The 502,500-nt window shown below is 43.6% G+C and overlaps 10 protein-coding genes across 28 annotated transcripts in view; 4 read left to right on the top strand and 6 right to left on the bottom strand.

Annotated features, from left to right (window-relative positions):
• Positions 1–4,305, bottom strand: part of LOC124005091 (glia maturation factor gamma-like) — a gene marked incomplete at its 5' end in the record, with an annotated part of 8,520 nt that extends 4,215 nt beyond the window's left edge. Inside the window, one exon of the mRNA XM_046314025.1 lies at positions 4,282–4,305. Coding sequence (XP_046169981.1) covers positions 4,282–4,305 — 24 coding nt within the window. The remainder of the gene's footprint in view (positions 1–4,281) is intronic.
• Positions 140–17,826, top strand: LOC124005089 (protein Smaug homolog 2-like). Of its 3 annotated transcripts, none has more exons than XM_046314022.1 (13): positions 140–787; positions 6,161–6,628; positions 6,811–7,290; positions 7,558–7,788; positions 8,168–8,298; positions 8,602–8,688; positions 8,986–9,265; positions 9,441–9,526; positions 9,925–10,040; positions 12,622–12,823; positions 13,251–13,377; positions 14,269–14,352; positions 14,539–17,826. In XM_046314022.1, exons 2-13 carry the CDS (start codon positions 6,433–6,435, stop codon positions 14,565–14,567), a joined length of 2,049 nt encoding a protein of 682 aa, XP_046169978.1. In that variant the 5' UTR covers positions 140–787; positions 6,161–6,432; the 3' UTR covers positions 14,568–17,826. The 3 variants fall into 3 exon arrangements, with proteins under 3 accessions (XP_046169978.1, XP_046169980.1, XP_046169979.1); XM_046314024.1 differs by having other exon boundaries at positions 8,168–8,277; XM_046314023.1 differs by having other exon boundaries at positions 140–453.
• Positions 17,827–18,169: 343 nt separating this feature from the next.
• On the top strand, positions 18,170–22,411 carry LOC124005351 (suppressor of cytokine signaling 5-like). The gene is made up of 2 exons (XM_046314516.1): positions 18,170–18,283; positions 20,365–22,411. Exon 2 carries the CDS (start codon positions 20,538–20,540, stop codon positions 22,170–22,172), a length of 1,635 nt encoding a protein of 544 aa, XP_046170472.1. The 5' UTR covers positions 18,170–18,283; positions 20,365–20,537; the 3' UTR covers positions 22,173–22,411.
• An 87,058-nt stretch (positions 22,412–109,469) lies between these two features.
• On the top strand, positions 109,470–235,774 carry LOC124006132 (leucine-rich repeat and fibronectin type III domain-containing protein 1-like). Its single transcript, XM_046315928.1, has 5 exons — positions 109,470–110,501; positions 177,864–177,917; positions 208,422–208,552; positions 224,084–225,508; positions 233,942–235,774. Exons 4-5 carry the CDS (start codon positions 224,112–224,114, stop codon positions 234,855–234,857), a joined length of 2,313 nt encoding a protein of 770 aa, XP_046171884.1. The 5' UTR covers positions 109,470–110,501; positions 177,864–177,917; positions 208,422–208,552; positions 224,084–224,111; the 3' UTR covers positions 234,858–235,774.
• Positions 235,775–236,017: 243 nt separating this feature from the next.
• On the bottom strand, positions 236,018–240,581 carry nkapd1 (NKAP domain containing 1). The gene is made up of 6 exons (XM_046315929.1): positions 240,474–240,581; positions 239,962–240,038; positions 239,781–239,875; positions 238,013–238,165; positions 237,852–237,905; positions 236,018–237,725 (listed from the first exon to the last, which is right to left on the bottom strand). Exons 2-6 carry the CDS (start codon positions 240,028–240,030, stop codon positions 237,347–237,349), a joined length of 750 nt encoding a protein of 249 aa, XP_046171885.1. The 5' UTR covers positions 240,031–240,038; positions 240,474–240,581; the 3' UTR covers positions 236,018–237,346.
• A 2,643-nt stretch (positions 240,582–243,224) lies between these two features.
• On the top strand, positions 243,225–270,787 carry LOC124006461 (dixin-A-like). 5 transcript variants are annotated; one of them, XM_046316483.1, is made up of 15 exons: positions 243,225–243,752; positions 252,494–252,651; positions 253,048–253,196; positions 256,961–257,050; positions 257,315–257,368; positions 257,478–257,528; positions 257,761–257,865; positions 258,020–258,073; positions 258,195–258,284; positions 258,390–258,464; positions 260,119–260,322; positions 260,453–260,519; positions 264,809–264,917; positions 265,394–265,502; positions 270,695–270,787. In XM_046316483.1, the coding sequence occupies exons 1-15, from the start codon at positions 243,730–243,732 to the stop codon at positions 270,776–270,778; spliced, it is 1,422 nt and encodes a 473-aa protein (XP_046172439.1). In that variant the 5' UTR covers positions 243,225–243,729; the 3' UTR covers positions 270,779–270,787. The 5 variants fall into 5 exon arrangements, with proteins under 5 accessions (XP_046172439.1, XP_046172441.1, XP_046172440.1 ...); XM_046316485.1 differs by having other exon boundaries at positions 260,122–260,322; XM_046316484.1 differs by having other exon boundaries at positions 258,198–258,284.
• On the bottom strand, positions 270,735–273,615 carry pih1d2 (PIH1 domain containing 2). The gene is made up of 6 exons (XM_046316489.1): positions 273,520–273,615; positions 273,011–273,200; positions 272,655–272,781; positions 272,176–272,406; positions 271,716–272,014; positions 270,735–271,533 (listed from the first exon to the last, which is right to left on the bottom strand). The coding sequence occupies exons 2-6, from the start codon at positions 273,194–273,196 to the stop codon at positions 271,399–271,401; spliced, it is 978 nt and encodes a 325-aa protein (XP_046172445.1). The 5' UTR covers positions 273,197–273,200; positions 273,520–273,615; the 3' UTR covers positions 270,735–271,398.
• A 167-nt stretch (positions 273,616–273,782) lies between these two features.
• Positions 273,783–281,355, bottom strand: LOC124006189 (transmembrane protease serine 5-like). Its single transcript, XM_046316033.1, is given in 14 exon segments — positions 273,783–274,069; positions 274,209–274,361; positions 274,734–274,876; positions 275,023–275,121; positions 275,307–275,471; positions 275,474–275,490; positions 275,675–275,837; positions 276,567–276,610; positions 276,720–276,833; positions 277,066–277,201; positions 279,091–279,204; positions 279,492–279,572; positions 280,090–280,240; positions 281,218–281,355. Coding segments are annotated over 14 exon segments (1,392 nt in total). The 5' UTR covers positions 281,221–281,355; the 3' UTR covers positions 273,783–274,060.
• An 8,212-nt stretch (positions 281,356–289,567) lies between these two features.
• On the bottom strand, positions 289,568–323,732 carry LOC124006420 (zinc finger and BTB domain-containing protein 16-A-like). The gene is made up of 10 exons (XM_046316425.1): positions 323,528–323,732; positions 320,077–321,368; positions 314,611–314,711; positions 311,612–311,698; positions 303,983–304,153; positions 295,660–295,827; positions 292,450–295,495; positions 291,523–291,712; positions 290,224–291,404; positions 289,568–290,012 (listed from the first exon to the last, which is right to left on the bottom strand). Exons 2-7 carry the CDS (start codon positions 321,270–321,272, stop codon positions 295,266–295,268), a joined length of 1,953 nt encoding a protein of 650 aa, XP_046172381.1. The 5' UTR covers positions 321,273–321,368; positions 323,528–323,732; the 3' UTR covers positions 289,568–290,012; positions 290,224–291,404; positions 291,523–291,712; positions 292,450–295,265.
• A 2,199-nt stretch (positions 323,733–325,931) lies between these two features.
• LOC124005211 (neural cell adhesion molecule 1-like) lies at positions 325,932–445,462 on the bottom strand. Of its 13 annotated transcripts, none has more exons than XM_046314228.1 (24): positions 445,168–445,461; positions 377,374–377,448; positions 376,803–377,012; positions 375,909–376,052; positions 375,288–375,425; positions 375,003–375,120; positions 374,180–374,340; positions 373,743–373,885; positions 370,477–370,500; positions 366,161–366,190; positions 362,594–362,744; positions 362,065–362,252; positions 361,642–361,738; positions 361,327–361,497; positions 360,435–360,563; positions 359,663–359,677; positions 359,287–359,319; positions 358,558–358,560; positions 357,768–357,892; positions 356,948–357,128; positions 330,240–330,432; positions 329,798–329,914; positions 327,561–328,713; positions 326,618–326,755 (listed from the first exon to the last, which is right to left on the bottom strand). In XM_046314228.1, exons 1-23 carry the CDS (start codon positions 445,217–445,219, stop codon positions 328,428–328,430), a joined length of 2,784 nt encoding a protein of 927 aa, XP_046170184.1. In that variant the 5' UTR covers positions 445,220–445,461; the 3' UTR covers positions 326,618–326,755; positions 327,561–328,427. The 13 variants fall into 13 exon arrangements, with proteins under 13 accessions (XP_046170193.1, XP_046170196.1, XP_046170184.1 ...); XM_046314230.1 differs by having other exon boundaries at positions 326,619–326,755; positions 327,551–328,713; XM_046314229.1 differs by having other exon boundaries at positions 326,625–326,755; positions 327,579–328,713.
• Between the last annotated feature and the right edge of the window lie 57,038 nt (positions 445,463–502,500).

The following is a 502,500-nucleotide window of genomic DNA, read 5'->3' on the forward strand; positions in this document are numbered from 1 at the left end:
AAACGTATTTCCATTGTTTTCGCGGCCACTTTAGTATCTGCTCAATATAATGGGTCATCTGTGATCATATCCATCAATTTCAGCCCAGGAGTGGTGTGCGCGTTTCATCCGCTAGGTGGGGCACTTTTCTCTTTGTTTACCCCGCCCAAAAGCCATTACGTTAGTTTCCGACGTTGCTTCAAGTCTGAATCGAAGTAGGCTAGCTAGATATCGCCAAGCGTACTTTCCATATTTCTCTATGTTCAAATACATATTATGTACATAGATAGTCTTGTAAATTTGTTTTTTTTTAATCATCCGAAAATAATTTTCAAAGCAATCAACGACAACTGTTGGATCGAAATCTTCGCCTCATCCAGCGTTTATAAATGAAGCAAATAACGTTAGCTACTTGCTAGCGGCTACGTTAGCTATCTAATCGGTTAGGGAGCTAACAAGTGACAATTCACAAAGGTAAACAAACCAACCGCTAGAAGTTGAAGGGTGGGATGTGGATATAATTTATGTAACCTGCCGTGTTTTTCTTTGTGCAAAATGGACCATGGAGGACCGTTGCAACGCGAGGACTGTAATATCGTTTAACGAGATGAGAAATGCAGCGACATTCCAATAGCAACGTCGCTACCGAAAAACAACACCGATCCTGAATCCCTCGTCCATTTACATGGTGAAAGCCATCCGTAGAGGCCTGGTGTTTTTAAGCTAGCTAACTGCCCCAGACCATCAAATCAACCCGTGTGCAGTAGATTGCAACAGCCGTGCCCTGGAAACGCCACGGTTGTCACAGGTTTGTTTTTACGTTTTCTGACCAACTATCTTGGCTAACTACGTTAGCTAACTACATGTATGGCCTGGTCAAACGTACGTTAGCTAACTTACCACATGTAAGGCTGAGAGTTAACGTTATCTAGCTGTGATAACGTTAAATGTAAAAATGTTTTATTCCCTCTTTTGTTTGATCGTGAGTTGACATAGCTACCAACGTTAGCTAGCTAGATAACTATCTCTACCAACAAACTAGCTAGATGATTAGCTCTGTAGGTACTTGGTAGTGGACTGGTGTCTTATGGTAACGTTAGCCTAGTTAGAATAACCACCCCTCTTACTTGTTAGCTCGGTAACGTTACTACTAATACAGTCCCTCCTAGCCAGAGCTTGGCTACTAACGTAACGTTCTGCTTTTGTGATCAAATCAAGTTGGACAAATATCTATAGTTAGCTTGCTGGGCTGGTTTGAGTATTTCGTATTATTCTGTACGTAAATCGGAGACAACCCATTTAGTATATGTCACGTTTCGTATGGTATATATTAATTTGTGGATGTCCAACACCCATTTCGTATGATATGTTACGAATTCTGGCTAGGTGGCTAACTATAACTAGCTTACTAACATTAGCTCGGCTATGGGTTAGAGTTAGGAATTAGGTTAAAGGGTTCATTAAGGTTAGGGGATGGGTATGCTAAGTAGTTAAAAAGTAGTAATTATTTGAAAAGTTGCGAATTATCTAAATTTGTAAGTCGCTCTGGATAAGAGCGTCTGCTAAATGACTTAAATATAAATGTAAAGTTGTCGTTGATGAGATTTTAAGTCTCAACCTTTGGGTGCTAGACGTTCTCGTAATACGGCCAGCCCATCCACCGCGATCAACCGCTTGACTTTTGTTTTTTCATTGACCATCTGTCTTATTTCACTATACCAAGCGTAACATATTATAACTAATTTGAACGCTTCGGATTTACATTGACTATGTTACGTCTAGTCTATGAGACCAGTCTGGTTTTATTTATGTAAACCTAGCTACATAACAACTAGGCATTGCAAGTTACAGTATATACCCACCATGCAGGTGGTCATTGCAATACTGGGAGGGTTGGATGACAGCTGTCATTACTTTACCCTGTAACAAGCTGTATTGCAAGTCATCACATATTATGTATTGTGCTAAGAATATACATGACAGATTGCATGGAGATTATGTCGTCTTTGTTGTTGTTGCTTCAACTCAAATAGACTCATGGATTGACCGGGCAGCTAGGCCTAGATGTTGGCTTTATCAAACTTACACAGATGTTGGCTGAATGGTCAGGATAAATGTGCATGCATACTGCATGCAAGTTCTTTACCATAACCTGTGTTGATGATGCTGGTAATAATGTGCTCTACTTTCACTTCACCATGAAGCTGATTATCTTGCATTATGATTAGCTGGCCTAAATAAAGAATATGCATTAGTGCGTTGTACAGAGACCATCTTTATACTGTCTATACAATGTAGAAGGACAATTCCACGGTAACCGAGTGATATTAGAGGGTTTCTATCCAATTTGGGACAGTTTCATATGAATATTCAAAAATTAGCATTAAAACAATATTCACATTTTAACATCAGATGTTTCCATCAAATTGACTTGTTGCAGACAAAAGGCTGTACATGATGAGGTAGTGCACATAAAAATACCCTTTGCAGTTAAATGTCCATGTATGGAATAAAAAATTACAATGAGTTTCTATTGTATTTTTAACTGTACTGATTTGTTTTCTCACCAAAAATGTTTGCATTGTATAATGAGTGTGCACTCCCTGGTATTGGCACGTGCCCTCTAGATAATAGAGCTGTCTGCATGCTATTGGCGAGAGCACTTGTATAGCCTACATCAGGGATGGGCGACTGGCACGCATGGTCCCCTGTTTGTAGGCCCTTGACCAAAAAAATCATTTTTTTGTTACTCAGTCTAGGTCTCAACTTACTGTTGACAATTAATAAAATAATACACAAGGTGACATTTTGAAATTTGGTTGTGCATCAGCAGCCACTCATTTAGCCCATGTCAGCAAAATGTTTTTAGATCGGTAAATTAGCCTAGGGGGCGGCTATCTAAACTCGTAGTAAGCATGGTTGAAATACCAAATAGGGTGGGGCCCATTGATCATTAGTTATCATATTAAAAACTGCTAACATTTGCCTCCACCCTATGGCAAAATGACTATAATTGCAATAACTTATGGAATTGCAGCAAACTTGCTTTAAACGGCAACATTATTTCTATGCCCCATGGCAAAATGTGCAGAATTGCAGGACATTAACTTTAAAATGTTTTTTTTTTTTTTTTTTTTAACTTCACTGTCACAAGGTGGGCCAGTAAAATGTTTTAGGGTGTGTGTACGCAGACCCATGAGCCACTGGGGAAAGGCAAAGGGGGGTACCTAGTCAATTGTTCAACTGAAATGTGTCTTCTGCATTTAACCCGACCCTTTAGAATCAGAGAGGTGCGGGGGGCAGAACGACAGATTTTTACCTTGACAACCTTCCGGTTACTGGCCCAACTCTAACCACTAGGCTACCTGCTGCCCCTCTGCGGCCCATTATGAGTTCTGTTTTTGGGAGGCGGGAGGAGGGCGCCATCAAAGTTGCCCATCCCTGGCCTACATGATGAGATTAATATTATGGACAAAAGAGTGAGATTTTGTTTTGTCAAACGTGGACTTTAATGCAGGCAAACTTAAATGAATTTATAATCACATTTTTTTCAGCAAGTCAAATGTGCAACCAGAGGAAAAAAACTCTAGAGATGCATGCAAAGCTCTCCCCCTGCCCTCCAATTTGGCAAATATGACCACAGTTCTATCCTCCTGATAGCTGCTTACAAGCAAAAACTAAAGCAGGAAGTACCAGTGACTCGCTCAATACGGAAGTTGTCAGATGACGCAGATGCTACGCTGCAGGACTGTTTTGCTAGCACAGACTGGAATATGTTTTGGGAATCACCTCGGTCATTGGTTTCATCAATAAGTGAATCGACGACGTCGTCCCCACAGTGACCGTACGTACATATCCCAACCAGAAGCCATGGATTACAGGCAACATCCACATTGAGCTAAATGCTTGAGCTGCCGCTTTCAAGGAGCGGGACACTAATCCAGACGCTTATAAGAAATCCCCCTATGCCCTCAGATGAACCATCAATACAAAATTAAGAGCGGCTCTGACGCACGTTGGATGTAGCAGGGCGTGACAACTTTTATGGACTACAAAGGGAAACCCAGATGCGAGCTGCCGAGTGACGTGATCCTACCAAACGAGCTAAATGCCTTTTAGGCTCGCTTCGAGGCAAGCAACACTGAAGCATGCATGAGAGCACCAGCTGTTCTGGATGACTGTTTGATAACACTCTCTGTAGCTGAACTTTAAACAGGTCAACATTCACAAAGCCGCGGGACCAGACAGATTACCAGGACGTGTACTCAAAGCATGCCCAGACCAATTGGCAAGTGTCTTCACTGACATTTTCAACCTCTCCCTGACCGAGTCTGTAATACCTACATGTTTCAAGCAGGCCACCATAGTCCCTTTGCCCAAGGAAGTGAAGGTAACCTGCCTAAATGATTACCGCCCCTTAGCACTCATGTCGGTAGCCAAGAAGTGCTTTGAAAGGCTGGTCATGGCTCACATCAACAGCATCCTCCCGGATTCCTTAGACCCACTCCAATTTGCATACCGCCCCAACAGATCCACAGATGACACAATCTCAATCGCACTCCACACTGCCCTTTCCCACCTGGACAAATGGAACAGCTATGTGAAAGTGCTGGTCACTGACTACAGCTCAGCGTTCAACACAATAGTGCCCTCAAAGCTCATCACTAAGCTACGGTCCCTGGGACTAAACACCTTCGTCTGCAATTAGATCCTGGACTTCCAGATGGGCCACCCTCCAGGTGGTAAGGGTAGGCAACAACATGTCTGCCATGCTGATCCTCAACACTGGGGTCCCTCATGGGTGTGTACGTAGTCCCCTCCTGTACTCCCTGTTCACCCACGACTGCGTGGGCAAACACTACTCCAACACCATTAAGTTTGCTGCCGGCACAACAGTTTTAGACCTGATCACGACCAACGATGAGACAGCCTATAGGGAGGAGGTCAGAGAACTGGCAGTGTGGTGCCAGGACAACAACCTCTCCCTCAATGTGAGAAAGACAGAGGAGCTGATCGTAGACTACAGGAAAAGGCGGGTGGAACAGTTCCCCATTAACATCGACGGGGCTGTAATTGAGCGGGTCGAGTGTGTTCAAGTTCCTTGGCGTCCACATCACCAACAAACTATCATGGTCCATACACACCCAGACAGTCGTGAAGATGGCACGACAAAACTTTTTCCCCCTCAGGAGACTGGAAAGATTTGGCATGGATCCCCAGATCCTCAAAGTTATACAGCTGCACCATTGAGAGCGTCCTGACTGGTTACATCACTGCCTGGTATGGCAACTGCTCGGCATCTGACCGTAAGGTGCTACAGAGGATAGTGCGTACGGCCCAAGTACATCACTGGGGCCAAGCTTCCTGTCATCCAGGACCTATATAATAGGCGGTGTCAGTGTAAAGCCCATAAAATTGTCGGAGACTCCAGTCACCCAAGTCATAGACTGTTTTCTCTGCTACCGCACACACGGCAAACGGTACCGGAGCGCCAAGTCTAGGACCAAAAGGCTCCTTAACAGCTTCTACCCCCAAGACATAAGACTGCTGAACAATTAGTCAAATGGCCACCGGGCTATTTACATTGACCCCCCCCATTTGTTTTGTACACTGCTGCATCATCACTTCACCCCTACCAACATGTACAAATTACCTTAACTAACCTGTACCCCCGCACACTGATTCGGTACCCAATGTATATAGCCTCTTTATTCTTATGTTATTGTTACTTTTTATTATTTTTGTATTTAATTTTTTACTTTAGTTTATTTGGTAAATATTTTCTTACTCTTGAACTGCATTGTTGGTTAAGGGCTTGTAAGTAAGCATTTCACGGTAATGTCTACATTTGTTGTATTCGCCGCATGTGATAGTTTGATTTCAACTGCACATTTTAGTGGCCTTTTATTGTCCCCAGCACAAGGTGCGCCTGTGTAATGATAAGCTTTTTGATATGCCTCACCTATCAGCTGGATGGATTCTCGTGGTGATGGAGAAATGCTCACTAAGGGGGATGTTTAAAAAATTGTGCACACAATTTGAGAGCAATAAGCTTTTTGTGTGTATGGAATATTTCTGGTATCTTTTATTTCAGCTCATTAAACATAGGACCAACACTGTTCATGTTGCGTTTATATTTTTTTCAGTGTACCTTATGTACTTTTCCTTGTTGATTTGTTAGGATTTGGATGATGCTGACACTGATGCACCTGAGAGAGAACCCTCCTTCTGTCTGACACAACCAGCTGGATTTAACACGCCCTCCCCTCAGTACCCCCATCTCCTGCACCTGAACCATGTGAGGGCCCCTCGCTCTACTTTGAGGGGATCCCAGGACTGTTGTGTAAAAGCAGCCGCTGAGCGGGGCCAGAGTGACCCTGTGTGTGAGCAAGCAGTCTTCCCCCTAACCCCCCACCCACATATTCCCATCCTCCTTCCCATTGGGAAAGCGCCATGATGTTCCGAGACCAGGTGGGCATCCTGACGGACTGGTTCAAGGGCTGGAACGAGTGTGAGCAGACGGTGGCGCTTCTTTCCTTGCTGAAGAGAGCGTCTCGTACCCAGGCCCGCTTCCTGCACATCTGCCTGGAGCACTGGCTGGCAGACTGCACTGAGATCCACATCCTGGAGGCTGAGGCCAACAATGCAGGTAGTTAATGACTGCAGATTTCTGAAGGATACATTTGAAATCCTATTGGATTAGCCATGTTGCATTACCGGTACACCTTATCTTAAAGTGTAAAAACCTTGTAACAGATAGACCTACAACCTGTGAAAATTTATTTTTATTTTACATGTAATTAACTGCCCCTCTGTCCCTCCCCTCTTTAGATATTGTGAGCCAGTGGCACCAGGAGCCCATGGAGAAGGCGGTGTCCCTGCTGCTGTCCCACCTACCCCTGCTGCAGCCCCGCAACAGCGAGGCCAAGTGTGAGTACATGAAGCTGCTGCAGAAGGTGCTGAGCTATACCATCGAGAGCAGCCTGTTTGTGGAGGAGAGCAGACAGCTGCTGTCCTACGCCCTCATCCACCCGGCCACCACCCTGGACGACCGCACCTCGCTGGCCATGTGGCTCAACCACTTGGAGGAGCACCTCTCCAGCGGCTACCCAGGGCCCTCCTCCCGGCCCCCCTCCGGCCCCTACCACCCCCGTCAGGGTTCAGATGAGTGGCCGGGCTCCGCGGAGGGCCTGGACCCTGGCCACGGCTGGCTGGACAAGCCCCCCTCCTCCAGCTCCTCCCCTGCAGGGCAGAATGGACACATGTCTTTCCAGGGAGGGATGTCCTCGCCCATCAACAGCAACAATGCAGGTCAGTGGCTCACATCTCCTACCAAGCCAGAGTGAGGGAGAGAAATGGTCGAAGATATATTGAGGTGAATAGGAATATACTAAACATACAATATAACTTTTTGTCGTTATGTCAGTTATGTAATCATGCTCAACTATTTAGTTTGTGATCTTTGTCATGATTGTCACGTCTTTGTAAATATTCTCTCTGTATAGGCCTAGCCTTCATTAAAGGGATGGTTTACTGAGATTATCTATAACATCCTGCCCCTCCTGTGTGCCCTGCCAGGCATGGGTCAGATGGGCCAGCCCAGTCCTCTGAAGAGGTCCTTGTCCCTGATCCCCTCCAGTCCCCAGGTCTGTGGCGCAGATTGGCTGAGCCAGGATGACCTGGGGGGACGACAGGCCTTTGACCACGCCCCCCTGTCCCCCCAGAGTAGTGTAGCATCCTCAGGCAGCGAGCAGACTGAGGACCAGGGCTCCAGAAACACCTTCCAGGAGGACGGCAGTGGCATGAAAGGTCAGGAGGTCAACCATAACACGCCGAGGGTTCAAAGCGGTTACATTGTTGGTATTTTCTCTGGGAAAAGTCATGACATGCCAATGGCTACTGCACTTGGCAATGGTGGAATTGCCTTTTCAGTGGGATGCTATAGAGTTTAAGTTTGTTTGTGTGTGCTCCAGATGTCCATGAAAAATAAGTAGGACAGCGTTCTCCAACAAATAGATCTGAGGTGTTTATTTTGACATGCACTGCACAGATGCGTCAAGCATTCCACAGTAGTGTCTATTATTTGGTAGTTCTTTCCTTCTCATTGTTCTTGGACTAGAGTTACAAGGACTCAACAGGAGAAGAATAACAACTTATGAGCACGTTGTTTTTCTACTTTCTGTTTCAGATGTGCCCATGTGGCTGAAGAGCCTCCGTCTTCATAAGTACGCAGCACTTTTCTCCCAGATGACTTATGAGGAGATGATGATTCTGACAGAGCACCACCTGGAGTCACAGGTTTGTCATCGTTTGTCACAGGTTGGTCAGCTTCTCTTGTTAGTCCTCTCATTCCCCTGCCTTCCTCATCAGGGCTGAATAGATATGGCCTGTGTGTTGTCCTCCAGCATAGTCATACCTCAGCACTCAATGAGCCATGAAATGAAGCATCAGCTGCACCCTACAGTTATACACAGCCCCCCCGCGCAGATAAACGATGCCGTCCTGGCTCTGCTCCATAGCTTTAATGAAACCGATGGTGATCAGGAGTGTTGTTTAGTAACTGGATATCTGGATGTCCGTGTTGCTGTGAGCAGTGATTTCTCCTTTTAACTCTTCGTCCAGAATGTGACCAAAGGTGCGCGGCACAAGATAGCCCTGAGTGTCCAGAAGCTACGGGAGAGGCCAAGCGTTCTCAAGTCTTTAGAGAAGGTAAACCACATGCTCTCACCACTATTATTTTTAAAGCATTTCAGATGCATTTTTATCTGGTAATGTTGTTCTCAACAACTTCACTGTTAGTTTCCATTTGGATTCCTGTGCCCTAGATGGGAAAAAAAATTATGAAATGTAAATGACCATATCCACTATAATAATCACAAATAGTGTAGATATGCTACCACTCACATTATCTTCAAATGAGAAGTTGAGCAGCGGGTTCCATGACAATTTCCTGTCACACCTCAAGACAGCTTTGCTAATAAGATAATGCTATAATTGATCCAACAGGATATATTGGAGGGGGGCAACCTGCGTAACGCCCTACAGGAGCTACAGCAGATTATCATCACCCCCATCAAGGTCTACAGCTACAGCCCTCCCAGTGTTTCCCACAGAGATATGGAGGGGACTGGATCCCCCTCAGACCACTCCAACCCTGGGGAGGACAAGGACCTGGCCCAGGAGGGCTTCCAGCCCCACAACCCCCCTCCCTGCGACGGGGAGTCCTCAGCCACACCCATCTCAGACCGCGACATTGCTGGCCAGTTCACACGTGTCATGGGTAAAGGTAAAAAAAGGACAAGGCTTTTACATGGCTGAGTACATGTGTATTGTGCAGTTGGACAATTGTTGAGCTTGTTTGTTGTTGATGTGTGATGTGCTGGTGTGTTTTGTTTGGAATGAGTGTTGGAGGGGGTGGGTGTCATGTAACATTGTGTGAACCTCCTGTCCATGTGTTGCAGTGTGCACTCAACTACTGGTTTCCAGGCCGGACGAGGAGAATATCAGCTGTTACCTGCAGCTCATTGAGAAATGTCTGACACATGAGGTGAGACAGCACAGAATCACATCTAGAACCTTTTCACATACAGCTAGCTGGTGGTTTAGGCTGCAAATGATGTGTAACAACACCTACTGCTCCTCTCAATGGTATGTTACATAGAACTTTCACTGCACTAAGAAAGAAATATACGGTTTATTTTTTTGCTGCTATGTTTGAACCATTACCAGGAGTTCAAACGCCGCTCTCTTTCTCACTCGCCAATTAAAATATGTATCTCAACTGGGGTGAAGTATTTGATGTCTCTAGCTAGCTGTTTGAAATCATCAGGAGCAGGGTTTCACTCTCTTTTACCTCTGTCTCTCTCCTCTCTCTCTCTCTGTTACCTCTCAATTTATCTCTCTTACATCTCTTACCTCATCTCTTTCATTCTCTCTCTATTTCAGGCTTTCACAGAGACCCAGAGGAAGAGACTGGTCTCCTGGAAGCAGCAGGTTCTCAAACTGCTCCGCCTGTTCCCAAGAAAAGCCATGCTGGACATGCCTGTGTACCGACAGAAAGGGTAAGATAAGTGGACTTCTCTTCTCCTTTTGATCTATCACTCTTCTGCCATGGCAGCTGAGAGTCTCTCTATCCATCTGGATGTCCCCCAGGGCTCTGTCTGATAACTGTTCTCTCTGTCTCCTCTAGCTGGATGTCCCCCAGGGCTCTGTCTGATAACTGTTCTCTCTGCCTCCTCTAGCTGGATGTCCCCCAGGGCTCTGTCTGATAACTGTTCTCTCTGTCTCCTCTAGCTGGATGTCCCCCAGGGCTCTGTCTGATAACTGTTCTCTCTGCCTCCTCAAGCTGGATGTCCTACAGGGCTCTGTCTGATAACATTTACATTACATTTAAGTCATTTAGCAGACGCTCTTATCCAGAGCGACTTACAAATTGGTGCATTCACCTTATGACATCCAGTGGAACAGCCACTTTACAATAGTGCATCTAAATCTTTTAAGGGGGGGGTGAGAAGGATTACTTTATCCTATCCTGGGTATTCCTTAAAGAGGTGGGGTTTCAGGTGTCTCCGGAAGGTGGTGATTGACTCCGCTGTCCTGGCGTCGTGAGGGACTTTGTTCCACCATTGGTGGGCCAGAGCAGCGAACAGTTTTGACTGGGCTGAGCGGGAACTGTACTTCCTCAGTGGTAGGGAGGCGAGCAGGCCAGAGGTGGATGAACGCAGTGCCCTTGTTTGGGTGTAGGGCCTGATCAGAGCCTGGAGGTACTGAGGTGCCGTTCCCCTCACAGCTCCGTAGGCAAGCACCATGGTCTTATAGCGGATGCGAGCTTCAACTGGAAGCCAGTGGAGAGAGCGGAGGAGCGGGGTGACGTGAGAGAACTTGGGAAGGTTGAACACCAGACGGGCTGCGACGTTCTGGATGAGTTGTAGGGGTTTAATGGCACAGGCAGGGAGCCCAGCCAACAGCGAGTTGCAGTAATCCAGACGGGAGATGACAAGTGCCTGGATTAGGACCTGCGCCGCTTCCTGTGTGAGGCAGGGTCGTACTCTGCGGATGTTGTAGAGCATTAACCTACAGAAACGGGCCACCGCCTTGATGTTAGTTGAGAACGACAGGGTGTTGTCCAGGATCACGCCAAGGTTCTTAGCGCTCTGGGAGGAGGACACAATGGAGTTGTCAACCGTGATGGCGAGATCATGGAACGGGCAGTCCTTCCCCGGGAGAAAGAGCAGCTCCGTCTTGCCGAGGTTCAGCTTGAGGTGGTGATCCGTCATCCACACTGATATGTCTGCCAGACATGCAGAGATGCGATTCGCCACCTGGTCATCAGAAGGGGGAAAGGAGAAGATTAATTGTGTGTCGTCTGCATAGCAATGATAGGAGAGACCATGTGAGGTTATGACAGAGCCAAGTGACTTGGTGTATAGCGAGAATAGGAGAGGGCCTAGAACAGAGCCCTGGGGGACACCAGTGGTGAGAGCGCGTGGTGAGGAGACAGATTCTCGCCACGCCACCTGGTAGGAGCGACCTGTCAGGTAGGACGCAATCCAAGCGTGGGCCGCGTAGGAGATGCCTTACTCGGAGAGGGTGGAGAGGAGGATCTGATGGTTCACAGTATCGAAGGCAGCCGATAGGTCTAGAAAGATGAGAGCAGAGGAGAGAGAGTTAGCTTTAGCAGTGCGGAGCGCCTCCGTGATACAGAGAAGAGCAGTCTCAGTTGAATGACTAGTCTTGAAACCTGACTGATTTGGATCAAGAAGGTCATTCTGAGAGAGATAGCGGGAGAGCTGGCCAAGGACGGCACGTTCAAGAGTTTTGGAGAGAAAAGAAAGAAGGGATACTGGTCTGTAGTTGTTGACATCGGAGGGATCGAGTGTAGGTTTTTTCAGAAGGGGTGCAACTCTCGCTCTCTTGAAGACGGAAGGGACGTAGCCAGCGGTCAGGGATGAGTTTATGAGCGTGGTGAGGTAAGGGAGAAGGTCTCCGGAAATGGTCAGGAGAAGAGAGGAGGGGATAGGGTCAAGCGGGCAGGTTGTTGGGCGGCCGGCCGTCACAAGACGCAAAATTTCATCTGGAGAGAGAGGGGAGAAAGAGGTCAGAGCACAGGGTAGGGCAGTGTGAGCAGAACCAGCGGTGTCGTTTGACTTAGCAAACGAGGATCGGATGTCGTCGACCTTCTTTTCAAAATGGTTGACGAAGTCATCTGCAGAGAGGGAGGGGGGATTCAGGAGGGAGGAGAAGGTGGCAAAGAGCTTCCTAGGGTTAGAGGCAGATGCTTGGAATTTAGCGTGGTAGAAAGTGGCTTTAGCAGCAGAGACAGAAGAGGAAAATGTAGAGAGGAGGGAGTGAAAGGATGCCAGGTCCGCAGGGAGGCGAGTTTTCCTCCATTTCCGCTCGGCTGCCCGGAGCCCTGTTCTCTCTGCCTCCTCTAGCTGGATGTCCCCCAGGGCTCTGTCTGATAACTGTTCTCTCTGCCTCCTCTAGCTGGATGTCCCCCAGGGCTCTGTCTGATAACTGTTCTCTCTGTCTCCTCTAGCTCGATATCCTACAGGGCTCTGTCTGATAACTGTTCTCTCTGCCTCCTCTAGCTGGATGTCCCCCAGGGCTCTGTCTGATAACTGTTCTCTCTGCCTCTTCTAGCTGGGCATATGGTTCCAACTCCCTCCCCACAGCAGGCTCTGTGAGTGCTGGGGGTCTGGCACGTAGGGGGCAGAGATCATTCCAGTTGCCCCCTCGTGGCCTCACTGCCGGGCGCATGGGTCTCCTGAGTCCAGGTGGCATCGGGGTTGCCTCCCCTCGCCACACCCTCACCAGCCCCACACTGCCAGGCCAGGGCAGACAGGTTAGTCATAGGATGGGATGTCATATAGTCTGGGGGCATTGAATACAGCCACTGAAGTTTACATATAGAAAAGTCAGAATCATTCACAAGATAACATTTTCTAAGAAGTCTTTGTCATTGAGGGTTGCAGCTAGTTAGCCAACATTAGATTTGACATTAGATTATATTGATCTACATGTTATTATACCCACATAGTGATGAACTATCCTTAGACAACATTTGTTTTGACAGATTAACAAGTGCAACCACAAGTGTTGACAGGTTAATCAATGCAATACCCAGGGCAACACGTGGGTTAGGCACTGCATTTTGATATGCATTGGTTCATTATCATAGCTGGAAGAGTCTCTCTGTAATCATCGTGTTGGGAAGACTAACACAGTGTACAACATGTTTGATGAGAGTTGATGTTCTTTTGTCTCTGTAGAACCTGTGGTTTGCCAACCCTGGGGGCAGCAACAGCATGCCAAGCCAGAGTCGCAGCTCCGTGCAACGGACCCACTCACTCCCTGTCCACACCTCCCCGCAAACCATGCTCCTGTTCCAGCAGCAAGGTACGATCCTAGCACCCCCTTCCCCCAATCACTTCTAAATCAAATGTTTTTATATAGCCCTTCATAGATCAGCTGATATCTCAAAGTGCTGTACAGAAACCCAGCCTAAAACCCCAAACAGCAAGCAATGCAGGTGTAGAAGCACAGTGGCTAGGAAAAACTCCCTAGGAAGGAACCAGGCTATGAGGGGTGGCCAGTCCTCTTCTGGCTGTGCTGGGTGGAGATTATAACAGAACATGGCCAAGATGTTCAAATGTTCATAAATGACCAGCATGGTCAAAAAATAATAATCACAGTAGTTGTCGAGGGTGCAACAGGTCAGCACCTCAGGAGTAAATGTCACTTGGCTTTTCATAGCCAATCATTCAGAGTATCTCTCCCGCCTCTGCTGTCTCCAGAGAGTTGAAAACAGCAGGTCTGGGACAGGTAGCACGTCCGGTGAACAGGTCAGTGTTCCATAGTCGCAGGCAGAACAGTTGAAACTGGAGCAGCAGCACGGCCAGGTGGACTGGGGACAGCAAGGAGTCATCATGCCAGGTAGTCCTGAGGCATGGTCCTTGGGCTCAGGTCCTCCGAGAGAAAGAGAATTACAGTTCTAAACATCATCTTACACATACCTTGCTCCAATGTCTATTCCCACTGTCTTTTTACACATACCCTCCATTCACATTTCCTTTAACATCCCAGCGACATCTCCTTCCAAACCCAATCATACACGGCCTTTATACATCTCACCCACAGCCTTTAAGCCCAATTTTACACTGGCTTACGCATCCCACCCACATCTCTATACACACCGCATTCACACGGCTCCATATTTAATGCATCTGTCAGTTTTTAAAGTGTGATTAATGGTCCAGATAACTGAGTGACCTGTCTCTCCTCTCCCAGAATGCCAAGTTCCAGGTGCAGACCTGGAGATCAACCCCACCCTGGAGTCACTGTGCCTCAGTATGACAGAGCATGCCTTAGGGGGTGAGTGAAAACACACGCCTTACTCCCACATGCAACTTCTTGGAAGTATGACACTGATATTTTAAACCACAGTTAGGTTTCCTGGAATTTTCTGATGTTATCGAAAGTTGTCACTTGGAGTAGGTAGAGAGTGAAATACATGTTTATTTTTTTTCATCAATTTTTTCCCAATCCTCCTTCCTGTAGATGGAATGGACCGAACATCAACAATATGAAATTAAAAGCAGTGAAAGGAAGAAACCAAACTGACACTTCACTTCAACTGAGGCCTGTTCAGTTCCTCTTGCCCAGCACAAAAATATATGCTTAAAAAAGAAAGCGAAATGGTCACTACAAAACGACAACTAACAGTGTATATGTTCTCTGATATTTTTCTACTTTATTATACTTAACTGAGTTTATTATAAATGGAATACAGATGACTATTATATTACAGGAGGGAGAAGAGGTTACTTGTGCAACCTGCTCCATGTCTTCTGCAGGACTGTGACATTAAAAGGAGCAGATTGATGCTCTGACTGTTGAGCTTTGAGAGGAACATGGAGGATTGGTGCTGTCTTAAGGGGGTTCTGACTTAAATGTTTCTCCCCTTTTCCTCCCAGAAATAAATCCACGCAGAGCCATGCCTCACACCCCCAGATACTTTAACTGTATGGTCAGGCACTTGGCCTCCCAATTGGGCACTAGAACAGAAATGAATCACACGCATGACCAGCCTGTAGCATGGCTCTGATCCTTGAACACAACTACAGCTGTCTAAACAACTAACCTGCTACAGCCAGAGCTAGTTAGGCCCTGACAGTGGACACACCAACACCCTGGCTCATTCCCCTCACGTACCCAACATGGGTATTACTGGCTCTGACACCTCCTCACCTCTTGTAGGCCAAAGAGAAGGGCTCTGTGTGAATACCTATGTTAGACTGATGTTTGGAGTGGCCAATGCGACTTTAGACATGGTAATTGTTAAAACATTGGCGGTTTGAACGTAGCATGCCAGCTGCAATTTGTCCGCATTGATATTTTTGCCCTACTACAAAAATGATGCATCTCCTTTGCAAGTTAAGGGCAGAGGGAAAATCCCACATGGTTGAATAAGGACCAGTGAGGTTTCTTGTGGGGGCTGTGAGAACTTGCATTGGTAAAGAAAATGAAAAAAAATCTGAGGGGAGCTGTTGGTGCATGTGTGTTCAAGTAGTTACCTCCCTATGTTATACTGGGTGAGGAAGCTTAATGAATTCACATTCTACCCTGAGGCCCCACTATGACTGGTTCTGAAAAATGCAAAGGAAGCACTCTCTGCCACTCAGAATGAACCAGTACCCACCTCCTCACCCTGCCCTCTCCTCAACATAGCCTGTGTGGAGATCTGTGGAATCATACTTTTTAAGTAGCCAGAATAGATTCCCACCCTGCTCTTACTTACAGCTGCAATGGGGTTGGACAGCCTTCCTGTTTAGATTAAGCCACAGCGGAGCTGGCGTGAGATATGGCTCGGAAAATTTGCCTCAATCCAGGGGTGAGAAATGTAAACTGCCGTTTTTGTCGTCCTGCTAGCTAGCAGTAGCCACAGCAGCTATTTCTCATCCCTGGATTGGGGTACGTTTTCATATCTCACACCGGGTCCGCGGTGGCTTAATCTAAACAGGAAGGCTGGCCGACCCCAGTGCACCTGTGAGAAAGCGTAGGGTGGGAATCTATACTGTCTTATATTTTAAGGTGCTTGAAATATGTCCTGTTTGGGTCTCTTTATGTGTTCCAGTTGTAAAACCCTAACACTTATTTTGTGGTGTCAGTGTTGAATCAGAAACTCTTATACAACCTGTCTTTGATTGTGGCAGAGCGGAGGTGCATGTATGTATATGGTCTTAATGTTTGGACCACCTTTTGGTTGCATCACGAGGCAGGGATATCCATTAGCATTGTATTTCTGCAGAGCCATAGCTGGTCTATTTGTTTAGTAAACATGGTTATTTACCAGCATGACTTTTATTATAATTTTTTTTTTACTACTCCATTTTAAGAACTTATCTGTTTTTTTCTAGAATTGCATGTTTTCTCCCACACTAATTGAACGATTGTCGTAGATATTGAGAGAGGGCAGTGTGGCACAGTCAAGGTAGTGCTTAATGTCTACAAATCCTCCAGAGAGCAGATATGATGGGACTGGAGTTCAATGTCGATTCCTCCTAATAGCACTGTTTACCTCCCTCTGGCAGTGCCCATTTCATTTTCTGTGATGTGTAATGATGGGTCTGAAAATAAGACTGTTGGCACTTCAGTGCTCGTAAATACGCTGTCTCCTCAGTATGTAGGGCCTAAAGCACGTAGCTAAGCCTTCTACCACATGAGGGCTGGGTAGAGAATGACAGATGCCTTCTACCCCCTCAGTTCAGCTGCTTATCTACTCGCTGTAATCATGATTCTCACGAGACTAGATCGTGTCTAGAGAGTGAGACCTGTATGAGGGTATGTTGTGTACCCTTTGCTCTGCGCTCCTAAAATGTTTGAGTGGCAAGTGAAGACTGCTATTGCCTGGCCTTGTGGGTGTGAACTGTCAGATGCCGCAGGCTGATTAACAGTTGATGTCACCTGAAATGCACAGCGATAGCTTCCTCTCTCTCTTATTTGGCTATTGAGCCTGTGTAGTGTCCTAGTCACGGTTATCCTCTGAGCTGGCTCTTGGATAGATATGACTTGATGAATACATTAGATTCATTCCCACAAAGAGAGTAGAATGGTTAAAAAAATGTTTGTGAATTTCAGGTTTAGATAGGCAACCAATGATCTCAATCTAAGCTATTAAATTGATACTAGCATGACATGTAATATGGCTCAGGTTGTCATTTCCTTTCCCTGTCTCAATACATACAATGGCACCTGAAGTAATTCCTTCAGGGGTAGCCAGTCCCGCTGTAGAAAAGTCTTAGTTCTTTAGGCCAGACTAAATTGACTTTGCACATGCCAGTGGTTTAGGATGCAGAGGGGGATGAAATAGCCAATCTGAGTCATAATAGTAGATGTGCAAGTCTAGCCCAACACTAACAACGGGCCAAGGAATATGTTTACCCCCGTGTTTACATTTCAGTGAAGCGTGAAATTGGTTAGAAAATGCACTTCATGAGTCTGGCTTTATTTTCACATGCCAAGCAGAATTATGAGGTACATAGCCAGCCTGTCATACATAAGACCCCTTCTCCCAAGTGGCCTGTCAGTTGTGGTCAATGTCCCTGCCTGGCATAATAAATAAGCAGTATGTTGTAGGCTTTTGTTTTGCATCTCTGTCTTGTACAATTTATATTTAATTCTAATGACTCCCCAAACATTTTTCTAATGTTTTATGAATGAACAGTTTGCACCCCATGCTTACACACTGCTACTTTTTTACTGTCACACATTGTTTGAATGATCTGAACTACAGTATTGATCAGATGGACAGTCCAAATAAAAGTTACATTTTTTTTTGCTACATGACTCATGTTTGTGGTATCAGTGTTTCCTTTTATTCACAATTTACAATATATTATTTAAGACACTTTGCAACAGTTAGTTACAGCCGTATCATAGGTAATTTATTTATCGTACACACTTAATGAGTAACCCATACTCATAGGTATGTCGTTTGGAATATGTGGTGGTGCCGTCAGTACATTCCATTGCAGTACACTACATGCAAAGCTAGTCAACATCAGGAGACCCACTCATTCAAAATGTACATGCTACAACATATCAACTGCCTGTGCATTCATCAATTTTCAATACGTTTGATTTAAAATGTCCTGTTTTATGGATTACATTAACCTCTTGTTACTAAATGGGCTTTTATTTTGAAAAGGATTTGTGCTTCCGGGTTGTGAACGTTTCAGTTTCCTGATTAACATTACTAACTAGCTATCTTTTGGACAGCAGCAAAGAATGCAGTTTTTTTAAGGTAAGTAAATTGATATAATCAAAATTCTAACACATTTGCATTACAGTATAACAACACGGGCAAATAAGGAGACTTCAAACATTGTCGAATATTTGAGTGACAACCTTTTTTTCCCCTGGATTTTGCCTTCTCCGTTAGCTCACCAATCAAACTTGTTTCCGTTATCATGAACTATTTGTTAGTTTTACCACATTTTAGTTGGTCTTTGTGACATCCTCAAAAGTTTTTGTTATGAAACAAATGTTCGATAGTTTTTTTCTGAGGTTAGCGTAAGCTAACGCGTCTTGCTAAGGTAAAGAGTGATGCCTGAAATGTTTCAGATAGATGCTAGGCTAATGCTACAAAGCCGTTTAGCTAGCTAACGTTAACTGGCTAGCCAGGGGCACCGCTTCAATCGCATCCAGCTATAAAAGAACGCGTATATCTCGAATATCAAGGAAGGGAGTTATCTGCTATAGCGGTTCTCAAACTTTCTGGAGCTCGGTACCCCTTTTGTGATGGGTAATTCACAGTGGTGGAAAAAGTACCTAATTGTCATACTTGAGTAAAAGTAAGGATTACCTTAATAGAAAATTACTCAAATGAAAGTCACCTAGTAAAATACTACTTGAGTATATGTCTAAAACTATTTGGTTTTAAATATACTTAAATATCAAAAGTGTAATTTCTCAAATATACTAAAGTATCAGAAGGAAAAGTATAAATAATTGCACATTTTTTATATTAAGTAAACCAGACATCACCGTTTTATTTTGTATTTTATTTACCGGTTAGCCAGGGGGGGACACCAGTCAGACATTTACAAATTACTATGTGTATTTATATTATATTATGTATTTGGTGAGTCTGCCAGATCAGAGGCAGTAGGAATGACGAGGGATTTCATCTTTAAGTGCATGAATTGGACCATTTCGCTGTCCTGCTAAGCATTCAAAATGTAGTATTTTTTTGGATGTCAGCAAAAATGTAAAAAGTATATTTTTTAGGAATGTAGTGAAATTTAAAGTTGTCAAGAATACAAATAGTAGTAAAGTACAGATACCCCCAAAAACTACTTAAGTAAAAATACTTTTAAACTACAACTTAAGTACTTTATACCACTGCAAAATCACCAGGAACCCTCTCATAATCAGAACACAATTTGAGTGAGAAAGTATAGGATACAAGGACTTTAACTATGACTTTGGCAGTGCATGGCCGGACGAACCAAGTCTTGGCCCCTAGGAAGGAAATGTTTTTGCAAAATTTTTGATTATAATTTTTCCCAGTTTCAAGCTCATTTTCTGCAATTCTACAACAAAAAAAATCATGAGGCAGAGAGGCTTTTTGTTGTGCAAGCTTTAAACCTCATCCTGCAATTCTACACAGCCTCATGGCAGTTAAAGCTTGAATTACAGTGCATCTATGTTGAGAAACATTTTAAGGGTAATACAAGAAGTGTTGAGTTGAACAATGTATAAATGGTGGACTTCTGTGGATAATATCCCTGCGAGCCTCCCATGCCCATGTTGCCCAGAGTTAAGAACATGAATTATAGATTAAAGGAGCTATATGTATATCTACAGTACTAGTGGAATGATAGTGTTAAACCATATTTTTTTATTGGCCACACAAAATTCTAGATAGTCCGTCATTCTTATGACGGACTATCTCTTATTAAATTGACTAGAGCCAGCAAATCTCTTGTAAAATTGACTGGGGCTGAGTTTGACACTTACCTTTTGATGGACCCCAGTCAATTTGACAAGGAGATTTGCTGGCCCCAGTCAGTTTGACAAGATACCAGCTGTCTTTTGTTGACCAATAAAATACATTTTTTATTTTGAGATCTGGCTGTGGATCCCCTGCTGGACCCCACTTTGAGAACCCCTGAGCTACAAGATGGGTTATTGACTGTACCAACTGTCTTTGTTGTCAGGGTGCAGCAACAAAAAAATCTTATAAAAAGGTTTACATTGTTTATTAATTTTATTAATAAACAATATTGCTTATAGGCCATAGTTTATTTTTAATGTGTATATAATTGTTTGCTCCTAATTGCTGCAGCTAAGAGAAACTCTTTTTTTTTGTTTATCTTGTAGCCCGAAGTGACTGACAGTGATGCATGGGACATTTTATTGACAGTCATTGGAAAGATTCTGAATGGGGGGGGCTTGCTTCTGAGAACTGACGGCAGCCACAAATCACCAGTCACATTTTCCCTGCAGCTGACCCGACTGCAACTACCATTATTCCAGCCCGTAATTAACCTGACATGTCTCAACCGAAGGAGTCAGGCGATCGTGGGAAAGACAGGGAGCGGGGCGCCCGTCCCAAGGTGAGACAGAGCCGGTCTGAGGAGAGAAGAGATGCCGGTGGAAGAGGAAAGAAAAAAGGCCATACGTCCCGTGAGCAGCAAGCTGCGGAGCGGCCTGTCAGCGATGGGTTTGAGTATGGGGATCTGCTGACTGGTCTAGAGCCCAGGGACCGCTGCTCCTCCTCTCCCCTGAAAGAGGGCAGGAGATGGCAGGGCCAGGAGGGGGTCACTTCACTCAGCCAGGACAGGGGGACAGCCAGGCTGGCACAGGGGACACTTGAGCCACCAGCCAGTGAGGCTGAGGGCAGGGGGGCAGGTGGCAGTCGCACACTCCGCCAAAAGATTCAGGATGCCATGGGGCAGTGTTTCCCCATAAAGACCAACACTCCATCATTGTCCAGTTCCACTCAGCAGGTCTTCACGCCGCAAGCTGCAGCTGCTGCCTCCTCACGCCGCAAGATCCACCTTAGTGAACTCATGTTGGACGACTGTCCCTTCGCTGCAGGCACCGAGCTGGCTCAGAAGTGGTACCTCATCAAGCAGCACACAGCCCCCATCTCCACACCTCCTATAGTGGACACCTTGGTGGTCAGCACTAGTGCCTCTGCCTCAAACATGGCCGCCGTGGTGGAGGATGTGGATGACCGGTTACGAGAGCGCAGGCGCATCAGCATTGAGCAAGGCGTAGAGCCACCTCCCAACGCAGAGATCCACACGTTTGAGGTGACGGCCCAGATCAACCCGCTGTACAAGCTGGGGCCCAAACTGGCCCATGGTATGAATGAGCTTGCAGGGGACGACAGGGCTACCATTCACCAGCAACAGCAGCTGCTTCTCCAGAGGCAGCAGCAGCACCAGCTCCTGCTGCAGAGCTGTCTGGACACTCTGGATGAGGCAGTGGCTGTGGCTGCCTCCTCTTCTGCCTCAGCATCTGCCTTGGTCTCTGTCTGTGAGGCTGCTTCTGTCCCTGACCCCGTGGATGACCCTCAGGTCACAGCCAGCGTCCAGCCAACCAGAGCTGCCGTTCCCCAGACTGAGGGTCCCCCTACTCAGGACGGCTATCGCATCCACACCCAGATCGACTACATCCACTGTCTGGTGCCTGACCTGTTGCAGATCACTAACCTACCCTGCTACTGGGGTGTGATGGACCGCTATGAGGCCGAGACTCTGCTGGAGGGCAAACCAGAGGGCACCTTCCTCCTCCGCGACTCAGCCCAGGAAGACTACCTCTTCTCCGTCAGTTTCCGCCGCTATGGCCGCTCGCTGCATGCCCGCATCGAGCAGTGGAACCACAACTTCAGCTTCGATGTGCACGACCCAAGTGTGTTCCACGCGCCCACCGTCACGGGGCTGCTGGAGCACTACAAGGACCCCAACTCCTGCATGTTCTTCGAGCCTCTACTGTCCAACCCCATCCACCGCACCCTGCCCTTCAGCCTGCAGCACGTGTGCAGGGCGGTGATCAGCAGCCGCACCACCTACGACGGCATCAACGTGCTGCCCATCCCCAACACCCTGAAGAAACACCTGAAGGAGTACCATTACAAGCAGAGGGTGAGGGTACGGAAGATGGACACCTGGTGGGAATAACAAAGAACTTCTGATGGAAGTGAACCACAACTAGGCTACTAACTAAACACTCAATGGAGGCGGGCCTCGCTCAGTGGACAACCAGTTGACTCACTCCATTTTTTTTTAAATTAACATATATTTACCTACTGCATTCACTGTATACCTAGCTACCTGTTTTATTTATTATTTGCCATATATGACGTCTTATACTTGTCTCAAACTCTGGATATAATGTTAATTAAATTACGATGCACATACACATTTTTCTTTACTCACAAACTTCAGAAGTATGGTAAAGATGCACCATGTGTGAGGGGATGTATCAATTATTTGGGTTGATGTGAACAGAATCCAGGCTGGTTTGGTGGATGAGTTATGGAGCACATACAGGTTTAATAATGGGTCAGTTAATTACCATTGCCAAATGTAGGCTACTGGAAACTAACAGATGTGACTATATATGAATGACAACCTGCTGGAAAACTGCTGAGGACCTGACTGGTGGTATAAACCATTTGCAAATACATTAAAAAAAATATTGTGTCATTCCTTTTGTAGGCAAAAGAAAGGTACTTATATGAATTTGACTCGTCCTAATAACCTTGAATAATCCAATACTTTCCTATATAGCCTATAGTTTTCAGACAAACTAAAACTATGGGGTGTAAGGCAGGTAAATGTCTTGAGTTTCTATCCATGTGAGATGTTACTACGTTTCAAATTAGCGAACATTGAAGCCATTGCTGAATACTTAACACAAAATGAATCAAATTGAATAAGAGTTGAAACCATTTCTCAGTGTTAGAAAACCGTGATAATAGAACAGTGTTGTGTTAGTGCTGAGAACAACATGAAGCAGCACCTGCTGAGAATAGCTCCATCTCCTCTGTGAAGTTTGGAAGTGCTTTGGTCTATTGATCTTCTTAGCCTACCACTGAGCCTGTGTTGGAATCAGAGGAATGATGATGTACGCACATGTAAAGGTAGCTTATGTTTTGATCATTGAGTCATTGTGCCTTGTGCTTGGAGGCTGTTGGTGTAGCCTGGTCCAATATAGACATTCCAGCATGATGGTGATTTTAGAATGGCTTCCATTTTGTATATCGATGTTATCTCAATATCATGTTAGGGTACTGGCTATATCAAAACGGAGGATTGTATCAACAATAAGCTTTAAAAAAATAAATTGACTTTTTAGTACCATGTCCTCACATGACATGAACATTTACCAAGCTGTTGAATTTATGCCATCTCTCTGTTGATGATATTTGGGCCTGGAAGGCTGATGAAATTATACAGATATTAGCACATTTACACGAACCTCCGGCTGGGACTAAAAGCCGATCTGGAAGAATTCAGATAAGCAGACCTTTAAAGTGACAGACAGGAAATTGTATTTGCATTCGGGAAAGTATTCAGACCCGTTGCCCTTTTCCACATTTTGTTATGTTACAGCCTTATTCTAAAATGTATTAAAATAAGGAGTACAATTTTTACTCATCAATCTACACACAATACCCCACAGTGGCAAAGCGAAAATAGGTTTTTAGACATGATTGAAAATGTATTAAAAATAGAAATACCTTGTTTACATAATTATTCAGACCCTTTGCTATGATACTCAAAATTGAGCTCAGGTGCATCCTGTTTCCATTGATCATCCTTGAGATGTTTTTACAACTTGGAGTCCACCTGTGGTAAATTAAATTGATTGGACATGATTTGGAAAGGCACACACCTGTCTATATAAGATCCCACAGTTGACAGTGCATTTCAGCGCATAAACCAAGCCATGAGGTCGAAGGAATTGTCCATAGAGCTCTGAGACCGGATTGTGTCGAGGCACAGATCTGGGGAAGGGTACCAAAAAGTGTCTGCAGCATTGAAGGTCCCCAAGAATACAGTGGCCTCCATCATTCTTAAATGTAAGAAGTTTGGAACCACCAAGACTCTACCTAGAGCCGGCCGCCCGGCCAAACTTAGAAATTGGGGGAGAAGGGCCTTTGTCAGGAGATGACCAAAAACCTGATGGTCACTCTGACAGAGCTCCAGAGTTCATCTGTGGAGATGGGAGAACCTTCCAGAAGGACAACCATGTTTACATCCCTCCACCAATCAGGTATTTATGGTAGAGCGGCCAGACGGAAGACACTCCTTAGTAAAAGGCACATGGCAGACCACTTTGACTTTGTCAAAAGGCACAAAAAGGACTCAGACCATGAGAAACAAGATTCTCTGGTCTGATGAAACCAAGATTGAACTCTGGCCTAAATGTCAAGCATCACGTCTGGAGGAAACTCGGCACTGCTTATCACCTGGCCAATACCATCCCTCCGGTGAAGCATGGTGTTGGCAGCATCATGCTGTGGGGATGTTTTTCAGGGGCAGAGAATGGGAGCTAGTCAGGATCGAGGGAAAGATGAACAGCGCAAAGTACAGAAAGATATCGTTGATGAAAACCTTCTCCAGAGTGCTCAAGACCTCAGACTGGGGCGAAGGTTCACCTTCCAATAGGACAAAAACCCTAAGCCCCCCTTCAAGACAACGTAGGAATGGCTTCGGAACAAATCTCTGAATTTCCTTGAGTGGCCCAGACAGAGTCCGGACTTGAACCCGATCAAACATCTCTGGAGAGAACTGAAAATAACTGTGCAGCGACGCTCCCCATCCGACCTGACAGCTTGAGAGGATCTGCAGAGAAGAATGGGAGAATCTCCCCAAATACAGGTTTGCCAAGCTTGTAGCGTCATAACCAAGAAGACTCGAGTCTGTAATCACTGCCAAAGGTGCTTTAGCAAAGTACCGAGTAAAAGGCCTGAATACTTATGTAAATGTGATATTTCATTTATATTTATACATACATACATACATACATACATACATACATACATACATACATACATACATACATACATACATACATACATACATACATACATACACACACACAGTGGGGCAAAAAAGTATTTAGTCAGCCACCAATTGTGCAAGTTCTCCCAGATTAGAGGCCTGTAATTTTCATCATAGGTACACTTCAACAAAGACAGACAAAATGAAGGGGAAAGAATCCTGAAAATCGCATTGTAGGATTTTTAATGAATTTATTTGCAAATTATGGTGGAAAATAAGTATTTGGTCACCTAAATATATATATATGTATATATGTGTGTGTGTATATACACACACATTTATTTAAAAAAAATATATATATTAAAAACGTTTTTTTGCTTTGTGACTATGGGTTATTGTGTGTAGATTGAGGGGGAAAAAAACAATTTAATTTTAGAATAAGGCTGTAACGTTACAAAATATGGAAAAAGTCAAGGGGTCAGAATACTTTCCGAATGCACTATATGTAAATAAGAACAATCCCTTTAGTAAATTCAAGAAATTAATTCCTTCTGAAATGTTCCCAATCAAGACTTCGAGGGCAAACAACATTTCATGCAAGGACTTTCATTTGACTGGTTATCGGGGACCCATTCAAGGATTAATTGCATAATTTACCGATGCAGTGGAGTGATTGACTGCTTTGTGTGAACAGCATTTCATATTCATGGCAACACACAAAGAGAGGCCTCTTTGCTAATTTGTGTGTGCAGTGTGCAATAATCACAGTGGACAGCCGTCCTAATATAATGAGTGAGCATGGAGAATGGATCAGTACTGTCTGCAGCCATCTTAGGAATCTTCACCGTGGTATGTCTTCCGATGGTTGAATCGATTCACTGGAGAGTATTTCTTTTATTATGCTATTGTTTGTATTTAACCTTTTATCCACTGAGCAGGATGTCACCATTGTTACGAACTGGCTCGTAGCCCGTAACAAAGAGGAAGACAACGCGCAGATAAAGAAAAACATTAAATAAAGTAAACTATATACAAGTAATGGGGTGTGTAGTCAGTAGTGTAAGTGAGTGGATGTGTGCATATATGGTGATAATGAGGGGTGTTGAGAGGTGCCAAAATAAACTAAACACAAAGAAGCCCCAAATTGCGACAACCAAAAACAACAGTGTCTATGGGGAAAGGTGTATTTATCCCCTGGACACACCTGAGCCCAGGTGTGTCTTATTTTGCTGACGACCCTCCTCGCTCTGCCCACCGACATCCTATTAAGGAAAACAAGAGCCAGGACAAAGAGTTCATCAGACAGAGTGGGAGGGTCATCACACCATACTATAAGAGCAGTTCCATGGCAGCACTCAAACTGCACAGTATCAGGGAGTCATCCCACTGGGCACAAATGTTGCCAGGCTAGAGATTCCCCCAGCTTCATATGCATACATTAAACTCATTCAACTGTAGATTTTTTTTATTGAGTTCTCTCTGTAGCTCTCCTCTTTAGAATTGATCATGGTTGGCTCTAGGGGGGTACGGGGTTAGGCATTGCCCACCCAAAATGTCATGTTGCCCACCCAATGGATTATGCCTGGGTTATGTTAAACATTTAAAATTGCAGTAAGCAAGCTTTGAACAGCCAAAATATTTCTGACTGCCCACCAAGGCATAATTTTAGAACTGGCCCAGGAGTTAATGTCTAAGTCCTGTTTCTCATACTATCCTGGCCTTGCCTCTGACTTGTTCAATTTTCCACCAACTGCTTTTATGATATGTGATTGATACAATCAGTTTGCACAGTGGGAACTACACTAACACATGTTATTAGGGAGGGATGATTGCATACTGTGCTGCTGTGAAGAAGAGCACAGCTTTCCATTGGCAAAACTATCTTGTTTGGCTGATTACCAACTATGTTTGTGTATAGTAAAAGCATTTTTTAAATTCAGATATCTGTCCAAAACAACCTTAAATTGGATTTAGAGTGCTGTACAAAGAGTGCTGTTCTGGCTGATTAGGTTTAGGTGTTGTTGTGGGAAACTGGGAATAGTTTTATTGAGTGTCCCTTTATCAGCAAGCCTTTCAGACACGGTAAGAATTGCCCTTGTACCCAAAATTCACTGGACGTGGACTCAATGGTTTCAAATGAGTGAGGAAAGTAACACTGTTTTTGGTTTATGACTGGGTCTAAAATTAGTCACCATACTATGTTTAGCTTCAGTCTAATTAGAATCATCCCATCTGCCATCAACACCTACGATTGCAATCTCTCATGTTTTCTTTCCCTTTTACACACCATTCTCAGTCAAACCTACAGAGCAGAGGAGCAGTATTAATGCTGCTGTACAGCCAGGAAGGCAGTAGGTGGCTCTAAAGAGCTTCAGCAGACTGTGTGTGTGTGTGCAGTAGGCGGAGGGTGGTTGGGGGTGGGGGGAGTGTGACTGCTGCCAGCGCCCTGGCTCTCATCATGCAGGCATTACAGGCGGCGGGGGAGAGGGAGGACTTTACTGTGCCTGGATCATCTTGCCCAGAGGGACACCAGGCACAAGCAAGGTAGAAAGCTGATTGGCCACACATACTTAGTTTGTTTGTATCTGTTGGGTCCTCTTCTTCCTTTGAGGGAGAATATTTTTCCTCTGAGCCTAATCTGTAGAATAAAAAAAATCAGGGGTGTGGAGAATAAGCTTGGAATGTTCACAACACCCGGAGACAATACGTTCCCAAATAATCCGTGGGTTATAATCCTAAAGAATAGTGAAATGGCTCAACTTTGGGGAAACCGACATCTCTTTTGAGAGGGAGATGTAGACGGGTGGGGAATCAGTCTCGCAGGGGTGGTAATGATGTCTGTGTCTGTATGTATTGAGTACTGAGCAGGAATATAATCATGAGAATCATCCACTCTGTATCAAGGATATGAATTCAGAGGAAGGTGTATCCAATTGATTCCAGATTCATGCAGGATGGATAAGGCTTGACAAGATAGATTCCTCCGGTCCAATCAGGGAGAAGGAAAACATTTCACAGAGCAAGCAGGAGTTGTGCTGGCAGAGGAAATTCTGCAGCTGACAAGTTCTTTCACTAATGTTACTAAATTAGTGCCACAACAGGCTGGTGGCACCTTAATTGGGGAGGACGGGGTCATAGTAATGCCTGGAACGGAATCAATGGTATGTTATTTAACAAGTCAAAAACTTAGTTTCCATATGTTTGATACCATTCCATTCCAGCCATTATTATGAGCCATCCTCCCCTCAGCAGCCTCCTGTGAGTGAATCCCACTGAAGTTCAGCCTTGAGCATGGATTGAATTATGAATCAAAGCTACAGAACTGTTTCATCGATTTTTTTTTTCCTTTCACCAAATTAACACATTTGCGTCATTATAGCAGTACTTCTCATAAGTGTTGAAATATTGCCGAATTGGGTTACTTTTATTCCCTGCTAACAACCTTTGGTGAACATATTGAATATCACTATCAGTGATAAACTTTCAGTAGCCTACTGTAGATAATCCGCTATATTTGATAACGTAGTATTTGAGCACAGATTATATTTTGTGATCCAATATATTCTTGTTTGCTAAGGGCTTTTTGTATAGTGCCTTCGGAAGTATTCGACCCCTTGACTTTTTCCACATTTTGTTACATTACAGCCTTATTCTAAAATAACGAAAAACAGAAATATAAGTATTCAGACCCTTTGCTATGAGATTTGAAATAGAGCTCAGGTGCATCCTGTTTTCATTGATCAACCTTGAGATGTTTCTACAACTTGGAGTCCACCTGTGGTAAATTCAATTGATTGGACTTGATATCGAAAGACTCACACCTGTCTATATATGGTCCCATAGTTGACAGTGCATGTCAGAGCAACAACCAAGCCATGAGGTTGAAGGAATTGTTCGTAGAGCTCCGAGACAGGATTGTGTCGAGGCACAGATCTGGGGAAAGGTACCAACTAATGTCTACAGCATTAAAAGTCCCCAAGAACACAGTGGCCTCCATTATTCTTAAATGTAAGAAGTTGGGAACCACCAAAACTCTTCCTAGAGCTGGTTGCCCGGCCAAACTGAGCAATCGGGGGAGAAGGGCCTTGTTCAGGGAGGTGACCAAGAACCCGATGGTCACTCTGACAGAGCTCTAGAGTTAACCTGTGGAGATGGGAGAACCTTCCAGAAGGACAACCATCTCTGTAGCACTCCACAAAACATGACTTTATAGTAGTGGCCAGATGGAAATCACGCCTCAGTAAAAGTCACTTGACAGCCCGCTTTGGAGTTTGCCAAAAGGCACCAAAAGTACTCTGACCACAAAAAACAAGATTCTCTGGTCTGATGAAACCAAGATTGAACTCTTTGGCCTGAATGCAAAGCATCACGTCTGGAGGAACCTGGGACCATCCCTAAACTGAAGCACGGTGGTGGCAGCATCATGCTGTGGGGATTTCTTTCAGGGACTGGGAGACTAGGAATGTAAACAAACTTGTGCACAAAATCTGAGAGAAATAGGCTTTTTGTGAGTATGGACAATTTTCTACGGTCTTTTATTTCAGCTCATGAAATATGGCAACGACACTTTATATGTTGCGTTTATATTTTTGTTCAGTGAACATGGCTCTTCTTGATGAATAGGTCAAAAATCAACTATGTAGAACTACAAAAGCTCTTTGATTCACCTGGATATAGAGAACACATTTGTTTGTTGTATTCTATTCTAAAAGTGAAAAGTATGAGCCACATAAACGTGATCAATCTTCTACAATCTTCCCTCTTCCACAATCTTCCCTCTTCCACAATCTTCCCTCTTCCACAATCTTCCCTCTTCCACAATCTTCCCTCTTCCACAATCTTCCCTCTTCTACAATCTTTCCTCTTATAACAAATCATTATTTGTGGGTCAATAGTTCAAAATGCATCGACAGTATCCCCACACTACAGTACTGTACACTGAGCTTACAAAACATAAGGAACACCTGCTCTTTACATGATATAGACTGCCCAGGTGAAAGCTATGATCCCTTATTGATGTCACCTGTTAAATCCACTTCAATCAGTGTAGATGAATGAGAGGAGACAAGGCTTTCAAATCCTTCTGTAACCTAAGACAATTATGACAGATTGAATGGGCAAGACAAAATATTTAAGTGCCTTTGAACAGGGTATGGTAGTAGGTGTCAGGTGCACCGGTTTGAGTGTGTCAAGAACTGCAACACTGCTGGGTTTTCACGCTCAACAGTTTCCTGTGTGTATCAAGAATGGTCCACAACCAAAAGGACATCCAGCCAACTTGACACAACTGTGGGAAGCATTGGAGTCAACATGGGCCAGCATCCCTGTGGAACGCTTTCGACACCGAGTAGAGTCCATGCCCCGACGAACTGAGGCTGTTCTGAGGACAAAATGGGGTGCAACTCAATATTAGGAGGGTGTTCCTAATGTTTTGTACACTCAATGTATATCAGACACTTGGTGTCATTAAACTATAGCTTTAATTAATGATCTTGTCTCCATACAAATGTCATGATGATGTGACTCACAGAGCATTTACATTACATTTACATTTACATTTAAGTCATTTAGCAGACGCTCTTATCCAGAGCGACTTACAAATTGGTGCATTCACCTTATGACATCCAGTGGAACAGCCACTTTACAATAGTGCATCTAAATATTTTAAGGGGGGGGAGGGGGGGTGAGAAGGATTACTTTATCCTATCCTAGGTATTCCTTAAAGAGGTGGGGTTTCAGGTGTCTCCGGAAGGTGGTGATTGACTCCGCTGTCCTGGCGTCGTGAGGGAGTTTGTTCCACCATTGGGGAGCCAGACAGCGAACAGTTTTGACTGAGCTGAGCGGGAACTGTACTTCCTCAGTGGTAGGGAGGCGAGCAGGCCAGAGGTGGATGAACGCAGTGCCCTTATTTGGGTGTAGGGCCTGATCAGAGCCTGGAGGTACTGAGGTGCCGTTCCCCTCACAGCTCCGTAGGCAAGCACCATGGTCTTGTAGCGGATGCGAGCTTCAACTGGAAGCCAGTGGAGAGAGCGGAGGAGCGGGGTGACGTGAGAGAACTTGGGAAGGTTTAACACTAGACGGGCTGCGGCGTTCTGGATGAGTTGTAGGGGTTTAATGGCACAGGCAGGGAGCCCAGCCAACAGCGAGTTGCAGTAATCCAGACGGGAGATGACAAGTGCCTGGATTAGGACCTGCGCCGCTTCCTGTGTGAGGCAGGGTCGTACTCTGCGGATGTTGTAGAGCATGAACCTACAGGAACGGGCCACCGCCTTGATGTTAGTTGAGAACGACAGGGTGTTGTCCAGGATCACGCCAAGGTTCTTAGCGCTCTGGGAGGAGGACACAATGGAGTTGTCAACCGTGATGGCGAGATCATGGAACGGGCAGTCCTTCCCGGGAGGAAGAGCAGCTCCGTCTTGCCGAAGTTCAGCTTGAGGTGGTGATCCGTCATCCACACTGATATGTCTGCCAGACATGCAGAGATGCGATTCGCCACCTGGTCATCAGAAGGGGGAAAGGAGAAGATTAATTGTGTGTCGTCTGCATAGCAATGATAGGAGAGACCATGTGAGGTTATGACAGAGCCAAGTGACTTGGTGTATAGCGAGAATAGGAGAGGGCCTAGAACAGAGCCCTGGGGACACCAGTGGTGAGAGCGCGTGGTGAGGAGACAGATTCTCGCCACGCCACCTGGTAGGAGCGACCTGTCAGGTAGGATGCAATCCAAGCGTGGGCCGCGCCGGAGATGCCCAACTCGGAGAGGGTGGATAGGAGGATCTGATGGTTCACAGTATCGAAGGCAGCCGATAGGTCTAGAAGGATGAGAGCAGAGGAGAGAGAGTTAGCTTTAGCGGTGCGGAGCGCCTCCGTGATACAGAGAAGAGCAGTCTCAGTTGAATGACTAGTCTTGAAACCTGACTGATTTGGATCAAGAAGGTCATTCTGAGAGAGATAGCGGGAGAGCTGACCAAGGACGGCACGTTCAAGAGTTTTGGAGAGAAAAGAAAGAAGGGATACTGGTCTGTAGTTGTTGACATCGGAGGGATCGAGTGTAGGTTTTTTCAGAAGGGGTGCAACTCTCGCTCTCTTGAAGACGGAAGGGACGTAGCCAGCGGTCAGGGATAAGTTGATGAGCGAGGTGAGGTAAGGGAGAAGGTCTCCGGAAATGGTCTGGAGAAGAGAGGAGGGGATAGGGTCGAGCGGGCAGGTTGTTGGGCGGCCGGCCGTCACAAGACGCGAGATTTCATCTGGAGAGAGAGGGGAGAAAGAGGTCAGAGCACAGGGTAGGGCAGTGTGAGCAGAACCAGCGGTGTCGTTTAACTTAGCAAACGAGGATTGGATGTCGTCGACCTTCTTTTCAAAATGGTTGACGAAGTCATCTGCAGAGAGGGAGGAGGGGGGGAGGGGGAGGAGGATTCAGGAGGGAGGAGAAGGTGGCAAAGAGCTTCCTAGGGTTAGAGGCAGATGCTTGGAATTTAGAGTGGTAGAAAATGGCTTTAGCAGCAGAGACAGAGGAGGAAAATGTATAGAGGAGGGAGTGAAAGGATGCCAGGTCCGCAGGGAGGCGAGTTTTCCTCCATTTCCGCTCGGCTGCCCGGAGCCCTGTTCTGTGAGCTCGCAATGAGTCGTCAAGCCATGGAGCGGGAGGGGAGGACCGAGCCGGCCTGGAAGATAGGGGACATAGAGAGTCAAAGGATGCAGAAAGGGAGGAGAGGAGGGTTGAGGAGGCAGAATCAGGAGATAGGTTGGAGAAGGTTTGAGCAGAGGGAAGAGATGATAGGCTGGAAGAGGAGAGAGTAGCGGGGGAGAGAGAGCGAAGGTTGGGACGGCGCGATACCATCCGAGTAGGGGCAGTGTGGGAAGTGTTGGATGAGAGCGAGAGGGAAAAGGATACAAGGTAGTGGTCAGAGACTTGGAGGGGAGTTGCAATGAGGTTAGTGGAAAAACAGCATCTAGTAAAGATGAGGTCGAGCGTATTGCCTGCCTTGTGAGTAGGGGGGGAAGGTGAGAGGGTGAGGTCAAAAGAGGAGAGGAGTGGAAAGAAGGAGGCAGAGAGGAATGAGTCAAAGGTAGACGTGGGGAGGTTAAAGTCGCCCAGAACTGTGAGAGGTGAGCCGTCCTCAGGAAAGGAGCTTATCAAGGCATCAAGCTCATTGATGAACTCTCCGAGGGGACCTGGAGGGCGATAAATGATAAGGATGTTAAGCTTGAAAGGGCTGGTAACTGTGACAGCATGAAATTCAAAGGAGGCGATAGACAGATGGGTAAGGGGAGAAAGAGAGAATGACCACTTGGGAGATAAGGATCCCGATGCCACCACCCCGCTGACCAGAAGCTCTCGGGGTGTGCGAGAACACGTGGGCGGACGAAGAGAGAGCAGTAGGAGTAGCAGTGTTATCTGTGGTGATCCATGTTTCTGTCAGTGCCAAGAAGTCGAGGGACTGGAGGGAGGCATAGGCTGAGATGAACTCTGCCTTGTTGGCTGCAGATCGGCAGTTCCAGAGGCTACCGGAGACCTGGAACTCCACGTGGGTCGTGCGCGCTGGGACCACCAGATTAGGGTGGCAGCGGCCACGCGGTGTGGAGCGTTTGTATGGTCTGTGCAGAGAGGAGAGAACAGGGATAGACAGACACATAGTTGACAGGCTACAGAAGAGGCTACGCTAATGCAAGGAGATTGGAATGACAAGTGGACTACACGTCTCAAATGTTCAGAAAGTTAAGCTTACGTAGCAAGAATCTTATTGACTAAAATGATTAAAATGATACAGTACTGCTGAAGTAGGCTAGCTGGCAGTGGCTGCGTTGTTGACTTTGTAGGCTAGCTGGCAGTGTTTTGTTGACACTACACTAATCAAGTCGTTCCGTTGAGTGTAATAGTTTCTACAGTGCTGCTATTCGGGGGCTAGCTGGCTAGCTAGCAGTGTTGATTATGTTACGTTGCGTTAAAAGAACGACAATAGCTGGCTAGCTAACCTAGAAAATCGCTCTAGACTACACAATTATCTTTGATACACAGACGGCTATGTAGCTAGCTATGTAGCTAGCTACGGTCAAACAAATCAAACCGTTGTGCTGTAATGAAATGAAATGAAAAATGTGATACTACCTGTGGAGCGAAGCGGAATGCGACCGGGTTGTTGAGTGCGGAAGTTCTATTCAGTAGACGTTGGCTAGCTGTTGGCTAGCTAGCAGTGTCTCCTACGTTAAGGACGACAAATAGCTGGCTAGCTAACCTCGGTAAATTAAGATAATCACTCTAAGACTACACGCTCTAAACTACACAATTATCTTGGATACGAAGACAGCAAAGACAACTATGTAGCTAGCTAACACTACACTAATCAAGTCGTTCAGTTGAGTGTAATAGTTTCTACAGTGCTGCTATTCGGTAGACGGTGGACGTATGCTAGCTGGCTAGCTGCTGGGCAGATAGCAGTGTAGACTATGTTAGGACGACGAAATACGAAGTTGCAATAGAAGTGCTGACTGTTTCACTTTGTTGTCCTCTTTCTTTTCCTTTTTCTTCTATCCTTCTTTTGTCCTTATTTTGTCTTCCTTTCTTCTGTTAACTAGATATTTTTTGTTGTTATTCTTTGTAAGCTAGCTAGCTTCTTCCAGGAGAGTCCCTAGCAACTGCTTAGCAACAAGTAAACAATTCTGCTAGCAATTCAGCTAGTTAAGATAACTGTACAATTTTATGAAAAATAGTTAATTTTTCAAAAGCCTGTCTTTTTTGGTTTGTTCCTTGTTTTGTCTTCTATTGAGTCTTGCAGTTTTCTCTTGATTTTTTTGATGTACTTCACTCTAAAAAAACATTTAAATCTCAATATATACAGGAGCTCATTTTTCAGCAGCTGCTCAATACAGAGTAACATTGAGTGGAGCAATTCATACACATTTGCACTGACAATATGCCATTACACTGTCCGCTGACTGACTTGTGACATGATGTAGGAATTAAGGTACAATTTAATTTAGATGGAAAGGGAGAGGGTCTGTCAAATGGACATGTTGAACTTTGAATCTGTGTTCAACAGTGGAAGCCAGTGTCTCCACAGAAACACAGATGAGGGGCTTGTAGCTTTGGTCACTTTCAGTATTATTAATGATTTGGTTGTCGGTGCAGCACCAAGCAGCTGCAATCAGGAGCACTGCTCTCTCACGCTCTTGCTCAATAATTAGAAACAGGGTGGATGGAGGGAAGAGGATGCATTTAACCTTCATGTCTCCTTGTTTTCTTAGTGAATTTCCACAACTTCCAATTACCGTGCTCGGTTACTGTCAGCATCCTGTTTTGGTGCAAACTACTGTAATCCAGATGTTCGTGAATCAATACTATATACACATACATATATACACATATATATACACACATACTGTGCCTTGCGAAAGTATTCGGCCCCCTTGCACTTTGCGACCTTTTGCCACATTTCAGGCTTCAAACAAAGATATAAGACTATTTTTTTGTAAAGAATCAACAACAAGTGGGACACAATCATGAAGTGGAACGACATTTATTGGACATTTCAAACTTTTTTAACAAATCAAAAACTGAAAAATTGGGCGTGCAAAATTATTCAGCCCCTTTACTTTCAGAGCAGCAAACTCTCTCCAGAAGTTCAGTGAGGATCTCTGAATGATCCAATGTTGACCTAAATGACTAATGGTGATAAATACAATCCACCTGTGTGTAATCAAGTCTCCGTATAAATGCACCTGCACTGTGATAGTCTCAGAGGTCCGTTAAAAGCGCAGAGAGCTTCATGAAGAACAAGGAACATACCAGGCAGGTCCGAGATACTGTTGTGAAGAAGTTTAAAGCCGGATTTGGATACAAAAAGATTTCCCAAGCTTTAAACATCCCAAGGAGCACTGTGCAAGCGATAATATTGAAATGGAAGGAGTATCAGACCACTGCAAATCTACCAAGACCTGGCCGTCCCTCTAAATGTTCATCTCATACAAGGAGAAGACTGATCAGAGATGCAGCCAAGAGGCCCATGATCACTCTGGATGAACTGCAGATATCTACAGCTGAGGTGGGAGACTGTCCATAGGACAACAATCAGTCATATATTGCACAAATCTGGCCTTTATGGAAGAGTGGCAAGAGGAAAGCCATTTCTTAAAGATATCCATAAAAAGTGTCATTTAAAGTTTGCCACAAGCCACCTGGGAGACACACCAAACATGTGGAAGAAGGTGCTCTGGTCAGATGAAACCAAAATTGAACTTTTTGGCAACAATGCAAAACGTTATGTTTGGCGTAAAAGCAACACAGCTCATCACCCTGAACACACCATCCCCACTGTCAAACATGGTGGTGGCAGCATCATGGTTTGGGCCTGTTTTTCTTCAGCAGGGACAGGGAAGATGGTTAAAATTGATGGGAAGATGGATGGAGCCAAATACAGGACCATTCTGGAAGAAAACCTGATGGAGTCTGCAAAAGACCTGAGACTGGGATGGAGATTTGTCTTCCAACAAGACAATGATGCAAAACATAAAGCAAAATCTACAATGGAATGGTTCAAAAATAAACATATCCAGGTGTTAGAATGGCCAAGTCAAAGTCCAGACCTGAATCCGTGGAATGAACTGAAAACTGCTGTTCATAAATGCTCTCCATCCAACCTCACTGAGCTCGAGCTGTTTTGCAAGGAGGAATGGGAAAAAATGTCAGTCTCTCGATGTGCAAAACTGATAGAGACATACCCAAGCGACTTACAGCTGTAATCGCAGCAAAAGGTGGCGAAGTATTAACTTAAGGGGGCTGAATAATTTTGCACGCCCAATTTTTCAGTTCTTGATTTGTTAAAAAAAATTGAAATATCCAATAAATGTCGTTCCACTTCATGATTGTGTCCCACTTGTTGTTGATTCTTCACAAAAAAATACAGTTTTATATATTTATGTTTGAAGCCTGAAATGTGGCAAAAGGTCGCAAAGTTCAAGGGGGCAGAATACTTTCGCAAGGCACTGTATATATATATATACACACACATATACATATATATACACACACACATATACATATATATACATATATATGTATATATACATATATACACATATACATATATACACATATACACACACAAAATGGAGCACACAGCCATGCAATCTCCATTGACAAACATTGGCAGTAGAATGGCCTTACTGAAGAGCTCAGTGACCTTCAACGTGGCAACGTCATAGGATGCCACTTTTCCAACAAGTCAGTTCGTAAAATTTCTTCCCTGCTAGAGCTGCCCCTGTCAACTGTAAGTGCTGTTTTTGTGAAGTGAAAACGTCTAGGTAGGCCACACAAGCTCACAGAACTTGACTGCGCGACTGCTGAAGCACATAGCGTGTAAAAATCGTCTGTCCTTGGTTGAACACTCACTACCGAGTTCCAAACTGCCGCACACAAGCCTAAGATCACCATGCGCAATGGTGTAAAGCTGGCCATCATTGGACTCAGAATCAGTGAAAATGTGTTTTCTGACAGTGCAACGGACGAATCTGGGTTTGGCGGATGCCAGGAAAACACTACCTACCTTAATGCATAGTGCCAACTGTAAAGTTTGGTGGAGGAGGAATAATGGTCTGGGGCTGTTTTTCATGGTTCTGACTAGGCCCCTTAGTTCCAGTGAAGGGAAATCTTAACGCTACAGCACACAATAACATTCTATGCGATTATGTGATTCCAACTTTGTGGCAATAGTTTGGGGAAGGCCCTTTCCGCTTTCAGCATGACAATGGCCCCTTACACAAAGCGAGGCCCATACATAAATGGTTTGTTGAGATCGGTGTGGAAGAACTTGACTGGCCCTGACCTCAACCCCATCGAACACCTTTGGGATGAATTGGAACACCGAATGTAAGACAGGCCTAATCGTCCAACATCAGTGTCCGACCTCACTAATGCTGTAGTGGCAGAATGGAAGCAAGTACCCACAGCAATGTTCCCACATCTAGTGGAAAGCCTTCTCAGAAGAATGGAGGCTGTTAGAGTAACAAAAGGGAAACCAACTCCATATTAATATTTGAATGAGATGTTTAACGAGCAGTTGTCCACATACCCTTGGTCATGTAGTGTATTTGTTGCCCTTTTCTGTTGTCACTTGTGTTTCAAATGACCAGTGCAGTAAATGTTGTAACTGCAATGGTTTTTATTTAATTGGAAAAGTACAGTGATATAAACGTTGGCTCCGATTGTGACATTTCAGTGCTCCCTCTCTTGGCATTTAATGCACAGACACCTTGGAATTCTGCAGGCAAGCTATTTTTACTTTTTGTAAATTGTTATCTGCTTAGGAAGGTAGAATGAGAAATATTTCACAGGTAGGGATTTGGGGACTTATTTCTCAAAAAGGTGCTTTTCCATGCTTATCAACAAAATAGACAGAATCCTGAAATGGTGAGTGTAGGATTAGGAGTTGTGAGGACATGCTTTGCTCTGCATCCATAGCTCATTTTGCATTCCAACCAGGATACTTGGCTTTTCAACTGCCAGACTAGAGGGATCCCAAATTCCTGTCAGAAAAGCACAGGAAGCTGTGACCTCCTTTGAAAAGGCTATGAATCAACCTGTTATCTTCAGCACTTCACCAAGAGAAACTCTAATTTGTACATATCAGAGTCCAGTCATGACTGGGTAAATGAACGGTGCAGGGGATTATTTACACCACAATGATAGTCAGCCCACAGTTTGAATCTGGGAATCAAATTGGTATGGCTTTTGGTTGGTGCGTTACACCATTTCTGTAATGCACCAACACCAACTTAAAAATTGTTACTTTTGTAGAGTGAGAGTGAGAAAGAAATACAGTGTGTGAGAGAGATCTATTGAATTATATTCCTTCAGCACTGCAAGAGCAGACTTAGGTAATGAAGCAGGCACAGCCATTAGCATGCCCTGTGCGTGTCTATTCAAATGAACTCTTGGCCTTGCCACTGCGACTCAAAACAACCAGCCCTTCAAGTCCACTGATTAAATGCAGCGCATCCCAACACTGGCTGATTTCCCTCTTATTACCAGTGAAAGCTCTGGCAACCCAAGACATGTTCCTGGTCTAAAATTCAGTCTTGGGTTGCTCATTCAAAGTGTACAATATATCCTATCAGCAGCATTTGTTCATAAATTATTTTCAATTCAATGGGAAATATTGGAAGGCCATTGCAAATGAAATGTGCTCACTGCAGTTTTCAGGGCAGGAAGGGGAAGTGATTCCCTATATTCATGGTTATAGTTCCCGAGCAAACTGGTAAAAATATCACTGTGGAACTAAAACCTTCATTGTTCACTTTTGCAAGAAACTTACAGTTGAAGTCGGAAGTTTACATACACTTCGGTTGGAGTAATTAAAACTTGTTTCTCAACCACTCCACAAATTTCTTGTTAAACTATAGTTTTGGCAAGTTGGTTAGGACATCTACTTTGTGCATGACAAGTATTTTTTCCAACAATTGTTTACAGAGATGATTTTACTCACAATTCACTGTATCACAATTCCAGTGGGTCAGAAGTTTACATACACTGTGCCATAAGTTGACTGTGCCTTTAAACAGCTTGGAAAATTGATGTCATGGCTTTAGAAGCTTCTGTTAGGCTAATTGACATCGTTTGAGTCAATTGGAGGTGTACCTGTGGATGTATTTCAAGTCCGACCTTCAAACTCAGTGCCTCTTTGCTAGACATCATGGGAAAATCTAAAGAAATCAGCCAAGACCTCAGAAGAAAAACTGTAGACCTCCACAAGACTGGTTCATCCGTGGGAGCAATTTCCAGACGCCTGAAGTGTCATGTCCTGATCACAGAAAGCCTGTATTTTCTATGGTAAAGTACGTCAGGGCGTGACTAGGGGTTTTAGTCTAGTTTATTATTTCCAATTAGAGGCAGCTGGTAATTGTTGTCTCTCAAGAGACGCATTCTGTCTCCTAGAGATGAACGTACTTTGGTGCAAAAAGTGCAAATCAATCCCAGAACAACAGCAAAGGACCTTGTGAAGATGCTGGAGGATACAGGTACAAAAGTATCTATATCCATAGTAAAACGAGTCTTATATCGACCTAACCTGAAAGGCCGCTAAGCAAGGAAGAAGCCACTGCTCCAAAACCGCCATATAAAAGCCAGACTACGGTTTGCAACTGCACATGTCGGTCCCTCTCCTTGTTCGGGCGGTGTTCAGAGGTCAACGTTACCGATCTTCTAGCCATCGCCGCTCCACCTTTCATTTTCCATTTGTTTTGTCTCATTTTCCCACACACCTGGTTCACATTTCCTCATCAGACTAAATGTATATTACCCTCTGTTTCCCCTATGTCTTTGTGTGGAATTGTTCTTTGTGTAGGGTGTTACGCTACAGGCTGGCTTGCGCTAGGTATGTTTCAAACCTTGGTTTGTTTGTTTTGCTTAATCCAGTTCATGTTGCCGTGGTTGTGCTGCCTCGCCTGTGCCTTTGGGCCAGGGTGTATATTAAAGTTCTCCTGTTATCACCCATCTCTGCTCTCCTGCACCTGACTTCCCAGCAACATGGGGACAAAGATCATACTTTTTGGAGAAATGTCCTCTGGTCTGATGAAACAAAATAGAACCGTTTGGCCATAATGACCATCGTTATGTTTGGAGGAAAAGGTGGAGGCTTCCAAGCCGAAGAACACAATCCCATAAATGAAGCACTGGGATGGCAGCATCATGTTGTGGGGGTGCTTTGCTGCATGAGAGACTGGTGCGCTTCACAAAAAGATGGCATCATGAGGCGGAAAAATGATGTGGATATATTGAAGCAACATCTCAAGACATCAGTCAGGAAGTTAAAGCTTGGTCGCAAATGGGTCTTCCAAATGGACAATGACCTCAAGCATACTTCCAAAGTTGTGGCAAAATGGTTTAAGGACAACAAAGTCAAGGTATTGGAGTGGCCATCACAAAGCCCTGACCTCAATCCTATAGAAAATTTGTGGGCAGAACTGAAAAAGCGTGTGCGAGCAAGGAGGTTTTACAAACCTGACTCCAGCTCTGTCAGGAGGAATGGGCCAAAATTCACCCAACATATTGTGGGAAGCTTGTGGAAGGCTACCTCAAACGTTTGACCCAAGTGAAACAATTTAAAGTCAATGCTACCAAATACTAATTGAGTGTATGTAAACTTCTGACCCACTGGGAATGTGATGAAATAAATAAAATCTGAAATAAATCAGTCTACTATTATTCTGACATTTCACATTCTTAAAATAAAGTGGTGATCCTAACTGACCTAAAACAGGGAATTTTTACTAGGATTAAATGCCAGGAATTGTGAAAAACTGAGTTTAAATGTATTTGGCCAAGGTGTATGTAAACTTCCGACTTCAACTGTATGCTTAGCTTTGTCCATTTCGTCATGCACATTAGATTCAGCTGTTTGAATCCAATGGGCATTTGTTCACTGAACAGCTCTTTAACTTCAAATACATATACTGCAGTTAATGTTTTAGATAATAGAATGCTCTTAGGATTATAATGTGATGAACTTTTTAGATCGGTTATTGAAGGCTTATGAATATGAATGTTTCGGGCAGATCATGGTGCTGCTGGGGATGGAGCGGTTACAGCATTAATCCCCTAGTCCCATTATGCAGCTCAGAGAGTGTGAGAGAGAGAGAGCTTTCATTAATACAAAGGATTTACTCTATAAGTTGATAAGAGATGGACTCCTGTTCGTTCTGCTGTGGCTTGGCAGAGCTTGCCAGAGTATAGCACACTGTAGACAACATTGTGTTTGTAAAGATCACTACTTCCCCCACACACAGACGTGATGATGGATACGTTGTCCAATCATCATCATCATCATCGTGTGTCTCCTGGGAGCTTGGAGACCACATCGGAGTCCGTCGCACCACTCCCTGGTTTCACATACATTAGCTGTGACGTTGTAATCCTGATAATAGTTGCCCTCTGACGATTTGAGAGATGCGTAGTCGTGGCAGAGGGAATTTGAGAACAGTGGGGAACGTCACTGATGGTTGAATGTATCACCAGGGCAGAGTGAATACTGCTCGGTTCTTATTTGCCTGTCTTACATGCTCTAAATTAAATAAACAATCAGCATTAGAGCACAATTTCATGCTCACTGGCAGAAAAGTAACCAATGAGCTCCATTTGCAGGTATAAATGAGGACAGGATATAGCCAATCAATAGCCATGTTCACAACTGACCAAATTGAATTATTCAGTGTAAATACAATGCCGTCAGAAAAAGTGTTCACACATGGATTGAATTGGCCTACAAACAATATCCCATGATGTCGAAGTGGAATGATGTTTTTCAAAATGTTTACTAATGAATTTAAAATGAAAAGCTCAAATGTCTAGAGTCAATAAGTATTCAACCCCTTTGCTATGGCAAGCTTAAATACATTCAGCAGTAGAAATGTGCTTAACAAGTCACATAAGTTTCATGGGCTCACTCTGTGAGCAATAATTGTGTCTAAAAGTATTTTTAATACAACACATTACTGAGTACCACTCTCCATGTCTTCAAGCATAGTGCTAGCTGCATCATGTTATGGGTATGCTTGTAATTGTTAAGGACAGAGGAGTTTTTCTGGATAAAAATAAACGGAATGGAGCCAAGATATTTTTGGTTCCTACCATAGTGTCTTTGTGAGACGCAGAGTAGGTGAACGGATGATCTCCGCATGTGTGATTCCCACCGTGAAACATGGAGGATGAGGTGTGATGGTGTGGGGGTGCTTTGCTGTTGACACTGTCCGTGATTTATTTAGAATGCAAGGCACACTTAACCAGCATGGCTACCACAGCATTCTGCAGCGATACGCCATCCCATCTGGTTTGGGCTTAATGGGACTATCATTGGGTTTCCAACAAGACAATGACCCAACATACCTCCAGGCTGTGTAAGGGCTATTTGACCAAGAAGGAGAGTGATGGAGTGCTGCATCAGATGACCTGGCCTCCACAATCACCCAACGAGATGGTTTGGAATGATTTGGACCGCAGAATGAATGAAAAGCAGCCAACAAGTTCTCAGCATGTATGGGAACTCCTTCAAGACTGTTGGAAAAGCATTCCAGGTGAAGCTGGTTGAGAGAATGCCAAGATTGTGCAAAGCTGTCATCAAGGCAAAGGGTGGCTAATTTGAAGATTCTAAAAGATAAACAAATCAAAATATATTTTAACACTTTTTTTGGTTACTACATGATTCCATAAGTGTTCTCTCATAGTTTTGATGTCTTTATTATTATTCGACAATGTAGAAAATAGTAAAATAAAGAAAAACCATTGAATGAGTAGGTGCAGTTGGTAGAGCATGGCGCTTGTAACGCCAGGGTAGTGGGTTCAATCCCCGGGACCACCCATACGTAGAATGTATGCACATATGACTGTAAGTCGCTTTGGATAAAAGCGTCTGCTAAATGGCATATATTATATATTATTATTATTAGGTGTGTCCAAACTTTTGACTGGTACTGTATTTTGTGTAAAGATGGCTAATAATCACTATTACACATAGCTAACTGATAACCCCCAAACTCCTAGTCTAAGTGAATGTTTTTGAGCTGTAGAATGTGTAATGACCTCTTATTGTGCAGGTCAGGTCATTTAAATCCAGGTTAGGAATGTTTTTAAAGTTTTAATGCCTGTGGCATTTCTAAATGTCTAGTTAAATAAGGCACAGGGGCCACTAGCCCCAGAGAGCCCCATAGAACAACAGCAGGACCCCGGGTGGGCAGGCAGAGGCCAGGGGCCCAAGAGGTGGAAAGAAGGATAACCTTTTAAAATAAAATGAGATTAGGTCATTCATCCTTGTCTCAGTGTTTTCACTGTTTCCTCCAGAGAGAAACTGTATAGCCACGCTGGTACAATCTGAGAGGTTCACATACAGCCAGGGCAATCGAAAAGCATTCCATTGTCCATCCTTGTGTCTCCTGGAAATGTCACCCACATGAGTGCTGGAATAATAGCACAGTTGGCTAAATATAGTACTTTATAGCCCGTTCAATGGAATTAATATTTAATGTGTGGGATATGACTGTTATAACTGATATGAGTTAGACTATAGCCATTCATTTTCACAGGCACAATTACACAAGTTCACTGTTTGTTAGTTTCACTTAGAAAGACATGAGCTTTGGGGTGCATTTGGTTTACTTTGGGGTACATTTTGGAGATTTAATGGCTGGTCCAATGCATTACATTGGAATTGTCTGTTATAGAGGCTTTATAAAGGCTTAATAAGTAGTAAAGGAACAACCATTAATTCATCTTGGTAATAATTTATCTCATTAAGTATTAGCTAATTAATTAGAGAGAAGCACCTGAGTGTTTGACCCTTGAACTGTCTGCTCTTATGATATAATACATAAAGCTAGTCTAATATTTATTTTTGGGTGATCTTTTTTTGCTGATTATTTTTTGTCAGTTGATAATTGCTTCAGGGTTGTTGAGACTAAGAAGGCTGTAGGACCAGTCCAACTATTGTTTAATTATGATTTATATAGATTTTCATAGAAGCTTTTACAATTTAAATTAATCACTTTGTTGTTTCTAATTAACGCATTTTTATCTTTTAAAATTATATCTGGTTTGGCGTGTATTCGTTTTGTGAGGGCTGCGAGACATTTACCAAGTGTATTTGCCATTAAGTAGTTTGCTTTACTTGAGTTGAACCTATAATCGTTGGCTCTCAAACATAAAATATCATATTCGTGCTTAAGTTCAGAAATTCTAATTTTCTTCTTTAAGATTTTTTTTATGGGCTTTTTCTAAGAATGATTTATTTGTATTTTTAATCCATTTGAATTTAGATTAAACTTTTGCAGAGTATGAGATTATCAGTCCCCTAATGTACGCCTTAAAAGCATCCAAAATGTTATCGGGGGTCGGCTTTGCTCTGTCCTCTGTTTACATTTGTAATAATAAAGGTTAATAATATATTTTATCTACACAAAAAGATCCTACCATGTCAAACGCACAAATGATCTGTCGGCATTTATAAAATTGTACCGAAACGTCCTGTTTCCATCACAGCTGTCGTGATTTTTTTTATATATGGTATGACATTACTAGCATAAAAACTGGATAGAAATGTGGTTATTGTCATGGATTTTTGACCCTGGTAAATTGTTCAGTGTGTAATTTTAAATGTTTTATGTAGTCAATTTTTAAATAACTTTAATTACTATGAGAAAGCAAAGTAGTTGGGAATAGTAATCTCCAGGTGTCCTATAAAGTATTTGTAGAGTTTTTTCAGCCTCTTTGCTTCACCCTGAAGCAATTATCAACTGACAAAAAATAATCAGCAAAAACAGATCACCCAAAAAGAAATGAATTAGCTTTTTATTGCTACTTCTGTCAATCTTATCAGATGTATGATTTAGGTCGTCTGCTAAAGTAATACTTCCTGTCTGGATTTGATTTAATATGAATTATATCTAAAAACAGCAGATTTGTCCCTGGTGGGATATACAATTAAATCAAAGTGTATTTTTCCCCATGTAAGGTACAATTCAAAATGTGAAAACGTCCTTCTTGGTCTGTATGCTGGGATGAAAGGGAAAAGGGTGTATTTTTAATGATCAGGATGCCGACACCTCTGCTGTTACTACAGTAGGTGGCAGCCTACAGTTGAAGTCGGAAGTTTACATACACTTAGGTTCGAGTCATTAAAACTTGTTTCTCAACCACTCCACAAATTTCTTGTTAACAAACTATAGTTTTGGAAAATCAGTTAGGACATCTACTTTGTGCATGACACAAGTCATTTTTCCAACAATTGTTTACCGACAGATTATTTCACTTATAATTCACTGTATCACAATTCCAGTGGGTCAGAAGTTTACATACACAAAATTGTCTGTAACTTTAAACAACTTGGAAAATTCCAGAAAATTATGTCATGGCTTTAGAAGCTTCTGTTAGGGTAATTGACATCGTTTGAGACAATTTGTACCTGTGGATGTATTTCAAGGCCTACCTTCGAACTCAGTGCCTCTTTGCTTGACATCATGGGAAAATCAAAAGAAATCAGCCAAGACCTCAGAAACAAAATTGTAGACCTCCACAAGTCTGGTTCATCCATGAGAGCAATTTCCAAACGCCTGAAGGTACCATGTTCATCTGTATAAACAATAGTACGCAAGTATAAACACCATGGGACCACGCAGCCGTCTTACCGTTCAGGAAGGGAGACGCGTTCGGTCTCCTAGAGATGAATGTACTTTGGTGCGAAAAGTGCAAATCAATCCCAGAACAACAGCAAAGGACCTTGTGAAAATGCTGGAGGATACAGGTACAAAAGTATCTATATCCACAGTAAAACGAAATGAGTCCTATATTGACATAACCTGAAAGGCGGCTCAGCAAGGACGAAGCCACTGCTCAAAAACTGCCATAAAAAAAGCCAGACCACGGTTTGCAACTGCACATGTGGACAAAGATCATACTTTTTGGAGAAATGTCCTCTGGTCTGATGAAACAAAAATAGAACTGTTTGGCCATAATGACCATCGTTATGTTTGGAGGAAAACTGGAGAGGCTTGCAAACCGAAGAATACCCTCCCAACCGTGAAGCACGGGGGTGGGCAGCATTATGTTGTGGGGGTGCTTTGCTGCAGGAGGGACTGGTGCACTTCACAAAAAAGATGGCATCATGACGAGGGAATATTATGTGGATATATTGAAGCAACATCTCAAGACATCAGTTAGGAAGTTAAAGCTTGGTTCAAAATGGGTCTTCCAAATGGACCATGACCCCAAGCATACTTCCAAAGTTGTGGAAAAACAGCTTAAGGACAACAAAGTCAAGGTATTGGAGTGGCCATCACAAAGCCCTGACCTCAATCCTATATAACATTTGTGGATAGAACTGAAAAAGTGTGTGCGAGCAAGGAGGCCTACAAACCTAACTCAGTTACACCAGCTCTGTCAGGAGGAATGGGCCAAAATTCACCCAACTTATTGTGGGAAGCTTGTGGAAGGCTACCTCAAACGTTTGACCCAAGTTAAACAATTTAAAGGCAATGCTACCAAATACTAATTGAGTGTATGTAAACTTCACACCCACTGGGAATGTGATGAAATAAATAAAAGCTGAAATAAATAACTCTACTATTATTCTGACATTTCACATTCTTCAAATAAAGTGGTGATCCTAACTGACCTAAGACAGGGAATTTTTACTAGGATTAAATGTCAGGAATAGTGAAAAACTGAGTTTAAATGTATTTGGCAAAGGTGTATGTAAACGTAAGACTTCAACTGTAGCTCCTCTTTAAATTTGACATTCCTCCTTTTTTAAAATGTAACTCTTGCAGGAAACCACATCTGCTTACAGTCTCTTTAAGTGTTCATGAATCATATGCTTTTCACCCCATCATGGAGCCGTGCACATTCCATGTAATATGTTTGAATTTGTTGGTCTTGTATACAACCAAAGTGAACCTTTTCTTTTCCGTCTATCATTGAAGAACCAGATAAAACATTTTGATTGTGGTGGGCATTCCATGCAATGGGAGAGTCATAGTAAGAACACATAGTTATTGTATACATTTAGGGTTGCACATTATGGGGAATATTCAGAGGTGGAAACCTTCCGTTGGAATTAACGGGAATTAAAGGAAATATATGCAAATTAATATTAATACCATTTAATGTTTTTGCATTGAATATATTTACCATATCATTGAGACAGAAACATAAACCTTTTACCTTATCATAATTAGACATAATTGCAAATGATTAAATCCTTACAATATAAATAAAAAAGCAATTTAGTTACGAATTGAACTTTAATTAAATGAGTTGACTCGTCACTGAAGAACAAAAAGGAATATTGAATGATCCCAATGAACCATTGCATCTCCCAAAAACGTTTTTCAACATACATCTGTAAAATGAAACTAAAGCTTTGGTTGTCTTCCTCTTAGGCTTCCATGTCTTCTCCCTGGACCTCCTCATGTCCACCTTTTGAACATCAGACTCTGAGGCCTCATCTTTACTGTCACTTTCCAACCTGGTTGAGGACTGAATACATGACCGAATACAGTGTAGCTATTCCCTCCGCAAGGCAATCAAACAAGCTTAGCATCAGTATAAAGACAAAGTAGAGACCCAATTCAACGGCTCAGACACAAGACGTATGTGGAAGGGTCTACTGTCAATCACAGATTACAGAAAGAGAACCAGCCCCGTCTCGGACACCGACATCTTGCTCCCAGACAAACTAAACAACTTCTTTGCTCGCTTTGAGGACAATACAGTGCCACTGACACGGCCCACTACCAAAACCTGCAGGCTCTTCTTCACCGCAGCCAATGTGAGTAAACCGTTAAACCGTGTTAACCCTCGCAAGGTTGCCGGCCCAGACGGCATCCCTAGCTGTGTTCTCAGAGCATGCACAAACCAGCTGGCCGGTGTGTTTACAGACATATTCAATCAATCCCTATCCCAGTCAGCTGTTCCCACATGCTTCAAAAGGGCCACCATTGTTCCTGTTCCCAAAAAAGCTAAGGTAACCGAGCTAAATGACTATCACTCACTTCTGTCATCATGAAGTACTTTGAGAGACTAGTCAAGGATCAGATCACCTCCACCCTACCTAACACCCTAGACCCACTCCAATTTGCTTACCGCCCCAATAGGTCCACAGACGATGCAATCGCAATCACACTGCCCTAACCCATCTGGACAAGAGGAATACCTATATAAGAATGCTGTTCATCGATTACAGCTCAGCATGTAACACCATAGTACCCTCCAAACTCATCATTAAGCACGAGACACCCCGCCCTGTGCAACTGGGTCCTGGACTTTCTGACGGGTCACCCCAGGTGGTGAAGGTAGGAAACAACATCTCCACCCCACTGATCCTCAACACTGGGGCCCCACAAGGGTGCATTCTCATCCCCCTCCTGTACTCCTTGTTCACCCACGACTGCGTGGCCATGCACGCCTCCAACTCTATCATCAAGTTTGTAGACGACACTAGTGGTAGGCTTGATTACCAGCAACGACGAGACGGCCTACAGGGAGGAGGTGAGGGCCCTCGGAGTGTGGTGTCAGGAAAATAACCTCACACTCAACGTCACCAAAACAAAAAGGAGATGATCGTGGACTTCAGGAAACTCCAGAGGGAGCACCCCCTTATCCACATAGACGGGACAGTAGTGGAGAAGGTGGAAAGGTTTAAGTTCCTCAGTGTACACATCACGGACAAACTGAAATAGTCCACTCACACAGACAGCGTGGTGAAGAAGGCGCAACAGCACCTTGGTTGCACAGATGCACAATCGAGAGCATCCTGTCGGGCTGTATCCGTGCCTGGTATAGCAACTGCTCCGCCCACAACCGTAATTCTCTCCAGAGGTTAGTGAGGTCTGCACAACACATCACCGGGGGCAAACTACCTGTCCTCCAGGACACCTACACCACCCAATGTCACAGGAAGGCCAAAAGGATCATCAAGGACAACAACCACCCGAGCCACTGCCTGTTCACCCCGCTATCATCCAGAAGGCGAGGTCAGTACATGTGCATCAAAGCTGGGACTGAGAGACTGAAAAAACGGTTATATCTCAAGGCCATCAGACTGTTAAACAGCCATCACTAACATCGAGTGGCTGCTGCCAACGTTCTGACTTAATTCTCTAGCCACTTTAATAATTAAAAATTGGATGTAATAATTGTATCACTAGTCACTTTAAACAATGCCACTTTATATAATGTTTACATACCCTACATTACTCATCTCATATGTATATACTGTACTCTATACCATCTACTGCATCTTGCCTATGCTTTCAGCCATCGCTCATCCATATATTTATATGTACATATTCTTATTTATTCCTTTACACTTGTGTGTATATAAGGTAGTTGTTGTGAAACTGATTACTTGTTAGATATTACTGCACGGTCAGAACTAGAAGCACAAGCATTTTGCTACACTGGCATTAACATCTGCTAACCATGTGTATGTGATCAACATTTTTTGATTTGATGGCTTGTTGTCAGGCTCAAAAGAGCCAAAAATTTTCCTGAATGGCCACCAATTTTTAAACTCTTGTACTGGTCAGCCTGTTGTGTGCATTGATGTGTGTGTTCCCAAACAAGAACCAGTAGTGGCTGATGTTGGTGGGATTTGGAGGATGATGGAGGCAACAGGGGAAAGAGCCTCAGATCCACAAAGTCCCTTCCACCAGGTGGCTGATGAGATATGCTGGCACGACTGACATATTGCATCTCCATATAAAAACCCTTGCTTGGAAGTGTACATCTCTAGACTGCCAAAAACCTTGCCGTCATCCAGGTCAAGGTGGCGAGACACGGTAGTGATGACACCATAGGCCTTGTTGATCTCTGCACCAGACAAAAATGGTTAAAATACAAGTTGTGATGAAGTCAATCTCTCCTCCACTTTGAGCCAGGAGAGATTGACATGCATATTATTATTAGCTCTCTATGTACATCCAAGGACCAGCCGTGCTGCCCTGGGTCAGTTGCAATTTTCCTATATCCTTTTTTGTGGCACCTGACCACACAACTGAACAGTAGTCAAGGTGCGACAAAACGTGAGCATGTAGGACCTGCCTTGTTAAGAAGACAGATCAGCACTTCATTATGGACATACCTTTCCCCATCTTAGCTACTATTGTATCAATATGTTTTGACCATGACAGTTTACAATCCAGGGTTACTCCAAGCAGTTTAGTCATCTCAACTTGCTCAATTTCCACATGATTTATTACATGATTTAGTTGAGGTTTGAGTTTAGTGAATGTTTGGTTCCAAATACAATGCTTTTAGTTTAAGAAATATTTATGGCTAACTCATTCCTTGCCACCTGCTCTGAAACTAACTGCAACTCTTTGTTAAGTGTAGCTGACGTGTAGTGTTGAGTCATCATGGCTTTACTCAAAGTCAGTTGCATGTCATTAGTAAAAATTGAAAAAAGCAAGGGGCCTAAACAACTACCCTGGGGAATTCCTGATTCTACCTTGATTATGTTTGAGAAGCTTCCATTAAAGAACACCCTCTGTGTTCTGTTAGACAAGTAACTCTTTATCCACGTTATAGCAGGGGGTGTAAAGCCATAACACATACATTTTTCCAGCAGCAGACTATGATCGATAATGTCAAAAGCTGCACTGAAGTCTAGCAAGACAGCCCCCACAAACATTTTATCATCAATTTCTCAGTTAATCATCAGTCATTTGTGTAAGTGTTGTGCTTGTTGAGTGTCCTTCCCTATAAGCTTGCAGAAAGTCAGTTGTTGATTTGTTTACTGTCAAATAGCATTGTATCTGGTCAAACACAATTTTTCCAGAAGTTTACTAAGAGTTTGTAACAAGCTGATTGGTCGGCTATTTGAGCCCACCCAAGCTAAGCTTCTCCCTACCTCCCATCCTTGCCCACCCAAGCAAAGTTTGTCCCAACCTCCCATCCTTTCCCATTCTTACCCACCCAAGCCAAGCTTGTCACAATCTTTTCCCACTCTCCCCATCTCTCAGACACACTTACATCCATCAATCAATCGACTTACTCTTCCATTCTCATTAATTCTCATTCACTTACATACAGTTGAAGTCGGAAGTTTACATACACCTTAGCCAAATACATTTAAACTCAGTTTCAGAATTCTTGACATTTAATCCAAGTAAAAATTCCCTGTCTTAGGTCAGTTAGGATCACCACTTCATTTTAAGAATGTGAAATGTCAGAATAATAGTAGATAATTATTTATTTCAGGTTTTATTTATTTCATCACATTCCCAGTGGGTCAGAAGTTTACATGCACTCAATTAGTATTTGGTAGCATTGCCTTGAAATTGTTTAACTTGGGTCAAACGTTTCAGATAGCCTTCCATAAGCTTCCCACAATAGGTTGGGTGAATTTTGGCCCATTCCTCCTGACAGAGCTGGTGTAACCGAGTCAGATATGTAGGCCTCCTTGCTCGCACACGCTTTTTCAGTTCTGCCCACAAATTTTCTATAAGATTGTTTAAACTTGCGAACTGTTGTTTGTACAGATGAACGTGGTACCTTCAGGCGTTTGGAAATTGCTACCAAGGATGAACCAGACTTGTGGAGGTCGACAATTTTTTTCTGAGATCTTGGCTGATTTCTTTTGATTTACCCATGATGTCAAGCAAAGTTTGAAGGTAGGCCTTTAAATACATCCACAGGTACACTCAAATGATATCAATTAGCCTATCAGAAGCTTCTAACGCCATGACATCATTTTCTGGAATTTTCCAAGTTGTTTAAAGGCACAGTCAACTTAGTGTATGTTAACTTGTGACCCACTCGAATTGTAATACAGTGAATTATAAGTGAAATAATCTGTCTGTAAACAATTGTTGGAAAAATTACTTGTGTCATGGACAAAGTAGATGTCCTAACTGGCTTGCCAAAACTATAGTTTGTTAACAAGAAATTTGTGGAGTGGTTGAGAAATGAGTTTTAATGACTTCAACCTAAGTGTATGAAAACTTCAGACTTCAATTGTATATTCATATTCACCATCCCTCACACACACAAACTCACATACACTTCCACACACACGTACACACCCACAAATATATTGTTTTACAACTGCCGTTTAAAATTGATGAAATATTTTTTTTGTCACTGGCCTACACACAATTCCGCATAATGTCAAAGTGGAACTTTGTTTTTCAAAAGGTTTACAAATTTAAAATAAAAAGTTGAAATGTCTTGAGCCCGTAAGTATTCAAACCCTTTGTTACGGCAACCCAAAATAAGTTCAGGAGTAACAATTTGTTTAAAAGGTCACATAATAAGTTGCATCGACTGACTGTGTGCAATAATTGTGTTAAAAAAAATTGTGCCTGTGTCATCTTTGTCCCCCACACATACAGACAATTGTAAGGTCCTTCAAGTGAGCAGTGAATTTCAAACACAGATTCAACCGCAAAGACCAGGAAGGTTTTCCAATGCCTCGCAAAAAATACACCTATTTGTAGATGGGTAAAAAAAGCAGACATTGAATATCCTTTTGAGCTTGGTGAAGTTATGATTACACTTTGGATGGTGTATCAATACATCCAGTCACTACAAAGATACAGGTGACCTTCCTAACTCAATGCCACAGAGAGGAGGGAAATGGCTCAGGGATTTCACCATGAGGCCAATGGTGACTTTAACAGTTATAGTGTTTAATGGCTGTGATTGGAGATAACTGCGAATGGATCAACAACATTGTAGTTACTCCACAATTCTAACATAAATGACAGAGTTAAAAGGAGGAAGCCTGTATTGAATAAAAAAAATATTCAAAACATGCATCCTGTTTGCAACAATGCACTACAGTAATACTGCAAAAAAATGTGGCAAAGCAAGTCAATTTTGGTCCTGAATATAAAGTGTTATGTTTGGGGCAAATCCAATACAACACATTACTGAGTACCACTCTCCATATTTTCAAGTATAGTGTTGGCTGCATCATGCTATGGATAATCTTGTATTTGTTATAGACTGGAGAGTTTTTCAGGGGAAAAAATAACTAAATGGAGCTAAGCACAGGCAAAATCCTAGAGGAAAACCTAGTTCAGACTGCTTTCTACTAGAAACTGGGAGATTAATTCCCCTTTCAGCAGGACAATAACCTAAAACACAATGCCAAATCTACACTGGAGGTGCTTACCAAGAACACAGTGAATTTAGCTGAGTTAGGGTTTTGACTGAAATCTGCTTGAAAATCTATGGCAAAACCTGAAAATGGTTGTCTAGCAATAACCAACAACTAGTTTGACAGAACTTGAAGAATTTTGAAAGTAATAATGGGAAAATGTTGCACTATCCAGGTTTGGAAAGCTCACAGCTGTAATTGCTGCCAAAGGTTCTTCTACAATTTTTCAATACATTTGCACAAATTTATAAAAACATGTTTTCACTTTGTCATTATGGGTTATTGTGTGTAGATAGGTGATACAAATAATAATATTGTAATACATTTTCAATTCAGACTGTAACACAACATTTTTAATAAGTCAAGGGGTATAAACATTTTCTAAAGGCACTTTATGCTATATTTCCCCCTTTCAATTGTCTTTTCAGTTGGCTACATCTTTTGTTACTTCATAGAGAAGAACATTCACTTGGGGAGAGTATAGATTGTATTGGGTGGAGGGAGAAAGGATAGTGTCTCAACTTGCAATAAGCTCATCGTAGGCATCGCTGTATGTAGCCTATTGCGCTCATATTTATTTCCTACTTCTTCCTCTTCTCAGAACAGGGAGCTTCCCTTCTTCAACAGGAAAGGTTTCTTGTATCTTGACTAGGGCTCCATCAGTGCTTGTGCATTCCATCCTTTGTGTTCCCTTCCATACCCAGAACACTGCTGGGAAGCCAAACTAAGACTTGATCCCCTTCTCCTCTAATATGCGAGAAGACTTGGGCAGTATTTCTGTTACATGTATTCAAAATATGTTTCAATTACTTTTGAATATTTTGTAAATGACTCACTTCTGTCATCATGAAGTGCTCTGAGAAACTAGTCAAGGATCTGTCATGATGTTGGCCTGTTGGTGAGGTTTATGACCCCTCTCTCTCTCTCTCTCTCTCTCTCTCTCTCTCTCTCTCTCTCTCTCTCTCTCTCTCTCTCTCTCTCTCTCTCTCTCTCTCTCTCTCTCTCTCTCTCTCTCTCTCTCTCTCTCTCTCTCTCTCTCTCTCTCTCTCTCTCTCTCTCTCGTTAAAATAGAGAGTCTGAAAACATCAAAAGGGCGGGGACCAGAACTATATTTCGGCAATCCAACCAGTTGAAATTATGCGTTGTTACTTAAAGAATATGATACCAGATCAGTTGTCATCTGAGACATTATTACTGATGATAGGATGACAAACTGTATCTTGGAAAGTCTACACATTATATTTATCAGATTCACATGGAATTGTTGTGCAATTTAAATGTTTAAATATGAAACTTTATGTGAACAGATTAAATGTAATTTTAGCTTCTAAATGAGAGAATTGGTTTTCATAAGTGAACTAGGCTCAACTCCGTGGCCCCGCCCAAGTGAACAGACATTGGTTGTAAACTATGAAATACGCCCTGCTCTCCCCACTACATAAGCCCCTGTTAATGAATTTAACATGTGTTCCCGAGGACATGAGGACGACGGTCCATACGTTAAAAGGGCTAATATCGAACTACAGAACTAAGTCAACTTCAGCGTGAGCTTAAATTATGGCAACTTGGTATGAACTTTGAACTCTTATTCACTAAAGAAGTGATACCTCCTATCCGTTTAGTGAGCAGCAGCAGCTGTAAACGTGGGCCAGGAAAGGACGGACAAAGTATCTCTTCTAACAAACACACGACGGTACGACAACGTATCCGTTCTACCACAAGACATATTCTTCAAAGGACAAGGGAGATCTCTGTTGGGCAACACGGCCTTCCATCTATGACCAACCTATTGAAGCACCGCTCAGAGTAAATATTTCTTGCATTTTCCTTTTCCAAATAGGCAGTTATTTAGAATGCATAAGATTCTGTATTTACGATAACATAGCTTTACAAGGTCCGATCAGAGACCAAATTTCTTTGTTCCTCAGTCTTCCCACGCTTTCATTCAAAACCTAACCTCCTTTCTTTGTGTAACCAGCCGTCATATCGGTTCCATCTGCTTGGGACGTTTTCTTTTATTAAATAATTAGTAATCCATGTATGACCCATCCTGTGTATGTGTAATTTGGTGTGATTGTTTAGGTATTTAGTAAATAAATAATTAAACCAAATTTTGCATTGCTGATTCAACTTGTTAGTCAGGGTTCGTGGAGATAACCAAGAATTCTACTACTTCGGATGAGACTGAATAAGGTGACGATTAAGAATTGACCGCCATTGATGTAAAAGATTTAGTTTATTCAGAAGGTAACAGCTCTATAAACATCCTTTCGTGGTGCCCTGACGTTTTAGTTAATTACATTTACATGATTAGTTTTATCAGGTAATATTAATTACAGAGAAATTATTTTATAGAATAACATGTCATATCACTTAATCCGGCATAGCAAAGACACAACAGATCATATCCCCTCCACCTTACCTGCCACCCTAGATCCACTTCAGTTTGCATACCGCCACAACAGTTCCAAACGACGCAATCGCCATCACACTGCACACTGCTCTAACCCATCTGGACAAGAGGGATACCTATGTAAGAATGCTGTTCATTGACTACAGCTCAGCTTCAACACCATAGTACCCTCCAAGCTCATCATCAAGCTGGAGGCCCTGGGTCTCAACCCCGCCCTGTGCAACTGGGTCCTGGACTTTGACAGGCCGCCCCCAGGTGGTGAAGGTAGGAAAACATCTCCACTTCGCTGAACGTCAACACTGGGGCATGGGTGGGTGCGTGCTCAGCCCCCTCCTGTACTCCCTGTTCACCCACGACTGTGTGGCCATGCACGCCTCCAACTCAATCATCAAGTTTGCAGACGACACAACAGTAGTAGACAGCCTACAGGGAGGATGTGAGGGCACTCTGAGTGTGGTGTCAGGAAAACAACCTCTCACTCAATGTCAACAAAACAAAGGAGATGATCGTGGAAACAGCCCCCTATCCACATCGAAGGGACAGCAGTGGAGAAGGTGTAAAGTTAAAGTTTCTCGGTGTACACATCACAGACAAACTGAAATGGTCCACCACACAGACAATGTGGTGAAGGCGCAACAGCGCATCTTCAACCTCAGGAGGACAACAACCACCCGAGCCACTGCCTGTTCACACTACTACCATCCAGAAGGCCATCAGACTGCTAAACAGCAATCACTAACTCAGAGAGGATGCTGCCTACATTGAGAACCAATCACTGGCCCCTTTAATAAATGGATCACTAGTCACTCTAAACAATGCAACCTCAAATAATGCCACTTTAATAATATTTACATATCATATGTATATACTGTATTTTATACCATCTATTGCACCTTGCCTATTCTCAGCCATCGATCATCCATATGTGGTGGCAGGTAGCCTAGTGGTTAAAGTGTTGGACTTGTAACTGAAAGGTTGCATGATCGAATCACCGAGCTGACAAAGTACAAATCTGTTGTTCTGCCCCTGAACAAGGCAGTTAGCCCACTGTTCCTAGGCCATCATTGAAAATAAGAATTTGTTCTTAAAATAAAAAAGGTACAAAATAAATGTATGTATATATTCTCATTCACCCCTTTAGATTTGTGTGTATTAGGTAGTTGTTGGTAAATTGTTAGATTACTTGTTAGATATTACTGCACTGCCGGAAACTAGAAGCACAGGCATTTCACTACACTCATTAACATCTGCTAACCATGTGTATGCGACCAATAACATTTGATTTGTATTACTCTGGCCTGAACTACACTCACATGTATTTTGTAACAAAATACTTTCGAGAGCTTAAATTAGCATTTTCAAAATAGTTTTCTATTCAATTGTTTATAGCGATTAACAATTATGTGACCCCTTTTCACCCTGCATTGGTCCTTCTGTAGCTCAGTTGGTAGAGCATGGTGCTTGTACCCCTTTGTATGCACCTGTAAGTCTGCATTATATATATATTATATATATATATATCTTGGTATCAGGAGTCTGATGGCACTATGGTGTGAAAAGAGCGTCTGCTAAATTAGCTAAATATAAATGCACATGTAAAAAATTAACAATTGCAAAGCATGCTTAGTATTATTCGAATTAGCTCTGCCCAGAATGAAGGCCAATAATAATACCCAGTGTGCTTTGCAGTTCGTTTTTGGTATGTTAATTTTCACATTTACATTTTGGGTCAGTTAGCAGACACTAATCCAGAGTGATTTACAGTCATTGCATTCAAGGTAGATAAACAACAACATATCACAGTCATAGCAAGTAAAACATGTCTGTAACCGTTACTGAGAATGTTGTTGCCGTTTAGGCTGTCTAATTACAAATGTATTTCTGTATTTTAAAAATATTTAAAATTCCAAGTATTTTGTAGTTTATTTTCATATATTGAGCTTAATGGTATTTTATCATTTTTGAAGATCCCTGGCTACAGGGAGTTGGAGCCCTTTACTGCCAACATCCACTGGTTTGTATTGGTGAGTCAGAGGCAACACTCAGCCCCGCAGCTCCAGACCTCTTGTCACTCCTCCTTAATACTTTCATTAAAGTGATTACACACAGCCCTTTTGTTTTAGCTCTTGTCATTGTTGTGGCAAATATAACTTACTGCACCAAGGGAATTAATTGGCTGGCGTTGACCTGTGGGGTGACAAAGACAAAGACAAATCCTCTGACTCGGGATACTTAGTCAGTGTGCCCTAAAAGCCCCTCATCATCATCATACTGAAATAGAGGGAAACATCCAAGCGGTCTTGAGTGCTACTAAAATAGTCTATATTTTTAGTATGTGGTACTTCAGGCCTTTCCTCTTTGTGTTCTCTCACACAGCATGGCCTGCTGCTAGGTGCTGAAGGCTCCGGCTGAAGGATCAAAAGCACCAGCCTGATTTAGTTAGTGGAGAACTTCCTGACAATATTCCTTTAAACTGGAAAAGTTAACATTTTTCCTCTGTGGCTTCCTCTAGGAGACAACGACAGTGTACATGCAGTCCAAGAACTACAATAGAGATTGTGGTGGTAACATCCTGCCTTGCACACACGGTCTCTTCTTTAATGGTAGCAAACACAAATTGGTGGCATCAATGTAGAATAAGACATGACACTTCATCCTTCAAATCTGAAATGATCAAGGGTTTTATGAAGTTAGCTACACTGGTATGGCCAAATATTGATCCCTGTTCTAAAATTATATTACCTTACCTCTATCTTTGTATTGAACTAGTTATATTTTACCTTGTTCTATCTTTGTATTGAACTAGTTATATTTTACCTTGTATTGAACTAGTTATATATTACCTTGTTCTATCTGTTTTGAACTACTTATATTTTACCTTGTTCTATCTTTGTATTGAACTAGTTATCTTTGTATTGAACTAGTTATATTTTACCTTGCTCTGTCTTTGTATTGAACTAGTTATCTTTGTATTGAACTAGTTATATTTTACCTTGCTCTGTCTTTGTATTGAACTAGTTATCTTTGTATTGAACTAGTTATATTTTACCTTGCTCTGTCTTTGTATTGAACTAGTTATCTTTGTATTGAACTAGTTATATTTTACCTTGCTCTGTCTTTGTATTGAACTAGTTATCTTTGTATTTTTACCTTGCTCTGTCTTTGTATTGAACTAGTTATCTTTGTATTGAACTAGTTATATTTTACCTTGCTCTGTCTTTGTATTGAACTAGTTATCTTTGTATTGAACTAGTTATATTTTACCTTGCTCTGTCTTTGTATTGAACTAGTTATATTTTACCTTGCTCTGTCTTTGTATTGAACTAGTTATCTTTGTATTGAACTAGTTATAGTTTACCTTGCTCTGTCTTTGTATTGAACTAGTTATCTTTGTATTGAACTAGTTATATTTTACCTTGCTCTGTCTTTGTATTGAACTGTATTGAACTTTATATTTTACCTTGTATTTTGAACTAGTTATCTTTGTATTGAACTAGTTATAGTTTACCTTGCTCTGTCTTTGTATTGAACTAGTTATAATACCTTGTTCTATCTTTGTATTGAACTAGTTATATTTTACCTTGTATTGAACTAGTTATAATACCTTGTTCTATCTTTGTATGACACTAGTTATATTACCTTGGCAGTGAAACTTATTTATGTGTTATGGGAATAGTGTGTGTTTTCACTATTGATGCCCTAAATGGAGATTCAGCCAACATCATTTATAATTCATCAGCACATATACAGTTTGGGTCTTTCTTTTTTACAATGGGGGTTTCCATTAGCAATGGGACTCATTAAAGAGTCCTGATTACAGCAGGCATTATTTATATTTCTACACTTTGTTGCAAATTAATCCAAATTCCTTTGGACAATAAGCTTGAAGCCATGAATCTGGGGAGGTTCCAGTGGAGGAGCCCTGAGAGGATGAGATCAATAATTTGGTTAGAAATAACAGGGCTGTGCTGGTGGCTCCTCTCTGCCACTGAGATTACTGAGTACTTCAATCAGATATGTGCATCACCAAATGCAACATCTCAAGTGACTCTTTACTGTCTGTCAAAGGTATCTTTCCTCACTGTTTTGATGTCAATCACAGCTAAACAGGTGGCAGCTGTTGCAATGTCTGTCCTATAGGTATTACTTTCAAGCAGATTTAAAGCCACTAATTAAAAGCTTAATTCCCTCTGTCGTGCATCACCAGAGGCTTTTAGAGAAACGAAGAGACCATTTAAAAAGCAAGCAGATAACATGATGGCAAAGTGCAAAGAAAAGGGTGTCTGGCTGGAAGATAATGGAAGATAATTACATTCATGATAAAGAATATTATTTTGCTCCAATCAACAAATATAATTTGATGCATCAGAGTTGTCATTTGAATAATAAATGTAAACACTTTTAATGTCCTTTGTATCCACTGGCCTTGAAAATGTGCAACAGCAACTATTATCAATTATTCTGTATAAACACAATGAGTGGCTCATTACTGAACTGAAATGTTGACCTCGCATTGTTGTAAGTATAAATAAAAGTAATTATCATTTACAAGGCAGGTATAAATAAAAAATTATACATATTAATTAGCTGTTCAGTAACTTGCAATTAGACCATTTGGACAGCCAATTGACCAAATGATTTAGCAAAATCCATACAATGGAGGGGTCCTTAGCTTACAGGGACTTTGGTGGTCTGCTTAAAACATGTTGGTATTAAAAATTGAATTGATCAGAAAATTGATCAGTGTAGACATTGTTAATGTTGTAAATGACAATTGTAGCTGGAAACGGCTGATTAAAAAAAAAATATCTACGTAGGCGTACAGACTCCCATTATCAACAACCATCACTCCTGTGTTCCAATGGCACGTTGTGATAGTTAATCCAAGTTTATTATTTTAAAAGGCTAATTTATAATTAGAAAACCATTTTGCAATTATGTTAGCACAGCTGAAAACTGTAGTGCTGATTAAAGAAGCATTCCAACTGGCCTTCTTTAGACTAGTTGAGTATCTGGAGCATCAGCATTTGTGGGTTATATTAGACTCCGGAAGACTGTGTGATCATGATCTCCGCAGCCAATGTGAGTAAGACCTTTAAACAGGTCAACATTCAGAAGGCCGCGGGGCCAGACGGATTACCAGGATGAGTACTCTGAGCATGCGCTGACCAACTGGCAAGTGTCTTCACTGACATTTTAAATCTCTCCCTGTCTGAGTCTGTAATACCAACATGTTTTAAGCAGACCACAAAAGTCCCTGTGCCCAAGAACACCAAGATAACCTGCCTAAATGACTACCGACCTGTAGCACTCACGTGTGTAGCTGTGAAGTGCTTTGAAAGGCTGGTCATGGCTCACATCAACACCATTTTCCCAGAAGTCCTAGACCCACTCCAATTTGCATACCACCCCAACAAATCCACAGATGATGCAATCTCTATTGCACTCCACACTTCCCTTTCCCTCCTGGACAAAAGGACACCTATGTGAGAATGCTATTCATTAACTACAGCTCCGCGTTCAACACCATAGTGCCCTCAAAGCTCATCACTAAGCTAAGGACCCTGGGGCTAAACACCTCCCTCTGCAACTGGATCCTGGACTTCCTGATGGGCCGCCCCCAGGTGGTAAGGGTAGGTAATAACACATCCGCCACGCTGATCCTCAACACAGGGGCCCCTCAAGGGTCCGTGCTCAGTCCCCTCGTGTACTCCCTGTTCACTCATGACTGCACGGCCAGGCACGACTCCAACACCATCATTAAGTTTGCCAATGACACAACAGTGATAGGCCTGATCACCAACAACGATGAGACAGCATATAGGGAGGAGGTCAGAGACCTGGCCGTGTGGTGCCAGGATAACAACCTCTCCCGCAACGTGATCAAGACAAAGGGGATGATTGTGGTCTATAGGAAAGAGAGGACTGAGCACACGCTGCAGTGGAGCAGGTTGAGAGCGTCAAGTTCCTTGGTGTCCACATCACCAACAAACAACCATCATGGTTCAAGCACACCCAGACAGTCATGAAGAGGGCACGACAAAACCTATTCCCCCTCAGGAGACTGAAAATATTTGGCAAGGGTCCTCAGATCCTCATAAGGTTCTACAGCTGCACCATCGAGAGCATCCTGACTGGTTGCATCACTGCCTGGTATGGCAACTGCGACCGCAAGGCACTACAGAGGGTAGTGCAAACGGCCCAGAAGACCCCAGCGGTGCCGGAGTGCCAAGTCTAGGTCCAAGAGGCTTCTAAACAGCTTCTACCCCAAGCCATAAGAACATCTATTCAAATGGCTACCCAGACTATTTGCATTGCCCCCCCCCAAGTCGGTTAAAGTGACTTCTCGTGGGAGATGTGTAGACAAATGCCGTGTTCAAAAAACTGACTTCAGACTTCAGTGCATTCAAGTTAACTGGGAACTCAGGGAAAAACAAGCTCCAACTGGGAAAATAGTTTTGAACGGTCATCCAACTCGGAATTTGAAGTCTGAAACAAAAACGTGCACAGTTCGAGCGAATCCAGGAAGTGAGGTTGCAGGCTAGCTCAGTGCTGCCACCTCTAAGTATATCGAGTAGAAGGCCGAGCAGGTACTGCAGGCTACCATTGGCTATTAAAATCATTTCAAGGACATACAGTACATCTTGTGTAATAGAAGCAATTATTGGTACCATAGTCTTCGAAATGTGTATTTATTTACACAAAGATTAACCATGAAGTTTGCCACTTTCCCCTTCACTATAATGGGGATCCTGTTTTCTGAAAACAACGCCTGCAGTACCGCGGTTGGCCTTGAACTTCAATGAGAGGGGGCATTCGTTCTCCCCCGTTTACATTTACATTTAAGTCATTTAGCAGACGCTCTTATCCAGAGCGCCCCACCGTAGCTGGGTTAGTGAAGCTAGATTCACTGGTACCTTTAACCCCTGCTGCAGTGACCTGCTCCTAGATCTCAGACTAGATAAGCCATGGCCCATACACCATTACCACAGTCCAGGGAGGAAAGCCAAGGGGATAAAAGTCAGTTATGATGTTCTGCGGGTCATTACACACTAGTTATACCACAAAACATCCTCCTTTCTCTGCTGCTTTTGCTTCCTGCTTTCAAATGTGACCAACAATCACACATTGAGGCAGCAACATGCCTTCGGGTGTGAGTGATGACAGGACAGCAGCATAGAGGGATCTCAAAGACCTCATACAGTAACATTATCACAAAGGCTGCAAAATACTGTGTGGCTCTAACAACCACAGCCCTGGGTTGACAAATTTCTGTTTGCAGTTGATTGTGAATCATGACACCTTAGGAAACAGCATTGAGGAGGCACCAAAGTCTCAGCGATGAGGAACGTTTTGAATAGAGACATTCAAGGAGACGCCAGGGTAGTGGGTTCGATTCCCGGGACCACCCATACGTAGAATGTATGCACACATGACTGTAAGTCGCTTTGGATAAAAGCGTCTGCTAAATGGCATATATTATTATTATTATTACATGGTACTGTGGTTTGTAATGGACTGACATCTTTGGAACCATGGCATCATTTAAAATTGACTAGATGTTGAATTACAACACTAGTACAACAGCAAAGCACGGTGGCTAGGAAAAACTCCCTAGAAAGGCCGGAACCTAGGAATACCTAGGATTGGATAAGTAATCCTTCTCACCCCCCCCTTAAGATTTAGATGCACTATTGTAAAGTGTCTGTTCCACTGGATGTCATAAGGTGAATGCACCAATTTGTAAGTCGCTCTGGATAGGAGCGTCCGCTAAATGACTTAAATGTAAAATGTAAATGTAAGAAACCTAGAGAGGAACCAGGCTATGAGGGGTGGCCAGTCCTCTTCTGGCTGTGCCGGGTGGAGATTATAACAGAACATGGCCAAGATGTTCAAATGTTCATAGAAGACCAGCAGGGTCTGCTGCATGTGTTTGGTAGGCTACAGCTGCAACCATGGCCACCGAATTATTTTTTCAGTGGCCTGCAGGACACATTTGACATGTTCTAAAGGTTGAGGTTTATATGACACCCCAGAATAAGTGAAAGAGCAGGGCGGGAATAGTAAGACCTCTGAAAGTCAACCTTGGACCATTTTTGTCGATTCTAAAGAACCGATCCCAGTTCGTGTTTTAGTTTGGTTGTTCATATTTTACAGCTTCTGACCATTTTTCTGTTGTCCCCACAAGCTGATATCTACAGTACTTGGTTGAAAACAATCCATGGAAAAGATACAACGGTTGGAGCATTAAAATAAACACATATTTGTGCAAGGTATGAAACACTGAAGGTGAAGACAACACAGTGTTCTACCATTCAATTCACACAAGGACTATCAGCTTGTTGTTGCCTTCACACCACAACACAAATAATGGCTATATTATCTCCCATAAATGACATCTTCAGAGAGAACAAAAAGTGTACAATTTGCAACATCTGCCTAATAGGGAACCCTACTATCTGAGCTATTCAAGGTTTAATTTCCATTAGGGTTCCCACAGGGTAATCCTGAGCTGTGGCTATGTCTGGTAATGTAAGCAATAAATAATGGTGCCTGGTCTTTCCTACAGTTTGAGAAGAGCACCCCATTGTCTGATACGACTTGTGTTGGTAAAAAAAAACATTGTTGGTTGCCATCACTGTGTTTTCTACGCTAAGAGAACTCCTAGTAACTATCAAACAAGGCCTTCAGGATGGTTATTCTATTCTGAGGTGTCTGAATGTGTTTGCGAACCACTGGGGCATCTGCTCTGAAGCAAATAGTTAAATAAAAGGTTTAAAAAAAAATAGAGCTAGGCTAGTACATTAAGTAGTGGCTTTCTTTATTATGTTCTTACTGTTGCATCACAAATACATGAGTGCATGTTAATTTGCATAATTCTCCCTTGTAAAGTTAATATACTGAACCAGTATTTGGCCGCTAGTGTTCTGTACTGTATAGATATGCTAATAGAAAACCATTATTTTCCAGTGTCCATGCCATTGTTATATGGCCACGGGTACTGTCATTTATATATATATTTATATAATTGTTTTCACAAGTATTTGGAGACTGCAACCTATGATGTTCTTCAGTTGCATACAAACACGATGTAACATTTACAGGGATGATGTTCGTCTTCTCTCAGTTCACTAGGGCTCACACACAAAAGCAGTGGTGTAAAGTACTTAAGTAGAACTTTAAAGTATTTTTACCTAAGTTGTTTTTTTGCGTATCTGTACTTTACTTCACTATTTATATTTGACATCTTTTACTTCACTGCATTCCTAAAGAAAATGATATATTTTTTACTCCATACATTTTCCCTGACACCCAAAAGTACTTATTACATTTTGAATGATTAGCAGGACAGGAAAATGGTCAAACTCACATAGTTATCAAGAGAAGATTCCTGGTCATTCCTACTGCCTCTGATCGGCAGACTTACTTAACACACATGCTTCATTTGTAAATGTGTTGTGTGCTCGTCTATCCGTGAATAAAAAATAAAAAATGGAAATGGCGTCGTCTGGTCTAGTTAATATAATGAATATGAAATGATTTATACTTTTACTTTTGATACTTATGTATATTTAAAACCAAATACTTTTACTCAAGTAATATTTTACTGGGTTACTTAGTAAATCTCTATGAAGGTATCTTTACTTTTAACCTAATCAAATTGTATTTGTCAGATGCAGGTTACAACAGGTGTAGCCTTAAAGTGAAGTGCTTACGTACAAGCCCTTAAACAACAATTTAAAGAAAAATATTTATGAAATTAACAAATATAAAAAAGAAAAGTGCAACAACAAAATAACAATAACTAGACTGTATACAGGGGGTACCGGTACCGTGTCAATGTGCGGGGATACAAGTTAGTCGAGGTAATACGTACATGTAGGTAGCTAACTATGCATAGATAATAGATAATAAACAGCGAGTAGCAGCAGCATAAAAAAAAATTGCAAAAGTCTGGGTAGCCATTTAATTAGCTGTTCAGCAGTCTTATGGCTTGGGGGTAGAAGCTGTTAAGAAGCCTCATGGACCAAAACTTGGCGCTCTGGTACCGCTTGCCGTGCGGTAGCAGAGAGAACAGTCTATGACTAGGGTGGCTGGAGTCTTTGGCAATGTTTAGGGCCTTCCTCTGACACCGCCTGGTATAGAGGTCCTGGATGGCAGGAAGCTTGGCCGCAGTGATGTATTGGGCCGTATGCACTACCCTCTGTAGCACCTTGCAGTCAGTGGCCGAGCAGTTGCCTTACCAGGCGATATTGCAACCAGTCATGCTCGATGGTGCAGCTTTAGAACTTTTTGAAAATCTGAGGACCCATGCCAAATCTTTTCAGTCTCCTGAGGTGGAATAGGCTTCGTCGTGCCCTCTTCACGACTGTCTTGGTGTGTTTGGACCATGAGTGTGTTGGTGATGTGGATAGTGTGTTGGTGATGTGGACACCAAGGAACTTGAAGCTCTCAACCTGCTCTACTACAGCCCCGTCGATGAGAATGAGGTCGTGCTTGGCCCTCCTTTTCCTATAGTCCACAATCATCTCCTTTGTCTTGATCATGTTACGGGAGAGGTTGTTGTACTGGCACCACACTTCCAGGTCTCTGACCTCCTCCCTATAGGCCGTCTCATTGTTATCGGTGATCAGGTCTACCACCGTTGTGTCGTCGGCAAACCTAATGATGGTGTTGGAGTCGTGCTTGGTCACTCAGCCATGGGTGAACAGGGAGTACAGGAGGGGACTAAGCACGCACCCCTGTGGGGACCCAGTGTTGAGGATCAGCGTGGCAGATGTTGTTGCCTACCCTTACCACCTGGGGGCGTCCCGTCAGGAAGTCTTGGTTCCAGTTGTAGAGGAAGGTGTTCCGTCCCAGGGTCCTTAGCTTAGTGATAAGCTTGGAGGGCACTATGGTGTTGAAAGCTGAGCTGTAGTTAATGAATAGCATTCTCACATAAGCGTTCCTTTTGTCCAGGTGGGAAAGGGCAGTGTTGCGTGCAATAGAGATTGCATCATCTGTGGATCTGTTGGGGCGGTATGCAAATTCGGGTGGGTCTAGGGTTCCTGGGATGATGGTGTTGTGAGCCATTACCAGCCTTTCAAAGCACTTCATGGCTACAGACATGAGTGCTATGGGTTGATAGTCATTTAGGCAGGTTACCTTAGTGTTCTTTGGCACAGGGACTATGGTGGTCTGCTTGAAACATGTAGGTATTAAAGACTCGGCCAGGGACATGTTGAAAATGTCAGTGAAGACACTTGTCAGTTGGTTAGCTCATTTAGATATTTTTGCTAATTTATTAAAATATCTGAAATATAACATTTACACAAGTTTCAGACCCTTCACTCATTACTTTATTGAAGCACCTTTGGCAGAAATTATAGCCTCGAGTCTTCTTGGGTAGGACACTACAAGCTTGGCACACCTGTATTTTGGGAGTTTCTCCCAGTCTTCTCTGCAGATCCTCACAAGTTCTGTCAGGTTGGATGGGGAGCGTTGCCGCACAGCTATTTTCAGGTCTCTCCAGAAATGATTGATTGGGTTCAAGTCCGGGCTCTGACTGGACCACTCAAGAACATTCAGAGATTTGTCCCCAAGCCACTTCTGCTTTGTCTTGGCTGTGTGCTTAGGGTCATTGTCCTGTTGGGAGGTGAACCTTCGCCCAGGTCTGAGGTCCTGAGCGCACTGGAGCAGGTTTTCATCAAGGATCTCTCGGTACTTTGCTCCGTTCATCTTTGCCTTGATCCTGACTAGTCTCCCAGTCCCTGCCACTGAACAACACCTCCACAACATGATGCTGCCACCAACATGCTTCACCTTAGGGATGGTGCCAGATTTCCTCCAGACGTGACGCTTGGCATTCAGGCCAAAGAGTTAAATCTTGTTTTCATCAGACCAGAAAATCTTGTATATCATGGTCTGTCTTTAGATGCCTTACAGCAAACTCCAAGCAGGCTGTCATGTGCCTTTTAGTGAGGGGTGGCTTCCATCTGGCCACTCCACCATAAAAGGCCTGATTGGTGGAGTGGTGCAGAAATGGTTGTCCTTCTGGAAGAATCTTCACAGAGGAACTCTGGAGATATGTCAGAGTGACCATTGGGTTCTTGGTCTCCACCCTGACCAAGCCCCCCCCCCCCCAGTTACTTAGTTTGTCCTGGCTGCCAGCTCTAGGAAGAGTCTTGGTGGTTCCAAACTTCTTCCATTTAAGGATGATGGAGGACACTATGTTCATCAATGCTGCTGACATTGTGCCTTGACACAATCCAGTCTCGGAGCTCTACGGACAATTCCTTTGACCTCATGGCATGGTTTTTGCTCTGACATGCACTGTCAACTGTGGGACCTTATATAGACAGGTGTGTGTGTTTTCCAAATCATGTCAATCAATTGAATTTACCACAGGTGGACTCTAAACAAATTGTAGAACCATCTCAAGGATGATCAATGGAAACAGGACTCACCTGAGCTCAATATCAAGTCTCATGGCAAAGGGTCTGAATACTTATGTAAATAAGGTATTTTTGTTTAAGTAAATTTGCTAAAATTTATTAAAACCTGTTTTCGCTTTGTCATTATGGGGTATTGTGTGTTTTTATTTATTTAATCCATTTTAGAATAAGGTTGTAACTTAACAAAATGTGGAAAAAGTCAAGGGGTCTGAATACTTTCCGAAGGCGCTGTATGTCTGTATGGTCACTGTGTGGACAACGTCATCTATGTACTTAGTAAGGACTGATGTGGTATACTCATTTACATTTACATTTAAGTCATTTAGCAGACGCTCTTATCCAGAGCGACTTACAAATACTCCTCAATGCCATTGGATGAGTCCCAGAACATTTTCTAGTCTGTGCTAGCAAAACAGTCCTGTAGCTTACCATCTTCGTCATCTGACCACTTCCGTTTTGAGCAAGACACTGGTACTTCCTGCTTTAATTTTTGCTTGTAAGTAGGAGGATATAATTATGGTCTGATTTTTCAAATTGAGGGAGAGATTTGTACCCGTCTCTGTGTGTGGAGTAAAGGTGATCTAGAGTCGTTTTCCTCTTCTTGCACATGTAACATGATGATAGAAATTAGGTTAGACAGATACGTTTCGCTGCGTTAAAGTCACCGGCCAATAGAAGTGCCGCCCCTGGATGAGTATTTTCTTCTTTGCTTATGGCTTTATACAGCTCGTTGAGTGCATTCTTAGTACCAGCATCGGTTTGTGGTGATACATTTACAGCTACAATAAATATAGATGAAAACTCTTGGTAAATAGTGTGGTCTACAGTTGATCATGAGATACTATACCTCAGGTGAGCAAAACCTTGAGACTCCCTTCATATTTTATTTTGCGCATCAGCTGTTATTGACAAATAGACACAGACTGACCACCCCTTGCATTTCCGGAGGCAGCTGTTCTGTCTTGCCGATGCACGGAAAAACCAGCCAACTGTATATTATCCATGTCGTCGTTCAGCCAGGACTCTGTGAAACATAACAATTACAGTTAATGTCCCATTGGTAGGATTGTCTTGAATGGAGCTCATCCAGTTTATTCTTCAATGATACCACGTTGGCCAATAGGACAGATGGTAGAGGTGGGTTACCCACCCGCCGACAAATTCTCACAAGGCACCTGGACCTGTATCCCCTGTATCTGCATATTCTCTTCATGAGAATGACAGGGATTTTGGCCCAGTCAGCTATCTGGAGTAAATCTTTCGCGTCGGACTCGTTACAGAATTTTTTTTGAGAGAGAGACCATCCTCTTACAATGGGAAGTATAAGAGCATTCTGAAAATGAGCTCCCAGGATGCAATTCCTATGGCTTCCACAGGGTGTCAGCAGTCTATGTTTAACCTGTTATGGCTGCAATCCCGATACCGGGATCGATATGACAACTACCAGTGAAAATAGAGGGCGCCAAAATTCAAACCACAGAAATCTCATAATTACAATTTCTAAAACATACATGTGTCACATCATTTAAAGCTATTCTCGTTGTTAATCCCACCAAAGTGTCCGATTTCAAATAGGCTTTTCGACGAAAGCACTACATATCTCCACCAAACCACAATAAGCACAGCCATTTTCCAGCCAAATATAGCATTCACAAAAACCAGAAATAAAGATACAATTGATCCCTAACCTTGAATTATCTTCATCAGATGACACTCATAGGACTTCATGTTACACAATACATGCATGTTTTGTTTGATAAAGTTCATATTTATATTTTAAAAAATCTGAGTTTACATTGGCAGGTTAGATTCACTAGTTCCAAAAATATGAAGTGATTTTGCATAGCCACATCATTCAACAGAAATACTCATCATAAATGCAGATGATAATATAGTTATACACATGAAATTATAGATATACCTCTCCTTAATGCAACCGCTGTGTCAGATTTTTAAAAAACGTTACGGAAAAAGAACTGCATGCAATAATCTGAGACGGCGCTTTTGATTTAAACTCAGGTTTTTGCCTGCCAATATGAGTTCTGTTATACTCAGACATCATTCAAACAGTTTTAGAAACGTCAGAGTGTTTTCTATCCAATACTAATATACAAATATTAGCAACTTTGACTGAGGAGCAGGCCGTTTGATATGGGCACCTTTCATCCAAGCTACTCAATACTGCCCCTGCAGTCATAAAAAGTTAAGTTTGCAGGCTTGTAACTTACAAAACGAATAAGAAATATCAGTTTTAGTACAGGGACACAGTCTTGGAAATTCGTGTTTGCGCGCGCCATGATGAAAGGACGCACCTGCTAAAATCGGTTTCCTATTAAACATACTTCTTTCCGTAAGAAATATTATAGTATGAGGAGTAAATAAAACTTATTTTGACTTGTTGAAACAATGTTTAGGGGTATATTTTCAGATTCCTTTTTCTGCATGTTGAACAAGTGGATTACTCAAATCAATGGTGCCAACTAAGCAGACTTTTTGGGATATAAAGAATAATTTTATCTAACAAAACTACATTTTATAGCTGAGATCCGTTGGATGACAAAACAGAGCAAGATTTTCAAAAAGTAAGTGAATATTTAATCGCTATTTGTGAATTTATGAAACCTGTGCCGGTGGAAAATGATTTTGATGTGGGCAGCCATCCTCCAGTCACATGGCATACTTTTGCTGTAATAGCTACTGTAAATTGGACAGTCCAGTTAGATTAACACGAATTTAAGCTTTCAACCGATATAAGACACTTATATTTACCTAAATGTTTAATTTTCATAATTTTTTATGATTATTTGAATTGCGTGCCCTCCAGTTTCACCGGAAGTCGTCGCTAGCGGGACGCCTAGCCCTAAGAAGTTTCAGTGTATGGCATGCCACACAGACATCCCCTAAACCAGTGGCATTCAAACATTTTCAACGGGTAGACAATTTAATCTCCGCCATCGTTTTTGGGGACCCCACTTTTTCTCCAAGAATTTTTCACGACTCCAACCCCACCCCAACTGACACAACCTTAAAATCAGTTAATGTAGATTTTTACATAAACAAGTAACCTTCAATTCATTGCATTTTCCTCTCTTATCAAAATAATTTAAGAAACAAATACATTTACTCAATACAATTTTATTTTTCAAATGATCTATCTACAAAATGTTTGTATATTGTCCCATGCAATAATCTGTACTCTTAATTATTATAATTTGTAAAAGATTTGGCAACCCCATTGCAACTCCCCCGGGACCCTTAGAGAGAGGGAATGCTTCCATATCACGCTGGTAATTGTCCAATCAGGGCACAAGTACTGCAGTTTTGGCATCCACGTTTTAATTTACAAATACATTTATGCTCAGCAAATGCCAGAAAAGACATTTTGTTTTCAAACAAATGCAATTTAGATACGCTAATTCAATTCAGATTTGTCTATATGAATGTCAACAAACATTTTAGCTGTAAGAAACTGATATATGAATCAAATTTACCTTCCAAAATTAGGAGTCTACCCAATAGGCTTTCAATAAACAAACTCTTGGCTATCCTGCTGAATCCAGTCGCTATTCAAAATATGGGTATATGTCTTTGAGGTTATACTATTTTTTTGGTCAATAGGACATTTCACTATGATGCAATTTATTCATCACTACAGGGCAATTTGTCATGTCATTAAATATTTTAATTGGACAGCAAATTTTGTCCAAGTAAATGTTACATTAAATAATGCTTCACAAATGCCAATCACATGTAGGCTACATGTACTAATCATGTGATGCTAATAAGATAAAGTGGTGAGGTTGCAGAAACAGCTGTATGCCTGTGGCAGTACAACATCACATTAATTACTCTATATGCCAATTTAGATGTTCTCAACAACTAAACTAACTTGTTTTGTCATGATGTCCTCATTTTCCTACTGGTTTATAGCTGTAGATTGGACTTTAGCCAGCAGATAATAGTAATAACCCTGTCATAACTGGTTAATCAAGTAAGCAGCATAAATTAAATTGGTTTACTGTTTCTCAGGGGTAAATGTTAATTAGATAGAGCACAGTGTCTAAGCTGGTTTTCCACCATAATTTGCAAATAAATTCATTAAAAATCCTACAATGTGATTTTCTGGATTTTCTTTCTCGTTTTGTCTGTCATAGTTGAAGTGTACCTATGATGAAAATTACAGGCCTCTCATCTTTAAGTGGGAGAACTTGCGCAATTGGTGGCTGACTAAATACTTTTTGCCCCACTGTACATATTCCCCATATCTTACATGAATTATCTTGTTATTTGTCCCACCCTTCAGCTCCATTCAACCCCTCCCATCATCCTCTTAGAACACCATCCATATTGGATTTCTATTTGCCATATATTTTTCAACAGTGATGTGATTTTACACAAAAGTTCTGAATCTTTATTTTCTCAGTTTCTACAGATTGTAAATTCAATTTAAAAAATGTTGCTTTAAGTATTATTATATTATTGATTGACTGACTTTTCAGATCACCAAGTAGTGAAACCTGCGGAGTTCGCTCCAGGTAAATGTTGCAATTCTTCAGTCATCCTTGACCTGTGACCAAAACCTCACACATGCAACACCACTCCTATTTATGATATAATTTACCAAGATAATACCATTTTATATATATATATTTTTAAATCAATTAGTATATTTGAGTTGAACCACAATATTAGCTTTAATATTTGTTCTGTCTTTTCTGGTGGATTAAACTGAAATGGCAACAAAATCTCTATGGCTTGTTTTAAAAATAGCCATATTTTGGAGAATATTTCCTTTTCAAATAATTTAAAGTGAGAGGTTGTAATCTGAATGAAGGGAAAAAGACCATTGTTGAACATGGGGTGAAACATTCTTACTAATTTGCTAGAGAACCAGTTCGGATTTAAGTATAACTTTCGTATGACTGACGCCTTTAGTGAGAGGTCTAATGCTTTAATATTTAATATTTTCTTCCCTCCGAATTCATATTCATTACATAAATAGGCCCTTTTTAATTTTGTCTGGCTTGCCATTCCAAATCAAATGAAATTATTTTTGCTCATATAATTTAAAAAGCAGGTCACTAGGTGTAGGCAAAACCATAAACAAATAAGTATACTGTGATATAACTAAAGAGTTAATCAGGGTGATTTTTCCACAAATAGACAGGTATTTTCCTTTCCATGGTAGCAAGATCTAATCTATTTTTTGCTAACTTTCTATAAAAATCTATTGGAGTGAGAATTTCTTTCTTTCGGGACATGTTTATCGAGTATGTCCTCATCACCGTCAGACCATTTTATTGGTGAACTACACGGTGATGTAAGTTTTATTTTTAGTGATCCAATATGTAATATAGTACACTCATGTAATCCAGAGGTTAGAAAAAGTATCTAGAACATCTGCCAATTGGTTTCAAAACATCCAGTCATTGACTAACTCAAATGCAAATATATCAATTGCAGCTGTTGAAGCAAGCTAACAATTTTGCCCACATTGCGCTGTCGGAATGGAGTTTGACCCTGGTGATTTACCCTGTGTATTAGAAAGCTTGTGCAAGTAGTGGTGGTGAGGATCTGATGAAAGTTGAGACTGGAAGTTAGGGGGAAGGGGAGGGGAGGAAGGGGACCTCTTTGATCTCATACTCCTTGAATGAATGCTGTCATAATCACACGAGATCAAACAGTGAGGCCTGTGATTGGTTGATGGGCTGTGTAGCTATTGGCAGGGGCCACTGAGATAGTATTAACATCACTGTAGCTTGAAGACTGCACAGTTAATTTACTACTGTAGATTCAGTGTGGTTAGGACAATAGCAATGTGTTTGGCAGATACTTCTATAATTACACACCGGAACTAGTGCAACTGTCTAAAGAACCAGAATGTTTAATGACATATTAATCACCGTCTCCTGTTTCACTGGTGCCACAATAGCTCAACGTGTTTTCTGGCAGACTGTCCCAGTGTACGTGTACATATACACAGTGATTTTCCATTAGGAAATCCATTATGTGGGTATCTTGTCAAGAGAATTAATTATCTTTGGTGTCATTCTAACCTCCTGAAGCCCTTGTATGGACTCCACACCAGTAGCAAACTCTGGTATTACCTTTTAAAGATGGTAAAATCGTATTTTGTTTCTCACTGAAGCTTTATTTGGGTTTGCAGCTTACCTGTGTGTGTGCTGGACATATGCATCAATACTGCCACATTGTTTATTTTAAATATATATTGAAAGGTGGCTGACAGAGAAATAGTGTCATTCATCTACTATTGTCTTATTTGACACCTCTGGTAGCAAGGGTCAGAAAAATACTTTTAGTCAAGAGCGACTGTACCTTTCATTATTGGAAGTGGTTTCAGACATGAAAACACATTATCAACAAACCATCAATTCTGCGAAAGTATTTTACCACAACCTGTAACAGTATTTCGATTTATATTGTGACTGCATGGTGTGACCTCATATGTGAATCCTTATTATATACTGTACACTCCATGCTATTACTCATTTAATTACTCTTCATCAGACTGGTAACAATTTCCTTGCTGTCGACAATGATTACATCAGTATGCTGTTTTATCTGTTAGGCTACTTTCATTCACTTATTTTATTCATTTCCTGCTCATTAATGTGTTTTCTCCTAATGCAGAATGGAGACATGAATATTCAAAAGATTTGTTTAAATCACAACAGAAGATGCATCATTGTATCTACTGTATATACCCCTGTATTAATTACTACAGAAGAAGTGACCTAGTTTCTGCTGTTTATACCCCTGTATTAATTACTATAGAAGTTACCTAGTTTCTACTGTATATACTTCTCATGACGTTGCCCTCTTTGGGTACAGCAAGCCCCATCCCCCTCTCCCCGCCTCCTTCAACTAGGCTGCTGTGGTCAGAGAGAGGTCGTAAATTCCTGAGGAGAAGACCTGCCTCATGGCCACACAGTATAAGAGAGAGTGAATTTATTTATAAAAGATTGGTGAAGAATCCAGCTACGAACTGGTCCGTTTGTTACAACTTGGGGAGCTCATGGGAGACGTGTGGCCACATTACCATAACACCGTTTATATAATAGCCTCGAAATGAGGTTTACATCTAATTGTTGTATAAGATGAATGAGTGACTATAATACTGTTTGTAAAATTGTGAATAGGATTTTGGACTGTTTAATGAAGGAGAATCCAATTACCTTTTGATTTGAACTAAAATCAGAGGACCGCCCCTGAGCCCAGTTAGGGTCAGGCATCCTGGGACAGCCCTTTTCTGCAATTCCGAATAAAACCCAACTTTGAGAAATGATCACCAGACCATGTTTTTCTCCATTAGGAGAGGACGAAGGTTGCAGACCATTGCTGAATATTTTAACCATACCACGTAGTTAAACTCTTAGACTATCGATACCGACAGAATAAGAACAAGTCTTTGATATTAATTACTAGTCTGCAGCTAGGAATTCGCCATCATTGAACGCGAAGAACGACAACCGCCGAAACATCCATTCTACAACGGTTGAATGAATGTCACTCTGAACAATCCACTCTCTCACTTACGGGGGACAATTCTAAAAAAATAAACAACTTTTCACCAGCGATCAAGACGACACACTGAGCGTAAATATATATATTGATTGCAATTGTTCCCGAATGAGTGAGCGTTCATGTGCAAAGGATTAGCATTTAAATTGTTATAATTATTAACTCTGTAGTGACTTCTCAGCTGACCCCCACTCCCCATTTAGCCCACTAGGGCACATTTCCTATCATTTCTTGCAACCATATTTACTTTCTTGTTTTGTTTATGCATTTCTGTGAATTACTTAGTTAGTAATAAATAAATGATTTAAGACAATTGATGTATGGGATGACTCATAGTGAAGACTGGGTTCGTGCAGATAACCAACAATTTAAGACGTTTGGAATGAGACTAACGTGAGGTAAAGTAAATAATTAATTAATTCAAAGACTAATTGATCAGATAAAACATCTGAAAAGTTATTTTAGGAAATGATAAGTTAATGATAACTTAATGATAACTTAATGATAACTTAATGATAACTTAATGATAACTTAATGATAACTTTGTAATCTGAATATTTTCCTTGGTGCCCCGACTTCCCAGTTAAATGATTCAACAATTTGATCGCGTAATACTAATTACAGAGAATCTTTGATAAAAACAAAGTCTTCATTAAATGATAGTAAAGACACGACGATACCCCTGTATTAATTACTACAGAAGAAGTTACCTAGTTTCTACTGTATATACCCCTGTATTAATTACTACAGACTGCCTCGGTTCTGCTGGCAGAGGGAACACTTTTACACTGCGTTTCTGCATTGACATTCTGCTGCTGAAAAAGAAGCAAACGTGGCAAGCAAAGATAACAAGCTCACTCTTAATCGCCCCCAATGTGTTTTTGGGCAGGTGTTTTCATTAAAACCAGTTGAACACACCAAGATCAAAGCACACAAACCGTCATAAAACGCTGTCACCTCATACAGTATTCATAAAAAGATGACCCAGAAGCTATTTCTCTCTATGTGGGTTGGTGTACACAGGCACACAGGGATGCACACTGCTCAAAAAAATAAAGGGAACACTTAAACAACACAATGTAACTCCAAGTCAATCACACTTCTGTGAAATCAAACTGTCCACTTAGTAAGCAACACTGATTGACAATAAATTTCACATGCTGTTGTGCAAATGGAATAGACAACAGGTGGAAATTAGGTGATAACCACAGACCACTTCTCAGTTCCTATGCTTCCTGGCTGATGTTTTGGTCACTTTTGAATGCTGGCGGTGCTTTCACTCTAGTGGTAGCATGAGACGGAGTCTACAACCCACACAAGTGGCCCAGGTAGTGCAGCTCATCCAGGATGGAACATCAATGCGAGCTGTGGCAAGAAGGTTTGCTGTGTCTGTCAGTGTAGTGTCCAGAGCATGGAGGTGCTACCAGGAGACAGGCCAGTACATCAGGAGATGTGGAGGAGGCCGTAGGAGGGCAACAACCCAGCAGCAGGACCACTACCTCCACCTTTGTGCAAGGAGGAGCAGGAGGAGCACTGCCAGAGCCCTGCAAAATGACCTCCAGCAGGCCACAAAACTGCATGTGTCTGCTCAAACGGTCAGAAACAGACTCCATGAGGGTGGTATGAGGGCCCGATGTCCACAGGTGGGGGTTGTGCTTACAGCCCAACACCGTGCAGGACGTTTGGCATTTGCCAGAGAACACCAAGATTGGCAAATTCGCCACTGGCGCCCTGTGCTCTTCACAGATGAAAGCAGGTTCACACTGAGCACATGTGACAGTCCGGAGACGCCGTGGAGAACGTTCTGCTGCCTGCAACATCCTCCAGCATGACCGGTTTGGCGGTGGGTCAGTCATGGTGTGGGGTGGCATTTCTTTGGGGGGGTGCACAGCCCTCCATGTGCTCGCCAGAGGTGGCCTGACTGCCATTAGGTACCGAGATGAGATCCTCAGAACCCTTGTGAGACCATATACTGGTGCGGTTGGTCCTGGGTTCCTCCTAATGCAAGACAATGCTAGACCTCATGTGGCTGGAGTGTCAGCAGTTCCTGCAAGAGGAAGGCATTGATGCTATGGACTGGCTCGCCCGTTCCCCAGACCTGAATCCAATTAAGCACATCTGACATCATGTGTCGCTCCATCCACCAACGCCACGTTGCACCAGACTGTCCAGGAGTTGGCGGATGCTTTAGTCCAGGTCTGGGAGGAGATCCCTCAGGAGACCATCCGCCACCTCATCAGGAGCATGCCCAGGCATTGTAGGGAGGTCATACAGGCACGTGGAGGCCACACACACACACACACAACTGAGCCTCATTTTGACTTGTTTTAAGGACAATACAGCAAAGTTGGATCAGCCTGTAGTGTGGTTTTCCACTTTAATTTTGAGTGAGCCTCCAAATCCAGACCTCCATGGGTTGATAAATTTGATTTCCATTGATAATCTGTGTGATTTTGTTGTCAGCACATTCAACTATGTAAAGAAAAAAGTATTTAATACGAATATTTCATTCATTCAGATCTAGGATGTGTTATTTTAGTGTTCCCTTTATTTTTTTGAGCAGTGTATTTGTGTTTTGACAGGGCTGAAAGCCATCAAGACAACATGAGACTGCTCTGACCTTAATAAAATGTGATTATTTTCATAAATACCTCAAAGTGCCCTCAAAGTGTGTATATCTAGTTCTCAATCAGACAGTTTTACTCTGACTTAACAGCAGAAAATAAAATCAAGTGCTCTGTTGTCAAAGATTTGACAATTACCTTGTATTGAAAGAGGAAAATGAGGCCTCTATGTACACTGTTATACCCCTCTCTCACATCTCTCTCCCTCTCCTCAGTCTCCTCCCTCCACCCCCTCTCTCATTCCCCTCCGTCCCCTCCCTTCCTCCCTAACAGTTTCTTCACAGTATGAACATTGAGCGTGTGTGCCTTCTGTCCTTGGATATCATGTATTTGAATTTTTTTTTACAGAATACCATTATTCCTCAAAATCATAAGATTATTTTTGAATGAATTCGGACTTGCCTCAGTGCCAACAGAAGAGAAATTCTGAGAGAGCTTAAAAGTGATCATATTGTAAGCATATAATGGCAGCTATATTTTATCTAGTCTTTCTTGCATGGGCAGTTTTAACTTGGGGAATTGTATTACACCATTCCATGTAATGTAAAAAGCATCCAATGATTTATATTTAAATATGAGAAAGAGTTAATAAACAGACGTTTAAATAATACACAAGCATAGAGGGCAGAGAGTACCCTGATTGGTCTTAAACAACTTTCCGAGAGTGAGCCGGACTTAATGAGCCAGTAGATTTGGAAAAAAGCTGCCTATAAAAACTGCACCATTGGTTTCTAAATCATGGAGTGTCCAATGGACATACAATACACTTCTCAAACACAGCCTGGGTAATCAGACAGATTTGATTCCACAACACTGAAAATCACTTCTCTCGAGAGAGAAGATGACTATTTGCCGCCCAAACCTTTCGCCAATGAGCAGAATCAAATGGATTCCTGCTTGTCATTACAAATGTCAGAATCCCTAAAGCAATCACTCGTGTGTGAGGTATCTGCCAAGCATTGACTGGTGGGGGGTTTGTGTTGCAGGTTGTATCCTGGCAGAAAACAAATCAGAGGGGTGGCCATATGCTCCTGTCTGCATTGATTACCTGCAGCAGGGTGGCTGATTACTTTGAATAATAACTTCTGCATAAAGAGGGCTACTGTCATCTGCAATGCAGTCATCCCTACCTGTTTGAATTGACATTATAACCACATAGATGTCTGTTATAGGTGTTAGTTATTGTTCACACATGTTCTAATCAACCCATATACTGTACAGGACATTCAATGGATTAAACATGGTGCTCTAATGGTGTGTATTGGGTTTTCTCATGTCCCCACAGTGAAGCCATCTCTTGAGGAATTGTCCATTAAGAGATGTCATATCATAAAGTACGACAGATTTTTTTTTATAGTGCAATATGTTTGAATTATTTGCTTTGCATTTGATTGTGTGAGTCTATTGGCAGGTTGTCCAATTTTTGTTGCAGCTACTTGGTTTCATATCAGCTTGTTGAACATCAAAGCAACATCAAAAGCATTTTAGGATAAACTACTTATCAGCACATGAAATGTATGTTCCAGCTGTGAATATTGACACATGCACAATGTTTGATGCAAGAAGGACTCAGAATTGGGCTTTCTATAAACATTCCAATGAAACAATTTTCTGTGAAATTTCCATTTGATATGCAAGGACTGTAATATTTCCTCTACGTGACTTCAAAAGAGGGACAGCGTTTTTTTCTGGTAAAGACTGCATTGATGTGTACTGAACCTGTCATCCATAATTAAAAAAAAGCGTGCTATGTTGAACTGCAACTCACGGCTTTAATGAAGTGGCAGCTGCATTCATATAGACGATGTCACCATAGTCTAGGACCAGCAGGAACGCTGATTGAATGACCTGCTTTAGCAAATGGCAGGACCTATTTCTATAGCTGAGCCTATTTTTAGTCGCAGCTTCCTCACTAACTCATTAATATGCTTTCTAAAAGGCATACCATCATCTATCCAGATGCCCAGATGCCCAGTAAGCAGGGATACATTAAGACATGGAAATTGAAACGAGTCTATTCTGAGGTAATGTTCCAGACTATTCAGCATAGAAAACACAAATCAGAATATACCATCTTAACTCACCCCCACCTGTACGGGTGATCTGAGGGGATGGCAAACCCTGCTAGTTTACCAGACGGATGGAAATGTTGTTTTCTATTTATATGTTGGACATGACACAAACACCCTGGAGCAGATGTAGCCAGAACCAGAGACAGGGAGAGAAAGGGGTAGACTATGCAGTGTTTGACAGTGTTTATTCTCTTATAAGTAGAGGAGGGTGGGTATGAGAACAGTTTCATTGCAGCTGTTTATCCAGGGATTCTGTCAGACTGCTGGGCTGCCTCACTCCCGACACTTACACAATCCCTTCTGACAAATTGAGGCCACTGGGAAATACAAATGCAGCCGTGGGCACAGAACTATGACATGCTGCACTGAACCAAGTGTCTGGACTGTTAACAGTTTTGTGCCCCCACATTGGAGTCCACTTTAGTATCCGTTCAGCGTGTCCCACTCTGTCTGGTTCATTCCTCTCTCTCGCTCTCCCTGGGCCCTGGATTAGATTCATTGGAAGGCAAGGAACTCCCCAGCTCAGACCTCTCGGAGATGCTGAAGAAACTGACCAAACACTATATCCCTCTCCAGTGATTACAACCAAAGACACCTACTGATATAGGAAATTAGGTTCAATATCACAAACCAAAATGAAGTGGGAAAACTCATATTGAGCAACATTTTCTTGTATTTGATTTATGCTACTACACTGCCACTGGTGACTGAAGACAGATTTTGCTCCACTTGATGGCCCAGCAGCAGGCACTTGATGGGTTAAAGGCTGAAATGGACCTGTAGTGTTTTGTGTAGGTCAGATCTCTCTGAATAGAACATTAACCCATACTACAGCAGAAAGCTGGTTAGAGCACATCGCACAGGGCCTTCACAGGCACAGAGAACACAGGAGAGCACTTGAGTGAATAAACTCTGCTTTTACGCAAGCAATACAATGCCGTGTATCAATAGCCTCCCTACATGTGTCTTTATGGTTATTGCTTTTTATAGGCTACACTAACATTCACTGGGTGCCGAGCAATTTGGCCGACCTGTGGAGTGGTAACTATCAGCTGGAGTGCTGCAAGACAATACTGGAGTCAAGGCACAAGAGATTCAATTTCACCTGCCTGGACAAAGCTACTCCATCATTCCTTCCTGGACACCGCAATCACACTAACATCAGAGAAAAAGACACCGCCAAAAAACTAGGCGTGAGTTTAGATGGGTTTTTGTACCTCGCACCCCCCCACAGATCTTTTATCTCTATTTTGTGAACTAGGGTGTATTTGGCCTGCAAAGTTTTTGACTTCTAACTGAAAGTGGAAACTGTAAAGTGTAAATGTGGAGATACATGTTTGACAGTTTGTATGACAGCGGTGATACCTACTTGTCTTGCTGTCGGCAGCAACAGTCTGAGAACTAGAGCTAATGGAAAAGCCTTCCTCTGGCAGGTTGCTGTCAGGGTGCAGGATGGGAGCAGATACTCAGTGACATCTAAGAGAAGTCCTCCATATTCCAGTGACACAGACAGCCACATTCCCAGGAAAGGTCAGGGCCAACCTATGGGTGTGCGCAAATGGCAGAAAGACCTCACAGTGTACGAAGGAAACAGGATTCTCTGAGGACATCACATCCTTATCAGCCATTTCCTCATTTGAGAGTTGAGGCAGTGAAGTTCAGGGGATTAATGTCCGCTGTGATAACCGGACAGCATGTGGTATTAGACCTGCAGCCTTATGGCACGAAATCCACAGCGCCGCTGGTGCGTGACACACCACTCACAGGGTAATTCATTTTGATTTAAGCCAAAAGAATTAGAAATAAATTAAACAAGTAATTGAAAAATACATCAACAGCTCATAAAAGTGAGGGGAGGGCAGATTGTGTTGCTCATAGGTCTACATATTTTAAGTGGGACTTCTTGTCCAAGGTCTGACTAGTTTGGACTGTCAGTATCTAACACAATGAGGACACATTAACACACAGGAAACACATGTTAATTTCAGCCAAATGATTACCATTCAGGGCAGAGCAACTAAGTCAGTTTATAATGGTCAGCCTTGATGAGCTCCAGGTGTGTTTCATTAAGCTCTACAATCTGCTCCTCCTCTTTCATTCTCAAAGCCCTGCTTGGCCATTAGCTGGCTGCTGTCTGTGGTGCTGAATCTCCCAGTTGCTGTCTGTGGTGCTGAAGTTACCATGTCTGCCTGGACTACTACAGCATGGGTAGTGAAGTGCTGATCTCCTCCGTGTTGACAGCTCTGCAGGCCCTCAACATTTTATTTTGTTTAGTTGATTTTCACATAACAACAAATCCAACCACATTTCCTTGGGAAGATAATGGAATTGTTGTAAACATTTGTTTACGATAACAGCGGCCATTCAAAATAAATAAATTCTGGGTAAGGAAATATGGTTTGTTGTGCTCAATCAATTTGGCTGAATGCTACAGGTGCATGGATCCACTAATAGGCAATAGAGAAGGGATTGCTGTCTACACATTGCAGGAAATCAAACAGTCATGTCATCAGCGTTGAAACCTGTCATTCTAATTCTCACATGATAAAGGAATGTGTATTAGAGTGCTCAAGTGCAAATGGGACAAATGCTTACAACACTATTGGCCTGAACTGAGCTGGGCATATAAATCCACTGTTATAAATCTCCATAAAGAACTAATAGAAAATTGATGATGTAAACAATTAGTGCAATTTTCTAAAAATGGTCCATATATTCATGTTTAATTGCCTTTCTCATGCATATCAGTCCTTGAGTTCTAAAGAACTGCATATGTACAGTTTACTAAATTCATGGGAGTCCCATTGCTATACATTTACAATGGCTAGGAATGGCTGTGAAAAACACAACTACAAGTTTTATAGTTAGTTATTGTTATCATGTACAGGCTTGTTAGCTGTGAAATATAATCATACTTGGGGTATGCAGACATGGAAGAATGCTCCAGCTAGATACTGTATGTTATAATACATGCAGCTTAGTTTAATATTAAAACAACTAATGCTCTGTTTACAGGCACATCTAACATTTAATTCATCATCTTATGCTTATCAGCACTCCAGAAGCTCCCCATGTTGAAAATGATATGCATAAGTGCTTTGTTTATGATTGGAATGAAACATTACATTTGAACATGCATGATAATCTGCAGAGTGATGAAATAAAAGTGTCCATTTCTGGCGGTGACTTCCTAAAATACTTTTCGTCTCAGTTGAAGTAATTTAGTAATCCTCAACTGAGACAGAACACACCTCCTCTCCATTCTACCCCCGCACAGGATATAGAACATAATATGGGGACAAACACTAGAACTGGAGTCATTGTTAGTTTATGTTATGTTGCATGAGGAGAGAAAACTCTGAATCTACTGTGATGCCACAATTTGAAAAGCTGAACTGCACAGCAAAAGGATATCAATTCTGTCAGTTGGTTTGCATTTCATGCTTTCTTTTTGCTCCCCATCATGTCTTTTGTTCAGCTTGGTGAAGAAACTGTTCATGTTGTTAAGTATATACAGTCTTATCCCACTTTCCTTGGCAGACAAAGACTTGAGTTTTTTCATATTTCACGCTATTTACATAATTACAAATTCCTCACAATCCTTCAAAAAATCTAGAGCACCTTGAAATTCTTGGCGCACTCCCTCATTAATGCATTTTCACTGCGGAAACTAAATGTAGCATAAGATCAATCATCACTGGCTAGTAAATCACACTGTATCAAATAAGGGATAGCTTTATTAACACACATTGGTAGACCATAAACAGATAAGGGATTTTGACTATCAGTAATTGTCATAGCATTTCTTAACAGAAGTAAATCAGGTGTGTCCATGCTTGTGTTGCTGAGTCCCTATTGGAAAGAGTTCAGGGTGAAATATTGGAATTGAGGCTGTGGGGCGGGAGAGATGCTTGTTTCAGCATGTTCTGCATGTCACCCTCCGAACCACCTCCCCAAATCAATGATACCTTGGCAATCTCTCCTTAAATGGGAATCACATCTACTAGTGGCTGAAGGGCGTTGGCTTACCCTGGCCCTGACAGTGACTCCTCTCCTGTAATCCATGAGCTTCTAACCACCGTCCCTCCCCCACCACTCTTTAAACAACTTAGATTTTCAACAGCCTAACCCTCCCACTGTTAAGATATTGATGCAGCAAGCCATTGTATTTCATCAGTGAGCTGAACTATTTTCTCCCAATAAAAACATGTTTAAAGTATTGTATGAAATGTTCTCAGATCATCTAGGCCTGTACGTTAGCCAGATGACATGGAGGACATAGCTGAAAGAAGAGCTGCAGTACACAATGACTCAATATTGGTGCTTACAGTTATTTCCAAGTGATACAATGGGTGGGTCTAATCCTATATACTGATTGTTTAAAACCGCATTCTAGCCTGTGTCTAGTCCACAAAATGCCACCGGCTAAATCTATGACGTTAAAATGCCTATTTACTCTGTTCTGACTGCGTAATCCACTGTCTCATCATATCAGAACTCAGGATAAGGCCCAGATGCAGACAGCTAGAGTCACAGATGTTTATTGGCCCAAGCAGGGGGAGGCAAAAGACAGGTCAAAGGCAGGCAGAGGTGCACAATCCAGGGCAGAGTCAATAAGGTACAAAACACCAGGCAGGCTCGGGGTCAGGTCAGGCAGAGGTTCTTAAACGGGTCAGAGTCAGGCAGGTACAGAATGGCAGGCAGGCTTGGGTCAGGGCAGGCAGAATAATCAGAACCGGGGAAACTAGGAAACAGAACTTGCGCAAGCAGGGAGATGGGGAAACACGCTGGTAAGACCTGACAAGACGAACTGGCAACAGACAAACAGAGAACACAGGTATAAATACACTTTGGCTAATGAAGAAGATGGGCGACACCTGGAGGAGGGGTGGAGACAAGCACAAAGACAGGTGAAATAGATCAGGGTGTGACACATCAGCCCAGCCAGGCAACTTATAAACGTGATCTCCACTATAAAAAGCATCTAGACATTATCTCACATTTCTTTTAGGCTAACATTTAGCTTTCAACAGTGGAGATTTGTTTAAACCTTACTGTATGTCTCTCTGACATTTGCAACATTGTTTCAATGTTCAAATTGTATCTTCTGCTGTCCCATAGTAATAAACATGTCAGGTGTCATGTCTAACTCATGAATCAGCTGGCATCATTGTTATGGATATATATACAAAGATATAGATATATACAAAATAGGTCAAACGAAACTCAGCTAATTTGTAGTCTTTCAAACTTTAGTTTGAAGTGATTGTGTTACTGTAACTGTTGTTGGTTAGCTCACTGTAGCTGTGCTGTTGGCTAGCTCACTGTAGCTGTGCTGTTGGCTAGCTCACTGTAGCTGTGCTGTTGGCTAGCTCCTCTGAACAAGTGTCCTGAATCGGGCCTCATTAGCTCATTGTTATGGATGAATCCAAATAAATGTCACTAGAAAACAGCTTAAACAAATCCAAACAAACACTTTTTGCTGTTATTCTGGCTGCACTTTTTGACGTGACTAGCTAGCAAACCAAGGGATAAGAACGTTGCCAGCAATGGAACATTTAGAACGAAGGACTAGGTCGGGCCATAGATTCAGAGCAAAAAGACTAAACAACTGGGTTGCGTCTAGCAACCAAGATGTGGGCTCAATGTTCTCCCTACAGTAGTAAAGTTTGTGTTTATTCTGGAGGAAGCCATTGGCTTTGGAGGGAATTAAAGCCCTGAGAGTTCTATTTTGAGTTCTAATTTGGGGATTGCACCTAGTTGACAAATAGGCCTTGGTTTAACATGGGAATGAGTGGCTTTTTAAAAACCTTTTTACAAACAAACACGCAGTGCCTTAGTAAATCTAACCCAGTGTTTCAAAGCATAACTCATTAATGTAAATCCTTATTTATGGAAAGACTTATAGCAAAATGTCCATCTCTCTTGAGTGATGCCGTGCACACAAGTGCAGCTGGAATGTGGATGAACAAGGTTGGCTGTGTGTTCAAGAGTAATAGAAAAAGTTTCTGACCCATGATAATCAGCTAGACTTCTAAGCTACCTCTGAGTTTCAGTCTTCTTTTGGCAATAGTGAGGTCGCTTCTCCTGATAATGTTTGACATGCGCTAACCTTTCCAATGTGAATAATTGAAAGGCCATGTGGAAGCATCAGAAGTGTGGCGCAACCTGAGGGCCGAGAGGGCCACACCACTCATTCAGATGATTATTCTGTGTCCCCTGAAAACCATCAATGATTTTTATCAATACTGCATATTGTAATGCACAGGTGTCCCCTCTTACACCTCATAAAGCTGAAATGAAACATATTTTAGATTGTGGAAAGGTACATTATTCACTTCATGAAACTGCTATCATCTTTTGGACGTCTGAAAATACTTTTGTGATATTAAGGCTGACACAGACTGTCTCGTGCTGTTTTCTGAACGGGATTCATGTCACATGTACCTAGTAGTGAAGTAAACTGAAATGAACGGTGCTCTGGTGAAATATATGGTGAGTGACTACAAACATATGACAAGAAAAATGTGAGGAGGAATATTCTACTAATCATTACCGTGGTACTATCAGGCAGGATAAAGCAGATGATTTCTGTGTTCTTTTTCAAAGGGTATGAAGTCTGATTCTATAATATGTACTGAAAGGCATAATGTCTCAATTTTTCTTAGGACAAGGATAAATCATTGCTATTCCTTATCTAAGAGTATGACATCTAAATCTATTGTACAGAATGTACTGATAAGCCTTCTGTCAAATTCATTTGGGAGCAAATAATTTTTGTCCGATCTGTTGCAATAATATGTTATTTATACCCCATACAATGACTCAAATGATTGAGGTTGATTGCTAACAATCTGGCAAGTATCACTTTAGCACAGCTCAGATCCACAGCTGGAGTGCTGTATAGAGCGTGGGTTTGGTTGTACCCACCTATACTCACGCTGGTCGTTAAACTCCCCCCTTGAGAATGTGTGTGGAAATGAAGGATAGGATGGGAGACATCTGGTTGATGTTATGCACATGCATAGCTCAGGTGAAAGTAGAGTAGCTCCATTTGCAGCTCTAAAGAGCATGAGAGTTCCAGTCCGGCTTGTGGGTATTGGAAGATGTCCCCGAAACATTCTTCACACTCACAGTACATCAGGCAGGCAATACACAGGTAGGCAAACAGGCAGGCAATACACAGGTATATATGGGGCGGCAGGGTAGCCTAGTGGTTAGAGCGTTGGACTAGTAACCGGAAGGTTGTGAGTTCAAACCCCCGAGCTGACAAGGTACAAATCTGTCGTTCTACCCCTGAACAGGCAGTTAACCCACTGTTCCCAGGCCGTCATTGAAAATAAGAATGTGTTCTTAACTGACTTGCCTGGTTAAATAAAGGTTAAAAAAATAATAATAAAAAAAATCAGAGGCCCAACAATACTGATGGCAAGGATACAGCCAAGAATATAGAGATACAGACTTCTTCCAAGTCTATCATGATGTAGTTTTAGCCCTCCCAGTTAGACCCTGTCCTTCCCCCTTGGAGACTGTGAACCTAATCCGTATTCAAGCAGAGCCATACAACTGCCATCACATGTAACATGCAGAAGAAGCAGAGCAGTTTAGGACCTAATTGAGGAGGAACAGTAAGGGAAGCGTCTTACTTACATAAGATCAGACATGACAACTCCAGACTTCCTCTGGGAAGCGAAGGTTGCCGTTGCACAGGTCAGAAAACAGAAGAGACTGCCAGCCTCTCTCTCAACATTCAAGGTGAGACCTGAGTCTTTGTATCAGCGGGAAGCCGTTGCCAAGGGAACAGAAATACTTGACTGTTGATAAAGAATGTCAGGCAATCAAGGAGGGAGCTGGAGGCGCTAAGGCAGACTGAGAGGGCTGCATTTCAACCTCCTCTCTCTACTTCCTCTCTACCTCCTCTCTAACTGAACATGCGTCGGTCTGTAGTCTCAATATAGGTGAGAATGAAATACCAGGGATGCCCAGCAGCATCGCTACATCTCTCTTTCCGTCCGTCTCTACTACATCAACATTCATGCTTTTTGCTCTGTGGATCACAGGTCTGTCAAACCATGTCCACATGGAGCTTGTGTCATATTTTGAATGTCAGTCATTAACCCACCAGATAAGGTGGGTAGCAACAGAGAGGAAGGTTGAGTCTGAGTCGGCCAATAAGAGGCAGCATGACACTGGATGCACTCAGATGTCCTTGACTGTGAGTGTGAAATAACATAATGAGGAACATGCCTTTGTTCTCTGTATAGCTGTTCTTTCAACTAATTTTCATCTAATTTCAACCAAACCATACTTACAATTATCTTACAATTACAATTCTCAATATAAATCATTTAAAAAATGTAGGATAGAAATGCATTTTAAGACTGCCATGTGTTTTTAGTGAGTGTCTCCATTTCATTTTCCAGGCGTTGAATCCATTACCCGCCAAGCACAAGCGTCCATACCACCAGCTGTTGTTTGTTCTCTGATGAGCACTTTTCTGTCAAATACAAATCATTATTTCAGCTCAATCGAAGTATCTCCACAACATCTCTGCATCCGGCACTTTGTTTTAGAAACTGCTATAAAATACTGAGAATCACCCCATGTCACCTCTTCAGTCCATATATATCCTCGGGCTATTGATTCTACAGCTTTTATAGTATCAGGTTCTGTATTTATTTTCTTAGTCAGCCTTGTGTTCTGTTTTGTTGTGGTCTTGAACGTAGCCCTGTTTCTTTGTGTTCTAAAATGTAGCCCTGTCTTTCCTTTTGTTCATTGATTTAACCTGTGTTAGTTACTCACTTGGTCTCTTCAGCTCCTTATTTAGTTCAGTTCATTCTGTTTGTGCCTTTGTGAGGTATTGTTCGTTTTGACTCGACTAAGCCTTTTCCTAGCTTGTTTGTGAACTTGGATTCACTTGCCTGTTTGCCTACCTGTGTATTACGTGCCTGTTTGCCTACCTGTGTATTGCGTGCCTGTTTGCCTACCTGTGTATTGCGTGCCTGTTTGCCTACCTGTGTATTGCGTGCCTGTTTGCCTACCTGTGTATTGCGTGCCTGTTTGCCTACCTGTGTATTGTGTGCCTGTTAGCCTACCTGTGTATTGCCTGCCTGTTTGCCTACCTGTGTATTGCCTGCCTGTTTGCCTACCCGTGTATTGCCTGCCTGTTTGCCTACCTGTGTATTGCCTGCCTGTTTGCCTACCTGTGTATTGCCTGCCTGTTTGCCTACCTGTGTATTGTTTGCCTACCTGTGTATTGCCTGCCTGTTTGCCTACCTGTGTATTGCCTGCCTGTTTGCCTACCTGTGTATTGCCTGCCTGTTTGCCGACCTGTGTATTGCCTGCCTGTTTGCCTACCTGTGTATTGCCTGCCTGTTTGCCTACCTGTGTATTGCCTGCCTGTTTGCCTACCTGTGTATTGCCTGCCTGTTTGCCTACCTGTGTATTGCCTGCCTGTTTGCCTACCTGTGTATTGCCTGCCTGTTTGCCTACCTGTGTATTGCGTGCCTGTTTGCCTACCTGTGTATTGCCTGCCTGTTTTCCGACCTGTGTATTGCCTGCCTGTTTGCCTACCTGTGTATTGCCTGCCTGTTTGCCTACCTGTGTATTGCCTGCCTGTTTGCCTACCTGTGTATTGCCTGCCTGTTTGCCTACCTGTGTATTGCCTGCCTGTTTGCCTACCTGTGTATTGCCTGCCTGTTTGCCTACCTGTGTATTGCCTGCCTGTTTGCCTACCTGTGTATTGCCTGCCTGTTTGCCTACCTGTGTATTGCCTACCTGTGTATTGCCTACCTGTGTATTGCCTACCTGTGTATTGCCTACCTGTGTATTGCCTGCCTGTTTGCCTACCTGTGTATTGCCTACCTGTGTATTGCCTGCCTGTTTGCCTGCCTGTTTGCCTACCTGTGTATTGCCTACCTGTGTATTGCCTACCTGTGTATTGCCTACCTGTGTATTGCCTACCTGTGTATTGCCTGCCTGTGACCACGTTTCCTGCCGTCTGCGAATGTGAAATAAACAACTGCTCTGCGAGTGAATCTACACCATTTTCTCCTTAAGTATTCATTACATAAAGGAATCTTCACATACAGTGTTCTCTATCTAAGAGCATACTGGACATGTAGGGACACATACCATGATATACGTATACAGTACCTCTAGAACAGTATTTGGTCAGAATCCTAAATTGTAATATGTATGCTTAACTCGAGCCATTGTGTAATTCTTCCATTGACATACATTCATACAGTATGTGTCAGTTATACCTGCAAGTATGTGAAGTTATGTCCCTATGATCAGCTACAGTATCTTGTTTTGGTTCTGAAGGTGGGTGGCAGCTTACGGTAACAGGAAGCACATCTATATGTAGTTGTAGTACAAATAAACCCACAAGTCCCTGAGGCTTTTCTTTCCCTTTTTGATGGTTTCATCAGCCTCAGCACGTTTAGTATAACTAATGTGCACTCTGGTAATGAGCCGTGGAGAGATTTTCAATCAACAGAATAATCACTGGACAGATTTCAAAAGTTACACCTGATTCGAAGACAAACATATTTTAAGGGACACATCAGCTGTTAGTAAGGGTGCCACCCTGACGCTACTGAAAATGCTAGTTCTCTATACTGTCACATACAAACATCCAAAGCAACTTCAACAACTTTTATTCGTATCTTTCGCTGTGGCAACTGACAACATCTAACGCAACTCCAAATTCACTGAGGGTTAACAAGTAATCATGGAAATGAGAAACTCCAATATCTATTCATCTTTCAGTAGAGCAGCCGGAACATTGATAAGAATTTCCATTTAGAGAGAGTGTTTTAGATGAAGTGTTTCATTTAAGGTAAGAGAGTGAACCTGACAATGGCACAAAGAAGCCAGTCTGAGTGCACAGTACAGCTGTTCAGGCTAAGAATAGTTTATTGTCACATAACAATGCCAGCCTGTAAATTGAATGGTTATATTCCATTTGCTGTGGAAGCAGCCTTATAACCACAGACTTATCTTTCATCCTTAACAATGAATGGCAAAAATGGCATATTCCTATGCCACTATGGAACGTTTACAGTAGTAGTATATGTCTGTGTAGATATGCTTTTTTGTAATATCCGTGAATATCTGGAGATTGTTGTGAGCGTAGATTAAATGTGAAGACCCATGTTTTATGCTCCTGGGCACTAGCCAAGGGGCCTATATTTTAGCATTAGGCTGCCTGTATGTGGGGTCAGACTGTGGAAGTCCCTTTCATTCTGTTTTTTTTCTACTCACAGTGGGTACCTCCAGTGGCTTAGCTTCTCAGACCTTTTTCTATCTCTGACCATGGACTTTTGTTGCCTGAAGTAAACACCTTTTGTGCCCCTACAATATTCTACCCGTGGTGAGAGTACAGAAATAATTATTTAGTTCTTCACGAAATGATGTGGAATTCATGAACTCACACCAGGAGCTAGACCTTGAGCCTGTAATCTTGAAAGGATTTGAAGCTCTCCCCTGCAATAGTATCATTGGACTGGGTGGAGGAACATCAACTGAGTCATGCCATAAAGAGAACAAAGTAGCACAGTGTGAAGCTATGTCCTGATAAAACCAGACTTTAATTCATTCATCTCCAAAAATTGAAACTTTGATGAATTGCACATAATAAATGTACAGTGTATAAGTAAGGGTAAGGAAATGAAAATAAGTTATGTGAATGTTTACATTGAGATGGCTTTAAACACACATTTCAGAACTGAGATGGTACCATGGCTGCGCATCTGTGCTTCAAACAACTTGAATAAACCAGTTGAGGTTCACTCAAACAGCCTATTATGTAATATTGAGACTGGCCTTTCATCCTGACCCAAATCTACTTTTACATACACATTTACTTTTCTGCTCACAGTCTACAGTACAGGGACTCACAGTCTACAGTACATGGACTCACAGTCTACAGTACATGGACTCACAGTCTACAGTACAGGGACTCATAGTCTACAGTACAGGGACTCACAGTCTACAGTACAGGGACTCACAGTCTACAGTACAGGGACTCACAGTCTACATTACATGGACTCAGTCTACAGTACATGGACTCACAGTCTACAGTACATGGACTCACAGTCTACAGTACAGGGACTCATAGTCTACAGTACAGGGACTCACAGTCTACAGTACAGGGACTCACAGTCTACAGTACATGGACTCACAGTCTACAGTACATGGACTCACAGTTTACAGTACAGTGACTCACCGTCTACAGTACATGGACTCACAGTTTACAGTACAGTGACTCACCGTCTACAGTACAGTGACTCACAGTATAAGTCGCTCTGGATAAGAGCATCTGCTAAATGACTTAAATGTAAATGTAAATGTACAGGGACATAGTCTACAGTACAGGGACTCACAGTCTACAGTACAGGGACTCACAGTCTACAGTACAGGGACTCACAGTCTACAGTACAGGGACTCACAGTCTACAGTACAGGGACTCACAGTCTACAGTACCATGAGGAGAATTGATTAAAACGTGACATTGTACTGTCAACTAATACAATATCATTTCCATTACAGTTAGTCCGAGTCCCATTCTGCTGTCATGTGACGTCAAGAATTGACACTTAAAACAACTTAGACAATATCTCAGGCATAATCTCCTAACTTCATTACCCTATAGTGTGTTCACCCAGTCACCCTTGAGAACAACCAGTCACACTAACAGGCAAGTTGAGTGTTGGTAGTGGAGGGCAGGCAGCCATTACCACTGGCCAGGATGAAGCTCCAGTGACTCTGGTCTTCTCTCTGACTGCACAATAGTCTCAGAGAGAGAAAGTATCATCAGATGATGACCTGGCATGCCAGTTGGTTCTAACTGCTTCCTGTAAAACACACCAACACCCTGAAAGTCAAGCTAGTTCTTAACTTCTTATCTGGCCTTTCTACGACTTAGTCTTTCTGTCAGTTATTTTCTGAAATGTTAACACTTCCCTACTACAGTTACATTGGTTTGCTGAATTATAACTGAAACATATTTTGACAGGCTTTTCCAGTTAAAAGTTCATTAATTGGTTCTAATTGGCTTTTTCAAATGTATGTTGTTAGGCGGTTGAATAGAACATTTAGTGCATCGTTAGAATCTCTCACACTGTGAAATACATTATTGTGTATAGATTAAAACCAACACAATCAAAGAGTAATTGTAATATCCCAACAGGGGTTTTCTGCACAGTTCATAAATCTCTTCAAAGTTTGACATGTTCATTAACTTGATCAAATAATTAATTCCCTTTTTTCAAAGCATGAAGAATCGTGAATGTATTCCTCTATCCCAAACCACAGCAGGTTCTGTTCCAACTCTCAAAGAGCAGGTGATGCACCTTTGTCGAGGTGCCTGTCTGAGCATTGATGATATTGGATGGAGGAACGGAGGGAGGCAACCTCAACAGCTTGATCCACAGTTGGAGCCGCAGAACAGTACCTATTGAATACTGAATGATGGGCGCCAGGGGAAATGAATGGGGTATTAAAGTGGAGGGGCTGGATCCCGGCTGTGGTAATAATGATGATGGCGGAAAGGAAAAGTGCCACGGGCCAAAACATGCCTGATTGGACTGACTGTTATCTATTGAAGTTGCTGTGGAGGCACACAGGGCTCCGGGTGGCTCCTCCTCTCCCACCTATTCAGCGCTCACCCTCTTTCTGTGTACATGCTCAGCGGCACTGCGGAAAGAGCAACAACAGCTGTGTGACCTAAAGCACCGCTGTCCAACTGGGGATTCCTGGATAAAGGACTCTCAAATGCAGCACCAGTGTGAAGCCTAGGTTCATTGTCAGTCAGGGAACAATTTGAACGCGCTGCTCTACTGTATAGCGAGAGAGGGAAGCCTTTCTCTCTTTCTCTTTCTGGTAGAATCTGCACCAACTCCTCTTTTGCATTGTGCATAACTAACAACATCAAGAAAACGCTATGATGACATCAGAGGGGAGTATATGACACATAGAAGACAGAGACAAACCATTGTTTTCTCTGGGTGTGTGCAGCAGGATAAGCTGTATAACTTGTTTTCCAAAGCAGTGATGGAGTAGAGGGCTCTGAAACAGCTTGTCTCTCTGTTGGACAGCTGTACTAATGGAACCCTGCAAAGTTTCATCTATTACCAGGCCCAGATCAGCTGAATTAGGATGGGCAATTACTAGAGTAGAAGTTTTAGAGAGCGCTGCCTAAGAGCTAGTTAAAAGAAGACAAATGTCCTTTCAAAATCGGTCTATCTGAGGTCCAAGAGAGACAGGGTGTGCTTTAGCACGAGAACACTATTTTTAGTAAACATAGCCTATATTCTACTAATCCTATAGTTGTTATTATACAAGTGGAATGGGACTCTTCATTAGTTATATTGTGTAATAACAAAAAATGTACATCTTATGATGCAATTACAATGCAATTACTAAAGTACAATGTTCGGTACAACTTTATTAGGATCCCCATTAGCTGTTGCAAAAGTAGCAGCTACTCTTCCTGGGGTCCACACATAACATGAAACATGACATAATACAGAACATTAATAGACAACAACAGCTCAAGAACAGAACTACATCAATTTAAAAAGGGCATACATAGCCTAGATATCAATACATAAATCTAGGTCAAATAAGGAAGAGGCGTGGTGCCATGAAACCAGGTTTGCTGTTCATTTGAGCAATATGAGCAGGAACGGAGTTCCATGCATTCCGAGAGTAATCAGACCCGTTGACTTTTACCACATGTTGTTTCGTTACAGCCTTATTCTAAATTGGATTAAATCCTATTTTTCTTCATCAATCTACACACAATATCCCTTTTTTTTCAAACTCTAAATATCAAATTTACAAAAGTGTTCAGAAAATTTACTCAGTACTTGTCACGCCCTGGTCGAAGTAGTGTATGTTTGTCTTCATTTATTTGGTCAGGCCAGGGTGTGACATGGGTTATTGTGGTGCGTTTTTGTCGTGGGGCTTTTGTGGGGTGTCTAGCATAGTCTATGGCTGCCTGAGGCGGTTCTCAATCAGAGTCAGGTGATTATCGTTGTCTCTGATTGGGAACCATATTTAGGCAGCCATATTCTTTGAGTATTTCGTGGGTGATTGTTCCTGTCTCTGTGTTTGTTGTCACCAGATAGGCTGTAAAGGTTTTCACGGTCCGTTTGATGTTTTGTATTGTTCGTGTTTTTGTCGTTCAATAAACATGTATGGAAATTACCACGCTGCATTTTGGTCCGACTCTCTTTCGACGGAAGAAAACCGTAACAGTACTTTGTTGAAGCACCTATGGCTGCAATTACAGCATTGAATCTTCTTGAGTATGACGCTACAAGCTTGGCACAGCTGTATTTGGAGAGTTTCTCCCATTCTTCTCTGCAAATCCTCTCAAGCTCTGTCAAGGTTGGATGGGGAGCATCGGTGCACAGCTATTTTCAGGTCTCTCTAGAGATGTTCCATCAGGTTCAAGTCTGGGATTTGGCTGGGCCACTCAAGGACATTCAGAGACTTGTCCCGAAGCCACTCCTGCATTGTCTTGGCTGTGCGCTTAGGGTCGTTGTCGTGTTGGAAGGTGAACCTTCGCCGCAGGCTCAGGTACCGAACGCTCTGGAGCACGTTTTCATCAAGGATCTCTCTGTTCTTTGTTCCGTTTGTCTTTCCCTCGATCCTGACTAGTCTCCCAATCCCTGCCGCTGAAAAACATCCCCACAGCATGATGCTGCCACCACCTTGCTTCGCTGTAGGGATGGTGCCAGGTTTCCTTCAAACGTGACACTTGGCATTCAAGCCAAAGAGCTCAAAGAGCTCAATCTAGAGAATCTTGTTACTCATGGTCTGAGTCCTTTAGGTGCCTTTTGGCAAACTCCAAGCGGGCTGTCATGGGCCTTTTACTGAGGGGTGGCTTCCATCTGGCCACTGTACCATAAAGGCCTGACTGGTGGAGTGCTGCAGAAATGATTGTCCTTCTGGAAAGTTCTCCCATCTCCACAGAGGAACTCTGGAGCTCTGTCAGAGTGACCATCGGGTTCTTGGTCACCTCCCAGACCAAGGCCTTCTTCCCCGATTGCTCAGTTTGGCCGGGGCGGCCACCTCTAGGAAGAGTCTTGGTGGTTCCAAACTTCTTCCATTTAAGAATGATGGAGGCCACTGTGTTCCTGGAGATCTTCAATGCTGCAGAAATGTTTTGGTTTCCTTCCACAGATCTGTGCATCGACACAATACTGTCTTGGAGCTCTACGGACAATTCCTTTGACCTCTTGGCTTGATTTTTGCTCTGACATGCACTGTCAACTGTGGGACCTTATATAGACAGGTGTGTGCCTTTCCAAATCATATCCAATCAATTGAACTTACCACAGGTGGACTTCAATCAAGTTGTAGAAACATCTCAAGGATAATCAATGGAAGCAGGATGCACCTGAGCTCAATATCAAGTGTCATAGCAAAGGGTCTGAATACTTATGTAAATAGGGTATTTCTGTATTTTATTATAAAAAATTTTTTAACCAAAAATGTCTAAAAACCTGTTTTCGCTTTGTTATTATGGGTTATTGTGTGTAGATTGATGATAATTTTTAAAATATTTTTTTTTAAAGGCTGTAAAGTAAAAAAATGTGGAAAAAGTCAACGGGTACGAAAATATTTGGAATGCACTGTAATATTGCACTGTTTTTTGAATTTGTTCTGGATTTGGGGACTGTGAAAAGAACCCCCGGGGGAATGTCTGGTGGGGTAAGTGTGTGTGTCAGAGCTTTGTGTAAGTTGACTATGCAAATCAATCATCAGTAATTTGTGTCTGTGCGGTACATGTTGAGTGCCCTTCTCTATAAGCATGCCAGAAGTCTGTGGTTAATTTTATACAGAGAAATAGCATTGTATTTAGTCAAACACAATTTTTCCCAACAGTTTGCTAAGAGCTGTAAGCAAACTGATAGGTCTGCTGTTATAGCCAGTAAAGGCTGCTTTACCAATCTTGGGTAGCGGAATTACTTTAACTTCCCTCCGGGCCTGAAGACAAAGACTTTCCTCTAAAAATATGACAGATAGGAGTGGCTATAGAGTCAGCTAACATCCTCAGTAGCTTTCCATCTAAGTTGTCAATGCCAGGAGGTTTGTTATTATTGATCGATAGCAATAATTTTCCCATCTCTCCCACACTAATTTTACAATATTAAGTCGTGCATCTTTTTGTTGCGTGAGTACGATGGCTCACTGTTTGTTGTTGACATTTCCCGCCTAAGTTTGCCCACTTTGCCAAGGAAGTAATCATTAAAACAATTGGCAACATCAAATGGTTTTGTGGTGAATAAGCCATCTGATTCCATGAAAGATGGAGTTGAATTAGTCTTTCTGCCCATAATGTCATTCCATTCCTTAGTCACATCATTTCATTAATTTGCAGTAAGTCAGCCAGTCAGAAGTGCAGTCAGACTTATTAGCCAGACTCTTTCCCCATGCTGTTGCTACAGTAATTACAGTGCTACTGCTCAGGTATAAGAGCAACATGTAAAGTATTTCAGAGCACTTACGTAGGAAACATTTCAACACTTAGAAAGTGATATAAATGAAGATAAGAATTTCCGATTTGCCAAACCTGCCTGCTGTAAAAAGCAAGAAAAAATATACGAAAATATATATATAATATAGATCATTTAAAAAATATTTTATATATATATATTAATATATCATTTTTTGGATCTCATTGTTTATTCGTTTTATTTTTTTATCTAAGACTATTTAAGTTTAAGACAGAGCGCGTTGGTACCTGCTTTTTTCACTGTTTACTAAACAGACATCGGAAGACCAATGTATTCTAGTTGAAGACCTTTCATTTTCCAAACAAGCTCAGTGTAAAAATGCTCAATGTGCTCTGTTACCACTCTTGTATTATTTACAAATGCCTGTGAGAAGGTGAAAACGGTTCACTGGCACCCCTACGTTTGCACACACGGTGAACACAGGAATATGCTCATTTATACCAAGCTCGAAAAACAAGCAGTTGTTTTTGCCAGGAGATAAAAACAGACTTCATCTCTTTCATAATTGTTTACACTCCCACAATCAACCACAGGAAGCTTTTTGCTGTTCACATATTACACACGTCTCATTATACACTTGCTTGATTTGATTTTGCATTGCATTGCATCATTGAGTGTTAGTAATGTATAAATCACAGCCTTTAACCCAGGGGGGATAAAGTCACCTTCCTTCACCCTCCTCCACCCCTAAGCTTGTCCCCTGTGATTCAGCCTGCTTTGTCACTCACCCACTTGCCCTCCCAGGCAGAGGAACAGACCAGTGGCTGTAACCTTTGCTCAACCAGTGATTTAGCCTGCCTGCCCGCACTGATAACATGCTCCTCCATCAGAGAGTCATCCCTGACGGGCCACCCGGTGCCCGGTGTAGAAGAGGAGATCAGCGCTGCTCTGCTCCCAGGTAGGGCCCTCTGTCACCATAGCATTCCCCTGTGTTAGCCAGCATCCTCCTGTACCTTCACCTTGCTCCCCTCTATTCCATACAGCCACTGAACCCTAACACTCATCTATTCTACAGGTCCATAAAACCACCACAATGAACCTTGAAGCTCACCTCCATCAGCTCAGTACAGAGGCAGCAGACACATTTATCTAGTCAACTACAGATGTAGGATCTTAATTTGAGCCAGCTTGCTAGAACAGAAATATAATCCTGCAGCAACAGGAAATGTGAATAATTATGTGGATTATAATTCATTGACATTTGTGTAGGCATTGATACATTTTTCAAAATGGAAAATCAAGTATGACATTTAAACGCCAAAATTCTTAACTGCAGAAGGCTTTATAAAATGTCCTGCATCAAGTTAAGATCCTACATCTGTATCCTTTCCCCCACCCTCCAGCTCAATCTGCGATCTCAGGGACTGCAGTTACGTAGCTCACTCATTAGTAGCACCTCTCTAAATCTTAAACCCATTTAGATTTTCCATTTCAGTGAGGTTACATTTCAATAAGATGTGGCTTTCCTCTCGCTTTCCTGCTCTGACCTTAAATGATCTTTCTCTGAATTTGGAGTTAGCAGATAATAAGCACCTAACTAAAGGGTGAAACATCGTTTAAATATGAATACTGTCAGCTACAACTGGTACAATTGTATATAACCACAGAAGGCTTGTTTTCACTGTGGGTGGTAAAGTCGAGTAAACACAGAAATGCACTGCAGTTTGATGAGCTTGAAGAAATGTTAGGGCAGGTATGAAGGTGTAATGTGATGGGATGACATGGTAATAGGCATAACTTATTAGATATAAGTTCACTATGTGTCCTATGCTTTCTTCACATCACATCAGGCGTACATATTCATGCACCTTCAATCCATATGGTATCACCAGTCAGGGTGGCTCAGTGTGTTAACTTCAATGCAAATTAAGTTGTTACAGCCATGACACATGAAACAACTGTTTATGAATGTTAACTAATTCTAATGTTGTTACCTGTCAAAATGTTTACAGAGGGGGACTTTTACCAAGCGTGTGTTTCCACTGAAGAAGTCATCAAATGATAATCATCAGCTCAGGGTTGTATACTATTGACTTGTGTAAAAGGTGTTTAACTGTGGGTGTGTGTGACATTTGTTCAGCCGGCTCTGGGCTGACAGACGGTTTCTGGATCTCAGTGTTGTGTGTGATTATATTTGTCAAGACAGCGTTCCCGTTTGCCGAGCACTGAACAGTGAGATTGGATGGGTAAGAGAATGGCAGCCCAAGATAGACAGCTGGACTGTTATGCTGATTGCCACTTCCCCTCAATGCGATCAGAAATGGAGTTTCTCAGATACCGGGGCTTTTGGGGTAGTCTAATGGTTACAGTGTTGGACTAGTAACTGGAAGGTTGCAAGTTCAAACCCCTGAGCTGACAAGGTACAAATCTATCGTTCTGCCCCTGAACAGGCAGTTAACCCACTGTTCCTAGGCTGTCATTGAAAATAAGAATTTGTTCTTAACTGACTTGCCTGAAAAAAAAAATCAAATTCACTTCATTACAAAAAGTAACAAAGCTGAGCAATTCCATGGAAGAACTGACTCTCCATTCTTAGTACTCTTTATACAGTCTTACCTTTACATAACATTGTCACTCCACGTTATGAATCTTGTTGTCTTGCTTAGTTTCCATTCTCTTATTGGCTCAGACATTGATGCATAGATTCAATTGGTGGCGTGACATGCACACTCCTACTGCAGGTCTAATGGTGCCTATAACTGATTAGCTAATGCTCCTGTCCAAAGGTCTTCACAAGTTCAGGCCGATGTTGTCTATGTATGATTAACCCATGTGCATGTCCAGTAGCCTTCACAAGGTCAGATCTGGACCAGACCAGTCAAATCTTGTTGGTCTACCTTGCCTCATCAACACAGATTCTGCTTACGTTCTGTTTTTTAAATGTCTCATGGTTAACTCAGTGTTGATCCAGCTTTGTACAGTCACGCTCAGCCTTCATTCTACTTAAACATGTCTAATATTTAAACTTATATCGATTCTTCTTTCTACTTCAAAGAGAACAGTATAGGTACTGAAAATCACCAGATGACTGGAAATTCTCTAATACAAGTTTTCATGCTGCAGCAATGCCAATCACATCTCAGTGTCCATCTCCCATCGCTATGCCAACGATTCAGTTGCGGTCTCAGTGTCCTTGATTCAACAGAAACCTGAGTGCTTCATCTAAGGGAAATCAAGATGCTGCAGCCTTCTCTCCTCCTCTGACTGAGGTAATATTGTGATAGGATGACAGCAGAAGACAACAGGGTTTTTGCTAGTCCAGAAAATAACTATGCCAAAATACTTGTGTGTGAAATCAGGCTCTGTTGCTGTTGCAATTGGGGTAACAAATTGTCTCCCTTGACATCAGCCTCTCCTTCCCTGCTGCTCTCATCAAAATTCTTTTGAATGCCCGGTTGCCATGGTACCCTGAAAAATGTAGTGCTGAGATTTTCCCCTCAGATAGTGATCCTGACTTCTCTCTGTCTGCCTACTTCAGAAACAGACCTTTGGCTCCACTTGAGAGGCAGAATTAAAACACAACATGTGAGGAAAGGTAATTAGAAACAAAGTAATTGATGAACCACACCATCAACCAATTCCACTTTCAGTTGCAGTATTGTTATTTTAAACTAATGAGGTATGTACATTACCGTTAAAAAGTTTGGGGTCACTTAGAAATGTCCTTGTTTTGAAAGAAAAGCAAATTTTTTCGTCCATTAAAGTAACATCAAATTGACCAGAAATACAGTGTAGATATTGTTAATATTGTAAATGACTAATGTAGCTGGAAACATATGATTTTTAATGGAATATCTACAAAGGCGTACATAGGCCCAGTATCAGCAACCACCACTCATGTGTTCCAATGGCACGTTGTATTAGCTAATCAAATAAAATGTATTTATATAGCCCTTCAGCTGATATATCAATGTGCTGTACAAAAACCCAGCCTAAAACCCCAAGCAATGCAAGTGTAGAAGCACGGTGGCTAGGAAAAACATCCCTAGAAAGACCAAAAACCTAGGAAGAAACCTAGAGAAGAACCAGGCTATGAGGGGTGGCCAGTCCTCTTCTGGCTGTGCCGGGTGGAGATTATAACATGAACATGGCCAAGATGTTCAAATGTTCATAAATGACCAGCATGGTCAAATAATAATAATCACAGTAGTTGACCTTGGAGCTGGACTGGATGCCGTGCTTAGACTGGGCATTGGCACAGGAGAAGGTTCCGGCCACGGAGCTTGAGGTTCCGGACCGTGGACCATCGCAGAAGGTTCCGGACTGTGGAAAGTCTCAGGAGGTTCCGGACCGTGGACCGTCTCAGGAGGTTCCGGACCGTGGACCATCTCAGGAGGTTCCGGACTGTGGACCGTCTCAGGAGGTTCTGGACTGTGGACCGTCTCAGGAGGTTACGGACTGTGGACCGTCGTTGAAGGTTTTGGACCGTGGACCGTCGTTGGAAGCTTTTTGGACCATCGCCGGAAGCTTTGGACTGGGAACTGTCGCCGGAAGCTTTGGACTGGGAACTGTCGCCGGAAGCTTTGGACTCGGAAGTGTCACCGGAAGCTCTGGACTCGGAACTGTCACCGGAAGCTCTGGACTGGGAACTGTCGCCGGAAGCTCTGGACTGGGAACTGTCACCGGAAGCTTTGGACTGGGAACTGTCGCCGGAAGCTCTGGACTGGGAACTGCCCCCTGAAGCTTTGGACTGGGAACTGTCGCCGGAAGCTTTGGACTGGGAACTGTCACCGGAAGCTCTGGACTGGGAACTGTCGCCGGAAGCTTTGGACTGGGAACTGTCACCGGAAGCTCTGGACTGGGAACTGTCGCCGGAAGCTCTGGACTGGGAACTGTCACCGGAAGCTTTGGACTGGGAACTGTCGCCGGAAGCTCTGGACTGGGAACTGCCCCCTGAAGCTTTGGACTGGGAACTGTCGCCAGAAGCTCTGGACTGGGAACTGTCGCCGGAAGCTCTGGACGAGGAACGGTCGCCGGAAGCTCTGGACTGTGAAGGCGCACTGGAGGCCTGATGCGTGGGACCGGTACAAGTGGCACCAGGCTGATGACACGCACCTCAGGGCGAGTGTGGAGAGGAGGCACAGGACGTACTGGACTGTGGAGGCGCACTGGAGGCCTGATGCGTGGGACCGGTACAGGTGGCACCGAGCTGATGACACGCACCTCAGGGCGAGAGTGGAGAGGAGGCACAGGACTTATTGGACTGTGGAGGCGGACTGGAGGCCTGAAGCATGGGACCGCCTGTGAGGCGTCTGCTTCTCAAACTAGACACTCTAATGTACTTGTCCTTTTGCTCAGTTGTGCACCGGGGCCTCCCACTCCTCTTTCAATTCAGGTTAGAGCCAGTTTGCTCTGTTCTGTGAAGGGAGTAGTACACAGAATTGTACGAGATCTTCAGTTTCTTGGCAATTTCTTGCATGGAATAGCATTAATTTCTCTGACGAGTTTCAGAAGAAAGTTATTTGTTTCTGGTCATTTTGAGCCTGTAATCGAATCTACAAATGCTGGCACTCCAGATACTCAACTAGTCTAAAGATGGCCAGTATTATTGCTTCTTTAATCAGAACAACAGTTTTCAGCTGTGCTAACATAATTGCAAAAATGTTTTCTAATGATCAATTAGCCTTTTAAAGTTATAAACTTGGATTAGCTAACACAACGTGCCATTGGAACACAGGAGTGATGGTTGTTGATAATGGGCCTCTGTTCGCCTATGTAGATAATCCATAAAAAATCATCTGTTTCCCGCTACAATAGTTATTTACAACATTAACAATGTCTACACTGTATTTCTGATCAATTTGATGTTATTTTAATGGACCAAAAAATTGCTTTTCTTTCAGAAACAAGGACATTTCTAAGTGACCGCAAACTTTTGAACGGTAGTGTATATGTTTCAATGTTGTATGTGCAATGTATAAAAGCAAATGACATCAACACTTGATTAGGCTTATGGTTTATTAAAATCAGCACATGGTGCCACTGTAAGGCAGAGTCTATTTCATATAATTGAGCCATAATTACTGAACCACACAATTCGTAACACAATTTAAGCAATCAATAAACAATAATAATACAAAAAAATCAATCAAAACATCAGAATAGTACAGACAGAGATTCTAATGTGGTCCTCTGTAGCTCAGTTAGTAGAGCATGGCACTTGTAAAGCCAGAATAGTGGTTTTGATATCCGAGACCACCCAAATGGAAAAAATGTATGCATGCCCCTATACACGTACAGGTAAGTTGCTTTGGATAAAAGTGTCTGCTAAATGGATGCAAAATGTGTTAAGTATCTGTTATGGGTCATTTGTATTGCAGTAGCTACAGTTTTAACTGGCAGGTCTGAGTCATTAGTTCTATGCCACATGGTTATCTCCAGTTGCAGGACGAGGCAGCAACCAAAGCCAGGAAACCCTACGGACTGCCCGTACACATTAAGCATAATATGGATAATGAATCTCTTAATGATCCTATTGAAAAACAGAATTGAACTTTTTATTTATCCACCAGGGATGGTAGGCATGTGCTAACCCACAGAAATAAATCAACAGAACACAAAGGACCACATCCAGTCAGGCTGACCTCGGAGGATACACACTGTTCTGTTCTCTCTGAGGATGAATTTCTTCTGGGTGTGAACATCCCTCCTGACAAGCCAATTACAGGCTGTTATAATGAAAAACACAGGGAGGCTGCATGCTCTCCTCATAAGAATAGTAGTTTTAAGTTGCATTAAGATGAACATCTGTAGATTGTAGGAGGGATTCAATAATGTGCTCACTGAGATACAGAAACACAGTTGATGTCAGAAGTTTACATATTTCCTGACATTTAATCCTAGTAACAATTCCCTGTCTTAGGTCAGTTAGGATCATCACTTTATTTGAAGAAATGTGAAATGCCAGAATAACAGCAGAGAGAATGATTTATTTCAGCTTTTATTTCTTTCATCACATTCAAAGTGTGTCAGAAGTTTACATACACTCAAATAGTATTTGGTAGCGTTGCCTTTAAATTGTTTAACTTTGGTCAAACGTTTCTGGTAGCCTTCCACAAGCTTCCCACAATAAGTTGGGTGAATTTTGGCCCATTCCTCCTGACAGAGCTGGTGCAACTGAGTCAGGTTTGCAGGCCTCCTTGCTCGCACATGCTTTTTCAGTTCTGCCCACAGATTTTCTATGGGATTGAGGTCAGGGCTTTGTGATGGCCACTCCAATACCTTGACTTTATATTTTCTTAAGCCATTTTGACACAACTTTGGAAGTGTGCTTGGGGTCATTGTCCATTTGGAAGACCCATTTGTGAACAATCTTTAACTTCCTGACTGATGTCTTGAGATGTTGCTTCAATATATCCACATAATTCCCCCCCCCCCGCATGATGCCATCTATTTTGTGAAGTGCACCAGTCCCTCCTGCACACAACATGATGCTGCACCCCGTGCTTCACGGTTGGGATGGTGTTCTTCGGCTTACAAGCCTCCCCTTTTCCCTCCAAACATAACGATGGTCATTATGGCCAAACAGTTCTATTTCTGTTTCATCAGACCAGAGGACATTTCTCCAAAAAGTACGATCTTTGTTCCCATGTGCAGTTGCAAACCGTAGTCTGGATTTTTTAATGGTGGTTTTGGAGCAGTGGCTTCTTCCTTGCTGAGCGGCTTTTCAGGTTATGCCGATATAGGACTCGTTTTACTGTGGATATAGATACTTTTGTATCTGTTTCCTCCAGCATCTTCACAAGGTCATTTGCTGTTGTTCTAGGATTGAGTTGCACTTTTCGCACAAAAGTACATTAATCTCCAGGAGACAGAACGCGTCTCCTTCCTGAGTGGTATGGCGGATGCGTGGTCCCATGGTGTTTATACTGTACTTGCATACCATTGTTTGTACAGATGAACATGGTACCTTCAGGCATTTGGAAATTGCTCCCAAGGATGAACCAGACTTGTGGAGGTTTACAATTTTTTTTCTTAGGTCTTGGCTGATTCCTTTCGATTTTCTCATGATGTCAAGCAAAGAGGCACTGAGTTTGAAGGTAGGCCTTAAAATACATCCACAGGTACACCTCCAATTGACTCAAATTATGTCAATTAGCCTATCAGAAGCCTCTAAAGCCATGACATCATTTTCTGGAATTTTCCAAGCTGTTTAAAGGCACAGTCAACTTAGTGTATGTAAACTTCTGACCCACTGGAATTGTGATACAGTGAATTATAAGTGAAATAATCTGTCTGTAAACAATTGTTGGAAAAATAACGTGTCATGCACAAAGTAGATGTTCTAACCAACTTGCCAAAACTATAGTTTGTTATTAACAAGAAATTTGTGGAGTGGTTGAAAACCAAGTTTTAATGACTACAACCTAAGTGTATGTAAACTTACGTAGAATGTATGCACACATGACTGTAAGTCGCTTTGGATAAAAGCGTCTGCTAAATGGCATATATTATTATTATTATTTATAAACTTCCAACTTCAACTGTAGATATATGACCATCTAACATACTATATTGGTGTTTTTTTCCTGCAGCGCCTAAACAATGGCTCTTCACAGTATTATTCAATAGTCTGTATACCTGAATATAATAATACTGATCCTCATTCGAGCCACAAAGGACTACACTGGAGAGCATGGGCACAGGAACAGATGGAGCATCAGATTAGAGCTCCTTTGGGCTCACTCACCAGGAAGGGATTGGGACAACAGTGTTCTTAATGGAAATCGATCACAGTAGCAGGGGAAACTATATTGTGTCAGAAATGGCATTTTGAGCCTGACCCATATCCATAGATTTGAAAACCATTAGATGGTGTTGAGAACACGCAAGCCTTTGGTTGTGGTTATCCTGTGTTTCATACGGATTTATCTCATGGTATGTGGTAGGACTTACATTGTTCAACATATGGTCCCTGCGTTAACATGAATATAATCTACCTACAGTATATCCTATATTTCTTTTGAACAAGAGGTGAGCGGCGCCAGCCTCCTCGTAGCCTGCCGACCAGTGATTGGTCTGTGCCAGCACATGGTCCTGTGGGATGACAAATATAGTAGTCAGAATGGATCACTATTTAATTAAACATCTCGGAATTGTAACAAACTTGAAAATAATTCATAATGGGGATTGAACTTGATAATAACAATCTAATTTTAGAGCCCGATACCCACAATTTCGATATGCTTTCTAGGGCAGTCCAGGGCTTTTGGAACCGCGAGGTTGCTACACAGTAGCCAAACACCAAACAGCAGAGTTTGTGACTTCACGCTCCAGACCGGACACTGGGGGCATGCCCATATCAAACACATGTGCACCTGAACCCAGGCCAGGAAACATAATCTTGTAATATGTTCCAGAACATAAAGCACAGCCTCTAAGGATATTAGTGTCCGGGTGGTGAGTTCTGGATCTGTACATGTGTATTCGCCACTTTTATGATCTGCAGGAAATGGCAGGTTTCCGTATCAGAATAGATGGATAGCAATGACCTAATCTGCGATTATGCTTTCAGAGATCAGTGCACAATAATTTCATCACATTGGTGAGTGAAGACAGTTCAGATGGACAGTCTCTCCATATCATACCAATCAATCACTTTTACAGTGCATTACTGGGAGAGGAAGCCTGGCCCCATGGGGGGCAGCCTGACACAAATAGTGGATTGGCTTTCCTTCTTTGCTCTCTTTTTATTTCTATCAGTATGCAGTGCATGAGCCCTATGCGTTCATCCATTCCATGAACACACAGATATTCATGGACTTTAAATTCTGTAGGCTACACAGACTCTGACAATGCAGATTATCAAATGGTCTCTTTGTTGGTTATAGGTACATGCATGTTAAATCATGGCGGGTTTGCTCTCATTTCCAACATTTAATTATGAACAGTTAAGAAGAAAAACGAAACAGTGCAAAATATCACAGTATTCAATTGCATAACTGTTCTTGGTGGATATTAGGTTATTGTGGTGAAATCAGTAGGTGAGTATGAGAAACACACCCAATCGGTCTTACTTGGATTGTGAACCTTGGATCTTTCTTTTGAAGTAAATTGTTGAAAGGTTATTATAATAATATTTTATATAAAGATAATGACCGCAATGTGTGAAGGCGAAAGGTAAATACACAATCTCATCTTGCAGTGACATATTGCTATAAAATGTCATATAAGCCTGACCTGAAAAGGCAGCAAACCATTTTTCATGAATATAGCTGGCAACAGTGGCAGAGGTTTTTTGTGGCCATAATCTTAGGCATTGGACTTGAGTGTTGAGTTCTGTGGTAAATTACTCTAAAAACACTATACACATAAAATACTAGAATAAAATAGATAACCACCACAGCACACATTCCCTCAGTTGGCATTGAACCCTGTATACCATAAGGTTTGTTACATTGAACTAGTTTACAGGCATTGATAGCCTTTCCAGATGCAGAATACAGACAGAATACTCTTCCTCCTCTTACAAAGAGAGTGTAGAGAGCACACAACTATACATGCTCCCAATTCATTTCACCATGAGATGATGTGGCTGGTTGTAGCTCTGCAGCCCTGAGTGGATTACCCATTGGTTTTCTGGTGGGTGGATACTCACAAGGTTGTATCTTCATCCACTGTTTGTTCAGCTCCATTGATCCAGCACAGGGCTGAGTGTGTCAGGAACTATGAGGTGTCTTAGAGACAGCATTATGGGGGTGTTAGTGTAATCCTGATCCTGACCAATATACTTTTCTCAACCACATTTCCCTTACAGGGGCAGGTTTCAACCTCTAACATAAAGATGATGTATTATATTTGTTCCATCAATGTTCCATTAGATTGGATTAGGTGGAGTGTGAAGTTGAAATGGGTGATCATGTAAAAAACAATACTTTTACAAAGGGCAGCTCAACTGGCATTCAGACAACCCCCCACACAGTATCTCATTTTGTGCTGTCCACAACAGCCAGCCCACCCTGAAGTCCCATCCCATGTCACTCTGGCATCCCACCAATATGGATACACTTTCCAGAAATCAAAGACCCTAATCAGCATCACATCCAAGACCAGAATACGCATTGTTTGGTGTATTACTCTAATGACATCACATTGCTGCAATGCTGTGCTTGTCATAGAGAAGGTGTCGCAAAGTAATGTTCTTCGTATAGCATGAATTCGTCCTTGGGTCATTTTGTAAAGATTTTATATGTTCTGCATCTGTTCAAGACATCATGGTGAGGAAATATGTTTTCATTTGTAAGCCTATCAATCGTGATCCTCCTATTACGCAAGTGTTAAGTTGTTGAGTAGAGACGCATTGCAAAATATTGCCTGCTCGCTCTGTGGAATTAAGCAGGATACATTCTCCCACAAACCCTGCCCGGAAAAATCGACTGCATTGTCTTTGCTGAACGGGTGGACAAAGATGCAAGCCATATATGAAAACTAATTGCACGCGTGGGTAAGCATATATTGGCTATCAAGAAAGAATACACGCTTTAAACTATGCGTGGATGGAATTCATTCAAACGACAAGGGAAGTTAACGACCAACATTATCAAGGAGAGCAGTATGTTTGTCAACCTTGATTTCTTATCATAAAATAAAATACATACCAGTTAACTATTCTAGGCTATTGTAGTCGTCGACCTTCACGACCATCTCAGACTTTTAGATACGCAGAATAGCAGAAACCGCGTGGCTGAATTTAAAACCAACCCCAATGCGTTTATTCCATGTCCGTGTCTGTTCAACAACACTAGCTGCCTACCCATTGCTTCAAGGGATCCTTAACTGCATGGCTTTCGACCTCCATCATTCATAATGACAATATTGGTACATGCATATTGCACTATATGAATATACCTCTGATACAGTCCAACGTTTCTTATTCTATTCAAGGCTAATTGGACTGAGGCTACACTGACACGTTCGTTGGACGATAGCTCTGGATTTCAGATTCGGTTTTCAGTTTGTATATCTTTTTCTGTCTCAATTGGATCGTATTGGGATTCGTAAGGTGGTTTTAACCCGATGCAGATGGTTTAAGAAAGGACTTCGCCTACCAATTTGGTGACCAATTTCTGAAGTAAAAGTCAACCCGTTGTTGGTTACTACCTTTACTACCTCTCTCGTCAATTTCACTCCTCTTCGCTTAGAAATGCTTCAGTAAGACAATGTTTGAACCGTGGAAATAACGCCCATGTGTCTTCCCCAAAACATCCACGGCGACGATCCATTAACGACAACGGTAAAGGTAAGTCTGTCATGTATTTTATATTTGGTCATAGCAATTGCATGCTCAATAAAAAGCAAATGAGCTTTGTGCTATATACTTCTTTTGACCTTCCACTTTGGTGCATGATTTGTTATTGTGTGCAGTTTTTTACAGATATATTGATAGGTATATAATGTTCAGGTGATGCTATTTTGAATAACATAATCGAATCTGCTATTTGTTAGTATAGGCTATAGGCTATTAATGCGTTCATGCCGCATAGGCTATTCAATCTAAAGTATTGCCTGACTAATTGAATTATGATATATTTGAATAGCGTTTGATGTTTTGGACCAGTTTTGTTGAATGATTTTGCTAATTAAGTCACGTAGCCTGTAGCCTACATCTGTATAGGTCCGAAAGCGCGCTATCAGGATGATAAATAGGGATGATACATAGTAGACTGTAGCCTAAAACTAGTGCTGTGAGACAACGCGCAGCTGGGCTAAAACAGACCAAATAATATGATATTTCTATGTTGATTGATGACTCATTCATTTTCATATGAGATGGTTGACATTGTAGACTAATAACACACAAGGGTTTCAATTGACCTTTCGCAGTACTGGGTTATTCACCTGGTTTGGAATTCCAATAAGGATTCATTCCTAAGGAATAGTTACCCTTGGATGGATTCGTTGTAATGGACCCTAATTAGGCTATTGCTAGGTGATGTGTGTAATCAAATTGTCAGGGGGAACGAAATCAGAGAATAGATTGGTTCAAGTCCGGTCTGTGTCTGTAGAAGCAGCATGCATTCTGCATTTATTATCACAGGGTTGTGTTGGCTACAACCCCTGAAGCTGTATAGGCATTAAAAACAAAAGGAACACAGAACAGACGGGCCGGGCCACACGTAGCTCGGTGAGTTGAATCCTCCATTGAAGTTGCCAACGTTGGTTGAGAGCACAGACCAGCTTGCTTGGAGCTCGAGTGGCACGGGCGTGTCTGCATCAGAACAACGTCGACTTTCACAAGTTAGCATCAGCACTGGAGAATATTTCTCACTGCAGAAATGTCAAATGACCGCTTGGGGACACTGACTGCTAAGCTACAACCTTCTATTATTCGTTTCAGTACCGACCAATCGAACTCATAAGGAACGAATGTGAATATTCCGAATTTTATCCACGGGTTACAAATCAAAGCACGCTTTTCTCATATACCTAACGTTACCCATGGGCGGGATATTGAGAGGGAAGCATAGCCCAAAGTAATGGCAATTTTTCTGCTCAAATGTGTCTATATGACATATAGTATAATTCATGATCATGAGTAGACTAGAATGCTACAGTGCAGCAACATAGCTCACCCTGTGTATTACGGTCGCTGTCCACTGCCCTGTGGTGCTAAACCGCCGGGATTCCGAGCTCATGGCTGTCCATGGTGCTGAATCTGGTTGTTTACATTGGCTCCACATACCCTTTTACCACATAACAAAGTCGCCACAGAAAGCTACATGTTGTATTAGGTAGACTCCTGAAAGTGACGCTATTAAACATGAAATCATTTTTTTCAATATGCAAATGAGTTCGTTAGCTCACCAATTAATATGCTCATTAATGAGTTGTGAGTGATGCACTCTTAGAAATGTTAATTGAGAGTCTGTATTCAGTTCAAAATAAAACACAGGACTTCAAAAAAGTAAGGTAAAAAAACAATAACAACACAATATTATCTCTAGCAGCTAGCAAAGGTATTATTCATATTATTCACTGCCCAACCACTCTGATGGACCTCAGTTTGAATGTGGTCTTATGGTCAAGAGGTGATAACTGGTAGCCATTTTTGTATGGTTATTTTCTCCTCTCTCTTTTTCAGGCATTCAATATTTATATTGTTAGTTTCTGGAATAATAGGCTATGTCTCTGTGGACAGTAGCCAGAGATGGAGGTATTTGTGTCCTTGCCAACCCTTCAGACTCAATAGAGGACTCAAAGAGGTCAGCATGTGGCTTTTATAGGATTATATATATATATATATATATATATATATTATATATTAGTAGTGAGGGTTGTAAATCCATTAAAGAGAGAATGAAGCATACATCCCTTCATATCACTACCATTTTATTCGGACCACGCTCATAAGACATACCAAGGGGAAACTGTGTACATCAATTTGCAGAAATGCTACATCAGTAGTACAGTATGCCGCATGCATTTTACATAGCAGCTTGCAGTCCCACTCCACCACTGGTTAGTACCGTTTACCAGCTGCGGTATCCACTCCTCCATCTCAATCAGGAATGGGGCTCCATGTTCTGGCACATCAGGGGCACCACCTCTCCACATCTGCCCAGCCTGCCCAGTGCAGTGAAGCGTAGAGATGGAGAGGATCTGTCACATGGTTTATGTGTTGTAATGGCCACTCCCTGTCGGACGGATGCCTTCATAGGGGAGATAAGAGACACACATTCAACACACAGATAAAACAACGTAGTCATGGGTGGAGAAAAGTGCTGGGTCCTTTACAGGAATGAAGACTACAACAATAGGAGTCAATAGCCCCAAGCATATAGAATTTAGGAGACGTATTCCTTTGGGTGTGCATGTTGAATATTTGAATGAGCTGTTGAAACATTTGTTTCAGTAAGAACCAATGACATTTGATGCTACAGAACCAGGTTATGTATTTTAAATACTTGCTCCATGTCTGTACATAATAAGGGCCTGCTTTAAGTGGCTTGTAAATATATCTGAACACAGAGGTTAATTAGGTTTGTTCTTAGGAGGGTTAATACGCTTGAGCCCTATTGGATTAGTAATTTGAATTAATTAACAAGTTCAACAGGCCTTCCCACTGAGCACAGGCGTCAATTCAACGTCTATTCCACGTTGGTTCAACGTAATTTCAGTGAAATGATGTGGAAATAATGTTCAGTCAACCAGTGTGTGCCCAGTGGGTTGTTGTGTATTTAGATTTGGACCATCTATGCAGCGGTTGGGGTGAGATAGGTTATCACCGCTTCTCTAGCTTGTCAGCGCATTGGACCGTGTTACAGTAGATACCCAGGGTTCTGGTGCCATGCCTTTGCCTAATGAAATCAGCCATCATGAGATCCTCATTATCATACACTGACTACATGGATTTCAATATGGATGCATGAATACACACAATATCAAGAAATATGTGAGAATAATTTTAAATTCCAATAGCTAATAGTTAAACAGATCCACAAGCAGATAGGTGGGAAGGTTTCTGCTGCTTTCTAGTCTGGCAGTATAGGCAGCAGGGTGAGATTAATATAGCCTCTCTGTCTTGCCAGTCTGCTGCATTGTGTTACAGCAGCTGCTCTGGTTGCTGCTGTCATGTGTTACCATTATGAAATCAGGGCTGATATGGGTATTATCAGCCACTGCAGAAATGAGAGGGAAGAGACACGCCAAAAGTACCATATCTGTATGGGGAGAATGAATGAAAATCTGGATTTGAAAATGATTATGCAGAGCCTACCCACACTCTATGAGGTCTGGATGTCAAACAGCTGTATAAACAATGTCTGTTTTGTAATGTGTAAGATAACTTCACAGGAAACAATATTGCCATTTTCATTTACTATTGGAGTAGCCACAGTAGAATCAGTACACAATTCATGAAAAATATACCCATTGCCAGCAATTTGTGGTTGAAATGTGTTAACACACATTTGCATACTGTTATATTAAAGATGAGTTAACATTGAAACCAAAAAAATGTAAGATGTAATTATACTCCCATTTCAACAAACAACTTAGCCTACACATACATCACAGACACTCAGCATGATAGGTGTTTATTGCAAACTAGATAATGCTGCTGGTTGACTTGCTCATGTAAAATGTGGTATTCTATCTAAGCAAACATCTTTTTGAAGGATCGGTCGGTTGATACATTATTGTACATAACAGCTTTCCTTTGTCCGCCCCCAACGTTGAGCTTGAAATCAGCGTAATGGGAATTTTCTGTTGGTACTGGATGATGAGCATAGGCCTGGAGCGTGCATCTCATCCTGGGACAGATGCTGAGCAGATAAACCAGGCTGGGTTCTGGAGCTGGGGAGCTGAAGCGTTGACCTGGTACATGCGGCATGCAGAGCATCAGATGTGGGAAGGAGCTCAAGGGCAGCAGAGAACAATGGGGGTGGGGGCAAAGGTCACAACAGTCAGCAGGGAGGGAGCGCATGGTAACAGAGGAGCAGAGGAGGCAGAAAACCAAGGTGTTTATGGAGCAGAAACAGCCTCTATAGCTTGATGATGGGTGTGATCAGTTGATTACTGGAAGGCGAAGATGAGGACTCAAGGTAGAAGCAGATGGATTTCCAATGACAGGTAAGGGCAAGTTGAGCTAGGTTCGTTAGTATCCTGATTCAGATGGAAGATGGACATATTGACAATGTCATTTTCTTTGGAGCATCTCATACCTTAACTGCTACTGCTAAAGAGAGTTTTTATACCCAAGCCATATACCAGCCTCCCAGCCTCTCTGTTGACTCTATGGCGCACAGATAACAAGATTACAGGTGGCACCTGTCTCCCCAAAGAACCTCTCCCATACAGTGTGGCTGTTCCACCTTTGACACAGTTTTAGACTACTGCTACAGGACATATATGTCACTGTCTTTATAGGGGCATTAAAATGAGGAGATATGATATTATTATCCACACAATAACTATTGTTTGCTGTACTGTAGTAGTCAGCCAAGCCAACCAGTCAAGCTCTTAGACCATAGCTGCTCCTTGAATCAAGGAAGGTGTCATTGATCTGGATATACTTTCAGTAGCTGCATCAGATGATATTGATTAGGCTGATCTCCCAGACTAGCACTTTTCTAAGCTCTTTGATGCTCATTCACTAAGGCAGGGGAAGGCAACTAGCCACGGCCCGTTTCTTTTGGGCGGAGCGGATGGTCGGGGTAGTTAGAATAATTTGTACACTGCAAATTGACCACAACTAAGCCCAAAAAGAGATTATATTTGAAAATAACTATCATTTTATACCTTGATTACATTGAGACATGTTCACATACACTGTATGTCTCCTTTTTTATTCATAGGAACACTTGAACAGATTTCGTAAATGAAACACATTTTTTAGTTGAATTCCTGGTGATTTTAGTCTCTTTTTTTTAAACCAAAAACGAAAATCCCCAAAAACGAAGGGGAACCAAAATAAAATCAATCACTGGTTGGTTTTGGCCCCGCGGGCTGCCTGTTACCGAACCCTACACAAAGGGGGTTCGGCATAGTAGTTACTATGGGCCTTAGTGCTACGGAGAGCCGAGGTCAAAGCTACATTGTAACAATGATTGCTGTTATGGGAATCATCATTTGCGAACACTCACTCAATAAGGTGAGTTTTTACACTTACTCTGCATGACTTGGGCTGTCTAATGTGTTTGGTCGGCCAGGACTCCTTCGGCCCTGTAAGTGCAGCATGGATCACTTGCTCCAATACAATTTCATACCACAGTATTGCCTTGGGCGCCAAGTAGTGTTGTAGCAAGCTCTGTAGCAGACCTTGTAGCAGACATCTCGGCTGACCCTTCCCTGCAGTCAAACTAGAAAAAACATGAACTATTCTTGTGCAACCAGCCCAGCAGCAACTGTCTGTGATAGCACAATCACTTAATTTCCTCTGTTTGGATTGGATGGCTATCTGATGTTAAAACAGTAGCCGGTCCAATCTGCCTGTAGACCTCCTCAGCAGGATATAAACGACCTGAATAATCTATGCCACTTCTTGCCATACTTTTGTTAACCAATTGTCTAAAATGTGCCAGGTAGTTGTACTTCCTCATCTAAAGCAGCTCAGCACACTGCTAGATGAAGGGAATGTATCAGGAGATAAGATAATAAACTACAAAGTTCTCTTTCATAGTCCTGCCATGTTCTTCGGGATTATTCCTTCATTTTGAATCATAAATGAAACCGCATATTGGAGTTTGAAAGAAAGGTTGTCAGACTGACCTTGCATCTTACTGAATAATTCTGAAGATAGTTCTAAAATGCTCTCTGTAGAGCAAAAAGTATACTTATGTATATTATGAGTCTAGTCAGAGCTGCCACATTGCTGCTATAGACATGCTGTCCTCTGTGGTACCCCATTGAAGAACGATGCCAATAGGTAATTAGTGGATTTGACAATCACAGAGAGAATGTATGATGTAAGGGAATTGATAAGTAGCTCAAAGGAGCACTACTGGAGTGTAGACACGTAGCATTAGAACTGAATATGTTCCACAGACCTGTATCCATGTAATGGTTGTACTTCACATGATGTGTTGATGCCTGTATTATGTTATATGTATCGCAAATGCACTTAAGAACCTCCAACGGATCATCGAATGCTTGTAGGCGTGTAGAAACAACACGCTTGCTAGTTCAACACATGCTCTCAGTTCCAAGGTGAAGGGTCATGTTTCCAATTAAAGCTTAAGATCATTCATACACTCTTGTTGCACGACTAAGATTCCAAAGATGCATATCCAGTTTTTCTTTAGATCCCCACCATATGAGTGTCAGAAACAAATAAGTCAGTCTTGAAAGAAATGCGAGATCTTGGGTGAATTTTCCAACCTGTAAATATGTGCTCAGTGAGTGACGTTCTTGTATTTGATGTATCAGTCCAGAGGGAAGGCGGGAGTGGTTTCAAAAGACTATCCTCTCCGTATACAGGGTGCTCGAGCACATCATTGGTGGCTGACATTGACTTGCATGGGATGGGAATTGACAAAAACAAAAGCACCAACCACCAACTCCGAACGAATACATGTTGGAATAGAAAACAGTGACATAACAGGCCCTGTCTGCCCACAGCAAACCTGTCTCTCAAAATGCATTGAGACATGGCAAACTACCAGTCATACCTGTCAGGAGGAAATGTGTGGCTGAATTCTGACAAGTAGAAGGTCAGCCAGCATATTGATAAGAGTGATGCAAGCACGTCCCAGAGCATGCCAGCTTTGTGTTTAGATACCTGGAAAAGTGCTATATGAATACTTTCCATTGTTAGAATACCCAGAGCAGTCTTTATGATATTCAGAACCAACAAATAATTGAAGATATGCTTCAAAAATGAATTAGCGAATTAGATATTTAGCTGGCCTATGATTTATAGACACATATCATGCCTTTTCTCAGAATTTATGGTTCTCTTTGAGATTATTACTTTATTGTCCAATAAATGACTAACATTCTCAGTAGAGGAGCAGGGTGGATGATACATGCACTGAGTCAATGTTGATGGGCTGTTTATTCACTCACTAGTCCAGTCATCAGGAGATCTCTATAAACCGTATTTCTACCCCTGGCTGGGAATAGGGACCTAATTAAGGGATATGTCCCAAATGGCACCCTATTTATATATAGTGCACTACTTTTGACAAGGGCTCTGGTCAAAATTAGTGGACTATACAGGGAATAGGGTGCCATTTGTGACGCAGACAGGGTGACTAGGATTAGCAACAATTGATCTGCCAAGATGAATAAATACCTTCTCTCCACTTCCCCACACTCCACCACAATCAAACCCACTATGTATGATTAATGACAGGCTCATTTAGTTGTTTTATGCAGATAAAATTACATTAAAAAATCCATGTTCATATTGATTTAAAAACAGATAATAGATGCAGTATTTGCATTCTATTTGGAAGAACAAAAGGGTTCATAAACTGTCAACAAACTGTTCATGAACTAAACAACTTACCAACAATTCACAATCAGTAACAGCAGTTATTCTGTAAATGTTCTGTTTCCCCAGGGCAATACAATATTTCCTTTTATTGTAAATGTGACCCCTCCTTGTACATTTCCCATTGCATTGCATTAGCCCATAGCTGACGTATTACCATACACATAATGAATCAATGGTTCACAATACTGTGTGCTGTTTTAGAGAGTCACTGTGATAATCTATATGTCCCCGAGAAGATGAATCTTCCCAAACAGAAATGTTTGGCTTATTCAGTTAATGTTCTCTTTTTCTTTTTTTACAGCAGCTGCTCTGTGTTTATTTTGCTGGATGATTGGATGCCAGGCTGCAGTAAGCTTCTTTATGATAAGAAAACAATACTTTCCTACAGGATAAAAAGGAGCTACTGGCAGAGAAATCCTCTAACAGGACTGAGCACGTGGCATTAGCACAGTAATAGCACATGGATACCCCTTTGATCCATGGTAGGGGCGGAGAAGTCGATTAAGTGACTGGGATAGACATGTAGCTGTAGAGTCCCGTCATTCATTTTTGGGACAGACTGGCATGCTGATAACATTGTTTTGTTCTCTTTTATACGTGTAATTATATGTAACAACATGGAAACCAATCAATTTACCATCATTAACACAATGTAAATATCTCATTATTTATTATTCAAATATTGAAATAGCATGGGTGACCAAGAACAATTTATTTGTACAATTTACAGCCAAGTGGCAAACCATAATGCAGACACTAGGGATGGGGGTGTGAGCGTACGGGTCTGGGCAAATGAGATGTAGTCATGGTTCGTGTTCGTCTGTTCGTATGTATACGTTTGTATCTGGAGTAGGTTTTTTAAATGTTGTTTTATTATTATTACATGTCATCCCCTATGGCATTGCTGTATACAGTACCAACTTGACATATTTAGTAATACTTGACATATTTAGTAATATAGGTTGACAAGCAATGAAAACATATCAAATCTCTAATGATGGTCTAATAAATCAACTATTATGCGCTGTTAACTGAAATATTTTTGTTGTTGTGTTCAACCTTTATTTGTGCTAAAGCTATCTAGATATGTGATTGTAATGCACGGGGTAATCACATCATGAAGCTCTGAGGCCTCCAGTCTGTAAGTGTCTGTAAAGCATGTTGACAGTTCTGCAGATCTTTGAACTTTGACATGACAGTTATCCTCAGATCAGACAACTGAAGGAGGAAGACACTTGGCAGTTGGCTGTCAGCCCAATAGTTTTAGGGGGGGAGAGTCTTCTGCCGATGAGACAGTGAGATCTGTTGTGCATTTTATGGTCGTCAAAGATGCCATTTGCGTAGAAATCAGTGTGAGGAGAGGACTGCTGCCTATCCATCCAACATTTCTATTTCAATATCTCAGGTTTGAGGTGTCTTCCTGGGAAAAAGACTTGAAAAATATGTCCCCTGTAGCCCTTTGAAATCTACATAGGTAAATATCAAAATTATTCACAGAAATCCAGCTGTGAAAAGGAGTGCCCACATCTGTGACAAGCTGCACATTATGCTGTGACGCCTGCTTTATAAAAGGTCTGAAGAGAACAAATGCCGTTTTGGCTTGATGGATTTAGAAAAACAGATTTGATAAAAAAGAATAATTTTGCTTTGATTTTGGTCAGAAACCATTTTTGAGTAGCCTCGTACAGTATACCACACTGATCTCGTGAGCTTACATAAATTCTATAAGGGTCGGTATAGCACATAATTTATGTAAACTCACAAGATCAGTGTGTTAAGAACGGACCCTTATAGCTAATTGTTGGGAGGTCTACCAATGATTCAAGATAATTATCTTTAAAAGCTATAATTTCTATATTAATTGCTCTATTATGTTGTATTTTAAGGAACAGAATCTGTAGATATATAAATTATCCAATATGATTTGTGATGCTGAAGACTCTTAAATGGACTGTTTTAAATATGTACCATTAACTTTTGTTTGTTTGATTACAAAAGCACAGATTATGACCTTCTGTGTTGATGATTGTTGATGATTGTTGTGCTGATGCTGTAGTAGTGGCAGTGGAAGAATCGTTAAAACTTGGTGTTTGCAGCTTTACAGCATAACATCAAACCAAATCTGCACAGGCATTCAATCCTATAGAAAATTTGTGGGCAGAACTGAAAAAGCATGTGCGAGCAAGGGGGCCTACAAACCTGACTCAGTTACACCAGCTCTGTCTTGAGGAATGGGCCAAAATTCATCCAACTTATTGTGGAAAGCTTATGGAATGCTACCTGAAATATTTGACCCAAGTTAAATAATTTAAAGGCAGCGCTACCAAATACTAATTGAGTGTCTAAACTGCTGACCCACTGGGAATGTGATGAAAAAAATAACAGCTGAAAAGAATCTTTCTCTCTACTATTATTCTGACATTTCACATTTTTCAAATAAAGTGTTGATCCTAATTGACCTAAAACAGGGAATTGTTACTAGGATAAACTTCTGATAAACTGTAGATTACCCATTTTAAAGGAAGTGAAGTGGTTTTAACAATATATTGGGGATGTGCATCAGGGGAGATTGTTGGGGTATTTGAGCATGCATAGAAGCACAAACAAATAATACAGCAATACAAAATACTACCTTCTATTAAAGTAACTTATCAAATATTCCAGAAGTTTGTTGGTACAGTATAAACTAAAAGGAAACCATTCCCCTCAGAGAAAATGCAGACATTTTCTGCAGAAACCTTTTGGACTGTATTTAGTTAAAACCAGCCATTGTATTACATGATTGGCAGTGTGGTAGCATTGGAATTTAACATGACTCATTTCTGACTGGATGCTTTGTTTTGAATCAATTAGCACACTGATGTTGCCAGTTGTGACTAAGCTGATGCCTCTTAGAGGAGGGTACCTGTTAAGTGGACGCTTGAATTAATTGTCCCCTTGAATCAGATAAGGACATTGGAAAGATGTGGATCAAACCAAACAGATGCACCTCCATATTTATTCTACTTAGGGGATGGTGTTCTTCTCAGCAAGGCTAAGCCCTAATCAGTGCCCTCACCATATGGCTGATGAGCCCAAAGCTCCATCATTTTTTGCCTGAGCACAGATACAGACACAGCACAGCACTTTCTGTCTTAAATGAAAATGTAGCCTGGTCATACTGACCTGGTTTGTAATGGGCTCTCAGAAATAGCTTCTCTTGACATTAGGATAACAATAGCTTCCAGTCTCAAGTCAGTCTGATCTCCAGCTTTAGTGTTCGACATTTAAATTGTATTTTTTTGAGACATTGTTCAGTGACAAGGCCAGGCTGGCATGGAGCGCCTAGACTTTTAGCTTTGGGCTGGATTCAGCACTTCAAACCAACTTTTCAGACACATTGAACATTTAATGATGGATAGCATACCCTGTGGAAAATGGTATATGACTTATATTGTAGAGATGATCAAGAAACAGCTCTATTCCACAGTGAATCATCAAGAACCAGCTCTATTCCACGTGGATGATCAAGAAACAACTCTATTCCACCATGGATGATCAAGAAACAACTGTATTCTACCATGGATGATCAAGAAACAACTCTATTCCACCATGAATGATCAAGAAACAACTCTATTCCACTGTGAATGATCAAGAAAGGTGCTTCTACACCTGCATTGCTTGCTGTTTGTGGTTTTAGGCTGGGTGTCTGTACAGCACTTTGAGATATCAGCTGATGTACGAAGGGCTATATAAATACATTTGATTTGATTTGATTTGAAGAAACAACTCTATTCCACCATGAATGATCAAGAAACAACTCTATTCCACCATGGATGATCAAGAAACAGCTCTATTCCACTGTGAATGATCAAGAAACAGCTCTATTCCATTGTGAATGATCAAGAAACAGCTCTATTCCACTGTGAATGATCAAGAAACAGCTCTATTCCACTGTGAATGATCAAGAAACAGCTCTATTCCACTGTGAATGATCAAGAAACAGCTCTATTCCACTGTGAATGATCAAGAAACAGCTCTATTCCACTGTGAATGATCAAGAAACAGCTCTATTCCACTGTGAATGATCAAGAAACAGCTCTATTCCACTGTGAATGATCAAGAAACAGCTCTATTCCACTGTGAATGATCAAGAAACAGCTCTATTCCACTGTGAATGATCAAGAAACAGCTCTATTCCACTGTGAATGATCAAGAAACAACTCTATTCCATCATGGATGATCAAGAAACAACTCTATTCCACTGTGAATGATCAAGAAACAGCCCTATTCCACTGTGAATTTCATATTTCCTTCTGATGTGACCTTTTTCTGTATCACACAGAAAATTATGTTTTGAATTCAGTTCTCTGATGGTGAATGGCTTTCTAAATACATGTACAGTAGATCCCAATTTGTTTAAATACTGTTTATCATGTTACTCGTTCAATTTAGTGGATAACACATTAGGCTGTGCCTTTCAGAGATGCTTGCATTACAAATAAACACATTTTCAAATTAACTGAGCAAAAATATTTCAGTCATATTTCAGAGGAATCGTGTTAGTGTAAAAAGGTTATTAATACATATTTATTTTGTGTTTATTTTCCCTTTATATCCCAGGTAAGTTGACTGAGAACACATTCTCATTTACAGCAACGGCCTGGCCAATAGTTACAGGGGAGAGAAGGTGGCACGAATAAGTCAATTGGAAGCTGGGGATGATTAGGTGGCCATGATGGTATGAGGGCAGATTGGGAATTTTACTGACACTTGGGTTAACACCCCTACTCTTATGATAAGTGCCATGAGATCATTAGTGACCACAGAGAGTCAGGACACCCAGTTAATGTCCCATCTGAAAGACAGCACCCTACACAGGGCAATGACCCCAATCACTGCCCTGGGACATTGGTATATACAGTATTTGTTTAGACCAGAGGAAAGAGTGCCTCCCACTGGCACTCCAAAACCACTTCCAGAAGCATCTGGTCTTTCATCGGTCTCCCAAATATAGATGGCTCTGTAACTCTTGATTACAAGGATACTAACCATGAAAGAATTTCAGCTATCACTGTGAGCCACTTGCTTTAGTTTGGCTGAGTAATCAAAAACACTCCAAATAATAGTAGCCTAACAGTTACAGAATTGTCATATCTGGCATTGAGAGGTAACTAAGAATTAAGCATAATTCTTAATGGTCTAATTATCACGTGCTAAAGGGTTACTGAACTGTATGAAGTCAACATTAAGTAGATTCAGGAATCAATTTGTAATCAAAAACACTCCAAATTAATAGTAGCCTAACAGTTACGGAATTGTCATATCTGGCATTGAGAGGTAACTAAGAATTAAGCATAATTCTTAATGGTCTAATTATCACGTGCTAAAGGGTTACTGAACTGTATGAAGTCAACATTAAGTAGATTCAGGAATCCATTTGTACATAAAGTTTTTCATTAGTATGCAAAGTATGCACATATTCCCTATTTCCAACCATAATTACAATTTTGTTGAAATGTATTGTTGTCATCCAATTCATGATTAAAGCTGCAATATGTAACTTTTTGGGTGGCCCGACCAAATTCACATAGACATGTAAGTTATAGATCTGTCATGCTCATTGAAAGCAATTCTAAGAAGCGGTAGATCTGTTCTATGTGTCTATGCTTCCGTTTTGTTTTTGCATCAGTTGAAAACGCGATGTTTTTGGTTATGGAAAAGTTATTTCACAGCGGTTTAGATGGCACAATGATTCTCGACAGTATAATTGCTTGTTTTGTCACAACCTAAAATTAGGCAAACTATTAGAACTTTAGCAACCAGGAAATGGCGGAATAATTTCTGCACAAATGCACCTTTAATTTGCTTGATTAACTGCATAATGTTGAGGCATGGCAGTATATATTTATTACCCCCCCTCCCCCAAGTTTCTTCTCCAGTGATTCTATGCATACACCTTAATCTACCTCTTAAAATGTAAGACCATTATCACGGTTTTCACATTTTCTCCATAGCTCCTCATAATTATCACAAATGTATGCTTAGGTTCCCTGCATAGGTTCAAGGCATACAGTTCCTGCAGGGGGGACATTGTATGTCAGTCCATCCAACACAGTTCCCTCATCCTGAAGTGCAGTCACATCACATCAGCATGCAAATTACTCATTTATTTTGAGATCACATCACATGTAACTGGGAGTACGTCTTCATTTTGAACTCTTCATCCTTCGAATCAAATTAGATTTACTTGGAGTTTTTGACAATTGCATTCACTTGGCTGGCTAGTGAGGTTCATGGTGAATCCTAATGTTCATATGGTAGTTTATCAAATAATCAGGTGATGACTACATTGAGCTGTAAGTGTGTCAGCATGACAGCTGATAAACTACCTAAGCAGGCAATTCAGTGAGAAGAGGGAATAGAGCCTGATATTATTATTGTTGTAGGGGCAGTGTGACCTGACTGTGAATGTACTCGCAGCGATTAAGGTCATTTGAAATTTGACTAAAAGCTCCAAACAGGCTCTGAGTCTCATTTTCCTGTTGCTTGGGTCTTTTACATGTATTTTCCTAATGTGTGACATGCACGCCAAGTTGTGTCTACCTCCCACCTTTGCTCAGAGGCATATGAGTAGAACATCTGAATAATCATGAAAGACTACAGGTAGATGTTAAGATTCATCATGTTCAAATTAAATCAAATCAAATTTTATTTGTCACATACACATGGTTAGCAAATGTTAATGCGAGTGTAGCGAAATGCTTGTGCTTCTAGTTCCGACAATGCAGTGATAACCAACAAGTAATCTAACTAACAATTCCAAAACTACTGTCTTATACACAGTGTAAGGGGATAAAGAATATGTACATAAGGATATATGAATGAGTGATGGTACAGAGCAGCATACAGTAGATGGTATCGAGTACAGTATATACATATGAGATGAGTATGTAGACAAAGTAAACAAAGTGGCATAGTTAAAGTGGCTAGTGATACATGTATTACATAAGGATGCAGTCAATGATGTAGAGTACAGTATATACGTATGCATATGAGATTAATAATGTAGGGTAAGTAACATTATATAAGGTAGCATTGTTTAAAGTGGCTAGTGATATATTTACATCATTTCCCATCAATTCCCATTATTAGAGTGGCTGGAGTTGGGTCAGTGTCAATGACAGTGTGTTGGCAGCAGCCACTCAATGTTAGTGGTGGCTGTTTAACAGTCTGATGGCCTTGAGATAGAAGCTGTTTTTCAGTCTCTCGGTCCCAGCTTTGATGCACCTGTACTGACCTCGCCTTCTGGATGATAGCGGGGTGAACAGGCAGTGGCTCGGGTGGTTGATGTCCTTGATGATCTTTATGGCCTTCCTGTAACATCGGGTGGTGTAGGTGTCCTGGAGGGCAGGTAGTTTGCCCCCGGTGATGCGTTGTGCAGACCTCACTACCCTCTGGAGAGCTTTACGGTTGAGGGCGGAGCAGTTGCCGTACCAGGCGGTGATACAGCCCACCAGGATGCTCTTGATTGTGCATCTGTAGAAGTTTGTGAGTGCTTTTGGTGACAAGCCGAATTTCTTCAGCCTCCTGAGGTTGAAGAGGCGCTGCTGCGCCTTCTTCACGACGCTGTCAGTGTGAGTGGACCAATTCAGTTTGTCTGTGATGTGTATGCCGAGGAACTTAAAACTTGCTACCCTCTCCACTACTGATCCATCGATGTGGATAGGAGGGTGTTCCCTCTGCTGTTTCCTGAAGTCCACAATCATCTCCTTAGTTTTGTTGACGTTGAGTGTGAGGTTATTTTCCTGACACCACACTCCGAGGGCCCTCACCTCCTCCCTGTAGGCCGTCTCGTCGTTGTTGGTAATCAAGCCTACCACTGTTATGTCGTCCGCAAACTTGATGATTGAGTTGGAGGCGTGCGTGGCCACGCAGTCGTGGGTGAACAGGGAGTACAGGAGAGGGCTCAGAACGCACCCTTGTGGGGCCCCCGTGTTGAGGATCAGCGGGGAGGAGATGTTGTTGCCTACCCTCACCACCTGGGGCGGCCCGTCAGGAAGTCCAGTACCCAGTTGCACAGGGCGGGGTCGAGACCCAGGGTCTCGAGCTTGATGACGAGCTTGGAGGGTACTATGGTGTTGAATGCCGAGCTGTAGTCGATGAACAGCATTCTCACATAGGTATTCCTCTTGTCCAGGTGGGTTAGGGCAGTGTGCAGTGTGGTTGAGATTGCATCGTCTGTGGACCTATTTGGGCGGTAAGCAAATTGGAGTGGGTCTAGGGTGTCAGGTAGGGTGGAGGTGATATGGTCCTTGACTAGTCTCTCAAAGCACTTCATGATGACGGAAGTGAGTGCTACGGGGCGGTAGTCGTTTGGCTCAGTTACCTTAGCTTTCTTGGGAACAGGAACAATGGTGGCCCTCTTGAAGCATGTGGGAACAGCAGACTGGTATAGGGATTGATTGAATATGTCCGTAAACACACCGGCCAGCTGATGTGTTGTGTGTTGACTGGATGAAAAACATTGATTGGTGGTGGTTTCATTAATTTGATTTGATCTATCTATCATACCGGTTACACAGTATATTTATCAATTGAAATCATTTACCGCTTTCATCCCAGACTGTGTCCTACATTCCTAGGGCTGTTAGACTTAGGAGACTGCTTAAACTTAAGAGAGGGGGGGGGCAACTTAAACGTAGCATATAAGGTGACCATGAGATTCCACAAGGTCATGAAAGGTTGCCTGTTTTTCCACAAGCTCACGCTGGGAAGTTCTTCCATCCAGTTAACAGTATTTAAATGTCTGTAATTTATTATGTCAACAGCAGTCAAGTGTATGTATCTCATAGGGGATTGGCAATTTCTCAAATTAGATATGAAATATTGTATTGATACAATGTCTCAGTGAAGTTCAAGAGCAATTAACTTAAAACAATATCTCCCAATATTCAAAATTCAAAAAGAAGCCAATGACCAGACTCAAATCTTCAGTCTATTTGATTTGTGTTGTCCTATCAGATCCTTGTGAAGAATATCAGATGGGAATATGTTGAAATGCAACATTTTAGGGCTGAGAAACCCAGTAAGGATACAGCAGATTAACTGATGCCAATGTTCATCTCAGCAAAAGTCATTTTGTCCCTTTGAAACAATCGAGATGAATGTGACAGACTAATGTATTCCACTTTCAATTCTTAAAGGTCCAATGCAGCCGTTTTTATGTCAAGACCAAATGATTTTTGGGCAACAATTAACTACCTTAATGTGAATTTTTTCAATTAAAATTGTCAAAAAGAAACAAAAATGGCTTCTTAGCAAATAGCCATTTCTCAAGCAAGAATGGACTGTCTGGGAGTGGTCTGAGTGGGGAGGAGAAGATTGAAAACTAGCTATTATTGGCAGAGAGGTTAGGAACTCTCTTTCTTATTGGTCTATTTCAACAGCTCTTACACCAAAATGGTTTTATCATCATTTTCAAAATGTCACAGTATTAACTTCATAGTGTGGAAATATAAAACACAGATAAATCACATTTTTGATGGCACTACGTCTTTAAGGTGTGTCTCAGTACAGATGTACAAGTTTTTCTGTGAATGTGTGGACTTTGTAATATACTGTAGATAATATTACATTTTTCTTGTAATTTTCTAAATCTAGAGGAGCTTGATTTGAAAGACCCCATCGTCAGCCAGAGATGGGGGCTGTCCTTGAATAACTAGGTCCGTTTTGAGCTTACTCCTTAAGAAGCTTAGAAAGGCTATAAGCTACAGCATAAGCTGGCTAATGGAGGTAAATCTTGCAGACAAACTAATGAGGACATGTTTTAGATATATAGATAGGGTCTAACTATATACTTTGTATTTTTATTGATGCCTGTATTATGACCATACATAAATCCATTTAATGTATGAAATATTTCTACTCTGAGTCATGTAACCATGCAAGTGACAGGGGAAGGTTAGATACTATCAAGAAGGTTCGTGAGTTAGTGACTACCGCAGTCAAATGGGATAGATGGAGCTGGAAAAGTCAACAGGGTGAGGTTTGTTAAGTGACCCCATATGACTGCGACACCCATTGCCTTTTAAAGACGTCTACATTTTCTAAGCCATTCCATTTGAGAGATGGACACCAGTCAGAGGGTAAACACCTGTTGAAGCTGTGTTTCTGTGTTTCCCTCCAACATTGACTGACATGGAAGGTGCCCTTGTTTTTGTCAGGAAATCAACACTGGCCTATGTTTCAGCTATCTGCTCATGAGAGGAATCATCAGCACATCCATCCTCGGTGTACTTGACCGTGTCTAAACTGTGTCTCAGAATGTCAATGACTTTACTGTGGAAGATTTGGGAATATGTGCCATGTTACACAGACTTTTGTATCTGTTCCATCGCATATGCAATGACATTTGGTGCAAGTCCAATTTATTATTTTATTTTAATTTTACCCCCTTTTCTCCCCTTAGTAATTACTATCTTGTCTCATCGCTACAACTCCCGTACGTGCTCGGGAGAGGTCGAAAGCCATGCGTCCTCCAAAACACAACCCGACCAAGCCGCACTGCTTCTTAACACAGCACACATCCAACCCGGAAGCCAGCCGCACCAATGTGTCGGAGGAAACACCGTGCACCTGGCGACCTTGGTTAGTGTGCACTGCTCCCGGCCCGCCACAGGAGTCACTGGTGCTCGATGAGACAAGGATATCCCTACCGGCCAAACCCTCCCTAACCACGCTAGGCCAATTGTGTGTCGCCCCACGTACCTCCTGGTCGCGGCCTGCTGCGACAGAGCCTGGGCGCGAACCCAGAGTCTCTGGTGGCACAGCTAGCGCTGCGATGCAGTGCCCTAGACCACTGCGCTACCTGGGAGGCCCAACAAGTCCAATTTATTTAAACATTTTTAGGGGGTGGATCAGCTTTAATATTACATATAGATTGATAGAAGCAACAATGTAATTGTCTGCATCCTTTCCAATCCCTCCTATATATGTTTTATAAATCTATATATATATTTTAAATATATATATTTTAAATATATATATATATTGTCCTTTATTATTTACCCCTAACCCTACCACCCCTCCCCTTATTGGCGTAAACTAATGGATAACAACCATTAGACTTCTACTTCTAGCTTATACATACTACATACAGTGCATTCAGAAAGTATTCAGACCTCTTGGCTTTTTCCACATTTTGTTACGTTACAGCCTTATTCTAAAATGGATGAAATGCTTTTCCCCTCTCATCAATCTACACACAATACCCCATAATGACAAAGCAAAAACATTTTTTTAGAAATGTTTGCAAATTTATAGAAACAAAAGAAATGTAACATCACATTTACATATGTATTCAGACCCTTTACTCAGTACTTTGTTGGAGCACCTTTGGAAGCGATTACAGCCTCAAGTTTTATTGGGTATGATGCTACAAGCTTGGCACACCTGTATTTGGGGAGTTTCTCCAATTCTTCTCTGCAGATCCTCTCACGCTCTGTCAGGTCTCTCATGCTCTGTCACCTGGGCGTGCTGCTGCTCCAGTTTTCAACTCTCTAGAGACAGCAGGAGCGGTAGAGATACTCTCAATGATCGGCTATGAAAAGCCAACTGACATTTACTCCTGAGGTGCTGACCTGTTGCACCCTCGACAACTACTGTGATTATTATTATTTGACCATGCTGGTCATTTATGAACATTTTAACATCTTGGACATGTTCTGTTATAATCTCCATCTGGCACAGCCAGAAGAGGACTGGCCACCCCACATAGCCTGGTTCCTCTCTAGGTTTCTTCCTAGGTTTTGGCCTTTCTAGGGAGATTTTCCTAGCCACCGTGCTTCTACACCTGCATTGCTTGCTGTTTGGGGTTTTAGGCTGGGTTTCTGTACAGCACTTTGAGATATCAGCTGATGTACGAAGGGCTATATAAATACATTTGATTTGATTTTGATTTGATTTGGATGGCGAGCATCCCTGCACAGCTATTTTCAGGTCTCTTCAGATATGTTCGATCAGGTTTAAGTCTGGGCTCTGGATGGGCCACCCAAGGACATTCAGAGACTTGTTCCAAAGCCACTCCTGCATTGTCTTGGCTGTGTGCTTAGGGTAGTTGTCCTGTTGGAAGGTGAACCTTTGCCCCAGTTTTAGGTCCTGAGCGCTCTAGAACAGGTTTTCATCAAGGATCTCTCTTTACTTTGCTCTGGTCATCTTTACTTTGCCCTCGATCCTGACTTGTCTCTCAATCCCTGCCACCGAAAAACATCTCCACAACATGATGTTGCCACCACCATGCTTCACCATAGGGATGGTGCCAGGTTTCCTCCGGATGGGACGCTTGGCATTCAGGCCAAAGAGTTCAATCTTGGTTTAATCAGACCAGAGAATCTTGTTTCTCATGGTTTGTTTCTTTATGCGGGCTGTCATGTGCCTGTTACCGAGGAGTGGCTTCCGTCTGGCCACTCTACCGTAAAGGCCTGATTGGTTGAGTGCTGCAGAGATGGTTGTCCTTCTGCAAGGTTCTCCTATCTCCACAGAGGAACTCTGCAGCTCTGTCAGAGTGACCATCGGTTCTTGGTCACCTTCCTGACCAAGGCTCTTCTCCCCCGGAGTTTGGCTGGGAAGCCAATTTAAGATTGATGGAGGTCATTGTGTTCTTAGGGACCTTCAATGCGGCAGACATTTTAGTTCCCTTCCCCAGATCTGTGCCTCGACACAATCCTGTCTCGGAGCTCTACGCACAATTCCTTCGACCTCATGGCTTGGTTTTTGCTCTGACATGCATTGTCAACTGTGGGACCTTATATAGACAGTTGTGTGTCTTTCCAAATCATGTCCAGTCAATTGAACTTACCACAGGTGGACTCCAATCAATTTGTAGAAGGATGATAAATGGAAACAGGATGCACCTGAGCTCAATTTTGAATCTCATAGCAAAGGGTCTGAATACTATATAAGGTATTTCTGTTATTTTTGCAAGAAATTCTAAATACCTGTTTTCGGGGTATTGTGTGTAGATTGATGAGGAAAAAATATATATTTAATCCAATTTAGAATAAGGCTGTAACGTAATAAAATGTGGTCAAAGTCAAGGGGTCTGAGTACTTTCTGAATGCACTCTATATACATTTTACGGACGCAGTATATTTTACAAGAGTTTTTTTACTTTTGTTTGTTTATAATCCCATCCATCAGCTACCATCAACCCCTCCCATCTACCTCTGAAGACCATCCAGTTTTAATTTATATTTGCCATGTATTTTTCAACTGTGCTGTGATGTTTCACAAATGTTCTGAATCTTTCTATTGTCATAGTTTCTACAGATTATAAATTAAAGATAAACATTTTTGCCAAGAGTATTATTATATTGTTGATCAATTGACAGTGACTTTTCAGATCACCCAGCAGTGCTATTTGCAGAGTTAACTCCAGGTAAATGTTGCCATAACTCAGCCATCCCTGAACCTGTGACCAAAAGCAAGCTACATAAGGATAGTACTGTTAGGTTCTTATTTTTCAGAGTAAATAACCCACGGACACCAGAGAAGCTTTAACCAAGTTTAATTATTCCCAAAGGTTCTGTACAGCTGTAATCAGACAACCCCAAAATTTTCCCATCCAGATATGTATATCCCATTTAAGACACCCCCTCTCTCCAATCCTTACAGTTTATGCCCAACAGCAAGAAGATGACAAACCCTGATTACTCCCTTAAGGGCAACTGACCTCACCCCTCATTTGCTGACCTCATCCCCTCCTTCACCTAATCCACAGATATCCATCTGTCTTCCCTATATCAACACATTGATCTCCTCTCCTCCATCAAACACATTCCAAAGCCTTCTGGCTTTCTACAGAGAACCTTTAACTTTCTCCTTTGATTCTATGCTTCTCCTCCATCACGTATTTAATATCTCAATGTTCAAAATGTCAAAACCAACAGTACCAAAACAAATGATCTAATGACTCTGTCTCTTCGCAGCAAAATCTGTATAATAATTTAAATTGAAAAACTGTACATTTTTCATTATGTGTTTCTGTAAATAAACCATGTGCCATGAAATCGGTACATCAAATCTCATCCCAACTATTTTGCCATCTGTATGGCACAACTGTACATTTTTGGTCCTTAAATGAAACTGGTATACTGTTTTATTTATCACAATTTTCTTTAACCAATTGCAAGTCCTACTACTAATTGTTTAATCAGTGATATGTAACTTGTGTTTGTTTTCCGTCTTAAAGTTTGTTAAGTGCTTGAGATGAGGAAAAAGTCTCCAGGCTCCAGCTAAGGAGTCTGTAGCTAGCTAATTTATTCTGGGTACTCATAGTGCACACAACATGCAGTATTTACATGTTAACTATTATCATTCCCTCCAGACTGTATCTTTTCTGAGATCACACATAGGAATAAGTGAATGTCTTGCTTTCAGCATGGTGTCTTATCAGCCGATTCCACAGCCCACTAATGAAGCTGCATCCAGGGTGGGAATGACGCAAATGGTGTTGCTGTCAGAAGACTTGTTTCTGTGTGAATCTAAATTTGGAACAGGGCCAAGTTGTCTCCATTTATGAACATGCATTAAAGATACAGACTCATAGCAGAGGAACAGGTCTGAACTGTATTGTTTGCAACCCAATCCACTCATTTGCCTCTCCTTTCATTTGTATTCAGTAGACTGACAATAATGTGAGGAATCTCTTTTGTACGCTCTGACAATGTCAGAATGTACTGAATGTACTGAATGTACTGAATGTACTGCAGTTTATGCCATTGTTTTAAACTCCCTAAAGATTGGGGAAAACATCAGCGGTTTGGAGAGGAAGGTTATTTCCTCCTGAGTATGGATCCTCTGTCTTTCAGTCAGGAGGGATGTGGTTTTGGGAAAGTTGGCTGCAAACAGTTGGGATGCTGTGCAGCATCTATGGTAGAAGCCATGAATACATGAACACATTCCTCTGATTTCCTGCATCCTGTTGCAGAGCCTCTGGGGAGGATAAATGTAACATCACAAAACATGATTTTCATGGGAAAGTTGAACAGCACCTAGCTTAAATCTTAGATGGAGGATAAAAATGAGTGTTAGAGCTTGCAAATCCAGTGCTATGGTTCAGTGATTTGCAGCTATGCCGCTCACCCCAGCCATTGGCATATAGTCGTACTGCATTCATTAGTAACTGCACGGTTCTGAAGGACAAAGTCTGGAGGAATTAGCATGCAAAGGGTGCTGAGATCAATCACAAGCTGTTGCTCTACTTCTGCTGCAGAAAGAACAGGTTTTGACATTCTTTGCCCATTGCTCATGGTGGGTATGGGCTTGGAGTGTTAATAGGTTGGTTAATCAAAGGATTTACTAATATCACTTGTACGTTTTAACATATTCTGGACCCATAAAGACAGAGACCATCATTGTCTTGCTGAGTAAGACATACACTGAGCGTACAAAACATTAAGAACACCTTTCTATGACAGACTGACCAGGTGAATCCAGGTGAAAGTTATGACCCCTTATTGATGTCACTTGTTAAATCCACTTCCACTTCCACTTCAAGCAAATATTTTAAAGCCTTGAGACATGGACTGTGTACGTGTGCCATTCAGAGGGTGAATGGGCAAGACAAAATATTTAAGTGCCTTTGACCAGGGTATGATAGTTGGTGCCAGCGCCACCGGTTTGTGTCAAGAACTGCAACACTGCTGGGTTTTTCACACTCAACAGTTTCCTGTGTGTATTAAAAATGGTCCACCAGCCAACTTAACACAACTGTGGGAAGCATTGGAGTCGACATGGGCCAGCATCCATGGGGAACACTTTTGACACCTTGTAGAGTCCATGTCCTGACAAATTGAGGCTGTTCTGAGGGCAAAAGGGGTGCAACTCAAAATTGGGAAGGTGCTCCTAATGTTTAGTATACTTAGTGCATATGATTTTGCATTGTGATTTGGGGAAATATACTTTACTAGAAGGATCCACTATGATGACTGATTGTAGATTGGCCAAACTATTTCAAAATGAACTATAGGCTAAAATTGTATTTATTGCATGTGTGGACCAGTGAGCTGAAGTGATGTACGCTATTTCAAAATTACAAGCCATCATACAGATAGGCCTGCTGTGGTCCTCTTAAGTTTTCAGTATGTGAATATTTTAAATTATGAGAGGGCAAGAGGTTCCCAGGTCATTTATTCTATGGAGTTCTCTATCAAAATACGGGAAGTTATTAAATTACAGTGTGGTTAACATGGGTCTAACTAAAGTCTTCTTTCATGTAGGGAGATTACGTTAAAAGCCAAGGCCCCGTCAGCACACACTCAGTGGATGACATTCAACTAATGACTCGTCAGTCCGTAATATATTATTCACCCGGGTGTTGCTGAGAACATATTGAACACACACCAGGGATTTATCAGTCAGCTACCTACACATACATTTCAGTGTGTATAGGTGGGCGAATGGAACGACACCACCATTTCCAAACAGGAGTGGACACACAGCTACACACAGCTAGGAGGAAAGTATCAGGCTCCAGCCATGGAGCTGCAATATAACAGCATCACCATAACCCCACTCTGTGGAAATGGAGAGTCAATATAAGAGCATCACCATAGCCCCTCTCTGTGGAAATGGAGAGTCAATATAAGAGCATCACCATAGCCCATCTCTGTGGAAATGGAGAGTCAATATAAGAGCATCACCATAGCCCCTCTCTGTGGAAATGGAGAGTCAATATAAGAGCATCACCATAGCCCCTCTCTGTGGAAATGGAGAGTCAATATAAGAGCATCACCATAGCCCCTCTCTGTGGAAATGGAGAGTCAATAGAACAGCAGGCAGCAGGGAGGATTCTGGGGGCTCAAGGAAATAAAAATAGTGCTCTGAAGGTCTCCCTCCAGTAGAACTTGACCTCATCCTGAACTGGGTGTGGCACTTAGAGACACTCTAGACTCACCCAGATGGAGAAGCACAACATCACATGGTGAAAGTGTCCTTTACCCTGTTGAAGATGGTGTTGTCCCTGTCGTCAAGATAACACCAGCCCTCCCTCCACCGTGAATTTCCAAAAGAGGGTGAAAAGAAATGTATACTAAAGTGGAACCTTTTAGGGCTAAATGTAGTGCACTTAGTGGTCTTTTGTGGTGCAAGATTTTCTAGGAGGTGGGACCTTTCTATAACTGCAGTGTACAGTGTAATAAAAATCTCGATAGGGAGGGACATGAAGTAAAAGGCATTACGCCATGCAGTAAATGAATAGGATGTTTATTATTAGGCTGAACTTAACCTTCTTGATACTGTAGAGCGAACATAACCAGGGGGAACTGAGGAATCTGTCACCAGAGCTGTGTTAAGTACCTCAGAGAAATAATCCCCACCCAGAAGAATCTGGATCTACACAGAGCTCAGCTCTGAGAAATCCCCAGTGTCAACCCATTTAAACTCACCATCAACCACTGATTGCAAAGTCTTTGAACTTGGGCCTTCAAAATTGATTTTCTTTAAGTTGCCTTAATGGGCGCGGTACTATTTCCCCCCCTTTTTCTATTTCTCTCGTTCATTTTGAATGTGAGATGGGTTCGTTTTAATCCAGATGACTCACTGCTTTCCTCTGCTAGGCTGTTGTGACACATTCTGCCCATTTCCTTGTGTGATTGGCTCATACCTTCACAGTCTGCTATCCCCCCACCATGGTAGGACATAATTTGGACTGAAGTGGTGACCGGGGCTGGTTCTCTACTTCAAGGAATGGAAAAGTTGCTACTCCAAAGGCCTGGGTTGGTCTCTCCCTGGTGGCACATACTGTCATTATGCCCTCCAGTGCAAGACACTTAACCTGGCCAGTTAATCAGGCATGCTAGTGATGTCTGCAGGGAGCTCATTTGCACCACACAAGAGTCCAGGGATGAACAGCTTTCATCGCAGCACCACAGTCAAATCTACATTCATGTCAACTGTAGGACTGGCATTCTCTCTACAAATGGGATGTGGGTTGACGATGAAGAGGGATGGTTCTTCTGGCAGCACATTTTATTATGGAATGTTCCATTCATAAACATGGAAATCCAAACGTGTTGTTTTTTTGTCAAACCTTAAGTGTCTTGTATTTGTACAAAATGCTATATCCACCAATTTTTCACATTTATGTTTTTTCATCAGAAATGTTTACTTATGGGTTCCTTAATGTGTGTAAAATGTTACTGTTCTCAGATTTTTCATAATATTTGTACAGTTCTTTATTACAAATGTAGCTGCTTGTTACATTTGACTGTGTAAAGCCTAGCAGTAGTATTTATTTCTCTGAGAGTGAGGCGGATATATTGCAGTTAGAAAAAAACCCATGATTATTTGTCTCTGAAATGAAACCATCAAGTGACAGATTTTAAACATTCATGTCTGTCATTATCACGACTCAGGATATGACCCAGACACGGGAGGCGGATAGTAGTTCTTAGATCATTTATTATAAACACGGGGCAGGCAAAGGGCAGGTCGAGGACAGGCAGAGGTTCGTGATCAGGTCAGAGTCAGACAGGTACAGGACGGTAGGCAGGCTCAGGGTCAGGGAAGACAGAATGGTCAGAACCGGGAAAAACTAGGAAACAGAACATGAGAAACAGGAAGACGGGAGAGAACGCTGGTAAGACCTGACAAGACAAGACAAACAAGCAACAGACAAACAGAGAACACAGGTATAAATACACAGGGGATAATGGGGCAGATGGGTGAAACCTGGAAGGGGGTGGAGACAAGCAAAAAGACAGGTGAAACAGATCAGGGTGTGACAGTCATTGAACAACCCCATGCCATGATTAAATAGTGAAAAGCACTATTTCTTTAAACAATAAAGCCAAGTTACCAACGTTTCTCAAAATGGAAATATAGCGTTATGGAATGGAATCAAACTGAAATTGAAGGGCATCATTTATTATATACCAACGCCACACAAAACTCACTTGAAAGGTATGTTGAATGTAAAACCATGCAAATGTAGCTTAAAATACCAATTTCCAAAATAATGTTTTGGAAAGGATACAACGTGTGCAGTGTTTCTATGATCCAGTATACAACAGAATGCTCAATTATTTATCACTGCAGCAAAGAAAGGTGCTTAAGTATAGCTTGTAGTGACTCAGATTAGGGCCAAGTTGCTGTGCATCCAACATGAACATTTCATATTATGCCTCTTTACCTTAGGCTATTCTGCCTCATTTTCTATTTCCTTTGATTGACTGATCTGGTCATACAAAACCCATGTACAGTATGTTCTCTCACAGGGCTGTCATTACATTAGCCTCAAGATCCAACTTTGAATCACATAGAGATCTATAATTGTGTTCCGGAGTTCTAAATTGAGCAGCTGCTGAAAAATGAGCTCCTGTATATATTGAGATTTAAATGTTTTTTTAGAGTGAAGTACATCGAAAAAATCAAGAGAAAACTGCAAGACTCAATAGAAGACAAAACCAGGAACAAACCAAAAAAGACGGGCTTTTGAAAAATTAACTATTTTTCATAAAATTGTACAGTTATCTTAGCTAGTTGAATTGCTAGCAGAATTGTTTACTTGTTGCTAAGCAGTTGCTAGGGACTCTCCTGTAAGAAGCTAGCTAGCTTACAAAGAATAACAACAAAAAATATCTAGTTAACAGAAGAAAGGAAGACAAAATAAGGACAAAAGAAGGACAGAAGAAAAAGGAAAAGAAAGAGGACAACAAAGTGAAACAGTCAGCACTTCTATTGCAACTTCGTATTTCGTCGTCCTAACGTAGTCTACACTGCTATCTGCCCAGCAGCTAGCCAGCTAGCAAACGTCCACCGTCTACCGAATAGCAGCACTGTAGAAACTATTACACTCAACTGAACGACTTGATTACTGTAGTGTTGGCTAGCTACATAGTTGTCTTTGCTGTCTTCGTATCCAAGATAATTGTGTAGTTTAGAGCGTGTAGTCTTAGAGTGATTATCTTAATTTACCGAGGTTAGCTAGCCAGCTATTTGTCGTCCTTAACGTAGGAGACTCTGCTAGCTAGCCAACAGCTAGCCAACGTCTACTGAATAGAACTTCCGCACTCAACAACCCGGTCGCATTCCGCTTCGCTCCACAGGTAGTATCACATTTTTCATTTCATTTCTTTACAGCACAACGGTTTGATTTGTTTGATCGTAGCTAGCTACATAGCTAGCTACATAGCCGTCTGTGTATCAAAGATAATTGTGTAGTCTAGAGCGATTTTCTAGGTTAGCTAGCCAGCTATTGTCGTTCTTTTAACGCAACGTAACGTAATCAACACTGCTAGCTAGCCAGCTAGCCCCCGAATAGCAGCACTGTAGAAACTATTACACTCAACGGAACGACTTGATTAGTGTAGTGTCAACAACGCAGCCACTGCCAGCTAGCCTACAAAGTCAACAACGCAGCCACTGCCAGCTAGCCTACTTCAGCAGTACTGTATCATTTTAATCATTTTAGTCAATAAGATTCTTGCTACGTAAGCTTAACTTTCTGAACATTCGAGACGTGTAGTCCACTTGTCATTCCAATCTCCTTGCATTAGCGTAGCCTCTTCTGTAGCCTGTCAACTATGTGTCTGTCTATCCCTGTTCTCTCCTCTCTGCACAGACCATACAAACGCTCCACACCGCGTGGCCGCTGCCACCCTAATCTGGTGGTCCCAGCGCGCACGACCCACATGGAGTTCCAGGTCTCCGGTAGCCTCTGGAACTGCCGATCTGCGGCCAACAAGGCAGAGTTCATCTCAGCCTATGCCTCCCTCCAGTCCCTCGACTTCTTGGCACTGACAGAAACATGGATCACCACAGATAACACTGCTACTCCTACTGCTCTCTCTTCGTCCGCCCACGTGTTCTCGCACACCCCGAGAGCTTCTGGTCAGCGGGGTGGTGGCATCGGGATCCTTATCTCTCCCAAGTGGTCATTCTCTCTTTCTCCCCTTACCCATCTGTCTATCGCCTCCTTTGAATTTCATGCTGTCACAGTTACCAGCCCTTTCAAGCTTAACATCCTTATCATTTATCGCCCTCCAGGTCCCCTCGGAGAGTTCATCAATGAGCTTGATGCATTGATAAGCTCCTTTCCTGAGGACGGCTCACCTCTCACAGTTCTGGGCGACTTTAACCTCCCCACGTCTACCTTTGACTCATTCCTCTCTGCCTCCTTCTTTCCACTCCTCTCCTCTTTTGACCTCACCCTCTCACCTTCCCCCTACTCACAAGGCAGGCAATACGCTCGACCTCATCTTTACTAGATGCTGTTCTTCCACTAACCTCATTGCAACTCCCCTCCAAGTCTCCGACCACTACCTTGTATCCTTTTCCCTCTCGCTCTCATCCAACACTTCCCACACTGCCCCTACTCGGATGGTATCGCGCCGTCCCAACCTTCGCTCTCTCTCCCCCCCGCTACTCTCTCCTCTTCCATCCTATCATCTCTTCCCTCTGCTCAAACCTTCTCCAACCTATCTCCTGATTCAGCCTCCTCAACGCTCCTCTCCTCCCTTTCTGCATCCTTTGACTCTCTATGTCCCCTATCTTCCAGGCCGGCTCGGTCCTCCCCTCCCGCTCCGTGGCTTGACGACTCATTGCGAGCTCACAGAACAGGGCTCCGGGCAGCCGAGCGGAAATGGAGGAAAACTCGCCTCCCTGCGGACCTGGCATCCTTTCGCTCCCTCCTCTCTACATTTTCCTCCTCTGTCTCTGCTGCTAAAACCACTTTCTACCACTCTAAATTTCAAGCATCTGCCTCTAACCCTAGGAAGCTCTTTGCCACCTTCTCCTCCCTCCTGAATCCTCCTCCCCCTCCCCCCTCCTCCCTCTCTGCAGATGACTTCGTCAACCATTTTGAAAAGAAGGTCGACGACATCCGATCCTCGTTTGCTAAGTCAAACGACACTGCTGGTTCTGCTCACACTGCCCTACCCTGTGCTCTGACCTCTTTCTCCCCTCTCTCTCCAGATGAAATCTCGCGTCTTGTGACGGCCGGCCGCCCAACAACCTGCCCGCTCGACCCTATCCCCTCCTCTCTTCTCCAGACCATTTCTGGAGACCTTCTCCTTACCTCACCTCGCTCATCAACTTATCCCTGACCGCTGGCTACGTCCCTTCCGTCTTCAAGAGAGCGAGAGTTGCACCCCTTCTGAAAAAACCTACACTCGATCCCTCCGATGTTAACAACTACAGACCAGTATCCCTTCTTTCTTTTCTCTCCAAAACTCTTGAACATGCCGTCCTTGGTCAGCTCTCCCGCTATCTCTCTCAGAATGACCTTCTTGATCCAAATCAGTCAGGTTTCAAGACTAGTCATTCAACTGAGACTGCTCTTCTCTGTATCACGGAGGCGCTCCGCACCGCTAAAGCTAACTCTCTCTCCTCTGCTCTCATCCTTCTAGACCTATCGGCTGCCTTCGATACTGTGAACCATCAGATCCTCCTCTCCACCCTCTCCGAGTTGGGCATCTCTGGCGCGGCCCACGCTTGGATTGCGTCCTACCTGACAGGTCGCTCCTACCAGGTGGCGTGGCGAGAATCTGTCTCCTCACCACGCGCTCTCACCACTGGTGTCCCCCAGGGCTCTGTTCTAGGCCCTCTCCTATTCTCGCTATACACCAAGTCACTTGGCTCTGTCATAACCTCACATGGTCTCTCCTATCATTGCTATGCAGACGACACACAATTAATCTTCTCCTTTCCCCCTTCTGATGACCAGGTGGCGAATCGCATCTCTGCATGTCTGGCAGACATATCAGTGTGGATGACGGATCACCACCTCAAGCTGAACTTCGGCAAGACGGAGCTGCTCTTCCTCCCGGGGAAGGACTGCCCGTTCCATGATCTCGCCATCACGGTTGACAACTCCATTGTGTCCTCCTCCCAGAGTGCTAAGAACCTTGGCGTGATCCTGGACAACTCCCTGTCGTTCTCAACTAACATCAAGACGGTGGCACGTTCCTGTAGGTTCATGCTCTACAACATCCGCAGAGTACGACCCTGCCTCACACAGGAAGCGGCGCAGGTCCTAATCCAGGCACTTGTCATCTCCCGTCTGGATTACTGCAACTCGCTGTTGGCTGGGCTCCCTGCCTGTGCCATTAAACCCCTACAACTCATCCAGAACGCCGCAGCCCGTCTAGTGTTCAACCTTCCCAAGTTCTCTCACGTCACCCCGCTCCTCCGCTCTCTCCACTGGCTTCCAGTTGAAGCTCGCATCCGCTACAAGACCATGGTGCTTGCCTACGGAGCTGTGAGGGGAACGGCACCTCAGTACCTCCAGGCTCTGATCAGGCCCTACACCCAAATAAGGGCACTGCGTTCATCCACCTCTGGCCTGCTCGTCTCCCTACCACTGAGGAAGTACAGTTCCCGCTCAGCCCAGTCAAAACTGTTCGCTGCTCTGGCTCCCCAATGGTGGAACAAACTCCCTCACGACGCCAGGACAGCGGAGTCAATCACCACCTTCCGGAGACACCTGAAACCCCACCTCTTTAAGGAATACTTAGGATAGGATAAAGTAATCCTTCTCACCCCCCCCCCTTAAAATATTTAGATGCACTATTGTAAAGTGGCTGTTCCACTGGATGTCATAAGGTGAATGCACCAATTTGTAAGTCGCTCTGGATAAGAGCGTCTGCTAAATGACTTAAATGTAAATGTAAATGTAATAATATAGAGATATCTATCACATAGCGTATCTATAATCAACGGTCTAAAAGAAGAGGTTTGGATGACAGGAAATAAAGGCTAGGTGCAGTCAGGGTTTGGCTCATTTAGAAGTTACATACATATTTTTTATGATAGGACTTCAAAAGGTAAAATAGGGAGTGCTTATATTTGTATTATTTCACTACATGTACAAGTGGGTAACCAATACAAGTGTGAAATGTGTTTTTTTGCATATCCCAACTCCCCCTGAGACACCCTCGGAGAGAGGGGTCACAGCCAAAGATCAGTCATTATCGATGGCGACAGATTTTTCACCTTATCGGCTCTTTGAAATAGCAACTTTTCGGTTACTGGCTCAACACTCTACCCACGAGGCTACCTGCCACCTCAACACTCTACCCACGAGGCTACCTGCCACCTCAACACTCTACCCACGAGGCTACCTGCCACCTCAACACTCTACCCACGAGGCTACCTGCCACCTCAACACTCTACCCACGAGGCTACCTGCCACCTCAACACTCTACCCACGAGGCTACCTGCCACCTCAACACTCTACCCACGAGGCTACCTGCCACCTCAACACTCTACCCACGAGGCTACCTGCCACCTCAACACTCTACCCACGAGGCTACCTGCCACCTCAACACTCTACCCACGAGGCTACCTGCCACCTCTACACTCTACCCACGAGGCTACCTGCCACCTCAACACTCTACCCCTGCCACCTCCACACTCTACCCACGAGGCTACCTGCCACCTCAACACTCTACCCACGAGGCTACCTGCCACCTCAACACTCTAACCACTAGGCTACCTGCCACCTCTACACTCTACCCACGAGGCTACCTGCCACCTCAACACTCTAACCACTAGGCTACCTGCCACCTCAACACTCTAACCACTAGGCTACCTGCCACCTCAACACTCTAACCACTAGGCTACCTGCCGTCTGCACATTGTATAATAGTTGATACAATGTTGTTTTTCACTGGGTGTTTTCTTTTACTTTCTTCACTCTTTATGTAATGACAAGTCGTCTGGGACTTCTGTAATTTCTCCTTGCCCTAACTAACACAAGAACAGTCAGTTATCAATCCATTTTCCAAGTCATTGCCTTGATTTTCTCCTCAGGTAATGTCATCATGTGTGATTGTTATGGTGCAGGCCAATTCAGTGGGTATAGATTGCAGGGGGTCGCCACCTGAATTCTCTGTGCGTCAGGTTGGTGAAGGCTGAAGATTTGTTTAAGTTATTTGTGGAAATTCCTCTCTAGTGCTAATGCGAATGGCGCAAAGATGTGTCTATTATGGTTATTTGCAATCAAATCTAATCAAATTGTATTTGTCACATGCCTCAAATACAAAAGCTGTAGACCTTACCTTGAAATGCTTACTTACTTAACCAACAATGTAGCTTTAAGGAAATAGGCTTAAGAAAATATTTTCTAAACAAACTAAAGTTAAAAAAAAGAATAATCAGGCGCTGTACAGGGGATACTGGTACAGAGTCAATGTGCGGGTTTACAGGTTAGTCGAGGTCATTTTTACACTTGTAATTGGTAAAGTGAATATGCATGTATAATAAACAGCGAATAGCAGTAGTGTAAAAACAGAGGGAGGGGGGGGGGCGTGGTCAATGCAAATAGTCTGGGTGGATATTTTATTAATTGTTCAGCAGTCTTATCAAATCATATCAAATGTATTTATGCAGCCCTTCTTACATCAGCTGATATCTCAAAGTGCTGTTCAGAAACCCAGCCTAAAACCCCAAGCAGCAAGTAATGCAGGTGTAGAAGCACGGTGGCTGGGAAAAACTCCCTAGAAAGGCCAAAACCTAGGAAGAAACCTAGAGAGGAACCAGGCTATGAGGGGTGGCCAGTCCTCTTCTGGCTGTGCCAGGTGGAGATTATAACAGAACATGGCCAAGATGTTCAAATGTTCATAAATGACCAGCATGGTCAAATAATGATAATCACAGTAGTTGTCGAGGGTGCAACAGGTCAGCACCTCAGGAGTAAATGTCACTTGGCTTTTCATAGCCAATCATTGAGAGTATCCCTACCGCTCCTGCTGTCTCTAGAGAGTTGAAAACAGCAGGTCTGGGACAGGTAGCACGTCCGGTGAACAGGTCAGGGTTCCATAGCTGCAGGCAGAACAGTTGAAATTGGAGCAGCAGCACGGCCAGGTGGAATGGGGACAGCAAGGAGTCATTCTGCCAGGTAGTCCTGAGGCATTGTCCTAGGGCTCAGGTCCTCTGAGGGAGAGAAAGAAAGAAAGAGAAAAAGAGAGAATTAGAGAGAGCACACTTAAATTCACACAGGACACCGGATAAGACAGGAGAAATACTCCAGATATAACAGACTGACCCTAGCCCCCCGACACAAACTACTGCAGCATAAATACGGGAGGCTGAGACGGGATTTATTTTACCCCCGGACAGGGCCAAACAGGCAGGATATAACCCCACCCACTTTGCCAAGGCACAGCCCCCACACCAGTAGAGGGATATCTTCAACCACCAACTTACCATCCTGAGACAAGGCAGAGTATAGCCCATAAAGATCTCCTCCACAGCACAACCCAAGGGGGGGCGCCAACCCAGACAGGAAGACCATGTCAATGACTCAACCCACTCAAGTGACGCACTCCTCCTAAGGATGGCATGGAAAGAGCACCAGTAAGCCAGTGACTCAGCCCCTGTAATAGAGTTAGAGGCAGAGAATCCCAGTGGAGAGAGGGGAACCGGCCAGGCAGAGACAGCAAGGGCGGTTCGTTGCTCCAGTGCCTTCATGTTCACCTTCACACTCCTGGGCCAGACTACACTCAATCATAGGACCTACTGAAGAGATGAGTCTTCAATAAAGACTTAAAGGTTGAGACCGAGTCTGCGTCTCTCACATGGATAGGCAGACCATTCCATAAAAATGGAGCTCTATAGGAGAAAGCCCTGCCTCCAGCTGTTTTCTTAGAAATTCTAGGGACAATTAGGAGGCCTGCATCTTGTGACCGTAGCGTACGTGTAGGTATGTATGGCAGGACCAAATCAGAGAGATAGGTAGGAGCAAGCCCATGTAATGCTTTGTAGGTTAGCAGTAAAACCTTGAAATCAGCCCTTGCTTTGACAGGAAGCCAGTGTAGAGAGGCTAGTACTGGAGTAATATGATAATTTTTTTTGGTTCTAGTCAGGATTCTAGCAGCCGTATTTAGCACTAACTGAAGTTTATTTAGTGCTTTATCCGGGTAGCCGGAAAGTAGAGCATTGCAGTAGTCTAACCTAGAAGTGACAAAAGCATGGATTAATTTTTCTGCATAATTTTTGGATAGAAAATTTCAGATGTTTGCAATGTTACGTAGATGGAAAAAAATCTGTTCTTGAAACAGTCTTGATATGTTTGTCAAAAGAGAGATCAGGGTCCAGAGTAACGCCGAGGTCCTTATGGCTTGGAGATAGAAGCTGTTAATAAAGAGCCTTTTAGACTGAGACTATGACTTGGGTGACTGGAGTCTTTGACAATTGTTTGGGCCTTCCTCTGACACCGCCTAGTATATAGGTCCTGGATGGCAGGAAGCTTTGCCCCAGTGATGTACTGGTCTGTACGCACTACCCTGTGTTGTGCCTTACCAGGAGGTGATGCATCCGGTCAGGATGCTCTAAATGGTGCAGCTGAGAACTTTTTTAGGATCTGGGTACCCATGCCAAATCTTTTCAGTCTCTCGAGGGGGAAAAGTAATTGTCGTAGGTGAACAGGGAGTACAGGAGGGAACTAAACACGCACCCCTGAGGGGCCCCATGTTGAGGATCAGTGTGGCAGATGTGGTGTTTCCTACCCTTACCACCTGGGGACGCCCCGTCAGGAAGTCCAGGATCCAGCTGCAGAGGGAGGTGTTTAGTCCCAGGGTCCTTAGCTTGCTGATAAGTTTTTTGGGCACTATGGTGTTGAACGCTGAGCTGTAGTTAATGAAGTTTACATACACGCCAAAAACATTTAAACTCAGTTTTCACAATTCCTGACATTTAATCCTAGTAACAATTCCCTGTTTTAAGGCAGTTAGGATCACAACTCTTTTTTAAGAATGTGAAATGTCAGAATAATAGTCATAGTAATAGTTCCTCTAATATGTGTGTTATTCCTCTGAGAAGAATACCATTCTAACATTCTAAGATTCCTCCCAAGTAACATGGACAAGATGTTCTCCTGTGTTCATTGTTGACTGACCCAGATCCCAGCATCCCTTATTCAAGGCTGTTCTAATTGGTTTTGCAGGAACCTCACATAACAATCAGTCAAGTAACACAGAGTGACTATGTGAAGTAAGCTACTTATCCACTCGGAGTCCTTTTAATCCTAGAGCGTTTTGGTACTCAGTGCTATGATTCTCATACTCAATGGTAAATTGACCAAATTACACATGTTTATTTTACCTTTATTTATACAGGTTTTTTCTCATTGAGATATTATCTCTTTTCCAAGAGAAACCTGGTCCAATAGCGGCAGAGGGAACAATGTTTCAGACAAAACAACTTACATACACTAGCACAACATTAAACAAACCTATAAACACACATACAGCACAACAAAAACATTGTACATTAAAAACACAAACGTCTTGACTAAAAACAGCTGGCCTAAAAACAATTGCACTCTTATATGATATATACATCGATCAAGTGTTTAAACTCCACCAACGAAGCTAGGTCATCACATTTTAAAATGTTCATGACAGAATTCCAGGACCACGGAGCTAAGTAACTAAAACTATTTCTACCATGTCCTGTTCTCATTTTTGATACTGTTAGAAGCAAATCAGAATGGGACTGTAATTTATATTTATTTACTGACCTGATTAAAAAAGAACAGAGATAAAATGGCATTTTACCCAATATGGCCTTATAAATCAGTGTATACCAGTGTTTATGCCTACGCAAGGTCAATGACGACCAGCCAACAGCGCTGTAGAGATCACAATGATGTGTTAGACGTTTCTGATTTGTAATGAACCTGAGGGCTGCATGATACACTGAATCAAGTGCTCTCAGGGTAGTGGCAGAGGCCTGCTATATATATATATATATATAACATTACTAAAATCTAAAACCGACAGTAATGTACTTCGTACCAGCTCCTTCCTGGCCTCAAAAGAAAAACAAGCCATATGCCGGTAATAAAATCCTATTTTCAGCTTGAGCTTCCTTATCAAGTTCTGTACATGCACAGTGAAGCTCAGCTTATCATCAACACACACACCCAAATATTTGTACACTTTAACTTGCTCTAATTTTGGAATCAGCTTTAAATCATACAGATTATGTTGTATGATGTTAAATGTTCTTTGGGCATTTTCAAAAGCTAAAGATAAACTACTACCACTTGAATAAAGAACAGTATCATCTGCATAAAAATGAACATCCGCTGTTTCAATAAGATCCCCAATGTTGTTGACATACAAAATCAACAACAGGGGGCCCAAAATAGAACCTTGCAGGACACCTGAGCACACCTCTATGGACTCAAATTTACAACCATCCACCATTACACATTGTGTACGATTTGATAGGTAATTTATAAACCAATCTAGAGCATGGCCAGTAATTCCACAATATTTTAACCTTTGCACTAACACAGCAGGGTCCACGTTGTCAAAAGTAACTTCTTATCAAGAGCACAGTGGATGTCATTTAAAACAGACCTGAAACCTGATTGCATTATATTTATGTTGTTTTCTTGGAAGTAGACCTTTAGCTGCCTACTAACTAAGGACTCCAGTACCTTTGACAGTACAGACAATTTTGATATGGGTCGATAGTTGTCAAGTAGCAAAGGATCTCCACCTTTCAGGAGAGGCAGTACAAAAGCAGATTTCCATAATTTGGGGATTTCCTTAACATTAAGCGTGAGGTTAAAAATACATGTTAAGGGGGAGCAATGATGTCTGCAGCTAGGTGTAGGAGGCGGGGGTCTAGTTCATCAGGGCCAGGGGATTTTTAAAAATCAATTTCTTTCAGGGCTTTAAACACTTCTGAAACAGAGAAGGATGAAAAGGAGAACCTGGTGAAGGAGTGCACAGGCGTGTCAGGTAAATTCATAGGGGGCTCAATTATACCTTTGACCTTTTCAATTAAACTGCCTGCATATAAAAAATGCTGATTCAAGACTTTCAGAATGGAGGTTCTCTCAGTTACAATCTGTGTATCGACCAACAATTGTTTGGGAAGCTGTGTATCTTTTTTGCACTCCAAACCCTTCACTAATTGCCAAAAAGTTGGATGGATTATTTACATTTTGTGAAGTAGATTTCAAGTAGTGGTCTGTTTTCAATTTACGGTTCATAGCCACACCCATATTTCGAAAACGTCTTCCAATCATCTGCCAAACCAGTCCCTCTTGCTTTAGCCCACATAGCATTTTGTTCCCTTACGATTTTTGTAAGTTCCTCAGTAACCCAAGGGTTCTCTCTGCCCTAAATCCTGAATTTTTAAAAAGGGGCCTATTACATGCATCCTGGAATGTGTTGTGGAAGTAAGAAAAGGCTAGTTCAACATCAGGGATTCATTCTATTCTATTCCATTCAATGCTAGATACATCATGTAAAAAACCTGGAATATCAAACCAATTCCACAATTTCTTTTCGTAATGACACGTGGAGATTTCGTAGGAATTTTACCATCTCTCACACAGGCAATAGCACAGTGATCACTTATGTCATTTGCAAAAATACCAGAAGCATTAAAACGATGGGGAGTATTGGTTAAGATCAAATCAATCAAAGAGGATTTCAGAGGATACTTTATATTCAACCTCGTTACACTGTTGACAATCTGATTGAGATTGTAGGTATTGCACAGAATTTTGAGTTGGTCAGAGCTACATGTTAGCCAGTCCTGATTCAGATCACCAATCAGGACAAACTCAGAATTGACATTCTGTGATAACAATTTGAAAATACAACCCAGAGAGCCAACAGTAGCAGATGGAAGTCTAACAACAAGATACAAAAATATTTAAAGATGAACCAAGGTTTAGGTTCAGAGACAGATATCCAAATTGCTTAGGTTTAGTAACAGAAGTCAGAACGACCACCGAGAACTGGTCTTTTACATATACAGCAACACCACCACCCTTAGATTTACGATCTGTACGAAACACATTGCAACCATTTATGCCAATATTTTTTGTCAGTAATAGATTTTTAAGCCAGGTTTCAGAAAGCATAAATACATCAGGGTCGGCAGTTTTTATCCATATGTTCACAAAATCAAGCTTCAACAGAAGACTTCTTACATTTATATGCAAAAACATCAGGCCACTCTGACTAGTTAAAAATCAAATCAAATCAAAATGTATTTGTCACATACGCATGGTTAGCAGATGTTAATGCGAGTGTAGCGAAATGCTTGTGCTTCTAGTTCCGACAATGCAGTAATAACCAACAAGTAATCTAGCTAACAATTCCAAAACTACTACCTTATAGACACAAGTGTAAGGGGATAAAGAATATGTACATAAAGATATATGAATGAGTGATGGTACAGAGCGGCATAGGCAAGATACAGTAGATGGTATTGAGTGCAGTATATACATATGAGATGAGTATGTGAACAAAGTGGCATAGTTAAAGTGGCAAGTGATACATGTATTACATAAAGATGCAGTAGATGAAATAGAGTACAGTATATACTTATACATATGAGATGAATAATGTAGGGTATGTAACATTATATTAGGTAGCATTGTTTAAAGTGGCTAGTGATATCTTTTACATCATTTCCCATCAATTCCCATTATTAAAGTGGCTGGAGTTGAGTCAGTGTGTTGGCAGCAGCCACTCAATGTTAGTGGTGGCTGTTTAACAGTCTGATGGCCTTGAGATAGAAGCTGTTTTTCAGTCTCTCGGTCCCAGCTTTGATGCACCTGTACTGACCTCGCCTTCTGGATGATAGCGAGGTGAACAGGCAGTGGCTCGGGTGGTTGTTGTCCTTGATGATCTTTATGGCCTTCCTGTGACATCGGGTGGTGTAGGTGTCCTGGAGGGCAGGTAGTTTGCCCCCGGTGATGCGTTGTGCAGACCTCACTACCCTCTGGAGAGCCTTACGGTTGTGGGCGGAGCAGTTGCCGTACCAGGCGGTGATACAGCCCGACAGGATGCTCTCGATTGTGCATCTGTAGAAGTTTGTGAGTGCTTTTGGTGACAAGCCGAATTTCTTCAGCCTCCTGAGGTTAAAGAGGCGCTGCTGCGCCTTCTTCACGATGCTGTCTGTGTGGGTGATTCGGTAGGGGTAAGAATGTCAGGACCTGGATTAGACTGGACATTTCCAGACAATCGAAGCAGCAAGATAATGGCAAGTCTAGATCGAGGGTTACAACATTTGGATTTACAGACAGCAGTTGAACGAGAATCCAGAGTCACCAGAGTCTTTAACCCCACATATTTCAGGAGATGGGTAAAGTCCAGAGGCATGGAAATAGTTACATGAGATTCTAGGTCTTGGGTAACCACGATGTAATTACTTGCAATGACACCGTAATTATAGTACTGTATGTGCACCAAGCGCCTACCATCCTTCACTCGTCTGGGTAATTACTCCCTGGTTACTGAGAATGCAACACAACCTCCAAAGATACCGTGGCACCGAGTAAGGTATACAGAACACTTATAGGCAATATCATAAAGGCAGATGCAGCTGCAGAACTAAACCATACTTACAACAGACTCTCTGTGTACTATGCACTGTTTGATGCTGCCACCAAATAGACTATGGGAATTTGAATTAAAGAAATGCTTGACTACTCATTATTATAGACTACATGGTTTCCGTCTAGAATTTGTGTCTTTCTTTGCAGATGGAGATCCTATAGTGAAAATTTGGTTGTCCAGTTTGACATCAGTCATATCTCCAGGCACAGGAAAATACTGAGGTCATGATATATAGTACAGTAGCCGTATACTTTATTTCTATTGTAATCATGTGCTGTCCAGTCCTGCCATACACTGCCAACCTACACTGTTACTTGGTTTTGTTGTCACTGTAAATTCACTGGGCCATGAAGCATCTTTGGCACCCGTCCTCGCTAGTATACCTCCTACCTCTGCCTCCTTGCTCCCCTTTGTCTCTGCAGGCAGCATTGTGTTTTCCTTGTTCCTCCTCCATCACATCCTCTCCTCTCCTCGTCCTGACTCTCATAGCATCCAACTAACTCCCAAGGTTTTGACTGGGAAGTAAAAGAGCTCCACCTCCACATATTTTTTTTTCTTCTTTTGGGTCAAGTGCAAATTGAAATAAAGTAGAGTCAGGGATGATACGCTAACCAGAGCTGGTTTCTATGGTAACTGTAAGCCTGCATTTTGTGTTGCAGTTGGTGCCGGGGCCTCTCTGTTTTCCACCACCAGCAGCAGTGAAGAGTGGGGACCATCCCCAAGGGGCTATATAAAAAGGGGGGGGCAACATATCCCATCACTGTGCATCAATCAAAATCTCACAGCTTGGAAAGGGATCATTTAATGAATTCTCTACCTTATTGTTAACAGTGAATGGATTCAGACAACAGGCACACAAAGGACAGCAGGGTTGTACAGCAGACATGATCAAATATGTAACATACATTTTGTCACAAGGCTGCAAACACAAACACTTAACGATGTGACCCCAGCACATAACAGTGCCATTACTGACACCTGCATAGTGCTGTACTATGAATCTTCTAACAGCAGTGTAGAATGCTGCAGCAGATCAGAAATGCAACATAAATAGGCTTCTTCTATTTTGTTTCTGTTGAAATGCCATGGCGTTCTGCATTTTACTCAATGCCCTTCACTGTTGTTAAAACAACGTGTCCGCATGAATACTCTGCTACTCTGCAAGGATATTCCTCAAGATAATGTCTTCCGTTTGATTTATAATGAGTGAATTTGTAGGGGGAGTAATATAGTTTGGAGGAGCTCTGGCCTGAAGCCTGGGCTGTTTGACTGTGAATAAAACTACCTCCAGACTACAGTGCTGCCATTAATCAACAGGCCAGGCTGACAGGGCTCTGCCTCTCTCTGTGCTGCTCTCGCCTTAGACACACTGGTCCTGAATATTTATGTTGATTGTGTCCAGCTCCTCTCCTCATCCCCCCTCATTTCTCTCTGTCATTAATTAAAAGCATGTAGAGAAACGCGAGTCTCAGCTCTCCTAAAACATGCACGCTAATTTCCCCATAGGGCTGTTTTCATCTAGCAGGCTTTGGCTCTGGCAACTATCACTCCCGTTCTGTGACAAGACTGAACGTGCCACAAAAGACACAATCCAATTCTGTCACAATGAGACGCTGGATGACCCGATCACTGCTGCGGAGAAATTAATGTATTATTTAGTGATGGTTGAGCGACTAAACATGTATGCTTTGGCATGGTCTCGGACTAAATGCTGGATTCAACACACATTGTCATCATCACAGGATTGTGGTAGCCACTCAGCGTGTGCTGAAATTAACCACATTGGACTGGGGTTAGGTGGTAGAGTTCAGGGGTAGAAGGAGTGGGAAGAATGTTGCTATATAGGATGAGGTGTGTATGGAACTGATAGCTGCTGTGGATAGCTGGAATGAATAGCTGCCGTTTTACGGCCTCCAGACCAAAAGCACACTATTTTATGTTTTTTTTTGCGCTGATCGTAACATTTTTTGTATATAATGTTTCTGACATTGTTTCCTATGGGCGAAAAGAGCTTCTGGACATCAGAACTTATGTAAATGAGATATTTCTGTATTTTATTTTCAATACATTTGCTAAAAAAATAAAAGAGATGTTTTCACTGTGTTGCTATGAGGTATTGTGTGGAGATGGGTAAGAAACAAAATACATTTAACCCATTTTGAATTCAGACTGTAACACAACAAAGTATGAATACTTTCTGAAGGCACTGTACATGTTTCAAGCAGACCACCATAGACCGACCCTATGCACAAGAACGCCAAGGTAACTTGTCTAAAGGACTATTGCACCGTAGCACTCACATCTGTAGTCATGAAATGTTTTGGAAGTCATGGCTCACATCAAAACCATCATCCCAGAAACTCTGGACCCATTCCAATTGGCATATCGCCCCAACAGATCCACAGATGACACAATCTCTATTGTACTCCACACTGCCCTCTCCCACCTGGACAAGGGGAACACCTATGTGAGAATTCTGTTCATTAACTACAGCTCAGTGTTCAACATCATATTGCCCTCCAAGCTCATCACTAAGCTAAGGACCCTTGGACTGAAAACCTCCCTTTGCTACTAGATCCTGGATTACCTGACGGGCCGCCCCCAGGTGGTAAGGGTAGGCAACAACACATCTGCCATGCTGACCCTCAACATGGGGGTCCCTTAGGGGTGCATGCTTAGTCCCCTCCTGTACTCCCTGTTCACCCATGACTGTGTGGCCGCACACGACTCCAACACCATCTTTAAGTTTTCTGATGACACGACAGTGGTAGGCCTCATCACCAGCGACGATGAGACAGCCTATAGGGAGGAGGTCAGAGCTCTGTCAAAAGAGCTGATCATGGACTACAGGAACCGGGGGCCGAGCATGCCCCCATTACCATCGACAGGGCTGTAGTGGAACAGGTCGAGAGCTTTAAGTTCTTTGGCTTTCACATCTCTAACACGATGACCAAACTGCCTCTGCGCGTGCGTCCGCCATCGTATGCATATTGATTTTGTCTCTCCCCACCAGACACGCTCATGACAAGCAGGTTAAAATACCAAAACCAATTTTGAACCAACTGTGGACGACTATATTAATTTGGACAGAGGTCGAAACATATATGAAACATTCATTGTCATTTAGCTATCTTGCTGTTGCTAGCTAATTTGTCCTGGGAGATTAACATTGGCTTATTTTACCTGAATTGCATATAGTCCTTTTTTACTGGATCTTTGTAGGATTTTGACCCATTTTGAGTCACACAAAATTGTGGGTTCTCTAATCCGACAATTAATCTACAGATTCCTTTGAAGACTCTCTCCTCGTTTATTCTTATTCTTTTGTGGATTTTATGTGGCGGTTGGCAACCAACTTTAAGTTGCATTATCGCCACCAACTGGACTGGAGTGTGGACATAATTCATCTTTCAATCACCCATGTCGATTTATGCCCATGTCAATAAAATCCAATGAGTAGATGGGAGAGTCAGGACTTGCAGTGTGTCAAGTATCTAAAATAGAATCATGTTCTTTTATAGCACCTGTCTACGCAGACACCCGTTGACGCCAGGTGCAGTTTGGATGGAATGATTGAATAACATGTATGTGTACATTTATTTTGCAACACTGACGCACACAAAGCAGGTGGTCTGGTCAGCATGTGATGGTCCACACACACCAACACAGTCGTTCTAGGGGGCACAACAATTCTTCTTTCCCCTCAGGAGGTTGAAAAGATTTGGCATCGGCCCTTAGATCTTCCACAGCTGCACCATTGAGAGCATCTTGACTAGCTGCATTACCGCTTGGTATGGCAATTGCTTGGCATCCGACCACAAGGTGCTAACGAGGATACGGGCGACAAGCTACAGAGTAATGACTACCTTCCTTGGCTCGCAAAGAAGGGCACCTATTGGTATATGGGTAAAGAAGAAGCACACATTTGAGCATTAGTTATTAATTACACTTTCGATGGTGTATCAATACACCGAGTCACTACAAAGATACAGACGTCCTTCTTAACTCAGTTGCCGGAGAGGAAGGAAACCACTCAGGGATTTTACCATGAGGCCAATGGTGACTTTAAAACAGTTACAGAGTTTAATGGCTGTGATAGGAGAAAACTGAGGATGGGTCAACAACGTTGTAGTTAATCCACAATACTAACCCAAATGAGAGAGTGAAAAGAAGGAAGCTTGTACAGAATAAAAATATGAAAAAACATGCATCCTGTTTGCAATAAGGCACAAAAGTGAAACTGCAAAAAAATGTGGCAAAGCAATTAACTAAATGTCCTGAATACAAAGCGTTATGTTTGGGCCAAATCCAACACAAATATGAAGAGTACCACTCTTCATATTTTCAAGCATGGTGGTGGCTGCATCATGTTATGGGTATGCTTGTCATCGGCGAGGACTAGTGAGTTTTTTTGTGGATAAAAAGAAAGGAAATAGAGCTAAGAACAGGCAAAATTCTAGAGGAATACCTGGTTCGGTCTGCTTTCCAACAGACACCAACATATACCTTTTCAGCAGGACAATAACCTAAAACACAAGGCCAAAAATACACTGGAGTTACCAAGGTGACATTGAATGTCCCTGAGTGGCCTAGTTATAGTTTTGACTTAAATTGACTTGAAAATGGCTGTCTAGCAATGATCAACAACCAACTTGACAGTGCTTGAAGTGTTTTTAAAAGAATAATGTGCAAATATTGTACAATCCAGGTGTGCAAAGCTCATAGATTTACTCAGAAAGACTCTGCCAAAGGTGATTCTAACATGTATTGACTCAGGGGTTTGAATACTTGTGTAATCATTTTAACAAATGGTAATAATTTTTACAAATTTGAACCAATTTTGTATTAGATCATTTACAAAAAAAATACAATATAATCCATTTGAATCCACCTTGTAACATAACAACATGTGGAAAAGGTTAAGGGTTGTGAATACTTTCTGAAGGCACTGTTGTATCCCTGCATATCGACCCTGTACTGGTAGTCTTTGTATATATCCAAGTTATTATTGCTCATTGTGTTTTTATTATTACTTTTATATTATTTCTCTATTTTCTTTCTCTCTGCATTGTTGAAAAATGCATGGAAGTAAGCATTTCACTGTTAGTCTACACCTGTCTTTTACGAAGCATGTGACAAATAAAATCTGATTTGTCTTTAGGCCGGAAGCTGGCCTGTTATTCTAGTGTGCAAATAAATCAATTGAAAGTTCACATAACAGCCAAACTCTAGATGATCTGAAAGAACAGACCTAGTTCAATTGATTGTTCAAATGATTCTCTAACAAGAAGACATACCACACAGAATGCCAAACAATCTGAAAATTGTAGTCCATGCAATTCACAAATCTCGTCCTCTTCCAAAGAGAGTGGGTGGTCAAAATGCCATAGAAAACCTATTTGTGGCTTACTCCTCTCCTCCAAAACATTTCATTAGTGAGCACTTCCTTTGTGTTCAGGTTGTATTAAAATGTCCACAAATAATACAGATTCCATCTCTCTTTGAAAAGCTTGAGTGCAGTGGTGAATTCGGCAGAGAATCTCAAATGGAACTCAGGCAATCAGAGACTGGGGTGGTCTCATTCAGAGGGTCCACGTAGTCCCAAGCATTTTGACACCTTTGTGTTATTGTGGCATAGAATCTGGCTTCTGTGGTAGACAGATGCCTCCCTTTTAGATTCTACAGAGAGACAAAGTAGTCTTGGGATATAAATTCAAAGTGAGACTGTCTAGCCATCCCTTGAGATATGAGAATAGAGGGTATTGATGCCATGGTCACATGTCACCTTTTTCTTCTCCATTTTCAAATGAAAACAAATATATTTTTTGCCGCCTCCTGTATATGTTCGCATTGTACAATGATTGACTGATTGATGTAACATATGTGATAGACTAGTGAAAGGCTTTGATTACTTGTCAATAGATATAGTAGCAGTATCATTTACAGTAGTAATCATATACAGTAGCTTTCTATATGAGAACATTTCCTGAAAAGAGCAACTGGGCTGTATTTCATAAGTCTCAGTACTGTAGCTGCATTCATAGAAATGAGCAGTCCTCCTGAACATGTACTGTAGGTGTGGTGCAGTGGTGGGTGGGAAGTGAGCCCTCAGATATGAGCAATAAAATCATCAAACAAAACACACAATATAGTCAAATCTGGGCAATTTTCCAGAAGTTTCTTGGAGGCATTATGGGGAGGAAAAACAACAACATCACATTTTGGAAAATGGTAAGATTTATAAAGTACTGAAGTCCATTCAGGGTTGAAACTTTCAAGTCATTTATCAGGGAGGGAGGATACGCTCCTGCAGCTATCCATCTCTAGAGGAATACATCAAATAATCAAAATTAACTCTGTGTACTGTCCAGTTCAAAGCATTGGTCAGACAGTAAAGCAGATTCTCAGCCACCACCAGCCACCATTGCAGCAAGTACCAGATAATTCACTACATAGTTTTTTATCTTGTTTAATGCCCCCTCCCAGGCTGCACAGCCCAGAGCGGCCCAGTGTGGCCTAGCTCCCTTCTCCCACAGAAGTGGTGTAAATTGCTGTACCACCCCTCTAATTTTTTACAACAATTTTTTTTTTTAAACTTAGGACTTTTATTTACATAATAGTGTAGACCTTACAGTGTGTAGACCTTACAGTAAAATGCTTACTTACAAGACATTAACTAACAATGCAGTTTTTTAAAAAGTGTTAAGAAAGTATTTACTAAAATAAACTGAAGTAAAAAATAAATAAAATAAAATAAGAAGAAGAAAAAAGAAGGAAAAAGAAAAATAACAAATAATTAAACAGCAGCAGCAAAATAACTGTAGCGAGGCTATATACAGGGGGTACCAGTACAGAGTGAATGTGCGGGGGCACAGGTTAGTCTAGGTAATTGAGGTAATATGTACAGGGTACATGTAGGTAGAGGTAAAGTGAGTATGCATGAATAATAAACCAAGAGTAGCAGCAGCGTAAAAATGGGTATGGGGGGTACCAATGCAAATAGTCTGTGTAGCCATTTGATTAGCTGTTCAGGAGTCTTATGGCTTGGCTAAACTTGGCGCTCCGGTGGTACCAGAGAGAACAGTCTATGACTAGGGCCTTCCTCTGACACTGCCTGGTATAGAGGTCCTGGATAGCAGGAGGCTTGGCCCCAGTGATGTACAGGGCGGTACGCACTACATTCTGTAGTGCCTTGCGGTCAGAGGCCAAGCAGTTGCCATACCAGGCGGTGATGCAACCAGTCAGGATGCTCTCGATAGTGCAGCTGTATAATTTTTGAGGACCCATGCCAAATCTTTTCAGTCTCCTGAGGGGGAATAGGTTTTGTTGTGCCCGCTTCACAACTGTCATGGTGTGCTTGGACCTGGTGATGTGGACACCAAGGAACTTCAAGCTCTCAACCTGCTCAACTACAGCCCTATCGATGAGAATGGGGGCGTGCTCTGTCCTCCATTTCCTGTAGTCCACAATCATCTCCTTTGTCTTGATCACGTTGAAGGAGAGGTTGTTATCCTGTCACCACACTGCCAGGTCTCTGATCTCCTCCCTATAGGCTGTCTCATGATGATCAGACATTGTTGTCATCTGCAAACATAATCATGGTGTTAGAGTTGTACTTGGCCATGCAGTCATGGGTGAACAGGGAGTACAGGAGGGAACTGAGCATGCACCCCCGAGGGCCCCCCGTGTTGAGGATCAGCATGGCAGATGTGTAGTTACCTACCCTTACCACCTGGGGGCAGAACGTCAGGAATTCCAGGATCCAGTTGCAGAGGGAGATGTTTACTCCCAGGGTCCTTAGCTTAGTGATGAGCTTTGAGGGCACTATGGTCTGGAACGCTGAGCTGTAGTTGATGAATAGCATTCTCACGTAGGTGTTCCTTTTGTCCAGGTGGGAAAAAGCTGTGTGGAGTGCAATAGAGATTGCATCATCTGTGGATCTTTTGGGGTGGTATGCAAATTGGAGAGGGTCTAGGGTTTCTGGGACAATGGTGTTTATGTAAGCCATGACCAGCCTTTCAAAGCACTTCATGGCTACAGATGTGAGTGCTATGTGTCGGTAGTCATTTAGGCAGGTTACCTTGGTGTTCTTGGGCACAGGGACTTTGGTGGTCTGCTTAAAATATTTGTTGGTATTACAGACTCGGTCAGGGACAGGTTTAAAATGTCAGTGAAGACACTTACTAGTTAGTCAGCGCATGCTCAGAGTACACGTCCTGGTAATCCGCCTGGCCCTGAGGCCTTGTGAATGTTGACCTGTTTAAAGGTCTTACTCACATCGGCTACGAAGAGTAGAAATGAGGTGAAACAGATTTAAGTTTCCCTGCATTAAAGTCACCGGCCAATAGGAGTGCCGCCTCAGGATTAGTATTTTCTTGTTTGCTTATGGCCTTATACAGCTCGTTGAGTGCCGTCTTACTGCCAGCATTGGTTTGTGGTGGTAAATAGACAGCTACAAAATATATAGATGAAAACTGTCCTGGTACATAGTGTGTTCTACAGCTTATCATGAGATACTCTACCTCAGGGGAGCAAAACCTAGAGACTTCCTTAATATTAGATTTCGTGCACCAGCTGTTATTTACAAATAGACATAGACCGCCACCCCTTGTCTTACCAGAGGCAGCTGTTCTATCTTGATGATGGACCGAAAACCCAGCCATCTGAATGTTATCCATGTTGTCGTTCAGCCATGACTCGGTGAAACATAAGATATTAGAGTTTTTAATGTCCCGTTGGTAGGATTGTCTTGATCGGAGCTCATCCATTTTGTTATCCAATGATTGCATGTTGGTTAATAGGACTGATGTTAGAGGGGGATTACTCACTCGCTGTCAGATCCTTACAAGGCACCCTGACCTACGTCCTTGATATTTTGGTCTCTTCTACATGCGAATTATGGGGATTTGGACCTTGAAGTAAATCCTTCGTGTCTGACTCGTTAAAGAATAAATCTTCATCCAGTACGAGGTGAGTAATTGCTGTCCTGATATCCAGGAGCGCTTTTTGGGTCATAAAAAACGGTGGCAGAAACATTATGTACAAAATAAGTTACAAATAATGAGAAAAAATACACACAAATCAAATCAAATTGTATTAGTCAAATTGTATTTGCACATGCCAAATACAATAGGTGTAGACCTTACAGTGAAATGCTTACTTACGAGCTCCTAACCAACAGTGCAGTCTAAAAAAATATGGATAAGAATAAGAGACAAAAGTAACAAGTAAATAAAGACCAGCAGTAAAAAATAACAATATATACGGGGGGTGCCGGTACAGAGTCAATGTGCGGGGGCACCGGTTAGTTGCGGTAGTACGTACATGTCGGTCGAGTTGATTAAAGTGACTATCCATAGATGACAACAGAGTGGCAGTGGTGTGGAGAGGGGAAAGGAGGGGGGGGGCAATGCAAATAGTCTGGGTAGCCATTTGACTAGATGTTCAGAAGTCTTATAGTTTGGGGGTAGAAGCTGTTTAGAAGTCTCTTGGACCTAGACTTGGTGCTCCGGTACCGCTTGCCGTGTGGTAGCAGAGAGAACAGTCAATGACTAGGGTGGCTGGAGTCTTTGACAATTTTTAGGGCCTTCCTCTGACACCGCCTGATATAGAGATCCTGGATGGCAGGAAGCTTGGCCCCAGTGATGTACTAGGCCGTTCACATTACCCTCTGTAGTGCCTTGCGGTCGGAGGCCGAGCAGTTGCCATACCAGGCAGTGACGCAACCAGTCAGGATGCTCCTGATGGTGCAGCTGTAGAACCTTTTGAGGATCTGAGGACCTATGCCAAATCTTTTCAGTCTCCTGAGGGGAAATAGGTTTTGTCGTGCCCGCTTCACAACTGTCATGGTGTGTTTGGACCATGTTAGTTTGTTGGTGATGTGGACACCAAGGAAGTTGAAGCTCTCAACCTGCTCCACTGTAGCCTCGTCGATGAGAATGGGGGCGTGCTCTGTCCTCTTTTTCCTGTAGTCCACAATCATCTCCTTTGTCTTGATCATGTTGAGGGAGATGTTGTTGTCCTGGCACCGCACACTGCCAGGTCTCTGACCTCCTCCCTATAGCACAATTGGTTAGGAGCCCGTAAAACTGCAGCCATCTCCTCCAGCGCCATATGTTCTAATTCAATCCAAGACAAACATATTGTTGAATAAATATAGTACAAAGTCATTGTTTATACACCTACTGTGCATTCGGAAATTCTCCAGACCCCTTCCCCTTTTCCACATTTTGTTACATTACAGTCTTATTCTAAAATGGATTAAATAAAAACATTTCCTCATCAATCTACACACAGTGCCCCATAATGACAATGCGAAAGCAGGTTTTTAGAAATGTTTGCAAATGTATTCAAAATAAAAAACTTAAATAACTTATTTGCATACGTATTCAGACTCTTTTATATGAGACTCGAATTTAAGCTCAGGTGCATCCTATTTCCATTGATCATCCTTGAGATTTCAACATCTTGATCGGAGTCCACCTGTGATAAATTAAATTGATTGGACCTGATTTGGAAATGCACACACCTGTCAATACAGTACTTCCATAAAGTATTCATACCCTTTGACTTATTCCACATTTTGTTGTGTTACAGCCTGAATGAAAAATGTATATTTTCTACGTGTATTTTTTTCTCACCAATCTACACACAACACCCCATAATGATAAAGTAAAAACATGTTTTTAGATATTTTTACAAACTTATTGAAAGTGAAAAACAGAGTCAATACTTTGTAGAATCACCTTTGACAGTGATTAAAGCTGCAAGTATTTCTGGGTAAGTCTCTAAGAGCTTTCCACACCTGGATTGTGCAACATTTTTTCAAAATTCTTCAAGCTCTGTCAAATTGGTTGTTCATTAAACATTTTCAGGTCTTGCCATAGATTTTCAAGTAGATTTAAGTCAAAACTGTAACTCGGCAACTCAGGAACATTCACTGTCTTCTTGGTAAGTGACTCCAGTGTAGATTTGGCCTTGTGCTTTAGGTTATTTTCCTGCTGAATGTTGAATTCCTTTCCCAGTGTCTGGTGGAAAAGAGACTGAATCAGGTTTTCCTCTTGGATTTTGCCGGTGCTTAGCTCCATTACATTTATATTTTATCCTGTCCTTAATGATTACAAGCATACCCATAACATGATGCAGCCACCACTATGCTTGAAAATATGGAGAGTGGTACACAGTAATGTGTTGTATTGGATTTGCCACAAAAATTGTTGGAGACGTGAATCCAAAATATAATTTGTTAACTTGTTGACAAGTTATTACGCTAATTACTGTATTGCAAAATTGATATTGAGTTGTGTTTGGTTATCAACACAACCAAATATCCACATTCGAAGGACATCTTTAGGGTCACTGGATTCTATCCATCTCAACCGAAAATCGAAGTTTGGGAATAGGAGTAAATCAAATCAAACTTGAAGTGCATTTGAAGTTTGATTTGATTTTGTTCTATTTTTTTTATTTGTTTGAGATGGAGACGTGAATCCAACATATTAATTATTAACTTGACGATTAACATTAGAAATCAACCAAAGCTTGAAACTCTAGGCTTATATGTATTGTCTATGTTTTGTTAAACCCTGGGTTGAATTTATAACAATAGCTGTTGATGACTTTGCAAATTCTATATAGGCCTGAATAGTATAATTGAGAATATATGAGTGATAAAGTATAGTGACATTTAATTTGCTCTGTTAAACCTACCCTTTGGAATGACTTGGCAACTGTGAATCTATTTATTTATTAAGAAATCTCTCAATAACCATTCTCACAATAGAACATTGGTAGTATTCAAATATCAAAGCTAAGCAGGGTTGGACTTGGTTAAAACCCTGGTTGGGAGATCGATTGGATATCGGTAGATAGATTAAATCTCCAGTAGGAGTTGCTGCCTAGCTTATAGTTATTTTTTCTGATAATGGATATAACGTTGAAGATCTGACGTTGTTTCTAAGGTAAAAATTCAACATATTATACAAGGTTTGTCTGTGTTGAATACTGGTTACCATGATGAAATGATCCTGTGGTAAAATGTTTACCATCTAAACAACAGTTTATGTTGATTACTTTTTTCAAATCCAATGTATTTTCCATGTAGATTCCATGTCACAATACAATGACAAATTATGTTGAAGCAACATTGATTGAGCACGTTTGTGGCAGTGGGAAAGTGTGGTATATATGTCTACCTGACTTCCATTATGTTGGAAGACATGCGTCTTGAAAGTTGGGGAGAAATATAATACAAATGGTTTTTTTTCCAACGCCCAATTTACAGAAATGTATTTTTACTACTGTAGAACGACCCATACGGTATATGGTTGAGTTCCCCCACAGCGCTGTCAGAATGGACATTGTTGTCAGCAGAATGTGACAAGCTTCATGTTGTTTGCCCAGACAGCCTGCAATCTCCTTAATGAGGCCCCTAGCTCCCTTATGTAAAGTAAAAATATGTCAGAAAATATCCTGTAATTACCTTTACCCATAAGAGTCCAAGCCCTGTCTAAGCTGGGGGAGGGGATGGGTGTTCTACTTAGCTATATGGAATTGTTTTAAGAAGGTCATATCAAGGATAATTTTGCAATTTGATTTGGAATTTTAACACCCCTTGAAGTATGAACAAAAATATGATTTGATTAAACATTTTATTTGTCCTTACGGATATTAGCTCATACAAACACATTGAATATATCTGAGAGATATACAAAGAGATATAAACATAAACAAAATTAGAAAGATCAGGAAACATATACAGTGCCAGTCAAAAGTTTGGACACACCTTCTCATTCAAGGGTTTTACTATATTTTTTACTATTTTACATTGCAGAATAATAGTGAATACATCAACACTATGAAATAACACATATGGAATCATGTAGTAACAAAACAGTGTTGAAGAAATTAAATATATTAAATATTTTATTCTTCAAAGTAGCCACCCTTTGCCTTGATGACAGCTTTGCACACTCTTGGCATTTTCTCAAACAGTTCATGAGGAATGCTTTTTCAACAGTCTTGAAGGAGTTCCCACACATGCTGAGCACTTGATGGCTGCTTTTCCTTCACTTTGCGATCCAATTTATCCCAAATCATCTCAAATAGGTTGAGGTCAGGTGATTGTTGAGGCCAGGTCATATGATGCAGCACTCCATTACTCTCCTTCTTGGTCAAATAGCCCTTACACAGCCTGGAGGTGTGTTTTGTGTCATTGTCCTGTTGAAAAACAAATTGTAGTCCCACTAAGCCCAAACCAGATGGGATGGCGTATCGCTGCAGAATACTGTGATAGCCATGCTGGTTAAGTGTGCCTTGAATTCTAAATAAATCACTGACAGTTTCACCAGCAAAGCACCCCCACAACATCACATCTCCTCCTCCATGCTTCATGGTGGGAACCGCACATGCAGAGATCATCCGCTCACCTACTCTGCATCTCACAAAGACATGGAGGTTGGAACCAAAAATCTCAAAAATCTCAAAATCTCAGATTCATCAGACTAAAGGACAGATTTGCTCCGGCCTAATGTCCATTGCTCATGTTTCTTAGCCCAAGCAAGTGTATTCTTCTTATTGGTGTCCTTTAGTAGTGGTTTCTTTGAGGCAATTCACCCCCCCCCCCCAGGGGATGCCGGCGGTGAAAGTTGGCGATGAGGATGGTCATCGATGACCCGGGGAGGGGGGGGCTAGAAACAGAAGACAAAGATCTGTGAGACAAGGGCTTAATCCTGGACACATGAAAAGTAGGGTGTATAAAAAGGGTACAGGGTAACAGCAGACAAACAACAGTGGGAGTAAGAGATGGGAAATCTAGAGATGGGGAAAGGACCAATGAAACGGGGGTAAAGTTTGCGGGACTCCCATACAGACAGCCATACCCTCTGCCCAGGATGATAGTGGGGAACTGGAGTCCGGTGGCGGTCCGCTTGTTGACGGGACCTGGAAGTGGTCTTGAGAAGAGCCAACAAGCTCTTTTCCAGGTACGCCGACAGTGGCAGTCTGGACTGGGGATGAAACCCGAAGGACAGGCTGGCCGGCGACCCAATAAGGGTTCAGAACGCCTTCCAGAATTGGGACGAGAACTGAGGACCGTGATCAGAGACATTGTTGACTGGGAGTCCATGGATTCGGAAGCCATGCTGCACCATGAGTCTCCTTGGCTGATGGTAACTTGGGGAGAGGGATGAAATGGGAGACGTTAGAGAACCTGTCCACCACCGTAAGGATGGTGGTGTTGCCATCTGACGGAAGGAGCCCAGAGATAAAATCCAGGGAAATATTGGACCACGGGGTGATGAAGAACAGGGAGTAGCTGAAGGAGGCCAGACGGAGCTTGCCACCAGAGTCTTGTTTTGAGCACACACCGTGCATGCCGTGACGAAGGCTGTGACGTCCGGAACCAGAGTGGGCTACCAGAAGCGTTGTCGGAGGAAGGCCCCGAGACCAGGCCGAATCAGGGATGAACATCTGGTTAGCCGGGCCCTCCCCAGGGTCTGTCTGGGAACATTGTGCCTCGCAGATCAGGGCCTCAATTACACAGACAACTGAAGCCACAAGACATGAGGTAGGGAGGATGGGCTCAGATTCAGAGGGTGTGGCAGCAGAACTGTACAGGTGAGAGAGGGCATCCGGCTTCACATTTCTGGACCCTGGGCGGTAGGAGATGGTGAAGTTGAACCTGGTAAATAACAGTCCCCAACGGGCCTGCATAGAGTTAACCTCTCTGGGATAATGCAGAATGCCAAATTCAAATAAATTACTATAAAATCAAACGTTCATTAAATTGCACATGCAAGATAGCAAATTAAAGCTACACTTGCTGTGAATCCAGCCAACATGTCCGATTTCAAAAAGGCTTTTTGGCGAAAGCAAACAATGCTATTATCTGAGGATAGCACCTCCGTAAACAAAGAGAGCGATAGGAACTGCAAGACGAAATCTGGATTCCCAATGAAAACCCATTGAAAAGAAAATCTGAATGGTTTGTCCTCAGGGTTTCGCCTGATAAATAAGTTATGTTATACTCACAGACATGATTCAAACAGTTTTAGAAACTTCCGAGCGTTTTCTATCCAAATACTAATAATATGCATATCTTATCTTCTGAGGATGAGTAGCAGACAGTTGAATATGGGCATGCATTTCCTCCGGACGTGAAAATACTGCCCCCTGTCACCAAGAAGTTAAAGCACGTGGCTATGCGGAGGTATTATACATTCTTATGGTCAGTCCTCACCAAAAATGGATGTTCCGCCCCTTCCAGCCTGTGCCTCCACTCCTCCAGCACCATCTTAATCGCCAGAAGTTCCCGGTTCCCAACGTCATAGTTCCTTTCCGCGGAGTTGAGACGATGGGACAGGAAGGCACAGGGATGAATCCTTTGGTCCTGGACAGACCGCTTTGACAGGATGGCCCCCACTCCCACGTCAGAAGCATCAAGCTCAACCACAAACTGACGGATCAGCTCCGGATGGACGAGGATGGGGGCTGTAGTGAACCATTGCTTAAGGTCCACAAATACCCTGTCAACAGCTGGGGACCATGTCAACGGTACCTTGGGAGAGGTGAGTGCAGATGTGTGTTGGGGCCAATCCCCCACCGCCCTCACCTTTACAGGTGAACATCGGTAAGCCCAAACGGCATGACCAGGTACTCATAATGTCCACTGGCAGTGTTGAAGGCCGTCTTCCACTCGTCTCCCTCATGTATCGAAATAAGATGGTAGGCATTCCGAAGGTCTTGGAAAACATGGTTGCCCCCTGGAGAGGTTCGATACTAGAGGAAATGAGTGGCAGGGGGTAATGATTCTTAACCGTGATGTCATTGAGGCCCCGATAGTTGATACATGGACGCAGGGTCTTGTCCTTCTTCTCCACAAAGAAGAACCCTTCACCTGCAGGGGAGGCAGAAGTGCGAATGCTCCCGGCAGCCAATCTCCTCAATGTACTCCTCCATGGCCTTGGTCTCAGGACCAGACAGGGAATATAGCCGGCCTTGAGGTGGTGTGGTGCCCGGGAGGAGGTCAGTAGCACAGTCGTAAGGACGATGCAGAGGAAGAGAGTTAGCACAAGCCTTGCTGAAAACCTCCAGGAGGTCATGGTACTCTGCAGGAACAGCAGAGAGATCCGATTCTGTACTTAAACATGGAGGAGGATGTCCTGGGGGATGCTGCGCCGCCTTAAGGCAACCCAGGATGGAACCCATGGTCCAGTAAATAACAGGGTTGTACTTCTGGAGCCATGCGAATCCCAAAACAACCGGGATGTGGTGGGATTTGATGAGGAAAAGCTGTATGGACTGCCTGATACCCGCAGGTTAATGGGACCTGGGCTGTGCGTGCCCCTTCCAATGGAGTGACTCCCATTGCTCTGGCGTCCATGGGAAGGGAGAGGAGTTGTGTGGGGAGTAGGGGTAATGGGAGTAAGAAAATTCCCAGTCTGGACCACCAGCGTACTTGTTCCTACTGATGAGCCTGGTCTTTTGACTGGCAGGTGGCTATGTAATGCCCTACATCACCACAATACAGACAACAGATGGAGCTCAGACTTCGTGAACGCTCCTTAGGCGATAATCTAGCTCTGCCTAGTTGCATAGGCTCCAGAGTAAACGAGTCACCCGTCCCTGATCATTCCCAAGAGAACTCGGGTGGCTTTGGCTCCTCTCGAACATGCAGACGTCGGGGACTTCCGGACTTCTTTGGAGGTGAGCAGGGAGCAGTGGATGAACGAGTGTGACCGAGACCCGACCTCCTCTCACTCCTGCGTTCCCATAGACACCCATCAATCCTAATGGTTAGGGCAATGAGGGGATCGAGGTCCAAAGGTAACTCCTGAGCTGCGAGCTCGTCTTTTATCTCCTTCGACAGTCTGTGAAGGAAAGTATCGAATAGGGACTCGGGATTCCAGGCACTTTTTATGGCCAACGTGCAAAAATCTACTGTGTAGTCTGCCACACTATGGGAGTCTTTACGTAATCCAAGTAGTTTTTATGCCGCCTCTCTCCCGGATACCAGAGAATCGAACATCTTCCTCACCTCCACCATGAAATCTTCCAGATCACGACAAACTTCAGTCGCCCAGTAGAGCGCCCTTCCAGACATTAGCGTAATCAGATACGCTATCTTCGATCGATCCGAAGGGAACGAAGATGGCTGCAGCTCAAAAACGAGGGAGCACTGAGAAAGAAACGCCCGGCAGTTTCCAGGATCCCCAGAATATCGCTCCGGAGGAGATAAGCAGGGTTCTCGGGGAGCCGGTGTAGGCTGTACCAACTCACCACTGGGTTGTACCAACCCATACCATTGTGGTATGCTGCCTATAAGATAATCCACAGAATTGCTCCAGTAACGTCTTGAACCGCTGGTCGTGGCATTCTGCCAGTGAATGGAGCCCTTCCATAAGGTTCTGGAGTAGCTTCTTATGTCATTCAATGTTGGATCCATGCAGGGAAACAGTGCTGCGGAGATTGTCCGAGTCTGCTGGGTCAGTCATGGCCAGTTCGTACTATAACAACACAGGGCGAGTCCCAGATGCAGACACAGGAGGCAGATGGTTCAAGTCTCTGATACTTATTGAACAACTAGGGGCAGGCAAGAGGCAAGTCGAGGGCAGGCAAAAGTTCATAGTTCTTGAAATGTTCCGACTGTCATTTCTATTTGCTTATTTGAGCTGTTCTTGCCATAATATGGACTTGGTCTTTTACCAAATAGGCCATCTTCTGTATACGACCACTACCATTTCACAACACAACTGATTGGCTCAAAAGCATTAATAAGGAATTGAAATGCATTCCAGATGACTACCTCATGAAGCAGGTTGAGAAAATGCCAAGAGTGTGCAAAGCTGTCATCAAGGCAAAGAAACTTTTAAGAATCTCAAATAAACATATATTTTGATTTGTTTAACACTTTTTTTGCTTAATACATGACTCAATATGTGTTATTTCATAGTTTGATGTCTTCACTATTATTCTACAATGTAGAAAATAGAAATAATAAAGAAAAACCCTTGAATGAGTAGGTGTGTCCAAACGTTTGATTGGTACTGTACGTGTTCGTGAGAGTCTCACCTTATTATATTAGTGTGTAGCCTAAACTGTTCGGACGCCCCAGCCAGGAGTTGGCAGATCTGCTGTACTGACTTCTGACGAATCCCAAGACTCTTGTGGGGGTCATAGATCGAAAAGGAGAACACAGAGATTTTCGTGAGAGTCTAATAGTTTGTAGGCCAAACCGTTCGGACAGACGGTACAGACAATTTTGTGAGAAGACTGATGTCTCATGGTGTGACAAACACTGCTCTAGCTCTGTCACCTTTCACTACAGATGGGGAAGTGCGACATAGTTAATGCGGTGGATTGAGACGGATATATGTAGTTTAAACTGACCGATTTTTCAGGGATTTTTAAAATTATGTTAATTAGATTTCCGCAGGGTCGTGGACATCGACCTTAGGGGGATAATATATAAATCAATATGTTAAATGTAAGACAAAATAAAGTAAGGGATTTATTTATGCTGTTTGTATTGAGAATGTAGTAGAAACCAACTGACGAACAAGAATGTAGAGATAATGATGTTGAGAGAAATGTCAAACAGGAATCTATCTACCTTTAATGAAAAATAGATTCCTGGCAATGCTCGTGTGTCAGATCCCAATCTACATATGAGATGTCATGTAAAGAGGGCCTCATTGAACTGTGGATCTGATCCGGCCCGGTGACAGGCTAGGGGCCTGGGTATATGCCACACCTCTCCTGCTGTCTTGGTTATCAATCTCTGACAGCCCACAGCTCTCTGATGGTTGCTGCCGTCACAGGAGTATGCATCACACACTTGTCAAACCACCTCTCCATTCCCTCCACCCCCCGTTCCTCTTTACCAGCCAGCCAACAACAAAGTCTCAACACCCTGTTTCCATTATGGAGACAAATCCTGCTTGATCTGGCATCCATCTGTGAGGCACGGGGCGTCGTGTTGAGTGACTCAAGTCTCTCATCATCTGCGCTTCACAGATGGATCTCCATGCATGCAGGGTCTCCGGGGGGGCTGTCTGGTGGCCCGGTGGCCTTGATCCTGGCCTGGGTGGGGTGGAGGACAGAGCCACATGGCCTGAGCCCCGGGGCCAGAAAGGCCATCTCCTCCATAATAGAGTGAGGTTAATGAGCGGGGCTCGCCATTCAGCTTAGTCCATTAACCTGGGAGCTCACTCCACACAGCTCCTTTTCTGCATGGATAGCTGAATGTCCACTACTGATCTATTCTCTGTGTATGCATATCTCCCTGTCTTCTTCCCTTTCCCACCCTGGCCTTTCCCTGTTCATATGATGGGATAAACTAGAACGACTCCAATCTGAGACCAGGCCTCAATGTGCTGTCTCATTTCACTGTTTATTCCCATAAGGGATAAAGCTGGCGTGGTTACAGTACATAGTTAGCACAGTCTCTCATCCAAATGGATATGATGACAAAGTAATGACAAATAATACTGTAGCCCTTTCATTAGTTTTCAATCCCACTCTATTTAAGCTGCCTCAGTTAAAGCCTTAGGATTCTGATAGAGAATGTAATGTATATGGTGGGCTGAAAAGTGTACATTGCGCCCAGTATGGAGGATAGCTCAAATGAAGGATCTCACACATATTAACCTGACACCCTACAGCTGTGCCAAGGATTCTGGGCAAGGGTGTTAACTTTAACGACACGGTTCACTGTTTTTGTAATGAATATAACGTAATCCATTTTCTACACTAGGCTACTGTAGATACCAGTTAGTTTTCCAGATAGCGGTGCTATCCCACAATAATATTTGATGCACAGCTATTAAGATGGCTTTTTGTCAAGCTCATTTTCCCCTTCGTAATCAAATCAACCTGGAACAATTGACCTTGACAGACCAGAAATCCTTTCACAGCTCTGTCTGCCTCATTCCCATGGTGCAACAGGACATTACCAAGCTGTTTCATTATTGGCTTTCTCACTGCTCCCAGGGCCATTAACAATCAACAACCCCTTTTTTCTCTCAATATTGTTGCTGATCTGCTCTCAATGGTCAAAAACAGGATAATTCAAGGCCATATAGCACAGCTTTCTTACTGTAATAATACAACATATGGGTGTTGGTGGTAATCACAAGTGGAAGTGCAATGGGCTGTATTTAACCACACTTGACCTAATTTATTTCAAAATGACAAAAGGTTCTTCACCTCAACAGATGAAAATATATTTTTTTTCTCAGAAGGCAATTTAATTTAATTGACAGATGAATTATGTATTATACTGTACATGCTGCTATGCTATACATATACTGCTGTACATATTTTCCAAAATGTATTCCAAAATCATTTTCTAAGAAGGAATTGGCATCTAGCAAATGTTATTCTATTCCAGTACGCTAGATTACAATTTATTGTGGAAAATGTTGTGCCTTAAGTTGGTTTGAAACTGTAGCTGATATTTATCATCCATCTACATTAAACATTCCATAGGATTTACATCACAGGAACAGATGGAGGGCAGTAAGGGCACAAGATCCAGGCCTTAAGACATTGATACAGTTGAAGATTTAGGGTTGTACCCGGTAGGTTCCTTGATAATTTCTGTGAGATTTAGGGCATCTATCTTATATTGTAGGACAATTGAGGTGTTAAGCATATCCCAGTTTTGGTCACCTAAACAGTACGAACTCTGAAGATAGATGGGGGGCAATCAATTCACATACGGTTTCCAGGGCACAGCCTGGGGCTGAAGGGGGTCTATAACAAGCGGCAACGGTGAGAGACTTGTTTCTGGAAAGGTAGATTTTTAAAAGTAGAAGCTTGAATTGTTTGGGCACAGACTTGGATTGTATGACAGAACTCTGCAGTAGATTGCAAGTTCTATCTTGTCAGAAGATATTATAGTTAGGGATGGAAATTTCAGGATTTTTGTGGCATTCCTAAGCCTTCCATGATTCAGACACGGCTACGACATCAGGGATGGCAGAGTGTGTTAAAGCAGTGAATAAAACAAACTTAGGGAGGAGGCTTCTAATGTTAACATGCATGAAATCAAGGCTTTTACGGTTACAGAAGTCAACAAATGAGAGCTCCTGGAAAATAGGGGTGGTGCTGGGGGCTGCAGGGCCTGGGTTAACCTCTACATCACCAGAGGAACAGAGGAGGAGTAGGATAAGGGTACGGCTAAAGGCTATAAGAACTGGTCGTCTCGTGCGTTAGGAACAGAGAGTAAAAGGAGCAGATTTCTGGGCGCAGAAGAATAGAGTCAAGACATAATATATAGACAAGGGTATGGTAGGATGTGAGTACATCTTGAATCTGCCGGTAACAACTCTCCTGTGTACTGTACCTAATCATCTGCAATGCTTCATTGAACAACAGCTGTATTGCATAGAAATAAGTTTGTAAGTGATATGTCGACCGTGTTATTAAGCTGAGTCATGGGTCTTCATCCTTGGAACTGTAGGCAGCAGTGTCTGCTGGACATATGACGAGCATAAAAAGTAGGTCAAATTATGATTCAAAATAATATATTCTTTATCTTGTTTCCGCTGAAATGTGTGAAGGATGTCGGCTTTGCCTGGTGTGTCTAGTATTGATTGAAGAGGGATGTCATCAATGCAACCGGTTTTATAACTCTGCCCACTATACCCAGGTGATGAACTCTGTAGTGTTTCTGTCCTACATCTTCATATATCTTTTTTATTTTAATTTTACTTAACTAGGCAAGTCAGTTAAGAATAAATTCATATTTTCAATGACAGCCTAGGAACAGTGGGTTAACTGCCTGTTCAGGGGCAGAACGACAGATTTGTACCTTGTCAGCTCGGGATTTGAACTTGCAACCTTCCGGTTACGAGTCCAACGCTCTAACCGCTAGGCTACCCTGCCACCCTATTTAAAATAGTGAAATATTTGTGAGTAGGCAACAAAATATGAAGTTCTTTCTGTGTGCAGTAGGAAAAAGTATCTCTCTCTATCTTAATGGAAATCTGCACCTTCTCTACCGAAAGACAGCTGTGGGAAGACATTGGGTCACATCAAATGTTGAAGCCAACACAAGGGCTGAATCCCAAAGAGGATTTAAGGATTCCGGAACACTACTGAAAGTATTAAATATAAAACCGTCTGAAGCCCTCCCATAACTTACAGCTACTGTTGATGACAATACACATCCCCCTTGATGACTTCTCGCTGACATGTGGAAAGATTCCCAAGTGACATAAAAGGGCCGGAGCATCCACGGCAGCATATTTCTGATTCACAGGAATAGAGAGAGCTTTTTTAAGGATAGGCATTCAAAAGTTGTCTTTTTTCATTGGATAATCTGAGTGGGAGGAAGTGAGTAGTCAGACAGAGATAACTGGCGCAGTGAGATCTGTTCCTATCCAAGTGGAACACTTCTCCAGGCACGCGAAAACATGTAGGCTTAAATCACATAATCCCTTTCAATATCAGTTAGAATGTCAATATGCTGACATGAACGGACAAGAAGTCTGAGCACACTTACTGTTAAAGGACTGGTACTACATAATATCATTTTATTGTTGTTATTAGTACAGGCTACTATTGCTAGATAGTGCAGTGATGTAAATGAGATAACAACCCACATTTAAACCGAAGCTGAATACAGTTGCTCACCAATGGCATTTGGTAAAGAGAATTTTCTTGACATTTTCTTCTATTTTCCCCTGTACACACAAGCATTGTTTGTCCAAGGCCTGCAGATATTGAGGCAAGTAATTGGATACACAACGCTCAGACCCAAGTGCATGTCAGAGGCTAAGCAAATAGTTGTGCTCTTTCCACATTTGGGTCTTGGTTCAAATGAGGCCATCAATGGAGAATCCGGTGGTGTTTCTATCACAGAGTTCTGAATGACATAGCACCACCAGCATGACTGAGCAAGGCTGTCTGAGCCCAGCTAACTATTACAGTTCTGGAAAGCTGAGGGAAACCCAAGCGTTTTTGTTTACACTTTAGTGTATGAATTAGATATTACATGCCAAATGTTTTCTATTCTATTTCCTTCATGCAACAGATGCAAACGTAGATCAAATCACGCAAAGGAAAGTAAATAAAAATGTAGTTTGACAGAATAATTTAGTTAAAGGTAAACACTGTAAAGAGAGACGACATCAGTGTGTCAGATGGTGGGTAACACATTCAGTTGCTGGGGATTTTTTAACTGAGCAGTTTTCTAAAGCTTTTGGCCTGACTGCAATCTGTAAAATACCCTGCACCATCTAAATTAATCCTGAGAGTTGTGAGGCTTGAGACGTGAGATCATAGAACCAACATTGTGAAGATGGAAACGGCCCTGACCCTGATACGACCTTCATACCTTCAAAAACCTAACCCAGGCACTTCAACACAATCAATACAGCCCTCCCAGTGTTGGCTGGCAGCTCCAGACCAGCATCCATTAATGCTCTCGCGCAATTGTTAAACTTTGTATTAAGGAGCAATATTAACTTTGTTATGACATTACAGTCTCCTGACTGTAATGGTACATTACAGTCAGGAGAGAGAGAGATGAAGAGAGAGATAGATGAAGAAAGATATGAAGAGGTGAAGAGAGAGAAGGGGATAGAGATGGATGAAGAAAGAGGGATGAAGGGATGAAGAAAGAGATAGAGAGAGAGAGATGAAGAGAGAGAGCGAGAGAGAGAGCGAGAGAGAGAGAGCGAGAGAGATAGAGAGAGAGAGAGAGTAGGCCTATAGAAGTTGGACATAGCCAGAAGTGCTGTGTTAAAAGAATCCATCCTTCATGGACACTCTCCTCTCATACCAACAGATTATTTATGTGGAGCCGGTTAAAGTGCTGAGCATGGCTGAGCATATAAATAGGACTGTGTACATAATCACAGACTCACATGGGAAGCAAATGGGAGGGAGAGGAGGGGAGAGAGCCTATTACTAGAGCATCAGATCATCAGCTCCAAACTTCATCTACTCTGACTCATCAACAACTGAGGAATACTCTGATCTCCCTCTCTCACACATGTGGTCTGCATGTAGGCCTAGGTTCACGGATATAGCCCCAGAAACTTCTGTGTCTACTGGTGCACAAAGTTGTGAAATGGCATTGTGTATAATCATTACTCATATGAGCTGACTGAGTGCCTCATCTAATTTCATATTTGACTTGGTTCACTGACTGATGTATATGTGGGAGATGATTTGGGTCAAGTCTGACTTGCAAATACATCTAATTTGTTAGGCAACTTTTTATAAATAGCCGCATAATCAACAAAAATTCTTGGAGCATGCCTGATATGATCGTATTCTCTAAGGCAATATTTTTGTTACTGCTTAGTGGTACTAACTAGGGTCATCATGTTCTAAACAATGCCTAGACTCTAATAATGCTCTGATGAGGAATCAAAGGGGATAATTGAATCAAATTCCACGGTAGAGGGCACAATTCATGCTTAACTGTATAACTCCGTAGAGTCTGAACTCATGCGTATTTGCATTGTTCTCTCTGGTGGCCGATCTCAGTGGATGCTCTGTTGTCTTTCTCTGGAGGTCATATTGGCCACCCTGAAGGTATGGGCCTGGTCAGAGTGCCAACTGTGGAGAGGCCTGCTAGGAGATCCATATGTTATCAGCTAAATCACAGTCAATGGAGGCCGTTACTGCGCCGCTCCTGACTGGTATCTAATGAAAACCATGTCATGCTCCGTTGCCTTTGTTTTTAAACCAGCGATGTGAAGGAAATTGGAAACGACAGAGGTAATACTGCACTCAAACCTCACAGTTTCGCATGCAGCACATTCCTACAGCCAAACCTGTGATAAATACAATTGGGGAGTATAGGGCCGCCTCTCCCTTTTCAGTTTATAAAAATGAATACTTCACAGTCCATAACGATCCACATCAAGGGAGAGATGTATGGTGCTTCAGAGAGGAGGTGCAGGTTCTTTAATATGATCAATAGGCTGGTCTGGACTCCCCCCATCGTTCTCTATCTTACTGGTTCAGGTCAGGGCACCACAGGCCACAACCAAATATGATATGTTCATTACAGAAAGCTTTAAGTTGGAGGCGTGGGCCCTGGCATCTTAATGTTATGTTAGCCTTGAGGCAAGTGAGGTTGACTGACTAATAGAGGAGATATTGTATATGAGCTCTTTGCCCAGGTTTTCACACAGGGGTTTGAGACGGACTGCAGAGAAATGTACTGTCTACTGGAACATGTTCTTTCTCTTCAGTAAACATTTTCAAAGGTGTTTGAACAAGGATGTGATCACTACAGTTTTTACAATATGGGGAAAGGGGACCTTAAAATGAACTTGAGATATCTTTATTGGGATACAGTCAGTTCAATTGAATATTCTAATACAGTACCTGCAATTACCAAAGAGAAATGTCCTCTGCAACTTCCATTTCCTTCAATACTTTAAAGCATCTGCTTTTGTAGCACTATAATCTGAGTCCTTGGCGCGGCACCAAACAAAGCGTTAGCTACGTATCTGTCTGCCCGAGGGACTGCATTGGTTGCACATGATGGCAGAGGACCCAGACTGGGCACATCTGGTAGAAGGAGAGGGAAACAAAACACCATCCTGAGACAGCTATGATTTACTTATCTAATGAATCATCAGCCTTTTACGCCAGTCCCAGAAATTACATAGTTTGAAGCGATGCATGAGTCTGAACACATCTGATGTTTTCAGCCATACCAGTTATGCTCATAAAGATGCAAGTTGTCTATTTTCATCAGCCATTGACTCCAGCCTCAGACAATAAGTCATTTGAGGCAGTGTATGAGTCAGAGCATAATTGATGTGTTGGACCATGCTGAATCACTTGCCTTACTTATACTGTAAGTCATTTCTTATCGAAATACCATACAATACCATGTTTCATAGAGTTGCACATGACTGTCACCACACTGTCCCTACACTCAACACAAACCCCAGAATGGTGTGATATGTGTAGGGTTGGTTTTAGCATGCTCTTTATATAAGATTACATCTGAGGTATGAATGATTCTACTGATGCTTGCAGTGCGAAGAATATCAATCGATTCCTCAACTGTTGGATGGCTCAGGGAACATTAACAGCAGTGGACATTTCAGTGAAGTGTGGCATGCATGGATGAAATTGTACTTCTCACATCCCTGTCTTAGGTCAGGGTAATGCTAGCCAATGGGCATCTCTAAATGTTACTTTTCCAACAAAGGAATTGCCAAATCATGCTGGATTTGGAAAAATCACAAAAATGGTAGCTTCCATGCTGATTTTATGTGATGGAATCACATGCACATACTGTCAAGAAAATAGAATCTCAAAATAGAACCCAAGCCCTAAAAAGTGAACCAATGTTGTGGATACAAGGGTTTCTGAAGGACATTCAAAGGCCCACTTCAATGTCAATGTACTGAGTGATGGACCCACTATGATTACAGTTTGTCAGTCAGAGGTTTGCTGTGTAAACCTGTCTCCATTGGACACAGAATATGTATTATTATGGCAGGTACCAAGAAGGGACCACTGTGGAGATCATAATCAAGATGGCTGCTGCGGCATTTACATTTGACAGAGGAGAATTGGTGCAATGACTTTGTTATCCCTATCTTTGTAAAAGCGGGTAGGGAAAATAGTATTCCTTTCTTCATCTCATGGACTTTCAATTAACGGTATTTGATAGCTGCCTTGATCCCTCTCAGCCAGCATGGTGAGAAGGGAGAAAGGAGATGGGTGAAATTTGATAAATTGATATTTTAAGAGCAGTTTGTGCCGCTTGCAGTTGTGTGTGAAAAGTCGAAGGTGTTCAACAGCATAAATGATTGGGATCTTTTTTCACGTCACACTGTACGTCTATCACTTCGGTTATTCACCAGTTGTTCTTATGTATTGTCGTGTTGTATTTCCTCAGAGCGTCACAGTACAGACTATTCTGTACAAATGGTTAATAATTGAATTGAAAAGAGAGACACAAAGGCTAGCTTCTGGTGACCAAGAAATATGATTCAGAAGCATTTCTTTGTAAAGATGAAAGTTGGTAAATAACATCATTCAAGTGAAATCAAATGTTTAGAACAAGAACAAATAGGCTTGTGGAAATGTATTGGTTTTGTTTCTGCAGATTCATACGATTTGATTTGAAAAGAAGCGCTCTTATAACTGTTTTACAACAACACGAATGTCATATCATTTGTGCTGAGCCCTGTTTGATGGCATTAAAGATTGAACTTTAATTTGAACCCTGTTTATGATTGTGACAGCAATACATGTGGCGGGGTGTTCTCCAAATGTTGTTTGTGGCAGAACATTAAAGTGTGACTGTTTGTTTTCTCTGCAGCCTGCTTTCAAGTCGTCATTGAGAGAAGCATTTGAGAAGAGACTACAAATACTGGTGAGTGCCACCTTTTCAAATTGAAGCCACCTTATTTACATACTGCAGTTCAGGCTAGCCCGGGGAGGAAGGAGTGAGACATGGCATTGAGAATGAAGATATACAAAAGAAAACAGGATAATAATAACTAAAGAAAACAGGATAATAATAACTAAAGAAAACAGGATAATAATAACTAAAGAAAACAGGATAATGGAATGGCCTGTCCTTATTCCCACTAACAGTTTCTAAAAGCTATTCAAATTATATATTTGTTAAACAGACACACCTGCACATACTCATGCACGCAGACACTCACGCACGCATGCACACACGCATGCATATACACAGAGAGAGCTACACAACTCTGTTCCATACAGCGACATTCCCTTACTGGTCCAGTGCAGCTATTTCACCACGACTGTGTTTTTTCACATAGGCAGGGTTGGGCTGGAACCACAGCTTTTGCATCCCAGCCTGCGCAATGGGAGTCGGCTCCATTATCAGAGCTGCTGCCTCGCCACCCTGCAGCAAACCCAGCATCCTCTGCTCCTGCAGATTTAATTTCTTATCTCAATAGGGAAAACAGCCCCTCTGATGAACAGCACAACTGCCCTGGGCTGCCGTGAACATGGCTCCATAATACATAGCTACAATAGATGCTTCTGATTAACTTATGAATGGAGGAAAGCACTGATATTCCTCTCAGGAAATTGAAGTTGGTAATAGATATTCAGGGGGATTTTCTATATAATAATTGTAACTGGGATAGGGCAAGGGAGAACCTCTCTCCAACATTAATCCAGTCCCGGAGCAGCAGAGAGCAATGTTTTATAAGGGTCTGCCATCCATGACATATCGAATCCATAAAGAGGATCCCAAGTAGATAAATATCAGTAATGTGCTGCTGTTGTGTATTCTGTGTTCTAAGACAGCCAGGCTTTAAGTTATTGATTGTAGGTAGTTGAAGACATGCACTCATTTCAAAAGAGGATTAGTGATGAGCTCCTTACCAACAATGCTCTCAGAGTCACATTTCCTGCTACTTTAAGTGTGTCCAAAAATAATCTGTATTTTTCTTGTAAAAAAAAGAAGAAAAAAGCCATAATTTGCAATGGGAAAAGGGCAGACTGTTTTGGCTTACAAGACAAATATAAAAAAAAATGCATTGGTGGAACAAAATATGCAAGCTTTGTACTATGTGACTAGATTTGGGAAATTGTTTATATTTTGCAAGATGCTTTACACTTTTGTCCACTGAGAGGCCTGAGTCTTTTAGCTGAGCCTAAGTGTTCGACTTTTCTTCCGTTTTTTGTTGCATTTGCTCACAGCTTCATCAATGTCATGCAGAGCCATGGGAAAAGTAATTGTGTGTCAACTTTTCTGGGCCCTAAAACAAAAGTCATTATGAGAGCGGAAAGTAATATGACCTGATATACCTTGGGTAAATTCGTTTTCCCAATGAAGCCTACTGTATGGGCACCAGTTGTTAAGAGTACATGATCAGTAGTTGCTTTTATTTTATAATGAGAAAGTTTAAAGTAGCTTTATGTCAGTAACAATTTCTTCATCATTCTTAAAGCATGTGGCCTAACCTCCTCAATAATTATTTATATAACTAATTAAAGTTAAAAGGGAAATAAACTGTTGCAACATCCATTTTTGGATTTAATATCATTTATAAGAATATAACTTATAAATGGCTCATGAGCTTTTTTCAACTGTTGTACCCCATCAGAACCCTAAATATAAGAGGGTTTTGCTCCAATGTTGGTGAACAAAGTAAATGTAAACAAACTCTATATAGCCTCAAAACATGTTTAATGCTATCATTTTTACATTATGGATGGTCTATGAATTTCAGAGTGGTTCCATTTCCCCAGCCCTATCCCTCAGTTTTTTACCAAAACAAGGGCGGGGCTCACAATCTGTACTGTACAAGCTTTCCAGATCTCTACAGGAAGAACATAGACAGACAGTACAACACAGCTTAATAAAGCAGGCTACACAATATATTAGATGGTTAGGATTAGGGCTTTGAATTCTTCTCATGGACTAACAAGGACCTTCCTTATGTATTGGCATAATTTGTACTTCACATCATTATGTCAAATCCTGAAATGAAATTATGCGATCAAGTTGTTACAGTGCATTTGGTAAGTATGCAGACCCCTTGACTTTTTCCACGTTTTGTTACCTTACAGCCTTAAAATGGATTCAATTGTTTTTTTCCCCTCATCAATCTACACAGAATATCCCATAATGACAAAGCAAAAACAGGTTTGTATAATTTTATTGTAAATGTAGAAAAAAAAGACTGAAATATCACATTTACATAAGTATTCAGAATCTTTACTCAGTACTTTGGTGAAGCACCTTTGGCAGCGATTACAGCCTTGAATCTTCTGGGGTATGACGCTACAAGCTTGGCACACCTGTATTTGGGGATTTTCTCCCACTCTTCTCTACAGATCCTCTCAAGCTCTGTTAGGTTGGATGGGGAGCGTCGCTGCACAGCTATTTTCAGGTCTCTCCAGAGATGTTAGATCAGGTTCAAGTTTGGGCTTTGGCTGGGCCACTCAAGGACATTCAGAGACTTGTCCCGAAGCCATGCCCTGCGTTGTCTTGGCTGTGTGCTTAGGGTTGTTGTCCTGTTGGAAGTTGAACCTTTGACCAGGCTGTGGTCCTGAGTGCTCTGGATTTCATAAAAGGTTTTCATAAAAGATCTCTCTGTACTTCGCTTTGTTCATCTTTGCCTCGGTCCTGGCTAGTCTCCCAGTCCCTGATGCTGAAAAATATCCCCACAGCATGATGCTGCCACCACCATGCTTCATCGTAGGGATTGTGCCAGGTTTCTTCCAGATGTGACGCTTGGCATTCAGGCCAAAGAGTTCAATATTGGTTTCATCAGACCAGACAATCTTGTTTCTCATGATCTGAGAGTCCTTTAGGTGCCTTTTTCCAAACTCCAAGTGGGCTGTCGTATGCCTTTTACTGAGTAGTGGCTTCTGTTTGGCCACTCTACCATAAAGGCCTGATCGGTGGAGTGCTACAGAGATGGTTGTCCTTCTGGTAGGTTCTCCCATCGCCACAGAGGGGACCTTCAATGCTGCTAAATTTTTCTGGTACCCTTCCCCAGACAGGTGTGTGCCTTTCAAAATCATGTCCAATCCATTTAATTTACAATAGGTAGACTCCAATCAAGTTGTAGAAGCATCTCAACGATGATACATGGAAACAGGGTGCACCTGAGCTCAATTTTGAGTCTCATAGAAACGGTCTGAATATTTATGTAAATAAGGTATTTTAATTTATAATTATTTTATAAATGTGCAACGTTTTCTAAAAACCTGTTTTCACTTTGTCATTTTGAGGTATTGTGTGTAGATTGATGAGGAACATTTTTATTTAATCCATTTTAAAATAAGTCTGTAACGTAACAAAATGTCAAGGTCTGAAGTCTTTCCGAACGCACTGTACATAACGCACTCAGTTGTATTACCGGAGACATTATTTTACAATGGAAAAGGCATACCTCAGATGGTGCATTTACTTAGTAGTGTTGAGGTAAGTTTGTCAGTTCCTAACGATGACACTAATTAGGCACAGTGGAAAATTGCATTCCCTGCTACATATCTGATACCTTCAGAGACTGACAGAACAATTAACAGATTGACAGTGAAACCAACCATACCATTGTGTGCGTGATACAAAGGACAGTGACATTATGTTGTTGACAAGATAAGGAACTTAGGAAACAATTCAGACACAAAAGAAATGTTTTTAATTAAAAGTTGTGGTAATTTAGATGCACTTGATCAGTCTAGACTGGAACAGCCCAATTTTAAAATGAGCTGAAATCACATATACAACACTTTGAGAAACTGCACCGGCTGGCTTATATCTACCGGTCAGTGAAATGACATCATTTTTCACTATGAAACAGCCTCAGCCTCTTCTATTCATGGAAAATAGCCTACAAAACACATTTTGTTAGAGATTTGTGTGTTTTCACTTTGTGATTAAAAAAAGGGAAGTATCGACCCTTTACAGAAATTGGGATTTTGGCTGCCGTTGACATCAACTTCCTCATCTGAAAACTCATAATTAGAATGTGTCTTAGGTCCCCAGTCACTGGTTATTTCAAGCCTGCACTGCTGATTTCAATATTCCATAAGTACAGAGAAAGCGAATGTCAGCTCATTTTAGAGTATGCTTATTTTATCCTGCTTTAAGTAGAATATGAATACCTGCACAACAAAGAGTAGAGAAACAGTGTACCAGACCTGATATATATATTTCATTAATATCGAGCTAAAAACCCCTGTTGGTTTTTCAATGAGCAGCAAATTGACAAATCAATCGGGGGAAATGGTAGCATATGCCAACTATTAATGCTCTTTGAAGCAGGGGTGAACTTGAGGGTATTTTTTCATTGAATTAGCTTTTAGAAAGTGACAACCCAGAGCTTCTGGTGTGCGATTTTATTAAGATAAGCAGGAAAGAGGATAAGCTGGTCATTTAAAAAGAGATGACCTTATCCTCACTTTTCTTGAGAAAGTGGTTTTGGTTTCTTTTAGTGATGAATTAAGTGTAGGAAATGAGACTGACAACCCTGGAACGCAATAATTAGGTTTTGCAGAAGACTGTGCCGTTATTGTCATTTGGCACCACGCTAATAGCAGTCTTGTTTAAGCACCAACAGCCTAGCAGAGGCTGAAGAATTCGCTTTTTGATTCATCTTCTTCTGTAGTCTGGTCATCACATCTGTTTTGCTCATACTGTATATCTCTGCCTCTGTGAATCTAGTAGCATTATGGTTTGCTGCAGGGAATAAGAAATAGCAGCACAGGACACAGACAGGTTGGTTCCTGTAATCATGTTGTATTGTGTAGACCGACAACTGTTGGCAGATTAGCTCTTATTATGGACTTAAATGATCTGAACTGAGATGGTCCTTAACCTACTCAGATGTATTTTATTTTTATTTCACCTTTATTTAACCAGGTAGGCTAGCTGTGTAACGATCTTCTTCATCTGAGGAGGAGTATAAAAGATCGTACAAAAACGTAGCGTGGTAAGTGTCCATTTTAATGAAATATAACTGAACACTGAATACAAAATAACCAAGGTGAAACAATGAAAATCGAAACAGTTCTGTATGGTGAAACACAGACACCTAAGTATGCCTAAGTATGGTTATCAATCAGAGACAACGACAGAAAGCTGTCTCTGATTGAGAACCATACCCCGGCCAAAAAAGAGAAAAAAGAACATAGAACGCCCACCCTAGTCACACCCTGGCCTAACAAAAATAGAGAATAAAGCCTCTCTATGGCCAAGGCGTGACAAGTTGAGAACAAGTTCACATTTACAACTGCGACCTGGTCAAGATAAAGCAAAGCCGTGTGACATAAACAACAACACAGTTACATATGGAATAAACCAACATACAGTCAATAATACGTATATGGAAATGGCATGCGGTTCATTGACAAGCAGATCCTGTTGTCTTTAATGGAAGTCATGCATTTATATTCATTTCTATCTAAGGGTCACTATTGGGAAAGACAAAAATGTTGACAATACAACCAAGGCATTATCGTTTGCTAATAATGTAAATGTTTGCTACAGTGCCTTCAGAAAGTATTCATAACCCCTTGACTTAATCAACATTATGTTCCGTTACAGCCTGAATTCAAAATTGATAAAATATAATTTTTTTTCACCCATCTGCACACAATATCCAATTATGACATGTTTTTAGAAATGTTTGCAAATTTATTGAAAATTAAATACATTTACATACGTATTCACACCTCTCAGTCAATGCATGATAGATTTACCTTTGGCAGTGATTACAGCTGTAAGTCTTTCTGGTTAATTCTCTAATAGCTTTGCACACCTGGATTGTACAATATTTGCACATTATTTTTTTTAAATGTCTTTAAGGTCTGTCAAGTTGGTTGTTGATCATTGCTGGACAGCCATTTTTAAGTCTTGCCATTGGTTTAGGGTTGACCTTAAAATAAGGGACATACGTAAATGAATCACTAATCACATGAAATAAATAATCATCTTCAGAAATGACTTTGTCAAAGCAACAAAATATCTAGGGCTTTACAATGATGGTTATTATTAAGTGGGTTAAAATCTTCCTAGAAGAGAGACGGGGTTGAGTTTTGGCACTTTAGCAGGCCTTCATTCATATAAAAGAAAATCGTATTTATTGATTTTTCCATGTGGTCTATTTTAAAGGGCACTTCATTTGATACAACAGGCTTTTAAAACAATGTATACTTAAAATATCAAAGGGACAAAAAAAGCACTCATTTTGTGGAATGGCCCAAATACTGATGATGCCTTTATAATCCCTTGGTAAATCAAAGTGTAAAATATGGAGATGGCAGCTTAACACATACACTGGAGTTTCATTTCCTGTGTTAGGTTGGGTTGCTGTGTGACAGAAGTGACACGATTTGTCCTCGTAGTGCCTGGCTGCTTTAGATCTATGACCGGTTGGAGGGAATTGACAGGGGTAGCACTTATTGTTAGGAGTTATAAAATAAACCATGTTGCTTTTCGTATAGGGGCATCATTACACCAAAATCTGCTTTTTCAAAACTGTTAATAGCTTTTGTCACATCTTTTGTTGGCAGCAATTCAGTTGTCACCAGTTGAAGGCTTCAAATATTATCTTATATTCTTACGCTGTAATTAAACAACGGGGTGTATAACCAATAGATCTCAAAAAGCACACAGATTACCCACACAATGGAGGCCATTTTGGGGAATGTGTAGGCCCCTACCTAACTACGGATTCATGAATTAATCCTCATTATCTGAATGACATGCATGTCTCAAACACACTAGGGAAGTAGTTGGCAGAGCAATTTGCTAAAAAGTGTCTTAATAACAGCCAATTTTCATTTGCTGCCAAAAACGATCACATGGATATCCTATTAAATGTGTTTATTTGTAGAAATACAGTTGCATGTCCAAACAATTTCGGCAAACAAACCCATCTAAACCAATAATAGGATATCCCCGTTTTAGCTGAGCCATATATCTCTATGTATTGTGACTATACCAGTGAGTGTTTTTCAATGGAATCCTTTCCAAACACTATTAGAGGATAAACACAGACTGGACACGCTGAAAGTTAATAGTCAATGTTAAGGTCGATTTAGCAGAGTGAATCAATTTGAACTTTTTTTGTTTTATTTTCTGAAAGGTGTATTCCATCACAATATCCATAATTTAGTAAACGCTGATGTTACAGAGATCTTGTTTGAATCATTTTTCATGTGTCAGTGCCTTATCCCACGCCCACCACACAACTCCTGAATTGACAACCTCCTGCAGTGATAAACCTTGTCTGTCATCATTAATGTGAATGGGCATTCGGTCAGAGATACTGTCCAATATAAAAGGAAAGGAAATACAGTACAATTTAAATACATTCCAAAAAGTCATGAAGAACAAGACAATAAAACAACAAACATATTTGTCACCATTGGTTATTTCACTGTACTAAGAGGGCTTGTGCTTGTACAGTATATCATAGGGAGAATGACTGCAGCTGGTGTATTGCATGTGCACTTGATTGACCCTACAGATTTATGCCCCATTATGGTGCATTAGCGTGGTGATTATGTTCTAATGTATGGGAAATGCTGTTCCTACAACTTGCATTCTGTAATGGACCCAGGATTCCATTGTACTTTTGTTTGTCAGTGAAACTACCCTCTAATATTAAGCTTTTTGGAGCCATGTTTCCATAGACAATGATATGTACATAAAGAAGGATGTGTCCAATTTATTGAGGTTTGTAAGGCTCAATGACTGCTTGCACTAAATTACAGTAATGTGTATCTAATACGCGGTTGCGTTGGATGAAAAATGAACATGTTATTTACCAGGGTGGTTTATAATTATGCATATCCTAAAATAAGCCACTTTCCTTTTGCAAACACCTTAAACAGATAGATTAATAGGTAGATTACCTGGTGAAAACAGACAAATTACTAATGAAATAAATTGCCTCATTTGAATTGCTTAACTTGCACAATGGACCAGGAAGGAAATAATGAAAAGACAATATTAAAAGCTGCACAGGGGAGGACTTTTCTATTCCTGTTTTAGGGTCCTGTATCATCACAGTTTGCTGCTCTGTCTCTCCCTGGATTTGGGCGATCCCTCTTTGTCTCAGTGGTGGTTTTGTGTTGTGCAGTGCAGCTGAGCAGCTGGGTAATGTGCATGGTAGGCGCTGTAGCTACTGTCAATATTCCAGAGCTTGGGGTTAGACACAGCAGCTCAGTGCTAGCTAAACAAGCATGGCGCTGCTGATAGATACAAAATAAAAGAAAGGAAATGGCTGCCTCCACAGAAGAAACATATCCTAGTGAATATGCTAAACTAAAATGTTCCCCATCTCATGTATCTGTTGTTTTGAAAACTTGAATGGCTGAAATGTATTAACCTTGTCAGAGCACATTTCAGCAGAAAGACTTAGCATGCCGTGTTGTTGGATCTCCTGAGGCAGAGCAGTTGGCTCTCCTGAGGCAGAGCAGTTGGCTCTCCTGAGGCAGAGCAGTTGGCTCTCCTGAGGCAGAGCAGTTGGCTCTCCTGAGGCAGAGCAGTTGGCTCTCCTGAGGCAGAGCAGTTGGCTCTCCTGAGGCAGAGCAGTTGGCTCTCGTGAGGCAGAGCAGTTGGTTTCCAGATCAAGACATATGTGGTGGATTCTGACACCTGCCATATTGACACTGCAATTACTCAGGAACCAGTAGCAGATGCATTCATTATAAACACATGCCACAAAATTCCTAAATCAAATAAAATAAATGTAATACATATGCAAATGAGGAGTATAAATATGACACGCTGAAACAGCATAATAGACACCCTGGTCTCTGTGTAGGACATAAAGCCTCCTCATTGTGCTGCAAAACAAGAGGACCTATCAATTATTCAGGACCTCTCTGATGGCTGCCCATATAAAGTCGCTTGCTTTAGTCTGGCTGGACACATTCTTTCTGCTTTATTCCTATATGTTCTGACTGACTTAAAATGGCTGCAAAATGCATGTGAACGCTGAGTAGGAGTCTGTCTTCGTTGCCCTAATGTTTAATTTATACATTACACTACTCTGCCTATATTGGGTATGCTTCATGCAGCCCTAAAAGCAAATGGAATACGAAAACGAATGTGAAGGGGGAAAATAATATGGACGATTATTACTGCAATATGTAAATCATAAAGTGAAGTGTTGCCTCAATCGGTGCCACGGTGCGAGCATAAGATGGGGGATTCAAGGGGCATAGGATGGAGTGCTCATATATAATAATACTGTAAGTTATTCAGTCTACCCCATGAAGGAAATGTATTCTTCAGACTGCACAGAAGTCTGCCTCTCCTCCTCCCTGTCCTTTCATCTGTGATCATGAAAGCTTTTTGCTGCTAGCTAGCCAGGGTCAGGCCAGAGAAGATGTAATCATCCCTAGGATTTGACTTTCTTGGGGAAAGGGCACACGCCTCCTTGTCTACTGTAGCTGTCTAAAACTGTTAGGGGAATACAAAACAACCCCTGCATGTGGAAGTTTTTTGTCGTTGTAAAACTTTAACGTCGACTTCTAAGGCATTTAATAAAGCACCGCTGGACAACCCGTGAAGAGACAATGCTTGAGATATAAAGTTGAAGTCGTCATTTTTTCACAATTCCTGACATTTAGTAAAAATTACATGTCTTAGTTCAGTTAGGATCAATACTTTATTTTAAGAATGTGAAATGTCAGAATAATAGTAGAGAGAATTATTCATTTCAGCTTTTATGTCACATTCCCAGTTGGTCAGAAGTTTACATACACTCAATTAGTATTTGGTAGCATTGCCTTTAAATTGTTTAACTTGGGTCAAATGTTTCGGGTAGCCATCCACAAGCTTCCCACAATAAGTTAAGTGAATTTTGGCCAATTCTTCCTGATAGAGCTGGTGTAACTGAGTCAGGTTTGTAGGCCTCCTTGCTCGCACATGCTTTTTCAGTTCTGCCCACAAATGTTCTATGGGACTGAGGTCAGGGCTTTGTGATGGCCTCTCCAATACCTTAACTTCGTTGTCCTTAAACCATTTTGCCACAACTTTGGAAGTATGCTTGGGGTCATTGTCCATTTGCAAGACCCATTTGCAAACAAGCTTTAACTTCCTGACCGATGTCTTGAGATGTTTTTTCCATATATTCACATCATTTTCCTACCTCATGATGCTATCTATTTTGTGAAGTGCACCAGTCCCTCCTGCAACAAAGCACCCCCACAACATGATGCTGTCATCCCCGGGCTTCACGGTTGGGATGGTGTTCTTTGGGTTGCAAGCCTCCCCCTTTTTCCTCCAAACATAACGATGGTCATTATGGCCAAACAGTTCTATTTTTGTTTCATCAGACCAGAGGCCATTTCTCCAAAAAGTCAGATCTTTGTCCCCATGTGTAGTTGCAAACCGTAGTCTGGCATTTTATGGCGGGTTTGGAGCAGTGGCTTCTTCCTTGCTGAGTGGCCTTTCAAGTTATGTCGACTCGTTTTACTATGGATATAGATATTTTGGTACCTGTTTCCTCCAGCATAAGGTCCTTTGCTGTTGTTCTGGGATTGATTTGCACTTTTCGCCAAAGTACCAAAGTACGTTCATCTCTAGGAGACAGTCATTCCTGAGCGGTATGACGGCTGCGTGGTTCCATGGTGTTTATACTTGCATACTATTGTTTGTACAGATGAACGTGTACCTTCAGGCTTTTGGAAATTGCTCCCAAGGAAGAACCAGACTTGTGGAGGTCTACAATTGTGGAGGTCTTGGCTGATTTCATTTGATTTTCCCATGATGTCATGCAAAGAGGAAGTTTGAAAGTAGGCCTTGAAATACATCCACAGGTAATCCTCCAATTGACTCAAATTATGTCAATTAGCCTTTCAGAAGCTTCTAAAGCCATCATTTTCTGGAATTTTCCAAGTTGTTTAAAGACAGCTTAGTGTATCTAAACTTCTGACTCACTGTAATTGTGATAAAGTGAATTACAAGTGAAATAATCTGTCTGTAAACAATTGTTGTAAAAATGACTTGTGTCTTGCACATAGTAGATGTCCTAACCGGCATGCCAAAACTATAGTTTGTTAACAAGACATTTGTGGAGTGGTTGAAAAACGAGTTTTAATGACTCCAACCTAAGTGTATGTAAACTTCCGTCGTCAACTGTATTTGGGTATTTGTTAGCAAGCAGGTAGCCGCCTCCATTTGATGTGCAAATGTAAACATCCACAGCCTTTACACGTACTTAAATTACTGTACCTGTCTGTGATAGTCTATCATACACAGTGCATTCAATCTATGATGTGATACTAACTACTGGTTGTGGTGCCCAAACATTTCAAGTAACATTTCTTTTTATCTAGCACACTATTGCTTTTGTGAAATACCTTCCTCTCCATCTGGTAAGGCCTGCATTGTGAAGTCACTACAGGTCGTAAAATTGTCACAAGCACTTTATCACTTAAAAAAAGATATGATCATGTGATTATAGGTGTAATAGATTTGCCTGGGATCATATGTAGAGAGATAAGTCCCTTGATGCTGACAACCATTATCCCATTCTATGCTCGACTGACGGCTGCTGAGCAGTTTTTAAATCCTGTTTGTCGTTGAATAGCTTTAGGAAAATATGCAGTCATCGGGAGGGCTAAAGAAACAAATTGAGGTGTAGTCCATTCACTTTGAACAGAGAAGTTACCCAAAGACATGGATCGATATAGCCTCTAATCACTTTGCTACTGTGACTCTATCTGACTGCTTAAATCCTTTTCCAAAAGACCAAGGTGAGGAAGGAGCCCAGTGTTTCACACACATTTCCCCATTATTGGTAATTGCTGCTACATCATTGAGGTATATTTACAGAAAAATCTCTTTAAAAAATGCATCAAAAGCTGGAATGCAAAATGTGTTTAACAGAGAGCATCCAATCTGAAAATGTGTCTGATCCCTCCTTGGCTGTGTCTTAATTTGAGCCAGTTTGCTACAGCAGGAAAATAATCCTGCAGCAACATGAAATATGAATTATTATGTGGATTATAAATAATGGACATTTTAAAGTGGAAATTACAAATGATATAAGCCTTTTTAAACCTTGAATACACTACACATTTGCATTTCCTGCTGTGCAGATCCTATATCTGTATGCACCAATGATGTACACTGCCTTCAGAAAGTATTCACACTCCTTGACTTTTTCCACATTTTGATATGTTACGGACAGATTTTAAAATGGATTAAATTGAGATTTTGTGTTACTGGCTTACACACAATACCCCATAATGTCAAAGTGGAATTATGTTTTTAGAAATTGTTAGAAATGAATAAAAATATACACTGGAGCTTACCAAGACAACATTGAATGTTCCTGAGTGGCGTAGTTACAGTTTTGATTTAAATCAGCTTGAAAATCTATGGCGAGACTCGCTGTCTAGCAACGATCAACAACCAATTTGACAGAGCTTGAAGAATTGTAAAAATAATAACGTGCAAATATTGTACAATCCAGGTGTGCAAAGTGCTTAAGAGATTTACCGAGAAAGACTCACAGTTGATTTTAATATGTAATGACTCAAGGGTGTGAATACATATGTAAACAATATATTTCTTTATGACCTTTTTTATATAGTTGTAAAAAATTCTAAAAACATGTTTTGACTTTCTCATTATGGGGTATTGTGTGTAGATGGGTGAGATTTTTTTTTAGAATCTATTTTGAATTTAGGCTTTAACACAACAAAATGTACAAGTCAAGTGGTATGAATACTTTCTGAAGGCACTGTATATAAACCCTGGATTGCTAATACTATGTATTGGCCATTGAGAGGCTTTGAAGCCACCGGTCGGCCATATTGGCACTCCCCAGTAGGAGAAGGACTCCATAGGAATACATTTAATTCAATTAAAGGACAACATGACATGTATTACGTAACTGTTGGTTGTAGTGGGGACAGTAACATCAGTAATAGAAAAATAAAATAGTATATATTTTTATATATTTTTTATTTTTAGCTCACATTATATCATTTAAAAGTATGCATTAAGGTGTCAGGAATGTAGTACATGTGTGGCAAAAACGAATGTAGATATGAATAAAAGCTTTCCTAAAGCTTCCCAAAAATGTTTTACAATGGTGGGGGAGTGCCAAGATGGAAGCACGGTGGCTTCAACACAGCGCCCCCAATTACCCATATAGTGTACATTTAAATCATTGATATGCACTTCCCTTGACAACCAAAACAGTGTTCTGCTAAAAGTTGTCATGGTAATATGTGCAGGATTCCTTTATTGGTCATTAAGCATGCACCAGTGGCCATGTTCAGATGTGCATCTCACTCTGAAACAGTCTGCTTGTAGAGCAGAACCCGACTAAAGCATCTGGATAGCAGGTTGATTAAATTCCCTCTGTACTCATGTCACCTCGTGTCCTCTCCTTTCTACAAATAAATTGGAGTGAACTGACCTTTCGTCAGATATGCTTGGCAGGTTTCAAGTGTCGAAGCTTGAGGAACCAAGCATGTTAACTTCAATTAATCATCTTCATGCTGTACTGTAAGTGACATCCTCTCAGTGGTTTACTGCACCATCCCCAGCTGTTGCTCAGTCTCCTCCACAGTACCCATGTTTCACTGTGTGGTGGACAACACTACACTTTGACCCACAGCCAAACTCACTTAGATTGCCTCATAATAGGAAGGTCCAACATGGGACATCTGTTGACTTTTGTGGCACTCAAAAGTAAAGATTGCCTGCAACTTCTGAGTGGAATGGAGTACTTGTGTCGGACTGTGAGGAAGAATCACATTTGTGAGGTACCGAGAGTGGGGGCAAACTCTGGGGAATAAGCTCAGCTTACTATGGTATACGCCATGTAGCATACTCTCTAGGAAGCCAGTGAAGAGTAAGGTTAAAGTCAGGCTATTCCAGTCTACACGAACGGGTACATTGAGCATCTTTTCAAATGCAAATCAAAATCAAATCAAATGTATTTGTCACATACACATGGTTAGCAGATGTTAATGCGAGTGTAGCGAAATGCTTGTGCTTCTAGTTCCGACAATGCAGTAGTAACAAACGAGTAATCTAACTAACAATTCCAAAACTACTGTCTTATACACAAGTGTAAAGGGATAAAGAATATGTACATGAAGATATATGAATGAGTGATGGTACAGAACGGCATAGGCAAGATGCAGAAGATGGTATCAAGTACAGTATATACATATGAGATGAGTAATGTAGGGTATGTAAACAAAGTGGCATAGTTTAAATTGGCTAGTGATGCATGTATTACATAAAGATGCAGGGTAGCCTAGTGGTTAGAGCGTTGGACTAGTAAGCGCAATATTGCAAGTTCAAACCCCTGAGCTGACAATGTACAAATCTGTTGTTCTGCCCCTGAACAGGCAGTTAACTTGCTGTTACTAGACCATCATTGAAAATAAGAGTTTGTTCTTAACTGACTTGCCTAGTTAAATAAAGGTAAAATGATATAGATTACAGTATATACATATGAGATTAGTAATGTAGGGTATGTAAACATTATATTAAGTAGCATTGTTTAAAGTGGCTAGTGATATATTTTACATCAATTTCCATCAATTCCCATTATTAAAGTGGCTGGAGTTGAGTCAGTGTTTTGGCAACAGCCACTCAATGTTAGTGGTGGCTGTTTAACAGTCTGATGGCCTTGAGATAGAAGCTGTTTTTCAGTCTCTCTTTAGCTTTGATGCACCTGTACTGACCTCGCCTTCTGGATGATAGCGGGGTGAACAGGCAGTGTTTCGGGTGGTTGTTGTCCTTGATGATCTTTATGGCCTTCCTGTGACATCGGGTGGTGTAGGTGTCCTGGAGGGCAGGTAGTTTGCCCCCGGTGATGCGTTGTGCAGACCTCACTACCCTCTGGAGAGCATTACGGTTGTGGGCGGAGCAGTTGCCGTACCAGGCGGTGATACAGCCCGACAGGATGCTCTTGATTGTGCATCTGTAGAAGTTTGTGAGTGCTTTTGGTGACAAGCCGAATTTCTTCAGCCTCCTGAGGTTGAAGAGGCGCTGCTGCGTGGGTGGACCAATTCAGTTTGTCCGTGATGTGTACACCGAGGAACTTAAAACGTACTACCCTCTCCACTACTGTCCTATCGATGTGGATAGGGGGGTGCTCCCTCTGCTTTTTCCTGAAGTCCGCAATCATCTCCTTTGTTTTGTTGACGTTGAGTGTGAGGTTATTTTCCTGACACCACACTCCGAGGGCCCTCACCTCCTCCCTGTAGGCCGTCTCGTCGTTGTTGGTAATCAAGCCTACCACTGTATTGTCGTCCGCATTGGAGCAGATTGATGGTGTGGGACTAGCGGTTCTCCAATTTCAATGTTAAGCATGCCAAGAGAAGTCAGATTGGATACTGTCAAATGTGCTTAGTAATTCTAACCCATTACTATTGGTTATACACTCAGTGGCCAGTTTATTAGGTTCACCACCCTGAAAATGGTTCACTCCTACAAACACGTGGCCGTGGCTTGCTATATAAAGCAGGCAGACAGGCATTGAGGCATTAAGTTACTGTTCGATTGAACATTAGAATGGGCAAAACAAGTGACCTAAGCGACTTTGAGAGTGGTATGATCATCGGTGCCAGGCGCGCCAGTTCCAATACCTTAGAAACAACTGGCCTCCTGGACTTTTCATGCACAACAGTGTCCAGGGTTTACCGAGAATGGTGCAACAAACAAAAAGCATCCAGTCAGCGGCAGTCCTGTTGGAAAAAACAGCTCGGTGATGAGGTAAAAGGAGAATGGCAAGAATCGTACAAGCTAACAGGCTGGCCACACAGAGGCAAATAACAACTCAGTACAACAATGGTGTGGAGAACAGTATCTTAGAATGCATAACTCATCGGTCCTTGTCACGGATGGGCTATTGCAGCAGATGACCACACATCGGTCCTTGTCACGGATGGGCTATTGCAGCAGATGACCACACATCGGTCCTTGTCACGGATGGGCTATTGCAGCAGATGACCACACATCGGTCCTTGTCACGGATGGGCTATTGCAGCAGATGACCACACCGGGTTCCATTCCTATCAATTAAAAACAACACTGGACAATTGAGGAGTGGAAAAACTTTGCCTCCTCTGACGAATCCGGTTCCTGCCAGGATTTGGAGTAAGCAACAAGAGTCCATGGCCCCATCCTCCTGCCTGGTGTCAGCGGTACAGGCTGGTTGTAATGGTGTAACACATTTTACACACACTGTAGGCACTTACAAAGGAGACAAAAGTGAACTGACACTAAGGGTATGTAAGATCTATTATTTGTGAACTTCGTTTTTTATTTTCATTGAACGCTCTGTCAATGCTGTATGGGAGAAAACGGGTGATAATTCGTTTTTCACCAGGGAAAAGGAGAGTAATGCCGCTCCTGGGGAGTCTGTTTGGGACCTAGGTTCGCAATTATCCTTTGTAGAGAAATTGTTATTTAAAGTGTTGGTTCAGATCGCTGATATGTGTCTGGAATACGTGTTATGTGTACCTGTTCCGACGCGCATCTCTAACCAGTGGAGTATACCCGATATCCCCTTGGATTTTACAGGCAGTTGTTGAACGATTGAAGTCATCGGTGCGAAGGAGGATCACTTACGTCACGGTGAGCTCAAACTTTGTTCCGTGTTGTTTTTGTTGCCACACCAATATTTCTGTACTTTTTTTAAGGCTGTGGAAGTTCGTTTTCTTGTTGACGTTATGACTTTGAGTTCTGGCTCTTATCACCGTGTCATGGATGGATCAGATTTCTTTCGGATTTGGGTGAACGGATGAACGGACAATTATTGGGTGCTTTAGTTACAGACTCTGTAACGGCTGTTGGAAGGAGTGGAGGACCAAGGTGCAGCGTGGTACGTGATCATCTTTATTATTTGAACTGAACACCGATGAACAAAAAACAACAAAGACAACGAACTAAACAGTTCTGTCTGGTGCAGAAAGACACAAGACAACTACCCACAAAACACAGGTGGGAAAAGGCTAAGTATGTTTCTCAATCAGAGACAACGATAGAAAGCTTCCTCTGATTGAGAACCACACCCGGCCTAACACACAGAAATAGAAAACATAGAACAAAATATAGAATGCGCACCCCAACTCACGCCCTGACCAAACCAAAATAGAGAAAAGGATCTAAGGTCAGAGCGTGACTGTACTCCCCCCCCCAAAGTTGCGGACTCTGACCACAAAACCTAAACCTATAGGGGAGGGTCTGGGTGGGCATCTATCCGCGGTGGCGGCTCTGGTGTGGGACGTGGACCCCGCTCCACCTTAGGCCTGGCCCACTTAAGTGGCGCCTCTGGAGTGGGGGCCCTCGCCACCAACATCGGACTGGGGACCCTCGCAGCGAGCACACCGGCCTGTGAATACTCGGCCGAGACACAGTGCGCATCACCCCATATCACGGGGCCTGACCAATCCCATGCTCGCCACGGTAAACACGGGGAGTGGGCTCAGGTCTCCAACCTGACTCTGCCACAACTCCCCGTGTGCCCTCCCCCCAGTTTTTTTTGGGGGGGGGGGCTGCCTCTCGAGCTTCCTTGCCAGCTGTGTTCGTGTTGCCAACTCCATTCTCCGGTATCCCTCCTCGCACTGTTCCAAAGAATCCCAGGCCGGCTCCGGCACTCTCCCTGTGTCGACCGACCACCTTTCTACCTCCTCCCAGCTTGTCTCATAGTCCAAATAGTGCTGCTCACCTGTCCAGGAGTCCCTTTCACCACGCTGCTTAGTCCTTTGGTGGTGGGTAGTTCTGTAATGGCTGTTGGAAGGAGTGGATGACCAAGGTGCAGCGTGGTACGTGTTCATCTTTATTATTTGAACTGAACACTGATTAACAAAAACCAACGACGAGAAGGAACGAAACCAAAACAGTTCTGTCTGGTGCAGAAAGACACAAAACAGAAAACAACTACCCACAAAACACAGGTGGGAAAATGCTACCTAAGTGCGGTTCACAATCAGAGACAACAATAGACCGCTGCCTCTGATTGAGAACCACACCCGGCCTAACACACGGAAATAGAAAACATAGAACGTAGAACAAAATATAGAATGCCCACCCCAACTCACGCCCTGACCAAACCAAAATAGAGACATAAAAAGTATCTCTAAGGTCAGGGCGTGACAGGCTCATTGTGAAAAGTTATGGACTCATTGTTTTTGTTGTCTGGGCCTGAACATTGTATAATATAATTTAGAGTTTTGCACTATAATATTTCTGGGTGATTGTTTTGTTCCATTTACATAGTTAAGGAGTACTAAGAAATTATAAGGCTTCAGTTTCTCTGTAACTTAGTTCTTTTCAGTTTTCTATAGTTTGAATGTGTTTTATGAAGATGTTATTGCTGTGAAACAGGGTGAACGTTACAATGGTGTGGGGAATGTTTTGCTGTCACATGTTATGTCCCTTGATACCAATTGAGCAAAGTTTGAATGCCACACCTTGTAGAAACCACTCCCCAAATAATTCACTGCCCAAGGCCGTTCAGGAGCAAAGGGGTTCCGACCCTGTACTAGATGAGTGTACCTAATAAACTGGCCACCGAGTGTATATTTCCTCACTATCCAAATCACATAGGGATAACAGTTGTTAAAATCTGAGAAAATATGCATGCCAAGTCACATAAAGTACGAGAATGAAACAGCTTGTCAAGTCTTTTGCTTTCCATCAAGTGCAGAGGCTCTGGTGCAAACACATTACAACCCCCAAAACATCCACATCTGTTCTGGATACTTGACATAACCCATTTCATTCTGGTGAAGCACTTATTTTTCCAACACTGTTGGGGGGGAATCTCGGAAGGCTTGATAAAGAGTAAAATACAAGTTCTATAGCTACCCTCCTATGTTATACAATCACGAGAAACAATGAGCATATTTGAGGCCCACTTTAACATTTCATAAAGGCCCACTGTACCCTCCTGGAGGTGACTTGTTCCACCTCACACTCTCTGGTACATATGTTTACCGCTGTTGAAGGACTTAGAGGAATTAGACTGAGGTTCCCCACTGAGATTCTCCTATCTGAGCGAGATGGATCTGTAAGACCTCAGTGTAGTGTTATATCTCCCAGCTATATCAATAATACATTCACAGATAAGTGTGCTTGAGTGCATAGGATCAGGAGGGATGATACTACTGGATGACTTCTTATAAACAGGATGCTCGCTTGTACTCTATGTTACCTAAATAAAATGGATAATATGGTGTACTGTAGAATGCCTCAGCTGCATCTACGGAACATGTACAGTGGTAGTAAGACTTTAAACTCTGCCCAAGTTTTCAACCTTTTATACAATCTGAGCTATGAAAGAAAACAAAATGTATTGTAAAAAAAAATGTTGAGTAGGTCGATTGCTTTTTTCTGGCACCTACACCTCTGTTTCAATAACATTTTAGGGAATATTGTTGGGGGTTGATGTAACGGATCTCTTCGTCATCTGACGACGAGTATGGAATATCGGACCAATGCGCAGCGTGGTAAGTGTCCATGTTAATATATTAACTGAACACACAAAACAAAATAACGAAGTGAATGGAAGAAACGAAACAGTTCTGCAAGGTGACATACACTAGAAAACCACCACCCACAAACAAGAGTGGGAAAACAGGCTACCTAAGTATGGTTCTCAATCAGAGACAACAATTGACAGCTGCCTCTGATTGGGAGCCATACCAGGCCAAACACATAGAAAAACCAAACATAGAACAAAAACATTGAATGCCCACCCCAACTCACACCCTGACCAAAATAATATAGAAACATACAAAAGGAACTAAAATCAAGACATGACAGTCCCCCACCCCAAAGGTGCGGACTCCGGCCGCAAAACCTAACCCCATAGGGGAGGGTCTGGGAGGGCATCTGTCCACTGTGGCGGCTCTGGCGCGGGACGTGGACCCCACTCCACCATAGTTTTGGCCCACTTAAGTGGTGCCTTTGAAGCGGCGACCCTCGCCGCCGACCTCGGACTGGGGACCCTTGCAGCGGGCCCCGAATAGACGGCAGATTCCAGCAGCGCCGGACAGGCGGGAGACTCCGGTGGCGCCAGCGTGAAGGGCGACTCCGGCAGCTCCTGACTGACGGGCGGCTCCAGCAGCTCCTGACTGACGGGCAGCTCTGGCAGCTCCTGACTGAAGGGCGGCTCCGGCAGCTCCTGACTGAAGGGCGGCTCTGGCAGCTCCTGACTGACGGGCGGCTCCGGCAGCTCCTGACTGACGGGCGGCTCCGGCAGCTCCTGACTGACGGGCGGCTCCAGCAGCTCCTGACTGATGGGCAGCTCTGGCAGCTCCTGACTGGACAGGAGGGAAACTCTGGAAGCGCTGGACAGGAGGGAGACTCGAAGTGCTGGACAGGAGGGAGCACCTGGAGGGAGGAGATGGAGAGACAGCCTGGTGCATGGGGCTGCCACCGGAGGCCTGGTGCATGGAGGAGGCACCGGATGGACCGGACTGTGGAGGCACACTGGAGGTCTCGAGCACCGAGCCTGCACAACCTTTCCTGGCTGGATTCCCCCCGTAGTCCGGCAAGTGCAGCGGGGTGGAACAGACCACACTGGGCTGTGCTGGCGAATCGGGGAAACCGTGTGTAGGGCTGGTGCCATATACCCTGGGCCGAGGAGACGCACTGGAGACCAGATGCGCTGAGCCGGCTTCATATCTCCTGGCTCGATGCCCACTCTAGCCCGGGCGATAAGATGCATAATGATGTAGAACACCGGGCTATGCCTGCGCACTGGAGACACCGTGCGCCTCACAGCATAACACGGTGCCTGCCCGGTCCACCTCTCTCCACGGTAAGCACGGGGAGTTGGCTCAGGTCTCCTACCTGACTTAGCCACACTCCCTGTGTGTACCCCCCAATACATTTTTGGGGCTGCCTCTCGTACCTGTTGCGCTGCCGTGCTAACTCCTCATAATGCCGCCACTCGGCTTTGGCTTCCTCCAGCTCTTCTCGGGGGCGTCGATAATCCCCAGCCTGTGCCCAGGGTCCCCTACCGTCCAAAATCTCCTCCCAAGTCCAGGAGTCCAGAGCCCTCTGCTCCTGGTTACCACGCTGCTTGGTCCAGTTGTGGTGGGTGGATCTCTTCGTCGTCTGACGACGAGTATGGAATATCGGCCCAATGCGCAGCGTGCTAAGTGTCCATGTTCATTTATTAACTAAACACACAAAACAAAATCACGAAGTGAATGGAAGAAACGAAACAGTTCTGCAAGGTGACATACACTAAACAGAAAACCACCACCCACAAACAGGCTACCTAAGTATGGTTCCCAATCAGAGACAACAATTGACAGCTGCTTCTGATTGGGAACCATACCAGGCCAAACACATAGAAATACCAAACATAGAACAAAAACATTGAATGCCCACCCCAACTCACGCTCTGACCAACCTAAAATAGAAACATACAAAAGGAACTAAGGTCAGGACGTGACAGTTGAAGTGAAATGGAATTTGAAATGACTGTCAAGTGCTTGAAAGCTACTACCTAATTAAACTCAGAGAACTACAGCATCTTTAAAGTTAGTTTTTCACTGTAAGATTTAAGCAGTGATTTCTATTTTACTCAGACAAATTAGACCACATGGGCACTTAGGGGACTCATTCTAGTTTCCAATGCGTCTTGAACTGTATTATTAATTCTCAGTGGCAGGGGGTTAGCGCTGAGGGTGCTGGGGATCTGTTTGTGTTTTTGTTTGTTTTGGGGAAGGTACTTGCATTATATATGAGCCACATAAACCATGTTGTGCCAAATATTACAGTAATGGTGAATTTCTATGTGACGTTTATCTCATATTTATGTCACAAGTTGTGTAGCTAGCTTTGTCAAATGGGATGCTAGAGGAGTTTAACTGAGAGAGATTCAATTGTGAGCTGGGAAAAAAGTAACCATATTAGTTTGGATTGCGAACTTGTAGACAAGTAATACGGCTGCTAAATAACCTTCCTCATCCTGTGCCAGTTTGTGAGATAGTGTTTGGGAGAAAAACAAGCAGATAAAGGGGGAAATCAGATTGTCGCTAGCTCTACTTTCTACATTTAAGATTAGCTGCCTTTATTCTTGCTTTTGTGTATTGCTAATTGTCAGATCAGTGAGCAGACTCTGATCTCCCCTGTGTTCATCCTTCTTCTTGTCTTGACAGACACAAAACTAATGAGTTTTGACAAAAATGCTATAAATATAGAAGTGGAGGACTTCAAATTACACAAACCCTGAATATTCTAGAGCAGCAACAGATTTTTTTTTTGCCTTTTCATGAGGATAGGAAATGATAAGCTGTTGTGTTTTCCCAGCAGCATCACCCAGCTTCTCTTAGGTTGGTTGGTGTTGTGCATATGATTTAGTCTTGAGCAGTTGCACAGGCTGTCAGTGTGACAGGTCTGACAGAGCACAGGAGCAGCTCTAACATTGTTTACACACAGAGACTCGGAGAGCAGAGCAGGGAGATTTATCTGGCTTCATTAGCAAGGAGGGTTCGTCGATAGTCTCTGCCCTTGTTTACAGAAGTTGTCACATTCATTTGGCAATGCTGGGGCTATGATGGAGGCTCTGTGTTAGAATACAGTGTTCATTCAGTAAAGGAGTACTATGAAGGATAACTGTGGAGGGGAACATCTTTAAATAACATGTCCTTATGTAGAGACACTGAAAGTAATTTCTTTCCCACTCAACCAGTCTGGTCGTCTGTGAGCTGCCTGGGACTCAACATTCTGTTTCATTGATCCCTGCCAGGGGCTTAACCAGGGATGGTGTCAACTGAAGCTTTTTCCCCCCACCAGGATGGTATGTAACAGGATATGTTTGACACTACGTCAATGCTAATAGTTGTCTCACTAATCCAGGTAATCTCCATATATGAATTTGTGAACATGGGGCAATGTCGTTTTGCAACATAAGAAGCACAACAGCTTTTTATGAAGAAAACCCTCATTTAAATGTTGATAGGAAATCCATTCCTATGTCAGTGTGTAAAATAAACCCCATGTTATGGAGTGCAGGTATACCATAGTCTGTAGAGTGTAAGACCAAAAACAAGATGGAGTTAAAAGTATAGGCTGCTATACTATAGGGACTGTATAACATTGCACTTGATGAAATGATTAGAAAATAAATGGACGCAGGTTAAATTGTGTTGCATGTATTAGCCCTCCGCAACAAATAAATGCTCCTGGAAATAGAAGTGCCACGCCATATGATTATAAGGAGTCACTGAACCACAAAATCACTTATGTATCATAGAGCATAGCAGCGTCCTCAAGTTAAAGCTCAATGGGCCAAGCGAGGGAGTCGTAAAAGCTTATCCTACCGTACAGGAACTGCCCCAACTTACAATATTATATCTGCATTGAATATGAAAGTGTGATACAATTACTGTGATCAGAAAGCATGCTGATGCAACCGACCACACATTCAGAAAACAATGCAGCCTCAGAGGACATCACAGAAGACTGTTCTTTATGACCGAAAGTTCCCTCTTTCTGGGTGATCTCCTCTGATTCTTCTTATTGACTCACACGTTCATTCATCGGGCCATGAAAATGAGAATTGTACAATAAATCAAATTTCATACCACTCTTCGTCCTGACCTATTTTGCATTTATGGTGTTTGGCACATTTCTGCTGAGTTGGTGGAATGTGATGTGAATATTAATATCAAACCAGGAGGCCCTACATTTCTTTGTGAGAGGGGACAATAAACCTCCATTTTGACCAATTAAGTAGCTATATTAGTTAGGGCTCATGTGGTGGTCCAGTGGTATTTACTGGGAACAACTAAGCAGCCTACCTTGTGGTACTATTGCAGAAGAATAACAGATGTATTTGGAGCATGTTTTCTCTGACATCTGTGCATGTAATCACAAGCACATGTACCTCTGGTGGTTTAACAATCCCCTGTAATGTCTTTCCGTTAATGATCCGGGAAAACGCAATTAAGGGCCCGCAATTTTGTTTGAAATGTCAAGATGCCTCAGATGCTTTTTTGTCCTATTGATCTGGCAAGAGCATCTCCCTGCAAATCACAATATGCCAGGTATTACTGTGATACTGGTAGAACTAACCACAGCCTGCGTTTAACATTCAAAGACCTGCCTGTGGAAAAGATTACACACATAATCTGTAGAGAATTACAAAAGCATCTTGTGGGAATTAGGTAAATGTGAAATATAATCCGCTCAAGCAATTTGTTCTTACATGAAAATGTAGCTTGATTTTTATACGGAAGGACAGCGTGTTGCCCTGGGATAATCATACTGTAAACTGGGGGAAAGAGTAATTTGGTAGACAGGCCAAAACAGTACTCCTCAGAGACATCAAGAGAACACTCTTAAATATTTGCAACAGAACATCTAATCTATGAGGCCATTTATTTTAACTCATATGCTCAATTGAGAATTACCCCCCCCCCCAAAAAAACTCCTTTACCCTCATATCTCCCAGAATAAACTGGTGAAAATGTCTAAATTGCACCTAAACTAGTTGATATTATGTTAATTTACTGTAACAATTCATTAGATGATTTAAACAGCTGCTTTGGATTGTTACAATGCTGGGCTGTTTGTGTTGGAAGCAAGCTATGCCCTACTGGCAGAGGTATACAAGATTTTGGCAGAACTATCGCTGATGCCTGCTTGAATCATTCTCTGGAGTCTTCCATGTGCACCAGGGCCAGAAATGCAAAACCTACTCAAATTAAGAAGAGAAGGCATTATTCTCTGTGTGTGCCAAATCTGACACACACATATACACAAGTATAGCACCATTTGGATTTAAACTCAATATAACCATAACTAAGAATCCAAATTGTCATTGAGATGCAATTTATAAAATTCCTTTCCTCCTTTATGTAGAGCTCTCTAAAGGGCTCTTAACCCTGGCCCTGCACCAGATTCATGGCTATTGATTGGCTAGCACATTGGCCGTTAGCTTTAACTTGACCTTTAATGTCAAAGGTTGGTCAAAGCTTATACAAAAAGCTATTAACCAATCAAACTGCATCTACAAGCAATTTCAGGGGAAAACATATTCTAGTCCCACCTCAAATAAAGATTGGGCTGACAACCACCATGCCCCTCTGAGATACCTATTGGGACTCATTAGAGGGGAACTATAGTGGATTATCAACACAACATCTACCCAAAATGGCTGCTTGGCCTCAGTAATCATTACTGGTCGGAAGTTGTTTGTCTTCCAGTTTACACTAAGCATTCTCTATGACATCAAACACTGAGCACTTTGTAAGTCGTCAGGAAGACATGATCGTGCCTGCCATGGAATAATGTAATTAACTTCAAATGAGAGGGACCAACTTTGAAACAGATTTCAAGTATCTAAACAGATTTATTTCAGTGGCATCTTCTAAAAATCCTGACAGATTGGGAGCATTAATGTTACTAACAACCTATTTGTTAGACGCAATACAAATTTGATAGAGGTCATATTATGTTGCAGAAAATCATTGAATACTTAATTTGATTGATGTCCTACCTGTGTTTCTGATGCTGCGATGTCCCAATGTTAATTCAGTGGTGGAAAATTACCCATACAGCGCATTCGGAAAGTATACAGACCCCTTGACTTTTTCCACATATTGTTACGTTACAGCCTTATTCTAAAATGGATACAATTATTAATTTTTCTCATCAATCTAAACACAATACCCCATAATGTTTTTTAGAAATGTTTGCAAATGTATATATAAAAAGAAACCTTATTTACATAAGTATTCAGACCCTTTGCTATGAGACTCGAAATTGAGCTCAGGTGCATCCTGTTTTCATTGATCATCCTTGAGATGTTTCTACAACTTGATGGGAGTCCATCTATGGTAAAATACATTGATTGGACATGCCTTGGAAAGACACACACCCATAAGGTTTCACAGTTGACAGTACATGTCAGAATAAAAACCAAGCCATGAGGTTGAAGGAGTTGTCTGTAGAGCTCCGAGACAGGATTGTGTTGCGGCACAGATCCAGGGAAGGTTAGAGTGGCACTCCTCAGTAAAAGGCACATGACATTCTGCTTGGAGTTTGCCAAAAGGCACCTAAAGACTCTGACCATGAGAAACAAGAATCTCTGGTTTGATGAAACCAAGAATGAACTCTTTGGCCTGAATGCCAAACATCACGTCTGGAGGAAACCTGGCACCATCCCTACGGTGAAGCATGGAGGTGGCAGTATCATGCTGTGGGGATGTTTTTCAGCAGCAGGGACTGGGAGACTAGTCAGGATCAATGACAGATGAATGGAGCAAAGTATAGAGAGACCCTTGATGAAGACCTCCTCCAGAGCGAAGGTTCACTTTCCAACAGGAAACCAACCCTAAGCACACAGCCAAGACAACGCAGGAGTGGCTACAAGTCTCTGAATGTCCTTGAGTGGCCCAGCCAGAACCCAGAACTTGAACCCGATCGAACGTCTCTGGAGAAATCTGAAAATTGCTGTGCTAGGATGCTACCCATCCAACCTGACAGAGCTTGAGAGGATCTGCAGAGAAAAATGGGAGAAACTCCCCAAATACAGGTGTGACAAGCCTGTAGCGTCATACCTAAGAAGACTTGAGTCTGTAATCTTTGCCAAAGGTGCTTCAACACAGTACTGATTAAAGTGTCTGAATACTTATGTAAATGTGATATTTCAGTTTTTTATTTTTAAAACATTTGCAAACATTTCTAAAAAGCAGTTTTGCTTTATCATTACAGGGTATTATGTGTAGATTCATGAGTGAAAAAAATGATTTAATACATTTTTGAACAAGTCTCTAAAGTTTTTACAAAATTTGAAAAAGTGAAGGAGTCCGAATACACTGTATGTCATACTTGAGAAAAATTAAAGATACAGTGCCTTAATAGGAAATGACTCAAGTGAAAGTCACCCAGTAAAATATTACTTGGGTCGTTCCCAAATGGGAACCATTCCCGATAACAGGTTAAAAGTCTAAAAGTATTTGGTTTGAAATATACTTAAGTATCAAAAGTAAATGTAATTACTTAAATATACTTAAGTATCAAAAGTAAAACTATAAATAATTTCAAATTCCTTATACTGAGCAAACCAGACAGTACAATTTTATTTTTAATTTTTTTATTTACGGATACCCAGAGGCACACTCAGACATACTTTACAAATGACACATTTGTGTTTAGTGAGTCCACTAGATCAGAGGAGGTAGGGATGACCAAGAATGTTCTCTTCATAAGTGTGTGAATTTGGGCAGTTTTCCTGTCCTGCTAAACATTCACAATGTAATGAGTACTTTTGGGTGTCAGAGAAAATGTATGGAGTAAAAAGTACATTATTTTAATTTGGAATACAGTGAAGTAAAAGTTCTTAAAAATATAAATAGTAAAGTACAGATAACCCAGAAAATGACTTAAGTAGTACTTTAAAGTATTTGTACTTTACACCACTGCATTAATTCACAGTTCTGTACAGTAAAGTATTAAAGCCTGAACAAGTAGTATCTGCCCCTTAGAAAAAGGTGTTATTGTTACATTGTGGTTAAGCTTGACTTAACCTTTGCTAAGACTATCTGTCAACTCTATACCTTAATACCACTCCCACTGTTCCCTGATCAAATGGCTCATTGTGTCCAGTGCTGAGTCATCCTGACTTTGAGAGTGTCCTTTCAGGAGCTTGTTACAGCTGGAGCTGCTGCTTTATTGCTTGTCTTCATTTCAATGTATAGGCTATGTACAATATGTATTTGGTAAAAATATCTATAATTGATTTGGGCTTGAAGGCATTTTTTTTGTCCTTAAATGAGATCGGCAGGATCAGACAGACCATCACCTGAGGCCTTTTAGTTTGACCTTCTTTAGGAAGAGACAATATCCCAGTGGATTAAAATCCACTGTCCTCCCAACAGTTTGTCTGTTTTCTCTCTGCCAGAAACGGAAGCAGGAGCTACTGTGAGGCAGAATAACTAAGACAGGCCTTTATTGTATATGTAGATTTTCCAATTGTAGGTATAGATGCCTTTCAGCAGGGTGTGTTTGGATGAAGCATACCCATTTTTATGCAAATAAATGAATCATCAACATACAGCATATTTTACATTATTTACAGTAAGCCTAATGCCTTTTTTAAAGTTTTAAAAGTTGTCTTAAAGATGTCCTGATCAGGATAATAGACAGTGCAAATCTCAAATCACAACAAATGTTATTTGTCACGTGCCGAATACAACAGGTGTAGACTATACTGTGTAATGGTCACTGTCACGTTCGTTATTAGGATCGGACCAAGGCGCAGCGTGTTATGCGTACATTCTTATTTATTTAAAGAATCAACACTGAACAAACGAATAAAATAACAAAACGAACCGTGAAGCTATACAAACGAGTGCTGACAAGCAACTACACATAGACAAGATCCCACAAACACCAAAGGGAAATGGCTACCTACCCACCCTAGTCACACCCTGACCCAACCAAAATATAAAGAAAACAGAGATATCTCAGGTCAAGGCAGGACAGTCACTTACGAGCCGTTAACCAATAATGCAGTTCAAGATACAGAGTTAAGAAAATATTTACTAAATAAATAAAGTACAAAATAAAAAGTAATAAAATAACAAATAACGATATGTGTTACCTGAGACCAATTGTGGTCAGTGAAGTGATGCTTCCTCATCTGTTCATATTCTCATCTGAACTGTCTGTCCTTGTTTCCACAACACTCCTATACATGGTTCTGAGTGGTTGATGGACAGAACGTAATGGTGTGAGAGAAGTCCGCAGGACTCTTAGTAGGAGGGTTGGCAGATGAGGAGTAAAAAGGGAAAGGACTGCCTTTCTAGCATCTGACTGTCTCAGTCCAAAGGAGAAGAAGCACAGTGATGGATAATTACTTGACAGAATCTGTCCATTGGCCAAACGTAGCCCACCATTGAAGGATTATTTATCTTTCTACTTCATAGGAGGGAACTGCAGGTGGAAAGAAGGTGAACATCTGAAGGATGAAAGGGGAATGGCTTTGATATAGTGAAGGAGACTAGTAGAGGGTGAATGGAGATAAAGTCAGACAGGAGGGCTTGTCTTTACCTGACCCTACAGGACTTATCAGTGTGAGCCAGGTGATGGGGTGGCTGAGAGACAGCGATAAAACAGGGAAATCTGTTGTTGAGCCCATTGTGGAAAATCCAAGGACATGTTAGAAAACAAAATGTCAACTTCATGCACCAGTCAAGTACTGTACTTGTCACACCCCTGTAATGTCACACAGGATAAGTAAGCTGTAGATTAGAAGACAGACTTGAAACAATGGCTGCCAGACGCAGGTAATAGAATAGATCATATGCACGAGGGTATGATTATGAATTGTCACCCTCCAATTGTTTACTGTACTAATTGCTTGCTCAATAATGACATAAGGTCATTTGCGGGCACCCACAGTCAGTCTTCCATTGTTTCCTTATAATCTTCTCTCCTACGTGATTACAGAAGGTGGGACTGAACTTAACACTAACAAAAAGCTTCCATCATAAATAGTTCATTGGATGAAATTATAGCTTGAGAGGACAACCCTCAAACCCCATTCTAAATACAAATAGATGGCAACCCTGAGTGGAGAATTCTGTTTTCATGCATGAGGGGCTCTGTGCAGATGAATGAGAGTAATATGGTAATCTATGTAGCATTGCATGCAGCCTCCTCTGCTGCCGGACTTGGGACATGTTATGTACATGGTTTACATTTTAGAGACAAGTGAGAAAACCGAAGACTTACGACCTTGCAATACCTCTGAAGTTTTTTTATTTGTTTCTAGCAATAAAATGGTATCCTAAGCTAGTCTTTAGCACAGGTGTACGTTCTCGTGGAGTCTGGTGATTTATCATAAGGGGAAATTTGCTACAGTTTATGGGTATAAAGCCAATAAAGTTAATCACCTCTGTTCTCTTAAAAACTTCATCAGGAAAGAAGAAGAATCCGGTGTGTTTTGTAGCACAGGGATAGATAGATTCCAAAGCTCTTGTCAAAACATGATAAATGTTTCATAATGCGCCTCTTTACACTTTGTTCTTCGTCAGCTACAATAATGCAATGAAATATTCATGATGAGATACACAGCCATAGTCATTGTGTCTCCAACTCACTTTTCTCCCAGATATTTCCTGCTGTTTGTGTTTCTTTCTTCCATTGCCTTACAATCAGATCAGTGCTCATATCTCATCAAAGCTGCCATGTTTAAAAGGAGTAGATACCAGCCAATTAAATTATGAATGTCTCACTGCTTATCTTTGGGAGTTCTGTCTTTTTTTCTAATAATATTGAGTGGCCAGATGACCAACCTCAAACAATGTGTTCAATCAGTCAGGGAACGTTCCCATGGCTCTGAGCATCAACTTAGTTTAGCCTCAGTTACAATGTAACACTGTTTTAACCAGAGATGGTATCTTGTGTCCCCAGGCCTCTAGGTGTTTCTCTCTAATGCCAGTGGGTGTCGTTCTACTCTCAGAGCTGTGACTGACTGACTGCAAGAGAGACGGGATGCCTATACCCATGTGATTTCTGCCATGGAGACCAGAGCTTAATATCTGGTGAGTAGCCCAGGCTGTTTGCAACCCTCCCCACGCCTTCTTTTCCGAGCCACTGCGAATTGACTTGAACAGTTGCAGTCTGTTCTTCCCTTACCCGGGGCAACTTTTCACATTGCGGAAGCGAGCTCTCTCTTTCGGGAGAGAGTGCATCATCACAGGCCTTCAGAGGCAGCCTTATGAAGATAACTGGTAGTTGGGAAACAGCTGTTCCAGCTACAAAAAAACACACACACAAAAACAACAAACTGTTCCATCAAAGCCACCGGTGCATGACCAATTATTAAAATGGCCTGTTCTGACCAGGGCTCTCTTTTTGCTAATAAACCCCAAATATAGGAGAGATGTAAAGGCAATTATCACTGTCTAAATAATATGTAATATGAGCCTATTAATTAAAGCCGTAGTACACCAGAGGATCCAGTTGAATCATCTCTGCTGTGTCTTCAGAGTGCAACCAGCCAGAGATCAGAGTGTGCTTCAAAGAGCTGTGCAATACGCACCTGTTTCCTCCATAACATCTGTCTTCTGACTGGAGTCGGGACCAGACATGTAGCCTGAAAATGTCACTGCACAGTAACTATTGCTTAAAGTAAATGATGATCCAATAGGTGTATGTGATGCCAGTAGTGTTGTCTGAGCTGAGGGTGTTGGTTAGGGAAGGGAGAGCTAGCTGGTGGCCATTCCCACAGGGGGCTGGTGGGGATGGTGGATTACGCTGTCTACTCTGTGACCCCCTGTGGTCAGAACTCCTGTGGTTTCTGTGGTCAGAGGGGACACACAATGCTTCTAACAAAGAAATATGATGTCTCCCACTTGTCCTCCCCTGCTCATAGGGAATGAGAGGGCAATGCTAATTAGCCAGCTTGTGAGCTGAGCTGAGTTTAGCTAGTGCACACACCTCACCCTGTACACATACGCACACCCTGCCACACACACACCCGCCCCTTCTGCTAACAAGCAACGTCTGCAATAGCCATGCTTTAAGGATACCTCTGCATATTTCCTTACACCATAGGACTTTCTGATGGGTTTGTGTCATAAGAAATGCTTCCATTTTTAACTAGGCATTGTCAAGGAATGTATATTTAAACTGAAATATCCTTTCATGTCAAATTAAAGTAATTTATTAATGTCTGTATGAAGCCATTCTGGTCCATTCATATTTGTTTAACATCTTTGGTGCAGCTGTTCTTTTGTCTGCAGTTTAATAGTTGTCAGGGATGATGCAGGTGATAATAACATGCATAACAGGTAGAAAACTACTCCCAGTTCATCTCTACTCACAATAATCTAATCCTACAGCTAAGCCTACAGTCAGTGCTATGTAAGCAGGTAGTAAATATGAGTGTTTAATCAAGAATCAGAGCAAAGCAGGATTATGGCAGAGGTTGAGTTGAGGTATCATCCCGAAAACACTCCCAATGCAAATGAAGCAGAAAGGATAAGACTCAGTGACATTACATTACCCAGTTCTCTCCACCTCTCCTCTCCTCCTTTCCTCCTCCCATCTCATGTTGTGTGGTCAGATCTCTCCCCTTCACAGTAATCTGAGCCTTTCCCTCTCTAGTTCCTGGAATACCAAGTATGAGAGGCTGAGCGAGGCTGAGCGAGATTGAGAGACTGAGAGGCTGAGCGAGGAAGTGCGAAGCTGAGCGAGGCTGTGCGAGGCTGAGTAATAACCTGTAAAGGGGATGCTCAAGGTGTACTCAGGGGGGTTCAGGTCTGCCATGATGACAATACACTATTTTTTATCTCAAATTGCACCATATTCACTTAACAGTGCCCTATATGCTGCCATTTGGGACACATCCACCCTCTGCTGGGCTCAATCCCTGTTATCTGTCCACTAATCATCCACCAAATTAAAACCATATGCCAGCCGTATCACACTGAATCTGGGGAATAGCAAATGAAATGGAGTCATTTCAGGAACATTCTTAGTGGTGAAGTGATTGGTTAGAATATGCCTCTATCTTAGGCGAGCTTTCAGGTAACATCACATCACATGAAAAGCATAACACCAAACCAGACGCAATGGCTGTGTGACAGTGACACAGGGGGAGCTCAGTGGATTATAAATTTGACCTCTTGCTGTTTCCTCTTACTCAGTCACAACTGATTAATATCTGGTCATGGTGAACACATGCAGAACATAACAGACTCACTGAAGCTGCCCTATCTGATCCACCACCGACTCATTTAGATGTTTGTGGGCTTTTTCAGATGCATTGGTGACTGTTTGTTGTTTATCATGTGGTTGCTGTTTTTCTACATTCCTCCCCTCAGACACCAACAGTCACAGAGAGGGTTCTCCAAACTCTTCTGAAGTCCCTGATATGGTGACATGTAATAGCCAGTTATGATAGATATCTCTGTAATCTCATTCAACCCCACTAATATAACAGATTTGTAATATTTCCTTTCAAAGTTTCCTAATACTACATGTATGAATATGTCTGTAAATGGTTATGAATAATGTTTTTAGATCTAATGGATATTGTTTCAGTAGTATAAAAGGGTAAACTGGCTAATATAACCGTAATGTTGCACTACTATCAAGGAACTGTGGTGAAACATTGCCTTATTGCATTGATGTACTGTAGATAAAAAAGTGGAGGTTTTCCCAACACAAGATTTGTTATGTGTCCCTCAGTCAAGTTAATGACCCTTGTGGTATGCCAGCTTTGCATAAGAATGTATTTCACTATCCTCAGCCTCATTGTTCAAAAGCTGCTATTACTTTAAAATGTTGTTGAATGGCCTGTTCAGTGTATTGGTGCTATGATCAATGAGATGGCCAATATCTCATCCAGTGTCCAACTGTGTGATGGAGTAAACAAGACCATGAAAGAAGGAGCCCAGCCTACTGCTTTCCTTTCGTTAAGTACATAGTGGGAGTGCACCATGGGACCTGCAGGCAGATGAGAAACTGGTTGTGAGCCTCCTCTCTTTCCACCGTCTACTCGTGCATACGGGAGACGCAGTGTCCTCAAAGAGGCCTGGCAGCACTCCTCCCGGCCTTCATCTGCCTTCATGCCTGGCCTTGGAGCAGAGCTCGCACCACTTGCAATTACTGTCACGTCCAAGCTGTTACTGTCATTTGCATTGGCTCATGGGTAGGGGGAAGTAAGGAGGAGGAGGAGCACATGAAGCAGGCCTGATATAAGTGGCCCTGGCAGCACAATGAGCTCGCCTGGCTTTAGCTTTCTGGATGAGTTGCAGGAGCAGGGCTATATTAAAGTGTAATAATGGCATCGAGCAGGTTGCTTTGCTGTTAAAGATTAAGCCTGGTGCAGGGTGGTAAATTGCATAAACACAGGGTGGGAGATTTGAAAACAAAAAAACTGGGGTTTAATTCACAGTTTATTAGACTGTGTGATGACTTTTCAAGGCTTTTTTTTCTCCGAGTAGTCTCTAAATCTGTCCCATGTAGAAGAATTAATGTGCAGTCTGAACGTGTGAACATAAAACAGAGCTGCAGCAAATACAATGTGGCCAAAACTCAAGTTAAAGGCTTACATTTGTATTGACTTGTTTTTCACTTATTTGAAATTTTAACTTTAGGTGCATCAATAGCAACATTTTCTGTCACACTGAATCTAAATGTGGTTGTCTTACCAGTTTTACCAAACGAGCTTGAAGGAAATGCACTTATTGCAGTCGTATGACTCAAGAAGACATTTCAAATAGACCTTAAGCATAACTATTTCTTTAATATGCCATAGCATAGCTGTCTCAGACCATACATCATAACCAAGACATGGTCCCTGAGCCCACTTTTATGACTCTTAAATGACCAAAACTGAAGTAACACTATTAAATCAGCCCCAATATTAGCTTGTGGACCATAATCCTTTAAATCTTGATTTCATGTCTGCAAATTATTAATTAGCCAGTGACAGGAAATGAGAAGTAATTTCAGATAGCACCCCCTCCGGAGATGCTATTTGTAGCAGAAGAGCCAAAGGCCCCTGTCACTCCCTCAGGTATTTATTTTCCTCCTATATGGTACATACTTTTGGTCATGTAGTGTATGTGGACACCAGCTTGTTGAACATCTCATTCCAAAATCATTGGCATTCATATGGAGTTGGTTCCCCCCCTTTGTTGATATAACAGCCTCCACTCTTCTGGGAAGGATTTCCACTAGATGTTGGAACATTGCTGCGGGTACTTGCTTCCATTCACCCACTAGAGCATTAGTGAGGTTGGGCACTGATGTTGGGCGATTAGGCCTGGCTTGCAGTCGGCGTTCCAATTCATCCCAAAAGTGTTTGATGGGGTTGAGGTCAGGGCTCTGTGCAGGCCAATCAAGTTCTTCCACACCAATCTCAACAAACCATTTCTGTATGGACTCGCTTTGTGCACGGGGGCATTGTCATGCTGAAACAGGAAAGGGCCATCCCCAAACTGTTGCCACAATGTTGGAAGCACAGAATCGTCTAGAATGTTGTTGTATGCTAGCTGTGTGCTCAATGTTATACACCTGTCAGCAATGGGTGTGGCTGAAATAGCCAAATCCACTCATTTGAAGGGGTGCCCACATACTTTTGTGTATACAGTGCATTTGGAAAGTATTCAGACCCATTGACATTTTCCACATTTTGATATGTTACAGCCTTTTCCTGTAGTCCACGATCATCAACTTCTCTTGCTCACATTGAGGGAGAGGTTGTTGTCCTGGCACCAAACTGCCAGTTCTCTGATCTCCTCCCTATAGGCCATCACATCATTGTCGGTGATCAGGCCTACTACTGTTGTGTCATCAGCAAACTTAATGATGGTGTTGGTGTCGTGTTTGGCCAGGCAGTCATGGGTGAACAGGGAGTACAGGAAGGGACTAAGTACACACCCCTGAGGGGCCCCAGTGTTGAGGATCAGCTTTGTGGATGTGTTGTTACCTACCCTTACCAGTTAGGGGCGGCCCGTCAGGAAGTCCAGGATCCAGTTGCAGAGGAAGGTGTTTAGTCCCAGGATCCTTAGCTTAGCAATGAGCTTTGAGGGTACTATGGTGTTGAACGCTGAGCTATAGTCAATGAATAGCATTCTCACATAGGTGTTCCTTTTGTCCAGCCATTATGAAAATTGGAATGGGACCAGAGTTTCTGGGATAATGGTGTTGATGTGAGCCATGACCAGCCTTTCAAAGCACTTCATGACTACAGACCTGTGCTATGGGTCGGTAGTCATTTATGCACGTTACCTTGGTGTTATTGGGCACAGGGACTATCATGCATGCTCCATGCATGCTTCAGTGTTGCTTGCCTCGAGGCGCGCATGAAAGTAATTTAGCTCATCTAGTAGCCTCGTGTCACTGGGCAGCTCTCGGCTGTGCTTCCTTTTGTATTCTGTAATAGTTTGCAAACCCTGCCACATCCAACGAGCGTCAGAGCCGGTGTAGTAGGATTCAATATTAGTCCTGTATTGACACTTTGTTTGTTTGATGGTTCGTCAGAAGGCATAGCGGGATTTCTTATAAGTGGCCAGATTAGAGTCCTTGGAAGCGGTAGCTCTACCCTTTAGCTCAGTGCGGATGTTGCCTGTAATCCATGGCTTCTGGTTGGGGTATGTACGTGCAGTCACTGTGGGGACGACGTCATCGATGCACTTATTGAAGAAGCCAGTGACTGATGTGGTGTACTCCTCAATGCCATTGGAAGAATTCCGGGAATATATTGCTGTCTGTGCTAGGAAAACAGTCCTGTAACAGCATCTGCGTCATCTGACCAGTTCTTTATTGACCGAGTCAACGGTGCTTCCTGCTTTAGTTTTTGCTTGTAAGCAGGAATCAGGAGGATATAATTATGGTCAGATTTGCCAAATGGAGGGCGAGGGAGAACTTTGTACGCATCTCTGTTTTTTTTCCTTTAGTTGCACATGTAACAAGCTGGTAGAAATGAGGTAAAATGGATTTAAGTTTCCCTACATTAAAGTCCCCGGCTACTTGGAGAGCCACCTCTGGATGAGCATTTTCTTGTTTGCTTATGACAGTATACAGCTCATTGTGTGCGGTCTTAGTGCAAGCATCGGTTTGTGGTGGTAAATATACAGCTACGAAGAATATAGATGAAAACTCTCTTGGTAAATAATGTGAGATACTCTAAAAACCTTGAGACTTCCTTAATATTAGATTTTGTGCACCAGCTGTTATTGACAAATAGACACAGTCATCACCCCTTGTCTTACCGGATGCAGCTGTTCTATCTCGCCAATGCTGTATGTTATCCATGTCGTCCTTCAGCCACGAATCGGCGAAACAGAAGAACAGTTTTTGATGTCCCGTTGGTAGGATAGTCTTTATTAGATTTTTTATTTATTTATTTTATTGAACCTTTATTTAACTAGGCAAGTCAGTTAACAACAAATTCTTATTTACAATGATGGCAAACAGAAGGCTAAAGGCCTCCTGCAGGAATGGGGGCTGGGAATAATATAGGACAAAACACACATCACTACAAGAGAGACACCACAACACTACATAAAGAGAGACCAAAGACAACAACATAGCGTAGCAGCAACACATGAAAACACAGCAGGGTAGCAACACAACATGACAACAACATGGTAGCAACACAACATGGTAGCAGCACAAACATGGTACAAACATTATTAGACACAGACAACAGCACAAAAAGCAAGAAGGTAGAGACAACAATACATCACGTGAGGCAGCCACAACTATCAGTGAGAATGTCCATGATTGAGTCTTTGAATTATGAGATGGAGATAAGACGGTCCAGTTTAGAGAGCTCATCTGGTCATAAGAGACGGTGACAGAAACATTACGTACAAAATAGTTTACAAATAACGCGAAAAACACACAAAATAGCACAATTGGTTAGGCAGCGCCATTGTACCGAGTAAACGATCTGAATATTTACGCAAATGTGATATTTCCGTTTTTATTTGTAACATTTTAAAAACCTGTTTTTGCTTTGTCATTATGGGGTATTGTGTGTAGATTGATGAAGGAAAAATACTATTATCAATTTTACAATTGGTGGAATGTGGAAAAATAATGTGGAAAAAGTCAAGGGATCTGAATACTGAATGCACTGTATATAATGTATATGTTTACCTAAGATCATATGTTCACTGCATCAAATGCATGTCCACTACATTTACACTCTACTCTCCAATCCATCACACCACCCTCTAAGCTCACTAGCTCACAGTCCTCTGGCGGTTTTATTTTGTCAGTTCAATTTTTGAATTTGTTACTTTCGAATAATAGTGCTTTTAAAAGTGGGCTATAAAGGTCAAATGTCGAAGCAATTTAAGTTGTGTTTACCTCCCTAAGGCATGGCTTTAAGACTTGGAAGCAGCTCATTTCCACGGTAGCTAAAGAAAAATGGTTAATGTAGTCAGTGACCGACTGTTTCCTGGTGGTTCACCACTGGAAGGACACATTAATGCAACAACAACCAGTGGACACAGGGAACATTGACTCAATACTACTCAACACAGAGCCAGACTGCTCCACTGGCTTCTGGGCGTATCCACCTCCATACCCCAACCTATACTATATCCTTCTTTGTCTCCAGCTGGAGCAGATTACTACTTTTAATCATGAGTCACTCAATCCTTTATCTTCAACAGTCCAGGACGATTTACATGAATAGTATAAACGGTATACAACTGTGTTTTATTACATCAGGGATCTTCAGGATTCAAGTGGAGTAGAATTTGTTTTTCTACTTGCAGTCTAAATATCTCCACTTGATCACTTGGATGTCAATGGTATTTCAGGTAAATAATGCTTTCAGAATAAACTAAGTGGTAATAGTCTTACATCGCCTTTTGCCCTTTATCATGTTTGCACTATTCCATCTCATTTGAATGTTTCTTTTCCAAGTGCCTATCAATATTTTTTTATATGTATCTCACAATAGAAATAGATCCATTGTGGATCAATCTCAATGGGATAATGAAGAAACAGCAATGAAATGGTCTGTGTTATATCAATCATTGCCTGATGACTTTGTCAACTTACTGAGAGAACTGTCTAGACAATCAAATAATCATCCACTTTCAACACTTTCAAACTCCTACTCCTGTGAAAATGAAGGATACTCAGGAAAATAATATGATTTTTGGTAGATTTCTTCAACAATCATGACAGCTCCTGTCCTTGTTCTATTCAGCTTGAAAAATGTTAGCAATTTGAATGCATAGATTACAGTTTGTTTATATTCATACTGTTCCCTATTATCTGAATTTTGTTAGTATGTACCAGGCAGACAAAAGCAGTAGAGAACACAATACTGTCCCTGAATAAAGAAAGTGGGAGTTTTTGTACAGCTGCTCATTGTCCTAAAGCTGTATTATAGGATAAAGGATAACAACAACCAGCCTAGAGAACACGTTTTGCAGTAATTGATCTGGTAACAGGTTATACAATAACATACAGTAATTTACTTGCTTTTGCCGATGACTCATTTTCATTCATGATTCACCTGCAATGTTATATATCTCAATATAATGACCCTATGCAGTAATTTAACAGAAAACATAAATAATGAAGTTAAGGTAGATCTTAATTGTCCTCCCAGTGTTCTCAGCATAGTGTTTACTGTGGAATGTTATTTCTTATTCTCAGCACAGCGCTATGCACAACATCTCACAGCATACCGAAAATGGGCAAGTGGACAGCTCAAATAAGAGGACTTTGCATTGTCCTGATTATTATCCTAATTAATTAAGGGAGCTGACTGGGGAGGCTTTCTGGCTCGGTGGTTACAATTTATGCTTAATTCAACAACACATCCAGTAATTCCTTTTTGCATAGTTTGTCTTTTCTGTTTTCCAAGTCATCATAATGAAGAATTTCATGGACCTAATCCGGGCTTTGTGGATGATGTTTTTTAGTGGTTGTAAACATGTCTGTATCAGGGTACAATTTGTTTGGTATTACTTCAGAGCAGGGATTCTGTACAGTGCACTTACTGTATTCCAGTGGCGGTCAGTGCCGTTTGTGATGAGGGAGGACAATTATTTTGTTTCATGAGCATGGCCTTATTTCTATTACAGCATGTTGGATGACTGTCATTCATATTCACCCAGTTCAATGTAACATCGATAGGTTTAGGCTACTACATGATACTCAAATTTTCCCTATAACCATCATGAGGTTGCTACTAGAGGTCGACCGATTATGATTTTTCAATGCCGACACCGATACCGATTATTGGAGGACCAAAAAAGCCAATACCGATTAATCAGACGATTTTTAAAAATGTATTTGTAATAATGACAATTCCAACAATACTGAATGAACACTTATTTTAACTTAATATAATACATCAATAAAATAAATTTAGCTTCAAATAAATAATGAAACATGTTCAATTTGGTTTAAATAATGCAAAAACAAAGTGTCTGAGAAGAAAGTAAAAGTGCAATATGTGCCATGTAAGAAAGCTAACAATTAAGTTCCTTGCTCAGAACATGAGAACATATGAAAGCTGGTGGTTCCTTTTAACACAAGTCTTCAATATTCCCAGGTAAGAAGTTTTAGGTGGTAGTTATTACAGGAATTATAGGACTATTTCTCTCTATACCATTTGTATTTCATTAACCTTTGACTATTGGATGTCCTTATAGGCACTAGTATTGCCAGTGTAACAGTATAGCTTCCGTCCTTCTCCTCGTTCCTAGCTGGGCTTAATCCAGGAACACAACGACAACAGCCACCCTCAAAGCAGCGTTTCCCATGCAGAGCAATGGGAACAACCACTCCAAGTCTCAGAGCGAGTGACGTTTGAAACGCTATTAGCGCGCACTCTGCTAAATAGCTAGCCATTTCACATCTGTTACACCAGCCTAATCTCGGGAGTTGATAGGCTTGAAGTCATAAACTGCTGCTGGCAAACGCACGAAAGTGCTGTTTGAATGAATGCTTATGAGCCTGCTGGAGCCTACCATCGCTCAGTCAGACTGCTCTATCAAATCATAGACTTAGTTATAACATGATAACACACAGAAATACGAGCCTTAGGTCATTAATATGGCCGAATCCGGAAACTATCATCTCGAAAACAAGACGTTTATTCTTTCAGTGAAATACGGAACCGTTCCGTATTTTATCCAACGGGTAGCATCCATAAGTCTAAATATACCTGTTACATTGCACAACCTTCAATGTTATGTCATAATTACGTAAAATTCTGGCAAATTAGGCGGCCAAAACTGTTGCATATACACTGACACTGAACAGTCAGTGCAATGAACGCAAGAGAAGTGACACAATTTCCCCTGGTTAATATTGCCTGCTAACCTGGATTTCTTTTAGCTAAATATGCAATATATATACTTCTGTGATACGCACCGCATCGATTATATGTAACGCAGGACACGCTAGACAAACTAGTAATATCATCAACCATGTGTAGTTAACTACTGATTATGATTGATTGATTGTTTTTTATAAGATAAGTTTAATGCTAGCTAGCAACTTACCTTGGCTTCTTACTGCATTCGCGTAACAGGCAGTCTCCTTGTGGAGTGCAATGTAATCAGGTGGTAAGAGCGTTGGACTAGTTAACTGTAAGGCTGCAAGATTGAATCCTCCGAGCTGAAAAGGTCAAACCCTGTCGTTCTGCCCCTGAACGAGGCAGTTAACCCACCGTTCCTAGACTGTCATTGAAAATAAGAATGTGTTCTTAACTGACGTGCCTAGTTAAATAAAGATGAAATAAAGGTGTAAAAAAATATATCTATATTTAATAATATTGCCCAAATCGGTGCCCAAAAATTCGATTTCCAATTGTTCTGAAAACTTGAAATCAGCCCTAATTTATTTATTTATTTCATTAATCGGCCATTCGGATGAATCGGTCGACCTCTAGTTGCTACAACCTAGCCTATGAATGAAAGTTTACAGCGTAGGAGCCCACAGGTCGAGAGAAAAATTTGAGATGAGACAGTGACACATGGACAGACAGTGACACATTCAATACCGCCTTGCACACTATTGCCTGCATCTAGCTTATCTAGGGTGTAATTATTAGTCCAACAGTTGAAAACGAGAGTTTCTATTGGACAATTCAGGTATTTTTATTCCGTTACATTTACTTCCGTTTAAGAAAATTTTTCAACAGAATCGGTGGAATGAATACACCCTATTCACACATAAGCATAAGTTGACATTCATAGCAGCCACATTGTATTCCTTCTTGCCTCTATGCACTCTCCTCCTCTCATCTTTTCCCTTCGTTGTGGACTTCAATGACCAACACATCAGCTGTATGTGACCAGGCGAAAAAACAAACAAAAAATACAAACCAAACCACATCATAACCGCTACACACAGCCTACATAGTTTTCCCCATATTAGTTAAATAACGTCCCAGAACATAGCTAATAGAACTAGTACTTTAGTAAACCCACTACAATCATCCAGTAACGGGACCACCTGCAGGTCCCGGTGGCAAGAAAATTATAAAACCAAAAGCTTACTTTGACTTGTAAGAGTTCCAGTGTTGTGTTGGATAGTCATCTCAGCTAGCTAACATAGCATCCCTCTGTTTGAGCAGGATGTTTGAGTAACTAAACTAGCCAGCTACATTTGCTAGCTAAGAAAGTAAAACTGAAAAATATAATTTTCTCTTGGTTTTCCTTCATTTGCGAAGAAATGAATTTGTTAAAAAACTGTTCAACTTTGTCTTTCTCTCTCTTTGAGTCAACTACCCACCCAATTTTATGCACTCCAGCGCTAGCTAGCTGTAGCTTATGCTTTCAGTATTAGATTAATTCGCTGATACTTTGATTGGGTGGACAACATGTGACTTCATGCTGCAAGAGCTCTGCTAGTTTGGAGGATGTCCTCCGGAAGTTGTCATAATTACTCTGTAAGTTCATGGAAGGGGGTGAGAACCAAGAGCCACCTAGGTTTTGTATTGAAGTCAATGTACCAAGAGGAGGACGGAAGCTAGCTGTCCTCCGGCTACACCATGGTGCTACCCTACAGAGTGCTGTTGAGGCTACTGTAGACCTTCATTGCAAAACAGTGAATTATTTGGTGACATTAACATATTTAGTATAGTTTTATCTAAAAAAGGATAACCTTTTCAATGTTTTACAATTTTTCTTTATATGAAATTCACTGAGGAGGATGGTCCTCCCCTTCCTCCTCTGAGGAGCCTCGACTGCTGTATTCAGTGTTGGCAGCCAAGTGCCATCATTTGTTGTATAGGTTTCTTGACAATAGAAAACAAATTGTTCAATATAAATCAAGCACATCATTTGTCTCAAGGCTCAATCAAGGCTTGCACACATTTACTCTTCAAATTTACAGCCTGTTCAAATTCATTGTGGAGCAAAACCATTTAGATTCCCTTGGATTTTAGGAAAAAGACAAGCAAAATGTCAATGTAGGTGTAGAATAAACCTCTGACAATTACTTGTTGTTCAAATAACCATTTAATCCTTACTACAATTTAGTAGGATGGCAAAGTCTTCCTTCTTAGGAATTTGCCACAGTTAAAGGCTGTGACTCTAGTTAGTACTTTTCAATTACTTTCCCTGAGTACATTTGTGGGCGAGGTATGAAAGTGAAAATACAAGGCACATCACTCTGCATCCTTTTCGCCATTTGCATGTGGCTATAATTATAAAATGCAAATGTCCTCTATTTACCGAGGTATTCTCTCGATGGGACCAGAACTCCCCAGGGTTGTGTAGCACCACACAGAGCTTGGCTTAGTGGCGGAGATGGAACTGACTCCAATTAACTCAGCATGTCAATAATTATGCCGGTTTCCTGACGAGAGTCACTGTGGGGCAGCTAAAAGTTCACTGCCTACCTTGTCTAATTTACTCTCGCCAGACAGTCACATAGGAAATAAATAATCATTACTTGACCACGTTCTACTTGTGTATACAATGATGTGGCCTTTTCTGAAATATGAATAGGACATTGCTTTTGTGGTCAGTTATAATTGACTATTTACAATGTCCCAAATTCCTATGAATTTGATTTGAATTGATATGTGTTGATAGCAGAACGTGTTTAATATAATATACTGTTGAATACACTATGGTGTGCTTGCATTGATCATTTTAGTACGATCCCAATGACAATGGGGAATTGACATTCTTGATATTCTGTGTGGATTAGTCAGATGTTTTGATACAACATTTTAAATAATAATCTCTTCTTGATAGGGGCCAATTTGTTAATTAGATATTAGACACTAGTTATGGAGGTTATTTAACGAAGAAATGTTCTGAATAATTAATTAATGTCATAATTAGACTTTTAATTGAGAATGAATATGCATATATTGGAATAATTTCGTCGATTAAAATGCACAATCATGCTTTTAAACTCATTATGTAGATTATTGACTCGTGTCAATTTGTTGTGGTTTGCTTGTTGTGATTGGCTAAGGTTGGACTGGACCACTAGGTAGTCTTATGAACGTTGTCTTTTGTCGCTCAGAGCAAATACAGTATGTCATGAGCTCCTCACATCTTCATCTGCAGTCCCTCCCAAAGAGAGGCTGGTGTATAATGCAGTAATAAGATTTTTAGCCGGAATCATTTGAGAGTTCTTCCCCGGTACAAGAAATATCCTCAATTAAATACAAAGACAGACTTGCCACCAGTATATTACTTTTTCATTAATTTCAGTTTGCACTTGAATTCCAATGCATAGTTCTATGTGCTCCTCGGGTCCTCCTCACCTATAGACACACATAATGTGGTTTTGAAGTGGGTGGCTGATACAACATCTTGTAAATGTCTTTATCTTCCCTTGTTAATGTCCTTATCTTCCCTATCTCCATTAGGATTGAAACCTTATTTTTCTGGCAGCTTAACATCTTAATGCAATTGAAAGACCTACATTCTACACCAGAGTTGCCTTGGCAACAAAGTTTTCTTTCTTCACCGGAGATGCTGAGAGATCAATAGAGTATCCTCAATGGTGATGGCAGGAAACGCTAGAGCACAGATGGTCCTCAGAGAAACCATAAGCTCTGTGGCCTAGTTACCATTTGAATGCTTACACAATTGTTAGAGAACAATATTCTACCTAAAAGTATATGAGACAATTGATGTTTTGCGCTGATGAAACATATATATATTCAGACCGAGAACACATTCATTGTATAGTACTTTTGTTGTATGAAATGAGATTATGTTTTCTATAAGCTACTTTATTAATTTTACCTCTCCAGCTTCTAAAAAAGGGTCAGATTGATATAAATAATTTACACAAGCCAGGCACAGTGTGCTACCAGCAATAAAGCCTCCCGTGACATCCTGATGAACTGAATTAACCTAAATGCAAATGTACATATAGGAAATATACACATATGAATAAAATGGCTTGTCATAGTCTTAAACTTATTCATTATTGTTCATGTTCTGCTCTCTATATCTGGGGGTTCTTAGAAAAAAAAGTAGAACATATGTTTTCATTGGAAAACAATCAAAAGATTCATGTCATATGATATGAATCCTTGATGTGTCATATACAATAAAGAAATGGAAAGATAAAGAACATCTGATTCAAAGGAAAAGATGAAAGGCAAGCTAAAGACAAATCCAAAGACTGCCAGTCTAGACAAGGTTGTTATTTTCAAAAAATACATAGCCACGAATGATTGGTTATCCGTGGAGAACAGTCAGTTATCATCATATTCCTATACATGGGCTCCGTCTGTGATAAACATTGAGTGTTAAATGCATCAGCAACAAAGATTGATACCTGAAAGAGGGAAAAGTACTGCATGGGGATATAGCAGCAGTCATGAAAGAATGGGCTTTCATTGTGATATGGTGGTTATTACACCCAAGGATCTCTTTCTGCACCTGTCACTATAGACTTATGCTCTCAGAGCTGGATCAATAGCACTAAATGGGGATCAGAGAATCTGAACATCAGCCTCAACACCTAAGAACCATCTAATAATACCTCCATCTGATGGATTTAGAACCAAGGTCTCGTCATCTCACCTTCATGTTTTGTTGCTATGATTTACTTAACAGACTCATGTCTAATTCTGCAGTACAGTTCTGAAGCATGAAGAGTGAAGGGAGCATGAAAAGGCCATATAAATCCTTAAGCAGTGCTGACAAGTACCCCTTCTCCCATTAATTCCCTACACTGTTGTGAAGTTCAGAGCTAGACAAACACACAAAGCATATGGTATGATAGGGAAGTATATGACATATTAGCTCCATGTAAAAACAACACCGCAATTATTCAAATTTGGATGGGATCGACAGTCTGCTGGCATGGCATATTAGCCAATTTGTGTTTGTTTTGCTGGACTATTCTCTGTTTTTAAGGGATAATGCCAAAGCTGGGGCAGTACAGTTCAGTCATCTATCATCTCACCACGCTATCAACAACCTCTGACATGTCTCTCTGGTGACCGGTACCCTACTGGCAGTTTCAATCATCTTGGTTGATGACTCCATTTGTGTATGCTCATTATAAATTGTATGACATTTTAAACCCGCCAAATATACTTATTTTTAATGTATCTCTGCCCTTTCTTTCTCTATCTTTATCTGTTCCAGGATCTGGAACCTGATAGACAGACAGACGATGGAGCGTCTGGTTTTGTGTGTGCTGCTCTGTGTACTGCTGTGTGCGGTGCTGGTGAAGGGCTACAACTGCCCCGGCCGCTGCATCTGCCAGCATCTCTCCCCAACTCTGACTCTGCTCTGCGCTAAGACCGGTCTGTTGTTTGTGCCTCCAACCATCGACCGCAAGACCGTAGAGCTGCGTCTCACAGACAACTTCATCACCATTATCCGCAGGAAAGACTTTTTCAACATGACCAGCCTGGTTCACCTCACCCTGTCCCGTAACACCATCAGCCAGATCACGCCCAACGCCTTCCTGGGCCTGCGCTCTCTACGAGCCCTCCACATGGATGGCAACCGCCTCAGTGTCATCAAGAGCGACCACTTCAAAGGCCTGGTCAACCTTCGCCACCTCATACTGGGGAACAACCAGATCCACAATGTGGCCCCTACCTCCTTTGATGAGTTTGTGTCGACCATCGAGGACCTGGATCTGTCCAACAACAACCTGAGGACCCTGCCCTGGGAGGAGATAGGCAGGATGAGCCACATCAACACCCTCACCCTTGATCACAACCTGATTGATCACATTGGAGCTGGGACTTTCACGCTCCTCACCAAGCTGGTTCGTCTGGATATGACCTCCAACCGGCTGCAGAAGCTACCTCCAGACAGCCTGTTTCAGCACGCCCAGGTGCTGTCAGATGCCAAGGGCTCCAACCCATCCTCCCTGGCGGTGAGCTTCGGGGGAAACCCTCTCCACTGTAACTGCGAGCTGCTGTGGCTCCGCAGACTGACCCGGGAGGACGACCTGGAGACCTGCGCCTCCCCAGAGCATCTCATGGATAAGTACTTCTGGTCCATCCAGGAGGAGGAGTTCATCTGCGAGCCCCCGCTCATCACCAAACACATATCCACCAAGCCCTACGTCATGGAGGGTCAGGGGGTCACCCTCAAGTGCAAGGCCATGGGAGACCCGGACCCAGCCATCCACTGGCGCTTCCCCGACGGTAAGCTGGTGCACAACAACTCCCGCACTATCCTGTATGACAACGGTACCTTGGACATCCTCATCACCACCTTAAAGGACAGTGGTGCCTTCAACTGTGTGGCCTCCAATGCTGCCGGCATCGCCACAGCTGCTGTGGAGATCAACATGATCCCTCTGCCATTGCTCGTCAACAACACATTGCACCACATGCGTGAGGCCGATCGGGGCCTCTCTGACATCACCACCTCCTCAAAGTCAGGCAACGACACCAAGGGCCATGACAAGCACCAGGACAAGAGAGTGGTGGTGGCCGAGCTGACCTCCTCCTCGGCTGTGATTCGTTGGCCCTCCGAGCGCCACATCCCAGGCATCAGGATGTACCAGATCCAGTACAACAGCACTGCAGACGACACACTGGTTTACAGGTAAGCCATTTTGGGGCTGGGGCTGGAGAACTGGGAGCGCTGGGGCTGGAGAAATGGGAGCGCTGGGGCTGGAGAAATGGGAGCACTGGGGCTGGAGAAATGGGAGCGCTGGGGCTGGAGAAATGGGAATGCTGGGGCTGGAGAAATGGGAGCGCTGGGGCTGGAGGAATGGGAGCGCTGGGGCTGGAGGAATGGGAGCGCTGGGGCTGGAGGAATGGGAGCGCTGAGGCTGGAGGAATGGGAGCGCTGTGGCTGGAGGACTAGAGCTGGTGGAAAGCGGGTTTAGTTTGGTTTATTAGGATCCCCATTAGCCACTGCATATGCAGCAGGTACTGAGGTCTACATAAAACATACAAATATATGGCAAAGTACAGAACGGTTATAGACAAGGACATTAAACTCGACAACAAAAAAGGGGGTTGGGCTGGGGCTGCGTTGGGGCGGGGGGCGAAGGTCTGAGCCAGCTCTGGAGACGGTCTGAGCCATCTGGAAAGCCCATCTGCTGAATGACATGACAGTCCATTATAATAGATCCATAACTCCCAGAGCTGCATAGGTGCTGTATAATTAACTATGTCACTAAATGTAAGTAAGTGCACAATTTTATTATGGTTTTGGGATAAAAGAGTGTATAAACAGACTATATGTTGGTTTTAATAGAAAAAAATGCTTAGTATGACTTTACATTTGCAGTTGTTAGCTTTAGGCCTATGGGAAAACAAAAATTATACGATTAACACTTATGACTTGGCCTTTAGAGAGTAAATATAACCTTTTATCTAGCTTCAGCAGGCACTATCACTTCCCAGTCCTTATCACCAAACCAACAATAACCCCATCCCTTACCATAATCCCAATAGGACATAATTGTGCCCAGGAAACCCATGAGTCAGACATGAACATGATTGCTATCTGCTGCAGACTTCTACCATTTTGAAGAACTATCAGTGGAACATTAGGGGAACCCTGTTTAATATGATAGATATTACAACATGTCATTTATTCCACATTGATGAATGACTCACTAATCACATACAAGGTGTTGAGCTGCTATTTAGCAGTCAGCCGTATAGTATTTATTTAACTAGGTAAGTCAGTTAAGAACAACTTCTTATTTACAATGACAGCCTACCCCGGCCAAACTTGGGCGATGCTGGGCCAATTGTGCGCCACCAAATGGGGCTCCCAATCACAGCTGGATGTGATGCAGCCTGGATTCGAACCAGGTTCTGCAGTGTCTTAGACCACTGTGCCTTTCGGGACCCCAGTAATGAAAGGTTTGGTTGCATCACATTGATGAGTAAAAGCACAATGTGTCAAACAACAGAGATTATTATAGTAATGTATATGTTTCTTTCTTTGTTTTGGCTGGGCATGGTTCTCAATCAGGAACAGCTGACTATCGTTGTCTCTGATTGAGAACCATACCTAGGTAGCTTTTCCCTCCATTGTGTTGTGGGTAGTTATTTTCTGTTTGGTGTTTTTTGCACCTTACAGGACTGTTTCGGTTTCGTTCATTCTCTTTGTTATTTTGTTATTAGTGTTCAGTCTAAATAAAAAGCATGAACACTTACCACTCTGCGCTATGGTCCGATTATTCCTCATCCGACGACAACACCCGTTACAATCCGACGACAACACCCGTGATTTAATAAGCTATTCGCCTGTATAATGTTCTCCCTTATGATTATACAGCGACCTGAGTATTTGTCTTTAGGTGAGATATTTTTACCTACATGTGAGAACCATCAAGTGTTAGCATGCTTCTAATTATATTAACACAGATGTCAGCCTAAAGACAATGTTTTTCTCCTTCATGTTCAAAGACGATGTGTTTATTTCACACATCTAACTTGTCATCGCAACATGGGCATTTGGTCAGAAGCCTGCATTGTCCTTCCTTGTGTGTGTGTGTGTGTGTGTGTGTGTGTGTGTGTGTGTGTGTGTGTGTGTGTGTGTGTGTGTGTGTGTGTGTGTGTGTGTATATAGTACCAAAAGTCTGGACTCATTCAAATAAAATAAAAACAATTATTTGTCACAATAGAACAGGTGTAGTAGACCTTACAGTGAAATGCTTACTTAAAGGCCCTTAACCAACAATGCAGTTTTAAGAGAAATACCAAAAAAAGTATGAAATAAAAAGTACCCTCTGTAGTGTCTTGCGGTCGGAGGCCAATCCAGACAGTGATGCAACCTGTCAGGATTCCCTTTGTAGTCTGTAATAGTTTGCAAAACCTGCCACATCCGACGAGCGTCAGAGCCGGTGTAGTATGAGTCGATCTTAGTCTTGTATTGACACTTTGCCTATTCGATGGTTCGTCAGAAGGCATAGCGAGATTTCTTATAAGCTTCTTGAAAGCGGCAGCTCAACCCTTTAGCTCAGTTCGGATGTTGCTTGTAATCCAGGGCTTCTGTTTGGGGTAGGTACGTATGGTCACTGTGGGGACGACGTCATCGTTGCACTTATTGATGAAGCCAGTGACTGATGTGGTGTACTCCTCAATGCCAATTGGAAGAATCCCCACTCATATTCCAGTCTGTGCTAGCAAAGCAATCCTGTAACTCAGTATCTGCTTCATCTGACCAACTTTTTATTGACCGAGTCACTGGTGCTTCTTGCTTTAATTTTAGCCTGTAAGCAGGAATCAGGAGGATAGAATTATGGTCAGATTTGCCAAATGGAGTGCGAGGGAGGACATTGTATGCGCCTCTGTGTGTCGAGTAAAGGATGATCGTGAGATTCTTCCCCCTCTGGTTTCACATGTAACAAGCTGATAGAAATGAGGTGTAACGGATTTAAGTTTCCCTGCATTAAAGTCCATGGCCACTAGGAGCAACCCTCTCAATGAGCATTTTCCTGTTTGCTTATTGCGGTATACAGCTCATTGAGTGTGGTCTTAGTGCCAGGATCGGTCTGTGGTGTTATGCAGACAGCTACAAAGAAGTACAGATGAAAACTCTGTAGTTAGATAGTGTGGCCTACAGCTTATCATGATGTTGGTGTGCTGTGCCTTTTTTTCTCCACACATAGTGTTGTGTGTTCCTTTCAAACAACTCAACTTTAGTTTAATCTGTCCACAGAATATTTTGCCAGTAGCGCTGTGGAACATCCAGGTGCTCTTTGCAAACTTCAAACGTGCAGCAATGTTTTTATTGGACAGCAGTGGCTTCTTCCGTGGTGTCCTCCCATAAACATCTTGTTTAGTGTTTTACATATCGTACTCGTCAACAGAGATGTTAGCATGTTCCAGAGATTTCTGTAAGTCTTTAGCTGACACTAGGATTATTCTTAACCTCATTCAGCATTCTGCGCTGTGCTCTTGCAGTCATCTTTGCAGGACGCCCACTCCTGAGAGAGTAGCAACAGTGCTGAACTTTCTCCATTTATAGACAGTTTGTCTTACCATGGACTGATGAACATCAAGGCTTTTAGAGATACTTTTGTAACCCTTTCCAGCTTTATGCAAGTCAACAATTCTTAATCTTAGGTCTTCTGAGATTTATTTTGTTTGAGGCATGGTTCACATCAGGCAATGCTTCTTGTGAATAGCAAACTCACATTTTGTGAGTGTTTTTATAGGGCAGGGTAGCTCCAACCAACATCTCCAATCTTGTCTCATTGATTGGACTACAGGTTAGCTGATTCCTGACTCTAATTAGCTTTTGGAGAAGTCATTATCTTAGGAGTTCACATACTTTTTACAACGTACACTGAATGTTTAAATTATCTATTCAATATAGACAAAAAATAAAATAATTTGTGTGTTATTAGTTTGTTATTAGACTGTGTTTGTCTATTGTTGTGACTTAGATCAGATCAGATCAAATGATCAGATCAAATGTTATGACCAATTTATGCATAAATCCAGGTAATTCCAAAGGGTTCCCATACTTTTTCTTGCCACTCTATGGAATCATGTAGTAACAAAAAAATTGTTAAACAAATCAAAATATATTTTCTATTTGAGATTCTTCAAAGTAGCCACCTTTTGCTTTGAAGACAGCTTTGCACACTCTTGGCATTCTCTCAACCAGCATTATGAGGAAGTCACTTGGAATATCTTTCAATTAACTGTAGTGGCTTGTTAAAAGTTAATTTGTGGAATTTCTTTCCTTCTTAATGCATTTCATCCATTCAGTTGTGTTGTGACAAGGTAGGGTTGGTATACAGAAGATAGCCCTATTTGGTGAAAGACCAAGTCCATATTATGGCAAGAACAGCTCAAATGAGCAAAGAAAAACGACAGTCCATCAGTACTTGAAGACATGAAGGTCAGTCTATCAGGATAATTTCAGAACTTTGAACGTTTCTTTAGTTAAAACCTATATGGGATAGGCGTGACGCAAATATCCCACTTGGCCAATTGCCAGGGAAAATGCAGAGCGCCAGATTCAAATATAATACTATAAAATTCTAACTTTCATTAAATCAGACATGTAAGATACCAAATTAAAGCTACTCTCGTTGTGAATCCAGCCAACATGTCAGATTTCCAAAAGGCTTTTTGGCAAAAGCATAAGAAGCTATTATCTGATGATAGCACAACAGTAAACAAAGAGAGAAATAATATTTCAACCCTGCAGGCGCTACAGAAAACGCAGAAACAAAATATAAATCATACCTTACCTTTGACGAGCTTCTTTTGGTGGCACTCCAATATGTCCTATAAACATCACAATAGGTGCTTTTGTTCGATTAATTCCGTCCATATACAGTGGGGCAAAAAAGTATTTAGTCAGCCACCAATTGTGCAAGTTCTCCCACTTAAAAAGATGAGAGAGGCCTGTAATTTTCATCATAGGTACAATTCAACTATGACAGACAAAATGAAAAAAGAAATCCAGAAAATCACATTGTAGGATTTTTAATTTATTTATTTGCAAATGATGGTGGAATATAAGTATTTGGTCAATAACAAAAGTTTACCACAATATTTTGTTATATACCTTTTGTTGGCAATGACAGAGGTCAAACGTTTTCTGTAAATCTTCACAAGGTTTTCACACACTGTTGCTGGTATTTTGGCCCATTCCTCCATGCAGATCTCCTCTAGAGCAGTGATGTTTTGGGGCTGTTGCTGAGCAACACAGACTTTTAACTCCCTCCAAAGATTTTCTATGGGGTTGAGATCTGGAGACTGGCTGGGCCACTCCAGGACCTTGAAATGCTTCTTACGAAGCCACTCATTCGTTGCCCGGGTGGTGTGTTTGGGATCATTGTCATGCTGAAAGACCCAGCCACGATTCATCTTCAATGCCCTTGCTAATGGAAGGAGGTTTTCACTCAAAATCTCACGATCCATGGCCCCATTCATTCTTTCCTTTACACGGATAAGTCGTCCTGGTTCCTTTGCAGAAAAACACCCCCAAAGCATGATGTTTCCACCCCCTTGCTTCACAGTAGGTATGGTGTCCTTTGGATGCAACTCCGCATTCTTTGTCCTCCAAACACGACGAGTTAAGTTTTTACCAAAAAGTTATATTTTGGTTTCATCTGACCATATGACATTCAAATGAAATCAAATCAAATCAAATCCAATTTTATTTGTCACATACACATGGTTAGCAGATGTTAATGCAAGTGTAGCGAAATGCTTGTGCTTCTAGTTCCGACAATGCAGTAATAACCAACGAGTAATCTAGCTAACAATTCCAAAACTACTACCTTATACACATAAGTGTAAAGGGATAAAGAATATGTACATAAAGATATATGAATGAGTGATGGTACAGAGCGGCATAGGCAAGATGCAGTAGATGGTATCGAGTACAGTATATACATATGAGATGAGTATGTAAACAAAGTGGCATAGTATAAAGTGGCTAGTGATAAATGTATTACATAAAGATGCAGTAGATGATATAGAGTACAGTATATACGTATACATATGAGATAAATAATGTAGGGTATGTAAACATTATATTAAGTAGCATTGTTTAAAGTGGCTAGTGATATATTTTACATCAATTCCCATCAATTCCCATTATTAAAGTGGCTGGAGTTGAGTCAGTGTGTTGGCAGCAGCCACTCAATGTTAGTAGTGGCTGTTTAACAGTCTGATGGCCTTGAGATAGAAGCTGATATGAGTTTGGAGGGTACTATGGTGTTAAATGCTGAGCTGTAGTCGATGAACAGCATTCTCACATAGGTATTCCTCTTGTCCAGATGGGTTAGGGCAGTGTGCAGTTTGGTTGAGATTGCATCTTCTGTGGACCTATTTGGGCGGTAAGCAAATTGGAGTGGGTCTAGGGTGTCAGATAGGGTGGAGGTGATATGGTCCTTGACTAGTCTCTCAAAGCACTTCATGATGACGGAAGTAAGTGCTACGGGGCGGTAGTCGTTTAGCTCAGTTACCTTAGCTTTCTTGGGAACAGGAACAATGGTGGCCCTCTTGAAGCATGTGGGAACAGCAGACTGGGATTGATTGAATATGTTCGTAAACACACCAGCCAGCTGGTCTGCGCATGCTCTGAGGGCGCGGCTGGGGATGCCGTCTGGGCCTGCAGCCTTGCGAGGGTTAACACGCCTCTTCAATGTTGATGTTGAGACTGGTGTTTTGCGGGTACAATATAATGAAGTTGCCAGTTGAGGACTTGTGAGGCGTCTGTTTCTCAAACTAGACACTCTAATGTACTTGTCCTATTGCTCAGTTATGCACCGGGGCCTCCCACTCCTCTTTCTATTCTGGTTAGAGCCAGTTCTGTGAAGGAAGTAGTACATAGCGTTGTACAAAATCTTCAGTTTTTTGGCCTTCTTTTCTCAGAACAAGAATAGACTGACGAGTTTCAGAAGAAAGTTGTTGTTTCTGGCCATTTTGATCCTTCAATCGAACCCACAAATGCTGACCCACAAATGCTGACATGTTCATCTGTACAAACAATAGTACTTAAGTATAAACTCCATGGGATCACACAGCCGTCATACCGTTTAGGAAGGAGACGCCTTCTGTCTCCTAGAGATGAACGTACTTTGTTGCGAAAAGTGCAAATCAATCCCAGAACAACAGCAAAGGACCTTGTGAAGATGCTGGAGGAAACAGGTACAAAGTATCAATATCCACAGTAAAGCGAGTCCTATATCGACATAACCTGAAAGGCCACTCAGCAAGGAAGAAGCCACTGCTCCAAAACCGCCATGAAAAAGCCAGACTACGGTTTGCACCTGCACATGGGTACTTTTTGGAGAAATATCCTCTGGTCTGATGAAACAAAAATAGAACTGTTTGGCCATAATGACCATTATTATGTTTGGAGGAAAAAGGGGGAGAATTGCAAGCAGAAGAAACACCATCCCAACCGTGAAGCACGTGGGTGGCAGCATCGTTTTGTTGGGGTGCTTTGCTGCAGGAGGGAAAGATGGCATCATGAGGTGGGAATATTATGTGGATATATTGATGCAACATCTCAAGACATCAGTCAGGAAGTTTAAGCTTGGTCGCGAATGGGTCTTCCAAATGAACAATGACCCCAAGCATACTTCCAAAGTTGTGGCAAAATGGCTTAAGGACAACAAAGTTAAGGTATTGGAGAGGCCATCACAAAGCCCTGACCTCAGTCCCATAGAACATTTGTGGGCAGAACTGAAAAAGCGTGTGCCAGCAAGGAGGCCTACAAACCTGACTCAGTTACACCAGCTCTGTCAGGAGGAATAGGCCAAAATTCACCCAACTTATTGTGGGAAGCTTGTGGAAGGCTACCCGAAATGTTTGACCCAAGTTAAAAAATTTAAAGGAAATGCTACCAAATACTAATTGAGTGTATGTAAACTTCTGACCCACTGGGAATGTGATGAAAGAAATAAAAGCTGAAATAAATAAATAAATATTCTCTACTTTTATTCTGACTTTTCACATTCTTCAAATAAAGTGTTGATCCTAACTGACCTAAGACAGGGAATTTTTACTGGGATTATGTGACAGGAATTGAGAAATGTAAATGTATTTAAATGTATTTGGCTAAGGTGTATGTGAACTTCCGACTTCAACTGTATATATATTGTATATATATATACAGTATATATGTGTGAATGCTCCACACTACCTTGTTTGTCACCTTGCTTTTTAACCTTTACCATCATAGTATACTGTACATAACATGTTGGGGAGTCATTTCTCGCTGTCTCAATGTCTAGAAGTCAAGTGTCAGCACTGTTGTCTTTACTTGAGCCCCTCATATGAGGGTGATATTTAAAGCCTTCCTGGAGCTGAACTAAGTTGACATGACTGTCTCTTTTCTGTGTTTTTCAAACACCTCTGTGTCAGGTTAACACTTCTCATGTGCATGCCGTTAATGAGAATGCAGTGTGACACTGTGTCTGACATGGTTTTGTTCCATACAGTAGTATATTGGTGGTAATTGAGGGGGGAAGTCAAAATTCTCCTGGCAAAGCTAACCTTCACCACTCCTGTTTATTCCTTCTCCTTTTTTCTGCAGAATGATCCCGTCCACCAGTAAGACCTTCCTGATCAACGACCTGGCGGCGGGCCGGGAGTATGACCTGTGTGTCCTGGCGGTGTACGACGACGGCATCACCTCTCTGACGGCCACGCGCGTGGTGGGCTGTGTCCAGTTCCACACGGCCAGCGAGGTCAGCCAGTGTCGCTTCATCCACAGCCAGTTTTTGGGTGGCACCATGATAATCATCATTGGCGGCATCATTGTGGCCTCAGTGCTGGTGTTTATCATCATCCTCATGATCCGTTACAAGGCGCACAGCAGCCCAGAGGACAGCAAGGCCAGGGTCAGCTCCAGCATGCACTCCCAGACCAATGGCAGCCAGCACAGACTCCAGCACTCCACCTCCAAGCAACCTGCTGAGGACAGCCACCAGAGAGAAGCCCTACCGGTGGCAGCCAAGGAGTGCATGGCCCTGGTGCTGAAGGTGGACAGTGACAAGAGGGAGTGGGACACCCCTCCAACCACTATGGCCATCCTGGAAGTGGAGCTGCCCCCCCTGCCCACGGACAAGATGAAGAGGACCAGCCTGGACGTCCAGTGCTCCGGATCTGGCCCCCCATCGGAGGATACACAGACAGACAGCAGCCTGACGGGCTCCACCATGTCCTTGTGTCTCCTAGGCCCCAACGCCGGCACCAAGGAGGCCCCCAGGCTCAAGGACAAGAAGAGCGCCCTGGCCAACATGGGGTTTAATAATGAGCTGGCACGAACTAGGCACAGGTTCAGCTTTGATGGGGGAGACTACTCCATATTTCAGAGCCACAGTTACCCCCGCAGAGCGCGGACGAGGCGGCACAAGTCCACCAACCAGCTCAACGTGGAGTCCTCACCGCTCGCCAACCGGAGAGTCACTTTCAGCAGCACTGAATGGATGCTGGAGAGCACAGTGTAAGAGATGCAACCTGGCCTCTCTGGCTTGCTGTCACACACATACACACAGACACACACCAACAGTTTGACACATACACATTTACACATCTAGCAAATAAAGTTACATGCATACACACACAGACTCTCAGAGAGAGTTGCTGGAGAAGAACATAGTCTCCTTTCATCCTGCCTCCCCTCATACTCCCAGAGAGACAGAGATTTGTTGGTCATTTCATTATTTTATGCAGCAGTGCCTTATTCTAAAATATGTACAAATGGAGGATGCTGCTCACTGTAGTCATAAACCTTACTTTCTATCATGGTTTCCCCCTGTTTCATAGGGAGTGTTGCTTAGATTTTTTTACATGCCAGGGGGTGGGGCAAATGTGACAGTTTTCCATTTAATGTTAAAAACAAACATCACAGTGTAAAGTGAACAACCAGGTATCCTGTATGTTGATCATCCATTTGGGTTCTTTCAAAGACTTTTGCACACGAAGACACGACGATACGAGGACAAGTATCACACCAGTCTATACAGTAATAAAAAGATTATAGAACTATACACATGCCGATTTCAAATGTTAGCATAGAGAGGATGGACCTGAAAAATCTGTGGATTCCTCAATGCTGGTTGGACTCAATGATATTACTAGGTATTGTTCCTGATGTGACTGTATGATATTAATCGGTATTGTATCTGGCTGGTCTAGATAAAAAGTTAACTAAAAATACATATAGAAGTATATTAAAACATTGGTGTATGTGTACTATGTAAGTAAGTCATATGTCACAACTTTTTACTGAGCATTTGAGTGTTGGCCACAAGTTCTTACATTAAAAACCTGTGTCATCACACTTCTCCCTATTTAGTATGACAAGGTTTGGACCACTTATCCCTCATGAGAGGGTATTAAATTTTTGTGTGGGTTAACTGTACCGGTTGTGCACTGTGTCCTTTTCTTACGGTGATCCTGGATCCTTTCATCAATGTCATGAAAGCTGCTTGCGCATGGATCAGTGAGAGGTCCTATATGCATTAAGGCATATCTCATCATATATGAAATATATATTAAGATATATCTTGTGCCTGTTGAGACAAACATATGTGGGAGACTTCAATGGTCTCAAAGGAAGCTGTTGTCAAAGTATACAAACATCAGGTCGGAAAAAGTATTGTTTTGTCGCAAATAAATTCTTTATTCTGAAAAAGAAGCCATGAGTAAATAAATCCTCAGGGTGTACTACACTGGTTGAGCCACCAGGTGAAGACAACAGACCATAGATAACATTAGGATAGTAGATACTGTAGGCCTTCTAGCCCTTTCACTAAATAATAAATTAACCTTGTACAGAGTGATGACTAGAAAGGAATGACATTGAAAATATACTTTCTAGCTTTCTAGCAGTGGCCTGCTCTCTACGTTGAATGAAACTCAAACCTGGTTTAGACAATAGCACCTTTTTCAGCAGGTCTCTTATTAAAATCATTTATATAGAAATGTAGACATTCTCATTCAATGTTAATCTATTCCATTTTCTTGCACATTGCATCTACAGTGAGTATTGTAGAAACTGAACACTAGAGGGAAACCGTACACCATTAACACAATGTTCTATTGTACATGGTACACATGAAGGATTCAACCAAAGGGCCATATGGAAGCAATATTTAATGTAGAATTGGATGCATAAAGAGTAATATACATTGTCATGGAATAGAACAGCTATAGGCCTACTGAGAATAGTGAATGATAGTCATGTAGTTATCCTGTATTCAAAACCATACATGAGATGTATGTGATGTGTGGTGTGATAACCAGAGTAAATTTTTACAAACAAATATGCATTTTATTTTCAATGTTGTCCTGACATTCCATGAAATCCTGACTACCATAAATTACAAAAGTTTAAAAAAATAAATACTGAATACAAAAAAGCAGAAGAGATTGTCATAATTGGTCGGGAAATCTGCATAAAATGAAACATTTTCCATAATATAACAGCTAAAGTAAAGCATGGACACTAACTATGAGACATGGCTCTACAGTCAGTTTGTCATGAGGTGGCTTTTCTGAGTCCATATTTGTGCAGTGTCAGCTCACTATCTGAGCACTGCAGCCGGAGCAGAACCAGTAACAGAAGAGGTGAGGTATTACTGTGAAGAATGCCCAAGGGGAGGAGAACACAGGTTTGGGCTCAGCAGTACACAGAAAGAAGTACAACACAAAAGAGTATTGCAGAGGAAAGGTGTAAAGCGAAGAACAATATGCTTTCCCCTGCCAGTAGGTCTGTTCAAAAGTTGTATTTGTACTTTAGCCAATTCCTCAGTTGTCTTGTCATTGGATAAATCACAAACTTATCTAGCTATGGTGATGGCCATGTTCACAAGAAATCTAGTGGGAAACATTGGACTTGGGTGGAAGTGGGGTGTAACTGAAAGCTTTGAGATAGGTAACTGAAAGGGAGCAGTATGAAGTTAAAGGTTACTGGCTGCCAATGGAAAAAGGTTCAATCCTCAGAACTGTCCTCTGATTTGTCCGCTCCTGCTTTCCAGTTTTTCCTCTTCTTGTGTGACTCTGGTCCTGAGTCTCTGTGGGAGTCCATCTGTCGTTTCCTCCTCCTCCCTCTCTCCTCTGAGCTGCTCTCCTCCTCTCTCTCACTCTTTTTCCTCTTATGTTTGCTCTTGTTGCTTTTCCTTTTCTGTTTGACACTGTCACTGCTGGACTCACCATCTGACTCACCGGTCCTACTTTCCTCTTTCTTCTTCTTCTTCTTCTTCTTCTTCTTGGAGGACTTCTTCAGATGTTTTGATTTGGCTGTTTTAAGTCTGGACTTAGTCTTTTTCTTTCTACAATGCCCATTCTGATCATCACCACGGTCTCTTTCCCTGAAAAGACAAATCAGGCATTATAAAATGCAACATTTCTTGTATCGAAGCAAATAGTGAGATATTTACTACAGCTACTACTGTTATGAGACATGGTATTTCATGTTAATGCAGTTCATGTCATACCAGTCACTTTTAAACTCCTCTGGGTATAGTTCCTTAAAACCGCTGTGTCCCCATCTGTAGAGGAAACATGCACATTACCAATGAGATCCACCTTTCATAGCATGTCGTCGACAAACTCACGAGACTATATTTCTACAGAGTTGTAGATAGAAAAGGTGCACCTGTCTGGATCATTGGCTTCGAAGTCATAGAGTTCCTTGGTCCAGTAGCGTGCCTCCCTCTCGTCCTGGCCAGAGCTGTGTTCTCTTCTCCGCAGCCGGTCTCCCAGTCTATCTACAGACCCATCCTCCACGCGATCACAGTGCATGTGACTCCTGAGTAATAGTGAACTCTAATTCTGATGTCTATCAACCTGTTCCATTTAACACACTTGTAAGGCTGCATCCTGATTCTCCACCCTTTTCTCAAAATGTACACTTGCACACTTCCCGTCATGGATCTAACAATGGTGGAAACTGCCTCCAAGCAATATTTACACAAATACAATGCTTTGAAATCCAGGACTGAAAGTGTGCAAGTGCACACTTTGGGAAAAGGGTGGTGAATCAGGATGCAGCCTAAAATAGCTAGCTATCACCTGCTGATGTATCAGGCTAACACTAAGGTTATGTACCGTCTGAGACAATGTCAGTTTTGGAAAGGCTCCTCTCTGGACCTCTGCAAGCCAGAATGCTGAATAAAATTACATTTGAACTTATTCTACCGGTTGTCTGGATGGTTGGTCCTTATGCAGCTAAAATCTGAGACAAGGTGGCGAATCGCATCTCTGCATGTCTGGCAGACATATCAGTGTGGATGACGGATCACCACCTCAAGCTGAACCTCGGCAAGACGGAGCTGCTCTTCCTCCCGGGGAAGGACTGCCCGTTCCATGATCTCGCCATCACGGTTGACAACTCCATTGTGTCCTCCTCCCAGAGCGCGAAGAACCTTGGCGTGATCCTGGACAACACCCTGTCGTTCTCAACCAACATCAAGGCGGTGGCCCGTTCCTGTAGGTTCATGCTCTACAACATCCGCAGAGTACGACCCTGCCTCACACAGGAAGCGGTGCAGGTCCTAATCCAGGCACTTGTCATCTCCCGTCTGGATTACTGCAACTCGCTGTTGGCTGGGCTCCCTGCCTGTGCCATTAAACCCCTTCAACTCATCCAGAACGCCGCAGCCCGTCTGGTGTTCAACCTTCCCAAGTTCTCTCACGTCACCCCGCTCCTCCGTTCTCTCCACTGGCTTCCAGTTGAAGCTCGCATCCGCTACAAGACCATGGTGCTTGCCTACGGAGCTGTGAGGGGAACGGCACCTCAGTACCTCCAGGCTCTGATCAGGCCCTACACCCAAACAAGGGCACTGCGTTCATCCACCTCTGGCCTGCTCGCCTCCCTACCACTGAGGAAGTACAGCTCCCGCTCAGCCCAGTCAAAACTGTTCGCTGCTCTAGCCCCCCCAATGGTGGAACAAACTCCCTCACGACGCCAGGACAGCGGAGTCAATCACCACCTTCCGGAGACACCTGAAACCCCACCTCTTTAAGGAATAGGATAAGTAATCCCTCTCACCCCCCCCCCCCCTTTAAGATTTAGATGCACTATTGTAAAGTGACTGTTCCACTCGATGTCATAAGGTGAATGCACCAATTTGTAAGTCGCTCTGGATAAGAGCGTCTGCTAAATGACTTAAATGTAAATGTAACAATAACCTATATCCACAGGTAAGTATTGTTAAACCAACTTGTCAAAGCGATAGTAACTTAAGTGCGTTCAGACTTCTATCACCTATGCATGCATATTAGCCGAGCTCGTGCACGTGTTTATATGGTTTTACATTCTCCAAATAAGTCTCAGACGGTAGATAGTGTTAGCTTGCCATCACCGGCTGATGTATCAGTCTACCTAAGGCTACACTACTTCAATGCTGGAACAGTTAGCTGACCTGGATGGATTTGAAGATGGTGGCATCGGTCTGTGGCTGGTGGACGGACCCTTCTCCATCCACCTCAACTTCCACATTTCTGACTCCTCTTGGATCTGAAACAGACAACATCTATCATCAGGAGAGTACACAGGAGAGTGCAAAGCCACACACACAGATTAGTTAACTCCCCCACTCACACCTTGTTGTGGGCATCTGTGTGACGAATAACATTTCGCAGCAACACCTTGCCCATCGGCACCCTGGACATGATGACACCTTCAAGTAGAGAAAAAGTATAAGGTACTGTACACACAACATCGTGAATTGCATTGGCAGCAACATGCTGGGATCACACTGCAAACAGGTCAGGTGCATTGGAGAAGTTGTGGATGCTAGCTAGCTAGCCAGGTACTTTTAGCAAGGCGGGTGTATTTGTATACACCAGCGTTCCATTCAATTGTATTGGGTTGCACAAAAACAGTCCGTGACAAGTCAGCTATCTAGCTAAACGTGTTGCTAACCAGCTGTCTACAACTGTAAGTGTGTATTTTGCGTAATTCCTACTATCACAACAATCTAGCTACAACTGGCTAGCGTTAACTAACGGGTACTTTTATCAACAAAATCTTTACTAGATAAGAAATAAACTCAAGATATGAATCGTATATCGCTAATTCTAAACTTTATTGAATATGTATTAACCAGAATTACCGTTCGATCTTTAACGTTTACGATTAAAACCACACAAACAGCTGACTTCCCTGTCTGTGGCGTGTAGCAGATGAACCACATGCGTAATATCCTGCTGCATATCCCGCCTATGTGGGGCTTGTTACGTCACATGGCAATTTGGACGCTGATTGGCCATGTGTCTGTCAATCATTGGTATCCAAGTAAAAAATTGGTTGAGGGCCCCAAGAGGTGGTTGGATGTGGTGATTGAAATACTGCACAAATTCACTCATTGAGCCAGTTGTTCTCACTTGGAAATGGCTCTAAAAGGCCAAGCTACTTGGCATCTCACAATCCACTCTATTAATCAGACCTAGGTCTTTTTGGCTGATTTTTTTTTTTTTTTTTTTTTATTTTTTATTTAACCTTTATTTAACCAGGCAAGTCAGCTAAGAACATATTCTTATTTTCAATGACAGCCTGGGAACACTGCCTGTTCAGGGGCAGAACAACAGATTTGTACCTTTTCAGCTCGGGGGTTTGAACTCGCAACCTTCCGGTTACTAGTCCAACACTCTAACCACTAGGCTACGCTGTCTGGATAAAATGCAATGATTACCTATAGTAGGTTATGTAGCCTATTATGATTGACTGTATTTCTAACAATAACATACTTCCTAATGAGCACAGATGGTTTGACACACAACGACACAGAAGGCCCATCAGTAACTTTTCAGAGTAGGCGCTAAGCAGAATTGAGAGAATGTCCTCATTCTTTTGTATTGTGAACTGTTGTACTACTGTTGTATATAGAAGTGTGATACACCTTTCATATTGTTATGTACACAATATAAAACAGATAGCAATGAGCTGTGTTTGAGAAACTTTTTATTGTTAACTGATGCTTAGGGTGGTAGCAAGGTATGGGTTATATAACAACAACAGCCAGTTTTGTCAAGGAATGCCCTCAGATCCTCAAAAAGTTATATAGCTGCACCATTGAGAGCATCTTGACTGGCTGCATCACCGCTTGGTATGGCAACTGCAAGGTACCCGACCGCAGGCACTACAGACTGTGATTAATACGGCCCAGTACATCACTCGGGCCGAGCTCCCTGCAATTCAGGACCTCTATACCAGGCAGTGTCAGACGATGACACAAAAAAGTGTTAAAGGTTCCAGCCACCTCAGCCATAGACTGTTCTCTCTGCTATCGTATGGCAAGCAGTACCAATGCACCAAGCCTGGAACCAACAGGACCCTGAACAGCTTCTACCCCCAAGCCATAAGCCTGCTAAACAAGACTGTTAAATAGCTCATCAAATGGCTACCCGGACTACCTGCATTGACCCTTTCCTGCACTAACTCTCTGGCACTGACTCTATGAACACACACACTCACACATACTGACACTGACATCCCAACACACACACACACACACACACACACACACACACACACACACACACACACACACACACACACACACACACACACACACACACACACACACACACACACACACACACACACACACACACACACACACACACACACACACACACACACACACACACACACACCACTGCATCTGCCCAGACACACATGATATGCGCACCTTATGCCTATTGTTGCCACAAACACACACACTCTCATACACCTTCACACTCACCACATACGCTTCTGCTACTGTCTATTGTCTATCCTGTTCCCTAGTAACTTTATCCCTACATATATGTACATAGCTACCTCAATTACCTTGTACCCCTGCACATAGATTCGGTACTGGTACTCCCTGTATATAACCATGTTATTTTTCCTTATTGACTGTGTATTTTTTCCTCTTGTCAATATTTACATTTTGTATTTAATTGTTTATCTTTATCTTAACTCTGCATTGTTGGAGAAGGACGCATAAGTAAGTATTTCACTGTTCGTCTACACCTGTTGTTTACAAGGCATGTAGAAAATCTGATACTTAGTTTTGGTTACAAGAACAACTCGATCCCTTTCCTCTGTTCTCTGCCTGCTGCTACTGCTATGGCCCAAAAGAGTCAATACATATCATTAGCATTCCATGTCACACAAAGCCTTTTGTCTTCATTGCCTCCCTTATTCAAACCGAAGATGATCCTAGTTTCCCACAGTTTTGGTCAGGCTGATAATACTGTGCTGTGCAAGTGCCCTATCTGTCTCCAATCCAAAAATACAGACATAAAATAAATGTCTTTAAACTCAGGTTGTAAGTATTTGATCTAATAGAAAACATATACTTATTTATTCAAATCATAGAGTTGATGTGACATGCTATCATTATAGCTTTAAAATACTATTATTATCAATGCTTAAGCATTATATGGTCCAGTGTCCTCGATCTGGTTGTTCAAGTTATTGACTGAGATAATATATCATTACTCACACATGCTTCAACTTGTTTGACGTGGCTTCATACAAACCTGTGATTTTGTGTCAGCCAAAAATGGCTCAGTTGAAAACCACATACCACACAGTGTTAGCCTAGAATATACTGTAGCTTAGCAGACCAATGTAAAGGAGATATGCCCCATTTCAGCTAGCAGAACATACAGGCCCCCTCCTCCTCTAGTGAGAGGGGAAGAGTGTGGGAGGGGGAGGTAAGAAAGAGAGAGTGGGAGGGGGAGGGTAAACACTCAGCCAGAGCTATGTCTGACAGCCCTGCTGCTCACTGAAAGAACAAGGGACAGAGAAAAAAGCCTGTGCGGCTGAACACGAGAAAGACTGTGAGGAGGGAGGGAGGGAGAGATAGGCTGAGGGAGAGAGAAAGCAAGGGAGAAAATATATGGAGGAGGAGAGCTGCAGGAATTCTCCTCTAGAAAGAACGCAAACATTGTGTTTGTGAATGGGAGCTGGTGAGCTCAGCCACAGGGGGAGTGTGTTCTGAAAAACTAGGCAGCCGCTGGTGAGCCTGAACACCAATCCTCTCCCTTCTGCCAGGGGCTGGGGGGATTGAGCCAGGATTTCCATTGGGTTTTTCCAGGGAGTGATTTAGAGAAGAGTCCAGAGCTGTTGGTTAGGATTTCTAGCTGTATGTAAGGAATATGCTGGAGAAGGTTTGAACACACTGTTAGCTGTTATTGCAGATTGAACACAGTAGTGTGTGCGACGTGGAGGCTCAGTCCGCTGGTTTAGTGTTGGCAGTGCTGCTCCCACCCCTGCTGCTGGGTCTGTTTTGGGGCTATGTTTCTGACTGACTAGGGCAGCATCACCCACATGCAGGGCAGAGGCTGAATCTGAGGTTAAGAGTGCAACAAACCAGCATGGGAGCCAAACAGATGAAATGGTAAGAGTTGGATTTGACAAATGATTTGCAATATCTCTTTATTTACATAACACTGTCTCTCTCCCTCTCATTGTTACAATCAGTGGTTATAGAAATGCAGTGTTTGTTCATTGTCTTTACATGTTGCTACCTTAACGTGACGGGAGTGGTTATGACACCTCGATACAGTGCAAGCACTATGTCATTTAGAAGGAGATGTCATTTCTTTGTCTAATCAATATTATCTTATGTTCATACAATATATATATATATATATATTACACGTGTTGGAGAAACTAATCATAGTGTGATACCTTGTAGAAATGGAGTAGTTCACATCATTTTAGGGCTGGGCGGTCGGCTATTGTCTGAATGTAGGTGTGGGTGTGTGTTTCTTTGGTATGGGTACTGTGCGTCCGTGTAGGTGTTTGTCTGGAAGTCTATGTGAGCTGGATGTGTGACATTGCCTAGCAACAGCTAACTACAGTGTTTGGCATTGCTGTGATTTCCATTTGCAGATTGGCTCACATCTCAGATTTACTTTGATCAGACTGATTAGCATCGCACTGTATATGAGCATGTCCAATCTCATATTGTGTTTTAGTGTTATATAGTATTTAGTTCCAGAGATTAGGATAATTTATGTTTAATATTTGCCCACCATAGTGGAGGTTTTATTTCTAACCCAAAATAAATTGACAGTGAACAAACAAATTACATTATACTGTAAAACTAGGCCACAGGTCTTGAATGTGTGCATGTGATCCTCTTTCAGAATAATATTGAAAATATAAAGCAATTCAGTTATATTGAAGACAGATATGAGGTAAAAACATTTATTATTTCAAGAGGATTTACTATATTTTATACAGTTGAAGTCGGAAGTTCACATACACCTTTGCCAAATACATTTAAACTCAGTTTTTCACAATTCCTGACCTTTAATCCCAGTAAAAATTCCCTGTCTTCCGGCAGTTAGGATCACCACTTTATTGTAAGAATGCGAAATGTCAGAATAATAGGAGAGAGATTTATTTACTTCAGCTTTTATTACTTTCATTACATTCCCAGTGGGTCAGAAGTTTACATACACTAAATTAGTATTTGGTAGCATTGCCTTTAAATTGTTTAACTTGGGTCAAACGTTTTGGGTAGCCTTCCACAAGCTTCCCACAATAAGTTGGGTGACATTTGGCCCATTCCTCCTGACAGAGCTGGTGTAACTGGGTCAGGATTGTACTCCTTGCTCGCACACGCTTTTTCAGTTCTGCCCACAAATTTTCTATGGGACGGAGGTCAGGTCTTTGTGATGTCCACAACAATACCTTGAGTTTGTTGTCCTTAAGCCTTTTTGCCACAACTTTGGAAGTATGCTTGGGGTCATTGTCCGTTTGGAAGACCCATTTGTGACCAAGCTTTAACTTCCTGACTGATGTCTTGATGTTGCTTCAATATATCCACATAATTTTCTCTCCTCATGATGCCATCTATTTTGTGAAGTGCACCAGTCCCTCCTGCAGCAAAGCACCCCCACAACATGATGCGGACACCACCGTGCTTCATGGTTGGGATGGTGTTCTTCGGCTTGCAAGCCTCCCCCTTTTTCCTCTAAACACAACGATGGTCATTATGGCCAGTTCTATTTTTGTTTCATCAGACCAGAGGACATTTCTCCAAAAAGTATGATCTTTTCCCCCATGTGCAGTTGCAAACCGTAGTCGGACTTTTTTATGGCGGTTTTGGAGCAGTGGTTTCTTCCTTGCTGAGTGGCCTTTCAGGTTATGTTGATATAGGACTCATTTTAATGTGGATATAGATACTTTTGTACCTGTTTTCTCCAGCATCTTCACAAGGTCCTTTGCTGTTGTTCTGGGATTGATTAGCACTTTTCACACTAAAGTACGTTCATCTTTAGGAGACAGAATGCGTCTCCTTCCTAAGCGGTATGACGACTGCATGGTCCCATAGTGTTTATACTTGCGTACTATTGTTTGTACAGATGAACGTGGTACCTTCAGGCATTTCTTTTGATTTTCTCATGATGTCAAGCAAAGAGGCACTGTTTGAAGGTAGGCCTTGAAATACATCCACAGGTCCACCTCCAATTGACTCAAATTATGTCAATTAGCCTATCAGAAGCTTCTAAAGCCATGACAAAATTTTCTGGAATTTTCCAAGCTGTTTAAAGGCACAGTCAACTTAGTGTGTGTAAACATCTGACACACTGGAATTGTGATACAGTGAATTATAAGTGAAATAATCTCTCAGTCAACAATTGTTGGAAAAATGACTTGTGTCATACACAAAGTAACGTCCTAACCAACTTTCCAAAACTATAGTTTGTTAACAAGAAATTTGTGGATTGGTTGAAAAAATGTGTTTTAATGACTCCAACCTAAGTGTATGTAAACTTCCGACTTCAGCTGTATGGGGATATTTTATATATGAATGCTTCGGCTCAGTGTTTGAGATCAATTGACACTCTTTACCATGGCACTTTGAGATTTATTTTAAACTGAAAAACCCTTACGCACCACTCCACTTTGTATACCAGGGTTGGCTGGCCTTCTCTAGTCACTCGTAGGCTCAGTCACTGGTATACTTTTATTTACAAAGCCATTTTGGGTTTACTACCTTTTTATTTGTGCATATTTATTGTTCAGAAATGTGGTGGGTACTCTCTTCGTTCGCTGGACTTTATCCTGCTAACTGTTCCAAATGTCCGAACTGAATTTGGTAAAAGGGCTTTTATGTACTCTGCGCCATCGTCTTGGAACACCTTACAAAATACTTTTAAACTGGAAGAACTTGTCCCGATTGGTGTTTTTAAATCACTGATGAAGGATTTTGGGGCTGATTCCCTGACCTGTCAATGTTTTTAATTTGCTGTTTTATACTCTTGTGTATTCAATGGTTTTTACTAGATTACTTGTAGTTTTTCATGTTGTCTGTCTGTAATTTTTTTTGTAATGACTTGGTGCTGCCTATCTTTAAATAAATTTTAATCTCAATGAGCCCTTCCTGGTTAAATAATATAAAATAAAGGGATTACAAAAGACATGCAAAGACCAGATATGCTGAAGTGAAGCTCATCTCTTGCTAATCTCAGTGGCTAATTTTGGTATCTCTACTGTATGTTGTTGTTTCAGTTGGCACAACAGATCAGCAGGGTACATCCATCAAGGGAAATCCACAGAAATGACCACATGTAGCTACAACAAACTGCACCCAGGGCAAAGGAAGGGCGGTTCCGTGATAAGAGTGGTTTATACAGAACATTGGTTGGCATGTACTTCATACGTCTTTGCCTGCAGTTCTGATTCCAAGATGATTTGAAATGAGTTGCAGTGGAGTACTTAGGGATAATCACTTCAGTAGAATCAGATAAGATGGTGACCAGACCACTGTGACCGGCTGTCCTTGTTTCTCTGTAGCTCACTACAATCATCAAAGTAGGCCCCTTATGACAGAACATTTTCCAAACGTCCTGAGTATGATGGTACAGAGCATTCGGAAAGTATTCAGACCCCTTCACTTTTCCCAAAAATGTTACATTACAGCCTTATTCTAAAATGGATTAAATAAAACATTTTCCTCATCAATCTACACACAATATCCCATACTGACAAAGCGAAAACAGGGTTTTAGAAATGTTAGCAAAAAATAAAATAAAATAAAAACAGAAATACTTTATTCACATACAGTAAGTTTTCAGAGTCTTTGCTATGAGACTAAAAATTGAGTTTTAGAGCATCCTGTTTCCATTGATCATCTTTGAGATGATTCTACAACTTGATTGGAGTCCACCTGTGGTTAAGTCAATGGATTGGACATGATTTGGAAAGGCACACACCTGTCTATATAAGGTCCCACACTTGACAGTGCATGTCAGAGCAAAAACCATTCCATGAGGTCGAAGGAATTGTCCGTAGAGCTCAGAGACAGGATTGTGTCGAGGCACAGATCTGGGGAAGGGTACCAAATGTCTGCAGCATTGAAGGTCCCCAAGAACACAGTGGCCGCCATCAGTCTTAAATGGAAGAAGTTTGGAACCACCAAGACTCCTCCTAGAGCTGGCCGCCCTGCCAAACTGAGCAATTGGGGGAGAAGGGCCTTGGTCAGGAACCTGATGGTCACTCTGACGGAGCTCTAGAGTTCCTCTGTGGAGATGGGAGAACCTTCCAGAAGGACAACTATCTCTGCAGCACTCAACCAATCAGGCCTCTATGGTAGAGTGGCCAGACGGAAGCCACTCCTCAGTAAAAGGCACATGACAACCCGCTTGGAGTTTGCTAAAAGGCACCTAAAGGACTCTCAGAACATGAGAAACAAGATTCTATGCTCCGATGAAACCAAGATTGAACTCTTTCGCTGAATGCCAAGCGTCACGTCTGGAGGAAACCTGGAAACCTGGCCTTATCACCTGGCCAATACCTAGATGTTACCATTCGGCCATCAGATTTGCCACCAATGCTCCTCATAGGACACATCACTGCACTCTATACTCTTCTGTAAACTGGTTATCTCTGGTTATCTCTGTATGTATATCTCTATATACCCGTCGCAAGACCCACTGGTTATCTGAGATACCTACTGCAGCCCTCATCATCCACATACAACACCCGTTCTGCCAGTCACATTCTGTTCAAGATCCCCAAAGCACTGGTTTGCCCTGGGTCGCTCCTCTTTCAGTTCGCTGCAGCTAGCGACTGGAACGAGCCCCAACAAACACACAAATTGGACAGTTTTATATCTGTCTCTTCATTCAAAGACTCAATCATGGGCACTCTTACTGACAGTTGTGGCTGCTTCACGTGATGTATTGTTGTCTCTACATTCTTGCCCTTTGTGCTGTTGTCTGTGCCCAATTATGTTTGCACCATGTTTGTGCTGCTCCCATTTTTGTGCTGCTACCATGTTGGGCTGCTGCCAAGTCGTGTTGCTACCATGTTGTTGTCATTTTGTGTTGCTACCATGCTTTGTTGCATGTGTTGCTGCCATGCAATGTTGTTGTCTTAGGTCTCTCTTTATGTAGTGTTGTGGTGTCTCTCTTGTTGTGATGTGTGCTTTGTCCTATATTTGTATTTCATGTTTTATTTTTAATTCCAGCCCAGTCCCTCAGGATGCCTTTTGCCTTTTGCTAGGCCGTCATTTGGAATAAGACTTTGCTCTTAACTGACCTGCCTAAATAAATAAAGGTTAAACCAATAAAAGACAAATAAAAACCATCCCTACGGTGAAGCATGGTGGTGGCAGCATCTTGCTGTGGGGATGTTTTTCAGCAGCAAGGACTGGGATACTTGTCAGAATCGAGGGAAAGATGAACAGAGCAAAGTACAGAGAGATCCTTGATGAAAACCTGCTCCAGGCGCTCAGGACCTTAGACTGGACAACGACCCTAAGCACACAGCCAAGACAACTCAGGAGTGGCTTTGGAACAAGTCTCTGAATGTCCTTGAGTGGCCCAGTCAGAGCCCGGACTTGAACCCGATCTAACATCTCTGGTGAGACCTGAAAATAGCTGTGCAGCGACTCTCCCCATCCAACCTGACAGAGCTTGAGAGGATCTGCAAAAATACAGGTTTGCCAAGCTTGTAGTGTCATACCCAAGAAGACTCGAGGCTGTAATTGCTGGCAAAGGTGCTTCAACAAAGTACTGAGTAAAGGGTCTGAATACTTATGTAAATGTGTCTAAAAACCTGTTTTGCTTTGTCATTATGGGGTATTGTGTGTAGATTGATGAGGGAAAAAAACAATTTAATCAATTTTAGAATAAGGCTGTAACATTGCAAAATGTGGAAAAAGTCAAGGGGTCTGAATACTTTCCCGAATGCACTGTATATAACCTAATTCTCTATTCTTCTATTCACGTCATCATACTGTATCTTCTATACATCCCTACCAACTCAATTACATATCAATCTAAGCAAGCATTATATGGTACCTGCCTCCACATACATTATTAATCATTTAGAGCTGAGGCACAGTAAGAGAGCACATACAGACCCACCTGTGGCCCAATTAACCCCCATTAATCTCCCTGTTCACAGTGTTAGTGAATGGATAAAAGGTAGATAAACGTCAATTCCATGGTAACAGAGTGATGCCAAGACTCTGATTTTTCATTTAAAATGTATGTCAAATAAAAAACCAGTGATTGCAAAGTTAAACAAACCATATAACTATATGCACAAGGACTACTTTTAACAATGTCCACTGAACATCACTCTGTTACCTCACGATCACTCTGTTACCATATCATTTACGTTGATCTACCCTTTATCCATTCACCAACACTAACAAACACAGTTGTACAGTTTGTTTAATTTGACAATCTTTTTTTAACATACATTTTTAAGTGAAAAATGTCATTCTCAGCATTTGTCTTTTATCATGGAATTGCCTTAAAGTAAAAACAATGTGTAGTATTCTTTCCCTATAGCAACCCCAAGTCCATCTAATTATATGGTATTGCAAAATGGACAGATCAAGCCAGGGCAGTTATACAGTCGCAGCACTCACATTTAGTCATGCAATGTTGTTTTTTGAACTGCAAAAAGACAGATGCCATCCTAACACTACATTAAACCAGACATTAATCTCACACACAGGCTGTAATGTGAGTCTAATTACTCATGTCAACATTCCTCTTCACACCAAGTAGCATATGGATACATAAATGCAATCCATCATCATCCACCAATCTTGCAGAAAGGTTCAAACATAGTCTCTCTCCCCTTTTCAACATGTTATGCCCAAGGGTCTTATGTTGAATAGTGGCAGAGATGGGCAAAAATGACTAAATACAATTACAAAATACCATGAAGACCAAGGTATTAAAATAAAATGCATAATACTTTTGCAAAGCATTGATTTAAAATACAAGTATAGTATCTTGAATATTCAAAATACAAAATACATTTGCAAGTACCCCCTTAACCTCAACAACATTTTCAGTAATGGTAAAAAAAATAGTGTTTTACTTGCTATCACTGTGCTAATGTGCTTATTTACCTCTTTCTACATTAGTTGAATGCACTGACTGTAAGTTGCTATAGAAACTAAATGACCAAAATGCTAATGTGAAGGGTAAAAATTAACACTTGCAAAGCATGTTAGATATTATTATTTACCCCCGAATGAGACCATAATATTTGAATAAAAATGTGAATGGCTGTAGAGATGAGTAAAGATACATCAAAATGTATCTTGTCATAAAATACCCCCAACAATTTATAAAAATAAAATATGAAATATATAAATCTATCAAAATACAAAAAAGGCATTTCAAGTAGGCAAAAAAACTAAATAAATCATGCTCTCTAAAGTATCTTGTTATAAAATAGATCGGACTGTAGTTCAGGCCAGTGAAATACAAATGACAAAATACACAAAAAAAGTAATTGAAATACATATTTTAAATACATTAAACAGACATACTGCCCTGAATAGTGGTGTAGTTTATCCCTTGTCTGGCAAATTACTTTATAACACAGACAGAAGCATGGTTGTTTTCCCACAGATACTAAGAAACGGATCATGGAAACCCCATCTGAGAGCCATTTCCAATGGGGTCATAGTACACATGGCTGGATCCCATTTCTAAAAAACACAGAAGAGGGAACATGACAAGAGGCCTAGACCTCATCATAACATACAGACTGACTACATAACAGACCCAGTACCTAACCGACTGACTTTATAACAGACCCAGTACCTAACAAACTCAGTACATAACAGACCCAGTACCTAACATACTGACTATATAACAGACCCACTACCTAACAGACTCAGTACCGAACAGATTGACTATATAACAGAACCAGTACCTAACAGACTCAGTACATAACAGACCCAGGACCTAACAGACTGACTATATAACAGACCCAGTACCTAACAGACTGACAATATAACAGACCCAGTACCTAACAAACTCAGTACCTAAGAGAATGACTATATAACAGACCCAGTACCTAACAGACTCCGTACCTAACAGACCCAGTACCTTACAGACTCAGTATATAACAGACTAAATACATGCTGAAAGAGGAAATAATCCTCTCAGAGACATTGAAATCATTGTTTGTTTTGAATTGATGTCTCCTGAGGAAAAAATTATCCTAAGAATGTGTTCATCCCCAAAACACTAAAACAGCATGTTTCTAAATCCTGCCCCTATTTTACTTTTTGAAATAGTTGTTTGACTCAATGTGTCCCATGTGTCTGCTGTTGCTTGTAAAGTGTATTCTAATTTAAGTAAAACTTCATACACACAGTCACTTATGTTTGTGTCAATCAAGTTGAATGAATGAACAAACAAAGTCCATCTCTGTGTTTACTTTCACTCCCTCCATATTGATTTGCTAAAACGTTTAGTTTGGCTCTATATTCCATCATTTTGGATTTGATATCAAATGTTTAATATGAGGCCACTGTACAGAATGTCACCTCTTATTTGAGTGTATTTTCATACATACTGTCAGTTGCATATGAAACACTTGATCTCAAGTCCAAAATGCTGGAGTATAGAGCTAAATTGAAAGTTTTAGCTTCACTGTCCAAATAAATACGGAGGGAGTGTATGTTCACAGTGTATCATTCAGTTGAAATATTGCTTAGTCCAGATGGCATTTATATACAGTATATGTCATTTCAAGAAGAATAATGTCGTCCTTTTATATGTATTTACTGTTTCTTTTTATTTGGCTCAGCAGCAAACAAAGTCATTCCTTATTCCTGTCTTTTCGCACCATCTGTTGCAGCCTCAGTTCAGCCAGCCCTGCACACTCCCCTAAAGAAGAGTACATCATCGCTCAGTCCACAGACACTCCTAAAGAAGCATTTATCTCAGCTCAATCTGAAGACCACGCCGAGCCTGAGGATAACAAATCAGAGTTGACGGAAAGGAAATCTGATACAGGTTGGCTGCACATCCATTTTCTGGTGCTGAGATCTGTTTCCATTTGATTAACCTGCTACAAAAAGGATGTTTTATCATGCCCGGTCTGTTTCTGTCTCTGTCCATCTATCCATCTGTCTGTCCATCTATCCATCCGTCTGTCCATCCATCCATCCATCTGTCCATCCATCCATCCGTCTGTCCATCTATCCATCTGTCTGTCCATCTATCCATCTGTCTGTCCATCCATCCATCTGTCTGTCCATCCATCCATCCATCTGTCTGTCCATCCATCCGTCTGTCTGTCCATCCATCCATCCGTCCGACCGATCGTCCGTCCGTCTGTCCGTCCGTCCGTCCGTCCGTCCGTCCGTCTGTCTGTCTCCGTCTGTCCACGTGTCTGTCTGTGCCCTCCAGAAGAGGTGTTGTCTCTCTGCGGCCTGTGTCCTGCCACAGGGCATGGTGGGCCAGAGGAGGAGAGATCATGGGAGGAGCAGCTGGAGTGTCACCAGGAGCAGCTGGAAAAGGAGATGCAGGAGGCCAGGAGGATGGTGTTCCGCCTGCAGGTAACTAACAACACACACACACACACACACACACACACACACACACACACACACACACACACACACACACACACACACACACACACACACACACACACACACACACACACACACACACACACACACACACACACACACACACACACACACACACACACACACACACACATGCACCCGCACACCTGCACACACATACACACATAAACCAAGGTTATATAGTAAACTAAAACTGAAACTAAAACAAAAACAAATGAGTAAATTAACAAACTTGTTTGAAAAACTAAAACCATGCTGAAACTATATTCTAAGACTCCAAAACAAACTAAAAGTAAAATAAAAAACCATCATGAATTATGTTCCATTATAGTTTTTGACTTCATCATTTAAAGGTAGACTCAGTGAGATGACTAACCACGAGCAGCACTGCAGATTTTGGGCACGTTCGAGTGGTAAGGCTGAAGCAACCAACTGCAGACGAAAGTCGAGGAGTGAAGTGGGGGGAGGTGCATCTGGGACAGCCAAAAGTCGGACGCTAATGTGGTTTTCCAACAGTAACCCACTGGGCACAGACGTCAATTTAACCTCTATTCCACGTTAGTTCAATGTAATTGAAATGAAATTATGTGGAAACAACGTTGATTCAACCAGTGTGTGCCCAGTGGAATGGCTCAGATCAACATGGCAGTGTTTTATTAAAGGTTTTCTTTATAAAGTCAAAATATTTCTAACCCCCATATCACACACTCACAAACTGAAGTCATAATACAATATGATGTGTATAAACATTGTACAATCAATTAGGTCAATATCACATGTATTTGTATATATCTACTGGACCCTAGTGATTTGTTGACAATAGAGCCTCCCACAATACAGGCGATGGCTACAGGACGAAGTTGATGAAGAACAACTGCAGAAACTTGCCGTTGACTGCAATCAGAACTTCATGACCTTTTGATCACATGATTTTTGTAAAGTTCCTGCAGTCGACATGTAGGCACAATTTTTTCCCCAGAATGCAACACACTTTGAAAGGCAGTGACACTTAACCAAAGTGATCCGCTCGAACGCATCCAGTGAGATGGCTCCAACCATAGCATCTTTCTGTCTGTAACACTAAAACAGAAACAAAATAATATAAGAACGAAATAGAACTGTTTTTTATGAAACTTAAAACTAAATTAAAAGTAGTCATGTGGATCTGAAAACTAAATGAAATAACAATCTTAAAACTAATAGAAATAAAAATTAATATAAAAACACAATAAGCTTGACACACACAGATTTTAAAAAACAATAACCTTTATTTAACTAGGCAAGTCAGTTAAGAACAAATTCTTATATCAAATTCTTATACTGCATGTTCAAGGGCAAAACAAGAGATGTTTTATCTTGTCAGCTTGGGGATTCGATCCAGCAACCTTTCGGTTACTGTCCCAATGCCGCCCCATACACACAAATACCTGCCACCCAGATACACACAGTAAGTCAGACAAACATATGCTGAACAAAAATATAAAACACAAAATGCAACAATTTCAAAGATTTGAGTTACAGTTCATATAAGAATATCAGGATATCAAATTAATTAATTAGGTCCTAATCTATAGATTTCACATGACTGGGAATACAAATATGCGTCTGTTGGTCACAGATACTGTACCTTAGAAAAAGATAGGTGCGTGGGTCAGAATTTGCTTCATGCAGCGCGAAACATCTTCTTCGCATAGAGTTGATCAGGCTATTGATTTTGGCCTGTGGAATGTTGTCCCACTCCACTTCAATGGCTGTGCGAAGTTGCTGGATATTGGCAGGAACTGGAACACGATGTCGTACACCTTGATCCAGAGCATCCCAAACAAGCTTAATGGGCTTAATGGGTGACATGTCTGGTGAGCAGTGATGCCAATTTACCAATTTTGTTGCTAGATTTATCAACTTTTCAGACTACCCTGGAAACGTTTTTCAAACAGCACCTAGCAACAAATTTAGCTACTTTTAAAAATGTGGAACTTTTAGCAACTTTTGAAAAGTGACTCAAATGCTAAAATGCAAATATTTTCCCTCTAAATGACACAAAACTGTTTTTTTTCTGGCACACACTGTCACAACACACGTGCCTGGCTGCAAAAGTGCATTGTGAGTGTCGTCAGCAGTAGGCCAGCAGCAATTTCAGCAAATTGCAAATCATTGTTGGCTGACTGCAGCAGCAGTTGTATGGGTTCGACGAGCCAAACCCAATGAATATAGTTGGTAACGAATGTTTGATCTTGAACAGAACTTACAACATCAATCAACATATCTCAATCAAATTTGTACAGCCAGAAGTACAGAAAAGAGTGGGAGTCTGTAGCTGAACAAATGTCAAATCATATTTTTTGCAGAGATGGCCAGCTAATTTGAGTAACGTTATTGTGTATTCTATGTAATGGCGCAGTTTTACGTTATCATGCAATGACATCACAACGTCATTTAGCAACTTTTAGCAACAAATCAACCTGCCTCTAGCAACTTAGCCTGAAAATTAGTTGGCAACACTGCTGGTGAGTGTGCAGGTCATGGAAGAACTGGCTTCCAGCTTCCAGGAATTGTGTACAGATCATTGCGGCATGGGGCGGTGGATGAAAGGCACGACAATGGGCCTCAGGATCTAGTCACAGTATCTCTGTGCAGTCAAATTGACATCTATAAAATGCAGTTGTGTTCGTTGTCCATAGCTTATGCCTGCCCATACCATAACCTCCTCACCACCATGGGGCACTCTGTTTACAACGTAGACATCAGCAAACTGCTCGCCCACACAATGCCATACATGCGGTCTGTGGTTGTGAGGCCGGTTGGATGTACTGACAAATTCTCTTATGGTAGAGAAATTAACCTTCAATTATCTGGCAACTGCTCTGGTGAACATTCCTGCAGTCAGCATGCCAATTGTACTCTCCCTCAAACTTGAGACATCTGTGGCATTGTGTTGTGTGACAAAACTGTACATTTTACAGTGGTCTTTTATTGTCCCCTGCACAAGGTGCACCTTTGTAATGATCATGCTGTTTAATCAGCTTCTTGATATGCCTCACCTGTCAGGCGGATTAATTATCTTGGCAAAGGAGAAATGCTCATTAACAGGGATCTAAACAAATTTGTGCACAACATTTGAGAGAAATAAGCTTTTTGTGAATATGGATATTATGGATATTTTTTTTCAGTTCATGAAAAATGGGACAATCACTTTACATGTTGCGTTAATATTTTTGTTCAGTGTAGCTTTAAGGGAACATGTTTAGTGTGTCTAAGACGTATCCCTTCAAGGCTCCAGCTAAGGTAAATTTACAATGAGATTGTGATCATCCAAGCTTTATCTGGTATCAGGATTTAACTGCTCTAAAATAGCACAATCTAATCTATCATGTCAGGTATAAAAATCACCCCCCACCTCTACCCCGCCCAGCCCAACTGAGCTTAAAATGGTCCTGCAATGTCTAAGCCAAGCATTTGCTCTATTTTCACTGTCCAGTTCAGGTTGGCAGCCGTGTGGTATAGGTGAGGTTGTACAGCCATATCTGTGTGTGTGTGTGTGTGTGTGTGTGTGTGTGTGTGTGTGTGTGTGTGTGTGTGTGTGTGTGTGTGTGTGTGTGTGTGTGTGTGTGTGTGTGTGGCTGTCTTTCTCTCTCTGTTTTTATACTGTGAAATATATTTTGGGTGTATAGACTTTGTTACGTATACAGTAGGTACAGTATGTATCTATCCCTCTCTTATCTCTCCAGGCTCTACTGCTGCACGGGTCTCTCCCTGAGGACGAGCAGGACGTCTCCCTGGGCTTCGGGGATAGCAGAGCTAACTCTGAGCAGCAGCTGGTACTGTGTCCACCCCCATCCTCTTTCGTCACTTTAGATAATACAGCATGTTCAGCCACTCACTGTGATGTGACGGTGTCAGACCTCGGCATGCTATAATGTTTTTACTGTCACTCTAGAGTCCAGAGAAGACGCAGATACTGTTGAAGCATGAATTAGTCTATGTTATCTGCTTAGCCTGCTTTCATGCCAGGTCACTGTCTCCTTATAAGCTCTGACATTTTTCTATTCTCACATAATGCCGCTCATCCCCTCGCTTTGAAGGTTCTAATCCGCAGTCGTCTGGACCAAAGCATGGAGGAGGCTCTTGATCTGAAGGTACAGTGGTAAATTGGGCTTAATGTGGATGAGCTGCCATAAGAACACAGACCTTCCCCTCCTAATGAAATGTCTCTGAGTCTGTCTGTCTGTCTTTCTGTCCTCTCAGAGGGAGCTTCTGAGGCACAAGCAAGAGGCACGCCACCTTCAGGCTATTAAGGTAAGACCTGCCAGTCAAACCCTCTTAAGTTTGTTTGGATCATTACTTATACATGGATTACTGGCTTTTATTCAGTTCTCATGTCAGCAGCCCCTTTTACCCTCCAGTGTTCCTTTACAGAAGAGTGGTGTGCTCTGTTTTAGGCTTCATAATGATCCATATGTGGGTCCTTACTCTTTGGTAGGCAAGCCGGCCTCTCTAGCGTTGTCTTTGATCTGCCTTTCCTCATTAGGATGCTCTTCAGCAGCGTATGTCTGTACAGGAGGCTGCGGTGCTGCAGCTGAAGCAGGAGCTACTGAGGTGCAGTATGGGCAAAGAGCAACTGGAGGGGGAGAACGTGAGTCAGATGATATGATAATACAAACGTTGACATTTAGGATGAATATTTGACCTTTATATTCAATGGCTCTATCTATTTAGGTATTAAAATATTCACAAAATGTTTTGTTCATCCACGTTACAAATATAAGTATATTTTTGTATATTTGTAGGCAGAGCTCAAACGGAAGTTGAGCGATCGGAACAAACTACTCAATGAGTATGAGGTAAGATCAGGAACTAAGTGCATTTTCACAATTTCAACAAACTTTAACAATTTTGGATATGATTATGTAGTTGAAATGTACCAATGTATCAGATATCTCAGTGATATGTCTATAAAACCAGCAGCAACTTGGAAAAAAGGATCGACTACTTCAGCAACAGCAAATGAAACTGGATGATGCTCGGCACAACACTAATGAAGGAAGCCACAGGGTATGGTACCATAATCAAACTGTTTCCACTGCACTTACAGTAAGTGACATGTATATGTTGTAGCTTGCAAAGTTGGTAAGATTTATTATATCTATTTTTCTTCAGTCATCTAGGAGTGAGAAGAGTGGGTACAGTAACGCTGTGAGCCCACCCCCTGGTCCGGCCTTCCAACACACAGCTGTGAGTCATGTACGCCTACAGTGCATTCGTAAAGTATTCAGACCCCTTGACTTTTTCCACATTTTGTTACATTACAACCTTATTCTAAAAAACGTTTTTTTAAATCCTCAGGATTCTACAAACCATACCACACAATGACAAAGCAAAAACAGGTTTTTAGACATTTTTACAAATATTTATATTTATTTACATAAGGATTCAGACCCTTTGCTATGAGACTCAAAATTGAGCTCAAGTGCATCCTGTTTCCATTGATCATCCTTGAGATGTTTCTACAACTTTTTTGGTGTCCACCTGTGGTAAATTCAATTGATTGGACATGATTTGGAAAGCACACACCTGTCTATATAAGGTCCCACAGTTGACAGTGCATGTCAGAGCAAAAACCAAGCTACGAGATTGAAGGAATTGTGCGTGCAGCTCCGAGACAGGGTTGTGTCGAGGCACAGATCTGGGGAAGGGTACCAAATATGTTCTGCAGCATTGAAGGTCCCCAAGAACACAGTGGCCTCCGTCATTCTTAAATGGAAGAAGTTTGGAACCACCAAGACTCTAACTAGAAGTGACAGCCCGGCCAAACTGAGCAATCAGGGGAGAAGGGCCTTGGTCAGGAACCTGATGGTCACTCTGACGGAGCTCTAGAGTTCCTCTGTGGAGATGGGAGAACCTTCCAGAAGGACATCCATCTCTGCAGCACTCCACCAATCAGACCTTTATGGTAGAGTGGCCAGACGGAAGCCACCCCTCAGTAAAAGGCACATGACAGAGTTTGCCAAAAGGAACCTAAAGACTCTCAGAACATGAGAAACAAGATTATCTGCTCTGATGAAACCAAGATTGAACTCTTTGGCCTGAACGACAAGCATCACATCTGGAGGAAACGTGGCACCATCCCTACGGTGAAGCAAGGTGGTGGCAGCATCATGCTGTGGGGATGTTTTTTCAGCAGCAGGGACTGGGAGACTAGGCAGGATCGAGGCAAAGATGAACAGAGCAAAGTACAGAGAGATCCAGAGTACTCAAGACCTCAGACTGGGGCGAAGGTTCACCTCCCAACAGGACAACAACCCGATCGAACATATCTGGAGAGACCTGAAAATAGCTATGGAGCAACGCTCCCCATCCAACCTGACAAAGCTTGAGAGGATCTGCAGAGAAGAATGGGAGAAACTCCCTAAATACAGGTGTGCCAAGCTTGTAGCGTCATACCCAGGAAGACTTGAGGCTGTAATCGCTGCCAAAGGTGCTTTAACAAAGTACTGAGTAAGGGATCTGAATACTTATGCAAATCTTATATGTCATTTGTTCATTTTTTATAAATTAGCAAAAATGTATTTTTTTCCCCCCCTTTGTCATTAAAGGGTAATGTGTGTAAATTGAGGTGAACATTTAGAATAAGGCTGTAGCCTAACAACATGTTGGAAAAGTCAAGGGGTCTGAATACATTCTAAAGGCACTGTATGTACATTTCCTGGGAGGGAGTGTGGGTGGGAGGGAGTGTGTGATTAATTTAATGTGTGTTTCATGTCATCGTTATAGCTGTCTCTAGAGCTAGAGACCTACTGGAGGTTAAAGGCCATAGCCAAATGATCAACAACCTTCAAATTGGCCTGGCCACCAGTTCTAGTATTTTATGTCATTTTGTGTGTATTAGCAGGGAGAGGAACTGCAGCTGGTGAGGGAGGCCCTGCGTAGTCTGAGGGATGGTTTCTCAGGTCACGACCCTCAGCATCACACCCTGGACACACTGGAGCAAGGGGTGGCCAGTCTCATGGACCGCCTATACACACTCGACACACGCCGCAGGCAGCAGGACAGAGAAGGACACACGCAACAATACACACAGAAGACCACAGAGGTGGGTGCTGTGTGTATGCTGTTAGCGTTATATTTTGCACCTGATGTCATAATCATGTGTTTATCGTGTGCACATCGTGACTGGCTGAATTGGCATTTCTTCTAGTAACTGTGACTCTGTCTTCTTGTAGGGTCCATACAAGTCACCAGGACGAAGAGCCAACCCCACAGACAGGGACTCATGGCCACCCAGCTCAAGTAAGATATACTGTTTGTTACAATGCCTTGCAAAAGTATTCATGGCATTTTTCCTATTTTGTTGCATTACAACCTGTAATTTAAATGGATGTTTATTTGGATTTCATGTAATGGATATACAGAAAATAGTCCAAAATGGTGAAGTGAAATTTAAAAAAATACTAATAAAAATATTTTTTAAAAATTAAAATTTAAATTAAAAAGTGGTACTTGAATATGTATTCACCCACTTTGCTATGAAGCCCTTAAATATGTTCTGTTGCAACCAATTACCTTCAGAAGTCACATAATTAGTTAAAGTCCACCTGTGTGCAATCTAAGTGTCACATGATCTGTCAGAAGTTTACATACACCTTAGCCAAATACATTTAATCTCCGTTTTTCACAATTCCTGATATTTAATCCTAGTAAAAATACCCTGTCTTGGGTCAGTTAGGATCACCACTTTATGTTAAGAACGTGAAATGTCAGAATAATCACATCACATTATCAGTGGGTCAGAAGTGTACATACAGTCAATTACTATTTGGTAGCATTACCTTTAAATTGTTAATTTGGTTCAAACGTTTCGGGTAGCCTTCCACAAACTTCCCACAATAGGTTGGGTGAATTTTGGCCCATTCCTCCTGACAGAGCTGGTGTAAATGAGTCCGGTTTGTAGGCCTCCTTGCTCACACATGCTTTTTCAGTTCTGCCCACAAATTGTCTATAGGATTGAGGTCAGGGCTTTGTGATGGCCACTCCAATACCTTGACTTTGTTGTCCTTAAGCCTTTTTGCCACAACTTTGGAAGTATGCTTGGGGTCATTGTCCATTTGGAAGACCCATTTGCGACCAAGCTCAACTGATGTCTTGAGATGTTGCTTCAATATATCCACATAATTTTCCACCCTCATGATACCATCTATTTTGTGAAATACACCAGTCCCTCCTGCAGCAAAGCACCCCCACAACATGATGCTGCCACCCCCGTGCTTCACGGTTGGGATTGTGTTCTTCGGCTTGCAAGCCTCCCCCTTTTTCCTCCAAACATAACAATGGTCATTATGGCCCAACAGTTCTATTTTTGTTTCATCAGACCAGAGGACATTTCTCCCAAAAGCATGATCTTTGTCCTCATGTGCAGTTGCAAACCGTAGTTGCAGTTGCAAACCGCCATTTCAGGTTACATCGATATAGAAGTCGTTTTACTGTGGATATAGATACTTTTGTACCTGTTTCCTCCAGCATCTTCACAGGGTCCTTTGTTGTTGTTCTGGGATTGATTTGCACTTTTTGCACCAAAGTGCGCTCATCTCTAGGAGACAGAACGCGCCTCCTTCCTGAGCGGTATGGCGGATGCGTGGTCCCATGGTGTTTTGTTTGTACAGATGAACATGGTACCTTCAGGCATTTGTAAATTGCTCCCAAGGATTGACCAAGCTTGTGGAGGTGTACAATTTCTTTTTTTTTTTTGGGGGGTCTTGGCTGATTTCTTTTGATTTTCCCATGATGTCAAGCAAAGAGGCACTGAGTTTGAAGGTAGTTCTTGAAATACATCCACAGGTACACCTCCAATTGACTCCAATTATGTAAACTATGTTAATTAGCCCATCTGAAGCTTCTGAAACCATGACAGAATCTTCTGGAAAATGTTCCAAGCTGTTTAAAGGCACAGTCAACTTAGTGTATGTAAACTTTTGATCCACTGGAATTGTGATAGGGTGAAATAATATGTCTGCAAACAATTGTTGGAAAAATGACTCATGTCATGCACAAATTAGATGTCATAATCAACTGTAAACTTCCGACTTCAACTCTACACCTGTTCTGAAAAGCCCCAGAGTCTGCAACACCAATAAGCAAGGGACACAACCAAGCAAGCGGCATTGAAGACCAAGGAGCTCTCCAAACAGGTCAAGGACAAAGTTGTGGAGAAGTACAGATCAGGGTTGAGTTATATAAAAATATCCAATCCTTTGAACACCACACGAAGCAACATTTAAATCCATTATTTAAAAAATGGAAAGAATAAGGCACCACAACAAACCTGCCAAGAGGGCCGCCCACCAAAGCTCACGGACCAGGCAAGGAGGGCATTAATCAGAGAGGCAACAATGAGACCAAAGATAACTCTGAAGGAGCTGCAAAGCTCCACAGCGGAGATTGGAGTATCTGTCCATAGGACCACTTTAAACCATACACTCCACAGAGCTGGGCTTTACGGAAGAGCGTCCCGAAACAAATAAGCAACCATGTTTGGTGTTCGCCAAAAGACATGTGGGAGACTCCCCAAACATATGGAAGAAGGTACTCTGGTCAGATGTGACTAAAATTAAGCTTTTTGGCCATCAAGGAAAATGCTATGTCTGGCGCAAACCCAACACCTTTCATCACCCCAAGAACACCATCCCCACAGTAACGCATGGTGGTGGCAGCAGCATGCGGTGGGGATGTTTTTCATCAGCAGGGACTGGGAAACTGGTCAGAATTGAAGAAATGATTGATGGCGCTAAATAAAGGGAAATTCTTTAGGGAACCTGTTTCATTCTTCCTGAGATTTGAGACTGGGATGGAGGTTCACCTTCCAGCAGGACAATGACCCTAAGCATGCTGCTAAAGCAACACTTGAGTGGTTTAAAGGGAAACATTTAAATGTCTTGGAATGGCTTAGTCAAAGCCCAGACCTAAATCCAATTGAGAATCTGTGGTATGACTTAAAGAATGCTTTACACCAGCGGAACCCATCCAAGTTGAAGGAGCTGAAGCAATTTTGCCTTGAAGAACAGGCAAAAATCCCAGTGGCTAGATGTGCCAAGCTTATAGATACATACCCCAAGAGACTTGCAGCTGTAATTGCTGCAAAAGGTGGCTCTACAAAGTATTGACCTTTGGGGGGTGAATAGTTATGCAAGCTCAAGTTTTCAGATTTTTTTTGTCTTATATCTTGTTTGTTTCACAATAAAAAATATTTAGCATCTTCATAGTGGTAGGCATGTTGTGTAAATCAAATGCTAAAAAACAAACAAACAAAATAGGAAAAATGCCAAGGGGGGTGTATACTTTCGCAAGCCACTGTACGCAGTATTCAACAACCTTGATAATTCTCTTTCACGCAACTTTATCTAATTGTGTAATTCAATTACATTGAACATATGTTCGGAGCTATACAGCATTTTAATCAGCTAGCCTGGTTATCTGTAGAGAAAAGGGTCATTTTAATCCAACTTGGTCTGGTCCACATAATTATTACAGACTCAGCCCCCAGGTACCGATCAAATTATTTGACACATATAAGATGTACACCAATACAACACCAGAACCATAGACTCTGATATTGCCTGTTTTAAATGTAAGAGTCTATCTGGTAAGAACACTTTTTTAAATATTCCGGCATTGTTGAGTGGAACAAACTACCACATCAACTCAAAGCCATGGCAGCCATAATTGAGGACACTAAATGACTTGGTGTTACTACAGATTTTAAAATGTCGTGGTCAAAACATATCGATTCAATGTTGTAAAGATGGGGAGAGGCCTGCTTTTTTGACACTCCACAAAGCAAGTCCTGCAGGCTCTAGTTTGATCTTATCTTGATTTTTGTCCAGTCACATGGTCAAGTGCTGTGAAGAAAGACCTAGTTAAGCTGTAGCTGGCCCAGAACAGAGCACCACTTCAATGTAATCAGAGGGCTAATATTAAAACTATGAAAACCAGTCTCTCTTGGCTAAGAGTTGAGGAAAGACTGACTGCGTCACTTCTTGTTTTTATAAGAAACATTAATGTGTTGGAAATTCTGGTTTCAAAAACCAAATAAACACTTCACGGCACAACGCCTCTCCCCCATGTGAACTACTTGTTGTGTGTGTGCACTGACATGTACGTGTACCTGATAGATGTGCACACACACACACTACATGTTGATTTTAAATGGATGTATATTGTAAAGTCTTTTGTCTGTAAAGTATTTTTCGTTATGTGTCAGACCATAATAAGACTAGCTGTCACCATTGCCTAATGGGGATCCTAATAAATCAAATCAAAACCATAACTTCATTTAAAAAGGTCAAAAGCTGGGTAATGATCAAGCCATAGACACATTTTCACGTCTGTATTTAGGTCATGTGTATCTATGTAATGTTGTAATGTTTTTGTACCATGGAAATCTGTCTTTCTTGTGATATCCCTGTCATGTTTTTTTATGTATGTATGTACTGTATATGTGTTTCTTAATTGGCTAATAAACTCAATCAATCCTGTCTTTAAGCTGTAGCCAGTAAGCAAACCTATATGTTTGTATTTGTTTTCAGAAATAGCTCACTCCCACAGTAGTCCTGGCCTGGACTCCACAGTCTCCACCAAAGTCCTCTACTTCACTGATCGTTCACTCACTCCTTTCCTGGTCAACATCTCCAAAAGGTACAAATCCAGAATCCCTCTTTGGATCTTGATGATGTCCTTTGCATATGTACCTTTGTGTTGCATGCTGCCTGTAAGTTGTGGATGCAATGTACAGTGCCAGTCAAAAGTTTGGACACACCTACTCATTCAAGGGTTTTTCAGTTTTTTTTCTTCTCTTTTAAAAAAAACAATTTCCTACATTGTAGAATAATAGTGAAGACATCAAAACTATGAAATAACACATATAACACATCATGTAGTAACCAAAAAAGTGTTACACAAATCAAAATATATTGTAGATTTTAGATTCTTAAAAGTAGCCACCCTTTGCCTTGATGGCTGCTTTGGGTATTAAATGCATGCATGTGTGTCATTGGTGTGTTTATTGTGTGTCTATGTGCTGTAGCGTTGTGAGGGAATGTGCATGTATGTGTCTCTGCACAGATCAGTGTACCATGATGTCATCTGACACTGAGACTGTGCTGTGCTGTTAGGCTGGGGGAGGTGACTCTGAGAGACTTCAAGGCAGCGGTGGACCGCCAGGGTAGCTTCAGGTACCACTTCAAAGCCCTCGACCCAGAGTTTGGGACTGTGAAGGAGGAGGTAGGCATGTTTTGGGTTACAGCTTTGGGTTTACATTTAGATAGGGTCAAATGTTACCCACTTAGGGGGAACTGCCTGAATGACCAAAATGAAAAGAGAAACCACTTGGAATTGGCAATAGTTCCAAAACCCAGTAACTATGTTAAGATCATAAAGATGTGGATTCTCTATTAAGGTTGATATGTGTTTAGAGACTGTCCCTGTATATATCATACACTACACACACAAAAGTATGTGGACACTGCTTCAAATGAGTTTATTTGGCTATTCCAGCCACAGACAAATCTGGGTTTGGGGAATGCCAGGAGAACACTACCAGTCCGAATGCATAGTGCCAACTGTAACATTTGGTGGAGGAGGAATAATGCTCTGGGGCTGTTTTTCATGGTTCAGGCTAAGCCTCTTAGTTTGAGTGAAGGGAAATCTTAATGCTACTGCATACAATGACACCACCCTCCTTTTGAAGCTTCCAGTCTGTTATTCGAACTCAATAAGCATGACAGAGTGATCTCCAGCCTTGTCCTCGTCAACAGTCACACCTGTGCGAGAGAATCACTGACATGTCAGCTGGTCCTTTTGTGGCAGGGCTGAAATGTAGTGGAAATGTTTTTGGGGGATTCAGTTCATTTGCATGGCAAAGAGGGACTTTGCAATTAATTGCAATTCATCTGATCACTATTCATAATATTCTGGAGTATATGCAAATTCCCATCATACAAACTGAGACATCAGACTTTGTGAAAATTAATATATGTGTCATTCTCAAAACCTTTGGCCACGACTGTTCACACAATACCCCTAATTACAAAGTGAAAAGAGGTTTTAAGATTTTCTATGCAAATGTATAAAAAAAGGAAAAAGAAATACCTTATTTGCATAAGTATTCAGTCCCTTTGCTATGAGACTCAAAATTGAGCTCAGGTGCATCCTATTTCCATTCATCATCCTTGAGATGTTTCTTCAACTTGATTGGAGTCTACCTGTGGTAAATTAAATAGACACAGCTGTCTATATAAGGTCCCACATTTGACATTGCATGTCAGACCAAAAACCAAGCCATGAGGTCGAAGGAATTGTCCATAGAGCTCAGAGACATGCTTGTGTTGAGGTACAGATCTGGGCAAGGGTAGCAAAACAGTTCTGAAGCATTGAAGGTCCCAAAGAACACAGTGGCCCCCATCAATCTTAAATGGAAGAAGTTTGGAACCACCAACCTCCTAGAGCTGGCCGCCCGGCCAAACTGAATAATCGGGGGAGAAGGGCCTTGGCCAGGGAGATGACCAAGAATCCGATGGTCACTCTGACAGAGTTCCAGAGTTCCTCTGTGGAGATGGGAGAACCTTCCAGAAGGACAACCATTTCTGCAGCACTCCACCAATCAGACCTTTTTCAGCAGCAGGGACTGGGATACTTGTCAGGATCAAGGGAAAGATGAATGGAGCAAAGTACAGAGAGATCCTTGATGAAAACCTGCTCCAGAGCGCGGCAAAGGTTCACCTTCCAACAGGACAACGACCCTATGCACACAGCCAAGACAACGCAGGAGTGGCTTCGGGACAAGTCTTTGAATGTCATTGAGTGGCCCAGCCAGAGCCCGAACTTGAACCCGTTCAAACATCTCTGGAGAGACCTGAAAATACAGTCCGGTCCATAAATATTTGGACATTGACCAAGTTATTATTATTTTAGCTGTCTACCACAGCATTGGAGTTGACATTAAAGAATGAGCTGTACATGCAGGCTTTCAGCATTAATTTGAGGGTATTTACATCCAAATCGGGTGAACTGTGTAGAATTTTCAGCACATTTTTGGTTCCCCCCTTTTGCAGTTCTGGAACAAAGTCCTATGGACAGATGAGACAAAGATCAACTTGTACCAGAATGATGGAAAGTGAAGAGTATGGAGAAGGAAAGGAACTGCTCATGATCCAAAGAATACCACCTCATCTGTGAAGCATGGTGGAGGTAGTGTTATGGCGTGGGCATGTATGGATGCCCATGGAACTGGTTCCCTTGTAGTTATTGATGATGTGGTGACTGCTGACAAAAGCAGCAGGATGAATGCTGAAGTGTTTAGGGCTATATTATATGCTCAGATTCAGCCAAATGCTTCAAAACTCATTGGACCGTGCTTCACAGTGCAGATGGACAATGACCCGAAGCATACTACAAAAGCAACCCAATACTTTTGTAAGGCAAAGTGGTGGAATGTTCTGCAATGGTCAAGTCAATCACCTGACCTGAATCCAATTGAGCATGCATTTCACTTGCAGAAGGCAAAACGCCCTAAGAACAAGTAGGAACAGAAGACAGCTGCAGTAAAGGCTCGGCAGAGCATCACCAGGGAAGAAACCCAGCATCTGGTGATGCCTATGCGTTCCAGACTTCAGGCAGGATTTGCAACCAAGTATTAAAACTCACAATTTAATTTATGATTTATGTTAGTTTGTCCAATTTACTTTTGAGCCCCTAAAATTGTGTGTGTGTGGGGAGGGCCACGTGCGCTATGTTTAAAAATGGTTGTAATTCCTACATGGTTCATACAATAATTTTGACAAAACCCTTAAATTAAAGGTGAGCGTCTACACTTAAAGCACATCTTGAATATTTCCTTTCAAATATATTGTGGTGGCGTACAGAGCAGAAATTATGCAAATAGTGTCACTGTCCAAATACTTATGGACCTGACTACAGCTGGGCAGCAAAGCTCCCCATCCAACCTTACAGAGCTTGAGAGGATCTGCAGAGAAGAATGGGACAAACATACAGGTGTGCCAAGCTTGTAGCGTCATACACAACAAGACACGAGGCTGTAATCACTGCCAAAGGTGCTTCAACAAAGTACTGAGTAAAGGGTCTAAATACAATACATATGTCGATGTGATATTTCACTTTTCTATTTTTAAAGCATTTGCAAAAATGTCTAAACCTGTTTTTGCTTTGTCATTCAAATCAAATGTTATTTGTCACATACACATGGTTAGCAGATGTTAATCCGAGTGTTTCGAAATGCTTGTGCTTCTAGTTCCGACAATGCAGTAATAACCAACGAGTAATCTAACCTAACAATTCCACAACACCTACCTTATACACACAAGTGTAAAGGGATGAAGAATATGTACATACAAATATATGAATGAGTGATGGTACAGAACGGCATAGGCAAGATGCAGTAGAAGGTATAGAGTACAGTATATACATATGAGATGAGTAATGTAGGGTATGTAAACATAAAAGTGACATTGTTTAAAGTGGCTAGTGATACATGTATTACATAAAGATGGCAAGATGCAGTAGATGATATAAAGTACAGTATATACATATGAGATTAGTAATGTAGGGTATGTAAACATAAATGTGGCATTGTTTAAAGTGGCTAGTGATACATGTATTACATAAAAGTAATATCTGATAGATTTCTCTGATACAGTTCAGTGTGTCAAATCGGAGGGCCTGTTGTCTGGGCCTCTGGCAGTCTCTATGGGGGTGCCACAGGCTGTATACATCAATGTTGTCGCTCTTGCTGCTGGTGAGTCTCTGATCCACCTCTACGCAGACGACACCATTCTGTATACTTCTGGCCCTTCTTTGGACACTGTGTTAACAACCCTCCAGACGAGCTTCAATGCCATACAACTCTCCTTCTGTGGCCTCCAATTGCTCTTATATACAAGTAAAACTAAATGTATGCTCTTCAACCAATTACTGCCTGCACCTGCCCGCCCGTCCAACATCACTACTCTGGACGGTTCGGACTTAGAATATGTGGACAACTAGAAATACCTAGGTGTCTGGTTAGACTTTAAACTCTCCTCCCAGACTCACATCAAACATCTCCAATCCAAAGTTAAATCTAGAATTGGCTTCCTATTTCGCAACAAAGCATCCTTTACTCATGCTGCCAAACATACCCTTGTACGATCCTTGACTTCGGCGACGTCATTTATAAAATAGCCTCCAATACCCTACTCAATAAATTGGATGCAGTCTATCACAGTGCCATCCGTTTTGTCACCAAAGCCCCATATACTACCCACCACTGCGACCTGTATGCTCTCGTTGGCTTGCCCTCGCTTCATACTCTTCGCCAAACCCACTGGTTCCATGTCATCTACAAGATCCTGCTAGGTAAAGTCCCCCCTTATCTCAGCTCGCTGGTCACCATAGCATCACCCACCTGTAGCACGCGCTCCAGCAGGTATATCTCTCTAGTCACCCCCAAAACCAATTCTTTCTTTGGCCGCCACTCTTTTCAGTTCTCTGCTGCCAATGACTGGAACGAACTACAAAAATCTCTGAACCTGGAAACACTTATCTCCCTCACTAGCTTTAAGCACCAGCTTTCAGAGCAGCTCACAGATTACTGCACCTGTACATAGACCATCTATAATTTAGCCCAAACAACTACCTCTCACCCTACTGTATTTATTTATTTTGCTCCTTTGCACCACATTATTTATATATCTCCTTTGCACATTCTTTCACTGCAAATCTACCATTCCAGGGTTTTACTTGCTATATTGTATTTACTTTGCCACCATGGCCTTTTTTTTGCCTTTACCTCCCTTATCTCACCTCATTTTCTCACATTGTATATAGACTTATTTTTCTACTGTATTATTGACTGTATGTTTGTTTTACTCCATGTGTAACTCTTTTGTTGTATGTGTCGAACTGCTTTGCTTTATCTTGGCCAGGTCGCAGTTGTAAATGAGAACTTGTTCTCAACTTGCCTACCTGGTTAAATAAAGATGGCAAGATACAGTAGATGGTATAGGGTACAGTATATACATATGAGATGAGTAATGTAGGGTATGTAAACATTATATTAAGTGGCATTGTTTAAAGTGGCTAGTGACTTTTACATTTTTACATCAATTTTTCCATTATTAAAGTGGCTGGAGTTGAGTCAGTATGTTGGCAGCAGCTTCTCAGAGTTAGTGGTGGCTGTTTAACAGTCTGATGGCCTGGAGATAGAATATGTTTCTCAGTCTCTCTGGGGGTATGGGTATTGTGTGTAGATTGAGGAGGAAACATTAAAAAAAAATCAATTTTAGAACAAGGCTGTAATGTAACAAAATATGGAAAAAGCCAAGGGGTTTGAATACTTTCTGAATGCACTGTACTGTTGGTCATGTAGTGTAGTTTATATTAAAAGAGTATGCCTGTCTGGTTCTGGTTGGTGTTCTCAGGTGTTCCAGGACGGAGCCCTGGTCCCTGGCTGGGAGGGGAAGATAGTGGCCTGGGTGGAGGAGGACCATGGAGAGAGACGGTAGAAGTGGGAACCAACCAACCATAGAGGGAACCACTAGCCTCAAACTGTGACCACTGGAATATGATGTCATAACACCCTCTCAGTATTCACAGCAGCCCTGCAGAGGTAGTTATTAAAACAATTGGGACCAATCTATTTATTACTGTTTCGAGATAAAACCATACTTTCAAAAATGGCTCTGTCCTATGGACATTTGACTTACAGTAACTGTTTGAAGTACAAGTTGTTGCCAAATATGAATAAAGTTCTTCACAATACAATTTTGAAGTTTTAATAAACATGGATTATTGCATGAATATTGACTATTTGTGAATTATTTCCCAGACATGCAGTTAATGTAACTCATGATCATGGAGGACTATAATTTCACTCGAGTCATTAATGTTGTTGTGAATGTCTTTACTAAGGTACTGTTTACTACTACAATGGTTCAGATGCACATCTTATATGCATAACATAACAGAAATGACATTCCTGCCTTCTCTAATTTCCAAAGTCCCAATCTCTTCAGAAAGACAAATGACCTACTGGGTGTAACTGTGTCTTGCCAGAAAAGACAGTGGTTATTGTTATTTTCTTTGTCTATTAATTTGCGTCTTTTTAGTGTTGGCAGTACCAGCACTAGAGTATAGACACCTGCAAAGTTAATAACCGTTTCTTCTTGTTGAATGTGGCAGAGGCCGACTCCTCATTCACAGTCTCAGGCAGCTCCAGGTGAAGATGGTACATATCCTCCACTTCTAGTAGTACATCATCCTACAGAGAAATACACACACAGACTATTAGACCCACAAGACCAGAGAAAGGATAACTTATAATGTAACAGGCTATTATGTCAACATAAGAAGCGTTTAAGCAAAAGGGACAGAATTTTTAAAAAATCCATCACAGGGCCTTATTCATAGCACAAGGGAAGGGGAAGCAGAGTGGTCCCTGACCTGGGAAATGCTGAGATGGCACTCTGTAATGGACTGAACCTTTGGTAGCTCCACAGTCAGCTTCAGGCTCCGGGAGAGGTCCCTGGGGTCAGAGTTGACAGTGAGCTGGTGCTGTGGCCGCTGAGGCTCGGCTGTCACTGAGCTAGAGATCACCTGGATCAGGTTCTTGGTCTTGTTGCTTTGGTCCCCTGGCCCAGGAGTTAGCTGGACAGATGTGATGAGCTGCACAGGTGTACTGTCCTCAGTCTGTCCTTCACGCAGAGAGATCTGCTGAAGCAGGGAAGCTGGGGTCTGGGAGGCTGGGAAATTGATGTCAAATGAATGTCAAAAAATGTATCTTCACCTACAGTATACCTTTAAAGAAATCTTGAATTCAATAATCTTGCCTTTATCTTGGTGGTGTCACCTTAATAAAAAATAAAACCCCTTGAACCAGGGAATAATTACGTAGAGGCTTTACCTGTGTTTGTGGCAGGGCTGGACTGTTTTAGAGAACCCAGGCGGCGCTGCATGTCCTCTAGGCTGCCCTTCAGCTTACTGCTGCTGACGTTGTACTGCTGGATCAGACGCAGGCCATGCTGCTGCTGGGTGAAGCTCAGAGCTAACAGGTGAACCTGGTCCTCCTTCTTGTCCTTCTGAGCCTGCTGCAGCACCGCAGGGCTGAACGCCACATCCATCACACTGTAGTCGTCTGAATACAGGAAACACAACAAAGTTGTAGTACTGAGAAATGGCAATGATACAACTTTTTATTTCAGTGTTACATAACATTAGTATCAAAACCATAAAACAAGTTATAAGAAAGTCAGCTTTAGTAGAATGTAATTTGGGGAATGTTCACTTTTTTTTGCCAGCACCTCTTGTAATACAGGTTACAATGCAGGTAATTATGCAGAAATACTGGTTTGTGTTCTGCAGGACAACAGTGACTCTTAGTACCTCCTCCTTCATCAGTGTCTGTCTCCAGTCTCCCTCCACACACAGGCACTGGCTTGTTCTCACCAGCAGGGGTAGGGACGCGCTTCCAGCCACACACATTGATGTACAGCAACCCTTTCTTTGGCTCCTGACACAAACAATAAAGCAACTGTTCAGCCTCTTTATAGTTCACACCTCCATATTATTAGCCATCAGTGCACAGGCAAACGTGCACTGCAAACAAATGAACCAGTATTCTCTTCCCAACACACTTTGTAATGTCATTGTTATGTAGGCCAGTGTTTGTATGTTTTGAATTGATCAACTCTACAGTGTGGGTGTAGCTGTTCATAGAAGAAGCAGATGCTTGGTGGTACCAGCATTTCGGTGAGTAGGCAGGAGTCAGGCTGAGGTGGTGCATTATAATCAGTTCCCTGTTTCATCTGTTTCTCGATAAACATCTGGTAGCTTTGAGGGTCATTCTGAGACAGGTCGTCTAACATGGACCAGAACTGGTTGACCCGCTGCAAAACCTCCTTTGTACACCCCAGGGAAGAAGACATATTTCTGAAAAGATTTTCAGGGATTTAGTTTAGTAACGTTATACACACAGCTCATTGGAGTTTTGCATTTGATTATGGGTAATGACAATGAAAGTTAGCTGTGGATGAACAAGCATGGAGATAATTCATAGCCAGGTTAAATAACGTTAATGTTAGCTAGCTACAGTAGCTAAATAGCTAGCGCTAGGTCTACCACCTGTTGCAATACACCAGACAGCAATGCCTTTAAATAGAATCAAACTATTTGGTACGAATACTGTGAATCAAATGGTGAACAGTAACGTTAGTTATCCTTCTAACACAAAACACATGGAAATACTCACAGTAAACTTGCTTGCTTCAAGTTCTTGCGACCCCTGTGCTAACTTTACAGCTAAATGTTGACTAAATCAACTTTGTAGCGAGTGATCTCTGTTACTATGGAAACGAGATGAGCGTGGTGCGTGCACGCCCTCTACAGACAGAAGAGATGCTACTACTTGGCACTAAACGTTGGACACCGTCTGCATCCTGAAATGATGGCTCTGGTACATAAAGCTCTTTCATCACACCAGAGTAGACAATGAACATGTTTAGATATGAAGCATCATTTATTTTCAATACAAGACAAATATATGGTATAAATATGTTCTCATTCAGGTGCTAAAAATACAATGTATGACAAACAAATATATATATAAAATATAAAATATTTCCTACTGTTAAATAATGTATGCATTTCTGCAAACAACATGGCCGTTATAAGGAGGTAAAATTACATTTACAGTACAGGAGGAAGAATGCCAGGAGCATCATATGTTTCAGTTTCCCCTAGGCCTGTTCTGGAGTCTCCCTGATCATCCATTGTCTTATTCCTCTTCCTCCTCAGTAGCTCTGTGGATGAAAAAACAAATGTAACATACAGTATTATGCAATTTCAAGAGGAGAAACAGAACTGCAAAGCAGATGTGGTCCTGATATGTAAAAAATCAATACATAGGCTTATGCAACGGAAGATCTAGTGTAAGTTTACCTCAATCATGTCGTAGATCCAGCCGAGATACTCGGCCACCTTGGTGTAGACTCCAGGGTGGTTGGGCTCAGCGCAGCCTGTACCCCAGCTCACCACCCCCACCAGTCTCCACACGTTGTCAATTTGACAGACTAGCGGACCCCCACTGTCCCCCTGGGCAGATATAAATTTCTGTCAATCACACGGGTTACCAGACTACCACACGGACTGCTATGGGTTGAGATATTGTTAAGTCACAGTGATTTAGTGATTATGGGTTGGGATATTGTGGAATACTGAATCCTGAGCGCCACTGAATTTGATTGGTAGGACCCTGAATAAAGCTGGTGTGCTCTCTCAGGCACATTCCTAATGAGCTTTGTCTTTGATCATTTAGAACAGTACAGGGGGACACCTGAGGGAAAATATTCTCATTATAAAGAACCAATTCTACTTATGTAAGGCAACAACTCTCTGACCTTTGGTAAATCTCTTCATAAAACAAGCCACAGGAGGAAGAACACTGGTATGTGTTTATGAACTAACCTGACATGCGTCCACTTTGCCCTCGGTGTATCCAGCACAGAGCATGCGGGGGGTGACCTCTCCATTGTACATGCAGGAACTGTTGCATTTCTTGGTGCTTATCAGTGGAACTGTAGCTTCTTTTAGTGTGGCAGGGATGAGAACTGTCAAAGAAAGTCAAACTAATGTAAATATACCTCTCATTTTTATGATTTAAATGACTTTGGGCTATGAGAAAACATTTAACCATCGATATAGATACATTACATTTTCCTATTTAAATTATATTATTGATTTAACATAGTCGTACCATCATCTGGTTGAGTGTAGCCCCAGCCAGAGATCCAGCACTGTGTTCCTCCTGGTAGATCATGCTCGTACTGTGGCAGACAGATAGGCCTGATGGTATCTAAAAAATGTAATAAAAAATAATATTTGGAATATTAGAAAACAGTGTAGGTCATGTTGAAGTTGATTTCAGTAATATTGGAACATGGTTTGGAACTGATTGCTGTAATCATATAGTTGAGTGTTCCAGTCAGCCAAGGGACTATGTGATGCATTCAAAAGTGAAGTAATCAAGTTCCCTGTCACCTGAGAAATTCAGTGGGGTCAGTAGTTTCATCAGAGCAATGTCATTGTCGTGGCTCCTGGGGTTGTATTTGTTGTTGTAGATGATCTTTTCCACTGCATATCCAGTGTACTGAGCCATTTTAGCTGAACTGCGTGTGACAATACCAGCGTAGACCACCCAACTGACACCTGTGGCAGCCTATAACTGGAATGTTATAAAAGAGATGAAGAAATGTATGTCAGCTTGATGGCTCTTCAACTCTCAATTGTATAAAGTATTAATTATTTTAAGCAAAAGAAAGTGAGAGCAATTGCTGTCCCTAGTCATCACTACACTGTCATGAGTCAGTGACCTCTGACCTCTAACCTTTTACCCCGAGGGGTCTTACTTGTGCACACAGTGGGCTGCGGTGACCACCCATTGGCTGGTGATGATGGTGCCTCCACAGGTGTGTCGGTTGCTGTAGTAGAGACTGACTTGCCAGGGCCACCTTCCCAAGGTAGCCTCCACTCCCCCGATTATCCTGGGCAGCTTAGCCCGTGTCCCACACTCTACACAGGCAAAGGAAACAAATATGAAGGCATATTTTCCCAGATCACTTTACATACATTGTATGGAGGTAACTCATCACCCTACTGTAAAAAAAACATTAGGAACACTTTCCTAATATTGAGTTGCACCCCCCTTTGCCCTCAGAACAGCCTCAATATCGGGGCATGGACTCTATAAGGTGTCGAAAGCGTGTCGAAAGGGATACTGGCCCATGTTGACTCCAATGCTTCCCACAGTTGTGTCACGTTGGCTGGATGTCCTTTGGGCGGTGGACCATTCTTCATACACACGGGTTGAGCGTGAAAAACCCAACAGTGTTGCAGTTCTTGACACACTCAAACCGGTGCGCCTGGCACTTACTACCATAACCCGTTCAAAGGCACTTAAATCTTTTGTTTCGCACATTCACCCTCTGAATGGCACACATAAACAATATTATTTAAGCTTTCTTCTCCCTTTCATCTACACTGATTGAAGTAGATTTAACAAGTGACATCAGTAAGGGATAATAGCTTTCACCTGAATTCCCCTGGTCAGTCTATGTCATGGAAAGAGAAGGTGTTCCTAATGTTTTGTACACCTAGTGTATACCACCAATATGTAGAACTATGAAGTCATGACTGAGAGGTCGTATGAAGGTCATTGGGTCTTACCTGTGTGTGAGAGGCATACATTTACAATGTAATCTACTGTTATGTTAGTGTTGCTAGTACCCTGCAGAAACTTACCAAAACATTTCAAAGCTATAACCTTCCCTGTGACGCAACTCCCCCTAAATAAAACAAATCCATCCATTAAAAAAGCTTGATTACTATGTTATAGCAATCTACTTTCTTCTGAATCATTAGGTTATATTTTATATCCTCAGACAGCTGCCGTACCTTAATTGCCATATATTTTCCAGGCTGGTCTTGTGTTCAGATGTGATCTGTATAAAGCCATCGGTGTAGTTAGGTCCGATGTCCGTTAAGTTCACCCCTTTTTGCTTGGTCAGTCTGGAAACCAAATTAATCATAGTTATATCTTCTATAAAAGCAGGCGAGATGGGAGAGTGTCTGTTTAAAAAAATAATGTATGATCCGTGGGGCACCGGGCAAGCCTATAAACGAGGTATTAAATAATCTAACATTAACTGGGAGCAATCAGCCTTATGTTTAAGTGAATAGCCTTTTATGTTGCCAAGCTGCTGTGGGCTTTATGGTAAGGAAATGGTCTCAGTTGACTAGCCTTAGATATCCCAGCTGGCGGCAGACCAGGGTCCCCAGGGAAGAGTTCCATCTCTCATAGCACACAGGCAGCCAGGTGGGCACCTTCTCTAGTTGGATCTCCAGGAGAGAGTACTCCGGGCTGATTCTGTAAAACACTGAACCTCATTGATTGAAAATAATCCCTCCAGAGACCAACTAGATCAACAGTAATGAACTGCTGTCTTGTTTGGGAGGGAAATGTTAAGCAGCTTATATCAAATAACTAATGTAGTCAATATAAACAGATCATTATTTCATGTTTTGATGTCGGTTGATAGACAGTCTCCACTCCTCTCCACTGAGGTCTCCACTCCTCTCCACTGACTGTGATCATGTAGAAGTGGTTACAAAATGTATTAATAAAGATATGTACTGCAATAAAGACAATTATAGTTGTAATATAAACACATTTGGTTTATCAAACTGCTAGGAAGGTCTTTCTGCCTGATAAAACAAGTGTGTCCCTTGACTTGTTCCACATTTTGTTGTGTTACAGCCTGAATTCAAAATCAATTAAATATTAGTTTTTCTCACCCATATAAACACAATACCCCATAAGGACAAAGTGAAACCATGTTTTTTTTAAATGTTAGCTAATTTAATGAAAATGAAATACAGAAATATCTCATTTTCATAAACATTCACACCCCGGAGTCAATACTTTTTAGAAGCACATTCGGCAGCGATTACAGCAGTGAGTCTCTAAGAGCTTTCCACACCTGGATTGTGCAATATTTCCACATGATTATTTTCAGAATTCTTCAAGCTCTGTCAAATTGGTTGTTGATCATTGCTAGACAACCATTTTCAGGTCTTGCCATAGATTTTCAAGTAGATTTAAGTCAAAACTGTAACTCAGCCACTGGTAACATTCACTGTCTTCAGTGTAGATGTGGCCTTGTATTGTAGGTTATTGTCCTGATGAAAGGTGAATCCATCTCCCAGTGTCTGGCGGAAATAATTTTGAACCAGGTTTTCCTCTAGGTTTATTTTTTATCCTGAAAAACTCCCCAGTCCTTAACAATTACAATCATACCCATAACATGATGTAGCCACTACTGTGCTTGAAAATATGGATAGTGGCACTCAGTAATGTGTGGTATTGGATTGCCCCAAACATAACACTCTGTATTCAGGACAAAAAGTGAATTGCTTTGACATATTTTTTGCAGTATTACTTTAGTGCCTTGTTGCATTCAGGTCGCATGTTTTGGAATATTTTTATTCTGTACAGGTTTCCATCTTTTCACTCTGTCAATTAGGTTAGTATTGTGGAGTTACTACAATGTTGTTGATCTATCCTCAGTTTTCTCCTATCACAGCCATTAAACTTTGACGGTTTTAAAGTCACCATGGGCCGAGTTATAACTTTAATAACTTTAACATGCTCAAAGGGATATTCAATGGTCTGTTTTTTATTTTTACCCATCTGCCAATGGGTGACGTTCTTTGTGAGGCACTGGAAAACCTTCCTGGTCTTTGTGGTTGAATCTGTGCTTGAAATTCCCTGCTTGACGCGGGGACCTTACAGACAATTGTATTATGTGTGGGGTACAGAGATAAGGTGGTCATTCAAAAATCATGTTAAACACTATTATTGCACACGGAGTGAGTCCATGCAACTTATTATGTGACTTGTTAAGCACATTTTTACTCCTGAACGTATTTAGGCTTGCCATAACAAAGGGGTTGAATACGTATTGACAAAACATTTCAGCTCTCATTTGTAATTAATTTGTAAACATTTCTAAAAAACATAATTCCACTTTGACATTATGGGATATTGTGCATAGGACAATGACACATTTTAAAAATTCAGGCTGTAACACAACCACATGTGGAAAGAGTCAAGGGGTGTGAATACTTCCTGAAAGTACTGCTTACCCTATATAGTGCAATACTTATGACTAGCGCCTATGGGGAATAAGGTGCTATTTGGGATGTAACCAATCACACAGACAAGATGACAGTCTCTGTGGTGAGTGACGGGCTGAGAGGCGCAGACCTTTCCTGGGGTCAGCCACAGAGATGTCCTCGGTCACGTTACAGAAGGACGTCTCCTTGGTGTCCCCCAGCCCAGCTGGGCTCTGGGAAGAGGTAGGCCTCAACAACAACCTGACTGTGGGAGGGAAAACAACAACATGCAGAGTGAATTATAGTCGTAGTGGATGTAAAACAGATGTTCTTAATCTAGCTCTGTCATTGCGTGAGACATGATTATCATGCATAGTTAATCAGCTATAACAGTCTCATTGTAAAACATTCACATACAGTGTTCTATATTCTGACATGTGGGGTTATTTCGGTTTGCTATCAACCACAGCAAGGAATCTGTGCTTCACAAACACTAGAACATTGAACATGTCATCATTCTCTTCATGATTTGACACTTGCAGGATGTCTCACCTAGGAACCACACTCCGACTGCTAAGCCTCCAAGAAGTCCTACTGCACACACAGCAACCAGTAGTCTCACCAGTCTATGGGCTGACAATGGAGCACAGCTGAATTAGACACTGATAAGAGATAAACTGCTTGGGTATACTGCTAAAAGGCATGTTAGCTGTCTGTCACACTGACATAGAGTGGAAGAGATAGCGGCACAGCATGTAACAGCCATTACAGTCTACAACGTGCACACAACACAAGGATGTGAACAAAGCATACCACATACAGGGAACAGGTGACAGATGAATGCTGAACATTTCACAGGCAGTGTCATAATCAACTGACTCATATAAAGTCTGCACGGCAGCTGTGAGGGGTAGCTGTATACTGTACTACAGTTTGTGAAAAGGATAGCTAAAGCACTGAGGCTCGCTGGACTTGGCTTTAACTTAAGACAATGAGACACTAAAGTACTGAAGCTTAAAGCTTATATACTCTAATTAGATAAGACTTTATGTAACATGCCTTGTGTGTGCACTAATTGGATAATGTCATACTAATCATAGCCTGTGGTTCCAGCCCTATTAAACAGTGCACCACCCAGGCATGGCTTTACCGTGGTTTGTAGAATGGATTCCTCTCAGCCAGGCATGGCAGCTCTGACTCTGAGCTCCTCGAGCCTCTCCCACTCCTGTCTTCTCTGGGTGAAAAGGATGACTGACAGCCACAGGATTCTCAATCACAGATAATATATCTCCATCAAGATTCTGCAACATATGCAATGAATACAACACACACACACTATTTATATCACTCTCCTGGGACACTGGATATGAACATAACCTATTCTTCCTGGCTGACTCCCCACTCCCCTTCTACACACACAGAAGCCTTATTCATCCCCTTAATCAAACATATTTAATTAGGATGACTGTGAAACTGAGAGATCTCAGGAGGGTTTGTCCAGGTGTATGGAATTTCAATGGCAGGTGTGTAAAAGTGCGTAGATAATGTCACAGGTGTCCAGGTGTGTGAACTGAAGCACAATGTATCATTCATAGCCAAACGTGAGAATCCCAGCCAACACGTCATACTTGTGCTGCAGACATATGGATTTACTCTACACAGAACCAGACCTATGCAGCAGGTATTTCACATGCAGGTGAATCAGACTACTTACATTTGTGTTCTATTGTAAGACACACACTTTTAAAAATGTTAATCAGAGTTAAATACTACAGGGTATTACTAGCTCATGCAGTGAGATATTGTGGGAAAATAAGATGTTATTATATATTTACAAATCCCCTCTAAAAACCATCTGCTTCAACATGATCCTTAAACATGGTAGTAAACCCCTAGAATCAACCCAAAGCATGCACTGACTGCATATATTTCCCTTTAAGTTACCCTCTAGCAGATAATACATTACATTAGTAAGAAGTATACAATGTACATGTACTTGAAATATATTATGATGATTGACATTAGATTCTTAAAAACCATGAACAATTCCATTAAACTGTTATAGTTGTTGTTAAACAACATGCACAACAGCTAGTACATGTACAGTAAGTAGACAGGCATTATGAAAACAACATCTGTTGTCAGTGACGTTGAGTGAGTCAATAGCCTAAAGACAGAGAGCGTCAGGGGAGGTGAGAGCAACAGAGAAGGTATCAAGGTGATGTTGAAAGTAAATAGGGGTAAGGAGAGAGACAGAGATTTATGCATGGAGTCTTACCATGTTTTCCTTGTATGTTATGTTGTCCAGAGGAGAGTGTGGCACTGGGCTCTTCAACGCTCATCTGTAGGCCTGTGTTAGGTTAGAGACAGAGATGCGCTCTGCTCGCAGCTGGTTGACCATTTGCCATTTTACAGAATGCAACTCTGGATTTTCCCTTCACAAAGAGACAATGAGGTCAGCAGTGGTGCTGTGCTGCTGAATGAACCTGTTGTTTTGCCAAGGGGGGTCATGGGGCCTATGGAGGCAGGCTCAACCAGTTCTTTGTAGGGGGGGGGGACATCTCCAGGGATACCCCCCCAAGCCACTGATAAGGCAGGGGGGGTATCTTACCTGTGCCAACAGAGCATCCACTTGGGAGACAGAACATTATTTGCGGAAAATTGTAGCTTCATGAGCAAAGGTCATAATATTACTGTCATGTTTTGTCTTAGATTGTCTTGTCATTATGCTTTCCCTTCTGTTCGTTTCCCCCTGCTGGTCTTATTAGGTTCGTTCCCTTTTTCTATCCCTCTCTCTCCCCCTCCCTCTCTCTCCTCTCTCTATCGTTCCGTTCCTGCTCCCAGCTGTTCCTATTCCCCTAATCATCATTTAGTCTTCCCACACCTGTTCCTTATCTTTTCCCCTGATTAGAGTCCCTATTTCTTCCCTTGTTTTCCGTTCCTGTCCTGTCGGATCCTTATCTATTGTTCACCGTGCTGTGTCTATGTATTGCCCTGTCGTGTCGTGTTTCCCTCAGATGCTGCGTGGTGAGCAGGTGTCTGAGTCTGCTACGTTCAAGTGCCTTCCCGAAGCAACCTGCAGTTCTTGATCAAGTCTCCTGTCTGTTCTCGTCATTACGAGTAGTATTATGCCTTTTGTTTGTAAAGTAACTTTACTGGATTAAATACTCTGTTTTCGCCAAGTCGCTTTTGGGTCCTCATTCACCTGCATAACAGAAGGATCCGACCAAGGAATGGACCCAGCGACTACAGATGCTCGTAACACTGCCGTCGAGATCCAAGGAGCCATGCTCGGCAGACACGAGCAGGAATTGTCTGCTGCTCGCCATGCCGTGGAGAACCTGGCCGCTCAGGTTTCCGACCTCTCTGGACAGTTCCAGAGTCTTCGTCTCGTGCCACCTGTTACTTCCTGGCCTGCCGAGCCTCCGGAACCTAGGGTTAATAACCCACCTTGCTACTCCGGGCAGCCCACGGAGTGCCGCTCCTTTCTCACCCAGTGTGATATTGTGTTCTCTCTCCAACCCAACACATACTCTAGCGAGAGAGCTCGGGTTGCTTACGTCATTTCACTCCTTACTGGCCGGGCTCGAGAGTGGGGCACAGCTATCTGGGAGGCAAGGGCTGATTGTTCTAACAATTACCAGAACTTTAAAGAGGAGATGATTCGGGTTTTTGACCGTTCAGTTTTTGGTAGGGAGGCTTCTAGGGCCCTGGCTTCCCTATGCCAAGGTGATCGATCCATAACGGATTACTCTATAGAGTTTCGCACTCTTGCTGCCTCTAGTGACTGGAACGAGCCGGCGCTGCTCGCTCGTTTTCTGGAGGGACTCCACGCAGTGGTCAAAGATGAGATTCTCTCTCTGGAGGTTCCTTCCAGTGTGGACTCTTTGATTGCTCTCGCCATCCGCATAGAACGACGGGTAGATCTTCGTCACCAAGCTCGTGGAAGAGAGCTCGCGTCAACGGTGTTTCCCTGCTCCGCATCGCAACCATCTCCCTCCTCTGGCTCAGAGACTGAGCCCATGCAGCTGGGAGGTATTCGCATCTCGACCAAGGAGAGGGAACGGAGGATCACCAACCGCCTGTGCCTCTATTGCGGATTTGATGGACATTTTGTCAATTCATGTCCAGTAAAAGGCCAGAGCTCATCAGTAAGCGGAGGGCTACTGGTGAGCGCTACTACTCAGGTCTCTTCATCTAGATCCTGTACTACTATGTCGGTCCATCTACGCTGGACCGGTTCGGGTGCTACATGCAGTGCCTTGATTGACTCTGGGGCTGAGGGTTGTTTCATGGACGAAGCATGGGTTCGGAAACATAACATTCCTTTCAGACAGTTAGACAAGCCTACGCCCATGTTTGCCTTAGATGGTAGTCATCTTCCCAGTATCAGATTTGAGACACTACCTTTAACTCTCACAGTATCTGGTAACCACAGTGAGACTATTTCTTTTTTGATTTTTCGTTCACCTTTTACACCTGTTGTTTTAGGTCATCCCTGGCTAGTATGTCATAATCCTTCTATTAATTGGTCTAGTAATTCTATGTCATGCAGGTGAATGAGGACCCAAAAGCGACTTGGCGAAAACAGAGTATTTAATCCAGTAATAAACTTTACAAAACAAAAAGCATAATACTACTCGTAAAGACGAGAACAGACTGGAGACTTGATCGAGAACTGCAGGTTGCCTCGGGAAGGCACTTGAACCTAGCAGACTCAGACACCTGCTCACCACGCAGCATCTGAGGGAAACACGACACGACAGGGCAAAACATAGACACAGCACGGTGAATTATAGATGAGGATCCGACAGGGCAGGTACGGGAAACAAGGAGAGAAATAGGGACTCTAATCAGGGAAAAGGATCGGGAACAGGTGTGGGAAGACTAAATGATGATTAGGGGAATAGGAACAGCTGGCAGCAGGAACGGAACGATAGAGAGAAGAGAGAGCGAGAGAGTGAGAGAGGGAGGGGGAGAGAGAGGGCTAGAAAGAGGGAAAGAACCTAATAAGACCAGCAGAGGGAAACGAATAGAATGGGAAGCACAGGGACAAGACATGATAATAAATGACAAAACATGACATTCTATCCTATCCTGGAACGTTTCTTGTCATGTGAAGTGTTTAATGTCTGCCATCCCTCCCATTTCTTCTGTCCCCACTTCTCAGGAGGAACCTGGCGATTTGAAAGGAGTGCCGGAGGAATATCATGATCTGCGCACGGTCTTCAGTCGGTCCCGAGCCAACTCCCTTCCTCCTCACCGGTCGTATGATTGTAGTATTGATCTCCTTCCGGGGACCACTCCTCCTCGGGGTAGACTATACTCTCTGTCGGCTCCCGAACGTAAGGCTCTCGAGGATTATTTATCTGTGTCTCTTGACGCCGGTACCATAGTGCCTTCTTCCTCTCCGGCCGGGGCGGGGTTCTTTTTTGTTAAGAAGAAGGACGGTACTCTGCGCCCCTGCGTGGATTATTGAGGGCTGAATGACATAACGGTTAAGAATCGTTATCCGCTTCCCCTTATGTCATCAGCCTTCGAGATTCTGCAGGGAGCCAGGTGCTTTACTAAGTTGGACCTTCGTAACGCTTACCATCTCGTGCGCATCAGAGAGGGGGACGAGTGGAAAACGGCGTTTAACACTCCGTTAGGGCATTTTGAGTACCGGGTTCTGCCGTTTGGTCTCGCCAATGCGCCAGCTGTTTTTCAGGCATTAGTTAATGATGTTCTGAGAGACATGCTGAACATCTTTGTTTTTGTCTATCTTGACGATATCCTGATTTTTTCACCGTCACTCGAGATTCATGTTCAGCACGTTCGACGTGTTCTACAGCGCCTTTTAGAGAATTGTCTCTACGTAAAGGCTGAGAAGTGCTCTTTTCATGTCTCCTCCGTTACTTTTCTCGGTTCCGTTATTTCCGCTGAAGGCATTCAGATGGATTCCGCTAAGGTCCAAGCTGTCAGTGATTGGCCCGTTCCAAGGTCACGTGTCGAGTTGCAGCGCTTTTTAGGTTTCGCTAATTTCTATCGGCGTTTCATTCGTAATTTCGGTCAAGTTGCTGCCCCTCTCACAGCTCTTACTTCTGTCAAGACGTGTTTTAAGTGGTCCGGTTCCGCCCAGGGAGCTTTTGATCTTCTAAAAGAACGTTTTACGTCCGCTCCTATCCTCGTTACTCCTGACGTCACTAGACAATTCATTGTCGAGGTTGACGCTTCAGAGGTAGGCGTGGGAGCCATTCTATCCCAGCGCTTCCAGTCTGACGATAAGGTTCATCCTTGCGCTTATTTTTCTCATCGCCTGTCGCCATCTGAGCGCAACTATGATGTGGGTAACCGTGAACTGCTCGCCATCCGCTTAGCCCTAGGCGAATGGCGACAGTGGTTGGAGGGGGCGACCGTTCCTTTTGTCGTTTGGACAGACCATAAGAACCTTGAGTACATCCGTTCTGCCAAACGACTTAATGCCCGTCAAGCTCGTTGGGCGTTGTTTTTCGCTCGTTTCGAGTTTGTGATTTCTTACCGTCCGGGTAGCAAAAACACCAAGCCTGATGCCTTATCCCGTCTGTTTAGTTCTTCTGTGGCTTCTACTGATCCCGAGGGATTCTTCCTTATGGGCGTGTTGTCGGGTTGACAGTCTGGGGAATTGAAAGACAGGTTAAGCAAGCACTCACGCACACTGCGTCGCCGCGCGCTTGTCCTAGTAACCTCCTTTTCGTTCCTGTTTCCACTCGTCTGGCTGTTCTTCAGTGGGCTCACTCTGCCAAGTTAGCTGGTCATCCCGGTGTTCGAGGCACTCTTGCGTCTATTCGCCAGCGCTTTTGGTGGCCGACTCAGGAGCGTGACACGCGCCGTTTCGTGGCTGCTTGTTCGGACTGCGCGCAGACTAAGTCGGGTAACTCTCCTCCTGCCGGTCGTCTCAGACCGCTCCCCATTCCTTCTCGACCATGGTCTCACATCGCCTAGACTTCATTACCGGTCTGCCTTTGTCTGCGGGGAAGACTGTGATTCTTACGGTTGTCGATAGGTTCTCTAAGGCGGCACATTTCATTCCCCTCGCTAAACTTCCTTCCGCTAAGGAGACGGCACAAATCATTATCGAGAATGTGTTCAGAATTCATGGCCTCCCGTTAGACGCCGTTTCAGACAGAGGCCCGCAATTCACGTCACAGTTTTGGAGGGAGTTCTGTCGTTTGATTGGTGCGTCCGTCAGTCTCTCTTCCGGGTTTCATCCCCAGTCTAACGGTCAAGCAGAGAGGGCCAATCAGACGATTGGTCGCATACTACGCAGCCTTTCTTTCAGAAACCCTGCGTCTTGGGCAGAACAGCTCCCCTGGGCAGAATACGCTCACAACTCGCTTCCTTCGTCTGCTACCGGGTTATCTCCGTTTCAGAGTAGTCTGGGTTACCAGCCTCCTCTGTTCTCATCCCAGCTTGCCGAGTCCAGCGTTCCCTCCGCTCAAGCGTTTGTCCAACGTTGTGAGCGCACCTGGAGGAGGGTGAGGTCTGCACTTTGCCGTTACAGGGCACAGACTGTGAGAGCCGCCAATAAACGCAGGATTAAGAGTCCAAGGTATTGTTGCGGCCAGAGAGTGTGGCTTTCCACTCGCAACCTTCCTCTTACGACAGCTTCTCGTAAGTTGACTCCGCGGTTCATTGGTCCGTTCCGTGTCTCCCAGGTCGTCAATCCTGTCGCTGTGCGACTGCTTCTTCCGCGACATCTTCGTCGCGTCCATCCTGTCTTCCATGTCTCCTGTGTCAAGCCTTTTCTTCGCACCCCCGTTCGTCTTCCCTCCCCCTCCCGTCCTTGTCGAGAGCGCACCTATTTACAAGGTACGTAAGATCATGGACATGCGTTCTCGGGGACGGGGTCACCAATACTTAGTGGATTGGGAGGGTTACGGTCCTGAGGAGAGGAGTTGGGTTCCGTCTCGGGACGTGCTGGACCGTTCACTTATTGATGATTTCCTCCGTTGCCGCCAGGATTCCTCCTCGAGTGCGCCAGGAGGCGCTCGATGAGTGGGGGTACTGTCATGTTTTGTCTTAGATTGTCTTGTCATTATGCTTTCCCTTCTGTTCGTTTCCCCCTGCTGGTCTTATTAGGTTCGTTCCCTTTTTCTATCCCTCTCTCTCCCCCTCCCTCTCTCTCCTCTCTCTATCGTTCCGTTCCTGCTCCCAGCTGTTCCTATTCCCCTAATCATCATTTAGTCTTCCCACACCTGTTCCTTATCTTTTCCCCTGATTAGAGTCCCTATTTCTTCCCTTGTTTTCCGTTCCTGTCCTGTCGGATCCTTATCTATTGTTCACCGTGCTGTGTCTATGTATTGCCCTGTCGTGTCGTGTTTCCCTCAGATGCTGCGTGGTGAGCAGGTGTCTGTGTCTGCTACGTTCAAGTGCCTTCCCGAGGCAACCTGCAGTTCTTGATCAAGTCTCCTGTCTGTTCTCGTCATTACGAGTAGTATTATGCCTTTTGTTTGTAAAGTAACTTTACTGGATTAAATACTCTGTTTTCGCCAAGTCGCTTTTGGGTCCTCATTCACCTGCATAACAATTACGCCCTCATATCACATCAATCCCGGTCAGACTCATTTAGAATCCTCTCAGCAGGCCGCTCAAGAACAAAATGAACACTGTTCTGCCTGCTGGTGAGGTGACGGATGTTCACTCTCTCTCAAAATAAAAACATTTATTAATTTGTCCAGTTTTTGTTTTCAATTCTTATTAATGATTTATTTCTGGATACCCGTTACAATATATACAATTTACCCTGCATCAGATGCAGTACAACAAATAACCAACCAACAAACCATTTTTTGAGTGAATCATATTTTATTTTACAAGGATATAAAAATAAATGTGTTAATTAAAATATGATAAAATCAGGAGTTTACAGGTACAGTATGTGTAAGAAGTATTTAAAAAAATGTCTCTTCTACGTTACCGCCAAGCTTAATTAACCCAGTCTCACCTATTTAAGTTGAGAACATCAAGGTGTTTCTAAATATTTGAATGTATCTGCCAGCTAGAATTCCAGCCAGCAGAATGTACCTTTGACATGCAGTATCTCCCATGGGCGTTGTATGGGATTAGGCCCAGAGAGAGCCAGTTGAGGAGGATAACTGCCTGGGAAAACATTCTGTACACCTGGACTGTCCAGGCAGCAGAATGTACCTTTGACATGCAGTATCTCCCATGGGCGTTGTATGGGATTAGGCCCAGAGAGAGCCAGGTGAGGAGGATAACTGCCTGGGAAAACATTCTGTACACCTGGACTGTCCAGCCAGCAGAATGTACCTTTGACATGCAGTATCTCCCATGGACGTTGTATGGGATTAGGCCCTAAGAGAGCCAGGTGAGGAGGATAACTGCCTGGGAAAACATTCCGTACACCTGGACTGTCCAGGCAGCAGAATGTACCTTTGACATGCAGTATCTCCCATGGGCGTTGTATGGGATTAGGCCCAGAGAGAGCCAGGTGAGGAGGATAACTGCCTGGGAAAACATTCCGTACACCTGGACTGTCCAGGCAGCATCCCGGAAACGGCCTGCATCTCTTTGGCTCATTTCACCGCTGTCAAATGAAATGATGTACAAGTCAAACCCACTCTAATAAGTCTGTCTTTCTGCCTGTCTGTCTGAACACTGTGACCTGAGGTGGACGTGGCAGACTAATATGGTGTGCTGTCACGCAGACTAGAAATGCGTAGTGGTTTACAGTTTGCATATACAAAAAATATATATGGTGTCACGCCCTGGTCTTAGTATTTTGTGTTTTTTTTATTATTTTGGTCAGACCAGGGTGTGACATGGGTGATTTATGTGTCTTTTCTTGTCTAGGGGTTTATTAGATTTATTGGGTTGTGTTTAATAGAGTTGTCTAGGAAAGTCTATGGTTGCCTAGAGTGGTTCTCAATCAGAGGCAGGTGTTTATCGCTGTCTCTGATTGGGAACCATATTTAGGCGGCCATATTCTTTGGGTATTTTGTGGGTGATTGTTCCTGTCTCTGTGTTTGTTGCACCAGATAGGGCTGTTTCGGTTTTTCACATTTCTTGTATTTGTATATTGTTCATTTTTCATCTTTCATTAAAGATGTATAAAGATAACCACGCTGCATTTTGGTCCTCCTCTCTTCCACCAGAAGAAAACCGTAACATATGGTAGCTTGGAAATGATGCAGACAATTATGTTGATGGAAGCCACAATCTATCTCCAATGCTAAAGCTTATCTACCTCGTAATATACATATATGAGTCTAGCATGGTATATGAGTGAGATATCCCCATTGCTGGTGATGAGACAGTAATACTGACATTCATTTGTCTTGTCATGTGCGACTGTCAGTTCGGTCTTCCATTTCTCAAATTGGTTCCCCACAATACAATCATTAAATGACACTCATAATTTAAATCGGGAGAGTTTGGTGTATGGGCAAAAAAAAACTTTTGTAATTCCTCGCATACTGTAAGGAGACCACTAACAACTCATTAAATCAGCATAATTGTAACTGTATATCACACAAGTGTTTGCCTAGCACAAGGCATGCTGTGCTCACTGCTCACATGTACAAATGTAAGTATTCCGAAAGTTTGATAAATAAGATGTGGCAGCTTTAGATATTGGTCATCATTCATTTATTCACATTGTATAAACATTCTGGAGGATATGTACAGTGTGTCTTGATTTCATCACTTTGATGAACCCTTCTATGCCGACTTGTCAAACGTCCATATTTATATAAAGAACTCATTCTTACTAAGTTTCCTAGTTCCTGTGCCATAGGTATTACTGACTGAGTTGCACAGTAACATTTGATCAGATACATACTGGTAATGTACTTTCCTTGTAGACATGTTGGAGGGGGACAGGGTCTGTGTCGTGTCCAGGAGATCTCGTATGTCTATGTCTCACTGCCATCTCTTTGTCACTGTGTGTGGCAGTCTGGACCTTATAGTTCTTATCAGAGGTCTTGTGATTGGACCCAATCCCCCTCTCATCTAATGGCTTGTATGACTTAAAGCGCTGTCCCCAAAGAATATCATATTCAGTGTAGGAGGTCCTCACATGGAAGGCTGTGCCTGAGAAAAAATACATATTTACAGTCAAGTTAATCTAAAATTAAATTATATACATCTGCTGTCCGGACCAGGCATTAAGGATACTGTAGTTCTCTTTCATTTTAGCTATATTCATGTTTTGATAATGATAACATATAAATAATGTGTGTTCTTTTTGCACTGATTGAAATATCTGAAACATTTATTTAATTCCAACTCCACATTTCCTCACCTCTCAGTACAAACCTGCGTCTTGCATGGCTCCATCCACCATGACCACGGTTTTCAAAGGTCTCCCACTTTAAAGAGTCAGTGCTGATGCCCCAGAGAGGCCTGTGTTCATCAATGACATGCTCCATGGTCTGGGGCTGCACTGTGAACAACCTGGCTCCATCTGGTTCCATCCGCAGAGTCAGCTCTCTCTGATCCAACAGGATGAACTCTCCCTCTTTGGTATGGTGAGATTTGATCAGCTTGGCTCTAATCTCTGCCACCAGCATGTGTGTCTCTTTCAAAGTCCTGACGTTGAACATCAGGCACAGGCTCTCATCCCTCTCAGACAACACAGTGCTGACTGAACAACAAAGTGGGCAGCCTCCTCTTAGACTTGGCTATCTTAGCCAGGATGTAGCCCAGCATCAGGACGTCTAACACTGATTCAATGATGGACTGTGCCATCATGAGAACCAGCCCGTCCATGCAGTTGACTGAGGCCTCTCTAGTGCCGTAGCCATTGATGATTTGGCTGTCCATGGAGATAGAGAGGGCCGAATGGAAACTGTCCAGCTTCTCAAAGCATGGCTGCCATTGCGGGTTTGTATGTGGAACACATTGTATGTGTTCCACATCACCACGCAGCCAGGCATCCAGGAAGTAGAGCTCTGTGAATGTTGTCCAGGTGACATTGTAGCACAGGGTAAAGACAAACAGGATCCAGCTGTACTTCAGATCCAACAGGGTGCCGATCAGGTCACACATCTTGTTCTTGGAGCCGTATGACGAGCCGCGACACATTCCATCCTTGGTGAAGTAGCGATATTGCTGGCGACCATTAGAACTGGAACTCTTGTGGCTTATGTCTCCTGTACTCTTGGAGAAGAAGATGTGACCTTGTACGGTGTTTTCTTCCCTTTATCAGGTTTACTAGAGCCTTTCTCAGTCCAGGACTTTGTATCATAACTGGAGCAGCTCCCAGCACTCCTGGTCTGCCTTGCTTTGTGCTGTGATTGGATGAGTCTCTGACTGACCGGCAGTGGGCTTTGTCTGGTGTTGGCCCGGGGCTGCCCCATTGCCTAGCCGCAGTCTCGGAGAGAAATGTAGCCTTGGATGGCAAACAGGCATGGTGACATACTGACCCCTACTGGTGGCCCTGGAGATTTTCTTGGGATCGGCTAAAGATACTCTCGTATCCACCTGCAATCAAGACATCAAGACAGTAAGGTGTCATCTGAAATCTAACAGTGAAGATGTTGATAACAATATAATAATAAAAGAGTCATCTTTGCAGTGAATATTGAGACGTTATACTGACCCTTCTCAGGTATGGCCTGTATGGGTTATATGGGTTGTGTTGAAGTGAAGCTCTGGGTATGATGTTCTTCCTGGGGTACGGGGGAGGTCCGTAGTTTCCATAGTCCCTATAGAGAGCACAGCTGTTGGAGATCACCGAGGAGAGCATGGATGGAATCCCTCTCTGTGGACCATAGACCAGTCACCAACACCTGAGATACAGAGAAAGAAATCGAGACAAACCGACAGGAGTGTCCACCGTTTATGCTATCAACAAGACGGTTTATCACCTGTGCAATTAAACAAATCTTGTTTGTATCCAGTCTGAGAACATAGAGCTACAGGTGACATGTCCTTGTTTGTGTCTTTGTTGTAAAGACTAATGATGGAGAGGCTGGATAGTGTGTAATCCAGATGGTGTGTAATGTGGTTTGCTTTAACTGTCCACCATGCTCACACTAATTAAACAGAGGGGATTACATCAGCACCAGCTCTTAATCAGTCTGCTCATCTACAGAGCATGACCATGGATTTCAGGAGATTATAGAGGAGATACTCTTTTTTGCACATGTGTAACTAAATTTAGCCCACCTTCTATCTTTTCAAAATGGCTCCATTACATTTGGTGGATCTCAAGCTCATCAACAACATAAATAGGACAGGACAGTTCTGTGTCACCACAGTTGTAATACTGTTGTAATACACTAGTGGACTATTCCATCATTGCAAACAAAGTATGAGCTTTTTTACTACATCCAAGTCATTATGTGTTGTCACTATGCTCTGCTGGTGGATAAACTGTGTTCAGCATATCCTCTCTAGGTAACTAACTCCCTGAATCAAAAAAACGCAATAAAAAGTCAAACACGGCATTGCTATTGTCAATACCAAAACATCCCAAACCCCACAAATAAACATAGAAACAAGTACACATAAACAAAGGTAGTACCTGTGATGAAGAATTCCCTCTTGTTATTGACTGGATTCAGTTACTGTATGGCTGCCATTCTGCTTAGTGTTGGACACAACAGTGTGTGTGGTAGAGCAGAGGGAGGGAGGGCAGGGAGGCAGCGACTTATCCCTTCCCTCATCTGTAGCAGCTAGTCAAACCCACCCAGCTGTTAGTCTGGCTTTGTGCCACTAAGGGTCACCAAACCGCCTGTCATGACTTCAGCCGCATGCTACAGTGAGACAGGAAAACACAACCCTTTTTTATTGTCATGTTTATTTTTGCTACTTTATTTTGAAAGGTGCAAATAGAATGTATTATTATTGACATAACCTTCATGGATCTTTTTGGTATTTTATTAGGATCCCCATTAGCTGTTGCGAAAGCAGCAGCTGCTCTTCTTGTGGTCCACACAAAACATGACACAATACAGAACAATAATAGACAAGAACAGCTCAAGAACAGAACTACACACAATTAGCATTTTGATCTTTTATAACATCTTCAAACATGGAACATATTCCTGTAGTGCATGTGAATAGTATGCACCAAAACCAGACAGTAAGAACTCACTTTACTTGACTGATGACACAATAAAGATCTGCACTGTAAAATAGTTTCTATTTTATTCTTTTTTCATCATGCCACAGAACACTGATGCGTAAAAAGAGTTGTGCCTGAATCCACACTGAGAAAACACTTGCACACACAGTGTTACAAAGCTGTAATGCAAAGGGATTTAACACACATGGCAAGAAGAACAACCCTGATTGGACACCAGGACAAGCACTGACTGAACTGGTGCTGAGGTAGACAAACATTTACATAATATCTACCTAGATGATGATCATCACATCCTGCTAGTACACATACCAAATAAAACTACTTCTGCTTTGTTACAACATAGAACGATCAAAGAAAACACTTTTTTGAAAGAGCTTTGTTAGTTTTGGTCCACCACGGAAATCCTAAGATCCTTATAGTGCATGTGTTTGTAGAATAGAACAGTAGTACAGTGAGGATGAGTCGGTGCTTTTAATTGTTTTCATGGCATTGAGTGTTGGCTTTTTGTTCTAGAAGGCCATAGTGTTACATAGACCCATATATTCTGAACATGTAGCTTTATAAAGGTTATTAACAATACCACTATGTATTCTGTGTCTTCTGTGCATTTTATCCCCATTCGACAAGACAGAACATTTTGAAAGAAAATCTCACTCGTAAACTTTGCTTTGAGGCTTGAGGTGCCTGGGGCATAATACCATAGTCATTAGAACAAGTATCTTGTTTCAAATGACAATGTTTAGACAATAGGGTCTCCTATGGCATGGCAGTGAAAATCAGTTCTTCACCAACAATACACAAACACCCAGGAACAACAACGGTCAACACAACAAACATATACTGTGTTCATGTATTCAGCACATCTATTCTCCATTTATAAAAGAGGCACAGGGAGGGCTCTTACTCAAATCAGACTCCAGAGACTTACAAAACACACAAGAAAAGAAGTTTCTGAAATCAAAACAAATGTAAACAAATTGCAGATCACTGTAATACAAAAATACAACATTTTAAAATCAGAGAAGCCCTCTTTTGGCTCTCGTCTAGGAATAAGATACAATCACATTTACAGCAACAGACATCACAACTGACGATAACCTGCTTTTAGTGATTCAACCTTTCACGTTTAGTAAAAAGACAACACTTTTACTCACATGTTCTTTCTTTTCATCACTTAGAAAATGTTTTAATTCTGTGGTTTAACAGACTGCTATAATTCTACTGATAAAAAAATTATTCACACAAAAGTCACTTTGAAGGCTTTCAAATCTTTTTTTCTACCCAACAGGCAACCGTCCAAATCAATTCCATTGATTAATTCTCAGAACATTTCAAGCCGCTTCACCAATATAAAAGGACATTTGAAGGTAAAGCTACAGATGATGGACGAGAACACAATGAAAAACACTAGTTCTAAGATGTGCTATTGCCTCTGTGCAAAAGTTGAAGATCGAAGAGGTAGCGCTTATTCTAATATCAAAATAAACGGCCTTGAGGTTGGGTAAAAATAACCAACACCTATTTGGTAACAAAATCGATGCATGACATAAATAGCAAAACCTGTTACACCTTAATGCTTGTCAATCAGCATGAGCAGATAGACTAACTGACAGGTAGGGGAAATTATATGCTTAATATGCGCACTGGAAAAATAAGACACAAATTAAATCAAGCTTATGGAGACCATTCAAGTAAAACATGCAAAAAACAAACACCCCAAAAAATCAATAACAGGAAATGTGACAGGAAATAATAACCCAGGAAACGTTTGTTTGTCTCAACCAATCTACGTAGTAAGGGTGGCAATAGTACTGCAATTAGACCAGAGAGGTTCTACGTCTCACAATCAGAGTCACAGCAGATAGAACTCAATATCCCTTCTAGTGCAACACTTTCACTGCTGTGGTAACCTGACCAGTAGTCTTTCAGCCTCAAACACATGTGGAGGTTTAATGTAATAACAGATAACACTTTCACTGCTGTGGTAACCTGACCAGTAGTCTTTCAGTCTTCAACACACACGCAGGTTTAATGTAATAACAGATAACACTTTCACTGCTGTGGTAACCTGACCAGTAGTCTTTCAGCCTTCAACACATATGGAGGTTTAATGTAATGACAGATCATTGTGGCAATTCGTGATAAAAGCAATCAAACCACAGAAATTATCAACTTACTTTTCTTTAGAGGAAATAATAAGATGAAAAACCTGCCCACACAGAGGATAGTGTGTCTTAGTGTCTAAGTCCTACTCAGACGTAGCATACATACAGGTAGGTCTTCTCTATCCTCCAGTCCAGGGGCACATCCTCGGGTCTGTGGCTCTTCATGTGTTTCTGCATGGCTGCCAGGCTGGGGCAGAAGTCCTGGCAGATGGTACACTGGTAGGGCGACGCTCCGTTGTGGGTGCGCAGGTGCTTGATCATGGCAGAGTAGTCCCTAGATCGCTGGTGACAGATCTTGCACTCAAATGGCTTCTCACCTATAGGAATACAACAGCATACTCGTAAAACCTTTCCTTGACTATGCACTAAAACCAGTGGTACTAACTGACACACATTGGTTTGATCTGTGTGTCTGCTGTTATGAACACAAAACAATCTAGTGGGAGTGTGTTGTTATTACGACCACACACTGCTCTCTAACCTGTGTGTACGCGGTAGTGGGTCTCCAGCTGGTGCTTGAGGCTGAACCTTTTGCCACAGCCGTTACACTCGTAAGGCTTCTCTCCCGTGTGGATACGTTTGTGTCCCCTCAACATGCCATCGTCCCGGAAACAGCTCCCACAGAACTCACACTCAAACGGGTGGTCACCTGGAGACAGGTTAGACACAGGTTGGGTAAAGGTTGGATACACGTTGTTACAGGTTTCATAATGCTAAAGAGTATCAAACGGTTCAGGTAGGCCTCCACTCTTCAGCAAATGGTATCAAAAGTGTTACTTTATCGTGACTACTACTTATTAATGTAGTTGTACAGGTCAATAAAAACAGAACCTTTGCATATCAGGCTGGAAAAAGAATGTGCTTTCAGATATACAGGCCTCACATTATTATACAGTATATTATATCATTATTATATACAGTATATTATATCATTATTATATACAGTATATTGTATCATTATTATATACAGTATATTATATCATTATTATATACAGTATATTATATCATTATTATATACAGTATATTATATTATTATTATATACAGTATATCATATTATTATTATATACAGTATATTATATTATTATTATATACAGTATATTATATCATTATTATATACAGTATATGATATCATTATTATATACAGTATATTATATTATTATTATATACAGTATATCATATTATTATTATATACAGTACTGGGAAAAAAATTAGGCAGGTGTGAATAAATGCTGTAAAGCAAGAATGCTTTCAAAAATAGACATGAATAGTTTATAGATAGATTAATAGATTATATTTATCAATTATCTAAATGCAAAGTGAGTGAACAGAAGACAAATCTAAATCAAATCCATATTTGGTGTGACCACCCTTTTCCTTTGTCACGAGTCCGACCGAAGATGGCCTCCCTTCCCGGTTGGGTGGCGCTCGGCGGTCGTCGTCACCGGCCTATTAGCTGCCACTGATTGTCTTTCCTCCCCCTTCTTGTATGTTTATTGGTAGCACCTGTTGGTGATGATTAGTTGGGCTTCTTTAGACAGCCGGCCCGCCTGTTTGTTGTGCGGGTTTAATTATTGTAACCTTCGGCTCTGTAGTAGAGGAACGTGTGTGTTCCTGGTCGTGCATTTTTCAGTTGTACATTTTTCATTCCCGTGTTTGGGGCCGTCATTATTGTGAGCACCCTGTAGTGCGTTGGTGCAATTAAAGAGCACATGGATCAAGTGATGGAGAGAATGGACCGATGGGAGAGGAGTAGTCTCCTCTCTCTCCCCTCTGGACTCCCCATCTCCCGACTCCAGCACCCTCCGTCTGACGCTACCGAGGGCTTATGATGGAGCGGCGGTGGGTTGCCAGGTTTTTTTTTGCTTCAGCTGGAGCTATACCTGGCCACCGTCAGACCCACTCCCTCGGGAGCGGAGAGGGTGAGTGTCCTCATCTCCTGCCTCACGGGTCGTGCTCTGGAGTGGGCGAACGCAGTCTGGAATGGCCCAGACGCGGGAGCCCTACTCAGAGTTTGGGAGAACGACTATTTCATCTCAGGCAGGAGAGGAGGAGCGTCCGGGATTACGCGCTGGAGTTCCGGACCTTGGCAGCAGGATCTGGGTGGAACGACAGGGCCCTTATTGACCACTACAGGTGTAGCCTCCGGGAGGACGTCCGCAGGGAGTTAGCGTGTCGGGACACCGCTCTTTCACTGGATGAGCTGATTGACATGTCCATTCGACTGGACAATCTGCTGACTGCCCGCGGGCGTTCAGAGAGGGTCCTGTGCGTTCCACCACCCAGCCCCTCCGCTCCCATTCCGATGGAGTTGGGAGGGGCTGTGCCGAGGGGTACCGGAGGAGGAGACCTTCCCTGCACCAACTGTGGTCGGAGAGGACACACGTCTGATCGGTGCTGGGGGGGTCCGTCTGGGAGTAGAGATGGCAGGCGGAACGCTTCTCGATCAGCCCAGGTGAGTCAGCATCAAACTCACCCAGAACCCCTTGTTGGCCACTTGTTTGTCTTAACTTTTTTCCTTCACTTTTTTCCCTCTTCCCAGCATAGGGCGCTAGTCGATTCAGGCGCAGCTGGGAACTTTATGGATCGCGGACTCACCCTTAAGTTAGGGGTTCTGCTGGTAGATAGATAGATTCTCCTTTTCCCGTGCACTCCCTAGATAGCCGGCCATTAGGGTCAGGGATGGTCAGGGAGACCACGATCCCACTGGACATGGTGACGCAGGGGAATCATAGGGAGCGTATCAGTCTTTTTATTATTGATTCGCCTGCGTTTCCAGTGGTGCTGGGGATTCCCTGGCTGGCCCGGCACAATCCTAACATTTCGTGGAGACAGGGGGTTCTCCAGGGGTGTTCTGGAAGGTGTTTGGGAGTTTCCATCGGTGCCACGTGGGTGGAGAGTCCAGACCAGGGTTCCACCGTGTGCATTCCCCCCGAGTATGCCGATTTGGCATGTGTCTCTGGTACGTAAGGTGCTTGGTAGACTGCTGGAGCATGACCTATATGTAAAGGCTGAGAAATGCGTGTTCTCTAAATGAGCCGTTTCCTTTCTGGGTTATCGCATTTCCACCTCGGGGGTGGTGATGAGGGCGACCGCATTAGGGCCGTGCGTAATTGGCCGACTCCGACCATGGTAAAGGAGGTGGAGCGTTTGTTGGGCTTTGCCAACTACTACCGGAGGTTTATCCGGGGTTTTGGCCAGATAGCGGCTCCCATTACCTCACTGCTGAAGGGGGGCCCGGTGCGTTTGCAGTGGTCAGCAGAGGCGGACAGAGCCTTCAACAAGTTGAAGGCGCTGTTTACTGATGCGCCCGTGTTGGCGCATCCAGACCCCTCTCTAGCATTCATAGTGGAGGTGGATGCGTCCGAGGCTGGGGTGGGTGCCATGCTATCATAGCGCTCGGGTACACCACCAAAACTCCACCCCTGCACTTTTTTCTCAAGGAAGCTCAGCCCAGCGGAGCGTAACTATGATGTGGGGGACCGGGAGTTGCTAGCGGTGGTTAGAGCTCTGAAGGTGTGGAGACACTGGCTTGAGGGGGCTAAGCACCCCTTTCTCATCTGGACCGACCACCAGAATCTGGAGTATATTCGGGCAGCTAGGAGACTTAACCCACGTCAGGCAAGGTGGGCTATATTCTTCACCCGGTTCCGGTTTACATTGTCGTATAGACCGGGCTCCCAGAACGTAAAGGCTGACGCACTGTCCCGTCTTTACGACACGGAGGATTGGTCCACCGAACCTACTCCCATCCTTCCCGCCTCTAAACTGGTAGCACCAGTGGTATGGGAGGTGGACTCGGACATCGAGCGTGCGTTACGGGTGGAACCCGCGCCTCCTCAGTGTCCGGCGGGGCGTAAGTACGTGCCGTTTGGTGTTCGGGACAAACTGATTCGGTGGGCTCACGTCCTACCCTCCTCGGGTCAACCTGGAGTGACGAGAACAGTGGGGAGCCTTCGGGGGAGGTATTGGTGGCCTACTTTGGCTAAGGACGTTAAGGGTTATGTCTCCTCCTGTTCGGTGTGCGCCCAGAGTAAGGCTCCTAGGCACCTTCCTAGAGGGAAGTTACAACCCCTCCCTGTTCCACAACGGCCATGGTCACATCTATCTGTAGATTTCCTGACCGATCTTCCACCGTCTCAGGGGAACACCACGGTTCTAGTGATTGTGGATCGGTTCTCAAAGTCCTGCCATCTCCTCCCGTTGCCCGATATCACTACAGCCCTACAGACTGAGGAGGCATTATTCACCCATGTCTTTCGGCACTACGGGGTGCCGGAGGACATCATTTCTGATCAGGGCCCCCAATTCACGTCCCGGGTATGGAGGGCCTTCATGGAACGTTTGGGGGTCTCTGTCAGCCTGACATCCGGTTATCACCCCGAGAGTAATGGGCAGGTGGAGAGAGTGAACCAGGAGGTGGGTAGGTTTCTGCGGTCGTATTGCCAGGATCGGCCAGGGGAGTGGGCACGATACATTCCCCGGGCTGAAATGGCCCAGAACTCACTACGCCACTCCTCTGCTAACGTGTCCCCTTTTCAGTGTGTGTTGGGGTACCAGCCGGTCCTGGCACCATGGCATCTGAGCCAGACCGAGGCTCCTGCGGTGGAGGAATGGGTACAGCGCTCCAAGGAGACCTGGAGGGCCGTCCAGGAATCTCTACAACAAGCGAGTGGACAGCAGAAGAGGAGTGCTGACCGCCACCGCAGTGAGGCCCCCGTGTTTGTACCGGGGGACAGGGTCTGGCTCTTGACCCGAAACCTACCCCTCCGCTTGCCCTGCCGGAAGCTGGGTCCGCAGTGTGTAGGACCCTTTAAAGTCCTGAGGAGAAAAAACGAGGTGTGTTATCGATTACAACTCCCTTCCCATTATCATATTAACCCCTCGTTTCATGTGTCTCTCCTCAGGCCGGTGGTAGCTGGTCCCCTACAAGACAGTGAGGTGCCGGAGGTCCCCCCCCTCCCCCTCTGGACATCGAGGGGGCGTGTACGATCTGGGCCATTCTGGACTCAAGACGCCGGGTGAGGGGCCTGCAGTACTTCGTGGACTGGGAGGGGTACGGTCCGGAGGAGAGGTGCTGGGTACCGGTGGGGGACATCTTGGATCCATCCATGTTGAGGGATTTCCATCGCCTCCATCCGGATCACCCTGCACCTCGTTCCTCCGGGGCGACCCCGAGGCCGGTGTCGGCTCGCTGCGGGAGCCGCACGTCAGGGGGGGAGTACTGTCACGAGTCCGACCGAGGGTGGCCTCCCTTCCCGGTCGGGTGGCGCTCGGCAGTCGTCGTCACAGGCCTATTAGCTGCCATTGATTGTCTTTCCTCCCCCTTCTTGTATGTTTATTGGTAGCACCTGTTGGTGATGATTAGTTGGGCTTCTTTAGACAGCCGGCCCGCCTGTTTGTTGTGCGGGATTAATTATTGTAACCTTCGGCTCTGTAGTAGAGGAACGTGTGTGTTCCTGGTCGTGCATTTTTCAGTTGTACATTTTTCATTCCCCGTGTTTGTGGCCGTCAATATTGTGAGCACCCTGTGGTGCGTTGGTGCAATTAAAGAGCACAGCATTGCACTCTGTCTCCTGGGTTTGACTCCACACCCACAACACCCGGAGCATTACAGCCTTCAAAACAGCATCAATTCTTGGTGGTACGCTTGCACAAAGTCAGGGATTTTGTAGACATGTAGTCAGGTGTATGATTAAACAATTATACCAAACAGGTGCTAATGATCATCAATTCAATATGTAGGTTGAAACACAATCATGAACTGAAACAGCTGTGTAGGAGGAATAAAACTGGGTGAGGAACAGCCAAACTCAGCTAACAAAGTGAGGTTGCTGAAGACAGTTTACTGTCAAAAGTCATACACCATGGAAAGACTGAGCACAGCCATAAGACACAAGGTAGTTATACTGCATCATCAAGGTCTCTCCCAGGCAGACATGTCAAGGCAGACAGGGGTTTCCAGATGTCCAAGCTCTTTTGAAGAAGCACAAGAAACGGGCAACGTTGAGGACCGTAGACTCAGTGGTCGGCCAAGGAAACTTACTGCAGCAGACGAAAGACACATCATGCTTACTTCCCTTCACAATCAGATGTCCAGCAGTGCCATCCGCTCAGAATTGACAGAAAACAGTTACACCCATTTACTGTCCGGAGAAGCCTGGTCAGAAGTGGCCTTCATGGTAGACTTGCGGCCAAAATGCCATACCTCCGACGTGGAAACAAGGCCAAGCAACTCAACTATGCACGAAAACACAGGAACTGAGGTGCAGATTAATTGCAGCAGGTGCTCTGAACTGATGAGTAAAATACTTGGCTGTAGCAGAAGGCAGTTTGTTCGCCAAAGGGCTGGAGAGGGATATACGAATGAGAGTCTGCAGGCAACAGTGAAGCACGGTGGAGGTTCCTTGCAAGTTTGGGGCTCCATTTCTGCAAATGGAGTTGGGGATTTGGTCAGAATTAATGGTCTCCTCAATGCTGAGAAGTACAGGCAGATCCTTATCAATCGTGCAATACCATCAAAAGTATTTAGTCAGCCACCAATTGTGCAAGTTCTCCGACTTAAAAAGATGAGAGAGGCCTGTAATTTTCATCATAGGTACACTTCAACTATGACACAAAATGAGAAGAAAAAAAATCCAGAAAATCACATTGTAGGATTTTTAATTAATTAATTTGCAAATTATGGTAGAAAATAAGTATTTGGTCCATAACAAAAGTTTATCTCAATACTTTGTTATATACCCTTTGTTGGCAATGACAGAGGTCAACCGTTTTCTGTAAGTCTTCACAAGGTTTTCACACACTGTTGCTGGTATTTTGGCCCATTCCTCCATGCAGATCTCCTCTAGAGCAGTGATGTTTTGGGGCTGTTGCTGGGCAACACGGACTTTCAACTCCCTCCAAAGATTTTCTATGGGGTTGAGATCTGGAGACTGGCTAGGCCACTCCAGGACCTTGAAATTCTTCTTACGAAGCCACTCCTTCGTTGCCCGGGTGGTGTGTTTGGGATTATTGTGATGCTGAAAGACCCAACCACGTTTCATCTTCAATGCCCTTGCTAATGGAAGGAGGTTTTCACTCAAAATCTCACGATACATGGCCCCATTCATTCTTTCCTTTACACGGATCAGTCGTCCTGGTCCCTTTGCAGAAAAACAGCCCCAAAGCATGATGTTTCCATCCCCATGCTTCACATTAGGTATGGTGTTCTTTGGATGCAACGCAGCATTCTTTGTCCTCCAAACACGAGTTGAGTTTTTACCAAAAAGTTCTATTTTGGTTTCATCTGACCATATGACATTCTCCCAATCTTCTTCTGGATCATCCAAATGCTCTCTAGAAAACTTCAGACGGGCCTGGACATGTACTGGCTTAAGCAGGGGGACACGTCTGGCACTGCAGGATTTGAGTCCCTGGCGGCGTAGTGTGTTACTGATGGTAGGCTTTGTTACTTTGGTCCCAGCTCTCTGCAGGTCATTCACTAGGTCCCCCCGTGTGGTTCTGGGATTTTTGCTCACCGTTCTGGTGATAATTTTGACCCCACGGGGTGAGATCTTGCGTGGAGCCCCAGATCGATGGAGATTATCAGTGGTCTTGTATGTCTTCCATTTCCTAATAATTGCTCCCACAGTTGATTTCTTCAAACCAAGCTGCTTACCTATTGCAGATTCAGTCTTCCCAGCCTGGTGCAGGTCTACAATTTTGTTTCTGGTGTCCTTTGACAGCTCTTTGGTCTTGGCCATAGTGGAGTTTGGAGTGTGACTGTTTGAGGTTGTGGACAGGTGTCTTTTATACTGATAACAAGTTCAAACAGGTGCCATCAATACAGGTAACGAGTGGAGGACAGAGGGGCCTCTTAAAGAAGAAGTTACAGTTCTGTGAGAGCCAGAAATCTTGCTTGTTTGTAGGTGACCAAATACTTATTTTCCATCATAATTTGCAAATAAATTCAGAAAAAATCCTACAATGTGATTTTCAGGATTTTTTTTCTTCTCATTTTTCAGCTGGGTGAATATATCCTTCATTTCAATGAAGGCGTAGTACTCTGTGCTGGGAGGTTGACTTTCTGCTTGGGGTTGCCTGTCTGTGGGGTTATATAATGAAGAGGTCTGGTCTGACCTGCTCGGGGTGGGGGTATCTTCTCAAGGGAGAGCTTCTCCTGCTGAGCTAATTCTTTGATTAGGTGAAAGTCCAGCTGAAACTGTTTGGGGTTGCCCTGTACAATACTGTTCCAGACTTATCGAGATGTATATTAGCTGACTCAGAGTCCTCGTTGTCTAGTATCCTGAGTTTCCACCAGTTTATTTAGGTTTGCTCTGTCATCTGGGGAGAACTGCAGTAGAACTGACAGGCATTAATGGCAGGGGCCTAGAAGGCTGTGTCTAAGAACATAAACACATAAACTGGGTAAAATAGCCTCAAACATAACACTGGCCATAACGAAGCATTGCTGTCATCAGGAAAGTGAATCATAGCGGAGTTTATTAATGTTAAGTGAACCTAAACATGATAAATTAAGTGAAACTGACTGTAGACTGAAATGAAAAAACTCTGGTCTCCTGCTACTTCAGTCTACTGCCAAGAGAGAAGTAGTAGTTCAAGTTATTTAAAGATTAAAGGCTTGAGGTTTATGGTTGATAGGAATTGATCTCATTGCAGCTTTGGATTGTGTGTTAGTGTAGGCGATGATGTTGACGGATATGACAGTGATGATGATGATGATGATGAAAACAGTGCAGATGATGAAAACAGTGGCGGTGGTGTTGATGACGAAGATGACATAGGACATAGATGCAGTTCTTACCTGTGTGTGAGCGCAGGTGGCGTTTGAGGGTGGTGTGGCTGGGGAAGGTGTGGTCACAGTGGCTGCAGACGTAGCTGTGCATCCCTGCATGAACCTCCATGTGCTGCTGCAGAGCCTTCTGGGTCTGGAATCGCTTGGCACACAGCAGACAGAACACTGCCATGTCTGTCCCTGGAGACCACACAGAGACACAGACAGTTATTTCAGGACCAAACATACACTCAGTGGGGAAACTGGATCACTCAACTCTGAGCCTGAGCCTGAGTGTTCTGAGGAGAACATTTCTTTCAAAGAGCAAAGTGTTTCTTCCTAAACTAACCCCCCTGACAGGCGTGAAATACATTCAGTTTGACTTTATACACTTTTCTGATTGACGTTGACTTGGAAGTCATGGTCTTTTCGAGATCTTTTTTTAACACAATACACAGGATGTTGGAACTGTCAATCACATAATCAATGCCTTCTCCTTATAGGATGTTAAAAGCGGAATTATTCTCCTCAATCCCCATCAAACCTGTGTTCAAGCAGCCTCTGAAGTCCTCTGTGTCTGTTTACAGAGAGAGGCTGATAGAAGCTCCACCCTGAACGATGCCTCCACTATGAGCTATGTGCTGAATGTTAAGTAGTGATATCAAGCCATTAAAGGCAGGACTGCAGGAAAAACACAATCCTTTTAATCCTGTGTGTGACCTGGCATCACTTTGGGGCTGCTCTCCTGTTGCACTGAGAGTGGAGCGGAATACAGATAGGGAAACACAGGCTAGTTTTACTCACACAGGATCTGTGAAGAACCACCATTAAAAACACTCACACACATTATACAGGGTTCTTACTTGTTCTTAACACTATTCAATGACCCCTTTGCTTATCCCTTTCATGAAAATCCAAATGTGACGTCGGACTGAATTATCAGTTCATCGGGTAATCAATTCCACTGATAATAATGCATGAGTCTTGCAGAGAGGTGGTTAATGTTGGGTTATGAGGTCGGTATTTCTGTCTGCTCGGGTTGAGGATCATTTACAACGCAGGTCCCATTGCTCACGACTGGGATTCACTCAGACATCTCCAGCGGTGGATCATTAGTAAACAGGAGGCTCTGCCAGCGTTTCATTGGAATTCAAGTGCGGTTGCTGAGTTGCATTTAAAATGCAGTCTGATGAGGTCCACCAAATCAAATCATTTGTTACTGTTATTGAAGTGCCTTGAGGCAACTGGCAATTAAATTGGAATTAGTACAGGAAAGAGATACAGGAACACTCACACTAATACGGGAGATTGTCAGACAGTGTTTGGAGTTCAATCAAGTTAACAGACAAGGATATTTATAGTCAATAATTCCAACAATTTCAGCAATAAATCATAGTACCTCTCTATTGTTTACCATATTCCTGCAATCCACACGCCAAAATTTCTCCCAAATCTTTATTTTATTTGAGTCATGATTACTCCCAGATACATTTCACTTATTGTACCACTACATAACCTACTCTGAGTGAGTCAGTCAGTATCTTAGTGCCTCACATTACACGTGGTCCTCTTCACAAATGACTGGGAATACACAATGTGAAAGGCCTAGCTTACATTAGGCCTCATTTATAGGATAACATGTGTCACTAATATTCAGAATATTTCTAAGATTACATGCATCTGTGTTATTTTTCTTTTCTCTCTCGTTATTAGATATTGATCATGGGACTTGATGGAATTAAAGTAGGCTATGAGCTTGCTGTGGTTTGCCCTAAACGGCACTAGGAGAATTTAACATGAATTCTACTCAATAACAAAGAAGAGAGAAGATGAGAGATGTTCTCCACTCCACACAATGCAGCAGAAAGAGGGCCTACTGGAATGCACTGCACCTGTTAACTAGCTTTATTCCAGTGGCCATCTATCTTCACAATAGAAACACAATGTGGTTCGGACCCTCAATGGCCAGATCCATTAGTCATAGGCTCTTCATGCAACTCCTACACTTCCAGGCTTTGTGTAGTAGCCTAATAATCAGGGCTTTTCTCACCCACAGACCACAATGTTTTAACGATGGACAAAAGATCTTCCCTGTACCGCCCCCAACCCTGACTAGACAGGAAAGCTTCTCTGTTATGTCTCACTGTCCAGCTGACTATCTACTTTCTTTAGTTTCAGATGTTTTTCTAAAGAAGCAGAGCTACCTTCTGACTGGAATGCACCAACAATCTGGGCTAAATAAACATGTATCCTGAAAAGTAAAAAAGACCTTTAGGAACTGCAGAATCCATTCTGTGCTGCTTGACCGGTGGTACTAAATGGAGAATCATCTAAGAGAAATGTGTCAAGCCGTTCAATCTCCATGCGTCAGCAGGGGGAGTGCTCTCTACTCTTCTACCCCCTCTAGCCTCCAACATGCTGGATAGGACCTCAAATGATACAGTACCATGAGTTACTTCAGTATGTATGATTTTCCTCAGAAAATGTTCTCACTCAGTATCATTCCTCAGCTCTTCTCTTTCATTCGTTCTTTTAATGACCATGTTAATGACCATTCCCATATGTCTGCATTCTGCCTATTTTGAGCACTAAACCATTAAACAGTATGGATTCATTCTTGTTCTACTTGTCATGTCCTGCTTCTAGACACTCGGATGCTCAGTCAATACCCTCACATCCCACTGCCATGAAAATAATGTGAAACTGCCAAAACAAAAGTTCTCGCTTAACAATGATCTCAGTCCCACCTCCACAGTGACAACTCCTTGAGTAATAGAGTAGTTACCAGAAACAACTCAACTTAATTGAAAGAAAATAACAGAAGCACTAATACAAATAGTCCCTTAAATAAAAGCAGTAGATAAAAGCGACAGAGTCAGAGGTGCAGCACATACAGTATGTATCTATGCTGACATTCATTAGTTTGATGACTACCCGCACCAGTGCACTCTGTTAACTTTCACACCTAAACACTTGCTTTCACAGCACCTTTTTTCCCAGTAGGCTTTGCTCCTTAGTGCAGAGCAGCCTTTCTGTGAGAAAACACACTCTCCAGTAGGCATGCCACTGCTCCCACTGCCCCCTGCTTTCTCACCCTTAACCAGACAAAGGGACTGGGATTTGGTCTTCTGACCTCTTGACCCTAGGTCCTCAATGCGGTAAACACCATGTAATCAATGGTATTCCTCAAAGGCTGGATGGCTGACTGAGCATTGTGCATCTATTGAGTCACACAGGGGAGGGGCCTTGCAGACATTCCACAGAGAAAGATGACTTAACTTCAGTATAGTTTCTCTCAGTAAACTTTAGACAGACAGTGTATACAGAACTAAACTCATTCCAGAGTTCCTATGTTCCAATTAAAAGAGGTGCCAAGAAACAAGACATTTCATAAAAATATTCTAGCCAGGAAGTTCAGCCTGATAGTTTAATTAAACGTCAACCGTTTATCAGATCAGACATCAGATCAGAACATGACATGGGAGCATTTAACAGCCTGTCAATAGTCCAACTAAGGCAGGGAACACAGAGGAAGTGGCTCAACAGACAAAAACATGTCTCTAGGCAACCAGATTGGATCATGGCCCTCCTTGGGGTGAAGTGTTCAAACTAATCCCTCCATTCACAAATAAGCAAAGCCTGTTCCTTTTCTAAAGACGAACAAAAGTTTCCCCACGCTGTGAATCTCACAGTAACCCCACTGCAAATTGAACAAGGGATTGCATCATGTTTATACAGATCTCTGTAATGTTAACCGTCTTTAGGTTTAGTTCACCATAGATCTCCATCTAATCTCATTGGTCTGTGTTAACAGCACGTTTCTGTGCAGGTCTCACCATAACTACACTACAAAGCAACCATGGACTGCTCCTTTCAACCAGTATACAGTTAAAGAGCTGTTTTGCTCAACCTACACAGTGGCTCTGGGAAATACTGAGCTATGAAGCTAAAAGAGTTCAAACTAATTTTCTAAAGATCGTTAAAAGAGTTGAAAGTACTATGTCACACTCTTTAAAGAGCTTATTGGGTTAAGTCAGATTCACTGAAAGGAGCTATGACTGATTGGCTCAACATCAAGGCGCTATGAGTAAAACTCCTAATATGGCTCACCTCAGTATGTTCACTCACTAGCTGCCCCTGTGACCCAGTTACACATATACCCTATGTACATTACATTGAGCAATGAGCACCAGACCGTATATGACCCAATGCCTTCCCTATGGGTAAAATATTTTGAAAATACGTATTTTTGGTTGAAAAGACATTGAAAAGACCATGAAAAGACATAGGAAATATGTCTTTCAACCAATTTTGCACACTGGGTTCAGACTGCGTCCCTGTAGACTATATGTTATGATAAGTCTAGAGACAGACAGTAACCATACAGAACCTCAGATGATCCCAGGTAGGCCAGCCACTGATCAGCAGACCGCTAATCTACCAGAGTGAAGAACAGCCAGCTCAATAATTAATGCAACAAGAGATAAGTTGCTCGTGTTTAACCACCCTTCCGTCTTCCATGGCCCGTTTCATTGAGGTCACCTGCTGTCTCCAATCTGGATGTTTAGCATATTTTGCCAATAGCATTCACTATGAAGTACATGAAGACAGAGTAGAAGCCTACAGGGCCCGAATGACTGGACTAGCACTAGGCAGTGTGTACTTTGTAGCTAGAGGCCAGCAAAATAGACTGGGGTGTAAGTAGAGTACAGTATGACTCAGTACTTGAAGATCTGTACCAATGATTAGCTATTTATAAGTGGAATGGGGGTATACATTTCAACCGATTGCATATTCATTATTGTGAATGCAGCTTGCACAATAATTATTGCGCAATTAGATGAGGTCTATTTCATTGAAAAGTGGCTATGCTATGCACTAAGGCAGTATTGAATGTACAAGAAAGTGTGATGGAGTAGGATGTGTTCTCTGTATAATAGGGGTTATGTGTACTGTGGACATTCAGTACAGGAAGTGTTTATGTGTAGGATAAGGGCAGCTGTTTGTAAGAACACACAAAGACAGCACTCTTAGGGCCTTCTCCTGCAGGCAAGGTGGCAGAATGGTTAGCCACTATGTTCTGCACCATGTCCAGTCCATTACTACGCTCTATGATTTGCTTACATTTTCTAAAACTGTTCAAACAAGATGATACCACAGAGAATCCTAGCTAACATGGTCTAATGAAATAAGGTCATTGTTGCTTGAGAGTTTGAGACAGTTCCATTATTTTATTTTGGGCACTCACAAGTAGGTCAGAGGCAAAGCAGACGGCAACTGTGACAGAGAGGGCTGTGGAGTAAACAGCACCACATGATGTTGTTTTCCTGGGAGTCCTGGCATCCAATGCCACCAACCCTTCCAACCAATGCCCTCAGGAACTCCCCCCTAACCAGCCCCTTAATGCCAACCCACAGCCACTCACCTCTGACATTCACATTGCCAAAACACACTCACTGGAAATAAGCTAGGCTCTGCAGTGCAGTCCCTATAGCGTGATTGATATGAGAGCCAACCAGGTCTTTGTCAGGTAGGGGTGTTTTCCTTTTGAGGAGAATAGATCAGTAAACTAAAGGGCTATGGCTGCTAAGGTCTGACCTGTGATAATGTCTGTTTGGCTTCCTGGCATACTGTCACATGTATTTTTGATTTTATTTGAATTAACTAGGCAAGTTAAGAACAAATTCTTCTTTACAATGACGGCCTGCCCCGGCCTAACCCAGATGACGCTGGGTCGTCCCTGTGGGACTCCCAATCACGGCCTGCCCCGGCCTAACCCAGATGACCTGCCACGGCCTGCCCGCCTAACCCAGATGGGTCGCCCTGGGGACTCCCAATCCCCTGTGGGACTCCCAATCCCAATCACGGCCTGCCCCGGCCTAACCCAGATGACGCTGGGTCGTCCCTGTGGGACTCCCAATCACGGCCTGCCCCGGCCTAACCCAGATGACGCTGGGTCGTCCCTGTGGGACTCCCAATCACGGCCTGCCCCGGCCTAACCCAGATGACGCTGGGTCGTCCCTGTGGGACTCCCAATCACGGCCGGATGTGATACAACTTGGACATGGCGATATACAAAGCCATGGTAACAAGATTCATTCAGCCAGTGATCTCAAACGTTATAAACCTAGGATGTGTTGAAGGTATAATCAAAAGAGGACCATAGCGCACTTAAAGTTTGATTTGGTGCGTTAAACCAGTGAATCCTTCTTCAGTGTTTAAGTTACACACTGAAGAAGGCAAATAAGCAGAAATGTCTGTTTATGCTATCCTGATGCAGTAAGAATATATATTGTTTTAAAGAAATAAGCTTTATGTGACATCTTTTTGAGTGCAGAAGACCTGTCACACTTTTTCGCTTGTGTTGAAAGTATAAGAACATACAGTGAAGGCATATTCTAAAAGAGAATGTGTACAGTAGCTGAATTCCCTAAAACCACCAAACACCTCCAAAAGAATCATACCATTCTGGTCAGAGCAAGAAGTGTACAAAGTGGCAGTAAGAGGGTCATTTATCACACTAGACCAAGTTGAGATCATGACAAAATGAGTGTGTAATGCCATCCTGTACCCTGCACTAGATACGCTGCCAAGCCGATAACTGACCCCTGGATGTTTACAACCTGAAGGAGAGGAGGTATAAACTTTAGGCATCGTTAACACCCCTCCATGACCACAGGCATGAACTATTCATATTGTGTGTGGCACCTGGAGTTACAGTTACATGCCAATGCTTCAGAGCGGGTTATCAGCTTTCTCTGACAGTAGCAGAAAAGGTGTGGATTCTGACACTCATTGTGGATCGACTGTACGGGTTTGTCTAAGATGATTAAAGGTAGAGTTTAATTTAGATACTGTAATGACTGGGATTCAGGCACTGGGAGAGGGTCTGAATATTTGGAAGGAAGACAAACATAGGCAGTTTTTCTTTCAACCTCATTTGTGTAACTTCGGTAGGAGATACCCAGTCACCTGATTAGAGGAGTGTCTCGCTAATTAAAACAATTGGGTTTCAGAATAGTTCCCAGGAACTGACGTCCATTATCTTCTGAGCTAGAGAGGATAAATGGAATCTATCACCATGAGATCATTCCCAAACAAAATGTGTTGATCCAAGTTGTTGACGTGAGTCAGAGCCATAGAGTAAAAACCCTCTGGACTCATCACGCACATAGCCTAGATGCATGGCATATCTATGACACTGTCATGTACTTGCAGTGTGGTCTAGGCTTGCCTGGCGTGTCAGGCTTGCCAGCACCGTGGTAAATAGGCATGCACCCAGATGGGACACCAGGAGATATTAGTTGGTGATATCTGAGAGGGACTTCCTGTCCTCGCTAGCCGCTGATCCATTATGGAGTAACATGACAGGGACAGTTTAACCCTGCCAGCACAATAACAAGGATGTTAATCCCCATAGTCATACGTTTATTAAACACTTTTTTGAATAAGCAGCAAGACAGACAGAAGACATTACATATGCAGACCTCAAACGGTGTCTTGTCAATTGTAGCCTGCTTGTTTTAAGGGTAGTGAATGAGTGTTTGTGAGTCATTGGGTACCTGTACGTTTTCAACCGTGAGCTATGTTTGTCTGTGTGTGTCTGTGTCTGTCAGACAGTACCTGTGTGCGTGTGTCTGTGTGTCTGTCGTACAGTACCTGTGTGTGTTTGTCTGTGGGCCTCCAGAGCGTCTTCAGCAGAGAATGTAGCTCCACACTGATCACACACCAGGGCCTCAGCTCCAGCTGCAGGGGGACATCTCAGTCATGTGTCATCATCAAACACTCAACATATGGTGTACATTCTTTTGTGAGATGTAAACATTCATGTATACAGTATGAGAAAACAATCAGCAATGTGTACAAAATAATTATGATCATGCTGTAGAGGGTGCAACTGAATTTGATGGATGGGATTCATGGTTATGGCAACCAATGAGCATCTGAATCTCAGATGGCTATAAAAGCTCCACTTTTACTTCCGAATCAAACCACATTTTTAAAAGGTGAGAAAGCTGTTGGATTAAAACCCATTTCAAACCTTGAGCCAATGCAATGCTCTATTTAAAGGTCACTAAGTAACCATCCTCTTCTGTATACACTTTGGTTGTTTACAGTTACATTATGAGTCACACAGAGTAAAAAAGACCAGAACCCATTGGAAAAAACCCAACTCTGGCCAAACAATAGCACCAGACAGTGTTCCATGGCCTCTCTATTTCACAGTGAGGAGCTGAGCTGAAGAGTTCTATTTACCCTGTTATCAGGCTCTGAACAGTGCACAGCCTGTCTGCCTGAGTTGACACAGAAGGACTGGGTGTTCTGTGCACAGCAGACAATCTGAGCCTGCGGCACATGTCTTTATCAAAAACACTCCCTAGCCATCTCCCTCAGTAAAACCCAGCACCCTGCTCACCTTTGGAATGCCCTTGTCTTTTCCTATGAAGAGATCAGAGAAGACAAGGGCACTGACACCAATCAGCTATAGGAGATGCCAGTTGCTCTGACAAGTGGCGATTCTGTACACACACACACACACACACACACACACACACACACACACACACACACACACACACACACACACACACACACACACACACACACACACACACACACACACACACACACACACACACACACACACACACACACACACACACACACACACACAGACACACAGACACACAGACACACAGACACACAGACACACACACACACACTCTCCCAGCTGTTTGGATGTGGGCTGGCTAGTGGTGAAATGTAAATTCGGTTTCAGATCCATACTGGCCCAGGGCTCTTTCACTGATCTATTTTCTGCTCAGCTGGCTTTAAATGAAGTTAAAATGACTAATTAAAACGCCCACAAGCTTTGGAAACTGGAAGCGCTACAGCCTAAATGTAGTCCTCTTTCAACTCTCCCCACCTCCCTGTACAGCTGCACTAGTCCCAGTGCTGTAGCTAGCTACAACCACCTCATCCGCAGATTTCACCTCATTTCAGATATTTGACATTTATCTTGGAAACAAAACATTTCAGCACACTATGTAGCCTTTTCCTAGATGTAGGTAGGTGATGTACTGCAGTGCTGTCCTTGGCTGAGAGAAGCATTTTAAGGACAGTACATTATATGTTGTGTGTTGTGTTCTGTGACAGTGTGTCCAGTGTGTTATATTGGGAGATTGCGCGTGATTAGGGAGGAAGAGAGTATAGTGCATTGTCTTGTGCCGTCAAAGGCATGGAGTGTGCTCTCATCCATAAACCATCAAACTGTCTCCAGACGCGGCTGCAATAGTCCTCCATCAAAACACTTTGTCTGGCATACCAAAATACGAGCCAGCATCGAGCTGAATACCAAATCAGCCCATTAGAGCTGTGGCGCACTGGCTCCTTAGCAACCAACAGAGGGTCTAAAGGCTGCTATGGGCTATACGGCAACACACAATGACAATGAAATAAGATCAAACTCTTTCTTTTTGTACAATACAGAGGCTATATATTTTGTTCATGAATACAAATGAGATGAAAGACGGTTTCAGAAATCTATTTGTAATGAAAGATCAAAGTATCTAAATGATGTGTAACAGGCCTATATTACACACACTATAGCCAGTATGTCTCATCAGGTCATACCGATGCAGACAGAATGAGTAAAGGAGAGTAGCCGTTTGCCAACTAGCAGAATACTTACTGTATGTCGTGACCTTATGCAACTATCATTCAGATCATAGAGTTCCAAACATGGATTAAAAATGTGTCTACTGTGAGAGATCAGGTAGTTTATGAACACAGTTTGGAGAAAGGGAACCTGTCATCTGTCAGCCATCTAATATAATAATAATAATAATATATGCCATTTAGCAGACGCTTTTATCCAAAGCGACTTACAGTCATGTGTGCATACATTCTACGTATGGGTGGTCCCGGGGATCGAACCCACTACCCTGGCGTTACAAGCGCCATGCTCTACCAACTGAGCTACACAGGACCACACTCTGTCATCTCCTATCACTTTTACAGGGATCAGAGGAGAGGAAAGACAGATCAGAAGAGAGGAAAGCCAGGGTATAGCAGCATTGTTTCTATTCTTCCTTACATCAGAGTGGAGTTTCTGTTTATATTTTTGTTTCATTTTTAAGCCCTCTCTCCGCCTACTCTCCTCCCCTTCTCCTGCTCTATTTTGGATAAAGTGGCTGGGAGAGCAGTCAGGTCTGATTAAGTCGGCGTTTGGGTACAGTGTGTTCCTGGACACACATCTGCGAGCGAGCCATCACACACGCTTCGGAGCACTGGCAGAACACCCAGGCCTGCCGGCAGCTGATGATGTCATCACTCAGAGGGACAGCGCTGGCGAGGAGCCAGACAGACTCTCCGAAAACACACACACACACACACACACACACACACACACACACACAGATTCACAGAGAGAAGACAAAAGAGAAGACAGAGACACTGAAGATCTGACACATGCAGAGACAGTCTCAGACAGGAGACAGATAGGAGACAGACAATAAGGGGAATACTCTTTCCTATGGATCCTTTAAGATATATATACGTGTGACATAATGAAGAGGTACATGTGAAAACAGTACAGCTCTATCAGGGGTTTTCTGAATGGAATTTACTCTGTTATTATCATCATATGACAGTGTTACCTGAGTGAGAGAGCATGTGCATCCTGAGCCGTACACTGTCTATGAAGCGTTTGCCACAGAACTCACAGCCGTGTCCCTTCTCGCCTCCACTGTGCAGCTTCCTGTGGGGACAGAGACAAAAGGACTGTGATGAGCCAATGACTGAGCCAATGACTGAGGTCTCAAAAATAGCAGACAATAGCAAAAATGTTTTTGTGCATTTTCTGAAGGGTTTTCAAAATTCAGCAACATCATTGTCCTTGTACAGAACAACATGTTTAATTCCATCCTGAAAGTATCCCTCTCTGTGTACTGCTGCATCATTAGAGTAAAGAGGTCTCTAAGAGTCGTGAGTCACACAGTATCACACTGTACGAATACAAAAGGAGAACGGGATCATTTTAGAAAGCACAATACAAATAAACGTGCTTACACCCACGTACACATAGACACAGACACCCACGTACACATAGACACAGACACCCACGTACACATAGACACAGACACCCACGTACACATAGACACAGACACCCACGTACACATAGACACAGACACCCACGTACACATAGACACAGACACCCACGTACACATAGACACAGACACCCACGTACACATATAGACAGACACCCACGTACACATAGACACAGACACCCACGTACACATAGACACAGACACCCACGTACACATAGACACAGACACCCACGTACACATAGACACAGACACCCACGTACACATATAGACAGACACCCACGTACACATATAGACAGACACCCACGTACACATATAGACACAGACACCCACGTACACATATAGACACAGACACCCACATACACATAGACACAGACACCCACGTACACATATAGACAGACACCCACGTACACATATAGACAGACACCCACGTACACATAGACACAGACACCCACGTACACATAGACACAGACACCCACGTACACATAGACAGACAGACACAGACACATAGACACGACACACATATAGACAGACACCCACGAATATAGACAGACACCCACGTACACATATAGACAGACAGAAGCACAGACACCCACGTACACATATAGACAGACAGAAGCACAGACACCCACGTACACATATAGACAGACAGAAGCACAGGCACCCACGTACACATATAGACAGACAGAAGCACAGGCACCCACGTACACATATAGACAGACAGAAGCACAGGCACCCACGTACACATATAGACAGACAGAAGCACAGGCACCCACGTACACATATAGACAGACAGAAGCACAGGCACCCACATACACATAAACACATACATCCACATACACATATAGACAGACAGAACAGGCACAGGACACAGACACCCACGTACACATATAGACAGACAGAAGCACAGGCACCCACATACACATATAGACAGACAGAAGACAGGCACACATACACATAGACACAGACACCCACGTACACATATAGACAGACAGGAGCACAGGCACCCATAAGACACAGACACCCACGTACACAAATGACACGGAAATGTACACATATAGACAGACAGAAGCACAGGCACCCACATACACATAGACACAGACACCCACGTAGACAGACACCCAATACACATAGCACAGACACCCACGTACACATATAGACAGACACCCACGAAGACACAGACACCCACGTACACATAGACACAGACACCCACGTACACATATAGACAGACACCCACATACACATAGACACAGACACCCATGTACACATATAGACAGACAGAAGCACAGACACCCACGTACACATATAGACAGACAGAAGCACAGACACCCACGTACACATATAGACAGACAGAACATATAGACAGACACCCACGTACACATATAGACAGACAGAAGACACAGACACCCACGTACACATATACACAGACAGAACGCACAGACAGACACCCACGTACACATATAGACAGACACCCACGTACACATAGACACAGACACCCACACACAGACACACATATAGACAGACAGAACATAGACACAGACACCCACGTACACATAGAGACAGACAGAAGACACAGACACCCACGTACACATATAGACAGACAGAAGCACAGACACCCACGTACACATATAGACAGACAGAAGCACAGACACCCACGTACACATATAGACAGACAGAAGCACAGACACCCACGTACACATATAGACAGACAGAAGCACAGGCACCCACATACACATAGACACATACATCCACATACACATATAGACAGACAGAAGCACAGGCACCCACGTACACATATAGACAGACAGAAGCACAGGCACCCACGTACACATAGACACAGACACCCACGTACACATATAGACAGACAGAAGCACAGGCACCCACATACACATATAGACAGACAGAAGCACAGGCACCCACATACACATAGACACAGACACCCACGTACACATATAGACAGACAGAAGCACAGGCACCCACATACACATAGACACAGACACCCACGTACACATATAGACAGACAGAAGCACAGGCACCCACGTACACATATAGACAGACAGAAGCACAGGCACCCACATACACATAGACACAGACATCCACATACACATATAGACAGACAGAAGCACAGGCACCCACATACACATAGACACAGACACCCACGTACACATATAGACAGACAGGAGCACAGGCACCCACATACACATAGACACCCACGTACACATATAGACAGACAGGAGCACAGGCACCCATACACATAGACACAGACACCCACGTACACATAGACACGGACACCCACGTACACATATAGACAGACAGAAGCACAGGCACCCACATACACATAGACACAGACACCCACGTACACATAGACACAGACACCCACATACACATAGACACAGACACCCACGTACACATATAGACAGACACCCACATACACATAGACACAGACACCCACATACACATAGACACAGACACCCACATACACATAGACACAGACACCCACGTACACATACAGACAGACCGAAGCACAGACACCCACATACACATAGACACAGACACCCACGTACACATACAGACACAGACAGAAGCACAGACACCCACGTACACACACAGACAGACAGAAGCACCGACACCCACATACACATAGACACAGACACCCACGTACACATACAGACACAGACAGAAACACAGACACACACGTACGCATGGAAATCAAGACACACACTCCTCTCGTAACTAGTACAAAAATTTAAAAAACTGACTTGCCACTTTGCCTGCAGCAAACCCCATGATATCATATCACACACGTCCACCCATGCGAGGCATCATCTGCATTGTTATCCTCATATCTCCCTCTGCAGTACAATGGTCAGACAGCAGTCCTATAGACAGTTCTAAACAGACCACAGTCAAATAATAGATGATCCAATACATAGTACCAATAAAATATTAGGTCAACAAAACTCTTCAATTAAATCAAGAACACCCGTTACATCAAAATAGAATAGAAAAGAAGAGGATTTAACTGAAAACTAGGGAAGTGATTCACTATAAACCAGACACCTCATACGATTCCCAGCTTTCTCCTTTAGATAATGAACTTAATCAAAGCTGAAGTTAAAGTTCTGAGAAGGTGTGCTATGCCCTAACGAACTTCTCTCTCTCCCTGTTCTCTCCACAAATGTCAATGTGACTAAAGTGGATGATGCTCAGTGACCTGTCTCCTGACATGGACTAGTTTCATCACAACACCAGCAGTCACCAGAAGGACTGACTCCTCCAACCTTCAAACCTCTGCCTATCTCCATGACTGAGCATTGGCTAGCTAATACCCTGCTGCATGTTCTGTCATCAGGCTCTTTCAAACACTGGAGTGGCACAGGCCTGAAATGTCAACCATCTGCGTGGGAGGAGAAAGGGTAGAAGCTGGTGCTCTGACACCGATGATGTGGCTCGGTTGATTGATTTAGCAATGGTACCTGAGGAACGGTCTGAAGCTGTTGTAATGTCATGAGTAGCACTGCTCACAAGCTAAAGCTGAGCTGGTGTAGCACATGTCATCAACAGAGTTATGGGAAAGGTGACTCATGAGTTCACAATAATCCTACAAGTTATAAACCCACCAACCTCTAGTCTAAACCCACCAACCTCTAGTTGACCTCTAGTCTAAACCCACCAACCTCTAGTTGACCCACCAACCTCTAGTCTAAACCAACCAACCTCTAGTTGAAACCCACCAACCTCTTGTCTAAACCCACCAACCTCTAGTCTAAACCCACCAACCTCTAGTCTAAACCCACCAACCTCTAGTCTAAACCCACCAACCCCTAGTCTAAACCCAAACCTCTAGTCCACCAAACCTCCAACCTCTGTCTAAACCCACCAATCTCTAGTCGAAACCCACCAACCTCTAGTCTAAACCCACCAACCTCTAGTCTAAACCCACCAACCTCTAGTCTAAACCCACCAACCTCTAGTCTAAACCCACCAACCCCTAGTCTAAACCCACCAACCTCTAGTCGACCTCTAGTCTAAACCTACCAACCTATAGTCTAAACCCACCAACCTCTAGTCTAAACCCACCAACCTCTAGTCTAAACCCACCAACCTCTAGTCGACCTCTAGTCTAAACCCACCAACCCCTAGTCTAAACCCACCAATCTCTAGTCTAAACCCACCAACCCCTAGTCTAAACCCACCAACCCCTAGTCTAAACCCACCAACCCCTAGTCTAAACCCACCAACCCCTAGTCTAAACCCACCAATCTCTAGTCTAAACCCACCATGTCACGAGGCAGCAGTATAACTGTCAACCAGTGGCTTCTGCCTTCCCATGCTAAGAAGCCTGCTGATCCCTATAGAGGCAGGCTACTCTACCTCCTCACTAAATGCAAAGGAATGCATACCAAATGCACTCAGAGACAGTTTTAAGTATGAGTCATATCTAATTCAAAATAATCATACAGAATTGTGAAATTTAGAAACTTAGTAAACAGCTTCATTATGCCACACCATGTATGCTAAGTGGCTAACAAAGACATATTTCATACCTCTCATGAAGTCCCTCTATTCAAGCACAAGAGCAGGTGTCTTTTTTAAACAAATTCAATATCGTTGCTCCCAGGTCTTTCCTTTGAAGTATTTTACCGTGTTAAAAGTTAATGAAGAAAAAAAAAAAACTTTTAAATTAGAAGTTGTTTACTACAATGTATCTCTTCCTGCACACTAACAAAACATTTAACCATTTAGCATGAAGACTCCAGACTCACCACACACATACACACTCCTGCATCCCTCTCTCGGTCTCTCACAGACCTCCTAGTGTATTGCGACCAGATAGAGCACTTTGTAGGTGAAGGGGTGACACAATCTAATTGCATTCCACATTCAACTACATTTACTTGCCGGCACTCTCTGACAAAATACTTCCTTCAATGATACCTTGAGATCCATAATACCTAAAGACACCCTGGAAATATAACAGTGAGTTGAGTATGCAGTCTGCAGTAATCTGTACTCTACCTGTGTTGCTCCATGGCCTCTCTGTTATGCAGCTGGAGACCACAGTCCCCACAGCTCTGACTCTGACTCTGACTCTCCCGCCTCATCCCTGCTGCAAACTGGCCCAGCCTGCTGAGGATCTCCCTGTGGAGCAGACCTTGGGGTAGCAGTCCCCCGTAGGCCCTCAGGTCCAGGGACATGGCCAGGGAAGGGGCCACCGACATGGGCATAGGCAACCCCACCTCCCCTATGTGATTGGAGGGCATGGAGGAGTAGAGGGAGGCCAGGTGTTTCTCAGCCAGCCCAGGGAAACTGTCCAGAGGAGAGTTGTTCCCCACTATGCCCCCCTCCTCTTGGCCCGAGTGCTGCTCTCTAGCCGAGGTGATGACACTGCCTCTTTGGGGGGTCCCCGGGCCCTCATCTCTGGGCTGGTCCGATTCAAAGCCTCCCTCCCCTCTGCTGGAGGAACGGCCCTCGTAGCTATTGACTTCATCCACCTGCATGTTATTGTCCTCTGTCTTTATCCTCTTAGTCAGAGGCAGGGAGGGGTGCTGTGCTCCATTGAGGCTGTACTGTAGTGGAGACTGACCCAGGCCCTCCAGACTAACCCCTCCATCTTGTGTGGGACTAGCTACAGGGAGCCCCATAGGTAGTCCCCCTGGTATAGAGGGACTCCTGTCAGTCATGTGGTACAGTGCCAGGTGGTGCAGGGCGGTGGGGTTGATACCACCCTCCTGCATGGAATGCTTCTTGGAGATTAGCATGTTCCTCCAGTGCCTTGCCCTGCCATGTTCGCTCTCTCCAGACCCGTGGTTCCTCCCACTCAGACTCAGGTGGTCCTGCTTCTCCTCTGACTGGATGGTCTCCAGGACCTTGAGGCACTGCTCCTCCAGGTACTCTATCTCCAGGATCTCAGCGGCGTACAGCAGGTCATCCAGGTCCTCGGCCGTGGCCTGCAGGGAGGCCGTGTAGGCGTACTCCAGGATCTGCTGGAAGGTCTTGGGGGAGAGGAAGTCGAGGGCATAGCGCAGGCTGCTGCGGTGGAACAAGATCTCAAACATCTTGCTGGTGCAGGCCAGGACGGTGCGGTGGGCCGGGAACTCCTGGCCATCCACCGTGATGATGACGTCACACAGCGTTCCCGATAGACGCATATGATTGGCCCTGTGCAGGAGCGTGGCGGGGAGGGTGGGGTTGTGGAGCTGGAGAACACCCATGTTAGTCAGATGATCCGTACAGCCTCGGACCCTCTCTGAGCCCACGCATGAGGTGTGTTCTATCCCACCTGCTTTCCCTTCAGTGTGTCTATAAGTCTAAAGGGAGATACAGAAGAAACCACATTAAATATTCAAATCTCAGATAATGGCAATGACAGTACAATTAATAGTGAATAAGAATGGTCTGGTTGATTGCCATGTTTAAAAAAAAGAAGATGTCTTGTGTCAATATCTTGCATGTTCAACAAGGAGAGGGAAAGGAAAGTAATAATATTTGAGCATTGGCTGGCCAAATGTCAGGCACTGAGTTGAAATGTTGATATTGTTTGGTAATGTGTCACTATAAGGAAATACTCGGGAAGGGAACACAGGAGAATGATAGATTCCCTAAATCCAGGAGTGCACCATGAGGTCTGTTTGATACTAGTCACGCACTGTATATGTCTATACAGTGCATTCTGTATATGTCTATACAGTGCATTCTGTATATGTCTATACAGTGCATTCTGTATATGTCTATACAGTGCATTCTGTATATGTCTATACAGTGCATTCTGTATATGTCTATACAGTGCATTCTGTATATGTCTATACAGTGCATTCTGTATATGTCTATACAGTGCATTCTGTATATGTCTATACAGTGCATTCTGTATATGTCTATACAGTGCATTCGGAAAGTTTTCAGACCCCTTGATTTTTTTCCATATTTTGTTACGTTACATACTCATTCTAAAATGGATTAAATTGTGCCCCCCCCCATCAATATACACACAATACCCCATAACGGCAAAGCAAAAACAGTTTTTAATCAATTTCGACACAATCCTGTCTCGGAGCTCTATGGACAATTCCTTTGACCTCATGGCCTGGTTTTTGCTCTGACATGCACTGTCAATTGTGGGGCCTTATATAGACAGGTGTTTGCCTTTCCAAATCATGTCCAGTCCATCGAATTTACCTCAGGTGGACTCCAATCAAGTTGTAGAAACATCTCAAGGATGATCAATGCAAACAGGATGCACCTGAGCTCAATTTCGATTCTCATAGCAAAGGGTCTGAATACATATGCAAACAAGGTATTTATGTTTTTTAATATTTTTAATACATTTGCACATTTTTCAAAATACCTGTTTTCGCTTTGTCATTATGGGTTATTGTGTTTAGATTGATGAGGATTTAAAAAAAATCCATTGTAGAATAAGGCTGTAAGGTAACAAAATGTGATACAAAGTCAAGGTGTCTGAATACTTTCTGAATGCACTGTATGTCATAGGCTGCAAGTGGACAGAGCCATACACTATCACATGTGCTGTAAATGCATTAGTACACACGCACATTAACTGTATTACTGCAACAGGTAACACACGGATGCATGAACTTTTATGTCTATACTGAGCCACTCGCTGATATGGGCGCATATGGATTGCGTAAACGATTATAGATGGGCTGAAGCGGGAACACTCCTGAATAAATCGATCTAATAAGTTACTACTATCAAACCACGATTACATTTGAACTAAATGTTAGATTTAGAAAGGTGAAAAATAACGTTCACAATCACACACATTTGGAGCGCTTTTTTAATGTTTGTAGTGATGGCCACTCCTCAACCAATATAGCCTATATAGCCTACGATCATAAAGATAAATGCTACGATAAATAGTTCCATGATTATTTGTTATATTTTCTGACCTTCAGTGACCACTGACCCATATACACTTAATGGATAATGCTGACACTCAGTCTGGGTAGTTCCGCAACAGAGCGCATCAGGTGCTAACTATGCTCTGATGGAATCACCAATTCCTACCCCAAAACCCTAAAATGTACATTTATCTGGTCACTAACGCTCTAAACATGAAATAATTCAATATGGCCATAGTGTTAAACTGTAGGGGAGCAACACATTGCCTGGGCGCACAGCACGGCACGGCTTAGTCACGTCTCTCTCTCTGTCTGATCGTATGGCGGGCATACTAAGCAGTCAAGTTTTTAAATCCGTTACAGTAACTGCGGGCAAACTTTAGCCCCAATAACGTTTTAGGAAACGCGACTATGTATATAAAAACAAACACAAATGGATTGCCATTTAGTGAATATGTCAATTAATAATTCAGCATTGTCCATAAATTGGTAACATGGTGAAGAATAGCTATTTCAGAAAGTATTTTCGATTCACCTGTGCAACGGCAGTATTACTGCAATAGAGAACATTGAAAGAAAACTATTTTGCTATCATTCATTCCCCTTACCTTAGCGGCCTGTTACGTCCTCACTCAGCCGATTGCGTTATCATTCAGGCAACATCATGGTAAGGCATTTCACAGAAACCGCTCCAAACTCATCCCCACTCCAAGTAGGCAAATTGTCACCCAGGCGACGTCACAGCTTTGAATGATTGTCCTCTGTTCCCGGTTCTATCAAGGCTGGAAAGAGAGACATCTACAGGGCAGCAGTCCCCACGACCTGGTTTTTGGGCAGGGTGAATGAAAGTCAGTTGTCTTTGGATCCAGATGCAATTGAAAACAACTAGTTAAATTAACCATTATTCATCACTTACTGAGATTTCAAAAAAAATACTGGTAGGTCTGTCTGGGTTATATGTTTCTGCCCTGGCTCATTACAATTATATTAATCACTCAAGTCCCGACAGAGGAGCAAAAGGAGTCACTAACTCAGGGAATCCAGCAACACCAACTCATTATCATACCCTATTACAATCTATAATTTTCCTATCTCTTCACGTAATCTAGAAGGTTTAATAACCTTAATCAAGGAGTTATTTGATATATTACCTTATCATCAACAAGGACATTGATATAATCTTACTAAATATATTAAATTTGTATTGTCAATTCATGCCATCTAGTGTTCACTATTGTATATTACATCTACAAACTCCATCAGAAAGAAAAGGGAACACTAATAATATAATATCATTGTAGAATACAATTACTTGCCATAAAAACAATGGTAAACAGCGTGAGGTTCCAAAACCTTGTTTTATTTTGTAAATGGGTTAGTACTGACTGTAGACCGCCAAGAGCAGAACGGTCCACTGGGTTCGACCCAGTAAAACCAAGAGGCTCCAGAGATAGGGGACGGGGTGGGAGGATGACAACAGCAGAGGGTTGTATTGTACAGGTTCTGGCATGACTGTCCTATTCCACTGATGTACTGAGGGGAATGATTGTTTACATGAAAGTGTCAGAACAACATACAGTATTAACATTTTGGAGTGTTGTTTTCTTCTGTTGTCAGATTACCAACCTGCCCTCTGTCTCTGGCATTATAAAGTCAACAGGCAGCAAGCTCATGATGCTTGCTATTGTACAAAAACAAAATCAATTCAAAGACAACATTACAGAACACTTGAACAACAACTGGGGACTAAAATAAAGCGTTTTATAGGCCTGAACAGACCTCATTCTGATAACTCCCTCACATAACTCACATTGCCTAAACAAACATAGGCACATCTGTTTGGGTTTCTGTTACACATATTTTATAAAGTACCGTTTATATTCATCATGCCCAAAACTCAACATATCTCCCCAGGCTGTGTTTACAGACTGCACTAGACCTCTGTGAGATGGGACATATCAACAACTCTATACTGTATATACATTTGCTGTACTGTTTTCATAGATACAATATAAAAAGAATATACAGGTAAACCTTTCACGACAAAGCTATGCAGATATTATTGAAAGTGACGACAAGACAATCTATTGACACAGTCACAGTGCACAAGCTCGCAGTCAGGAGTGGAAAAGAAACCTTTCCACATAGAGTACAAAAACTGCTTTAAAAGATTTTTTGCTTCAAAAACACGATTCTGAATGATAAATGTCAGGCATTTTCTTTGTTTTCTTGTGAATATGATAAGATACTCATCATAGTTGATGTTAAAACAAGGAGGTGGTGGTGCTTGGGTCATGAGACATTCACTTAGATCACTAAACGTTATTCTCTACAACCTTTCTCTGTGAGAACCACTGTATCGGTTGCACATGGCTCGATCTTGTGTTCCATTGTGAATACCGGTACAATATTCGCTCAATACGTACTTCTGCATTTAGCACAATACAGTATTCATTTCCTGAACCTCCAGGTAAGGCGAGTTGAAGACATCTCATATGATAACTCCTGATGCATATCTATGATAATATGGCTTTCTCTGAAACACAAGCATTCCCCGCACTGTGGGCTGCTAGCTAGAAATAACCCTACCTTCCTTTCTGTCTGTCTCTGTCACTCAAGAGCTTGCCTTGGCGCATGGGGAAGTGGTGTTAAACAAATTAATGAACTTCTGTTTGAAACAATGAAACAATCTGTATGATAACCCACCCTAATACAGACATAAAGAGTAAAACAGTGAAATGTTTCAAACAAAACATTAAGAACCATTTGCAAATCAGACATGCAAACAAACTATTCGATGAGACTAGCCATCAAACATTTGAACAATGTAACATGGAAATAATAAAATAATGTCTACATGGTCAATCTCTTCAGTATATATAGACTGAGTGTACAAAACATTATTCTCTTTCCATGACAGACTGACCAGGTGAATCCAGAAGAAAGCTATGATCCCTTTTGATGTCAATTGTTAAATCCACTCCAATCAGTGTAAATGAACAGGAGGAGGCTGGTTAAAGAAGGATTTTTAAGCCTTGAGACAATTGAGACATGGATTGTGTTTGTGTCATTCAGATGGTGAATAGGCAAGACACAATATTGAAGTGCCTTTGAACGGAGTATGGTAGTAGGTACCAGGTGTCAAGAACCGCAATGCTGTTTGGTTTTCACACTCAACAGTTTCCCGTGTGTATCAAGAATGGTCCAACACCCAAAGGACATCCAACCAACTTGACACAACTGCAGGAAGCATTGGAATCAACATGGGCCTGCATCCCTGTGGAACGCCTTCGACACCTTGTTGAGTCCATGCCCCGATGAATTGAGGCTATTCTGAGGGCAAAGGGGGTGTAACTAAATATTAGGAAGATAATCCTAATGTTTTGTACACTCAGTGTTATGTTCCTGAATAATCCATTGTTTATCCTCACTGAAAACAATTATAACTCTCAGTAGTTGTAAAAACCAGAATTTTGTCTCCTATACCACTTGAAATCACTCAAATGGAATTCTTTAGTGTTCCATGTGTGTAGCAAAACAAATCATATGTGAGAATAAAAATGTTTGCACAATCAGATCGTGCTCTAATGAACTCTATTGCACAGACACATGTTGCTGTTCTGGAAATGCAGTAAGGGCACTGGAAAGAAAAACTGCTGCAGACTGTAATGAGTGTTGCTGCCGCCGCCATCTTGGATGGGCTGAGGCTGCCCAATCATGCTTTGTTGTCGCTGGCGTTTCTCTGTGTGACATTGTTGTGTTCTGTGGTCACCTCTGACAGGGCTGTCTTCACCTCAGCCTCCTCCGCTTTACTTTTCTCACCTCCAAATATCTTCCTGCAATGGAGAAAATGTTAGAAATGAACAGTCTACCTGCAATGTAATAGAGAAACAACAACATTCCTAAGAAAACCACAACTGCTGCGTTCAAACAAAAAACACCCCAAATAGAAACATTTACATTCTATCAGACGCTCTTATCCAGAGTGACTTACAGGATACATTAGGGTTAAGTGCCTTGCTCAAGGGCACATCAACAGATCGTTCACCTAGTTGGCTCTGGGATTTGAACCAGCAACCTTTCGGTTACTGGTTCAATGCTCTTAACCGCTACTTTTCCAATAGATATTTAGACAATAGCCATAGGTAGTAATTGTTAGACGATTGATACCAACACAAGTAATATAATTACAGAGCACCTCTGAGTCAAAGTGATAGAGCAGTACTGATTGTCTGTTGCAGTGTCTGCCATACCATTGAATAGACATTAGGCAGGGTGAGTGAAAGATCTAGTCTTCTGGCCCTATCCCCAGCCTAAGAGCAGTACTAATGCCCGGCACTGTCATTACAAGACTTCCACAACTTCCACAACACACTCTACAAGGGGAACCATACTACTACACAGTAATTTACTGCTCCACACGACGCTACACACACACACATCCACACAACCACTACCATGGCAATGACTACAGCACTTGTCACCATTACACAGGTCTCATTAATTATTAATTATCACCACTGTTACCACAATTGACTACTACAATTTCACTTTACTTCACAAGACAAATGGAAAGGTGGAGACTGAGTGATAATAGAATAGTAGATGACTGGGAACACAAAAACATTTACACGTATAAACCTCTAGAGGGAGCCATACTCGTCGTTGAGTGGAGCAGCCTTGGCCGGACTGTCTAACTCCTCCAGAGCTGGGGGGCTTGAGGCCTGGAGGTCTGCCCCAAACCCGTTTCCGTTAGCCAGGGGGGAGGAGGATGAGGAAACGCCAGGGGCAGGGGAGGGAATGGGACTACTCTGAAACCTAGTGGCCTCTGCTGGGGGCATGGAGGGGCACTCAGTCTCCACCCCATTGGTCAACTCTAACTCTATCTCTGGGGCTTGGGGTGCTGTGGTGGTGGGCATGTGGGGGGTCAGGGTGGGTGTTGGGGAGTCGTAGATAGTAGAAGCCAGTGTGATAGTGACTGTGGGGGCAGCAGGTGTGGCAAAGGTCGGGGCAGTGGAAGCATTAGGGGCAGGTGTGGTGGGGGCACTTGTGGGAACTGGAATACTAGTGAGAATGTCTGGGAAAACAGGGGCACATTTGATTGTGTCCTCGTGAACGATAGCAGCAGTTATGTCAGCATTGAAGGCAGTAGTAGGAGCACTAGGGACAGATGTGGTAGTGGGAGCAAGTTTAGAGGTGGAGGTGTCAGAGGCTGGGAAAGTGAATGCCATAGAAGCAGGAGAGGGGCTGTCTGGGGCAATAGGAGCAGCTTTCCTGGTGTTTGGACTAGGAGAGGCAGTGGAGGGGGCAAGAGAGGGACTTTCCGGGGCAGATTTCCTGGGGGCCATGGTGGTGGAGTGGGTAGGTGTGGGGCTCTTGGGAGTGGGAGGAGAAGGAGCAGGTCTGTTAGAGTTTCGACGCCTAGGTGGTATTGGAATAGGATAATTTTTAGGAGATGTAGGGCAATCTGTGGCACTAACAGCAGTGGCATACATGTTGTCCTCTGCTCTAGGAGAGCTGTCTCCTAGAAGGTCTAACAGGGGGGGCTACTCTAGCTGTGATGTCAGAGGTGGAGATGAAGGGGGTTGGGGGGGCTGTGTTGGACTCTGGAGTGGGTGCCGGGGCGGGGGCAGGCAGGGGGTCAGTAGCGAGGGCAGACAGGCTACAGGTGAGAGCGGTGCTCTCACTAGAGGGGCTGTCCTGGGCGGGGTCATAGGTTGTGTTGGCTGTGTCAGAGATGGTGGCTACAGACGAGAGGGTATCCAGAGCCAGGGCAGCAGTGTGAGCGGCCAGCCTGGGAGAGAGAGCAGGGAGAGAGCAGAGACACACACACTAGACAGTGAGGTGACTGGGACCTGACGTGGGGACTAGGGAGGAGGAGCAAGCAGGAGGTTCGGTTAGGGGAGGCATGCAGTTAGATATCACACACAGAGCAGACAACATCAACCAGAGAGAAAGGACACACAAGGGGGTTCCATGCAGTGAGGCACATCAAATAACAAAGGACACTGTCCATGCACAGACTAACATGGAGAACATGTAGGGTCTAATGAACTGAAAACAGGTCTTTCTAATGGAAAGGATCACTACACACAACCACCTGAAGGGTTGAATTGTAACAGACACTCCTCTCATGTGACTCCCGTTTTTAACGTCTCAGTTTTTACGTGGGCTTCATCAAGTTCACCATATACAGGAATAAACCACAGTGGATCTATCCACTTCTTTGACTGGTAGCGATTCAACCGTGATATCGAAAAGATGAATCTCCTGAGAAATATCCTGAGAAAAAACTATTTTGGCAGCAAAGAAATAAACACCCCTCCCCAAAACAAACACACAAGAAACTACAACACACACAAGGGGTTTTCACACCGCATGTTGTTAGACCAGGGCTATCCTTAATGCTGGGTTAAAACTAGTTTACGGTTAGCTAACCCTCCTTTCACGCAAGCATTTGTTAACCCTGGGCTAAGTGCAGTGTGAATGTGACTATAGAGAAATTTCAACAAAAAGTACAAAAGCATGAGCACACGACGGTGCAATCTGCTTATAGGAATCACAGACATATGTATAAACTAACTGCTTATGCTCAAAAAGTCATCAACATTCCATTAATTACAATGTACTCAAAACTGTGTAGGAATATTGGGATTCTTACAAGAGGAATGTACTGTGCTTTAGCCCAACGACGATATCTGTGTGTGTGTGTGTGTGTGTGTGTGTGTGTGTGTGTGTGTGTGTGTGTGTGTGTGTGTGTGTGTGTGTGTGTGTGTGTGTGTGTGTGTGTGTGTGTGTGTGTGTGTGTGTGTGTGTGTGTGTGTGTGTCTGTGCGCACCCACATGTGTGTGTGTGTCTGTATGTCAAGGTATACTCACTCTGGCTCTGTAAGGGGTGTGGTCTCACTGGGTTCCGTGGGTCCTCCTGCGTTGTGATTGGCTGTGCACTCATCCTCTGTCCTCACCTCCACTATCGGTTCTTTGGACTCATCCTTTCTGTGGACACAAGAGGATTCTGATTGTTACATAGGCACCACGGCAACAGACTCCAGGACCTCAGAAACACAGAACTACAGCATAATGAGGATGATTAAATGCTTGAACCAGACATTCTCAGACGAAGGTCACCACGTACCCAAAGCTTAGCAAATGAGAACTGTGAAATTGCATCTAAATTGCAAGTATGCAGAGACTCCTTTTTCAGTCTGTGTTAGTGTCACAAATGGCACCTTATTCCCTATGGGCCCTGGTCCAAAGAAGTACACTAGATAGTGAACAGGGTGCCATTTGGGACGCACATATTGAGACAGTAGACACTCACATGAATGCAGCTTTGCCCTGTTCTAGGTTGTGTCCCTTGGCGCCGCTGCCTGGCTTGCAACACAGACACATGATGAGGCCACACTTGTTGGTGAAGTAGCAGGTGACGTCCACAGCCAGGAGCAGCAGGACGAAGGCCAAGATGAGGATCCCTGCCATGATGCCCATGGAGAGGGCAGACTCCCCGTCTATATCTACAGTACAGACACAGCATGACTCACTAGGAACATACAGCACCACAGTTAGACAGCTGAATGCATGCGGACATACTGTTAGAATAGGGAACCATCTGTATTCTACATAATGGATTCATAAAACACAGACAACTCACCTGTCATGCACATTGACATAGTGAGAAGAGATGTTTTGTAGACGTTAACTTCATACTGGTACCTTGATGTGCTCAAATTGGGAGATCAATGTCTCCCTGACAAGGCTCAAACAAACATCACACGTGACTTGTACCTTGTCTTTGGAACAGTAAAGGCATATATCTAAATCACCTGCCCTCTAATAAATGCAAACCCATTAATATGTATTAAATCAACTTTATTTGATATTAGTCATAACCAAAAACACCTGAAGAAAATGCATAATGTGCTTCAAGAGATATTTTGTAAACAACCATGTATGTGTGGCTAGCTAGTGACTACTGTACCACACACAATACATGATCTCTAGCATTATCTGTCCAGTTCCCATTCAAAAGAGAGCACCCTGAATATCTGCCCCTCGGGACTTCTGATTCACTTACCAAAAAGAGTATTAACAATTCAGTATTGACTTCAGGATCTATTTGTAATGCAGTTGTGAAACAAAATAATCACAACTTAATAGTATAAAAGAATGTATTGCTAGTTTTTAAATGACATTTGTAGTTCTTCAGGAATCAATAACACACAATTGACTGCTGCAGTTCCCAACTGTATCCATAATGCTTCTATGTATGTCGATGTGTGTCATAATACAACAGTATTAATATTAGCATATTATAATTTGGTACTTTGTTAATTAATTGTCCATGTAAAAATGAATGTTATTACAAATCTTTACAGTACATACAATATAGAAAGTGGAAAAATAATACACATCCTTTATGTAAACTGTCTGGTACTCACCACCATTCACTCAGTACTCGTGAATGGTTCACAATAACCCTAGTGTTCATTAATGTCAACTGGAGCTCCATTCACTTCTCTAGTTCAGAGTGCTGCTACTAGCTGTGCTATGTTGCTGAGCCGAGTGGTACAGCACTGACCTGTAGGATACTAGCCTAGTCTGATACTAGCCTAGTCTGATACTAGCCTAGTCTGATACTAGCCTAGTCTGATACTAGCCTAGTCTGATACTAGCCTAGTCTGATACTAGCCTAGTCTGATACTAGCCTAGTCTGATACTAGCCTAGTCTGATACTAGCCTAGTCTGATACCTGTCTGGATACTAGCCTAGTCTGATACTAGCCTAGTCTGATACTAGCCTAGTCTGATACTAGCCTAGTCTGATACTAGCCTAGTCTGATACTAGCCTAGTCTGATACTAGCCTAGTCTGATACTAGCCTAGTCTGATACTAGCCTAGTCTGATACCTGTAGGATACTAGCCTAGTCTGATACTAGCCTAGTCTGATACTAGCCTAGTCTGATACTAGCCTAGTCTGATACTAGCCTAGTCTGATACTAGCTTAGTCTGATACTAGCCTAGTCTGATACTAGCCTAGTCTGATACTAGCCTAGTCTGATACTAGCCTAGTCTGATACTAGCCTAGTCTGATACTAGCCTAGTCTGATACTAGCGTAGTCTGATACTAGCCTAGTCTGATACTAGCCTAGTCTGATACTAGCCTAGTCTGATACCTGTAGGATACTAGCCTAGTCTGATACTAGCCTAGTCTGATACTAGCCTAGTCTGATACTAGCCTAGTCTGATACTAGCCTAGTCTGATACTAGCTTAGTCTGATACTAGCCTAGTCTGATACTAGCCTAGTCTGATACTAGCCTAGTCTGATACTAGCCTAGTCTGATACTAGTCTAGTCTGATACTAGCCTAGTCTGATACTAGCCTAGTCTGATACTAGCCTAGTCTGATACTAGCCTAGTCTGATACTAGCTTAGTCTGATACTAGCCTAGTCTGATACTAGCCTAGTCTGATACTAGCCTAGTCTGATACTAGCCTAGTCTGATACTAGCCTAGTCTGATACTAGCTTAGTCTGATACTAGCCTAGTCTGATACTAGCCTAGTCTGATACTAGCCTAGTCTGATACTAGCCTAGTCTGATACTAGCCTAGTCTGATACTAGCCTAGTCTGATACTAGCCTAGTCCTATATATGTTTGTGCTGTATAGCTAACTCCTTACTATGGTTGTTGTCTACGATCATAGGAATTAGCTATACTGCACACACGGATCTGGAACCAAGCTAAAATGATACCAGTGCCTTTGGTTCAGTTCAGTCAATCAGGCTGCTCTATTCTGTAGTTACTCCCCACCCACTGAGAGACATGTGTCTGTCTAGGCATCCATCCAGAGAGACAACCAGCCATGGCAGAGAAAGGACAGCTTTCTTTCCTCCATGTGTGTGAGAGAGAGAAACCAGCATCGCCTCATATAACTAGCTATGAGAGCAGCAACACAGCTACTATGGACATGACGAGGGAGAACAGAGTGTATGTCACAGACGAACAGCCTTGGGTCGCTGCTCAAACCAAAATATTGTCAAAACCAACGGAAAGATGAGACACACAGATTCAGAAAAGAGTAATACGTAATGAGGAATGTGTTCATGTAGTGACGTCCACCAGGGTCCAAAACCAGGCAAGAGTGCAGAGACATAGGGAGAGAGATAGAGAGGGGGGGGGGCAGAGACATAGGGAGAGATAGAGAGAGGGGGGGCAGAGACATAGGGAGAGAGATAGAGAGAGAGGGGGGGCAGAGACATAGGGAGAGAGATAGAGAGAGAGGGGGGGCAGAGACATAGGGAGAGAGATAGAGAGGGGGGTGAAGGGGCAGAGACATAGGGAGAGAGATAGAGAGAGGGGTGAAGGGGCAGATACATAGGGAGAGAGATAGAGAGAGGGGGGCAGAGACATAGGGAGAGAGATAGGGAGAGGGGTGAAGGGGCAGAGACATAGGGAGAGAGATAGAGAGAGGGCAGAGACATAGGGAGAGAGATAGAGAGAGGGGTGAAGGGGCAGAGACATAGGGAGAGAGATAGAGAGAGGGGGGGGGCAGAGACATAGGGAGAGAGATAGAGAGAGGGGGGGCAGAGACATAAGGAGAGAGATAGAGAGAGGGGGGGGGCAGAGACATAGGGAGAGAGATAGAGAGAGGGGGGGGGGCAGAGACATAGGGAGAGAGATAGAGAGAGGGGGGCAGAGACATAGGGAGAGAGATAGAGAGAGGGGGACAGAGACATAGGGAGAGAGATAGAGAGGGGGGCAGAGACATAGGGAGAGAGATAGAGAGAGGGGGGCAGAGACATAGGGAGAGAGATAGAGAGGGGGGAAGAGACATAGGGAGAGAGATAGAGAGAGAGGGGGGGGCAGAGACATAGGGAGAGAGATAGAGAGAGGGGGGGGCAGAGACATAGGGAGAGATAGAGAGAGAGGGGGGGCAGAGACATAGGGAGAGATAGAGAGGGGGGGGGCAGAGACATAGGGAGAGAGATAGAGAGAGGGGGAAGGGGCAGACACATAGGGAGAGAGATAGAGAGGGGGGAAGGGGCAGAGACATAGGGAGAGAGATAGAGAGATGGGGGGGGGGCAGAGACATAGGGAGAGAGATAGAGAGAGGGGGGGGGCAGAGACATAGGGAGAGAGATAGAGAGAGAGGGGGGCAGAGACATAGGGAGAGAGATAGAGAGAGGGGGGGGACAGAGACATAGGGAGAGAGATAGAGAGAGGGGGGGCAGAGACATAGGGAGAGAGATAGAGAGGGGGAAGGGGCAGAGACATAGGGAGAGAGATAGAGAGAGGGGGAAGGGGCAGACACATAGGGAGAGAGATAGAGAGGGGGGAAGGGGCAGAGACATAGGGAGAGAGATAGAGAGATGGGGGGGGGCAGAGACATAGGGAGAGAGATAGAGAGAGGGGTGAAGGGGCAGAGACATAGGGAGAGAGATAGAGAGAGGGGGGGGCAGAGACATAGGGAGAGAGATAGAGAGAGGGGGGGGGCAGAGACATAGGGAGAGAGATAGAGAGGGGGGAAGGGGCAGAGACATAGGGAGAGAGATAGAGAGGGGGAAGGGGCAGAGACATAGGGAGAGAGATAGAGAGGGGGAAGGGGCAGAGACATAGGGAGAGAGATAGAGAGGGGGAGGGGGCAGAGACATAGGGAGAGAGATAGAGAGGGGGAAGGGGCAGAGACATAGGGAGAGAGATAGAGAGAGGGGAGGGGGCAGATACATAGGGAGAGAGATAGAGAGGGGGAAGAGGCAGAGACATAGGGAGAGAGATAGAGAGGGGGGGGGCAGAGACATAGGGAGAGAGATAGAAAGGGGGGCCAGAGACATAGGGAGAGAGATAGAGAGAGGGGGAAGGGGCAGAGACATAGGGAGAGAGATAGAGAGAGGGGGGGGCAGAGACATAGGGAGAGAGATAGAGAGAGGGGGGGCAGAGACATAGGGAGAGAGATAGAGAGGGGGAAGGGGCAGAGACATAGGGAGAGAGATAGAGAGAGGGGGAGGGGCAGACACATAGGGAGAGAGATAGAGAGAGGGGGAGGCAGAGACATAGGGAGAGAGATAGAGAGAGGGGGAGGCAGAGACATAGGGAGAGAGATAGAGAGAGGGGGGGCAGAGACATAGGGAGAGAGATAGAGAGAGGGGGGCAGAGACATAGGGAGAGAGATAGAGAGAGAGAGACATAGGGAGAGATAGAGAGGGGGAGGGCAGAGACATAGGGAGAGAGATAGAGAGAGGGGGGGGGCAGAGACATAGGGAGAGAGATAGAGAGAGGGGGGGGCAGAGACATAGGGAGAGAGATAGAGAGAGGGGGTGAAGGGGCAGAGACATAGGGAGAGAGATAGAGAGAGGGGTGAAGGGGCAGATACATAGGGAGAGAGATAGAGAGAGGGGGGCAGAGACATAGGGAGAGAGATAGGGAGAGGGGGGAAGGGGCAGAGACATAGGGAGAGAGATAGAGAGAGGGGGGGGGGCAGAGACATAGGGAGAGAGATAGAGAGAGGGGGTGAAGGGGCAGAGACATAGGGAGAGAGATAGAGAGAGGGGGGGGGCAGAGACATAGGGAGAGAGATAGAGAGAGGGGGGGCAGAGACATAAGGAGAGAGATAGAGAGAGGGGGGCAGAGACATAGGGAGAGAGATAGAGAGAGGGGGGGCAGAGACATAGGGAGAGAGATAGAGAGAGGGGGGCAGAGACATAGGGAGAGAGATAGAGAGAGGGGGACAGAGACATAGGGAGAGAGATAGAGAGAGGGGGGCAGAGACATAGGGAGAGAGATAGAGAGAGGGGGGGCAGAGACATAGGGAGAGAGATAGAGGAGGGGGGAAGAGACATAGGGAGAGAGATAGAGAGAGAGGGGGCAGAGACATAGGGAGAGAGATAGAGAGAGGGGGGGGCAGAGACATAGGGAGAGAGATAGAGAGAGGGGGGGGGGCAGAGACATAGGGAGAGAGATAGAGAGGGGGAAGGGGCAGAGACATAGGGAGAGAGATAGAGAGAGGGGGAAGGGGCAGACACATAGGGAGAGAGATAGAGAGGGGGGGAAGGGGCAGAGACATAGGGAGAGAGATAGAGAGATGGGGGGGGCAGAGACATAGGGAGAGAGATAGAGAGAGGGGGGGGGCAGAGACATAGGGAGAGAGATAGAGAGAGAGGGGGGGGGCAGAGACATAGGGAGAGAGATAGAGAGAGGGGGACAGAGACATAGGGAGAGAGATAGAGAGAGGGGGCAGAGACATAGGGAGAGAGATAGAGAGGGGGGAAGGGGCAGAGACATAGGGAGAGAGATAGAGAGAGGGGGAAGGGGCAGACACATAGGGAGAGAGATAGAGAGGGGGAAGGGGCAGAGACATAGGGAGAGAGATAGAGAGATGGGGGGGCAGAGACATAGGGAGAGAGATAGAGAGAGGGGGAAGGGGCAGAGACATAGGGAGAGAGATAGAGAGAGGGGGGGGGGCAGAGACATAGGGAGAGAGATAGAGAGAGGGGGAAGGGGCAGAGACATAGGGAGAGAGATAGAGGGGGGAAGGGGCAGAGACATAGGGAGAGAGATAGAGAGGGGGGAAGGGGCAGAGACATAGGGAGAGAGATAGAGAGGGGGAAGGGGCAGAGACATAGGGAGAGAGATAGAGAGGGGGGAGGGGCAGAGACATAGGGAGAGAGATAGAGAGGGGGAAGGGGCAGAGACATAGGGAGAGAGATAGAGAGAGGGGGAGGGGCAGATACATAGGGAGAGAGATAGAGAGGGGGAAGAGGCAGAGACATAGGGAGAGAGATAGAGAGGGGGAAGGGGCAGAGACATAGGGAGAGAGATAGAAAGGGGGCCAGAGACATAGGGAGAGAGATAGAGAGAGGGGGGAAGGGGCAGAGACATAGGGAGAGAGATAGAGAGAGGGGGGGGGGCAGAGACATAGGGAGAGAGATAGAGAGAGGGGGGGCAGAGACATAGGGAGAGAGATAGAGAGGGGGAAGGGGCAGAGACATAGGGAGAGAGATAGAGAGAGGGGGAGGGGCAGACACATAGGGAGAGAGATAGAGAGAGGGGGGAGGCAGAGACATAGGGAGAGAGATAGAGAGAGGGGGGAAGGGGCAGAGACATAGGGAGAGAGATAGAGAGGGGGGAAGGGGCAGAGACATAGGGAGAGAGATAGAGAGATGGGGGGCAGAGACATAGGGAGAGAGATAGAGAGGGGGGGGGCAGAGACATAGGGAGAGAGATAGAGAGAGGGGGGCGGAGACATAGGGAGAGAGATAGAGAGAGGGGGAAGGGGCAGAGACATAGGGAGAGAGATAGAGAGGGGGGAAGGGGCAGAGACATAGGGAGAGAGATAGAGAGGGGGAAGGGGCAGAGACATAGGGAGAGAGATAGAGAGGGGGAAGGGGCAGAGACATAGGGAGAGAGATAGAGAGAGGGGGAAGGGGCAGAGACATAGGGAGAGAGATAGAGGGGGAAGGGGCAGAGACATAGGGAGAGAGATAGAGAGAGGGGGAAGGGGCAGAGACATAGGGAGAGAGATAGAGAGAGGGGGGGGGGGCAGAGACATAGGGAGAGAGATAGAGAGAGGGGGAAGGGGCAGAGACATAGGGAGAGAGATAGAGAGGGGGAAGGGGCAGAGACATAGGGAGAGAGATAGAGAGGGGGAAGGGGCAGAGACATAGGGAGAGAGATAGAGAGGGGGAAGGGGCAGAGACATAGGGAGAGAGATAGAGAGAGGGGGAAGGGGCAGAGACATAGGGAGAGAGATAGAGAGAGGGGGGAAGGGGCAGAGACATAGGGAGAGAGATAGAGAGGGGGAAGGGGCAGAGACATAGGGAGAGAGATAGAGAGGGGGGAAGGGGCAGAGACATAGGGAGAGAGATAGAAAGGGGGGCAGAGACATAGGGAGAGAGATAGAGAGAGGGGGAAGGGGCAGAGACATAGGGAGAGAGATAGAGAGAGAGGGGGGCAGAGACATAGGGAGAGAGATAGAGAGAGGGGGGCAGAGACATAGGGAGAGAGATAGAGAGAGGGGGAGGGGAAGAGACATAGGGAGAGAGATAGAGAGAGGGGGGAAGGGGCAGAGACATAGGGAGAGAGATAGAGAGGGGGGGGCAGATACATAGGGAGAGAGATAGAGAGAGGGGGATGGGGCAGAGACATAGGGAGAGAGATAGAGAGAGGGGAAGGGGCAGAGACATAGGGAGAGAGATAGAGAGAGGGGGGAGGGGAAGAGACATAGGGAGAGAGATAGAGAGAGGGGGAAGGGGCAGAGACATAGGGAGAGAGATAGAGAGGGGGGGGCAGATACATAGGGAGAGAGATAGAGAGAGGGGGATGGGGCAGAGACATAGGGAGAGAGATAGAGAGGGGGGAAGGGGCAGAGACATAGGGAGAGAGATAGAGAGAGGGGGAATGGGCAGAGACATAGGGAGAGAGATAGAGAGGGGGAAGGGGCAGAGACATAGGGAGAGAGATAGAGAGAGGGGGGAAGGGGCAGAGACATAGGGAGAGAGATAGAGAGGGGGAAGGGGCAGAGACATAGGGAGAGAGATAGAGAGGGGGGAGGGGCAGATACATAGGGAGAGAGATAGAGAGGGGGAAGAGGCAGAGACATAGGGAGAGAGATAGAGAGGGGGGGAGACATAGGGAGAGAGATAGAGAGAGGGGGGGGGGGGCAGAGACATAGGGAGAGAGATAGAGAGGGGGAAGGGGCAGAGACATAGGGAGAGAGATAGAGAGAGGGGGGAAGGGGCAGAGACATAGGGAGAGAGATAGAGAGGGGGGAAGGGGCAGAGACATAGGGAGAGAGATAGAGAGGGGGAAGGGGCAGAACATAGGGAGAGATAGAAAGGGGGGCAGAGACATAGGGAGAGAGATAGATAGAGGGGGAAGGGGCAGAGACATAGGGAGAGAGATAGAGAGAGGGGGAGACATAGGGAGAGAGATAGAGACAGAGACATAGGGAGAGAGATAGAGAGAGGGGGGGGCAGAGACATAGGGAGAGAGATAGAGAGAGAGGGGGGCAGAGACATAGGGAGAGAGATAGAGAGAGGGGGGGGGCAGAGACATAGGGAGAGAGATAGAGAGGGGGGGCAGAGACATAGGGAGAGAGATAGAGAGGGGGGGGGGCAGAGACATAGGGAGAGAGATAGAGAGAGGGGGGCAGAGACATAGGGAGAGAGATAGAGAGAGGGGGGAGAGACATAGGGAGAGAGATAGAGAGAGAGAGACATAGGGAGAGAGATAGAGAGAGGGGGGCAGAGACATAGGGAGATAGAGAGAGAGGGCAGAGACATAGGGAGAGATAGAGGGCAGAGACATAGGGAGAGAGATAGAGAGGGGGAAGGGGCAGAGACATAGGGAGAGAGATAGAGAGGGGGAAGGGGCAGACACATAGGGAGAGAGATAGAGAGGGGGGAAGGGGCAGAGACATAGGGAGAGAGATAGAGAGAGGGGGAAGGGGGCAGAGACATAGGGAGAGAGATAGAGAGAGGGGGGGGCAGAGACATAGGGAGAGAGATAGAGAGAGGGGGGGGGGGCAGAGACATAGGGAGAGAGATAGAGAGATGGGGGGGCAGAGACATAGGGAGAGAGATAGAGAGGGGGTGAAGGGGCAGAGACATAGGGAGAGAGATAGAGAGAGGGGGGCAGAGACATAGGGAGAGAGATAGAGAGGGGGGAAGGGGCAGAGACATAGGGAGAGAGATAGAGAGGGGGAAGGGGCAGAGACATAGGGAGAGAGATAGAGAGGGGGAGGGGCAGAGACATAGGGAGAGAGATAGAGAGGGGGAAGGGGCAGAGACATAGGGAGAGAGATAGAGAGGGGGAGGGGCAGAGACATAGGGAGAGAGATAGAGAGGGGGAAGGAGGGGCAGAGATAGAGAGAGAGATAGGGGGAGGGGCAGATACATAGGGAGAGAGATAGAGAGGGGGAAGAGGCAGAGACATAGGGAGAGAGATAGAGAGGGGGAAGGGGCAGAGACATAGGGAGAGAGATAGAAAGGGGGGCCAGAGACATAGGGAGAGAGATAGAGAGGGGGGAAGGGGCAGAGACATAGGGAGAGAGATAGAGAGAGGGGGGGGGCAGAGACATAGGGAGAGAGATAGAGAGAGGGGGGGCAGAGACATAGGGAGAGAGATAGAGAGGGGGAAGGGGCAGAGACATAGGGAGAGAGATAGAGAGAGGGGGAGGGGCAGACACATAGGGAGAGAGATAGAGAGAGGGGGAGGCAGAGACATAGGGAGAGAGATAGAGAGAGGGGGGGCAGAGACATAGGGAGAGAGATAGAGAGAGGGGGGGCAGAGACATAGGGAGAGAGATAGAGAGAGGGGGGGGCAGAGACATAGGGAGAGAGATAGAGAGAGGGGGGGGCAGGAGACATAGGGAGAGAGACAGGGAGAGAGAGGGGGGGCAGAGACATAGGGAGAGAGATAGAGAGAGAGGGGGGGCAGAGACATAGGGAGAGAGATAGAGAGAGGGGGTGAAGGGGCAGAGACATAGGGAGAGAGATAGAGAGAGGGGTGAAGGGGCAGATACATAGGGAGAGAGATAGAGAGAGGGGGGGGCAGAGACATAGGGAGAGAGATAGGGAGAGGGGGTGAAGGGGCAGAGACATAGGGAGAGAGATAGAGAGAGGGGGGGCAGAGACATAGGGAGAGAGATAGAGAGGGGGGAAGGGGCAGAGACATAGGGAGAGAGATAGAGAGAGGGGGGGGCAGAGACATAGGGAGAGATAGAGAGAGGGGGGCAGAGACATAAGGAGAGATAGAGAGAGGGGGGCAGAGACATAGGGAGAGAGATAGAGAGAGGGGGGGGCAGAGACATAGGGAGAGAGATAGAGAGAGGGGGGGCAGAGACATAGGGAGAGAGATAGAGGGGGGGGACAGAGACATAGGGAGAGAGATAGAGAGAGGGGGGCAGAGACATAGGGAGAGAGATAGAGAGAGGGGGGCAGAGACATAGGGAGAGAGATAGAGAGGGGGGGAAGAGACATAGGGAGAGAGATAGAGAGAGAGGGGGCAGAGACATAGGGAGAGAGATAGAGAGAGGGGGGGGCAGAGACATAGGGAGAGAGATAGAGAGAGGGGGGGGGGGGCAGAGACATAGGGAGAGAGATAGAGAGGGGGAAGGGGCAGAGACATAGGGAGAGAGATAGAGAGAGGGGGGAAGGGGCAGACACATAGGGAGAGAGATAGAGAGGGGGGGAAGGGGCAGAGACATAGGGAGAGAGATAGAGAGATGGGGGGGGCAGAGACATAGGGAGAGAGATAGAGAGAGGGGGGGGGCAGAGACATAGGGAGAGAGATAGAGAGAGAGGGGGGCAGAGACATAGGGAGAGAGATAGAGAGAGGGGGGACAGAGACATAGGGAGAGAGATAGAGAGAGGGGGGGGGCAGAGACATAGGGAGAGAGATAGAGAGGGGGGAAGGGGCAGAGACATAGGGAGAGAGATAGAGAGAGGGGGAAGGGGCAGACACATAGGGAGAGAGATAGAGAGGGGGGAAGGGGCAGAGACATAGGGAGAGAGATAGAGAGATGGGGGGGGGCAGAGACATAGGGAGAGAGATAGAGAGAGGGGGTGAAGGGGCAGAGACATAGGGAGAGAGATAGAGAGAGGGGGGGCAGAGACATAGGGAGAGAGATAGAGAGAGGGGGAAGGGGCAGAGACATAGGGAGAGAGATAGAGAGGGGGGGGAAGGGGCAGAGACATAGGGAGAGAGATAGAGAGGGGGAAGGGGCAGAGACATAGGGAGAGAGATAGAGAGGGGGAAGGGGCAGAGACATAGGGAGAGAGATAGAGAGGGGGAGGGGCAGAGACATAGGGAGAGAGATAGAGAGGGGGGAAGGGGCAGAGACATAGGGAGAGAGATAGAGAGAGGGGGAGGGGCAGATACATAGGGAGAGAGATAGAGAGGGGGAAGAGGCAGAGACATAGGGAGAGAGATAGAGAGGGGGAAGGGGCAGAGACATAGGGAGAGAGATAGAAAGGGGGGCCAGAGACATAGGGAGAGAGATAGAGAGAGGGGGAAGGGGCAGAGACATAGGGAGAGAGATAGAGAGAGGGGGGCAGAGACATAGGGAGAGAGATAGAGAGAGGGGGGGGGCAGAGACATAGGGAGAGAGATAGAGAGGGGGGAAGGGGCAGAGACATAGGGAGAGAGATAGAGAGAGGGGGGAGGGGCAGACACATAGGGAGAGAGATAGAGAGAGGGGGAGGCAGAGACATAGGGAGAGAGATAGAGAGAGGGGGAAGGGGCAGAGACATAGGGAGAGAGATAGAGAGGGGGGGAAGGGGCAGAGACATAGGGAGAGAGATAGAGAGATGGGGGGCAGAGACATAGGGAGAGAGATAGAGAGAGGGGGTGAAGGGGCAGAGACATAGGGAGAGAGATAGAGAGAGGGGGGGGGCAGAGACATAGGGAGAGAGATAGAGAGAGGGGGGAAGGGGCAGAGACATAGGGAGAGAGATAGAGAGGGGGGAAGGGGCAGAGACATAGGGAGAGAGATAGAGAGGGGGAAGGGGCAGAGACATAGGGAGAGAGATAGAGAGGGGGAAGGGGCAGAGACATAGGGAGAGAGATAGAGAGAGGGGGAAGGGGCAGAGACATAGGGAGAGAGATAGAGGGGGGAAGGGGCAGAGACATAGGGAGAGAGATAGAGAGAGGGGGGAAGGGGCAGAGACATAGGGAGAGAGATAGAGAGAGGGGGGAAGGGGCAGAGACATAGGGAGAGAGATAGAGAGAGGGGGGCAGAGACATAGGGAGAGAGATAGAGAGAGGAGGGAAGGGGCAGAGACATAGGGAGAGAGATAGAGAGGGGGGAAGGGGCAGAGACATAGGGAGAGAGATAGAGAGGGGGGAAGGGGCAGAGACATAGGGAGAGAGATAGAGAGGGGGAAGGGGCAGAGACATAGGGAGAGAGATATAGAGAGGGGGAAGGGGCAGAGACATAGGGAGAGAGATAGAGAGAGGGGGAAGGGGCAGAGACATAGGGAGAGAGATAGAGAGGGGGGAAGGGGCAGAGACATAGGGAGAGAGATAGAGAGGGGGAAGGGGCAGAGACATAGGGAGAGAGATAGAAAGGGGGGCAGAGACATAGGGAGAGAGATAGAGAGAGGGGGGAAGGGGCAGAGACATAGGGAGAGAGATAGAGAGAGAGGGGGGCAGAGACATAGGGAGAGAGATAGAGAGAGGGGGCAGAGACATAGGGAGAGAGATAGAGAGAGGGGGAGGGGAAGAGACATAGGGAGAGAGATAGAGAGAGGGGGAAGGGGCAGAGACATAGGGAGAGAGATAGAGAGGGGGGGCAGATACATAGGGAGAGAGATAGAGAGAGGGGGGGGATGGGGCAGAGACATAGGGAGAGAGATAGAGAGGAGGGAAGGGGCAGAGACATAGGGAGAGAGATAGAGAGAGGGGGGAGGGGAAGAGACATAGGGAGAGAGATAGAGAGAGGGGGGAAGGGGCAGAGACATAGGGAGAGAGATAGAGAGGGGGGCAGATACATAGGGAGAGAGATAGAGAGAGGGGGATGGGGCAGAGACATAGGGAGAGAGATAGAGAGGGGGAAGGGGCAGAGACATAGGGAGAGAGATAGAGAGAGGGGGGAATGGGCAGAGACATAGGGAGAGAGATAGAGAGGGGGAAGGGGCAGAGACATAGGGAGAGAGATAGAGAGAGGGGGGAAGGGGCAGAGACATAGGGAGAGAGATAGAGAGGGGGAAGGGGCAGAGACATAGGGAGAGAGATAGAGAGGGGGGAGGGGCAGATACATAGGGAGAGAGATAGAGAGGGGGAAGAGGCAGAGACATAGGGAGAGAGATAGAGAGGGGGGCAGAGACATAGGGAGAGAGATAGAGAGAGGGGGGGGGCAGAGACATAGGGAGAGAGATAGAGAGAGGGGGAAGGGGCAGAGACATAGGGAGAGAGATAGAGAGAGGGGGGAAGGGGCAGAGACATAGGGAGAGAGATAGAGAGGGGGGAAGGGGCAGAGACATAGGGAGAGAGATAGAGAGGGGGAAGGGGCAGAGACATAGGGAGAGAGATAGAAAGGGGGGGGCAGAGACATAGGGAGAGAGATAGATAGAGGGGGAAGGGGCAGAGACATAGGGAGAGAGATAGAGAGAGAGGGGGGGCAGAGACATAGGGAGAGAGATAGAGAGAGGGGGAAGGGGCAGAGACATAGGGAGAGAGATAGAGAGAGGGGGGGGGGGGCAGAGACATAGGGAGAGAGATAGAGAGAGGGGGGGCAGAGACATAGAGAGAGAGATAGAGAGGGGGGGGAAGGGGCAGAGACATAGGGAGAGAGATAGAGAGAGGGGGGAGGGGCAGACACATAGGGAGAGAGATAGAGAGAGGGGGAGGCAGAGACATAGGGAGAGAGATAGAGAGAGGGGGAAGGGGCAGAGACATAGGGAGAGAGATAGAGAGGGGGAAGGGGCAGAGACATAGGGAGAGAGATAGAGAGATGGGGGGCAGAGACATAGGGAGAGAGATAGAGAGGGGGGTGAAGGGGCAGATACATAGGGAGAGATAGAGAGGGGGAAGAGGCAGAGACATAGGGAGAGAGATAGAGAGGGGGCAGATACATAGGGAGAGAGATAGAGAGAGGGGGGGGCAGAGACATAGGGAGAGAGATAGAGAGAGGGGGAAGGGGCAGAGACATAGGGAGAGAGATAGAGAGAGGGGGGAAGGGGCAGAGACATAGGGAGAGAGATAGAGAGGGGGGAAGGGTCAGAGACATAGGGAGAGAGATATAGAGGGGGAAGGGGCAGAGACATAGGGAGAGAGATAGAGAGAGGGGGGGGAAGGGGCAGAGACATAGGGAGAGAGATAGAGAGGGGGGAAGGGGCAGAGACATAGGGAGAGAGATAAAGAGGGGGAAGGGGCAGAGACATAGGGAGAGAGATAGAAAGGGGGGGGCAGAGACATAGGGAGAGAGATAGAGAGAGGGGGGGAAGGGGCAGAGACATAGGGAGAGAGATAGAGAGAGAGGGGGCAGAGACATAGGGAGAGAGATAGAGAGAGGGGGCAGAGACATAGGGAGAGAGATAGAGAGAGGGGGAGGGGAAGAGACATAGGGAGAGAGATAGAGAGAGGGGGAAGGGGCAGAGACATAGGGAGAGAGATAGAGAGGGGGATGGGGCAGAGACATAGGGAGAGAGATAGAGAGGGGGAAGGGGCAGAGACATAGGGAGAGAGATAGAGAGGGGGGAGGGGCAGATACATAGGGAGAGAGATAGAGAGGGGGAAGAGGCAGAGACATAGGGAGAGAGATAGAGAGAGGGGGGAAGGGGCAGAGACATAGGGAGAGAGATAGAGAGGGGGAAGGGGCAGAGACATAGGGAGAGAGATAGAGAGAGGGGGGAAGGGGCAGAGACATAGGGAGAGAGATAGAGAGAGGGGGGAAGGGGCAGAGACATAGGGAGAGAGATAGAGAGAGGGGGGGCAGAGACATAGGGAGAGAGATAGAGAGAGGGGGAAGGGGCAGAGACATAGGGAGAGAGATAGAGAGGGGGAAGGGGCAGAGACATAGGGAGAGAGATAGAGAGGGGGAAGGGGCAGAGACATAGGGAGAGAGATAGAGAGGGGGGAAGGGGCAGAGACATAGGGAGAGAGATAGAGAGAGGGGGAAGGGGCAGAGACATAGGGAGAGAGATAGAGAGAGGGGGGAAGGGGCAGAGACATAGGGAGAGAGATAGAGAGGGGGAAGGGGCAGAGACATAGGGAGAGAGATAGAGAGGGGGAAGGGGCAGAGACATAGGGAGAGAGATAGAAAGGGGGCAGAGACATAGGGAGAGAGATAGAGAGAGGGGGGAAGGAGCAGAGACATAGGGAGAGAGATAGAGAGAGGGGGGGGCAGAGACATAGGGAGAGAGATAGAGAGGGGGGAAGGGGCAGAGACATAGGGAGAGAGATAGAGAGAGGGGGGCAGACATAGGGAGAGAGATAGAGAGAGGGGGGGGCAGAGACATAGGGAGAGAGATAGAGAGGGGGAAGGGGCAGAGACATAGGGAGAGAGATAGAGAGAGGGGGGGGCAGAGACATAGGGAGAGAGATAGAGAGAGGGGGACGGGGCAGAGACATAGGGAGAGAGATAGAGAGGGGGGAAGGGGCAGAGACATAGGGAGAGAGATAGAGAGAGGGGGAAGGGGCAGAGACATAGGGAGAGAGATAGAGAGGGGGGGCAGAGACATAGGGAGAGAGATAGACGGGGGGAAGGGGCAGAGACATAGGGAGAGAGATAGAGAGAGGGGGGAAGGGGCAGAGACATAGGGAGAGAGATAGAGAGGGGGGCAGAGACATAGGGAGAGAGATAGAGAGAGGGGGGAAGGAGCAGAGACATAGGGAGAGAGATAGAGAGAGGGGGGGCAGAGACATAGGGAGAGAGATAGAGAGGGGGGAAGGGGCAGAGACATAGGGAGAGAGATAGAGAGAGGGGGGGGCAGACATAGGGAGAGAGATAGAGAGAGGGGGGCAGAGACATAGGGAGAGAGATAGAGAGGGGGAAGGGGCAGAGACATAGGGAGAGAGATAGAGAGAGGGGGGGCAGAGACATAGGGAGAGAGATAGAGAGAGGGGGGAAGGGGCAGAGACATAGGGAGAGAGATAGAGAGGGGGGAAGGGGCAGAGACATAGGGAGAGAGATAGAGAGAGGGGGGAAGGGGCAGAGACATAGGGAGAGAGATAGAGAGGGGGGGGGGCAGAGACATAGGGAGAGAGATAGAGAGACGGGGGGAAGGGGCAGACACATAGGGAGAGAGATAGAGAGAGGGGGAGGCAGAGACATAGGGAGAGAGATAGAGAGAGGGGGAAGGGGCAGAGACATTGGGAGAGAGATAGAGAGGGGGGGGAAGGGGCAGAGACATAGGGAGAGAGATAGAGAGATGGGGGGCAGAGACATAGGGAGAGAGATAGAGAGAGGGGTGAAGGGGCAGATACATAGGGAGAGAGATAGAGAGGGGGAAGAGGCAGAGACATAGGGAGAGAGATAGAGAGGGGGGCAGAGACATAGGGAGAGAGATAGAGAGAGGGGGGGCAGAGACATAGGGAGAGAGATAGAGAGAGGGGGGAAGGGGCAGAGACATAGGGAGAGAGATAGAGAGAGGGGGGAAGGGGCAGAGACATAGGGAGAGAGATAGAGAGGGGGGAAGGGGCAGAGACATAGGGAGAGAGATATAGAGGGGGAAGGGGCAGAGACATAGGGAGAGAGATAGAAAGAGGGGGGGAAGGGGCAGAGACATAGGGAGAGAGATAGAGAGGGGGAAGGGGCAGAGACATAGGGAGAGAGATAGAGAGGGGGAAGGGGAAGAGACATAGGGAGAGAGATAGAAAGGGGGGCAGAGACATAGGGAGAGAGATAGAGAGAGGGGGAAGGGGCAGAGACATAGGGAGCGAGATAGAGAGAGAGGGGGCAGAGACATAGGGAGAGAGATAGAGAGAGGGGGCAGAGACATAGGGAGAGAGATAGAGAGAGGGGGAGGGGAAGAGACATAGGGAGAGAGATAAGAGAGAGGGGGAAGGGGCAGAGACATAGGGAGAGAGATAGAGAGGGGGGGGGCAGATACATAGGGAGAGAGATAGAGAGAGGGGGATGGGGCAGAGACATAGGGAGAGAGATAGAGAGGGGGAAGGGGCAGAGACATAGGGAGAGAGATAGAGAGGGGGGAGGGGCAGATACATAGGGAGAGAGATAGAGAGGGGGAAGAGGCAGAGACATAGGGAGAGAGATAGAGAGAGGGGGGAAGGGGCAGAGACATAGGGAGAGAGATAGAGAGGGGGAAGGGGCAGAGACATAGGGAGAGAGATAGAGAGAGGGGGAAGGGGCAGAGACATAGGGAGAGAGATAGAGAGAGGGGGGGAAGGGGCAGAGACATAGGGAGAGAGATAGAGAGAGGGGGGGGCAGAGACATAGGGAGAGAGATAGAGAGAGGGGGGCAGAGACATAGGGAGAGAGATAGAGAGGGGGGAAGGGGCAGAGACATAGGGAGAGAGATAGAGAGGGGGAAGGGGCAGAGACATAGGGAGAGAGATAGAGAGGGGGAAGGGGCAGAGACATAGGGAGAGAGATAGAGAGAGGGGGAAGGGGCAGAGACATAGGGAGAGAGATAGAGAGAGGGGGGGGAAGGGGCAGAGACATAGGGAGAGAGATAGAGAGGGGGGAAGGGGCAGAGACATAGGGAGAGAGATAGAGAGGGGGAAGGGGCAGAGACATAGGGAGAGAGATAGAAAGGGGGCAGAGACATAGGGAGAGAGATAGAGAGAGGGGGGAAGGAGCAGAGACATAGGGAGAGAGATAGAGAGAGGGGGGGGCAGAGACATAGGGAGAGAGATAGAGAGGGGGGAAGGGGCAGAGACATAGGGAGAGAGATAGAGAGAGGGGGGGGCAGAGACATAGGGAGAGAGATAGAGAGAGGGGGGTCAGAGACATAGGGAGAGAGATAGAGAGGGGGAAGGGGCAGAGACATAGGGAGAGAGATAGAGAGAGGGGGAAGGGGCAGAGACATAGGGAGAGAGATAGAGAGGGGGAAGGGGCAGAGACATAGGGAGAGAGATATAGAGGGGGAAGGGGCAGAGACATAGGGAGAGAGATAGAAAGAGGGGGAAGGGGCAGAGACATAGGGAGAGAGATAGAGAGGGGGGAAGGGGCAGAGACATAGGGAGAGAGATAGAGAGGGGGAAGGGGCAGAGACATAGGGAGAGAGATAGAAAGGGGGGCAGAGACATAGGGAGAGAGATAGAGAGAGGGGGGCAGAGACATAGGGAGAGAGATAGAGAGAGGGGGCAGAGACATAGGGAGAGAGATAGAGAGGGGGAAGGGGCAGAGACATAGGGAGAGAGATATAGAGGGGGAAGGGGCAGAGACATAGGGAGAGAGATAGAAAGAGGGGGGAAGGGGCAGAGACATAGGGAGAGAGATAGAGAGGGGGAAGGGGCAGAGACATAGGGAGAGAGATAGAGAGGGGGAAGGGGCAGAGACATAGGGAGAGAGATAGAAAGGGGGGCAGAGACATAGGGAGAGAGATAGAGAGAGAGGGGGGCAGAGACATAGGGAGAGAGATAGAGAGAGGGGGCAGAGACATAGGGAGAGAGATAGAGAGAGGGGGGAGGGGAAGAGACATAGGGAGAGAGATAGAGAGAGGGGGGAAGGGGCAGAGACATAGGGAGAGAGATAGAGAGGGGGGGCAGAAACATAGGGAGAGAGATAGAGAGAGGGGGATGGGGCAGAGACATAGGGAGAGAGATAGAGAGGGGGAAGGGGCAGAGACATAGGGAGAGAGATAGAGAGGGGGGAGGGGCAGATACATAGGGAGAGAGATAGAGAGGGGGAAGAGGCAGAGACATAGGGAGAGAGATAGAGAGAGGGGGGGGGGGCAGAGACATAGGGAGAGAGATAGAGAGGGGGAAGGGGCAGAGACATAGGGAGAGAGATAGAGAGAGGGGGGGGGCAGAGACATAGGGAGAGAGATAGAGAGAGGGGGGGCAGAGACATAGGGAGAGAGATAGAGAGGGGGGAAGGGGCAGAGACATAGGGAGAGAGATAGAGAGAGGGGGGAAGGGGCAGAGACATAGGGAGAGAGATAGAGAGGGGGGAAGGGGCAGAGACATAGGGAGAGAGATATAGAGGGGGAAGGGGCAGAGACATAGGGAGAGAGATAGAAAGAGGGGGGAAGGGGCAGAGACATAGGGAGAGAGATAGAGAGGGGGAAGGGGCAGAGACATAGGGAGAGAGATAGAGAGGGGGAAGGGGCAGAGACATAGGGAGAGAGATAGAAAGGGGGGCAGAGACATAGGGAGAGAGATAGAGAGAGAGGGGGGGCAGAGACATAGGGAGAGAGATAGAGAGAGGGGGGGGCAGAGACATAGGGAGAGAGATAGAGAGAGGGGGAGGGGAAGAGACATAGGGAGAGAGATAGAGAGAGGGGGGAAGGGGCAGAGACATAGGGAGAGAGATAGAGAGGGGGGGCAGATACATAGGGAGAGAGATAGAGAGAGGGGGGATGGGGCAGAGACATAGGGAGAGAGATAGAGAGGGGGAAGGGGCAGAGACATAGGGAGAGAGATAGAGAGGGGGGAGGGGCAGATACATAGGGAGAGAGATAGAGAGGGGGAAGAGGCAGAGACATAGGGAGAGAGATAGAGAGAGGGGGGAAGGGGCAGAGACATAGGGAGAGAGATAGAGAGGGGGAAGGGGCAGAGACATAGGGAGAGAGATAGAGAGAGGGGGAAGGGGCAGAGACATAGGGAGAGAGATAGAGAGAGGGGGGAAGGGGCAGAGACATAGGGAGAGAGATAGAGAGAGAGGGGGGGGGCAGAGACATAGGGAGAGAGATAGAGAGAGGGGGGAAGGGGCAGAGACATAGGGAGAGAGATAGAGAGGGGGGGAAGGGGCAGAGACATAGGGAGAGAGATAGAGAGGGGGGGGAAGGGGCAGAGACATAGGGAGAGAGATAGAGAGGGGGAAGGGGCAGAGACATAGGGAGAGAGATAGAGAGAGGGGGAAGAGACATAGGGAGAGAGATAGAAAGGGGGAAGGGGCAGAGACATAGGGAGAGAGATAGAAAGGGGGCAGAGACATAGGGAGAGAGATAGAGAGAGGGGGGAAGGAGCAGAGACATAGGGAGAGAGAGAGAGAGAGGGGGGGCAGAGACATAGGGAGAGAGATAGAGAGGGGGAAGGGGCAGAGACATAGGGAGAGAGATAGAGAGAGGGGGGGGGGCAGAGACATAGGGAGAGAGATAGAGAGAGGGGGGGGCAGAGACATAGGGAGAGAGATAGAGAGGGGGAAGGGGCAGAGACATAGGGAGAGAGATAGAGAGAGGGGGGGGGCAGAGACATAGGGAGAGAGATAGAGAGAGGGGGGAAGGGGCAGAGACATAGGGAGAGAGATAGAGAGGGGGAAGGGGCAGAGACATAGGGAGAGAGATAGAGAGAGGGGGGGAAGGGGCAGAGACATAGGGAGAGAGATAGAGAGGGGGAAGGGGCAGAGACATAGGGAGAGAGATAGAAAGGGGGGCAGAGACATAGGGAGAGAGATAGAGAGAGGGGGAAGGGGCAGAGACATAGGGAGAGAGATAGAGAGAGAGGGGGGGCAGAGACATAGGGAGAGAGATAGAGAGAGGGGGGCAGAGACATAGGGAGAGAGATAGAGAGAGGGGGAGGGGAAGAGACATAGGGAGAGAGATAGAGAGAGGGGGAAGGGGCAGAGACATAGGGAGAGAGATAGAGAGGGGGGGGCAGATACATAGGGAGAGAGATAGAGAGAGGGGGGATGGGACAGAGACATAGGGAGAGAGATAGAGAGGGGGAAGGGGCAGAGACATAGGGAGAGAGATAGAGAGGGGGGGGAGGGGCAGATACATAGGGAGAGAGATAGAGAGGGGGAAGAGGCAGAGACATAGGGAGAGAGATAGAGAGGGGGAAGGGGCAGAGACATAGGGAGAGAGATAGAGAGAGGGGGAAGGGGCAGAGACATAGGGAGAGAGATAGAGAGAGGGGGGAAGGGGCAGAGACATAGGGAGAGATAGAGAGAGGGGGGAAGGGGCAGAGACATAGGGAGAGAGATAGAGAGAGGGGGGGCAGAGACATAGGGAGAGAGATAGAGAGGGGGAAGGGGCAGAGACATAGGGAGAGAGATAGAGAGAGGGGGGGGGGGGGGCAGAGACATAGGGAGAGAGATAGAGAGAGGGGGGGCAGAGACATAGGGAGAGAGATAGAGAGGGGGGAAGGGGCAGAGACATAGGGAGAGAGATAGAGAGAGGGGGGGGCAGAGACATAGGGAGAGAGATAGAGAGAGGGGGGAAGGGGCAGAGACATAGGGAGAGAGATAGAGAGGGGGAAGGGGCAGAGACATAGGGAGAGAGATAGAGAGAGGGAAGGGGCAGAGACATAGGGAGAGAGATAGAGAGGGGGGGGGGGCAGAGACATAGGGAGAGATAGAGAGAGGGGGGTAGGGGCAGAGACATAGGGAGAGAGATAGAGAGGGGGGAAGGGGCAGAGACATAGGGAGAGAGATAGAGAGGGGGGAAGGGGCAGAGACATAGGGAGAGAGATAGAGAGGGGGGAAGGGGCAGAGACATAGGGAGAGAGATAGAGAGAGGGGGGAAGGGGCAGAGACATAGGGAGAGAGATAGAGAGGGGGAAGGGGCAGAGACATAGGGAGAGAGATAGAAAGGGGGGCAGAGACATAGGGAGAGAGATAGAGAGAGGGGGAAGGGGCAGAGACATAGGGAGAGAGATAGAGAGAGGGGGCAGAGACATAGGGAGAGAGATAGAGAGGGGGAGGGGCAGATACATAGGGAGAGAGATAGAGAGAGGGGGGAAGGGGCAGAGACATAGGGAGAGAGATAGAGAGGGGGAAGAGGTAGAGACATAGGGAGAGAGATAGAGAGGGGGGCAGAGACATAGGGAGAGAGATAGAGAGGGGGGGGCATAGGGAGAGAGATAGAGGGGGGGGGGCAGAGACATAGGAAGAGAGATAGAGGGGGGGCAGTGACATAGGGAGAGAGACAGAGAGAGGGGGGCAGAGACATAGGGAGAGAGATAGAGAGAGGGGGGCAGAGACATAGGGAGAGAGATAGAGAGAGGGGGGCAGAGACATAGGGAGAGAGATAGAGAGAGGGGGCAGAGACATAGGGAGAGAGATAGAGAGAGGGGGGGCAGAGACATAGGGAGAGAGATAGAGAGGGGGAAGGGGCAGAGACATAGGGAGAGAGATAGAGAGAGGGGGGAAGGGGCAGAGACATAGGGAGAGAGATAGAGAGGGGGAGGGGCAGATACATAGGGAGAGAGATAGAGAGGGGGGAAGGGGCAGAGACATAGGGAGAGAGATACAGAGGGGGGAGGGGCAGATACATAGGGAGAGAGATAGAGAGAGGGGTGAAGGGGCAGAGACATAGGGAGAGAGATAGAGAGGGGGGAAGGGGCAGAGACATAGGAAGAGAGATATAGAGAGGGGGGAAGGGGCAGAGATATAGGGAGAGAGATAGAGAGGGGGAAGGAGCAGAGACATAGGGAGAGAGATAGTGAGAGGGGGAAGGGGCAGAGACAGGGAGAGAGAGAGAGGGGGGAAGGGGCAGAGACATAGGGAGAGAGATAGAGAGAGGGGAGGGGCAGATACATAGGGAGAGAGATAGAGAGGGGGAAGAGGCAGAGACATAGGGAGAGAGATAGAGAGGGGGAAGGGGCAGAGACATAGGGAGAGAGATAGAGAGAGGGGGAGGGGCAGATACATAGGGAGAGAGATAGAGAGGGGGAAGAGGCAGAGACATAGGGAGAGAGATAGAGAGGGGGGAAGGGGCAGACATAGGGAGAGAGATAGAGAGGGGGAAGGGGCAGAGACATATGGAGAGAGATAGAGAGGGGGAAGGGGCAGAGACATAGGGAGAGAGATAGAGAGGGGGGAGGGGCAGAGACATAGTGAGAGAGATAGAGAGGGGGCAGAGACATAGGAAGAGAGATAGAGAGGGGGGAAGGGGCAGAGACATAGGGAGAGAGATAGAGAGGGGGGAAGGGGCAGAGACATGGGGAGAGAGATAGAGAGGGGGGGAAGGGGCAGAGACATGAAGAGAGGGAAACAGAGTGGAAATGGACAGAAGGGTGGGAAAATGGGAAGAGAGGGAGGAGAGGAGAGAGAAGAGAAAATATGTCAAGTTTGTAAACAAAACTGAATAGAGAACAAAATAAAAGTTTAAAAAGTAGTTTTAAACTGACAAGGAGTTAAATCTAGAATCCGCAAATAATAACAATGCCGTCACCCCTTCTGTTTTGGTAAAAAGGGGGCCTAGAGAGGGCTGGGCCTATGGAGGGCTGGGCCTAGAGAAATTGAACCACTCTCATATTCATAGACAGCCCTATGGATGCATCCATTTTTATTGACCATCCATTTCATCAAAATTATAGTTTAACCATGTTTTAAGGGTATACAGTGTTTGTTTAAGTTGTTTACAAACAGAGTAAAAAAAGCTTCTATTTTGGTTTCTGATGGGGTACGACTATTAAACATAGCTCATGAGGCATTTATGAGTTATATTTTTCAAGAATCAATTGGTATATATCATTAATTTATAAGTCAAAACATTTATGTAGCAACTAAGGATTCTAGCTTTGAAAAGCAAGTTAAAGCAAAAGCACAGCATGTGAGAGAGGACTACGCCACAAACCATGAGTAAGAACTGGGGGTTAAACGGTTGTGAATGGGACGCGTGTTTATCTGGGAGGTGGGTTAGAAGGGAAAGAACAAACAGGAGAAGTGAGGAGGAGGGATAAGTCCTGCTATGTTTCAGTAAAGCACTCTGCATCGCCTGAGGCCTAGTAGGGGTTTGTTGCAGCCTAGCTGTGTAGTGTTGCAACACAGGTGTCTGTGGGTGTCAGTAAAAGCAGGCAGTTTCAGCGAGCTAAGACCTGCTATGGTACAGGAACGCTGCTGTACCAGTTAAGGCCAAACTATATAGAAACAGACTGCATCCACACACACGGACAAAGACCATCCATCTACATACTGTACCCATCACTGTAGTAGGATAGACCATCCATCTACATACTGTACCCATCACTGTAGCAGGATAGACCATCCATCTACATACTGTACCCATCACTGTAGCAGGATAGACCATCCATCTACATACTATACCCATCACTGTAGTAGGAGAGACCATCCATCTACATACTGTACCCATCACTGTAGTAGGATAGACCATCCATCTACATACTGTACCCATCACTGTAGTAGGAGAGACCATCCATCTACATACTGTACCCATCACTGTAGTAGGAGAGACCATCCATCTACATACTGTACCCATCACTGTAGTAGGATAGACCATCCATCTACATACTGTACCCATCACTGTAGCAGGATAGACCATCCATCTACATACTGTACCCATCACTGTAGTAGGATAGACCATCCATCTACATACTGTACATATCACTGTAGTAGGATAGACCATCCATCTACATACGGTACCCATCACCGTAGCAGGATAGACCATCCATCTACATACTGTACCCATCACTGTAGTAGGATAGACCATCCATCTACATACTGTACCCATCACTGTAGTAGGATAGACCATCCATCTACATACTGTACCCATCACTGTAGCAGGATAGACGGTCCATCTACATACTGTACCCATCACTGTAGTAGGATAGACCGTCCATCTACATACTGTACCCATCACTGTAGTAGGATAGACCATCCATCTACATACTGTACCCATCACTGTAGTAGGATAGACCGTCCATCTACATACTGTAGCCATCACTGTAGTAGGATAGACCGTCCATCTACATACTGTAGCCATCACTGTAGCAGGATAGACTGTCCATCTATATACTGTACCCATCACTGTAGTAGGATAGACCATCCATCTACATACTGTACCCATCACTGTAGTAGGATAGACCATCCATCTACATACTGTACCCATCACTGTAGTAGGATAGACCATCCATCTACATACTGTACCCATCACTGTAGCAGGATAGACCATCCATCTACATAGTTTACCCAACACTGTAGTAGGATAGACCATCCATCTACATACTGTACCCATCACTGTAGTAGGATAGACCATCCATCTACATACTGTACCCATCACTGTAGCAGGATAGACCATCCATCTACATACTGTACCCATCACTGTAGTAGGATAGACCATCCATCTACATACTGTACCCATCACTGTAGCAGGATAGCCTTTGTCCATAGCGGAGGCAGCCTGTTGTAACACTGAGATAGCAAACTCATAGTGTCACTCACAGCTTCGGTGTAGAAGTTTAATTCTAACAGATTAAAAATTGGAAAACAATTGTGCGATGTCTGTCATCATCACAAAAAACTTACTGTAAAAAACAAACTCTGGGCATGTTCATTTACATTACATTTAAGTAATTTAGCAGACACTCTTAACCAGAGCGACTTACAGATTGGTGCATTCACCTTATGACATCCAGTGGAAACATCCATGTTCAAAAAGAAGTGTTCGTTTGGGTGGTCCTCGCAGACAATACCCTCTTCACATACCCTCTCAGACAGACAATACCCTCTTCACATACCCTCTCAGACAGACAATACCCCCTTCACATACCCTCTCAGACAGACAATACCCTCCTCACATACCCTCTCAGACAGACAATACCCTCTTTACATACCCTCTCAGACAGACAATACCCTCTTTACATACCCTCTCAGACAGACAATACCCTCTTCACATACCCTCTCAGACAGACAATACCCTCTTCACATACCCTCTCAGACAGACAATACCCCCTTCACATACTCTCTCAGACAGACAATACCCTCCTCACATACCCTCTCAGACAGACAATACCCTCTTTACATACCCTCTCAGACAGACAATACCCTCTTTACATACCCTCTCAGACAGACAATACCCTCTTCACATACCCTCTCAGACAGACAATACCCTCTTCACATACCCTCTCAGAGAGACAATACCCTCTTCACATACCCTCTCAGACAGACAATACCCTCTTCACATACCCTCTCAGACAGACAATACCCTCTTCACATACCCTCTCAGACAGACAATACCCTCTTCACATACCCTCTCAGACAGACAATACCCTCTTCACATACCCTCTCAGACAGACAATACCCTCTTCACATACCCTCTCAGACAGACAATACCCTCTTTACATACCCTCTCAGACAGACAATACCCCCTTCACATACCTTCTCAGACAGACAATACCCTCTTCACATACCCTCTCAGACAGACAACAACCTCTTCCAATACCTTCTCAGACAGACAGTGGAGAGTTCTAGTTAGAAGGAGTGAATCTTTTCTGCTGCAGAGTGAACACTCACGAACAGTTCTGACCAACAGCTGGCTTGTTCTTCTATTTTCTTAATTTTGCCTGCTGAAAACATCTAGACGTCAAATTCCTATTAAGTGTACTGTCAGATTTATGTGATTGTGAGAAACAAAAAGGCTCCTGTTTGGGACATGTTTGAGTTTGCTGTCTCAGCTGTGCGTGGCAGTGCCAGTGTGAGTGCCTGATGCCTGGTGAATGATGGGGTACCTGGGATGGCAGCGGGTTCTGGAGAGGTTCTGATGGTCAGGGTTCCAGGTTGGGACTTCCCCTGCTGGTTCTCTGCCACCACAAACACATCGTACTCCGTGTTCCACTCCAGTCCGCTCAGAACCACATACTCACTGCCACTGGGCAGCCGGATCTCTGGCTTCCAGTCGGCCTGATGCTTCTAAAGGACACACAAAATAGGCCAAGGTCAACTTAATGATCCACTGGTTTATAGCGAACTAGGTATTGTGAGTACTCACTGGTTTATAGCGGACTAGGTAGTAGCAGTACTCACTGGTTTATAGCGGACTTAGTAGTGTGAATACTCACTGGTTTATAGCGGACTAGGTAGTAGCAGTACTCACTGGTTTATAGCGGACTAGGTAGTGTGAATACTCACTGGTTTATAGTGTACTAGGTAGTGTGAATACTCACTGGTTTGTAGCGGACTAGGTAGTGTGAATACTCACTGGTTTATAGCGGACTAGGTAGTGTGAATACTCAATGGTTTATAGAGGACTAGGGAGTAGCAGTACTCGCTGGTTTATAGCGGACTAGGGAGTAGCAGTACTCACTGGTTTATAGCAGACTAGGTAGTGTGAATACTCACTGGTTTATAGCGGACTAGGTAGTAGCAGTACTCACTGGTTTGTAGCGGACTAGGTAGTGTGAATACTCACTGGTTTATAGCGGACTAGGTAGTGTGAATACTCACTGGTTTATAGAGGACTAGGGAGTAGCAGTACTCGCTGGTTTATAGCGGACTAGGGAGTAGCAGTACTCACTGGTTTATAGCGGACTAGGTAGTGTGAATACTCACTGGTTTATAGCGGACTAGGTAGTGTGTGATGGGTGAGCCTCCATCGTCCTGCTTGAGCCAGTTGACTTTGAGGGAGTTGCCTTTTGTTTGGAGTGTTCCCTCCAGCTTAGGCGGTTCAGGTTCACCTAAACAGACACATCGGAGATATCAAGGTTAGTTAGTGAGCTGAAGCAGTCATTCAGAAGATGTAGAATGTGTTACGGCTGGTCAGCAGCTGCTGTGAAACCTTTAACCGGCTTCTCCTAAACCTGTTTCAAAGATGTGGAGAAAGCTGTTAATATTCTGTATGCTAGTGTTCTCCAGATGGCACCATTCCTCCATACTGTTGTGCTAGAGGCACTTGTCTGCCTCTCCAACTAAAAGCCCTCATGAACAAGCTGTTAGACTACTGTGGAGTGCTAAAATGAAAGTAGTATTTAAACAGCAATTACACATGATTGGATCGGACCCAGCCACTAGAGGGGGGTGTTTGGGCACAGTAAACTACTTGAGACAAATGACAGTTAGCACAAAAAAGTTATTACAATGCGATAAATCAGTGAAATTGTTAGAATAAATCCCAAGTTATATTAGATCAGCCAGGGAAGGAACACTTCCTTGCTAAAGGACTGTAAGAGTTCCAGGGAGCTCCGATCAGTCCAGAGAAAGTGACTGGCTACATATGATGGGTTAACAAGACAGAAAATACATGGAAATAAATGGGAAATGTTTGAATTTGTACATTTAGTATTTATGTTATGAATGACTCTCCAGTAAAATTGAGAATCCTCTTGTGGGACTGAAAAGTTACCTTCTGCGGAGTTGACGACATCATCAGCACCATGCAAGCCACATGATGACAGTCACATGAAACGCACGCGTGTGATTGGTTGAAAGGAAAGTGGAAACATGAAAGATATAAAAATAGACAATGTAAACATGGACAGGAAAAACACAGTTATAAAGACTTGAAGACAAAATTAAACAAAACAGAAACTGAAGAGTAACACAAAACAACAGTGAACTTTTGACAACACTGAATAGACAAGCAGGGACAAATGACAGGCTTTCCTCTGAGAGAAACTATGACCTGCTACTGCAGCTTATGTTCTAGATTTATATAAATAAAATACATTTCAAAATATGGTACTAAATGGAAAAGGCTACATCCCAAACCATCCTTCTCCTGAAAGACAAAATGATTGACAACAGAGGAAACGCCGAAGACATACTGGAAATACTGACAGAAAACAGCAGCATTGAAAAAGGAGACAGAAATACAGACGTATTCCTAATACTACTTAGTATTGCCAATACTGATGGACACTGTTGTATCAGTTGTACATGTACAACCAACCCATGACATAACAGTAAATGACATCAGTAAATGACCATAGCTTCTTACTGTAGGTACTGTTCAGTAAGAAGAGCAGCAGGTAATAGGGGGTGTTCTAGGCTATTTGTCTTGGTATAACAGTGTTTAAGTCACATGCTAACTACTCCTAATAACCATCTACTCCCCAATAACCACATAACAAACCTGAGTCCTCAGTGGAAAAATGAAAAATGCCATCTAAGAAATCATATAAAATAAGAGATATCAGGCAAAAACAAAGGCTTTACACATAGCTAGTAATTCTGTACAAATCTGTTATCTGCAATATACTATTCCTGCCGATGAAAGGTATTCAACTATTTAGGATAGATTGATAAGAGAACAGAAAGGAAAATAAACATAAAGAAATATTTCATGACTGCCAAATCTCAACGGAAAAGATGCGGAAGGCAGAGCGACCATAAGCCACAGTAAATCCAATGACTGTATACATAGAACACTGGAGCAAGACTGTTTTGAAAACAAGTTCAAAGTTCAAACTAATACTCGGAGTGAGTGTGTATAATGATGAGGCACTTACTTGCGTAAGAATAACCTGAGCGGTCCAACAGAAAAACAGACGAGAAAAATGAATGAACAAAAAACTACACAACAAGAGTATGACACAAGAGAAAAAAGAAAGAAATGAAACTAGCCAGGCTTTTTGATAGCAGCATCAAACAGCCAATAATAATCAGAATGTCCTCGGATACCAAACTATCAGTTCAACTCCACACATGCATAACATTCCTGAGTTAGTAAGGGGCAGACATTCCACTTCCAGTCACACGACAAATCAAATCACATTTGCAACCAGTAGGGGGCACTCAATGGTAAAGAGCGAGAGAGCAGGAGAGAGTGAGGGAGAGAGTTAAAACAAGGGTTGTCATCATCCTAGCAGTGACAATTCAAGACAATTGTGCAGCACAAGCCTTGTCATAGATTTTCAAGCACAGCATAGGGCAAATATGTCTGATCTAAAGGTTGTAAGCCAGTGCTGACCAATATGTCTATGGTGGAGCTGGCAAACAGGCTGTACAAACATGGATGTATGTATTGATTCATTCTAATGGGAGGTGCAATGGGTGGTGGCAAGGTGAGGTAAAAGGGGTGTTGTGGAAGTGAGAAAAGAGGTGTGAAGTGTGTGTGTGTGTGTGTGTGTGTGTGTGTGTGTGTGTGTGTGTGTGTGTGTGTGTGTGTGTGTGTGTGTGTGTGTGTGTGTGTGTGTGTGTGTGTGTGTGTGTGTGTGTGTGTGTGTGTGTGTGTGTGTGTGTGTGTGTGTGTGTGTGTGTGTGTGTGTGTGTGTGACTTACGGACAGGCTCTGTCTTGAAGACCACAACGGGGCTAGTTTCACCCTCTCCCTTGCCATTGATGGCTGACATCTTCACCTCATAGTTGGTCTCAGGCTTCAGGCCTGTGATGGTTATTTCACTCAGAGCTCCTGAGGATACAATTGAGAAGTACAAATACTGACACATCCACAACAGACTCTGCATTCAGACAGAAATTGTCAGAGACGCCAGTCACCCAAGTCATAGACTGTTTTCTCTGCTACTGCACGGCAAACGGTACCGGAGCGCCAAGTCTAGAACCAAAAGGCTCCTTAACAGCCTCTACCTCCAAGCCATAAGACTACTGAACAATTAATCAAATGTCTACCGGACTATTTACATTGATCGCCTCCATTTGTTTTGTACACTGCTGCTACTCGCTGTTTATTATCTATACATAGTCACTTCACCCCTACCAACATGTACAAATGACCTCGACTAACCTGTACCCCCGCACATTGACTCGGTATCAGTACACCCCTGTATTTATCCTCGTAATTGTTGTTTTATTGTGTTACTTTTTACTATTTTTTTTACTTTAGTTTATTTGGTAAATATTTTCTTCGCTTTTCTTGAACTGCACTGTTGGTTAAGGGCTTGTAAGTAAGCATTTCACAGTAAGGTATACATTTGTTGTATTCGGCGAATGTGACAAATAACGTTTGATTTGACAAGTAACAAGGATGCAATTATTACAGACAACATTTTATTTTATTCTCATTTGAGGGTAAATAAAACCAGCTGAATTATTATATTGGATGGATGTTTCATTAAAAAAGGCCAATGATTGAGAAAAATAAACACATTTCATTTTGTTATCCCCTCACATACTCTCTTTATCCTTGTCGCCCCCCGCCCTGCCCCTGTACTCACCTCCTTGGACGTCATAGACCCTCTGCACCCAGCTGCCCCTGCCCACAGTCTTCCATTCAGCCCGGTACCGGAGGACGGGTACACCCCCGGTGGCGTCAGGCTCCTGGATCTCCACCCTGGCTGAGCTGGAGAACGGCTCCACCCCCCCGAGGGACGGGGCTGACGGGACATCTAGAGAGGAGAGGAATCACACATAAAGGTACTCATTTAAGAACTACAGTATATTTCATTTGATGCCGACATTAAATATTAGATTCACAATATAGAAGCATGATGATTTTGGATAATTAGCTACAGATTGTGATTATGACTGACCAGCCTGAATGAGGAGAAACTCCTTGGATTCTGTGCCCATCTCATTGGCAGCAGTACAGTTGTAGCTCCCGAAGTCATTCTCAGACTCTGGAGTGACCTGGAACAGAGGAGAGAATTGATGCATGAAAGAAACTCAGGGCAGCAAAGCATTACAAACATAAGGTGACTAGATGCTTGAGTCAGTTTGTTCCACTGTTGTTTTTCCATTAGAGATGCCTATTTTAGTCCTCTGTCTCTGTGCTTCCCTCTACTGAATAATGAAAACACACTCAGTCTCCCCACAGTGGAACTGGGGGAGAACCCTGCAAATACTAGCTGTCACACATTAAATCTTTATGACATGTGGAGTGTTCTTAATTTAGTGTGTGTATTCGTGTGTGTCTGTGTGCTCAGGCATGTGTGTGTATATCTGCGGGTCTCTACCTCCAGGTAGCTGGCTGTGGGGCTCTGGAAAACCTTGGCTTTGGTGATGTTAGCGTTGGGAAGCTGAAACCCGTCCCTCAGCCAGAGCATGGACACGTCACTGGGGTGGGCCAGGACCTCACAGCTGATGTTAGCTGCATTCCCCTCCCAGGTATACACTGTCACTGAGCCCTGGATCTTAGGAGCATCTATGGAGGAATGAGCCAGCAACGTGAATAAGAGATTTCTGTCTTTTCTCTTAAATATTTAAAAGAGTGGGCTTTGGCACAAACATTAGAAGCTGCAGGCAGTATGCCAGCCAGGCCTGACTAAGACTTTAAGCACTGGAGACAGTGGTTGTGTCCTTATTCCCTATATAGTGCACTACTTTTGGGAACCTATGGGCCCTGGCAAAAGTAGTGCACTATAGGGTGTAGGGCTCTGGTCAAAAGTAGTGCACTATAGGGTGTAGGGCTCAGGTCAAAAGTAGTGCACTATAGGGAACAGGATGCCATTTCAGATGCAGCCCTGTGACATGAAGAGCTCTTACAGCGGACTTCCAGGTAGGCGGGTTGAGAATCCACTCCGATGGCGTTGCGTGCAGAGCAGAGGTACTGGCCAGCGTCGGTGAACTTGGCGTACTTCAGCGTGAGGGAGGACACACGAGCATCACTCCTCACTACGACGTTCCCATCCAGACTCTATAGGGCAGGACATCACAGGGTAGCAAGCAACAAAAGGACCTCTGTCTGCAGTACATCAATGTTAAGCTCCTATCCTATTGTGATCCATGCATTATTGAGAACCCATACATTATAACTCTCTGTAGTTATATCATAGTAATATTGAACTCTGAGCCTGGAGACAAACCATTGTAGCATTGAGTGCTTTTCCTATGGCTGTAACAGCAAAATGTGATGACACTACACACTTAAGAGAAACAGAGATACAGTAGAGTAAAGATCAAAACCCTCTGTATTGTACAGTAGAGATGTGTACAGTAGCAGAGCACATCACTAATGGTAGAAGAAGCAGTATGGATGGAGCCATCAAGAGTTTTTCACACAATGGCTGTAGAGTAAGGAGGCTGAAATCAGTTACAGCAGGCTATTTAGGTCTGAGCCTGTTAAACGCTACTGGTGTATTGTAGTGGTTCCTGTGGACAGGATAACATGCCTAGCTTGCATTTTTACACACAGCCTGCTGTGTGGTTCACTTTATCGTGTGAAATTCAGTGTTGAATTGTTCAGTATTGAATTATTTGTGTACTTTCCCAACAGCAACATACTGTCTGATGTACAGTTTATACATCTACTGTATACATATTACAGGGGAGGCATTCTAGACCACAAGTTGATCCATGAAATGAATGTACAGTACATCAACTCATTGAGGTGCTTCTATTCCATATAAATTAACTAGCTACCTAGTCAGTGGAGTGCCAACTGTGAATGGTCTCTGTAATTCTAAACTAGAGCTGACTAAATGAAATGGTGGTTAAGACTCCAGCTTCAGAAGTAGAACCAACGCATGTGACACAGAGAAGAGGACAAGAACACAGTGTGCCAATACATTCAAGACCTTGCCAATTAAAACTATAGCAGAAACCCTGCTAATAGCTAACAGGATTGACGTTTGTCTCAAGATACACTACCTGACTTCATTAACACCAGATTCACAAGGTCTAAATAAACAGCCATGTACGTAACCTTTAGCGTTGGGGTCGGCTACTCTTGTTGTTGACACTGAACAGTCTGGGTCGGCTACTCTTGTTGTTGACACTGAACAGTCTGGGTCGGCTACTCTTGTTGTTGACACTGAACAGTCTGGGTCGGCTACTCTTGTTGTTGACACTGAACAGTCTGGGTCGGCTACTCTTGTTGTTGACACTGAACAGTCTGGGTCGGCTACTCTTGTTGTTGTTGACACTGAACAGTCTGGGTCGGCTACTCTTGTTGTTGACACTGAACAGTCTGGGTCTGGAACTCTTGTTGTTGACACTGAACAGTCTGGTTCGGCTACTCTTGTTGTTGACACTGAACAGTCTGGGTCGGCTACTCTTGTTGTTGACACTGAACAGTCTGGGTCGGCTACTCTTGTTGTTGTTGACACTGAACAGTCTGGGTCGGCTACTCTTGTTGTTGTTGACACTGAACAGTCTGGGTCGGCTACTCTTGTTGTTGACACTGAACAGTCTGGGTCGGCTACTCTTGTTGTTGACACTGAACAGTCTGGGTCGGCTACTCTTGTTATTGACACTGAACAGTCTGGGTCGGCTACTCTTGTTGTTGACACTGAAAAGTCTGGGTCGGCTACTCTTGTTGTTGACACTGAACAGTCTGGGTCGGCTACTCTTGTTGTTGACACTGAACAGTCTGGGTCTGCTACTCTTGTTGTTGACACTGAACAGTCTGGGTCTGCTACTCTTGATGTTGTTGTTGACACTGAACAGTCTGGGTCGGGAACTCTTGTTGTTGTTGACACTGAACAGTCTGGGTCGGCTACTCTTGTTGTTGACACTGAACAGTCTGGGTCTGCTACTCTTGTTGTTGACACTGAACAGTCTGGGTCTGCTACTCTTGATGTTGTTGTTGACACTGAACAGTCTGGGTCGGGAACTCTTGTTGTTGTTGACACTGAACAGTCTGGGTCTGCTACTCTTGATGTTGTTGACACTGAACAGTCTGGGTCTGCTACTCTTGTTGTTGTTGACACTGAACAGTCTGGGTCGGCTACTCTTGTTGTTGTTGACACTGAACAGTCTGGGTCTGCTACTCTTGTTGTTGTTGACACTGAACAGTCTGGATCTGCTACTCTCACGCCAGTCCAAACCACTGTTAACTCATGTTAGGTGTCGTAGAAGAGCTGGACTCCTAGCGACCATTTTATTTTGCATGGCTTTGAAGTTCAACACCCACACATTGTATGTGAACTATCCCATGAATGCCTCTGTGTTGTTCAATTAGCTACAGTAGGGACCAGTCTGGGGGACAAACTAACTAAGGCAGTGGCTCAAAAGGCACCCTATTCCCTACATAGTGAACTACTTTTGACCAGAGCCCTATAGGCACTAGTCAAAAATAGTCTACTATATGTGATTTGGGAAACTAACTAAGAGAAGAATAGTGCTCATTAGTTCTGTATTCAAATTGAACAGAAGCAGCATGTCTGGGGCATTAAGTATGCCTGAGGAAATGCTTACATAACACAGGCAAGGCAGTCAGTCCGCTTTTCATTCCATCCCCACCCGCCTCCTCCACCTCCTCCCTCCATCCCCCACCTTCTCCTCCTCCCTCCATCCCCCACCTTCTCCTCCTCCCTCCATCCCCCACCTTCTCCTCCTCCCTCCATCCCCCACCTTCTCCAAACACTGACAAGGATAATTACATCAGAGCTGAAAGGGTGGCCAGAGAGTGTGACAGTGTCCCACCAGCCTTGTGCTGCTCTCACATATGCCACCCCTTATGTACAGGCAGATCTTATTGTGGTTCTTGGTGAAGCGATGTAGTCCACGTGCCAGGTACATTAATAAGATATTGGTGTAGTGTAGATAGAACATTTCCTTTTTGGGTTGTACTGTGAGGTCAAAGAGGGTCAACAACAACGCATCATCATGGCCAAAGACTGGACAACCACATGGCAGACCAGACCATGATACACAATCTCAATCTGTGTCCAAAGGGAGAGCATCCATTTCTGTTCCTTTGCAACACGAGAACATAGATTCATTAAAGTTTCAGAACTATGGTTTTCAACAACAGAGAGTTTATTAATAATGCAGGGTGGTGTTGCCTATTGGAAACATCAAGCAATTTTAGCTCAGCTCGATCATTGGTGTACCCTAGATCTTATTCCCTGGAAAGAATGGGAACAAACATCCTTCAACAGTTGTCTGATACCTGGCCACAGGTATCAAGGACAATTTTTCAGGCTGAGTGAAGCCATACGAATAAACCAAAGAGGACTGATAAGAGTTTCTCCATCAGTTTCCATGACTACGGCAACAATAGAAAACAGTGTTGAAGAGAAGTGTAAAGCAGAAAATCAATATGGTGAAAGAGGATACATGGCATTTGGTAGATTGTGATGGGTATTGGGTATAGTATAGAAGCTATACCTTGTGTTGTTCGGGCCGAGTCCAAGAGGCCTGTAGAGGACACAGACAGAATAAAACAACAAAAAGCAAAGCAATCCATAGACAGGAATCCTCATCCAGTACCTCACAGCTAGGACAAACAACACTAGACGAGCATGCAACTCAACAACACTGCCCATATACCCGAACGTTTACCTGCTGTAGTCCAGTGAAAAGGGTTACAACAATTAGACTCATCAACCTTCACACTCCTCAGTTGTATTAAACTACTCAGCATCAAACCAGAAAAAGCTTAGCCAGAGGGCTAAAATGGTGTAATGACATCATTTCAACCAGTTTAGCCTGCTGGGTACATGTTCATGTGTAAATAATATACACTACATTGGAACTAGCATGGAGGGATGCTGGAAGAAAAGAAATCATACAACACTTCTCCAAATATCATCTTCAAAATCGAATTATTAAGAATTGTTTTCATGATTATCAATCATGATGAATCCACATTTAATATGAAGTTATATAATCAACACAAAACTTAACACACAATTCAGCACGACAAGACATAATCAAACGTGATTAAAAAAGTATTTACTGATTCAAGGATTTATTTTCTCTGAATTCTGCCATTCAGGTACTGTATTAGAACATGCTTTATGGGTTTCCTAATGTTAAGGAGAAACAAGAGGCATGAAGGAGAGATGATTGATAATGGACGACGGCGTAGTGATGAATGGAAAGGAGCATGGAAGCCAGACGACAAGCAAAATGGTAAACAGCTTTCCATCAGACGTAGAAAACAACCAAGTGTCCCATCTGCTGAAACGTACTGCAGGCAAAAAGGCCCAGAACTCAATTCATTATTAATACAGTCAATCTTAACATTCCTTCCAGACCATCCTCTCTCGTTTAGAGCTGGACGCCTTCCAATCACTCACAGATGAGTGAATAATGAGTGAATTCATCTGGCTTCTATCTTTAATATGGGCTAGTCTATACCACTGTAGACCCACTGCCTGTCATAGAGAAACACAACACACACATCAAGAGACTAGTTAACACTGGGAAAGCTTTACTCACACTGCAGGGCAGAACCACACACATGAATAAACCAGACCAACAATACAGTATGTCAAGTTAAAGACACTGAGTGAAGACTCATCCTAAGTAGGGAGGGTCCAGATGAACATCTTTGCATGTACTGTATATTGAGCCATGGTATGTAGCTAATGTAGATATTGAGTGTGTTGGTAATATGATATCACTATTCTTTACTGTCCACTGGGGTGTGGCGAGACAGGAGAGACACACACAGCAAGACAGGCCCATTTAACACCTACGTCAGAAAAACAGTTTGGCTCCAGACCCCACAGCGCAGAGGAGGAGCTGCTGCTCAATTAGCTCCGTTATACCGGTGCTGCTGCTCATTATTACAGGATGCATAACTAACAGCACCCCTGGTCGTGGCTGGTCTGACACAGAACTGTGAGGTATGGAATTGAGTTGACACATATCACTGTCAGACCCATGTTTTATGTTTGTTTAAACAATGGGACATGGACCAAAAGCAAATTACTAGCTGATGGTGAGAGCTGTAAACACCATGGCATCTAATCAGTTTAGTGCAAACCAGCACTAAATAACATCCCCCCCAGACAAATCTCATTTCCAAGCAGCGCTCCTCATCCCCTGGGTAAGCAGTGAGCAGCGAGCGTCTCTCTCTCAGCTGTGATGTATGATCACATCACTGAAGGTGGGGGAGGGGGGAGGAAGAGAGGCACTGTTGTAGAGGAGATTCTACAGAAGAAACACTCACATAACTATCTCACCCGGGACCACACAAAAGGCATCCTCTCTATAGTCATAAACAGCCCTACAGTAGGGTATGGTTACAGGACTGGGCTGGGGAAGTGTTTTTTTCCCATCCTGACTGGGATCAGTTAGGAAGCTCTCCATCATTTATCCTGGCTAGCAGCATTCCAACTGTCATACCATAAGAACAAACTGCCATTCAATGTTCAGAGAACCACATTGTACCACCCCTGAGCAGACAGGCACATAAATGAGCGTTGCGTTAGAAGTGTAGCTAGAGAACAACAGCCTCTCTACAGTCTCACCCTACTGTACCAGTGCTTAGTAAAGCAAGCCCTTGGATTGAAAGCATTCTTCTTTTTCAACAACGCTCCCTCAACCAATCATGTTGTAGTGCAGCAGCCAACAGCAACTAACAGCACCACATGATTGAGCTCTCTGATCATTCAGAACCTTTCACCTTCTATTGGCTTTTCCCAAGAGTTAATAGCTACTTTCCTACTCTCTTTACATCTCTCAGCTATCTGAATACTAGACCGATCTCATTGTGTTTCCATGGAGCGCATTATCATAAATTAGGCAGCTCCAGTAAGATTTAATACACAGTAATCTGAAATATTCAATATCTGGTCATCTGTACCAAGTTTGAGCTCTAATGAGCTTTGAAGAAACACATTTTCAAGTGAGTTTGCTCCTCCTTTCCAGAGCCTGAATGTTCTCAGATAATTGCAGCTTGCAAACTTTGCAAATCAAGTATAATGTTTCATATATTGTATATTCATATAACCCAACCTTTCAGTTTGAGAGATAATATCCAAATCATGCATAAACACTTCAATTACATTTGAGCTATTAACAAGTGTTACAACAAGTGCCTTCAAATAAGGGGGCTGAAACAACGACGTAATTACAAAACAAATATGAGTATGAGAGCACTAGAATAGAACAGTAAGTTGGGTTAAACCTGTTTATGTAATGGCTAAAACATACAGTATCTTCTTGGAAGACAATGTTACCATGGCATGTGTGACCCACATTTAGGCTATTCTATGGGTTCAAACCTTTTGCCAATCTGATCATCTCAATGTCTATGTAGATATACAAATGTGACAATGTGAATTTGTCTGCCATCACTATCGTACATGTGTAAGGAGAGAATATGCTGTGTAGAATCAAAAATAAAACATATTCTTCATAAAGTAAAGCCTCTTAGGCTAAAGTTATTAGTCATTACATACATTACCTAAGACAACAGTCAGACTGGAGTGGATTAGTGGAAGCTATCTGAGGGAATAATACACTTTAATGCCGTGTCAACAGGGATCATGGTAATCCAGCACCTCTTTACACCATGTCTATGAGTACAACAGTTAGCAGACTGCAATGTAAAGGAACGTTAAAGCACCGAGAGAGGTGGCAAAGATATATGTAGCATGACACACTAGTGAGTAGCACACCACAGCATGCACATGCACACACACTTGTAACACAGACACGATTCTCACAAATATCCCTCAACACCAATTCCACATAGGAAAAACAAAACCACAATTGTCATGCTGATAGCCAATAAGCAAAGACAACAACACTGATTAAAATAATAGGCCTATATGAACTATTCACCATAATAGCTGGACAGATGACTGTGGCACATATTTCATGTGAGAGTTGATTATTAGCTTCCCCTTTCACCTGTCTACCAACCTATTTGAACCACCGCCGCTATGATAAGTGTTGCTAGCACGGCAGAGATGAGGGCCAGCCAGGTTCGAAAACAATTAGCAGCCATTTTCCAAATCACGCTATCCTGGCTTCTTGTAAAGAAGACATTCCCTCCGGGTCATTGCCCACGAGACCCACAATGCCAGGCCACAGCTGTGAAGGCCACACCATAATGCTCCTGTTCCTAATGATCATTCAATGCAGGCTGCTAATCATTTCTTCACCCACCACCATGGAGAGATGGCTATACCAGTACAACACAGGTGCAAACTCAGGCATTTTGCTTTTGGCTTCAACCTTGACAGAATGATTGATGACAGATATGCAATGAGACAGATCGTCTACATGAGAGGACAGAGAGGGACACAGACTGAGCAGCAGTATGGCACGGAGCTGCCCCGATGCATAGAGACGGAGATGATCGGACCGGGAATGGCAACACAGAAATGAGGAGGTTCTCTTTTTTAAGGTCATTACGGTAACCGTTTTCTCTTTTGACCTCAGTTGACAAGGCAGAGGAAACCCCCAAAGTTCAAACACCCAGAACCACTCTTTTATGTAAGGACCAGTGCAACGAAAAAGTCAGGCTATATTTGGAAAACATGCCATTTTTGAATCGATTTCATAAACCCTGATAATATCATAGCTTGAGGATTTTCAAGGAATATTGCCTGAAGAGCAGACAAGAAAATTCGATAAAAATACTTATTTGATCCTATCAGGGTTTTTGTGGAATCTCATACCCCATACGCAATTTGTTCTATCAACTGATTTTGTTCCATTTCTGTGCCACACTGATTTCATACCTGATAGATCCTGTTTAGATGTGCCTGCAGGGGAGAAAATGTAGTGAAGTAAACGGACCTTCCCGTGGGCTCCACCTATCCACACTCCTCCTATCCTGTACAGGTACCTACAGCGTGTCTCTGATTAAATGGCCCCACCCATTTACCTGTCTATTGGACTAGATGAGATCATTGGTACTACAGGGAAGTAGCTACAGTGCCTTCGGAAAGTATTCAGACCCCTTGACTTTTTCCACATTTTGTTAAGTTACAGCCTTATCCTAAAATGACTTTTTTTTAAAGGATCCTCCGAAATCTACACACATAATGACAAAGAAAAAACAGGTTTTTCGATTTAAAAAAAAACAGAAATACCTTTGCATAAGTATTCAGACCCTTGCTATGAGACTTGAAATTGAGCTCAGATGCATCCTGTTTTCATTGACCACCATTGAGATGTTTCTACAACTTGATTGGAAGTCCTCCTGTGGTAAATTCAATTGATTGGACATGATTTGTAAAGGCACACACCTGTCTATATAAGGTCCCACAATTGACAGTGCATGTCAAAGCAAAAACCAAGCCAAGAGGTCGAAGGAATTGTCCGCAGAGAGCCGAGACAGGATTGTGTCGAGGCACAGATCTAGGAAAGGTTATCAAAACATTTCTGTAGCATTAAAGGTCCCCAAGAACACAGTGGCCTCCATCTTCCAAAGGAAGAAGTTTGGAACCACCAAGACTCTTCCTAGAGCTGGCTGCCCGGCCAAACTGAGCAATCGGGGGAGAAGGACCTTGGTCAGGGAGGTGACCAAGAACCCAATGGTCACTCTGACAGAGCTCTAGAGTTCTTCTGTGGAGATGGGATAACCTTCCAGAAGGACAACCATCTCTGCAGCACTCCACCAATCAGACCTTTATTGTAGAGTGGCCAGATGGAAGCTACTTCTCAGTAAAAGGCACATGACAGCCCCTTGGAGTTTGACAAAAGGCACCTACAGACTCACAGACCATGAGAAACAAGATTCTCTGGTCTGATGAAACCAAGATTGAACTTTTTGGCCTGAAAGCCAAGCGTCACCTCTGGAGGAAACCTGACTCCATCCCTACGGTGAAGCATGGTGGTGGCAGAATCATGCTGTAGGGATGTTTTTCAGCGGCAGGGACTCGGAGACTAGTCAGGATCGAGGCAAAGATGAACGGAGCAAAGTACAGAGAGATCCTTGATGAAAACCTGCTCCAGAGCTCTCAGGACCACAGACTGGGGCGAAGGTTCACCTTCCAACAGGACAACGACCCTAAGCACACAGCCAACACAACGCAGGAGTGGCTTTGGACAAGTCTCTGAATGTCCTTGAGTGGCCCAGCCAGAGCCCAGACTTAAACCTGATCGAACATCTCTGGAGAGACCTGAAAATAGCTGTGGAGACACCTGAAAATAGCTGTGCAGCGACGCTCACCATCCAACCTGACAGAGCTTTGAGAGGATCTGCAAAGAATGGGAGAAACTCCCTAAATACAGGTGTGCCAAGCTTGTAGTGTCATACCCAAGAAGACTCGAGGCTGTAATCGCTGCCAAAGGTGCTTCAACAAAGTACTGAGTAAAAGGTCTGAATACTTATGTAAAGGTAATATTTCCGTTTTCTTTCTATAAATTAGCAAACATTTCTAAAAAACTGTTTTTGCTTTGTTATTATGGGATATTTTGTGTGGAATGATGAGCGAAAAATTGTGATCAACTTTACAATAAGGCTGTAAATTAACAAAATGTGGGAAAAGTCAAAGGGTCTGAATACTTTCCGAAGGCACCGTGGCATTGTATGAAAATATAAGATCCATAGATGACTGTATGTAGCAATCTGCAGGGGACTAGCAGAGGCTGCTATAGGGACATAGGTCTAAGCTGCTATAGGGACATAGGTCTAAGCTGCTATAGGGACATAGGTCTAAGCTGCTATAGGGACATAGGTCTAAACTGCTATAGGGAACATAGGTCTAAGATGCTATAGGGACATAGGTCTAAGCTGCTATAGGGACATAGGTCTAAGATGCTATAGGGACATAGGTCTAAGCTGCTATAGGGACATAGGTCTAAACTGCTATAGGGAACATAGGTCTAAGATGCTATAGGGACATAGGTCTAAGATGCTATAGGGACATAGGTCTAAGCTGCTATAGGGACATAGGTCTAAACTGCTATAGGGACATAGGTCTAAGATGCTATAGGGACATAGGTCTAAGCTGCTATAGGGACATATGTCTAAGCTGCTATAGGGACATAGGTCTAAGCTGCTATAGGGACATATGTCTAAGCTGCTATAGGGACATAGGTCTAAGCTGCTATAGGGACATATGTCTAAGCTGCTATAAGGACATAGGTCTAAACTGCTGTCAGGACATAGATCTAAGGTGCTATAGGGACATAGGTCTAAGCTGCTATAGGGACATAGGTCTAAGCTGCAATAGGGACATAGGTCTAAGCTGCTATAGGGACATAGGTCTAAGCTGCTATAGGGACATAGGTCTAAGCTGCTATAAGGACATAGGTCTAAGCTGCTATAGGGACATAGGTCTAAGCTGCAATAGGGACATAGGTCTAAGCTGCTATAGGGACATAGGTCTAAGCTGCTATAAGGACATAGGTCTAAGCTGCTATAGGGACATAGGTCTAAGCTGCTATAGGGACATAGGTCTAAAGCTGCTATAGGGACATAGGTCTAAGCTGCTATAAGGACATAGGTCTAAGCTGCTATAGGGACATAGGTCTAAGCTGCTATAGGGACATAGGTCTAAGCTGCTATAGGGACATAGGTCTAAAGCTGCTATAGGGACATAGGTCTAAGCTGCTATAAGGACATAGGTCTAAGCTGCTATAGGGACATAGGTCTAAGCTGCTATAGGGACATAGGTCTAAAGCTGCTATAGGGACATAGGCCTAAGCTGCTATAGGGACGACGTCTAAGGTGGGATGGTAACTAGGTAGCTACTAGGTAGTAATATGAACTTCTATTAGCTAGCTGCATCTTTGGGGTCATACTTAATCAGCAGAGATGAACCTGGCTAAGGGAGCCTTGCCATGTTTAAGTGAAACACATCCCCTGAGTGTCCCTCTGCAAAGATGTAATATTTGCTCCTGTTATTTTTCTTCTTTAAAAAAAAATATTGGAACATTTCTTTTTTGATAACTGTGGTTTACATAAAACACATCTGCTGAGAAACGTATTTTTCTATGCAAGTGCTGTACATGTAGCCCCAGGCTGGCCTCTCTCTGTGGGCTGCCTCTACTGTACCTGCTCTCCCTCAGTGAAGGGGCGCAGGCCAAAGCTCCAGTTGATGGTGGGGGTGGGGTCCCCTGACGCCTCACAGGTCAGAGTCACCTGCTCAGCCATCTCAGACGTGCTCTGGTTCAGCAGGAAGGTGATCTTAGGTTTCACTGTAGCAAAGGCAGACACACACAGAGCCATTATAACCAACCTGCAGTGACACTCACCTGTATGACCTACCATATAGCTACATTCACAGTATGCAATCCCATAGTGACATTAATCACCTGCCAGATCTGATGATAGTACTTAAAACCTAGAGTTATAATCACAACATAACCCCCAAAATAATCCAATGTTAAAATCCTCCCACTGTGAATAAATATAGACAAACCATGATTAACCATCACAAACCCGTCACATAGTCAATCATCTGTCAGCACCAAGTGAGAGGAGTCCCTCACCAAACACTCTAAGGCTGACTTCCTGTTCGCTCTCCCCAGCCTTGTTCTTAGCGATGCAGGTGTACTCTCCCTCATCCAGCTTGGCCACCTCCATTATGGTCATCTCTGAACCGTCCTTATTAAAGCTGTACTTGTCTCCTGACTCCAGAAGAACACCGGCTCTGGGGGAGAGAAAGGGAACACACACACACACACTGATTATTCTGATTTGACGACACAACTAAAATAAGTCTGCTGCTAACTATGCTTGATGAGCATTTTTATCTAATAAATAAATAAGTATTTGTCCCCTCTGTGAAGTAGGTCAAACAGACTTAATTCAAAAGATCTCAATTCACTGTTTATCAAAGTAATGTTTCAGTGTGACATTGAATCGCTATTTCCGATTTAATGACAATGAATATTTTTAATCCAGTCTTCAATCATGATCTCTATAGTCTATACCAGAGAGCCATTTATTTATTGGCACTGACAATGACCCCTAGGCTCAAAGCTTATCACCTTGACTGATGAGTTAAAATAGCTCTTCCCCCTTTACCTAAGACTCAACCCCAAAGACAAGTATCACATGGAGTTCACACCAGTCCTTTCCCTCACCTAGCAACAAGGGGAACAGCTCCTCTAACTCTTCTAAGAAGGTGAGAGCAATACACTACACTGCCAACAGAAAACCAAGGGCAGGGGGCTCGCATCACTCGCATTGGTGTTGGTAGCCTATGAGTTCCATGGTCAGATGGACATCTGCACAACACTGGTTAGTGGTATATCAGTCTACCAGCCTTGAGTGTGTGCGGGTAAGAGAGAGTATGTGCTCCAGTCTTACCGTGCCCAGGTCACCATGGGCTCTGGGTATCCATCAGCAGCACAGGTCAACATGGCAGACTGGCCCACGCCTGCTGTGGCATTCACCTCAGCCTGCCACACCCGGATGGTAGGGAGCACTGAGGGAGGGACATTAACACACCTGAGACCAAGTTATTACGGCTGAAATCCAGCCCACAGTCGTCTGCTGTCTAGGATGTTGATAGGTGGCTTAACACCACAAAATGGTGTCAACACCATGAATAAAGTGACAAGGGAATAGAGTGGGAAGAAGAAGTGGGCTGACCGTTGACGATGACCCTAATGATCTTCAGGTCAATCTCTCCCCGGGCCATGAGGCGGCCCTCACAGATGTACGACCCCTCGTCTGTCTTCTTGATGCCTCGGATCTGCAGGTGGTTGTTGGGCAGGATCTTAAAGCGGACTGAGAGAAGGATCAAATCAGAATTCAATTGTAATGTATGAGTATTCTGAGGGATAAGAAAGGGCTTTTCAGACAGAGACCCCTTAACTCAAAATCTCACTTTCTATGTAAATTCTTTAATTAAAGTGTTTAAACAGTTTCATACCCACAAGTTATAACATTTGTCAAAGAATTGCTCAAATGGAACATTGTCTGACAGCTGGATAGGGACTTTTCTGACATGGTTGAGTAACAACGGGTGACAAGGCTGACAGTCAAAGAGGGGGGGAGTGGAAAAAGGAAACAGCAAAAATATAGGAACCCTTTAGCATTACACAATTCTGATAACTTTACCAAAATTCACAGGTTTTCCACAATTCCTGCTTTTAGATTTAAGCAGGAAATCCTGATTCCTTCAAAGGGGATTTCTGGAAAACATGGGAATTTGGGGAAAGTTACTGGAATTGTGCAATCCTACCCCAGGCTAAATAGCATCTATCTCACCATCCTTCTCCATCTGAATCTTTGCTCCTTTGTGTTTCCAGATGATGGTGGGGGGAGGGGAGCTGATGACGTCACAGACAATGTTGGCGTTGTCCCCTTCATTGAACTCTTGGGGGGAGGGGGCATTTTTGAAGGTGATCCTTTCTACAAGACAAAATACAAGAATGTTAGTCAACCATTTTAAGAACATAATGTGTGTGTCTCAAATGGCACCCTATTCCCTACGTGGTGTACTAGTTTTGACCAGGGCCCATAGGGTGCACTACATAGAGAATAGGGTGCTATTTGAGACGTAGCAATGGGTTCATTTAACTGTTTCCCCCTACACCTCAGCCTCTTAACTGCCTTTATTCTAAACACATTAGCATGTTGTGCCTAGTGGGAAACCATAAAGGGTTTAGATGATGGACTGCTGATGCTTGGCAGTGTTTAGCTATAGAAACCATTAGTCAGAAGACATGCACAACAGACATTAGGCCTTGTCTTAATGGGCTTTGGAGGGGTTTATTGAACTGATGAAAAATCCATCTCCAGCTGAAAAACAGAAAATAAAGATATTTTTCCCTCAAGCTCTCAATAAAAAGTTAGAGCTTTTCCTTCATAACTATACTGAAGGTTAAGAACATTTCAGCTTAGGGTTCTTAATATAACAATTTAACGCTCTGTGATCAGGACATCCCCCTGAGTTTTTATACTATGTCATAATGCAAACACACACTGGTTTTGAACAGGACATCTAGTCTGCGTACCAAATGGCACCCTATTCCCTAAATAGTACACTACTTTAGACCAGGGCCAATGGGACTCTGGTCAAAAGTAGTGAACCTTATAGGGAGGGATTAGGTTGCCCCTTTGGACACATCCCTAGAGAATAAAGGAGGAGGAGCAGTTTACGGTAGAACTTGACGTTGACGGTTGCTTCTGCTGACTGGTCTCCGTTGGTGGCCAGACACTTGTAGGTCCCAGCGCTGTCCACCCCGGCCTTGTAGAGCGTGAGCGTGGACGAGGACTCGTCATTTCGGGTTACGGTGATCTCTGGTTTGTTGGGCTCTATCCTCTCCCCGCTCGGGGAATACCAGTCAATCTCCTTTGCTACCCCAACAACTGCACAGAGACAAGAGACGGTTACATGTGTTTGTTTTTGTATCTAACTAGAATCATTAGGATTAAACATTTCGCGATCACAATGTTGAATCTCTAAACGAGATAAATAAAGAGCCAGAAAGAAGGCTATCAACCTAGGAAACAACCTATACACCTTATTAGGTATTAGTACTCTGTTATCCTAGAGAAGGTTACAGCTACCTTGTTCCTGTCTAGTGGCTTGACAACTGTGGTCTACACACAGCATATCAGGACAGGACACAAAAGGTCACAGTGTATAATCAGTACTGCACAATGGGATCCAAACATTTCCAAAGAGGCAGTAGTCTACTACATTATAATGATAGAGGGGCAAGCTTACTTTCACACAGAAAGAACTTGGACTCTCCGACACTGATCTCTCCCTGGGTGGGGGTGATCTCCACTTCCAGACAAACTGAAAAGAGAACAAAATAGGGACATTAGACAGAGGAGAACTTGGAAGCAGTGTTAAGTTTGTGTGTGTGTGTGTGTGTGTGTGTGTGTGTGTGTGTGTGTGTGTGTGTGTGTGTGTGTGTGTGTGTGTGTGTGTGTGTGTGTGTGTGTGTGTGTGTGTGTGTGTGTGTGTGTGTGTGTGTGTGTGTGTGTGTGTGTGTAGAGAGAACATTTCATTAATGACATATGATATTAAAGCTTATGTCTGCAGCGCTGTTCTACCTGTAACCAAAAAGGGTTCTCCTATGGGAACAGCCGAAGAAGAACCCTTTTAGGTTCTAGATAGCACCTTTTGACCAGGGCTAGTAGCTCTGGTCAAAAGTAGTGCACTTATATAGGGAATAGGGTGCCATTTGGGAGGCTGGCCTGGACGCCTCCACGCCTCCACAGCAGCAACATCCTACTGTATACCATGCTCGGATGAACCAGTAGAAAACATATGAAATGGTAAACAAAACACAGCAAAGAGAGAACTGGCTGCAGAGAGAGAGAAAGTACTTTGTCCATGCCTAAGGTGATACAGTAGCCTCCATCTCAGCATGCAGGTAGGTAGGTAAGTTAACATGCAGGTAGGTAAGTTCTACTGCTCTTATTGACAGTGGAGCAGCCAAGGGGGAGAAACTAAATCAATCGTTTTAACACAGAAATCTATTCCAAGCCATGGCTCAGGCCTCAGAGAAGCACCTCTGGCAGATCGATTGAGACTTTATTTTATTGACTGGTAAGACCACGGTAAGACTATGCACTTGGCTGACACCTGCAGAGTAAAGCCTTGTTCACAGAGGTAGTTTGAAGTGACTCAAATCCATTTTCTTATTAGAATCTCATATTTTTGATGCAGTCTAAACAGGCAAAAAGCACATGGAATCAGATGTTTCAAACCACATTTCAAACCACCTTCCTAGGTGGTTTGAAATCAGATATAAATCAGATTCCTGGCCATGTGACCTGTGTCTGAATGGTCATATAATAATAATAATATATGCCATTTAGCAGACGCTTTTATCCAAAGCGACTTACAGGCATGTGTGCATACATTCTACGTTTATCTGCCCTTAAGTGATATCTAGACTGTTATTTGGCATATCTTGTTGCTTTGTAGCTACACTGTTGACAATTTGACAAGAACATGTGGTAGCTAACTAGCTTGTTAATTGTTTACAAACAATGAGGGAATGTGATAGCAGGCTAAACAGGTACCTAGTAAGCTAGTTAACTGCTGTGGCTAACCAAAACCGACTCGTTTTGAAAGTTGGAGTATCTTATCGTTTGAGGCTTTAAAAATGTTCTTACACTATGATTTTGAACATTCAAAGCAACAGGGAGACTTCCATGGCAGGCATTGTTGTCACCGTAGCTTGCTAGATGCTACACTACAACTTCTGAGTGCACACAAACTCGCCACTACTATGTCAACTAGCGTAGCCATGTCAGTCTGAACACATAAATCCGATTTAGTCACTTGTAACTTGCTGTTTGAACAGTCAGAATACCAGAACAGATTTGAAAAACAAAACTGATTTGATTATTAAGGCCTGTAGTGTGAACAAGGCTTTATTAAAGACAAGGGAATACAGATCAACCATCTCCCTAGTGATAGTAATGTGCTAAGAAGAGTGGCAAATCCCTTACTGAAGGACTGAGGCATATTTAATATTTTTTTAAACCTTTATTTAACTAGGCAAGTCAGTTAAGAACAAATTATTATTTACAAACCTGGACGACGCTGGGCCAATTGTGCGCCACCCTATGGGTCTCCCAGTGACGGCCGGATGTGATACAGCCTGGATATCAATCTGTATTTGTTGGACATTTCCTATAAAATATCTGATTGCATCAGAGGTGATTGATGTGAGATGTTATCTACCAACCATATAATCCAAATTCATCAACCCAGAGAAATAACATTCTGGAAATGGCACTTCTAATTTGTAACACTGTCAACTCAGCTCTGATTTCAGATTTATAGACCTCTAGATAGCGAAGAACCATATAATCATCAGACTGGGCTAGTTATCACAAAGTATCGTGGAATCGTTAAGACAACAAGCGGCATAAAAGCAAAATGGTTCCACAAACTGTGTCGCCTACCCTTGGAAGACCCTTGTGCCAATCAACTTCATATCAATTCTATGGGGAAAACACCCTACTTATGACGCAGCTTTCAGTATGATGAATCCCATGGGTAATTCACACACTTGGAAGAATAACTTAAGACGCATAAACATTTGTGTTTTACAGACTTGTTGACATTCTGCTGTGCATTGTGTTGCTAACCTTACTTTGCTACCTGACAACTTTACGGTTTTTACTTTTTAATTACCATTTATATTTTTAGTTTTTCCCTCACTCAACTTTTTTTTCATTCAACTTCTTCACTCCAGATAGTTTATCTGGACATGGTTCGTCAGGACCTCCACCAGCCGAAGCTAAGTAGTAACATTAACATGATGCCATCTAATTGCAGTCGCTGTACTCCTAATATACAGGAGAACGATCGCCTTATGCCGAGGATAGCTGTGCTTTTCTTTTGAAAAAGCTATTGTGCAGCAACTCACTGCCTTCCTGAAGACAAACAATGTATACTAAATGTTTCAGTCTGGTTTTAGACCCCATCATAGCACTGAGACGGCACTTGTGAAGGTGGTAAATGACCTTTTAATGGCATCAGACCGAGGCTCTGCATCTGTCCACGTGCTCCTAGACCTTAGTGCTGCTTTTGATGCCATCGATCACCACATTATTTTGGAGAGAATGGAAACCTAAATTGGTCAACACGGACAAGTTATGGCCTGGTTTAGATCTTATCTGTCAGAAAGATATCAGTTTGTCTCTGTGAATGGTTTGTCCTCTGACAAAACAACTGTACATTTATGTGTTCCTCAAGGTTCCGTTTTAGGACTACTATTGTTTTCACTATATATTTTACCTCTTGGGGATGTCATTCGAAAACATAATGTTAACTTTTACTGCTATGCGGATGACACCGGATGTACATTTCAATGAAACACGGTGAAGCCCCAAGAGTGCCCTCGCTGGAAGCCTGTGTTTCAGACATAAGGAAATGGATGGCTGTCAGGCTTTTAAACTCTGACAACTTTTTTTTTGCTACTTTTAAACTCGGAGATGCTTGTTCTAGGTCCCAAGAAACAAAGAGATCTTCTGTTGAATCTGACAATTAATCTTGATGGTTGTACAGTCGTCTCAAATAAAACTGTGAAGGACCTCTGCGTTACTCTGGACCCTGATCTCTCTTTTGACAAACATATCAAGACTGTTTCAAGGACAGGTATTTTGCAATTACGTAACATTGTAAAAATCAGACATTTTCTGTCCAAAAATGATGCAGAAAATTAATCCATGCTTTTGTTACTTCTAGGTTAGACTACTGCAATGCTCTACTTTCCGGCGACCCGGATAAAGCACTAAATAAACTTCAGTTAGTGCTAAATACGGCTGCTAGAATCCTGACTTGAACCCAAAAAATCTGATCATATTATTCCAGTGCTAGCCTCCCTACACTGGCTTCCTGTTAAGGCAAGGGCTGATTTCAAGGTTTTACTGCTAACCTACAAAGTATTACATGGGTTTGCTCCTACCTATCGCTCTGATTTGGTCCTGCCGTACATACCTACACGTACGCTATGGTCACAAGACGCAGGCCTCCTAATTGTCCCTAGAATTTCTAAGCAAACAGCTAGAGGCGGGGCTTTCTCCTATAGAGCTCAATTTTTATGGAATGGTCTGCCTACCCATGTGAGAAACACAGACTCGGTCTCAACCTTCAAGTCTTTATTGAAGACTCATCTCTTCAGTAGGTCCTATGATTGAGTGTAATCTGGCCCAGGAGTGTGAAGGTGAACGGAAAGGCACTGGGAAAACGAACCGCCCTTGCCGTCTCTGCCTGGCCGGTTCCCCTCTCTCCACTGGGATTCTCTGCCTCTAACCCTATTACAGGGGCTGAGTCACTGGCTTACTGGTGCTCTTCCATGCCATCCCTAGGAGGGGTGCGTCACTTGAGTGGGTTGAGTCACTGACGTGGTCTTCCTGTCCGGGTTGGCGCCCCCCCTTGGGTTGTGCCGTGGCGGAGATCTTTGTGGGCTATACTCGGCCTTGTCTCAAGATGGTAAGTTGGTGGTTGAAGATATCCCTCTACTGGTGTGGGGGCTGTGCTTTGGCAAAGTGGGTGGGTTTATATCCTGCCTGTTTGGCACTGTCCAGGGGTTCGTCAGATGGGGCCACAGTGTCTCCTGACCCCTCCTGTCTCAGCCTCCAGTATTTATGCTGCAGTAGTTTGTGTCGGGGGGCTAGGGTCAGTCTGTTATATCTGGAGTATTTCTCCTGTCTTATCCGGTGTCCTGTGTGAATTTAAGTATGCTCTCTCTAATTCTCTCTGGCCACCTCTCATAGCCTGGTTCCTCTCTAGGTTTCTTCCTAGGTTTTGGCCTTTCTAAGGAGTTTTTCCTAGCCACCGATCTTCTACACCTGTATTGCTTGCTGTTTGGGTTTTTAGGCTGGCTTTCTGTACAGCACTTTGAGATATCAGCTGATGTACAAAGGCCTATATAACTACATTTGATTTGATCAAAATCAAATTTACATAGAGCTGTTTGGAAATAAACAGCATCACACCAGAAAGTATACTCATAACAAATGTCTGTCTCCATTCCACTTCACAGGATAGATTCATACGTTCAGCTTTCTCCCACACACCATCAGCACCACCCACTTCTGACTGGAGAAGACCAGGCTCATTCACCAGCCTTTTGTCTGGTTATCCCGAGTGATTCTGTGAGGAGCCTGGTGAGAGGGCCAATGTGAGACCATGTCTGCGTCCCAAATAGCCCCCTATTCCCTATGGGCCCTGTTCAACAGTAGTGCACTATATCGGGAATAGGCTGCCATTTGGGACTCAGCCCTGACCTATCAAAAGGGCTCCTGTATTAGCTAGTTTTCTCTGAGGAGCCTCTGTCTGTGCCAGCCCATATGGAAGATGCATGGCTATAATGGGGTCTCCACTGCCAAGAATAGCGAGTTCTGGAAGTAGTAATTTCCAATATAGGGCAAGCATAAACGTCATAAACCAAGCAAAACTAACCTCAAGTGGTTTCTGATGGAGAGTGAGACATGTAATCCTTGCCCTTGTGATACATACTGTATCTCTGTGTGCAAACATCTGAGCTTCATATGACCAGCAGAGTATTAGCTACAGATGTAGCTATTAGGTTATATCACTCTGTCATCCAGTATAAGCACATAGCACGGAATGTCCCATCAAAACAAAAACAACGGTAGCTAGGTATCATGGAGGTTATCCATTTGTGCATTCAAGATTAGCTTGCTTTTGAAATGTAAATAAGCCTAATTGCGGAGGGTATTATTACCAGATGGGTGATATTAAGGAACTGACTGTCAGGCTGTCTAGGCTGCAGTAGACTGGATTAGGGGGAGTCAATTTGCTGAGGCACCCCACAAGGGAAGAATCAGATTTCTGAGAGAGATGGGATCAGTCTCTAATACATGACAAAAGATAGGCTCTAGATACTGTAAGTTATCATAAAGCCTGCTCTGACCATGGGAACTTGAAACCAATGAAAGATTGAAAGAGGAGAGCAATTTATAGTTTACAGTAGATAAGGGGCTTTAAGACTAGATCCAAATACAGTATACAGTCAATCCCTGACTGAGCAGTGGCCAGTAGATACATGTTATCTCACAAACCCACAGAGAGAGAGAGGGAAACAGGTTGAGAAACAGAGAGAGAGAAACGGGTTGAGAAAGAGAGAGATAGAAACGGGTTGAGAAAGAGAGAGAGAAACAGGTTGAGAAAGAGAGAAAGACGGATAAGAAAGTGTGAGAGGGGGGAGTGAGAGAGAGAGGGGATGGAGGGGTGTGTTTGAGAGAGAGAGAGAGAGAGAGAGAGAGAGAGAGAGAGAGAGAGAGAGAGAGAGAGAGAGAGAGAGAGAGAGAGAGGGAGAACAAGAGATGGAGGGGTGTGTGTGTGAGAGAGAGAGAACAAGAGATGGAGGGGTGTGTGTGTGTGAGAGAGAGAGAGAGAGAGAGAGAGAGAGAGAGAGAGAGAGAGAGAGAGAGAGAGAGAGAGAGAGAGAGAGAGAGAGAGAGAGAGAGAGAGAGAGAGAAAGAGAGAGAGAGAGTGAGAACAAGAGATGGACTGCTTCAGCAGTGCCAGTGAGTCCCATTATGAATGGCCCAGACAAGCAATCTCCTCTCTGTTTTGCTAGCATGATCAACAACACAGCAGACTTTAACCTAAAGAAGGTAAAATAAATGTGTTCGTTTTTTTTGCCCCAAGAAATCAATGATGCCTGTCAGCCTACAGTGTGATACAATAACTCCATGTGATTTAAACAAAAACAAAAAGTCCACTTGCTGTCAAGCCCTGACCTTAAGAGAGCCTTTTTATGTCTCTATTTGGTTTGGTCAGGGTGTGATTTGGGTGGGTATTCTGTGTTCTGTTTTCTATGATTTTGTATTTCTATGTTTTGGCCTGGTATGGTTCTCAATCAGGGACAGCTGTCTATTGTTGTTTATGATTGGGAATCATACTTAGGCAGCCTTTTTCCCTTTTGTCTTTGTGGGAAATTGTCTTTGTTAGGGGCACTACTGCCATTGTAAGCTTCACAGTCGTTTTTGTTTTCTTGTTGGCGACATTACAAATAAAAGAAAATGTACGCTCACCACGCTGCACCTTGGTCTCATTCCGACGACGGCATTGACACTTGCAAGAAATTCATCCCCTTCACAACAGGGCAGTGTATAGTTTTGGTTATGGATACTGCCAATGGTTATGTGTATGCTCAATAATCCATTAACAGCTTCCCTCCATTTCACTACTGTAAGGAAAGACCACTGGAGTGGAGCAGAGAAGCTTGTCCAAACTGCCAACATGGAAACAGCATGATAGCGCTCCGCCTCAACATTATTAATCTACTAAAAGCAACTGTTAAGATTATTCATGCATAACAACACTTTTCATCTCCTGATGCATGGACTACATGGCAAACACATGGCGACGACAGAATAATGAGAGTCCCAAAATATTTTTCCTCCACATAGCACTAGTGCTGTCACGATACCAACATTTAAAATGATACAATACCAGGTCAAGTATCCCGATACCGAGTAGTATAGCGATACCACAAAGGGAGGCGGAACAGTGGCGTAGCGTCCTGTTTGCCCCGTCCCGGAGGAAGCTTTTCCCGTTTTCTAAATGTTCTATGCATGTGCTACTAAAAAAACACTGAAATTCACATTGAATACAACACATTGAATTTAACTTCACATTATTCAGTAAACAATAGAATACTGCAGAGAATAGCTGATTTGATCATGTTTGTAAAGGCCTACCTGTGATTTGACTGGAGGAATGGGAGGAAGGAATATACAGTAAATGCATAATGATCTGCATGCCATTGTAGCAGTAAGGGGGAAAACTGCATAATGATCTGCATGTCATTGTGGCAGTAAGGAGAAAACACTGGATAATGATCTGCATGTCATTGTGGCAGTAAGGGGGAAAACTGCATAATGATCTGCATGTCATTGTGGCAGTAAGGAGAAAACACTGGATAATGATCTGCATGTCATTGTGGCAGTAAGGGGGAAAACTGCATAATGATCTGCATGTCATTGTGCCAGTAAGGGGAACACTTCATAATGATCTGCATGTCATTGTGCCAGTCAGGGGAAACACTTCATAATGATCTGCATGTCATTGTGCCAGTCAGGGTAAAGCACTGCATAATGATCTGCATGTCATTGTGCCAGTAAGGGGAAACACTTCATAATGATCTGCATGTCATTGTGCCAGTAAGGGGGAAACACTGCATAATGATCTGCATGTCATTGTGCCAGTAAGGGGAAAACACTGCATAATGATCTGCATGTCATTGTGCCAGTAAGGGGAAACACTGCATATTGATCTGCATGTCATTGTGCCAGCAAGGGGAAAACACTGCATAATGATCTGCATGTCATTGTGCCAGCAATGGGAAAACACTGCATAATGATCTGCATGTCATTGTGGCAGCAAGGAGAAAAACACTGCATTAAACCTTCTTTACTCTTGAGTTAACACACACACATACACTCTTCCTCACTTCCTTACACTCTCTCTGTCTCATAAACACACACACATACACCACTCCCTCTCCCAAACATACACTGCTCCCAACTTTTAAAATGTTAGGCACCAAACAGAATTTAAGAAGCACCAGAAATAAATGTATATTTGATATAGTTTAGGCTTACATTTGGCCTGTATGAATCCTACGGTTGAAGCACATCTCATGAGTAGCAGACTTTTTTCCTTTCTTCCTGTGCCAATCACATTTTCCTAAACCTATTGTCAAGTTACCAGGTTGTTAGCTAGCTAGGTGACATTACTGAACAACGTTGTTTTATTATCAAACCAATAGTTAGCAACCCAGGATTAGTTTAAAATGGCCTGCGACATGGTTTGTGAAATTATTTCAAATTGGTGCTCCATTTTCCCTCTCTGGCACTTAGAGGCTGCATGACAGTGAACTTGCAAAGTCTACTCAGACTGGCCTGTGATCTTATAATAGGAGATTGAATGTATCAACATTGCTCGGTCTGCGCATTGCTCCAATGTAAAATGTATAATTCCAACAACAGAAGACTCATCTGGGTCTGCATCCCTGCTTGCCTTCGCGCTAAATTACTTTTTTTGGAAATGATGGAGGAATAGATGTGCATGAAGACCAGACAGAGAGATGCAGGTGAGTGAGGGCTGGTAGGGAATGCAGCTGGCTGATTACAGCTGCCACACGTGACATGATATGCACATAAAATTGAAGTGGATATTATTGAGCCTGCGCATACAATAAACTAGTGGCTGTTGCTTAAATTCAACGGAATTTATAAACAGAACTGACTTTATAAGCATTTTATAACAGGCACCAGCAGGTTCTTTAGATCAGTAGAAACAGTACTATGGTATTCTAAAATGTTGGTATTATAAGTATCATGATGTTTAAGTACTGTGATATTACCGTGGTACTGGTGTAACGTGCAACAATACACTGCACATAGTACCACTACACTGCACATAGTACCACTACACTGCACATAGTACCACTACACTGCACATAGTACCACTACACTGCTCATAGTACCACTACACTGCACATAGTACCACTACACTGCACATAGTACCACCCCCAATTCCCCATCACACTAATAGATGTACAGAAACACTGCTGTCGTCTACCCAGAGTTGTGATTTCTCACACATTTAAATACTTCTAAACTGCAAACTCTAATAAGCACCCCCCTATCCACATCGACGGGACAGAAGTGGAGAGTGTAGTAAGTTTTTAGTTCCTCGGCGTACACATCACGGACAAACTGAATTGGTTCACCCACACAGACAGCGTGGTGAAGAAGGTGCAGCAGCGCCTCTTCAACCTCAGGAGGCTGGAGAAATTCGGCTTGTCACCAAAAGCACTCCACCAAAAACACCAAAAACTTCTACCGATGCACAATCGAGAGCATCCTGTCGGGCTGTATCACCGCCTGGTATGGCAACTGCTCCGCCCACAACCGTAAGGCTCTCCAGGGGGTAGTGAGGTCTGCACAACGCATCACCGGGGGCAAACTACCTGCCCTCCAGTACACCTACACCACCCGATGTTACAGGAAGGCCATAAAGATCATCAAGGACAACAACCACCCGAGCCACTGCCTGTTCACCCCGCTATCATCCAGAAGGCGAGGCCAGTACAGGTGCATCAAAACAGGGACCGAGAGACTAAAAACAGCTTCTATCTCAAGGCCATCAGACTGTTAAACAGCCACTACTAACATTCAGTGGCTGCTGCCAACATACTGACTCAACTCCAGGCACTTTAATAATCGAAAAATTAATGTAAAAATGTATCACTAGCCACTTTAAACAATGCCACTTAATACAATGTTTACATACCCTACATTACTCATCTCATATGTATATACTGTACTCTATACCATCTACTGCATCTTGCCTATGCCGTTCTGTACCATCACTCATTCACATATCTTTATGTACATATTCTTTATCCCTTTACACTTGTGTGTATAAGGTAGTTGTTGTGGAATTGTTAGGTTAGATTACTCGTTGGTTATTACTGCATTGTCGGAACTAGAAGCACAAGCATTACGCTACACTCGCATTAGCATCTGCTAACCATGTGTATGTGACAAATACAATTTGATTTGAGTTGTCAGTTTACAGTAGTTCCACTACATAGAGAGCGATGAATTGAGGGCATACTAATTGTTTACCTACCAACAGTTCAAATAAATTAAAGTCTATAGACCTCCAGTCATTGTGCTAATGCTAGTTAGCAACTTCCTTCAAACTACGCACATCCATAAAAATGGTATCCACAAGTTCATCTGACTCTGGGGAAGTGGATAAAGGGCCACATCGCCAAAATCCCAAACTATCCCTTTAATAGGAACCCCCCTTCCATTTAAAACAAGAGGCTTGTATTATACCAAGAAATGGATGATTAAAAAGATATAACCAACCCAGTGAGTCCTCACTGACTGCACTGAAAATACTGTCTGCCTGGCTGATCTAAGATTTCCTTCAAATTGAAAAGCCTTTCATCGCTGTAAATCAGGAGTGCCTTTCCCATCAGAGAGAGAAATAGAGGGGAAAAGAGAGAGAGGCGTGATGAGAAGGAGTGAGGAGAGAGCAGTAAGGAGAGAGGAGTGAGGAGAGAGTAGTAAGGAGAGAGGAGTGAGGAAAAAGGAGTGCGTGATCTTTGAGACATGTATAACCGATTAGCATTGTTATGGATATAACTGTATTCATAATGTAATCTAGTATACAAACCCATGGGTAGCATACACATTTTTGGAGATCTAGCCTATCATCAACATAGAAATGAATCATTCTAGTCCTGATCTCCCAGACAACAAATTAAGACTTGTTATATTGACCCATGTTCACAGACTCTGAGAATGTGGAGATGTAGTAGATTGTTAACAGTGATGGCTTGGCTAAGCTTCATAGCCTCCAGGGAAATCTAGGCAAAGTACAGTAAGAGCTTTTTTTAGGTACAGAACAGAGATACTGTAAAACAGTAACACAGGAAGAATCCCAACCCAAGAGGACTTGGCAGTGTGACATATCACAATAGCTATGGGGATTGACACATTTGGATCCAGCCTGATCATGCAGCCCATAGTTTACAGCTGGCAGTCTGTAATAATGTAGGGCTCTATGAAAAAATGCATCTCCATTCCTAATAAACCCTACATGCATTTCCATCCAATATTAGAAAGAGGAGGGATTAGTTTATATCAGAAAATTAATAAATATATTGCTTTGTATCCTGTTATACTGTAACAATGAGCTCTGCAAAAGGTTTCTACAGCAGTGGCTGATCAATTCACTGGCACAGTGTCCCTCCTTCATACTAGGAACTGAGGAGGGAGTAAAGTAGCCCAAGGGTTTCTTTCCTCTTTCTATTTCTCAAGGGCAAGTTCCTTGATGCCCCGCTCCAAGATCCCACATTCCCTTACGGATCCCTCTGTTACTTAGCAGCAGCATAGGATGGTGGCATCCTGTTTGTGTTGTGTGTGTGTGTGTGTGTGTGTGTGTGTGTGTGTGTGTGTGTGTGTGTGTGTGTGTGTGTGTGTGTGTGTGTGTGTGTGTGTGTGTGTGTGTGTGTGTGTGTGTGTGTGTGTGTGTGTGTGTGTGTGTGTGTGTATAATATAAATATAGCCTATAGAGAATGGAAATGATCTAATGATGACCATGGTGTTTATCCTCTTTGAGAGGCCCATAAACTTCAGTATTTAGTACTAGGAAGAAAGTCTAGGCCAGTGGTTTCAAAAAGGTGTGTCAGCACTCACTTGAGGGTCACAGCAGGGGTTCAGTTGGGTCGCAGGATAATTATTTAACTTTTTTTTTATATACATTTTTTGGGGAGGGACAAACGCTTTCAGTGTAAACTTAAATGACTAAAACCAAATATAAAGTATGTAGAAAAGATAATGGACATATATTTAAAAATATCTTATAATCTTTGAGAATTTAAAATAAAAAAAGCTAGACAGGCCCCCATTGATTTAGTCATTATGTTTTGGAATAAGAACACAGGATTAGCCATGGCAAAATGCATAGAACTGCAGGAAAGTTGGCTTTAAAACTGCAACATTTTATTTCAGCTCCGTGGCAAAATGTGTAGAATTGCAGGAAATTTACTTCAAAGGAGTAGTTCACTATTTTACAATTTGATGTTAGATGGTTCCTCACCCTGAAAGTAGCTCATGAGCCAGGAGAAACTTGAATATATGGTTCAGTTTTCTGTAAACAGCCACTACAAACCTCAGCTAACTTCAGCCACAAGTTAACAATCAATGGAAGTAAGCATCTATTAAAAAAAGGATGTCTATATCCTTTTTCCCCTGCTCAACTCTTATGGTGGGTTGTGAATCAAAAGACACCTCAATTGGTGGGTCACAAAGCAAAAAAGTTTGGGAACCCCTGGTCTAGGCAGATGTCATAGACCTACACAGTACTGTACCTCTCTCTCATATGTTGGTTTCCCAGGGGGCTGTGCTCTGCAGCCCGTGACATTTTCATCACTCTCAGAGGTTCCTTTCTCCAGGAGTACAGTGACTTTTTTTTAGAAAAAGAGCTCAACATTACTAATGGGATTTAGTCAGCTAAACTATGGCCCAGATGAGGTCAACATTATATGCAGGCTTTGCCCTGTTTTCTCAGCCTCTCTAGTCTTCATAGAACACCTCTCTGAGCCTGTATTCATAAAGCGTATCAGAGTAGGAGTGCTGATCTAGGATCAGGTCCACCCTGTCCATATAGCCTACTCTATATTATATATATTATATATTATAACCATGTGCACTGAGAGTTGGGAAGCAAGTTCAGGGAGTGAGTGTTAGTGAAAAAACACAACATAAACCAAAACAAGAAACAACGCACAGACAAGAAACAGCCACAATGACGCCTGGGGAAGGAACAAAGGGGAGTGAGTGATAGATTTATTGTATTTTTTTCGCCAGGTAGGCAAGTTGAGAACAAGTTCTCATTTACAACTCCGAACTGGCCAAGATAAAGCAAAGCAGTGTGACAAAAAAACAACAGAGATACAAATGGCATAAATAAACGTACAGTCAATAACACAATAGAAAAATCAGTATACAGTGTGGGCAAATTAAGTAAGGAGGTAAGGAAATAAATAGGCCATAGTGGTGAAGTAATTACAATTGAGCAATGTACACTGGAGTGATATAAGTGCAGATGAGGATGTGCAAGTAGAAATACTGGTGTGCAAAAGTGAAGAAAAACAAAAACAAATACGGGGATGAGGTAGGTGTATTGGATGAGCTATTTACAGATGGGCTGTGTACAGCTGCAGCAATCGGTAAGCTGCTCTGACAGCTGATGCTTAAAGTTAGTGAGGGAGATATAAGTCTCCAACTTTAGTGATTTATGCAATTCGTTCCAGTCATTGGCAGCAGAAAACTGGAATGAAAGGTGGCCAAAGTAAGTGTTGGCTTTGGGGATGACCAGTGAAATATACCTGTTGGAGCGCGTGCTACAGGTGGGTGCTGCTATGGTGAACTGAGATAAGGCGGAGCTTTACCAGGGCAAAGACTTATCAATGACCTGGAGCCAGTCGGTTTGGCGACGAATATATAGTGAGGACCAGCCAACGAGAGCATACAGGTCGCAGTGGTGGGTAGTTTATGGGGCTTTGGTGACAAAACAGATTGCACTGTGATAGACTGCATCCAATTCGCTGAGTAGAGTGTTGGAGGCTATTTTGTAAATGACATCACCGAAGTCAAGGATCGGTAGGATAGTTAGTTTTACGAGGGTATGTTTGGCAGCATGAGTGAAGGAGACTGTTGCGAAATAGGAAGCCGATTCTCGATTTAACTTTGGATTGGAGATGCTTAATGTGAGTCTGGATGGAGAGTTTACAGTCTAGATAGACACCTAGGTATTTATAGTTGTCCATATATTCTAAGTCAGAACCGTCCAGAGTAGTGATGCTAGTCGGGCGGGTGGGTGCGGGCAGCGATCGGTTGAAGAGCATGCATTTAGTTTTACAAGCATTTAAGAGCAGTTGGAGGACATGGAAGGTGTGTTGTATGGCGTTGAAGCTCGTTTGGAGGTTTATTAACACAGTGTCCAAAGAAGGGCCAGAAGTATACAGAATGTTGTCGTCTGCGTAGAGGTGGATCAAAGATTCACCCACAGAAAGAGAGACAACATTGATATATACAGAGAAAAGAGACAACCTGAGAATGAAACCCTGTGGCACCCCCATAGAGACCGCCAGAGGTCCGGACAACAGGCCCTCCGATTTGACACACTGAACTCTGTCTGATAAGTAGTTAGTGAACCAGGAGAGGCAGTCCTTAGAAAAAACAAGGCTGTTGAGTCTGCCGATAAGAATATGGTGATTGACAGAGTCGAAAGCCTAGGCCAGGTCGATGAAGACAGCTGCACAGTATTGTCTCTTATCGATGGAGGTTATGATATCGTTTAGCACCTTGAGCGTGGCTGAGGTGCACCCGTGACCAGCTTGGAAACAAGATTGCATAGCGGAGAAGGTACGGTGGGATTCTAAATGGTCAGTGATCTGTTTTTCACTTGGCCTTCAAAGACTTCAGAAAGGCAGGGCAGGATGGATATAGGTCTGTAAAAGTTTGGGTCTGTAGTGTCTACCCTTTGAAGAGGGGGATGACCGTGGCCGCTTTCCAATCTTTAGGAATCTCAGACGATACGAAAGAGTGGCTGAACAGACTAGTAATAGGGGTTGCAACAATGGCTGCAGATAACTTTAGGAAGAGAGGGTCCAGATTGTATAGCCCAACTGATTTGTCGGGATCCAGATTTTACTGCTCTTCCAGAACATCAGCTGTCTGGATTTGGGTGAAAGAGAAGCAGGGGGGGGGACGGGGCTAAGTTCCTGCGGGGGGGTACAGAGCTGTTAGCCGGGGTTGGGGTAGCCAGGTAGAAAGCATGGCCAGCCATAGTGAAATGCTTATTATAATTCTCACTTATCGTGGATGTATCAGTGGTGACAGTGTTTCCTAGTCTCAGTATAGTGGGCAGCTGGGAGGAGATACTCTTATTCTCCATGGACTTTAGGGCCCCAAAACCTTTTGGAATTAGTGCTGCAGGATGTAAATTTCTGTTTGAAAAAGATTGCCTTTGCTTTCCTAACGGACTATGTATATTGGTTCCTAACTTCCCTGAAAAGTTGCATATCGCGTTGGCTAGTCGAAGCTAGTGCAGTAGGCCACATGGTGTTTTTGTGCCGGTCTAGGGCAGTCAAGTCTGGAGTGAACCAAGGGCTATATCTGTTCTTGTTTTTTATTTTTATTGAATGGGGCATGCTTATTTAAGATGGTGAGGAAAGCACTTTTATAGAACAACCAGGCATCCTCTACTGATGGGATGAGGTCAGTGTCCTTCCAGGATATCCGTGCCAGGTCGATTAGAAATGCCTGCTTGCTGAAGTGTTTTAGGGAGCGTTTGACAGTGATGAGGGGTGGGGGTTTGACCGCAGACCCATAACGGACGCAGGCAATGAGGCAATGATCGCTGAAATCCTGGTTAAAAACAGCAGAGGTGTATTTAGATGGCAAGCTGGTCAGGATGATATCTATGAGGGTGCTCATGTTTACGGATTTGGGGTTGTACCTGGTAGGTTCCTTGATAATTTGTGTGAGATTGAGGGCATCTAGCTTAGATTGTAGGACGGCTGGGGTGTTGAGCATATCCCAATTTAGGTAATCTACCTAGCAGTACGAACTCTGACGATAGATGGGAGGCAATCAATTCACATATGGTGTCCAGGGCACAGCTGGGAGCTGAGGGTGGTCTATGACAAGCAGCAACAGTGAGGGATTTATTTCTGGAGAGATGGATTTTTAACTGTTTGGGCATAGACATGGATAGTAAGCCTGCAGAGTTCTGTCAATCTCTACAGTAGGTTGCAATTCCGCCCCCTTTAGCAGATCCGTCTTGACGGATAATTGTAATTGTGGATGTAAATTTCAGAATTTTTGGTGGCCTTCCTAAGCCAGGATTCAGACACGGCTAATACATCAGAGTTGGCAGAGTGTGCTAAAGCAGTGACTAAAGAAAACTTAGGGAGGAGGCTTCTAATGTTAACATGCATGAACCCAAGGCTTTTACGGTTGCAGAAGTCAACAAATGAGAGCGTCTGGGGACACACAGGGCGTGGGTTAACCTTCACATCACCAGAGGAACAGAGGAGGAGTATGATGAGGGTACGGCTAAAGGCTATAAGAACTTGTCATCTAGTGCTTTGGGAACAGAGAATAAAAGGAGCAGATTTCTGGGCGCGGAGTCAGGGCATTGTGTACAGACAAGGGTATGGTAGGGTGCGAGTACAGTGGGGGTAAACTTAGGCATTGAGTGACGATGAGAGAGGTCTCCGCATGTGTAGTGGGTGGGACAAGGGGGCTATCTCAGGCATGTTGAGCAGGACTAGGGGCTCCGCAGTAAAATAAAACAATGACAGCTGCCCTAAACAGTATACAAGGCATATTGACATTAGAGAAAGGCATAAAGCAATCACAGGTGTTGATTGGGAGAGCTAAGACAACGGGTAAACAGCTAGGACAACAACAACGGTTAAATCGAGATTAATGGGCAGAAAAGGTCAGTTAGCTATACACAGGGCGTGAGTACGAGGCTGGGGCCGACATAAACAAAATACCGTGTTAATGAACAGTCCAGCAGGCATCAGCTGTGTAGCCGAGTGATCATAGGGTCGAATGAGCAGCAATAGATGAAACAGGGAGCCGTTCGGTAGTCGATTACTATGCTAAGCGAGCGGGAGACACGGCGTTCAGGAAGCTAGCAGGCCGGGGCTAGCAGATGTATCATCACCAACATCCACGACGCAGAGGCCGGTTGAGAGCACATCAACCGAACTATGTCAGTAGACCAGCAGTGATATTATTATTACCAGCAGTGATGGATCGGCAGGGCTCCGTGTCGACAAAGGGTCCAGGCCAATTGGCAAGAGAGGTATTGTAGTTGGTGTACTTCGTTTGCTAGCCGGGAGATGGGCCTAGCTCGAGGCTAACTGGTGCAAGGGCGTTAGCCACAATAGCCACTCGGTAGCAACTAGCTAGCTGCGAGGATCCGGTGTAATGGTCCAGAGCTTGCGGCAGGAATCCGGTGATGTAGTGGGGGGGGAAAAGCAGTCCAAAATGCTCAAGACTGATATAGCGCTGTGCAGACTGGCAGGTATTATCCGGGCTAAAGCAGCTAGAGTCTGAGCGAAAGGTAAAGACAGCTAGCAGTGGCTAACAATGACTAAATAGCTAGTAGCTAATTAGCTGTCTAGCTTCTGATGGAGGATCCAGTTATAAGGTGTAAAAGAATAGCAGATTCGTACCACATTGGGTGAAGCGGGTTGCAGAAAGGTATATTTAATTCCAAAATGGAAAAATTAGAGATTGAAATATAATGAAATATATACAAAAAAAACTCCCTGATGCTTCCCTTTGGTGAGGCGTCATTCTGTAACGGTATGCGCTGAGAGTCAGGAAGCAAGTTCAGGGACTGAGTGTTTTAATGGAAAACCACAACATAAACCAAAACAAGAACCACGAACAACGCAGACAAGAAACAGAAACAATGACACCTGGGGAAAGAATGTCGCAGGGGAGTGACATAAAAAGGGCAGGTAATCAAGGAGGTGATGGAGTCCAGGTGATTGTCATATTGCGCTAATGCGCATAATGATGGTGACAGGTGTGCGCCTTAACGTGCAGCCTGGTGACCTAGAGGCCAGAGAGGTAGCACACGTGACAAAAACTAATCCCAGATCAGATTCAGCACTACTACTCTAAGACACTTCATGAATACAGGCCCTAGTTATGTTGTTATTCCGATTCTGCATTGAGCTCTCCTCCCGTCCTGTTCCACTAGCGGTGTGTGCTCTGGGTTTAATCATATTATCTTATGTGCCTCACTGCCTCCTTTTACACATACAGGTCAGGGACAGGGACAGAGAGATTCACCGGACAGTATCTTCAGTCTGTAGGACTGGTCTGGTAAACAAACTCTAATCCACAGAACTCCATGGCTGCGTTCCAAATGGCACCCATTGGGCTCGGGTCAAAGTTAGTGCACTATATAGGGAACAGGGTGCCATTTGGGACACAACTCATCACAAAGAAGCAGGGCGAGGAGGATGAAACCTCCCTGTGGGTGGCTTTTCAAACAAATCAATTAACAAGACACCAATTGACATTGTGTGGATGATGATCCATTCAACAGTTTTTTGGGGCAATTATGTTACTTAGCTGTGAAGAAAACAACTCAGTGTTATATTAGCTTGTAACTACTGACTTTCATTTGTCACTGTAAACCAGCAAAGAAACAATATCGCTAGTGTTTGAAGTGAACTCTACAGAATTTTACAAATGGTTTCATTTTTTAACAAAATAATCAAACCACTGCACTGATCTCTCACATGTTTAAAGTAAACATTAGCCTCCCAAAGCTAATCTGACAGTGCAGTTAGTTGGCTACATCAAAAGGGGTCAGTTAGGGAGGGAGCCAGTGGATGGGAATTTGCTTGCTGCTCATGCCTCTCTAACACAGTTATACTCACTGCTACCAGTTGCTATGGAAACATGTTTCCCTGCTTGCTCTTCTCATCAACCTTCACTCCTCCCTCTCAGTCCATGGCTCTGTCTGATTGGTTTCAAGGGCACGGCCTCCAAGGAGGTGAATTAACATTAACATGGCCAGGGTGTTAGTAGATACTGCACACACTCTAACACAGTCACACACAGTCATACAGTGAACATCACGGGGCACAGCGTTGTTTCATGGTCCAACATCTGAACAAGTTGATCAGGACAAAACACACTGGTCTATCACACTGAAGAACATGTAACCTGGGTGAACATGTAACCTGGGTGAACATGTAACCTGGGTGAACATGTAACCTGGGTGTGATACGCTTAGGAATCACAGGATTTAAGTGAAATATTGTATGTATTATTTGAGGCTCAGCTGGAGTTGTCAAGCCATTATTGTGCCCTTCAGATCAAATCACAGGCATCCATATCTTCTATGGTCAAAACACAGCCAGGGCATTTCATTTGTGTATTACACTTAGCCAAGAACAGAAGTGGCACAACAGAAGGCAGGATGAACATATTACTGGGTTTTTAATATAAGAAGCATTACTAGGGCTGGCACAATTATCGTATAACCGAGTAACCGACAGCTGACTAAAGACTGGACGGCCGGGCATATGTGCAGTTGAGTCCGTTTTTGCTGTAACGTGGAGTCCACAAGGTGATGTAACTTTGCCTAGGCAACGCCTCCCTCCTTGCAGCAGCAGCACATGCAGTCAGAGGGGAAGAGAAAGTAGAGGAGGATAGGTGTGTCTTAAATGAAATAAATATGCAGTGCCAGTCCAAAGTTTGGACAAACCGACTCATTCAAGGGTTTTTCTTTATTTTTTCTATTTTCTACATTGTAGAATAATAGTGAAGACATCAAAAATATGCAAGAACACATACTATATGGAGTCATGTAGTAACCAAAACAGTGATAAACAATTCAAAATATATTTTAGATTCTTCAAAGTAGCCACCCCTTGACTACAGCTGGAATCCTCTCAACCAGCTTCACCCGGAATGCTTTTCCAACAGTCTTGAAGGTGTTCACACATATACTAAACACTTTTTGGTGTTACACCCTGATCTGTTTCACCTGTTCATGTGATTGTCTCCACACCCTCCAGGTGTCGCTGATGTTCCCCAGTGTATTTATCACTGTGTCTCCTGTCTTGTATGTTTTCAAGTCAACCAGTGTGTTGTCATAGTTATGTTTTCACTCTGATTCTACAATGTAGAAAATAGTTTAAAAATGAAAGAAAAACCCTGGAATGAGGAGGTGTGTCCAAGGTTTTGACTGGCACTGTACATAGTTGAAGTTTACATACACTTAGGTAAGAGTCATTAAAACTCGTTTTTCAACCATTCATTCCACAAATTGTTTGTTAACAAACTATAGTTTTGGCAAGTCGGTTACGAGATCTACATTGTGCATGACACAAGTAATTTTTTCAATAATTGTTTACATACAGATTATTTCACTGTATCACAATTCCAATGAGTCAGAAGTTTTCATACACTAAATTGACTATACCTTTAAACAGCTTGGAAAATTCCAGAAAATTATGTTATGGCTATAGAAGCTTCTGATAGGCTAATTGACATCATTTGAGTCAATTGGAGGTGTACCTGCGAATGTATTTAAAGGCCTACCTTCAAACTCAGTGCCTCTTTGCTTGACATCATGGAAAAATCCAAAGAAATCAGCCAAATCAATCCCAGAACAACAGCAAATGACCTTGTGAAGATGCTGGAGGAAACAGGTACAAAAGTATATATATATATATATCCACAGTAAAACGAGTCCTATATTACCTTTCAGGTTATGAAAGGCCGCTCAGCAAGGAAGAAGCCACTGCTCCAAAACTGCCATAAAAAAGCCAGACTACGGTTTGGAACTGCACATGGGGAAACGTCCCCTGGTCTGGTGAAACAAAAATAGCACTGTTTGGCCATAATGACCATTGTTCTGTTTGGAGGAAAAAGAGGGAGGCTTGCAAGCCGAAGAACACCATCCCAACCGTGAAGCACGGGGGTGGCAGCATCATGTTGTGGTGGTGCTTTGCTGCAGGAGGGACTGGTGCACTTCACAGGGAGGGGAAACATCATGAGGGATGGGAAATTATGTGGATATATTAAAGCAACATCTCAAGACATAGGTCAGGAAGTTAAAGCTTGGTCGCAAATGGTCTTCCAAATGGACAATGACCCCAAGCATACTTCCAAAGTTGTGGCAAAATGGCTTAATGACAACAAAGTCAAGGTATTGGAGTGGCCATCACAAAGCCCTGACCTCAATCCCATAGACAATTTGTGGGCAGAACTGAAAATGTGTGTGCGAGCAAGGAGGCCCGCAAACTAGAGGTCGACTGATTATGATTTTTTAACGCCAATGACGATTATTGGAGGACCAAAAAAGCCGATACCGATTAAATCGGGTGATTTTGTATTTGTAATAATGACAATTACAACAATACTGAATGAACACTTATTTTAACTTAATATAATACATAAATACAAAGCAATTTAGCCTCAAATAATGCCCAGCTGTGTTGAAGATGGCGAATATCATGCTGGGAAAAGAGGCTGAAGTTAAATTATCCCAAATTCCTCTTTCAAATGACACCATCAGCGACAGAATAGAGGACATGAGCAAAGACATCTTGGCTCAAGTAGTTGCAGATCTGATTTCAAGCCCGGCAAAATTCAGCCTTCAACTCGACGAGACCACAGACGTTTCCAATCTAAGCCAGCTTGCTGTATTCGTGCGCTATGTGAAAGACGACGTGTTAAAGGAATAATTTTTATTTTGTATGCCTCTTACAACAACAACTAAGGCAGCCAATGTGAAGAAACTTGTGGATGACTTCTTCAAAGACAACAATCTTTCGTGGGATATGGTTTCTGCAGTCATGCTGGGAAGAAAGTCTGGTTTTGGTGCGCTAGTGAAAGCCGATGCACCACACATCAATGTTACGCATTGTATTCTGCACAGGCATGCGTTGGCAACAAAAACCTTGCCTCCAAAACTGGCAGAAGTATTAACAATTGTAGTGGAATGCGTGAACTATGTGCGAACTAGTGCTCTGCGGCATCGCATCTTCAGTCAGCTGTGTAAAGAAATGGGCTCTGAATTCGAGGTACCTCTGTACCATTCTAACGTTAGGTGGTTATCCCGGGGACAGGTGCTGAATCGGCGCATGTGACATAATACATTGCATGGACTAATGCAATAATAGTGTATTATATGACATTTTTCTCAGCCTCCAGTATTTATGCTGCAGTAGTTTATGTGTCGGGGGGCTAGGGTCAGTTTGTTTATCTGGAGTACTTCTCCTGTCCTATTCGGTGTCCTGTGTGAATCTAAGTGTGCGTTCTCTAATTCTCTCCTTCTCTCTTTCTTTCTCTCTCTCAGAGGACCTGAGCCCTAGGACCATGCCCCAGGACTACCTGACATGATGACTCCTTGCTGTCCCCAGTCCACCTGGCCATGCTGCTGCTCCAGTTTCAACTGGCCTGGGCCCTAGGACCATGTCCCAGGACTACCTGACATGAGGACTCCTTGCTGTCCCCAGTCCACCTGGCCATGCTCCTGCTCCAGTTTCAACTGTTCTGCCTTACTATTATTCAACCATGCTGGTCATTTATGAACATTTGAACATCTTGGCCACGTTCTGTTATAATCTCCACCCGGCACAGTCAGAAGAGGACTGGCCACCCCACATATGCTCTCTCTAATTCTCTCTTTCTTTCTCTCTCTCGGAGGACCTGAGCCCTAGGACCGTGCCCCAGGACTACCTGACATGATGGCTCCTTGCTGTCCCCAGTCCACCTGACTGTGCTGCTGCTCCAGTTTCAACTGTTCTGCCTTATTATTATTTGACCATGCTGGTTATTTATGAACATTTGAACATCTTGGTCATGTTCTGTTATAATCTCTACCCGGCACAGCCAGAAGAGGACTGGCCACCCCACATAGCCCGGTTCCTCTCTAGGTTTCTTCCTAGGTTTTGGCCTTTCTAGGGAGTTTTTCCTAGCCACCGTGCTTTTACACCTGCATTGTTTGCTGTTTGGGGTTTTAGGCTGGGTTTCTGTACAGCACTTTGAGATATCAGCTGATGTACGAAGGGCTATATAAATAAATTTGATTTGATTTGATACTCTTGAACTTATTTAAGCTTGACAAAGAGGTTGAATACTTATTGACTCAAGACATTTCAGCCTTTACATTTTTATAAATTTGTAAAAATGTGTAAAAACATAATTCCACTTTGACATTATGGGCTATTGTGTAGGCCAGTGAAAAAACATCTCAATTTAATCCATTTTAAATTCAGGCTGTAACTCAACAAAATGTTGTGGTGAAAAATGTTTGTGCCTTTCTAATAACTGATTTCTGTGTTCATGTAAGTGACTGATTGAACGAGTCCTCACTATCCGTATCTGCAATTTGGCAGTACGCACACAACCTTGTTTTGATAATGAAAGAATATCTCAGTTACAAGGTCTCAGCTTGGAGAAAGAAGCCTTGTGAGGTATAGGTCTGTCACATGCATGACCCAAAATGTTGATTTTGGTTCATGAAGAATGTTCATTCAAATATAAGTTGTCTGTGTAAGTATATAAGATAACTAACGTGACTGCCCCGGTGGAACTAACCTGTAATCCATGGCTACGTTTGATTGTGACCTCTCCAGTTTGCTGTTAATTAACAATTATTTATTTAAGATTGACTGCAAGTATCCCATGTGTAGAATTTCCAAGACAATGTGAAAAAAGTCAAGGTGTCACGTTCTGACCATCGTTCGTATGTGTTTTCCTTGTTTTAGTGTTGGTCAGGACGTGAGCTGGGTGGGCATTCTATGTTGTGTGTCTGGTTTGTCTATTTCTATGTTTGGCCTGATATTGTTCTCAATCAGAGGCTGGTGTTAGTCATTGTCTCTGATTGGGAACCATATTTAGGTAGCCTGTTTTGTGTTGGGTTTTGTGGGTGATTGTTCCTGTCTTTGTGTTTGTGGCACCAGATAGGACTGTTTTTTTTTTTTTCACGGTTCTTGTTTTGTAGATTGTTGTACTTTCATCTTCATTAAAGATGCACAAAACTAACCACGCTGCATTTTGGTCCGCCTCTCTTTCCCCAGAAGAAAACCATTACACATGGCGTGTGAATACTTTCTGAATACTATATGTACATTATGAGCAGTGTATATCATGAGCCAGACCAGGTTCAAATAAATATACAGAAATCTGAGCTAGCAATGCACCTCAGTCTCCGAAAAATTGCCAGGTTATTTTTCTCCTCATTGTTGAAGATTAGCCGTGACTCAATAAGCAGCTCACGGGCGATGTCTGCCCTGTGAGCTGCTGCCTGTAGCCAATGAGATTCACCCATAATCAGACAATTTAGTGTGAGTGCCCCTCAGCATCTGCAGCAGCTGTGCACAGCGCAACAAAAGCCTAGGGAGGCATAGAGCAGGGAGAGAACAGGGCGAGAGTAGGGAGAGAGCAGAACGTCTGTGGCCCATCATGGCACGCTGTGCTCTTCTGTAATGAGACAGCATTTAGTAGGCTGAATTCAGCCCAGGACAGGGCCAGAGGATAGGGCCAGAGGAAAATGCAGTTAAAGTAGGCTAGGCAGGCGAGAGAGAGAGAGAGAGAGATAGAGATTAGAGGTTGACCGATTAATCGGAATGGCCGATTAATTAGGGACGATTTCAAGTTTTCATAACAATCGGAAATCAGTAAATTTGCCGATTTTTATATATATATATTTTTTAAATTACTTATTTAACTAGGCAAGTCAGTTAAGAACACATTCTTATTTTCAATGACGGCCTAGGAACTGTGGGTTAACTGCTTCATTACGGGGCAGAAAGACAGATTTTCACCTTGTCAGCTCGGGGAACCAATCTTGCAACCTCACAGTTAACTAGTCCAACACAATAACGACCTGCCTCTCTTTCGTTGCACTCGACAAGGAGACTGCCTGTTACGCAAATGCAGTAAGCCAAGGTAAGTTGCTAGCTAGCATTAAACTTATCTTATTAAAAACAATCAATCATAATCACTAGTTATTAACTATACATGGTTGATGATATTACTAGATATTATCTAGCGTGTCCTGTGTTGCATATAATCTGACTGAGCATACAAGCATACAAGTATCTAGGTATCTGACTGAGTGGTGGTAGGCAGAAGCAGGCGCGTAAACATTCATTCAAACAGTACTTTCGTGTGTTTTGCCAGCAGCTCTTCGTTGTGCATCAAGCATTGCACTGTTTATTACTTCAAACCTATCAACTCCCGAAATGAGGCGGTGCCCAGGGAGTAGTTGTTGTTGGGGGTTAACTGCCTTGCTCTAGGGCGTAACAGCAGATTGTTTCACCTTGCCAGCTCAGGGATGCAAACCAGCGGCCTTTTGGTTAATGGCCCAACTCTCTTAACCGCTAGGCTATCTGCCGACTCATAACACCACCTTCCTATCCCATCCCCCAACTAGCCTATTCTTCCATCCTCGCAGGCTGCTACAGCTAACCACAGAACAGGGAGTCAGGGAACTACTATTAATGAAGCTCAACTCTCTGAACTTCCCAACTTCAGAGGCCCATATTATTACCTGATCTTAGTGTTCACTTTTAGATTAGGAACTGGGTGCTCTCTAGCAAAAACTGAAGCAAGCCCCCCCAGTCTTCTTTTGTCAGATGCACAACGTGCAGTGAGATTAAAAACCAGTGTTTTACAAAAAGGGGGAGCTTGCTGTGCCTTAAAAAGATGTGGAGTGAAGCTGTAGGACTATGGAGGGAATGGCTTCAAGTTCTGATGAAAAATCAGTTTGCAGCTTTCTCATTCTGTCTGTGTGGCACCTGCATCTCACAAATATAGATGGACTTTTCTGTGACATTTTACAGAAATTGAGATGTGTCATCATGTTTCTGTGAACTCCTTAAATGACCAAATCTGTTCTGGCAACAGAAGATGAGTCATTCTGAGGCTTAAAGGGATACTTCCGGATTTTGCCTATGAAGCCCCGTATCTACTTTACCAGTCTTTACCATAAACTAATATATAACATATTTATGTCTCTGCACCCCGTATGAAGAAAGTTAGAGGTAGCTGAATGAAGTTGCTAACTAGCACAAACCAATGCTAACTAGCATTAGCGCAATGACTTGAAGTTTATGGTATCTGCTAGCATACTAGTAGTTACTAAAGACTATGTCACTGCGCTATCGCTAGTTAGCAATTGCACTAACGCTAGTTAGCAACTTCTTTCAAACTGCACGCAGACATACAAATGGTATCAACGAGTACATTTGACTCTATTGACAAAATCCTGAATCATCCCTTTAATCAATGTGGTCCTCCATTTCGTTCCCTCTTCACGAGTCACGACACACTCACATGGGCAAAACAACGAGCCCACGCAGCAGTTGTCCTTCTCTCTAGCAACAAGGTAGCCATTCAGGCTCTACAGACTGACCAGTTTTGATTGTACCTCTGGTGACTGTAACAAAAAGACAGAGAGAGGGAGAGAAAGGACAATGACCACTCAGCTACAAGCTGCCTTGCTGCGACCAAAGCCCCAGCCCTGGCACACATTCATGCTGTGTCCCAAATGGCACCCTAGTCCCTACATAGTGCACTACATTTGACCATGGCTCTCGTCAAACGTAGTGCACTATGTAGAAAACAGGGTACCATTTGGGAAGCAGAACATGGCTCTCTGGGTGTCCATTGAGCAGGCAGGCAGGGAAGCTGGAGGCTGAGGTGTGTCGGCTAAGCCAGCCTGGGAGTCCACCAGAGAAAGGATCAATAGGAGGGGAAGCACTGATTCAGATGTAGCCAGACGGAGAAAGACAGACACACTGAGGCGGGCAGGGAGGGAACTGGGGAGGGAATGGGAATGCAGTGGAGCACTTGAGCACTCATTATGGGGTGGAGCATGACACACTCTCCTCTTTGGCTGCTGTTGATGCTCTACGCTGCCTTAGAACAAGAGAACGGTCTGCAATACAACAGAACAATATGCCTTAGAACAACAGAGCAGTATGCCTTAGAAAAACAGAACAGTATGCCTTTGAACAACAGAACAGTATGCCTTAGACCAACAGCACAGTCTGCATTAGACCAACAGCACAGACTGCCTTACATGCGGACCACACCGTCCACGTTGCATGTGCGAGTGTTGCAAAATACATTTTTAGAGCTGTCCCAGACAAAAAAAAAGAATTGGCCGACAAAGAGTCGCCTGTTCTTTCTACCTATTTTAAAACATGTATTTTTCCATATATAGACACACCCTGTGTTTGAATAAAATCAACTATATGTAGGCTACTGAACTTGCCCGATGCTTTAAGCACTGCGATTAAAAATGAAGACAAAAATTACTAAAAAGGAATCAGAGATCAATATAGACTAAACAGAAGAAAAAACCCTGTTGCTGACCCTCCTCCTCCTGCCTTTATGCTCCTGAAGTTGCTATAAATAAGATACACCAGCGGACTGAAACCCTTTCCATTTGGAGTGCCAAGTTATCGTACCATTTTTACTGATATGCATGCCAGTTATGATTTTCATATGCACAATTTTCGTGGAACAGTTTCTTTTAATTTATTATAGTCTTCATATCTCATAATCAACGTCATGTTGTTAATCAAAATCCTATCTAAATGAAAATGATACAAATCTAAAAGTAACTTCTATTGCCATTGCGAATATGTAAAAAAAAGCCTACATAAAGCCAACAAATAAAAACTTTGTTGCCAGCAAGTAGAAAATATCCTGATAAAAATACATATCCTATTAATCAAATTGGCTATGCATGGTCTGTCTGCAAGGAACTTGAAACATTATATCAACTATTAACTTGGTCAGTCCACGTGTCACGTGTGATCCTTCTCCGGCCTCTAGGTCCCAGGCTGCTCATTATGGCGCACACCTGTCACCATCGTTAAGTGCACCTGCACATCATCAGACTCACCAGGACTCCATCACTTCCCAGATTACCTGCCCTATATATGTCACTCCCTTTGGTTCCTTCCCCAGGTGATATTGTTTCTGTTTCATGTCTGTGTATTGTTTTGAATCAGGCCTTCATGGTCAAATTGCTGCAAAGAAACCACTACTAAAGGACACCAATAAGAAGAAAAGACTTGCTTGGTCCAAGAAACACGAGCAATGGACATTAGACCTGTGTAAATGTTTCCTTTGGTCTAATGCGTCCAAATTTGAGATTTTTGGCTCCAACCGCCGTGTCTTTGTGAGACGTGGTGTGGGTGAACGGTTGATCTCTGCATGTATATTTCTCACCGTAAAGCATGGAGGAGGTGTTATGTGGGGGTGCTTTGCTGGTAACACTGTCAGTGATTTATTTAGTATTCAAGGCACACTTAACCAGTATGGCTACCACAGCATTCTGCAGCGATACGCTACCCCATCTGGTTAGGGCTTAGTGAGACTATAATTTGTTTTTCAACGGGACAATGACCCAACACACCTCCAGGCTGTGTAAGGGCTATTTGTCCTAAGGAGAGAGTGATGGAGTGCTGCATCAGATGACCTAACCTCAACCAAATTGAGATGGTTTGGGATCGCAGAGTGAAGGAAAAGCAGCCAACAAGTGCTCAGCATATGTGGGAACTCCTTCAAGACTGTTGGAAAAGTATTTCAGGTGAAGCTGGTTGAGAGAACGCCAAGAGTGTGCAAAGCTGTCATCAAGGCAAAGGGTGGCTATTTGAAGAATCTCAAATATGAAATATATTTTGATTTAACACTTTTTGATTACTATGTGATTCCATATGTGTTATTTCATAATTTTGATGACTTCACTATTGAGTGTCTGCGTAGCCAGGCGCTAAAATAGAACTTGGTTCTATTTTAGACATCTGACGCGCTGCAAGTACTGCCTCGCTCATTTCCTCATTGGTTTTTAGGAACATATACCCACGTGGTTGATTGAAAGATGTCCAGTCCAGTTGGTTGCAGTAATGCACCTTAAAGGTGGTTGCCAACCTCCATATAAAATCAACAGAAGAAGAAGACTGAACCAGGAGAGATTACTAGAAACTACCTAGGTTTCCCCTTTTATCTGTGGATTAATTGTCGGAGTAGAGAACACACAATTGTGTGACTCAAAATGGGTAAAAATTATTCAAAGATCCAGCCAAAAAAAAGACCTTGTTTGATTCAGGTAAAACAACAACCCAATGTTTAAATCCCAGGACGAATTAGCTAGCAACAGCAAGCTAGCTAGCTAAATGTCCATGAATGTTTCATTAATATAGTTGGTTCAGAGTTGTTTTGATATTTCATCCTGCGTGTCCTGATCGTGTCTGGTGGGGATCGATAACATGTGTATGATGGCACACGCTCGTAGGCGGTTTGGTCATCATCTTAGAACAACAGAACAGTCTGTCTTAGAACATCAGCATGCCTTAGAACAACAGAACAGTCTGCCCTAGAACAACAGATCAGTCTGCCTTAGAACAACATCAGTCTGCCTTAGAACAACAGAACAGTCTGCCTTAGAACAACAGAACAATCTGCCTTAGAACAACATCAGTCTGCCTTAGAACAACAGAACAGTCTGCCTTAGAACAACAGAACAATCTGCCTTAGAACAAAAGTTCAGTTCAAGTCTGCTGCTTCTCTGCCATACTTTTATATTAGTCCTGTACAGTGCCTCAATTGGGGTGAAAGATAATTGATTGCAAGCAGTCATTGGTGAATCATTAAATGCCACTTAGGTAGTTAACTTGTAGAGTAAAGAGAATACCTTATTCAAGGAGCGAAGAAGAACATGAGGCACTGAAGAGAACCATCTTAAAGGTCAGATCTATCAGAGCAGAGCACTCTGGCTAAATACAACATTGAGTTGCACCCCCTTTTGCTATTTGAACAGCCTCAATTCATTGGGGCATGGACTTTACAAGGTGTCGAAAGAGTTCCACAGGGTGGTGAACCATTCTTGCTACACACAGTAAACTGTTGAGCGTTAAAAACCCAGCAGCGTTGCAGTTCTTGACACATTAAAACTGGTAGCCCAGCACCTACTACAATACCCCGCTCAAAGGCACTTTTATCTTTTGCCTTGCCCATTCACCCTTTGAATGGCACACATACACAATCCATGTCTCAATTGTCTCAAGGCTTAAAAATCCTTATTTAACCTGTCTCCTCCCATTCATCTACACTGATTGAAGTGGATTTAACAAGTGACATCAATAAAAGATCTTAGCTTTCACCTGTTGTGGATTCACCTGGTCAGTCTGTCATAGAAAGAGCAGGTGTTCCTAATATTTTGTAAACTCAGTGTATCATTAATACTGTGACTCATCCACTGCAAACACAGCCATTGATTTTGATGGAGGTCAGCAGATTGGCAATCAAAATCAAAGGGAGAACCATCTGCTGTGTTTGGATTTCAGACGAGAGAGAAGAGGGAGCAGGAACAGAGGCTATGTGTCCTGTCTGGCATGTACATTCTCTGTGGTGCAATTTGAGAGAGAAAGACAAACATAGTAAAAACCCAACTGAGCCACAGCAGGGTATTTATCCTACTTAGTCAGTAATCAATCTTCATAACCACACGTCAACCCCGGCAATATGAGGTCATTTGATGTGTTATATCTGTTCGCTTCATGGCCAACTGCTAGAGATAAATGTTTGATATAGATTTTAGATTTGCCACCCCGTCTCTGAAGCAGAGATGCTGCATTTCCTCTGCCGGTGGTTGAGGGCCAATGATATCGTCTCACCTCAGGCAGAGCGGAGCAGAGAATCTCCCCATAGAGCCCTATGGGCCCCGGTCAAAAGTAGTGCACTTAATAGGGAATATGATGCCATTTGGGAAGCAGACTGAGCCTCACTGTACCACAGTACCACACACTGGCTTCATATTTCCTCTGATCATCTCAAATTGGGCTCATCTCTTCTGCCATTAAAACAGAACTTCCATTAGATTTACACACAATAAAAAGCTAATCGTTAAATGAGCTGTCGAAGGAATGATAAGACAGTTTTGTACAGTAAAGGATATATCTTCATGCAGAATTTTACAGGGTCTTTATTGTTCCTGGCTACACACAAGACCTAACCAGGAAAAAACTATATATAGCCCTATACAGTATGGGCCTGCAAAGGGTTGGAAACTTTCCGGTAAATTTCCAGGAATTTTCCCAGAAATGTTCCATGGGAAGTTAATTAAGGATTGGCGTTCCGTCAATGGGACAGTTGTAAATCATGCAGTGCATTATATCAAGATCGCAGATTTAAGAGTAACAACAAATGTTGGTACATAAAAGTGTCCTATATCATCTGAAAATTTAAATTCTTGTTAATATAACTGTACTGTCCAATTTACAGTATTACTGCGAAAAATGCCATGCCATTGTTCGCGGAGAGCTCCTAACAACAAAACACTTTTTTCAACGCGATAAGTTTGATAAATTAGCTCTGAAGGTGAAATGTGTACTTACATTCTGAAATCTTGCTCTGATTTATCATGCAAAGGGTCCCAGAGATAACCAAGTTAGTTAGATAAAATCCTTTATCATATCCTAAAAAGGTCCATACAGCACGCACGATTGATTTTGTATTTCCACTCGATCAATTTGCAAACAAATAAATCTGTGATAATCTCATCCCAAACGTTGTTTGAACGAGTCAAATGGCATTTGTATCTATTCCTCAGAGATCCTAGAAGGTAACAATACTTCACTATTTCATTAGGGGTGTAGTATATCCTATAGTCAGAGAGCGACACCTTCATGGAAGCCGATGACACGGGCGGCCATCACTTGAACAACTGTATCTTTGTCAAATAAGCACCAATTGGGGTCAAACAAAGCTAGCTAGATAGCCAATGAGCTGGGCTTTACGGGAGTATCCGGAAACGATATATATGTCGTAAAATGTATCTTCCAACCTTGTACGACAGTATGCCTTTTCAATTTGGACAAAAATTATAAGGATATTCAGAGTTATGAAGTTCCTGTTTGTATTTCAAATGTTGAACTTTTAATATGGCTACTAATACTTGGAAAGCTAAATAAAAGTCCAGGCATACAGATTTGACGATATTCTTGCAAAATATCCCCGAGCTGACAAGGTACAAATCTGTCGTTCTGCCCCTGAACAGGCAGTTAACCCACTGTTCCTAGGCTCTCATTGAAAATAAGAATTTGTTCGTAACTGACTTGCCTAGTTAAATAAAGGTTTAAAAAAAGTGAAATGTCAGAATAATAGAAGAGAGAAAGATTTATTTCAGCTTTAATTTCTTTCATCACATTCCCAGTGGGTCAGACATTTACATACACTCAATTAGTATTTGGTAGCATTGTCTTTAAATTGTTTAACTTGGGTCAAACATTTCATGTAGCTTTCCACAAGCTTCCCACAATAAATTGGGTGAATTTTGGCCCATTCCTCCTGACAGAGCTGGTGTAACTGAGTCAGGTGTGTAGGTCTCCTTGCTCGCACTTTTTCAGATCTGCCCGCAAATATTCTATAGGATTGAGGTCAGGGCTTTGTGATGGCCACTCCAATACCTTGACTTTGTTGTCCTTAAGCTGTTTTGCCACAAATTTGGAAGTATGCTTGGGGTCATTGACCATTTGGAAGACCCATTTGCGACCAAGCCTTAACTTCCTGACTGATGTCTTAAGATGTTGGTTCAATATATCCACATAATTTCCCTTCCTCTTGCCATCTATTTTGTGAAGTGCACCAGTCCCTCCTGCAGCAAAGCACCACCACGACATGATGCTGCCACCCACGTGCCTCACAGTTGGGATGGTGTTCTTCGGCTTTCAGGCCTCCCCCTTTTTCCTCCAAACATAACAATGGTCATTATGGCCAAACAGTTCTATTTTTGTTCCATCAGACCAGAGGACATTTCTCAAAAAGGTACGATCTTGTCCCCATGTGCAGATCCAACCCGTAGTCTGGCTTTTTATGGCGGTTTTGGAGCAGTGGCTTCTTCCTCGCTGAGCGGCCTTACAGGTTATGCCGATATAGGACTCATTTTACTGTGGATATAGTTACTTTTGTACCTGTTTTCTCCAGCATATTCACAAGGTCCTTTTTTATTGTTCTAGGATTGATTTGCACTTTTCGCACCAAAGTACGTTCATGCCAAGGAGACAGAACATGTCTCCTTCCTGAGCGATATGACAGCTGCGTGGTTCCATGGTGTTTATACTTGTGTACTATTGTTTGTAGGTGGTACCTTCAGGCGTTTGTAAATTGCTCCCAAGAATGAACCAGACTTGTGGAGGTCTAAAATTTATTTTCTGGGGTCTTGGCTGATTTCTTTTGATTTTCCCATGATGTCAAGCAAAGAGGCACTGAGTTTGAAGGTAGGCCTTGAAATACATCCACGTCAATTAGCCTAACAGAAGCTTCTAAAGCCTTGACATCATTTTCTGGAATTTTCCAAGCTATTGTGGTCAGCTATTGTGAATTTTCATCCTGTAGCACAAACTCCAAAAAGTTCTGGGAAACTGTAAAGTCCATGGAGAATAAGAGCACTTCCTCCCAGCTGCACACTGCACTGAGGCTAGGAAACACTGTCACCACCGATAAATCCGCGATAATTGAGAATTTCAAGAAGCATATTTCTACGGCTGGCCATGCTTTCCACCTGGCTACCCCTACCCCGGCCAACAGCCCTGCGCCCCCCAGAGCAACTTGCCCAAGCCTCCTCCATTTCTCCATCACCCAAATCCAGATAGCTGATGTTCTGAAAGAACTGCAAAATTTGGAACCCTACAAATCAGTCTTGCTAGACAATCTGAACCCTCTCTTTCTGACATTATCTGCCGAAATTGTTGCAACCCCTATTACTATCCTGTTCAACCTCTCTTTTCGTGTCGTCTGAGATCCCCAAAGATTGGAAAGCTGCTGCGGTCATCCCCCTCTTCAAAGGTGGAGACACTCTAGACCCAAACTACTACAGACCTATATCTATCCTACCCTGCCTTTCTAAGGTCTTCGAAAGCCAAGTTAACAAACAGATCACCGACCATTTCGAATCCCACCGTACCTTCTCCGCTATGCAATCTGGTTTCTGAGCTGGTCATGGGTGCACCTCAGCCACGCTCAAGGTCCTAAACGATATCATAACCGCCATCAATAAGAGACAATACTGTGCAGCTGTATTCATCGACCTGGCCAAGGCTTTCGACTCTTGTCAATCACCACATTCTTATCGGCAGACTGAACAGCATTGGTTTCTCAAATGACTGCCTCACCTGGTTCACCAACTACTTCTCAGACAGAATCGGAGGGCCTGTTGTCCGGACCTCTGGCAGTCTATGGGGGTGCCACAGAGTTCAATTCTCGGGTCGACTCTTTTCTCTGTATAAATCAATGATGTCGCTCTTGCTGCTGGTGATTCTCTGATCCCCCCCTCTAAGCAGACAATACCATTCTGTATACTTCTGGCCCTTCTTTTGACACTGTGTTAAATAGAGGTTGACCGATTATGATTTTTCAACACCGATACCGATTTATTGGAGGGACCCCCCCCCCCCCCAAAGTTGCTACCGATTAATCGGCCGATTTAAAAAATATATATGTATATTTGTAATAATGACAATTACAACAATACTGAATGAACACTTTTATTTTAACTTAATATAATTCATCAATAAAACCTATTTAGTCTCAAACAAATAATGAAACATGTTCAATTTGGTTTAAATAATGCAAAAACAAAGTGTTGGAGAAGAAAGTAAAAGTGCAGTATGTGCCATGTAAAAAAGCTAACGTTTAAGTTCCTTGCTCAGAACATGAGAAATATGAAAGCTGGTGGTTCCTTTTAACATGAGTCTTCAATATTCCCAGGTAAGAAGTTTTAGGTTGTAGTTATTATAGGACTTATCGGACTATTTCTCTCTATAGCATTTGTATTTCATATACCTTTGACTATTGGATGTTCTTATATGCCCTATTGTATTGCCAACCTAATCTCGGGAGTTGATAGGCTTGACGTCATAAACAGAGCAATGCTTGGATCACAGCGAAGAGCTGCTGCCAAATGCAGGAAAGTGCTGTTTGAATGAATGCTTACGAGCCTGCTGCTGCCTTCCACCGCTCAGTCAGACTGCTCTATCAAATATCAAATCATAGACTTAATTATAATATAATAACACACAGAAATATGAGCCTTAGGTCATTAATATGGCCAAATCTGGAAACTATCGAAAACAAAATGTTTATTCTTTCAGTGAAATACAGAACCGTTCCGTATTTTATCTAGCGGGTGGCATCCAGAAGTCTAAATATTTCTGTTACATTGCACAACCTTCAATGCTGTGTCATAATTATTTACAATTCTGGTAAATTAATTATGGTCTGTGTTAGGAAGAAATGGTCTTCACACAGTTTGCAAAGAGGGAATTGATATACACTAACAATCAAACGCAAACAATTCACACAATGAAGTTATGAAACAATGAATGTGCACAAATTGGTGGGAAAGAGCACATTCTGAAGAGAGATGTGCATTGTGCATCTCAGTGACACTCCCCTTCTTCTTGAACTGTGCCTTCCCAGTGGCCTCTGCAATGGATTAGTTCACTGAGATGGGTGCGAATCAGACAGGTGTTTCTTGTGCCATAAAAATAAATATATATATCTTTTTTTGTATTCTTTTTTTTTTTTTGCTACTGTTCGACAAAATCTTGGTCGACCAACAAGCCTATTTACCAAACAATTGATCAGTTGACTAATTGGGGTCAACCCTAGTGTTGTTGTACATGTACTGTATTACATGATGCAACTTGATACTGTAGCATGTTAGCCTGCTGCTAACACCAATTGATTAGTACACTATTCTGTGTTATGAATCAGCTCATGTCTATGTCTTATCGTGATTTTGTACTTTGTTACCTTGTTGTTAGCCTGCTGCACTGGGTTAATCGAGCCTGTCCTTGACATCCCTCAATAATCCACGCCACATCTCATTATGCTAATGCCATGTTGCTCTGGGGCCACTTCGTCATACTCCTCAAAAATGTCTTGAGCTCGGACTGATTAGCCACCAGTGACACTGATAATACACCTTGATAAAAATACAGTACACTGTTGAGCGTGAAAAACCCAGCAGCATTGCAGTTCTTTACACAACTGGTGTGCCTGGTACCTACTACCATACCCTGTTCAAAGGCTTACATTTTCTGTCTTGCCTATTCACCCTCTAAATGGCACACATACACAATCCTTGTCTCAAGGCTTGAAAGTCCTTCTTAACCTGTCTTACACCCCTTCATCTATGCTGATTGAAGTGGATTTAACAAATGACATTAATAAGGGATCATAGTTTTCACCTGGATTCACCTGGTCAATCTATGTCACGGAAAGAGCAGTATACTCAATGTATAAGGTACATTCTTAAGAATCAATGTGTACATTAAGCTTGGGCCATATACCATTTTTACCATATACCAAGGTATTTTGAAATGCAGTGGGTGCGTGCTACACCACTGCTTATAACTATAAGTTAACTATAACAATAAGAATTCTAAAATGTCAAATAAATATCAAATTCAGGTTTTCCCAGTTGCTAACTAAGTCTAGATGTCAAGATCTCAAGCTTCTTGGTTACAGCAGAGACATTCAATCCCCTCCTGGATCAAGATACCTGTTACCTATTAAAATGATAATACACTTTGAATTTTTTTATAGCGCCCTTGTGTATACTTGCGGTAATAGTGTATACCCCGGTATGGTACAGAAACAGTATGAACATCTGGATACCGCCTAGGGTTCATATCAATCATTTAAGTCCAAAAATGGATGTAGCAACTGCAGATTGCCCCTTTAAAGGGATACTTGAGGATTTTGGCAATGAGGCCCTTTATCTACTTCCCCAGAGTCAGCCCAATTTTTTGTCTCTGTGTCCAGTATGAAGGAAGTTAGCGGTAGTTTTGTGAGCCAATGCTGAATGCTAGCAGATACCCATAGACTTCCAGTCATTGCGCTAAATCTAGTTAGCAATTGCACTAGCACTAGTTAGCAACTTCCTTCAAACTGCATGCATATAAATAAAAATGGTTCATTTGAGTCTGGGGAAGTAGATAAAGGGCCTCATTTCCAAAATCCTGAAATATCCCTTTAATCGTAGGTAGCTAGGGTCAACAGATCTGCTGTGTTGTGTATGGGTGGCAGATAGCCTAGTGGTTTGAGTTTTTGACCAGTAACTGAAAGGTTGCTGGTTCAAATCCCTGAATTGACTAGATTAAAAATTGGTCAATATACCCTTGAGCAAGGCACTTAACCCTAATTGCTTTGGATAGGATAAGAATGACTGCAATGTAAAATGGTTACATATCTGCTGGTTAGAATGCAACAGTAGATTCAGTGAAGCCATGCTGGGGTTAAGGTTCCTAATCCCTTTGCAGGTACAAAATGGCAGCATGGGACATATTGACCTGCTCTGTTGTTAGTGCACTGATGGCCTACCTTGCCCTCCACTTCATCTGTAACCCTGAAGATGAATGCAGTGCTCCTGAGAAGAGGTTTGTTTCTCCTTGTCAGGATTAGATATACTGTAGTAAGACTTCTACCGTGACTTTGTAATACACTGCCAAACAAACCTCAGGTTGGCTTATAATAAGCATAATAGCCTGGTCCCAGATTGTTCTGCTCTTGCTTACTACAGTACATTGATGTTATTGTCAAGCCAAACATAGCATGATGTTGAGTGACGGGGGTTGTCATGATACCACAAACAGGCTATGATGTCACTCAGGCTACGTAAACCTTGCCATTGATGAACGTTACAATACTAAATTGTTCTACACTCTTTTTAATACAATGACTGTAACCAGTAACAAAGGAAAGCCGAGAAGATGCCCTGCCCTCCCTGCAGGCCTGAGTCTGACTGACTAGGCGTGGTCTGTTGTTAGTGTGGTTGAGAGCAGGACGACAGATGGCAGAGAGGCACCTCATCACACAACATAAACCACACACACCTTACTGGCCAATCAGAAGCTGGGCGATTAAAAATAGTCTGTGATGGGAACAAGGCTTCCCTCCAGAGAGTTGTTGGCTACACTCTAGGTCCCACTGAGCTTGTGTCTGTAGTCAGATCTACATCAATTGCAACTGTCTCTCCACTTACTGACTGAAAAGTCTGAGGGTGCATCCCATATGGTACCTTATTCCCTGTATATTGCACTATTTCTGTCCAGAACCCTATGGACCCTTTTCAAAAGCAATACACTACATAGGGAATAGGGTGCCATTTGAGCTGCACTTCAGTCTAATACTGACTGATTAGTCTAATGCGTCTACTACAGAGCAGAGGGATGACTCAACTGACACATTGGAGGTCTTAGTGGGGAGGTCTGTGAGGTGGTTTTATCCCAGGATTAGACTGTGCCAGGCTTAGAATTCAAAGCAGAAGTATGGGTCTGCTCTGCTTATTGTAGGGGCCAATATAAACTGATCAAACAGAATAAGAAAAGGATGTGCCTGAGGAGGAGGATTACACGATGCCCACAGCAGATATCACATGCATGTCCGGTATGCACGCGCACACACGCACGCACACACTCTGAGCTCATTACAGCAAGAGGGAAAGGAAGGAAAAAGTCATGGGAGGCATGTTAAAAAACAAGAATATCAAAAGGTAAAGAAACATGAGGAGGCTTCAGTCACCAACACAAAGTTTGGAAATTGAAGTTCTGTTCCATTTCAGAAGTGATATTTCCCAATTGTAATTGGCTCGATCAAACAACAGATCTCAACAACTAACCAGCGCATCATGTAAAAAGACTTTCATTAAAACAGTTTTTTCCTCCCCAATTTCTCTTGGTTGCTACTTTGTTTTGACTTTGATGTGAAGCTTCATACAGAGTCCTCACACATCAAACAAACTGCAGTCTAAAATCACCTCACAGACCCTTTTAAGATCAACCTAGAATCCCCAGCAACTGTCAGAATGACTCGAAGGGCCACGAAGAGAGAATCCTTTTAAATGCCTTCCGACATTGGCACAGCATTGCACCTGGGCACCAGTACAGAAATGTCCTTATATGGTACTTCAGTAAATCTTGGCATTTAGCCTGCCAGTATGGTGCCATGTATCATGACCATACTGCATTACACAGACAGGCAGCTGCTATACAGGAGAGGAGAGGTGCCTTGGGAGGGTCATCTTTCTTTTGGGCTAATGGATGTCACATGGGTCTGGTTGCTGAATAATGGCCCATGTCTAGACAATATTCCATATACATAAGAGAATCTACCCAGCAGGATAGTCTCAACATAAGCTAGTCTCAAGTAGAACCATAAATATATGCTCTGGTTTCAAGCATTTGCCTCAAATGCATTCATGCTGTGATGCCATGGGTTTTTCATTGCGTTTAATAAAGACCAAATGCATCTAGACTTATAAATAGCGACATCACAGACACAATGCATCCTCCCTTAGGGTTGCAAAGGGTCGGAAACTTTTCTGTAAATGTCCAGAATTTTTATAGAAATTTTCCATAGGAAGTTAACTGGGAATTTTGCTTAAATTCATCAAAAACGTTAGCTTATAACAGTGAACCTTTTTTTGTGGGATACACATAAGGCAATTATAGGGCTTGTGGCATATTTTGGTTAAACTATCCCCAATTCAATGGAATTGCAACCCTCTGCATGCACAGTGCATTCTTCCATCACATGTACAGTGCACTCTTCCATCACATGTACAGCTGATTCTCAAGATCTCCACACATCTCCACATGAGATGCTATTGTGCCTACAGTACTACACTGTCTGAGCCAAGGACTACATGTTTTCTGGTAAGTTTTGATTACAATACTGGGTGGGGTGAATATATTTTATATCACATACAGTGGGGCAAAAAAAGTATTTAGTCAGCCACAAATTGTGCAAGTTCTCCCACTTAAAAATATGAGAGGCCTGTAATTTTCATCATAGGTACACTTCAACTCTGACAGACAAAATGAGAAAAATCAATAAAATCACATTGTAGGATTTTTAATGAATTTATTTGAAAATTATGGTGGAAAATAAGTATTTGGTCACCTACAAACAAGCAAGATTTCTGGCTCTCACAGAACTGTAAATTCTTCTTTAAGAGGCCCCTCTGTCCTCCACTTGTTACCTGTATTAATGGCACCTGTTTGAACTTGTTATCAGTATAAAAGACACCTGTCCACAACCTCAAACAGTCACACTCCAAACTCCACTATGGCCAAGACCAAAGAGCTGTCAAAGGACACCAGAAACAAAATTGTAGACCTGCACCAGGCTGGGAAGACTGAATTTGCAATAGGTAAGCAGCTTGGTTTGAAGAAATCAACTGTGGGAGCAATTATTAGGAAATGGAAGACATACGAGACCACTGATAATCTCCCTCGATCTGGGGCTCCACGCAAGATATCACACCGTGGGGTCAAAATGATCACAAGAACGGTGGGCAAAAATCCCAGAACCACACGAGGGGACCTAGTGAATGACCTGCAGAGAGCTGGGACCAAAGTAACAAAGCCTACCATGAGTAACACACTACGCTGCCAGGGACTCAAATCCTGCAGTGCCAGACGTGTCCCCCTGCTTAAGCCAGTACATGTCCAGGGCCGTCTGAAGTTTGCTAGAGAGCATTTGGATGATCCAGAAGAAGATTGGGAGAATGTCATATGGTCAGATGAAACCAAAATATAACTTTTTGGTAAAAACTCAACTCTTTGTGTTTGGAGGACAAAGAATGCTGAGTTGCATCCAAAGAACACCATACCTACTGTGAAGCATGGGGGTGGAAACATCATGCTTTGGGGCTGTTTTTCTGCAAAGGGGTCAGGACGACTGATCCGTGTAAAGGAAATAATTAATGGGGCCATGTATCGTGAGATGCCCTTCCATCAGCAAGGGCATTGAAGATGAAACGTGGCTGGGTCTTTCAGCATGACAATAATCCCAAACACACTGGCCGGGCAACAAAGGAGTGGCTTCGTAAGAAGCATTTCAAGGTCCTGGAGTGGCCTAGGCAGTCTCCAGATCTCAACCCCGTAGAAAATCTTTGGAGGGAGTTGAAAGTACGTGTTGCCCAGCAACAGCCCCAAAACATCACTGCTCTAGAGGAGATCTGCATGGAGGAATGGGCCAAAATACCAGCAACAGTGTGTGAAAACCTTGTGAAGACTTACAGAAAACGTTTGACCTCTGTCATTGCCAACAAAGGGTATATATCAAAGTATTGAGAAAAACTTTTGTTATTGACCAAATACTTATTTTACACCATAATTTGCAAATATATTAATAAAAAATCCTACAATGTGATTTTCTGGATTTTTTTTCTAATTTTGTCTGTCATAGTTGAAGTGTACCTATGATCAAAATGACAGACCTCTCATCTTTTTAAGTGGGAGAACTTGCACAGTTGGTGGCTGACTAAATACTTTTTTGCCCCACTGTATATGATTTTTGTTAACTAGCAAATAGTAGCCTACAGCAAAGTGTGTTTAAATCATTTCTAACTTGTTAACTATTTCTGCTAGTTAGTTTTTTGCTACCATGTGGGTTTTAGCTTACTTGAGCCTGCTAACTGATGAGTGTTAATTCACCTGTTTCCATGCATGTTTCATTTCAAAACATTTATCTTACAAAGGAGTTGTTTAATCTAACTGCTTAAACTCTCTAGGGTATGTGGGACGCTAGCGTCCCACCTGGCCAACATCATACAAATACTGAAATACTCATTATAAAAATGCATAAAAGATACAACTATTTTACATAGGTTTAAAGATTAACTTCTTGTGAATCCAACCACGGTGTCAGATTTAAAAATGCTTTACGGCGAAAGCATACCTTACGATTATTTGAGAAAATAGCCCAGCAGACAAATCATTACAAACAGTAACCAGCCAAGTAGAAGAGTTACACAAGTCAGAAATAGAGATAAAATTAATCACTTACCTTTGATGATTTTCATATGGTTGCACTCAGAAGACATTAATTTAGTCAATAAATGTTCCTTTTGATAAAGTCTCTTTTTATATCCAAAAAACTGTTTTGTTCGTAAGTTTTCTTCAGGAAACAGGCTCAAACGCAGTCACAACAGGCAGAAAGAAAATCCAAATTGTATCCGTAAAGTCCATAGAAAGTCAAACGATGTTTAATTCAATCCTCAGGCTGTTTTTAGCCTAAATAATCAATACTATTTCAACCGGACAATAACATTGTCAATATAAAAGGTAAACAAGAAAGGCACTCTCTCGGTCGCGCACATGAAAAACCTCTGTGACACGGCAGGGTCCACTCATTCAAACTGATCTTACTCCCTCATTTTCAGAATACAAGTCTGAAACAATTTCTAAAAACTCTTGACATCTAGTGGAAGGCATAGGAACTGCGTTTTGAGTCCTAAGTAAATGGATACTGTAATAGCATTGAATAGAAAACTACAAACAAACAAAAATATCCTACTTCCTGAATGGATTTTTCTCAGGTTTTCGCCTGCCAAATCAGTCCTGTTCTACTCACAGACACTATTTTAACCGTTTTGGAAACTTTAGACTGTTTTCTATCCAAATCTACCAATTATATGCATATCCTATCTTCTGGGCCTGAGTATAAGGTAGTTTAATTTGGGCACGCTTTTCATCCAAAATTCCAAATGCTGCCCCCTACCCTAGAGAAGTTAACAATTTTTCTGTACATGGAATTGTATTTGGGCTTTTCTTACTAATTTTTTTCTAATCTTTACAGGAAAATGCCACGGGCACTATCTGATGTGTGGAGACATTTCACTGCAGCTAATGTAGAAGGAAAAGCTGTGTACATTTGTAAATACTGTGCCAAATCATATGTGAAGAATGCAACAAAGATGCAGAATAATCTGGCCAAGTGCATAAAGTTCCCTCCGCACTCACAACAAGCAACCTCTGATAAAAGTCCCACTACTTCTCTTTGAGGAGAAAATTATGAATCAGACTCCTTATCGATAGCAACAGCTTATGGTCCTCCTGGAATCAGAAGTTGTTTTGACTCAATGGAGGAACGTAGTCAGACAAATGCTGATGAACGTCTTGCTCGAGCTGTGTATATAACTGCTTCACCACTGATGCTCACAGGCAATGTGTCGTGGAAGAAATTTCTGAATGTTCTTCGCCTAGCACACACCCCTCCAACCAGACATGCTTTATCTACTCATTTGCTGGATACAGAGTTCAACAGAGCTCAAGTGAAGGTCAAGCAAATCATAGAGAAAGCAGACTGTATTGCAATCATCTCTGATGGGTGGTTGAATGTTCGTGAGCAAGGAATAATTAACTACATCATCTCCACCCCTCAACCAGTATTCTACAAGAGAATAGACAAGGGACAACAGACACACCGGTCTCTACATTGTAGATGAGCTGAAGGCTGTCATCAATGACCTTGGACCACAGAAGGTATTTGCACTGGTGACAGACAATGCTGCGAACATGAAGGCTAAAGTGGGAGAGTCCTACTCTCACATCACACCCATTAGCTGTGCTGCCCATGCATTGAATCTGCTCCTCAAGGACATCATGGCACTGATAACAATGGATACATTCTACAAGAGAACCAAGGAAATTATTAGGTATGTGAAGGGTCATCAAGTTATAGCAGCAATCTACCTCACCAAGCAAAGTGAGAAGAATAAAAGCACCACATTGAAGCTGCCCAGCAACATCTGTTGGGGTGGTGTTTCCAGGAGGGGAAGGGGGCTCTCCAAGAAATGGCTAAGACACAGTCTGCCGATATGTACAGCCCTATCAACCGAATCCTCCTGGATTATGTATTTTGGGAGTGGTAAGCAGCCCGAAACTCCTGAAACCTATAACAGTAGCCATTGCACGGATTGAGGGAGAGAATGCCATCCTGTCTGATGTTCAGAATCTGCTTGCAGATGTAAGAGAATAAATCTGTACTGCCCTGCCCACTTCACTGTTGCTCCACGCAGAGGAAACTGCAGTTCTGAAATACATCAAAAAGCGTGAAGAGTTCTGCCTGAAGCCCATTCACGCCGCAGCGTCCATGGTGGACCCTAAGTATGCTGGCAAGAGCATCCTGTCTGGTGCAGAGATCAATAAGGCCTATGGTGTCATCACTACTGTGTCTCGCCACCTTGGCCTGGATGAGGGCAGTTGTGCCAACATATCTCATCAGCCATCTGGTGGAAGGGATTTTGTGGATCTGAGGCTCTTTCCCTGTTGCCTCCATCATCCTCCAAATCCCACCAACATCAGCCACCTCAGAGCGCAACTGGTCCTTGTTTGGTAACACACACACCAAAGCACGCAACAGGCTGACCAATACAAGGGTTGAAAAGTTGGTGGCCATCCGGGCAAATTTGAGTCTTTTTGAGCCTGACAACGAGCCATCCTCAACCAGGTTGGTAAGTGACAGTGAAGATGAGGCCTCAGAGTCTGATGTTCAAGAGGTGGACGTTGAGGAGGTCCAGGGAGAAGACATGGAAGACTGAGAGGAAGACAACCAAAGCTTTAGTTTCTAGATGATAATTTTACAGATGTATTTTGAAAATGTTTTTGGGAGATGCGATGGATCATTGGGATCATTCAATATTCCCTTTTATTGTTCAGTGAAATTATCCCATATGAAGAGTCGACTCAATTAATTAAAGTTCCATTTTTAACTAAATTGTTTTTTTCTATTGGAAGGATTTAATCTTTTGCAATTATGTCTACTCATGATAAGGTAAAAAGTTTATGTTTCTGTCTCCATATGATATTCTAAATATATCCAATGCAAAAAACATCTACATTTAAATGGTATTAATATTAATTTGCATATATTTCTGTTAATTCCCATGGAAAGTTTCCACCTCTGAATATTCCCCAAAATGTGCAACCCTAATTCTCCTCCATATGAATTCATAACATTTCAGTAACATAAACCATGCCCAACATTATGTCTACATCATCGGATCAAGTCTCTGGTCGAAGAAACAGAAAGTTGACCCTGTACGGTCAGAATAGGTTCCCACTGTACACTAGTCTGGGCAGTGAGGCGGAATAGGTTTCCACTGTACACTAGTCTGGGCAGTGAGGCGGAATAGGTTTCCACTTTGCACTAGTCTGGGCAGTGAGGCGGAATAGGTTTCCACTGTACAATAGTCTGGGCAGTGAGGCAGAATAGGTTTCCACTGTACACTAGTCTGGGCAGTGAGGCGGAATAGGTTCCCACTGTACACTAGTCTGGGCAGTGAGGCAGAATAGGTTCCCACTGTACACTAGTCTGGGCAGTGAGGCAGAATAGGTTTCCACTGTACACTAGTCTGGGCAGTGAGGCGGAATAGGTTCCCACTGTACACTAGTCTGGGCAGTGAGGCAGAATAGGTTTCCACTGTACACTAGTCTGTGTACACTAGTCTGGGCAGTGAGGCGGAATAGATTCCCACTGTACACTAGTCTGGGCAGTGAGGCAGAATAGGTTTCCACTGTACACCATTCTGGGCAGTGAGGCGGAATAGGTTCCCACTGTACACTAGTCTGGGCAGTGAGGCAGAATAGGTTCCCACTGTAAACTAGTCTGGGCAGTGAGGCGGAATAGGTTTCCACTTTGCACTAGTCTGGGCAGTGAGGCAGAATAGGTTTCCACTGTACACTAGTCTGGGCAGTGAGGCGAAATAGGTTTCCACTGTACACTAGTCTGGGCAGTGAGGCGGAATAGGTTTCCACTGTACACTAGTCTGGGCAGTGAGGCGGAATAGGTTTCCACTGTACACTAGTCTGGGCAGTGAGGCAGAATAGGTTTCCACTTTGCACTAGTCTGGGCAGTGAGGCAGAATAGGTTCCCACTGTACACTAGTCTGGGCAGTGAGGCGGAATAGGTTTCCACTGTACACTAGTCTGGGCAGTGAGGCGGAATAGGTTTCCACTGTACACTAGTCTGGGCAGTGAGGCAGAATAGGTTCCCACTGTACACTAGTCTGGGCAGTGAGGCGGAATAGGTTTCCACTTTGCACTAGTCTGGGCAGTGAGGAAGAATAGGTTTCCACTGTACACTAAATTTACATTACATTTACATTTAAGTCATTTAGCAGACGCTCTTATCCAGAGCGACTTACAAATTGGCTAGTCTGGGCAGTGAGGCGGAATAGGTTTTCACTGTACACTAGTCTGGGCAGTGAGGCAGAATAGGTTTCCACTGTACACTAGTCTGTGTACACTAGTCTAGGCAGTGAGGCGGAATAGATTCCCACTGTACACTAGTCTGGGCAGTGAGGCAGAATAGGTTTCCACTGTACACTATTCTGGGCAGTGAGGCGGAATAGGTTCCCACTGTACACTAGTCTGGGCAGTGAGGCAGAATAGGTTCCCACTGTAAACTAGTCTGGGCAGTGAGGCGGAATAGGTTTCCACTGTACACTAGTCTGGGCAGTGAGGCAGAATAGGTTCCCACTGTACACTAGTCTGGGCAGTGAGGCGGAATAGGTTTCCACTTTGCACTAGTCTGGGCAGTGAGGAAGAATAGGTTCCCACTGTACACTAGTCTGGGCAGTGAGGCAGAATAGGTTTCCACTGTACACTATTCTGGGCAGTGAGGCGGAATAGGTTCCCACTGTACACTAGTCTGGGCAGTAAGGCAGAATAGGTTTCCACTGTACACTAGTCTGGGCAGTGAGGCGGAATAGGTTTCCACTGTACACTAGTCTGGGCAGTGAGGCAGAATAGGTTTCCACTTTCCACTAGTCTGGGCAGTGAGGCGGAATAGGTTTCCACTGTACACTAGTCCGGGCAGTGAGGCGGAATAGGTTTCCACTGTACACTAGTCTGGGCAGTGAGGCTGAATAGGTTTCCACTGTACACTAGTCTGGGCAGTGAGGCGGAATAGGTTTCCACTTTACACTAGTCTGGGCAGTGAGGCAGAATAGGTTTCCACTGTACTCTAGTCTGGGCAGTGAGGCGGAATAGGTTCCCACTGTACACTAGTCTGGGCAGTGAGGCAGAATAGGTTTCCACTGTACACTAGTCTGTGTACACTAGTCTGGGCAGTGAGGCGGAATAGATTCCCACTGTACACTAGTCTGGGCAGTGAGGCAGAATAGGTTTCCACTGTACACCATTCTGGGCAGTGAGGCGGAATAGGTTCCCACTGTACACTAGTCTGGGCAGTGAGGCAGAATAGGTTCCCACTGTAAACTAGTCTGGGCAGTGAGGCAGAATAGGTTTCCACTTTGCACTAGTCTGGGCAGTGAGGCGGAATAGGTTCCCACTGTACACTAGTCTGGGCAGTGAGGCAGAATAGGTTCCCACTGTAAACTAGTCTGGGCAGTGAGGCGGAATAGGTTTCCACTGTACACTAGTCTGGGCAGTGAGGCAGAATAGGTTCCCACTGTACACTAGTCTGGGCAGTGAGGCGGAATAGGTTTCCACTTTGCACTAGTCTGGGCAGTGAGGAAGAATAGGTTCCCACTGTACACTAGTCTGGGCAGTGAGGCAGAATAGGTTTCCACTGTACACTATTCTGGGCAGTGAGGCGGAATAGGTTCCCACTGTACACTAGTCTGGGCAGTAAGGCAGAATAGGTTTCCACTGTACACTAGTCTGGGCAGTGAGGCGGAATAGGTTTCCACTGTACACTAGTCTGGGCAGTGAGGCAGAATAGGTTTCCACTTTCCACTAGTCTGGGCAGTGAGGCGGAATAGGTTTCCACTGTACACTAGTCCGGGCAGTGAGGCGGAATAGGTTTCCACTGTACACTAGTCTGGGCAGTGAGGCGGAATAGGTTTCCACTTTACACTAGTCTGGGCAGTGAGGCAGAATAGGTTTCCACTGTACTCTAGTCTGGGCAGTGAGGCGGAATAGGTTCCCACTTTCCACTAGTCTGGGCAGTGAGGCGGAATAGGTTTCCACTGTACACTAGTCTGTGTACACTAGTCCGGGCAGTGAGGCGGAATAGATTCCCACTGTACACTAGTCTGGGCAGTGAGGCAGAATAGGTTTCCACTGTACACCATTCTGGGCAGTGAGGCGGAATAGGTTCCCACTGTACACTAGTCTGGGCAGTGAGGCAGAATAGGTTCCCACTGTAAACTAGTCTGGGCAGTGAGGCGGAATAGGTTTCCACTTTGCACTAGTCTGGGCAGTGAGGCAGAATAGGTTTCCACTGTACACTAGTCTGGGCAGTGAGGCGAAATAGGTTTCCACTGTACACTAGTCTGGGCAGTGAGGCGGAATAGGTTTCCACTGTACACTAGTCTGGGCAGTGAAGCGGAATAGGTTTCCACTGTACACTAGTCTGGGCAGTGAGGCAGAATAGGTTTCCACTGTACACTAGTCTGTGTACACTAGTCTAGGCAGTGAGGCGGAATAGATTCCCACTGTACACTAGTCTGGGCAGTGAGGCAGAATAGGTTTCCACTGTACACTATTCTGGGCAGTGAGGCGGAATAGGTTCCCACTGTACACTAGTCTGGGCAGTGAGGCAGAATAGGTTCCCACTGTAAACTAGTCTGGGCAGTGAGGCAGAATAGGTTTCCACTGTACACTAGTCTGGGCAGTGAGGCAGAATAGGTTCCCACTGTACACTAGTCTGGGCAGTGAGGCGGAATAGGTTTCCACTTTGCACTAGTCTGGGCAGTGAGGAAGAATAGGTTCCCACTGTACACTAGTCTGGGCAGTGAGGCAGAATAGGTTTCCACTGTACACTATTCTGGGCAGTGAGGCGGAATAGGTTCCCACTGTACACTAGTCTGGGCAGTAAGGCAGAATAGGTTTCCACTGTACACTAGTCCGGGCAGTGAGGCGGAATAGGTTTCCACTGTACACTAGTCTGGGCAGTGAGGCAGAATAGGTTTCCACTGTACACTAGTCTGGGCAGTGAGGCAGAATAGGTTTCCACTGTACACTAGTCTGGGCAGTGAGGCGGAATAGGTTTCCACTGTACACTAGTCTGGGCAGTGAGGCGGAATAGGTTTCCACTGTACACTAGTCTGGGCAGCAAGGCAGAAGGAACAGCACTGTGCTGTGACTGCTGTACTCAGCTAGATCTGGCCAGGGAGGGACTGACGTGTGTACTTCCTGTCCCTCTGCGTCTCGATGGGGATGTGGGTCGGTCCTGACAAACCAAGGAACCTCCAGTGGCAGCGGATGTAGACATCTCCGGGTGGCCATTGATCGTAATGGAAGGGCTTCCTACTACACTGGCTGCAGACCAAGAGGCACATTTGTGACTGTAGCCTATAGCTCCCAGAAGGCAGTTGCTTCCATAATAAAAGATGCAAGGAGAAAAAAAGGGGCGAACTCTGCAAAATTGTGGGAGACTTTCCCACTTAGTGCATATCTCAGAGTGCTTTAGTAACACTAGGGCTCACTGTGTTGAGCTCCACTCATCTAAGACAAAAGGCAGCGACCCTCTCAGTGGACGCTTGCTGCTTGCTCTGTGACTGTCTGCCTGTGAGATAGTTTGATTGGCCTCACATGGCCCTGGCTGACAGCTGTCATCAGCCCCGCTTGCTCTCCGTGGCATCCGTGCAAAGGCAGAACGATGGGGTTCATGACACATCCTGTTTCTGTTGGCCAAGAGAGCTTTCAGGCTGAGCAGGGCAATGAGTCACACTGAGGGCAGACCCTTCAGGGAGGGGGGGAACAGAGAGAGAGAGAGAGAGAGAGAGAGAGAGAGAGAGAGAGAGAGAGAGAGAGAGAGAGAGAGAGAGAGAGAGAGAGAGAGAGAGAGAGAGAGACAGAGAGAGAGAGACAGAGAGAGAGAGAGACAGAGAGAGACAGACAGAGAGAAGGACAGAGAGAGACAGACAGAGAGAGAGACAGAGAGAGAGAGAGACAGAGGGAGAGACAGAGAGACAGACAAAGGGAGAGAGAGAGAGAGAGAGAGAGACAGACAAAGGAGAGAGAGAGAGAGAGAGAGAGAGAGTAATTCTGCACAGGCTGGTTGGTGATCTCTGTTCCCTCTCCTTATTCGAGGCGAAGTCCCAGCTGCATGGGCACAGTCTCAAAGAGAGAGAGAGAGAGAGAGAGAGAGAGAGAGAGAGAGAGAGAGAGAGAGAGAGAGAGAGAGAGAGAGATTTGATGAGTCATGCCAGCTGTACAGAGAAACAAACTTGGGCTAAATAGGGAACTAGAATTCTGAAAAATATAATCTGTAATCAGGCCACAGTAGCTTCTAAGCAAAAATGGGTACATGCAAACCTATTTGAAAATGGGAACCCTACTTTAATGCCCCTCAAGCAGTGACACTAAAAACCTCTCAGACATCATCTGCAGTTCAAGTCTATGGAACCTACAGAGAATGTTACATCCATTTGGTCATCATGATAAAGCTTTTTTATTCTATTTTGGGGGACTACAGTTCATACAAGCCTGCATGGAAACAAACAGCGTGATGTGTTACTAACATGAATAACGAATAGGATAGATGCTTTGATGCTCTACTCTAGACTTAAAAATACCTGTCAGGGCACTCACACTTGAGTTGAACCCAGCAAATACATTTACATACAAAAGTAAAGTAAATGTTAAGTTAGATTTTTGGCCTTTTTAGCTATAAGATACAGCATTTATTGGCCCTGCATGACTCAGTAGAGTGATGGCATTTCACTTCATGCATGAGGATTTAAATGCTTCAGGCGTTTATCATCAACACAGCAAAAACCAACAACCCAGAACTAAACAACTATTTCTCAGAGTTAAAAAGGCATTGAAAGATGCTGTGCATTTCCTGTGAAATAAATGCTGTGTAATGTATCGCTCAAACCACAGTACTGTAAGCATATACAACATCATATGTTAGTTTAGAATACTAGACTCTGGTTCAGATATCAGAGGTCTGAGAAGATTGGATCCATCAATCTACTCCATGCTAGCTGGCTAGGAACAACTTTGAGGGCTAGGCTACTACAACAGTGTAGGGCTTACCACTTCCTTATCCTCCTCTGAGACAAGAGCATCCCCTCTCCCCATTGCTCTCTCTCCTTCCCATCTCTCTCCCCTATCTCTCCCTCTCCCCCATTTCTGTCTCCCTGCCTCCCACCCTCTCTCTCACTCTCTCTTTCTCCTTTGATTTAGCTGCCCTGAGCTTCCAGCATCACTTCATAATTCACGAGGTTCAGCTGCCAAATGAAAGGTTGAGGCAGCCAAACGTGTGTGTGGAGCAGAACTATGAACACTTCATCAGCATCCAAATGGACATCCGAGTTTCGTGCGGAAGGAAAAAAGTACATTTTCCAGTTGTTAGTTGTATTTATTCAAAGCCATTCTTTCTCCCCAACATTAATGGAGTGTGCAAGGTCAGACGTAGCAAAAATCTGAAATGCCACAAGGTATAGCTGCAAGGTAACATTCCATTTATTTGAGGGACCTTGTTATTCTATGGCACCTAGCTTTACACAACTCTCTTAAGGGCATTAAATGCTGATACACACACTTGGCTTGCATGATAAATGAACAAGCAGTGAGTAACAACAAGGCTTTCTTACAGCTTCAGTGTGACAGCAGTATTTCTCCTGAGCATTGCAGAGTGGTCAAGCACAGAGGCAAACAGTGGTGGTGGTGAGAGAGAAGGTCCATGCCCATTTCATTAGTCATTCATTATTCATTGGGAACACAACAGCCATGGTTGTGCTTTAGAAATGAAAAAGGGCAAAGTGGACCCTGAAGGTCTATGGTGGCGCTGTGTTATGTCATGATGACGTTTGACCAAATGCCGAAGAATGTTTTACTGAAACGTGTGAATGATTAAACTATGAATAAATTACTATTTCCTAGCCTAATCATTTATCTCACTGCTATTATGGAGACAAATCAGGAGTTGACCTGCTAACACATTCAGGATTATTAGTTGCCAAGTCTCTCCAAGACACCATGCTTAATGTTAAAAACTTCTTGACGCACCCATCCCGTTAGCGGGATCATTTTCATCAACAGCCGCTGAATTGCAGCGTGTCAAATTCAAATTAAATTACTAAAAATATTACATTTTTTGCAATATAGAAAAACACAGCTTAGCTTGTTGTTAATCCACCTGGCGTGTCAGATTTCAATACAGCTTTTCGGCAAAAGCATAACAAGCATTTATGTAAGAACATCTCTCTCCGTAGACAAAATATTACAAACACTAGCAGCCAAGTAGATTGGTCACGAAAGTCAGAAAAGCACTAAATTAAATCGCTTACCTTTGATGATCTTCGGATGTTTGCACTCACGAGACTCCCAGTTACACAATAAATGTTCCTTTTGTTCCATAAAGATTATTTTATATCCAAAATACCTCCATTTGTTTGGCGCGTTATGTTCAGAAATCCACAGGCTCGAGCGGTCACGACATCGCAGACGAATATTCCAAATAGTATCCGTAATGTCCACAGAAACATGTCAAACGTTTTTTATAATCAATCCTCAGGTTGTTTTTAAAATATGTAATCGATAATATATCAACCGGGACTGTAGCTTTTTCAATAGGAGAGGGAGAGACAATGGCTGCCCCACTCTGTTGTGCAAGCAAAACTCTGCAAACACCCAGCTATCCACTGACGTGATGTGATCTTTCTCGCTTATTTTTCAAATTAAAAGCCTGAAACTATGTCTAAAGACTGTTGACACCTTGAGGAAGCCATAGGAAAAGGAATCTGGTTGATATCCCTTTAAATGGAGGCAAGGCGTCCAATGGAACAGAGAGCTTTCAGGAAAAACAGCACTTGTTGGATTTTACTCAGGTTTTCACCTGCAATATCAGTTCTGTTATACTCACAGACAATATTTTGACAGTTTTGGAAACTTTAGAATGTTTTCTATCCTAATCTGACAATATTCTAGTTTCTGGGCCTGAGAACTAGGCTGTTTCAATTGGGTACGTTTTTTTTAGCCAAAAACGAAAATCCTGCCCCCTACACTCAATAAGTTAATGCATTTTGTTATTAAGCTTTACACTAATTTAGGATTCAGCTGGAGTGACTAGTGTGGAAGGATAGTTACGTTTTAATGTTTAATGATGGGCAGTCTCTACACTGTCGCTCCTCTGGAGATAGTGTCCTGTCTGTGGCCTTCCCAGACCCCAGCAGCTCTAATAAACCCTAATTATTAGGGCCCAACATTGCCCAAATACACTATTTTCCCTTACTTAATATGCACCTTTTACTAGTCATGCTAAACATGATCAGGGTTTAGCATAGGCCTTGTGAAAAACCCTGAAAATGTTTAGCATGGCTAGTTTACAGTATACATACGATATGCAAGGAAATGTACATTGACAAGGGTTGACTAAAAGTGTAATTTTAGATGATGAGTAGGATGTTGCTACCTGAGGGGGAAATATCCCTATTCTTCATGCTGCCTGTGTACAGGCAGCTGGGTTGGCAGTACTATCTTCTATAGTGTTTTAATAATAAATGCACTGTATTCTGCATGGATGCATGAACACAAAGACTGTAGTCAGCTGTACCTGCATCAACACTCCAGTATTTTTTCCTTGATAGCTTGTTCTCCATCTTCTTTTTAAATAAGGACCATGATATGATATAAGGTGATTATATATGATATCATATCATGAGGTCCCTGGCAATTCCCACCTCTACCTAGCACCAACTAAATGATGCATAAAGCTCATCATCAACCTGAAGATTAGCCCACATTATTATGTCAGCTCAGAGAGAAACTAAGCAACTGAGAAACTTTTTGTTGAAAAATGTTGAGATGTGGACTGGACTTCCCCTCTCCTAGTGGAAAATCTTTGGATGACTCAAAGGGAAGCTGATGTTGTAGGCTTAAAGGTTTCTCCAGTACTTTCGTATACTTTTTAGCCAGGAGTTATGAAGGTATCACTCACGAGCCAAAAGTGGTCCCCAAACATTGCATACTATGTCACATATGTGCAGATATGTGCACAACGCCATTGCTCTCCCTCCCTCCCTATCTGCTGTGTCCACTGAGCCGTTGAGCACGTCCTGCAACCTCGTTGAATAAACTGAGCAGGCCTCTTGCTAGCTGTCACTCGAACTGCTAGGGGGCTGACCCACATGGGGGTAAATGTAGGGAAAATGGCACGGCACAGCTTCAAGAAAACAGTCGCATTCAAACTAGGGATTTAGTTTATAATTGAGGTAAAACAGTAATTCAGTGATTATGAATGTATGAACTACACATTGACACATTAAGCCAAAGCGGGAGGTTTAAAACATGCTTTCTTAGTAGCCAAAGTACCAGAAAATGTATTTAATCTTTGAGATGTCACTGGACTGTCACTGGACTCCGACAGTCAGAGCATGAATGTACACCTTCCAGCATGAATGTACACCTTCCAGCATGAATGTACACCTTCCAGCATGAATGTACAGCATGAATGTACACCTTCCAGCATGAATGTACAGCATGAATGTACACCTTCCAGCATGAATGTACACCTTCCAGCATGAATGTACACCTTCCAGCATGAATGTACACCTTCCAGCATGAATGTACAGCATGAATGTACACCTTCCAGCATGAATGTACAGCATGAATGTACACCTTCCAGCATGAATGTACACCTTCCAGCATGAATGTACACCTTTCAGCATAAATGTACAGCATGAATGTACACCTTCCAGCATGAATGTACAGCATGAATGTACACCTTCCAGCATGAATGTACACCTTCCAGCATAAATGTACAGCATGAATGTACACCTTCCAGCATGAATGTACACCTTCCAGCATGAATGTACACCTTCCAGCATAAATGTACAGCATGAATGTACACCTTCCAGCATGAATGTACACCTTCCAGCATGACTGTACACCTTCCAGCATGAATGTACACATTCCAGCATGAATGTACACCTTCCAGCATGAATGTACAGCATGAATGTACACCTTCCAGCATGAATGTACAGCATCAATGTACACCTTCCAGCATGAATGTACAGCATGAATGTACACCTTCCAGCATGAATGTACACCTTCCAGCATGAATGTACACCTTCCAGCATAAATGTACAGCATGAATGTACACCTTCCAGCATGAATGTACACCTTCCAGCATGAATGTACACCTTCCAGCATAAATGTACAGCATGAATGTACACCTTCCAGCATGAATGTACACTTTCCAGCATGAATGTACACCTTCCAGCATGAATGTACACCTTCCAGCATGAATGTACACCTTCCAGCATGAATGTACACCTTCCAGCATGAATGTACACATTCCAGCATGAATGTACACCTTCCAGCATGAATGTACAGCATGAATGTACACCTTCCAGCATGAATGTACAGCATGAATGTACACCTTCCAGCATGAATGTACACCTTCCAGCATGAATGTACACCTTCCAGCATGAATGTACACATTCCAGCATGAATGTACACCTTCCAGCATGAATGTACAGCATGAATGTACACCTTCCAGCATGAATGTACAGCATGAATGTACACCTTCCAGCATGAATGTACAGCATGAATGTACACCTTCCAGCATGAATGTACACCTTCCAGCATGAATGTACTGCATGAATGTACACCTTCCAGCATGAGTGTACAGTAGGCTACCCCTCATCATCATGGTCTAACCTTTGTGGTTCTCATCATTCAGCTGGCCTGCCTATGAGACTGTCCGTCAGACAGGGGAGGTTGAGTTGAGCTGGTCAGGTTCCAAAGACAACTGTTGCCCCCAGGATTAGGACATGCAGTGGAGGGTGAATCCAGCTCCACACTGGAACATAGGGTCCTTAATCATGACACATGCTTCTATAATTAATCCTCTATAACAACCATCATTACAATACAACTATGCCTTCATGGCCGGAAGGGATGCTCTCAACAAAACAAGCCGCAAAAGGAAAGAGCTGGTGGTGGACCCTACCTCAAAGCTCAAGATAACAATACTGTCCAATTTAACAACTCAAACAGGTTTTTTACCCTCCATTGCAAAGTGCTATTAGAAATCCTGATCTAATGCCAAATGCTCTCCCAATGCCAAGGTACTGTAAGCCAGCTGCTGCTTTGAAAAAACGTTGACCAAGTCAACCAACTTTTGATATATGTTCCCTATAACCTGGAGGGCAAACGGTGAAACAAGACAACTATGTAAAAATGTAGAAAACAGCATAACAAGAAGCTGCATTTCTAATAGCTGCCGATGAATGGAAAAACAACACTTGTTGTACAATATTATTAATGAAAAGGGCAGGGGCATAAAGTCATATTCTAATCAGTGACAAAAGCAGCAGGCACTGTGTGGCAGTCAACAGCCACGGGCGACGGATGTTGTGCCTCTGATAGTGTCCGAGAGGTAAGGTTGGGAATTGCCAGGGACCTCACGATACGATATTATCCCGATAGTTAGTATTATGTATTACGTTTCTCATGATTCTCACAATTCTATATGTATTGCAATTCCATACGGTGACTTTTTTGCGATTCGATGTTCCAAACATATTGCTTATCTGTAACGGCGTTCGTCTGTTGAAGGAAGAGAGTCGGACCGAAATGCAGCGTGTTGGTTACTCATGACTTTAATGAATGAAATGCGGTACATGAAATAACTGAAAGACAAAAACAACAAACGGAACGTGAAACTATTACAGCCTATCTGGTGAACACTACACAAAGACAGGAAAAATCACCCACGAAATACAAAGCGAAACTATGGCTCCCTAAATACGGTTCCCAATCAGAGACAACGAGAATCACCTGACTCTGATTGAGAATCGCCTCAGGCAGCCAAAGCCTAAACAACACCCCTAATCAGCCGCGATCCCAAATAATACAAACCCCAATACGAAAACAACATATAAAACCCCATGTCACACCCTGGCCTGACCAAATATATAACGAAAACACAAAATACAATGACCAAGGCGTGACAGAACCCCCCCCCCCCCTAAGGTGCGGACTCCCGGACGCACCTCAAAACCATAGGGAGGGTCCAGGTGGGCGTCTGTCCATGGTGGCGGCTCCGGCTCGGGACGTGGACCCCACTTCATTAATGTCCTAGTTCCTCCCCTTCGCGTCCTGTAATAATCCACCCTCTCCGCCGACCATGGCCTAATAGTCCTCACCCAGATCCCCACTGGACTGAGGGGCAGCTCGGGACAGAGGGGCAGCTCGGGACAGAGGGGCAGCTCGGGACAGAGGGCCAGCTCGGGACAGAGGGGCATCTCGGGACAGAAGCAGCCTGGGACTGAGGGGCAGCCCGGGACTGAGGGGAAGCCCGGGACTGAGGGGAAGCCCAGTACTGAGAGGAAGCCCAGTACTGAGAGGAAGCCCAGTACTGAGATGAAGCTCAGGCAGGTAGTAGGCTCCGGTAAATCCTGGCTGGCTGGCGGAACTGGAAGATTCAGGTTGACTGGCAGATCTGGAAGAGACTGGTTGACTGGCAGATCTGGAAGAGACTGGTTGTCTGGCAGATCTGGAAGAGACTGGTTGTCTGGCAGATCTGGAAGAGACTGGTTGTCTGGCAGATCTGGAAGAGACTGGTTGTCTGGCAGATCTGGAAGAGACTGGTTTTCTGGCAGATCTGGAAGATCGCTGGGCAGACTGGCGGCGCTGGGCAGACTGGTGACGCTGAGCAGACTGGCGACGCTGGGCAGACTGGCGGCGCTGGGCAGACTGGCGGCACTGGCGGTGCTGGGCAGACTGGCGACGCTGGGCAGACTGGCGACGCTGGGCAGTCTGGCCACGCTGGGCAGACTGGTGGCGCTGGGCAGACTGGCGGCGCTGGGCAGACTGGCGGCGCTGGGCAGACTGGGAGCACTGGCGGCGCTGGGCAGACTAGGAGCACTGGCGGCGCTGGGCAGACTGGGAGCACTGGCGGCACTGGGCAGACTGGTGGCGCTGGGCAGACTGGCGGCACTGGCGGCGCTGGGCAGACTGGCGGCGCTGGGCAGACTGGAGACTTCGGCAGCGCAGGAGAGGAGACAGGCTCTGGCTGCGCTAAACAGGCGGGAGACTCCGACAGCGCAGGAGAGGAGAAAAGCGCTGGCTGCGCTGAACAGGCGAGGCGCACTGAAGGCCTGGTGCGTGGTGCTGGAACTGGTGATACTGGATCGAGGACACGCACAGGAAGCCTGGTGCGGGGAGCTGCCTGGAGTGTGGAGGTGGCACAGGATGAGCTAGACCGTGAAAGTGTACAGGAGATCTTGAGAGCAGTGTGGGCACAGGACGTGCAAGGCTAGGGATGTGCACAGGAGGCCTGGTGCGTGAGGCTGGCACCAACTTCACCAGCCGACTAACACGCCAGTTTATACACTGCTCGGTCCGTGAGTGGTGGGTGATTCTGTAACGGCGTTCGTCTGCATTTCGGTCCGACTCTCTTCCTTCAACAGACGAACGCCGTTACATTATCATATATCTGCTGCAGAGGGACAAGAGAGACCCATGAGAAAACGAGTTTTGATCAGTCATGGAAATAAAAGAGCTGAAAACAAATACTGGAGTTTTGGTTCAGGTACAGCCGACTAGCGCAAAATTAATATTGCAATATTGTCAAAAATAATATCATATTCTGCGGTAACATGGACTCTTAACAACGCAATTAAACTTTATTGCTCCTTGCTGAAACAAGCAAGGTGTTGTAGCAAATGAATCTTTGGTTGCCTAGGCAACCCCCCTCTCTGCAGCACCAGCATATGCAGTCAGGAGCGAAGGAGAGGAGAAAATGTGTCTTTAAAATGTGTCTAAAAAAGAAATTGAATGGTTAAATGTGTCATAAAAAAAAAGAATGATTATAACAGTGACCCCAATCATTTGGCTGACCAATAACTGTCATCCAAACTTCCTTGACCGTCACAGCCCTAGTCACTGTGTTGTTTTGTGTGTAGACAGAGCACTGTGTTAGTGTGCATGTGTAATGTCATGTTTTTAGTCCCCTAGGGCCAAGCATCTCTCAGAGGCCTGGATCTGTCTGCTCCACTCACCATCAAAGGGGAAGCTGAGGTTGGCTGCAGCAGTCCTCTCCTACGCCTCTGAGAGAGGCTCTGCTCTGCTGGTTACCCAGAATATCAAACAGTGCATACTCTGGTCTCACTGGATCCTTCATCCAAACATTCCTCCTAGATCCTCCATCCACATCCATGTGGCTCGTCCATCCAAGATGAATTGAAACATCCCATGTTCCCAGTTTGGTCTTGTGGTCAATCTGAGATCATCATCATCTTGCATTGTGAAATATTTCCTTGTGGATGATTTGGCCAGCCTCACCAGATGCACACCTCAGATGCACGGAAATGCACAGCCAGCCAGCCAGCCAGTCAGTCAGCCAGCTGCACATACAGGCCTGAGTAAATGTGGATGCCTACTGGGCTTTAAGGATAAAAGACAAACATAATTCTTGGCTTGATCCAACGACTTAGCCCACAACACATCAAATATACAGTTATGAAGCTGGATTGGTAACACAGACATAAAATAGGATATAAAACCTTACTTAACACACATTGAAATAGAAGTTTCACTGTACATGCTAAGAGCTCCAAGGTGCCAAGCAGCTTATCTGGGAGGGAACCCACCCATAAACAGCTTAAGTAACATATGCTATTCAAACACCAGCTGAACTAAAGATAGCAGTCCAGCAACTAAGTATAGGCTAGTAAGTGTGTTGTAATGTTCTGTACATGTGCCAATTCTTCTCAAAGCAGGTTGTAATGGAGGACCCCTGGGTTGAAAACTCACTGCAGGTATGTCCATGCTGTTCAATATGAAGAAAGAGCACAGGCAATTGCTCCTGATATCAGTGTGTTTACAAACAAACACAGCTTTAGTAGATAATGCTGATAAGTGATCAGCTATGATCTGATCTGAATGAACCCTATTATTACCTGGCAACTGAGACTGAAACACTACTCCTGTAGCAAAAACCTCCACTAACATGATTGGCTGGATCCAGCAGAAATACAAGCATAGACCTAGGCCTGCATGATTGGCTGTAGAGTTGTTGTCATAATCACCACTCATAAGACTGTGCAGACAGTCACAGCAGGAACTAAAATGGACCATGGAGAGGCTGCCTCTACCAAAATTATACCTTGAGATATTACTTCTTGGAAGTCAAAGTTACCATTCATAGAGAGTAGGCTAACCAGCATCAAGAAGTGCAGCCCTGATATCCTCACTACCATGATATTTCTAACCACAAACCTCTAAATGGAGATATTAGTCCAACAGCATTATCAGAGATATGGAGCATATCTCTGATAATGGAGCATATCAGAGATATGGAGATATTAGTCCAACAGCAGAATCAGATGATAGGTTATGTGTTGGCTGTCTCTGACATGCCTTTTCCGACCTTCTCTCTCCAGCTTCCGTCTTCACATCCTATGGTTTTTTCTTCTACTAATGAGCAACAGAGCAATTGCATTAGATCATCACGCAGAAAGGTTTCCAGTCCATTCGCTCTTCCATTCGTTTGGTCTCTGAGGAATACCCAGGTTGCCCGCATCGGATGAAGAGCTCCGTTCACTTCTCCATGCCCTTCTGCGTTAAGAACATCTGTGCCTCACATTCTGTATCAGCTAAGCCTATTCAGGTTCACCAAACAAGGGTGTGTGCAGCGCAAAGGTTATTGAAAAAGCTTGCCATACGCCTAAAATAGCCGAGGCTGGGCTATATATAAACAGGCTGGTCACAAGAAAGAGACGTTGATTTCTGACGTTTGAAAAGGTCCTGAGGACATCTATATGTGCCTTTGTCGGTGCTCACAAAAAAACAACAATGCAGCACTGGGCTTGAAGTCGCGAGCCATGTAACCACGCAGAATTCATGGGTCTAAAATCAACGTTCATCCAATTACGGAAAATTCCAAAGTTTAAATCAGGTTGCTATTAAAACCATCAACAGACGTGGAAAATAGTCAATAGACCAGGTCTACTTTCAAATTTAGGGAGCATTACGATTAAGTAAAGTCAACAGGATTTGAGAATATTCCAAATGTATATTCAAATGGCTCATATATCAAGAGGAACAACAACATTGCTTGTTGACATGATAAGCAAAGGTTTATTGCCAATTAGCATCTCCTTCTCGTGCTACTTTAGGATCTCAGGGGGGGTAACACAGTGTTCTGCTCCTGGGAGGAATGAAACCAAACACAATCACAACAACAGATGGCCAGGAGATAAGCCTTAACCAAAATAGCCTTTTATCACAGCTGATAAAGAAGACATGGTATTACCAGGTAGGCTACATCCTCTATCTAAGCTACCATGATGATGACACCGCAGCATTACCAGGCACAGCAGCCTCCCTCACAGCTGGAGCTCGAGGACCGCAACTCGTCACCATATCAGGTGACATCACAGAGATGAGTCACACACAGCGTGTAGGCTAGCAGTTGAGTGAGCATCACCACTAAAACCTTCAGTAACGATCTAGTATGTTCATGAAGCATTCTTTACACACCTAGCTACATGTATGCACATCTTAAACATCATGTTATGTGAGATGCAATCACAGATGTCCAACCTACGTAGCCTACTTATTGAAGCATAGTCCTATGTTTTATGATAACACAACACAATAGTGGCCTTGTAATGTAATCAAGTAGGGAAACACTTGGTTTCCTGCACCTGTGCACCACCATTAGACTGGGAAGGCTATTTGTATACTAACTTGGACAGGTTTCATCCCACTAAATACCCAATTTATGTCAATTTACATTTATGGAAAAACCACTGTAGGATATTTTATGGCAAACTCAAAATTATTTTGTTCATGACTTAGGGGCAGTAGGTTGCCTAGCGGTTAGAGAGGAGAGCCAGCAACCGGAGGGTGGCCAATTAGAATCCTGGATCCAATGGGAAAAGTTGCGTCACGACTTCCGCCGAAGTTGGCTCCCCTCCCCTACCGATCCCTTTTTCATTTGTCTGTTGGTTTTGTCTTATTAGTTTCACCTGTGTTTAATTTGGTTTAATTAGCTTCCCTATGTGTAGTAGTTTGACCTGCCCTTGTTTTGTGCGGGATTGTCTTTTGTTACATGTGTACATATTAGGTCGTGGTGTATTTTATTTTCTATACTGGACACCCTGTGGTTTTGGGTTGTCTGGTATAGTGTCCTGCGCTCTGTATTGTATTGGGCTTACAGTTTGGTGTGCAATAGTAAAGCACTTTACTCCATTACTCTCTCTCTGCGTCTGATTCCTGCACACACACCTAGTCCCGCGTGACAAGTTGGGGGGCAGTGAGCTGGCAACTGGAGGGTTGCTGGTATCAAATCCTAGATACGATTGTCTCCTTGAACAAGCCACATAACCCCCCACAACAGCTCCCTGTGTGCCCAGTGTGGCAGCCCCCCGCACACACAAAAAAATGTGGGTTCCTCAATGGTTCTTTGGGAAGAGTGATGGTTCTACGTGGAACCATCCTGATCCAAAGAACGCTGCTGTGTTATGCTATTACATGTTATTTTTGACTGTGTTTTGTGAAAGACTCACGGTATGAACTTGTGTCAATTGAGAACAGTTAGTAGTAGTTAATTCTCTCCTCCCCCAGCCATTCCAGAGCTAACAAACCTGATTCAACTGGTTAATAAACAAATATAAAACCTATGGAATTTTAACAAAACCCTGTATGGTTCTACAAAAAAAATCCAATAGGTTTAGTGATTTTTCCAATAGGATTGTCGTAGTCCTATAGGATTTTGTGTCACCTGTATCAGAATCCTACTGGAATTCTATTGGACCACATTTTTCCTTTTGGAAATCAAAAGTAATACATTTGGATCTTACAGGTATTTTATTAGTATTTTTCTTAATTGAACCCATTAAATGGGTGTTATCCTATATAATTCCAATACACGAATCCAATAGAAAAATTGGTCCAATAGGATAGGTTCCGAAATCTGATAGGATTATTCTATTGGATTATTGTATTGGAATTCTACAGGATAACACCCATAAAACAAAATCCAATAGCATAGAATCCCATTGGATCCAATAGGACTGGTTCCAAAATCTTACAGGATTTTTCTATTGGACTATTTTATTGGAATCCTATAACATGAAAGGATTTTTTATTATTATTGATTTATTTTACCCCATTTTCTCCCCAATTTCTTGGTATCCAATTGTTTTAGTAGCTACTATCTAAGGAATTATAAGAACCTTATAAGCCTTATAAGCATGTATCTTTATAGAACCTTCAAAAAAGGTTACCTATAGCACATAAATGGGTTCCGCTATGGTTGCAAGCCCAATAACCCTAATCTGGCACTATATATAACCAGTTTCTAGTGTGCATATTTCCAAAAATCTGTATATGTATTTTTTTTTTTTTTTAACCTTTATTTAACCAGGCAAGTCAGTTAAGAACAAATACTTATTTTCAATGACAGCCTAGGAACAGTGGGTTTAAGTGCCTGTTCAGGGGCAGAATGACAGATTTGCACCTTGTCAGCTCATGGGTTTGAACTTGCAACCTTCCAGTTACTAGTCACAACACTCTAACCACTAGGCTACCCTGTAGCCATCCAGACATAACACCCCATAATGACAATGTGAAAATACATTTTTTGCAAATTTATGAACAAATAAAAACAGATACCTTATTTACATAAGTATTCAGAGCCATTGTTATGAGATTTGAAATTAAGCTCAGGTGCATTCTGTTTCAATTGATTAACCTTGAGATGTTTCTACAACTTGATTGGAGTCCACCAATCAATTGAATGGATATGATTTGGAAAGGCACACGCCTGTCTATGTAAGGTCCCACAGTTGACAGTGCATGTCAGAGCAAAAACCAATTCATGAGGAATTGTCCATAGAGCTCCGAGACAGGATTGTGTCAAGGCACAGATCTGCGGAAGGCTACCAAAAAATGTCTGCAGCATCGAAGGTCCCCAAGAAGACAGTGGCTGCCATCATTCTTAAATGGAAGAATTTTGGAACCACCAAAACTCTTCCTAGAGCTGGCCGCCCGGCCAAACTGAGCAATCGGGGGAGAAGGGCCTTTGTCAGGGAGGTGACCAAGAACCCAATGGTCACTCTGACAGAGCTCCAGAGTTCCTCCGTGGAGATGGGATAACCTTCCAGAAGGACAACGATCTCTGCAGCACTCCACCAATCAGGCCTCTATGGTAGAGTGGCGAGACAGAAGGCACTCCTCAGTAGAAGACACATGACAGCCCACTTGGAGTTTGCCAAAAGGCACCTAAAGGATTCTAAGACCATGAGAAACAAGATTCTCTGGTCTGATGAAACCAAGATTGAACTCTTTGGCTTGAATGCCAAGCGTCACGTCTAGAGGAAACCTGGCATCATCCCAACGGTGAAGCATGGTGGTGGCAGCATCATGCTGTGGGGATGTGTTTCAGCTGCAGGGACTGGGAGACTAGTCAGGATCGAGGGAAAGATGAATGGAGCAAAATACAGAAAGATCCTTAATGAAAACCTGCTCCAGACCGCTCAGGACCTCAGACTGGGGCGAAGGTTCACCTTCCAAAAGGACAATGACCCTAAGCACACAGCCAAGACAACACAGGAGTGGCATCGGGACAAGTGTCTGAATGTCTTTGAGTGTAGAGGTCGACCGATTAATCGGAATGGCCGATTAATTAGGGCCGGCTTCAAGTTTTTTTAGGCACCGATATGGCCGTTTTTTTTTCTTTACACCTTTATTTAATCTTTATTTAACAAGGCAAGTCAGTTAAGAACACATTCTTATTTTCAATGACGGCCTAGGAATGGTGGATTAACTGCCTCGTTCAGGGGCAGAACGACAGATTTTTACCTTGTGAGCTCGGGAGATTCAATCTTGCAACCTTACAGTTTACTAGTCCAACACTCTAACCACCTGTCTCTCATTGTACTCCACAAGGAGAATGCCTGTTATGCGAATGCAGTAAGCCAAGGTAAATTGCTAGCTACCATTAAACTTATCTTATAAAAAAACAATGGGGCGGCAGAGTAGGCTAGTGGTTAGAGCATTGGACTAGTAACTGAAAGGTTGCAAGTTCAAATCCCTGAGCTGACAAGGTACAAATCTATCATTCTGCCCCTGAAAAGACAGTTAGCCCACTGTTCCTAGGCCGTCATTGAAAATAAGAAATTGTTCTTAACTGACTAGCCTAGTTAAATAAAGTTAAAGAAAAAAATCAATCAATCATAATCACTATGATATTGGTTGATGATGACTATTACTAGTTTATCTAGCGTGTCCTGCGTTGTATATAATTGATGCGGTGTTTATTGTTGCTCCAATGTGTACTTAAACATCAATGCCTTTCTTAAAATCAATACACAGAAGTATATATTTTCTAAACCTGCAAATTTAGCTAAAAGAAATCTAGGTTAGCAGGCAATATTAACTATGTGAAATTGTGTCACTTCTCTTGCGTTAATTGCACGCAGAGTCAGTGTATATGCAACAGTTTGGGCCGCCTAATTTGCCAGAATTTTACGTAATTATGACATAACATTGAAGGTTGTGCAATGTAACAGCAATACTTAGACTTATGGATGCCACCCATTAGATAAAATACGGAACGGTTCCGTATTTCAGTGAAAGAATAAACGTCTTGTTTTCGAAATGATAGTTTCTGGATTCTACCATATTAATGACCTAAGGCTCGTATTTCTGTGTGTTATTATGTTATAATTAAGTCTATGATTTGATAGAGCAGTCTGACTGAGCGGTGGTAGGCAGCAGTACGCTCGTAAGCATTCATTCAAACAGCACTTTCGTGCATTTTGCCAGCAGCTCTTCGCAATGCTTCAAGCATTGCGCTGTTTATGACTTCAAGCCTATCAACTCCCGAGATTAGGATGGTGTAACCGATGTGAAATGGCTAGCTAGTTAGCGGAGTGCGTGCTAATAGCATTTCAAACATCACTCTCTCTGAGACTTGGAGTAGTTGTTCCCCTTGCTCTGCATAGGTAATGCTGCTTGGAGTGTGGCTGTTGTCGATGTGTTCCTGGTTCGAGCCCAGGTAGGAGCGAGGATACGGATAGAAGCTATACTGTTACACTGGCAATACTAAAGTGCCTATAAAAACATCCAATAGTCAAAGGTATATGAAATACAAATGGTAGAGAAATAGTCCTCTAAATACTATAACTACAACCTAAAAACTTTTACCTTGGAATATTGAAGTCTCATGTTAAAAGGAACCACCAGCTTTCATATGTTCTCATGTTCTGAGCAAGGAACTTAAACGTTAGCTTTTTTACATGGCACATATTGCACTTTTATTTTCTTCTCCAACACTTTGTCTCTGCATTATTTAAACCAAATTGAACATGTTTCATTATTTATTTGAGGCTAAATTTATTTTTATTGATGTATTATATTAAGTTCAAATAAGTGTTCATTCAGTATTGTTATAATTGTCATTATTACAAATAAATGGCAAAAAAATTGGCTGATTAATCGGTATCTGCTTTTTTTTGGCCTTCCAATAATCGGTATCGGTATCGGCCTTGAAAAATCATAGTCTGAACTAGTGATGCACCGATATGACATTTTTGTCCGATACCGATATTTTCCTTGCCAAAACAAAAAACAATACCGATAACGAATATTTAACATTTTAGCGGCCTTTTAAGCATTCTAGTACAGTTAAATATTTCACACACACACATGGACACAGCGGTCTAATGCACTGCATCTCAGTGCAAGAAGCATCACTACGTCCCTGGTTTGAATCCAGGTTGTATCACATTCGGCCGTGATTAGGTAGTCCCATAGGGCAGCGCACAATTGGCCCAGTGTCATCCGGGCCGTCATTGTAAATAAGAAATTGTTCTTAACTGACTTGCCTAGTTAAATAAAGGTCTCACACACCACACTGACCAAAAAGTGATTTTGTTGGCATTTACGTACAATGGAGAGAACAAGTATTTGATACACTGTCGATTTTGCAGGTTTTCCTACTTACAAAGCATGTAGAGGTTTGTAATTTTTATCATATGTACACTTCAACTGTGAGAGACGGAATCTAAAACAAAAATCCAGAAAATCACATTGTATGATTTTTTAGTAATTGATTTGCAGCAATCAATGTCACAGGAAGGCCAAAAGGATCATCAATGACTTGAACCACCTGAGCCACGACCTATTCACCCCTCTATCATCCTGAAGGCGAGGTCAGTACAGGTGCATCAACGATGAGACCGTGAGACTAAAAAACAGCTTCTATCTCCAGGCCATCCGACTGTTAAATAGCCATGAGTCGCATGGGTGGCATGCCTCTCCCCAACAAAGCAGATAATTCCCCTCCAAATTCCCTTCCCTGTGATGATATGGCTGGACCACCTAGGTGTGGACCTGGACCAGAGTAAAATGGATGTTAACAAAATTGCAAGCGAGTGAAAGTAGCTGCACTTGTGAAAGTAGCTCAATCTCAATTTCAGAAACATTGTTAGCTAAATTTCAGGTTGCTGGCAAACAGTCATGATGTTTGGGTGAGATGACCAGGAGGAGTTAGTAGCAACAAACGCATTGATGTACGCAAGCAAGCACTGTTTTGCAAGCAATCCATTCAATAGACAAATCCATACTGTATTCTATATTAATGCAATTACTGGTGATATGGCAACAAAAGATAAACCCTAATGTAATGAGAGCAACTTAAACGTATCACAGGTGTTTGCCAATGGTCGTAACATAATTTAAATGCATTGCCTTGACGGAATAAGCATGTTTGCTGATGGGTATGCTGGCTAGGTAGGTAAGGTTAGCTAGCTAACACTTGTAAAAAATTATATTTGCCCTCAGAATATGATAAAAACAACTAGCTATATATCAAATATAGTAATGCATTATTAACTAAGCAAATGTTTACTCGTGTACACCATGGCAGAATATGTTAACAACATGGCAGCAGCTAGCCAGCCAATTTACACGAAAAGACCATCCCACTGAAAAACGTTTAATTGGACAATCTTACATCCACCCACCTGATACAAAGGAGGGACATGTACACAGTCCTTCAATGGGTGCAGATTGTCATGGACGCACAATCCACCTTTCCTGATTCGAGTATTTTATCAAATCTCTGGCCTGAATAGAAGTAATTACGAAAAACTGTCAAATTAGCTTAACTATCTTACCTGTAGAGCCCACGAGAAGCAAGGCTAGGATGATATCCTTTGCGTGGAGCATCGCAACTCCTTGATTAGACCACGCAAATGTCTTAATGAAGAATGTTGTGGTTGTTCTTGATATTTTGATATTGTTCTTGATATTTTCAAAAATATTACATTCCCATATTGCTAGATATTTATTTTTCGTATGGCAAATTGGTTGATTATCGATGTAGCAGCGGCAGAAGATCAGCGCCAGCACACTGTTCAAAGAATGAGTGACAAGCCACTGCCTCCATAGACACGTGAATTAATCCGCCCAATCGGAATCACAATGATTTGCTGTAAAATAGTGCGCTGTGCGCAGTAGTCCGTGGTCCTCCTACCTTTTTTATTCAAAATAGGTCAAACATAAACTATAGGGCTATTCGTATACGCCTACCATTATTCAACATTTTGACAGACGTATGCAAAATACACATTTAAAATCAAACTACAGAGCTGTGAGATGATACCAACACAGGGGAGATCTAGACTGACACTTTCTGAATTGATTTTTGTTCAGGTGTAGGCTACTGCTGCTGAGCAGAAAATGATTATAGTCACACGTTCTCCAACAGCTACTGTGATTTCAGAATGGCTGTTGAATTTGTCTAAACAAAATAGGTATAAGATATAAGTTCAAGCAGAGCAGATTGTAAGATAGACACATGAAAGCCTTCGTTATTGCCTCTCTATCTGGAAAGTCAAATTATTTTGTCACCTCTGACAGAAAACACAGTACATCTCTTATTCCACCTCAACATGATTATTTCTAGAAAATAAAAGTCATACATGTGAAAAAGAAAGTAAACATAGTCTATGTATTGTTGTCAAATCGATTTGATTAATTACACTAGTGAACGGTTTGGTCACGCCATCATCATAAACGTTGTCATAACTATTATCACAGGAAGAACAGGTACGACTGGGGGATGAGATTCCCTGTAATCTCAGCTGGGAGGTTTGCACATGTATCAGTTAACAGGAGTTAGCGATGGTGTTGTCAGACAGTGGATTCATTGTCCTGGGAGTCGTCCTGCGGGGCATAGAGGGCCCCTTTGTACAGCCCTGATATTAATCTGGGGAGGCAGAGAACTAGAGGAGTCTGCCTGTTTCTCACATACACATACACACAGAAATAAACGTGCACGCATACACACAAACACATGTAAGTCTTTAAAGGAAATGGGAAGCTGATATCATGCAACCGGCCTGTAATAATGTTATTACCATCAAATTGTAGATGCATCTATCTCAAGGAGGTATATATCTTTATGTCATTAGAGGTGATACTATATATTTCCGTAATCATCTTTGTCACTGCAACTACAAGCCTATGATATCATCACTAGTCATATGATGTCATCACCATACTTCCGTGCTGTGCTCTCACCAGATCCTGGATTATCAGCCCATCCTCGTTTCACCACATAGTTGTCCAGTGTTTCACTGGTCAGCCATAATGGTGCCACACGTCATCACCTTTGCTCTTCTCTAGCATGTGTGGGCTTGTTGTATAAAGAACAGTTCAGATATTCTGTGAATACTTTACATCTTACTAGAGCTATTGTATCCATTGGTAATACGACGTCTTAGAAGACAGAGCATGTGTTTGTCCTTATGGATGCTGCGTGAAAGAGGATCAGTGCCAGGGCCTGTATTCATAAAGCGTCATAGTGCTAATCTAGGAACAATTTGGTCTTTTAGATCATGATGAATACGATTACATGAACAGGGGAGACCTGATCCTACATCAGCACTCCTACACTTGAATAAGGGGCCCAGGGCTGTAGAGATGTCTATCTGCTCTAGCATGCATTTATAATGAATGTTGTCCAAATTACTTTCACAAGCTTGGCTCCTGTGACACAGTTAATGCAGGGTTAAAAGCATGCATTAGAGAACAACAGTTCGATCCAACACAGGTGAAGTGGCCTGGATATTATTTTGAGAGTTTACTGATAACCCTATGGTACTTAGATGTGAAATCCTCCACTGGTGTGTGGTCTGCCCTGTGCATGTTTTCGTTACATGAAATCCATATGGGAGACATTGAACAAATCTCTAAAAACAGAGAGAAGATTGATCTTTCAGTGCCTAGATTACCTGTTATCCTAGCGGCTATGAGCATCTCGTGTTTTTATTAGATTCTTAGTATTAGTTCCCTTGCTAATACTGTGTTATTGTGCTCATAGCATAATGCAATGAATGTGTCCTCATCACTCCCACAGTCCCAACATCCCATGTCCTTCTCTAAGTACATTGCCCTACTTTGTGTAACACTTTACTTGACACCCATCGTCATACCACGTTATGATATGGTCATATCCATGCCATAATATGTCATAACAGCTGACATAACTTGTCAAAACCTGTAATACTATGGTCATAGCACTGTCATCACCCATATATTTACACCTGTTGTGACATATATTGCGTTATGGCTGGTTATGGCACCTACATGTAAAAATAAAACAAATTCCCTGCCAAGAAGTTTCCTTTCGTTTTAAAGTTTGTTTCTTCAGTCCTTTGTTGTTGTTGCAATGAATTCATTACAGTAATGTTTTTTTTTCTTCATCCCAATTTAAATAAATAGCAGAAAATGCACTTTATGACACTGTCAAAAATAATTTTGACCATCATAATCATATAAACCAGATAAGTATATTACGTGCAGCACATGCTCATGTCAGCATTCAGTCACAAAGAGGGCGTCTTGTACTGCTCCTCAAATCTGCTCCTTCATTCATCCCAGACATCAGCAACAGATCATTGGGATATGTGCCTGACATCAATTTGTGCCCAATTACAATGATCATTTAATATGGTCAATTTCAGAACATTTTAAAATAACATAAACATACTGTTGACAAGTAGGCTATGGTGTAATGGAATGTTTTGCCTTGTGTGGTAGGCTTTGTGGTATTTGACACTCTTATGTAGGTGTAATAACCAGCCATAAAATAACTACCTTGGTAGGTTTTGTGGGTTTTGAAACTCTTATGTTGGTGTCATAACCAGCCATAAAATAATGCTATATATGTCACAATAGGTCTATATGACAGTGTTATGACACAGGGTGTCAAGTAAAGTGTTACTGTTGTTGGTTATTTAAGCAATAAGGCCAGAGGGGGTGTGGTATATGGCCAATATACCACGAGTAAGTGCTGTTCTTATGCACGGCCCTTAGCCGTGGTATATTGACAATATACAACAAGCACCCGAGGTGCATTACTTCTTTTATAAACTGGTAACCAATGTAATTAGAGCAGTAAAAATACATGTTTTGTCATACCCGTGGTATACAATTTGATATACCACAGCTGTCAGCCAATCAGCATTCAGGGCTCGAACCACCCAGTTTATAAATCTTAATATAATAAACAATGTACTGTAGCTACCTGCAAGACATCTAAAGGCCATACAACTGAAACTATATCCCCCTTCCTACACTCTCTTGTTTTTGTCTGAATTCTGGGAATATGAAAGGCCTTGCACAGGAAGAATCAGAGGACAGAGGCTACTTTTGACTACAACCCTGAGATATCATTTTGGGCAGCTGCTACCATCTAGTGGTAGTATAATGCCACGCATGTTGTTGCAGAAAAGGAACGTGGAGAGAATGTCGGATTCTACGGAAATTTTGAAAGGAAATACTACATTTAAAAAATATTCCCTCGTTATGTGGAGGGCATGACCTATTAATCTCATGATCACTACATAACAAAATATGTTTTGTTGAGATCACGAGATAATCAAAATGTGGCTGCGTTGCAAAGCGGGGCATTTAAGCCCTGGGGATGCCTGACAGGTAGCCCCCAAGACCACAGCCAATCACAGCCAATCAGTGCCACCCCCAAGACCACAGCCAATCACATACAAGAAACAAAGGCAGCTAACTTGGCTAGTATTGTTAGCTAGGTAGTCTTGTTGGCTAGCTAGCTTGTAAACTAGCTTGTTATCTATGCTGGTTGATAGCTTGCATTACTGATGTGTATAATTATAAGGGTCACTCCATTCCTGACAGGATAATCACGTTAAATGTCAGCCTCAGAGGCTGATAAATCCGTATGCTGCTTTGTAGGCTGTTTCATAGAGTCAAAAGTAACCTCATAGGCTGATAAATCAGGATGCAATTAGTTGGTTGTAACTTTGGGTAGAGCAGACATTTCCATATGTCTGTGTTAGCTGTATGTCTGACATAACTCCACCAGTCCTATTTATGATATCATTTACTAAAATTATACCTTTTTTTATTCTTTGAAAAATACAACAACAAAAAAAAAGTTTAGTATATTTGAGTTTAACCACAGTATTTGTTGTATTATTTGTTCCCTATTTGTCTTTTCAGGTGGATTAAATTGAATTTGCAACCAACTTTCTAAGGCTTGTTTAAAAAATAACAATATTTTGGATATTATTTCCTTTTCAAACAACCGAAAGTGAGCAGGTGTAATCTGAATAAAGGGATAAAGGCCCTTCTTGAACATAGGATGAGACATTCTTACCAATTTACTAGAGAACCAATTTGGATTTAAGTATAACTTTTGTATGACTGACCCCTTTAGTGAGAGGTCTAATGCTTTAATATTTAATCATTTCTGCATTTTTGTTCATATAATTTTAAAAGCAGGTCACTAGGTGTAGGCAAAACCATAAGCAAATAGGTAAACTGTGATATGACTAAAGAGTTAATCAGGGTGATTTTTCCACAAATAAACAGTTATTTTCCTTTCCATGGTAGCAAGATCTTATATATTTTTGATATATTTTCAGAGAGGATAGCAAAAGTATCTAGATCCTCTATGAGGCCGTGGAGAAATTCTAATTGTGGTTTTTAAAGAAAACATGTCACGCCTTGGTCATTGTATTTTGTGTTTTCGTTATATATTTGGTCAGGTCAGGGTGTGACATGGGGTTATTGTATTTTCGTATTGGGGTTTGTAGTATTTGGGATTGCGGCTGAGTAGGGGTGTTGTATAGGCTTGGCTGCCTGAGGCAGTTCTCAATCAGAGTCAGGTGATTCTCGTTGTCTCTGATTGGGAACCGTATTTAGGTAGCCGGGATTTCACTGTGTATTTCGTGGGTGATTGTTCCTGTCTCTGTGTAGTTTCACCAGATAGGCTGTAATTAGGTTTCACGTTTTGTTGTTTTGCATTTGTATAGTTATTTCATGTATCGCTCTTCCTTCATTAAAGACATGAGTAACCACCACGCTGCATTTCGGTTTGACTCTCTTTCGACAAACGAAGAACGACGTTACAGAATCACCCACCACACACGGACCGAGCAGCGTGTTAACAGGCAGCTGGAACAGCGAAGGGAGGACGTTATGGACAGCAGAGGCTTGGAGTATACGTCGTGGGAAGAAATAGACAGGTGGGCGGCCGACCCAGAGAGAATGCCGGAGCCCGCCTGGGATTCGCTGGAGCAGTGCGAAGAGGGCTATAGGCGAATGGAGTCGAAAAGTAAGACACGGTGGCGCAGAGTGAAACCCGAAAGTCACCCCCAAATATTTATTGGGGGAGGGCTCAGAGGGAGAGTGGCTGAGTCAGGAGTCAGACCTGAGCCAACTCTCCCTGTTAATCGTGAAGAGCAGTTGCAGTGGGAGAGGCTGCACCACTTGGAGAATTGGACATGGGAGGAAGAACTGGACGGAAAAGGACCCTGGGCTCAGCCTGGTGAATATCGCCGTCCCAAGGAGGAAATAGAGATGGAAAAGCGGAGAGGCGCTGGTATGAGGAGGCAGCACGGCGACGCAGATGGAATCCTGAAAAGCAGCCCAAAATAATTATTGGGGGGGGCTTAAAGGGAGTATGGCTATGCCAGGTAGGAGACCTGCGCAAACTCCCTGTGCTTACCGGTGGGCTAGAGAGACCGGGCAGACACGTGTTATGGTATGGAGCGCACGGTGTTTCCAGTGCGGGTGCATAGCCCGGTGCGGTTCATACCAGCCCTTCGTATTGGCTGGGCTAGAGTGGGCATCGAGCCAGGTAAGCTTGGGCAGGCTCGGTGCTCAAGAGCTCCAGTACGCCTGCACGGTCCGGTCTATCCAGAGCCACCTCCACACACCAGTCCTCCGGTAGCAGCTCCCCGCACCAGGCTTCCTGTGCGTGTCCTCGATCCTGTAGCACCAATTCCAGCACCACGCACCAGGCCTTCTGTGCGCCTCGCCTGTTCAGCACAGCCAGAGCCTTCCTTCCCTCCTGCGCTGTTGGAGTCTCCCGCCTGTTCAGCGCTATCAGAGCCTTTCTCCTCTCCTGCGCTGTCGGAGTCTCCCGCCTGTTCAGCGCTATCAGAGCCTTCCTCCTCTACAGCGCTGCCGGAGCCTCCTGCCTGTTCGGAGCAGCCTGAGCTGCCAGTCTGCAGGGAGCTGTCAGTCTGCAAGGTGCTGTCAGTCTGCATGAAGCAGCCAGAGCTGTCAGTCTGCAAAGAGCTGCCAGTCTGCAAGGAGCTGTCAGCCTGCAAGGAGCTGTCAGTCTGCAAGAAGCTGCCAGTCTGCAGGGTGCTGTCAGCCTGCATGGAGCAGTCAGAACTGTCAGTCTGCAAAGAGCTGCCCGTCTGCAAGGAGCTGTCAGTCTGCAAAGAGCTGCCAGTCTGCAAGGAGCTGTCAGTCTGCAAGGAGCTGTCAGCCTGCATGGAGCAGCCAGAGCTGTCAGTCTGCAAGGAGCTGTCAGTCTGCATAGAGCAGCTATATCCGCCAGTCAGCCATGATCTTCTAGATCTGCCAGTCAACCAGTCTCTTCCAGATCTGCCAGTCAACCAGTCTCTTCCAGATCTGCCAGTCAACCAGTCTCTTCCAGATCTGCTAGTCAACCAGAATCTTCCAGATCCGCCAGCCAGCCAGGATCTACCGGAGCCTACTACCTGCCTGAGCTTCATCTCAGTACTGGGCTTCCTCTCAGTACTGGGCTTCCTGTCAGTACTGGGCTTTCTCTCAGTACTGGACTTCCCCTCAGTTCCGGGCTTCCCCTCAGTTCCGGGCTGTCCCTCAGTTCCGGGCTGCCCCTCAGTCCCGAGCTGCCCCTCAGTCCCGAGCTGCCCCTCAGTCCTGAGCTGCCCCTCAGTCCCGAGCTGCCCCTCAGTTCCGAGCTGCCCCTCAGTCCCGAGCTGCCCCTCAGTCCCGAGCTTCCCCTCAGTCCCGAGCTGCCCCTCAGTCACGAGCTGCTCCTCAGTTCTGTGGGGTTCTGGGTGAGGACTATTAGGCCATGGTCGGCGGCGAGAGTGGATTATCCCAGGACGCGAAGGGAAGGAACTAGGACATTAATGGAGTGGGGTCCACGTCCCGAGCCAGAACCGCCACCATGGACAGACGCCCACCCGGACCCTCCCTATGGTTTTGAGGTGCGTCCGGGAGTCCGCACCTTAGGGGGGGGGGTGGGGGTTCTGTCACGCCTTGGTCATTGTATTTTGTGTTTTCGTTATATATTTGGTCAGGCCAGGGTGTGACATGGGTTTATATATTGTATTTTTGTATTGGGGTTTGTAGTATTTGGGATTGCGGCTGAGTAGGGGTGTTGTATAGGCTTGGCTGCCTGAGGCGGTTCTCAATCAGAGTCAGGTGATTCTCGTTGTCTCTGATTGGGAACCGTATTTAGGTAGCCAGGGTTTCACTGTGTATTTCGTGGGTGATTGTTCCTGTCTCTGTGTAGTTTCACCAGATAGGCTGTAATTAGGTTTCACGTTCTGTTTTGTTGTTTTGCATTTGTATAGTTATTTCATGTATCGCTCTTCCTTCATTAAAGTCATGAGTAACCACCACGCTGCATTTCGGTCCGACTCTCTTTCTACAAACGAAGAACGACGTTACAAAACATGAATCATCAGCGTACAATGAGACCTTCGTTTTTAAGCCACAGATTTCTAATCCCTTAATATTACTGTTTAATCTAATTTTAACAGCTAACATTTCGATGGCAATAATAAATAGATATGCCGATAGTAGACAACCTTGTTTTACTCCTCTAGATAGTTTAAAACTTTCTGAGATGTAGCCATTATTTACTATTTTACACCTAGGGTTAATATAAATAATTTTAACCCATTTTATAAGAGATTCCCAAAAATTAAAATATTCTAGGCATTTATATATAAACTCCAGTCGTACTCAAAAGTATTTTCAAAATCAGCTATGAAAACCAGGCCTGGTGTCCCCGATATTTCATTGTTTCCAGTACTTGTCTTATATTATCTCCAAGGTATCGTTCATGTAAAAAACCTGTCTGATTAGGATGAATAATATAAAATATATAATATAATAATTTAATTCTATGCGCCAAGCATTTTGCTAGGATTTTTGCTTCACAACACTGAAGTGGATGAGGTTTCCAATTTTTTTAATGGACTGGATCTTTATATATACCATTTGGGTCCTGTTTCAGTAATAATGATATCAGATCTTCTTGTTAAGTGTCTGATAATCTACCATTTATATAGGAGTGGTTAAAACATGCTAATAATGGTCCTCTGAGTATATAAAAAAAAGTTTGGTATACTTCCACTGGTATGCCATACAACCGTGGAGTTTTCCCATCCTTAAAGGCCCCATTTGCATCAAGTTCTTCCTCTGTAATTTGGATGTTAATTTTACATTATTATTAGGAAAAAAATCCATACAATTAGTTTCAGATTGTGGAGATGGAGGAGACTGAAACAAAAACATATTCTTAAAGTACTTTACTTCCTCTGTTATGCAGGTGAATGAGGACCCAAAAGCGACTTGGCGAAAACAGAGTCTTTATTCCAGTAAAGGAAATAGGCAATACTCCTGGACAATCAGAGCAGAAAACAAAACATAAAAAACTTAATTCCACTCGTAGTGACGAGGACAGACTGGAGACTCGACCATTAACTGTAGGTTGCCTCGGGAAGGCACCGACCGTAGCAGACTCAGACACCTGCTCACACGCAGCATCTGAGGGAAACAAGACACGACAGGGCGAGACAAAGACACAGCACGGCGAACAATATACAAGGATCCGACAGGACAGAAACGGAAAACAAGGGGAGAAATAGGGACTCTAATCAGAGGACAAGATAGGGAACAGGTGTGAAAAGACTAAATGATTGAGTAGGAGAATGAGGAACAGCTGGGAGCAGGAACGGAACGATAGAGAGAGGAGAGAGAGGGAGGGAGAGAGAAAAAGGGAACGAACCTAATAAGACCAGCAGGGGGAAACGAACAGAAGGGAAAGCATAATGACAAGACAATATAAGACAAAACATGACAGTACCCCCCCACTCACCGAGCGCCTCCTGGCGCACTCGAGGAGAAACACTGGCGGCAACGGAGGAAATCATAGATCACAAACGGTCCAGCACGTCCCGAGAAAGAACCCAACTCCTCTCCTCAGGACCGTAACGGAAAACGATGAAAAGGGAAACTAGGGTACTACTCTAAAAAAAAATGAGACACGGGTAGAGAACTGAAAGCTTTAGAGCAAACAGGACCAAACAGGCCAGGAGAGTAACAACTAGGGGACAGACTGAGACACAGCAAGGGCAGGAACAAGACCAGGAGAGATGCGGTGGCAGGGAACAGACTGAGACCCAGCAAGACCAGGAGCAGAAGCAGAAAAAAAGTTACCAGACTTATTCTGCGCGCAGTCCGAACAAGCAGCCACGAAACGGCGCGTGTCACGCTCCTGAGTAGACCACCAAAACCGCTGGCGAATAGAAGCAAGCGTACCCCGAACGCCGGGGTGGCCAGCTAACTTGGCAGAGTGCGCCCACTGAAGAACAGCCAGACGAGTAGAGACAGGAACGAAAAGAAGGTTACTAGGACAAGCGCGCGGCGACGGAGTGTGAGTGAGTGCTTGCTTAACCTGTCTCTCAATTCCCCAGACAGTCAACCCGACAACACGCCCAACAGGAAGGATCCCCTCAGGATCGGTAGAAGCCACAGAAGAACTAAAGAGACGGGATAAAGCATGAGGCTTGGTGTTCTTAGTTCCCGGGCAATAAGAAATAACGAACTCGAAACGAGCGAAAAACAACGCCCAACGAGCATGACGCGCATTCAGTCGTTTGGCAGAACGGATGTACTCAAGGTTCCTTTGGTCAGTCCAAACGACAAAAGGAACGGTCGCCCCCTCCAACCACTGTCGCCATTTGCCTAGGGCTAAACGGATGGCGAGCAGTTCGCGGTTAGCCACATCATAGTTACGTTCCGACGGTGACAGGCGATGAGAAAAATACGCGCAAGGGTGGACCCCATCGTCAGTATCGGAGCGCTGGGACAGAATGGCTCCCACGCCCACCCCCGACGCGTCAACCTCGACAATAAGCTGTTTAGTGACGTCAGGTGCAACAAGGATAGGAGTGGATGCAAAACACTTCTTGAGGAGATCAGAACAACAATCATACGACCGGTGAGGAGGAAGGGAGTTGGTTCTGGACCGACTGAAGACCGTGCGCAGACCATGATATTCCGCCGGCACTCCTGTCAAATCACCAGGTTCCTCCTGTGAAGAGGGAGCAGAAGAAACAGGAGGAATAACAGACATTAAACACTTCACATGACAAGAAACGTTCCAGGAAAGGATAGAATTACTAGACCAATCAAAAGAAGGATTATGACACACTAGCCAGGGATGACCCAAAACAACAGGTGTAAAAGGTGAACAAAAAATCAAAAAAGAAATGGTCTCACTATGGTTACCAGATACAGTGAGGGTTAAAGGTAGTGTTTCACATAATATACTGGGGAGAGGACTACCATCCAAGGCGAACATGACCGTGGGCTCCCCTAACTGTCTGAGAGGAATGTCATGTTCCCGAGCCCAGGCTTCGTCCATAAAACAGCCCTCAGCCCCAGAGTCTATTAATGCACTGCAGGAAGCTACCGATCCGGTCCAGCGTAGATGGACCGACATAGTAGTACAGGATCTTGATGGAGAGACCTGAGTAGTAGCGCTCACCAGTAGCCCTCCGCTTACTGATGAGCTCTGGCTTTTACTGGACATGAATTGACAAAATGTCCAGCAAGTCCGCAATAGAGACAGAGGCGGTTGGTGATTCTCCGTTCCCTCTCCTTAGTCGAAATGTGAATACCCCCCAGCTGCATGGGCTCAACACCTGAGTCAGTGGGGAAAGATGGTAGTGTCGGAGAGAGGGGGGACACAGTTAACGCGAGCTCTCTTCTATGAGCTCGATGACGAAGATCTACCCGTCGTTCAATGCGAATAGCGAGTTCAATCAGAGAATCCACGCTGGATGGAACCTCCCGAGAGAGAATCTCATCCTTAACCTTAGCGTGGAGTCCCTCCAGAAAACGAGCGAGCAACGCCTGCTCGTTCCAGTTACTGGAGGCAGCAAGAGTGCGAAATTCTATAGAGTAATCCATTATGGATCGATTACCTTGACATAGGGAAGACGGGGACCAGGAAGTTTCTTTCCCAAAAACAGAACGATCAAAAACCCTTATCATCTCCTCTTTAAAGTTCAGATAATCGTTAGTACACTCAGCGCTTGCCTCCCAGATAGCTGTGCCCCACTGCCGAGCCCGACCAGTAAGGAGTGATATGACGTAGGCAATCCGAGCTCTCGCTCTTGAGTATGTGTTGGGTTGGAGAGAGAACACTATATCACACTGGGTGAGAAAGGAGCGGCACTCAGTGGGCTGCCCAGAATAACATGGTGGGTTATTAACCCTAGGTTCCGGAGACTCGGAAGACCCGGAAGTAGCTGGTGGCACGAGACGAAGACTCTGATACTGTCCTGAGAGGTCGGAGACCTGAGCGGCCAGGGTCTCAACGGCATGCCGAGCAGCAGACAATTCCTGCTCATGTCTGCCGAGCATCGCTCCCTGGAACTCGAGAGTAGAGTAGAGAGAATCCATAGTCGCTGGGTCCATTCTTGGTCGGATCCTTCTGTTATGCAGGTGAATGAGGACCCAAAAGCGACTTGGCGAAAACAGAGTCTTTATTCCAGTAAAGGAAATAGGCAATACTCCTGGACAATCAGAGCAGAAAACAAAACATAAAAAACTTAATTCCACTCGTAGTGACGAGGACAGACTGGAGACTCGACCATTAACTGTAGGTTGCCTCGGGAAGGCACCGACCGTAGCAGACTCAGACACCTGCTCACACGCAGCATCTGAGGGAAACAAGACACGACAGGGCGAGACAAAGACACAGCACGGCGAACAATATACAAGGATCCGACAGGACAGAAACGGAAAACAAGGGGAGAAATAGGGACTCTAATCAGAGGACAAGATAGGGAACAGGTGTGAAAAGACTAAATGATTGAGTAGGAGAATGAGGAACAGCTGGGAGCAGGAACGGAACGATAGAGAGAGGAGAGAGAGGGAGGGAGAGAGAAAAAGGGAACGAACCTAATAAGACCAGCAGGGGGAAACGAACAGAAGGGAAAGCATAATGACAAGACAATATAAGACAAAACATGACATCCTCTTTCAAAATATCATGTGAATCATGTGACTCCATAATTTGAAACAACTTTTAATATTTTTTTTTGGTAGCATTTCTATATTGAAGATTGAAAAAGAATTTGGTGCATTTTCCCCCAATTTCCATCTAGTTCGCTTTATTTTTATAATATATTACACTGGATCTTTCTTGAATAAGTTCTTCCATTTCTATTTGTTTTTCCTCTAACTTATTCCGTGCCTCTATAGTACAGTTTTTATTGCTATCTAACTGTACTGTTGGTCCATCAATTTCCTTTGTTAATATGGACTCTTTTGATCTAAATTGCTTTTGTTTTATAGATGAGTACTGAATTGAATGGCCTCTAAAGGCACACTTAAAAGTGTCCCATACAATAAGGGTGTACCTATGTTATGTATGAAAAAGTCCGTTATAAATTCTCATGTCCTTGCTCTAACCAATTTATCATTGGTTTTGATTAAATTTCCAATATCCTAGTCCACGTGGAAATTCTGTAAGAGTAATATATATTGCAATTATGTGATGAACCGACAGCATTCAACACTTTTTAAACTTTTGGTGCCAGAGAGAATGGTATAAGAAAGTACTCAATACGATTAGCTTGATTAAGCCTCCGCCATGTATATCTTACTGGATCAGGGTATTTAAGTCTCCATATATCCACTAATTCCAATATATCCATGACATTCATGATTTCCTTAAGTGCCTGAGGATGATAGTTTGTAGTGTGATTTCTTTTCCGGTCCATAGAGGTATTTAAGACCATATTAAAGTCTAGTGTTGCTTGAAGAGTTGATAGAGAGTTGATAAATTCTTATATATATTGTCAAAGAAGCTTGGGTCATCATTATTTGGAACGTATAGGTTAATAAGCCATATCTGTTTATTGTCCAATAACATATTTAAAATAATCCATCTCCCTTGATGATCTGTTTGGACAATTTGCACATTTGGATCAAAATTACCGTTTTAATTAAAACCATCACCTCTTTTGAATTTCATTGCCCATGGGAGAAATATACTTCACCCCTCAGTCCTTTTTCCACAAAACTTAATCTAAAATTGTTGAATGGGTTTCCTGTAAACAATAGATATTATACTCCTTCTCTTTTAGCCAGGTAAATACTGATCTGAGGCTGCTATTGAATCTGATCGGACTGTCAAGAATCGAGCTCACCCACTCTGTAAATGTTGATATCAGTGTCCCTTAAATTATTCACATATTAGAGATGCAAGCTAACAACCAGCTTGGATAACAAGACTATGTAGTTAACTAGCAAGTTCGCACCTTACAAGATTTGCCAAGTTAGTTGTGTTGTTGCTTGCATGCAATTGGCACTGGTCTTTGGGGTAGCACACATCCCGGGAGACGGGGCTGCCTGTCAGGGATCGTTCAGGGCTAATTTATAGATTGATAATGAGCTCCAAACACGAATGAAAGCATGATGTTAACATGAAATGTAGAATCCCTTAGTGTAGCAATCAATAAAAACACATGTGCTGATCCACCTGCTCTGCCGCCTCAGCCATACTGTCAATCTATCATCAATACGTCTAGTCCTATTTATTGAGTTTATTTCGTAATTTTGACAGAAACAAATTTCGTTATGTCATGATCATGTAAAAAAAATATCGTGATCTCAACAAAACAACTTTATTATGTAGTGAACATAAATATGTGATCTCGACATAACAAGGGAATTGCTTTTTTATTCATATGTCCTTTCTGGACTTTCGTAGGATTCAGCAGGGGTCTACAACGTTCCTGCAATACTGCCTTGATGTCTGTTGGGGGCAGCAGCAGTCTAGTCTTTCATTGTAGAATACTGATAGCTTTCAGTGATAAATGCAAGGTACATTTACAGTCTTGGGACAGAGACAAATAAAATATGCTGTAGACTGCTGTGTATACTCAGCCCTGCTGTCTTGAAAGATATTGGTTCCATGTACTTTCTCCATTATCATACATTAAATCTTAACTTTTGCTTTTACATTGTTGCCTGATCTCATCTCTGGTTCTACACTTGACAACTGGATCTGAAAATTCCCAACAACATGCACACCCACTTGGGTCTGACACACACACACACACACACACACACACACACACACACACACACACACACACACACACACACACACACACACACACACACACACACACACACACACACACACACACACACACACACACACACACACACACACACACACACACACACACACACACACACACACACACACACACGTGAGACAAAAAGGCACTCTAAATAAGAGACTAATAAGCTTACCGTCTGATAACGCTTTCTGTTTTCCATTTAATAAATTACACACTGTTTGAAACAACCTTGCAATCTTATCATGCTTTACCAAAAAATAATTACTTGGAGTGACAAATGAATGAGCGAGAGAGACTGTGCTACTGAATTAACTGGCAGCTATGATTTGGTCTGAAAATTGACAAAAACAAAACAATAAAACGCATGACATCATCATACATTCCATATATTAAAAAGCAAATGAAAATGCGCATTGTTTTGATCCAATTACTAATCAGTGGAATATGAAGAGACAAAACTGCTGTTCATTGTCAAGCCTACCTAAGATTATTAAGAGTATAGCCAAGATTAAATTCAATTCCATATAAAGGTTTCTGATACAAAAACACACTTAGTGCGTTGTCCTCCTACAACAAGAAGTCTGTCATTATATCACAAATTCTTTCTTCCTTTCTCTCATTATTACATACTGTATATTTCCAGATTCAGTTTGCATCATAGTCACTCACTCACACAGCAGCAGCCATATTAGATGAAAGAAAACACAATAATTTGCCACTCAATTATTGTGAAGGATAACTGAAATATAGATCCAAATTACAATAACTGAAATACAGATCCAGATTACAATCTGATAATGACATAAAATTACATCATTGCAGCTGCGGTGTTTGAACAGGTGGCGAAGAACTGCCTAGCATCATAAATCTGTCAAATCATAAGCATCAAAACTGTTCTCCAAAAGAACCCATCTCGATGGATGAAGGACATAACATACATTATTGATTAACAGACAATGCAGTGGAGTTTATCTATTTTTTTCTCGGTGAGATGTGATAGTCCTCAGAAATCTGGTATTTGTGCTCACTATTCAAAGCTAATGTGCAATGTCATTATGTTTGTTTCACGGCTTCAATCTCTCTAGAATTTTGTCTGGGATTGTCAGTTTATTCATGATGTATGACAAGTGTCATGACTGTCCTGATCAGGTCAGGTTATAGGAGACCACAACCCTACAGATTATCTCTCAACCCCAACAGAGGAGGCAAGATCTAGGGCTCTGAAGATGTGGGGGTTTTATGACCCCTCACGCCCCTGGTAAATCTTAGACCACAGACAAATAAATGTTGTCCTGTTACTATGGAGAACCAGCCTCAGAACATTAAACATGAAATAAAGGGACTTTGGAACAATGGTTTCCGTCAGCCACAATGGTGGTCATGACGATAGATGGAATATGAAAATATATGTCATTTTTGTTTTGTTATTAAAGGTTAATAGATTACGTTATTACGAAAACATTGTAACGTCAATAGTTTACCTAGTATATATCTCATGTTTATACATTGTACGTTGTATGGAAAAAGTCCAAATCAAAGAGAATGTTTTGGTAAAGATGAAATGTGAAGTTAGTTGTCTAAATTTGGATTTGAATAAAATCTAGACCTTGCCCATAACTTGGTACGCCCAGAGAAGTGCCCTAAAGGCGGTTATGCCCACTTCTGACACAAGGGTATAAAACCTGTGAGTAAAGAATTTACAGATGAGACTACGTGAACCAAGCTGCAGCCGAGGTCTAAAAAGTCAACAAACCCAAAACGCAACACAAGTTTGAAGACAAAGAAATATTTTTCTACCCAAGCTACGGCTGAGTAGCTGTGTCTAAGCGGGTGAATTCAAGTCGAACCACCTAGCTTCCACTTCCCATCGAATCGTGGTATCTACACTGTTTCATTCCAATGCTGTGAGCTCTGAGCTACAGAGCTGTCTGTCCTCCGAATAGACCTTCCAGAACAAGGGCGAGGAAACAGACTCCTAAGCCAAAAGGACACTGACATCGTGAGGATGACCAGAGAGGTGCACCAGAGAAGTGCGTCATTGAGCAGCCTGAACGGTCCACGCGGAGATTCCACAGAGACCTTCCCCACGTAATTACATCATTATATTCTGACCCATAAGAGCAGCAGTTTGGGGCAAGGCTGGTGTTAGAATAAGCATAGCTGACAAACTCACCCAAATGTATATTTCTCTCGTGTACTTTTTCTTTTTCTCTCTCTTTTAAATCCCCATTTTGGGCGCCATAGTGTGTTGGCCTGTTATACTAAGTTCTAATCAATAGCCTAGAATGTGTTTTCTTGTGTATGTGTATCTTTTATCATCATTTTAGCTTTCTAGTAAATAAATATTAAACTAAGATTGGTGTGGTACGAATTCATTGGTAAAGACCCGGGTCCGTGCAGATTCCCGGATTATACGACGTTCAGAACGAGATAGTAGAGGTAACTGATTCATTAGCGGCTATTGTAAAATCAATATTCTGATATTCTTTGAGTTCATTTGGTAAATAGAAACTCAATAAAAACGTATTTTCCCATGGTGCCCCCAGGTTAATGAGTTAATAATTGCTTGATTCAGTTAATCACGCAATTAGACACTTTTAATCATTCGATGAGCAACAGTCATCATATGAACTAATACAACATCACTGTCACGCCTTGTTCTTAGTATTTTGTGTTTTCTTTAATTATTTGTTCAGGCCAGGGTGTGACATGGGGTTATTGTATTGACTTATTTGGGGTTTTTGTAGGCATTGGGATTGTGGTTGATTAGGGGTGTGTGTAGCATAGGTTTGGCTGCCTGAGGCGGTTCTCAATCAGAGTCAGGTGATTGTCGTCGTCTCTGATTGGGAACCGTATTTAGGTAGCCGGGGTTTCACTGTGTATTTCGTGGGTGATTGTTCCTGTCTCTGTGTAGTTTCACCAGATAGACTGTAATTAGGTTTCATGTTCCGTTTGTTGTTTTTGTATTTGTATAGTTATTTCATGTGTCACTTTTTTCATTAAAGTCATGAGTAACCACCATGCTGCATTTCGGTCCGACTCTCTTTCTACAAACGAAGAACGCCGTTACAGTCACGACACAAGTCATGGTGAGATTCATATGAATCTCTTTGTTTTAATTGTTCTCATGTTGATTCATGATCCGTAGGTATTTTTGTTTACTGATTGCACATTCCTACACTAATATATTTAAAATAATGAGGCACAACCAGGGGTGTCCTACCACCCAAATATCTGAGGGGACATAAAGTATGTGAGTTGGCGAATTTTGCATTTTTCAAACGCCTGAAACAGCTTTATCTTGCAGTCTAGAGTCATAATCCTTATGCTTAATTCTATGTAAATACAAATCTGCCTATTTTTCTACATACTCTATCTATAAGCACATCTCTTGAGCTGTGTGTATCCTCCTGACTGGTGGTTATTTCCTTAAAGAAACTAAATATGCTAGGTGAGGTGGAATAGCCCGTACTGGGCTATGTAGACGAACCGGAGACACCGAGCGCAAGGCTGGTGCCATGTAAGCCGGCCCAAGGAGATGCACTGGGGACCAGATGCGTAGAGCCGGCTTCATGGCATTCGGCTCAACGCTCAATCTAGCCCGGCCAATACGCTGAGCTGGAATATACTGCACCGGGCTATGCACCTGCACTGGGGACACCTTGCGCACCACTGCATAACACGGTGCCTGCCCGGTCTCTCTAGCCCCCCGGTAAGCACAGGGAGTTTGCGCAGGTCTCCTACCTGGCGTTGCCATACTCCCTGTAAGCCCCCTCCAATACATTTTTGGGGCTCATTCCCGGGCTTCCGTCCGCGCCGGGCTATTCCACCTCGCCGCACTGGCAGGGCGACCGAGAGTATTCAACCAGGTAAGGTTGGGCAGGCTCGGTGCTCAAGAGCTCCAGTGCGCCTGCACAGTCCGGTCTATCCAGTACCACCTCCACACCCCAGCCCTCCGGTAGCAGCTCCCTGCACCAGGTTTCCTGTGCGTGTCCTCGGTTCAGTACCACCAGTGCCAGCACCACGCATCAGGCCTACAGTGCGCCTCGCCTCTCCTGCGCTGTCGGAGTCTCCCGCCTCTCCAGCGCTGTCGGAGCCTTTCTCCTCTCCTGCGCTGCCGGAGTCTCCCGTCTGTTCAGTGCAGCCAGAGCTGCCAGCCTGCATGGAGCAGCCAGAGCTGCCAGCCTGCATGGAGCAGTCAGAGCTGTCAGTCTGCATGGAGCAGCCAGAGATGCCAGTCTACATGGAGCAGCCAGAGCTGTCAGTCTGCATGGAGCAGCCAGAGCTGCCAGCCTGCATGGAGCAGTCAGAGCTGTCAGTCTGCATGGAGCAGCCAGAGATGTCAGTCTGCATGGAGCAGCCAGAGATGTCAGTCTGCATGGAGCAGCCAGAGATGTCAGTCTGCATGGAGCAGCCAGAGCTGTCAGTCTGCATGAAGCAGCCAGAGATGCCAGTCTACATGGAGCAGCCAGAGCTGTCAGTCTGCATGGAGCAGCCAGAGCTGCCAGCCTGCATGGAGCAGTCAGAGCTGTCAGTCTGCATGGAGCAGCCAGAGATGTCAGTCTGCATGGAGCAGCCAGAGATGTCAGTCTGCATGGAGCAGCCAGAGTTGTCAGTCTGCATGGAGCAGCCAGAGCTGTCAGTCTGCATGAAGCAGCCAGAGATGCCAGTCTACATGGAGCAGCCAGAGCTGTCAGTCTGCATGAAGCAGCCAGAGCTGCCAGTCTGCAAGGAGCTGCCAGTCTGCAAGCAGCTGCCAGTCTGCAAGGAGCTGCCAGTCTGCAAGTAGCTGTCAGTCTGCAAGGAGCTGTCAGTCTGCACGGAGCCGCCAGAGCTGTCAGCCTACATGGAACAGCCAGAGCCGCCAGTCAGCATGGAGCAGCTAGATCTTTCAGTCTGCCAGGATCCGCCAGTCTCTTCCAGATCTGCTAGTCAACCAGACTCTTCCAGATCTGCCAGTCAACCAGACTCTTCCAGATCCGCCAGTCAGCCGGGATCTGCCAGAACTGCCAGTCGGCCAGGATCTGCCAGTCGGCCAGGATCTGCCAGTCGGCCAGGATCCACCAGTCGGCCATGATCCGCCAGTCAGCCAGGATCCGCCAGATCCGCCAGTCAGCCAGGATCTGCCAGTCAGCCAGGATCTGCTGAAACCACCAGCCAGTCAGGATCTGGTAGATCTATCTACCTGCCTGAGCTTCCTCTCACTCCTGAGCTTCCTCTCACTCCTGAGCTTCCTCTCACTCCCGAGCTTCCTCTCACTCCCGAGCTTCCTCTCACTCCCGAGCTTCCTCTCACTCCCGAGCTTCCTCTCACTCCCGAGCTTCCTCTCACTCCCGAGCTTCCTCTCACTCCCGAGCTTTCCCTCAGTCCCAAGCTGCCTCAGTCCCGAGCTGCCCTTCAGTCCCGATCTGCTCCTCAGTCCAGTGGGGTTCTGGGTGAGGACTACTAGGCCATGGTTGGCGGCGAGGGTGGACTATCCAGGGACACGAGGAGAGGGGACTAAGACATTGACTGAGTGGGGTCCACGTCCCACGCCGGAGCCGCCACCATGGACAGACGCCCACCTGGACCCTCCCTATTGTTTTGAGGTGTGTTCGGGAGTCCGCACCTTAGGGGAGGGGGTTCTGTCACGCCCTGGTCAAAGTATTTTGTGTTTATCTTCATGTATTGGGTCAGGCCAGGGTGTGGCATGGGTTTTTCTATGTGGTGTGTATATATTGGGATTGTAGCTAGTGGGGTGATCTAGCAAAGTCTATGGCTGTCTGGAGTGGTTCTCAATCAGAGGCAGGTGTTTATCATTGTCTCTGATTGGGAACCATATTTAGGCAGCCATATTCTTTGAGTTTGTCGTGGGTGATTGTCCTTAGTGTCCTTGTTACTGTCTATGTGTTAGTGTACACAAGTATAGGCTGTTTCGGTTTTCGTTACGTTTATTGTTTTTTTAGTGTTTGTATTTAGATTCGTGTTACGTTTGTTTATTAAAACATGGATCGCAATCTCCACACTGCATTTTGGTCCGACTCTCCTTCACACCAAGAGAACCTTTACAGCACATGTCTATAAGCCGCAGGTGCCTACCGGTACATTGAAACAAATCAACTTTACACAGCCTTTAAACGAAACACAAAAATAAATAGGCTTTTAAACGGAATACGGCTTGTAACAAAAAAAAAAATAGCAGTAAACAGTAGCCTACCAAGAAAGTCATTGGTCACTATCTACCTCCTCCTGTGCACTGAAACCACTGAAGTCATGAATAGCTTCAGAATTGCTTCATCTGATGTTGAATCGTTGCCCTCTTCAACACGCAGCAGACCAGCCTTTCGAAACTCGTTGATGATAGTGGATATTTTGACAATGCTCCACACTGTCAGCAGCTCTATTTCCTTTTCCAACAGCCAGCTCGATCGCCTTCAACTTGAAAGCTGCATCATGTGCATTTCTCTGTGTCTTTGCCATGATGAGGGTGACAAAATGACTACCGTAATCAGAATGATGGGAAGTTTGAGCGCGCTCGATTTACGTCACATTATGTGACGGTGCTCAGTTTTTTGGCGGCATGAATCTCGTGAAAGCGGGAAAAATCCATAAATTAGCCACGTCATTGTATAAACCGCCAGGTTCAAAGCGTAGGAAAAAAGTAGCGGCTTATTGTCCGGAAATTACGGTAGTAATCTTTTTACATCAGTAGCAGTCAATATTTAATCGTCACTTCCTTCAGTCAAAAGTTGTAAAATCTTCAAGAACCCTTGCTAACAAGTTGAATCAGCAACACAAAATTTGGTTTCATTATTTATTTACTAAATACCTAAATAATCACACAGATCTACATCTACACAGAATGGATCATACATTGATTACAAATTATGTCATAAAGGAAAACGTCCCTAGCGGACGGAACAGATATGGCGCCTGGTTACACAAAGAAAGGGAGTTGGGTTTTGAATGAAAGAGCGGGAAGACTGAGGAACAAAGAGATTTTGCGTCTCTATCGGGCCGTAGGCAGCTATGCTATCGTAAATACAGTATCTTATGCATTGTAAATAACCGCCCATTTGAAAAAGGAAAATGCAATAAATATTTACTCTGAGCTGCGTTTCGGTAGATTGGTCGTAGATGGACGGCTGGGTTGTCCAGCATGGATCTCTTGTCCTCTGAAGAATGTCTAGTGGTGAACTGGAGCGTGGTAGAATGGATACTCTGTCCGTCCTCTCCTAAACCCACGTTTACAGCTGCTGTTGCTAACGCAAAGGCTAGGAGGTATCACTTATTTGGTGAATAAGAGTTCAAAGTTCATGCCAAATTGCCATACTTTTAAGCTTGTACTATATTCTGGCTGGTATAGTCCAAATTCATCCTTTCGGCGTGTCGATCGTCACCTTCACATTCAACACAATGCTAAACTCGTTAGGTTATTATCTGAGCCCTTTTAACGTAGGACCGTTGTCCTCACGTCCTCGGAACAGAAAGTTGAATTTTCATCAACGGGTTTATATAGTGGTGACAGAAGGGCCAGAGTTCTAAAGTCCAGAGCGAACTCTTGAGCGCTCCTCATCCCCTGTCTTAAATGGAACAAGCGTTCCCCCGCCGCTCTCCCTTCAGGTGGATGATCGGAAACCGCCCGGAAGCGGCAGGTGAAATCTTCGTAGTTGTCCAACATTGGGCCTTCTCTTCCCCGGATGGCGTTGGCCCAGACCAGTGCTTTTCCAGTCAGACAAGAGATGAGGGTGCTCACTCTCTCGCGTCACGAGTGGGCCGGCTGAATAGCTGCCAGGTAGAGTTCCAGCTGGAGTAGGAACCCTTGGCACCCGGCAGCTGTTCCATCATACGTTCCCGGGAGCGAGAGCCGAATCCCACTGGATCCTGATGAAGGAGGTGTGGACATCTGGGTTGGTTGTTGTGGGAGCTGGAGAGGTGCTGATGGGTTGACCGGAAAACCAACTCTCTCCCATCGTTCCATGGTTTGTAGCACGCGATCCATGGCTGTACCCAGACTCTGTAACATGGTCGCATGCTGCTGAACACGCTCCTCCATTGGGAGAGGAGGGCTGGCTGTACCTGCTGACTCCATTTGATGGTGCATTATTCTGTGAGGGTGTTGGTGAATAGAGAAAGGTAGAGTCAGGCGCAGGACGCAGATGTGTATAGTCCGACAGTTTACTCAAAAATGAAGAATATTATTCCAACACGGAAAAACACAAAAATCCAAAGCACAAGAACACGAACCCACATGACAACAATAACGCACAAAACAGAGAGGGAAGCCAGAGGGTTAAATAAGGAACATAATAAATGTAATAGAAATTAGGTGTGTATTTATTTTTTTATTTTACCTTTATTTAACTAGGCAAGTCAGTTTGGAACAAATTCTTATTTTCAATGACAGCCTAGGAACAGTGGGTTAAATGCCTGTTCTTCCGAAGAGGAGAGACAAAACGGATCAGAGGACCAATATGCGGCGTGGTAAGTGTCCATGGTTCTTTTAATACGTAAATGTACACATGAACAACTGAATACAAAAACAAGAAAGGTGAAAACCCCAAACAGTCCTATCTGGTGCAAACACAGAGACAGGGACAATCACCCACAAACACACAGTGAAACCCAGGCTACCTAAGTATGATTCTCAATCAGAGACAACTAATGACACCTGCCTCTGATTGAGAACCATACTAGGCCGAAAACATAGAAATACCAAAATCATAGAAAAACAAACATTAACTGCACACCCCAACTCACGCCCTGACCATACTAAATAATGACAAAACAAAGGAAATAAAGGTCAGAACGTGACAATAGGAACATACAACACAACTCTAACACAAACAACAACTAACGACATGAACAATCATGGACAGAACAGAAATGTATGTCAGATGGTTAAATAGGGAATGTAATGAGGGAATGTAAAACAGGTGTGTGTGTAATCAGACAAAACAAAACGAAACAGAAAAATGGATCGGTAGTGACTAGAAAGCCGGTGACGTCGACTGCCGAACACCACCCGAACAAGGAGAAGGGCCGACTTCGGCTGAAGTCGTGACATGATTACATGTAATCAATTACTTGTAATACGATTACAAAAAAATGTAGCTGTAATCAGATTACAGATACTTTTGAAAAACGATATGATTACTTATTCGATTACTTTTACATTCAGAAAGAGTGTTTGTGAAACAAATAAATTATGGCAACTTTGTGTTTTGTCATTGACATTCAATTCAGCATTGAAAAAAGGTGCAAGTTTAAGTTTATTCATGATCGAGTCTGACCACAAGTCAGAGACCACTATGTTAACACACCAAATGTGTTTGATGGATCATTTTTGCTGTCTTCTAATGCCTCATAAGGGGGAAAGTAATTGGAAAGTAATCTGATTATGTTACTGAGTTCGGAAAATACAAAAGTTACGTTACCGATTACAATATTGGACAGGGAACTATTAACTGTAAAGGATTACATTAAGAAAGTAACCTACCCAACTCTGATAGGCCTCATCTCGGAATGTGAAGACAAAACATATTATAATGCTCAACCATACTCATAATCAATGGTCAGAGACAAGCTTGTGATGACTCATCCATGTGCCCTAGCATAACTCTAGTCTTCTGAGTACAATAAGTACTGTAAACTGCATGAGCTGGACTTTGAAGGGCCCTGCTTGTTCCTCTGTTCAATTCCATTGATTGTGTGATATGTGTGGGCAGAAGAAAGGTAGAAAGATCACCCGTCTCTTATTTCCTGGGATTCATTTTCTATTCTCATCTCTCTTTTGAAATGAAAACAATTCTCTGCTTTTCTACTACTGCAATATTTTGTGGGAACACAATAAACTAACATGACTAACATTACAACATGACAGACTGTATTTATTTGTGGGAATGAGGACTCCTGCTGACACATTGATCCTCATTACTGATAAATGCATGCCATGATGTTCCAGAATTACGTGTGGGTTATTTAAGTCATAATACCTGAGAAGCCGGTGTTTGGAGGATATATTGGCACGGGTGTTGTTAGGCCCGATATGAATTTGAGGCCATTATCACTTTTATACAACGGGTTACCAACATATTCAAATAATGATTGACATATTTTTATTGAAACGTTATTTTGAGGAATTTATTCATAGTATTTCATCCTTCCACAAGATATAGTTTAGGGTTGCTACCCAAGCCGGCTGGTCATTCGTTCTATCGGTTCGGTTGCTAGAGACTCGACACAGTAGTTCAGTCTATTTGTTCTGTATCTATGGACACAACCCAGTCGTTTGTTCTAAATGTTTCATTGCCATACTGGCCAGCAATGTTCTTATCCCTTGCTTGCTAGCTAGCCAACTACGGCTAATTTACAGTCACGTCAAAAAGAGTAGCTAGAATAACAGCAAAGTATCTGCATTTTCATTTGTTTAAGCTGTTTTGTAGTGACATTTAGTTGGATACACCCATAACAATGAGCTAATGAGGTGTGATTTTGCATGGCATAGAAAATTTGCCCACTCGTCAGGACACTGTTGTTCAGAGGAGCTAGTCAACAACACAGCTAATACAATTACAATGTTACAGTCGGAGAGACAGACAGCAAGGTTCATACAAATCTCTGCTTTTGAAAACAAAATGTTAGTTTAAAAGAAATGTGAGATAATGTCTTGATGGTTTTTATAGTGGAGATCAAGTTTAGAAATGAATTGGCTGGGCTGATGAGACAGGATGGATTGCGCAGTCAGATGGAACAGAGTAAAATAGGCATTTTAACATCATAGATTTAGTCGGTGGTAACTTGTGGAATAGACAATGGCTGGAATGCAGTTTTAACCAATCAGCATTTAGGATTAGACCCACCCATTGTGTAAATGATCATATTATGCTATTTAGCAGATGCAATATAGGGGTGGCAGGTATCCTAGCAGTTAAGTGCGTGGGGCCAGTAACTGAAAGGTCGCTGGATCCAAGGTGGTAAAATATACCTTGAGCAAGGCAGTTCACTCCCCGGGCGCAGATGACATGGACATTGATTAGAGGGATTGGGTCAAATGCGGCCAGACATTTCAGTTGAATGCATTCAGGTTCTGTAACTGATTAGGTATACTCTTTTATCCAAAGCAACTTACAGTTATGTTATGAATGTATATATATATTACAAATATTATAACTTTTTTTACATATGGGTGGTCCCGGGAATCAAACCCACTATCCTGGCGTTGCAAGCGCCACGGTCTAACAACTGAGCTACAGAGGACCTATGTATGTGTGAGTGTGTGTGAAAAGTTAGTCACCTTGTTTTTTATTTGTTAACTCGAACGGAACCCCTACCTAATGTATTATATTTTAATGTATTTTAGTTGATGCTGCATGATGACACATTATCAACATCAGTGGCTGGACAGTTGTTGGCTATGGGTCATTTCTCTGAAAACATCGTCTGACACTTAAAGGAATTCATTATTTGAAGGATAGCGCTATGATCAAATCTTTTTGTTTGAAAGGTTGAAACAGAGATGTCTCAGTCAAATCAGCACCCATTTAAAAAAGCATTAGGATAAACAGCCAGAAAAAGACTATGCTTTTCTTTGAAGTAATCCTGAAAATATTTGATGTAATATTTGATCACGTTTCATTTCACAGCCAATGGATATTGGACCTGGACAAAGTATATTAGGTGTCACTTTGCTCTTTGAAGTCAGCTAGCTATACCATCTTATCAATGCGAGCTGTGTCCTCATCCTCATCATCCTCACATGCATATTTTAAATCACATTTGATAATTTTCATCCTATCTGCCACCACCACCACCTTCAACTTAATCTCCTGACAGCCCCACGGTACTAGTCTCTACTAATGAGTCCTTTCATGCTTTTTCTGTGAAATTCAAAAATCATCACAGAATAAAAGACAGAACTATTTATAATGTCCTGTCAGACAACTCCAATTAAGTTATATTAACGTTAATACAGTAGCACAAAGACCTATATGAGTTGTGTGTCAGGTGAACAATATGCTAACTGATGTGTCACAAATGAACCGTTTAATGGCTTTATCATCCACATCACTTTCAGCTCACTTACTCAAGATATTAAAGTCTAGTTCTCAATTCTAGTGAAACCTGCCACAATAGGATTTCAATGCAAATATACTGAACAAAAATATAAACGCAACATGCAACAGTTTCAAAGATTATAGCGTTACAGTCGATATAAGGAAATCAGTCAATTGAAATAAATCCATTCGGCCTTCATCTATGGATTTCACATGACTGTATATACAGATATGCAACTGTTGGTCACAGAACCCTTAAAAAGGTATGGGCGTGGATCAGAAAACCAGTCAGTATCTGGTGTGACCACCATTTGTATCATGCAGTGCGACACATCTCCTTCGCATAGAGTTGATCAGGCTGTTGATTGTGGCTTGTGAAATGCTGTCCCATTCCACTTCAATGGCTGTGTAAAGTTGCTGGATATTGGCAGGAACTGGAACACGCTGTCATACACGTTGATCCAGAGCATCCCAAACATGCTCAATGGGTGACATGTTGGGTGAGTATGCAGGCCATGGAAGAAGTGGAACATTTTCAGCTTCCAGAAATTGTGTACAGATCCTTGCGACACGGAGCCATTCATTATTATGCTGAAACATGAGGTGATTGCGATGGATGAATGGCACAACAATAGGCCTCAAGATCTCGTCACGGTATCACTGTGCATTCAAATTGCCATCGATAAAATGCTATTGTGTTTGTTGTCCATAGCTTATGCCTGCCCAATCCATAACCCCACTATCACCATGGGCCACTCTGTTCATTATATTGACATCAGCAAACTGCTCGTCCACACAACGCCATGGACTGCGGTTGTGAGGCTGGCTGGACGTACTGACAATTCTCCAAAATGACGTTGGAGGCGGCTTATGGTAGAGAAATTAACATTCAATTCTCCGGCAATAGCTCTGGTGGACATTCCTGCAATCAGTATTCCAATTGCATGCTACCTCAAAACTTGATACATCTGCGGCATTGTGTTGTGTGACAAAACTGCACATTTTAGAGTGGCCTTTTATTGTCCCCAGCATAAGGTGCATATGTGTGATGACAGGTGTGATATGCCACAAAGAGAGAGAGAGAGAGAAAGAGAGAAAGAGAGAAAGAAAGAAAGAAAGAAAGAAAGAAAGAAAGAAAGAAAGAAAGAAAGAAAGAAAGAAAAAAGATTGATGAAGATGGATAAGTGCCCAGTACTATGGGTTTAGAATGCTGATGAAGTGCAATGGCATATATCCTCATGTGGCCACTGTACGATGACAGAATTAGCTGAACCGGTACTGTGTGATTAACACCATCTCTCCCTTGGCCAAATTCTCAATTATTGACAGAAAGACAGTATACATACAGTATCTGACCATGCAGTACTTTATTTATTTATTAATTATTTATTTAACCTTTACTTAACTAGGCAAGTCAGATAAGAATAAATTCTTATTTACAATGACGGCCTACTCCCCCGGCCAAACCCACCCCTAACCCAGATGAAGCTGGGAAAATTGTGCACCGCCCTATGGGACTCCCGATTACGGCCGGTTGTGACACAGCCAGGGAACAAACCAGGGTCTGTAGTGACACCTTTAGCACTGCAATGCAGTGCCTTGGACCGCTGCCCATTTGGGAGACTTCTAGTCCGAGTCTGGTCTAATAACCTGTGGAGCTTGTCGTCAGACTGGGAGTACACTACACAACACACCAGCAGAGCTGCAAACAGCCAGTTCTCATCAGATTCATCCCATTTAGGATAATACAGGCAGAACCCTTATCATACGGATAAGCATCCAGATATTAAGGATGGAGAATTATGCAGAAACCAATTGACGAGGCTTTTCATGTGTCAGTATGAGTATTGTCCCTCACTGAGTTCTGGTCTCTAAGAGATATGAGTGACAGACTGTAACAGAGAGACTTAATAAGAGAATGGTGAATGGACAGATGTTGGATTCTACAGAAGACCATGTTTGCGTCCCAAATGGCACCCGATTCCCTATGTAAAGCACCAGAGCCCTGGTCAAAAATACTGCACTACATAGGGATATTGGGGGAAATTTTAGGACAGTCTAGATTTTAATAAAGATGTTTCATATTAGTCACTATTCAGCTATTCAGATTGAATGATAATACCTAATGTCGGCTGTGAGTGAGTACCTTTATAATGGATACATGAATGATATATAGGGCTTGCATCATTATTAGTATAATAGACAAATACATTCGGTATCAGAATAAGGAGCGAGACACTAGTAAACCCGAACCACATAAACATAGTTGGAAATTCAGATTACAGATGACTAGTTTGAATGTATCTGTTGTTCAAATCATTCATAAATTCAGATTACAGATGACTAGTTTGAATGTATCTGTTGTTCAAATCATTCATAAATTCAGATTACAGATGACTAGTTTGAATGTATCTGTTGTTCAAATCATTCATAAATTCAGATTACAGATGACTAGTTTGAATGTATCTGTTGTTCAAATCATTCATAAATTCAGATTACAGATGACTAGTTTGAATGTATCTGTTGTTCAAATCATTCATAAATTCAGATTACAGATGACTAGTTTGAATGTATCTGTTGTTCAAATCATTCATAAATTGTCAGTCTGAAATAAAGGTTACATTTGTTATATCAGAATGTTAAGACCAAACTCTGAATGTTTTGATTAGGCCCCTCTGAATAAAAAACAAACTTCTGTAGGTTTATGTTTTAAAGTTTTAACACCTGTTATAAAACAAATGCAATAAAAACATGAAGCTTGCTTTGTTCTTAACCACAGACTGACTTGACTACCTCTGATCAGGCGTTTCCTCAGCATTTAAATGTACTCGTATTGTCCTCCCATTGGTAATAGAGTCTATTATAAGTTGATTCATTTAAATTGGGGTCACTTTTATCTAGGGGTCTCATGCCTGTCCCTTTCTGATTACACCGTATATTGAATGAATTAAATCTTCCCCTACATTTCCATTCAAGTAAAGCGACATTGGCACAGCCACAGAGCAGCTCAAGGTTATCTTCAAGTCAAATCAATTGATAGTGTGTGTTTTTTTACAGCGCTATAGGCTAGTGCCTCAAAGGATGCAGTATGCATTATGCAATTACAGGTGCAATATGGTAATGCAATATTGTGTGGTTGTGTATACTTACTGTCTGTGGCTGTTTATGCCATGTTGCATTAGATGAGGTCATTCATGCCTAGGTTAAGTTAGAGGCGTATGGCATAATTTACTATCCAATCCATCCACTTCCAACACAGCACCCCATTATCATTGACTGTTACACTTGAATATTTTTGTGTGACTTTACATGAAATGTTTTCTATGAAAGATTATTCTTTCTTTTTCATTGCATGGCAGATGGATAGTTCAGATTGAACTATAATTGCTTTATCCATCATCAATGGCCGCACACACATGTAAACAGGGATAGAGAGTGAGATGGCTGAAGGGGCTTCATCAATATGTTCCACTGGGACCTAATATCTCACTGGGGAAATATGAAGCAAACTGCATCACCAACTTAACATTCATCCATTGCATGAACGCTAAAGATGGATTTCATCAAGCTTCACTGAGGAGGGAAGGACATGTTCAATTCAGTTTAAATCGTGTTCAGTTTGACATGTTTTAAACGTCTCGCAATTTTGTCACTTTGTCAGAGAGACAGAGAGACAAAATACCATGAGAGAGGCAAACCCCTTCCAAAACCAATCACCAGTAGTACCAGGACAAGAAACAACTCCCTTAACTTGATCTAGGGAGGGACTAAGCAATATTGAGAAAAAAATGTTTGTTATTGGATTGATATGTTAAAAATGGAACCAAAAATTACGAGTAATATAGTTCCTATTTGAGAATGGAGGTGATGTTGCACGATCTATCGTTATGATTGAATGTGTACATTTCAGTAAACTTGCTCTGTGCCTCACAGTTGAGTGGAGTTCAATTTTAGACAAAGACGCAACATAATGGCTTTAGAGAGCAAATCTCAGTGGACTATTAATACAAGAGCTTACAACCGAGCGACATTTCCTTGGGGAGCAAGTCATTCTTTGTCCCTGTGTATTAACTAGATAGTCAGACACTCAGGAATGTCTTCCTCTCAAAGATCCATTCTGAAATGGCCAAGTACCAAATGAGAATATTTCACTATTGGGTGGGCAATCTGGAGAATGCTATTGAACCAGACCCATTGAGTTAACTGAGTTGAGTTATTCTTATATCTTTGGGTACTTTAGTTGACCATTGCAACTGTTCTATTCAACTGTATTCTCCTAAAATTCCCAATGATGGTGAGAAGATGAGAAGGTGGCAAGGTGGCACCTAAAGAGTGACAATGTGACACAGTTGCAGTAAGTGTGACACATACAGTTGAAGTCGAAAGTTTACATACACCAAATATATATAATCTCAGTTTTTCACAATTCCAGACATTTAATCCTAGTAAAAATTCCCCGTCTTCCATCAGTTAGCATCACCACTTTATTTGAAGAATGTGAAATGTCAGAAAAATAGTAGAGAGAATGATTTATCACTTTCATCACATTCCCAGTGGCTCAGAAGTTTACATACACTCAATTAGTATTTGGTAGCATTGCCTTTAAATTGTTTAACTTGGGTCAAACATTTTAGGTAGCCCTCCACAAGCTTCCCACAATAAATTGGGTGAATTTTGGCCCATTCCTCCTGACAGACTTTAAAGAAAAATTAACCTTTACTTAACCAGGTAGACTAGTTGAGAACAAGTTCTCATTTGCAACTGTGACCTGGCCAAGATAAAGCATAGCAGTGTGAACAGAAAACACAGAGTTACACATGGAGTAAACAATTAACAAGTCAATAACACAGTAGAAAAAAGGGGAGTCTATATACATTGTGTGCAAAAGGCATGAGGAGGTAGGCGAATAATTACAATTTTACAGATTAATACTGGAGTGATAAATGATCAGATGGTCATGTACAGGTAGAGATATTGGTGTGCAAAAGAGCAGAAAAGTAAATAAATACAAACAGTATGGGGATGAGGTAGGTAAAAATGGGTGGGCTATTTACCGATAGACTATGTACAGCTGCAGCGATTGGTTAGCTGCTCAGATAGCAGATGTTTGAAGTTGGTGAAGGAGATAAAAGTCTCCAACTTCAGCAAATTTTGCAATACGTTCCAGTCACAGGCAGCAGAGAACTGGAACGAAAGGTGGCCAAATGAGGTGTTGGCTTTAGGGATGATCAGTGAGAGACACCTGCTGGAGCGCGTGCTACGGATGGTTGTTGCCATCGTAACCAGTGAACTGAGATAAGGCGGACCTTTACCTAGCATGGACTTGTAGATTACCTGGAGCCAGTGGGTCTGGCGACGAATATGTAGCGAGGGCCAGCCGACTAGAGCATACAAGTCGCAGTGGTGGGTGGTATAAGGTGCCTTAGTGACAAAACGGATGGCACTGTGATAAACTGCATCCAGTTTGCTGAGTAGAGTGTTGGAAGCAATTTTGTAGATGACATCGCCGAAGTCGAGGATCGGTAGGATAGTCAGTTTTACTAGGGTAAGTTTGGCGGCGTGAGTGAAGGAGGCTTTGTTGCGGAATAGAAAGCCGACTCTTGATTTGATTTTCTATGTTTGATATGAGTCTGGAAGGAGAGTTTACAGTCTAGCCAGACACCTAGGTACTTATAAATGTCCACATATTCAAGGTCGGAACCATCCAGGGTGGTGATGCTGGTCAGGCGTGCGGGTGCAGGCAGTGAACGGTTGAGAAGCATGCATTTAGTTTTACTAGCGTTTAAGAGCAGTTGGAGGCCACGGAAGGAGTGTTGTATGGCATTGAAGCTCGTTTGGAGGTTAGATAGCACAGTGTCCAAGGACGGGCCGGATGTATATAGAATGGTGTCGTCTGCGTAGAGGTGGATCAGGGAATCGCCCGCAGCAAGAGCAACATCATTGATATATACAGAGAAAAGAGTCGCCCGAGAATTGAACCCTGTGGCACCCCCATAGAGACTGCCAGAGGATCGGACAGCATGCCCTCTGATTTGACACACTGAACTCTGTCTGCAAAGTAATTGGTGAACCAGGCAAGGCAGTCATCCGAATAACCGAGGCTACTGAGTCTGCCGATAAGAATATGGTGATTGACAGAGTCGGAAGCCTTGGCAAGGTTGATGAAGATGGCTGCACAGTACTGTCTTTTATTGATGGCGGTTATGATATCGTTTAGTACCTTGAGCGTGGCTGAGGTGCACCCGTGACCGGCTCGGAAACCAGATTGCACAGCGGAGAAGGTACGGTGGGATTCGAGATGGTCAGTGACCTGTTTGTTGACTTGGCTTTCGAAGACCTTAGATATGCAGGGCAGGATGGATATAGGTCTGTAACAGTTTGGGTCCAGGGTGTCTCCCGCTTTGAAGAGGGGGATGACTGCGGCAGCTTTCCAATCCTTGGGGATCTCAGACGATATGAAAGAGAGGTTGAACAGGCTGGTAATAGGGGTTGCGACAATGGCGGCGGTTAGTTTCAGAAATAGAGGGTCCAGATTGTCAAGCCCAGCTGATTTGTACGGGTCCAGGTTTTGCAGCTCTTTCAGAACATCTGCTATCTGGATTTGGGTAAAGGAGAACCTGGAGAGGCTTGGGCAAGTAGCTGCGGGGGGGGCGGAGCTGTTGGCCGAGGTTGGAGTAGCCAGGCGGAAGGCATGGCCAGCCGTTGAGAAATGCTTGTTGAAGTTTTCGATAATCATGGGTTTATCGGTGGTGACCATGTTACCTAGCCTCAGTGCAGTGGGCAGCTGGGAGGAGGTGCTCTTGTTCTTCATGGAATTCACAGTGTCCCAGAACTTTTTGGAGTTGGAGCTACAGGATGAAAACTTCTGCCTGAAGAAGCTGGCCTTAGTTTTCCTGACTGACTGCGTGTATTGGTGCCTGACTTCCCTGAACAGTTGCATATCACGGGGACTATTTGATGCTATTGCAGTCTGCCACAGGATGTTTTTGTGCTGGTCGAGGGCAGTCAGGTCTGGAGTGAACCAAGGGCTATATCTGTTCTTAGTTCTGCATTTTTTGAACGGAGCATGCTTATCTAAAATGGTGAGGAAGTTACTTTTAAAGAATGACCAGGCATCCTCAACTGACGGGATGAGGTCAATGTCCTTCCAGGATACCCGGGCCAGGTCGATTAGAAAGGCCTGCTCACAGAAGTGTTTTAGGGAGCGTTTGACAGTGATGAGGGGTGGTCGTTTGACTGCGGCTCCGTAGCGGATACAGGCAATGAGGCAGTGATCGCTGAGATCCTGGTTGAAGACAGCGGAGGTGTATTTGGAGGGCCAGTTGGTCAGGATGACGTCTATGGGGGTGCCCTTGTTTACAGATTTAGGGTTGTACCTGGTGGGTTCCTTGATGATTTGTGTGAGATTGAGGGCATCTAGCTTAGATTGTAGGACTGCCGGGGTGTTAAGCATATCCCAGTTTAGGTCACCTAACAGAACAAATTCTGAAGATAGATGGGGAGCGATCAATTCACAAATGGTGTCCAGGGCACAGCTGGGAGCTGAGGGGGGTCGGTAGCAGGCGGCAACAGTGAGAGACTTATTTCTGGAGAGAGTAATTTTCAAAATTAGTAGTTCGAACTGTTTGGGTATGGACCTGGAAAGTATGATTACTTTGCAGGCTATCTCTGCAGTAGACTGCAACTCCTCCCCCTTTGGCAGTTCTATCTTGACGGCAAATGTTATAGTTGGGTATGGAAATCTCAGAATTTTTGGTGGCCTTCCTGAGCCAGGATTTAGACACGGCAAGGACATCAGGGTTAGCAGAGTGTGCTAAAGCAGTGAGTAAAACAAACTTAGGGAGGATGTTCTGATGTTGACATGCATGAAACCAAGGCTTTTTTGATCACAGAAGTTAACAAATGAGGGTGCCTGGGGACATGCAGGGCCTGGGTTTACCTCCACATCACCCGCGGAACAGAGGAGGTGTAAAATGAGGGTGCGGCTAAAGGCTATCAAAACTGGTCGCCTAGAGCGTTGGGGACAGAGAATAAACGGAGCAGATTTCTGGGCATGGTAGAATATATTCAGGGCATAATGCGCAGACAGGGGTATGGTGGGGTGCGGGTACAGCGGAGGTAAGCCTAGGCACTGGATGATGATGAGAGAGGTTGTATCACTGGACATGCTGGTTGTAATGGGTGAGCTCACCGCATGTGTGGGAAGTGGGACAAAGGAGGTATCAGGGGTATGAAGAGTGGAACTAGGGGCTCCATTGTAAACTAAAACAATGATAACTAACCTGAACAACAGTATACAAGGCATTTGAGAGAGACATACAGCGAGGCATACAGTAATCACAGGTGTTGAATTGGGAGAGCTAGCTAAAACAGTAGCTAAAACAGTAGGTGAGACAACAACAGCTAATCAGCTAGCACAACAACAGCAGGTAAAATGGCGTTGACTAGGCAGGGAGGGTCGGATTAACTACACACAGAGCCTGAGTGCGGCTGGGACCGACAGATAAAACATAAACAAGCAGAATGGAGTACCGTGATTAATGGACAGTCCAGCATGCATCAGCTATGTAGCCAAGTGATCAGTGTCCAGGGGGCAGCGGTGGATGGGGCAGGGAAGCTGGACTGGCGAGTATTATCCAGGTTTAAAAAAAACTGGCTGGCTGTGCCAAAAAAAAGCAGCGAGCAGTGGCTAACAATGACTAAATAGCTTGTAGCTAGTTAGCTGGTTAGCTTCTAGAGGTTCTTGAGTATGTTCTAAAAATTAAAAATAATAGTGATTCCCTATCACATTGGGTGAGGCAGGTTACCGGAAGGTATAAACAAATAAAAAGTCGAAAAGAGATTGAAAGAAAATATGGGTCCAGTGAGTGTTTGGGACGCGGAGATTCAGACGGTTAGCAGGCCTGTGCTAACAAGGTAACAGTTAGTAGGCCGGGGCTAAACAAGGTAGCAGTTAGTGGACCAGGGCTAAACAAGGTAGCAGTTAGCAGGCCGAATTAGCAAGCAAGGAGATAGCAAGGGCTAGAAAGTTAGCCTTTGGGGGGCGTCGCGATGGGGTGAGTCTGTTTATGCCTCTTCATGCTGTGACATCGATAGACCGGTCGTGGGTCCGGATATTGTAGCACAGGAGTATGCTTCGGTGGTAGCACAGGAGCTCTGGCCGGGCTAGCTTCAAGCTAAGTGGGTGGAAACGCTAGCCAGGAGTAATCATCCGGGGTTGCGGTTAGCTAGTTAGCTAGTTGTGAAGATCCAGCGGAAAATGTTCCGTTTGCGGTGGGAATCCGGTGGGATTCCGGGGATAAAAAAATAATAGGTCCGTTATGCTCTGGTTAGAGTCGCATTGTTCGAACTGGAGAGATCTTTCCGAGCTAAAGGATAGCTGATGACCGGTTAGCTGAAGACCGCTAGCAATGGTTTGCTGACTGATAGCTGGTAGTGATAGCTGGTAGTTAGCTGGCTAGCTTCAGCTGAGGGGTTCCGGATCCGAAGTAAATATAAATACTTTAGAAAAAATAGCTACATTGGTTGAGGCGGGTTTCAGGAGAGTATTTAGAAGTTGAGGTTTAGCAAAATGTTTTAAAAGATATGCGAAGAAAAATATGTTTAAAAAAAGATATATACAAGGGACACGACACGACAAGACGTCTGACTGCTACGCCATCTTGGATTCAACTGGTGTAACCGAGTCAGGGTTGTAGGCCTCCTTGCTCGCACACGCTTTTCAGTTCTGCCCACAAATTTTCTATGGGACTGAGGTCAGGGCTTTGTGATGGCCACTCCAATACCTTGACTTTGTTGTTCTTAAGCCATTTTGCCATAACTTTGGAAGTATGCTTGGGGTCATTGTCCATTTGGAAGACCCATTTGCAACCAAGCTTTAATTTCCTGACTGATGTCTTGTGATGTTGCTTCAATATATCTGTAACGGCGTTCGTCGTTTGTGGAAAGAGAGTCGGACCGAAATGCAGCGTGTTGGTTACTCATGACTTTAATGAATTAAATGCGGTACATGAAATAACTGAAAGACGAAAACAACAAACGGAACGTGAAACTATTACAGCCTATCTGGTGAACACTACACAAAGACAGGAACAATCACCCACGAAATACAAAGCGAAACTATGTCTCCCTAAATACGGTTCCCAATCACAGACAACGAGAATCACCTGACTCTGATTGAGAATCGCCTCAGGCAGCCAAGCCTATACAACACCCCTAATCAGCCGCGATCCCAAATAATACAAACCCAAAATGAAAACAACATATAAACCCATGTCACACCCTGGCCTACCCAAACATATAACAAAAACACAAAATACAATGACCAAGGCGTGACAGAACCCCCCCCCCCCTAAGGTGCGGGCTCCCGGACGCACCTCAAACCATAGGGAGGGTCTGGGTGGGCGTCTGTCCAAGGTGGGGGCTCCGGCTCGGGACGTGGACCCCACTCCATTAATGTCCTTGTTCCTCCCCTTCGCGTCCTGGGATAATCCACCCTCTCCGCCGACCATGGCCTAATAGTCCTCACCCAGATCTTCACTGGACTGAGGGGCAGCTCGTGACTGAGAGGCATCTCGGGACAGAGGGGCATCTCGGGACAGAGGGGCAGCTTGGGACAGAGGGGCAGCTCGGGACAGAGGGGCAGCTCGGGACAGAGGGGCAGCTCGGGACAGAGGCAGCCCGGGACTGAGGGGCAGCCCGGGACAGATGGGAAGCCCAGTACTGAGAGGAAGCCCAGTACTGAGAAGAAGCCCAGTACTGAGATGAAGCTCAGGCAGGTAGTAGGCTCCGGTAAATCCTGGCTGGCTGGCGGAACTGGAAGATTCTGGTTGACTAGCAGATGTGGAAGATTCTGGTTGACTGGCAGATCTGGAAGAGACTGGTTGACTGGCAGATCTGGAAGACACTGGTTGACCGGCAGATCTGGAAGAGACTGGTTGTCTGGCAGATCTGGAAGAGACTGGTTGTCTGGCAGATCTGGAAGAGACTGGTTGTCTGGCAGATCTGGAAGAGACTGGTTGACTGGCAGATCTGGAAGAGACTGGTTGTCTGGCAGATCTGGAGGAGACTGGTTGTCTGGCAGATCTGGAGGAGACTGGTTGTCTGGCAGATCTGGAAGAGACTGGTTGTCTGGCAGATCTAGAAGATCATGGCTGACTGGCGGATCTAGCTGATCTATGCAGACTGACAGCTCTGGCTGCTTCTTACAGACTGATAGCTCTGGCTGCTTCATGTAGACTGACAGCTCTGGCTGCTTCATGCAGATTGACAGCTCTGACTGCTCCATGCAGGCTGACAGCTCTCTGCAGACTGGCAGATCCTGGCTGACTGGCACTTCTGGCAGACTGGCGGCGCTGGGCAGACTGGCGGCGCTGGGCAGACTGGCGACGCTGGGCAGACTGACGGTGCTGGGCAGACTGGCGACGCTGAGCAGACTGGGAGCACTGGCGGCGCTGGGCAGACTGGGAGCACTGGCGGCGCTGGGCAGACTGGCGGCACTGGCGGCACTGGGCAGACTGGCGGCGCTGGGCAGACTGGCGGCGCTGGGCAGACTGGCGACGCTGGGCAGACTGGCGACGCTGGGCAGACTGGCGGCGCCGGGCAGACTGGGAGCACTGGCGGCGCTGGGCAGACTGGCGGTGCTGGGCAGACTGGCGACGCTGGGCAGACTGGCGGTGCTGGGCAGACTGGCGACGCTGGGCAGACTGGCGGCGCTGGGCAGACTGGCGGTGCTGGGCAGACGGGAGACTCCGGCAGCGCAGGAGAGGAGAAAGGCTCTGGCTGCGCTAAACAGGCGAGGCGCACTGAAGGCCTGGTGCGTGGTGCTGGAACTGGTGGTACTGGATCGAGGACACGCACAGGAAGCCTGGTGCGGGGAACTGCTACCGGAGGACTGGAGTGTGGAGGTGGCACACGATGGGCTAGACCAAGAAGGCGTACTGGAGATCTTGAGAGCAGTGTAGGCACAGGACGTGCAAGGCTAAGGATGTGCACAGGAGGCCTGGTACGTGAGGCTGGCACCAACTTCACCAGCCGACTAACACGCACCTCAGGTTGAGTATAGAGCGCTAACTCAGGTGCTATCAAATCCCCGACACGATCCGTCGGACGAATATTGTATCTATAGCACCAAGCTAGCAACTCCCTCATTACTCTCCACTCCACTTTCCCCATTAACTCCTTCACAGTCTCTGCTTCGCTCACCTCTAACACCGGCTCTGGTCTCCTCCTTGGCTCCTCACGATAAACAAGGAGAGTTGGCTCAGGTCTATCTCCTGACTCAGCCATACTCTCCCTGAGCCCCCCCCCAATACATTTTTTGGGGTGACTTTCGGGTTTCGCTCTGCGCCGCCGTGTTCTCCGTTTCGACTCCATTCGCCTATAGCCCTCTTCGCATTGCTGCAGCGAATCCCAGGCGGGCTCCTGCACTCTCTCTGGGTCGGCCGCCCACCTGTCGATTTCTTCCCACGTCGTATACTCCATGCCTCTACCGTCCATAACGTCCTCCCTTCGCTGCTGCCTGTTAACACGCTGCTCGGTCCGTGAGTGGTGGGTGATTCTGTAACGGTGTTCGTCGTTTGTGGAAAGAGAGTCGGACCGAAATGCAGCGTGTTGGTTACTCATGACTTTAATGAATGAAATGCGGTACATGAAATAACTGAAAGACGAAAACAACAAACGGAACGTGAAACTATTACAGCCTATCTGGTGAACACTACACAAAGACAGGAACAATCACCCACGAAATACAAAGCGAAACTATGGCTCCCTAAATACGGTTCCCAATCAGAGACAACGAGAATCACCTGACTCTGATTGAGAATCGCCTCAGGCAGCCAAGCCTATACAACACCCCTAATCAGCCGTGATCCCAAATAATACAAACCCCAATACGAAAACAACATATAAACCCATGTCACACCCTGGCCTACCCAAACATATAACAAAAACACAAAATACAATGACCAAGGCGTGACAATATCCAAATAATTTTCCTACCTCGTGATGCCATCTATTTTGTGAAGTGCACCAGTCCTTCCTGCAGGAAAGCACTTGCGTACTATTGTTTGTACAGATGAACGTGGTACCTTCAGGTGTTTGGAAATTGCTCCCAAGGATGAACCAGAATTGTGGAGGTCCACAATTGGAGGTCTTGACTGATTTCTTTAGATTTTCCCATGATGTCAAGCAAAGAGGCACTGAGTTTGAATGTAAGCCTTGAAATACCTCCACAGGTAAACCTCATATTGACTCGATTAGCCTATCAGAAGCTTCTAAAGCCCTTCTGGAATTTTCCAATCTGTTTAAAGGCACAGTGAACTTTTGACCCACTGGAATTGTGATACAGTGAATTATACATTAAATAATCTGTCTGTAAACAATTGTTGGAAAAATGACTTGTGTCATGCACAAAGATGTCCTAACCAACTTGCCAAAACTATAGTTTGTTAACAAGAAATGTGTGGAGTGGTTGAAAAATGAGTTTTAAATACTCCAACCTAAGTGTATGTAAACTGTATTATTAGGAATTGAATAGGATATCTATGGTGTGATATCAGTGCTGAGGGGCAAAGGTGGCCCAGCTTCATGAGTGACAGTGTGGGTACCGAGGAAGGAGCCGTAAGGTTATTATCAGAAGGTAATAACCTTGGGCAGAAGGTATGCCGACCACTTCTTCCTGCTCAGGGAAGAGTGGGGGATAATACCCCAAAGAACACTGGGTGTTGGGTGTTGCGGGCGTATTTGACCCACACAAGCTACTGGCTCCAGGTGGTGGGTTTGGCGGAGACCAGGCAGCGCAGTGTGGTCTCTTGGTCCTGGTTGGCTCGCTCTGACTGGCCGTTGGACTGGGGGTAGAACCCAGAGGTGAGGGACAGGCAGAGGTTGGAGGAGACCAGCCGGAGCTTGCCAAGGTGTCTTGTTCTGTGCACAAACCGTGCAAGCGACGACGAATGCGGACACGTCAGGCACCATGATAGGCCACCAAAAGTGCTGTCGCACAAAGGCCAGGGTCCAATAGGAGCCCGGGTGGCAGGTAAGCCTGGATGAGTGGGCCCACTCCAGAACCGCGGAGCAGACGGTGTGAGGAAAGAACACTTGGTCATCAGAGCTCCCCAGGGTTCACGGACCTGCTTCCCTATTCCCCAGCTGAGTGACGTCACCAGGCACTAAGTGGGAAGGATGGTTTCAGGTTCCGGAGTCATAGTCGAGGGACTATAGTGGCTGGACAGTGCATCCGGCTTGACATTCTTGGATCCCGGCCGGGAACAGAGGTGGGGAACTGAGAAATATAGGGGAGGTAATAAACAGGTGATTGATTCCTGGTGAGTCCAATAATACGCTGATGCGCGTGACGGGGAAAGGCAGGTGTGCGTAATGATGGTGGCAGGAATGCTGGGGAGCCTGGCGCCCTCAAGCTCCATGGGGGAAGAGCGGGAGCATGCGTGGCAGTTATAGAACAACCCTGTCTAGATCAGAGCACAAACTACAACCACATAGCCCACATGTGCTGTATCTGGGAAACATAGGCATATCCATTGTACAATGAAGGCAACGTGTTATCAAGGTGGACAAGTAACCAGCCGAAACCAGCCATCGCATATCACAGAATCTCACTGAGCTTTATTGCATTGTAATCATTTTGCAATTTGCAGATTAGTAAATACGCTTAAAATAGATTCTGTATGTTGTTTGTTGGCCTTGTTTATTTGTTATATATGTGTGTAAACCATTTCCAAATCAGTGTGTGAGGCTGCTGATGAAGAGATCAAACATGTCTCCTCTCCACTGTGAAGGGCTGACAAGCTCAGCAGGGGTAGTTACCATGAGGATGATAAATATTTCAGTGCCCCAGTCAACTGTGTGAAGTTAGTTGGGTTTGTTAGACAAAATAGTATAGTACAATAGATAAAGAAACAGGTCAATAGTAGTCATTTGAAACATGGTATTTCTGGTTGAGGCTCTCTATTAAGGCTCTAAAACTGATGTTTATTGACAATCCCTGCTGAGGCAAATGTACAAACATATGTATCACTCATCCAAATTCATATTTGTACACAATTCCTATCAAGAACACCGAGAGAAAGAGAGAGAGCATCAGAACTATTTAGGGTGCACTCCAGCTGAAGTGATGAATCACTTAAGAAATGTGCTGAAGAACAGCATGGTAAAATCAAACAATACTTTCTATTTGACCTCATTCAAATGACCCTGTACTGCTTTCATCTACTGGGAAAGGTGCCAATCTAAAGAATATACAAATAAAGGAAGTATTGTTCTTGGGAGTTAGATTTTTGGGGGAGCAGCTCATTGAGACAATATTAAACTATTTATCTCTATTTATTTGCACACACAGTGCATCCCCTGATATCAAACCAAATCTACCATGTTTCCAAGTTATGATGAGACTGCCAGACTCAAGTACTCTGATCAATACTTGAGATAAAAACATCTCAATATTATTTTCCTCTGACAATGATGGCAAATCTAAATAATCTGATAACACATCAATAGACAAGGGAGAAAGCATTGCTTCCTCACAGAAATAAGCCAGTGACTTCCCCATATAAGTATGTTTCCTTTATTCATATTGTAGAAACAGCGCAGCGTGCATGTGACCAAAGTTTTGGAGATGTTAATTTATGCTAAACGGGTCTATACCTAATCACAGCCTGCCTGAGTAAGGCATTATGCATGATGTTATAATAATGTCTAGAAAGGTATTTGCCAACATTACCTCCTCAGATCACAATTACAGGGGAGTACAAAATTGCTAATAAAAGATTGGGATAATTAGGGTCACTTTGCAAACACAAGTCATCTATCTGGTTCCAGCGAGCTGAATAATTCAATGGGCAGATTAGTTATTGTAATGAGGCCTGGTGATTGTGTGACGAGTTGTCATATCTCTCATTCTGATGTGCTGCGGCCTCCTTCATTTGCATTGATCTCCTGTCCGGTTCATTGCTCTCCCGAGTGATGATGAGGAAATTCCACTGTACGTTTTCTATTGGCCTAATTGATTGTGGGCTGCATGGAGCCAGACACAGTCAGACTGTGAATGCCAGAGCAGGTGTTGATTGGCTGAGCAGGCAGTCAGGAAGTGTGTATTTTGGGCTGATCAGGTGTGATGCTGTCTTGGCGTTGTATGGGAATGAACTAGTGAACCTCTGGATGCTATTTTAATTCATATACCCGTTCATTACAAGCTTCTTATCTATCGTTAACTGGCTGGCATGAAATTAATCATCATCATGGTGGGGTTGGTAACACTGTAGTAGTCTAGTTATACACTGTAGCATCCTCTATTTCCCTCTCCATTCATTAAGCTGTGAATGCCATTCATGGCTTTATCCAGTATAATGTATGCCCATGGATGACCAAAACACTTATGGGTTGAATAAGAATGGCACTGACTCAGTGAATAATATGCATACTATATAATTTCAAAGCCCATCTCATTGCACCATGACTCATTTTCTGAAGGTCATTTCCATGTAAAAGGATCCATGAGTGTAACCTGGACGCTGGCAGTCGGAAAGCAAGTGCGGGTGGTGAATTTAGGAATAAACGGAACAAGGAACAATACAAGAACCACAAGTAGCGTAAAGACATGAAACACGTAGTTCTATTCCCCAGGCAGTATTGACTAAGGGAATGACCAATATAGGGGAGGTAATCAGTGAAGTGATGGAGTCCAGGTGTGCCTATTGATTAAGCGCAGGTGTGCGTAATGATGAATGCCAGATGTGCGCAACAATTATTGCCAGGACCAGTGGTTAGTAAACCGACACATCAAACACAGGAGCTAGGACTATATATCTTTTGAAAATGAAAGCATAAAGTGCGTTTGGGAAGTATTCAGACCAGTTGACTTTTTCCACATTTTGTTACAGCCTTATTCTAAAATATATTAAATTGTTCCCCCCCACCTCATCAATCTGCACACAATACCCCATAATGACAAAGTCAAAACAAGTTTTTGGACATTTTTACATATGTATTGTCACGCCTTGGTCATTGTTGTATTGATATTCGTCTGTTGTTTGAAGTGAGTCAGACCGAAATACAGCGTGTAGGTTACTCATGACTTTTAATGAAGAAAATGCTGTACATGAAATAACTGAGAATACAAAACAACAAACGAGTGAAACTACTTACAGCCTATCTGGTGACTAACACAAAGACAGGTACAATTGCCCACGAAATACAACGCGCACTCAAGCTACCTAAATACGGTTCCCAATCCGAGACAACTAGAATCAGCTGACTCCAATTAGGAATCGCCTCAGGCAGCCAAGCCTAACTAGACACACCCCTAATAATACACACTCCCAATTAATACAAACCCTAATACGAAATACAACATATAAACCCATGTCACACCCTGGCCTACCCAAACATATAACAAAAACACAAGATACAATGACCAAGGCGTGACAGAACCCCCCCCCCCTAAGGTGCGGACTCCGGGACGTACCTCAAGAGCATAGGGAGGGTCCGGGTGGGCGTCTGTCCACGGTGGCGGTTCTGGCTCGGGACGTGGACCCCACTCCATAAATGTCCTAGTTCCTCCCCTTCGCGTCCTAGGATAATCCACCTTCTCCGCCGACCATGGCCTAATAGTCCTCACCCTGATCCCCACATAACTGAGGGGCAGCTCGGGACCGAGGGGCAGCTCGGGACCGAGGGGCAGCTCGGGACCGAGGGGCAGGTAGGGACAGAGGGGCAGCTCGGGACAGAGGGGCAGCTCGGGACAGATGGGCAGCTCGGGACAGCAGGGCAGCTCAGGACAGCAGGGCATCTCGGGACAGAGGGGCAGCCCGGGACAGAGGGGCAGCCTGGGACCGAAGCAGCCCGGTACTGAGGGGAAGCCCGGTACTGAGGGGAAGCCCGGTACTGAGGGGAAGCCCGGTACTGAGAGGGAGCTTGGTACTGAGAGGAAGCTCGGTACTGAGAGGGAGCCCGGTACAGAGAGGGAGCCTAGTACTGAGAGGAAGCTCAGTACTGAGAGGAAGCTCAGGCAGGTAGTAGGCTCCGGTAAATCCTGGCTGGCTGGTGGACCTGGATGATTAAGGTTGTCTGGCCGATCTAGAAGATCTTGGCAGACTGGCACTTCTAGCGGATCCTGGCAGACTGGCACTTCTGGCGGATCCTGGCAGACTGGTGACGCTGGGCCGACTGGCGGCGCTGGGCAGACAGGAGACTCCGGCAGCACAGGAGAGGAGAAAGGCTCTGGCTGCGCTGAACAGGCGAGGCGCACTGGACGCGCTGGGCCGACTGGGAGCACTGGTGGCGCTGGACAGACAGGAGACTCCGGCAGCGCAGGAGAGGAGAAAGGCTCTGGCTGCGCTAAACAGGCGGGAGACTCCGATAGCGCAGGAGAAGAGAACAGCTCTGGTTGCGCTAAACAAGCGGGAGACTCCGGCAGCGCAGGAGGGGAGAAAAACACTGGCTGCGCTGAACAGGCGAGGCGCACTGGAGGCCTGGTGCGTGGTGCTGGAACTGGTGGTACTGGCGCGAGGACACGCACAGGAAGCCTGGTGCGGGGAGCTGCTACCGGAGGACTGGTGTGTATAGGTGGCTCAGGATAGACCGGACCGTGCAGGCGCACTGGAGCTCTTGAGCACCGAGCCTGCCCAAGCTTACCTGGCTCGATGCCCACTATAGCCCGGCCAATAGGAAGGGCTGGTATAAGTCGCAGCTGGCTCTGCACCCACACTGGAAACACCGTGCGCTCCATAGCATAACACGGTGCCTGCCCGGTCTCTCTAGCCCAACGGTGAGCACAGGGAGTATGCACAGGTTTCCTACCTGGCATAACTATTCTCCCTTTTAGCCCCCCCAATAAATGTTTTGGGGTGACTTTCCGGTTTCCAACCGCGGTCGCAGTGCTGCCTCCTCATACTCATGCCTCTCCGCTTTAGCTACTTCTATTTCCTCCTTGGGACGGCGATATTCTCCCGGCTGCGCCCAGGGTCCTTTTCCGTCTAATATCATCTCCCAAGACCAGAAGTCCTCATATTGCTGCTCCTCACAATTAACAGGGAGAGTAGGCTCAGGTCTGACTCCTTACTCTGCCACTCTCTCTCTGCGCTTTCCCCCGTTACCTACGGTTTTTCGCTCTGTATAGCCGTGCTCTCCTTTTCGATTCCATCGTGTATAGCCCTCTTCGCATTGCTGTAGGGAATCCCAGGCGGGCTCCTGCACTCGCACTGGGTCGGCCGCCCACCTGTCGATTTCTTCCCACGTAGTATAATCCATATCGTCCTCCTTCAGATCCTGCCAGTTCACACGCTGCTCGGTCTGTGAATCGTGGTGGGCGATTCTGTATTGATAGTCGTCTGTTGTTTGAAGTGAGTCAGACCGAAATGCAGCGTGTAGGTTACTCATGACTTTTAATGAAGAAAATGATGTACATGAAATAACTGAGAATACAAAACAACAAACGAGTGAAACTACTTACAGCCTATCTGGTGACTAACACAAAGACAGGTACAATCGCCCACGAAATACAACGCGCACTCAAGCTACCTAAATACGGTTCCCAATCCGAGACAACTAGAATCAGCTGACTCCAATTAGGAATCGCCTCAGGCAGCCAAGCCTAACTAGACACACCCCTAATAATACACACTCCCAATTAATACAAACCCTAATACGAAATACAACATATAAACCCATGTCACACCCTGGCCTACCCAAACATATAACAAAAACACAAGATACAATGACCAAGGCGTGACAGAACCCCCCCCCCCTAAGGTGCGGACTCCGGGACGTACCTCAAGAGCATAGGGAGGGTCCGGGTGGGCGTCTGTCCACGGTGGCGGTTCTGGCTCGGGACGTGGACCCCACTCCATAAATGTCCTAGTTCCTCCCCTTCGCGTCCTAGGATAATCCACCTTCTCCGCCGACCATGGCCTAATAGTCCTCACCCTGATCCCCACATAACTGAGGGGCAGCTCGGGACCGAGGGGCAGCTCGGGACCGAGGGGCAGCTCGGGACCGAGGGGCAGGTAGGGACAGAGGGGCAGCTCGGGACAGAGGGGCAGCTCGGGACAGATGGGCAGCTCGGGACAGCAGGGCAGCTCAGGACAGCAGGGCATCTCGGGACAGAGGGGCAGCCCGGGACAGAGGGGCAGCCGGGACCGAAGCAGCCCGGTACTGAGGGGAAGCCCGGTACTGAGGGGAAGCCCGGTACTGAGGGGAAGCCCGGTACTGAGAGGGAGCTTGGTACTGAGAGGAAGCTCGGTACTGAGAGGGAGCCCGGTACAGAGAGGGAGCCTAGTACTGAGAGGAAGCTCAGTACTGAGAGGAAGCTCAGGCAGGTAGTAGGCTCCGGTAAATCCTGGCTGGCTGGTGGACCTGGATGATTAAGGTTGTCTGGCCGATCTAGAAGATCTTGGCAGACTGGCACTTCTAGCGGATCCTGGCAGACTGGCACTTCTGGCGGATCCTGGCAGACTGGTGACGCTGGGCCGACTGGCGGCGCTGGGCAGACAGGAGACTCCGGCAGCACAGGAGAGGAGAAAGGCTCTGGCTGCGCTGAACAGGCGAGGCGCACTGGACGCGCTGGGCCGACTGGGAGCACTGGTGGCGCTGGACAGACAGGAGACTCCGGCAGCGCAGGAGAGGAGAAAGGCTCTGGCTGCGCTAAACAGGCGGGAGACTCCGATAGCGCAGGAGAAGAGAACAGCTCTGGTTGCGCTAAACAAGCGGGAGACTCCGGCAGCGCAGGAGGGGAGAAAAAACACTGGCTGCGCTGAACAGGCGAGGCGCACTGGAGGCCTGGTGCGTGGTGCTGGAACTGGTGGTACTGGCGCGAGGACACGCACAGGAAGCCTGGTGCGGGGAGCTGCTACCGGAGGACTGGTGTGTATAGGTGGCTCAGGATAGACCGGACCGTGCAGGCGCACTGGAGCTCTTGAGCACCGAGCCTGCCCAAGCTTACCTGGCTCGATGCCCACTATAGCCCGGCCAATAGGAAGGGCTGGTATAAGTCGCAGCTGGCTCTGCACCCACACTGGAAACACCGTGCGCTCCATAGCATAACACGGTGCCTGCCCGGTCTCTCTAGCCCAACGGTGAGCACAGGGAGTATGCACAGGTTTCCTACCTGGCATAACTATTCTCCCTTTTAGCCCCCCCCAATAAATGTTTTGGGGTGACTTTCCGGTTTCCAACCGCGGTCGCAGTGCTGCCTCCTCATACTCATGCCTCTCCGCTTTAGCTACTTCTATTTCCTCCTTGGGACGGCGATATTCTCCCGGCTGCGCCCAGGGTCCTTTTCCGTCTAATATCATCTCCCAAGACCAGAAGTCCTCATATTGCTGCTCCTCACAATTAACAGGGAGAGTAGGCTCAGGTCTGACTCCTTACTCTGCCACTCTCTCTCTGCGCTTTCCCCCGTTACCTACGGTTTTCGCTCTGTATAGCCGTGCTCTCCTTTTCGATTCCATCGTGTATAGCCCTCTTCGCATTGCTGTAGGGAATCCCAGGCGGGCTCCTGCACTCGCACTGGGTCGGCCGCCCACCTGTCGATTTCTTCCCACGTAGTATAATCCATATCGTCCTCCTTCAGATCCTGCCAGTTCACACGCTGCTCGGTCTGTGAATCGTGGTGGGCGATTCTGTATTGATAGTCGTCTGTTGTTTGAAGTGAGTCAGACCGAAATGCAGCGTGTAGGTTACTCATGACTTTTAATGAAGAAAATGATGTACATGAAATAACTGAGAATACAAAACAACAAACGAGTGAAACTACTTACAGCCTATCTGGTGACTAACACAAAGACAGGTACAATCGCCCACGAAATACAACGCGCACTCAAGCTACCTAAATACGGTTCCCAATCCGAGACAACTAGAATCAGCTGACTCCAATTAGGAATCGCCTCAGGCAGCCAAGCCTAACTAGACACACCCCTAATAATACACACTCCCAATTAATACAAACCCTAATACGAAATACAACATATAAACCCATGTCACACCCTGGCCTACCCAAACATATAACAAAAACACAAGATACAATGACCAAGGCGTGACAATTGTATTTTTGTTTTATATATTTGGTCAGGCCAGGGTGTGACATGGGTTTATGTTGTTGTATTTCGTATTGGGGTTTTTGTATGATTGGGATTGCAGCTGAATAGGGGTGTTGTATGGGTTTGGCTGCCTGAGGCGGTTCTCAATCAGAGTCAGGTGATTCTCGTTGTCTCTGATTGGGAACCGTATTTAGGTAGCCTGGTTTCGCTTTGTATTTTGTGGATGATTGTTCCTGTCTCTGTGTAGTTTCACCAGATAGGCTGTAATAGGTTCACGTTCCGTTTGTTGTTTTGTATTTTTGTATCGTTATTTCATGTGTCACTTTTATCTATTAAAGTCATGAGTAACCACTACGCTGCATTTCGGTCCAACTCTCTTTCCACAAACGAAGAACGCCGTTACATGTATAAAAAAGTACAGCGATTTCAGCCTCAAGACTTCTTGGATATGACGCTACAAGCTTGTCACACCTGTATTAGGGGAGTTTCTCCCATTCTTCTATGCAGACCCACTCAAACTCTGTCAGGTTGGATGGGGAGCATCGCTGCACAGCAATTTTCAGGTCTCTCCAGAGATGTTCGATCGGCTTCAATTCCGGACTCTCAGGGACATTCAGAGACTTGTCTCGAAGCCACTCCTGCGTTGTCTTGGCTGGTGCTTAAGGTCGTTGTCCTGTTGGAAGGTGAACCTTCGTCCCAGTCTGAGGTCCTGAGCGCTCTGGAGCAGGTTTTCATCAAGGATCTCTCTGTACTTTGCGCCATTCATCTTTCCCTCGATGCTGACTAGTTCCAATCCCTGCAGCTGAAAAACATCCCCACATCATGATGCTGCCACCACCATGCTTCACCATAGGGTTGGTGCCAGGTTTCCTACAGACGTGACACTTGACATTCAGACCAAAGAGTTCCATCATGGTTTCACCAGACCAGAGAATCTTGCTTCTCATGATCTGAGAGTCCTTTAGGTGCCTTTGGCAAACTCCAGCGGGCTGTCATATGCCATTTACTGAGGAGTGGCTTCCGACTGGCACCTCTATCATGAAGGCCTGATTGGTGGACTGCTGCAGACTTGGTTGTCCTTCTGGATGGTTCTCCCATCTACACAGAGGAACTCTGGAGCTCTGTCAGAGTGACCATCAGGTTCTTAGTCACCTTCCTGTCCAAGGCCCTTTTTATTTAACCTTTATTTAACTAGGCAAGTCAGTTAGAACAAATATCTACAATGACGGCCTACCAAGAGGCAAAAGGCCTCCTTCAGGGATCGGGGCCTGGGATTAAAAATAAATACAATATAAATATAGAACAAAACACACATCACAACAAGAGAGACACCACAACACCACATGGAGACAGCAGAGACGGCTGAAACAGCAGATTTTCTGACTTTATACACTGCACTCTTTGAGAGAGGTAGTTAGCAAACTAGGCCAAAGACCCCTCAGAGACACCAATACTCCTTAGCCGGCCCACAAGAATGGAATGGTCTACCGTATCAAAAGCTTTGGCCATGTCAATAAAAATAGCATTACAATATTGCTTAGAATCAGGGGCAATGGTGACATCATTGAGGACCTTTAAGGTTGCAGTGACACATCCATAACCTGAGCAGTAACCAGATTGCATACCCGAGAGAATACTATAGACATCAAGAAAGCCAGTCAGTTGATTATTGACAAGTTTTTCCAACACTTTTGATAAACAGGGCAAAATAGAAATAGGCCTATAACAGTTACAATCAGCTTGATCTCATAAAGGACGAACCGTGGCTTCCTTAAAAGCAATGAGAACTTCCCCAGATTGGAGAGACAGGTTAAAAAGATTGGAGATAGGCTTGGCGATGATAGGGGCAGCAACCAAAAAGAAGAAATGGTCTAAACCAACTGACCCAGATGGTTTTTTGATGTCAAGTTTAAGGAGCACCTTTAGTACATCGGACTCAGTGACGGCCTGCAGGGAGAAAATTTGACCAGTTTTGCCGGGCAGACAGCTATAGTAAGAGTCTTGGTGGTTCCAAACTTCTTCCATTTAAGAATGATGGAGGACACATGTTCTTGTGGACCTTCAATGCTGCAGAAATGTTTTGGTATCCTTCCCCAGATCTGTGCCTCGACACAATCCTGTCTCAGAGCTCTACTCGTTGTGCTGTAGAATTTGTGAATTTTGTCTCTTGTATAATCCATTCTATATATTATCCTATATTGCATTAAGCGTACATATTCTTTTACTGTCATCTTGTTAGTTATGCTCAGTTTTTGTAGGTTTTGGTTTCCAATAATGAATCTTTTTTCGAACAGATTATCAGTTGGATATGCTCTCTACAACATGTTGTCTTCACTATCATATGAATATCCTTTTCTGACTCAAATAAGATTCCCTGAAGGTTTCTCTGATGTCCAAAATATTTCAAATAAAAATGTTGTGATATATAACTGTTAAGTTGCATGTATTTGAAACTATCCACATTGGTCTGACCAAAATTACTTTATAATTCTGTCATGGAAATAAGTTTAATTTATATTAATGTTAAGGTTCAATTGCCAGTGCATACTGGCCAATAATTATAACAGCGATTTTGATCCAACCATAAATGTATACATTGTGCCCATGACCTGAGAAGATGGACATTCAATATGTAGCTAGATGTAGAAGGCTAATGTTAACTAGCTAATGTTTCCAACAAAAGGAAGTTAGGATAGCAAGCAAGCATTTTAGCCAGGACAACAAAAAATAAAAGTGTGTACTGTATGACAGAGTGATAGACTGTTTCGTCAACATGAGAGGAGGACGGCATCGGAGTTTCTACAAGTAGGGTGAGTCAACATGTTTTTTCTACTTGCACGCACACACGCACAGAAAAGACACATACACAGAAATCAGAACCATGGACAGCCACATCATATTTAGCTTACTTTGATTGAACTAAATTGTTTTTGGTATCTTTTAATTGTCACTGTATTAGATGAAGCATAGGTGATTTCATGATGTTGAAATGTTTAAGTTGAAATGGTGCTGGAGTAGTGTAGGCAGCTCCTGTTTTGTTAGCTACTTGCGGTAACTCTCCATGGTTCTAAATCAATAGTTGTTTAGTAATCCCAAAATGTTGGAAACATTAACTTGCTTGACCATGCTGTAGGTCATGTAACTGTTTGTTTACATGCAATATGCTTTGTGGACATCACCAGACAGAGGTTGCTCTCCAGTTTTGTGATGAAACAAAGGTGTGGTTGAATTTATTTTGCCACTGTGTCTTCTTATTGTCTCGGCCTTGGGCCTATATATCACAGTGTTAAGGCATACGAACTAACAGGTTATAGAGCAAACAACACAATTATCACAACATGTAGGTTGTAATATGTTTTTTTTCTGGCTTGTCTTCCCCAGTGATTTTACCCACACACTGCTACTGCTCTATGGGTGGTGCCCTGCCATGCCCACACACTGCTACTGCTCTATGGGTGGTGCCCTGCCATGCCCACACACTGCTACTGCTCTATGGGTGGTGCCCTGCCATGCCCACACACTGCTACTGCTCTATGGGTGGTGCCCTGCCATGCCCACACACTGCTACTGCTCTATGGGTGGTGCCCTGCCATGCCCACACACTGCTACTGCTCTATGGGTGGTGCCCTGCCATGCCCACACACTGCTACTGCTCTATGGGTGGTGCCCTGCCATGCCCACACACTGCTACTGCTCTATGGGTGGTGCCCTGCCATGCCCACACACTGCTACTGCTCTATGGGTGGTGCCCTGCCATGCCCACACACTTCTACTGCTTATGGGTGGTGCCCTGCCATGCCCACACACTGCTACTGCTCTATGGGTGGTGCCCTGCCATGCCCACACACTGCTACTGCTCTATGGGTGGTGCCCTGCCATGCCCACACACTGCTACTGCTCTATGGGTGGTGCCCTGCCATGCCCACACACTGCTACTGCTCTATGGGTGGTGCCCTGCCATGCCCACACACTGCTACTGCTCTATGGGTGGTGCCCTGCCATGCCCACACACTGCTACTGCTCTATGGTTGGTGCCCTGCCATGCCCACACACTGCTACTGCTCTATGGTTGGTGCCCTGCCATGCCCACACACTGCTACTGCTCTATGGGTGGTGCCCTGCCATGCCCACACACTGCTACTGCTCTATGGGTGGTGCCCTGCCATGCCCACACACTGCTACTGCTCTATGGGTGGTGCCCTGCCATGCCCACACACTGCTACTGCTCTATGGGTGGTGCCCTGCCATGCCCACACACTGCTACTGGTTCTTGTATTTGTTATTAAGTGTTTATTTTAATAAACCCTGTTTGATTGAAATGTGTCAAGTCTGCTAAGACTTTTGCCATGTTATTGTTTATAAGCTTTGTTATTATTTTATTGTTACGATTTATTAAAGTATGGGTCTATAATCAGATGAAGACTAAGAGTCTAAGCCTCTACTAAGCTAACACATGGAATTGTTTTAAGACAGTCATAGCATGGATAATTTAGCTATTTTATGACTCATGTAGGTATCACAAAAAAAATATTTAGAAATTATTTGATGAAACATTGAATTTGCTTTATGTCCAAAAATGATGCAGAAAAATTAATCCATGCTTTTGTCACTTCTAGGTTAGACTACTGCAATGCTCTACTTTCCGGCTACCCGGATAAAGCACTAAATAAACTTCAGTTAGTGCTAAATACGGCTGTTAGAATCTTGACTTGAACCAAAAAATTGGATCATATTACTCCAGTGCTAGCCTCCCTACACTGGCTTCCTGTCAAGGCAAGGGCTGATTTCAAGGTTTTACTGCTAACCTACAAAGCATTACATGGGCTTGCTCCTACCTATCTCTCTGATTTGGTCCTGCTGTACATACCTACACATATGCTACGGTCACATGACGCAGGCCTCTTAATTGTCCCTATAATTTCTAAGCAAACAGCTGGGGGCAGGGCTTTCTCCTATAGATCTCAATTTTTATGGAATGGTCTGCCTTCCCATGTAAGAGACGCAAACTCGGTCTCAACCTTTAAGTCTTTACTGAAGACTCATCTCTTCAGTGGGTCATATGATTGAGTGTAGTCTGGCCCAGGAGTGGGAAGGTGAGCGGAAAGGCTCTGGAGCAACGAACCGCCCTTGCCGTCTCTGCCTGGCCGGTTTCCCTCTTTCCACTGTGATTCTCTGACTCTAACCCTATTACAGGGGCTGAGTCACTGGCTTACTGGGGCTCTTTCATGCCGTCCCTAGTAGGGGTGCGTCACTTGATTGGATTGAGTCACTGATGTGATCTTCCTGTCTGGGTTGGCGCCCCCCCTTGGGTTGTGCCGTGGCAGAGATCTTTGTGGGCTATACTCGGCCTTGTCTCAGGATGGTTGACGATATCCCTCTAGTGGTGTGGGGGCTGTGCTTTGGCAAAGTGGGTGGAGTTATATCCTTCCTGTTTGGCCCTGTCCGGGGGTGTCCTCGGATGGGGCCACAGTGTCTCCTGACCCCTACTGTCTCAGCCTCCAGTATTTATGCTGCAGTAGTTTATGTGTCAGGGGGCGAGGGTCCGTTTGTTATATCTGGAGTACTTCTCCTGTCCTATTCAGTATCCTGTGTGAATTTAAGTGTGCTCTCTCTAATTCTCTCTTTTTCTCTCTTTCTTTCTCTCTCTCAGAGGACCTGAGCCCTAGGACCATGCCTCAGGACTACCTGACATGATGACTCCTTGCTGTCCCCAGTCCACCTGGCCGTGCTGCTGCTCCAGTTTCAACTGTTCTGCCTTATTATTATTGGACCATGCTGGTCATTTATGAACATTTGAACATCTTGGCCATGTTCTGTTATAATCTCCACCCGGCACAGCCAGAAGAGGCCTGGCTACCCCACATAGCCTGGTTCCTCTCTAGGTTTCTTCCTAGGTTTTGGCCTTTCTAGGGAGTTTTTCCTAGCCACCGTGCTTCTACACCTGCATTGCTTGCTGTTTGGGGTTTTAGGCTGGGTTTCTGTACAGCACATTGAGATATCAGCTGATGTATGAAGGGCTATATAAATACATTTGATTTGATTTGATTGGCCTTACTTCTATTAGCCCAGGGGTCTGTAACCTTTTTTTGCGTGGAGTGCCAATTTATCCTACCATTTCTAAAGTTCTGCTTGTCAGTTATGATTTTCATATGTGCATTACAACTAATTGTGTCTGTTGAAAATTCCTTAGCTCGCTAAACAGTCTATTAGCACCACGGGCTTGATCTTGGAATACAGATTCAGATTTGGACCTAACAACACACGTGCCAATATCCTCCAAACACTGGCTTCTCAGCCATTATCACTTAACTAGCCATGGGGTGGCCAATCTTATCTTCTATCAGCTTTCCTTTATGTTTCCCCACCATAGCGGGGGCACCGTCAGTTGTGATAGCGAATAGGCTTTTAATATCGACTCCTCTCTCCTCAAAATGATCTGTGAAGGCTTTTGCTACATCTCCTCCTTCAGTAATACCATGCTTGGGTTTTAGAGAAAACAGCTCTTCACGTACCTGCTCTGATTAGCCACGGGGTGGCCAATCTTATCTTCTATCAGCTTTCCTTTATGTTTCCCCACCATAGCGGGGGCACCGTCAGTTGTGATAGCGAATAGGCTTTTAATATCGACACCTCTCTCCTCAAAATGATCTGTGAAGGCTTTTGCTACATCTCCTCCTTCAGTAATACCATGCTTGGGTTTTAGAGAAAACAGCTCTTCACGTACCTGCTCTGAGTCATAGTATCTTCCAACAACTGCCAGACGTGGAAAGTCATTCACATCCACACTCATCAAGAGCCACACTAAACACAGGTGAATCTTTTAATGCTAGTTTGCTGCTCCTGTACATTTTCAACCATCTTGTTAATGCGCCTTTCAACAGTTCTGGCAGACACATGCATGTATTTTATCTTTGAGATGATTGTCTTTGTTAGGCCATCCATCAAATAAAGCCTGCGAACTACTGAGGAAAGCCTCCTTGATATATTCCCCATTAATAAGAGGTTTTCCATGTTTAGCAATGCACTGTGCAACTTCATAGCTCCCCTCTGTAGCTTGATTTTTGACTGCATGTAGATTTCTAAACACACTGCTTTGCTTTTCATACTTGTACACGGCCCTCTTGATTCCTTCAGCCTTGTCTGCCTCATCGTTGAAGTTTTTCTCATGTCTCGTTTCAAAATAATGCAGTACACTTCATGTCTGACAAACAACAGTCTTACAACAGAGAGCGCAAACAGACCGGTCCTTCAGTAAAACAAATCCATATTCTTTGTCTTTGCTGATGACATTTTGAACCCTGAACTTGTTAAAATAACAAAGGAATGCTTACTAAGTGAAAACGAGTCTATCATCTACAGTGCTGCCTTCCGCTGAACTGATAATATGAAACTCCTGCAAAATCATGAAAGCCCATTGGCTAATCAGGATTGAAATACATTAGGAACTACAATGTTGCAATAAATACCAAAGCAATTTCGAAACTAATGCATGCAATTTCAATTATTTAAAAAAATATATATATTTTTAAATATTTGTTTAATTTTTGAGGGGGTAGCTTGCCAAGCCTTGGCGTGCCAAGGCAAATACAGTGTGCCAAGCCAAGGCTGGCACACGTGCCTTAGGTTGCCGACCCCTGTATTATCCCCCAGAAACACATTGAATATCACATTCATACATGGCAAAACAAATAGTCCAAAAATCAATCAAAAGGAAGTATGGATTGAGGTGTCTGAAATTCATCTAAGAGATATAGGAAAGTTTTAGGAAAAAGTATCAGGAAATTCCGGTGAGTCTCATGTAGCTCAAACCGTTCAGACTTTTCGTGAGAAGACATATTTTCGGGATGTCTCCTGGTCTGAGAAACACATCTGTAGCACAAAGGCGCAACATCGCAAGACTTCCGGGCCGCTTGGGAAATTGACCAAGCAGACCAGGCCGAGGTGTGGTTTTCATCAAAAAACAACCTTATATTGTCATGCCCTGTTCTGTTTCACCTGTCCTTGTGCTTGTCTCCATCCCCTCCAGGTGTCGCCCATCTTCCCCACTTATCCTCTGGGTATTTATACCTGTGTTTTCTGTCTGTCTGTGCCAGTTTGTTTTGTTTGTCAAGCTTACCAGCGTTTGTCCTGTCAGCGCTTGTCTTTTCCCAGCCTCTCTTTTCTCATCCTCCTGGTTTTTGACCCTTGTCTGTCCTGACCCTGTTCCCGCCTGACTGACCACTCTGCCTGTCCCTGAGCCTGCCTGCTGTCCTGTATCTTCGCTCCACCCCTGGATTACTGAACTCTGCCTGTCCCTGACCCTGACCCTGCCTGCCGTCCTTTGCCTTTGCTCCACCTCTGCATTATCGACCCCTACCTGCCTTGACCTGCCGTATGCCTGACCCTGTTGTTACAATAACATTGTTACTTCACACAGTCTGCACTTGGGTCTTACCTTACCTACAACTAACGAAACACGCTCCATTATCACTGTTTTTGACACATTATTGCTCATATTATTGGGAAACTAGTAATAAACAGATTTGAGTAATGAATTTAGCACAAAAAGCACCTTGATACGGTATTAGGCCTAAAGAAAAAAACTGAAAATAACAACATCAGCCATCAGCTATGTTGAATCTAAAGGCAGTAAATGAGGCTGAATGAACTGTTTCGCTGCCAGACAAGGCTCCGCTGATAGCCAGGTGTAGCAGTGGTAA

The sequence above is a fragment of the Oncorhynchus gorbuscha genome, linkage group LG19 (genome assembly GCF_021184085.1).
Source record: "Oncorhynchus gorbuscha isolate QuinsamMale2020 ecotype Even-year linkage group LG19, OgorEven_v1.0, whole genome shotgun sequence".
Taxonomy (NCBI): Eukaryota; Metazoa; Chordata; class Actinopteri; order Salmoniformes; family Salmonidae; genus Oncorhynchus; species Oncorhynchus gorbuscha.

Excerpts from the sequence above, each read along its gene's own strand:
- LOC124005089 (XM_046314022.1), top strand. The coding sequence starts at position 6,433 with ATGATGTTCCGAGACCAGGTGGGCATCCTGACGGACTGGTTCAAGGGC. Across the intron at positions 12,824-13,250 it reads TGCCAGGCCAGGGCAGACAG|AACCTGTGGTTTGCCAACCC; the intron begins GTTAGTCATAGG and ends TTGTCTCTGTAG. Across the intron at positions 13,378-14,268 it reads GCTCCTGTTCCAGCAGCAAG|AATGCCAAGTTCCAGGTGCA; the intron begins GTACGATCCTAG and ends CTCCTCTCCCAG.
- LOC124005351 (XM_046314516.1), top strand. The coding sequence starts at position 20,538 with ATGTCTCAACCGAAGGAGTCAGGCGATCGTGGGAAAGACAGGGAGCGG.
- LOC124006132 (XM_046315928.1), top strand. The coding sequence starts at position 224,112 with ATGGAGCGTCTGGTTTTGTGTGTGCTGCTCTGTGTACTGCTGTGTGCG. Across the intron at positions 225,509-233,941 it reads GACGACACACTGGTTTACAG|AATGATCCCGTCCACCAGTA; the intron begins GTAAGCCATTTT and ends TTTTTTCTGCAG.
- nkapd1 (XM_046315929.1), bottom strand. The coding sequence starts at position 240,030 with ATGTCCAGGGTGCCGATGGGCAAGGTGTTGCTGCGAAATGTTATTCGT. Across the intron at positions 237,906-238,012 it reads GAAGCCAATGATCCAGACAG|ATGGGGACACAGCGGTTTTA; the intron begins GTGCACCTTTTC and ends TTTCCTCTACAG. Across the intron at positions 237,726-237,851 it reads GAGGAGTTTAAAAGTGACTG|GGAAAGAGACCGTGGTGATG; the intron begins GTATGACATGAA and ends TTGTCTTTTCAG.
- LOC124006461 (XM_046316483.1), top strand. The coding sequence starts at position 243,730 with ATGGGAGCCAAACAGATGAAATG. Across the intron at positions 257,529-257,760 it reads GCCACCTTCAGGCTATTAAG|GATGCTCTTCAGCAGCGTAT; the intron begins GTAAGACCTGCC and ends TTTCCTCATTAG. Across the intron at positions 258,074-258,194 it reads AACTACTCAATGAGTATGAG|CAGCAACTTGGAAAAAAGGA; the intron begins GTAAGATCAGGA and ends CTATAAAACCAG.
- pih1d2 (XM_046316489.1), bottom strand. The coding sequence starts at position 273,196 with ATGTCTTCTTCCCTGGGGTGTACAAAGGAGGTTTTGCAGCGGGTCAAC. Across the intron at positions 272,015-272,175 it reads CAGCCCTGCCACAAACACAG|CCTCCCAGACCCCAGCTTCC; the intron begins GTAAAGCCTCTA and ends TCAATTTCCCAG. Across the intron at positions 271,534-271,715 it reads GCCATCTCAGCATTTCCCAG|GATGATGTACTACTAGAAGT; the intron begins GTCAGGGACCAC and ends ATTTCTCTGTAG.
- LOC124006420 (XM_046316425.1), bottom strand. The coding sequence starts at position 321,272 with ATGGGTGTTCTCCAGCTCCACAACCCCACCCTCCCCGCCACGCTCCTG. Across the intron at positions 314,712-320,076 it reads GAGGCCATGGAGCAACACAG|GAAGCTGCACAGTGGAGGCG; the intron begins GTAGAGTACAGA and ends CTGTCCCCACAG. Across the intron at positions 295,828-303,982 it reads CCACCTGCGCTCACACACAG|GTGACCACCCGTTTGAGTGT; the intron begins GTAAGAACTGCA and ends ACCTGTCTCCAG.
- LOC124005211 (XM_046314228.1), bottom strand. The coding sequence starts at position 445,219 with ATGCTCCACGCAAAGGATATCATCCTAGCCTTGCTTCTCGTGGGCTCT. Across the intron at positions 362,253-362,593 it reads CGCCTACCTGGAAGTCCGCT|ATGCTCCTAAGATCCAGGGC; the intron begins GTAAGAGCTCTT and ends ATTCCTCCATAG. Across the intron at positions 330,433-356,947 it reads AGAACCCGCTGCCATCCCAG|ATATAGACGGGGAGTCTGCC; the intron begins GTACCCCATCAT and ends TCTGTACTGTAG.